At 39.1% G+C, this 576,716-nt stretch overlaps 6 protein-coding genes and 2 long non-coding RNA genes across 17 annotated transcripts; 5 read left to right on the plus strand and 3 right to left on the minus strand.

Moving 5' to 3' along the window:
- Positions 1-11,478: 11,478 nt before the first annotated feature.
- Positions 11,479-16,444, plus strand: CIMIP5 (ciliary microtubule inner protein 5). Its single transcript, XM_085057424.1, is given in 5 exon segments — positions 11,479-11,558; positions 11,590-11,658; positions 11,660-11,728; positions 14,733-14,772; positions 15,410-16,444. Coding segments are annotated over 5 exon segments (450 nt in total). The 3' UTR covers positions 15,602-16,444.
- A 9,314-nt stretch (positions 16,445-25,758) lies between these two features.
- On the plus strand, positions 25,759-35,401 carry SLC66A3 (solute carrier family 66 member 3). Of its 2 annotated transcripts, XM_085056863.1 has the most exons (7): positions 26,152-26,426; positions 28,560-28,642; positions 29,088-29,157; positions 29,782-29,839; positions 30,775-30,895; positions 31,686-31,727; positions 33,633-35,401. In XM_085056863.1, the coding sequence occupies exons 1-7, from the start codon at positions 26,287-26,289 to the stop codon at positions 33,719-33,721; spliced, it is 603 nt and encodes a 200-aa protein (XP_084912989.1). In that variant the 5' UTR covers positions 26,152-26,286; the 3' UTR covers positions 33,722-35,401. The 2 variants fall into 2 exon arrangements, with proteins under 2 accessions (XP_084912990.1, XP_084912989.1); XM_085056864.1 differs by lacking the exons at positions 29,088-29,157; positions 29,782-29,839; positions 31,686-31,727; positions 33,633-35,401 and having other exon boundaries at positions 25,759-26,426.
- Positions 35,402-41,872: 6,471 nt separating this feature from the next.
- Positions 41,873-143,692, minus strand: ROCK2 (Rho associated coiled-coil containing protein kinase 2). 3 transcript variants are annotated; one of them, XM_085056859.1, is made up of 35 exons: positions 143,535-143,692; positions 103,806-103,887; positions 87,111-87,211; positions 80,839-80,976; positions 78,001-78,261; positions 72,122-72,266; positions 69,588-69,726; positions 67,795-67,886; positions 66,829-66,988; positions 66,166-66,229; positions 64,731-64,796; positions 64,351-64,430; positions 63,888-63,936; positions 63,021-63,156; positions 62,801-62,892; positions 62,326-62,572; positions 61,890-61,996; positions 61,088-61,247; positions 60,237-60,397; positions 59,658-59,842; positions 58,432-58,501; positions 57,089-57,192; positions 56,780-56,966; positions 56,354-56,447; positions 56,144-56,238; positions 55,319-55,498; positions 54,920-55,088; positions 54,364-54,540; positions 51,824-51,894; positions 50,761-50,849; positions 49,936-50,014; positions 49,472-49,733; positions 48,652-48,865; positions 45,227-45,333; positions 41,873-43,980 (listed from the first exon to the last, which is right to left on the minus strand). In XM_085056859.1, the coding sequence occupies exons 1-34, from the start codon at positions 143,682-143,684 to the stop codon at positions 45,240-45,242; spliced, it is 4,500 nt and encodes a 1,499-aa protein (XP_084912985.1). In that variant the 5' UTR covers positions 143,685-143,692; the 3' UTR covers positions 41,873-43,980; positions 45,227-45,239. The 3 variants fall into 3 exon arrangements, with proteins under 3 accessions (XP_084912985.1, XP_084912986.1, XP_084912988.1); XM_085056860.1 differs by lacking the exon at positions 64,731-64,796; XM_085056862.1 differs by lacking the exons at positions 54,364-54,540; positions 64,731-64,796.
- Positions 143,693-160,010: 16,318 nt separating this feature from the next.
- E2F6 (E2F transcription factor 6) lies at positions 160,011-172,165 on the minus strand. 2 transcript variants are annotated; one of them, XM_085056866.1, is made up of 7 exons: positions 171,883-172,165; positions 168,763-168,811; positions 167,016-167,232; positions 166,548-166,701; positions 165,451-165,564; positions 164,044-164,191; positions 160,011-163,301 (listed from the first exon to the last, which is right to left on the minus strand). In XM_085056866.1, the coding sequence occupies exons 1-7, from the start codon at positions 171,937-171,939 to the stop codon at positions 163,255-163,257; spliced, it is 786 nt and encodes a 261-aa protein (XP_084912992.1). In that variant the 5' UTR covers positions 171,940-172,165; the 3' UTR covers positions 160,011-163,254. The 2 variants fall into 2 exon arrangements, with proteins under 2 accessions (XP_084912992.1, XP_084912991.1); XM_085056865.1 differs by having other exon boundaries at positions 171,874-172,165.
- Positions 172,166-181,852: 9,687 nt separating this feature from the next.
- GREB1 (growth regulating estrogen receptor binding 1) lies at positions 181,853-270,389 on the plus strand. The gene is made up of 33 exons (XM_085056867.1): positions 181,853-182,042; positions 214,266-214,422; positions 218,432-218,557; positions 219,283-219,459; positions 226,238-226,420; positions 226,690-226,833; positions 228,113-228,238; positions 230,136-230,258; positions 231,136-231,273; positions 231,446-231,631; positions 232,196-232,546; positions 233,243-233,371; positions 234,912-235,037; positions 235,498-235,695; positions 235,786-235,966; positions 237,467-237,656; positions 238,239-238,375; positions 239,507-239,846; positions 241,354-241,469; positions 242,146-242,345; positions 244,122-244,211; positions 246,183-246,763; positions 253,718-253,820; positions 254,546-254,704; positions 256,412-256,554; positions 257,288-257,449; positions 259,750-259,954; positions 260,780-260,954; positions 261,903-262,121; positions 264,432-264,567; positions 265,110-265,310; positions 266,824-266,962; positions 268,627-270,389. The coding sequence occupies exons 2-33, from the start codon at positions 214,266-214,268 to the stop codon at positions 268,788-268,790; spliced, it is 5,805 nt and encodes a 1,934-aa protein (XP_084912993.1). The 5' UTR covers positions 181,853-182,042; the 3' UTR covers positions 268,791-270,389.
- Positions 270,390-277,305: 6,916 nt separating this feature from the next.
- On the plus strand, positions 277,306-357,492 carry LPIN1 (lipin 1). 6 transcript variants are annotated; one of them, XM_085056868.1, is made up of 21 exons: positions 277,309-277,479; positions 298,923-298,979; positions 318,857-319,057; positions 320,362-320,457; positions 321,929-322,266; positions 322,627-322,746; positions 328,393-328,522; positions 330,393-330,702; positions 332,195-332,288; positions 333,637-333,824; positions 334,771-334,864; positions 335,981-336,050; positions 338,863-338,955; positions 340,144-340,217; positions 342,239-342,383; positions 345,079-345,227; positions 346,883-346,969; positions 348,893-349,045; positions 350,898-351,012; positions 353,032-353,135; positions 353,977-357,492. In XM_085056868.1, the coding sequence occupies exons 1-21, from the start codon at positions 277,423-277,425 to the stop codon at positions 354,134-354,136; spliced, it is 2,835 nt and encodes a 944-aa protein (XP_084912994.1). In that variant the 5' UTR covers positions 277,309-277,422; the 3' UTR covers positions 354,137-357,492. The 6 variants fall into 6 exon arrangements, with proteins under 6 accessions (XP_084912999.1, XP_084912994.1, XP_084912996.1 ...); XM_085056870.1 differs by lacking the exons at positions 277,309-277,479; positions 298,923-298,979 and adding an exon at positions 299,033-299,671; XM_085056869.1 differs by lacking the exons at positions 277,309-277,479; positions 298,923-298,979 and adding an exon at positions 300,942-301,089.
- LOC146440293 (uncharacterized) lies at positions 286,251-294,451 on the minus strand. The gene is made up of 3 exons (XR_014851108.1): positions 294,330-294,451; positions 286,956-287,343; positions 286,251-286,876 (listed from the first exon to the last, which is right to left on the minus strand). It is a non-coding gene; the product is annotated as an uncharacterized LOC146440293 (long non-coding RNA).
- Positions 357,493-436,317: 78,825 nt separating the features above from the next.
- On the plus strand, positions 436,318-438,627 carry LOC146440294 (uncharacterized). The gene is made up of 3 exons (XR_014851394.1): positions 436,318-436,441; positions 437,477-437,515; positions 438,351-438,627. It is a non-coding gene; the product is annotated as an uncharacterized LOC146440294 (long non-coding RNA).
- Positions 438,628-576,716: the final 138,089 nt, after the last annotated feature.

Raw genomic sequence — 576,716 nt, forward strand, 5'->3', positions numbered from 1 at the left:
AAATCATGCAGTCTTTCCGGAAAGACTTGGTTTTGCAGTTTGTCAGAATCTTTATCCCACTAGAGGATCAACTCCAACACTTCCAGAGCATCCTTACTTCTGGCACAACCTGACTGGCCACTGATTGCAAAGCAGAGGTGGTGGGGCAGCACCTTTCTTTCAGCATGCACTTTCCAGTAGCTATTGGTGTATGCAGTTTGTCAACCCCTTGAGCCTGCTGTCTGTGTTTTTAGTTCTACTGATCTAAAAATTCAAGGACACCCCTTGAAGGGCCTGCAGAAGGTACTCAATGGTACCTGGAGAAGCACAGACATTTTGCTGTGACATTTCTTCCTGAAAGGGGAAGCTGCTGTGCATATAGCACAGCCTGTGCTAGTGTTTGAATGCAGAGTAGCTGCATAAAGCAAGGCAAAAGCTTGCAAAGTTAGCTTCTCAGTTGCAGAGGTAGAGGTCAGGATTCAAAGCTCTCATCCTTCTCCTCCACAGCACCTCCCCAATATTCATACACAGTCCCTGCCTCGCCTCTGCCTCACTCAACACTTTGCCAGTGGGACATAAGTTCCTCTGAGAAAAACGTTTTGGAACCCAAAACAAGTTCAGCTTCTGAATTTTTTATTTTGTACTTCATCTTCCATCCTGGTTTTCTGTACTCATCAGGGTATTTTTTTTTCAGATCTATTTCTCAGGTACATGTTTTTGACGTACTGCCTCAGCTGTAACATCTAGATTTTTGATTGTAAAAAAGCAGGCCCCTTTTTCTTCCTCTAGAGATCTTGTAACTGTGACAGGAGCAAGCACATTTACTGCTTTAATATACTTCATGAATATAATCTCCTTTTCACATTTAGCAGAGTGCACTTCAGATGTCTTTGGGATGTTCTACATTTGTTTTCTCTCTTCTTGTTCTGTTTCTTTCCTAAAGCCAGACTTACCAGAACAAGCTGGCTTGTCTCATTGACCAAGGATCAACGCGAGATTATCTTTCTCCCCTCACAGCCGACACTGCATCTACCTCTGACTTCAGAAATATTTATCAGTTGGTCATTTCATAGACTTTTTTATCTGAACACTATCATGAAAAGCTTAGCAGACACAATACTTTTCATATATCACCTCTTTTAAAGCTGGCTCTTTACATTTGGAGAGACACAAAGACAGCTGAAAGTGATTTTCTGGGGAAAGTTACAGCCATGATTCCAATCACCAGTGGCTTGATGTCATCCACACATTGCGACAGACTTGAAATGGCAGATAAACCTTTATAGTAGGGAGCTGTGGATTTCTTTTTCAGCATGAACAACTTCAGACATTTGGCACCTTATTTCCAATGTTAAAGACCTGAACGTTGTGGAGTGACAGACACACAACAGTTCAGAAGGCAGCTGGGTTTTGGTCGAGAACACTGAAAACTGAGAGTGAAGGCTCCAGCATCCCCTGGTTGGGAGCTGCTGCTGGCTGTGCCCACACAGGAGCATGTTGCTGCAGAGCTCATGGTTTCTATAGCAGCCAGCACTATATAAAAAGCGTGGCTTTCCCTTCACCCAGCTAATCTCCATGTGATGGAAGGGAGCTGAGAGAGAAGAGGCACAAACCTGCAGCTGTGTGTGCTGCAGGTGGGCTCTGAGCAAGCACCATGCTGGGGGCTCTGAGGGGATAACCAAACTAATGTCACACTGATGTCCAGTGGTTATTGGTTTTTATGTTCATTACTATCAGGGGGAAATACCCTGATGTTAAATCCATACCTAACCCTGCTATGCTTCCTAATTGGCTTCTCCAGCCACTCTGTACCAAAACCCATGAGGGCCTCACTGGTTAGAAGATTCTCCCACATGCTGACTCCACCCTACACTGACCCTTCCCCTGACCATGCTTTCTGCACCACTGGCCAACTCTAAAGGCAAGCCAGTTGTAGGGCAAACATGTATGGGTGAAATCTCTGAGGAATAAGGAATGCTTACACCTTGGAATAAAATCTTGCCAATTTACATATTAAGAAAAGAATAAACCCAAAATAATGCCAGCAATGGTGTCTTAGCATCAGTTGCAGAAAGGAAAAGATATCCTTTCCTGGCATATCCTTTAAAGGTCTAAGATCTACCTGCAGCCAGAATACTCAGAAAGGAGCCAAATGTCCAGTTCAGCCAACAGACATTTTGCTTGAGTAAAATCTACTTCTTTGACCAAAAGGTGAGGAAATTACAAACTGACAAGTTTGGATTTTCAAAACACACATGGAGTTGCTGCTATTAAACAAGGAGTGTTACAAAATTGATTTTAATGGGAGAACTCATATTCTGCTGGGTGCCTACATGAACCTCTCCCTCAAGACAGTCATGTACTTTCTGGTATTGTAAATAAGTGAAAAATACTCTCTCCCTGCTGAGTGGCTGTGATGTATTATTTACAGATTCACAGAATATTCTGAGTTGGAAGGGACCCACAAGGGTCATTGAATCCAGCTCTTTACTAACCAGCCCATATGGGGACTGACCTTACAACCTTGGTGGTATTAGCACCATGCTCTAACCAGCTGAGATAATTTCAGGGTCAATAGCAGCTTTTAAAAAGTAAAATTATTCACCATTTAAATATTGAATGTAGATTTGTCTTCAATTTATCTGCATTAATCCTTTTGTCATTAAACCAATTAGTGCCCTAGTTTAGAAAATTCTTCAGGACATAAATTTCCACAGCACAGACGTTTATTTGAACTGTAAACAGAATATGAGGTTGCTATGGTGTGATCTCTTTCTCAAAGTCTATTTACTTCTTCCAGCTAACAACAATCCCAACAGTGGAGTCCATAAAACAGAATGTACAAAGTAAAGCAGCCACCACACACCAAGGCACTAATGAATCTGAACACTCACCACAAACAAAGACATACAAAGATAAACTTTTATAGGTTAAAATTATATTTTTATCTGTATTTGGGGATAAAAGTTTTTCTAAAAAGCAGCAGTTTGAAAAATCTGCTTTGACTGTTGCTGTTTTCTAGTCCTCCTGCAAAATGGTAGGTTTGTGCAAGCTAAGGTATGCAGCCTGGGAGAATATTCACATCATGGAAGGTAATGAGAGCCTGGAGAAACGGAAACAGGCAAAGAGCAAATGAATACAGCACAGAGATGCTTTTTTCAAAATCCCTCTATTAGCCTTTTGCAAGAGTATGGTACCATTTTAACTACAGACCCAGTGCAGGCTATTTCCAAAATGGATATTCTCATTCACCAGCAAAACTTTTAGCTTCTGTAAACTGTTCTCCTGCCAGCATAAGAAGGTTTGGGCTTTTTATTTTATGCTAATGTCATAATTTGTTTTTATCATCAGACTTGCAAAAAAGGCAGTCCAAACACATCCTCAATCCTCCAATTGTCAGGTTCAAGTATATAACAAAACTTTTATGAAGGAAAAATGGCACGAATTAGGAATGTTAACCTTATCAAACAGAAAAAAAGACACACTTCCCTCTAACAAAAGACTGGAAATTTAAGCTTTTTTCTCTGAAGTCCCTCAGCCAACTTCTTCCTTTGCTCTTGGCTAAGGGCCTTTTTAAACTGGAATTAAGTAACAGAATATACCATGCAAAATAATGTAATCATGTCGTACAAACTTCTTCACTAACACAGGGAACATCTATGATTCCCATCCAGAGAGTGGGTCCTGGCACTCTTTTCCTTGTGTAGGTATAGTTATACCTTTGCTTCACAGTAAATCCCATGTTCAACAGCTGCAACAGGACTCCTTTAAGGATATCTCTGCCACCCTACAGGTCATGGAGGTATAGGGAACACATGATTAGGAGCAGGAAGTGTGGATCTTTGAAGTGAAACTGGATGTGGTTAAGGAACCCCAGAGAGGCTAGGGGCTGCCTGCCCTTTCCTGGTCCACAGTGTTGACATTTGTGAGCAGCTGGAGAGTGGGTGCACCTCACCTTCCCCAGCAGCAGCTGAGAACCCCATGGGCTGCGTGTTCCAAGACCACTCCACAGCATAATCCATATAGAGTAAGTGGAGATGACTGGGAGATTTGGTTGAATAACACTCTTAACTGAGTGTCCAGATATGAAGTACTGACACACTCAAGGTGATCTAGTGCAACCTGACAGCCAGATGTTCTTGCCAGTCCCTCCTGCTTTTGTAGAAAGGTACAGGTCTCTTGCAGCTTTGCTATGGATCTGGTGGTCCACCATGGACTTTTCAACTATCCTATGATTTTCTAAATGGCAGTACATGGCTCTACGGGTGATGATCCCACTGATACAACTAATTTTGCACCGGTTAGTCAGTCTTAAACAATTCAGAATACATAAAAAGGATCCTTACCATGCTCAGCAGACAAGAACAAAGATTCGCAAAGTGGTTTTTCTCATGGTTTAATCTACCAAGGACTTGGAATGCTGCAGTAGATCAAGAATTAAAAAGCCCATCTGAATATCCCTATTTTGGTTGCTATTTTTTCCACTCTGATAAAAACATACAGAAGCCTTGAGCAGTCTATCCAGAAACCAAGGACCCAGGCAGCACAATATCTCAGAGCTTGGAGACTCCTGCTGTTAAGCACCAGGAATGGTGGAAGCTGTAGGAGACCTCATCTGATATGGGATCATCATGCTGCCAGGCTCTGTTCTCTGCCCTGGGACTACAGAACCTGGAAACATTTTGGAAACCCTGTTTGTCATTAAAGATTCACCAATCTCACTACATTTCAAGATTAAGTACTTCAGGTCAGATAGGGCAACAATTTTCCACAATCTCAGCTTGGCTGAAGTTTTTCATGATGTCTACACGAAAAAGGCTGGTAGGTGCAGTTATGTCAGCACTGTGATCAGAGCTGGATTTTTAAAGAGAGATACATGATACTCATACTGTACCTGTGTAGATTATGTGGGTAGTTCACACAGAAAGTAGGATAAAGTCTTTCCCTTTTTCGCATTAAGTAAGAAAGCAGCATTTAATCCTAATTCTGCAACTGCATTTTTAGTTGCATGTCTGTCTACTGCTTTGGAAGCTTTCTAAACTTAAGCAGTGACCTAAGCAAAAGGTTTCCTAAAAACTGGGAACTGTCTTGAAAACTGGAATACAGCCCATTCTAAGAGGCAGACTTCCATTCTCTTCATCACACCATAACAAGATCATTAATGAAGCACCTGGTACAGTGAAAATCCGGTCTGAAATTTGTTCAAAGTCTGTTTGGCTGCTCCAGCCCGAAGGTCTGGGGATGCAGCTGTTTTCCTTCCAGTTTTGCCTGTTTGAGTATTCACACGTGAATACTCAAAGTTGCACAACTGAGCTAAAAATACAAAGCTCCAAACACATCCAGGAAGATTTCACATTGTTCTGGCTGTCCATTTCTTCAGGGAGCAAAAGTTTCCAGCCCTAATAGCAAAACAATCAAGCTCTGTACAAACATAGAAGGAATAAGGCTGAACTGAACTACAGAATAGTGCAGGTGATCTAAGAAAACAATGCCAAAACAGACTGTGCACTCCCGGTACACTCTGTTATTTTCCTTTCTAAGTCCCATGGGGCATCTGCCCTGCTGGGCATGAGCAGTGTAAATGGTCAAATCAGGCATGGACAGAGAACAGAGTAGGTCAGGTAAAGGTCTGGCACATCTGTGTAACACAGACAATGCAACTAGTGATCAAATCCCACCCAGTCTGGAGCAGAAAAGGCTGTGAGGAGACTGAAGAGCAGTGTCCCAGTATCTGCAGTCAGGACATTGGAAAAATACAGCCTTAGGCTGCTTAGAGCAGGGCTCAGTGGAGGGATGAAATAAAATGGGCATAAGCTAAAACTGTATAGCCAAAATATCTCCATCACAGAGACAGCCCTGTGGCATTACCCAAAACAGTTGTGCAGTCTCCATCCTTGGAGACTTTCAAGATTTAACAGCATTGAGCCCTGACCAGCTGGTCTGATCTCATAGCTCATGCTCTGAGGAGCACATTGGGCTACAGACATCCAGAGGTCCCTTCCGACCTGAATTCTCCTGATCTCAGGAAATTTACCACCAGATTCTAGTGCATCAAAGAAAAGGCTATACACAAAACCCCCTACATCTAATTATGGGAACATCCTTTAGGGAGGACTTCTTTCCAATCCTCAACAGTCAGAGCTGGACAATATCAGCCTGAAGTGGGATTTAACACTACAGTTAAAAAGGAAACCCACACTAATAGCTGCAACGAAGACACTAAAATCTTTGCTGAAAAGCAGACAAAGCTTGTGATTGACATGTTCAGACAAGGCTTCCCGATTTTAGAATCTGATGGTTACCTTGAAAAAAACTAAGAGGAAGTAGCTAATTTCTTAGCCAACAAAACTTGCAAAGGTGAAGAACATTTTAAAAGCCGAGTGCCACCTTTCATTTAATAGCCAGAAACACAATTTAAAATAAATTTTAGGTATCCTGCTTTGAAAACTTTGTGCAATTTGCCGCAGAGAATTTTTGGTTTCTCACACCAAAACAGAAAGTTCATGTTCTTTATTAATATGGTGAGCAGATGATCAATGAAACAGTGTACTAAAATGCAGATCAACAAATAGACTCTTAGCTGCCAGAGGAGATAGGTAAAAACCACAGAACAATGCAAAAAAACTCTCAAAACCTGAACAGCATCTTGAGCATTGAAATATGCGGATATACATCTGAAATGTTGTAATTCACAGGACAAGATACTTCTGTAAGTACTACAGTGCCACAGGTAGCAGAGAAAGAGGAATCCGAGCCTCTGTAGCATGTGTGAAGCAGCTTCCCTGCTCTGAAAGCTGACACTGAGTGGCTGCAAACCCCAGGAGTGCAGCAATCAGGGCCACTCCAGACCCAGGCACCAAAGTGCTGCCGTGGGTGCTTAGGCAGCACAAAGCACAGCCTCTGCAGAAGCACTCAACCCTTTTAAACCCTGCAATTCTCCTAGACTTGTTAACAAACTGCGAGCCAGCAGCAAGGATGAACAGAATAAAGCCAAGCTCCACTGTGCAGTTACCAGAGCTCCCTGCTGTGGTGAGGATGTGACTCAAACTCAACTCTGACTGACGAAGACCATACAATATTGTTGTCCATACAATATTGCACTTCTTGACAGGATCCAGCCTCTAAGAAACTATGAAATTCTGCAAAATGGCAACAGAAAATATTCCTCAGCCTGTGAGGAACACTACATATATTTCTCGTTCTTTTTCCTAAACCAGATACTTTCAAATCCCTAAGTCACACACTAGCCCTACACTGCTCCTTTCCTGAAATCCCATCACCTGCTCAGGCAGCAGGTTTAAACAGAAGATTCTAATGCAATAGGCCTGCATATTCTATGAAATAGCTGATATTTAATTCTTTTTCAAGTAATAATACTTCTTCAAATAAATAATTTTTGCTTCAAATAAGGAAAACTTCGTATCAGTAGTTAACATATTTTGCAACCTTTATAAAGGGATAAAAAAATCATAACAGATTTCTTACAGTCTGTACTACAGCTTTGGTTTTATTTTGAAGTGTCAGACTCTGTGTCACTGGAAGCAGACATTCCCCCCATGGTGTTTGTATGCTGCCGACGCAACAGACACTTAACTTGCCAGGGTCTATCAGCAGAAATTAAGACCAGAAATAAGTATATTTCTTAAGAAACCCACAGCAAAACTTAATGCATGATGCCTTTAATCAATCATCTACATAACTGCTTATAATGAGTTTCACTCCAAAGTGGTAGTTGGCTGGATTTGTTCTCATTTTGCCTGCATGCAGCCACCCCAGGCACTCTGCTCCTGCCAGACCAAGACATGGCTCACCAGCAGGACCTGTCACCTCCAGGCCTTCTAGAGCCCTCTGTGCTTAATGCCCAGGGCTGATGAAAATGTCACTTCTCTGCTGGGTGCCCAGCGTCCTGTGACTGACCACCTCCCACCCTGCTCTGCCAGCCACTGCCACAGCCCACCTTCCAGCCTGCAACCCTGACTGACCTGACTGATCTTCATTCGTTGGAGGAAGATGATGATGACAAGTCAATTGTCACTATTTGAGGCAGGCAGGAAACACTTCTCACTCTGAAAGATTTCCATGGGGATCTCTTCACTCCTCGTGAAGTGGCAGAGATCTTCTGAATGGTGACCTGTTCTGAAAAGCTGCTCTCCAGAGGGCTGCCCTCTCCTCCAGCTTTTGCTCCTGCCTCTTATTTGCACATGACATATGCACTGCAGCCGGGTTTTTAAATGTGTGTGCTTATTAAATCTCTGCAATATATCATTAACTTTCACAAATGAAAATTGCTTTGTTGTCTATCAAGCCATTATCAGAACCCTCAGAAACTTGTTCCTCACAGATAATGTGATATGGCTGCTCTTCTACTTTTTACAGGTAAGCCTGTTGAGAGACATGCAGGCATCCCATGCAACTTTTCCTAAATTCAGCAGGAGATCTAGGCGTGGGCAAATCCAAAAATCCTTCTAGGTCCCTCTTCCATGGTCTGAGCTGCACAAAATATAGCATGAACATTTGACAACACAGCACTTAATGTTTAGAGTACAAAACTTTTGTAGGAAAGTATTGCAACCCAGTATTGACTTATAAAAAGAAATGCAAACTAACATTGGATGTACACCATATAAGAATTGGATGTAAATGAGAAAATTGGGAAACAGAAACAAGCCAAAAATATTTCAGAACTTATTCCTGCAAGTAAAACCACATGGAAAAATCAGAGCAGAGTCTCACTGACTATGTCAGGTCTCATCCTGGACCAACAGGCACTACCAGCAAAACATTCATCTCCTGTTATTATTTCCCTTCTGTGACTGATGCATTCTTTCAATCCATTTCTACGAAGTTTTTCAGTGTTTCAGAGTAACAAAATCTCTGTCTCCAGTGAAGAGAACCTCTTAAATTTTAAGAAACTTGTTACTATAAATTTCAGGAAAAAACAGTTCAGAAATTGCCCTTGGACAAGGACATCAAATACTGGTGTATAAAACATGATTTTCTTAACTACCTAATATAAATGATCGGTTTTGAGAAATATGTACTTTAAAAATAAGGCAATGCACATAAAGGCAAACATTAGTTAAAGTCTTGCATAACTGATACTGCAATACCCTCTTGTGGTCAAATAAAAAGGTTTTGTCTAAACACCTGAACTTTTTCCTCTATAAAAAGCCTCATTACGCATCTTTTCCTTTGACTCAAAGGAAATAACTACCATATTTTTCCCAGATGAATTTGTAGTGCTTATCATCATTTTCTGGTAAAACCAAAAGACTAACCTAAGCACTGACACTGCTTGTCAAATTAATTAATCACAAAACAAACTTCTAAGCAAAGGCCATCTTCCACAGTGATACTCATAATTATTTTTTAAGTTTCACGTCCCCAGCCAGAAAAAAATCAAGATGTTCTAATCAATTTACATAGATAAAATGTGACATGAAGCCACAATGAACCCAACCTACAGGATGAAAAGATGTACACAGTAAATCAGTTGTACCAATTCAAATAAAGTGCAAAACTAGCAAATGGGAAAAATTAGGGAAACAGTTCAGTATCTGCACCAGGTCTGCTGAGACCATTCAATGGCACAGACATAAAGCACTGCTTGTAATTTTTCTGTGCAGTTTATTTGGTGGCTGCAAGGAGTCATTTGGAAGCTGTCCACAGTACAACAACCAGTTTTAGCTTATTACTGTTTAATTTGCTGAAATTGACTTGAAGGAAGGATCAGTATTAAAATTCTGATCTGATACAGGAACTGTGTACACAAGAATTAAGAGGAACAGACTTTCCATCAGGATCCTTTCCCAACCAGATCAGGAGATAAAATCCCATGCACTCTGATTAATGCATTGGGTCTTCCAAAAGTGCCTCAGATTCCTTTACAGCAATCAGATGCCGCTAAAATACTATTCTTCAACCAGCTGCACACGCTCCAACTTGGACAGGACACTGGAACAAATGCAACAAGATAAGCAGATTCCACAAGAGGAACAGGGACAACTATTAGTCCAGGCTGGAAAACACTTGATTTCTTCACTTCATGATAATGCTATGTGGGTACATGACTTCTTTTGCTTTTTGGCTGAAAGAGATAAAAAACACTATTTAGGTTTCAGTTATCTCAGGAAAAATAGCAAACAAACAAAAAGTCTACTAAAATTTAATTCAAAACCAAAGCAAACATGGGGGATTAAGAATTTACCTTTCTTATGTTATCACAATCTTCAAATTCAGAATAATTTTTCAAAAATTATTGTAGAATCATATAGAATATAATTCTATATATTGTAGAATTATATATTTTAGAAGTATTTCTTGCTCAAACTTGTCTACCTGAAATGTTTGGATTGTTGTATAGTTGTAGCTATTTTAAAAGGAATCATTTACCAAATTCCATATGTGTTTCCCAATACTGCAGGCAAATAAGTTTGCCAAAAACCCCCTGAAGAAGTAGATTCAGAGTTCATTAGCATTTACCAGAAAGACAAAACAAGAGGCTAGAATTCATCTGGAGCTAATCCACCCTACTCAAAAACAAGTCAGTCAAGAATCTCAGAGGAAATTTATACTTGAAATACTCTATTTTCCTGCAAGGTCACAAATACTTGAGGAAGTGAGTTCATACCACAGGAGCCCAACAGGCTGACTGTAAAGACAAACACTGACATTTTGGACACTGTTTTGATAATTCTCACTTTGTATACTAATGACCCTTTAAAGTTACTTTAAAAAATCTCATAGTTGCTTAATATATTCTGCAGTGCTTAGTGCTTAGAAAAGATTTTTTATGATCTCTGACTACCCTTTTTTTAATTTGAAAATAAGAAGCTTTCAGAACAGATTCCTTGAAACACTTTATTTTAACCAAACATCTCTGCCCCAAACAGAGTTCAAGGCCCCAGCAGCTGTCACACTGGGTTTCTGCTCCTTTTCTGGTATATATTCACAAGTCAGACGTTTTCAACAGAGACAGTAAACATGCCAGGAAAACCAGCAGTTTTAAGGAGCTTTTGCTTCTGCTACATAACCACAACAAAAGTCCTCCTGACTTCTCAGCAGCAAGCCCCACAGCACCCTTTGCTATTAAACCAGACTTTATTGTTCTGAGGATTTTGAGTAGAGGCTGATCTCAGCTGCAGTTGCTGTAATCACCTTGTAAGCTAAGAATTTGCTGGTTACGTCTGGAGATCCCATTGCTTCCAATTACAGTCACTTCTCATGAAATTGCTGTTACCATGAAAACCCCCTCAGCGTTCAAGCAATGATGCAACATAAAGCAGTAGGAAAGGAGCATTAAATAAGAGGGAAGTAAACCAATGCTGAGCACTGCATGTCAGTGCTGCTGTGCATGTTTTTTTCTGAAAGCACTTCAAAGCAGCAGCTGAAAGAAAATGTTAGGAGAGACAGAGCTTTGAAAGTCCAAACGAAAATAGGTTTCACTTCCTGAAAAGTCACAGTATACCTAAAAAGGTTGGGTATATGGCGAGTCTCAAAATGGACAAGTTGGGAAGGGGTTGTGGATTCAGGAGAAATACCTTGGCTAGGCCTCAGCAAACAGCAGCCACACCTCTGGGGCAATTAGCCCCAGCTCCTTCTGTGTCACAGCAGCACCCAACCAAGCAGACCTACCACTGCACAACTGGTTACTTGGGCCTGGGCAGATGAGCAGGCAGCCAGACCAGGTCCAACAGGATAAGATCTGGAGAGAGTCTGTAGAGGCTGAACAGAGAGGAAGGAAAATCTGGTAAGTCACTTGTTCCAGTTCATGCCTCTTCTGCTTGTCTTGACAATGGTACTGATACTCCCTGTCAGCATTAGGGCTTGATCCAAAGCCAACACTATCAAACAAAATTTGCTGCTGTAGGGACTTTGGATCAGATCCTAATACCATCCTTTCTAGGGTTACATTATTTCTCTTCTTCACTGGACAAAATCTGTGCTAATACCTCCTGGCATGCTGGGCTTAAGCTGAAAAGAGATGCAAAGAACTGCATGCTAAGTATCTTTTAGCTTTGTAGGTTTCCACAAGGAAGATATAAAAGTGCCAAGCTTTATAATTTATTGCAGACACACTGATATTATCACCTCTTCTCATAGTCTTGGAAAGGGCTGAAATGGAAGCTGAACAGAGTGTTCTGCCAAAATATGATTTTGTATTCCCAGTCTGTAAATCTACTGAACTTTCCCCATTGTTATGTTGTTTCAGCAGACTGAGCTGCACACGTATGACCCAAGCCTTGACTGCACACACCAGTGACCCAAAGGAACCCAAAATTAAGATCCTGTCTATGCCACATACCTTGAGTAAGTATTTATGTTTATATTTCAGTATACAGCATCAGTATGCCTATTAGAAAAATATCCTTGGCAAAATTAAAATCAGGTCCATTTCCAACTGTGCACTGCCCAAGCTAAAGGCAAGAGAAGAAAAAGAACATCACTCTCAGGATTTTTTAAAATGGGAAAAGAAGCCATCTGAAAACCTATGCCCTCTTCAGCCTTCTGGAGGAGATACAGATTACAGTCCTGATTTCCCCAGAGATGCATTTGCACTCTTGTCTGGCTCCATTTACCCTAGGGACAGGCTGATGCCTGGACAGGACTCTGACGCATGCAAAGCCAGGGCAATGTTGCTCTCTCCCAGTTGTGCTGGGAGACTCAGACTCTTGCTCAAAAGGCTCATCCTGTTCCATACTCATTCCCTAGCTAAGGCAGCAGGAAGGACTCTGTGCCTGTCCCTGGGGTTCAGAGTAATGGATATTGGTGCAAAATCATTTTCATGAGTAATGTAACACATCATATAGCCGATGCATGCTCTGCTTTCCAGTCTTAGCTACAAAGACAGAAACTCCTGCAAAAGGGTAGGACAGACTTGTGAAGAATGAGATGCCTAAAGCTGGATTCATCAAACTACATATCCTACAGCCTGCAGGGGGCTGTCCTTCAATTCCACATTCCTGTCCCAAAAACAACGATGGAGAAAGGCTGGTACGCATTAAATGGTCTGACTTGAAGTAGATGTAGGGCAATGCCTGAGACCACATTTCTCACTAATTAGCACCATCTAGTAACACCCAAATCTGACAACATTCAAATAATGGCTGCATATCAAGATAAAAAGTTCTAGGACCTCAGTGCTGTGCTGGTATACCGAGACACATAGTGATAAACAGAACACTCACAAATTTGATTTTATTTGCACTTGGGGCATATCTGCACTGGACAGGTGTGGCAGGACGCTCCCCCCTCTCCCTTCTCTCTCTCCCTGATCGTTGGCCAGAGATGGATGGCTCAGATTAGGTTGATTGCTTAATCTGGGCTATCTAGTACTGGCACCTGGAAGTCAAGGTGAGACACTGAGAGAATGTGAAAAATTAAGTGACCACAAATCCACACCCTTTTTCCTATAAAAACACCACAAAATCTCAGCAAAAGTAGAAGATTTTCTACATGGACATTGGAGCGTGAAATAAAGTGTTCTCCCCTGGGCTTGGAGGCAGGCTCTGTGGTTACTTCCCATAGGACTGAGGGAGGATCCTGATGCATCCCAGCTCCAAAAAATTGGATTTGGTAAGAGCATTGGTTTCCTAAATTGTATTCTTCTTTGCTAGCCGTAATAATATTAATAGGTACCTTCTTCATTTTTAGTGCTATATTGTTTTTAATCTCCCTATTTTGGGCAACATATATATATGTTTGTTTAGCTGTGAATAGCTTTTCATGTATTGTGTAGTAAAAAATTGTCTAGTTCTTTGTTCCATTCTCACCTGTGTATAATAAACCATAATCTATTTTACATTAGACATAAATCGGCTGTCTTTATAAGGACTTGTGAGTGAGACTGGGTTTTGGGGTGCTGGTCTCTCTGAACAGGTTTGGTCAGTAGTTGTCATAGGCCTAAGCAACTGGTAAAATCTATCCACCCTCTGCCTCCACTCGTGACAACGGGGGAGTGCAGCACAGAAATCCAGTGCTCCTAGCTCCACGTGGTACATGGCTGTGCTGTACAGACTAGCTCAGCCTCAGCACTAGCTCGATGAGCTTAGATGCAGCACAGGTAAGCAGCTCAGAGGCAACCCAGGTGTCCACTGAGCCCTGCTGCAAACACAACTGTATAAAACTGTTTCCTCTCTTGACTCACAGTACTCTTACAATAGTGGGTGAACTGATGTTTTCTCCATTTCAGGCCAAGGAAAGCAAAGTATGGAAAATCAAAGGACTCACCCTGCAGTCCCACACCAGATGTAGCACAGAGCTGAAGAGCAAAACTCAGCTCTTCTGACTTCATGTGCTCCTAGCACAGCTGCCTATCTGCACAAAATACTCCCATGGATGTTTGCCTGCAACAAGATGGCTCTAGGAATTCCTACCAGGGACTTCTGCCAACAAAGTATTGGTCATTTACAAAATAAGTTGCTGTTTCTTGGTCAAGGCATTGGACAAATGTTTTCTAGAGTGATTCAGAACATGGGTAATTTATTTACATTTGCACAAGGAATACATTGTGGATGTGGTATCCTCACTTTCCCTTAGCAAAAAAAACACCCACTCCTCATATAGTATGGGAGTAAAGAAAACCCTGGGCTCAATCACAGAAAAGACAGGTTTTAGTACAAGGAATCTACAGCTGTAAGGACTGGGCAGTGTGTCAAACTAAGCTGTTGAACAGGCATTCAATTATGATCAACATTAACTAATTTATTTAGAGATAGAAAATTTGACGCTGCATTTTTTACTTCTATTCCAAGTTACCAGAACTGGAGTTTCCTAAAGGACCATGACCAAATGGTGAGTTTTGAACAGACATTCAATTGTACCCATGCTCTTTTTAGTTTTTGTCAATTTGAGCTAGGCTAATATTTCAAATTGAAGCATACTTAGGTATTATTGGCAAATGCTTTATGACTAAAATCTTCAGGAAAAATAAAAGAACTGAAGTGTCTTCATATGCTAACTGTGCGTGCTCAATCTGTTTCAATGTTAACAAATTGGCAGAAAGACAAATGTTGGAAGAACCAACTTCCTAGGAGAAAATTAGTAAGATAATGTCATTCTGCTGAAACCCAAGCCACTTACTAAAAATGAAAGAAAAAACCTCCCACATTACAACCGTTCTAGAAGAGGCTAACTTCCGTCCCAGATAACATTTTATGCAACACATTTTAAAATTATTCATTTCCCTCTGTAATCCTATCATAAGACAACAGGGAAAAAAAAACACCAATTGTTTTGCTTTATTTCTACAACACTTTCACGTACAGTCAGTATGATATTTTGAAGTACATCTCAATTCTAATTTCTAAAGCAGAAGTGCTGATGTTATAAGTAAAAGTGCTGATATTATAAATAATTTCATAACCTGTATTTTTGTACAAAGCAATGGATGTAATTTTGAAAACTTATTAATGGTCCTTGTTTTATCCAGGGTAAGAGAAAGGAGCAGAAGCCACTGCCAAACTATATGTCTGTGTTCTCAAGCAAAGTTCCTAACTCAACCAACCAAACTATTGGCAGTCAAATAAATACTGAGCTTGGCAGGGCTCTGGTAAATACAAATTACTTCTTCAGCAGTGCAACACAAAAGAGGAAACTTGGGGGTGAACTCCAGCTTTCTTAGTGCTTCAGTAACAACACGACAGCAACAAAGCAAGTTCTTTCAAGGGTAAAAATGGATGTTGTCCAACACTGCCATAATAGATGATCCTCTTTGTATTTCAGGTGACTGGGCCATATATGTATATGTAGTGCTGTCTGTATATGGGCCATACACAGACAGCACTACAGATTTCATCCATCTTCCCATGCAAATCTACAGGAAGGATGCCACTAACACCAAAAAGAACAAGATTACTGACAAAAGACAATTTCTTCCTGAATTTTATCTCCTGAAAACAAACAATTAATAGAGATCTGCTCTATAAGTCACAACATAAAAAACACACTTTCAGTTCTGAAATCCAGTGCAATACAAATGCAGCAGCTTGTTGCACTTCATGTAGTTAGACAAGGATTCATCAGCTTCTGTCGCCTGCATGTTTAAACTTGCTCTAAAGAATTATACTTAATTAAAGTACGTGAGACATGCTCTGCTTTTCACCACTCCCTGCTGAGGGAAGACCAAATATTTTTCACACTAGTTTTCATTTTTATTTCTTTAGATTTGCTGCTCTCAAATTCCCTTCTCTTACACTTTTTTTTTCTGGTTTAGCTGATGGAAACTCATTGACAAGGAAGCAGGCTTTCACATTTTGCTCTGAAGGCATGTTGGCTCAGCAACCTGTCTTACACCCTCAGGATTGTCAGTGTTGAATTTAACAGGTTCATAGTTCCTAAAATCTGTGGTTGCCCAGGGAAACAATCATCAAGCTAAATCAACACAATACCAAAAGCCTGTTCAGCCGGTGTGTCTTCATTACACAGGTTGAAACTTTATGGCCTGTTGTTCTGTAGGGAAAAATCAGCAAGCAGCAGAGCATGGAGAGTGTGCACACAGTATCTGTCCTTTGAACTGTATGTAGGTTCCGCAGGATCATACTCAGTCTCAAGTGGAGCTCAGCACAGAAGCCACTGGCACTGCCTTGACACAACAGGATGCAGTCTCTCACCAGACTGACGTGGAGATGGGTGCAATTATGCTTTGCAATTAAAGCTATTTGTTTATATGATTAGGCTTCCGTGGCAGAAGGCAGCTCAGCAGCACCCAAGGTGACCACTGTGACCAGTTTGATCACTGATCCAAGTGGTCTCAGGCAAAAAAAAAAAAAAGGCATTGTAGAAAGAAGAGCCAAGTCCCACTCCCTGAAGTCACAACTCCAAGTGGTTCTCCTCCTGGCTTCACCAACACAGTGAGAACTGGAGGATTAAGGGTTTCAGGATGTCAACTAAGTTACCTAAAGAAGAAAGACCACATCATGAAACCAGCCCAGGTGAGGAGGGCTGATTCCACTTTGTGCAGACATGAATTATGATGGAGAACTGAGTTCAGACACACCAAATGGGAACCTTCTTTTTAAAACAGACTTCTTGTTCAGCTAAAATGATTCCTGCTCTCTCCTGTGAGCTGAAAGCAGGAGAGAAGAGAGCAGATCAAGACTCTTCTTGTCCCTGTGCTGTCCAGAGCTTTTTCCAAAAAACTGCACAGACCACTCAGAGGATACATATTCATTGGTGATTGCATAATACCAAGAGGCACTGCACTTGCACGTCTAACAATGAGACATAGGGAGCAGCTGCAAGTCTTTCTGTGGGTCACAAACTTCACACTGAGCGGTGGATGCCCAGTATCTGTCAGGCTCAAGCTCCTACTCATGTATGAATATTTCATTTGTAAAGCACAAGGATTTTGTTTTTCAGTATGAAAGCATAAAGAGCTCCATGTTTCCTAACCTCCAGATGGCACTCACTCCACATCAAGTAATTCAACAAAAAGGACACTAAGGGAGTATTCCACAATGCCTTTTTAACTACATTAAATAATTCCAGATTCTTGACTCTGTTTACTGTGTGTGAATCCATAGAATCCTTCTTCCAGACAGTTCCTGCAAACTGCAGGGTAAGAGGATAGTCTAAGCAGTGCACAGTTTAATCCTCCCACTTCACTTACAACTGGCATTGTTTCAAATGAAGCACTTCTAGTTTTGGACAAGACTGTCCACATCTTACCCTAAAGATATGGGCTGCTAATCAGAGTCTAGAGAAGCAGTGATGGCAGCTGGAATATGAGAAGACATTTCACATAAGGAAAGATTTAAAAGCCTGTTAAAAATTTAACCTTTAGGAAAAAAAAAGCAGTCTTAGAAGAAGATAGCAGTCTTTAGATCATGTATAGCTCTGGAATGAGAAAACAAATAATTTGCGCTTCAAGTGAATGTCAGGCAACAGCAAAAATAACCATCTTAAATTATAGCAAGGAAGAATCACGTTAACATTTTGGGAAGCTAGTAGTAAGGATAATACAGCACTGGAATGGATTCCCTGAGGAATCTCCACCTTTAAAAGTGGAGTGAAACACACATCCATCAAGAGGGATGTATTTGATAGGGTCAGTCTTTTACTGTATAAATTGAATGACTGTCTGAAGAGTTTTTCACAAATTCTCTGACTACACTAGAGCTTGAGCCTGACATTCTTTATGAATGTGATTTTTCAAACACATTCATAAAGAATTTTTTTTAATTCTTATTTTAATTATACCAGCTTTAAATATATTTCACTTCTAAAATACAGATTGATCACATATTTTTGGATTGAAATCTATTTCTAATTCTTCTAACTACTAATATAGGATACTTTTCACAAAGCCTAGATGTGTCTCTTTTAATCACACACATCTGAGAGGCTTTTAGTGCCTTCTTGACAGCCATGTAAGGACACTTCTCGAAGAGCATATTACGTCATGTCTATGAATGGCAACAACCAATTTTCTTCAAAAGATCTGAGGAACTTTTTAGTAAAAATGTGTAGTCCTGAGTCCTCAATCAGTTAAAGCAGCCACTGAGGTGCCAGGTGGTTCCTGAGGTAGGGATGTGCAGTGGTGATGTGTGCACAGCACAGGAAAAGCCCTGCACTCCCCTCTGCTGTACTCCTTTGCACAGGTCACTTCAGGCCAGCAGATCACAACTGGAAAGTCTGCAGGAATACCTGAAAAGGAGCCAAAGCATGCAATAATTTTTGGCTTAATCATCGAAGAGTCCAACCTTGGAAAATGTAGCTCTGTGCCTCCTTGCAAGATCACTGCAACCCACAAGTGTACTGCCTCTTTTGATGTGCAATTAAGCTAATATCTTGACCTTCTGAGTCCGAGTTCAAGCTAATTGAAATTGCTTTGAAATACTAGTGGGCAATAACCAGCTAGGACCAGCTCTGTTCACCACAGAACGTCATTCCTATGTACTGTTGAAATCAATAGCAACTTTTAAGCATTTTGACATCTTAATGATTAAGGGGGAAATGTCTTGAGAAGCAAAGTTTCCTGTGTGGAATAGATCAGATCATCTGTGTGATATGGAAACATTGTGTAGAACTTGACATCTGGTTTTGTTAATTTACTACACTTTCCCTGGAAATTATTTTATGCTACTGCAATTAGCTCTCCAGCATTACATTTCCAAAGTTAGTTTGGGTCTCTCTATCATGTACAGCAACCTCCAGAAAAGATCTTTTGGGAATATCCAGGGTCCTAATCAAAACTGCCTAAGCACCTGCAAGTAGAGGGCAGCAAACAGACAATCTCTAGACTCCAATTTCATCCCAAGTTTAGCAGTATTTTTTCTTTTACAATAATTAACTTTACCAACCAATCCTTATTTATATAAGTAGAGTGTCTTAGAAAGATTGGATGAGATTATAACAGTAATGAAATCTATAAATAACCAGTGGAAATTCCATTTATCAAAGAGATTGTGCAGATATTAAATTGTGTGGTAAGTTACTTGTAAAGCAATCTTATCGTGTATCACTTGTGCTTCAGTTTTATAAGCTTTTTTATCTTTTGTTGCCAGATCTCAAACAAGGGATTATCCATGTTTAGAGAACTCATTTTCTGTATTTCTTTCAGTCAAAGAGCACGAATGGGTAGCTATATTGATTTAATTCTTCCCTTAATTATATACTTTCTCTTCTATATTTTTGAGGATTGTTAATGATAATTTTACCTTGGTGAACAGATGTTTCCAATGCATCCATATTTTGTGTGTTCTCATTTTGAGTTCCATTTAAAATAAAAAAGTGTGAAATGTATATTTTATAAAAACATAACATATGTAAGTTCATGTAAATCTGTGCTTCTCATGCTTTTAGAACAGTCTTTGTATATAGTTCCCAGATGGTACCCTAACTATAAAGTTTTGTTTGGGAGATCAGTGACAACTGTAAATCCAGTTGTGTTTCTTAGAAACTGTATTTAAAACTGTTTCTTGACCTTGAGATTACTCTAAAGTAAACAAAATAACTAAATGGGTTTTCCTACACAGAAGGTCTCATCATGCTGTGAAAATGACTTAATAAACAATAAGATTCCTAGAACTCGGAAGGGTGAGGATGATTATATATGAACATTAGATGGGCAATACTGCCAGTCTGGGTATCATATGTTTGTATGCATTATATACATACACATTTACATTGTTTGCTTTCTATAAAGAAATAAATTTCTGAACTAATGTTCCTCTTAAATCAGACAACAGTTTTCTGAAGGGAGTTGTTTTTTGGTTTGTTGGTTTTAGAAGCCAAAAATAATCTGTCAGGGCCTCAAGTTACATTTCCTAAATTCTGCCCGGATAGAAACCAATAAACCTTTCCTAAAGCCAGATGTCTGTCTTAAAAACTCTACTTGCTACTCTGAATCCATGTCAGATATGTTTTCCTTCTTCAGAAAACTTTATGTGTGCTTCAGTCAATTCCTTGAAACACAGATGGGTCTCCAAGTAACTCAGGAATTCTGCTGAAGGCTGAAGGCACAGCCCTGCCCACAGCCCTCTTCCATCACACGGCACAGATCCTGACTTCAGCTTATGACCTTTTCCCCAAGCCTCTCTGAGAAGCTGTAGGAACCAATGTATCTACAAAAGTGCCAGCCCTTAGAAATGTAATTTCCAAGTATCTGGGGTTGCAGTCTCACATGGGCCTTTATGACAGGCTGACGGAGCAAAACCAGTGCAAATTTCTATTAAACTGTCTCTTAACCCAGAGGAAAGTCTCAGCTGGCCTATAATGATTGATAAATTGCATTATGAAGTAATGTGCAAATATACTGGCACAATAAATATTAAAAATGATGACATTTGGGCTCACTCTATGACCTGATCCCTTAAAACTGTGTGTTCACTTTGCCCACCTACTAATAACTGAATAGCATCACTGAACATATTTTATATGATCTGTGAATTAACACATTTATTCATGCAATAACTCTTATGTCAACTGCAGGTGTTCCTGAGGAAGAGAAACTAACCAAAGATGTAATGTAGAACTACCTGCAGCTATCACAATACTTATCAGCAGTTACACCATGTCTCTTTAAAGCCAAATGGACTGAAAACACAGCGTTTACATCAACTCTCCAACACAAAACTTAACAGAATGCTGACACATTGCTAGCACTGTTTTACCATAGGGATCCATAAGAAACCCTATAAAAGCCAGAGTGAAACCTGCACCTGGCAGTGTTTCAGACCTAGTGAGATGATCTTTTTGCTGGAATAAGCATGACTGTACTGTAGCTGCTCGTCAGTGCTGGCAGGTCCATTTGCACACTCTGGGAGAATCTTAAGACAATTTAGCAAGAATGCAGGAGGCATCACACACTAGGACCTTAGCAAGGATTGCTCCCCTTATGTGCTAACACTCTCCACTCTTGCTTCAGCCTCTTCTCTGGGTAAGTCAGATGTAAGTATGCATCTAGAAAAACATCAGTTCCGGATCCAAAAGCTACAGCTCAACCTCCTCCCTGGACTACAAGCTCAACATGGATTTTCTAAAAGGGACACTAGTTACTATGTTTTCCTTCTCTCCTTCTCCTCCCAGATCCTTACCTTTGTTTGGCTTTTGGGTTACGTTTGGCATTCTAATCTCTTTCAGTACTACTTTTTAGATAGTATGGCTTTTGAGATAGCCATATTAGCTTAGATAATATGCCATTACCCAGAATGGCCTTAAGGCCTTCTGCTAACTTAAAAAAACATTTCATAGACCAAACACTGAGTCAAGAGGGTTTGGGGTTTTTTTGCTTACAGTACTTTCATTCAATTTGTTATGCTTCTGTTCAACCTAATGTCAAGTAAACCTTATATAAATAAGGTCATGTTTGCAGTTGCCACAAATATAGACAACATACTGCACACAAAACCAATGAACTACATGCAACCACCAGTGTTTCTTTTACTCTCATGTCATGCACACTTGTACAATGTAACCTCAAACATGAAGCACACAGGGACCCACTGGACTTCTTTACCAGAAGGATCTTCAAATCAGAGTTGAAGCAGTGTCATTGTGCCACCAACGAGCCTCAGACAGAGATAACCTCCTTCCTCATGGTGAGCTTTTGTGACAACTCTGCATCAGTCTACTACTCAACAGTAAAGCTCACAGTCCTCGGGCACTACAAGTGTTCAGCAAAGACAATCAAATACAAAGAGCACCTAAAACCCTAATCACCCTTTTAAAACTTTTTTTAAATCTTGATCATTTTTACCTCATCTTTATCTTGATGTCTCTAGTGGCAGGATGGGGCCTCAAATATGCAGCCTGCAAAAGGACTAAAGCACATGAAATCAGTCATGTGGCCAGAAGGGACCTCTGGAGGCCTCTAGGCAAACCCCCTGCTCCAAGCAAGGCCAACAATGATGTTACACCAGGTTGCTCAGGACCTTGTCTTGCTCAGTTGTGAGAATCTCCACAGACGGCAATGCCAGAGCCTCTCTGGGCCACTGTTCCAGTGATCTGTGTTAAACTCCATTCCCTCATGCCTGGGTAGCTCATACCTGCTTCCACCTTGCCAAGCCTCGTTTTTTGGTGTTTAAATCCAGAGAGGCTCTGCCAGATCAGCCAAGCTGTTCCTCTGTCTGCTCCAGTTCCAGCTCACCAGATGAGACAGTTTTCTGTGGTATGAGCATGTCCTCTTGGCGATTCAATGCACCCTGCTAATCTCCACTCCATGGCATGTTCCTGAGAGGTCCTGACAGACCAGTTTCCTGAACAAGACCTATTCTGTTCTTCTGATGCCCAGAATCTTTATTCCTCTATTTGTCTTCCCTACTTCTCCTGGGGTCTTAATTCCAAGATACTGGAGTCAGTGATGTCAATGCTGCCCTTTACCTTTATATTGCCTATTTTTTCTTCCTTCCTTCCTTTGTTTTTCAGTAACAAATGCACCATCTGAGTCAAAGGAGAATGTTCTTGATGCCCCACAAAAATTGGTTGGACTGGGGTCCACCAAAAATTGGTGGGTAAACCCCACTGTGTGCTCCTTCAGACAGCAGAGTAATTCTGTATTTCCAAAGCAGCCTGTGCCTACAATTGTGAGTTCCTTGTACTTATGTAAGGCTTCATCTGCTTCCTCTTCCTGATCAGACAATTTATAGCAAGTGCCTCCACAATGTTCCCCGTGCTGGTCTCTCCACCAGTCTCAACCCCTCAGTTCTCAGCTGGCTCAGTACTTATTCTATGCAGGGGAAAGCTCCAGGCAAAGAGAAACTGTTTTGGGCAGAACACAACTTCCACTCATTTCCCTGTCTGCTTTTCCAAAAAAGCTTGAATCCTCCCATCACAGAACTCGTGCTGTGCCATACCGTCCCTGTGATCCCCAAGAGGTCACAGCCCTGCAGCTGGGCTGGTATGTCGAATTTCTCTGGTTCCTTTCCCAGGCTGTACTTGTTGACCCACTGTGATCACGCTCCCTTCCCTGGGCAAATGACCGAGCTCCTCCTGCAACCTTCTGCAACTCTGTTCCCCAGCCTTCCTCCCCACATCTTCTGGGGATTGTCCCCATCCACACAAGTTCCTCAGTTGTGGAATCTCCTTTATTTTAACCTAGAGCACAAAACACCAATTATCTATAAAATGTACTATTCCCTGTTAGCATGGCAGGCTGTGGAAATAACCAGCAAGAGAGCACTCTCTGCATTCCTTGCAAACCCACAAAATGCAAGGCATTATTTTGTTAAAAAACTCAACCATGGTCAGACAACATCATTACTGGGAAAAAAAAATCTCATTTGGCTTTTTGTCCTTGGTTACTACAAGATTATTTTCCTTCTCTGTTTTATTTTCAATAGGAATCAACATGTGCATTCCCATTTGGGGTGCAGAAGTGTTAAACCACTGCTCGTCTGCTGCAGAACTAGCAATCTGCACTGGAGACTCGAATAGCATGAATTCATTCCCTGACCTGTAATTTAAAGTGGTTCTGCATTCTAATGCAATTTACCAAGTCTGAAATTTGATGTAGAACTAAATAATTTAAACAGACTAGGAAGAATTTCTTATACTGCTCACAGATTAAATATTTTTGGTCATAACCTTGAATGGGGCTGCCCAGCACTGTGACGTCTGTTCCTTCCCTAAGCTGCTGCTCACATGGGCAGTGAACAGCTGCAGAGCAGGACCATTGCACACACAGGGCAGGGGAAGGATGGTAAATCATTCTGTTCATCTGACTGCTTGCAATGCAAAGCAGAATCTGTTTTTTAAAAAGGTGAAATGCTGACTAAAGCAAAATACTTAATGTCTTCTTAAATATAAAAACAGCTGAATAAAACAGGCTCATGGACCTGCTTAATAGTTTGAAGTCAGTTTAGCTTCTTGATTACTCGAGAAAGGTACAAGACAGTACAGATTACTGACAATTTCATAGATTTTTTTGGATCAGCATCCACACAGTAGTGCAGATACACTTCTACCTTAGATATTTCTCTATTATTCCCAGATTATCTGAAATGAGACATATCTATACCTCAGACCTAATTTTAAATCTTGTATGACAATTTCTCAACTCCTTTTCAAGTACATAATGCCCCCACAAAGCCAAGAGCTGTTTATCAAGAAAATCCTGTAACAGTTATTATTTCAGGTAAACTCAAACTTTCTTTACTTCTTTTAGCTTATTGTCTTTGAAAAGTTGATTATTCTGAATGGCATTAACAGAAACACAGTTTGTACATTAGAATTTTATATTGGGGGTATTTATTTCTAAGTTTTGAGATTTTATGTACTTCTGCATGCCTGCTTCCCTTTACTACTGAATTATACAAAGGGTAACATGATTTACAAATTAAGAATTGGTAATAGTTTTAAAATACCACTAAGGGTATGTGGAATTATGTGTTTTAAGCCATTTTAAGAACTATTGATCATAATTGAAATACAACTTTCATTAAAATTAAAATGAAGAAATGCCATGCCTGTGAATAACCCCTCATGTTAAAGCAATTATATTTTAGGTAAAACTTGGGATTAATGGTGAGATTTGATGGTCTGAGCAGTCCTGGCCATATGCAGGCATGGAAGAGCCAAGATTCTGTCCATGTGTAATCGGTACAAAAGTGTATTCCTTGGATAACCTTTATTTAGTACTGACAACCTGAGAAGTACAAAAACTTTACTATTTTTGTATATAACTGTGTATGGTGGGTAGGTGTATGTTCTGGAGAAGCTGATCCATCTCCAGTAACCTGTGTTAAATAAACAATAAAAATTTTCAGCTCCCCTGAAGCTGCTGAAAGAAACTGGCAAAAAAAGATAAAAGAATGTAAAGGCACCTACAAGATGATAAACATAGCTGGAACAAGTGGGGAAACAGATAAGGAGACCTACAGTAATTTTTTAGCAAATTATGTATCAAGAAACAACGGTGCATACACAAAGTTCAAGGAAAAGTCACCTTTAATATCAAAGCATTCAGTGAATACAATCACCAGAGACCCTTCTTAATAAACCTCCAGAAACATAAACTTCCAGTAAGAGGTGGATGCATGCAAATTAGTTCTAGGAAAATTATATTTATATATTAAATAAAAAACATGTTTTAATGGGTATGTATAGGTATAATGAATAAAAACCTTTATAAAGTCTCACTCCACACACAGAATAAGGAAAGATCTGCTGTGTCCTGCGCAAATAAAGAATGCCTCCTTTCTAATACTTAAAATTGTGTTAGAAAGTTAATTCTGGCCTGTTTTGCTATCATCTGACAAGCCCAGCATTCAGGAGCTTTGAATTTTGCGCAAACTTCTCCTTTAAAAATGGAAGCGCTGCTGTCAGAACCGTGCGATCCCTGCTGTGGGAATTAGTTCCACAGCAATCCAGACAGTGTGACCTGCAAACCACGGGCGCTGGAGCTCTCGGGACTGCTCTCTGGGGGAGAACACCGAGCTCCAGCCGAGAGCTCCACCGCCGGCGCTGACCTCCGCTGCTCCGGGCTGAGCACGGCCCGTGCCGGCACAGCATCACACCATCCCTGCTCGGGGATGCTGGTTAGGGGAACACAGTCTATTCCAAGACCAACACTCGGAACATGGAGCGTTTCTCGGCCCGGCCACCGAGGCAATCAGATGCGGAGGCCTCAGCCTGTCCCCCGGCCCCCGCGGTGTTGGGCAGCACGGCCCGGGCTGACCGCGGCACTGCCCCTCCCGAAGGGCCGCGGATGTTCCGCCGGGCCCAGCTCTCCCCTCCCCGCGCCCCGGGCAGTGCGGGCGCCCCGAGCACTCGGTGAGGGCCGCCCCGGCGCCACGGTCCCGGACGGGCTCCGCCACACCCCGCTCGCAGCTCCGCGGGTTCCCTGGCCCGGGCCGCCGCAGCGGGACGATGCCGGGGCTGCTGGACCTGGTGCACTTGACAACCTGGGCCGTGTGTGCCGTGATCAAGCTGCCGCAGCTGGTGGCCGTGCTGAAGGCCCGCTCGGCGTCGGGACTCAGCGTGGGCAGCCTCCTCCTGGAGCTGGCCGGGTAAGGCGGCGGGGCACACGGGGACTGCGGCGGGAGCAGCGCTGGGGCCGCGGGTCCCCTCGGCCGGGGTGCGGGGCCCGGGGCTGCTGCGACAGCCAAGGATGAATTCTCTCCTCCGTGGCCCAGGTCAGGCGTGAGGGTGGCTGAGGGGCGGCCTGGGGGCGAGCAGCCCCGCTCCCTCGGTGTCCCAGCGCCCCGCTGGAGCTCAGCGCCAGCCCCGGCACACGAGCCCTCAGAGCCTTTCGGGAAGCGACTTCCTGTGCTAGTGATTCCGTGCTGCCATTTAAAGGGAAACTCGGCTTTTTTACCTTGCCCCAATCCATCCCGCGCCACCCCTGTCACTGGACACGGCAGCTGCAGAGGGCTGAGCCGTGTGCTCAGGTTATTCAGTGGCCATGTGCCCTGTGCTGCAGGGAGCTGTGCTCGTCAGACAGGCTTCCCTCAAGCGAATCAGTAAGGCTTAAATAATTCCCTAAGAAAATTACAAGCCGCGTCAAACTCCAACGACTTGTGAGCCTATAATAAGCTTACATGGGCTAGGCTTATTAAATCTTGCTTAAAGAGGATTGTATGAAATGCCAAATAAATAAAGTCGGTGTGTGCACGTTCAGGTGTTGGTACATGTGAGAAGAAATGCCCTGAAGAGCCCTGCATTGGCGGAACCGAGGGATAGAGGTGGGCACAATATGCTGCTGGTTGGCTGTTAACTCCCTGCACCAAGCCAGAAAAGGGGTTTTTAGTCAGAAAAATGCACTCAGAAGAACGACGTGGTGTTTGTGAAGGTGCCTGTGCCGTGTCTGCAGGCAAGGCCACAGCTCAGGTGTACAGACACCTCTCCAGAGGACCTGTGCTGAATCCCCTCAGCCTCCACTGTGACTGCTCCCTCTCCACCCTCCTCTCTCCACAGCACTGATCCTCTGTTATGGCTGTTTACCCTTAACACACCCCAGAATAAATGAAGTAAATTTGAGTTCCAGCAGGTATTACTCACCCCACAGCCCCAGCCAGAAAGCAGTGGCAGCACTTTTAACATCATTTGTTGGTGTTGGTGTGCTTTAAAAAGGCTTTGTAAGTAATGTTTGAGATGAGCATGGAGAAGCAAATGTCTTTTCAGCACCTGTGTGAGAACCACAGCACCCACACCTGCTGCAGGTTCTGGTCTTCTTTGAAACATTTATTGTGACTGTTTGTATATTTAGTAGGCTGTTTATCCTTCTGCCTTTCAAGACTTTGAATCCAATTGCAGGAAGCTTTGTGACTACCAGTGCAAGCTGGGATGGTTCTGTGGAATCAACATAGAGTGACCAGGCAGAGGAGCGACACAGAAACATGGTGCTGATGGCCAGGAGTCTAATATGACTCTATATCAAATAACATTTCTAAGAAAATCAGATATTTAAATTCTGAATACTGTAAAAGCCAGTTTCTTATGAGGCAGGCTGTTCCTTTTGCCATTTTTCTACACCAGAAACCATAAATTTTTTCTTACGTATAACTGCCCTAAGAGTCCTTTCTGTTTTCTATACAGATTTGAATTTTTTATCTAACCGCATGGACTTGCAGCACAGTTGGAAGTACTGAAAACATTATAAAAGTTCAGTTCCTTTTAGATACTGTATTGTGTAATGGCAGGAAGGGAAACCGGCGTTGTTTGGTGCACTTAGACTCTCAGTCTGGCCGGTAGAGCTACACTGGGCAATCTCATAACTTGGAAGGCATTTTCTACCCCTGTAAAACTTGCTTAATGTGTAAATTGAACAACAGACATAAATAAAAAAATCAGAGTTATCCTAGAGGGGCCAATGCTCTTGCATAGAGAATGCTATCTCCTAGGTCTGGACACCTTAATTCCTTTCTCACCATTTATAATTAATAAAATTATGTCTGACACACTGTGACATAAAGACCTTGATGAGAAGTGTGGGCAGCTCTCTTCATCTGTCTATTTGAAGGTAACAGAAAGAGATTACAGAATGATCAGGCTTGCTCTGTGTGCCTGTTTGTTTGATCAGTTTGACAGCAAGGGCTACAACTATGTGGAGCCTTTTCGCACCACCAAAACAGTGTACTGGTTGTGAAGGCATTTTTTGTGTCCCTCTGTGCAGTCACGTTGTTTTTTATCTTTCTGTTTAGCTTCCTTGTGTTTCTGAGGTACCAGGTGTATTATGATTACCCCCTGGAGACATACCTGGAATATCCCATCATCATGGCACAAGGTAATTTTTGTAAGCCGTGTTTTGGAAATGAGACAGGGCTTGTTCAGCACTCCAAGGCTCTGCATGTAGGTAGAGTGCTCCACCGCAGTGATGCTGGAGCTGGGGGGAGACAGAATGAATATCTCACATAAAACTGAATTCTTGTAAATGTCTTTAAATGAGATGGTCAGGTAGAGGAGAAAGACCTAATTATTACACAGAGTTGCAGTGTAAACTCATCCTTTTTATCCAGTGCCTCCACAAGGGAGAGAAGCATATTAAATACTTCAGACTCTAAGAAAAGCTTCGTTTTGGAGCTGGCAGTGTTTTGGTCATCAATCACATTTGAGAGACAAAAGCTGTAAGCAAGGAGTTTCCACAGACCTCATGCCCAGTGGACCTGTCTAGGATTGTGTTTGGGCCCCTTCGTTCCCTTCTGTGACAAGCTGTCTTTTGTTTATTACAGATGTCATTCTCCTTTACTGCATTTTGCATTTCAGTGGACAAAGGAAACGAGCTTTGTTCTTTGCAGTCATGTATCCTTTGAAATCCGTGAGGTTTGTTTTATGTGGCTTGTTTGGTAGTTCTTTACATAGCAGCTATGTCGTCATTTGTTGTGTGCTACTATGGTAAATAATTTTCAGTCACCCCTCAACATGTATTCCACATTCACATGCTGATTTCTGGCATCACAGTAAAATCTCTACAGGAAGTAAGCTTTATATGTTGCTCTGCTTTAGAAGGCTCCCAACTGATAAAGAGTAAACTCAATTCTTAATTTACATAATTTCTACAGGGATGAAGAGTACAAACAGCAAATCTTTTTTTCTTTGATTCCTACCTATGCAGGTTGTACTTACTACAATGAAGACAACAGTGTTTGTTTTTTTAAAATAGGACTTCGGTTTAAATCTCAAAGCTTGTGCTTTGGAGCAGGTTTTTAGAAACTCCAGACACTATTTGACCAAAGACAGTGTGAAAAATAGGAACACCTTTGTGTTTCAACCAGTGCTTAATATGTTTTATCTGGATTGTATAGTCTGTTAAAAAGTTTAAATAAGATTATTTCCAGATGTTTAAAAAAAATCTTATTCCTCAGGCAGTTTTGAGAACTTTTTATCCTGTAATTTTCAGTGCTATGAAACTTAACGTAATATAAGATATTGGGGGGTCTGGTACATGCTAACACTGCAGAAGTGGGTAATAGACCTGGCCATGGTAAGCGATGCCTTATTTAAAACTAGCAAATACTTAAAATGTTGAAATTCTCTTGCTACTTTAGTCTTAATGTCATAATCCCAACCAATAAACCTTTAACACAAGAAGAAGAGAACAGAGCATCAGTCAAAGTGTTTGAAACAGGGATTGTCAAGGTTTTTTTCTCCTCTTTAGTCCTACAATTTTGCAAGAAAAATATCATCTGATAATGCCTACATAGGTTAAAGATTGTCTTTTCTTAGCAGAAGAGAGAAAGTAAAAATGTAATTGAGATGCACTGGATCTGGTAATGCAAAAGGTGATACAAATGCCAGCTCCAGCTTGATTCCAAGCCCAGTGCCAATCCTTACTTTCAGTGGAAATCCAGGCATGGCACAAAGGCCCACATGGAGTCCTCTCTACCCACTGCCTTTGCAAAATCCTCTTTAAAAGGGTGATAGAATGAATGGTGCATTCCTGTTACTATTTTTTCCCTCCAACTGGACTAGTTTTCCACACATTCTTGTCAGTTTTCTCATTCCTTTATGGTTTGGTTTGCCAGACATAATGGTAACAGATGGTCTGAATCAACCTTGCTGTTTAGACTAGGTCAGTCTCGTTTTAGCTAACTTGCATAAACAGTTTTATGGAGCAGGTTGAGAAGCCTTTTCTGTTTCTTTGCTTCTTATTGTATTTGCCTTTATCAAGCATTTGCCAACAACAGTAGCCATTGTGCTCTTTGAGCTTCTTGCTGGGCAGTACCTCAAAAATGAATCCCTTGTTTCTGGCATCTTCCAGTTTTTGCTTCGCGGTTTCTTAGTAAGAAGCCAAAGCACTTGGGTCGGCAAATACTGGAAAAGTGGGGGTTTTAAAATTCTAAATGAAAAAGCTAGTCCTGTTGAGATAATACAATTGCAAAGGCAGATGTTCTTTCCTGTTTTTTACCTGCTTTTCAGAATCTGTGCACGTTCATCAGTGCAGCCAGTAAGCTGGTTCAGCTGCAGCATCTCTGGCAGACCAAAGATGCTGGACAAGCAAGCGCCCTGACCTGGGCCATGTCTGCGTACACCTGTGCAAGTAAGCTACTGACAACTTGGTGCAAAGTACTGAGTTCTCTTAATGCCTGTTTTCATAGATCCTTACTCTATCATAGTAAGTAAAGATCTTGCCTTAGTTTCCCTTAGTGCCAACTCCTGGGACTCAGATACCATGGAGTCTCTTGAAAATAAGTTTTATCTTTGACACCAGTGATAAAAATCAATGACTTAAAATGTGAATATGGCCAATGGAACTTGAGTTGAAATAACTGAAAGGCTGTCTTTATGAGGAAAAGATTTCCATGTTGTAGGATTTAATACAATTACTAGTGATCTAGCATGAAAAGGGGCTAAAATTTCGGGTATACAATCAGACAATGCTAATTTTGAAAAGTTATCCACAAATAAATACACACTTAATGCTGAATGCTTTAACTCTATGGCTACTTGTAATTACATTTCTCATCTGAGAATTTATGGACAGTCATTTGTGGAGTTCCTGTGGCAATTCCCCAGTGGTCTGCATGAACAATTCTACAGCTGTTTGTCAGAAGCACCTTTCTCATCTTCACAAAACTTGTTTAAAATATTCTCACTATAAAATCTATGATTTTCTCATGAAAAAAGACCCTTAATACATTGTCAGTCAGCTTTGAGATCTTGATCTCTGAAGCTAAAATAGTGGAGAGTAGATGCACTAAAAGTGGGAATGTGCACAGTGTGTATTTTCATGCAAGATTATCCTCTGTTGGAAAACAGGTATTTCATATTTTTTTTAAGTATAAGTGTGTCCTATGTGTTCCACTAATCAGAATTCATTCAATTTACAGCAAGAATTATTACAACTGTAATGACTACGAATGATCTTGCAGGTGAGTGAAATATGGAATTCTCTGCCTTTCCAAGGGAACAGCTGCCACAGTAGGTTTTAGTTGGTCTGTAAACAGCTAGAAGATCTCAGAAGAACAAATCATGGACGTGGTAGGTTAGCATGGTAAGAGCAGAAGTTACTGCCAAAAGAGTAGCACAGGATTACAGATCAGGAAAATGCATCAAGAAAATGCAAAAACAAAAAACTGCTTATGTTTGTTGTGTGGTGCAGCTGGTCCAAAAGACATTATTTTTTTCCAAAAGGCAAAGGCACTACAAAATTAATTCTGAAAATAGCAGAATAAAGCATTAAAAATATTTACTATTTTCATAAATAAATAAACACAGTAAAATACAATTTAAAAAAAAAACTATTGTAATTAAATGAGATTTTCAAAGTAAGTTTTTCCCTTTCTTACTGATGGCTTTGTGAATTAAAAAATTCTTCTAGAAAAGTTCAGTTCAGCATGTGTGTAGTTTTAGGTACAACATTCAGAAAGTTTATGTCAAAAAGTTTATGTCAAACTGAAAGTGAAATGGTAGGCAGGTAAGAAACTCACAAAACCTGACTTAAAATATATTATTTACAGCCGATTTTATTATAAAGCAAATTTGTTTAACAGCATCTTACCACCCTGAGAAAACTTCAAGAGCTAGGGAGTTTAGTAGATTTTTTAATAAATGGTTCAAAATCAAGATTTGGTGGATGCTCAAACAGTAACAAAATCCCTTTTTTTAGCTCATCTGGTAGTTCGTTGTTCTCATTCAAAAATGCTATTTCATCAGAACTGTCATTTGAATGGATTTTATACTTTTTAAGCTGCCCTCTGCAGCACAGTGAAGTTGTAGCTTTATAAGCATTTCAGGTGTCTCTTCCACTGGAAAAGGAAGTCCCATTTCAGGCCCACATTTCCACCCTCATGCTTGCTGCTTTTTCTTTGCTAAAGGAAGGAGTTCGTGGGGCTGTGCAGTTAACTGGGTCACCAAAAAGTTGGCATAATACGCATGCAGAGATTTGGTCAGGGTCGGGTACTGAGCCCACATCACCTGCAGCTACACATTTACACTGAGTGGGAGGGAGGAAACACCAGGAAAGCAAAGCTGGTGCTGGGTAAAGCTGCTGTTTCGAATACAGCACCATTCACTTTGGAATATGGAAGGGCTGGCAGCAAACATTGATGCTGTGCTGCTCTAATGGAAAATGTTTCCAGTTATGTTGCAACACTGGACACATCCACAATATGAAACTGTCAGATATCACATAGTTCTGAAACAAAGTTTTGTGTATGTTTCTGTGAATATTCCACCTACCAAATGGACATCAGACCATATATACTATACTTTGAATACCTTCTTACAGGTAGAGGTAGTATGCTATTATGGTTTTTAAAGAAGTCGAGTTAACCCCAGGTACTGAAAAACTGCTTTTTTTGTCAGTTGTCAGATTTTCTGTCACTAAAAATCTGATAGATACAAGTATTTCATGACTTCTTGAAGTCTAAACTTAAGAGATGGCAGTAGAGAATAGTTCCTTTATAATAAACAACACATGCAACTATGAAGGACATGTGAGCTGTGACTCTGAATATAACTTTTGGTGTAAATATAAATTTATATGAGGCTACTCATGCTTGCACTATTCTCCTAGTTAGAAAACAATTAAAGGTACTGTAGTGTGTTATTCTGAGCTACCACTGAAAGTGATCAAGTGCTAAATGCTCTTTTCCCTTGCCTTCATGCTCAGAATGTGTGGGTTCCTGAACATGGTAATTGAAACTAATTGGCTGAAAATAGTTTCAGAATGTGAGCCAGCCTGTGTGTACATCAGCAAAAGTTTACAAACCAGTGTTGTAACAGCAGTTGATTTTTTTTTTAATTTATGCTTACAATATTTTTTTCCCTTTTAGTTCTCATCCGTTTCATAATCATGCTCATTCTCAATATTTGGGTCACAGCCACAATCCTGCACTACAGGAAGACTAAAAAGACTGATTAGAAGATACTCATCAGCACATATATCATTACTGTAAAAAAATATAATTAAGCTTAAGGAATTTAAGAATTCCTCAAAGACTGAGGAAGCTCTCTTTCTCTAATATTTACCCTTTAGCATACTTATAATATGTATAGTACTTACAGACTTACAGTATAGTGTACATTCATGCTTATGTTCTCTTAGAAATAATTCTGATAAGATACTTAATTTAAGCAGCGTATTTTTATTGGTCATTTCAGACAAGTTTCACTGATATCACATTTTCTCTGGATTTTTTTTTTTACTACAAGGTATTTCATAATTAGATGTTTATATATTCTGGTATCACTTCAGTACTTTCTGGTTACATAAAAGCAATTTTCTTCACTTATACACGATCAATTTTGCAGCAACATACCGACTCATTTTTCTGCTGCAAGGTTGAAAAACCACAGCAGAAGTTTGTCTTCTTCCTGCAAGCAACTCAGTTAGTTCAACATTAACTGTCTGTATTTTAGGATGAAGAAAATCTGAGTCAAGACCCAATCCAGAATAAGGTTCTAAATGTCTTTTACTAAGTCACAAATGCAGTTGGGATTGTAGCACTTACATGCAACACTTAAATAGTACAATTTATACAGCTGATACAGGATACCCATAGTCACTTTCTTCAGTATACCCAGTTTTTATTGGATAAGAGCAAAAACTTAACTATGAATTCTTTTTCAACCTGAGCTCTCATTCACTGAACATACTGGTTTTGGAATAGCAGGGACTAGAATGTATGGGAATTAATGAAACTGTCACCAACAGCTTGTTGTTCAGGCAGAAGTTTCTGGAATCATATCCAGAATTCCCAGACATCATCCATACTGACAGTGACATGTGCACCTTGATGCATCTCAGCAGACTCATCTCCCACAGTTGTCAGGTTTTGGTGATAACTGCTCTGTGGTTCATTAGTTTTTAGCCTGTCAGTGCTAGTGTTGAAGAACATAGACTTCACTTAAATTTTTACTTCAGAAATTCTTACCAATTTGTAGTACTTATATTAAAATGGGGAAAGAATATTCTTGACAACTATTAACGGGATTTTGGTTTTGGAAGTATTGCCTTCACAACCAGAAGTTACATTAGTAATCATATAGCTTGCCTTCATTTCTCATTACATTCTCCAAAATTAAAAGATACAACATTTCAAAAGAATTCTTACAGTATTCTGTTGATTGGCATGTAAAAACCAAGGCACCCTTGATCCCAACACCCTTGAAAACTATGGATAGACTGTTTTGACTATATTTGAGGCAGGGTTTTTTGCAACATTCTAAATTGTGTGACTGCTGTGGAGCAAAGGGATCTGCAAAAGCAGATGTTTCTGCCAGTGAACACTCAGCAATAGGAGCAAGGCCTTCACCATCAGGAAACAGCTGCTTCGTACACTCTAAATTTTAGTGGGAAAGGCTGGGAAGAGATGTGTCTGTGGGCATTGATTTCATGTATCGCACATTATTGAGAGCAAGTCAAAGATGAGCATTTTTTACTGCTCCAATAAAAAGTGTAAATCTTTCTGTGTTGGTTGAAAGGTTAACTGTAAACATTCAGATTTTACTAAAGCTATGTAAAATATCTGAAGTGGTCTAAATGGTAGCAGGTGGCATGTGATATGTTTTCTACATGATATTAATAAATGCTATTCTTCAAGATTGATAGTGTCATTCTTACAGTTAATTTTCATTGCATTTGAGGTTTTATTCTGTTTCCATATATGGAGAGAAAATGAAATATTCATTACAGGTCATAAATGGGCAGCTTTCACCTTAATACTTAAAGCACCAGGCTTGAACATTGACCTGTCAAATGCTAAAGAGCTCCAGCATCTTAAAATGAAAAAAACACACTTTTAAATTAAAGTCCTTTCTTGATGAGAAAGATTTGTATGGAGTCCAAACCCTCCCTGTTATTGACATCTTTCATACTCCTGAGTGATGCTGTAGCAAAATGAAGCTGCTCCATTTTTGGTTTGAGAATCAGCACCTCAAGTTGGTTTTGTATAATAAAATACTGAAAATGCATTTAAGAACAGTTCTTAATAGGTTACTTGACGTATTTTGAATAAATCACCTTAAAAACCTGTGGGAAAAAAAAACTGAGGAAAAGAAACAAAGTTGGGTAATTCACGAGCTTAAGGTAAAGTAATTTTGTGGACTTGGAAAGCTGGACCATGAATTCTCACTCAAGCTGCAAGAGATATGGAACAAATCAGAAAGTAGCAGTAGATAGTTTTACACATTTTTCCTCTCTCAGAGAGTAATTTCTTTCTTAAATAGATGCACGCTCAAGTTCCAGGCAAGCCCCACAAAAGCACAGACCCTGTGTTTTCCAGTAGGTAAAGCATAATCTTCTCAGTGGCTGGATTAAAGGCAACAGCTTTAGACAAATACATAGGCAGGATAAATCTTGTTAAACCTGTCAGTCACCAGTAGCGGGGCAGACACAAGGAGGTTGTTTGCTGCGTAATGCAGCAGCAGGGCAAAGGCAGGCAAGGAAAGCATCTTGGATTTATGGCAGTGGGTGTGAGCCAGTAATCAACTCCTGTCCACAGGGCTGGAAGTAGTACAGCTCCATTCACAGATGCTGTACGAGTGGAATTACACCCTCGGTGTCTAATAGCACCAGTTCAAAATGCTCACGAGGTAACACAGCCTGTTACACCTCCCTGCTGGGGATTTCAAAAACCTTGAGTTTCCTTGCTTGTGAAAAGACAAGATCTGAATTCCAGTACAATCCATTGAATAACCCCAGACACCTCCAGCAGTGGATATGATGAGCTGTGACTGTGCATTTGGCAACAGGTAAGCTACAAGCTCAGTTCAGCTGTATGAAAGAGAAAGCATTTACCATGAAATTTACTATTGAAAGAATGAGGCTGTGAGTCCAGAGACAGCAGGCTGCAGGTCTGACAGTGATGATGTGGACAGTGGAAGATGTGTGTATTTTATTTTTTCTGAACTGTCCTCAGTGAACAGGAACACTGAACACAAATGCAAAACCATCCTCTCCCCACCCTATGGGGCCTCCCTAACTGGCATTCTGTGCAAAGTGGACACAGATGTCTTTCCTTGTGCTGCTCCAATCCAGCAAGGGATGCTATTGCTTGGACTGCTCAGGAGCCTCTGCTGCTGCCTTACCCTGTGCATGTGGCTGCTCCCAGTTCTGGCTCTGCTCATCTGATCTACAGAAACATGAGAGAAAGGAGTGGGGTGGGGAGGCACCGACACCCCCAACCACTACAGATCCAGAACTGGATTTTAGTGCAGTTTGACTCTGGAGAAAGTAAGTCAGAATTAGCTGAGTGGCCGCAGTCTAACAAAATGTTTTCATTCACTTTTTTAAATGAGGTACAATTACTTTTCCTCCACCAAACAATCATTATCAATTTAGTGACATATGTAATAGGGAGAAAACACAAAAAGGAAATAACAGCTGAGTCCACATGAAGAACTATTATAAATAAAAGCTCCACAGATGTGGAGATAACTGAAATGATGTAGTTTCCCAGCCATGTGTATGATGATAAATAATAATTACATCTCTCCAAATTCTCTTCAGGCTGGTTTGTTCCACTCTCTTCCAAATTCTTCTATACTTGAAATTCTTATTTATGTATGAAGCAGAGCATTAAATGTTGCCTTTATCACTAATAATGGTCTAAGGATGTCTCAGTTTGGAAGGTGAGGAAGCAGAAAAAGAAATCTTAAAGTAGGATGTTAAAAAGTTATTGGTTTGTACTGAATTGAATTTGCATGATTTTGAGCCAGTTTTCCAGTTGAGGTCAAACAGGTGCCTGGGAGCCACAATGAACATCACTGTATGACTCTGACAGATCATCACTTGTAATGGATCCAGTTGCCAAGAACTTGCCTGTCTCACAGACCTGAGTCCTGATTGAACCTCAGCTGTTTCCTGCCTAATGGCAAGACAGACACACACATTTTCAAGTTAAAGGTGTCAGCCATACCATTCTACACTGGAAGTGGTCTGGGGAAACCATCTATGTCTTGGAAAAAAAATCCAATCTTTGGGCCAGCGGTAAAATAAGAGACTTTTTACATTATAGTTTTGATGAAATTTAATTAGTAAAATTTGACTGAAGGACAATTTAAATAATTGTCACAATTTTGTTCATACCTTGTTTTGTTTCATTATCTTACAACTGTCTTAAATTGTCAGAAGCCTAAACAGGTAACTCTGTACTTTATGTGGTACCACTGACTCACACGGAGGGAGCTTTAGGAGGACAGACACCGTGTTTTATCTGTCAAGTATTCTGGAAAATGATGTTAAGACAGAACCTGCACCAACCTAAAATGTGACAAGAGAAGTTAGCTAATGATGATTCTGGTTCAAGCTGAGTAGTAACATGGCTTCATGCTGAAAATCAATTCTAATCACCACCTTATTTTAATTGCAAGTCATCTGTGCATATGCCTGCTTTGGGATGTACAAGATTTCTGCTTTGGAATGTGGAGGCTTTGGCCATCAGTACCGAGACTGATACTATATGAAAATCATAAAGGGAAGAATGCACACCCTATGCCTCTGTGTCACCTCTGTCATGTAAAGTCATGGTCTGACTTTCAAGAGCGTGACTTGTGAGATTTTTTTTTCCATGAAATGCACTGTCAGCACAATTTACAATCCTCATGGACTCTCTGAGCTCGAGGGTATTTTCCTCTCTCAGCTTTGTTAGTTGAAGTTCACACAAATGCCCACCTTCCTGTAATAGACCTCCCACTGCTGTAGCTCAGAACATATGGAGCATGCAGGGGAGCCTCCCTCTCATGGCTCCAGAGTGGACTAATGGCTACACAGATCCTACTGAATCTTAGTGGCCCCCAGGATGTAAAGGCTGTAATATGCTGGAAAACATCATGCAGACATGTGAGACCATGGGATCCTGCAAGCAGATGCATGTCCTGAAGCTGCAGGCAGAGCTGCATCCAGCTGCAAGATCTGCTCCAAGAGCCTACTGGAAAATGGAACAGCTGAGGTCAGAGACAATGCTGGGTGAGCAGGTATGAAACAGGGCTCAGACAGTGGGGTGCCCAGCTCCTTCAGTCTTAAAAAGATTAAGGGTTTTAATATCCCAGGTAACTCCAAAAAGAGTTTCTACCAGTTCACTTGTTAATAAAAAGTAGCACATATCTGAGGCAATTCAGTGCTTAGAATCTAAGCATTTGGTGATCCAAAGGAAAAGAGGATTGGCAGTGATCTCACAAACCCGATGAACTTCTTGCTGGATAGCCATGCTTACCAAGTGCAACAGCATCCTGGGCAAAAAACACCCAAAAGAGTAATGACAAATGACAAGAACTGGATGACCTATGAGGTCCACAGGGACTATAAAAGACTATGCATAGAAGCAGGCTCACATCTCTGAACAAACACTGAAGGCCTGGACCTCACAATGGGGCATTAGGACTGAACCATCCCATGCAGTTATCTTGGCTGTGGAAGCATTTCTATGCAGCTCCTCCAAAAACTAAGTAAGGGCTGCAGGGACATGAAATTACTGTACTCTCTGCCCTTTCTTTTCAGCGTGACAATGTGTCTTTCCAGATTTCATTAAGGTATCAGGACTACATACACTTAAAACTGAAATTTCATTATCTTTTACTGTGACTTTCATTTTGAAAGATCACAATAATGCTGCAGCTTCTTCAAGATTATTGAAGCAAAAGCAGCTGCAGTCAAATCCAAGGTTTTACCCTTGCGACATCAAGTAGTAATTTGGCTTTCTTACCGTTATAAAGCAATGCTTCTGCCTACAAAGCAGCAAAGACTCCAAACCTCAATCTTCATTAACAAGACATGGTAATTAGCATCCCTGTTCCAAAAAAATTTTTTCTCTGCACCCCCACTTCTTGGAGCTATATTTTTACAGTGAGCTTTTCCATTCATTGCAGTAGTTTCTGGGGAGCACTAGGCTGGATGTGTTTTGAGTGTTTTTCTCTGCCACATACATCTCAGTAGACTTGTCTTATTTCTCAGATGAGAATGTCTGAGTATTTACACCTGTCCACTTTTTAGACAACTTCAACAAAGAACACAACTTGTAGTTTCAGAACCACTTCATTAATATCTTTTATGGATATCCAAAAGACGACTCCTTCCCACCTTCATGAGGGATACTTCAAAGCAGCAGGCAAACCCTATAATGTTTTCAATTTAAAGTGTACTACATGCAGAGATGATCGTCCATAAAAAACTAATGCACTGAAAAGGCACCAGGCCTGTCAGAGGTCAAGGAGTGTCTGGATGATGCTTTTAGTCATATGGTTTAGTTTTAGGCAGTTCTGTGAGGAGCCGGCAGTTGGACCCGATGATCCTTATAGATCCCTTCCAACTTCATATATTCTATGATTAGATGCAAAAATAAATAAATTATTATTTTAACATGAATGTCAAGGCTAACTATCCAGGAATATGGAGAAGACTGAAATACTCCACTTCCCTGAACCGGGCCTTGTACTGTTATGTTCTCCTGCCTCATGAACAGAGTAAGGAGGTGATTAAGGGTTTGTAAGAGCAATCCAGTAAGAAGTTTGCTTTCATATATGTAGCATTTCACAGTAGCATCCCAAGTACAACCTCACAAGCACAGGATGGGTAAAGGCACTTGAGACCAAAATATATTATCCTCTTCCAAGGATGATTCTCTCAAAACTAGATGGGGAACTAATACATTGTAAGATTACAAACAGAAATGCTCAGATTTCTAATGATCACTTGACATTAGAAACTAAAAAGAAAATAAAGAGAAAAAGCACATAACTTCAGTGGCAGCTTTCCTGGCCTTGGTGCCTTCAGAGAGCCACTCAATGCCTGTCAAAATTTACGATGTTTAGTGTTTTCAATAGGCAGTAAGAGATTTAGACACTTGCAGCAAAAATTCAGGGATGTTTTAAATTTGGCCCCGTCACTGCCAAGATCCGTGCGCCTCTTGCACGTTTCCAAGTCCTACGTTGTCCTGTGATTCTATGTCACGTTTTTGGTTACAGAGGCACAAGAACCACCAGTCTTCCTCTAGTGAAAAGCAGATGTGGTGCTGGATTGCTGGCAGTGCTGGGAGGGTCTGCACTTTGGCAGGAGCCATAAGAGGTATGGAATTGCAGCACACAGCTAGGACAGAAGTGAAAATCTCATTGCAGAAAGGTCTTTCTGACAACTGACAGGTAACTCCAATGGGGTTTTGCCTGTCCAGCTTCTGTGCTGGTGAGCTCTTGGATTGGGAACTAAGAAGCAACCTCCCTACAAATGCCTTGACCTTCTGGCTCCAAGTTTGACCCCTGATTTTTCCAGAAGGTTGATCTGCAATTTGGCTATGCTACTTCTTTACTCTTGTCAGAAAAAAGGACTTTCAATGACAGAATTTTCTATAGGTAAGCCATTCAGGCCATAAAAATGTCCTGTTTACTTGGGACAACCCTGTAACAAAAAGAAAGTGTTAAAACATCAAGACAAATATTCTTTAGTTCATGAATAAGCCCTTCTCTCCAAAATGTTAAAAGGTCACCACTGGACAATAAGGAAACAACACAATCTCCAGGAACAAGCATTAAAGAGCTGTTTGCATTTCACAGCAGGATAAGCGAGAAGAACAGAAGGGCAGCTCTGCCTTTTGTGTCCTGGTAAAAGCGAAGTTGGTGCACCTCAGAGCACTGGCCTGCAGGAAGCTGTGCTAGGTCAGCTCTGCTCTGAGGCAGAGGTCAGAGCTCAGGACCCCCGGTGCTCCCCCTCAGCCTGTATCGCTCCATGACACCATCTCAATACAGACTGCTGAATGTACAGCTAGTAACTATTTATACAAGCAAAGGATTTATAAACTGTGGCTAGCAAATACTATAATATAGTACATTTCCTAAAATGTCAGGCTTAGCAGGGCCCCGTGGATTCACAGTAAATGAGGGCAAGCCAGGGAGAGAAAGTGCAAAGGATCCAACCCAGCAGTGCAGGAGCTGCCAAACAGCTCCCTTGGAGTCTGTGCTTCCTCCACACACAGGCTTTGCTCGGCTGTCTTTGGAGCAGCCCTTGCCTTTCCCATATCTTCTGCAGTAGTTATGTTTATATTTAAATATTTCAATTAATTACCAGCTTCTCAAGTTCAGGAACTATTTTACCTTACTCAAATAGTTTATTTAAAAATATATATATAATATTCTCCAATTCAGAAAAGGATAGAACTTCCCACAATGTAACATTTTTTATATATATATATATATAAAATATTTATGCATTCAGTGAATGGAAACAGTTTTACTGTATACATTTTTAATGTTGTACTCTATGCAAATCTGCATTATCTAAAAATATACCGTACTTCTGTAAATCAAAACAAGCAGGGAAAAACCACTGTAGTTGTGCTCTGGGTTATAATACCTAACTGAAATTATATGAAAGTTTTAGTTTTGAATTTAAGAACTCACAAACAACATTTTACTTTGTGAGTGCATAAATACAAGACTGAATACATTCTTGCTCTGTTAAGCTGAACTGCAGTAGAGGTTACAAAATGTAAATATATTTATTAATTTTCAGTATTTCAGTGTTTCCAAGTCCACCTTTCATGATAGTGTTAAATAAAACATGGTCCTATCCTTCCAAACATTTCAACACTCTTTAAAAAACAAAAACAAACAAACAAAATTTTAAAGTGAAATGTCCTCCTTCATTGAAGTGTTAGATCATATTTTAAATTACTGCACTCCCACACAATATTTTATATATATATATATTCTAAATATATATATATATTTATATATATAAAGAGACCAAATAGGAGACTACATTTTTTACTGTCAATATGTTTAACATCGCATACTGTAGTTGTATAAAACATGCATTTTCTGGGATAATTATGAACACATCATGAATGAGCCCACATAAATTATATTTTTTGTACAACTCCAAGTTAAAAAAAAGTCAGATTAAGTGCCTCTGAGGCCCTTTCTTCCCAGCTATCAGTTCTCAAAACACACTACTGAAATATTTATCTATGCCTACAGCTATGTGCTAGAGAACCAGATTAAAACTTTAAAATACATCTACAGTATGTTTTACTTTTCTTAAAGTTTGTGACAGTCCTCGGATATTGTGTTGTGAAATGTAAAAATAGTCACAGATTCTTTTATTTTCCAGAAATAAAAAAAACACATCTAGGAGAGTATGCAAAAACAAGGCAAAATGAAGTTTCATAGCACTTAATGAGGGTTAATATAAGTCAATAACTAGTATTGAGGTTTGTAAAAAGGGCTGGATGGGTAGTTACATGTACAAGCAAATGGTCTGGTAAATCCCATGCTCTCGGACATTGTTTCTGTAACCAACACTTCTCCACCCTTAAAACCAGTCAATATACATTCAAATAGGCTGACACTGATATACTTGCTAGGTGTAAAAATAGTGCACTATATTTTCTGCCACAAAGCAAAATTGCATCCTAAGAGCTGGTAAACTTTCCTTAAATAGAAAGAATGGGCAAAAAAACTTGAAAAAAATTTAAATTAAGGCAATTAGACAGGTAAAACAGGACTGCCCATGATGATGTAGCTGAAACTAGTATATACTTCAAACCTATACTAGCTGCTGAACACTGACATGCAGCTTCTGATAGACGTGTATGAATGATATAAACTTCAACGTTATGGCTTTATACAAGTGCATAGTTGCAACTGCAATAAGTAACGGTATCTGATTAATAAGCATAAAAAAATAAAGTGGAAAGATTTTTAAAACCCTCTTGCAGTATTACAGTACAATATATATACACAGTATAATGGTCACTTCTTACAGATGCAGTCTATATCACTATGGTGGATCTTCGTCCGGTTCTACTTGCAGACGTGCTGGTGGCATCTTTACAAAAGCTGAAAAATCAATTTCTTCCATTTCAATACTCATTCCTCTTGATCCTTTTATGAAATGTAGTGTATGTGTCTTGCCAAGAAAGCTTTTGTGGAACAGAGTTTAAAAGGTTACCTAATATATCCTTTTACTATTCACCAACCATTCCTCAACTGATCAGTCACTCGGGAGAATACAGGAAAACCCTCAGAGATTAGTAATTTATATTGCAGCAAAAATGTAAACCTCTGATATATATAGCACAATCTCTCAGGAAAAAATATATTTTTAATATATTTTGGGATATGTTTCAGTCTTGCTGTAATGGGAAGAAAATTATCACCTTGACTGTGTCTGCATTCACGGAAAGCAGTTAGCTGAAAAAGAAGCAGAAGTTTGGTCAGTAAATGCAAGAAATGTAAATCTGACAAAAATATACTTCTTCAGAGTCTTCATTTGAGAAGGGCTCATCATCACACTTGGGAGAAACACCTTTCCTCTGCATCCAACAGCATAATTTCTTCAGTATAGCACATCCTTATGCATATTAATCCCAAATCAATTAAACCCCCTTGCAATACATGAGGGTAAATAAAGTACAATATGCACAGTGTAATAGTTGCTTCTAAAGGATTAGTGATCTGTAAGCTTTTAATACATAAAGATGCAGTGTATTTAATTAACGTAATGCTCGTTACTGTAAACACTAAGCCGGTTAATTCTGCAGGAGCTGGTTCCTCAGTTCGCTGAGCACATAGCTGAGAAGCAGCCCCAGTGCTGCTGTTACACAGCTCAGACACATCTCACATACTGTTTAAACAATTCTTAGGCATTTAACATTTAGAGATTCTTTTCTGTATAAATGTAAGATTGCATCAATGTGTGAAATGATCAAATACTGAGATCTATAAAATAGTAATGCTATTTCCAGTACATCCAGAATTCAGCCATGGGGCAAATCAGATCACTACAACGGCCAGATCTTTCTAAAGCAGTCAAGGAAACCACATCACAGAAGCTGCAAAGCCTGTTTGTTTATACAGTTTTCAAATGCGTGGTTAGGTACCCAGAAAGCACAGCACTGCAAAGGAAAGCCAAGTCAAATCCACTTCAGATCACAGGTAGAAAAGCAAAATGCACAACTCCAGTGATTTCATGTCTGCTAGCCATAGACCAGTCAGTTTATATTAAAAGCTTAAAAATTAATTGTTTTTAAATACCAAGTTTTTGGTATACATATATATATATATATCAGCTAAACATCCAACTGCTACCATCTTCCTTCTATCCTTCAAATATTCTCTGTTGAATTTAGCAGTATTAGCATTAGAGATGAGCAACAACTGACAACAAACACCAGTTTTGGGTTTTTTCAGGCAGGCAGACATGAATTTGGAAAAAAAATGTATCTAGAATTAGAAAAATAAAAACACTGACAAAGGCAACAACTTTGTTTTAATGAAAATTACTCCTCTAAGAGTTCAACATTATAAACAGAATCTCATTTTTCTGTCTAAAATATTAAAATGAGATCTTGTATTTTCTCTGCTTTGAGAAACAAAACCCAACATAGCATGCTGTATTCAAAAGCAAACAAATCCATTCCTCTCTATTTAGATTTACCCCTTATACTTCTTCAGAAATCAAAAACATCGTCATCATCATCACCATCAATATCATCAACATCATCAAATGACCAATCCCAGTCCTTAAATGCCAGATCAAGTAATCTGCAACATGAGGGTTTGATGTTTAATGAGTGTCATACTTCTATAAAAGACTTAACAATTCCTGTTGCTATCACTAAACCTTTTTAACTGAAAGACTGTTTAAGGTAGGTGGGTTTGTTCCTTCGCCTATCATGAGTATGAAGATTCAGTTAGTGTTCATGTGAGCTAAGAATATTGCATTCATTGCAATTTCATCTTAAAAATCATTCAATATAGAACACTTACCATACTGATTTTCCCCAAAAAAATTTCAGTAAGGAAAAATAACATGCACATTTTATAAAACTTTCTGCTTTCTGTTTTGCTGCTGTTCTTGCTGACTGAGGTGGTTTTACACTCTCCTGCTACTGCTTTCCAGACAATAATGCAAAGCTAACAATTTCTCCCGTAAAATCAAGTAATTTTGAGTGCTGAAAAGAACATTGAATAAGATTGCTTCATCTGAATGTACAAACAAATACAGCAGGATTTTACTATATCCCAAACACAATGTGATTACACTATACAGCTATTCTGTAGCTCATTATTTAAAGTTAAGCAATGCCAGAAAAGAGGATATATCATCTTGTTGTCTAGGTCTCCCTGTCTGTGCTCCTTGTATGGTCACTACAGAACAAGGAAAGCAAGCAAGGCAAACCCTGTCAGCAAATGAGTCATTTTACTTATCTGAGGCATTTATTTTGGGATGGGGTGAATCATTGTCTAGAAGCACTCATCTCTTTCTGTTGTTATTGAAGGATCTTAGACAAGTATCTTAAGTACTTAACTTTTCAACTGCTCTAGCTACAACAAATGAAACCCAGCCTAGTCATCTCGCCATGAGCTGAAAAGATCTTTAATCAGGGTTATATGCTGAGCATAGGATGCAGGCATGGAAATCTTACCCTAACAGGGCATCCATATAAACACATTACATTCTTTAATACAGTTAATCCCATGTTTTAAACAAAATGGGTTTCAGGGCAGTTTGGATTTTCAGGCTTTAAACTATTTAAACCTTCAAATGTAATATAACCCTGAAAAGGCTCAATATTCATTTCTTATATGAACTATGGCTGTAACACTTAAAATAATTTATTAGGAGGTAAAATACAGTAAAGTTTTTTTTTCAATTTGGAATTATCCTTTTGGCACAATCCAACTGAATGGCAAAGCAAAAATTATACAGTCTGTATGAAAAACTGGTTTGCCTTTTCTTAAATCCTTAAGAAGAGCAACAGCCACAAAAACCTTGGAGAAACAATCATTGTGTGAAATTCGTAGCAGAGACAGCATTTTTAGGACCATGCATCTTGGAAGGGACCTCAGGAGGTTTCTAGCCCAACCTCCTGCTCAAAGCAGGACCCTTCTGGCTGCAAGGCCAGCCCAGGATGCTCAAGGCCTTGTCCTGCCAGGTGTTGAAAGCCTCCAGGGATGGAGCCTGTACAGCCTCACTGGCCTACCTTTCTGCGTTGGCTTTTCCTTCTATCCACCTGGAATGTCTCCTGGTTCAAATGAGCCCCTTGTCTCTCACCCTCCCACCATGCAGCACCGATGAGCCTGGCTCTGTCTCTGGGGCAGGCAGCTATGGGAGCCCCTGGAGATGTCCACCATCCAGGCTGAACAGGCCCAGCTCCCTCAGGCACCTGCTCTGACCATCCTAATGGTCTCTGCTTGGTCCTTCCTCAGTGTGTCGTTGCCTGGCTGGAATTTGGGGGCTCAAATGTGGAGGCAGGGTCATGCTGCAGACTATGGAGTGAAGAGAGGGGGATAATCCCCTTCCTCAATCATCCAGCTATGCTCCTCTTGGTGCAGTCCCAGAGCCTCCCTGGCTGCCAGGGCCCAACCACTCAGTGCCTAGATTGAGCTGGCAGCTACATCTTCATTCTTAATAAAGTTCTTAAAGGAAAATTAATTATTCCACATGGTAAGCCCTCACACAAAAGCCTCATAGAAGCAACACTGAGATATAAATCTGCCACAGCAATTACAGTGATTTATGAGTATGTGGCTCCCAATTAAAGGTGTTTAAATCCATACAAATTTCCACTGGTTTGACAGACTTGCATTAGTAGGGTGATAGGCAACATGACCTCATAGAACTACACTTTTCATCTGTTAGGTACATTTGCAAGGCTAACTTGGAAACTTTAACTGAAAAATTAAAAGCTTTACACACTAAAATATTCATCCTCTTCCTTTTCCCACCAGTATAGAATGGTAAATAGTGTGCTAATAAAACATTTTGTACAAACATTCAAGAAGATTGAAAAAAAGGTGTTGGAAGAAGAATTGTTTTCAGAACACTTAAGAATAGCTTCTGAATAAGAATTAGAATTCGTAATATACCTTTATATGTTAACAGCAAGAAACAGAGTAACACTACTAAGATAGGCTGTAAACACTATGCAGAAGTAATCTACTTGTCCCCCAAGCTGTCATGAATGTTCTCTTGATTCATGCTTCAATCCTATCACCAATATTTTGGTTAGTTTTGCACAAAGAAACTTCAATAATTGGTCCCTAAAAAGTCATTAAAAAAACCTTTTTCCTTCATGATCATCATAAAAAAGACCTATTAATTTAAAATCCAAATTATGAGGTCTGATCCTCTTTTAAATATGTAAATTAAATCACCAAAAATTGGACTGTATGAAGGTTAGGAGGGAAGCGAAATTAAAAATACTCTAAGTCCTTTCACTATGCATTTCCACCGTTTAAAATACCAGTATGTGTTTAAGATCTAACTCTTAATAGCATAAGGCTGTTTTGTGGTAGCAGCAGCATCACAGCAAGATTGTGCTTCCCTGCATTCCTGTAACTCTGGCCACTCACCCAGCCAGCTGAAATACTGGTGCCAGTCTGGTCACAGAAACAAGGATAGCAATCCTGTCTAGCCACTGCCCAATTACCTCTCTGGGGAAAAATGTTAAGCCTTTGCTAAACTGGAACACTGCAATGAGCAAAATAAGTCAGACCAGCCTTTCCACAGGCTGCCAGCACTGGGAACTGATAGAAGTATATACATAAGCACCAGTACTGCAGGTGATGAAAAAGAAAACCGGAAAAAACCCAGAAACTCTGCACTGTGCAATCATATAAATGCTATTTGCAGAATGCTATCACCTCCACAGCACAGTACAGGATTCTGCTCCTTAAAAGTGATCCAGAAATAGATTTTTGTATGGACAATTTTTACCAAGTCAGAAGAATCTGATAAGATTATTCTTTTAGGATTCATGAGACATTAGCATGAGTCCTTCTAGGCTGAATAAGGAGTTGAAACCAATTGTAGTACAACATTTAACACAAGGAATAAAATAGCAGCTCTTGTGTCACCTTGGTTTGTTTGGAGGAAGCTGTCGACTTGGTCGTCTGATGGACTGGTTTGGCTGTACCTTCATGGAAGTTCTGGGAGAAGATCGAGCGAAGGGGTCTGGTGCTGGAGGCTTCTTGGGTATTTTTTTCGCCAGTCGGCTCACCCATTTTTGCTGTTCTTCTGTAGAACTAGCTAACAGTAGTAGATTCTTTGCCGTAGAGATATCATAATACACTGCAATAAGATTTAAAAAATAAAAATTATTTGAAACATGGCCCCACATCAAAAATTAGCTGTCAGATTACCATACTGTCATAGTCAGCTCAGAGAAATCAGGAGAGAAATCAAATGCAAAATGAACCAGTTGGTTTCCTGGCTGCTGACAGTGCCTCCTCCTTATATTTAGCAAATAACAGCTCAGTACTGTGGAAGATACACATTCACATGGAAAAAACACAGGTAACACAAAGAAGTGTGATTGAGACCAAGAAATTATATAATGTTGTGTCACAGGGAACCTTCACCAAATGCTTTCCATAGCACTGTTGTTTCCCATAGCAAAGAGCACAACACAAAGTGTGAGCACCTTACAACCACCACACTCTGCTGCACGAGGATGACAACACAACAGATATGTGCATACCACAGCCACATGCCATCAACTCACAGAGGGAGTGACCCTCATGGAGACACCCTCAGAAAGGGGCTGATGGCCACATACTAATAAAAGACAATCCAGCGTTTATGTTTAGTTGGTGTTAGGCCCTTACTAGAATCCTCTGATCTATTAGAATGCCTTGTGACCCCAGCACTATGTGCGTATTCAGATTTGCTACTTACCTTTGCAAGGCGCTATAATCTCTTCTTTTTTATCCATGTGATCTTTGTGACATTTGATATGGCAGCGGCGACATTCCAGAGCAGGAGGAGGTTTAAACATGTGCCACAGTGGCTTCATACAAGCTTCACAATTGGTTGGGAAGTGGTAAAGTGTAGGTATAAACTCATGTCCTTTGTGACAAATGTAATTTGACTTCTCTCCCATGGGCTCCACAGGAAATTCCTGATCCTTTTTGCTCTCTCCTTCATTAGCATATAGGATCTAGAATGAAAGCAAAATAATCTCAGTACTCCTAGACAGCAAATATAAATTCAGAGTCATTATCTGAGCAGAAAGATCGAAGAATTACGCCAGAAACAATTTTTCAATGATTTTTTAGTAAATATTTCATTAGACAGTATTTTTGACAATGTCTAAAATACCCTGTCTGTTTCACTAGAAATATTAATTTATTAATGAATACCTGAAATATCCTTGGAATTTCCTTGGCATCTGCTCTGTACACATCAGTCTGAGTGACTGGTCGGACATGGAAGAGTTTGCTATAGGAAACAGTTGCAATAAGGACAAAAATTAATGTTACCAAAATGATACATTTGACATATTAAGTTAGGATACAATATACCACATTAAGACTTAGAACCATTACAGATTTGTCAAATTTGTACCGATTTCTAATCAGTTGGTTAAAGTCTTACCAGCTGAACCCTGCACATGAACTCCCAAAAACCCTAAATAAAGTCACAAGCATCCACCTATATTTGCAAAAGCAATGAAAAACCATCATCATGTGACTTTAATGGCTACTGGCAGCTTTTAACACAATCCTTCCCCATGCTCCAGCCTCTGAATAGCCACATTCTGCATTTATTAAGAAAATAAAGTAAGTACACAACACACCTCTAAGGACATGTTGTAAGACAAAATATATGAACACTGAAAATTATATCTGCTCTGCTACAGTTTTCTTCACATGTTTTGCTCCCAAGTGTATGTGAGGTAGCTCTAGCTGAGCTAGTGGGAGCAGTTCAGTTACATCTGGGCTCAGTGAAGCTCTCTGGATCAGTCTGAGCACCACACTGTTCCTCCTGCACCAGTGCCTACAGCAAACCCAGCTCTTCAGCACAGTGGGTACCCAAGGGTCCAGCTTTATAGTTCAGATTAAAAAGGTAATGTCCCATGTGGTGGTGTGCTCCCAGACTGGACCTCAAAAGGCCTTTGGTCACAGGTCTTTATAACAGAGCTCACCCACAAATAAGAAGGAGGAATCACACATGGCAATACTTACTCTAGGTCCAACACCATATGGGGATTAGATTGCTCTTTATCTTGTTCGCTGTCATAGAACAGGATCTTCTTGCTGCTTACAATTACATACTGTTAGGAGACAAAAGGATAAAATATGTTTTAATCCAGCTCATCACAGATGTCAAATATGTCACAGCAATTATCACATATGTTGCAGCAATATTTTTCTACAATTTGATTAAGTGGTACCCAAATGGACAATAGTAGTACTATATACTTAGTCCATACCAAGGAATTCATTGCACAACAAACAAAATTTTGATTACCTGAAAAATCAAGTTATGTTATCAGATTAACTGATTTTTAAACATATTTAAATATCTATGAAACAAAAATGAAAGTCTGGAAGAAAGTAGGATAAAAGCTTTTGCTTTCTATTTTATTGATTTAACTATCACTTAGACTGGTATAGAGAGAGAGTAACTGTCATCCTCTGCCTATTTCATGTGTGCAGGTCGCAACTAATAGGGATCATACTTAAAAAGATCACTATTATACTTACCAGAATAGCTAGCAAAGTTCACTAAAAAACTACTTACCTAAAAGATGTCCTACTTCCAGAATTTTGCCTAGAATTAACAGTATGACTCAGCAGTAAGGAAACTGATATGAAAATGTGTATGTTAGATTTTGGACAAAGACTCACCAAAGAGGTTACTGCGAAGTAGTAAACAAATGAAGGCTGCACAATCAGGAGGAGTAGTTATTAGCCTTATCTCCTAAATAAAGAAATTGTCAAGGGCATTTGATTCCACAGGCTGCCTAATTCCAGCTATGTAACACTTCTGGGAATGCTTATGGTATGTATAAACATTTGAAGATCATGAATGACTGTTCTCACCTCTGGTTATACAAAGAGGTGTCTTAACCTATTGCAATCGTCTTAAGCTACTCCTCTCAGATGCAGCTATCCCAGCTAACATATTTTATACATTAAAGTAATGAAAGAACACATATCAAATAAAAATTGAAGTGCTGAAAACCTACATTAAGTTAAAATTGAGACTATGCATGAAACAAGATCATAAATCTGGTTTTCTTACCTTTTTAACCCATCCAAACTTTTTAGTGTTATTTCTAAGAGGTATTGATAGCCAGCCTTCCAATCTTGATTCTGAAAAAGAGAGATGTATTTAAGAACAGACAAAACATTATTTTTGAGAGTACTGTGCATTTTAAGAGTTGTTGAAGATCAATAGTAAAGCAACAGAGCAAACATGAGAAGATGAATTACACAACAGTAAAAGGTCTTGCAAAGTAGATCATGGTAAATGTTCACGAATACATTAAATAATGTAACCCCTGAATACAGCCAATAACCAGCAATGCAGTCACAAAAAAGTAGTAGGCATGAGGAGGAAGGGGAAGAACAAACTTGCAATTATAGCACGCACATTCCCTTTAGTACTTTTTCAAGTCTTGAAAGCCTTATGTCTACCAACTTTTACCTTTTACAACAGCACCTAAAGATATTAGTATATACCACACAACATCCAATCCAAGACAGAAAAATAAAAGGCAAATTTCCACCACAAATAACCTATCTACCCCATAGGCTGGGGAAAATGTCAGTTTAGTATTCTAATTAATACTTTTTGAATAATTCACACTTTCTGTAATTTTTTTCTTTTCTGTGACGCTGCCTGTATCTCCTAGGGTTTCTAATCTAAAATAATAAGTTTTGGCTAACTCTTGCCTGAATTCAACTGCCCTTTCACACACCTGCAATATTTTATATTACACTAGCACATTTGTCAGATTTGATTTATCAAGAGTATTAAGAGCTCAGCTGTTGCTTGACATACACATTTCAGTAGTCACCAAAAACTCAACAGGATCACACTTTCCCAGTGCTTGGTAATACATAGGATCACATACCCTTTGACCCTATTTTTATAGCTGCACTTAACACAAGTGTTTCTTCCCCCTGTGCTTTATTAAGAGGAACTACTCAATTGCAATAATATTTTTTCAATGACTTTTCTACCCTAGAAGATAACCTCTACTGCTGCTGAGGAGCCTCCAAGTCAAAAATACTGAAGCATTAAGCATTAACGAACACAAAACCATGGAAAAAACAGAAACAAACTCCAAAATTGCAAAAACTTCTTTCTCATCATAGGGCATTTGCAGGTTCCTGCCCATGTTTAACATAGCGTAACAAATAATTATTAGATATTCATAGAATTCTTTTTGTGTCTAGAGAGACTTAAAGCAAGATACACAGATACACACACTGTCTTCCACATTCATTGCCCTACCAGCATTGCTGTTGATGCCCAATTTTAATACACAGATCAAGTACATGAAGCAGTTCTGTAACATGTGCTTTGCCTCGTACCTGCCACCTTATGTTGTTCCTTTCAACTACAGCTCATAGAAAGTGTGTCAAGCATAATGCTGATACAGAAAAATAGCCTACCCCATATCCAGTAAGCACGTGTAGTACAAAAAAAATGCATGTTTCTCGTATTTCCTAAAATATAATATTTTTCCTATTTTTCTCTGTAATCTCTAATACTATTGCATGACATTGGACAAAATGAGAGCTTCTGATTAAACTTATTCACTTCTGGTGTCCATTCAATACCAACAGATCAGATAAAGGGCAGAATATTCCAAACTTCTCACAATGCATGCTCATAAACACTAGGATGGAAAAAACAACAGAAGGCAACCATCCTACCTTAAATCTTTTGTAATTATGTCAGGAAAAAGTCCCAGCTTAGCTATGATTTTTACTTTAGAACAAAGCAAATCCATGCACATACCACAACAGCAGCTAACAAGGAAAAAAAGTATGTACATAGCTTTTCTTATATTAGAAGCTTCAAAGCGAAAACGAGAGAATGAGGAGAATGGAGTAAATGCATTATTCTTTACTCTAGTTTGATGGAATAATGTCAATATCCCAAAAGAGGTTCTGCCTTTAATGGAAAGGTATTCACACTTTAAAGTGTGAATTTCACTCAAGTGAAATACAGAAATTTGAATACAACTAAAAAATCTACCTCTAACATTAACACTAAACAGAACATTTGTTAAAAGTGTGTATGTGTAGTCACATAAAATGAATATAGAATTAGTAAAACAGAGCTCTGTTTTACCAGGGCCTTATCATTCATTATATACTTTTAAGGCAAAACAATGTAATACTCAGGTGACTGAATTTCTACAAGAAAATAATGTATGTTTAAATGTGAGGAGTTAGATGTTCCACACTTCACTTAAACACAAATATATGACTTTTTGGTATCCAGTACCTTAGGGTTATAGAGAGAGCTGCAGATACTGGGTGGAGGCTACCATAAGGCTCCAAGCCATAAGGCTCATTTGTTCAATGCTTCAATAAAATATGGGTTTATAACTGTCAGCAAGCATTTGCAAACATTTAGAGAAAACAGGCCAGTTATTTGTTCATGCGAACTTTCTCATGTCTTTGATAGCAATGTTTACTGCCACTGCAGTGTGTTAACTGCCAGATTCGGCTTATGTTTCTTTAACAATGTAGTAAAAGTGTTAGTTTTGAAACAGAGAAAAGGACACAGTAAGAACAAAACCAAACAGTTCTTGGGGATGTCACCTGTGCTATCAACTTCTGTAGGGCTGTGGGAACAAGACAAAGGTTCTTCCTCTGAGTCAGAATCGGAATCAAGAAGCATGCGAGAACTGGAAGGCTTAGTGGCAATACTGACAGAGGTAGAAGAGTGCTGATAGGTAAAGGACATGGATTCCATAGTGTGGGATTGAGTGATATGGACTAAACATAAAGCATAAAGGAGGAAAAGCAGAAAAGAAGTCAAAATAGAATCTCTAAGAAGAGAGTATTAGTTTTACAGTTCATCACATACACATGGTAATCGCAAAGTAACCACCAAAATAAAGTGAAAAAATTATTTGGTTCTAATAGAGCACAATAGAATTTTTAAAAAATCTTTAAATAAATGTAAGGTGAAGTATTATGACAGATTTAGTTAGCAGGTGGACAAGTGATCACTGTCAAAGGATCAATAAGGTGGCAGAAATAGATGAAGACGAAGTCACAGAAACATCAGATCATCAATTTAATACTCCATCTTCTATGGAAAAACACGAGTATAAATGCAGTTAATGCAGAAATACTAATAAAATTAGCATACCAGGGTATCCATCATCTGCCTCAGACTCGCCAGGTCCACTGCCTATGCTACTGTTGTCCAGCCCAATGTGCAGTGACTGCAGCTGGGAACGAAGCTGTTCAATGTCGCTGTCTTTGCTGTCCAGAGTCATCTGCAGTTCAATCCGTATCTGACTCTCTTCCGCTATTTGCTGCAGGGATAAATTGCAAGATTTCCTATTATCACAACATTTGATTACTCAGAGAAAATATAAGTAGAAAATTATGCAGAATATATAGCCAATCTCAATATATATTCTGTGTAATTCTTTTGGTTGGGGAAATTCAGAAATAGAGACTGGATATGCTACCTTAAAGTCTGTATCAAAACTGTGATTTTACAGAAAATACTACACTGTTTATATTTGCAAAGGAATCTTACTGCCTGCATTTCATTTATTTCCTTCTGATATTTGATCATCATCTGGGTTAACTTTTCTCGTTCAGACTTCAGTTCCATATGCAGCTTCCTGTTTTCCTTTTCCTTCCGCCGCACATCAGTGTCAGCTCCCCGCTTGACTGGACCCTTCCGATTCATGATCTCAGCCAATTTATTCACAGCCTTCCCACGGGAAAGAAAAAAGTGACAAAAAACACACTAATAAATACACACAGTTAAGTTGTGAAGAAATAAAGTCTTCTATCTATAAGCAGGTGCTCTTCACGATAAAGACCTCTGCTGTCCAGTACTACACGATTGCTTTAATTCAATGTGTTTACTGGAAAACATAAGACAGTAATGATGCCATTTTTACTTGAAGCAAGCATTAGCTGTGAACACTTCCACTCATTTATATAATTGCTTTCATTTTCACTAGCTAGACCCACAATATATCTTTGTATTAAAATGTCACTTGTTTTAAAAAAAAATCTGAATTTATATCAGAAATGTACTTCTTTATAGACCTTATAGAGGAATATAAAGCAAGACTGAAATCAGTAACAAATCATCTGATAGAAATGAAGACTTGCTGGTGGAATGCATCTGGATTAGAAGTTCCTCTATTAGAAATCATAAGGACCCAGTTTCACTACACTGAAAGTCTACTTAGTAGAAGAAAGGAAAAAAAATATATATCTTCTTTCAGAGCAAAAACAAATAAAGCATTACTCATGCATATAAAGAGTTTACCATGGAAAGTTTTCTATTAAAAATTATTTGATTTACAAACACTATCTCTACATTCATTTAAATGCATTTGCTTACCTGGGTTTTTAATGTCCTTTCATTCAACAACTGTTTCTCAAATTGTGCTTTAATACTTCCTACATTTGCTTCTTCTTCTTTTAGCTTTGTAATTTCTGTAGCAAGGCAATCAAAAAAGATTCTATGAAAACTCATTACAAAAGAATATAGTACTATTAAAGAACAAACTTGTTTTCAATTTAAATCACATTTGATTCAGAGAATACGTACGTTCTTGTGCTTCCTTCAGTTTATTGTTTAGTTCTTCTTTCTCATTAGCAAGGTTAGCCACATCACTAGTTAGTGTCCTATTTGCTTCCTCCAACTAGAGAAAAAAACAGGACATGTGACCATGTAACAAACTCATTTGGCATACAAAGTATTACAGGACAGAAGGAAATGCTGCAGAGCAAAAGCGGGATAAGGATAAGAGGACTTGCTGTAAAAAGGGTAGGGGCACAGAAGAAAGAATGGTCAGAGAAATGCATGGAAGAAACACAGCAAGAGATTTTTGAATTTTAATCATAAATAAATATTTTTTAAATGTTAGATATAATTGTATATCTGTAAATCTGCTAAATAGCAATGGATAACTCAAACTGCAAAAAAAGCTCAAGCTCTACAACCTCTACCAAAATCATAAATCAAATAACTCACTGAGGCTATGGTGGCATCTTTCTCAGTAAGTTCCTGTTTATGCCTTGCCATCATCTCTTTAATCTCCAGCTCTTTCATAATCTTCTCTTTTTCCAAATCAGAATACTGTTCTTCAGCAATGGAACGGGCAAGTTGTTCTGAATCTGCTTTTGTCAAAGTAATCTCTAGCTGAGCAGCCAAGGAATCTCTGTAAATTATTGAGATATACTTTTAACTTTAAAATGGGTAGGTTAGGAAGGCAGGGGAAAGAAAACAACAAAAAGCTATCCTGATCTTTTTATGTATTAGTAGTCCATCTAGCAAACCTACCTCTCATCCTGTAACTCTTGTATCTTTTGCTGCATTTCTTTACAAATTTTGGTCTTTTCCTCACATTCTTCTTTAAGTTCTCGAACTTGTGTCTTATACAGAGTCTAGAATTTAAAATTGGAAAGAAAATTATGTGATTTCTATATTCTTGAAGGTCCACAAAAATTATACAAGTTGACATGGTATGCAGTTCTTTAATCACACAAATTAGAGTATAATTGTGCAATGCCTTCTCTAAACTTACCTAAATGTCATAATTATTGACAAATGTGTTTTGGTTATTTCACTTTGTTGCTGTTCCTTCTTTAACATGTGTATTTCTGAATGGATTGATGTACGATATACATTTTCTATGTTTGTAAACATACTCTTAAAGATACTTTAAATGTGAAAATCACTATTTCATACAAAATCAGAAGTATCAGAAGCAGAGAAAATTAATTTATTTTTCTCTACTATTTTAAATCTTTGATGTAATTAGGAGTACATGAAGTTTAGATTCTAATCACACAAATCCACGAGAATAACTTAAAATTCAAAATTTCATGCAATCTATACAAATCTACAGCTCTAAATTCAAATGACTGACTACAGGACAAGTAACAGACAACTCAAAGTGTACTGCACAAATTTCAAGACAGATTGCCTCTCTCTGACCCATCCACAGCAGTCAACGGACCTCAATTCTCCCCTTCTCTCCTTTAATATGTGTAAAGTTTTCATCTATAAAACTTTAGGTAGGCCTTCTCCCTGACATAAATCCAGAAGGAAATTTTAATTTTCTTTTAATAATGAAACAAGCCTTTTGGCATCTCCTGCAGTCCAACTGGCTGTGCATTGTTAATGAAAATCACCCTCCACAGAGCAGTGATGATTTTAAAGTACAATACCTATTTATTCTGGTGCACCTTACCACAATAAATCAAAAACTTCCAACAGATCTACCAAGTTTGGTTGTAATGCATAATTTCCTTCTGAGCTGTAAGTGAACGTTTTATCACATCCTGTGAGAATACACCTCTTCTCTACCATGCCACATGGAAGAGACGCTGAATGCAAAAGGCTTGAAACAAGCAGAAAATTATTCACACTGTGGAAAAATGAGCTGCTTGACTCCTTCCTCTGAACTTCCCTACAAAGCTGGGACATTTCTCAACATGAGTTCTTTTGTACTGCTCAGTGATCAAGATCAAGGCTGCAGACAACACTGAAGACAGGCACAAGAAAAACAAGTAGATTTGGGTTCGAGATGTGAAACGTCTGATGGCTGAGGAGGAAGAAGAAAAGCTAACACTGTACTCAGTAAACAGATTAGTATAAAAATAAAGCAGCATCAAACGTACTGAGAAATATTGTTCAGCTTCGAGCTGATCTTGAAGCTCTTTCATTTGTCCATCTGCATCTTGACGTTCCCTAGAAAGGAATAAGATGCTTCAGAGATATAAAGATATTCCAAACCAGTAAACAGAAAAGACAGCATTCACTCTTGAGATCTTCAGTGATTTCCTGACCTAAGTATAGTCAGCTATTAAACCTGAAGATTCCTCTGGGTACCAGCTCTTTTTCACTTGTACAGCTGAGAACACTGCCGTATAAAAGGTCAGTTTAATATTGTTGACACACTAACTACAACAGTGTCACAAAGTTTAACCAGTAAGAGACACTGATAAAGTAAACAGCCACCAAAAGAATCTTATTTCCATGTAAAATGTCACTGATCTGACCAGTTGTTTTGGGTGTCTCATTTGTTAGTGCACAGTCTGTGAATGTCTCTATTCCTTGACCATATTTTCTTGAATTCCTCTGTTATTGAAATAACAGTCAGTTCCATAACAACAGAAATGCAGCAGAAAAGACTTCTGCCAGTGTTCCACATTATGGCCACTTTCTACATGACTAACTGCTTCTTGCTAACAGAAAAGATAAAGCACAGGGAGATAAAACATCAGAAATCATAACGGAGCAAGGACTGAGATTCACCTGGTATGTGTGGTAATCTTGTCTTTTCATTCACAAGAGAGATCTTTATGTAAAAAAAAAAATATTTCCTTACTTACTATCAGGTGCAAATACTACTTGTAAGATCTTGAAGAACTGCTGGCACTTGAAGCTCCAACAGATGTGTTTAAACATGTGTCATACTAGATATTTCCCATGGTAATGCTTTGCAGCTCTGTAGTAGTATTCATTTCCAACTCTGATAAGGTCTCCTAGACTAATAATTCCAGTAACTTTCCTCTTCACTGAAGTCCTACATCATTAAAAATAAGTACCTAGACCTTCAGTTAAATAAATGTTTCTCTGAAGTCTTCAGACTCATATTTAAGCTGTGTTTTTTAAGATTTTCAGGATAGCAAACATCTTTTAATACAAATGTATACATTGCTGAATCATGAGGGCAGGTCTCAATAAGAGTCACTGTAAATTATTTTAAAGAACAGTTACGTTTTGCACTGTAGAATAGCAAATTCTTCGCAGCATTTTTTAAAATTAATATTGCTCTCAACTTGTGTTCCAAAAATATTTAAAAACAGTAACATGACTGAAAAAGACAGAGCAACTTGCATACTTGCGGAGTTCATTGTTTTGCTTTTCCAGGCTTAATTTGATTTCCTGAAGGTGGTTATTCTCCTGTTTTAACTGCTTCTCTGACATTTTCAAGGTGTTGACCTGCTGTGTTTGCATCTTAAGGTCATTTTGAGTGAGACAGCGCTTTTGTGTTTCTTGTTCTATTTTTAATGTCAAATTTTTTACCTGAAAAAGAAACAGAAACCTGTGAATTGTACCGATCTACACAGGAAAACAACATTTAAACAGTCTCTAATTGACTTCCTTTACATCTTTGGGTAAATCAAAGCTGCTTCCTGGATAAAGGCATTAGCACACACTAAATTAGCTAGTTTTTCCATGGCAATCTCACAGCATTTACTACTACAGAAGGAAAACCTTTTAAAATGAGTAACGCTGAAATATTTCAGAAAAATAACACCATATTCCATGAAGTAGACTTTTTAAAGTTCCGAAGACAGAGAAGGAAAACTTTGTTGCTGTTTTCATTCACAAATATTCCTAAATATAGCTATAACAGGAAAAATAGAGCATTGAAGACAAGGTTTGACTCAAGACTCCTTTTGTCAGTGTTCCTTACATCTTCAGTTAGTATATCCTTTTGCCGAAGGAGCTCATTTATTTTCTGTTGCGATTGTTTGAGATCACAGTCCAACATGGAGCGCTGCTTTTCAGCTTCCAACAACCTATTTTCTACTTTCTGCTTTAAAGCTCTCTCTTCCAAAAGTTTCTTCTCCATTTCTGTGAAATAAAAGATATAAAACATCAGTGAAGTGTAAAACAGCAGAATTTGGAGGCCAAAGGGAAGACAATGTCTACCCTATACTAACAATAAGCCACATGTTTCTCCTTTTAAAACTGAAGAGAAAGGCTACTTAAAAGTGACTGATTAAAATTTTCACAGTAAACACACACACAGAGGATGCTTTTGCAAGCATTTCTGAGCTACAAGCTACTTTTGAGTAGCTCTTACTTTTGAGTTTCTAGATAATTTCCAGTTTGTCTGCAACACCTCTGAGATGAACAAAAAGGGTGGAATTTTAAAAACAAAACATTTAAATCTACTGTGCTCCGACTGTGATAATATAAAATCCAAGAGCTGAAGCTGTCTGGGAACCTGATATGCCAAGTGACTCAGCCAGTATTACTAAACCTTTGCTGCTTCTTTGGAAGATCTGCATGCTCAAAATTTTTGTGAATGTTCTGCAATTGGAAGAACGGGATGTGTAGGTAGCTTTTTTATTAGCTGCATAAACATAAGCCCTTTAATTCAAAAGTAAGAGCCATCTTCTGGAATTTTTTGGTAATTATCCTTTTCTTCAAGACATTTCAGTTGCCATGAGGTGCACCAGAACATGCACAGAGAAAGATATTATATAATCTACTTTGTATAATTCACACCTAAGTCTAACTGTGATGTCAAATATGTACCTTTCATGGCTTCAGATTTTGCTTCTTCTATAGACTCATAGATTTTATTTTTGTCTGCTAATCGTGCTTTTGTGGCTTTATGTTCAGCTTCTTCTTGTTCAAGGTTCTGCTGCATAACTTTAAATTTATATGTCATATCTATTTCCATGTTGCTCTTTTCCTGTTAAAGAAAAAATAACATTGAAATAAAACATTAAATACATCAGGTTAGCGGCAGAGACTAAACAACGAGACGTTCTGCTTGGAAGGATGCACAGAGTAGAAGAGAAAGCTCAGGCTAAGGAACTAACTGAGAATTCATTTCTACAAATGTTTTTTGTGAACACCAAAGTGCTCCAAAAATGTACAATGACATCCCCAGTTGCAAACAATTACAGAATTACTGCCTTAACAACCAACATTCTGTAACAAGAACAGCTCAAAGATTATTGAAGAAATTTTTCAAGACTTTTGTTTCAATAACAAATTTGTTTAAAAAATCCTATTGAAAGAAGTTATTTTGTTTTTGGCAGTACTGAGAGTTCAAAAAACCTCCACACATGAAATGAAATATTGCTACTGTACTGCTAAGCTACACACCGGAGTACGTTATTATGTACTTATGTACTTTAGAAGTATAACGTATTATGATTGTTTGGGAGATGATGTCTTTTTTCCCCCACTTCTCAAATTGGAAAAAAAAAAGCTGAAAACAAGGCTTATTTTTTGTATAGGTTTGGTCTCAATGTCTCAAGTAATAGAAGTACAAATTCAAAACTTCCATAAAAATGTAACACCAATGTTCATTTAGCAGTGCTGTTACCTTTTCCAAATCTGTGAGCTTTTCCTGCAATTGTCTCTTCTCCATTTCCAGTTTGGCTAATGCACTCTTTCCGTTTTTCACTTCTTCTTCAAGGCTAGATATGCGACCTAAAAAATCACCAAAACATCAATGAGGCTGGGCAGTGTGCAAAAGCAAGACTGTACTTGATCTATTTACAGGTAACATTTTTGAAATGTAACAGCTTCTGACTATTTAGAATGTCTCCTTTAGAGTGATTTTTAAAGTTATCAATAATGTTTTATAGATGTTTTCACACATCTTCTCTTAAATGCCCGTTCACATTTACGTAACATTTTATAAAAAAGTACACTTATCTAGTCACAGTCTGAAGCTCAAATACCACCCAAGCCAGAAACAAGAAGTAATCTTAACAAGATTTCTTCTTAACAAATCTTCAAAAGATTTGCAGGAATACCTTGTAAATCACTGATAATCTCTGATCCATGACTTCGATCTCTCCTTTCTGATTCTAGAGCTGACTGAAGATTGAGATACTCCTTCTCCAGTTTGAGTTTTGCATTCTCTAGCAGGCAGTTCTTATCTTGTAGTTCTCTATTATTAATTTCCAGCTGCTGGATTTGCTTTGTGCTTTCTGTCTGGTTCTTCCTTAACCTGGCTGCAGTATCAGACTCTGACCGCAGCAAAGAATTGGCTTCATCCAACTAAGATCGATAAAAACAATTAAAATATAAAAACCCCACTAGTTCTGCTACAGAATACTGTATTAAATAAATAAGGAGCATATTTTAAGATTATTTTTGAACACAAAAACCTGATGAGAAAGAACAGCTTTTAAAACCAATTACACATTTCAAATCCCTCCAGTGTTACCGAAATCTGTACTTCAAGCAGGAATTATTTTAAAATATGCATATATAAAGCTGGCATACCTGTCTTTGTAGCTGATTGATTTTTTCATTGGATATTTGAGAGTTCTGATTCCTCTTTTTCAAATCCTCAAGTTGGTCTTTCAAACTGTTAACTGCAACCAAAACAATTCAACATTGTTAACAACTGTCATGAAAACGCTTCAATTGGAACTATAATTCATTTATTTTAAGTTTCAAAAACCCACATCAAAATGGAACCTTCAAGCATAGTCCAACATACCCTCATTTTCCAAATTGCGTTTCTTGTCTGCTTCATGTTCTGCTTTTCTCTGATATTCTGTATTCTTATGCTGGAGAAGAGCCTTCTCTCTCTCTAACTGCCTGACTGCAGACTCTACATTCTTCCTTGAAGTTATCTGGATATATTTAAAAAAATACACCACTAATTACACACACACGAGGGGTATTCTTATACGATAAAAGCACAGCTCACACACTCAGTTGAGTCTGTAATGGAGGAAGCCAGTCTATCTGCCTGCTGCAAACACAACGTATCACAACACGTGGTCAAATCCAGCCCAGGATGTCTATGGCCAGGAGCTTTAAATTTGAATACTGTTTGATCCTCTGGATTTGACAAACCTGGTAGACCTGCCTAAGCAGTCAATCTGGGAGTAGAGAAATCATACATGTAAGGTAAGGTCTTGACATGCACCCACATGAGCAATACATTAAATTGCAAACAGCCACATCCATGTTTGTAGAAGCAGTAAGGTGCAAAGCTGGGCAAGAGAGAGGGACCTTTTACTAACGCTGAACAATGCAAAGCATTGCTGTCCTCCTCCAGAAACACTACTTTCACACCTTCAGTTTTTAAAATCTATATGAGGTATTTGTATCATCCTGTCTACCAACATAAAACATGGTAAAATATGAGTTCTGGAAAGAAATGTGCAGTTACAGGACAGAAATCAAAATGAAAATATTTTACCAGTGACAACAATTTAATGCTATTGAATATCAAGAAATCAACAGGTGTTACTTGCTATAAAATATACAGCTACTAAAAAGCAATTTGCTGATACTGAAGGAAAAAAGTCATACACAATACTGAAGTTCTAATTCCCATAAGAAATCTATCCCTTACCTCTTCATCGAGCTCTTTTGCTATCTTCTCTAAACGAACACTTGTAGACCTGAAGAAATTTGAAAAATAATTTTAAACCCTGCTGATAATATAGAAATTAGAATATTTGGAGGTGTCTCACTAATGTTATGTAATGTACTTTTGTCTCAATAATTTTATGCAAGATGTTCTATTTTCAGCTGTAACATGAAACCTCAAGGACTGGTGAAATCACAAAAATAACAGTGAGATTCTTATAGAGACTTAAAGCAAAAAAAACCTCAACAAACCCCAACAAAACCACCCCAACAAAACCACCCCAGTAGTCACAGGAGTAGTGAGAATTATGCCAGCAAGTTACAATGAGGTCTGCTGGCAGGGTTGGGAATCCCTGAAGTGGATTAAAATACTTTTAAGCATTCAAAAACAAAAGGTCTAATAAAACATCTTTATAGACATAACAAACATGTTGAAACATTCTCACCTGTACTTCTGTTCTAGTTCATCTTTGGCTTGTAATTCATTACTGAGCTGTTCTTCTAGCTTGCTTAGCTTTTTCTGAAGCTGTATAAAATGTCAAAAAGGCATGGCCCACGTATAAAAATGCTTTCACATAAAACAAATGTATTTCAATTAAATAACAAAATAAGGGAAAGTGAGGAAAATTTATTCAATCTTCTAGTATATTATTTTTAAACCATCACTAGAAGATTACATCTTTATAAGGTATTAATTGTGATGATTTTTAAGATACGGATTTATAGCAACAAAATTTGCTGCATGCTGAATTGAATTGAACCATTACAGAATTATGTGCCCCAGATTGTGAGTTATAAAATTTATATGGGCAAAGAACATTATTACCGGCCCTTTGCTGTGCTCTGTAGCCAGAGACTTTCCACTGCAGCAGATGTTTTTGGATAGCATTTTCTAAATGAAATGAAAAAATAAAAAAGGGGTGTACATGACCAAATTGGATAATATTCAGAGAGTATGACTAAACATGTTCAGTGACCTCACATAAAGAAGAATTTCTTAGTCTTCCACCTTGGAAGCTGATGAACAATTTTCAGGTTTGGAAATGCTTTGTTTTGCTTACTAAAATATTAAAAAATAGTTGTGAGTCCAGTACCCAAATATTCATTAAATAAATTATAAATAATAAATGTTGGATTCATCTCATGACTTCAGGCTTTTAAATGCATTTATTTTCCTCCCTTCCTCCTCTTCCTCTACCCCCGAAACACAAAATGTAAAAATGTGGTTTTCTAAAACACTTCATAATTTTTACAATTAGAAGATTTCCAGAACAGGGACAGTGATAAGGACATCAAAACCAGAGATCCATTGCTTGAGAAAATACAAATAAAATAAGTTGTCAGAAGTGAAATGCAAAATTTTACCATCTGCATTTACTATCACAACATAAAGCAAACATCATGAATGTGACCACATGTATTTTCAACAGCAGTACCATTTCTTTTTAAAAGGTGAAGTCTAAAACTATTCATCTATTCATCAATGACAGGAAGGGAGTCTAATAAACATTAGCATTTAAATTTATCTGATCAATACATAATGCATTTCCTTTACGTGTTTTTAAACTTTGAAAAGGAATTGTAAGTTTTAAGAAATGTTAACAATATACTACACTTGAATAATACAAATGTTTAAGTAACATAATTAAGTGCATGAAAATACCATAGCTTTTCCTGTCATGCAAATTTAAATTCATTTGTCAGTCTTCAAAAGCTGGATAAACATGCTCCATATGCACCAACTGGAGTATGATTTAAACATTCCTTTATCCCTGCAGGTGACAATTTACTTTTTCAAACTCTGAATAAATCAGTCATGAATCATTAATGCAAGTGGGGAACCTTCACAAGAGTAATGCTGTCTGTAGCAAACAGAGCCTCACACATTGGCTTTCCAAAATAATTCTGGATGCAAAAAGGATTTGAGAAAAATCTGTATTCATTTATTTTTATACCGTGGCACCTTAACACTTGAGTACAACTGTTTCAAAATACAACTGGTTTACTACTAACAATTTGGTGAATAAACACTTAAGATACATCACATCCACATAAAACGATGTAGGAATTTTTTTATTCCTTTCATAATTCAAATACTATACTTACCTCTGTGCTGTCCTGTAAATAGAAAATATCATTTTTATTGAGGATCATTAAAAGACAAAACTGCTTAAAAACTTATTTTAGACTTTGTCTTTTCTTAACAGACTTAACAAAATTAGTTAATCATACCATTAATACTATGGAAAAAAGGCACTAACCTCATTTTTACTAGATTGCACAGATTCATTTTCTCTGCAGGACTGAGAGGAGTCACTAAGCAACCTGTCAAAAACAAAAACAAATCCCTCTAGCTCTTACTCAAGTTTTCAACAACTCTGGCAACCTTGCCATGTTAATCACTTCTCTCAAGTCTCATTTGTCCTACACGGCTCTCAGAATGAAGCTTGTTTTATTTTGATGTTAGTGCATCTTTCTGATTTGAATCTTTCCTTAACTGAGTGTTTCCAAAACTACAGCAGCTTATAATTTTTTAATTAACAAAATTATTTCTTAATTATTTAGGATGAATTCAAGAAAGTTATTATGCTGTGTAAACTTTTTTCTAAAATAACTAATAAAAATCCTTTTTAGCAGAAAAATTACTAATCCATCAGAATTTTAACCCTGGTTAATTTTTAAGATATTGTATAATTTTGTGCTTATAAAAATAAACTATTTAATCAGAGTTATCCAAATAATTGAAATAGTTACAAATTATTTTACGCAAACTTTGCATTGTCACAAATGGACATAAATTAATATAATGCAAGGAATAAATTTTGTATTTATTCCATGAATAAATATAGAGTGGAAAAAACCAAAAGAATATAAGAAAAATGTGTGGGTACATTTTTAAAAATGCATATTAAAGTATGACATACAAATTGTCTCTGTAGTAGGTAAATCCTATGAAAGGCAGCTGGTTTCCCACGAAGGCTTTGGGGATTGGAAATGTTTCCACGTCTCCCTTGTCGTCCTCAATGTCATCAAAATTACTGCTATCTATATCACTGCTAAGCTCAGGAACAACAGGAGCAGCAGCTATAAAAAGGGGAAAAAATGCATTTCACTCCAAGATTCAGTCACTTCCTATATACTGGTATCTCTATAGTGTTAAAAGACCGTATTATAAGTTGTCCTTAAATAACTTGTAGTTAAATATGTATTGACCAGACAGCAGAACTGGAAATACTACCACGAACATTTTTTTCCAGAGCAATCTATTTTTGTATTAGTTGCCTAATGCATAGACCATCTAGTATGCAAGGCATATTTGCTCAGGTAATCACACTTGAGAATAGGACTTTAAATAGAATCATAATTTAAAAAAATCTTAGTAAATATGTAACTTCAGAAGTTATGACAAGCTCTTGAGCTGAACTGACATACTTTGCTTTTTTACCTAAAGCTATCAGGTTCTCAATACCTTACATGAAAAGCAGTAAAACTGACAAGACCGCTGTCAAACTACTGTCTGAACTACCAGAAGATTAAAAGAAAAATGAAACAAAACAAAACAAAACAAAACCACCTCAGAAGAACAAAAAAGCAGAGAAAGAGAACTTAACACGGATTCCTTTTAGTTAAAATTCTGAAATATCCAATTCCATTGTTTAAAATGGAAATTTCTACATTAAAAATATGATAAGGTAAGATAATTCCAGTAGGAAAAACATGTATTTACTAACCTTTACTCATATGAGGTTTTATAATACAAGTGATAAATATGAATGTTTGAGCAAGATTTTTGACAGAAAATACCTTATTTATACAGTTGGAAGTTTATTCTTTTTATTTCTACTATTGCAAATACTGAATAAGATAGAATTTAAACCCAATTTACTTACTCTCTCGAATGTTGTCCCAGTTCCACTGATCACTTCTGAAGAAAGGATGATGCTTTATTTCTTCTACCCCATTTCTCCCAAGTCGCACATCCCTAAACAGCAATTAATCCAAAGCCACATTAGGAAAAACAGCTGGTTTTGTTTTTTTTTTAAATTTAAATTCTGTCTTGTTCACAAGCAGCAATGAAACTTTCAGTAAAAATTGTCTGTGTTAACCACGCTAATGGACAAACAAAAACAAAATCTAAAAACCACCAACCACTAATCCGTAGTTTCTTATGAAAAATGCACCGATTCTTAGCATGCACTCTCCCTGTGACTGCTAAAATGTCCAGAATCTGGAGTCTGCCACGTGGGGAGTAAAGCAAGAAAGAGAGCACTGAAGCAAAAACCAAGAAAAAACTAAAAACACAAACAAAAACTCAACACCCTTGGGGGAAATAAAACTGCAGAACTTTCGTGTCTGCCAAACCACATGACAGACCATAAGACGCAAGTGAAGGAAGGTCTAACTTGCTGCACAGAACAGTTATTCAAAGCTGGACTAAAATAAATATTCTAAGAATTCCATCCTCTGCCCCACAGCTAACCCTGACATGGCTCTTGCTGATAGTTGCCACGAAGTAAATCTTAAGTGCAACAAGAAACTTTCAGTTTGAACAGGAGTCTCTCTTGAAACCATGTACAAGAACAGGACATAAAAACAATGCATGGAAAAGAAGTAATAAATCACAGGGTCAATGCTTAGTCCTCCTTGAAGGGCTTCAGCAGCGATCATGCAGCATCTGTTTCAAATAAATTGCTCAAGCCCTGTGTTAAATATCAACAGGAAGAGGGACACACGTAGTGGAAGTCCACCTTACCACATTTACACTATAAAATTCTAATCATGTTTTCTCTCTACCCTTCAGCTACCAAGGGTGAAAAACGCTGTTAAATAAAGCACATCCTTCCTGGCCAACCGCAGTCTTGCTCAGCAGGGCAAACAATCTCTCTTTGAATGCAAAACCCATTATAAGGCATTTTGTTTTCCTAACTCCTTCTATAGTGGCCAGATGCCCTGCTCCAGCCAAGTTCAGGTGATCACAGGAAAGCATAAGAAGGCATCATCGATCCAGAGTTAACTAGAGACCTTCGGTGTTGTTCATTTAAATCAGTGAAATTAAAGATTATCTCTGCTTTCCAAAACTAAACAAAATGTAAGTGTTCAGGTCAAGAACAAGCTTACACAGCTTAACTTCAGTAAGTGGCTTAGTTCCATCAGGGGAAACTTCTAGGATTTTTTTTTTTGGTAGCCAAAACAGTATCTTTGCAGGTTTGTTAGCTATATTTACCAATTAATGCAAAAAAGAAAATGAAAAAAATAATTCAAACACTCTAAGAGACCTTAAACAAACTCAGTAAATACATGCTTACTTTCAGGAAAGTATTTGCTTCTCCTTTTCTTAAGTAACATCCGCACAGCCATTGAGCAAAATAATTTTGTCCTTGCTTTGGAGGTTACAAATTACTTTCAGCCTTACAGGTTTGTTACTGCAATTGGAAGGATTTGTCCTGCACAAACTATATTGTTTATAAGAGCTGTCAGAACTGCTCATAGAAATAAAATACAATAGCTGGAAAAAACACCCCAAAAGAAAAACTAGAGAACGGGAGGTTTGAGAGAAGAGATTTGAACAGAGATTAGGAGAAGTCATAGAAGGAATGAATTTTTACAATGTACCATCCAAAATAAATACAGCCAATACCATCCAAAATAAAAAAACCAGTGCCAGAACAATATGTGCACTTACCTATCAGTTAAAAAGGCACAGATAAGGTTCTTTGCATGCTTAGAGATTTCCACATCATCTGGGAAATGCAATGAGTTCTTATGATCCATAATTTTACTATATGTTCCTACTAGCGAGTCTGCATAAAAAGGAGTATCGCCTGAAAATAAAATAGTAAATTGGCTGTGATTTTAAATCATGTTTAAGTTATGTGAGTTAAGACAAAAGATATAACGAAAAGTCTACAAGCAGTTCACCTAATATAGTCTTTTATTAAGAAAAATAAATGAATTGGACATGCAGGGTACAAAATAATGTATACCACTAAAAATATTTCTTCCCTAAAATGTCTGTGTTACAAATGACACCATTTTCCGTCCTGCCTATCACGACCAAATTTTTGCCTGGTGAATTACATCTTTTGTTCCACCTTGAGACTCTCAATATTTTTTCTCATTTAAAAGAGAGAATGGCTGACCATAATAGCTAACACCCACATGAATCAATCTTTAAACACTCCAAGGGTAAAATGGACCAAAACTCATTAAAGATTTGCTAATGCACATTTGCTGGAAGGAATCCACCAAAGCTTTCTGAGAACCGTTTCAGAGGCACACAGGTCTACCCTGCCTAAGGCATGTCAGCTCTGAGCAGGAGCCTTCCCAGTGTGTTACCACACTGTTAAACCCATATTAATAAATCTTGTTGACTGACAAATTACATCAGCTTGAGTGTCCATACTAATATGGCAGGTGGCTCTTAAAATCATAGACCCTTCTCACCCAAAGCTTTCCAGCCTAGGCTTTAGTTAAAGATATTTGCAAAGAAACTAGATTTAAGGAAGGTAAAACTGGGGCAAGTGAAAAGAATAGGCTGCGATAAAGGCAACTGACAATCAAATTAACTGTCAACATTCCTAACATACAAATGGTTTGCGTCTGTAACCAAGAAGCTCCAACTTTTACAGAAATCTTTTCTCCCAACTAATCCATAGGTTTAATAGAGAAGGTGAACAATCAGTCACAAGCTAGATTTTTTCCTCTGTTCTGGTGTGCTGCGTGCGGACAGGAATCATCTGGCATTGCAGGATGCAGATTTCCAACAAGGAACTGAGCACTTCAAAAGCCACAAACATGAAAAAATGTACTAACGGACCAATGGACAACAATCATTCTGCTTTCAAAAGAATATAAATGCAACAATACTAACTTTTGTCTCTCATTTTATGGCAAAGTAAGAATTGAACTAAACTTCTAGACTTTTAGTAAATTCATTAGCTTGCCATACCAGAGCATTGCAGGAAGGGATCACTCATATTTGCTGTTACTACCCTCTTTCCCAACCTTCCTCTTCTCAATTGTCTTCTCTCTTGGAAGCAGCTCTGATTTTGGTCACACCTCAAAACTATCTTAACTCACTGAACTAATGTTAGGATTCATCCTGCGACCAACATTTTACCTTTTAGTTAAGTACACAATAAAATTTTCATTTTCATAATAAAGTTACCATTTTTGTTAGTTATGCAGCTTTATCAAAACCAGAATAACAAAACAGTTTCTGTGCTTTCTTTGAAATGCAAAGTTTTAGAAGATCATAGGCAGAATCTGATACATAAGCACAGACAAAATTAGATAATTTCTCCATACCCCACACATTGGTAAAAAGTAAGTAATATTTCCCTCCTAGATACAAGGAGGGGAAAAAAAAAAGAGGCTCTGAAATACTGAGAAAACATTTTGGACAGTTATGTCCAGTATTTTAAGAACTGAGTAATTTTATTTACTGCTAAAATTGTTCATGAGAGACTATTAACTATAAACCACATATTTTTAAAGTCAAAATGCCATAATTCTTAAAGACTTGGAAATAGCAATAGCATCATATGTTCAAGGGTCTTTCCTGGCTCAGGATACCAGAAACAGCAAATCTGCAATATTCCCAGAAAATGCTGATTTCGATTTTTAATAATTATATGCTCAATTCCATCTTCTATAATCAGTATTTTGCTACCAGACTATAATACTGATCCTCACAGTATTTTAAGATGCAGATGACTCATCCCCTTAACAGATTATATGTTCGTTGCCATAGCAGTCCAGTGTACTTTAACAGAAAATCCTGACTCAAGCACAAAAGAAAAAAATCGAGCCATACTCCCACATTTTGACTTAACAGAAGACACGGATGTGCTGTGGAAAAGGAGGAGAAAAGGACAGTCTTGCCCTTTACACTCCTTTCTCATCTGTGTGTCCCTGCACACTCAGTCCTGCCTGAGATGGCACAAATGTGGTGAGGTAGCTGACCCCAGTTAAAACTATTCTAAGAATTAGTTCTAAGCTGAACCGAGTCAGGGAACTAATCACTGAGCAAGCACGCAAACAGCTGTCGCAGCGCCAGAGTGACAGAGAGCAAAGGGAACAGGAATGAAGCCGCAGCATCAGCCAAAAGTCAGGGGCTGTTAGTAAGGTACGAGCAGCCTCTGCGCAGCAAAGGGCAGCTAAAGGCACAGGAAAGACTCAGTGATCATCTCATTAGCAGAAGAAATCACTACTTACCAACCAGCATCTCAAAAAGGAAAACCCCTACAGACCACCAGTCACATTCCCGTCCATAGTAACCATCACCCCCCTGCGATTTCAGCACTTCGGGCGAGATGTAGTCGGGAGTCCCCACGGCTGTGTCGCAGCGCACCATTCCTGTCTGTGCAACAGCAACAACACAAACAGCTCAGTTCAAGGGGCTGCTGAGCACCTCTTTAACCAATTCCTCTGTTAGTAGAACAGAAAACCAGGAAAAATATAGCCTAAAATACTTGGTTTGAGGAGCATTGAATCCATATATTCAAGAAGCAATATGGATTCAAATAACATTTCTTGGTAATGTGCTTACCCCTGCCTACCCCATAGTGATTTCTCTTGACTTCATCTTCCCACCCAAAATTCAATCCTATTATTTTTACTCTTGGTTTCAATATGAAGCTACACACCATATCAGACTGCTCCTTTTCTCACTGAATTCAGGGACAAACTTTAGAATAATTTTGACAAGTTACGAATTCTAGACCAAACAATGCAGATATGTAACAATTTTCTCTAATTCAGCCAATAAATCTAGTCATAAGTAAATTTTTATAGACACACCTTGTTTTCTGTTTAATGATAGGAAGAAGAATAAAAGGAGAAGGTATTTTTAAAGAATAGCAAAGCTTTTTCCAAAAAAAAAAAAAAATATTAACATATTACCACAGTTGTATCAATGGAATGCTTCCTCATCCTCTGCTTCACACTAAAAAACTAAAAATGTAGGGGCTAAGTGATGCAGAAGCATCAATCAGATCTGCAAGCATTCTGGTTCAGAGTTATAAGTCTTGTTTCCTTTAATCAAATTCACTGAATTTACTACTGAGAGACCAGATGGATGAAGGAAATGAAATCATGGATGAAGTTAGAGAAGTACCAAAAATATACTCATCTTTTATTCTCTTTCTCAATCTGAAATTTCATCTATGTCATCTTACAAAGTTCTTCATGCATTTTGCCACCAGTATGAATGGCAACACGTATTAATTCTGAATATTAATACAGAATTTTAGTAGCAACAACTAAGGTCAAAATAGATATTTAAAGAAAATAAGAGAAACATTCTGTTTTGGCAATTGTATTGATATGTAAAATTTAGACACCACATTACAATAGTCTTTCTCACACACAATATGAACTGTGAAAAGCTTTTATTTCTGTACTAAAACAGAATCCAGAAAGTCATGAAGCAGAAGGCCAAAAACATAGGGATGACTAAATACTGTATAGACCTGTAAAGTATTTCACATGTCCTCCTGGCAAATGCTAATCATATTCTATGACGGCATTCTAAAACTGAAACCTAAAGAAGTTTTAACTTCTCAATTCCAGAATGAAGAGCAGGTAAATTTTATGCTGGATGAGATAGCACATAGCTTATTCATATTGGGATAAGAAAATGAAGTTAACTCTTTTCAGAAGACCTAATGCATTCATTGGACTAAGAAAAATACAGACAAACACATTTTAACACTGCAAAATAAACTAAGACTCAAAGGCTCCAGAAATCTAAAGCTGAGAGCATTTGGCAATGGATCTACCACATGGCAGGAAGCACTGTTTGAATATCCTGCCTGTCACAGCCCTCTGAGCACTAACCTACATGTCTTCTCTGAAGCCGAAGCCTCTCTTTGCTTTGAGCACAGGAGGGATTGCTCTAGAGTTACATGATTCTGCTCAACCAGTAGGACTGTGGCAACTTAATGAGGCCTCCAACACTGGTATGTATCTATCTGTTCTTTACCCAAACACAAAATTACAACAAGGGAAAGTCTGAATTTTTGCTCAGTCAAGTCTGATTGAAGCCACCTGAATCTCTCCCTGGGAAAGGAGATTCTTTAAAAACAAAGTCACCAAAACAGTTCTGAAAGGGTTCTCTGAAGTCTGCAGCTTTGGTCACAGCCTCAACACCTTTACACCTAACTACTTAAAAACCTATTTCCTATCCCTCTATAATTAATACACCAAAGCAACAATACTTTTTAGTATGTTAAACATGTTGATATTTTTTGAAGTCTTAAACAAACAAGCAAAGGCTGTGTCAAAAACAAGCCAGACCTACACAAGTCTGATGGCTGGTATGCAGCAACAAGGAAAGTCTTTTCAACAATGTTACAGATGCTAAAGAACTCCATGTAATAACATCTTAAGTTTTCAGACAAGATGCCAAATAACTGAACAGTAAAACAAAACAAAACAAATTTCTACAGTAAAAAATGCCTTGCATGCTAACGTCAAGTTCAATGGACCGCAGCTCTCTGAAGCACATGGAGTTAGTTGTACTTATTCCCCAAAAACTCTACCTTCTGTCTCAGGAACTAATCTCAAAATGCATTTACAGATCATAGAACAGCCTGGCTTGGAAGGGACCTTGAAAGATCATCTGACCCAACCTGTCATAGGAAAAGAAGCATTATCTAGATAATCTAAAGATTATCTAGCATGCTGTCCAACTGCATCACAAAAAACTCCAGCAAAGAGAATTCTACCATGTCCCTGGGGAGGTTATCCAATTATTACCTGAATATAAAATTCCCAGATTTCTGTTCACTCATTTACACACTTTTTCTTTCAAACACCTTGGGTGTTGCTCTGTGTGTATTTTTAAGTACTGCGTACCTTTAGTACCACAGTCAGACTCGCTTCTGTGATCCGTGGCATCAAAGCTGAGTAAACAGGGACATGCTCTCTGTCCAGTGTGGAGCACCTTGGCAGTCCCTACATTCTGAAGAGACTTAAATGGTGCTGTTTTCGCTAGACAATGTGTTAATCCTGTGTTTCAAACACTAAGCCTCTGTTTACGCCTGAGTAGCACAGTTACTATAAGTCAGTTCTCATCCAAAAGCTTCCTGTCGGGAGTCTCAGGCCAGTGTTTTACCTGAAACTTTTCTCATCACCTCAAAAGATCAAGGTGGACCTTGGAATTAATCTGCTGCAGCTACGTGAGAGATGTAGTGCACAATTTAAAAAATAATAGGCTGTCCAGGAGATGCAGTAATGTTCTCACAGCTCCTGACAACTTGGCAGTGAGGCTGTAGTGTCTCCCAGCATCAGTCAGCATTATTATATTGCTGCAGACAAAGCAATTCAGGTTTCATCTTCAGGAAGATCTCCATCAGACCTGAAGGACTTGCTGTCTTGAACCAAAGCTGACAATCAGCTTTTCACTCCCTCATGGAGTTCCTTCCAGTAAACAAGAGCTGGAGGGTGTTTGTGTGGAAACATTAGGATAGCACACATCAGGTGCTAGCACTGCAGGCAGCTCATGCAGTGTACTGCAGACAATAGACTGAGGCAGGAAGGATCCAGCAGAGTCTTCTTCATTAGACAAGCTTCAATGAGAAAGAAGCTGGGTCTAAAAAGAGGAACATGCCGCTTCTTTTAGCTGAACTGCCTGGGCTGAGGCAATAATCCCAAAATATCCCTTCTTTCGGTCACATCTCTTTCAACAGATACCCTCTGAATCTGTGCTCTGCTGAAAGCTCAGTTAGCACAGGACAGTGCTGTGCATGGCAACCCTGGGGGCTCGGGGCCCTCGAAGACCTACCACAGCCAACTACTGTCTAGTTTGTTACAGAACACCTGAGGATTAGACAGAGCCTAGTGAAACCTGCCCTGGTCTACCTTATCATACCAAAATACCACAAAGGGAACCACAGTTCCTGCTAAATTTTTGAGTCTAACTCCATTCTTTATTCAACAATAGATATACTCTCTCTATATATAGATATAATTTGTTGCACATTTTAAAAAAGACAATTTATTAAAAAAAAAAATACAACCAGGAAAGAACAACCCCACAAACCCCCAATTATTACAACTGAGTTACATAAACAGAACAGATCCTTTTATGCTGAAAACATCACTAAAATATTCAGCAACTCTTCACAAAGTGGTAAGGAGGAACTCTGCTGCAAGTGTCTGTTCTGGCCTGGCCTGGCAGACTTAAGCAAACACTGAACACAATTCCACAGCAAAGGTCAGAAAAATCTCTCAGCAAATTGCAGCAAAATTTTCCTGGGCTCTCAACAGCATAAGGAAGATGCAAATGCTCACAACTGCAAAAAGAGATCCAAATCCAAAAAAATAAATAAGTATTGGGTAAGCATATATTTTCCACAAATCAGTCTGCCAACACCAATATTATATTTACACAGCTGGGACGTGTTCATGTTTTGTAAGAAGTAGCATGAGATTTGGAGACAATCCAGAACCTCTCAACTTCTAAAGCTTCCTGTAGAAAAAATTTTTGCCATTCCACTGAGTCTGAGAAACACAAAGAACTTAAAATGTAATCTTTTAAAAAATTAACTTCTCTAGAAGATCATTGGTCCATTGATGATGCCCAGGCTAAAGTGGAGCTCACTGTAACTTTTTACGAGAAACATGGATGCATCTCTCACATTTACAGTATCATCATCCACATTTTAGTATTTCGTTTTTTTAACAACAGCAACAAAAAAAAGAAAAAAAGTAAAAGGCACAGGTCCACCATTTCTGAGGTCCATAAAACAGCACAGAGCATCACCTTTATTTTTTGTAGATTTATCTTATGAGCTTTTTTGATGCTTTTTGTTGTCACTTCCAATGAGCAACAGATTCCCTTAAAACATTACAATCTACTGAATCAAAACAGATATTAATATTTTTAAGCACTGACTTAAAAGACAGATACTACTTTTGATTTTTTTAATTAAAGTAAATGCTGTCCTCTAAAATACAGTAAAGTAAATCAAAATGGAGGTAAATATTATCTCTGCCTTTAGAATAACTACAACATCAACAAAACTAAACAGACTAAACTTCAACAAACAGCTGCAATTGTACAATGATGACGTTAATATATTATCATGTAAAAAAAAAATAACCCTAACCGGAAGCAATACTTCTAGAAACTGCTGAAGAGACATTAACTTAATGATGCAAATGCAAATTAAGTAGATTGCAGAAATTATATCTAGCACTGCCTAAACAATATAGAAAAAACCCCAAAACAATAAAAGCAAGCAAGCTTAAAAGGATCACCCTTGCCAACACTACTAAAGAAAACTTTCAAAGACCAGGCAAATTGTAACATACATTCATATACAATTTTTCTAGAATCTGTTGTAATTTTTCACAGGAAGAATATATTCTGCAATTACAACAAAACACTGTTTGTCAGGGAAGATTCTAAGAGTGCAAACTATAAAGGGTAGTTTTATTTTTAAGATTTTTTGATAATATGAAGTATCCTGTTAAAAATATTCCTATACAATCTCATTAGAAAACTGTATTTGGCTGTACATGGTAAAATCTAGAAAATTAAATCATTTTAATTGACATCTTGGCATCCTGACAAATAACCAACGCATTTTGATCAATATATCACATACCACTGCTGCTTCACTGTGACCTCATTTGAATGACCACTAGAGGATGCTATGAGAACAATTAGATACAGGAAAAAAACACATGGACTGTATCTTGCCTATAAAATAATTTCATTTACAAAAAAAAAAAGTCAGCTTATGAACTGTTCCAAGGCTATTAATGTTGAAACTAAGAGTTATCTTGCAAGCTTTTCAGACATTTGGCAAAAAAAATGTACCTCAGATATTCATAAACAGACATGCTTTCAAAAATAGCAAAGAGTAAGTTTACATCCTTCTTCCGTGTGATAGAACAGATTACAGAAAAGGTTACACTATTTAAAGTACTCTTATAGCTAAAAGTGGGAAACAAGAAACAGCTTTCTAACCAAGTAGATAATTTGATGAATATTCCTTTGGGTATTATAATTCATAAGAAAATAACCTTAGATTTAGATGTAATTTAGAATTACAGTTTTATAGATTATTCAGTTGCATACTTACTTCATCCATTTTCATGCAAGTGCCAAAATCTGCCAGCTTCAGATGCCCATATTTATCTAAAAGCATATTGTCAGGCTTCACATCTCTGTGTATCAAGCCCATGGAGTGAATTGCATCAAGAGCAAGAACAACTTCGGCTGTGTAGAACTTGGCCCATTTCTCAGGCACATCGTAATTGCTCATAAGGTTTACAAGATCTCCACCTGGCATATATTCCATTACCATGTACAAATATTTGTCATCTTGAAAGGCACAAAATAGCTGCAACGTTAAAAAAAGGAAAGGAAAAAATGCAATTACTTTTCAGAGACAGATAGGGAAAAAAATAAAGCCCTTTATCTTGAAGTTTCATTAAACTCGAAAATATGTTTTCAAGATTACTTTTAATATTCATAAAATCTACATTGTTTTATTAATTATGAATTACCTTGAAATTTACTGAACTTCAAAACCCCCTCATTATCATTTTTAAGGAAGTGAAAAAGATTTCCTGATTATTTCAATACTATAGGTTTTTATCTATCTATCCATCCATCCATCTCCATGCTTCTTGGCATTAAAAAGTATCACTGTGTCAAAATGCAAAGTATCAACTCTGCGAAAGGGACCATCATGTTCTGATTTGAAAATAACTCAACAGTGAGCAGCATCTTAGACTGTTTATAAATTTTCTATATTATAATTCTCTTATCTTTGTACAGGTTTGCAAAGTCACTACTGAGTTTGTCGTAAACCAATGCATATTGAAATAAGAAAGAAAAACAAAATGTTCCTGAAGACAACTATAACACAATACAAACAAACAATCCATAACAATAAAATACTGGTCTGGTACAGGTTGCAGTCAGTATGTTTCCTACTGGCATGATAGTGAAGGTAAATTCAGTCTCTTTAAAATGTATTTCAGACCTAGAGTGCAGAAGTTTTAGAGATCCCACCCAGTGATCACCAGGTCTGAAAATAGCCCAGTCCAGCAAAAAGCATTACTATCAAATGTTCAATGACTGGTGTGAAAAAATCTCTGAAAGTCTTACCTTATTTCTCAGGGAATACTGCCTTACCTTAAAAATTAAAATCACTCACACATTTAAATTACACACACACACAAAATTTAAAGGCAGTTGAAAAACAGGATGTTTGGAAAGGACAAAATCAGAATCAGGAAGACCATGGAGGATGAGGAACCATGAAAGGCAGGTATGTTATTATGGAGATTTGACCTTTAGATTAAAATTAATTTTATAACTTGTGACAGAAGACTTAGATTAGAAATATGTATTTTCATACATATATATTGCACTGCATTTGTTTTCACAAATGGATACTATATGCAATATATAGTACAATAATGTAATGAGATATTAAAATCTAAATGAAGATTTAAAATAATCTCTATTCTCTCGCATGTAGAGATATTAATATAACATAATAATAAATAACAGCACTATGTCTTTATAAAGCACTTTTGCTATTTCCCTCAAGGGATTTCACTTAAAAAAAAAGTTAAAATTATTTAGGGCTCCTGTTTCATTTGTTTTTCACATTAAAAACTAGACCCAGAAAAGCAGTGTGATCTGTCCCAGTTTCTAGATCAGAACAGGACCTACATTTTCTTCAAACCAGCTCAATGTCCTACCCCACTGGACCACACCACCTATATATATATATATCACACTAATACACCTAATTGTAGAAGGCACAATTACAACTACACTGTAGTTCCTTTGCTATTTACAATGCAGGCACACATTTATATCCTGCTTGTGACAGTTTCCTTTGAAAATCCACGTCATGCATTTCTCGTTACTTTCAACTGCATGTGAAAAATAGTTTCTGACAATTAATGTTACTAGAACAAAGAACTAAATTTAAAAATCATCTATTTGTTTGAGTATTTCTGCTGAATATAGGCAAGAGCACAGAACATGCTCAAAGAGCAAAACATCTAAATAAAAAATTTTGTATACTTGAGGTAAAGTGTTATGAAAAATAAAAGCTTAAAGCCAGTCTTATTAAATATACAGCAGCATGGCAATATATATGAGAGCATTTAAATTAATTATTTAACAAAATTAAGTACTAACAATTTCTCCAAGCACATGCTTTCATTACTCCTTTTGTTAACTGGTGCAATTTACCAGTTACAACAAATGGCAATAATCAGTACAGATTGTTCCCAATGGCATAATTCACATTAGAGCATCTTGATGACACATGTCATGAGACAGCTGCGAGCAATGGTGCTCAAGCCCAGCTGAAGCAGTCAACTCTCCATTACTTGGATATTCTGAGTGCTGATGCTAACTGACCACTAAGAGAAGATGGTTTCAAGGAAACCACTGCTACAGCCTCCTGTCTTGCAGGAGACCAGCCCTGCACACTCATCCATATATCAAACTGCAGCTGAAAAGGCAGTGACTATTTATAGCACTCTTAATACCAATTGCCTGTGATCAACTGACTGTATCATGAGAGAAGACTGAAACTACCAGTCACAGTTGTTTCTACATTTCTAGACAGGATTTTTCATAGCTGGACAGGTAACTTCCTTATTATTCCAAATAATTATGTATTTCAAAAATCTGTTTAATTCTGTTTCATGGTGCATCTGTAGTGATGAAAATGTAAATTAATCTACTTTCTAACACAGCGAAATACATAAAACTTAGTGAAACTGCTGTAAAAATATACTTTTAAGAAGTAAAAACCCGAACCTAAACCTCGATTTGAGTTTCAATGTAAATTCAAAACCAGCTCAAGACTGGGAAGTATTTATGGCATCAGCATCATTACTATTGCTGTGGTTATTATTATTTTACTTTTACACATCTTCCTTACCTGAACCACCCATGGGCTGTTGGCGAAGGCCATGATATCTCTTTCTTCCCAGAAAAAGGCTGAATCTGATCTCTTGATCATTTCAAATTTACTAAGTAGCTTCATTGCATAAACCTTCTGTGTCATTTTATGGCGAACCTGTTGGTTGAGGAAGAAGAGAAGCAGTATTTTTAAAATACCTCATTAAAAACCTGAGTACAAGCATAGTTTATTTCTGCTATGTGCAAACTGCTTTCTGGGATGCAATGCCTCCAGGTCTCCATATGCCAAATTTTCTACACAGTAAAGATTTGAGAACTTCAAACCTAAAAAGAAAAGCTTAACAGCTGCTAAAAAAACCCCACCATAGCAGGAAATAAAGTCTAACTCTGCTTTTATTTTCATATTCTGAACACTGTCTAGCCATTGAACTCATTCATGCTAGAAATTGGGCAAGCAGTCTGCCTCAGCCTCTGCCAATTTTTATTTTGCACCAAAAAATGACTGCTCCTATTTCATTTCCTACCTAGTTCTTAAATTCACTTTAAATGGTGGAAAATTAATACGATAAATCTTGTTAGAAAACTGGAATTAAAGCCTTTATTACAAAATACAAAAATATTTTTTAAAACTTCTTCTGAATGCAGATATGAAACCAAATCCTAAAATTGAACACTGCAGTCATTACTCAGCTAATTAAACAACATGAGACATTCCAGTTTATGAAACAACTATTAAAGGAACACGCTTTTAATAGTCTTGAATGTTTTTTAAAGAAATCAAGGTGAGAAGTATTCGGCAGTTAAAAGTCTGAGTCATCACGATCTTAAGTTTTTGCATATTTTTTTCCTGTTAAAATAAAAAAGTCAGTGAACTAGTTTGTGAAATGAATTTGTGAAAATTGTAAAATGCACCAGAAATTGAAGTTATGATTTTCTGGTGCATCCAAAAGCCCTCACATCTAGTAAATAAAGCAGATGTCCTAACTTCTTATTTTTGCACAATGTCCGAGTTTAATTATGTTACTTGAAAGAATGTTTAATAGGCTTTTCTCAACAGCTGTTTCAGGTCCATGACATCTGCAGTGCAAAGCTTCAGAGAGGTGCCGATTTGGTCTACAGATCTGGGAGCATCAGTCTCCTGCTCCTGAGGAGATGTAAAAATTAATACTGCTGAAGGAGCAGAAGCAGCATCGGGTGGAAAGTGCAAGAACATGAACAGAAACTGGATTATTTAAGAACTTGCTGTTCTTGAAATTGGGTATTTTTGCCTTCAAAATATAGGTGCAAAGGTTTCATTATTAGTATCTTGCATAGTTTAGCACTAATAATCAACCTTCAGCACAGTTAGATCAAAAAATTTCCAACCTAACACCAGAACAGAAATATGGGATCTGTGTGCATTAACAACTCTATAAGCATATTTTAAGATATTAATTAGTCGGCCAGTGAAGGTGTCCTAAGAAGGTATTTTGTAAACTACTTCCCATTTACTAATCCCACATGGGATTACTTACAAAGACTTGGTGGTACACCACAATCTATACTCCACTAAGTAGAGTTTTTGTAACCCTGCCCAAAACCAGAAGAAACACAAAGACCAGAAACCTCAAAAAGATATTTTTTAATTGAAGATGCATTTTCTGTGAAAGCTCACATTGAAGCTCTGCAATTTAGCAGTTTAGAATTCCTAAAGTCGCTGTGTACTCTTGCCTAGGCGCAGTTAGAGTAGCTGCCTTCATTTAAAAAAAACAACTGTCTCCCACTACTTGGGAAAAAAATTCATGGAAATCAGCACAGCCTGAAGGAAGCTCACGTACAGGAGAGGCAAAGTAAAGAGGAGTGGGGGGCCCAAAATCACAGTCTGTGTGCCTCTCTAGATAGCACCAATAGGTTATTGGCTAAATAATATATTGAGAAAATTTCAGGATATGTTCTTTATCTGTACAGAAATCACAAAACCAAAGCAATAACAAGTATACTGGCACAGCCAGAGGCAGAGTGTGTGTTGGCACAACCTGCAGGTGAGCAGACCTAGTGCTGACATTCCTCCTCCTATCACCACCATGGCCCCTGGAGACAGCCTTTTTAACGGCTAGTCACTGTGCTCTTTACCCAGAGCTATATTTGTACATACAGATATTGGCTCATACAGCAGATTATTCATGTATTAAACTGTCATGATGTTTCAATTTCTTCCAACTGTTAAAATGAACTGCCAAATTTAAACTGCAGCTCACCAGAGTAACTCTCAAAATAGGTAGGAAAATCCCTTCATGCCATTAGCACTGAGTAACATGGCCGTGTTTAACTCATGAAAATGCATTAAGAAAAAAGAATTTTACTCTAGTCTGCTTCAACAATGTAATAATTTCAACAAGCAAGTACACACAAGATGCATCCGTAATATCCACAGCATTCACAAGGGAAGACAATCTGCAGGCAGAGAAAATAACACATCCATTTGAAGTTATCAGATTGGGTACATACAACATAGTGCCATTGGCAATGGTACTGTCTCTTTTATGATTTAAAAAAAATTAAGATCCTAGAGTGGAGTTTTGAAAAGACCTCTAAGGCTAGAATTAATTAGAGGTATCCTAAAATACTTAATATATCCATAAGAAATTACTACAGATAGGGTATGAAAGCTCAACAACCTGACAAATTTTCAGGTAATAAAACATGACTGCTTTATCTCCTGTACTACAGAACTGTACATCAGCAGTGGATGGGGAACTAAACCTAATAAACAAAGCACTTAATGATGAAAAATAAACCAGCAGCTGTTTATGCAGGCCATGACAACTACTGGTTTGCAACACTAAGAAATCAGACAGTAAAGACTGTCACCCAGACCATCCTGTAGAACCTAAACACAAGAAAGTGTTAACTTGGCTTTAGTTTTCTCTTCCAGTACATGACCAGGTCAGTCTGCTGTGTCACTGCAACATTACAGTCCTTCGTGGTTAGACCTGGGAGAAGGAACTAAGGATAAATTTCAATTTCAAATCAAGAGGATTTTTCCACAAGTGAAAACAAACAAGAAGTACTCAGGATGTGCTTTCATTAATTACTGTTTCTGCATAAACCAGAAGTAATATATTAAGCACTATAATTCAATTTTTCTGTCTGCCCTAGACACCAGTCGCTTTTATTCATGGCACTGTGTAAAAGAAGTGATCTGGCAGCTGGCAATTATCTCCTTAGCTTTCCCCATCACTACAGACCCAGCAAACCCAGAGACCAGAGTTCAAGTGTAGAGTTTAATACTCAGATGCTCAGCCCAGAGTCATCTGATCTCTCTTTACTGGACTATTTTTTAAATTTTTTTGGAGGGGAGAGGAAGAAGAAAATGCAAGGCTTTAAAAAAAAAAATCTAGCTGTAAAACACAGCAGTAGAGAATGTGTTTCACTTTCTTGACAGAATCTGGAAACCTGATTGCTTCATACCACTTCTTTAGCAATAAAATGCTCTACTGGAGCAGAAGATTCAGGGAAAACGAAATTAAAGAGGTCATAGCTGAATATTTTATGCTGCAAACATTATAAGCCACAAACGGAGCATATTAATATAACCATTAGAAACATAAATATTTAATAAATATTTGTGCTACAATACCTATGCACAACAACACATACTGATAATAAAACATTCATTAATATAACTCATGTACTTAATCATGTTTTATTTATGGTACTTTCTGTATTTAATCCCCACTGAAGCAAATTTCTATTTTGATCACAGAAAGTGTTGCAAAATATTTTCATTACTGCAAATCCATCATCTGCAACAGTGGTGTTAACATTTTGAATGGAGCAGAAATAGATATAGCTTAGCTCAATAGTTTAAACTTGTATCATACCTTGTGAGGCAAAAAATTGAGGTATGTATGTCGACATCACCAGCTAATATTAGTTCAGATCTGCAGTTGTATTTACTAGCCCACTGCTTATCAGCTGTGAGACTGCATAACATGATTTCTACTTGTATTTTTACATAAAAAAAACTTCTTTTAAATTGATGTGAAGTACAGAAGAGCTCTATATGAACACACAGAAGTTCCCTTCCAATACCACAGATTCTTGCTTTTTTTGAAGGGCTTATTAAGGTCTTTTAAAAAAAACCCTGTAACAACAACAAAACGCAAACCCCATCATTGTACAACTAGGTTACTAGGCAATTTGTCATTACACTTTAATAGGCAAATGAAAAACAAAGTTTGTCTTCAGATCCCTCAAAGTGCCCAACTGCAGTATGTATACTATGAAAAATCATTTCTTCCTAAAAATTTAAATTGTGCATGACATGGTGAATTAAGAAAAAGAGTTTCCAGTACAGATCAGGAACTTTTATTTGAAATGTGAAAAAGAAAATTAAAATAATTTAGAAAAACCCTTCTGTTCTTAAGAAATAACCATATGAAAACAATTTATTTTCATTTTTGAAGGACATAAAAAATATAATTCTCTTGGATGCTTCCAGCAACTATACGAGTGTGACATCCAAAAATGGCACATGACTTCTGTTATTGGGATTTTCTCTTTTTCATCTCCCACCCCCTCAAAGAATGGATGCTCCATACAACTTGATTTTTCACTGACTTCATATGTAAGTGCACAAGCAGTGTCTCTATTCACTGCTACATGTGGATATATGTAAAGATATATATGTCTAATAGAAGAGTTTAAAAGAAACCATTTGATGTGACTGTCATTGAAAAGACAAGGAGTAGACTGCTTTCTTACCAACACCCTGCAGCAGCCCCATCACAAGAAAGCAAGATTCCGCTGAAGGTTTTGGTTTTGTTTTTAATTTCTTGCCAACACGGACACAAAATCATATAAATATACATAATAATTCTTTGAAGTCTTATTAGAAAATGAAGATTTTTGGAAATACTCATCTGGATAAAAACAAAGAGTAAATGCCCCTGATAGAAATAGGGAAGAGGGTGCTACATTTTCATGTTACCAGACTTGGATGAAGGTGTCTTAAAAAATGACATAGATGACTAAAAATTGCTGATTAGATATTGCTATCTGCCACATTAATCACATCTAAATTTGCAAATTACCCGTAAGTCATGCAAATAATATCGGGCTAGTCACAGGGCTTTTTTTTTCCAGTTCCAACAAATTTCATCAACACTAATACAGAAAATACAAAGAATTTTATAAATGGATCATGAATTTATTTCCATTATACACTGTGAACCTCATATAAGCCCTTCACAGCTTATATCTTACTACGTTCTTCAACAAAACTCCAATGTGTCTTTGTATTTTCCAAAATGGTTATATATTACAAGACCGTATGATTTTCCTAGCTTCCTAGGGCAAAATTACCACTGAGCAGCAAAATGTCAGCTCCACCTCAAAAAGTACAAGCAAAAGGGTAATTTTTGTTACCTTGTGGTAACAAGATAACAGGGTTCAACTGCTGCAAATTAGTTGTTCCCCTCTCCATTTACTTGCTTCACATCTCTCTTCCTCCAAAAGTGCTCACACAGAAATTCACCATGGATCAGCTGGTGCACAGTTATCTGTTAGCTCATGATAACTTGTCCCTAATGTTTGCATTCTAGATTCTATCTGGCGCTTACATCCAATGCTTATTTTAAAACTGACATATGAATCCATCTTATACATATGCTCACATTTTTGTGCCATTTATCACACAGCAGGACTTGGAAGTATTGGAAAAATCAAAATTGAATGAAAATCAGACCAAGTGTGATACATCAAGTTATTTTTTGTAGTTTATGTATTTTTTTACAACAGAATTTCTCTACAACAGGAATTTTAAAAGTAATCCCATTCGTACTTTAGATACTATACAGCATACATGTCAAGGAGACAATGTTAAGAAAAGAATCTTTTAAAAATCCTGTGAGTCATGTCACTTAAATACAATGCAAGCATCACAATTACAAAAACAAAACAAAAATCTTTTCTCACATTGTTCATTTGCTCTTTCATAGAAGGTTTCAGGTATTATTATTAAGTGATACTCCTGGCCAAGAAGATTTAGAATTGCCCTGAACTGCCTTTTTGATTTTGATCAAAGGATAGCAGACTGATTCCTGAGTTCTTCCCTTCCTATCCATCGTGTTTGAAACTCAGGTTTACTGTTTATTATGCACAGAAACCATTTCACAATAAAATGAAAATGAAATGAAAACTACACTTGTTCTTTTTAAGAATGTATTTTTAAATATAAAACATGAAGACCGAGGAAGGTTTTGGGTAAAGATGTTAATCTCTCTAAACATTAAATCATTACATTCTTACCAGCTGCACTTCTCCAAAAGCCCCTCTTCCAATCACTTTAACAACATCATAGTCTTCAGCTTTCATTTGTAAAGCTCGGATTTTTTCCACAATCTTCTCATCTAAAACAAATCAAACAGATGTTGTGATAATGCATTTATTAACAGAATACAAGAATTTTCTCTTAACAGTTTTCCTTTAGAGTAAAAATAAGCTATTTTTATTCAAATCCTTAGAGCCTTCTTGGTAATTCTTGAAATCTGTAGCCAGTACTAATATCCCATTTCATTATTCTTTGGAAACCATGAACCCTCTACCTTTAGCTGTAACAACTGAAATGTCTTTCACATTTTGCTGACTCTTATTTCACGCCTCCAATAATCATTCAGGAGCTTATGGGAAGACTCTGGTAATGAAGAGAGCCAGAGATGCCTATCTGTAATTTTCAGACAATCATTTGTTGCTACCTGCTATGCTCCCAGGGTCCACTGGTACTCCACTGATAATGCCGAAGTGCAGTAGCTGGTACACAAAAAGCACTGCAGGTGCAACCTGCTCCTACACACCCAGAGGGTTCAACAGCACTCACATGGTGAGCAATGTAACTCAGTAACCTTCATGTGCAACTGCAGATCATGCACAGATCTGACTCCAGATCCACCCATCCATTCCATACAAAACATTGATTCAAGTTTATGCCTCTGTATGGAACTGCTGGCCATCTCAAAGTGCTTTTTTTGGTGTTCACCACATGTGTAGTTCTACACGTCTTGAAATTATGTCTACAATGCTCAATCATTATTAATTGAGCAGATAAGCTCTGCCTGCCAGTATGTGTCTTATTGGTAGTTGTGAGAACCTGTAAAAGGGAAAACAGTGAAATTCTGATCTCTGACAAGTTCTAAGAACATGCAAGGTCTTAGACTCTTTAATTTTGTAAATGAAGCATGCTATAAATGCATTCCCAGCTAAATGCATTTTTTAAAATCTATTCTTATTACAAGGACAAAAGATAATGGAATCAATGAATAGAATACATAATACTGGAGGTAATCTCAGGCGTGACAAGCCCCACGCTTAGAGGAAGAACAAAACAAAGCAAAACAGGTGGCTGGAGCAAGAACTCTACCAGGGAAGAGCATGAAATTGTATGAAAAGCTGTGGATGGCTGACATTCAGAGAGGGGTAGAGGTGTATATTGCGAGATCCCTGTTTAGGGTCAAATACCATGGAATTTTGCCCCTAGCAAGGCATTAAAGAGGATCTCAGATCTGAATACAGGGTAAAAAAGGATCTGAGATACAGTTAATCCAGTATGACATTAAAGATGACTTTAATGGTCTCAGGGAGTTAATGATAATGAACATCCAGTAAATAGCTTAACCATTCCTACATACTCATGGAGAGCAGCTTGGCAGGCTACAGGCAATCCAGGAGATGCCTGACCATCAGGAACATTCCTTCTAAACAAGCTACAAGCCAAATCAGGGAGGCACTCTGATCTATTACTCACAAACAAGAATGAACTGACTCAGGAAGACAAAGTCTGTGGCAGACTTGGCAGAAGCAACTGTGAGATGGTGGAATTTAAGACTCGAACAGACCTGAAGAAGAAAAATAGCAGACCTTGGACTTCAGGAGAACAGACGATGGCTTGTTTAGAAAACTCACTGGCAGGATCCTGTAAAAAGCTGCTGTGAAGGGCAGAGGAGTGGGTTGATCTTCAAAGATGACATGTTCATAGCACAAGAACAGTCTGTTCTAATTAGCTAGAAATCGAGCAGGAATGGTGGGGAGCCAGTCCAGCTACACAGGCAACCTCTGCCTCAACTCAAGTAAAAAAAGTAAAGGTTTGGAATACGGAAGCTGAGATGGGTTACCCAGCAGGAACCTCCCAAAGAAGCAAAGACAGAATTGGGAATGCCAAGCTCAGCTGGAACTGAAACTAGCCCCGATTATGAAGGGAAACATGAGATTCTATAAATACACTGGCAAGAAAATAAAGGATGAGGCAAATATGGTCCCATGGCTCTCAGCAAGGTAGGTGATCTAGAGCCAGGGACATGGAGAATATCAAGGCAGTTGATGCCTTTTTTTGCCTCACTCCACTCTCAAGCTCTGCTCAGAGGCCTCCCAGCTCCTTGAAGACAACAGCAGTGTGGGGCAGCACAATATTACAGAAGAGGAAGTTAAGAGTTAAAGACCAGTAGAGCAAACTTGGCACACACCAGGTCATGAGACAACAAGGATGCATCCAAGTGTGCTGAAGAAATCAGTCAAGACCATTACCAGGCTGTTCTCTATCACCTTTGAAAGGTCATGGCAACTCGGGAAGGTGATGACTGGTAAAGGGCAAACGCCATGTCCATGTTCTAAAAGGGCAACAAGGGGGCTTCAGGCTGGAACAACATCCTGACCACACTGCCCAAGATGATTATGGAGCAAATCCTTCTGGAATCCACTTCCAAGCACATGATGCACATGGAAAGATAGAAACAGACAGGATGGATCTAAAAAAGGACAAACTGTGTTTGACTAAACTGATTTCCTTCTGTGACAAGATGTCTGTCTTGGTGGACAAAGGGAAAGCAGTACATTTCCTTGACTGTAGCATGACTTCCAACACAGCATCTCAAAGTACCTTTGTAGCCAAACCAGGCTGACATGGATTGCACAGAAGAATTACCAGGTGAATGGAAAGGTTGCTGGAGTCACAGCCAGCGGGTTTAGGTTCAAAGCTGATACACTGGAGGCCAGGGCGGCTTCTACAAGTAACCCAGACAGGATGACTAATGAGCTGACAGGAAGCTCAGAGTTCAACAAAAACAAGTGCAGAGTCCTGTAGCTGGGATGGAACAGCACCACAGGACAGAACAGGATGCACTCACCAGCTAGAAGGCACCATGAGAAAGAACCTGACAGCCCTGGTGGACAACAAGCCAAGCAGACAAGAACAAGGAGCCAGCCTTTGCACTGACTATGCAAGTATGTGTTGGTAAATGCAAAGCCAGTAGTTTGAGGGAAGTAGATTTCCTCCTTTATTTGTCATTTGTGAAACCATATGTGGAATGTTAAGACTAACTTTGGGGTCTTCAGCACACAAAAAATACTAAAACATTTCCTAGCATCATGGAAGGCCACCAACATGCTTCACATGATGCTCCAGAGAAGCTGAGAGAATTAGAACTGTTCAGGTTAGGGATGGATAAATGGTTGGCCTCAAGAAGTTGAAATGAGGCTTTACTTCTAAGGGATACAAAATGAAAGGACAAGAGTCAACAGACAAGATGAAACATCGGAAATCCTATTTTGGAGGACAAGAATAGTGAGAACTGGGGAATGGCGCAGACTATCAAGTGGAGTTGCAAAACCTCCATATTTGGAAATTCTCAAAATTCAACTGCACAAGGACCTGAACAATCTGATATAACATTAACACTGGTTTGACTCTGAGCAGAGAGTTGGACCTGTTGACCTCCAGAGATCCTTCCTTGTTGCGGTTTTGAGGATGTTACAGCAGACTTTACCCTAGAGCTTCCCTACCCAGCCCGGTTCAGCGCCTCAGTGCTCCAAACCCTCTGTCCCAGGGCTGGACACTGCACTCTCACCGGCCGGGGAGCCATAAGGCTAGCTCTGGTTCGTCTGCTTCCACAACCGGCGGTGATAAAGGAGGCGAGGAGGGTCTACACAGAGTGTCCATGGAAGATGTTTATTCGCATGGTGCAGCAGAGGCCAACGACCTCCCCGAGGCAGAGATGCCTCGAGGGCGAAGGCCTCACATGCTCAGCACATGTGGAGCATAGACACACGTGGAGCATAGACAGCAAGATGGCAGAGGGTAAGGGGTTTTATAGGGAAACAGAGAGGGGCAGGGACAGCACACAGGCCCAGTGACCTCTGGGTACAGGGGAGGTACAGGGGCGGAGTTAGGAGTACAGAACCAATAGGGGAAACCCGAGGGAGCGGCCAGGGCCAGGTGGGGTTAGGGTACAGGAACCAATAGGGAAAACTGGGGGCGTGGCTAGGACTATGTGGAGTAGGGGAGGCAGGACAATAGGTGACAAGTACAGTCGTTAAGAAAGGGGTGTGGGGAATGTCCTAGGTTGCAATATTGATGTAGTTAAGTATTCTATTACCACCAGCTGTGGGCCATTAGCTGCTATCACCCACTCCGGATGACAGGCAATGGGCCATCCGTTAGCTATTATCACTTGCTAATGACCCACCCCGCATGACAGGCAATGGGCCATCAGGGACCCACCGTGTGACTCATGGACTTATCTCATCCCATTGTGAGATGCTCTGCCGAGGAGGGAGGAGCCAGGTGTTCCCACCTGGATATAACCTGGCCCTGGAACTGCCTGAGCTAGCCCTGTCTACTGGGTTCCCAGAGGGATGAGAGCTACCACTGGATCTTCAGCTGGAGACTAGACCTTCACAGGATCACCGCTTCAACTGGACTACTTCAGTTGGACTGCTACTACCACCCTAACAGGGTGTTAGGTTGTATCTGACTTTGTCAGTGCTTTTCCTTGTATTATCTCACTTATTTTTAATTTCAATCTTGACTTGTGATCTCCCACTGGTTTGTTTTCAAACCAAGACATATTTTGGCGCCCAACGTGGGGCACGACCTGGGGAAACTCAGAAATCCCATCACCATGATGCTCAGCTTATCTATATGGGTACTGTATCTCGCTCTCTATATTTTTCCTCAAATGGGATACTATCTGCCCGTCATATTGCTCCTGTTGCGACCAGGGAATGGCATGAGAATTGCTCTATTGGTTTATTATGCCTATGGCATGGTTACCTGTGAGGCAATGAACACCATTCGTTATATATACTCGACTTTGTCTGCCTGGCCTAACCTGAGCTGCTTCGTCTGGGACCTGCTCAGCAATCGCACCCAGCCTCTGGGGCTAGGAAGAGAGAGCGGTTTCTTCCAACATTTCAGGTCAGGCACAGCCGTCCTTGACAATATTGAGTTCTCCCTGGATGCTAAGGATGGCATAATCTTCCTGTCAGTTCTGTTTTCTTTTTTCTCTGCGACCAGCACTGTGTACCTCATGCTGAAGAACAGAACAATACTTTGTCTTCTTGAGGAGGAGAAACGAAGCAAATCAGCACAGTTGAAGCCGGTAGCAGTTGCCCCCGTCCAGAAAAAGAAATCCAAGAGCAAGTCAGTCCGCACAGCGACTGATGAGGATGCGGCAGGACCATCTCACCCAGCAGAAGAGACAGAGCCGGAGATCATCACTCGCTCTCTATCCCTGGGGGAGCTGCGGGATCTACGGAGGGAATTCACCCGGCAGGCAAACGAGTCCATCTTAACCTGGCTGCTCCGGATCTGGGATGCCGCCGCTAATGACACCATTCTGGACGGAAGTGAGGCCAGGCAACTGGGATCCCTGTCCCAGGATGTGGTTATTGACCAGGGGATTGGGAAAACCCAGGAAACTCTCAGCCTCTGGCGGCGATTGCTGGCGAGTGTACGGGACAGATACCTGTGCAAAGAAGACCTCCAGATGCACCAACGAAAATGGAACACAATAGAACAAGGTATCCGATGCCTGAGGGAATTGGCCGTGCTAGAGATCATTTTCTCGGACAACGAGAGATTCCCCAAGAGCCCAGATAATGTCCGGTGCACTTCCCAAATGTGGCTAAGATTTGCGCGGCTCGGACCAGAGATATACTCTCGTTACCTGGCAACACTGCAGTGGAGGGAAGGCGAAGACCAGGTGGGCGTATTAACAAACAAACTGAGAATTTATGAGGACACTGTCACTGCCCCACTACGCACCCAGGTCTCATCGGTAGAAACAAACCTGGCTGAGCAAGTCCGGAGGTTGATTGAAGAGAGCCATCAGAAACTAAGGAAAGAGCTCACAGAAAGATTTTTCCATGCCACACCAAAACCAACCCGAGTCTCTGCCATCAGGAGCAGACGTACTCCAGTCAGGGAAAGAAAACAAACTCCACGACGTGACCTCTGGTTTTTCCTGCAGGAGCATGGGGAAGACATGAGAAAGTGGGATAGGAAACCCACCTCCTCCTTAGCAGCCCGGGTACGTGAATTGAAAAAGGAAACATCCACTTCAGGAGCCTCATCTAGGTACAACACTGCCCCAGTCTCTTGTGGACAGAACTCCAGACAGAATGGAAGTGATAATATGACTGATCCTCTTGAAGGAACCTCAGGAACACATTTACAGAAGAACATCGTGCACCAAAAACAGGATTAGAGGAGCCCTGCCTCTAGCCAGGTAGAGGAAAGGGATAATCGGATCTATTGGACTGTGTGGATCCGATGGCCTGGCACGTCTGACCCACAAAGATATACGGCTTTGGTTGACACCGGCGCTCAGTGCACCCTGATGCCATCCAGGTATGTGGGGACCGAATCCATTTCTATTTCTGGGGTGACAGGAGGATCCCAGCAGCTGACTGTACTGGAAGCTGAAGTGAGTTTAACTGGGAAAGAGTGGCAGAAACACCCCATTGTGACTGGTCCAGACGCCCCATGCATCCTCGGCATAGATTATCTCAGGAGTGGATATTTCAAGGACCCGAAGGGACATCGCTGGGCTTTTGGGATAGCAGCTGTAGAGACAGAAGACATAAGACAACTGAATACCCTGCCCGGTCTCTCAGATAACCCGTCTGCTGTAGGACTACTGAGAATTGAAGAACAGCGGGTACCAATTGCTACAGCAACAGTGCATCGCCGGCAATACCGCACTGACAGAAACTCTGTGGCCCCCATCCATAAGATGATTCGGGATCTGGAGAGCCAAGGGGTGGTCAGCAAGGCTCACTCACCCTTTAACAGCCCTATATGGCCGGTGCGTAAGTCCAGTGAAGAATGGAGACTGACGGTGGATTACCGTGGCCTGAATGAAGTCACACCACCACTGAGTGCTGCTGTACCGGACATGTTGGAACTTCAGTATGAGCTGGAATCCAAGGCAGCAAAGTGGTATGCGACCATTGATATTGCCAATGCCTTTTTCTCCATTCCTCTGGCAGCAGAGTGCAGGCCTCAGTTTGCTTTCACCTGGAGAGGTGTGCAGTACACGTGGAACCGACTGCCCCAGGGGTGGACGCACAGTCCCACCATCTGCCATGGACTGATCCAGGCTGCACTGGAAAAGGGTGAGGCTCCAGAACATCTGCAGTATATTGATGACATCATTGTGTGGGGGGACACAGCAACGGAAGTATTTGGGAAAGGAGAGAAAATCATCAGAATTCTCCTGGAAGCCGGTTTTGCCATCAAGAAAAGTAAAGTCAAGGGACCTGCCCGAGAGATCCAGTTCCTGGGAGTAAAGTGGCAAGACGGACGGCGTCAGATTCCTTCTGAGGTCATCAATAAGATCATCGCGATGTCTCCACCCACCAACAAGAAGGAGACGCAAGCTTTCCTAGGCGCCATAGGCTTTTGGAGAATGCACATCCCTGAGTACAGCCAGATCGTGAGTCCTCTCTACCTCATAACCCGCAAGAAGAACGATTTCCACTGGGGCCCTGAACAGCAGCAAGCCTTCACCCAGATCAAACAGGAGATCGCTCATGCGGTAGCCCTTGGACCAGTCAGGACAGGACCAGAGGTAAAGAATGTGCTTTACTCTGCAGCCGGGAACCATGGTCTGTCCTGGAGCCTTTGGCAGAAGGTGCCTGGTGAGACCCGAGGTCGACCACTGGGATTCTGGAGTCGAAGTTACAGAGGGTCTGAAGTCAACTACACTCCCACCGAGAAAGAAATCTTGGCAGCTTACGAAGGAGTCCAAGCCGCCTCAGAGGTGATCGGCACAGAAACACAACTTCTCCTTGCACCCCGACTGCCAGTGCTGGGGTGGATGTTCAAGGGAAGGGTTCCCTCTACCCACCATGCCACTGATGCCACGTGGAGCAAATGGATTGCCCTCATCACACAGCGCGCCCGTATTGGAAACCCAAATCGCCCTGGGATTCTGGAAATTATAACAAACTGGCCTGAAGGTGAGACTTTTAAATTATCTTCAGAAGATGCAGAGGAGCAAGTAGCACGTGCCGAGGAAGCACCCCCATATAATGAACTGCCAGAGAGTGAAAGACGCTATGCCCTCTTCACCGATGGTTCCTGCCGAATTGTAGGCGCAGATCGGAAATGGAAAGCTGCAGTATGGAGCCCCACACGACAAGCTGTACAGGCTACCGAGGGACAAGGTGGCTCGAGCCAGGTCGCAGAGCTTAAAGCCATCCAACTGGCTTTGGATATTGCCGAACGAGAGAAATGGCCAAGGCTCTATCTCTACACTGACTCCTGGATGGTAGCCAACGCGCTATGGGGATGGTTAGATCGCTGGAGAAAGGCTAACTGGCAGCGCAGAGGAAAACCCATCTGGGCCGCTGAGATTTGGCAGGACATCGCCGCCCGGGCAGAAAAGCTGACCGTGAAAGTTCGACACGTGGATGCACATGTACCCAAGAGTCGGGCTAATGAAGAGCATCGTAACAACAAGCAGGTGGACCGAGCTGCCAAGGTGGAAGTGTCACAGGTGGATCTGGACTGGCAGCACAAAGGAGAATTATTTCTAGCTCGTTGGGCCCATGATGCCTCTGGTCATCAAGGGAGAGATGCGACATACAGGTGAGCTCGTGACCGAGGGGTGGACTTGACCATGGACAACATCTCACAGGTCATCCACAGCTGTGAGACTTGCGCTGCAATCAAACAGGCCAAGCGGGTGAAGCCTCTGTGGTATGGTGGACGATGGTCAAAGTACAGGTATGGGGAAGTATGGCAAGTTGACTACATCACACTTCCCCAAACCCGCCAAGGAAAGCGCTACGTGTTGACCATGGTGGAAGCAACCACGGGATGGTTAGAGACCTACCCTGTGCCTCATGCTACTGCCCGGAACACCATCTTGGGCCTGGAAAAGCAAGTCCTGTGGAGACATGGTACCCCTGAGAGAATCGAGTCTGACAATGGAACCCATTTCAAGAATGGCCTCATAAGCACCTGGGCTAGAGAGCACGGAATTGAATGGATATACCACATCCCCTATCATGCACCAGCTGCCGGGAAAGTTGAACGGTGCAATGGACTACTTAAGACAACTTTGAAGGCACTTGGCGGGGGAACCTTCAAAAATTGGGAACTGAACTTAGCAAAGGCCACCTGGATGGTTAACACAAGAGGTTCTATCAATCGAGCCGGTCCTGCCCAGTCCAAACCTTTGCACACAGTGGATGGAGATAAAGTCCCTGTGGTACACATGAGAGGTTTTTTAGGAAAGACTGTTTGGATTAGTCCTGCCTCAGGCAAAGGCAAACCCATCCGTGGAGTTGTTTTTGCCCAAGGACCTGGTTATACTTGGTGGGTGATGCAGGCAGATGGGGAAACCCGTTGTGTCCCACAAGGAGACCTTATCTTAAGTGAGAACTGTGTAGATGGTAATAGAATAAGGGGTGGATAATGTCCTAGGTTGCAATATTGATGTAGTTAAGTATTCTATTACCACCAGCTGTGGGCCGTTAGCTGCTATCACCCACTCCAGATGACAGGCAATGGGCCATCCGTTAGCTATTATCACTTGCTAATGACCCACCCCGCATGACAGGCAATGGGCCATCAGGGACCCACCGTGTGACTCATGGACTTATCTCATCCCATTGTGAGATGCTCTGCCAAGGAGGGAGGAGCCAGGTGTTCCCACCTGGATATAACCTGGCCCTGGAACTGCCTGAGCTAGCCCTGTCTACTGGGTTCCCAGAGGACGAGAGCTACCACTGGATCTTCAGCTGGAGACCAGACCTTCACAGGATCACCGCTTGAACTGAACTACTTCAGTTGGACTGCTACCACCACCCAAACCGGGTGTCAGTTTGTATCTGACTTTGTCAGTGCTTTTCCTTGTATTATTTCACTTATTTTTAATTTCAATCTTGACTTGTGATCTCCCACTGGTTTGTTTTCAAACCAAGACAGGAACTTGCAGCCATTATCACAATACTTCCTAACCTGTGGAACACAAAAATACAACTGTAAGTTTCTTCTGCTGAGGAAAAGACTGGATGTGACAGAGAAGGGGAAAGATTAATGTTAATAATGAGGGAATGGTCTGCTAGTGAAGTTGTAAGGACAGAGGCAATTAAAAGCTCCAAAAGTAAACAAATCTTCCACATTCAGTGTACTACTAAGACCAAAGTAATACAGTATGTCAAAAGGGAAAGGAGTTGAGAGAATTGTACGGTTGTTTCTATACTGAATCATGAAAGCCTAGACCAAAAGCATAGGAAAGCAACATTGCTTCACACACACCAAGTTTACTATTGTTAATAATGTGAATTAATTTTGCAGATTGTGAAGGGAATACTGTGTTTCAAAGCTAACTGCAGATCAGAAGCTCTGGCACAAGATGAGGAAAATAAATACAAATTCACTGGAACCACCAGTAGAGAAAGACTATCAGCAAACTTCAAGTCACAGAGAATTTCCAATTACATGTTTGAATACAATATTACATCTCATGAGACACGGGAATGACATGAGTTTATTTTAAATGTTCCTGAGATGTTTCAGCGCTTTCAGATATGTGAAATGAGACAGCAGGGACTTAAAACACATTGAAAAAGTAGTATGTAGCTTTACTCAGCTCAATTTCTGAGCAGAAACTCACAGGAATACTTCTGTAGAAGGTAGAAACTATAAACAAAGTTACGACAGCTCCAGTGAAACCCTTCAAGCATTAAATGCTGCAAGTAAGCAATGAAGAATCCAAAAACATATGAAACAACTACCTGAGGAGTTACTAGTTTTGTCATCCCCATGAAATGCTAAGAATGGAGAAATCCTACTTGCTTTGTTAAGAACAGAATAGAATAGAAGAGAATAGAACAGATCACTTTCAGTTGGAATGGGCATATGGATTGTCTATTTTGGCATAAAATCTTACAGATATGGAACAGATAATCAGTGAATGGAACTAATCTGAAACAAAAAACTGGGGTGCAAGAAGGCAAGCTTAGATTAACCCTGAAGCCATGTCATAGTTGCAACATACTGGATCATAAGATTTAGTTCATGTATCACATAACATGATCTAATTCAGCGTACAGACCTTCCCAACAGTAGCCTTCTAGCAGTAGTCTGAATTTTCAGATTTCAGACAGATGAGTTTGCAAATTTTGGTATCTGTATGCATGTCTCGTGAATTTGCAACAGTGCTAAGCCCAGCAGAAGAAAAATGTTATGTTTCAAGGAAGGCATTAGATGAACTCCCCAGCCCCAGGATACAATGGAATCTTATAGAAATACTGTGACACTTGAGTAAAAGTCCTAAAACGCGAGAACACCATCACCTATGACTCAGTTTTCTTCTTTAACATAGGAAGGACCAGGAATGCTAGATACAAAGAGTGTTTAAAGACAACTTTTGATTTACTATTTGAAAATAGCACTACAACCTTTAAATAAATGAAGTTTCCTTTTCTGAAAGGGCAGAGTGTTTGGATCAGTCACTTACAGCTGGCAGCAAGAATGTGGCTGAAGGTTGCAAATGCTTGTGAAAATGAAAAAATACCTGTCTAGGACAGTAAAGGGGGGTGGAGAGGAGGGAAAAAACCAAACTTTTCTGTCTTTTAAGGTAAAAAAAAAAAAAATCATATGCAGGCTATTTTCTTAAAAAAAAAAAAAGAATGTGTATCAAGCAGTTCTGAGGAGTGTATCTATGAGGAATAAAATTGCAATGGAATGCAGTTTTACCCCACAGATCAGACACAGTCCATCAATGAGTGCTGCTATGGAGTACATTAAGTCAAAAGTTGCTGCCTTAGGCAGAAGTCCAGCCAGAAGTTAAACTGCAGTACAGCCAGGAAGTGCTCCAATTCCACAGCTGACCAAAACCAAGCAGAAAGCACAACAGAAAGACTGAAGTAATTAGGGGTGCATACATAGTATTGGTCAAAGGTGTGTGAAGAACAAGAAGCTGCTGGGGACCTTGCAGAAGCAGCAGAAATGAGAAGGCACAGCTCCAGACAGAGTAATGCTTCCTCCCTCAGAGAAACAAAAGGGGAACGTCAGAAGTACATTCTCTTGCATAGATAGGAAAGAGCAGAACACAGGGAAATAGAAAACAGCAGCTCTCTGGCTTGTAGAGAACACATCCCTAACATACTGAAAATAAGCCCGATGACTGGACTGAATTGCTTTGTATCTACACCAAGTACCCAAAAGGGAATGTGGTTAATGACACTGACACATAACTTGTTTATACATCTAAGACATTCTGTCTTACACACTGTGGCTTCCACCTTCTGCTTGGGAAAGCTGGTTATTTGATACCTCTCCAATCCCTACTCTTACCAGAACAATATCATTAAGAATGGAACTGGAGCCCAACCTGCTGAGACAACTGCAAAAACCTGGCAGGGAGCTGCCTTAGCGAAGCCAATAGAAAACCAGAGGAGCAATTAGCTCCTTAACTCTACAGTGTTAGTTCTATAGTGCACTAAATTTCTAAGATTCCACTTGGCATGTGACATTTCATCAATGCCACTGACAGGAAGCCTGGAGCACACAGAGCTGCAGCCCTGGAAGGCACTCACACCACACCGGGTAACACATTCCTGTTGGTAACCACATGGCTGGGCAGGATTCAGCAACTTCAAATGACATAACAAAGTACAAGGGAAGGAACCAGAACTGTTAATTTTGCAAGAAAGTTATCTTAACAGATAAATCCTCCAAGTAAGCAGTGTCTGCTTGGAGAGGAAAATGGCCAAAGCAACTTCCCAGGAAGTTTATTCAGGGAGTCTGGAAAAACTGCTGCACAAGTGCCACATCTTTACTAGAAGCGCCTTCTACTGTAAATACATCCATTGTCACTACACTCTACAAGGCTGCCAACCTACATAACATCAGCAAATCATTTTCGCAACACAAGTTTCCAACTCTTGAGCGATGCTGAATAATGCATAGAAAATCATTGATCCATTTAGGGAGACAAGACTTCTGGATTGTATCAGGCCTGTTGATGGCACCACTCTCTGTGCTGCTGTTTGGACTTACTCAAAATCCATTTTTCGTGCCCTTCTATTCATGATGATAAGATTATAAATTATTAAATATTTTCAACAGTTGCTTAAACCTGTTATTTATACATTTAAGGCTAAGTTGCACCTGAATGGGAGACCAGAAAAAAAGGCGCAAGCCACCAAGACATGATTCAACACTTGGCAAATCTCAGATGGCAGAAAAATTGACTTGGAAGAATTTACTCAACCTATTGTCTTTAATGACAGAAAGGAAAAGACCAAGAAAGATTTGTTACACCAAGCCCATGCTGGAAAACTCAGCCTTCTTTTCTAAAATAAGCAAATTAGTTTTTGCTCTCAGAGGACTATGAGATTCCTCTCATTGTTGTGGGAATTAAATATTGCATTATGCTTTCCTGTTTCATAAATACTCTGAAAAACACATTTAAATTTAAATCGGAATCCAAACAGTTGATTAAAGCAACATAGAAGACTGAAAAGTATTATATGAAATATTTAATGTGCCTCTTATAACAAACACAGGCTCCACTTGGTTCAATACCTTAGAGAAAATGGTAAGAAATCAAAATAGTAAGGGAAAGCAGGCAAAGAATTTCTTGCATATTAAACAAATGAAGAGGCTGCTTCTGCAAAGCAGTCACAGAAACAATACACCAAACTCCTCTAGTACGACAATTAATAAATTGCCTTTTGTGAAATTAGTTGAAACATTTGAGTTTCAGCTTGAAGCTATGAGTTGAGCTGAACATAAATTAATGTCTCAGCTGAAGTGTAAACGATTTCATTTTTAAATTAAAATAAGCTATTAATAAAACATTAACCTGAATAGTAATGACTTCATGTAGGTTGGAAGTAGGGTGTATGTAAACCCTTGGGAATGTGGTGGGAAAAAAAAAAATTTCTTTCTCAAAGTGTTATTGTGGAAGAAGTAAGTGATTAAACTGTGTGATGATTATTTAGTGTTCCCCACAATTTTTGAAGACTTGTGTAGTATGGATTAAAACAATCACAGTGACTCTGCCTCAGCTGCCTCACTGTGCTCACTGTGCAGCATAGTGTAACTCGCAGGAGGCCCTGCCACCTCTCCGGGGTTGCCCCAGGAAGCCTTGAGGAGGAGGCATGCAGGCTCCACGCCCCCAGCACTGACTGCTCATCAGAGCCTGTCAGAACCTTTGCACAGTAGCTCTCAGCTGGGCATTTGTGACAGCTCTTCAGATGCTGAGAAAAACCACAAGAGACAAGAACTCACCGTTCCTTACCCTAAGAAAGCAACAACTTACAGTTTCATATATTCTTAATACTATTCCCAACTTTTCTTCCAAGCCCAAGGTGGCAAGAGGCTTCAGCAAGCACGTGCCACACTCTTTCCACTGATACTTGCTACCCTCAGAAGAGTTTCCAAGAAGACCTGAGCTACGGGTTCAGCAATCTGAAATTGCATAAAATGGTAATGCCAAGAATAACCCAGTTGTTGCCCTGTTTTCTCCTGTGTCTGAGTGGCTCATTTTGTGCTAGCACAAGTATCAGTGAAGTGTAATTAAAATCAGAAACTGGTCTTTCCTTTTCTTTTGCCTGACTAGTTTTAACAGAAAGGAAAAATGAACCACCCCACTTTCTGCATTAATTCTGCTCAGTTCCCCTGTGTGGTACATACCAAACCATACAAATACCTGTGTTGGAAAGGACTTTGAAATGAATCACTGTGGCAGGACTGATTCTTTCTGTTGCAATATCAAAATATTTCCATTCTCAAATGTTTACAAAATTCTCATTTCAGATTTTTTCTTAAAGTGTAAATCACGGAAGATATGAAGCACTATTTTTGATTCTCCCCCAGACAGTCCAGAAACAGGAGAGAAGTTACAGGCATGATTCTTAAGACATGCACTGTCACGTGATTGTTGGCCACAACAGCCAGGGTCTTAACATGCTTTTTTTTAAAGTTCAACCAGTATAAAGTGAACCCTTGAAAATTCTTTATTAAGTACTGTCAATTTTTTTTGTAACCCATCTCAAAATTATTTTAACTTGTATCTGGCTGTTTCAACTGTATACTGTCAGCTGATTTAACAAAAAAAAAGGCAGTAATAAAATTGTGAACAAAAGTGTATTTTCATGTTTCTGACATTGCTGGTAGCCCGCAGGCCACATCAGATACTTAAAATTATTTACTACAACAATGAGAGAAAACCTAGAGGAGGAGAAGGAACAACCACCCCACCACCCAGCCTTCAACAAAGGGAAAACAGACAGCAAGAATGTTCAGAGGCTGCAGAAAATGAACAAACAAACAAACAAAAACAAACCCCAGCCAATCAAATAACAAACAAACCCCCAACCTGTTCTCCTGAGGTTAAATTGTTTTCCCACAGTTGCTATTTGTTATAGTCAAAAGACACTGGTCTTCTGATCTGAGAAAGGTTTCTAATTTTGTCTTACTGCAACAACAGTAATGTAAAAGCAAATATGTCCAGCTCATAGCAGTTGCTAATAAATATTATATATGTCATTTTCATAGGGCTTTCCACTCACTTTACACATACAATGCTCAGTTGCAAGTAACAAAGATACCTGAAATGCTGTTACAGACCCTTTCTTTCACAAATATCTACTTGAATTCCTTTGAATTCAAACTGAAAATAATCCCAAGGTATGCCTCTGTGTCCTAATCTGCTGTTTCTTATTTACTGTATTTTAAGTGATTTCTCCAAATGAGACTTTACTGGCAACTGTAAAAGCTGTATGTCCATCTACGGGGCTCTGCTAAACCTCATGGTGAAGCACTGAATTCCGAACAAAGAACTCACCACAAATTACTACACCAGCCACCATTTAAGTGAGGAGTGTGAGTGGATATTCCAAGAAGTCCCAGGGCAACGGAGGGCAGACACAGCTCTTACCAGTAATGAATTTTAAAAGGAGTTGCTGATAAGACTGCATCTGCAGTAATCTTGACATATGCAACAGAAAATGTTTTTTAAAAAGAATATGTATCTCAAAATAAGCTCACTACAAAGCATAGTTATTCCAAGAAGGCTTGCTCACTACAAATTACATTTTAAAACAAATAATCTGCTATTTTTACAAGAAAAAAGATTCTGCTTATATAGATGTATAGCAAACACTTCCAAACCACAAAATACAGCTACTCTGATGTAGAATCATATGCTTAATAAACTCCAAAATCCTGTCTACAATTAATCTGGGGAGAATCCAAAACATTTATGCAAAGGTTCAAAAATGAACCAACAGATTTTAAGGTACAGCAATTTAGTTTTAAAAACCCACAGAAGGCTTCTCTTTTAGATTAAATACGACTATATAAACAATGTTAACATTCAGTGTAATGAATTCCTGAAGAATAATAACTAGGATACACTTAGCAAGTCATGCAGCTATACATACATAAGATAAGAAAATAACATAAAAGGATTTTTCCAAATGTATTTAGGAAAATAAAAATTTACAGCTGGTATTTTCCAATGTAGTTTCACAATATAACAACTCCCTAAAATGGTATTTCTCTTGTAATAAATCGTCCTCCAAAGCCTTCTGAAGCTTAGTTATAAAAATTAGTACAATAACCATGGGCAATGCATTTCTGACTACTCAACTTCTTATGACTGAGATCACAACGACGTCATTATTAAAGGGCCACTGCCAACTTACATCTATTTAAAAAATTATCAATGTTCTTGTTCTTCCTCAGTGCTGGATAATCCAAATCAAGGACCAAAGAATTCAAGCCATCCTGAAAAAAAATAAAAATAAGTTAATTGAGTTGCAAAATCTTAATCAACAATTTTCCTACTAAAGTTACTACACTGAGACTGACTATATATTATTCAAGCACGCATTACATTCCTAGTAGGCAAATCAAACAAGCTCTCAAGTATGTTTATAAGTCAGCAGAGGAGCCAACACACACTGACTGGCTCCAAGTTCTATAAACAGTACAGCTATATTACCACTGATTAGTGGCACTGGGACTTAAACTGGAGTAGTAGTTTTAATCTTAATCAGTAAGTAATCTTACCCATTAAACACTGATTTAAGATACTGAGTTCAGTCAATCCATTTTTCTTACTTTTGTTACACTTGTCCTGCAAAGTCTTTATGTTTGTATAACCATATTATTTCTTTGATCAAAATCTCTCTACCTTCTCACTCTGGGCATTCAAAAACCAACCACACATTTTTATTGGAAGCAAGACGTGACCTAAACTTAAGAAGACAATTCACCATGTAATTCAGGCTCACCAGATTAGAACACTGTTTGTAAGTGACTCAACAGAAGACAAGTCAGAACTCTTGCCATTCTGCTACCCATTATCAATGCCTCAGCAGAAAACAATTGAGACTCTTAAAACGGCAAGGGATGAGATCATCAAAACTAAACTAAAAATAGCATTTTAAATGCCTGTTACAAGACTTAACTAAATTCCACCTTTCTGCAACCTGGAAAAACTTTAGAAAATTACTCTTCAGACACAGAGACCTTTCCAGTTACACAGGGACAAATAAATTAATTTCAGATAGTAACAGGAGTCAGATACCATTCATTGTCAGCAACTCCAATGTTCAGCCTGAACTGGCAGCTTTATTCATTGCCCTAAGAACAAAATCCTGAGACTGCTTTTTCTGGTTTTTGAGCCTCGACACGGCATCACAGAGATTTAAGTCAGAGACCACATCATGTTTATTAACAGGCAGCCAACAGAACTAGACAGCTTTTCAGTCATCTTAATAACTGAGAATATAGCTAAAAACACACTGATTTTATATTTTTTATTAATCTATTTGGGAAGGTACAATTTATTGCAAATATTACTAAAATTATTATATTCATTTTAATAACATATCTACCTGGAGAGATTCAAAGGCAAGGCCTAAGATTATTAAATACATTTTGAATACCACTTTGTCCTAAATAAGCACATACAAAAGTAAGACTACCTCATCTGTGGAGATGTTACTTTTCACCATGAAACACATTAAGGGTTAAGACCATTTTCAAAATGAAGAGTTTTATTTATTTATTTATTTATTTTAACCTCCTAACAAATGAAAGTGTCTTGGGAAGTGTCCCAGACATGCTGATAGAGTACAGGTCAGACAAATGATTACAAGCTGGCTGGAAGACTCAGCCCGGAAGACTGATCAGTGGCATGAAGTTCACTCAGAGCCAGTCACCAGCAGAGCACCCCTGCACTGGCACTTCTCTGGACAGAGAAGGTTATCACAAAGTTCAGTGAGGGGAAAAGCCAAGTCCCGCTGCTGGGAAGGAAAAACCCCAGGCACTAGGTATAGGCTGTGGCCTGACAAGCAGGAGAGCAGCTTTGCAAAGAAGCACCTGAGGGCTCTGGTGAGCAACAGTTCCTCTCTCCTCTGCACTGATGAGGTCACACCTGGCGTGCAGTGCTCACTCCTGGGCTCCCAGACCACAAAAGGCACGGACCAATTGGAATGAGTCCAGCAAAGAGCCATGAAGATTAAGGCACTAAACCATCTCTCAAAAGAGGAAAGGCTCAAAGACCTGCAACTCTGCAGCCTGAGATTAGAAGACTCAGGGCACAGGACCTCACTAATGTCTCCAAGTACCTGATCGGGAACTGAAGAAAACGCAATGCTCATTGAAAGGACAAGAGACAATGGACAGAAGGTAAAACATACAAAATTCTACTTGAACAGCACAATCATTTTCCTGTGAGAGTCGTTAGGTACTGAACAAATTGCCCAGAGAGTTGTGGAGTCTTCACCAGTGAACACATTCAAAACCTGATGGGACACAGTCCTGGACAACCTACTTTGGCTGACCATGCAATGACCAGGGTGTTGGACTAGATGATATCAAGAGGTCCTTGCCAACCTCAAACATTCTGTGACATAACACCTGTAATATTTTCACTGCTGAACAGAGAAAAGGTGGAATTTTACTCTTGATTCTATGTAACCTGAACTATTATGAAGGTCTGACACATGAAGTTTTAGAACTTCCTAACAGAAAGAAGCATAAGATGGAGTAAACAAGCAAATGAGAAGTCAGTTAAGAAGGCACAGCAATTGCTTTAATAACAGTATATATAGGAATTATTTCAGCCTTTACCATAATTGTTCCTGCAAGACACATTAAGGATAAAGGAGTGATGCACCAGGACATCATACTCATCTTTCAGAGGGACAGAAGATTTACTACCTATTCTTAATTTATATGACACTTCTACAGAAAATACAAAAAAACCAAACCAAAGTAACAAAGTTGTTATATACTTACAGATTTGTCACTACATGAATTATACAGGTATTGCCCAATAATCTGGACAAATCCAACAGAAAGTACTAATTTGAAGTGATTTCCTGCAAAATAACAAAATAGAATCCATACTACTCTTTATTTGGTAAACACCACCTTCAAAAAAAAGGGTATCTCATTCTGCAGTACAGTGTGTCAGCAGAAATATGAATCCTCACCCTGCAACATGTAAAGAAGGACCGTGCTGAATGCCCTGATGAGAACAGCTGGGCCAGCTTTTAGGATTTTACCTAACTCAATGAAATATCAATTCCAATTAGATGGCAGTGTACACACAACACCACACTCCAACATTCTTCTTTCACTGTTACTGACACAATATTCTCATGATCATTAACAACTGGGTAGATATTTTAAGGGAGATGTAAAAGCAGACTGTGCTAACAAAAATCAGCAAGGCGTATTTTTGTTCTTCCTGTTTTGGAGGGGAAGAGAGGTGAGGTCACCTGATGTCATGCAAAGATATTTTAGTGGTTGACCGAGAAACCCATTTATGGTGTGCTCGACTTCTATCTTATGCAAAACATGAGAGGAAAGAATAATGTTATCACCCCAATAAATATTTTAGTGAAGTTGGATTGCAAGGTCCAAACCAACCATAACTTCCAATTTAAACTGAACCGTATATTATAATTTCAGATGTCACTTCCCCCCCCCCCATTTCATTCTGATTCCAGAGCTTATTTGTGGGTTATACAAACTGAGAACCATATTTGCAGCTAATTCTTTATTAGCTCTTTCTGAGTCTTTTTCATGGGCTCCTGGTTAACAATTTTCACAAGTAGTTATTAATAAATGGAAATTCAAGAATAGAGCAACTGACTGTTTTAGCTATTTGGAAGTGTCCTAACTCTTGAAGACAGCCAGATACAGCTGGTGTCAAAGAGAGGTGATCAGTATCATCATCATGAGGAGCAGAAAGTGTTAAATTCTTTTTATCCTCATGAACAAACTTTCACTTTTTTTATTATCACATTCTTTCAAAGACAAGATTTTAAGCTTTTAAACAGAATTTTATTGTAAGAGATTTCAAGTTCATTATCAACATGTAGTTTATGAAAGACTTGTCTTGCACATTACCATTTTGTCAAAAGTTGTTATCTTAAAGCTCTACATTTTCATTGACAGACCTAGTTTACATCACTTAACAGAAAAATTCACTACAATTAAGACGCTGGGTCAAAAGATTATGCAGTAAAACAGACCATTGAGACTGAAGAGAAGTAATCCAGGAAGTGACGTGTCCTCCGTCTAGGCCTCACAGATAAGTCACTTCAACCAGGAAATATGCTATTAAAGGGATTTCACTGTTCACTTCCTCTTTCTGCTGTTACAAAAGACTCAGAAGCTAACAGGCCAAAAATAGCAGCTTCCAAACAACCTCATCACTGACAAAGACAGATCTGCCCCCATCAAAAGCTTTTTGCTCATGGAGAATATGCTAAAATATTTTTCAAGAAAAAAGATCAAACTTGACAAATTTTGCAACACCCTCCTATTACATGAGGAGGAGCACTCCTGGCCACTCTGTCAGCAGTCACCTTCTGTGGACAACATGGAGCTTGGCTTTCTCAGCAAGCAGTTTGCATACAGACCTGGATGAACCAAAGAAAAAGAGCAAGAGAAGTTGAGCAAATACAGGAACTAAACGTTTATGTTCCTCTCTGACAAAAGGGTCAGTAATATGCAAAAGTACTAGTAGCTTCTCAATAATGAACTTAATATTAATTCCAGGCAGTCCCACAGAAGCCCCCATCAAATTAAAACCATGCTGTGCTGGTAAGAGTTTCTGATGTTAAAGTAACTGTTTGAACCTGTCACCTGTCTAACACTGATACGTACATGTAAACTCCACTGACTGTCAAAAGCAGCTTTGGCTACTTTGATTTATTCCTCACTTTCATGACAAAAATAAAACTCAAGGCTAAAAAGTAGGATGGTTGAACAGAAAATGTAAAAAGCCTGATCTAGCAAAAGATGTCCCTGCCCACAGACAAGGGGATGGACTTGATGATCCTTCAAGGTTCCCTTCCATCCTAGACCCATGAGATTGTATGAAAACTTCACAAAACCATTACTTATAAGAAAACCCAAACAATATTCCTTTCCTCTTCCAAATTCTCCAGTAAAATTTAACAAAATATTCTGCAGCAAAAAGTAAGGATAGAAAAAGTCTTGTAACTTCAGATTACATTTTTCTAACTTGGCCTGAATTCTTTTTTAAGGCAGAACTTCCCAAATCTATGAACACAGGAAGTGAGCAACCAATGATTCTTCACCAGGATTAACCCCCCACTATGCCCTTCCATATGCCAATGGGACACTTAAATAATTCTGGTCTTTCCTGAGTACTTCTTTCCATACCACAAAGCTACCTTTGTAGCTTTGTGGTATGGAAGCTTTGTGGATGCAAGCTGAACACCTCAGTAACAGCATATAATACAAAAACAACTGAAAGGTCATATGCAAGGCAAATACAGTCTTCTCCCAAGCTAGTCCTACTCAGTAATCTCTAGGATATGCTGCAATTCACTTTTCTTTTACTTAAGCATTAGTAATTAGTATATAAAGGAATAATCTGGGCCATGATAATGCAGCTGACATTTACTGTTGGGAGGTCTTGCTATTCTGGTTCTTTAACAGTTTTACATTAATTAACAGATTTAACAGTATTGAGTATGTACAGTTTAGAAACCTAAAAGCAGCTACTGTCCACAAATAAGTATGTAAATATTTAACAACAAGTTTTACTTACAATCTGATTTCTGTACTTGAAGGTAACCAAATACAGAAATGGTTTTAATGTTGTCTACTACTGAATACAGGCAAATTTTTCTTCATCAAACAAGCAACACTCCTCAAGATATCTCCTCTTATGTGCTGCATCCTACGTGCATATTTTAATGGTTTTATACGTTTTCCCTTGCTATTTGAAAGGCACAGTGTGAAAGTGTAATGATAACGATAGGATGGTAACAGCCCAAAAATAGCTTCCTCCTAAATACTTACAGAAGTATAATCACAAAATTGTCCAAGATGCAACAAGAAGGACTTCATGGAATACCACTATGGAACAGTAAAAGCATGTAAATAATGATCAGGAAGGCAAAGGGGAATAATGAGTTGTAGGTTACAAGAGACAAGAGAAAATAATGGAAGATACTTTATATTAAGAATGATCCAAAAATCCATTAAGAGTTACAAAAAACAAAGAATGCACAGAAGGTTTAAGTTTTCCATGCTTTCTGGGATAAGAATGAAAACAAATCCTAAAGAAAATCATTATATACATGAAGAAATGTGCTGAGGACAGCAAGATCCACTAAAATTCACTCACAGTATTTAAGGAGACTGTCTTAATCAATTTACATTGAGAACTCAGGAGAACAGGATAGGACAGAAGGACTGAAAGGAGTAAATAAAAGCACTCCCGTTAAAAGGCAGAGGGTTTTCCAAAATACAGATCAGAGTACTTGGGGATGGGGAGTTAGAACACAACATTAATCATCTTGTAAACACATAGAAGATTAATACATGAGATGCAGGGTTTACCTTTTTTTGTATTCTTCTCAAAGATAAAATAGTGCCATGTAAATGATTTCTGGCAGAATATATTGAGCAATCAATAAAGCAAAGAATCTTAACATAGGAATAAAACACAAGACTCGCCATTCACACTGGCAAAGTAAAAAAATATGGTATAGGAAATAATGGAGAAAAGGTCCAAAAGGTAATTATTAGGAGTCAGGTAATCATCAGGACTTGCAAAAGTGTGTTAAAAAGAAATTCGCTTGGGTTTGTCCTGTTTCAGTTTTACAGAATATTTTCATTACCACAATAAAGCAACAGAATTAGAAACAGATCTATTAAGAACTAAAGATAAATAAATTCAGCAAATGATACCAAGCTTGGAGTTTTGAGCACAGGCATTTTACTGCATTCAAAATTCGGATGCAACTCAAAGACAAGTATAAAAAAGAGCGGAAAATCTCCACTAACATATGCTTTTGAAAGAAGTTAAATGCACACAACATAAAAATTGAAATAATGATAAAGCAGGAAGAGAATGGAAAATGACACAGGGTTGTAGCAGACTAGAAGTCCAGTCTGGGATGCATAAACAGGAGGTACATTGTATAAGACCTCACAGAGAACTAAGATTCTTTTGTAAATAAAGATAAGAAATCATTTGCTGATATGGGTACAGCCTAAGCCAGAATATTGTGTCCAGTTTTGTGAATCCCTGTACAGAGGACTGCAAAAGACAAGCTGGAAAAGAACTGAAGAAAAGTTAACAAGAGCAGAGAAATTACAAGCAATTTGTGCTAAGGTAGGTTGCCAGGACCAGAGACTGGAGTTTTTAAAAAGGTTAGCCTGAGATGGGATAAGTTCTCACTGAACATAAAAAGCTGTTATGAGCAATGATGATGATGATAGAGCTCGTTTCCTAACAGTCACCAAAACAGCATAAAAAATCAGCTGAATTAGGCATGAAGGTTAGACGGCAGATTAGGGAAAAAAGTTCTTAATAGCAGTAGTGATAAATGGAAGTCTTATAGCTCCTCAATGAAGTTGAGAAATCGCCTTTATAAGAAATTCTCAAGCTAGAGAAATACTTATTACAGTAGATTCAGCTGTGGATCCTTAACCAGTGATCTCTAAAACTCCTTTAAAGCCTACTCAGAATCTCTTCACAAACTGCTGGAAGAAATACCAAACACAGTAAATTAAGCCCAAGAAAGAGGGCTGAAAACAGGAATAAACCAGAAGCCCTGAAGATACAGCTTAACACTATTCACTTCAAAAAAACCCCCCAAAAACTTAACCATTACAAAAATGCAGATTTTCTCCTCCAAATTGTTGTTGTTATTTTCTCTTTAAGCTTTAATAAAATAAAACTGGTCTTGCATGTGTTGCTGATTATCACTGTAGCCATGGGAAATTCAGTAGTTCAGCGTAATGTGCTTTCATCTGAAGTCACTGTACATTTCCAGGTTCTTTACTTTTTTTTTTAGAATTCACACTGCTTTCAAAACATTAATGTGCACCAAAGCCCAGGACCGCAATCTGTTAAAATGACACTAGAGATAATTTTTTATTCACTGGAAACCTCCAAGGCCTTTATTAGCAATCTTTGCTCCTTAACAAGAGAGCAAGGACGGGCTGGTAATTTTGACAGTCACTTTCCTGCAGTCATTTATGCACCAGCTGAGATGAAGTTTGCCCAAGCAATCAAGCAGAACAGTACAAGTACTAGAACTGCAAAAAGATTACCTACAAATGCACGAAAAATAAATCCGTGCCTGGAATTGTTTCTCTGACACCCCGAAAAATGGAATTACCTACTGTTTCAAGAAAATCCAAATGAAATACAGCCTGAAATCCAAATGAACAGCCTTTTATTCACTCCTCTTTTCCCAAACAGGGCTTCCAAAGGCTACAGCTGCCGGACTAAAAGGTAATATCAGGAGCACAGATAAAGGTCAGGGGGCTCATCTGTGCTTGACGGAGGAGACAGACGTAGAGCCTATTCTTAAAATCATGTTTTGACCAGGTCTTCCTTGATCCATATTAACTAAGAATCCCACTTTTCCATCATGAAAATTATTCTATTTATCTTTTCATAACCTTAGACAGTTCAGTCTGTGACGCTACTATTTGGATGCAGTATGGAAAAACCTACATGTAAATATGTTAAAATGCATAAATATTTAAAACGATTAAATATATAAAATAACAGAAATAACACTTCCATTCCAATTCCTGTGTCAGGACTCCTAATACAACATTATAGATTTTAAAGCAGAATGGGAATTTTTCTGGATGTTTTCTGCTGAAACTCAATACATGTTCTTCTACAGACTGACTAGAGAAGTACTTCCATCATTTCTAAAATCCAATGATGATGAGGTATTATCAAAAACTGAAGTCTTCTCATCAACTTCAATAATAAAAAGATATTTACGAGGTCAATAGCCTCAGCCTCTAGGACTGGAACAGAGCTTGTCTCTCCTGACAAGCCAAATTTAAACTGTTTGAAAACTGTCCCAAAAATAGGGAGAAAAACTAACCCTGTCCCGCCATATAACTGGCTGTCCTGTATAAAACAGACTGGATTCACACTTGGGACAGACATTAAGCAGCCACTTTGAGCAGGGGTTGAACCTAGATGACCTCCGGAGGTCTTCAAAGCTGAGTTACTCTGTGATGCTACAATTACTTTTGACCTGAGCATATGGCAGGTCAGCAACTTTAAAATCAGTTTTTGTATCAACAAGTCCAAAAACTTCAGTTCTTGCAAAGATAAAGACAGTCCTTAAATAAGGAATTTCTTTACTGTACAACTGGATGAAGTAAAGCAGTAGAAAGGAAGTGTTCACAGGAACTTGCTATCTGCAGATTTTGGAAGACCTATTTCAGCCAGTCTGGTGGAAGAAGTGAATACCTAGTGCAATCTGCTGCTGTAACTACTCATTTTCCAAGTCTCTGAGCAAGAGGTTTGTTCTGTGCACAAATCTATATTAATTACCTATTTCTCCTACAAGATTAGTTAGGACCTTCACATTGCAAACAACTGCTCCCCGAAGCTGTGGGTAGCCTTTATCAAGTTCTTTAGGCTTCTTTCATTGAAGAGGAGGTGACACAAAGGGCCACAGAAAAGAGCAGAAAATTTCTTCTGAAAGATTTTTTCAACTACTTCATCAACAAATTAGTTTAGTCATGGAAGAACTTTCATTTTCTTAGTCAATAAAATCCAATCACGTAAAGTTTAAAAGTCATCAGGGCAACTGCAGAACCATGTTTTAGAAGCTGCTAGCATGTGAATTCATTGCAAATCTGAAAATTTCTATCAGAGTTGACCACAAACTGGGGAAAGTAACAGCTCTTCATTCCTGATCTGTTATCTAGCCATAAATTCTACTCAGTGGGTGTTGTTATATCCTCTGCTTTATGAATCAGTTTGCAGAAGCTTTTAATGCTAATTGCAAGTTATATCAGAAGGAACTGTATTTAAAAATAAACATTACATAATATTCAGACACCCAAGAAAAAACTCCGAACTCTCGCACCTTGAAGAGACAAACATAAGCAACAAATACTTGTGTTTGTACACAGGACCTCAAGTTTTGTCTCAGTGAGGAAAAACATCACCTTATCAGTGTCTGTGCGATATTCAAATGTCATGTAAGGCCATAATAAAATCAACATATTATGTCACTTTGGATAGTGTAAAACATCCTGTGCCACGCGTAAGAGAGTATGACTTGTAACATGACACAGAATGACTGTGATTAAACCTGCTTCTCTTAAACTGGGGAGCATTTAGTATTTCTGTCCCTAGAAAACCAGAACACACACACATACACACTCACCCTCACACAGAATGACATGCTCAAGTCCTGGCACTGAAAGGGTATAAAGGGCAAGAACAAAGGCTTCTATGAATAAATCAGCAGCAAAAGAAAGTAAATGGGGGCACACTGTCTTGGTGGAGCAGGAGACCTGGGGACAGAAGATGGGCACTTCATGCCTTTTTTGCTGTTGCCCCCTGGGACATACACAGCTCCACTCCAGGCATCCCCACAGGATCCACCTGAGGGGTATGAAGGACCCAGTCAAAACCACTACCAGGCTGCTCTCTACCTCCTCTGAGAGGTCACAACAGCTGGGGGAGGCTCCTGTTAAGTGGCAAAGAGCAAGTCTCCTGCCCATCTTCAATAAGGAGAACCTGCAGAAAAACAGGCCAGAATTCCAGTTAAGTTCAGACCCCTGGACACCATTACCAAATAAATGGAGAATAAGATAACTGAATAAACTGATCACAAGTAAATTGTACATAACCAACCTGTCTTCGCTAATGAGATGACTGTTTCAGTGCCCAAGGAGTGAGCAGCACTGTTTATCTAGACTTCAGCAAGGTATTCAACACAGATTACTATAGTAATAATACAGGCCACTTGGGTATGCAAACAATCAGTTGGGTGGAAACCTGGCTGGACCATCTGGCTCAAAGTATCATTGTGATCAGCAGTATCAAGTCCAACCTGGCAGCTGGTGACCATTGGCATTCCCCAGGGACTAATAATGGGGCTGATACTGGGACTAATACTGTTTGTTTTTACTAATGACCCAAAAGCGAGGACACAGTGTACCTTCAGCAACCTCATGGGTAATACAACCAGGGCAGGTGGCTGATACACTGGAGGGCAGAGCTGCCTATTCAGAGGGACCCAGAAAGGCTGGGAAAAGGGGCTGAGAGGAGCCTTATGCAGTTCAGTGACACACACAGAGCCCCACATGTGGGAATACCACCACACACCAGGAGAGACTGGCATTTGCTGGCTAGACAGTGGTTTAGAGGAAAAGGATCCAAGGGTCCTGGTGAACAAAAAGCTGGCCACGAGCCAGCAGCAGGCCCTATGGCAGAGGAGTATAAGAGGCAACAGACAAAGGTTACCACTTGGGAAACTGAAATTGGCTATATGGAAGAATTTTCTCCACCGTTGTCAAATGTTGGAAAAGGTTGCCCAGAGAGGATATGGCATCTCCATGTTTAGATATTTTCCAAACTTAAATCTCAACTTAAATTTTTAAGCATCATCTAATTGAAGATGCTTTTGAGTACATCAGCAGTTTGGACCAGAAGAACTCCATAGGTCCCTTGCAACCTAAATTATCCTATGATGGGTATTTGTATTCAATTCTGAAAATAGCTGCAACCAGAGCTCAATTACGGACAGGGTGCCATGTACATCTCCAGAAATACCACAAATTATTTGGCTAGACATTGCTGTTAGAAGAGCTGACAGGATATTTTGTGAAACAGTATTTCATCGTGAATTGTATTATCACAGTGTCATCGATCATGGACCAGGGCCTGTCTGTGGAAGATCATGACTCTGTTTTGTTTTGTATTGCAGTCAAATCGAAGATAAGAGACGCTGATGGATAAGCACCAATTGAAATAAGCAGAGACAACATCAGACAGTATCACAGGCATTCAGCTGGAACCTGGTCTCCTACATATGTAGTGACTCAGACTTCCTGGCTAGCTGGATCCCCATTAATAGAAAGATGGCAGGCAAATGAAGCCAGCATGCAAGAGACTTAAAACAGAATGGAAGGGTTTATTCACACCATAGAACTTACTGCCACGGAATGTTTATGCTGCCAAGGAGTCTACATTGGGCCAAAGGCTATTAGATTCAAGGGAGATAAAGCTGTCAAGAGCTATGAGACAGAGAACCACCTCATATACCTCAGAGACTCCCTGAACTGCCCTGTCTCCCCAGGCTGGAAGAGTGGAATTGAATAGGCAGAGTCCTTCTGCAATCTGTCTAGGCACTTCTGAGCTATTGACTATTGCTGGGAACAGCATAGTTAGGCTAGAAAAACTCCTAATTCAATCTAGTAATCCACTTTCTTGTTATTACTTTAGGAAACTGTCTTTTCATGCCCACACAAGCTGCTTTAATCCCAACAAATTATTGCACGGAAATAAGACAAATTTCTGTCAGCCTGAGTATTACATGCTCTGGACAAAAGAGAACATCAAATGCCAAACTCAAAAATATACATGGAAAAAGAGAAGAGCTTCAGCAACAGAGACTAAGATAAACCATTCTGAAACCAGCAGTACATTGTACCTTCCCTGTCGTCCTCCCAACCTGAAAGACAAGCCTTGAAATTTGGGGGCTGAAGAGTAATTTTTTGATGAGATGGTGATTAGTCAAAGGCTGGTTTCAAGTGCCAGCTCTGGCAACAGCCAAATCTAGTGCTATTGCTACAAAGCAGGCTATGAGGTTGCAGAAAGTGTTTGAAAGGACTTAGTATCAGCCCTGTGCAATAAAACAACTTTTCTAATCTTTGCAATATACAACAAGAAAACTATTTACCATTTAGTGATGTTTTTAAAGTCATACTGCATCTATTTTAAGCTAACTTTCACATCTTGGGAGTGGCAGTAAAACGATATACACATACAGACATATTAGAGGAAAAAAAATTCAGAACTTAGACGATAAAACAGAACAAAGGTTGACTGCCGAACCTTATTTCACTTCCCCTTCCACATGATAATTCAGCATGGAATGGGTGGCTGTGCAATACTGTGCTTTGTGTACTATTTCCTGGATACAGGAAAGAGTACACAAAAACTTCACTTCTTGCTCAATGAAAAAAAACAACAGAATTAAGTGTATAAAATTTCTCACTGGTAGTTTAAAAACTACTTTCAGGTACATTCAATGTTCTAGTAACTTGATTTTCGTTACTGCATAGACACTGTAAAAACCACTCACACTGCAGTTTCTGAAATACCATGACTGATTATCAATTTTACAGCTGGTTAAACCTCATTCTAGTTAAAAAAGGCCATTTGTTATGGTAATACTCTAGATGGTAACTCTGAAATAAAGTGGGACACTTGGTCTGGCATTTGCATAACAAGTTCCCAGAACATTCCTCTTCCCAATGTTCCAGCTGTAGGTGCAAATCAAACAATTGGGTGTGCTTATGTATACAAGATCTATTGGTTTGCATTTCTGGAAAGGAATCACATCAAATTGGCAAAGGAAACCTTAATCTTTTAAGAAGAGACTCAAAATCACAATTAAGTCCTTAGACTTTTACTGCTAAGAGTGAAAATAATTTCAAGTTGTAGCCATAATTTAATTATGAGATTTATCTTAAAGAGAACTCCAGAGCCTTTTTTTCCCAGACATCTCAATTCTCAGGATCTGAATTTTGAATTTAGTGTTATTCATATAATTTTACCAACCTAGGAAATCATTACTTTCAAATCCAATTCAAAAAAAGACATCACTACTAACACAAGCACTACTGCAAAATTCTGAAATTAGGGCAAATATACTTATTTTCACAGTAAATTTGATATTCCTGAGCTATTGTAAACTCACTCTTCTGTTCATTATAGATGAAGCAAAATCAAAGGTTTTGCTCTACATATGCACACTTGTCCTTTTATCCATGAGTAATGTGATTTTCAGATGGACATCTACATTTCCAAGCTCTCAAGAAAAGTATCTTATCCAAACCCACTACATTTTGAACTCAGTATGCACCTTTACTGTCTTTTACTCTTCAAGAGAGTTCCTGGTCCCTAATGTCCTGTACACAAATCAGGAAGATGAAGGTACACTGGTGAGAGAAATAAGAAGATCCCTGTTTTAATTTTCATCACTTCTAGGTGCAATGACCCACCATGCAGCTTACTTTCTAATAGTTATTTCCAAATTTTGGTATCACCTTATCCTACATGCTATGCAATTCTATATTTAATCCATCTCTTCACTCAGAATGCCATCACTCTCAGTGGAAATACTTTAGTTAGATACCAAAATAGAACTCCTAGAAGCAGGAATACTTTATGCTGACTCATTTATCTGTAAATATACTTTCAGTTCTTCGAAAGCATACACCTAACCTCATTATGTGATCAAATCACTCATGTTTATGTGTACTTTTCAGAAACACTGAATTACAGTTACCACAACAACAACTACTTATGAAAAATCATTAACGTGCAGCTAATCCCTACTATTCTGTCTGATCCCACAGTGACTTTAATACATCTGAATAACAAACCTGTCATGGAAACCTGTTTGAAAAGTACGTATGATTGTAATAATAATGTACATATGATTGTAATAACATCAGCAACATAAAACTTCTTCTACAAAGGATAGGCAAAGAAGTGTTAGACAGGCTAAGAAATACTGCAGTCACTAAACTAGAAGATATTTAAGACCTGAAGCATTAATCATCAAATATTGGAAGAAGTTTGGCATGAAAACTAGATCACATTTGCTCATGCAAAGGATTTGAAAGAATGAAAATCCACAGACAGGTTTCCACAGTAAATAATGATATTGAAAATCCAAGTTAGTAGTAAAATGAAGAAAAAACGGGCCAGAGTTTAAGCAGACATAATGCAGACAAAGAAAGGCGGTCAATAGTTAAAAAGATGAAAGGATAGAAAAGGATTACACAGGGAAATGCCAAAGATCATTCCAAACACATTTTGAAAGAAATTCTAGTTATTACCACTTTGACTTGGGCAAAAGGAAAAAAGGAGCAGTTAAAATTATTATGGCTTTTTCAAACTGAATTACTTAATTCCAATTATAAACCAGTGTTTCTGCACTGACTTTAATTCTCATTAGCTACTAAAGTATATGATAAATTTGGTATTAAAATATTTTAAAAAGAAATCAAATTAATTAAATGGGCATTTAACTCCCTAATTACACTACTGATTCATAATGTTGGAGAAACTGAAACCACTTATTAAACAAATTATCTTTCCTTTAAAATTCTAAAATATTATTAACACAAACTAGTGCTAGAATTCTAGAATTAGCATTAAAATTCTAGAACTAGCTCTAGACATTTCCGATCTTGGTTCACACATTTCTTTAGTAAAAGGACCATGTAGTTTTTATGCAAGTACTCCCACATGCCTATGTAAAAAAAGTAGTCCACAAAGCCTCATAAACTGAATCAGATTTGATGACCTCTTATCTGAGTCCTTCCCAATATCAACAAGTGAAAAAAACAAGTGCCATGAAGTTGCTTGTTGAGCCAGCAAGATAGATGACTTTCAGGTCATTCACCAGTACATGTATATCAACACAGAATATGATTCATAATTTGTAAATTGTTTCCAGAATCCCCCGCATTACATCTATGGGAATAGTGTGGGGGAAAACAATCCGAAAATGGAAGTTTACTGTCTTTTTAATATTAGGTTACTGGTTGGACTTGATGATCTTAAGGGTCTTTTCCAGCCTTAATGATTCTAAGAAAAGCAATCCAGTAGGCTCACAAAGCAAGAGTGGGGGATAACAGCACCTCCGACATGACAGCGTAGACAAATGGGAAGCCTTTCAGGTAGACAGCACAGGCTGAGTAAGGTCAAGTAACAACAACAAAAAAAAAATAAATACAGGTCAAAGAAAAAAAGAACCCAATGCTAAGAGTACAGCCTTCTGCCAAAAAGACAGCCTGGATTTAAGAATCACAAGTGCCCTGAGAGAAAGGTATTTTACAACAAGCCAATGAAGAATTCTCTGTGCAGATACCCAAAGCAGTGGCTGTGCTCCATGCAGACTACAGAGCTGTATTTTATGGCCATGGCTGTTTCTGAGCAATACCAGCAGTGAAGAGCATGCCCAGAGTCCAGCTCAGCCTTAACCCTGCACTGCAAATCAAAAGGTGGATGATCTCAACAACTGTTACTTGCACTTCCCATTGTAACTTGAAATGCAGAACGATTTCTAGGTGAGACTTCTGGTGCACAACCACACCAGATTAGTGACGCAATTCCTTTCTCCTCCCACTTATGAATTTTCACTCTACCAATGTCACAGCTCATATCTCATTGACTCTGCAAACTCAACATTCAGCTAAGCAACTAGCATGCTTTGTTGGGCAATAGGATCAGTTTAACCCTACCATCCCTTCACTAGGCACCCTGTCCCCCGCAGTGAGGGGCGTGCAGCATTGCTGAGAGCAGAGCAGCAAAGGTGGCCAGGGCAGAACACAGCCACTCTGGTCCTGTCCTCCACACTTACAGCTATGGTTGGGAGCAGGGGCTTTACATCCCTTTACGCATTCAGGAATAAGAACCAGAATTACCCCCCTGAGCCAAGAAGCCTTCAGAGCTGCTTCCCCACCAGTATGTGCTGCTCTTCCCTCACACCCTCACAGCACCCTCTCTCTGTCTCAAAATTCTAAAGGGGAAGGAAAAAACCCACATCCCCAAAACAACCCTGCAGACATTTTCAAAACTAGGAGACTATCCTTCAGCTACATATGAAAGCCAATGCTGCCCTCAGAGCAACAGCCTTATCCTTATCTCTGACATGGAACTCTATTCTAGCTGTACAAACATTACCCTTCTCTACCAAAATGTAGTTTACCAGAAATCAGGGTTGTTTGCTAGAACATACTGTTTTGCAGATCAATTTTATGCTTACAGTTGTGATATTCAATTCATAAGAATACTAATAAAGATATTAACTCACTCCCTTTGTCATGCAGAAATATTTTAAATATGAAACCTCTTACTAGCACCATTTTAGATTTTCTCTATTTAAAAAAAGTGTTAGGAAAAAATCTACTATGGGAAAATTAACAATAACCAAGTAGAAATCATTCTGAGCTGACATTCCCAGAAGTCTCCCAAGTTCTGAAGCCACCTATAAATCTGCAACCATGCTTTGCTATATATTGATTTCAACTCCCTCAGTTACCTCAATTAAGATTATATGTCCACAGTTAACAGTATGACATTTTCATCTTCTAAAATGTTTAAGAAATGATCATCTTACTTTACTTCATTTTAAAAATCTCCCACTCACCACAGGAAGTAGGTGAACAAAAGCAGAATAGGGCACCTGCCCACCCCTAGGAACAGCTGCTCAAATACTATCCTCTGGTAAGTACGTGACTAGATGGGAAGTTATTTAATTTCCTGATCAGCCTCAAATTTAAGGTGCTATGTAACCCAGAACCATCTGCATGAGCTACCGCATGAATGGTTCTGTGAAAAGCATGAATTTTTAATACTACGACTTGCAATTTATCCAAACAATGCATATGTCAAATTTAAAACTCCGTATTTTGCTAAACTGTTATTTGCAATAGAAAAAACTAAAGCAACACTCAGTGTAGCTGTGACAACGTAAATCATGACGCTCTATGAAAACTCACTTTCTGATTGACTGCATAACTATGGCATGCTGTAATTATGCACACTCTTCCAACCAGTCATGAACTTAGTAAACCAACTCCCTCCCTTTAAATTTTCTCACCAAGTCAAAAATGAGGAAGCATTCAGAGACCTTCATCAATGCCTCCAAAAGCCCTATGACACAGCCACCTTCCAGCTGCACAGCCTTCCCACTGACATTATGTCCCACTAAAAGATCTAGGTCCTTCCCTGGACACAAATGGACTGCATGCACATTTAAAAGTATTACAGAGGAACCAAAATCAATGGAAATTTATGCTGTAATTTTTGGGGCACCTCAGAGGAACATGAAATACTGTCCCTGTAAACGCAGAGATAAGCCATTCTGAGTAGCAGGCAGGAAAACGAGGTAAGTGCTTTCACAACTTCCACTTGCAAACCATGCTGCACCAACTCTTTATGCTACAGAAGTGAGGAGGAAAAGCTAAAAGCTTACTACTCTGTGCTGCAATACGGCACTTCAGTCAAGATCCATTTTATTTCTAATGAAGTTGGCAGAACTGTCTGATTTTAAGGCTTTTTAAAAAGTGCTTTAGCTGAGCCAGTAATACAGCATCAGAAGTAGATTTTTAACAAAGCCATGTTCCTGCGTTCCTGTCATCTCCTGATTTTTTTCTTCTTTGGGCTTCCTTCCTTGCTATAGTTCCATATCAGTTGGATTCCCAGGCGAAATTTCATTTTCTCAAAACTGATCTTGCATTATTTCCATGATTTGTCATTAACTGCTCTCAAAATGAAATGCTTGACCACGGTTGTACCTCTTCTTCAGAGTTGCAATGCCTTACTCAGACAGCATATTTGCAGCTCTTTAAACTTATCTACACAGTCCAGGTTGCCATGTCATTTTTTCATACAATTAAATTTTTTTTTTCTTCATTACATGTGAAGAGATCTGCAACAATGATTGCTGCTCTTCTCATCAGATCACATAGTGAAAAACCTTTCCAAACCTCCAGACTGAAATGACCACAAACTTTTCAATATTACAGACAATTTTATAGCAAAGTCAAGCTTTTAAATAATACTTTCCAGAATCCTTCTCTTCACATTACAACAGTTCAGCTGTTAATTTTTGCTCTATATGCACCTACAGACCTCGTGGAATTTTTCAATTTATGCTGAATTTTTCCTTGAACTTACTGCCTTCTCTACATTGCTCTCTGAAGGTTTGTTGGTTTTCAGTCTACTCAATGGCATAAAACAATAGTCCAGTTCTACTTCACAGCTAAACAATGGCACTGCATGAACTTCACAAGGGCAGAGAAATTCCAAATAACTACTATCTATAACTATTTAGAAAGAAGTTCTGGAGATCTGTTGTATGAAATGATACTATCTCAGCATTTTCTGTGGAAGTATTACATTTACCACACAATTTCAGTTACATTGTAGCTCTGTTATAAACATTTAATTTCCATATGCTTCAAAGAGAATTTTTGAGTGAGCACAACTGCATAATAGAATTTGACAGGAGTATGCAATGTAACTGAAAAATGCTGTCAGTAAATTATAAAATGTTTGCTAGAAATACTATTTAACAGCACTTAAAAAACTTGAGGAGCAGAAGAGGATGTAGCCTGGCACCATCTCCTAAGGAGGCACACACCACTGCATAAACTACTGGAGTTTCAGAACATAACAGAACACCTGGGTGGCCATATGAAGTTGGAGCTGTACACTCATAGTTTGTATTTTCTGTAATTTCTTGGAATGCAGTTTATAGTTTAATACAGAAATCTTTCCAATCTTTTAGTTTTAGCTTTGTGATGTCATTTAATCTCTTTAACAAGATACAACTTTCAGACAATTAAGACCTTCATTAAAAAGGTTATGTAAATGAGAGCATTAATACATTCCTCCTATGACATTAACGCTAATGCACCTACTAGATTTATAAATAAACTCTATGCACTCTATGCCTCCTACATCGCCTACCTCCATGTCTCAACATCTCAAAATAGCTGGCTTAAACAAAACAAATTGTCACAGGTATAGCAAATATTAACTATACAGAATGTATAAAAATATTTTATAATGACAGTTTTAAAATATAAAGTTAGTAAGTCTGAAACTCATGCCTAACCATATTATAGTCAATTAAAATAATTTAAACAGGATTGTCTTAAATGTGAAATCAGAAAAAGCCTGGTTGTAGTGAGTGAACTTTGGAATACATTATGAAGTAGTTATTTGCTCCATCTTTTGCTACATTTGCTAACAAAGCCTGAAGGACTTCCACAAATAATAAGTGTTGAAATGTTGAAACTGTAAAACATGTTGGTAATTGCTGTTTCAATTCACTGAAGAAAAGGGATCAAAAATAGCTCTTTGGGGAGGGATTCTGAGATGGAATTACTGAACAGCTAGTATTTTCTTTAAGAGTGACCAATACTGATAATTTTTATACAAAATAATTGTCATTATATGGCATTCTAATATACATGCTGTATCCAGGGCAAGTGTAAAAAAAACCTTTCTAAGCTTGTTTCTTTTCATTTGCCCCAGTTGAATAAAAACCACAAAGAAGCTCGAGCCTATGCTATCAGTGATGTCCACAGCAGTCAGGATGGATGTCTCAAGAACTTACTCCACCCAAGTCTTCTCAAAACAAACTTCGAAAGCAGGTTAACACTTACATTTGCTTCCAAAGCTGTGTGTGTTGCAGACACCTAACAATGAGTAAATAAATTACAGCAACCCACAGTAATTTTCAGGGTTGTAGATTAACCAGTCAAGCAGCATATGTTTGCATACAGAAGTGATCTATTCAAGGTCTGAGGATGAAGTTCCAGGACAGTCTAAACCAGCCTCCCTATCCCCTAAACAAAAATCCCCACCCCTCCTTCGCCTCAGCAGAGATGTCTTTCTCACCCTGAGCAAGCCAGTTTAGGGAGCTAAACTAGACAGGTTGTCTGCTGTTTTCATTTTTGGCCATTTAGCTCCTTAAACCTGCTCACTGCAGGGTCAGAGAAGTAAAATAATCAGTGGAAAGATGGCAGAAAGAATATAGCAACCAAGGCAGATTAGTCCCATGCATGGGGCATTACTCCTGAGAAAATGTCATTTCGTTCATACCTGAAAAACTGAGAAAAAACACCAATAAAACAACAAAAAACTGTAAAGAATGTTTCTTTTATTCTACCAATACCACTTCATTTGAAAAGAAGATGTATTGAATCCTTAAAACTGACTGCTTCTTGGCATACTAATCAGTCTATTTTGAGAATGGAAAATACTTCCATAATTCTGTAAGAAAAATATGCTAAGCATACTACCAATAGCTATTAGTTTATCCACAGAAAATGCTTTCTATTTCACTAAATTACACTTCACATCCAAACGGACAGATAGATGTCTCAAGAACAAAACACTCCCTACATATTTTAGAGCAATCCAGTAAATTAATTTTTCACTTCCTCCCAAACATAAAAAGAAAGTCAAAATATCAGAACAGTGACTGTTTATACAATTATATATATAACTCTTCACACATGCAAATAGTACCTTCTTTTGCTCAGGAAATAAAACTATAACTTTAGAGACAGTGAAAAGGTAGAAGATCATTTGAAAGAAAATCATATTAACATACTGCACAAGGGTCCTCTACAGCTGTAAACACACAGAGCTGTATCAAAAAGTATGTATTTTGGGAAAAGATTAATCACAAACAATTGTCCTCTACAGAGAAACAGTAACATCACTTCACCTCTTCAAGTAATTTTCCTTTCTTGTTCTATTTCAGACAATGGTCATGACCTCGCTCATAAAAGTGTTGTTTGGATTTATATCAAGTAGTTTGAAAGAATGTTTATCCCGAGTTTCATGTATCCGCACTGTCAACTTGAAAATCTCTTTCCTCCCTACTCTTAAAAAAAACAACAATCCACCTTGCAAAAATCTGAACAACGTTTTTCCTCTTCAACTTCCTATCCCTTATGGCAGATAAGCCTTACTTATTCACTTATCTTAAATCTTGCTGGAGTACTGCCATACAATTTTATGGATATGAACATTTCTAGAGCCTAGTCCTGCTGTACCAAACACTGCAGTGTTGCTCCACAGCCAAACCAGCTGTCTCAATATATTTGCCTTTGGCTCCTGTAGTAGATTTAGACTTTGCAAATTGATCTCAGCATTCCTCAAGGAACATCAAGTTCATCAAGTGGCCCTTACAATATCACCACACCAGTGAAATCTCCCACCTGAAGACTGTGATGTATCATTATGTTCCTCTTGAGCAAAGACGCTTTGCAAAACAGAGATGAGTTTTATCACCTCTGTCTGGAAGCCTAAAATTCTGAGAGACAGGTTACAAAACTAGGCAATGAAATTCCACAGAATTAAGGACCACAGAAAAGCTTGCCATCTTTTTCAGCACCAGCTGGCTTTCCTAGTCAGATGTTACATTTTTCCTACAGGATTTGTCTCCAAGTATCACAGTAGAGGAAGCCAGCCTAACAACTTAGGGGAAAGTGGATATTATTCCCCAAACTCTAAATGCAACAAGAGCTTGTAGCTCTGGAGACAGCCAGTGCCACAGGTCTGAGACAGACTGCAGTTTTCTTCATTTACATCAAACTCATTTTTTAAAGGCATTTCATAACACTGAAGTGTGTCCTTTCAACAACATTTGACGTTTGTTTCAGAATTTTTCTCCTACAAACAATAAAGAGGTTAGCAGTTATCACAATCACTTATAAAATTAGTGGTTAGGAAATACTACAATTTATCCCAAAATTTTGAAATACATTTTTTTTTTAAGATGGTATATGTGCATTTGGAGAAAAAGGGGAGAAAAATATGGTATCTGGATATATATATATCTTATATGTATTATATTATATTATATATATTTTATATATATTATATATTTATATATATATTTTATAGATATGTATCTGGATATTTTTTTTTTCTGGACAGTTTGGGTTGAAACTGCTTTTCAAAGACGAGCCTAGTAAAAGTAGTGCAGCTTGTACCAAGATAAGCAAAAATATATATTGTGTGTAAAATCAAAGTAAATTTCACTAAATGCTTGGCAAAATAAGATGAACACAAGAAAACATCTGTCAGCCCGTATCATCTGATTAAACTTACTGAAACAGAGGACAGAAAGGACAGATAGTATATGTATTTCCTCACTAAAAATACTGAAAAATACTTATTTCCAGTATTACATATTCATGTTTGTCAAAAGGGTTGAAAACTCAGAAAACAAACACTTAAACAATCATAGCAGAAATGAAGAGAAACACATTTTTTTAACTACTCAAGTAAGGCACATGAAACAAATCCCTGGCCAAAACTCACTTTCAGGATTTTTAAGAAATACTGTCTTCCAAGTACACATACATATACATGCAACAAGAAACATTGTAGACTCCTACCAATGATCTCAAAGAAAAGCTGACAGAACCATGGAAAAAGTTCAATGTTTGTTAGACATTGTCTTTTAGAAAAATAATAAAAAGATTCTATCAACCTGTTCATATTTAAAGATGTGAAAAATCAATAATTTTAATTCTGTGATTTTCATTGCAGTGGCACAGTTGCAAATATTCCAGTTAAACTTCAAGTTTCACCTGGATATTCTAGTAACAAAAAAAAAAAAATCTGGAGTCTGAAAAAAATAAAATCATCACTGGGGCTAGGACATCTGCCCTTTCCTCTTCCTCCAATTATTCCTCCATAAAGCACACAAAATTTACTCCAAAAACACAATGAAATACCTGAGAAAGAAGGGGTGGAATTCCACGGAAATAAGTTGAATGTATTACTGAATTAGTGAACGCATTACTAAATTTCACATCAAGTAAACTGTTTGGCTTCAAAGCAGTAATGACTAAGTTCACAGAACTACACGCTAACAGAACACACATTCAAACATTAGCTCTTAGATTTCAGGCATACACTTAAACAGAGCATATTTTTATTAGGAAATAGACTTTGTTTGTTAGCCTCAACTGAAATGGCTCCGTGTTGCTCTAAGATGAGAAGAGAGATTAGAACAAAGTGGGTACAACAAGTATCTTACATATCAAAGAGATGACAAGGAAAAATTAAACAGTCCTGGCAACAACCACCCTGGTTGTTGGACTGAAACAACCTTATGTCTAATTCTGGGCCTAGAAGTAGTCCTACCCACTTAACGGTATTTACTAAAATGTTGTAAGCTAAACACGCATGTAAGGGCTTGCAAAAATGCACTCTAATAATATTTCTAGAAAACACTCCCCCTACCCCAAAGTGTCTTTCAAAAGACTTTCAGGAATCCATCTCTCTAGGATCCATTTCACTTTCATGATTTGTCAAGTAATAATTTAAAAAATCCATGTCTGGCTATCTAATTTGTTTATCTAGGAGAAAAACATTCAAACAGCCAAAGAAGTTTCCCACTATGAGAGAAAAATGTGAGCAAATTTTTTTGGGGGGAACAGACAATATATTCACATTTTGTAAAGATGTGAACAAGTGTAACAATACAGATTTTTAATTTTTGACATTAGCATTGTCAAAAAAAGGAAATTGTATGAAAATAACTGCCTAATGCTATTCCCTAGGACTCCCACTTCTCTGAAAGAAAATTTCCTCTAGCTTCTCTGACCAGGAGATCCAGTATCTACAGAAATTCATCCTGTCATAGCTCCTGCACTCTTAACGATAAAAAAAAATTTTTTTGTACCACCCTCCATTTGTTTTGTTACCAAAACAGGGCTCTGAATTGCTTCATATCAGGCTACAAATAGGAAACAAATTGAATGTAGAACTGACTGCGGTGACACCACAAGTGGCTATTCTCTCCATAAATTGTGTTTGACATAGTTTTCTAAAATTTTCAGGCAAAAAAAACAAGAATACCAATTCCAGTTACTGAAGTAAACTATTGGCCTGCTTCTTCATGAGAACCTTATGAAGTTCAGCAAGGCCAAGTGCCAAGTCATGCACGTGGGCTGGGACAAACCCCACTGTCAAGACAGGCTGGGAGATGAAGGAATTGAGAGCAGAAGAACTTTGGGATGCTGTGGGTGAGAGGCTGGACATGAGCCAGCCATGTGCCCTTGCAGCCCAGAAAGCCAAATGTGCCCTGGGCTGCATCCAAAGCAGTGTGGGCAGCAGGTGAGGGAGGAGGTTCTGCCCCTCTGCTCTGCCCTGGTGAGACCCCAGCTGCAGTGCTGCATCAGCTCTGGGGTCCCAGCACAGCAAGGACATGGACCTGCTGGAGCTGATCCAGAGAAAGGGCGCAAAGATGATCAGAGGCATGGATCACTTCTCCCATAAGGAATGACTGAGAAAATTGGTGTTGTTCAGAATCAAGAAGAGGCTTCAGGAAGAACTTACTGTGACCTTTTAATACTTAAAGGGGGTTAACTGGAAAGACTAAGAGACCTTTTAGCAGCACCTGTAGTGACAGGACAAGGGGTAACATTTTTGAGCTCAAAGATAGTAGATTTATAATGGACATATGGAGAAATTCTTTACAGTGAGGGTGTTGAGACACCGATTCAGGTTGTCCAGAGAGGTTGTGGACGCCTTGTCTCTGGAAAAGTTCAAGGTCAGTTTGGATGGAGCTTTGACCAATCTGGTTTAGAGGACAATGTCCCTACCCATGGCAGGTGGGGTGGAACTACATGATTTTAAAAGTCCCTTACAAGTCAAACTGTTCCATGATTCCCAAAGACTTTTGTAATCAATACTAAAAATGAGACATCAGTAATCAGCTATTTTCTTAATTTGTAAATGGTTCTCATCATTAAAAATGCTTCTTTCTTTTACCAACTGTAAAATTAAACATTTGTTTTCTGTGGAACCTTCAGAATAATTTTATCTATTATAAATATACCCATCTCTCCACCAAACACCTAGAAGTAAAATCTTTTTTCTTTAAACAACCTTGTCTCAATGCTAACACTACTGATATAGTTGATGATGTTGTCCTGATGTAAGAGTATGAAATCAGAAAACACTTCCTAAGTATAAGGTCAAATTACTATTTATATAATTTAATCCAGTCAGATACCAAAGCAGGCTGCAGTGGTATCAGTCTGCTTTGTGCCAGTGTAACAGAATCTACATATTGGAGATGGAGAAATAATAACATGGCACTAAGAACAACTTTTAACTAATCACTGGCAGCTAGCAACTGAAATTAGTAATTTTGGCATCTCTTATGTTGATGGATTCCACTATCTCCAGAAGAAAATATGAGCCAGTATTTATCTTTAAAACAAGCGTGTTTACTCACAGAATCCTGCTTTTTCCTAAAAGAACAGATTAAAGCAATAGACTAAAACACAAAAAAACCCATTTAAGCTACCTAAATTCAAACACAGGCAAGTACTGACAGGAATCGACTTTTTACTACTTTTTTGGAAAAGAAACCCTTTCCAATTTCTACAATTTTCTCAGTACACAGACTTGTAAGACAGTATGATATTACCCCTGAATGTGATAGCAGAATTTATTTCATTCTTCTATTCTCATTCTCTTTTCTCCTAAATTTATATTAGCATATTCTAGCTGAAGTTCTCTGCAATCTGAAAGTAGCTACAGTATTTGCACAGCAGTATACCAATTTTTTTTCTTGGCCTCACACTCTCTACAAAGTTGCATTACCAACACTTTGGTAGGGAACACAGATGATGGCCTGCATTCAGAACAAGTAGGCTGCGTATTTTAATCAATAAACACAGCAGCCATTTGGAACCCACTTCTTTGAAAAAAAGAGATATGCTGTGGATTTTTTAGTTTGCTTTGGATGGGTTCAGGATTGTGGGTTGTTTGGAGATTTTTTTGTTATTGTGATAGTTCATAGAATCATAGAATATGCTCAGTTGGAAGAGACCCACAAGGATCATTGAGTCCAACTCCTGGTCCTGCACAGGATACCCCAAGAAACCCACCATGTGCCTGAGAGCATTGTTCAAATGTTTCTTGAGCTCTGTCAGGCTGGTACTGTGACCACTTCCCTGGGGAGCCTGTTCCAGTGCCCAGCCAACCTCTGGGTGAAAAACCTCTTCCTGATATGCAACCTAAACCTCCCCTGACTCATCTTCATACTGTTTCCTCAAGTCCTGTCACTCGATGTGAGAGTGAAAAGATAGGTGTCCACCCCTCCTCTTCCACTGACGAGGAAGTTGTAACTGCAATGAGGTGTCGCCTCCATTTCCTCTTCTCCAGGCTGAACAGACCAAGTGACCTCAGTCACTTCTCACACAGCTTGCCCTCAAGGCCCTTCACCATCGTCATTGCCCTGCTTTGGACACACATAATTTTCTATCCTTCTTATATTGTGACACCCAAAGCTGCTCCCAGCACTGGAGGTGAGGCTGCCCCAGGTCAGAGCAGAGCAGGACAATCCCCTCCCTTGCCCAGCTGGCCATGCTGTGCCTGATGCCCCCAGGACAGGGCTGGCCCTCCTGGCTGCCAGGGCACTGCTGACTCGTGTTCAATTTGCCATCGACCAGGACCCACAGGTCCCTTTCCACAGCCTGTACACACAATGGGGATTGCCCCATCCCAGGCACAGAATCCAGCACTTGTCCTCGTTGACATAGCTGGAGATTGTTCTGCAAATCTGCCAGGATTAACTGAGAAAATTATTCAGGCTAGTTTTAACCCAGGTCAGGTATTAAAGGCAATTCACAACACAGCAACACAAATACTGTGTCACCACCAAGGTGGTGTCCCAGGGAAGTAGGTGGAGCTCCTGCTTTAACTGATAGTGAAACTATTTGTGAAACCCTGTTAGCCATTTGTTTTTAAATGGATTCATACAACTATTAAAGGAGAAAGACACAGGTTAAAGTTTCTGAGACCACTGAGGCTCAGCTTCTCATACTGAAAAACTTCTCTGTTCTTCAGATTTCTGAACATGTATTTTTTTTAAATATTAAAAGCTGCTTGGTATCTTCATCCAACACCGTACAATTTCATTGGTTCATTTACAAATTCTTCCAAGATAGATGTATTTTTGTTAAATACATAAAAATTTGATTGGTAGTACCCTTAACGAAGCCCTTAAATAAATACAAAAATATACATATATTAAAAAAAAAAAGTCTAGACTACAGAATAATCCAGAAAACCTTATTCCAATTATCAAGACCACAAAAATAGACCACATCTATTTCTCTTCTAAATTTGCTAGTTGTAAGCAGAAAAGTGAAGTTGCCGCCATTAACAATAATTATTGCACACACATCAAACTGAGAACACATCTGTCCTCTTCTGTGCCCACCTTTTCCAAAATACAAGGGCCACCCTCTCTGCTGTGTCTTCCTTCAGAGCATTATAGACTACCTGAGAATATTTAGGTTTGTCTTAATTAGTGCTGCATTTACTTTCACACTGCAAACCAGAGTTGTCTGATCCAAGCACTGTACTCACCTATTTACTAAATTCATGTCTGCAAAATCTCATCTTTTTCTGCTTCTAGAAGCAATTCAGAAACAGATACAGCATCCTACAGCATGTTTAGGCTTCCCTCATCCCCCTACCTATTCTAACGTCTTTGGCTGATAGAGATCTTCACAAAGGAATCCACATCCTGAGGAAGTGCGGTCTCAATGTAATAGTGAAATAACTTGCATCTTCAGAATAGTAGGGCTATTTCACAGTCTTTTCAAGGTAAAGTTAAGGAAGGAAAGGCTCCGGGGCACTGTAAAACTTGAGCCAGATATAAAATATTCTTTCCAATCGATAGTATTTCTGCAAGGTAGTGGTATTATCTTCATATATGCAGGCAATGAAATCCTGTCTTATCATCTTGTCATTTAACAGAAGATATGCAGCACTGCCTTCAATGAGACAGTTAAATTAAAATTCTATCAGAATTTGTTTACAAACTGATATTAAAAACAGCAGCTAAGATTATAGTACCAAAAAATTTCAAAATAGAAGAATGTTTTTCAGTTTTTTTAGCTTGTGTTTATTCCACCACAATCACCTTCCTTTTTTTGTGCAAATACATCTTTGGAATACAGAGAATTAAAAAGCCACACCACTGCTAAATAAAAATATGGCAAGAAATTCAGGGCTAAATGAATATCCTAAATTACTTGGGAAAACAAAGCAAAATAGAAAATAGATTTCAAATTCCTCATGGTTTTATAAGTGGAAAAAACTCCCACAGACAGTAACTCAATGTTTCCTAAATTTTCCTTCAGCTTTGGCAGCAAGTGATTCCTATATGGAAAGACAAGAAAATATTTGCATAAGACCTGAGCAGAATAATCCCCACAAGAGCCATCTGCATCAGCTGCTTCCTCAAGGAATCACATTTTTCACATTTGAAGAAACAACTTGTGCATCAAGATCACTAAGGTCAGAACTGTATGCACTTGTTTAACAGTTGTGGGGAAGAAAACAACTTATACAGGTCTCTTGTAAGAGTATTTCTGCACACATCCCATGTGAATATATACAGGTGGAGAGCACACAACTGTGACCTAACCAGACACAGGACAGCAACAACAGCAAGGCACTACCCAACAGCAAGTAAAGATCACTACTAGCTCCCTACTGAAGCAGAATTTAAATCTGGGGGTACAAAGTCCTTGAATCAACAAAAAACAGTTTAACAGCTTTACTGCACATCAAGTAGTTAACAGCATGATGCTGGTGTTTCAGGCCATTCCAAAGTTGTGTCCTGAACGATTCAAGTTTCTTGTCATTCCTTATTACCCTACATGTGCATACAACTAGCTACATACACCTCACTGTGAAAGGGAGTTCAAACATACAAAAAATTTATTCTTGAATAGGACTACATTCACTTACTCAAAAACCAGTATTTTCAGAAATAAGTCAGGATTTACAAGAGATAATTGGTGCTGCTACAGATGTGGCCTTGGAAACCATAATTCACCCTGAGCACTGTCAAGGTTCATTTTAAGCCTAAATTGCTGATTATTCTGCTGCTTTTGACTTAAATCACAGATTCACAGAAGGATTCACAGAATATTCTGAGTTGAAAGGGTATTCTGTGAATCCTTTTGTGAAACAACAGCAGCACCTGAACCCCTGTGTGAGGCCTCCACTCCCCTCTCTGTAACCAGGGCAATGCTTTCGGACAACCTTGGGCAAGGAACTTCCCCGTGGGGACAGGGCAATACTACACCAGCTACAGAGCAGAACCCTGACACAGTCTGGGTTACTGTTGTTAGATACAAACTCATAGACTACAGTGATATTTTACAATAATGACATTTTCATTACTTTTTTACATGTAATCCAACACAAGGAAGAAAAAATGTTATGCTTCTCTCATGATCCATATGCACTTTCAGCGCCAGTGGCACTATGATATTAGATTCAAGCACATTTGTTTCTCCCCCACTTCCATTTTACAGGACAACTGACCCAACAGTGCTAAGATTTCACACATGAGAAAAAAAATCAAGGCATGATGGCATGATTTGGTAAAACCAATATAAATTCCACAACTGTGGAATCAGTCTGTATATAAACACAAGAACAATTCCCATGTGCCAAGAAAGGGGTCCAATTACATGGCAGCATCTTCTGGTAGTTATGCTCTAGAAATTTAGCTTGAAATCAAAATACAACTACAAAGTTCTACCTTGGAATAAAACGTGTCTAAGACTTTTATTGAGTCATGCTTCCTGTATACTCCAAAAAAGGCAAAACAGCCATTCCTCTCACCTCTGACATTCTGCATCCATTTGATGTAACACGCTGATAAACAGAAATAACTTCAGTGTATATTTACATGGTTTTGATTTAATAAAAAATGTTTGGATTGCAAGTATACTGCAATTTTATTAATTCCCATCTGTCTTTAAGACACACTGCACATCTTCCCTCATAAACATGAATACCACATTACCATACATACTTTTACCCAACCTATTCCAAACATACTTTCAGTAATACAGGATAAGCAAAACAGCCCATCCTACGTAGAAAACATAAAACTCTACAGTTGGAGTCAATACTGCCTTTGATTTTCTGATTTGGTGAAGTCCTGCAGTAGAATAATATAAAATAAATCTAGAAGCTTAATAATGAACAATATCATACCTTACAAAATTTTTAAAGTTACATTTTCCATTTTATATCTTTCAAAATTTGCCAAAGATGTTTTCACAGGTAGAGGGGGGATATTTGGGACCTCTGGCACTTGAGAAATGCTGCAAAGCACATGTGGGAACAAATACTGGTATTTCTTCTAAAAAAAATGAGAGCACTGAAATAGTTTATTTTTACACCTAAATTGCCTTTCTTCAGAGGCAGCCAACCATTAAAATAGATGAAGTGATTCATACCTCATGGTGCTACTGTTTCAGGCTTCTACGCACATGAACCACTCTTCATCATAGCATCCATATTTAGAGATTTTCTTCATAATCCTAATCGAAATCATTTTTAAAACAGAGAACTAGCTGGATGCCTATGATTAAAAGGAATTGCCAGCATAGTACTTTTTCCAGGAGAGGTAGCTTACATTCGTGTATTTATTATTTACCTTCTAATTCAAGCCTAAAATATTCCTGACACAGAACACTACATGCATACAAAACAGTGTTATTTGCTGTTACATTCAGGTTTTAGCAGCAGAATTTTGACAACTGAGCTCTGCTGCTTCCCACCCTCACTGGCAATAACGCTACATTTGCAGAATCAAGACAAATCCTTCAGTTCTAGAAAGACGATGTGTGCGGAAAAGGAAAATAACTTTAAAAAACAATAAAAGAGAAGTACATTCCATATAACTAAGCTAATTTATTCATAGTAAAACTGAACAATGAACCTGAAAGAGACTTAAAACCCGTGGCTTCGCAAAACAATTTAGTAATATAATTTTTTTTTTAATGCAGCCTATCAGAACGATAGCTCAGTTCAGGTGCTTGTAATATAAGCATGGATACAAGTCGTAAATTTAACAGAATTACTTTTTTGTGCTCACACTGAAAAAAATTTAACATAGAATAATGTTTAAATTAAAAGCAGCAGCTGCAAAACAATAGTAAACTGTCAGTACCTCCTTGCCAGATGAGTAATTCAAGTAGTTGTTCTCAGTCACTTTTTACATGAAAGAACATAAAGAAAGGGGGAGGGGGGTATTTTATAATCCAGGTTTATACACCCTAAAAAGATCATTAAATTGAACAGGCCAAGAAATAAAAACTATGGCTTAATGCCTAAGTGGACTGACTTTTACTGTTGGAGGAGGAGGTCCTGAGATGCACACTAAAGGCAACAAATCATGCATGCATACCCCTGGCATTAGAAAGGCTTTCATTACTCACTAAACCAACAGCTTCCAACATGGTATTATTTCCTGCTCTTCTCCATTTTTTTTAACTACTAGAAGGAATTCTATTCTTTAGACTTTAGTCTAAAGACTGAGAGACTTTACAGTTGTTCTATCACGAAAGATTAAAAATTTGCCAAAAAAACCCCACTATAACTCAGAAGTCAAACATAGTTATAAAATTGTGTAAGAAGGGGTGGAACCAATAACTAACTAACTCCCTAAGATCTTCTATCTATTTCCTGCAGCTTGTTCCCAATGACTTTAGCTGTACATTCTAGAAGACTGTCATAATATAGCATTCCCTATATAGCAGATGGTGCTAGAAGTCATTTACAAATAAAAATCTGTGTCCTAAACATGCAACAAATGACAAGGCTCGTCTCCCTAATCTTGCACTTAACATAATGAGCACTAAACCAAAAACAAACTAGAAAAAACCAGTTTCAGAATCCACAAGGAAAACCAGTTCAAAACTATTTTCTGAATGAACTAGAGCATTTTCATAGTACAGGCAAGCCAAACATTTGTATACCCCTCAACCAAAACCTGTGCTATTACTGTTTTGAGAGCACAACCTCTTTGAAAGTATGCCACGCACGCTATTGTGTATTTATCAATGGAGCACTCCTCAATTCGAACACAAGAAAAATAAAGAGGGTCAATCAAGTTGTACAGTAGCAACAAACAGAAGCAGATTAAGTTTTCCAAATTCAGAGCTCATTCAATGAAAAGTCATTTCCAAAGAATACCCAAAGATCCTTCTCTCAGTATATTCCATACTAGAGTAAATCTATGCTGTTGAGAGAGCAATGTTTGATATTTAATCAACAATTAAGCCACAGACTTTGGATTACTATCTGTAACAGCAGTGACATGGACAAAGAACAATGATGTATTACAGCCTTTAAATAGTAATCAAGATTTTAGTTAAACTTTAAAAAGCATTTGGAAGAAAGTGTGGAACTCCAGCATTTTTTCTTCTAGTTATTTATTTATCTGGTAACAGTAACAGTCAACATTATGTATTTTGAGTTTAAAAAAAGATCAGAGTATCTGCTAAAGCTTAACTTTTCTTTTTTCATAGTTCAAACCTACTTTCATGCCTGTATGTGACCTCCTCCTCATTTCCTCCTGAAGAAAAGTACAAGAAATTTCTTGTGTTTGGATGAGTCACCCAATCTTTATCTTGCTTTATGTAGGATTCTGTAATTCTATACTTTAAATACAGACTAATAAAATCGTTTGCCATGATTTATAACAGTCGAAAGGTAATAAAGCAATCACTTGGTTACCTGAATCCTCAAGGTGCAGAATTAAACTGGGCATAGCTACTTGTGATCACCTTTTTTAATCATCTAAGTCCATTCTAAATATTAAATTATTCTCCAGTACATGTTAAAAATAAAGCTGCATCATCTCCATTTCATATAGTTGGAAATTAAGAAAGATTTGTCTGAAGCCATAACGTCATAGCAGTAGATTAGGGTTCAGACCCCCCTGCACACCATTCTTTCTATTCTCTGCCTGTACCATCTGAATGACACTATCCTAACAAAAATGAATGATGAAATGACTATGGAATTAATGTAACAATGCTGCTCTAACTTCATAACTCATTACTATCCATCTGGGCATACTGAAAACAAAATACGTGTTTGGTTACTTTTTGCAAAAGATTTGACTTACGTAAGTCATTCTAACATGAAATAAAATTAATGGAAGACAAGCATATTTAAAAACCCACTGTATGTGGCACCCAGATTGTTTTTCTTCTTGTGTCTATCACCTTCCGTACCCTACAACAAATGAAGCAGAGACTGAACAGGAGGCATGTTTCACATGACAGTGAAGAAATCTGTGTCCATCCAACAACTAAACTCCATGATACTTCACAGACAAAGAAAGACCCCTCTCTCAATAACTATAGCAGATGAACACAGAGAAAAAGCTAAGTCCCTGCCACATAAAGCACCTGTTACAGACAGAGACTATCCAACTTAGTGAAATCTGGACAAAATTCATAGAATCACAATCTTCCAAATAATCCAACCACTCTGAAACTAGGGGCCCAATCACTGGTTTAAGCATAGCATCTTAAAACTCTGTTAGCAGGAAATGAATATAACATTTCCAATGAAGGATGCACATGACACTTCAACTGCACTAAGGCAGCTGCTGCATGGCCAGGTGCAGGTGCTCTCCTGGCAACACAGGGTTGAGTGGACATTGCACTGCTGCAGCAGCAGAAGCTTCACACACAGTAGGTATGGCTTGGGAACTGAGCACTACATTCAACTTTGTGTTTACACTGCGAACAGCTCATTAAAATAAGTTTATTACTAGCCAAGTCTGCCAGTATAAACATAGTATTCTTGTTCTTAACCAATGGGATGTACAAAGAGAAAAAGTATTTTAAATAAATTTGTTACCAGAAACATCCTCTACTTTTCAGTGTAACAGTTTAGAAGAAATGTTGGACACAATATAGCATTCTTCCTCCCAAAACCCCCCATGCTTATAGGTTATAAAAATACAGAGATTTTATTTTTTTATATATTTCGTTATGTAAAACTCTAGTACCAAATTTCAATCACTTTCATCTTTAAAATCCAAAGTCAGCTCCTCTGTGACACTGATACAATTCCAGTCATATTTTGTAGATCAAACATTGGCAAGAAATCATTAACTGATAGCTGTGGAGATTGGCTACTGAGGTAGAACTTTTCTTTCTTTTTAAATTAGACAGCTTTTGTTATGGATTGCATTACTAGACAAAGAGCCAAATGCTTTGGCATTGCTCTGCCATTAGTTAGAATTGAAAACTTACTTTAATAAAACAGGTTCTAATGAGCATTGCACACATTCCAACTGAAACTGAGACTACTAATAATTAGAAAAGTGAACAGTTCCTGAATTTTTATTCCTGCACATATAAAGCAGAAGAAAACACAGCTAATTAGAGAGTGTAGGTGTATTTTTGTTTCTCTTAAGTCGTTACAAAGATTGAACAATCAATGGATACTAATGGCACACTCTGCAAGCTGATCAACACAGATCAAATATTGGGAGGGAACATTCCTACTGGCAATACACACACACAAAATCTGCATGCATCTCGTGTGGCAGTAAAAGGACTTAAGCTGAGAAAAATGTTCTTTTTGCTTTTTTTAACCAGAAGTGAAACACTTTAATCCCAGTATTGAATAAGACAGAAGATAAAAACAGGTAAAACTGTCAGAAAAATAGAACTATCTTTTCCAGCTCACTATACTCCTATATATAAATCCAGAGGGGAGCAATGAACAAAAGACAATTCTGTTTCCTTAAAGATCCTCTTTTTCAACTCTGCAGTAGATGCTCTAAAATTACAGATCAAAAATAGAACATTTATAGAAAGTTAGAAACTAAGAGAGAAATAAAAGCAAAAGAAATGTAACAAACAAGAAAATATTATTTTTCAAGAACAGAGAATCATCTGGCCTTCTGATTACTTAGTGGGCAATGAATTTTAGATCAGATCCTGCTAACTGCTACTACATTTGCATCTCTTCCCTGCAGAGATGCTGGCTCAAATTAACACAACAGATTGCTCTTGCTGATTCAAAATTATGTGTGGCATAAATGCAGGAAAGTGAAACAACTTTCATATTAAATATGAAATACTTAGAAACTTCCGAAGGCTAAAAAAATCCTGCAAATGGATACATTGTATCAACCATGATAACCTGGAGACCCTGAATTAACAGAGCTCAGCCTAGCGATCTGCTCAATTAACACTATTGCTATGAGGTTGGCACCTACTCAATTGATGAGATCGTTATGGACAGATGCACCTATTGAAAGCATAGGAGTCACAGCTGTGTCTGCAACCCACTTGTCATTAAGAGTAAAATTCCAGGGTCTCGATGGCGACGATCCACGTAGATGAACATCTATTCATGTTCAAACTAGTGTAAACACACAGTTTACCTGTCAGTTTTATTTAACAAAGAAATAAATGGCAATTAGTTCAGTTTTGGTTTGTGGGTTTGGGTTTTTCAGGTTTTAAGGCATGTGTTTTGTGAGACACTTGAGAACTTCCCTGCTAATCATCTCTCCGTTTCTCAGTCCACCATGCTTGCATTCCACCACAGCCCAGAACTGTGCTCACGATTTCACTGCTGCACTGCCTAATTAACAGTTTTAAGAGCTCCTTCTTTCAAAGGCTGACACAACCATAGCAAAGCAGGCAGAATATACTCAACGTTTTACACCTCCAGTGTAACATCAAACTTCAAGCTTAGTGCTAAAATCCTGAGGCTTGCATTGAATGAATGAGTCCCAGGGCAGACACCAGTGCCTTTCTCCAGACAACCGCACTCGAGCAGCTCCAGCCCAGGCACACCACTGCAGGGAGGACGATGGTAAGATTTACCAGGGCTGTTTATCACCACAACTCAAAAGTTGAGTTCAGTATGTGCTGAAGTGATACAATTACACATGGCAAGGAAGTGGAGGTCTGGATTAGTTTTACACAGCCTACAGTGACCCATCTGCTCTAGTTTTACAGCAACCAGATGACACTTGCCAACGCACCCCTAGATAACGGGTATTAAATACTACCAAAAATAACTCAATTCGTACTGCAGATAGAGCTTATATGCAAAATCATAAATGCCCAAATGTATTTGAGAACCGTTAAGCTCTCCTTAAATTTAGCTGTCAACTCAGAACTATTCGGTAGGAATGTATTTATAGAAGGGTTTCTTATGGATCACCCAAGGTCAAATGCCATTAAGTGCTATCATCCATGTGTACATGCAGTACACATAAAAATGTCACTTCATTAAATTAGAGGATGACACAACTGGCAGAAAAGCAAACAATAAGAATATGGTAGCTTTACAAAGTAATCTGTATTCCCTAAATTGTATATGTAATGTAATGTATGCCCTAAATGTAATACAGAAAACAGCTTTTCATAACTATTAATGAACTGTTACATGACCAAAACTAGTAAGATTGTACCATAGAAAGCTGTGACAGTAACAAAATTATTTATCTTAGCATAGGCAACCTAACAACAGGCTTTCAACAAGATACAATGAGGAAAGGAACACTCAGCTGACACTTTGAGGTTGCAGTAACCACTTCACTTTGTGGATGTCTTTGCTGAAACCTATCACAGCACTCAGTATCCAGTTCTAGCATTCCTCTTTTCATCTCTTTATCAGACCAAAACCAAAAGAACCCCACCAAGTGCTGGCTGTGCATCTGACCTATGCTAACGAGTAAAAAGTCCTCCTTTTTATTTTTTAATTTAGCAGAAAAAGGGTGGTAATAACTATGCCTCACATTTTGGTTGGTTGGTTGTTTTTCAGGGTTTTTTTATTTTGCCTTCAAAACTAGCTGTGAGGACAAACTAAATGAGGAGTTCTCCATCTCTTAATGCCTCTGAATTGAGCATGCATCATGTCTTTTTCGAAAATATGCTTTAATCAAACACAAATAATTATGCTCAACACAGGCATTAATAACAAATGTTAAGGCACACAAGACAGCAAAAGTCACATTAGAAAATCTAACAGTCTCTCTTGAGCCCCAACAGGGAATGGGAGGAACATAATCAATCAATGTATTTGGCTTCATAGATTCTCCTGCTGAAGAAATGCATGGATGTGGTCAGCCATCCTGTGGTCAGGAAGGTATGCAAAGAAAGTCTCTTTATTTACAGCCACTGAATAAAACATCTCTTGATGACAGTGGAATTGCTATCTAGAGAAAGACAGCTTATTACCTCAACTTCTCACGTCTTTCAAATTTACACCATGTGTTATAGATTAACAGCTACTTTTTTGCTTTTTGCGGCTTCCCAAAAATAAAGCATGCACACAAAATACGGAATAGCAGCTGTTTATGACTTTTTACACTGTAAGGAAATGAATTCCATTTTGAATTCCATTCCACATTTTTAGTTTTGGTTATGTTATTTTTGGAGGATGAAATAGTGGCATTCCAGCTAGTCTTTTTAAGATGCTTTCCCTGACTCTTAGTTTGTGTTGCTGTATTTCTACTTCTAACTGAAAACACATTTCCAGTTATGATAATTTACACCGAAAGTGAACTATTTAGTAAACAAGGACATTTTTCAATATGAATGTGATGCTTTCATACTCAGACTACTCAGCAGCACACCAATGCAAAATTAATGTCAAATTGCATAGAGCAACAATACCAGAGCCCAAAAGAAATAGCTTTTACAGGAAATCCATTGCAAATTTCCTAAATAAGAATAATAAATAGTTCATTATTCCATACACAGATACCTAGAAGGCACAAGCTAGGAAATGTGATTGACTAGCATTATATTTTACTTGCTGCTTATTTTTAAACAATACTTAGAGACAGAGTGCAGAGAACAGTGATAACCTTTACTATAAAAAAATGCATTTACAATCCAGCTAACACTCTCCCATGGTTTGCTATTTCAATGCATTACATGAAGCAGTCTATATTGCTAGCATATAAAACAAACAAATAAAAAAAATCAAGTTCCAAGCAGCCCAGTCTCGATTTTGTAGCTAGAATTTCTCTTCAGAAACATAAACATATTTTAGTGTATTTAATCTATGTCCATGACATGGGAGGCGAGAGAATAAAAGAATCATGCTTTTAAGTATAAAATCAGAGTGTGAAAAAGACTACTGGGGTTAAGTATTAACCTGATGCATTTTTCAGAACGACTGTACTATTTTTAACTGTTCTTTTTTGGCCACAGGTCAAAGTTTTCCTAGCAAAATACCAAAGTGAAAATGCTGGGAGCGAAGCCCAGAGGCAGCTCTCTTTGCTTTGGCCTAGGCAAAAACTTATCTGAATCCAGACAGATATGTAGCACTGTTTCCCACTCCCCACCATTGACTATGGCTGTCATTATGCCTCTGAACATCTATGAGAAGAGCAACACAGCACTACAGCCTCGGGAAGAACATTTTTCAGATGTTATAGGAAATTCCTATATTCTCCACACAGCACAGGCATACATTCTGTTCAGTCAGTTCCCGTATTTTGGGCCAAACAGAACTGAGTCACTTGAAAGCACAAAAAAAGATATAGTGTAAGTGTCTTGAGCAACTCTTGGAAGGACTAGGATTTATTCCCCCTTTCTCCGCTCCTCATAGCTGGGACAGATTGGAATTCTTGGGACAGACTAGAAATATAAAATTTTAAGACTCTAAAGTTTAGTTAAAATACTATTATAATACCAATAATGATAATAATTATAATAATAGTGATAACAATAATCATAATAATCTAGCTCTTACTGCCTTTCCAGAGTTCAGATGTTTTAGATGGAGAAATCTAACTCCTTTCACACTTCCTCCCGAGGGCATAGATTTCTTACTAAAGTAAATTGTATTTCATACACTCACACGGAAAGATGCTATTTGAAACAGGAGAAAGACGAATCAATTTGCCCCAATGAAAAATAAACGTGACCCTACTAGACCCCCCAGCTACATGTCTCCCTTAGGCGTGTCCCCTTTTCCTGAATTATTTCCACATCACCCGGCAGCCTCAGCCGAGGCCGTTTCCCAGGGGCGAGCGGTGGGTGCCCGGCAGCGCACACAAAGGCAGGTACTTTGGGGACAGACACGCTGCGATTACGAGGCGCGAAAGCCAACGGTGCGAACGATGCTGGGAGCGAAAACAAGGCGCTTTCCTCTCCGCGGATAAGATCTTGCCAGGGACATTTCTCACTTTCCCCCAAATAAGATGTACCTACTCGGGGAGCGCTCGCTCTCCTCTCACAGCGCCGTGCCCGTCCCCTCGCCCAGCACAGCCCCGGGGGCCACGGCCGCTCCCGCCACCTCCCCGCCGCCGGTGGCCCCGGCCGGGGGCGTGGAGAGGATACTTCGTCCTCCCCCAGGAAAGCACTTTCAGAACGCGGGAGCCCTTTCCTTCCTTCCCGTTCCCTCCCGCCCGCCTGAGGCGAGGGCAGCGCTCCCTTTGTTCCCCCGCCGAGCGCTCCCCACGGGCGCGGCCGCCCCTCACCAGTAGGCTCTCCACGTTGACCGGGGAGCGCGGGTCGCGGATCATGGACTCCAGCTTCCTCTGGCGGCCCTCAAGCATCCCCGCCGCCGGCTCCAGCGCCTCGGCCGCCAGGGGAGCCGCCGACATCTTCCCCGCCGGCTGCTGGCTCATCCTCCGGCCCGCCTAGTGCCGGGCCCGCGGAGGGCACTGAGCGCGGCCGCCCGGCGGGCCTAGCGCGGCGGCGAGCCCGGGAAGGGCGGGGGCGGCGAGGCGGGAGCGGAGGGCAGCGCCGCCGGTGGCCGCCGCCCGGGCATGAAGGGCGAGGGAAAACGGCCGCTGCTCCGCCCGGGCGAGGGGAGAGGGAGGAGAGAAAGCTGGAAGGGAGGGACGGAGCGCTTCCCGCCGTGCCCCCGCCTCTCCCCGCTCAGGGCGTCCCTCGGCGGCCGCCGCCTCACTGCCCGCTCCGCCGGGACATCGCTCCGAGGGCAGGGGGCGGCGGGGAGCGAAGCGGGAGCGGCTGCCGCGGAGTCGCGTTCAGAGTGCGGCTCCCTCTGCAGCGTTCTCCGGCTCCTGGAGTGGGAGCCACGATCCCTACCGGCCTCGCCTCCCCTCACCGCTCCGGCTCCGGCTCGGCCCCGCCGCTCTCTGCGCGTTCCGCCCACCCCCGGCCCGGCCTCCCGCTCCCGGCCCCGCGCAGAGCCGCCTCCCCTACCCACAAGGCCCCGCTGCGCGCGGCGCATTGCTCGGGGCTCCCTCAGCGCCCGGCTGTAGCCCTGAGCTCGGGGGCCGCGCTGGGCCTGGGCAGGGCAGCCGCCCGAGTCAGGGCTGGGTGCGTTGTGGCATATCAGGCCTCGCTCTGCCCGCATGGCGTAAAGCACAGGGGAGAAAAAGCCAAAAATATTTGAGAAAGAGTGCGAGCAGCATTTCGGATAAAGCAGCAGCGCTCACAGCGTGAGTCGCAGAATCATGGAATGGTTCGGGTTGGAAAGGACCTTGATGATCATCTAGTTCCAACCCTCCTGCCATGGGCAGGGACAGCTTTCACTAGGCCAGATTGCTTGGAGCTCCATCCATCCTGGCCGTACTACATCAGGGACGGGGCATCCACAATGTGTTCCAGTGCCTCACCACCCTCTTGGGAAAGATTTTTTTTCCAGTAACTAATCGAAGCTTATGCTCCTTGAATTTGAAACCACTCCCATTTATCTTGTCACTGTATGCTTTTGAAAATAGTCCTGCCCCATCTTTTCTTGAAATTCTCTTCAGGTATTGAAAGGCCACAATAAGGTAACCCCAAAGCCTTCTCTTTTCCAGGCTGAGCAATCCAAATTCTCTCAGCCTTTCGTCACAGGAGAGGTACTCCATCCCCCTCCTATGTGTATGTCGTACATGTATGAGAGGTAGGCTGGAGAAGGAGGCAGTGAGGAGCTGTGCTGGGGAAGATGCAGGCCACCCTGGTACGCGCTGAGGAAGATGAGCATCCATACTGTACCGTGCTGGAGGTGGGTACAGCCGCTTTGCCATGCTCGGCGGGCACTTGGAGGGGACAGGATGCTGTTTATCAGACCCAGGCAAAAGAGGCTGCCGCAGGGAGGGTGTCACTGATGCCCAAGTTGTTGGCTGCAGGGATGGAAGTGGTGAGTTGGATGGGAGGGATGCTCCATGGAATGGCATGTGAGGTTGTGTCCACACTATGGTTCCAGCAGAGCTGAGATGTGGCTGCTGGGCAGATGTTATAGAGCAGAACAACAAAGACCGTGGAAGTGTCATTTGCTGAGGTGGAGGGACCTCAGGGAGGAAAGGTTAACAACTGTGTTGACTTTCAGCTGATAGCTGGATGTCAGTGAGCTGATGTCAGAAAAATGGCCCAATATTTTAACTTTAAAGGAAGAGGAGAGGGACTCAGAGAAGTAAATATGTGAGTCACTTGCATGGCTTTGAGCGAGATCACTCTCAGTGATATTCTGAGCCAGGACCCTGGTGCCAAACAACTCCCAATTTGAGGGAAGGTCTGCTCTGAATATCAACCCAAAGCCCATAACTATATTCTGTTTTTACAGTCCACTGAATCAAAATCCTCAAGGCTGACAGAAACACACACACACACGAGCATTTTGAAAAGTCAAACTGGGCGTTATGACTCACGCTTTTCAGTGAACCACATTGAGTTGGTGAGTTTTCTGAAGGAATTGGTGAAATCTGTTTGGGAGAGGCACTGGTTATTTATATCTTAGGACTACTTCATCTTCAAAAAAAATTAGGATCTGCTTAACTGCAACACCACCAAAAAAATCACATAATCTCCTCAAGCAGTTTACTTTCCTTGGAGATAAAGAAGCAAGTTGCTAAAAGAAGCAAGTGCAAGAACAAGTCGGGTTGCTACTAGGATTATACGTGGGTACTCACTGGATCATGAAGTTGCACAGCCTGGCAAAACAATGGTTCAAAGCTCTAAATTACCTAAAATAAACATGATTTCTTCACTTACAGCCTATTCATTGGCTAATTTTTATAAGTGGCACAACAGAAAGGTTTTGGGTTTTTTAAGGGATTTAAAATAGGTTTCGACAACAGACCAAATGTGAGGACTGTGTCTCCAGTGATCAACAAGGAGCTTGTGCTATGTTCTGTTACTGTGAACAGTAATTTTGGGGGTGACTTCAATGAGCTCGGGGTTGGGCACCAGGTGATGTGATGATCTAAGCTCTTGGTTTCCTCTTGGCTATAGGCAAGGTGCTTTGCTTTTCTTCAGTTTTTCTTATCTATAAGCTTTGTAAAAACTGATCTGTAGCTTATGTGATTTATTGGCATTGTTCAGGGTGTTATCTAAACAAAGGTAACAAAGAAATTCTTAAATAAGCATAACAGCCCTTTTTACATAGAAAAAAAAGTGTGATTGTGACTTCAAAAGCAAGTGTGTAGAAACAGTACCTTCTTGAAATTCTTGCCCAATAGATCTGTTCTTCCACCCTTCAGGACATATCTGTCTACTGACTAAACAAGTTTTACGCCGTTACAGGGACAAATTGACAACAGCAGTCAGCTGAATTCCTTTGTATGACACAAATCCTCAACAAAATCATCAGCAGAAGATTTATTGCTGGTTATAAGTGACTAAGTGACAAAAAAAATGTACTCAGAAAGTCAGATCCCTCGCTCAGTATTTCCAAAAAACACTGTTTTAGCATGCCCTAAAGGAAAAATAACACCACCTTCTGTGGTCTTTTTACAGTTCTACCTTTTCTTCCTTCAGTGGTATAAATCTCTCAGGGTATCACCTATTCCTGCAATGCCCATCTAAGGAAGAACTGTTCCTACTCTGTGTATGCTAGTTTTGAAGTGCCATGCAGTGAATTGTCACATGCTATTTACCATGTTTTCTAAGGCCGAGTCCAAGCCTTCCAGCATGCCTGCTGCAGCTTTAAGATGAGTCCACAGTTGGACCCTTCATCTCTGTCTGCTCCTGAAATGCCATTGAACTTTTTAGATATCTACAGTCCAAATATGTTTTAGGTGTCCCAAGGCATCAGGGAGTTTGCTGTTGACCATTTTCAGAACTGGCTACATTTATAGGAACAGATTTGTAAGAAGTTGGTAAATGGGGCTTATTGGTTAAAAGCTATCAGCTTCACATTGTTTATTTAGGGTATTCCATAGGGCTCAAGCTTATTCAGGGAGAAGAGGGATTTTGCTTTGGACCTCAGGTATGCTTTCACTACTAGCTATTGCAAAAGAAGAAAAAGGAGACAAAACTACCCATGTATGCATCTATTTTAGGAGAAGGGGCTGTGCTTTCTGCACTTGCTGCTGGCTAAGTAAGGCTTTTGCAAATCCTCTTTTTAGGCTTCCACTCTGCAAATATTTGAAGGAGAACGTAAGAGCACTACTGACATGGGAGTAGATTCTACTAATAGCTGGGGTCTCTAAAATTTAGGTTTAGCATCTCATGTGGATCTACTCCATTTTTGTGTTTTGTATATGGGAGAATAGATATATAGAAGAATTGACATACCATGGACTATCTCTGTCTAGTGACGTGAATCAACTCTATCCCAAATAATCAAACTGTGACAACAGAGTAAGAAGGACAGAACACCTGTCAATAGTCTGAGGAAATACAGTATTTGAAAGCTGCCAAAATTAAACCATGTCAGACTGCTACAGACAAAGGTGCACAACTATCGTCACTCACCCAGGATGCTGCACTGATGTGGATCAGTGTTGTTATGATGGAAATAGGACAAGAAGTCATTTTTTTAGATAATGAGGTCTTGAGATTTTGCAGGGTGTAGCTAAAGATCATCATTCTACCTCCAGAAAATAATGTAGATTTATGCCATTAGCACAGGGGGTTCTTTACTTTTAGATACATAAATATTAAATAGGAGTGAAAAGGAATATAAGTTTATTGTGTGTTTTGTTTGTTTGTTTGTTTGTTTGTTTAATTTTCCTTTCTCACATGCCAGTGTTCAATCAACCCAAGGGTTAATAAATTATTTTTCTGCATTAAAAATAAACATTTTCTTCATTTTAGGTTAATGAAAACAGATGAGAAGTAAGGTACACAACTTGTGTATCTAGAAGTTATGTTTTTGAAGGACTTGCAAAGTCAGCCACAATCATCATCGTTGATTTACTGATTCCAGTGTTGTCTGGGGACAAATAGTATAGTTATGCAAAGTCCACAAAAAAACCCCAACATTATTTAACATTCTTTCATTTAATTCATAGTACAGCATCTGTTGCATCATAACTAGAGGCTTTAAATACAAGCAGCTTTTCAAACACTATGCATTTCCAAACCAGTCCTCAGTAAGATTGACACTACCACATCAATTACTAGCACAGGCCAGCTATAAAATTACAAAACCACTCAGCCATCTGTATAATTAAATGCAAACCAAAGTAATCAAGCAAATGTTAAAGAAAATGTCTTCATCTGGTAAGCTTTGTAGGTAAAGCCTGTATCTACTGTTCTGCTGGGAAGGGACATACCTTTGTCTCTGAAGGTGTGCCAGGTAGCCACTTCCCACTCTTTCAAACAGCATTTGTGGCTGATAAATAAAGAACTATTTGCTGGTGTTGTCTGTTGCTGTGTTAAATTCAGTGTCTTAAGCATAAATACCAAATAATCAAGAAAAGGAGGTGTGAAACAAAAGTGGCTGCATAATGGCTGGGTGTGTCCTGATAATGCAGGACTTGATCTCTGCCTGGCTCTTAATTGCTTACATAATTCTCCCCAGCTAACTAACATTGCTTTTGTTCATAAGGTAGTTGGATGCATTGGGAAGACAGAAGTGAAGCTGTGAATCTAGGTTAATTGAAATGCTTACGTGATGATGATGTGCCAGATTCTCTGCTGTACATCTCATGAGGAAACTTGCAATAAGTGTAGCTTGGAGAGTAAGGACAAAGTGACCTCGAGTTTTCCTTTGCCGCTTTGTGCATTAAGGTGAAGCTTAGGGCTCTGTGGCCCAGAGGTGTAAGTCACAGCAATTTGAGAGGCTGCTGTGATTTATGAGATCCTCACTGTTACGCTGTCAGTAGGCTGTTTATACCTCACAGTACCTTGGAGCAGAGGAGGGTTTCTGTCACTCTTCTTTCTGCTGTGAGCATCATCTCCAGCGCTTCCTTTACATGACACATTATGAAGGGTGAAAAATCGGAAACATGCTGGAGTACAAAGCTGCTGGTCCTTTGGAAGTGCTGGCCAGAGCTTCTCAAAGCTGTCTCTCCTCCTTTTAATTCTAACAAGGGGACTAAGGGTTGATTCAGACCTGTCACTTGCATGCCTGTAACGATCTCTTCCTGTGAACACATACCTGTAAGAACAAAAGTATTTCTGATAGTTTATTCTGTGTTTAGGATCAAACATTTAACCACTAGCTTCTCAAAATGGAACCCAAAATCCAGAACTGGGGAAACAGGCCCCTTATGGAAAATCTGAGGAGAATCAGACATGTTAGAAAGGGGGCCCGACTGCATACTGAATGGGACTTTTAAGAAATGTGGCCAAAGCCCCATATTTTCCCAGATGAGACATAATCTGAACCAGCATGTCCATCCTGATCTGATCCAGAATTCTTTAGCAGAACAAGAACCCATGTATGTGTTCTCCTTTCTCCATCCTGTGGTGATTCATGTTGCATAGTACACCTCTAAATAAAGTTCCTGGACGATGTCTGGCAGGCTGCTGTGTGGTTTTGCCTCTTTAGGGATGCATTCTGTTGAAGAAGTCTTTCTACAGAAAACTGCATTATTAAGAAATGGGATACGAGGAAGAAAAGTCTCTGTAGCCTTTTGGTGAGAGCACTCAGCAGGATGGAGGCAGAGAGGTAGGCAGCAAGCTTAGTGACCTTCACAGTTAGACAGCTATTGAGAAGAGTATTTTTGGGTTATGATCTTGGACTTTTGTGTAAGAACCACTGTATGCACCTAATAAATCCTTATTTTGATCTGGCCTTTTGCCTTAAGTATGCAGGAGCTGGCTTGGAAAGTGACAGTTAAACCCTGGGCACTGAATGCTCCGTGCAATTAGGGGGAAATGCCAGAAGAAGATGACTTGGATGGAACAAGCTAAAAAAAGATGATTAGTGCAGTGGTTCTGTGTGCATCTCTGAATACCCACATTATGTGTATCTGCATTAGCACTGTCATTCCTAGGATCTGCTTTTCATCAAGACTTAGCTACTGTTAATTGTGAGGAAGCCAAGCCAGTCCAGCTGATACTGGGGTGTAAACAGCTACAGCTGCTGTGTCTGCTCTCAGAGAACTTGCAGGGGCTGTAAGATACAAATAAGAACAGTTGGGAGTGCATCAGTAAAAACACAGTTTTGCATATAAGGGTTTACAGTCTTGGATAAATTACATCATTTGGTATATTATCTGCATCAGAGTCAAGCAGCAAAGTATTCAGCAAGGGAAGGGAAGAAAGAAGGGAAGGAGGGAGGGAGGGAGGGAGGGAGGGAAGGAAGGAAGGAAGGAAGGAAGGAAGGAAGGAAGGAAGGAAGGAAGGAAGGAAGGAAGGAAGGAAGGAAGGAAGGAAGGAAGGAAGGAAGGAAGGAAGGAAGGAAGGAAGGAAGGAAGGAAGGAAGGAAGGAAGGAAGGAAGGAAGGAAGGAAGGAAGGAAGGAAGGAAGGAAGGAAGGAAGGAAGGAAGGAAGGAAGGAAGGAAATGTGGAAGATTTTGGTGTGAGAAAGCTGAAGTTAGTGAGAATTATTAGGGGACCTTTTCATGCACTTTTTTTTTTTTTTGAGACTAAAACATTCTGAAGGGTATCACGCTGTTCCCAAACTACAAAGAACTCACTTCATGTAAGACAGCAATTCTTCGTGGGGTGAAATAGGGAGATAGGTATTAGTTGAATCCTTGACAATTTGGATTGGTAGGAACTACAAGGACCAGTCCTGGTCCATCTTATTTAACTTTCTGAAATTGGAACCTTTTTGTTTACCAGCATGAAGTCCAGGAGTGTGCTGCTGATGCTGGCTATTTGCAGAGTCAGAAGACAACATCCACAGAGAGTTGAGGGCTGGCATATTGCTCAGAAGATCAATGATGGGAATGATAGAAACAGGACATAATTAAATGCTAGTCTATAGAGGGATGTGCCCTTGGGAATTAGTAAGAAATTCTGATGCAATGTGGGAACTTACGATTTGGAAATAGCTGAGGAGAAGTACTTCAGGCTTACATTACCTAATGAAAATGTGGAATTAAAAAGGATAAATAGTATTGTAAAATCTAACAAAGGTACTCAAGTGAGATAGGGTAGGGCAAGATCAAGTGAAAACACTAGGACATAAATAGTTCCATTCATCTGAATCGGAGAAAAGGAACTGAAAGTGGGAATTTGGCAGAGATAAAAGAACAAAGCAGCCTGTTTTACGTGAGATGGCTTGAATAACTCAGTTTTTATAGATCCAGCAGAGAGGTGAATGAAAATATGGTGGTGTCTGTAGATACACAAAGACAACAACCAAGGAGTTTAAGAGCTTTACATTACAGAACAATGCTGGAGGCTGTACCTTGGATGAATGTACAACCTTCATCCAAGAAAATACCTGCAGCATGATCAGTGCCCTTTGAAAGGGCTATAAGATGTGTTTTCTGGCACCATAGGGACTGGAGTCGGGAGCTTGCAATGTCATTTTCAGTTCTTCATGTGGCTGCAGACGAAAGGGTTTGTAAGAAGCATAGAGTAGCCTAATATTTCATGATCAGTTGAAGATTTGGTAGAAGTTGCATTTTGTTCAAGAACTGCAGTGAATGTAATAAAAATCAACACAGTTTGGACGTAACCAAACTGGTTGCTTTTCCTTGCTGAAAGAAAATAATCTGAAGGTTATTTCTTTGCGTGAACCATTAAATATTATGTTTAATCCAATGTAGAATATTTGTTTTGGATGGTTGAAAGAATGTCATAGCATGGATATACGTAGGGTAAGAAAATTCTACTTTTGTCCAAGGGAATTTGAAGCAAAATTCTACTTCTCAGAAAGCTGTCCAAGGACTCAGTATCTGTGAAACAGGAGAAAAGGGAAGTTCTTCCTCATGTTGAGGCTGCTGACCTGCACAAAGGCACCAAGTTTGTTGGGTCAGCGAGGGGGAGCATGAGAATCACAGCTTCCTACCCTGGGAACCAGCCTGCTCTTTTGGGAGGTGTGTCCCCATCCCTCGCAGCTGGGACAAAATCAGTGGTCACAGGAAGGATTGGGCATAGCCTGCCTCAACAGAGCCTCTGCTAAGAGGTCTCTGCTACCTGAGTAAATGCTCTGATCATTGAGCTGTTGGATAATTGGGGACTTTCCTCCAACAGAGTTTATCCCCTTCTTTGTTTTTTTCCCAGCCAAAACTATTCAGCAAATTTGAAGCACATAGTTTAGACATGACTGAAACCACATTTTCCAGGGAATTAACCATTAAAATAAATAAATAAATCATCTAACTCTTAACTATTACATCTTTTAAAATCCATTATGCATATTTTTCACATAAATTAAAATAATTTTTTTTTTTCTTTTTTTTTTTTTTTGAGTAAATGTAATTAAATGTAACATTTTGACCCATCTACTCTGCCAGGGTAGTAAATTAGGGCTCATTTCTTATGTTATTCTGGAGTGCACAAGGTGTCTTATAGTACACACATCTAATGCTTATTTCTCCAGTTTACCCATATTTTCCTTTTTTTGCAGTCTCTTTCATCCTCTCAGTTCCAACAGCTGATCCCTGTGGGAGAGGGAACTCTTCTTTATTACATTTTCATGCTTTTCGAGTCAACTAATTTAAACTAATAAAAAATTAAAATACTCCTTGCACTGACCCTAGTGCTAACTTCTTGATACTTTAAGTAGATTGTTTCATTCCACTAGATACAGGCTAAAATTGTACAAGTTTCACTCGTATCAAAATGAAACAAATGAAGGGGAAAAAAGGATATAACTAGATGTAGTTATTAACAGTGTTAAAACTATTCAGCCAGAACGAGGGGGGTTGGAACTAGATTATCATCAAGGTCCTTTCTAACCTAAACCATTCTGTGAGTCCATGACTGTATGATTTTTGATCAGCTCTCTTGGACCTTGTAGCACTCCAGCATTGCATCTCATCTTTCCAGCTCTAGATCCGGCGAGCAGCCCCTGATACATTCGCTGCAGCATTTCTAAGGGCTGTTTGATGCCGTGTGTGATTTGCAGCTGGTCAGGAATGCGCAGCGGTGCTTTGCCGCTTCAGAAGCCGTGGAAGGATGGTTGTAGACATCCCTCTAGTGGCCCCGCAGGCTCGGGAAGCCGGGAGCAGCTCTGGCACCCCGGGCTCAGCAGGGGCGAGTGTGCTCCTTTGTGGAGCTGGGGAACTATCTGACATACACGGATGAGAAAGGGCGGAAGATTTCTGCCTTTTTTCGTTTCACCAAAGTTTTTTGGAAACACCGCGCCAGTTCAGGGTGTTTAGAGTGTTTATTTCGCACAAGCCATGATACTGGAAGGATGAACCCATTTCACTGGCCACTGTGAAAAACAGATGTCTGGGAGGTGAGGTGAGGAAAGGGTTAATCCTGTTTCTAAGCTTTTTCAAATGTCAGTTTATTTAACCTAGAGAGAGAACAATTTTGTCATCACAAAAAAAGGGCAAGTTATGCTTGAAGATTAATCAAATGTTTCGGATTTTCTTGTCTCTTTAATACAAAACTGATAGAATACCAAAGGAAAAAACCAAAAACCAAACCCCAAAGTGTATGTAAAATAAACATAAGGAACATTTATTTGTACATCTGTACACTCAGGCTTCTCAACTGAAATTGTCAATAAGGTGCTAATTATATTTATGTGTTTGGAACATTTAATTTGTTTTGATTTTTAATTTGTTACAGGACATGCAAGAAATATAAGAGCCTTGAGATAACATCTTTAAAGATAGTGGAGAGATCTCCAGTACTGTCTTCAGAAAGCATGCTGTCCCAGGGTACGCACTGTGATTACTTGTGTAGCACAGTAAGTCCAGGGGCTGCCCTTGTTGGTGCTGGACAAGCATCCTAGGAGGGTCCTGGGGAAGCTAACACACTCTTAGGAGTCACTGCAGAGCAGAACTGATTGGAGTTTGCAAAGGAGATCAAGACAGTCACCCCCTCTTTGTAGATGGACACAGCGCAGAGGAGTGATTTGTTCCAGAGTCAACAAGCTGCCTGATAGCAGCAGGATGTGGTGTTGAAAGGAGATACAGGTTTGTATAAAAGTAAAATTGTCCTTAAAGGACAGCCCACACTGATATTTTCTGTAAATGGAAACAGAAACTACAGGTCTCATTCTTCTGCTAATGGTAGCTCTGTATCTCACCTGTACTACCAGTATAACTATTGTGAATCTATTATTACTTTTAAACAAAGAATTACCTATACAAAAATATCAGAGGGCAACAGTTGAGTAAATTATACTTAGAGCTGAACTCAGGCCCATTTCAAAGCCACCATTTGCTGTCAATAAAGCACATGGCTGAATGACTATTTCTAGTTGAACCTTGATTTTGTTAAACTGATTGGAAGCACACACACCATCCTGATCAGGTTTTGCTTTCAAAGGTGGTAAAAAAAATTTAAAGTTGCTTTAGGGAGATTTTTTCCCCTTTAGAGCTGTATAATTTTCCTTCTGAATCATAAACTCTGTTTTGCAGACTTCCCTCCTTATGCCCCCAAAATAGCTCCATGTGTCAATTTAAGAGATGGACAATTGGCATAAAGTCAGCAGAGAGAGCATAAATGCCTGAGAAGTTTTTAGGCGACATCTATGTAAACAGTTACTTTTGTCTTGTTTTCATTTCCAGGCAACAGATCCTCAGAGACACATACACAGAATACAGACAATATCTGGACAACCTTCCAACCCCTTCTGTCCAAGCAGTTTATACTTTCTCCATGTATTAAGGAACAATATTTTACAGATTGGGAATAAAGTATATATTGATTGGAAGATTCTTGTTTTAAAGAGTCTAATCATCTTGTAATGTCACAAATGTAATTCCTTTTTGAAAAGATTCCTGAGGTTAAATCTGAAGTCAATTTTTAATACAGTCTAGAGTATTGCAGATTGGGAGAAACATATAATTAATCAATAAATACACACTAATCTACATTTGCCTTTTGTGCTGCTCAGTGGCCCAGGGTTTTCAATGTTTTTGATACTTTCCAAGCAAATCAAAACTTCTGTCTCTGCATGGAGACTGACAGTCAATGTGTCAACTTTGGCAATTTAAAAGACTGCCATTTGTATTTATCCCTTTATTCAGTTTTTCAAGATAAATCTGCAATTAAGTCTTTTTTTAATCTCAAAAGAAAGGCAATGCTAATGTTTTTGCAGTATTTAGCTTTTACTCTGCTTTATTTTAACCTCTAATCACAGGAAGAATTAATCCTCTATCTCTATATTTCCCTCATGAATATTCTCCCAGGATAGGATAATTTAGCATAATTTCAACTGCATTTGTTTTCTCTTCAGCTGAATAAATACAGAAATCATCACCTCCAATAGCTTCTTGTCAGCCAGAAGGCTCACACACATTGCTGGGTGGTTAAGGTTGAAGCTGTTTCTAAGACCAGGGAGACTTTTTTCATGAGAAATTGTTTCTCACACAAGACCAAAGTACTGCTGGCATTGATGGTGAGAACATTGCTTGGTAAAAAGGTTCTTTGACAATTTGGGGGAATAGCTTTATCAAGTAAATCACTGTTCTCAGCTCCTATGAATTCTGTGCAACCTGCTTTAGTGTATGGGATGGAGGCAGTGTGTGCATGTTGTCCTGGTTTTGTTGCTGTTTTAGGGATTGTGAAAAGATCCCAACTAACTTCTGGGAAGCTTGGTTTGATCCTTGAGTGCCTGGCTAGCAGAGTGTCTCGTGTCCCAGCACTCAAGTAGCTGCAGTATGGTCAGGAACAAATGGTCTGAAGGTTCATGATTCTCATCCCAGGAAAATGGGAATAAATTCATTCATTTTTTAGTTCATCCAATCATTCTACATACAATTTATTTTCTGGACATTCCAGAACAAGAGCAGAGGCAGAGTACAGCTTAGCAGATGAGAATGGCAGAAGACAGTCTCATCATAATTTGCAAAAGTGGATCTCACCAATAACAACATGAGAGATACTGACCATATGTCCTTTTTAAAGTGGCATTAATGCCTTCCCTTATTCCAGATGCCCACAGTAAAGTTTTACCACTTGCATATTTGGTAGAATCCCCTTTAAAACTTCATTATCCAAATAAATTCTGAAACATTTTTACTGCACTTTGGACTTTTCTTCTGACAGATAACTTTTTATTTTCACATTTGTAATTGAATTATTTTAATGTCAAAGTCATAGTTTGTGCACACAAATGTTATCCTAGCTTTAGGAGCCAGCAAGCCTCTTAAGAACTACCGTGTCTTGTAATTAAAATATATATAAAAACAGCCTTTCCCTTTCTGAGCTTGATGAAACCTTATAGCTGATTTGACACCTTCCTAATTTGCAAGAATTTTATCAATTCTTGTTTCTTTTTTTGTGATATGTGCTTACGCAGCATGTTAGAGAAGCAATAACTATGGTTGTAGCTTGCTTGGGACATTTTTATGATTATAAATGGTGGGGGGGGGAAGAATTGCTTAGAAAATGTCAGCTGCAACATCAAAATTGCTTATCTATTTGAAAAAGAATATTGTACTGTCTAAAAGCAGATATGTGCAGGATTTGCATTAGGACCTTCAAGAGACTGAGAACAAAACTGTTTGAATAGCTAAATAGCTAACTGTTTAACTGAATAGCTTCTTGCAAATTTTTATATTAATGAAGTTTTCTCTGGAAGTGTCAAGTTTTCTTTTTGAAGGATGCTTTGAAATATGTTGTGAATGAGTGTTTTAAAGTTGCCTAAAGAATCGCTGGAAAAGTGATTCAGCAAAACCAGGTTTAATATAAAAGTGACAGCTCAACAAAGCTTGTTGGCAAGGTTCACTCTACTGCTTACTACATGGTTAAAATAGATGGAGAAAAAGCAAACAAAAATCCAAAATCAATTTATCCAAACAAAAATAAACCCAAGAATGTCTACATGGAGTCTGGGAGGAGGAGCGGGAAGAGAAAAGGATAGGAAAAGACAAGGATAAAAAGGAATACAGAAGACCCTCCTGTTGAGCTGAAAGGTTCAGAGTAGACCCCCAAGCTAAACTGAGCCTGGACTTCAAGAGTTTATCCCTAAAGGCCCAACAGAACTTACACTTAACAGAATGTAACAGCACTTAATTTTAACAACACTTAAACTTAACAGTACTTAACTGATAACTAAAGCTAAACAATTTAGCAATATATTAATATAGAATTTACTACATAACAGCTTACTTACAGGACTGACTTACTACAAATTTAAATTACTTAAGAATCTAGGAGTACATTCCTAGTACATTTACTATGTCATATTCACACTCTCATGTGTTATGCACCCACTGCAGAAGGTGACGGTAACCCAGGTTCTTGCTAATAGACGCCTTGGGGTGGATTGGAGTGAAATGACACTGACTGATCAGTGTTTGTAAATATACACATACATGTAGGGTTTATTGTAGAACAATGTGGTTGCAGAGGGAAACAGGTGTGTAGCCATTTTGGTTGTTACTATCTAGAGAAATTAAAACAACATGAAAGCATTGCAATATGAAAGCACAACCACCTCACTCAAGGACATGTACAGGGAAAAGAAAGGAGAGAGAGGACAAGAGCATGAAGATCTCACCACCCTTAGGCCCTTGGTTGCTCTGCAGTCTTGGAAGAAATGGTGATTGCAGGTTGGATCCTTCGGGTGGTAGTGGAAGTCCTGAAGAAGTGGTGGGGAAAAAACCCTGGGATAATCCCCAGAACTCATTTACTGGGTTTATATTCACTCTGGTTCAGGTGGGAATGCCCAGGTACCTCCTCTGGGGCAGGGAGCTTCACACTGGATGGTGTAATGTTGCAGATCATGGACACTTTGGGAGTTCTTGACATCATCTAAGGCAACACTACTGCCCATCACACCAGCAGCTGGGTCAATTATGGCCTGTCAGCAGGGATGAACACCCTGAGGCCACACATGAGGAGGAGGGGGAGTGAGCCCTACAACCCAGTGGTTTGCGCAAGGAAGAGAGAGCACCTTAGCGTGACAGGAGGCACTATCCCATCTCCACAGGACCTATTGCACTCAAAGCCCATCATTCACCCTGAGTCTTATCAGATCAAAGGTTAACCACTGCACATCCAAGGTTAACCACTGCACATCCAAAAGCTCACCTCCTCCACCTCCAAATCAGGCTTCAACAAAGCACTCTGGCATCTCCACAAATGGGGCATGTCTTGAGTCACTACCCCTTAAGAGTTCAGTCTCAGTTTGCACACAAATAGTAAGAGTGGAGTAGGTGTATGCCTATGAAAAATTCCACTTGAGTTCAGGAAAGTACTCACTTTGAAAGCCTATACATCTTCTCAACAGGTGAAGGGTTGAGCCTTGAGGAATCAGTATATCAGCCCAGGGTCATCACTGTTCAGTGAACCTCTGAGTACAGCAAAATGGAGAGCTCACTGGCCCCGAGAGGGAGATGTTGGTCACAGCCACTGCGGGCCAGGAGAGCTCAAAGGGTCTCACTTTGGACTGCTGTTTATAGGGTCACAAGAGAGTTGGCTTTAGTCACAGTAATTTTGCACCCTGGCAACAATTCAGGTCGGTAATTTTTCTTTGGAAGTTTGATAACAAAAATATTATTCCACTTAGGTGGTTATTCTGGCATGAAAATTAAGTTTCCAAGGCTGTTCATGAAAACATGGGAGCTTATTAGACAGCACAAGTACCTGGGAGAAGAGAGTGATTCTGATAAGCTCAAGAGGAACTCAGCCAGCTGTTGTTTGTCAAGGCTGAGGCCTAATGAGTATTTTTGAGATCATACTGTGACCAGGGTGGGGGAAAATGCACCACCACGGTGGCCTAATACAAGTCAATAAAAAAGAATTGCAATGCGCTGGGCTTGGATCTTTGAATTTGCTGTTAAAGCTTCTAAGATTGTATTCCATAACCCCATCCCTTAATACAGAGACAATTGCAACCACCACCTCATTCCTGTATCACATGGTAAGAAGCTTCCATCAGCCCACATCCACATGGTGAGTGTCTAGAGAACACAGCTCCAGGTCCTCAGATCGCCCACTGTCTGCCTGCAGGGGGGCAGGGAGTGAAGGAACCACAGATGCCATACACGGACAGAACCAGTTGCCTTTTCTCTGCAAACATTAATACTTCCTTTGGAACATAAATCAGGCCTTCTGACAAATGAGTATCCCAATCCTTTGGTAAACATCCATGTGAGAAACCTCATGTAGATTTACATAACCAACAACCCACTGTAGTTTATGTAGTTTTAGCCTCAACGCACTTCTCACAAGTTACTGCTGGCAGATCAGAAGTGGACCCAAAAATAGCAATTGGACCCAAAAAAAAAATCACCCTGCAGTTACTGAAGTCCCAGCAGGGTGCCAGGGCCAGCCACAGATCAGGATCATGGAACACAAGGGTTCAGGGCTTGCAGCCAGACCCAGCATGCTGGGAGCAGCCCATGGCCATGGCCAGCAGGTGACCTTTGCCACTGACAAGCTAAAGTGACTTTTGAAATCAGTGTTTAATTATGCTTGTAAATGAGGCTCTTCAAACACACCAAAAAGATTATTCAAAATGAAGAAATTTGCTGGGTTTTAAGTGCTTTCTAACAGACAATAATTTGCAGGAATCTTCTCTCTTCTTTAAAAATCACACTATTTAAAACTGCAGTTTACATCTGAAAACTCTGAGAAGTGATTTCCCACACCAAGTAAGGACTGACCTGGCACCCTTTGTCCAGTTACTGAGTCAGCAAAAGCAGGTATTTCATAATTATATATCCTGGCTGTTGCTAGTGCTGATTAATGCATTTAGATGTTTAGCCATTCTTATTGAAGGGAAGACAAAAGGAGTATTAGAGCCTTTTAATTTATTAGAATCCTCAAATAGCCAAGGGAGCTTCTTATACATACAAATATACTGAAAATGGACAGATATGAGCTCAACAAAAATAATATTTCAGGAAAAAATCAAGCATTATTATACAAATTCAGAGTAAGGTCCTGTCACATTTACAAGGGAGCTTGTAACTTGTATGTAAGTTCAGCATCACACAGGAATTTTTCAAGTCCAGGTTGAATCTTTTCAGCTAGTTAGTGCATGGAGCTTATACTGTAAATTGTTTTCCAGCATCACCAGTGAGTAATACTGTATGTAACAACAGTGGCTTGATCTTCAGAAGTCCATTCATTCCACTAAAGGTGCACTATTAAAACAGGTATGTTAAATAAAGTAATTATAATTGTCATATTACAGCTTTTCCCATTTCACTGTGACAATTGTGTAGTTAAAAAAATAATTACACAGCTAGAAAACCTGTACAAATGAGTGAGGAAAAACAACCACTAGAGGTTTGTTCAAAATGAAAAATCCTAGTTTCATTTAAATGAACTGTTCTGCGGCTGAAGACAGACTTCCTTAACATTTGCAAGATGGTTATTTTGTAAAAATATACTTTCTTACTCTACAGATAAGGTAAATAATGGGTAAGAGGGTAAGTTTAGACTAAGTATTAGGAAGCAATTCCTCACTATGAGAGTGGTGAGGCACTGGAACAGGTTGCCAAGAGAAGCTGCAGATGCCTTATCATCTCTGAAGTGTTCAGGGCCAGGTTGGGTGAGGCTTTGAGCAACCAGGATGAGAGGAAATGGCCTCAAGCTACACCAGGGGAGGCTCAGGTTGGACAGCAGGAAGAATTTCTTCACTGAAAGAATTGTCAAACTTTGGAAAAGGCTGCCCAGAGAGGTGGTGGAGTAATCACCCCTGGAGGAGTTCAAGGAACAACTGGATCTGATGCTCAGTGCTATGGTCCAGCTGACGGTGTGGTGTTTGGTCAAAGGTTGGAGTTGATGGTCTCGGAGGTCCTTCCAACTTGAATAATTCTGTGATCTAGTAGAAGGTGTCCCTGCCCAAAGCAGAGGCATTGGAACTATGGGATCTTCAAGGTCCCTTCCAACCCAAACCATTGGTGGATTTCATGATCATGTAACAAAACCTCACCCCAACATACAGCAGTCAGGATTAGTTGTTAGTGTTGGAAAGTTTTACACATTTTATGACAAACATTATCCCAAGTTGTTGATCTGGTGTAGGGGGAAATCAATGCTTCCCTTTGGAAGAGATTTCCCACCCACCAAAACAGAACAGTGATGTCAAAAATCAAACAGAGTTTGCCATCTGAAATCAGTCACTGAAGGAAAAGGACAATCTTTCTATGCAAAAAAAATGCTTTCCTAGTTTTTACCCTCACTCCCAGCTTCACTGGAGGAGCACCTTCCTTGTTTTTACTGTGTTTTATGTATCAACTGTGGTGTCACTTTGCTTTTACTTACTATTCTAACAGCTCAGCCTGTAATTTAAATTTCACAGAGACAGAAGAATTGTGTCCTATACTGAAGTCCTATATGCTGGAGCTGGAAATTGGTAGTACATAAAAAGTCAAGATTACTTTCTGACAAAAACTTGCTCTTGGTGTTTTTTTCCCAATTTTCACCTGTCCCAGCTTATTTGTATTGTAGAACATACGGCATTTAATTTCACTGCATCTGTCTAAAATAGCTGTAGAGTTGCTGGCTAGAACATTCAGGGGTTAATTAACTTTGTTGTTCTCACCCATGAGTAGATGTAGAATTGTCAACACTGTGTGATCAGGAAAACAAGGCCTTGGACTTCCCATTTAAAACCAAACCAGCCAACTCACCCCACATCCATCCCACCCCTAGAGAAACCTCTGGAGTACACTGATACTGGGATGAAGTGAGCCCAAGCACAGCATTTGTACAGTGACAGTTCAGTTAAAAAATCCAGTGTACAAAATCCGCAGCTTTGTTTTATGTATACAAAAGATGGATGAACACAGACACAGTCCTAAAGTATTTTACATATTCTCGCTGAGCCACAAAGACATCACAATACTCGGCTAAAGCTCTGCAGTATGTAAACTCTAGAAACTGGAAGGGACCAATTTAAGTTATTGATCACAACGTTTCTTCTGATAACTGCTACAGTATTGTGGCATCACAAGATCCAGATGTGTTATCTGACAGCACCATGTAAAACAGATTTTAAATTTTCACATAATTTAAAATGTTTGTAGTTACCCACTGAATTCGAGCAAAGGCAACCCAACATGTTTCAACTATTTTGTATTTTTGTATGCTTATTTTATTTATTTGCTGTACAAAGGCAGAAATGCAAACCATTTCAATAAATCTACATCAGCTGACTACCTAGAAATGATACAAGTATGTACACAAAGCCCAACTATTTCACTTCAGTGTTGATACCATAGTTCATGTAGAGTTGGATGCAAACAGCACCTACACAGTGTAAGGCGTAACTCTCAGGATATTTACATCTTGTTCTTTATAGCAAAGGCTCCTGATACACCAGTTCTTTTTTACAATTGTTGTGGCAAGCACAGACTCTTTCCCATGGGAATTTTCTCTTCTTCCTGTGTTTTTTATAAATAAAGATAAAGTTTGGATGTTATTGAAACGGTCTCTGGAAAGACAGGTGGTTCAAGCCTGGCCAATCGGCCTAGGGAGAGGTTTTGAACTGACCCAATCCAGACAGTCTTTGAAAGTCTATATAAGTTTTAGAATTAAATAATAAAATCAGAATTTTGCCACATTTGATCGGCTTGGTTTCTGCACTCCGCTAGTGGTTCAAGAGCGACAAATCGTATTTGCCAATCCTGCTTAGTAGTGCAGCCTCAGAACTGAAAAGTGCATTTCTTCATTTTCTACATTCTCACATAGATTGTGGACCGTTCCAGAAATAGTTTTCCAAACTTCCTTTTTGGAAGTAATTAATTATCTTTGTTTTCTGACAACTAAAATAAGGTAAAAATACCATTTTCCCAAAGTTCTGTAGATCACATGCAATTAAAAAACAAAGCTCCTAAAAGGAACTCCAGAAACCGTCGTCTTTTGACTCAGGAAGATAAGCAATCCTGTGAAAGCACTCAACCAATCCACTGCTATTTTTTTTAAAACACTTTGGAACATTTCACATTATGACATTTGCGGATCCAAGCAGCTTTGGAAAAGCCCTGTAACACAGACGTTTACATTCTGTATTAGATTTCTGTGTTGCAATTAATCTGGCATCTCAAATGGCTTTTTCTCTTCCATAGGAGATCTCACTTTGAAAGGAAAGTAAAAAAGAAATATGATTATTGTCATATTTTCTACAGTACTGCCATACTGTAGAAATTACAATTCTGAATTATTTCACAAGCAAATTAAAGTAAAAAAATGCCCAGGATGAAAAAGTCAACTCTTTCCTTCAACTGAAAGCTGCACTGCTGAAAATAATTTCTCCTTTGTGTTCCGAGCTACTGCAATTCCTGCCACTTTTATTTTTAAGCCACAACATCCTGCAGCACTAGGGCTTTTCAGAGTCTATATTCCAATCTTGTTTTAGTTAGTTGTCTATATCCAATCTTGTTTTAGGACATTAAAATACTACATCCCCTCTTCTGTCTGCCCTCCCTCAGAGCAGGAATGACTAGCTGCACAGTTTCTTTTTAAACAGCATCATAACTCTCATGGCAAAAATCTCAGCTGGGCTGGACTCTGTGGTGCAGAGAACTGCATCCACAGAGTGCAGCTCTGACAGGAAACCAGCAAAGAGGGAAGGAAGGAAAAAGTCAGGGAACAAGAGTGCCTTGCCGTGTGTACATGCCTGACTCTCTGACCTCCTGCTGCTGTGAGGAAACACAACAGCAGAGACTTCCAGGCATTTCCTATACTCCCACACATCTTGGCCCACTAACTATGCTCAGAAAATTAAACTTGTTCAACAGTACAGCTTACAACTTTATCAGAATAGTATGACCATCTTAAATACTACATGTGGATAAAAATGTGAAAGGAGGACATTACCTTCATCAGGATGAACTGATGGCTCAGTTTCAGAAGTGACAGTATCCATATCTTCACAAGTTTTGGCACCTGGTTTCTCTTTTTCTACCTCACATAGATACACGTCAATGGGTCCTTTTGTGCTCTTCACACGCATTTCTATGTGATCCTGTAAAACAGCAACTTGCATATAATCCAAAGAACAAACCCTACACATCCTTTATTTTTGCATATATTTTAAAGACAATAGATTAAGAAGAGAACAAATACAGAAGTTACATAATTATTTAAAACTACGTTACTACTTCCACATAAATTATGACTATTACATACATTTGTAGGACAATTCTTATGCAGAATTAAGCTAACGAGTTTTCATCTTTGATGAATGTGCATGTAGGCATTTGTTTAGTATTTCTACTGATATATGACAAAGACTTACTATATGCTTTGGAAAAGTAACAAAACTTAAAAATGTGACAAATCAGCGCCATGGTTCAAAAAAGAAATTGGAGCATGCAGCTTTAATAACATGGTAAAGCAACTAATCCCTATTGCTTCCACTGCCTTCCTTCAGCAGACATCACACTGTAAAATGTAGAGCAAATAAATCTAAATACACAATGAGGAGAAGATTCTGCTCTCTCCAATATACCACTTTTTGAATTCTGCCTTTTTATTGCTTCAGGAGGTCTTTGGAATTTTATCTTTTTCATCTCCACTGGATGAGAGAGCTCCTTTGACCAGGGAAACTAATGGAGCTCTTATGCAGTGGATCCAAGTCTTCTGGTTCTACTCATCCATCTCCTTTTCCTAAGATATTGCCACCTTTCTGTGCATGCAGCAAGGCAACTTCAGTGACTACACAATTAAGATTATCAAAAATGCTCATGCAAAAAAGAAAGTAATATTAAAGTTCCATTTGTTATCTTAAGCTGACTTCTAGGATTTCCCCTCTCAAGAGCACTACAGTGGGCTCCCAGCAGACAGGCTCTAGTACATGGGTGCAGGGGGCAAAGGTCTGACTCATCTGTGAGACCAGAATGGAGCCTGTGTATTGCACTGTGGGGTGAGGATAGGGCACACCCCCCACCTCCATGAGAAATCCCTCTAGGTATGATCTACCAGAGTGACGGAATGTCTTGCTTTTCCAACCATGCTGTACAATGCATACTTTATTACAGCTGTTCCATTCTAACAAAACCAGGTATCTAAAGCTCAGATACATGTAACAATTTAGATAAAAAGGAAAATACTGCAAATAAGTTTCTAGGACTATTATCCCTACAGCATTGTTTAGTGGAACACAAGAATAATGAACTACCAATATCTGCATGACAAAAAACCTGGAAGTCAATTACTGACTGCTGCTGCAAAAAGTTAAAGTTGAGAACTTTTGTTTGCTTAGGAGAAATGTATAAAGCTTACGTCTTTAGGAACTGGTATCTCCAATTTGGTTTCCTCTGGAGCCTTGATTGCGATCACAATCTGTTCCTGAAATGCCTGAATGCTTCGGATATCTTGGTATGTCACATAAGCTAGTGTATACATTGGTCAAGGATTCTGTAAAGTAATTTGCTAATGGGCAGAAGCAAAGAGTGTGATGTCAAGATATGCAGAGGCAAAATACCAACTTAAGAAAATTGGTCAACAATTCAGCTGAGATTAATACTAGCTTTGTAAAATGAAGTATCGGCTACCAAATGGAAAAATGCTTTCCTGTATTTCTAGGAAGGAAAAAAAAGCTTTAAAAAATATATTCAATGTTAAAAATCAACATGAACAGTTTTCACAGATGCTGTCATAAGTCTAAAAAGCAGAGGGGATACTGTCCTTCAGAAACTACTTTCCATTTTGTAATAGCATGAAAATAATTTCCTGGGATACCATGAAACTATTCTCTAAACCAGTAAGGTGTAAAGAAAATAGGCACATTTCATTTGAGCACACACCTTAACATTCTCCCAAACAAGGGAGCTAAATAATATTTTATTGTAACCCAAAGCCAAAATGCAATTTTTAAGCCATATATTAAGTAAGTCCCTTTTCTATTGTCAAAACCCATCTGAAAGTCAAAACTGCACTGGAAACTCTTGAAGAGACAGAACAGTGTTAGGACACAACCAACACACCATTTTATGCTCCTGGCAACAGGCCACTGGGACTCCATTTTGAGCCTAAGCAGCTTGATCTCACTGGTAGATCAAGACCTGCCCTGGAGACAACTCTTTAATGGAGAGAACAAGGTGATGGTCAGGGTACTAAAAGTACTGCCCCACTTTATTCTTCCACAGTGGAAAAGTCACACAAGCAGCACTCCCCTGAGAACAGGCTAGACTGTCCATGATACTGCAAAGCTAGGCACACGACTGGCATTCTCAAATACAAAATAATCAAAAAGTTTGCCATGATAGAACTCATTATCAAGCATTACTGCATAGCTGTGGTACCAGCCTACACTTGTTACTAGATATGTATGTGCAACCAAAACCACATGTTTAAGTAACGCAAGAGTTGAAAGGATATTTTGCATTTTCTTTGTCATCTGTTAGTTCAAATATCTGATGAGCACAGTTCTTGATTAATTCATCCAGGGCTTCCTCCATGGCTGATAAGTCAGAAAGTTCATCTTTAAGTTTTTGCTGCTCTTTTCCAACAACTTGGTCAAGATTATTACCTCTAGAAGAATATGAAAGTTGTCTAGTATGTTTGTATAAATAAAAGCCTGTTTATTAAACATCAAGTATACTAACAGAAAACAGTAAGGAACTCTGGCATCCTCTACTCTCCTGAAACATGCCTCCATGTACTTTTGCACTTGATATTTGTTAACATATTAGGTAATTCACACAGCCTAAAGATACAGAAGAACTTAAAATATTATCTATGAGAAGTAATTTATTATGCTTAAGAATACTCTCAAATTTATAAACATTACTCAAGATTATTGTAATTTACTGTTTCAGAAACTGTAAGTTTCAAAGCCAACTCACATCCACTGGATAAGATTCTTAGATCTTTTTTGAATCAAGTGGATTCCATCCAACACATTGGTGATGTCATACACTCTTCTTTTTCGCACTCCAAGTGTTTTTGCTACTTCATTTAAATCAAGGACACCATCTGGAGCTTTTTTGAGAAGAGCCATAAATCTTCGTGTCAAAAGTACCAAAGATGCATCAAACCGAGGCCTTCTGGCTTCCATAATACCTGTAAAGTTTTGACAGAATATTTAGAGTAAGCTACTATATAAGCATAAAGTGTTCCTTAAAAAAAAGTTATAGTGATGAAGTAACAATGAAGATAATATTCTGGAACACTGCAGTTTTTAATGCTGACATTGCAATGGCATCATATAAAGCCTATTAACTATACACACCTTCATTTGCTTGCTGTGATTTTATCTAAACAGCAAGTATGCATCTCTGTGCTTTCAACATTCATGTCTTCACACTGCTAGTATGGATATTAATAGCTGAGTAACTGTATGTTCTATAGGACTTTAGATCAGATCACTGAACAAATACCAATGAAACCTTTGATTAACTACAGATAGAGTTGGGGCGCTGCCAGAGAAATGCAGCTCTGTCTCTGCTCCATGACACTGTTAAAATACCTTTTCACACCCTTTTGGTCCAGTTTAACCAGTAGACCTCTCGTAACAATCAGGCATGGTTCAGCAGTCAGCTTGGCTTCAGGAGCATTTCAGCCTGGACATGATCAATTTGCTCCAGAGATGAAGAACTTAGTATGTAGACGAACTCTGTTTACACTGTTTGGTGTCCAGGCAAAAGAACTGGTCATTCAATTTTTTGATTTACTAATGCAACAAAGATCTACAGATACCCTGACACCTTGGTTTAAGAAAGAACCCTGCGCTATGTGTATCCATTACCAACATATTTGCAGAAACAGAAGTCCCTGATTAATAACTTGAGAATGTTATTTATGTATGCCAAAAGCACAAAAAGGCATCTATTTTTTAAGGCACAAAAAAGTCATGGTATGCACACACTCATTTGATTCCAGTCAACAAAAAATTGTCAAATTCTGCTGTTACTTGTCTTTTCTCCCATAAAGCAAACCAGGTATTTCATCTGACCAACTCAGTGTCCCTGAGCAATATTCCACTCTAATGCTCCAGAAAAGGTGTGTGTGTATGTGCGTAAACAAATTCCTTAGAAAACACTCTACTTCAAACATCAGTATTTTTCTAATGATGAATGACACACGTACTTTCACTCATAATGTATCACACCCATTCCATGGCTGCAAGTTCATGCACTCTTTTAACACGAAGTAACAGGTCCTACAACTCAGTTTTGGACTGTGTTACTGTGAAATGTGTGAAACAATTCAACTGGTGAGAAAATAAACAAAAAAACCCCCAAACACCCAAAAATTCACTCAATCTTATTTTCACATTTATTAACACCAGTTGAAAGCCAACATTTGCCAGTATGTTATTCCAGTTTTCTCTAACTCACTCTTCCTCTGCATTATTTTCTTTATAGCAGTCGGAAGGTGTATTTGCAGCAGATCTGAAGTGAAAAAAACTATGAAGAATGTATCGTTTCGCATCTGTTATTTCATTCAGTGTTCAGCATTTCTTCTGCTCTGCTGATATTAGATACATTAATTTTTTATTTGTCTACAGCATGTACTCACATTGTAGAAAGGCATGAAATACTGCGAGATTAAATTTCACACATGAAACACACATGAAAGACGGCAACTTACTTTTCACACGCTGTACATCATTGCGCACATTCAGGTTGACCATTGGTGCCTGAGGAAATAAAAAAGGAAAAAACAACTGTCATAAAATGCTATCTACAGGGGCAGCATTTTCAGAAGCAATCCTGAAATCTATTTTAGATGTTATAGCCATTGCAGTTTTGACAATTCAACAAGTATTACTGTGAAGTGTCACTAGATAGAAGGAATACATGCTCTTGAATTCCTGGCAGAATTTTCAGCCATTAATCTCAGCACATCTCACTCTGTTCTCGAAAGTAGGAAAAACCATTGAACTCGCTGATGCTCAGGCAAGTTGCAGTTTCTCTTGCTTCTTTTGTTTCAATTCATGGCTGTTGCCTTTCAGCCTCCCATCATGTGCAACTGTGAAGTGTCTGGCCAGCTTTTAAAGTTCATAACTTCCTTGCAAGTATGGCATAAAGCTGTGTCAGAGGAAGTTTGGGTTAGACATTTAGAAAAGGTTCTTCCCCCAGAGGTGGTTGGGCACAGGAACAGGTTCCCCAAGGAAGTGGACACAGCACCAAGACTGCCAGAGTTCAAGAAGCTCTTGGACAATGCTCTCAGGAACACGGTGTGACTCTTGGGATTGTCCTGTGCTGGGAAAGCAGTTGGACTTGACGATCCTGATGGGTCCCTTCCAAACCACAATATTCCATGATTCTATAGAAGGGCTGCTATGGCTTAACAAGCTCCCTCATGAGTTTACTAACAGCCTTCCTGTACTAGTGGACCTAAATCAGGCACAGCATTCCAAGGGCAACCTAATCCATGCCAAGTAAGGAAGAAGACTCACTTCCCTCAATTTACTGTTTATTCTCCTAACTCATACGCCTCCATGTCAGGGCACAGTGCATGTTTAGCCCACTGTCCATCACCCCAGGGTGGTCCCCCAGCCTGTACCACTGCAGGTGCCTTGACACTTATTTTCCACTGCCTGGGCTGAAGTTTATGAGGTGTTAGACGACCCCCCCTTCCTCCAACCCATAAACATCACAAGGGGGCATCTCACATCCTCCACCTATCAACAGGACAAGGTCTAGGACAGACCCCTGAGGAATATAATTTGTAATCTATCTCTGAGTGACGTATGAACTACTAACCATTCCTCTTTGATCCTGATGGTCCAGTCAAGGATTTTTTACTCCTGCGGTAGTTTACCATCTCTAATATCCCAACCTCAAGATCAGACTTTCAATAAGTCCTGCTAAAGCTAATGTAGTTAACATCCAAGGCTGTGATCTACAAATCTGACCATTTCACCACCACAGGTAATCAGTTTGCAGGTATAGTTATGCTGATTATTAAATCACCTCTCCTTTGTGTGCCTAGAAATAGCTTCCAAGCTTCCTTAACATTGTGACCCTTGACACTCCTTGCTAGTTTCAACACTACAGATTGGCTTTCCAAGCATCATGTCTGCATGTCCAGACATTTTATCCTTATTCTTTAGTCTGTTCTTCCATATGTTCTTTTTGCCATCATTTGCCATGATGAAATGTGTTTCTCCTTACTGATCTCCACCTCTTCAGCTCCTCCAGCTTTCAAAGTTGTCTTCCCAAAAACCTCAACTACTTCTTGCCAGAATAAACTGGAGCCTTGAAGACTGAATATGCTGGAGTCCAAGTTCTGCACTGTGCTACTAGCCTTCCTTACTATACTCAGGGTTTAGAATATTCCACTGTTAAGGAAACTTCCCAGTCTGACCATTCATGACATGCTCTGGCAGTCACACTCCAATGACAGAGGCTTTCACTGCTGGGACCAAAGCTCCTTCACAGACAGTGGCCCCAGTGACCCAATGGGAGGCTCACTTGAATCCTTACACACCATACTCAATCAGGTCATATTTTCTTACTGGTTCGACCCCAGGTTTCCCATGGCAGAGTCTCAGATGTCTCTCCATAAAGCAATTTATTCATGGTGCAGCAACACAGAAACAACGCAAGCTGGTACCTCCAAAAACGGACCCACAATAAAGCAACCTCTGGATTTTTACACCCTCACAGCCTGCCCAGGTAAATTTTGGTCTTCCCTGAGCCCTCTGCTCCTGCTGTGTCTCACCATGTGTCTCTGTCTTCATCCACCTTGCCAGTGCCACCATCCCTGTGCCCTTTTGTTATCTAAACGCTTGGCAGCTCATGGCTTCTGCTGTGTCCCTCAGTATCCACTTACGTGGTCAGTGGATACTGACCACCGGTCTTCATGTCCTTTGTCATTCCAAGGGTAGGGTACTTCACGGCCTCTTCTCTTGGGCTCCCACCCATCTGCTGCTTGCAAACTGAGCTACTTGCACCCGATTACCAATAATTATTCCTCAACATCCACTATTCCATGGCAGTCACAGCCATAGCTGTTAATGATTACCACATCTTTGACTTCCCTGTTCATAAGAAGCTGATTCAGGAAAGTACCACCCATGGCAAACTCGTCTAAACACCACATAAAGGAGCTATGCCAAACACGTTTTGCTTGTTACAATCATCACTTCAATTACCCACCTAAAAACGTATGTGAACTCTTCATTGCTTTAAGAAACAAAGTAATATTTAGCCCAACTGTTAAGCTTAGTTAAAAAGAACCAGTAATACATTTTAAGAAGGTTCACAAGATTAACAGTATGCACCATCAGAATTAACTTAAAAAAAAACCAACAAATTTTAACAAAAAAGAGGCTTTTTTGTTAGCCACTTCATAGCATTGCTAAAAGTAGTGGCGGCAGTTGCATAAAAGATGATTACCTAAACACCACTGGTGCTTAGAGGAGAAAACACAGTTGTAGCCCATTTTTCTCATACTTAGCTACAATATATGTAGCTCGATCAAGAGGCCATACGTAACAAAGGCAAGAAAAGCCATCCCTTTGCATTGCAGCACCTTTCCCGGGAAGCCCGCTCCAACGCGCCGAGGGAGGGAAGCAGCCCGAGGCTCCCCTCGAGCACCACGCTGCCAGGCCCGCCGCTCCTTTCCCGCCCAGCGATGGAGGACGGTCTTTCGTCCGCCTCCTCACAAGCTCGGCGGCAGGAGCGGAGGCGCACGCCGTCCCGCCCCCTCCCCGTGCCCACGCAGCGCCTCCCCGTGCCGCCCGCCATGTACCTCACTCACACGCAGCGCGTCCGGCTGCAGCGACCGCAGGCGCTCCCCCTTGTCGGGGCTGGCCATGTCCGCCCGGCCCCTCCTCCTTGCGCCGGCCGGCCCGGAGGCGAGGCGCCGGAGGCGGGAGTGCCCACGGACGCTCTCACGCCGAGGCTCCGAGCCCTCGGCGGCCGCGGGGCGCCGCCGGTTCGATCCCGCTGCCGCCCTCGCCGCGGCCCGTCATGGCCGCCGCTGCCGCGCGCGCCTGGCACTGCCGCTGCGCTGGACCCGCCGGGGCTCGCGCACGCGCCCTCCTCTCTGCCGCCGGGGCGCGCGCGGCGCCGCCGCCTTCGCCATCAGTTTCCCATCGGCCCCCGCGGCGCGCTCCCGCCTTCCCGCCCTCCCGGCTTTTCCCGCCCCCCTCCGCCCCGGGCATCCCCCGGCTCAGCCAGCCCCGGCTGGAATGCTCCAAGCCCATTCGTTACCTCCCCTCTCCTCAGCCTGCCAGATTGGCGGAGGAAAGCGTCTGCTCGCCCCCGTCCTCGCCTTTGCCGGCAGCAGGAGCGCAATGAGAGCTCCAGCGACCAGCGGGGATTAAGGGAAGGAATCACAAATATGCTGAGTTGGAAGGGATCGTCAAATCCAACTTCTGGTTCTGCACGGGACGCCTCACGAATCACACCATGTGCCCGAGAGCGCTGTCCGAACGCTTTTTGAGCCGTCAGGCTTGGTGCTTTAGCCACTTCCCTGGGGAGCCTGTTCAGTGCCCAGCCACCCTCCGGGGGAAGAGCCTTTCCTGATACCCAACCTAACCCTCCTCTGACACAACTTCAGTCTATTCCTATGTGTCCTGTCCCTGGTCACCACAGAGATCAGTGTCTGCCCCTCTTCCCTCACGAATAAGTTGTAAGTGTGATGAGGTCTCCCCTCAGTGTTCGCCAGGCTGAGCAGAGGGAGTGATCTCAGCCGCTCCCCACACGGCCTCAAGGAGAGAGTCCTCTCTGCTTACTGCAAGGAGGGAGATTTCTCTTTCCTCCAGGTCACAGCATGAGCAAGGAGAGGCATCCTGTCCGAGCATTGCCATGCAATAGGTGTGAGAACAATTAGTACTGATTTCCTGCCAAATTACCTGCTTTTGTCATTACTCGCTAGTACGAGACAGCCAAAGCTGCGTGTGTTGCTCTCTGGGGAGACCTGGATAGAATGCCCATGTCAAGAATAACTTAATTACAAGAGGTTTGTGAATGAAGGGCAAGGTGTATTCCTAGGGCCAGACAGGAGCCAGCAAATGTGGCGTATCCAAACTAAGCCTGTCCATTTACTTCCCAGCAACAACATCCTTTCCCAAATCCTTGCTCCATGGCTCCTGCCCTTTCCTCCACACTGCTGGTAAACTTTTACAAGCACTGACTGACGTCTTGCCCATTTGCCAACCTCAGCAGTAGTCTCCAAATTTCCAGTTGCATAGATAACTTATGTTTGTCAGACAATAAACAGCTATTTAAAACGCAGCTCCTTGTTAGATAGCCCATCTGTTGCTTGATTGCTCTTTATGACAGTTAACTCTTCTGCAACAGATAAGTCTGTCATGTAGTTCTTTTGCTTAAAGAATGATGAACTATTTTGCTTCTCCCATTCACACTTCAGGTGACATTTCCCATCACTTCCCTGATTTCATCCAACGTGTAAAACTGCCAGTCTGGTATGAGGAGCTCAAAGCCATGAAAAACTTTGTTCTTATTCTAATATAACAGACCAAACATGTCAACTAACACTCTATTACCTTGAACAAATACTGAATTAATTTTCATTTACTATGTGTTGTATAGCCCTTCCAGTTAGACATTCCCTTAGAGTAGCTTAGGGTATCACCAATGGTACATCAGATGCCTTGATTGAGGATGGAGGTTTCTTCATAGCAACCAATTTTCAGACAAGTACTTGCATGGTAATAATTATCCTTGTAGAGAAGTGTAGAACTAAGGTGAGTTGTTCTTGTGCTGTAATGAATTAACAAGAATAAAAGAGGGAAACATGTTATGGCTCATCAAAGGCAAGATACCTGTGTTTAAGGAGATTAGGAGTTGTGCATTAAAAGATGTCATGCAAATGCTGGTTGTCAGTATTGTAAGGAGAGGTTAGACTACTGCAGGTGGAGCTGTCATGGAAGGGACACACGATTACACAGAAGTGTAAAGATGCTCATTTTTGTATGGGCAGCATAACCTGGTTGCTAACTTGACTGTGGTGATGTACATAGTTCCATAAGGAATGAATACTTCTCCCTCTTTTTTATATTCTGGAAGTTGTATTTTATCATTGCAATTACATATTGTATAATCCCACTGTGATAAAGTAGGTTTTTTCCATCTGGAACAGCAAAACGGTTGGGAGTAGATGTCTAATGTTGCAGCAGACTTTACCCTAGAGCTTCTCTACCCAGCCCGGTTCAGCGCCTCAGTGCTCCAAACCCTCTGTCCCAGGGCTGGACACTGCGCTCTCACCGGCCGGGGAGCCATAAGGCTAGCTCTGGTTCGTCTGCTTCCACAACCGGCGGTGATAAAGGAGGCGAGGAGGGTCTATGCATTGTGTCCATGGAAGATGTTTATTCGCATGGTGCAGCAGAGGCCAACGACCTCCCCGAGGCAGAGATGCCTCGAGGGCGAAGGCCTCACATGCTCAGCACATGTGGAGCATAAACACACGTGGAGCATAGACAGCAAGATGGCGGAGGGTAAGGGGTTTTATAGGGAAACAGAGAGGGGCAGGGACAGCACACAGCCCCAGTGACCTCTGGGCACAGGGGAGGTACAGGGGCGGAGTTAGGAGTACAGGAACCAATAGGGCAAACCCGAGGGAGTGGCCAGGGCCACGTGGGGTTAGGGTACAGGAACCAATAGGGAAAACTGGGGACGTGGCTAGGACTATGTGGAGTAGGGAAGGCAGGACAATAGGTGACAAGGACAGTCGTTAAGAAAGGGGTGTGGGGAACTTGCAGCTATTATCACAATAGTCTAAGGCCAGTTTATTTTGAGGTGATGTAAGGAACGTGCCATGCAGTATGAAAGTCATTGAATAGGAATTGGTCAGATATTAGTAGGAGGCTAACAACTCATGATTTGAGGATTAGGATACGTGAATTCCTGTATGTGAAAAACCCATGTGGAAAACATTGCATCAACATTTAACTATGCTGTTGTTCTAGCCAGTCATAAGATCAAATCCTGTTGTTCCCATGCTTCTCTGTCCTTGCTTGCTGACATATCTAATGGAGCAAAGAAGAGCCCCGCACGGATTCAGATTCAGGAAGAGTTTTCCATATTTATATGAAAATTAAAAAGCCTTTTTATTCTTTTAAATGAAAATCAGATTTTGAAGTAACTCACTTGACTATCAAGGGTTTTTGCTCTGGCCTTCTCCTGATAACGAGTTTGATTCTAATGTGTTATTTACATTTTATAAAGCTGATAATAAAATGCCACACATTCTTTATTACTCCTATGGATGAAAATGTAAATTATATCCCGTTTACTGTCATTTTAATGCATAATAAAGTGACTGTGCATTTTTTTAATACCTCCAGACATTATTTGTACAAAACATGATTCTTAACATAAAAGATTTGCTTATTTATCTGGAATAGGTTTTTCATTACATTGATTCTCAACGTGCCACCAGGGGGCAATAATTCATTTCCTAAATCTGATTTTTTACCATCAAAACTTGCTAGAATAGTGGATTCACTAACATTTTTGAATGAGTGTATGTGAAAGTCAAAACATAATTTTCTTAAAAATGCTTCTTGAATTACTTGTGTGATGTAATATTTTACCCTGCATTACTTAGGCATGTAGGTTTTACTTTTACTTTGAGCAGCTGAAATTAGACTGCTTTGTAAAAGTTTTTACCGGTGAACCTCATGCAGCACTGAAATGGTGAAAGGTTTGCATTTCATGCAGTATGGGATTTTTTTGGTGATTTTTATATTGCCATTGTAATATTCAAAATTTTGTTTCAATCACATTATTTTCCCATTCTTTTACTTTTTGTTACACCAATATCCTATTAATATTTATTAGCCTATATACGTGATCCTGAAATTGGAAATACATTCCATAACAGGTTCCTTTATATCTTTATATGATATGGTTTGTTTTTTTTTTCTTTATGTACATAGTGGTTACAACATTCTGCTGTTAAAACCAAGGCTGCCTTCTGTAAAACTCTACACTTCTGTATCAAACGCAATCTTTCCTTTCATGCTAATAATCTTGGAACTGGATCTTACATTAGGTGCACATGTATTACTGAAGAGGAAATATCTTGCTGCAAAAGTGCGAAAGTACAGAATTAGACAGCAATAGCTGTAAATATCTATTTGAACTACACGGGATTATAGAGTTATCCATTTTTTGTATATTAGTATGTCAGTCTCTATAAGCTTCCAAGCCTCCCTCACCACTGCATAAAGATTAGGCATAAAGGTATAAATTTTTATGCTGTAGAATGTAATGACTTAAATCTGTTTACAGCAATAGTAGAATCTTTCTTGATGTGCTCATCTTAATCTGCCTGAAAAAAAATTCTTCCTGTATACATGGCAAATAGTCATCCTTTAATCTAAGAAGGCAGATCTCTTATTTCTTCACTTTGTTGTCTGAGTATGAGGAAGATTGAGTTAGTTAATCAGATCACAGCAGCACAGTGCTAAACAGGATTCTTTTTTGTCATGTCTTGAATGACACCTAAAAGTCATGGAAATGGTATCACATTGGAGATGTAGGGTTTAGCTCATGATATAAACTGAAGCTCCTGCTTCTTCTACCTGTAATTCTGAAAGGAAACTATATAGATGGAAAAAGAACCCTTAAGGTGACATTAGGGTTGTGTAAATAGCAAGTGCTTGCTGTATATGAACATTGGTGTCATATTGAAAAGGTTCAGTGAATATTGTGTTCTTAGGAAGGTTTGGAAATTTGGCAGCAAGCCATCTTCCATCATCAGACAGAGCCTGAGGGTTTCTAGGCAAAGGTCTTCACAGAGCCTGCTGGAAGTTTTCATCCATGCTAAGGAGTTTATCAACAGAAGAAGATTCCTGTTGCAAAAGGGCATTATATTTTTTGTTTGTATCTTTTCTGTGGCAGAGGAGGTGCAAAATTCTCTGATGATTTGTCAGCTTTAAATGTATGGAAAAATTGAAGTATGTCCTCATCAGATGGTTATCTTTGTATCTTGAGTTTCCTAGTATCTTTGAAGTAGATTTTTTTGTTGGTTTTGGTGTATTTTTAATTCAAAATGGAAGTAAAATTAATTTTATTATTTTATCTTATAACATGAGAAAGCGTTCTATAGCACCAACTGGAAACTGGAGTAGCTTGCTGTTATGTGTGCACTGAGATTTATGATTTAGCACATTCACTGATGATGATATTGTCTCTAGATGCATAAAAGTCATTCAAGCCTATTAGGGAAATGGGTTGACCACTGCCATCTTTTCCTCCAGTTTCTCACTCTCTAATAGCAGTGAGAACTTGAAATGGGTAAGAAATGTTGGGGCATCTATTTGTGCTGAGGCAAGGTGGAGAAGAAAGAGATTCTGGGAAAGTGGGTTACCTGCCACTGGGAGGCAAACTGTAGGCAGATGCTGGAAAAACAGAAACCACTGGAAAAACTCAGGTACTTGTTTCCATTTTTGAGGCATCTGTGTTCCTCCATGCTGTGCTAGTCCAGCCCCAGTGCTTCCATGTTTTACCATCAGGGGGTAACACCCCTTGTGAACAAGATTAGATCATCTTTGCAGCAAGATTAGATCACCTGGAGCCCCAGAGGATTAAAGCTAAGCAGACTTTTCAGCCTCTCTTCGTATTTTTCCCTTCCTCTCACTTTGCCACCACAACCAAAATGGAAGGTAGCTATTACCACTGAAAGAATGAAATAATTTGCCATTGAGGAATGGCAAAATGCAATTTTGCCTACAATACCGAGGAACTTTAGAATCAGAGAATCATTTGGGTTGGAAAAGGCCTCTAATATAATCAAGTCCAACCATTAACCCAGCACTGCCAAGTCCACCACTAAGCCATGTCCCTACGTGTCACGTTGGCACATGTTCCCAGTACCTCCAGGAATGATGACTTAACCACTTCCCTGGGCAGCCTGTTCCAATGCTTGACAACCCTTTTGGTGAAGAAATTTTCCCTAATACCCAATCTAAACCTCCTCTGGTGCCACTTGAGGCCGTTTCCTCTCATTCTATCTCCTATTATTTGGGAAAAGAGACCAACACTGCCCTCTTTACAACCTCCTTACAGGTAGTTTTAGAGAGTGATAATGTCTCCCTGAGCCTTCTTTTCTTCACCTTGAGTTGGTTCTGATCAGAAGGCAAATTCTAATAAATAATAATAAATTAGTTGTAAATGACCATTTATATAATTATCAACCCTAGGAAAGCAAAAATGACCAGTTTTTACATTCTACAGTAAATCACACTGTAGAATCTATAATTTCAATTTGTTAGATCTATAATTTCAACTTGTTAGAAAAAATGAGAAATTTTGTTTCAAATATGTTCCCTAATGATGTCATTTGGTACTCTGTAATTCCTGTGTCATGGGAAAATGGAAGAACTTCCTTTCAGTTCCCTTTTTCCATACTATTCTCAACTTCATAGATACTTTTTACCTCAGTTACCAATTTTCCAATTTGAAGACTCCTAGCCTGTGTAATCTGTTTTGTGTGGAAGTTATTTCAAATCTCAAGTCACTCGTGTACGCTGCTTTTCTGTTCTGCTGTAGCCTTTTCAAATGTGACATTTGAAAGCAGTAACACTTTAATCTGAAAGGGGGAAAAAATGGGTAAAAGGAAATTTGTTTTCCAACATGAGGACAAAAAAGTAGTGGAACAGATTGTCCAGAGAGGTTGTGTAGTCTTCATCCTTGGAAGTTTCCAAGACACAAGTGGATAAAGCCCTAAATAACTCACTGCACAGCTGACCTGTCTTTGACTGTGAGACTGGGCTAGACATCTCCAGTGGTCCCTTCAAAGATGCTACCTATGATCTCATGATCAGATATCCGTCCAGTCAGGGTACAAGAAGTCCAAAGTGTAGACTTAATGCAATGCCAAACTGCTATTTTCTTCTTTATTCTCTATTCTTTTCCTAAAACATTGTGTGTGCCTTTTTGAGAACTAGTGAGCATTGAGCTGTTTTCAGAAAACTGTCTGCCATGCTCAAAACGCTCTTCCATCATGTGGTTAGGTGTTGTGGTAGCAAACACAGGCGGGGAGGCAGGGAGGCGCGGCGGCAAAAGGACGCACAGCAAGCAGGCTGCGGTTCTCCAGAGGTTTATTGTAAGGCGCAGCAGGGATGGTCCAGGGAAGGAGAGACGGGGCGGAGAAGCAGGGACGGGCGTGGGGTCTGGAGCTCCGGAGGCTGCAAGCTGTCAGCGGCAGTAGGTGTCGATGGACGGACGGAGAGCACAATGGCCCCAAGCACCTCGTGGCATAGGGTTTTAAGGGGAAGGAGAGAGGGAGTGGTTTGGCACGCAGACCAACCGGGAAAGCCGTAGGGAAGAGGGACAGGGGTATCAACCAATCATTACATAGAAGGGGAGGATACATAATATAAACCAACCAATGCTGTATAACTTAGGAGGGGAACAAAAAGGAACAGTCCAGAAACAACCTATATATGGGGAAGGGGCGGGGGAGGATCCTGGGCCAATGATCTTCTTAGGTGGTGCATACATTGCCGCAGGGGCTCATGGGCTGATCGTCACCATGAGTGAGACAGCACAGGCTGTCTCTGCCCCCACGGCTGGCCTGCTAGCTGGCAACTTGGAGGTAAAACCTCCACAGTTAGGAGTCCATCGTTACACAGATACAGTTGGCAGCTGCAGCAAGAGCAGGGAAAAAAGCATCACAGGGTGGTAGTGTGAAGTGTGGCTTTGGGAGCAACATCCTTCCGTTCTCTCTGTGCTGAGTTACTTCCCTGAACTTGGACAAAAGTAGATAGTAAGGGAGAAGTATGTTTTGGATTGCTTGGCTCTGTGACTGCTGCTGTTGGCTGAAGCAGCGGCAAAAACATTGATTCAAAGAGAAAGAGTTGTCTGCTGCAAGTGGAAAGGATTGCGCTTCATGCCACTGGCATGTATGTCCATTGCCCTGGTATGCTCCTGCACTGGGGAGACTGAGCAGAGCTGGACAGCTTGAGTTCCCTGACCATTCTTCTTCTGCTCTCTGGATAGGTGACTCTTCTGGCCTAGCTGCTTTTGTTCTCCTGCTGATCTCCAAATCTCTGTGAAGTACCCGTACTGCCAGCATCTTCGCTCTGAGTGCCACTAAGACTTGTTAGAGCCACAAGGTAGATATTTTCTTGAAAATCCATTGTTTTTCAATTATTAGCACTTAATTGAACCTGCCTTTTCAACCATTCACTACTGTGAGATATGCCTGCAGCATTTCACTGTCTGTATAGTGTATCCGGAATAGTTTTCTGCCACTTCACTGTTCTGTGCTGTACAAGGTATCAAGCTTCATGACAGCAGTGTTCCCCTCATCAGAGATCCACTCATATAGCACTGTTCTAGTACTGAAGTTGGTTTAATGGTAGTTGATATACATGTCTTAATCTTATGGCTAATAGTTCAGCAGCTTTGTATATTGCATTAAAAAAACTATGGTCCTGATGATATGTTATTTCCAAATGATCTGTCCATTCTAAAGCTTTTTTTGCTGACCATCAGAAAGTAGTTCTGACCTTCAGAAGTTATGCTGAAAATGTGACATCTCTGGAGTGTTCTTAAAAAGCATCTAAATAGTTTTATTTAGATATTTTGGCACCAAAATGGAAATCTGATTCTCTCTCCTTGTTTTAACCTTTTTTTATTTCTGAAGTTTACCTGTTCTTAAACCAAAAACTCTGACTTAGTCCTTAGTACAGCTTAGGAATGGTACTGTTGTCCTTATGGTTTGGTAAAAACACATCACCACGGAGTGCCAGGAGCCTCTCAAGGCCTCCAGAGGGAGATCCTGTCCACCTTAATAAGGTGTGTAACCTTCAGCAGACAAGATCTTTTAGAAGTCTTCAGCATCACCTACCTCTCTCCATAGTCTCTGTAAAAAACATAAACACTTTAGGAGGACTGCTTTATCATGTGTCTAAAATTAGGTCCTTAAGAAAAACATGCTGGTTAGCTGTAATTTTATGTGATTTTTGGGAGCCACGTGCTGGTTGTGTGAAAGTGCTTCCAGTCACCATAACTGCTCAAGGTGAAAAAAGACCCCTTGAACACATTCGCCATTCAGTCTAAAAAGTCTGAGGACTTGTGCCTGTGTTTTCTGTGATCTTAAAGGGGTTATTTCATAGCTTATAATCTTAAAAAATGCTACTGGTTACTTTTCCCCTTTTCCATTCTGTATTGCATCATCAGAGTATGCTGGTATTTAAGTCGGGCTTTGAAGGGGAAAAAGTTTGGAAGCTTCTTTACAAAAAAGCTATTTAGAATAAGGTTTGAGAAACAAAGAGTGTAAGCAATAGGTAAGCTGGATTTGGGAGATACCTAGCTATCCAGGGCACTTTTCTTTATCTGTACAGATCTCTTAAACTAATCTCAAAGTGGCAGGCTTTGGCTACTGTGACTTGATTTTTTTTTTCTTTTCTTTTTTAACACACAGATAAACCCCGAAGTTTCAAATTTCTTCAAAAGACTTCCACTTTCCCTTTATATCCCTGGTCTTCCCTATGCATCTTCTGTTTTATAACTCTTTTTTTTTTTCCGCCGGGGCTGCCGAAATTGTCTCCACTTTAGACCCCAGAGCCGAATAAGGCACGTCTGGTTGGGAAGATACCATATTCCGTGGGAAGCAGGGGTGAGGATGCCTGGGCGGAGAGGAAAAGGCGGGGGAAGGGTGAGGGGTTGTATTCTTGACCTTAGGTAGCTGGTGCTGAGAGGTAGCGCATTGTGTGAGAGCACAGACAGAGCTGGAGCTCGTGGATGGGAAGGAGGGAGCAAGGAGGAGGGAGGAGGAAGCTGGGACAGCGAGGGGGGAGGAGGAGGAGAGAGCAGCATCTCTATCTTTCTTTGCAGACCACGCTGCTAAAGAGCGAGGGGAGGCTCACGCTTCCCTAATATCCATCACTCCCTGCTTCCAGCGTGGTCGCAGACAGAGCAACAAAGAGGGTCTCAGAGGTAAGATCCGTGCAACTTGCAAAAGCTGCAGCTTCTGCCAAAATAAGGAGAAGCGGCAGCAACAATAGAGAAAAGATTATCAGCACCTGGGAATGCTCAGAGACGGCAGGGGGGTAAGTGGGAGCGCAGGTCTCCTGAAGGTTAGGGAAGTGTTAGTCCCAGCAGCAACAGGAAGGGAGTAAGAGAGCAGAGGAGATACGAGGGGATCAGGATACCAGGCAGCAATATTTAGCTGTGGGCAGTTTGTGTCCCAACTGCCTGTGTAGGAAGAGGAGAGAACAGGGTAGCAGCATAACTCATAAATGAGACTTAACAAACGATACAAATGGTTTATTTACCCAAAATACAGTTTTGGAGTGAATAAAACAATTCATTACTTTGTGTATGTCAGAAGAAAAAAAAAGAAAAAGTAAAGCTGAAAGTCTGCATATTGTTTTGAATTTTTTTTACTTGAAAGTTTGATTTTTTGTTTTAGGACAATGTTTCTGTTCAAAAATGCAGTTAATAGCAACACAAGGCAAAAAGACAAAATTCCCCAAATAATGGTTTTTTAAAAGTCAAACAAAATGGGCTGTTTGACAATTACTTGAAGAAAATATTTGTGATACCAAAACAAGGTATGGTGTTTGACCTGAGAAATACTGTTTCATTATATTTAGGAAAAAAACAAACCACAGTTTTGTACTGGCCTGAAATGAAATTTCTAGTTATGTGTAATTTTGGTTAGGTGTATTTATAAAGTGAAATGCTTATTTTCAGTTGTGGATACTGGGAGCTTAGATGAAGGAGACAGAAACTATAGCATCTGTACATTGTAGAAATTGATTTTTGCTTGTGCTTTGTCTCATTTACTTCACTTTTTGAGGTATGGGCTACGTTGGTTTTGATCTAGTATTTCATAGACCCTTCTGAAAATTATGAACTAATAACAGTTACAGTATCAGTGTTTGTTGTTAAACATGTTGAACCACCTATAGAGAAAATTAACTGGTTTGTGTGTTTTATGAGTGCAAGTCTTTAGGACCTAATGACTTTTTTTGCTATGAAACATAGAATCATTCTCCTAAGCTGGACATTTGTGCTTAATTGGAAGTTTCTGTGTTTTCATCTCAACATTAGGTAAATAAAATATCTGTAGTGAGTTGATTTGATGTGTGAGTGAGGAAGTTGGAACCACCTCTCTGGTGCCTTGGGAACTTGGAGGTGGTAGACCTGAGTTTGATTTTCTTTTTTTATCAGTGTAAATTTACTGGTACAAGTGTCCGTCACATCAACATCGGGTTCTGTACTGGTCTGCATTGCCTCATTTTTCTTATAAAAGAGAGAAAAGCCACATCATAGCAGTGGGACTTTTCTTCCACCAGGTTTTACAATGATCTTCATTGCTACTTCAGGGTTTCTTTCAGTTATGTTATTATTATCTGACTATAAATAATAGTCTGACATTGGTCGCTGTGTCTGGTGTGATAGTTCTTAGCTCTAGCTTTGAAATTTACTTAAGTTAGTAGAAAAATCAGGGTTTTTATTACAGAAGAAGAAACAAAGTAACTTACTTTCCTGGCAGCTCACTCCCTTGCTTATACTTGCTTTACAGCTAGTTTGGGTTGTTTGTTTTTTGGGTTTTTTTAAAATCTATCTTTTGATTTGCTGGCTTCAGGAACAACTTACATGTTTTTGAAACCTCTTGTTCTGTCTTGTCCCTAATGTACAGCTGTTTAATAAAACACTCAATCAATTGAGGCCCTAGAAGTTATCTTTTGTGTCCTTAGAAAACCTAAATGTATTCTGTACAAAATGTTTTGTGGTTTTTTGGTTTTGACTACTGTTTTGGTTTTCTGTGGCTTCTGTTAAAGAAATGGCATGTTCTCACTTTGGAAAGTTTTAACTGTGTTAGATGTGTAAAGAAACAATAACAAAAGAAGCCTAACACAAATCTACCATTGCAGGTAAATTTCATTTGAAGCTAACATTCTTTTCTACTTAGACAATAGTTAGCTATTGTTCTCTTAAAACAACTTGCCATGAACTGTATTGTTCTTGAAGTTTATAAGGGCTGGATGCAAAGCTCCCTGAAGTCAGGAAGAGACATAACATAGACTTCAAATGGCTTTGGATCAGGCCTGTCACGTGAGATTAGCTCCTGACAGAAGATGTAATAAGCACAAGCCCAGAAAGGAATGATTTAGGGATGGAATTTCACTTGGCCTGTGATCATCTGTGCTTTGTGAATATCTGTTAGTCACAATGTTTTTATTTTCTCTTAAAAGTGTCTGTATTCCTTGATATTGGGAATATGTGGTTGTGCAGAAATTTTTTTCTCACTTATGCCTTGAGTCTAATGTCTGTTTGTGTCTGTATTTAACTACCTTGTTAAGGTAGTCTGTCTTCGGATAAAAGAGCTCCAAATCTCTCAGATGAGATTTTGTGTTATTCAATAAAACTATGCATAATATGCAGAAAGTTAAGGAAAGAGTTTTCTGATGTGAAATATCAAGTTAAAAACAATTATTTGAATTCTGTTTTTCTTTGTTAAACCAAAAGAACCAATAATAAGAAATTACTGGCTTCCGTAGTTTCTCTTTTAATAAAACAACACCTGTCCCCAAAACCCTGAAGGGATTGCTGTATAAAATGTGAGAAGTGGCAAAGTCAGACATTTGCAATTTTTCTGCATTTGAAACTTATGGAACTTACACACTGCAAAAGTAACCATGAGAAAAACAGTATAGTTTTGTATAACAAAATAAAAAGAGGGCATAGTTAAGTAAAGTAAAATTTTTATTAGGAAGTTACAAACTTTCAAATATGATTTTTATTAATAAATGAAAGCCCGTGAGACTCCCGGACCCTCTAGTGATGCTGAACACAGTTATCTTTAGGGGAAAATTGCCTTTGGTTCCTATTGATTGTGGTTTTTCTAATGAATACAAAGCCTGCATGGTGAATGATAAGTGATCTGCCACTCCTTTTTTTTTACCTTCATACAAAATAAAACATTTACTTACTCTCAGCTGAGATCAGGCACAACCAGGGATTTATTTCAAGTGAGTAAAAGCTATATGAGGAGCATAAAAGGCTAGTGTAGCTAAAATGAAGTAAAATCTACATGCCAACATCCCTACTTACACAAAAACATGCCTTCATTCATGTATTCCACATGTGGACAGGGAAAGCATTGCTTCTTGAACTACGGCTGAATATTTCTTTGCTTTTTTCCCACTTAGACTATGGTTAATGATTCAGTCAGGCAGGAAATCTGATTAAATCTTCAAAACTTCTTTTACACAGACTGTGGCAGGAAATACTATAATTTACTAAGGAATTCAGATGTATCACTTATGCTCATTTGATAGATATTTGTATCTGTACCTTTATAATTACACTTAAGGATTCCAAAGATCATTGGTTTGTTTTCATTTTGCCTTTATTTGCCATTATCCACTTGTTACCTTTCATAAAACTTAAATGTTTATGTGAGGAACAAAGGAAGTCTAAGAAGTAACATTGCCAGTGGTGTATCCCTGAAGAAACAGTAGAAGAAAATTTCCATTTTGACATTTTATACTGTAGGAAAAATGCTGTAAAATATAAATACCGATTGAGTGTTATATGAAGATAGTGTCTTTTTTCTAGTTAAACAGCATAGCAGTACTTCCTGTTCTAAAAGCAATCTGTAATTATGTTAATGGCGTGTTTATATAATTATGCAGTAGATAAAAATTATTGGTAGAAAGTTTATTAACATTACAGGAAAGAAGATATATAGTAAAAACATAGAACCATAGGATATCTCAGTTTTGAAGGCACCATACAGATCATCAGGTCCAATTCCCAGCTCCTCACAGGACTGCATAAAACTGAATTATATATGACTGTCATCCAGACACTCCTTGAACTGTGTCAGGCTTGGTGCTGTCACCCTGTGCCAGTGTCCAGCCATCCTCTCAGTGAAGAACTTTTTCCTCATGTGCAGCATGATGCCATCTTCCTCTGATTCAGCTTCATTCCATTCCCTCTTGACCTCTCACTGGTCATCAGGGTGGAGATTGGCACCTCCACCTCTGCTGTCCATGCTGAGGAGGCTGTGTGCTACCTTGAGGTTCCCCTCAGTCTTCTCTTTTTCAGGCTGAGCAAACCAAGTGACCTCAGCCACTCCTCCAAAGTCTTGACTTTGAGACCACCTTGTCACCCTACTCTGGACAGACTCTAATAGTTTGATGCCCTTAAGTTGAGGCATCCAAACTTGCACACAGCATTTGAGATGGGGCTGCACTAATGCAATGCACAGAGGGACAATCATTGCCCTCGACAGGCTTGCTGTGGCTGGAGGTGCTGTGCCTCAGAGGACATGATTGGCTCTTTAGGCTGCCAGAGCACACTCAGATTCACATTTCCATTAATCCAAACTTCAGATCTCTTTCCATAGGGCTGCTATCCAGCCTCTCATCTCCCAGTTTGTATGTATAGCCAGGATTTCCTCATCCAGCACTTGGCTGTTAAATTTTCTTTGGTTGGTGATTGTGCTGCTCTCTAATCGATGCAGGTCTCTCTCTGTATATGGCCTCTTGATCCGTGATTGAGTCCACAGCTCCTCCTAGGTTTTTGAGCAAACTTACTCCTTTGTCTGGATAATTTGTAAAAATATTAAAAAACACTGGCCCTAAAATCAAGTCCTGTTGAACCCCATGGGTGACTGGCTGCCAGCCTGATGATACCCCAAGTACTATAATTCTTTGAGCCCTCATCTTGTCATTTTACAAAAAGATGTCATCTTACGAAAAGATGTCATCTTACAAGAATCTTCTTGAGAAGTTTGTCTTCAAAATGACAGTGACTTTTGTTCTGTATGAAATAGAAGTTATATAACTGTCTTGAGCATCTTTGAAGTGTCACAGTATTGTAACTTAGAAAAGACAACCTGCCTTTTCTCTCCATGCCTAATCCAGCAAGAAAATTAAGGAAGGCATGAAATGAACAGAACTATAACAACTTCTATTTTTTGAGTATCTCCTATTTGCCTACGCTAGCCCACTGATGAACGTTAGTACTGATATGTTCATGTGGCCTCAACTTGAACTATACACTGGTTTTTTTTACAATTTGTACATAGACAGCAGTTTACAGCCTAGACAGACAACGTATGATAGAAGTTGTGTAAATTATCCTGGCCTAACTGCATGTGTGCTTTTTTAGCTGCTCTGTCATAGCTACTCATGGACAAAAGCTTTTGTCTTTGAGGCCTGAATAAATAAGGAGACCTTCAGTTACTTTCTACTAAAACACTTCTGTCTTGCAAACTGCATCTCCAACTTCATGGTCTCTATTTCTTTAATTCTTCTGCCATTTATCTCCTCTTCCATCAAACCTAATCATAATCTTATTTTCTTTTAGTGGGCTAGGAGGGTGGAAGTGGGGTTTTTTGGCAAGCTGTTAATTTCATGTACTACAAGCAATCTGTACACTGGCAACCCTAAATCCAGTTTAAAAGTGACATGTGGAGATTTAATATGGAAGGGAAAAGGGCTCTTGTTCAGAGGAGTAACATCTAGAAAATCAGGTAGTTTTGCTGTTTTCTGGGAAGATGTGCTTTGCACTGGTGACAGAATGAAAGGGAAATACAGTCTTTTCCTTGGGATTATTAAGCAGACATTGGTTTGCTTATGCAAAAACTGGTCTTATTCATACCAGTTCAGATATATGTGTTAATGAGATTCTTTGGTTAATGGACCTGCTTTTCTTTAATGGACCTATTTTTGATCCATCACTGATTATTCCTTTTTTTCTGATATGCTCCTGCCCTGTGTTTCTATAGCTTAATTCACATGTGTTTTGTATGATCTAGAATATTTCTTCATCTGATTCATTTTGTGCTCCCATCTGAGTCATGAAACCATAACACCACTATCCATATGGATGTTTTTGTATGGAGGCTGAATCTATCTAATGAGCTGCTTTCCCATGCAGGGAAGCCAATGATTCCAGGTACTCTACATATCAAAGCAGATACATGTCTTTATTTGCAGTTTGGTTGATTAATAGAGTGCTTACAAAATGACAGTATTTTCCAGCTATAATGCAAATCTTCCACTGAATTTCACATTGCATATTTTATAAAATAGATGTGCCTAATAAAGATCTAGATAATGACTTTGAAATAACCGAAAAAGGCAAATGTTTCATTATACTTATGCATTTCCAGCATTTAGTTAATACTGTGCCTTAAAGGATCCCCACCACCTCAAAAGGTCAGGTTACATTTTTCAGTTAAAATGCTAACATCGGTAAATCTCAGGCAGTGATTGTGGTAGTCTTCTATAGATTTTAGTATGTCTTTGCTTGCGTATATGTCTTCTTTTCTTTTAGGCGGTGAAGTTTCCCAGTATGTTCTGATGGTTATTTTTTTTCTTTCTGTTAAGCAGCTAGCATTTCATATGCACATGGGAAAGGCAAAGGCAGCTGAGGGATCCAATTGGGAGTATCAGTTGGTATGGAAAAGAGTGCAGCAAGTGGGGCAGGTGACTTGGCTTGAGTTCATTCCCAGGTTTCAGCCCACTGATGATGTTCACTGTGTGCATGGTGTTCTCTCTCAGGTTCTCTTTTACAGAAATTCAATGATTTCCCTCTGAGGCAAAACTTCAGCATTGTTCTGGAGCTAGTTTATTTCAAAGACTGCTCCCACTAGGCAAAGTGGATGGCACAATTACTTATGACTCTCCTAATCCCACACAATTTTTCAATCCTGTTGAAGTAGGTCTCTTACCCTGTGTGTAATGTGATGCAACATCCCCATTCATGTATCACTTGCTTTTAGTTCCATGCCAAAAAATGCTGCACTGATAAAAGCGTCAATACAGCCTGCATAATAATGAAATTAAACTGACTGGGTGAAAGACCACACACAAATATTTATATCAGGGCCATGGAGGCCCAGAGACGCTTTGGGCTAGCATCAGGTGATGTGAACAAGGTCATGCAGTGTGAATGCAAGCGATTCTCCAGCCTTGGACATAAAGGCCTGGCATCTCTTCCTGGGCTAGATGCTTGTAGCAGTAGAGGTGTAAGGTCATGCTGACAGGTCAGTCTGGGTGTGAAGTAATGTGTGTAGGATAGGCAGCAAGAAAACAAAGCTTTATGGATACTGCTGTTCCAGTTTTGCATTAGTTATACTGCTTCACCGTCTTTCCACTCCTAGGTGGCATTACTTTTGCATGTAATTTGGTTTCTTTGGCACTGTGTTCACTTTCTAAAGAAAAAAGGCTATCTTGAATTTAAGCTAAATCTTACTCAAATGGAATGATCCCTTTAAACTTTGCAAATGAGATCTTAATCTACAAGGAAAGCTTTCTGAGGTTTGGTTGGTTTTTTTCGATTGTGTGCTTCTGTGGCTCCAGGATGAAATTTACTTTTTAAGGTGCAGTTTTTTATATATACAATTAGAAATTGCTTTCACAGTTGTATTTGTTAGGTTATATGGTGAGAGTGTGGAAATTCCTAAAAATACTGTCACAATGGAGAAAGAATAATCTGACAAACAGCAGAGTGCAAAGGAATAATCTGTTCAGGTTTATATCTTTTACCTACATGAGAATGAAGTGTAACTGCAGCTACAGAATTTGCCAACACTCAGGGCTGTGTATAAATGCATGCACAGGAAAACCTAGTGTGTTTCACTAAGGCTTTATTCACACATCCTCTTCTGAATGCAACTGTGCTGGTTGAGATGGTTCCTGCCCCTCCTACCTCCTCGCTGCACTTCTGCCAGAGAGGCGACTGTGCTAGCTGAGCTGCTCCTGTGCATGGCTCCTAATCTGTTCTGCTTGAAATGAATAGGGCTGGTGAAGATCTATTACTATAACAGTGTTAACTTTTTTTACTAAAGAGGGTCAGAGATTGCTCACAAGGAAGCCAATGTGGGTAAAACTGGCAGGGTAGTAATTTCCAGCATCTGTGCAGTAATTAGCCTCTATAAAATAGATTGTAATCTTTCAGTGGGCACTGCCAGAGCTAGAAGATTTGTGGATGGCCTTGTGTGCATTTAATTTATACCACTGATTTTTCAGTAGTTTCCTCTTGCTATATAGATATGATCTTAGGTTTACATATATGTTGCCTGTTCATAGGGAGTTTGTGTTTTCCATGGTCAGGATTCAGTTAAATGAAAATATTTATAGACTTGGGGTTCATTAGGTTTTCCCCCCTATTTTAACTTTATTTGCTTTACATTGTTGGTGGAGCTTCTCTGAGGGCTCTGTACTGACTCAGAATCAGGCCCCCTGTTCTGTTTAAACATACACAATTAATTTTAAAAATAACGACATTAAAGATTGAACACAAATCCTCAGGATCTATCAGTGAACAGAAATCCTCGGGGTCTGGTTTAATTCAAAACCCACCAAAACCAGAAAGATCAATTCGAACAACCGTTATATGGCCAACCCTTATATGGCTATCATCATCATATTGTCTGAGAACTTTATGAATTCTAAAACTGAAAAAAAAAAGCCCTCTTTTCCCCCTTTCTGCTACTTTTCTTGCTGTTTTATGCCTTATCTTTTTACGGTAGGAAACTAATATAGAGGAGAAGAGAGTTTCCAAAGATGTCAAGATTCTTGGCCGTTTGAATCACACACCATTCCTTTTGTGTATTCAGTTTCACTCTTTTCTGACAGACATTAAAGTAAATAAACATTGGCTGAGCTAAGTAGATAATATTAGGTGATTTAGAACTGGCTTTAAAACAAGCATTATAAATCCCAGTGTTTGTATTACAAATGATGAATAGTTTTATTTTTAAAATGTTGACATTTATCGGTTATCCTTTATCTGTTGCATTAACACTGGTACTTCATTGAATTTTAAATTAGGAGGAATATTGTCAGTGTAGAAAAAAATGGTATCAATGCCAGTTAAAAAAAAAATCAATGCAAAACAATTTACCACTTGGGCATAGTTTATTAAAATAAAGTTAGTTTACAAGATTGTATGCCGTGAAATCCATCAAGTTTTGGAGCAGACTTTGTCCTCATATTGAGCAAAAGAACTTCATGTCAGTTTAATATTTTAGCAGTGTGCTACAAAAATTGTTGTCAAAGCACAAGAGACCGAATATAGACATTAGTCTGGCTAAACTCCAAATTTATCTATCTGTATGGATCATCAGTAGGTTGGTCTTGTTAAAAGTTATTACCTGTATATGTGATTTCACTTATATATCTAGAGGAGGTTTCCAGCAGGACCTCCCATAATAATGAAGGGGAGAAGGGTGTTTCTCTAGGTGTTTGCCTGACTTCCAGTATTTTGGCTGGATGTGCATTATTTCTGTTCGACCATTTTGTTCAATTTCAGTCCCTCAGAAAGGTGGGAAATGAAACTATTTAAAAGCACCCATGATAATCTCTGGTAGTTTTGTGGAAAATTGTTCTCTGAATATTCTGGAAAAAGAGAAAACTGATCCAATTACCAATCACACAGGTGTGTAGAGAGCAAACAGTTTGAAAAATGTTAAAATCACATTTCTTTTAAAAATATGAATGTATAGAAATTGGCATTAGTCCTTAACATACAGCATGCACACCACTTATAATGTGTTTGTTTATTGAGTGAAGTTATGTCAGGAAGCAACATCTGCATGTTAGAAGCAGAGTTCTGTATGACACTGACTAGGTAGAAATACTGTGGGTACATGTGCACAATCAAAGTATCATGATGGCATCGTCAAAGCAGTTTAGACAGAATGGTTGGCTTTTAGAAGGCAGATGTTTGAGAGTGGTTTGAAAACCAGAAAATCAAAGTTTTTTTCTTTTTGACACTTTCCTTTCTACTCTTTGTAAAATCTTCTTAGTGTTCCCACAGGTACATTAGGACACAAAGCAATTATGAAAAGCAAAATAAATCCTTAGTTTTATTGGCTAAATTTTGAAAGAATTTTTTGACATTTCTGACCATCCTTCAAATAAGGATGTCAGAGGGCAGAGGTCAGGGTATAGAAGCCTTGGGATATCAAAAGGTGGTGAGAAGAATGGCTGGGATTTCCAGCAGCCTAAGAGTAGTCTTTTGTCTCTGGTGGTCAGTTGTCGAGGATGATGCCTGTGGACATCAAAGAAATGTCTAAACAGTGTTATCAAGGCCTGTCCTTTGCCCCCTGCCATGTAATGGGCCTCTTTTCAGGAAAACATTGGGAAAGCTGAGAAAGCGAGTTGTCCTATCGTAGTGCTATTAATTCAGCAAGGAAGCAGATCAATAACATTTGCACTAACCAGTAAAACAATCTGTTAGTTTCTAAAAATGCAGATTAGTCAAGCCTATAAATTAGACACTGCACATGCAAAAATCAATTTTAATGTTTTTTTCATAATGTATATGTAATGAGACCTTAGTTTCAAAGAATTCATTTTTTGCCTTCTTGGACATACTATGGAGAACTGGTCTGAGAAAATGAAACAAAACAAACCCCCTACCTTTCTTTAACACTTGCAAAGAAGTTTGGTTTGTGTGGTAGTTTTGTTCAGTTGGTTTTATTGATGTGTTATATGTACTGAGGTATTTTTAAAGACAAAAAGGAGTTGATATTTCATGCAATTCATGCTGAAAATATTGACTTTGATGCCTGGAAGAGTCATGGCATCATTTTCAAGATAATATACTTCAAATCCATTTACCCTTTTAATACACTGGTGAAGGAGCAGCTATTGCAAGCTGTTTGTGCTAAATTCAATAAAATTTTATGAGCAAAAAAATGCTGTTTCCTTCTTGTTAATTTGGATTTCTTTTTAGAGATCAGAGCTCTTTAAACCCTCAGTTTTGCAAAGAGATGTTGCAAATTCTAGTAGTGAGCAGCTGGGGTAATAATCTGGTCCCAAGTCATGTAAGAGCTTATTAAGCCTGAAATAGGGACCAACAGAGAGGAAGGCAGCCTAGAAATGGATCTGTGCTGGTGATTCCTGTGAACCAAACTCTGGGATTTTTTAGCTGATTCAGAGCCAATGATAGTTCCTGTGTCATTTTGCAGTGCTGCTGCCATTCTTGAACTAAGTAGACGCAATGTAAAAAACATTCTTTGCAGGACGGAAGGCTCAGCACAATTTCTGTCTGTGGATCAGTTTCTAGAAATATTTGATAAATCCAGTTTTTAGGATTCACTGCACACATTTTGGTGAGAGTATATTATTAATCAGAATATACTTGAAATCTTTACTAAAGTTAGACCACATGGATTCACATAATTGCATTATTGTCATAGGGAAACTGCATGAATTCAGTATGAAGATACTTAAGCCAAATGTTAATGTAAGTATTAAAAATAAAGCTGTGGTTTAATTGGCAACACTCTTAAATGGAGGAAATCAGAGCTGGGATTTTTCAGCACATGGTTATGTGACATCTTTAAATGTTGCTACAAGTGTAAGTGCAACAGGTTTTTGAAAGCCTGAAGTGAAACTTTTTAAGGAACATGTGTTTCTCTACCATATTTAATTTTACTGTAATTCAGGACTGAAGAGAAAACTCTGATATAATCCTATGAGTTAAGTTGAACTGGGAGAACAGGGATGATAATATCACTGTTGCTACACTACAGTTTATAACAAGTAACAGATGTGCTGGGATAATTGTTTTTTATTTGAATGGATATTGCACTTGAAAACTGGCATTTGGAGCTGCTAGATGAGACATCATTCTACCTTCCTAAACTCTCATCTAGTAAAGAAGATGAAGAGCTACAGATTTGCTTGCGTACTTGAGTGACCTCAGAGGGTCTACATGGTTGTATTCATTTTCCTTGCTACTCTGAGAGTCCAAATGCTTTTCACTTTCAGAGTATGGATCTTGAGCACAGATACTATGCATTCCATAGTTAATATAAATGATAATAGACCTTATAATGCTACTTCTAGAAAAAACATGGAAAAAAGTATGGCATCTCCTGTTGTATTTTAACCTTTTTCTTTATACACCTGTGTTTTTTCTTGTCATAATTGCATCCTGATTTTGTGAACTTCTGTGTCACCAACTTCACAAGAGAATACAAATTACACTTTGAACAAACTGTGTAAGCTCCCCTGCAAAGTGAGGTTCCTACCTTTAATTTCTGTATTTTACATTTAGGTTCATTGCTACTTAGCTCTTCTCTTTAATATGTACTGAATCTCACGTCTAGTCTGACTTGCCTCTGAAAATGAAGAGCAAGCATTGTCCAGTCAGTGCTTATTGATACTGTTCAATGATGGGCCAAAGTAAGAGAGAGGATGTAAAAACAACTTAAAATATATAAACGAATAAGGATATGCATAAAAAATGTGAACAGTTTGTGAAGAGAATGAGAGTATCCTAAAGAAATTTGCTACTGAGTGGTGTGAACAGCATCACCCTCAATAGTGTTGTGTGTAACCAAAGGCAGGGAGAAAACGTAAGTTGTAAATCAGAGTTTGGACAATCTACCCACAGAAAATCAGGAGCTGATGTAGAAACTTTACTATTACAATGAATCAAATATTCAACTTGCTCATGTATTTACTTAGTCTATGAAGTTTAAAGGTAAAGAAAATTATATTTCTTCTCATTACATGGGTATATATACAGCTGCAATACCATTATAGTGTCTGTTGTTTTGCAACAGTCTCAAAATGCAACCTCTTAATCTTTTTAATAATGATAATTTTAAAGCCTAGTGGTATCCAGGTGTCAGTATTAGTTGTTTCATTGCTGAACATTCCAGTTCTTGGAAAGGAGAGGTAGGAGGAAGTGGAGTGTGTATATCACTTTTTGGGAGGGCATTGAGAGTAAAAGGTTTTAAAAAGACAGTGAATAGAAGTCAGAGAAAGTAGGACGAAGAAGGGAAAACTGTGACCAAGGTGCACATGGACTTGAGGGCAGAGCCTGGAAAGCTAGGTAAGACAAACTGTGGTGAGCTTGCACTGGAACTTCCAGTTAGAGTGGTTCCTGGTGCAGTTTTGGCCTGTGGTAGTCAATAGTCTTCGAGGCATTTCTTGGGCTTGGAATAAGCATGCACCAGGGACTGTTCCCAGAGCACATGGACCTCACATAGTGTCCCAGCAGCTTTTCCTCACTAAAGAATTTTCACAGCCATGCAGTTCCATGCTGTGAAAGCATCACTATGATGACTTGCAACACAGCCCTGGTGTTGATCTGACTCAAAACACATTTAATATGCCCACAAGGCCATAGGGCACTATGTGTATTCAAGAGAGTGGGCATGATTGTGCCACAGAACAACCAGTGGCCTGGTTTTATTTAGCAATGTAGACATGGCAAAGAAGCAACATTCCCTGTTTGGATGGAGCTGATAAATTGGTGGGGTTCCTGAGAAGCTGCAGTCTCACCTGAGTGGGAGTGCCTGCCTTGTTGAATAGTGCTAATGGCAGGGGCTTCATCTGGATGTGCCTTCCAATAAACTCATTTCTCTTGAGTCTGACGACTACAGACTGTTGAATGTGACATACAGAGAATTGACTAATAGCAATAAGTAAGTTATATTACTGTCTAAGGGACATATTTTGTCTTTGCCTTTTATGCAAAATTCTTGTAAGGTCATGCAAGTAGAGTGATGAATGTCAATTGATGAAGGAAACTACAGTATAAGCAAGTGTTGTATTATGCATTTATAACTGAGCCTCAGCCTGAGAACATGTGTGTGTGTGGGTATTAATAGGTATGTATGCACAGGTAGGACCTACCCACCTGATTTGTTTTTATCCGTCACTGGGATATTGCTGTTGCTTAAAAACAGTTTCTTAATAGCTTACTGGGACACTGCTGTGTGAAAAAAGAACAAACCAAAGTGATACATAGAATTTATGTGAAGGAAGCAAAGCTTCAAAACTGCTTATAAAGTAAAAACCTATTCAGTCAGAGGAAGTTCTATAAAGGTAAAGGATATCACCTTAATGGGAAGATGCTATTCATATAGTATATAGATTGGTAATTGAATGCAGGAGATGATGAGGCCAACATAATAATGTACAATTTCTAAGTCCATAATGTCAAGCAATGAAAGAAGCCATCACTCAGAGTGTTAGAAAGAGCAGCTAAGATAACAGAATTCTAGAAGAGGTAGGGTTATTTTATGTGAACCAGTCATTCCTGCCTTTTCTGTTTCAGAATTTTTGGCACAGGAGACTATGAAGAAGGGTAATATTCCTATCTGAAATTGACCTGGGTCCCCCTATGGGCTTGACTCATACTTTTCTTTAGGCAGAGATGATGTTCCTGAGTCTAAGACAGCTTGCAGATGAGCAGCAGTTATGATTATTCCTCAGTAATTTTTCACATGTTTCCCTGCATAGGATAAATTCTTGAGAATTCTTCATTTATAGTTCATCCCATATTCTGTCATAGAGACAATGTTTGGGTACCTTTAATAGAATATTTATTCTTTAGGCAAGTGAACTACTCAGAATCAAAGGCAGTTGTAACTTGCATAGTTTTTATTATAAGTTTAAATTTGTTTCCTGTTGATTTTGTGCTAACATTTCTGAATTAATCTTCTTCATGCTTTCAAATTATACCATAGGTTGCATTTTTTTTTTCTGAAAGAGCCTTTATGAAATATCTAGAAAAAAGACTCTTTTATATGAAATGATCACTGCTATCAGACAAATCACATGTGTGTGTGTAAAATATACTGGATGCACAATTACAGGGGAAAATAGATGCTGGCAATTGTGTAAGAGCCACCCGTTAAAGGCAAGAAATTTGCTGTTACATAAAAGCTTTTTCCTAACATGTCGGTGCAATCTGTCCAGCTGTGGTGTTTCAGACATACCATTTTGTACTGTTCCTGCTGCCTGTTTACAGTGCTGTTCCATTCTTTCATCCAGTCACACGAGCTCTGTTCTTTTATATCCTTCTCCATCATGAGAGACTGTTCTCTGCTGCAGGAGCAATGTACAATGGGTAATACTCAAATGTGAGAGCAATGCCCAGCATTTTTGAAAAATGTGGGACACTTATCAACCGACTGAAATAATACTGTGTGCAATTTGCACTGCCTTTTTAAATAGATCTATTGCTCTGGATTGCCTTTCCTACTAATACTTCTTGTGTATGTGCTGCAAAGCATACAATTGTGATTTCAAAATAGAACAAGACAAAAATGTCAAACAAGGCAAAAATGTCATAATGACAGTGTTTCCCCTCTGGCTTCTTTTCTGTAATATGAGGTGTCAAAAATGGTAGATTTTAACATTGCTTTCAGCATAACATCAGAAATCACACGTCTGTCAAACTGAGTCCTAATTTTGTTGAAGAATTTATTATCATTCTGGCAGACTTGGGTCCAGAATGGCTTTTTGAGAAATACTGAGGATGAAAGAGCAAATGTTATACTTAATTTTGTAATAAATACTTGCTTTAAATTTTTTTTCTGTTTTTTCCAAAAGTCAGCACCAGCATTCACAGTCACTATGCTACTGCAGCACCACATTTTGGTTGTGCAGAATGCTAAAGTAGATTTTGTAGGACCTTTGCCTTTGCAATTTGACACTCAGTATTCTGTTTAAAGTGAAGTTTTGAGGCCTTGGAAACTGCGCGAAATTTTATATGGTGGTAGCATAATGAAAGTATTTTCACATTGTTTGTAGTATGTTCACAGTAGGGAACTTTAATGTATTCAGTTGAAAAGTGCAATTATGTTAATATATGAGATAATGATGAAAATCATCCCTTTATATTTTTTGCTTGGCATGAATTGATAGACTAAACTTGTTTAAATTGCTGTGCTGTTTTGAATTAGGTGTAATAAAACTTACAGTAATGATGAATTGATTCTCAAGAACAGAATGAGAAAAAGGATCCAAGGTTTGCAAAAGATTGTCTATAGCTCCACCAAATACCGCCTCTTTTCTTTTTATGTAATGGAAAAAACAGAGGCAGCTGAATTCCCAGTCTTTAATACTATTTATTCTATTTGCATATACTAGACCTCTTTTGATATTTTTTTTAATGTTAGAAATATCCCTACATAGAAGTCTCTCTTCCAGCTTTCTTGTAAGGCCCCTTTAGGCACTGGAAGGTGTTCTAAGGCTTTTCCAGAGCCTTCTCTTCTGCTGGGTTAAAAAACCCTAACTCTCCCAGCTGGTCTCCATAGCAGAGGTGCTCAATGCTTCTGGTCATCTTTGTGCCCCTTCTCTGGATCAGCTCCAACAGGTCCATGTCCTTGCTGTGCTGAGACCCCAGAGCTGATGCAGCACTGCAGGTGGGGTCTGACCAGAGCAGAGCAGAGGGGCAGAATCCCCTCCCTCACCTGCTGCCCACGTGGCTTTGGATGCAGCCCAGGACACATTTGGCTTTCTGGGCTGCAAGGGCACGTAGCTGGGTCATGTTGATTTTGGTCTCTACTCCTATTGCAGATCAATTAAGGAGCAGTAGAGGAAAACAGCAGATGTGAAAATCTTATGCTTTATTTTTCCTCCTCTAATTATTCAAAAGTGCCAGGGAATTCTAGCATTATTTACTCAAATAAGGAAAAAATCTACTTTTTATCGTAAAACTTACTTTGAAGATTATTTTTATGTGGCCATATAGTTAGGCTTTCCAAGTAGAATTACAGAAGTAGAAAAACTAATTTATCTAAACTGCATATATCTTCCAACATTTAAACAAAATAGTTAATATGTAATGAGCTGCATTCAGATCTGAACTTTTCCAGAGTTTGATATTGATTAAAATTTTTGAACTCAGACTCTTAAAAGTATTTAGATAACATTACCTGGTGTGGATTTAATTTGTAATTAGAGATTCAGATGTTCATAGAAGCTATGCTAATTTCACTTCAGACTGTAATTCTGAATGTGAGTAAAACGGAGGAGGAAGATACCTTTACTTCCCTGTGGTACCCTGAGGGTTATATTAAGTAATCACTGAAGTGTTCAGGAATTGTGATGCATTACCCATGATCTGAAAGAAGATAAACTGGAGGTTGTGATGGCTCTCAAAATGGTACAGTTTTTAAGTGAGATTGAAAACTATACTGTTGTGAGCATTCTCAATTAATGCATCCAATATACAGCACTAAGCTCTTTAGTATTATCAAGCGACCAGATGATAGAATTCTTAAAATATATAAACCCAAGGTGAACTAAAGAGATTAAAACTCTAATGATTGAGAGTAATTAAAGTGAGATGTTCAGATAGAAAGATGTGCTGTGATACAATAGAAAGATGTGTGCGTAATTGTACTGTGTTATATTTGTTTGGCTTGCAAAGAGGGATATGTGTTCCTCTCTTGATGCACTGAATATGAAAATGATCATCCATGGCTACACACAGACATGATTCCTTCCAAAGAATATGTGGAGCTTGGAAACATACCTCAATGGCAAACTGGGAAATAGGTACAGAACATGGCAATGAGTGGGAATTCTATGAGTATCTTGAATAGTTTGCAGTGGAATAGCACTCTCACTGTCTCAGTAGTTGGAGATAGGCAGTGGGTTAACACAGGCATATCAAATCACACACACTAAGCACAGGATTTGTTGAATTAGTTTCAGTTCACATTTGCAGCAGAATGTAATGTACCTGTTCCCCGGGTATAAGATGGTGCCACGTCTTGTCTCCTGACCCAGTCTACTGTACAGCATCCTCCATCACATGGCTTGGCATATGAGGTCTTTCACAAAGCACAGAAAGTCGAGAGTTCTTAAGAGCTGTTTTCCTAAGCACTCAAAGGGATGTTATTCAGCCTGGAGGTTCAGAGGGTTTTTTGCCCATACAATTGCTACAGATGAAGGAACACTCCTAAGGAAGTGTTTTGAATGGTTGGAGTTGTTAATAGCTACAGAAGTATTGGTCAGGCTGTAGCTTTTAAGTTTTTAAGAAATGGTCTGTGAACATGCATTTAAGATTTTTACACAGATACAGCATGACTGAATGTGTGGTGGATGCTTTTGTGCAGTGTGTGAGTAAAAATTAAATGTGGGTAAGACATGAAAGCAACAACAGTTTCAGTGACTGCTAAGAGCGATGAAGAAACAGCTGTGACATTCTGAAATATTCCTGTTGTGCCATGAAGAAAAGAAGAATTTTTCTGGCGTAGATTTTACCAGTTGTATAACAATGTGTCTGATTAAGAATGCATTCTATTGAAAAGGAATGGGAGGTTTGCTTAGGTATGATTCATTGTTGTTTGTTGCAGTAATTAAGTCTGTTGCTTGCCTTAAGGTCAGCATGACCCTGTTTATTTTAATTTTTCAGTCTCTAGAAAAAGGAGGTCCTTATTCAACTACTTCCAGAACTAAAGCTGAGGGAGTGCACAGTGCCTGGATGTAAACTAATGTGTATGCAGTGTAGGCAGTCAGGTGATGGGGAGCTAGAGGCAAACTGGAAGCTGAATCATTTGGCAATGTAAATGTATCCATAGACATGCCAGTTTTTGACTTTGAGAGCAGGATTTAGTTTGAGATGGAGGATGTGGTTCAGTGTCTTGTTTATGTGCTTTTTTTGCCATTTGGGATGTCCTCAGGTATCCTGCCTGACATGCTCTCCTACAGATGTTTGTGGTACCTGTGCCACTGCCTCAGATATCCTGGAGCATATCAAAGACCACTAAACACCTTTGTGTAAGCAACCGAATTGAGCCTAAAGACTTCTAAATATAGAGGTCTTCATGTAGCTAGCTACAGCTGCAGCTCCTTGTGGTCAGTGAAGCTAGTGTGGTCAACGGAGCCAGGGGAGAGAGTCAGCTCATGTTGAGCTAAATAAACACTGGCAGCTGGTCAGCTGAATCACTCTCTCAAATCCCTTGGTTTTATTGATTTTAATGGAAATGTCTGCCTAGTGAAACAGTAGATACCTGGAGTCTAATTCAGTTGCCTAAATATAAGTGCCTGGTTTCATGGTTTACCCACTTCGTTGGTTTATCTGAGGTGTCCATCAAGGACTGGCACATATGACAGAGAACTTGCCTCAGAACTCTGCTGCTTTGGACCAGCAGTCAGAATCCAGACAGGATTACCCAGAACACCTCACAGTTAGGCAATGCCTGTGGTTAGCTGGCTGAATTGCAGTCTGTATTTCTAGATGATCTTAAAGATCTGCTTTTGTATATGTTCAAAGTATAAGACTGTTTCTTATGGAGGAGACAATCTGGGCTCCACATAAGTACCCTCCATACCAGTGTGATATGTATTTTTAGCTTATATATATAATATTTTATGTAATATTTTTTACACATTTCAATATTATTTCTGTATAGACACAAAAGGCAGGTATGCCTACAACCATTTAAAAACATTTTGAGAAGAAAAATAGTTGTCTTGCAATTAAACCAGTCATTCTGATTGGCAGGACCCGGTTTTAGTTCTTTTATACACAGTCTGTATGCAGAATGCTTCAAATACTAAATTCATGGGTGTTTTCAAGTAACAGTCTCCACTTTTACCTACTAAGGCTGCTGGACAAATCAGTCATTTGATCATAAATAACCTTCTCTTATCTTCTTGGGGGAAAAGAAAGGATTAAACTTTACAATCATATCTTAATTTTCCTTTCTGATTGCACAGGGGATCAATTCTTTCCTCCTTCTGCGTTATAAATGCATGTCCTGGTTAATTGGTTTTTTGACACCATTTGTGATTTTTGTACTTGTATTTTAACCTATGCTTTAGACTTTTGAAGATCTTGTAACCCTGAGGTTATAACCTCAAGTTATATCCTATGTTTCACTTTAATTCCAGTGTTCTCAATCTGTGGAAAACAGAGTGGAGTCCTGTAAAATAAAAGATCCTTTTATTTAATGCCTAGGGTACAAGGTGTGTATTTTACATACCTTTTGTTGGTATAATTGCATGACCAGCTTTTCCGTAACAATTCTGTCAATTCATCACTTACATTACTAACTCATTTCACAGATTCACCAGCTCATTTCAGTAGGCAGAGCCTGTCTTCTGGTTGATATTGTATCAGCAGCTGCATAATGACCAACTCTCACTGCTTCTGTATACAAGATCTCTTATACATAAACTCCATGCTCATTGCCCATTCCTGGCATTCCTGCTCTGGCTGCTAATCAAAGACAATAGGGCCCTTTGTGCTCTCTTGCCCTTTCTCCTCCTCTGGAACTTCTGCTCCATGCTTATATCCAAAGCAGGCAGGCTTCCTTTAGCTTCTGCATTCCATTACTGAATATCAGGTTAACCTGTTCTTCTTTAACATCTAACCTATGCTAATATTCTTTGAGATTGATGTAGTCTTTCCAGCCACAAAGAAAGTCAGAGACAGACACTGCAGCATCCCAGACTTTGTTCTAGAAAACATCCTGGACAGCATCCTAGAGAAATTTTGCTCTTGAATACACTACAGTTATAGAGCAATTATGTGTGGCTGGCATCAGTCAAGTTATACTTCTTTAAAATGTGAATTTCCTGGCTTATGTTTTTGTTGACCTGGTAAATTATTAAAAGTGACTCTTTCAAAAATCACCTCTCACACACACACTTATTTTTTGCAGTGTTTATTTTCCTTTTGGATTTCTCTCAACGTTGGCTGTCAGTATAATCTTGCAAGTGCCAGTCTGGTCAGGTTAATATGTTGAAGATACATGGTTGTACAGTGATGATAGGAAACTAAACAGTCATTCCTGCATTTCTTAGATGAATGATTTTGTACCCCACTTGAAAATGACATGGCTGAGGTCTCCCATATTTGGTGTTAAGTATAGTACATTTATAAGGCTTCTAGTTCACTTCCATAGTAACAGAAAAAGGATACCAGTCACTATCCTGAATCATTACTTACTACTTTCTGTACAGTTTCCTTTTCATGTTCTTTAATGCAGTGCTTTAATCTAAAATCTAAGGATAAAATTGACTAGACTGGAGTAGAGCCTGTCAGTTGAAAGAGACCTACAGTGATTATCCATACAACTTCCTGACCACTTCAGGGCCAATCAAAAGTTAAAGATGTTGACTATATACAGAGAGCATACACCAAAAAAAATTACCAAATAAACAATGAAAACTTTCAATTAATATGAAAATTGTTTTCAGTGAAAGCACTAAATCACCAAAGTTCTCAACAATTCTTCAGTTTTTTCCCTCTTGTGTTACATAGGAATCAGAAGGTGTAGCTTTAAAACTTAAAAGTGTTACTTAAAGCATTTTTATAGAAAAAGATACTGCTCTCACCACCCTCCCTAGCCATGTAGTGGTACTTTTCTTTTGCATATATTAATGGCCATATACTTCATGCCTAGCTAGATGAGCGATCTGATCTAGCAAAACATGACCCTACAAAAATTACTAGTCTTCAGTTATATCAGCTGACATCAATGCCACTGAACAACAGGGGGAATATACAATCAGCAGTGAGGAATGTTCCTTTTCAGCAGTAACCTGAATTTAGAGTAGCTTGAGCCAGTCATGAAACCATATCCTGAGAGTGAAGAGTGAAAACAAAGTTTCACAAGCTGTACCAAAAAATACACTGCATATGAAGTTTATAATGCTTCTTATAAAGGTTATACAGAACTTAATTCAACCAAGAGCCTAGACAAGTGCTTGAGTTTACTCATTTCAGTAATATTTAACTGAGTTTAAAATCAAGCATCTATCTGAATGTTGCATGACTGGAGACACAAGAAGAAGAAAATTCAATTATCAGAGTTACTGCTTTTATCTTCTGAAGTTATTTGTTACCTAAAGAAATGTTTGATAAATATGTTTTTACCAGAAACATTCTCTGTACATGTACTCTAGCTATATCTTGAAAAGATGCAGTGTTTGTTTAAATATGATACAGCAGCTGTTTCTTTGTATATCCAGCATCACATTGAACATTCTCTCTCAAATATTGTTTTGATTTCCTATTCTTTTATTCAGAAGATACAGGCATAGTACCAACACAAAGATAATATTACTACATATCTGATTTCATCCTCCTGTTGATCTTTTCTTCTGTTAACAGAACAAAGTACCTACAGTACACACTTTATACTTATTTTAGTGATTTTGGTGTCTATATAATACAAAAGGACACCCTTATTTCTTAAAAAAACACCCCACTTTCTGTCCTTCCAAAATCCTCCAACAAAACCATTAACAAAGTTTCATACTGATGGATTAATCTGTGCCTAGGCAGGAGCACCATGACCCAGCACAGCACTTTTGTATTAGTAAGACATAAAGTCAGACCATTTATCATTTAGTATAGCCAGCACACAAATTAGAGAACAGCTTGCCAGGGCATATTGTGGTCTCATTACTTTGTTTTTGCCGTAGTTGCAGAATAGATAGCTTTGAAACCTTCTTGTGCTGTACTGTGACAGGAAAATGTTTGTGTCATGGTGACCTGAGTTGTTCAGTTGCGCAGTGCTGACTCAGGAGCCTTAAGTGTGCTCACCCATTTGCCAAGCAGCAGAGTCTTCTAAATGAAACAAAACGAAAACTCCACAAACACATAATCACTGGCAGTTACTACAGGTTTAAGGTATTCAGCACTGCAATCAGGATATGAAACTTCAGGAGTCATTTACTGGAAGTCACTAAGGAGCACATGCTTTCAGTACGGTACAGTATATTTTTTATTGCATATTTCCATGCTGAAAAATACTGTTATTGTTTAATAAAAATATTAATATATCATAACATAAACAATCTTATATTGGCTACTGTTAAAATATAATATTTGGAGACATTTTACAGCTAATGTTAATGTTTTAAATATATTAATTTGTCTGCATTTTCTGTCTCTTGTTTGCTGTCCTTGGATCAAGTGATTTCCTTCTTAGAAAAGCTTTGAAATACTAAAAATTCAGACAACTTGAATTTTTAAACTCTCAAAGTAGACAACTCAGATCTAAACCTGCTAAGTTCAGTTTCCTAAATGAATTAAATTTTATGATTCCACTGATACTTTTACCTGAAGATATTTGATTAATACTTTTGAGCTGCATATTTATGTTTGCAAACCTTTCTTAATTAATGCATTTTCAACATATAATACATGTGCAATTGATCTCTTGATTAAGCATACTCTGAGGTTCAGATCTGTTTCATAACGTGATACACTCATCCACAGATGGTGAGGCACATTTTAGACTGCTCCCCTTGTATTTGTGTCCACTCTTTGTTCATTAGATGGAAAATACGACCCAGATACAGTGGAGTGTGCTTTGCTAGTAGAAATCAGTGAAGCTGTCTTTCAAGCAGTGAGGCCATTTGCTGTGAATGAGGTGAAGCCTCTGAGCCTCTGCACTTGGTGTGTATCCTTGGAGAATTGCCACAGGCACTGGCTCTGCCTCTGCTGCCCTGACTGACAGCTCCAAAGTGTGTTTAAGCTGGACATCCTGGTCTCTGTGCGTGCATGTGGCTGCCCCACAGACTGCTGCTGCTCCCAGGGATGAGCCTGGGGGGGTAAGGGTAGGAATGAGTCTGGAGGCTTGGTGTAAGGAAAAACAAAAGTCTGGTTTTGAGGATGGCTTAAAAAGCTAACCTGTACAATCAGTACAGCATTACTCTTTGTACGTTCCTTTTGGATTCAGAAAAGATTCTTGGAAACACTCTCTAGCACCAGTAACCAGAAGAAAGAGTACTATGCCCCAAGTGCTGATTTCTTAGAATTTTCTTTTGAAAACATGCATTTCAAGATCATGTCTCTCCTGATGTGTCAATCTGCTCCCTACTGCTTTACTCTGATATCTCAAGTGGCTGTACTCAAAGGTATGGAGCAGATGTCTCTGACAATTCTTGGAAAGAAAGTTGTGTCTCCTTAGGTAATAGTGAGAGAGCCTTTGCACTATGCCCCAGACCTGTACAACTTGGGGATATTTTTTACTAATTTTCAGTTGCCACTTTGATCATTGCTTCCTAGCCCTGATTTGTGGCACCTTCTTCCCTCCCTTTCTCCTCCCTCTACTTCAGTTCTTCCTGCTGCTTAACAAGCTCAGTTGGTTTTATGTATGTAATTCTTCTTTTTTAAGAGAGTTTGAAGGTGGCCTCTGGAAGAATTGCTTTCATCCAAAGCCAGGAGCTGATCAAAGCAACACACAAAAGCCAAATGGGAGCCAAGGCAGTGCTGCCCTACCAGCTATAGAGTCAGGGTTCTGTGCTGGAGAAATAGTAAAACCTATCAAGTGCACTATGCTGGAAGCTGCTGATAAGGGATTTTCTCTCCAGTAAAACCTGGAAGGTTTATGAGATCCTACAGGAAAATCAAAGAGATCTGCATCAGAATACATTGTTTCCTGCAGAGAGGAATGTGAAAGCATTTACAGGATAAAGTGCCATTGCCTAAATGTATTTATTGCCATATCATATATTAGGGTCAGTCTGCACTATTAATACAACACTGGACTATCACCCAGCTCACATTTACTTTTATCAAGTGGCTCCTTAGCCCAGTTGTCAGGATATTAAGGAATGACAAGTCTTTGCAAAGAAGGTTCATGCTAAAACAAAAAGCAAATAAATGAAAATCAGTGTCATCACTATGTCTAAAATGGATTTCCAGTGAAAATTAAAATAGGCTAATAATAGATGCTAAGTCATGTTTAAAAAGTCTAAATAAAGATTTCTTCTGAATTCTTTTTGCAGATACAGGTTTTTATCAGGCATCAGTCCCATTAGTGCTTATGATTATGATTTTTTAAAATTTGAATAGTAATCCAATTTTAACAAAGGATTTTCTGCTATGACCAATTTGAACATTAACATTTTTTCTTCTATATTAAAATAAATTAAAATGTAGTGTCATTTTAGGAGACATTACTTTAAATGTCTCAGAAAAATTCAGCTCAGGGTGAAGGAAGTTTACGTTTTCTGTAGTCATAAAGGAAGAGCAAACTATGTCTTAAAACCCAAACAGTCTTTCATCCTTAATTAATTAAAGAAATCTGATTGAAATTGGAGTTTTCTGTTTTCCCAGAAAACTACAGTGTAGGCTGTCACACCTTAGATTCCTTGTCACTAAATTGCCAACATGCCTTAGTCGAGATCTCCCAGCATAGCTGTATAATTTAATGGGTTTATGACAACTTAGATTGCTCTGGATTTTGTCAAGCTTTATTTTTTTGGTTCAATGTAAAGTTGAATTTGTATGAGAAGTTTAATACTTTTTTTGCAGACATATCAGGAAATTATTTTTCCTTTTTCTGTAGAAAACACTAATTTCCTATTTTTGCTGTGGTTCCCTGCATGAATTGTAGCATTTTAATTGAAAAAATGGAATCTCAGAAATAATGCTTATTGGTTTTGCAGTTGAAAAATTTCAGCAAAAATTAAGAAAACACTTGTTTTTAGATGAAGTTGTTTTTATTGTGGCCAAAATGGCTGCGAAAAAATCAGAATGATCAATTAAAAATTTTGATTTATTTTCTGTCTGAAGAAAAAAGAAAGCAACAGCTTGTTAATAGTGTTTTTATTGAGGTGGTTTAACATTGCTTTGTCCAAGTTTGTTTTCATCCCTTTTGATATGGATCAGTTAAGAAAAGGGCTTGATTTTTCAGTAGGTGAGGGAATTTTCCTGTATTGAATGTCATTGTATGTGTCCCTATTAATCTCTGTAGCAGTCTCCTAAGAATAAAGACATTTCCTAGTTATTTACTCCTACAGCAAGTAAGAGAACTGATTTCAGTGATTAATATAAGGAATTTGGCTTGTAATCTGGAATTGCCAAAAAACAAAGCTCAACACCTTTCGGTCTGCACTCTTGTTCCAACATCCTGTTGCTTGGAAACAGGGGAGCAAATCAGCTCACTGTTGATGCAGGAGAAAATCCCTGTCTGTAGTGAGCCTGATTTTCAAAATCAAAAGAAGATCTTGGATAAAAATTAAAAGCAAACAGAAGATAAAAAGAAGTGGTAGAGAGATCTGAACAGTATTCTTACAGTATATTCATTTTATGGAAACAGCAGCAGAATTGTTCTTGGCTGTGTAAAGGTGGAAGGATTAAGTTCTCTGTGACCTGTCATCAACCTTAATCAGAGTTTCTATGTTTCATCAAGAGCTACTTTCCAAAGGAACATTTTTTGGAAGTTACTATGTTTAATCTGGACTGGTCTTTAGATATCATTTCTCATATAAGTCCATAAGATATATAGAAGTTCTAAGATCTGGTAACACAGAATGAGATAGAATTTCTGGCAGAGGTAACTGTGGTTTTATTTAAAGGTTTTATTTAAAGGTTTTATGTTGCATTTAAAATCTAATAGGCCAAATGGGGTCTACTGAACTGCCAAACTTTAGTCATATACAAAAACCAGAATGACTAGAGACTTCTTGTTCATCTGACAGCTTTACTGCTGAGGAATAAATTACTTCCCTGAAGAAGTGGATTTCAATCAGCAGATCCATAAGTGGCTGCTGATTTTATTCTTGTTGGTATGACAGAGTTAAGTTCAGCAGAGGATTGTAATTTAATTTCTTAGCATCTTTTGAAGCTTGAAAATTTCTCTTTCTGGATAAGACTAACAGAAGAAAATCAAACCCTTCTTGAAGATTTTGGTGAAAATAATTTTGGCAAAATGTTGGTCTGGAAGGGATTTCAAATGAGTCAATGTTTCCCATGCTCCAGTATTATATAATAAACATCAGTCTTCTGAGCCCTTTCCCCCCTCTCTCTTACTGCCAAGTCATTCTGGCAGAACAGTGTGAGGAAACAGATTTGACTTCCAGAAACTTAACATTTTTTTCAAAAATTGGCAATAATCCACCTCTTTACAATGCCTTTAGGTGGTTTTGTACTGACAGAGAAAAAAGCTTTGTAAATTGCATTTACAAGTGATAATTTTGTGTTACATGAACAGCTGGGTTGCTTTCTGGAAGAATAATTTTTAATTTCTCTTTGCCCATATGGGCTACAGTTGTATTAGTAAATTAAACAGTTGAAAGAAAAATTTCTGTGTGCCAGGAATGGACTTTCTGTGTAATGTCTTGGCATAGCTCTGGTGCTTGTACTCACTCTCTGCAGTAGTTCCCAGGCACACTTCAGGAGTCACAATGGACTAGTGACTGTTCCCAAAAGGCATTTTGGATGGACTAACATTATTTGGAGTCTAGTAGTAAAGACATAACCTATAATACTATACTGGCTCTCATGGGGGTTGAATATCGGAGGGTCTTTCAGTTCTCCTGAATCAAAAATTTTATATAACCTGTGGGAATAGGTTTTATGTAACCTTTGGGAAATAGATACCACACAGTATCACTTTTACACATGATACACATTAATATAGGAGATAAAAAATAACTTCTTCTTCCAAATCCAAAGCTAGAGAGAACACTGTAATTACAGATAGCTTCATGGAAATAAAAGAATAAATTGTTATGTTTCATGACCAGACTGAATCCACGAGAGGGATTTGGCAGGATGTATGACTATCATTGAAGAGAATCTATTTTGTGCTGTCTCCAAATTTATTTTTCTTCTTAAAGTTAAATTTATATACAAGTCCCTACCCTACAATTTCATTCTTCTTAGACTGATGGTTTTAATACAGTTTTTAAAGAATTACTAGAGACTTTAGTGTACTTTACAAATATTGATGGATTTTGATTGTTACTGGATGAATATAATTTATGTTCAAAGGGCAAAACGATTACACAACTTTTCTGGTATTATTATGTTAACAAATTGTTAACTTGCAGTAAAGAATGCCTTCTCCATTCTCACAAAAAAGTTTTAATAGATAGCCTTTTAGATACCTAAATCAATAGTCCATGCAAAAAAATCCTCTCATATAATGCAAGTGAAAAGCTGCCTTTTGTCATAGTGATAGCAAATCCTTTTGGAGAGCAGGAGAACATCTCACTATTCTCCTCCTAGAAATCATACAATAGAAATTACTCTGTTTAACTATTTCAAAAGTGTGAAAGCTGGCTGCTCAGACTTGGAAAACATATCCAGTGCTATACAAAAATGATGAAAGAATTAGTGTAGTAAAGCAGCAGTGTTGATTATACTTTGTAATGCAAAAAAATTGCAGTTTAGTATGAAACATTCCCACCTGTAATAATTAGTAAATTGTATCTAAGGTTGAATTTCTTTGTAATCAACCAGGTCCTCCTAATTTCCCACTTAAACCTTGATTTTTTTTTTAAGTCATCTTAACACAGCCCACATATACTCTTTAGTTTCCTCAGTTTCTGCTGAGGGCAGACTTTCTTTATCAGTCTATTTCAATGGGAGTTGTTAAAAGCCCTGAATTAATTTCCATGCTCTAAAGTCCGTAGCATTCCTTAGGATACCGAGTCTGTCCTAGGTATGGGATTAATTTTGTCCAGAATTGCTGTGCTAGATCTTCAGTCTTCACAAAACCCTGGTGCTCCTCACTGCAACTAAAAAGTCACTAATGTGACTTTGTTCCTCTATGCAAAAGCTCTCCCTCTGTGATCTGGGTGCTGGGACTGAATGTCCTGCTGCTGGCCGTTTCCCTCTGTAACTGTGACCAGGCACTGATGTGGCTCTTGTGGTAGGGGTTGCCATCATGGCTGAGGGAACTCCTGATCTAAATCACAGCACTGGAGGGCAGGGTCACAGCAGTTTTTCTTACACCCTGACTACTTCAACTGCAGTTGAACTTGACTCTATACGTGACAGACATTAACCCTTATTAAGATCCTGGTTTTTCTTAATCATGTAATCCCTGTTTACCACTGAAATGCTGAAAGTTCCTTCTTTGGAATTTCAAAGATGCTCCCTTCAGTGACTAACACACTTACACTCACATTTTCAGATGCCTGGACTTAGCATCTCTCTTTACCAGCATTATCTGTAGGTTTCTAAGACATCGGCCTGACTTGCTTCATTTGTATCTGTAATTATTTCTTAGGCTCCCTAGTTGCCCAGAGCGGTTTTTGTGCTTTTATCATGCTTTTATGAAGCTCTTCCAGGTCCAGCTCTTTGCCTTTCCCCCCCCTCTTATATTGGCAAGTATTTTCCTCTACATGCTCTCCATGGAAACTGACCATGTGATAGGGAGGTGTCCTTGATTTATCAGTAGATGGGGTCGAGGGCAATCCTTCTGTGTCACTGTATGGGGCTTTTTTTAGTAGATCTGGTCTGTACTGTCTGTGTGCATGGCTTGGAATTTCACAAGCATTTGAAACTTTAGCCTGTGGCACCCACTTGTATCCAGGAGAAACATAAATCAGGGCTGGGAATGCTGAGTTCATTGAAGTGGGAGCACAGGACTCAGTTTTTCCTTCCTGATGCCATGGAGTCGGCAACTGGCAATTCAGATACCACGGTCTGAGCAGCTCTAAAGAATAGAGGGGATGACAACTGTCATAGTGTTAGTGGGAAATGGTTTCTTCCTTGCTTGCCTTGGAGAAGTAACTTCTCTTGCAATTGACAGTCACTAGGACTCTAAAGAGAAGAGACTGGTGCTGGCAAAAAAGCTCCTGTAATCCCCATTTTCTGGTTCCAGGTTTTTTTTATGATGAAAAATGCTTAATAATACTTATCACATCTTCCAAAATAGGTTCCTGGATTTATGACTGTGTATACACACTGATTATAAGATCACACAAGTACACGAGTTTACAAATCCAGAAAGCATATTTTGGTTTCATTTTTCCAACCCATGCATGAATAATATAATCTTATCTGATTCCTTATCTGTAATATCAGCTTGATAAGATGCTGGTTTCTGCCATCCTCAGGATTAAATACAGGGTTTCTCTTCTAACCACTCATGAGCTCTATAAATCCTGAGCAAATATGTACAATCCCTGTAATGGCATCTCTATTTATTTTCCTAATACACTGTACAGAACAATAGCTGACTGTGTCTCTGGAATAGATTTCATAAACAGAAATATTGTAGTGTTTTCTGGTTCATCACAATTAGATCCAGGTATTAATCAGTGGATCAACTAAGCCTTCATTGCATAAAGCAGTCTAGTGTACCTATTTGTCTGGTAATGCTTTTTTTGTCTGGTAATGTCTCAGAATGTTTTGTCTTACTCAGGATTAACTTAAAAACTTCCTATTTTTCACTGCTTTGATAAAGCTTTGAAAGAAGTCAATAAGATACTTGAGACTGCTTTGTATTGCCATGTTGAGAACAGGTAGAATCCAGGCTCTGCCACTGTGGTCAAACTTCTAGCTATTCTTCATGTATTGTATCGGGGGGGCGGTTTAAGTAAAAAAAGTACTTTGGCTGTTATTTTAATGTTTCATGTTTTGGTTCTGTGTTTATATAAGCAGGCAGTATATAAAAGAGTGTGGAATGGATGATAGCTGAATTCTTTTTCAATTCCTGAAGGTGTAACTTTGAATGTTAACATGTTGAGAGTGTGTTCATGCATTTTTGTCTTTAGTCTGGACTTTCAGACTGATGGTCAGTCATGTAGAACCACATTGTACCTGCTCCTGATAGAGGTGGGTCCCTAAGCCTTCAGATGCCTGCAAGCTAACAGCAGATAATATTAGTTCATAGTATAGCAAAGAATTTAAAAGAGCAAAGAATTAAATAGGCATCTGACAGGAATCTTGGTAATTATTTGTCCTTGTCACATTAAATATAAAATATCAGTGTAACATAGACAAGTCATATAATGGTTGAAGGATGGATTAGAATTAGAAATATATATCTTCTAGTGCTTTTGTGTAGAAACAGCATTTAATTTAATTATTTCAGAGCTGACCTGGGCTTTCCTGTATGTACCTTTGATGAAGCTTTTTAAGAGCACTACCAATGTCAGGCTTTCCTCATTGACTTCAGCTGCCTTCGGTGTAGGGGGAAGGAGTACTTAAACGGAGCCAGGGGGTTCCTATCATTGTGGGATGGGAATTGTAATTGTTTTTTTGTATTGGAAGAGAAGACGTATCCTGACTTCCATGTTAGCACTGAACATCTCTAATAGACTTTGCAACTTCCCATTTACTGCTTACCAAATGGATACATCAGTACTATTCAGTGCAACTTCTCTGTTTTACTTTGTGTACATACAAAAATATTTTTTTAGTAGGGCCTTCTTTTACTCTAAATAATTTTCTTAAATACTGTCTGCATTGTTTTATAGTTCTCATTATGCTTCTATTAATATTGTACATATATATGAAAGCAATGTTATTATGTAATATAAACTATACTCTCTATACAGTATTAACATGTTACAAACAAGTATACAAAAATGTGATTATATATGTAAAATATGCTTTACAAAGTCATAAAAAGATTTCCAAATCAACAAGTTTGTATGTTGTTCCTTTCAAACCCCTTTTTCCATGATGAGCAGTATGTTGTTTCACAGTGGTTATCCTTTTGCTTGACTGATTCCTGCAGGATGCTTCCCAACAGGCTAATTTCCTAAGCAGTACCCAGTGCTGAGGAGGGGCTGTTCAGTGTTTTGGAATGACTGCCACAAACAGGAAGCATTTCATGCTTTCTATTCACAGTTACTTGAGGAGGGAAAGGACATGGGGCCCAGGGCAAGAGCTACTTTGTAGTAGGAAAAGAAAGCTGACATGGCTTTTGGTTACACCAGTTCATTGTGTTCCCTGTGGAAAGTAGGCGTCAGTTAAGTCCATGGAATATTCAGCTGGAATAGACTGCCTGCTCAATGACAGAATGAATAAATGACATGGTTTCACTGATAGTAAAGTCCTAATAAAGGAATGCAATATCAAATAGCTAATGGATACTGTTTCATTCTAACAAACAAAGAAACAACAAAAAAAAGAGCCGTGTTTACAAGGAAAAATACTGTTTGGGGTGAAATGTAAAAGTTTATATTTCACCATCTCTGCGTTACAGCAATGCTACATTATTTATGAGACAACACCTATAAATTTTATGTTGAACTGCTTAAGTCAGTGTTCAGCCATGATCGACCATGCAGATATAAGTACACAAGACTGTGCTATTGCCCGGATAATTTATTCTGTTCAAATAATTTAAAACAGAAAGGCTGTTTAACAATAGATTGATGACTGTTGAAATCTCCTGAATTGCTATATAAACCAAGGAATTACTTGAATCAGATTTCTAGTCACTTTTTCAAGAAGGTGACAAAGCTTGCTGCCTTTCTGCTGAATTACAGAAAGCTGTTACTTTTAGATAACTTCCTGTAATTTACCAGCAGGATCTGCTGCAGTCAATGTTCTTTTCCTTTGCCTTTCTTTGTGGACAATGAGGCATTTCTCTTTCATGAGAAATGTTGAGCCTGACTTCAGCATGCAGTGATTGAGTTCTGAGTTCTTAAATTGTAATACCTTTCCTTTTAATTTTTTCTCTTGTCTCTTTTGCTATTTTTTATTTTTGAGAAGATGGGAAATTCTTACGCTGGTCAGCTCAAGACAACTCGGTTTGAAGAAGTGTTGCATAATTCTATTGAGGCCTCTCTCCGCTCAAACAACTTAGTTCCCAGACCAATCTTTTCTCAGTTGTATTTGGAAGCTGAACAGCAGCTATCATCACTGGAAGGTAGGAAATAATGGAATTTCTATTTCTGTCAAAGACAGTTCTGCTGGTTGTTCACCCACAGCTCAGCACACACATTTCAAATAATAATATGGATAAGCATAAGTTTTTATTTGGATTTTTTTATGGTCTACATATATATGTATTAGAATTGGACTAAAAATACAAACCGTATTGTCTTTTATTTTGACAAAATTAAGCCACTTGCTTGACAGATTCATCTGTACACATAAATTGAAGTACTAGGAATTATTCCATTAAGTGTGCGGAGAAGTTTTTGGAGATGTGGAAAAAAAATCTGCAAAAATCTGTCATCTTATAATTTATCACAGACTGCTGAAATTCACTCAGTAAATGGCAGAAAACACATAATAGATTTATAAAACATATATGCTAAGACTGATTTTCAATGGGCATAAATACAGCAGAAACTTTTTTTTTAGCTTTTGAGATGGTTTATAATTACTTCAGGCATAATATTTCTAGTTATTCTGTGGTTGCAAAGGTAAAAATGTAGGATGTGCACTGTCACAACCCCTGCACAAGTTGGTATTTAACACATTTGATTTCTCACTGAATTTGTGTGTGTGTTTACAGAAACCTGCTTTCTCAGTTTCATTTGTTCTTTTTTTTTTCCTTGGAAATAATACAGTTTTAATGAACTGTATGGATCTGATAAGCAAACTCATGATGCAGTGTGGTGTTTGGTGTGCTGTTATTTGTCATGGTGTAATGGTTTCCAGTGATTTTACTGGTGTGCATAACATTGGCATGGTGGTGTAAGGTTGTTTAATAATTTGATTATTTAATCATTTCTGTCAAGAGCATGGAATTTCATGTCTTTTGTCCACATCTACTTTCCCTGTCATACTTTGCTACAGTTACAGTCAGAAATGCATAAAGGTTAACAGTCCACAATAACACACATATGTGCACACAAAATGAGGCCAAGGAGTAGTAACAGATAAAAGTATTTTGCACAGATAAAACTCTTTGCGACTGCCTCACAGTGACAGCTGTAAACATTTCTTGAAGAAAAAATTCTCCTCACACATTGTTAGTAATTTCCTCCTTTTTTTCTTTTTTTGCTAGTATAGGACATAATAATGAACATACATTAATTGTTTAAATATGTGCTTATTCCCTGCACAAAGTGATCCTTCTATCAAACCCTTCCACAAGGATTTAATAAACTTTTCCATGGCAGCTGTGATGTCACAAAATTGATTATGACATCAATTGGGAAAGATGCCACAGGAGCAGATGCATTGTTCAGGGACAAAAGTGCGATTTCACACTTCTGTAGTTTCTTTCTTTCAAGACTTTCAAAGAACTTTCCAAACCTTGAGGAGCTGATTCTGTGTTCCTTGTAGTTAATGGAACAGAATTGAAGTGTAATTAAAAGTCTCATAACAACTTGGCAGAGAGCATTCCTTTCACAAAAGTTTCAGACAAGGGGAACTCTGAAGGGACCTATAACAGGGTGTCTCCTAGGTTGTTCCTCAGGTGGAAGAGGTGTTCAAGCTTCTCTCATGTACTGCAGCCTTGTCATAAATTGAATTTTCCACTTCTAGCTACATGAATCCGTATACTCTGAGGGTCAGGAGGCACCTGAAGCAGAGAGACATCTCTGGGGGCTTGTGCAATGCTAATGAAACCCTTGACATGTGGCAGTAGCTCATGCTTGAGTACTTTCTCTTTTATTATTTTCACTTTTGAATTGAAAATGCTGTAGCTCTCATTTCTTAGTCTCCACTTCCATTTTTTGTTTCTTTCTTAAATCACCTATTATGGTTGAACAAACCTCACAGTTTACCTCTGTCCAAGGGGGAAATAACCAAACCCTGTTCTGTTCATTCCACCTATCCATACATTCCCGTTTTCTCCCTCTTCATCAATTTTGCCATGTTTTGGATCTTCCACTTCCATGCTAATTTAATAAATAAACCCAGCAAAAAGAAAATAGGGAATTAGTCACTTTTTTTTACTTAGGTTTTTTTTTTTGGTGGTTAGCTAGCTGTGATGGCTCAGCAAAGACTTCAGTGTCAGAGCTGGCACAAAGAGGAAGGAAGGAATTTCATGTCTGTGAGCAAGGGGAAGGAGAGGAGAGACAGACTCAGCCTTTTTGCATTGCATTTGGACATTAGTCGAGGTTAGGTTATAACACATAATTTATCCTTTACTTAAATAGCCAAGATTGAGGATTTCACTTTTCCTTTCATTCAGTTGCAGCATTTTTGTCTTTAGACCATGCCCTTAAAACAGTTGTGTTTAGTGTTCTGTCCTTAATTGTGTGTACCAGGGCTGGAGCTTGATGTTCAGAGTTTAAAAGTAAACATAACCTTCAAATCCTCTTCTAGATTGGGGTGTAAATCTTAATGACCTTGACAGACAAATCTTCAGACTCCAGATTTACTTTCTCCTCCCTAGTTACTTATCCTATACTAGCTGTCTAGCTGATTGTACAATAATTTTACATTAAAATAAAAGGATATTCTGAGGATTGTACAATAATTTGTCATTAAAATAAAAGGATATTCTGAGGAGGGTTGTAGGAAAGAAAAGATAAATCCTTGATGATCTCTTGTGGGATTCTGAGTACCTGATCCAAAGTCAGTTGAAGCAAAGAGAGTGTATGTCCAGTTGACGCTGGGCATTGGAGGATGACTGCACTGCTTCATTGTTTTTCTGTTTCAACACTAAGACATGGATCAACAGAGAAATGTCAGTGCCTAACTGCTCTTTTATTTGCCCAAGTACAAGCAGCTATTCAGCTTCCTGCTGATCCTCAAGTACCTGCAGCCCTTCATCCCCCAATTTTGCCAGTGGAAGCTGTTTGTGCTGTGCTTGCTGCAGGCATGTCCCTGCAGACACCTGGAAGCTTACAAGCCTAAGACAAACTACAATGGGTTCACTAAGTACTTGTGCCCTGCCTCTGTCATTTGTGAAATTTTTCTCAGTCTTGTCTGTAGAAGTATTGTCCCCATTTACCAGTTAATTGCTCTCCTCTGCTTGCCCATTTGTGCCACTTGCAATGAGTGTATCTGAACCATAAGAGGGGATGGAATCATTGGTCATGTGTTTTGCTGGAGCTGTTGCATCATGCATGAAAAAACCATTGTCCTGTGGGTGGAGAGAAGGAAAGAGGTAGTCTCAAGTTGAAGGGGTGAAACGCGCAGCAGTAATACACACCTGAAGTCCTCTAAAAAGTGAAGCTTGCACCATGTATTCCTCTGCAGCATTCAGAACTGGCTCCATATTGCCTCTTGGTCTAGCAAGGTCCAAGCACAGGCTGGTGTGAATCGTCTTCTGAAATCTGCCTTTCCTTGACACAGTACAAGGAGTGTCAGTGCTTTACTCAGAGCTCTGGGTTCTGCTAGGAGACAGGCTGAGAATTAGGTGTTCTTGTCATGGCATCATCTGTGGTGAAACTAGTTTCAAGCAGGAACTGTTTTTTCAGTTTCCTGTACAAAATCAAGGACATGGTCAATACCTAATTAATAAAATCTGTACTTGAACTGTAGCCAGGACATTCTAAAGTGCCAAGAAGTAATGACTTTGGGTTTTATTGGCTGTTAATATTATAAACAAAGGATACAATTACACTGTTTTGATCAGCAGGAGTTCAAACCTTAGAAGTTAGTCCTTTAAAAATTGTGCACTTATCCTAAAATAATGTGATTTTAAAAATTAATAAATTGAGGCTTCTTTTTATTTGTTCTTTAGTGTGTTTTACTTTCTCAGGTGCAATTGAGTCATGCTTTTGAACTTCTTTTGCACAGGAACTAATATCTTTATTTTCTTGATGAAAGACATTCTATTGTAAGCATCACTGAAAGTTGGAGCTTTAAGGAGCAACAGCTATCAAGAGCTGGCAACAGTAAAGTCATTGTCAAGAGGAGAGAATCCAGTTTGCTGTAGTACTTTCTGTAACTGGGTCACCCTGTTCACTCACTGGTTTGTTGCCAGCATTTTCTGTTGTCTAAGTCATTTATGCTATGATAATTTGCAGCAGGCAGCAGAGCAGATAATGAGGAAGAAGAAGAAGAGGAGGAGGAGGAAGAAGGCTCAGAATCAAGTAGTCCTCCTGTTTCTTACCAGATGAAGCCTCCCCCAGAAGGATGTTGCACTACTGATGGTAAGAGTACAAACCATTTTGTCAGAAGCATCTGCCCTACTGAAAAGGGTAGGATTTGTGCTATTTCCCCTATAATTTGTCAGAATGGGATAATCTCTATGATATAGAATTCCTAAAATGTCAGTGTTCATTACCTGCCAGATAGAGCTGGATTGCTCTCAGTTGCTCTTCTGTTTGACAGGGTCTTTGTTCAGTGTCAGATAAGCATTTGTGTTGGAACGCCTGGCACAAGGACAGAACTTCTGTTCTCTTAGGCAGCACAACCTGTAAAATATTGAGTTTGTAGGCATGGCATTTGCTAAAATGAATGTGATAATTCTTATTGCTTTATCATCACTCTTTAATGTGTACCTCATTCTATGTAGCTGTAAAAAAATATTTGAAAACCCAGGAAAAGCTGGTGAAATTCACCAGATTTTTAGAACTATTTTCTCAATTTTTGAATGTCTGACCTAAGTTATGATGATGTTAGTGATGAGTCCCATAAATTTGTAGGTTACAAATTACCACTAAGAGAAACTTCATTATACATTTTGCAATTTTTGTTTGTTTATGGCTCACCAAAAGGCAGGGAAGAAAATTATCTTTTAGTATGCCTTTGATCTTAGAGGGTAAGACTTTGTTTTTCATTAAAAATATAATAAGTTCTTTAAAGAAGACAATTTGTGAGCAGGAAACAAAACCAGCTTGTCAACTTATTTCAAGTTGAATTGATTTTTTTCTAGGTTTCTGCCAGGCTGGTAAAGATTTGAGACTGGTTTCAATTTCCAATGAACATATTGAGGTGCCATCCGGATTTTTGCTTGTTGGCGCAAAGTCACCAAATTTACCTGATCACCTGTTAGTGTGTGCTGTGGATAAAAGATTCCTGCCAGACGACAATGGGCGCAATGCCCTGTTGGGTAAGTGTCTGGCTGCAGTAAGTGGATTCTTCTGTGGCTTCAATTAATAGCTAACTGTTTTTTGAGTTCAGCAGATCTTATTTCTATTCCACATCTACAGTAATGCTACAGGTTATGCATGAGGAGATAACTCAGAGCTGGCTGTGGTTGCTTTGGAAAGATACGGAATGAGCCATTTCATCAGAGATGGTTCATCACCTTCTGTCCATTAGTCCAGGGGCTAAAGTCATTATTTGACTGGTTCATGTCCTAGTTGCTGGAACTGCACATCTGGTAACTGAACTGAACAGGAGCTCAACTGGCAGGTTGAACTCCTGCCTCTCTCTATTTTAGCTTTCCAAATACTAATGTATACAGATTGTAGGCCTGTCAAGTGGAAATTTCAGGCTTTTATACACATGTAAACAGTTTAATGATAGTTTGGACTACAAACAATGATGACCATTTTGATTTACCTCTTTGAGATAGGGATAATATTCACTGTGTTTGAACAATAGCCTGGGTTCTGGATCCTAACCTATCACTTTTTGCTGTCATCACAATATAAATAAATATGTGTGATTATAAGTTGAAATTTTTCCTATTTGTGTAATCAGTTAATACTGTGTATTTGAAAAATACTGTTAGGAGAATACTTCTATTTATTGCATTTAATCTACTTAGAAATTTAATTTCTGACATAAAAATAGATCCTTCTATTTTTATTATCATCTTTTTGATTGCCATTAACCTCATCCAAATCAAGCCAAATAGGGAAGATCTGAAATAATGTGAATTAATTAATTGAAAAGTAATGTAATTATTAATATAAAAGGTATAAATAGAAATGTATTAATATAAAATGTAATACAATATGTAATGCAGTTAGTAATATAAAAATGGAATAGTTTTTATATTGGGAAAGGTTGTGTATAATTGGAGGGGGAATTCAGTTTTCAATCGGACACTCTCAGTTTCACATATATTGTTTTCATGTTTAACCAAAAAAATGATGCACCATGTATTTGTGCACTAGTCTGAGTTTTTAATAGCAAAAAGGAAACATTTGCCAAGCTTTTAAGAGGTTTCTTTCACAAACACTGAGGGATATGACATGCACTCAGTTGTTATCTCAGTTTGAGCAACTCTTCAAGGCATTTGGGCTGACAGTGGAGTGTGAAGGTGCATAATGTGATTTTATGTACAGTAATTTCTTTTCCTATGTGATCTTGCAGAGTTGGATTGGTCACAGTGCATTTGACCAATGATTGTAAAAGAATTAGGAGGGCTGTAAATCACCCACGTGTTGTCATTTTAAAGATAAAGACAGGAATGTTGTACCACTCAAGTCATTCAGTGCTAGCACTATTAACAGCTTAAGCTCCTTAGGCTGTTAGCAGAGAGGAAGTAGTGTATTTGTTAATTGCGTGCTAAACTACAACAGAAAAAGGCAACAGGAACATAATTGGGAGGGTTTTATGCTACTTGCATCCTCAGTTTGCTTATTTAATACATTTTAGTTTCCTGAAACCATTTAAATGCTTATTTCTGACTGTTGTTATACACTTAAACCCCAGTGAACAACATTCTTTTGCAAGGAATTCTAGTAACTCTGTAGTATGACTGGTATGTATTCCACAACAAGTCTAAACATAAAAGAACTTACATACTTTAAGATCCGAAGTCTTCATCTGGAAGCTGGAGATAAAACATTTTTCATTAATCAAATGAAAAAATTATGTATCTTACTAACATGAGGATAGCATACTATTTGTACAATAGGCCATACCGTGGATAGAAATGATTGCTTGATTCAGGTTTTCATACACTAGTTTAAGTCAAATCAGGGGAAGCAATATTAGAAGCAGACATGAGTAGTCTCGTGTTTTCAGACACATAGTGGGATAAAAGACAGAACCATCGTTGCTTTAAATAATCTGTTAATGTAGCACAGTGATCTCTGTCTGGCGGTAGGTTTAAACTGAAAACATGTCATGAAGAAAGGAAACGTTATTTAGTGTCTTGTTTTTCAAGACAGCATAGGAGCCTCATTTTTGGTATTCTGAGTTTAGGCAGTGCTCTGTCAAACATGTTGGCCTTTTGAAACAGCATGGAAAGTGGTCCCTTCAAGCCTTTGTAAATTTAGAGGGAAATTGGATTAGTTTTGAATTGAAATTAGCTGTCATGAGTCAGAGCATACCCCACACTTTTGGTAAGGCTTATTGGTGATACAGACACATCATTTGTTACCCTTCAACCCCTGTTTTTTTGCTTAATTTTGTGCTCTTTTCTCTTCATATACTGTATTTTTATAAAGCAGCTGTTACTCATTCCTGTAGGCTTTTTTCAAAACAGTTTATTTGAAGAGAGAAGACACCAATTAGTTACCCAATAGTTTCCTGATTTCTTATGGTCTGCTGTGTATGTTTGTGAAGATGCCTATGGATTGCACAAAAATACCAGAGGAAAGCAGGAAATGTCTCAGTAGTTTCAGGGCCAGCTTTTGACTTATGGTCTTGTTCCCATTAGGGGCTGTTGACAAGCCTCTAGGGCATGTGCCATTTTACTGATTATGCTACCAAGTTATCTTGCCATCAGGGCAGATGTGCTTTTGATTTGAAACTCATCTCTGTTGGAGGTTGTTTCATTTCTTTGTTTTGACAATTTATGTATTATTCTATAGGAAGAAAACCTCAACAGTTTCTGGAAAGACTATATTTTTGACAAGCAAAATGTCTTCTGTCTCTAGACATGTTCCTCATATGATTCTGTTAATCATGTTAGATCACAGGTATAACTACTTTGCAAAACAGTTAGCTTTTTGCCTTTAGGAAGCTGTTTCTTGGGTTTTATGTGACCTAAAGGAATGCTTAGATAGAGGAAGTGATCTGTGATAGTGAAATATTTATTGTTTCCTAATTAAAGCAGCTAACATGTATCACTTCCAAAGGTTTTTTCTCTTCTTGTTTTTTTGTTGGGTTTTTTTGTTTGTTTGTTTGGTTTTTTTTTTTGTTTTGTGGTTTTGTGGTTTTTTTGGTTTTTTTTGTTTGGGTTTTTTTTTTTTTTGGTCTTGTTTTTTTTTTTTTTTTCCTAGTTCTCAGTCTTCAGGACAGTCTCTCATGATAATCAAAGCAGCTATTCACCCATCATTTTTCAAAGACCAAACAGCTGCGTACTTTCCTAGTAGGGAACAAGGAGTCCCTTATTTTTTCCACTGTGTCCCTGAGGTCAGAATGACAGAGGAAAAGACTAGTTTGCTTGCATTTTAAGCTGCTTGTAAGATGAAAACCTTGTAGTATAAAATACTGTGTCTGCTTCTTATAAATATGCAATGATCTGTTGGGCTTTTGTAACAGTACTGAGTTTCTGTACAATGGAGCTCCCCAGCTTGACCATATTGATTTTATTCATTTTTTAAATATAGGACTTCAGTCTTCAAATGGAGTGGTACTCAGTAGGTGGAAAATCATGGAGCATTGTCAGAGTTTTTGTGCCTTTTTCTGTGACTAGAACTGAAAAGAGGGAATACTCATGGTGAAAAGTTGAAAATATAATCATCCTTTGTTTAAGCAAGCTGCCAACTTTCCACCAAAATATTAATGTTAATTAAAAGCCTGTTATTCATTTAAAATAGAAACAAGAGGAAAATTTTCTGCCAATTTATGAAAGATTTGATTATGAAATATTAAGTGGATGTCCTTCCATTCTGAAGTCCTCTCTTTATCCCTACCACAAGCTCACTGTTGATCCAAAGGAACCGTTTTACCAATGAGAAGGTAGGTCAGGTTTCATAACCTTTTGGTCCAAGGTCCTTCTTCAGAGCACAAGGTCCCTGCTGTGGAAGAGCTTTTTAAATTATGGACAATTGATCATTGTGATGTGAGCAAATTCAAGCAAATGCATATGATAAATCACAGATACAATCAAACACCTTCTGATTAAACAATCTTCAGCGGGGAGTAGCCTTTAGTCACAACTGAACTGAGCTGGGTATGAACCAGTGACCTAAAGGTGAAAGGCTTTTAGCCCCTAAACTCCAGGCATTGATTTCTAATTCTCTTGTGAAATCAATCCCTTGACATAGATATATTGAGTCACCTTATGGCTGCCCCAACTCCGCTGACCTTTGTCCTCTCTATAATGTATGGAAGAATATTTAATGCAGCTTGTTTATGAAACAAGCTGTTGCCTCTATCAGCTGCTGCCTTGGGCCATGGCATGAACAAGGCATTCAGAGCAGGATGATGAAATGTTTGGGTTCTCAGTGTTACTCAATCTGCCACATAAAGTGCTCTGAGCAGGGGTGGCAGAGCCCTGCAATGAGAAATGACTGAACAGCATTTTATTACATTGGAACTGTAAGAGCATGCTGTGTTCTATCTGTGGTGTCAGGGCCGAGCTGCATTCATGAAGCAATGGCTGTCACCAAAGAGTGTAAGTCAAAGGGAATAGAATGGAAAAGGGTCTTGGCAGGAGCTTGCAAGAAAGGACTGAGTCTCACTCAGAGGCGCTGGAGAAACTCGAAGTGAAAGATGATAATTTGATTTAAAGGAAAACTTAAAAATAAACTGATAAAATGTTCTCCAAGGAATTTTCAAAATAAGTGGACAATGGATCTGTTTAATCCTTACTAGGCCTCACCTGCATGCTATATGGGGTGTAAATTCATTTTCCAGTAGATGCTACAGAGTTAAAAATAGGTGATTCGGGCAATGGGTGATTAGTGTTTTCAGGTAGAAGTTATTGCTAAATCTGGTTTGGACAGATGGAGTTTACAAAAGTGATCTGAAAGTCTGAAGTCCAAATGACAAGATTCTGCCCACTGTCCAACTTGGATTGAAGAAATACTTCCACATTTGGCTTTGTCAAGTTGCTGGACACTCCCAGCAAAATGATAAAACCTAAAAACTGTACATTTGGAAAAAAGAAAAAGTAAATTTGAAACATATGAGGTCTTGTAAGTGGCAACCAGGCAAAAATTGCAGTGCTGCTGCTGTGATGCTCTGTGTGCTGCCAAATATGTGGGAAGTTTTCATTTACTAGCAAAAGCATTTTTCATGATTTCTTAATCGGCATAAAATGCACGCAAACTCCACAGCTTTTGCCACATCCGTTCTAATTTTGTTTCCTTTTGTTGTTGCTTTTATTGCAGCTACTCAGGGCTCTGTGATGTTAGACAGATGCTTTTGTGCTGACTGATATAAAACAGAGGATTCTGCAGAGTCATGACTTGTCCTGATTTTATGAGTCATAATGACTTTTATCATCCTACTGACTAGGATCAGAGAGATAATAGGCAGTTTCAATGGTTGTTAGCCACTTGTTCCCATGGATACCAGACCAATTTCCACATCAACTTTAGTTTTTAATAAATTCTTCCGAGCCTTTTGAAAACTAATGCGAGTGCTCAGGTTGAAAACCAAGCAACAGGTGTTTACAGAGCATTATGTTTCTGTGCTACTGCTTCACAGAAAGAAAAAAAGTATTGACCATTAGTTTGTGAATTTAATTTGTTTGAGATATGTGATTGAAATAATTTTCCTAAATGGCTCTTAATTTCATTTACCATATTATTGATCCTTTATTTCAGTTTTTTCTTTTCAATGTTATTGTCCGTGTTATGTGAAATAAATTTCCTTTATTTTTGCCATATTTCAATTCACTGAATATACCTTTTTCATTTAAATTCCTGTAACTACACATAAAAATGTTCATTAGATATTATCAAAATGAAAGAAAGCATCATACTTCAGGTGTAGGGAACAGAGAGAAAGTTTCCATGGGCAAGATTATCTTTTAATTGCTCAGTATAAGATTTCTTTGTAGATAATATACATATTTTTATAGAGTTGCATTGGTCTGATGGAAGATGAAAATGTCTTTGGAAATACTTTGTAATATGGACGAAAATTAGAAGAATCTTGAGGCAGCTGTGTGAGAAGTGCCCTTTATTTATGATGATAATGACAGCACCATGAGCCCCTTGTTGAGGCTCAAGCTGTGTATCTCAGAATGAGAGGAAATGGCAGTATCCTTGGAAATGCCCCATCAAGTCTGAGTACAAAAAGCTTTACGGGGAAGGACTATGTCTCTGTTGTGTCTATAAAGTTGCAGACACTTTGTTCCTGTAATCGTAAATAGTTTCAACTGCTGTGAGGTGCTGACACAGTCCAGCCATAATTTGACAAAGCTATTTTAAATTAATAGCCCAGGAATGCTTTAGTATTTTTTCCTCTCTAAAATAGCATCTGTAGTAGGAACTTCACACTTAAATATGTTTAGATCGATTTAAATATAGTAGGTTAAATATACTTAATTTCTTGAGTCTTAATTGCATGTTTCGTTCAATTGAGTGAAATGAAATTCCGTGAAATCGAATGATATTTCAATGAAAACTGAAAGTGAAGTGAAGCATGTACATGCTGTGGTGCTGAATAGGGCTGGGGTTAAGCAATTGACTCAGTGCTCTTCAGTCTGGAACTTTTCACAGGTAGGTAATAAATAGGAATTGTGATCTTTTTCTGGTGGGAGAAAATGAAAAATGTCACCCATTTTAATTGCGTTTTAAATGTGGGGCTGTGTTTTTGCAGTCAGTTATCCAAAGTGCCATACAATTTTGTACAAAGTGCAAATACTGTTTTTGAGGAAAATGTTGATAAAAATTTCACTCTGCGAAAAAATCCCCAACCGAACCCCCCAAACATAAATACAGCCTTTCCTCTGGAAAGAGTCATGTTTGAATGTTATTAATAGTGACCCACCTATCTCATTGGATTATGTGTATTGTTTATTTTATCAGGCTTCTCTGGCAATTGTGTTGGCTGTGGCAAGAAGGGTTTCTGCTACTTTACAGAATTCTCAAATCACATTAATCTTAAACTGACTACTCAGCCCAAGAAACAGAAACACTTAAAGTATTATCTGGTCAGGAATGCACAGGGAGCCCTGACCAAAGGATCTGTAATCTGCTGGAAAGGGGCAGGTAAGATAATGAAGCTGTCTTCCTCGAGCTCTGGTTTTCGTCATCCGAGCTTTGCTATCACAGGGACTGCTGTCTGTGTAAAGCCTAAGAGAGATCCTTTGAAAGACTCTTTAAAGCCAGGTGACTGCTACAGCAGCTGTAAAAAGCCATTGTCTGACCTCATATGAGGCTGGCATGTCTGAAGACACTTCATTCCAAGTGCTGTAGCCTCTTAAGCAATTCATGTGTGAAATTACCAGAAAGATAAAGAAGGTTTTTTTTTTGTTAAGAGTTCAGAGGCCGGCAGTCTTCAAGCAGTACCTGCTCAAGCACCTTGTTCCAACTGCCAGAAAGTTCGGGTCTCTCAGGAAGCACCACCAGTGAGCTGCTCCCAGCTGCAAATCCCAGTGCTCCAGCTGGGACTCAGCAAACAGGTACTGCTTAGAAGGAAAACACGCTGGCGTTCCATTGCCACTTAACTCTTCTGTGCTTGTGTATTTGGGTGTAGTCGTGTGAAAGCAAAGACAAACAAACAAGTAGGCACGCTGCCTAATAAAACAAGTTGAATAGAATTAGAGATCTGTTACAAAGAAAGAAAGCAATTATACTTTGAAGGCTTCTTGCTCTCCATTTTCTCCCATCAGGTGTATGTATAAAAGGTTAGCAGATAGTAAATAGGTGTTCTGCAGCTTGCTCACAGCTAAGCTAGACTGAAAGTTTTTAAAAAGCCATTATTTCTAAAGTGTTTTTCCAGCTGTTGCTTGTCTGGTCACAGATGACAATGGTTACAGGATCCAGTGTAACTTTAGCTTTTTTGTTGGATCCAGTCTGTTTTATGCTATGACCAGAATCTTTTCAATAGTGACATTATAAGGGCATCAGCTTAAAGCTTGTGAATTTTTTCTTCTGCTGAAAAAAGTGACTTTAATACTAAAAAACAAACGAATCAGTACCTTAATACTTTAATGATTAATACTTTCTTTGTATTAAAAATTCTTTCTGAGACCCCTGCTTTTCCATTAACTTGACATAAATGAAAGGTGATAGATGATGGAGGCTAGAGTGATCTCTGAGCTTCTTCATAATGAAAAGAGCTCTTTAGTGTCTTGTGGTTGTTACAGCTTTTTCCTGGGTTTTTACAGAGGAGAGCTGAGGCACATATGTTGGTGGTTATATTCTATTCTCTCTGCAAGATGGAAGCCTGTTAAATAGTTGTGATCTGGAATACTGGTGCCCTTCCAGAACAAATCATCAACCTCTTTATAATACCAGATTGTTTTTTTTCCTTCAGATATTACAAAAAAGCTACATTAATTACAAGCATATTAGGCTTGAGAACACCTCCCTTTTTGTTTTTAAATGCAGCATAGTTAGAAAAAGCTGAGAAAGTCAAATTGAGGTGAAACCTTAGTAAATTTTAAACAACCTCTCTCTTTTGGCTCATGAGTAAATTTTGTGTAAGAGCCAGGGTCGTGCAAAGAAGCTACATCTTCTGACATATGCATTTAACTGAAGAATCAGATTTTGCCCAGGCACTTAACTGGGAGTAGGAGGTCAGATGTGGGTTTGTTTTATTCAGCATTGTATTCACTTTTGAACAAACCCTGATGGTTCTATTAAAGTAAATGATAAAATGATTGGTTTATTATATCAACTGAGGATCTTGACCTAGAAATGTTTAATGTAAATATTTCATTTCTTTTTTCTTGCCAGCTGCAGCCATGGATCACATCCCTTCAACTGCAGCATTTAGCTCAGCAGTTTATAATGGCAAGGAATCACCTAAACAACAGTTGATGAAAAATAACCTGTCTGCTCTGACAAGACCTTCAGTGTTAGGTATTTGTATAGAATTGTTTTTTAATAACCCTAAACTCTATATTCCATTTGTATAATAGAAGCATTGTAGAAATTACTATTCCCCTCCAAGTCCTTTCTGACCACAATACTGTTTTCTGTGTTAACTTCCAGGAAAAAAACTTTTTATGTTTTCACACACATTTTCGTTACAGTTCATAACATTTACTGGATGTTTTTCCTTACCTTTCCTTATGTTTTCCTTATATTCATTCATTTAATAGAAATATAGACCAGATTCTGAATTCAGGTTCTTAAAGAATGTGTCAGTTTGCATCAATTTTGCCAACAGATTTTGTGATGGGAATTAAGAAATATTTATTAGTAATCACTCATAAGTTGATTCCTGTGCTGCAGTTCACTATGGGATGAAGAAGTAGACTTTGGCAAGTGGCTCCAAATTCAAGAAACTGTCCTCATTATTATCACGATTTTTGTTAATTGTTTTCTGTCACAAACTGTGTCACTGGCTTGTTTAAGAAAGAAAATTACCTTTCTCTATGGCTAGAAACAAACTGTAGCTCCATTTTAGGATAAGTCTTCCGAAGTTTCCCTGCTGGCATCATAGAAAAATTATTTTTCTCTGTCCATTCAGGCTGTTAATCTCTTTTTTCTATGCAGGAGCACATTATCGCTAATTCATTTCAGATGGATTAATTTTACATATCAACGTATCTGCAGGAAAGAGCACAGCATTTTCAAATTAAAAAATCCTTTGTATTGCTCGATGTATCTTGTGCCTTTTGGCTCAACGTTATGCCACGAAACCAAGTGAAAGGATGAGCAGCACAAATGGCCAAAGGCTGCCCTCGCGTGGTAAAAGTGTAAGGGACAAAGTCATTGGAAACCTGTGTGTGAGGGTCTGCAAGTGAACAATCTTCTTCTAGATCTGAAGACCTCGGGCTTATCTTTAATTTTAATATATTTTTCAAAATTAATCCCTCACTTTTTATATAAAATTCTTATTTTGTCTCGAATTGTATGCTAAAATTTGAATATATACTAACCATTCCACCAAGAGATACGGCCTTGGCAGTGTGAAGCAGTGTTTTGACATCTGTGTAGTCATGTCAAGAAACAGAAATTGCTCAATCTTGCAAGTTTCTGAGCGATTCCTGGAGGACTGTTGACTCTCAATATTTAGAAGTACTTAATGTTAGTGAAAGCTCATCATTGTAGGAGTTTGCAAGAGTGCACAAGATGATTAAAGAAGTTGATGAAAAAGAATTAAAGAAATTAGTTATCAGGGGCTCCTAGAGAAACTGTGGGAAAGCTGTTTTTATTGAAGCTGGTTTTATTGAAAAAATATTGAAGCTATATGCAGGTAGGAGGAAGGTGTAGAAGTAATTTGATAGGAGTTCATATGGAATAACAAAAAAACAAAGTCGGGAATCAGCAAGAAGTGGCAAAAATCCTGTAAATGGGGAAATTGTTGAAAAGAACTCAGATGTTTATTAATATTACCCTGAAACCCTCAGGAATATTGTTTTTCAATAAGTTACATGAAACACCGTGTCATGTGTTCAGAAATAAAAGGAACAAAATGCTCACAATATTGACTTCAAAATATTAATACCTTTTTAGGATTCTTAGTATGTCTCATTCCTTACTGTATTATTCTTAGTAGAGAGAAAGCATTGGTATAAGATATGTGAAATCTAGATAATTAAGAATTCTCTGCACCAGAAATTTCCCAGAAATTTAAGCAGGACAAAACAAAGTAAAATAAACCACACAAAATTATTACATTCATAGAGCTGACCCTCTCTACTACCATCCTTGATGCACACATTCAATCTATCAAAACATATTGAATTACCATGCACAAACCTGAATATATTTTATTCTAATACTTCTCTGAAACATTATACTTATTCAGGCACATTAACAAATTCAGGGCCTCCAAAAAAGCGCCATAAAGGTTGGTCACCAGAGTCTCCATCATCCACTGAAACTTGGAACATGCAGCTCAATCCACAGGCTCCAAACAGAATTAAAAATGGTAAGCTATACCCAAGGTAATGATTTTGTTTGTTTCATTATTCAGAAAATAATGCGGGTAAAGAGGCTTTATTTTAAAAATACATGCAGATTCATATGAGAAGTCTGAAAGGTGTTTGATACCTTCGTTCTCACCTAGATGCTGTATTTCCATTGATTTCTTTTTAACACTCTGAGCCTAGCTGTCCTTAGGTTCTAGTCGTTGAGTCATTAACAAATCCCCGCAGATGCCTGGGTCCATCTTTAGACACTAACATACCTTTGGAATATTGATATTAGTATCATAACTCTGGTCCATAATAACGGCACCATCCAGTGTTTCAATTATTTGTCATAATGTTCTTGGGACTCGGATTTTATGGTCTAGATACAGACAAGAGTGACTTGTAGTGAAATAAACCCAGTTTCTCAATTTTTTTTCTTTTAATGTATTATTGTTTACATGAAAATTATCATAAAGAAGGTAGGACTGAGCAAATATTGAATCTTATATTTTTCCTTTCTCTTATAGCAATAAAAATGATTTAGTACAAGTGAAACTAAATATATGACACAGAACTCACATACCATAACTACATGTGCATTTGTATCACATAAGTATCTCTATTCTTGCATTCATATCTGGAACTGTTTGTGTATTAATATTTCAAAATCTTTAGATGATGTGGGATGTCCAAGGTTGCAAGGCCATAATTAGTCCTCCAGGACAGTTAGCATAATAGTATGGGTTGTAGTAACAGGTCATGAACTGCATGATGCAGCCATAAAAGGCAGTTAATACTGATAGCAAATGTGGGTATGAGATGATGCTGAATAACTTTTCTTTGAGGAAATCCTCACTAGACCTGACTCCCGTAATAATATGTCAAAAATCTTAGATGGAGGAAGCCTGTCATCTTTACCACATTCTGCTTTGGTGGGACCAGCCTCCTCTCCAATGGTGGGCTCAGGAGAACCAGTCTCAGTTCCTGACAACTTGCTGAAAATCTGTAAAGCAAAGCCAGTTATTTTTAAAGGTAACCCACCCCAACCCCACAACAAGGCCTCTTTTTTTTGCAAGACATGTAAAGACATGTCCCAGCCCCAAATACTGCTAACACTATCCATTTTAAGAGGCTGATTATTAAAACTGTTTAATGGACACATGGAAAATGATGAAATTAATATGTACATACATTTCTTTCGTAGGTCATGGCAACTTCCCATATCTTTGTGGGAACATTAATGATGTGATTGTGAGTCCTTTGTTGTACACCTGTTACAGAAATTCACAGTCTTTATCTAGAGCATATGAACAATATGGTGCATCCTCAATACAGCCTATTTCTGAGGAAATGCAGCTCTTACTGACTGTCTACTACCTTGTTCAACTGGGTAAGATTATTCTACATCCAGACAGATTGTTCTACATCCATCCATTCTACATATATTGAATATATTACATGCAGGCAAATGAGAAAGAGAATATTAGGGCAGGACAGTACTAAATATGAGTCTTTGGTAATGTGATATTGAACTATTTCATTCATGGCTATGAAACGAAATGAAACAACTAAGTCTTGAAGGTCAGACAGATTGAGCTGTAAACATATGAAGTTTATTTTCTGCTATCATCTGGGACCTCAGCAATGAAAAGTAAAGGAAAAGAGCTGTAATTTACTGCTCTTGCAGACAATCTGTGGTTTAGAAGTAGTATGCTGAGACAGGCAGCACTCAACCTCTTAAATATTTCTAATTACTGGTACTCCGGTTCAAATTAGGGCAACTTTATCTAAGTATCACAAAGGCATTTCCAAATGAAAGAATTGCTTCATATCTGCTAAAGGCAATAGAGAAATGCTTGCAGAAATCTGAAGCACGGTTTAAAAAAAAAATGTTTTTTAACTCAACAGTTTTGTTTAATTGTTTCATAATATTTCCCTCTTGATTTTTTTTTAGCTGCAGACCAGGTCCCTTTGATTGAGGATTTGGAGCAAATATTCATGCGTTCCTGGCGGGAATCCCACCTGTCTGAAATCCGTCAGTACCAGCAGGCTGTTCCCCAGGCCTTCCCCCAGGTGCCCAGCCAGATCACCCCGGTGACTTCAGCCCAGCTGCCCTGGCTGGCAGGTCTGGCAGCCAGCTCCTGCAATGACAGTGTCCATATCATTGAGTGCAGCTACTCCCTGGCAGAAGGGCTTTCAGAAATGTTTAAGCTGCTCATTGAAGGAAAGTTAATAAAGACAAACTATGTGGTAATCATATGTGCCAGTAGAAACCGAGCCATTGATTCCTGCATTGTGATAACAGGTAATATCCCAAGGATGTATCTCTGTCCAAACCAGAGTAATGCAATGCTTTGAGGGGCTTGGTTGGAATTCCAAGAAGTTGCCTCACAAAGCAGAGCTTTGACCAACCAGCACTGGGCTTTGATGAACCCAAGCTGACACTGCACAGTTGGGTCTCTCCCAGCAAATCACATTTTGCCTGCATTGCCCATTTTCTCACCAACCATCTCAACCAACACGGCTACTAACAAAAAGTAGTGAGTTGCAGCAGACCCAGTGCATAAAGCTCTCCTGCTCTGTGCAGCTGGAATATTACTGCAAACAGGAGACCCAACCTTTCCTTAGCTTCTTTCAATGTCATTCCCTTCAACAATCTGTTTTGGGTTATGCTCACGAATAAATAAATTATTTAAATGGCCATTTAAAGATTCATTATGATTGTAAGATAATTGGCAATTCTTTTCAATATTATATGGTCTCTTTATATACTGTATCAACAAATATTTTCCAAAGTGGGAATGAAATACAAAGAATTGTAAAACATGGATCTATTTTACATGTGTCTGGTGCATATATGTGTCAGAGACATAAAAGACTCATCTCTGCCATTTTTGTCTGTGGTATTCATTTAGTTGTAGACTATTTTTATTAAGACTTAGAACACTTTTAACTTTAGTTTGAAGTGTTTTCAAAATTACTTTATTTTTTTGTCTTTTAGGGAAGTATCAGGCAAGAGTTCTGTCTGAGAGCATGCTCAGTCCTTCAGACTACCAAAAAGAAGTTAACTATCAGCTGGTCACAGGGAAGGTGGAAACTCTGGGGTCCTTTTTTAGCACACTCTGCCCAGGTACCTAACAGGTTGTAAAAGGGCATGTTTCCAAATCCCTGAAACTTTTAAATCTGAGAAAATAGCTGTACTCATTTCCTTTCCAGAAGCAAGACACTATAAGGAATACGTGAAAAATGCAGGACAAAGCCATGAAACTACAGTTGAATCGAAATTCCTCCTAAAAGTGTCAGTTTCTAAAATCTCTTGGCTTCATAAAAATAGGCCAGCAAATAGCTGAGCATATTATTCTTAGCTATGCAAATCCATCCTTACATTATGTAAGTCCATATCCATATGAATGTATAAATTCTTCTGCCCTAAGCACAGAATTCATTTAGACCAGGATAGATCAGAGCTCTTTTATGAAAGCAGGATTTGCCCCTTCAGCTTACCATACCGTGAACTTGATTATGATGCCTCAGACAGAGAGGAAAATTGCAGAGAGCCAAGGTTACTGGGTCATTTTTAAACTGAGTGTACTGAGGATTACTACAGGCAGGATTATCTGGGGATAGATCAAGCCACATGGAAAGTTAAATCATATCTCCCAACTAGGGCAAATGCAGCATATTTGTCAGTGTTAACAGGATGTCACAGTCTGCTTTGCCATTCACATCATGTTGGTAAATAGATCACAAGAACCCTTCTGAATTTGTCATGACATTTTGAGTGGTCACTTAAGGGGATCTCATTTTCTTTAAATCATCTTGTAATTATGTTTATATTAGTATCTTCAAAGTATGGTTCTCAAAGTCATAGAGAACCACAGAGAATCACAGAGAATCAGAGTTCTCTACTATTGCTATTGTTTGACAAGTAAATGAGCATCCTAAAAATAGTTGCCACCTATATCCACTGGACAGCACTTCACAGGGCAGGCCCTGCCTTTCTGAGCTCAGTGCAGACATTCTCAAACATCTTTTCAATGGCTGAGAAAATATTAATGCCCAAGTCAGGCATATTGTACTCTCTGCATAGCTTTCACCTGTAAGTAGGGCCCCTGCTCTATAGAAATGGATATGTTTGCAGATATGCAATACTTCAATAAAACAAACCTTGCTTGCTGCAGCATTGTGTACAGCTACAAAACTCATATTTTTCTTTTGGCTGAATTGGAGATTACATTTTTTTCTGTCTTTCAAAAATGTTAGTTTTAAAAATGTTTATCAGATTTGTCTCGACTTTCTTGTAATCCTTGTTAGTGAACAGTATGGATCCATGGTCTGAACACAAACTAAGCCAGTTTCATGTCTTTGTCATTGCTGGTTTGCATCAGGGCCTTGAGGGTAGTTTTCTACCACATTCCGTAGATGTCCTAGCTGGACTGCAGAGATGCTTTGTCTTTCCCTGGTCTGGTTTTCATTTTATTTGTGATACTTTGTAAAAACAGATGCAATAGAAAATAACAAGAGGGTTTCTGTATAAAACAGCAAATAAGTCAAGGGCAGGATTGCTAGCAAACATACATAAAGTTTTTAAGATCTACAAAACAGAATCAGTATGAAATGCAGCTTTTATTAACATGGATGTTTATTCCACTATCCCTTCACTTTGATAGAGGGTGACATTGATCTTTTGCTGGAGAAATTTTATCAGGAAAACCAAGGGCACATCTCTTCATCACTTTCTGCTTCGGTGAATAAACCAACAGCAGTGAATGGAACAGGAACAGCTGTGTGTACAAGTAAGTAAGGAGGATGTTCTTAAGAGGCAACAGTAGGGTACTGGAGACCAAGTCTCTTGGTGCACAGTTAGACCCATCTGGGCAGAGTCCTGGGCTCTGAGGCAAACAGCAACTCCTGAGGCAAACAGCAACTCATATCTTGATACACTCAGATTTGCACTGATGGATGTTTTGCTTCATTCCACTGGGTATTACAGTTTTTGAACCTTTAAGTCTTACTTCTGTGGTAGCAGAATGATACTGTGTAAATTCACTTTCAGGTCTCAGACACTTAGAGTGCCAAAAAGTCAAAATACAGAAAGACTTCTTTGTATATTCTATATGGATTTTCATAAATGAACTCCTGTAAATAAGCAAAATACCTTAAAAGGTAGATCAGTCATTCTTTGCCAAACTCTTAGCATTTTACTTTAGATTAGACTTTGGGCATATATCTAAACAGAATTTTGCCTTTTTCCAGGTTATGAAATTGAAGGACATCAAATTCGTCCATTCCAGCTAGCCGTGGCTCAGAAATTGCTGTCTCATATCTGCTCAATTGCTGACTCCAGCACTCAAAATCTTGATTTGGGTTCCTTCGAGAAAATTGATTTCTTGATTTGCGTTCCACCCTCTGAAGTGACTTATCAACAGACTTTGTTTCATCTCTGGCACTCAGGTTCTCATTAGTTATCTTTATTTTAGATTTACAGGACATTCTTAGATGTATTCATATCTGGAAATACTGACACTTGTTCCACTTTTTTAGGTATTTTATTAGAACTTGGATTAGAAAAGGAACATCTTACAAAGCAGAGAGTGGAACAGTATGTTATGAAACTAGATGCAGAAGCCCAAATTAAATTCAAAGTTTTTTTACAAAACTCTATGCAGAATCCACATACACTGTTTGTCCTAATACATGATCATGCACACTGGGATCTAATGAGGTAAGAAAACTGTAACTTGTTTTTAGAGAAATGATTATTGTCTGCATTATCTCTCAAGATGAGCTTTCAGATTTATCCCTTCCTTCAACTTTGTTTGCATCTTTCTGACAAATCTGTCTCCCCATGTGTTGAATAAACATGTTTTAAGGTCCTTCATTACTTATTTTCGCCCTGCTTATTATATGGTGCCTCAATGGAACATTTCAGCTTTTTTTTGCTCCCCATTCTTACCTACTTTCAACCACAGCTATTGTTTCTTTGGCTAGTTGTCATTTGTTCAGAGAAAAGCTTCATGTCAAAGTACACAGAGCTCGTCATCCTCTGTCAGTGTCCTCTGGGCTGTAAAACTTGCAAAACTCCGACCCAGTGAGTAGACAACTAGTGAGCCAACATTGCTGCCTATTTTTATAACTGATTGGAAATTTTCCAGTTTTTTCCCTCCAAAATCACTGATCTGTAAGAATTGAGAGCTTCTGTGGATGAGTAGTGATGCCAAGTAGAGTTCTGAGGGAAAGAGGGAAGTTTCTGTCTAGTGTTTACCAAATTCCCCATCAGCTCACTTGCATAACTCATTGCTTTCCTCACAGAGTTCTGTTTCCATAGCTTCTGAAAATCTGCCTGCTGAGAAGTGGGGCTGCTTTTGCTGTCTGCTTCTGAGGCTCTTGGGGAGGTTGGAGAACATTCTGAGTTCCGGAAACACCAATATATTCCAACCTTGGGATCATGGTAGTTTTTCTGAAACCAAAAACTGTGGAATCTTGCTTGTGAATGAAATGAGAAGGTCTTGTCTTTTCTGTCTAAGAATGATGATTTTCAATTAAACTTTGAATTTGAGCATTTCCTGTTCAACTCCCTTGTCTTAGGAACTTTTACAGCTGTTCTAGCCTTTGAGGCATTTATTCATACAATGTCCTTGAGTGGTAGGGAAGTATTACTGCTTAACTCTGTTTTATATTTAATAAAGATACATAGGCAGGTAAATGCCAAAAATTAAATAGTATGAATTTGGACTGAAATGTTGCACAGTAGCAAGGAATCAACTGTAAGCGTTCCATGATACTGGGATTTGCTCTAAGAATAACTATTCTTTGGTTTTTTCTCTTTTTCTATCATACTGACTTACTATCTGTACTTTTCTATCTTGATTTTTGTAGGTTAGCATCATCTTTTGTTAAGGGCAGTACTAACAATCTGATCAAAGGTATTACCAGACTATTGGCAACTGCCACATCAGCTTCCTTTCATCCTTTATCTGTCATATTCTGGTAGTTGCAAGGGATTGGTAACTTGCTAGCTGGAGAGCTTATCAGACTCACAGAAATTTTTAGGTGAAGTGAAATAATTTGCATTTCTTTTCCCTTCCTTCTGTGCAACAATTTCAGGGTAAGAGTCCTAAGTTCCTTTAACTTAGATTTCACATCCAGGTTTAAACTATTCCACTGGTACAAATGTTCCCTTTTCCTGATCACTTTGGAGAGTTTTGGGTTCCTTTTTTTGCAGTGCTATGCATATTTATCCTCAAACAGAGCTGTCGACAGGACTTGTTGATAGACTGTTGAACTGCAGGGAGGTGAAAGAGGCACCAAATATTGTGACCCTTCATGTGACTTCCTTCCCCTACGCGCTGCAGACACAGCATACTCATATCAGCCCTTACAATGAGATCCACTGGCCTTCTTCATACAGCAATGTAAGATGGATGCTTTGAGGTGTTTTCTGTGAGCTTTTCATAAGTTATTTTCCATTTATGTACTTGACAAAACTGTGAAGTCCCCATGATTTTTGTAAAGAAGAATGAAGTTTGAATGACATCTTGTTCAGTCCATGGCAAGTTCATTTTTCCTTTGCTTATCCTTTCTATCTTTTTACTTTCTTTTCTATATGTCCCATAAACCCTAGTAGCTCTGCTAAAAATCTTTAAGCTACATAAATGGAAATAATCTTCAATTCTGTCTCTAGTGCATTGCTACATAAATATATGTACATAGATGGATTTTCTTCATATGTGTGCATATTTATTCCCTATAGCTGTTTCGTCTGTGTATATGTATATATGGGGAGAGAGAAAGAAATGGGGAAAAATTGGGTCAAACTTTCATTCTCTCAAGAAAACCTAATTCTGTTTCTTTCTCTTCTTGTTTTAATATGTCTGAGTAGATGTATGCATATTAGAGAATGTGACTGTAAGTATATATGATACCATGGTTAATCACTTGTAAATTAATTAGTGATAGACTTTACCCTTGTATTTTTATTGCTTTGTTTGCTTTAGGGTGTAGATTTATACCATGAAAACAAGAAATATTTTGGTCTGTCAGAATTCATTGAGTCCACCCTCTCTGGACATAGTATTCCACTGCTTCGGTACGACAGCTCTTTTGAAGCAATGGTCATGGCTTTGGGAAAGAGGTATGGGGCCCTCCTTTTTTTAACTTGGGAAGCTTGGGAAGTCCTTTTTAGTGACTTGAGTTACTAGCTAGAAACCCAGGTTTTTGGGTTGTGGGGTTTTTTTTTGCTTCTCCCTGTCTTATACATCATTTACATATGCAAGGCATTTCACCTGTTCTTATTTTCTCCTTCTATCTATTTAGTATATATTGGGCCTGCAATGTCATCAGTCGAAGCTGCCTCTTTCTATGAGCATGCACACTGCTTAGCAATGCAATTACAGTGTGTTTTTGTTGTGACCTGTAACTACCTCTATATGATAATAATCTAACATTACATCATCATGTAATTTTAAATGCATTATTACTTTTGTCCAGTATGGTCACTTGCTGACCCTGGCTGATTTTGATGTGTAGAATTTGTGTATACTGCACTTGGAACACAAAGAGAAGTTAAACAGATCAGTGTGGTAGGTACATATAAATCAGAAATAAAAACTTCTGAGCAAGCCATAGTCACTTTTCTGAGCAAGCCATAGCAAGCACTCTTTTTATTGTGCATCTGGGTTTAATTTCTACGAATATCAGAACACAGGAAGCTATTGGATATACATGGATCTCCTTTCCAAAGATTGGGGATAGACACAGAGGTAGCTAGGATTGGGAAGTTGGAGTGCTCATTAGTTGCTGCCTAAATATTTAGTCCTCTTGGACACAAGAGTAAGTTGGATCAGGGCTTCCATAAGAAAACAAGAGAAACACCCCATCTCTCTTTTGCCCCTTAAAAATGACACACAATGAAGAATACTCTTCTTATTGAGAACATAATTTTGATTGATGATACTACTGAGTCCCTCAGCTAATATTCTGTGATAAATTTGATAACAGCAGTAAGGTATGGATAATCTAAAATGATGTAACTTTACTGGACTACTTGCTTAATAAATCTTTACTAAGAAAAATGGAGAGACAACATGAGTTTTGACTGCTTTGCAGTCAAATAGTGTACAACTGCAATGGGTGAGATTCCGTTGTATAGTAGATAGGAAGGATTCTTTACAGGAGAAAATCCTGACTTTAGTATATTTTGTAAAAAATAGCTTTCTCACTTCACCCTTTAATATTTCACTATTTAATTCACCATTTATTTCAGGTTCCCCAGATTACACAGTGCAGTGATAAGGACTTTTGTCCTCATCCAACACTACTCTGCAGCTATGATGGCAGTGTGTGGTCTTTCTCAGATGAAGAATTACACCTCAGTTGAAACTCTGGAGATCACCCAAAATCTGATAAACTCTTCAAGACAATGTCCTAGTGGCCATGGCCTCATGGTAGTGTTGAGAATTCCATGTATCCCTCTGGCTGCAGTGGCATATGAACGTCTGTACAATGTAAGGGAAAGACTTGCCCTTGAAGATAATTTTGAAATAATCTTGGGAAATCCTAATTCCGGAATCACAATAGGGAAGCACTTTGTGGAGCAGCTAAAGGTAAATTGCAGAATGGGAAGTTGGGAAGCTTCATTAGAGGGGTAAGTGGGGAGACCTTACCTGTGAGAGTTCTGGTCATGAGCTGAAGTGTGGAGTATTATAGTAAAAATAAAAACTGCCATGAGGAGCATGACTTTTACCTTTTACCTCTTACCTGTCTGTGACATCTCTCCTGTCCTACCTTGGTTAATGCTCAGTGGAATATTAACTAACATGTCTAGAACTTGACTGCCAGTAGCAACCCTCATAAACAGATGAAATGCTTTTATCTAAAAGCACTGTAAAAAGAACATTAAAAAAGCCAAATAAAAAGTTCAATTTTAGCTGAATTTTCTCACAAAAACATCACAGTGCAAAAAAAAATTTAATCAGCGACTAGTTGAGAGTTACATTATTCTTGTCACCAGCAGGTGGCAAGAAGACTGATTTACCTACAGATCAGTGATGGCTCTATGGATCCTAGAGCACCCTGGTGTTCACAGCTCAGGATTTCGTGCTTTCTGAACCATGTTTTGGTTTATGGATTCATTTATATCCTTGAAGTCTAGAGTCATGGGTTATATCCTTGAAGTCTAGAGTCATGGGTCATCTGTTTAACAAAAGCATCCTTCGCTCTTCGTAAAATGACCATCATCTGATGATGATCAGCATCTAATGCTGATCTCATTCTGCTGTAAATTAGGCACAGCTTACTACGAAAAATCAGTTTTAGTTTTGAATCCCATCCTGATTATGTTCTCTGACATTTATAGTAGGGGAACATGTGCAGCTGTCAGAGGCTGAGTTGTTGTACTGTTGACCTTACTCCTTATCTGTAGGAGTATCAGTCTTACAGCAAAAAGGACTGACTGGTGTGAGAAACGCAATACAGCCTGATGCTAAACAGTCAAACAATAGATCTAGTTGTCAGAGTTCTCATAAAGTTATCAGGAATACCTCTCTCTTTAGGGGAGAGTGGCAGACTGCAGAGGACTGTGAAAGGGGACAGTGGAGTGTATTGAATACTTCCAACTTTCCCATGTTCTTCTAAGGTGAAAAGGTCTCATTTCTAGCTCATTGTCTTCCTTGGACTCAGACATCCATATATTATCTGCCTCAAGAAGCAACCCTCTGTACTCTTCTCTCCCCCAAAACTCCTGCTTGGCTTTGCTCTTCATTGTGCCGTCTTTGCCATATGCCCTGATCTCAGTGCTGTTTATGCAGCTTGGAAGCTGGGAGACTTTTCAGGCTGAAACAAACTGTCCCAGTGTTCTCAGATTTACAGCAGGCAGATTGCTGCCTGTAATGCTCTAGGAACTGAGAGATCTAGCTGTGTTGAATTTGGCTCTGCTGTGTGGCTTCTCTTCCACTGTACAAGTGGATTCTTACAATGGATGATAAAGTATGTCTTTCTGCTTTTTTATTTGATATATATGTATATATATCAGATTTATATAAAAACTATTATGTAGTTATAGATATGTCCAACACACAGATATATCCAACAGGGTTTTTCTACCTTATACAGATCTGGCAGAAAATTGATGATGTAGATTGGAGGCCACAGACCTATTTGGAATTGGAAGGTTTGCCTTGTATTTTGATATTTAGTGGGATGGATCCACAAGGGGAGTCTTTGCCACGGTAAGAAGATCCACTCTTTTCTCGGTGGCAGTTTTTCGTCCATTGCTTATCAAATGGCTAAAGATTAACTGTATAATTACTTGTGTGAGAAGAAAACATATTTCAGTGTAAAGGTGTTTCTTTGCCCTTTTTTGCCATATAATTGATAATAACCTTCTGTTTATAGCAAGATGTAAATAGCTTCAAAAATATTATGAGAGTTATCCCAGTTTCAAGGAGAGAATGGGTGTGTTAAAAAAAAGTATAGCTGCTTAGGTTTCTTAATATAGCTGAGAAATCTGCATGATTCTGGCATATGTGCTCCAGGATGTGTGGAGATATCAGTGCCTTCTGCAATGGCAGCTGAAAGCCAAGACAGGATGTCCTGGGGCACTAAATGCTTTTGTGCATTCGACAGAATCCCATTCTATGTGTTAGTTTTAGAACCCCAATGATTATTCTTTCTCTTATGCTGATGCTAATGTTCAGTGTGCTAGATTAAGTTGCATAGCTGGGTTAAGAGAAAGAGACGTTTATGCACCGCAGTGGTAAACCTATTAAGCACAAAATACTGTGTTCTCTCTCATCTGTTGTTGAAGCAAATAATGAAAAAATTCCCCTTTGGTTGTGTTTTTAAAAGAGATAAGGTAGAAGATTGCAGTGAGTTTTCACACTAGCTCCTCTTGTTTCTCTCCAGATCACTGAGATATTGTGACCTACGTTTAATAAATTCATCTTCTTTGGTAAGGACAACCCTGGAGCAAGAACTTGGTTTGGCAGCATACTTTGTGAGCTCAGAAATTCACACAGAGAAAGCAGTTGTGAATGATGTGTTAGAAAGTGACCCAGAGAAACTAAGCAGTACTGATAATGAAGATGAAGAAATAGCGACAGAAGGTATTTATTACTGGTAATAAAAGAAGCTGTAAAATGATTGAAAATTATTAGCAAAAGCAGAAGTGCATGGGTGAGGGTTTTTCACTTTAGTCTTACTGAGTGAGCTCTGCTCCTTAGTTTTGTTTCATCTTGTTGAACCTGTGTTTTCTGACCCTCCCTGCCTGGGACTGCTGCTGCTTGTGCATTTTAACTTGCAATTCTACTGCTGCATCTGTTATGTCTCTCTTTTCTGGCTCCCTCCTCTGTTCCTCCTTTGCCCTGTATGTTCGGACAGCCTCAAAGTGGAGCTGAAGTCGAAACACCCAGTGACATTCACTGTTCAGAGTACTCTGCACTCTCTCTCCCCAGCAGGGAAGGGTGAGATTTGCTGTCTGAGAAGCAGTGACCACATCCCTACCCTGAGGGTAGTGGCAGCTCCAACTAAACTGTCCCTGACTGATGCTACCGAGTCTATGCTTACAATGATGTCAATCATAAAGATTCCCTCCAGGAAACTGTATATAGTACAGCTGAGTAGTCTCTAGTTTGTAAGGTGAAAATTTAAGAAAATATAGAAAATATAGAAAATATGTCTCAACATATAAACTTCTAAGTTCTCCTTGAAAACACCCATGAATTCTAATTGACAGTGTAGAGTTGGTGAATTCATCATTTCTTAAGAGACCAATTAAGCATACAAATGTGTAAAAAGCCAACAATAATTTACCAAGGAACAATTGCTTTTTGGGGTTTTTTGAGTTATAATTGATGGGCATTATCAGTTATTTAATAGCTATTTACACTTTACTGTCTATTGTTCTTGTGGAAAACAAAGGATTGTTTTCCCTGCAAAGTAATTAAATCTCAAACAACTTGCCTTAATTTTCTTTTCTATACTATGAGGAGGAAGAACGCCAATTACTGTTCACCTAGGAAGTTCTTAGTCACTGAAAATTATAGCAGAACAAGCTGAACAAAACTACTTTCTTTAATGCAATTTGTTCTCTTCATAGAGAAATGAAAGACCCAAGGTCATACTCAAACTGTTAAATAGATGCCTGCTTCAGATGTGATAAGTATTTCTTGTGATGTGTAGTTCTGTCCATTTAGTTGAAGTATGCTGAGATTGTACGTGATCTGAGTCAAATGGGCTCCTGAGTTGTCTAAGGCTGCTCTCCTAGACCATGAAGTATGGTATGATCATCCAGAGTCCAATTCAGAACAGGAGATAGGCTTACAGTCTGGGTTTTCTGATGGCAATGCTTGTGTCTCAGTTTATCATGTTAACACTGTACAGAAACAAGCATTTTAACTTAGAAGCCTGAGCTAGGAATATCAAGTAAATGGCTTTGATGGCCATCCAGATACAGGTTTTCATCACCAAAAGCCAAGATATAATCTGGCCATAAAGCTGTGTGGGATAGGAGGTAATTTCATTACATACTGGCAAAATAGAACTTGTTGCCTGCTGGTTTCTTTGACACTGGATTATTGAGGAATGTAAGACATGGGTCGGAAGACAAATCATGGTTGCAACAGGCCTAGATATTACTAGCTCCTGGTTGCAGCACGGATATTTGTGAAACTATTGCAGCTCAGCATAGGTAAATTAGACCATGGGCTGATCCAATATTGCGTGGTAGGAACGCATACTGCCATTCTGAAAACAGAGCCAGAGGACAAATCCCACACAAACCCTTGTGTACTTTTCCTTACTTTGACAATATAGCTGTGATTTACAGACTTAGCTAAATTATATTTTGATTTTGTTTTCCCTTACTATCATTCATGAAACAGGTTCTACTTCAGAAAAGAGAAGTCCCATGAAAAGAGAAAGATCATGTTCCCATGACTCTGCATCTTCATCTCTTTCTTCAAAAGCTTCCGGTAAGACCATAAGATCATCTCTGTTAATTTAAATTTAAGGTTTTGGTAAGGCCTATTTTAATGGGATCATTTAAGATGACTAAAAAAAGTAAGAATGAGACTTCTGAAATATAGGAAATGTGACCTTCTCTTGCTTGAAAAGTTGTCATGTGATAAGGTCCCTAAACTAGGTGCTTCTTTATTACACTGAGGTATAAATCCTCAGTTAGTACTGTGATGGCTGGGTGTGTTCACTGAAGCTATAAGAATTTATGGAAAAAGAAACATGCTTTATTTTTTTTTTAATATGAGGGAGAAAAGCATGTTCCTTCTCATTGGTATTTTTAGCTTTTTGGTTTTGCTCTGGAATGTTCACTCATTACACTACTTCCTTACACTATTTGGAAGCTCTTTTTGAGGTGGATAATTTTTTAAACTGTTTCTTTTAAATCTGCATACTGATGTAGAAAGCATGAAGGAATGTTGAGAACTAATACTACTATTACTTGATTTTAATGTAGATAATATTAAGAGGAGAATTGAATAAAAATGGGGAATATAATTTGTACCATATTTTCCCAGAAGTTGCAATATCGTGAAGCTTTTAAAAATATTTTGTCAGTGACAGTAAATTCTTTTTGATCTTATTGGAGTTTGCAACATGATACCATGCATTTTTGACCTGTAATTTCTACAGGCACAGTGGTGGTTACAAAAGGAAGAAAAACCATGAAAACTTTGGATAAGCTTCATCACTTTAATTTTCAAAATGTTTTTCCTCTTTGAAGTTGGGCTGTTCATCATTTCTACAGTGTCCATGTGGGCTGCCCATGGCTCTGTGCCCTCAGTTTATCTGCGGTTAAAGAAATCTTTTAATTTTCTTTTTTTTCTGTGCCCTTGAGTACTGGTATTTTGAGGGATGTCATAGTGGTGTTGCTTGCAACCATTCATGGTGCTGGTGATAATTTTGTGTTTATTGCTAATGACCTTTACTGACTACTTAGATTAATAGACAGAGGATATCTTGCTATTTCATGAAATAGAAACTACTTACTTGTTTGTTCAAAATGTGGGGTTTTTATTAGAACTAGGAAAGTTGTTTTCACCATGAGAGGAAATCTGGTTTAATCTATGTTCAGCTTGAGGCAGATATTTCCAAAACCTTGTGTAGACTGATTCTACAAGCAGTTCTCAGTCTACTTTGAAGACTCTGAAATATTTGCATTCCCTCTTTCACTAAGCATTAAAGATGCTCATAACCACCTAATATGCATTAAACTTTCAAGTCATCTTCATAGTTAAAATATCTAATGTAAAAATATACAGCTTTTAGAAAATCAGCAATTATCTACAGTAGCAGCAGTATCTAAATCAGCAGTATCTAAATCAGCAGTATCTACATCACGTATTCACAACCAACATTCATGATTTCAGTATGCTCTCTGAGCTGACCCAAAGCTGTAGGAATGCACTAATGTGTTATCTAGCACCAGGGACTTGAGAGCTGCCAGGTTTTATTAGATCAGCCTAAGTGCTCCAGTGACACAGACACAGGTGTCAGAGCAGAGCTGACTCAGAGGACTGTTTTTAGATGGCAGTCTATGTAGACATGTCTGTAGTGTGGTGGGGTAATAGCCTGGGAATACTTATTTTCTTCAATTAATTTAAAAATTGTTTCAGTAATTTCGTATTTGTCTTGAGTGATTAAAGTATCTGGTGAACACCTTAAGCAAGGAATGTATGAGGTAAATAGAGGACAGAACAATCAGTGATAATCTTTCCTATGCACTTCAGTACTTTAAAATCCACTTTCTGCCTTGAATGGATACTCCAAACTAGTCCCATTATGGCTTCTTGTACCAGGAAGATCAAAGCAAGATTGCAATGTTTGCTGGACAATCTATCAAGACAATTATTTGTTGTATTTTGTTTAATTGTGGCATTGACTAGCAGAGATAGTTGTACTGTGTTGAAATAGAAATTTTCTTTTAGTTACAGCATTCTGCACTGAATCATCTCCTCCCCAAGCCCTAAGCAACAGCACTGAAGAAACTACAAATAACTATGAAAGGCAGAAGCAGAAAATAGACAAGGGGGCACAAACAACAATCAGCAAACACTTGCCACAAGTAACTGAACAGCTGGATATGAAACAAAACATAAAAAGTGCCCAAGTCTCCATCACCTCATCATCCTCCTCACCTTTCTCCTCCTCTTCTTCCTCCTCTGCACCTACTCATAACTCCTTCATCCTACAGACTTCTCAATGCTCCATGACCAAAGCATCAAAACAGCCTCCCATAGTTTTCCTGCCCAAACTGGTTTATGACATTATTACTTCTACAGACAGCAGTGGACTTCCCAAATCCTCTTCCCTCTTGCCTTACCATTCTGTTATGTGGGCAAGTTCTTTTCGTCCTCTTATGAGTAAGATGATGACGTGCACGGAGCAGTCTCTGTACTACCGCCAATGGACAGTTCCCAAGCCAATCCATATGGACTACAACAATAGAAATGAGGGCAGAATGGACACCTTTCACCCAAGGAGGCTGCTGCTGAGTGGGCCACCACAGGTGTGTAGAAAGAACAAGGTATTATCATTGAATTATTTAGTTTAATTTTATCATAATCTCAGAAAAAATATTTAGTTACTATTATTCATGCTCGAAGGGGTGTTTCTTTGTGGAGAATAAATTACTTATATTTTATTTCCTAATCCCTTCTAATAAAAAATATCTTTCTTTCTTTCTTTACTATTAGCCTGAGTTCCAAGACAGAGAAGCTGCAGCAATGTTAATTTTCTGTCAATCTCTCTGTTAAAATGTTTTAAAGATAGTTTGCTCAAGAGATAGATTTCATGTATAGTTCCAGTTTATTGAAGTTGAATATGCATTTACATTTTAAATAAAGATCAAAGATCTTAAAGCCACTTTCTTATGATCAATCTGAAAGCAGCTGGGAGTTTATAATGAAGTTATTTTGTTGCCTTTCCACAGCAGTCAGAAATAGACGCTGTTGTAAATAATACATGCAGGAAGGCCAGTTCAAAGCAGCAGAGCCACATTTACAAGACAAGTAGCTGACCCAGGAGTTTTTAAATTACCTTGGAAAAATATATGGGAATGGGTCTACTTTTAAGAAGTTAATTCTCATCTAAATTCTCTAGGAATGTTTAGCACTGATCTCTGAGCAAGGTATCTCTTAGTTAAGTGCACATGCTACAGCTAAAGGTAATATTGTGCCTCCCATGTTTTACTGAAGTAATGAAGCAACAAGATAGGAAGAGGCACTGTGCCTACTGAGAGCAGATATATTTCCTGTGAATCTCATAAGTTAAACAACATAAGTGCAAAGCAAGACAAAGTTGTTTCCAGCTATTGTAATATCAACCCAAAGAATTAATCTAAAGATAGTTAACTGAATTAGCTTGACACATGATCCACTCTTCTGTGCCCATCCACGGCAAAAAGCAACTGCGTATTTGTTAAATGATTGTATTCCACTGTATACCTAAATTTCTGGTGCAGCAGAGTAAAAAGAGCATAAATAAGCTTTTCATATTGGGAATTCCAGCAGATGTTACTCTAATTCATAAAGGATTCCAGAAAATATTCTGATGATCAGTTCTTTGCTGTCCATTCCTTTAATCTAAATAGTTCATATTTGCCAAATATTAATTTGTTCTGTGATCAACAAACTGAATTTCACACTCAGCTGCAGCAAAAATGAATACAATCTGGAGAGAGATGTTCATTTTCATCTCAAAAAAACCTCAAAATGACAGGCTGTAACAAATTCTGTCAGGATTTTATGTTGCATTCACATCAAGCTTCATAAAGATACTATTCCAAAAGCCACCCTAAACATTCAGATTAGCCAATAAGAAAATATTTCTTTGGTATTCATTTGCTTTTGGGTCACAAATGTAAATCTGTGGTTCTCTGAAGAGTCATTCAGAGACTTCTGAGAGCATTCTTACACACTGCGAGAAGGTTTTGATGCTTCCCACACTTGACACTTGCAATTTAACTAACTATAATTAAACAAGCAGCTTGTTTATTCATCTGCTCCCTTCCAGGGTGTGGTATTCACTACTTTTCACTATCAAGTCTTTCTGTTTTTTTCCAAGTATGGAATAGGACTCCTGTTGACCCTCTGTACAGTGCTGAATTTCAACCTTGATTATTCTTTCCCTTGAAACTCCATCTCTTTTTCAGCTGTCTTCACAATGCAGGTTATTTCCTAGTGTTGCATTGCGTCCTACAGTTGGATTAGTTCCTAAAGGATGCTTTTCATATGGTTATTCCTTTTATTTTCCTCCGTTCTTTCTGAAGAATATACCTGTTTCACACAGAACAAATATATTCACATAAAATTAGGAGTATTATGTCTTCTTTGTAAGTATAAAAATGTAGGGTTATATATTAGTTTAAGGGTTATTTCCATTTATTATTCCATGGAAATTTCTAATTTATTTCCATTTTCATGGAAAAACCCAGCAACTTTTCTACCTTTACTATTTTAACCTCCCAAAGTACTAAAAACTCCTGTAAACCAAGCAAACAGCTTTAAAAGTATGTGGAGTTTTTATTAATTTCGGTATAACAATACAGTGTTTCTTGAAGGGAATAGTTGAAATGAAATATGCAGACATGCGAATTACTCTTCTCTTTTGGGAAGAAATAATTTTCCTTCCTGAAGCAATTTTTAATCATTACTTTTGATAATACTAACATTTCACATGGACTCAATACTTACTGCATCAAGAAGTGTATGCAGAAATAGAAACAGTTATTAGAGAGCTCATATCTGAATGTTGGCAACATCTCAGCCAAAGTAGAAGACTGCCAGAGTAGTATCTTCCCAAAAATTAGGAAGTACTTGTTTTCTTTATCAGGCAGCAATTCCTTTACTAAAATTTAAATTAGAAAGCAATTTGCTGGTTAAAATTAGAGAATCAAAATTACAATTCTCACTGACAGGGTAATTAGTAATGAAATATGCTCATCCTTCTCTCACAGAGACATTTTACCCTATGTACTGATCAAAATATTCTGCTGGACGACTTGATGCATTTTTACAAGGACAGTTACATACATTAGAAGGCAATAAATGCATTATTTTTACAATAGACTTTAGGAAATGCAGCAAAAACTGGATAGGTATAGAATAAGTTATCTGTAAATTAGCTCAGATAATTGAAGTGAAGCCATTGGTTAGTGAGTGTAGTTTAATGTTCATCACCATGAGCAATATGTATCATATCTATAGCTCAAAGTCTAGTCCCTGGTGTACCCAAGCAATGCCTATATGGAATTCTAAATTTACTCAAATATTTTTTCTTCAGAACATTAATTTTAAAGTTCCCCAAAATGCAAATCAAGGTTTTGTACATTTGTTTTTTAACTGGATTTTACAACTTAGAACTAGCATTTTCCTGCAGTGTGGAAGCTGCTGGTGAGCACAGCTCAGTCCTGTGGCACCACATCCAGGGAACGAATCAAGCATGTTTTAAGACACTTCCTGAAGAAGAAAACTGCTGCCCATATTCTTACTATACTTTTATTAAAGTCTTATTACAATGGGTTTATATACCATTCAGCTTATATAAGAAAAAATATTAGGGAAATATTTAATATATCTATTATTAGCTGTGTTTTAGAAGAATGTAGCATGTGGAAACAAGGAGAAGAGCCATCAACATTTGACCAACTGTCTGTGGATCATCAGCATGTTTTCTGCAAATCATCATTGATTCACAGGCCACAGTTTGAAAACCACTATCATGGTATGTGAAGAACTGTCTCACCTGGAAATTAATAGAAAAGCCTTATGGAATTATTTCCCCTTTCACTGTATTTCTCCGAATGTGAAACCTGAAATCAGGTGATACTTTATACCAACATGTAAGAATAATAAAGTAGTTCTAGTGATCCTGGTGTCCAGCGTCTGCAGCAAGTTAAAGGAAGCTCATTACTATTAGAGCTTCTGCAACAGCGCTCTTGGATGTCATCCCATCAATATGCATGGAGGCACACATGCAATTTATCTGACTGGAATGTTCCTCTCTCAGATTCTTAGTTTGTTTGCACCCTATCCTCGATAACTGTGGCAAGCAGAGTTCAGTGGTCAAAATCTTCTGCAGGGAAGAATTTGAATTCATATTCCTTCCTCTTGCTACAGCTACTCTCTTCATGAATGAAGAGCTGAAGCATAAGCATATTATTAGTATTTTATGGGTCAAATAATCCCTGGCACTAAGGATGAAAATAGAAACAAAACCTCTAAATCTCTGCAGGCCCCAAATTCCTTAGTTATCATCAGTTTTCACAAGATTTGAGATTTTTACTTCTTAGTTTTCTGGGATTTTCTTCTTCCAAGTCTGATTCTTCAGAATTCTATCTTCCAAAGTCAGGCAAACAGAAACTAATTAGAATAATACTTCCATCATTTGGGAATATTGGCCCCCAAGTGCCTTATCTTACAAAGCACTGAGCACTGCCACATGTTTGAGGAACCTTTTTCTGGAAAGTAGAGCTATTTGTTGTAGCGGCACCTCTCACATACATTTTGTTTCCAGAATTGTAAAAATGCATCCCAGTTCTAGATTCCTTCAGTCTTTTAATCTGTTTGCAACTTTGGTATCCAGAGCCAAGACTGGATATGGGGAAAAACACTTTGCTCAGAGTACTTCCTTATCAGTTGTTGTCATGTTAGTCCAGAGTCACTAGTTAGGATCAGCACAGCCTTGTGCTTGGCTTCCCTAAAGCCATATAAAGCTGCAGACCACTCAGATATCCACTTTAAAATTTCTTTTCAGATCTCCTACTTGTTACAGCTGGGAGATAAGAGGATGGGCAGATGTGGGGCTTTATGCTTCGAAGGTGTGCATATCCTGCTTGCAGGATCTCTTTGCAGCTACTTACAGTGGACAAATTCTTGTAAAAAAGGGTAGTGACAGATACCTGACAGGCAGATAGTGACCAGGGGCTCTTTGGAGAGATGTGGAAGTTGTGTTTATTGACAGCTATTCAGTATTTTCAAAGAGGCACTTTCTGTGCTATTCCGTTTTGCCTAGAGATGGCACACATAGAAAGCAGTACAATTAATTTAAAGGTGCGTTTAGCCATCTGGGCATGCCACAAATTCACTTGAACAAGAGTCTTCCCTTATGGAGTAAATCTGATTGTAAATGAGAAGTCATTCTCCTGTCATTTTCATTTTGGAAATATTTTTTTCAAAATGACCAGGAAAAGGTGTTCTCTCTTTAACCCATTCATTTCTTGAGCAGCAGATGCAGGCAAATGTGTACATCAGTGGAGTCCAAAAATGAATGCTGCATGTGCTCAGCCCAGTCTCTGTCCTGGCAGGGAAACATTCTGAAAACATGGAGAGATTCCTGAAAGTTCCCAACAGCTTTTTACATACAGTGTTGTTCATATCTAACAGTTCATAAAGCTCACAGTGGTGAATTGGAAACTTAATCTGACAGATATGAGATTGGGTAAGGTCTGATGCATGCAATAGCATAAGTGTATATGTTTCAGTTTAGTGGTTTAGCACTTGTCTTCCTCTGGTTTCCAACATTTTTGACTTGTGGCCCCACAGCTTTGTGTACACTTGAGCCAGTCGACTGATGCTTTTCATCTCAACACCACACAGCAGTAGCCTCGTCACTCCCACATACATTGTGGAAAACCATAGGCAAAGACTGGGCTCCCAAGGAAAGAAAAATACGAGAGTTTGATAGAATAAAATTTTAATGTATATGAAAAGGAAAAAGTAAGGTTTTCAAGCTGTTGTCCTGTTGACAATTCTAAGTGTGTACTTCAAATTGATTAAGAATTAAATTTTATGTAGATAGCTGATATTGAGGAGACAGGTATATTTTTGATAAATCATCTCTCATTTGTTTGAAATTAGGGAACTGTTAATTTGTCAGGCTATCCTGAGTTTAATGGAAAGATGATCAGAGTTACTTTAAAAGAGTATGTTCATCAGGGAATAAAAAGGTAACCTCAGATGTGAGAGAAAACTAATGAAATTGTTTTCTGTGTTTGCCTCAGATGTGGGAAAAGAAGATGGTTTTGTTTTAGCTCATCAATCAGTAGCCATTGCAGCCAAGTTTTGAACCTTGTTCCAGGGTCAGAGGAAAAATTCTCATGGTTCTCAGTGGATTTTACATATAAATCAAAACTGGAAGTTAGAAGCATCTGGTCCATGGGCTGACTATAGTCCGTTCTGCCATTTCCTCTATTCAAAGTCACATTTTTTTTCTGTTACTCCTGGGTGACAGAGAGCTGTGTGCTGACACTTGATTCTGAACAGGGATAGTGATACCATTATCTACCCATAGAAAGCAACTGTTCAAAAGGCAGTCTGATATGTTCAAAACGACAGATAATGAACTTTGACCAAAACAAATGTCTGATCTCTTGCTTTGAATTTAAAGGCTCCCTTCCCCAAATGTTGAGAGAAAATGAAAATTTTGCTTGACATAGATGAAAAGTAGTAACTTTAATACTCTGTTTAGCAATTCAACAACTTAGGCTTCTGACATGTCCTCGCAGTAATGGAAGTGAAGCTGGGTTTTCAATTCAGTAGTAAAATAGACTTAATCCAAAATGTGATGCCACTTTGTGAAACCAGGCAGTTGCTGAAGAATGTGTTGTGACTGATCTATGTTAACCTCCCCTGAACGGGCCACACACACACAATTATGGTTTGTAAAGCTGCCTGCTTAGATATGGCCTTACTTACTTGATGTTATCATCAGCAAACTACATGTGAAAGACAGAAGAGTCCATTGAGTAAATCACTGCCTATGGCTTATCCCTTCCAGCAATACTATTTGGTGTAATGAAGAGAAATTTTATACAGTGTGTTGATGGGGTAAAAAAGAAAGGACAAAGTCATAGTCTTAAGATAATTTTAAAATAGGCTTTTAAAAGGTAATTTTAAAAGATTGGAAGGGAAATAATGTATTTTTAGCACGAGGAGTGGAACAGCACATTGTTGTACACACCATGTCCTTCAGGAGTGGGAGTGGCCAGCACAGGCTCTCCCAGGGATGTGTTGCTTCTTTATTCCTCAGGATAGTCACTGTACTTCAGTAGCAGGCAGTGTGCTGGTAAATCACATGGAAATGGACGCTTTGGGGTAATTCTTTAGTTATCTTGTAATTTGAGGAGGTTTTTTTGTACATTTTATGAGCTTGTATGGATTTATAAATGTTCATTGCCTATGCAGAAGCTATAACATCAGAAGAGAAAATTCTTGTCTGTGGGCCTGTAATTAGAGCTGTGATATAAAATGCATTTTCCAAGCTAAGCTCCTGTATAAAGAGAATAAAACTGTTGAGCATTAAGCATTTAATTTATGCCAAGAAATATACAAATACAAGGATATCCAAGTGCTGAATATTAATATTCAGTTTCATCATAGCTACAGTTTCCCGATATATGGAGAATTAACTTGGTGAAAAGCAAACATTTACTTTTGTTTTTTTGTAATTTATATATTTACAGATAGGGAAAACAGGAGCCTATCTGCAGTTCCTCAGTATTTTGTCCCGAATGCTGATTAGACTGACAGAAGTGGATGTTTATGATGAGGAAGAAATCAACATTAGTAAGTTCCTGATATAAAAATATTCTGGAGACAATATAAAATTGTTATGCTAAATTGTAATATAGTTATCTGTATATTCTATGCCTATTCTGTCCTATTCACCTTTGCAATTACTTTATTTAAATACTGTAAGAAAACTTTTCTGTGATTTTCAACTAATACTTAATAGTATTTTATTACTTTATTTATCATTTAGAATTTAGTCTTCTCTGTAAGCAAAGAACATACCTCTGTTTTTTGTGGAAATTGATCAACAGCATTTATGTGGATTAAATGATATCCAGCCACAGGTTTTCAGTTTAGAACTGGAATGAAGTTTTATGGTAAAGTATATAAAAAGAATCATTGGAATTTTTGCAGACTTATACCATGAGGAGCAATGTCATATTTCCTAGGTACACAAGAATACCTGAAGGAAGAAAGTTTCTGTTCTGTAAAAGCTAATTTTAGTCCAAACTTGCTTTATTTAGTGTATTACTTCTCTGTGTTCCCAGATGTATTTCTGTAGCTGAGTCAGGACATGAAGATAATTTTTAAAAGGCAGAGTTGCATTGAGAAGTGAGGTACATTTGTGCAAATGTTTAGCTCTTGGTGCATAATGATATTGTGTCATCAGATTAATGAAAGAAAAAGTGAAGCAAGAATAATAGGTACAGCAAAACCATCTATAGCAATATAAGAAGTTTTAAAAATCGATGAATTCTTATTTTTCAATAATATCATAGACATAAAAGAAGAATCTGATCAATACTACCATCAGCCTGGAGATATGTGGCCAGAGTTGACAACATTCAAGAAGATGCCTTTTGACTACACTATCCATGATCCAAAATATGAAGACGCAAGTCTGATTTGTTCAAAGCTTCAGACTATAAACAGTGAAGGTTAGAATTTAAAAAATCTAAAATGGTACACATATATATATTTATTTGCTTTTAATGTGAGAATCCTGTTAAAATTTTAAGGAGAGTTATAATATCAGAATTGCATTTGACTAAGTAATAGTGAAAAAAGATTTCAAGTTTTCCAGATAAAGTACCAGAGTATGATCCTTCTAAATAACTTATGGAATATTATATGGGTAGTCTTTAATAAAAAAATAAGTTTGTGTATTTGAATGGATTTATAAAGTAGCATTGTCCTGCTCTGTAGCAATGAAGTGATTTGTGTAGATAAAGTTAGTTAGGTACTGAAGAGTGTCTATAGATTAACTTTTAGGTTTTACGTAAGGTTTGGAGAGCGTGAGATGAACATGTACAGATCTAGATTCCTGGAGTATTGGTGTGTGAATTAGTCCTCTGAATTAGCCAGCTGGTCATACACAAGCCCATGGGACTGGGTAGCAGGGAGGTAACAACTGCCATTCAGAAAGATCTTGACAGGCTAGAGAAGTGGAATCTCCAGGAAGGAACCTCAGGAACAGGACCCTGTTGAACAGTTCAACAAATGTGCCCCTTGCCCTTGGGATAGAATAATTTTTTGCAGTTGTACATGTTTGGGGCCAGCTCTATAGAGAGCAGTTTTGATCAAGGTGACTTGATGATCCTAGTCAACAACAATTTAAACATGAGTCACCAGTTCTCCATTGGGTTAATGGCTTACTAATAACCTAGCAGCAAGTCAAGGGAAGTGATTATTCTTCTGTGATGGCAACTCTAAGGCCTCATCTGGGTATTCTGTCAAGTTTTTGACTTCCCAGTATGAGAAAGACATTGACATGGAGAAGTGAGGCCAGTGAGCAGCCACCAAGATATGAAAAAAATTGGAGTTGATTTGGTTTGTTTCATGTGGAGAAGTCTAGCAGGTGCATCCAAATGCTGGTCTTCAGCTTCCCAATGGGAATTTATAGACACAAACTATTATAGATACACAGCATAAGGACAAGAAACAACAGACACTAGTTGCATTATGGGAAATTACAATTTGATAGTATGACAAATATTTTCAGAATAAAAGTGGTCAAACCATGGAGCATGTTGCCCAGAGAGATCATGGAAACTCCACTCTTGGTAATTTTTCAAAGTTCACATGACAAGGAACAGCTTTGAGCAACCCGATCTGATGCTGAAAATCTGAGTCAAAGATGAAATAACAAAGTCCTTTTCAGCGGAAATTACACCTCATCTTCCCTCAGTCTTTCACAAAGGGGACCCTTTGAAAAATATGGATATACAGTGAGGAGCAACATCACTAAATTGCCAAATTCATTTCATGTAATCTACTGTGATGTCTGTCACTGAATGGCAAATGCCATAGGGCTCTTTTTTATTATTTGTTACTTTTGTAAGCATTCAAACAATAATAGCAACAATGATAATTTTAATGATTGGGCATTGCTTAAATCTCAGTCTTATATGAAAGCTGTACAGAATTATCATAATCATGAATTTGTAGATACTTCCTTTATTTCCCTTTGCTGTATATAGCAATTTATAAAACATACTGTGCTCAGAATGAATTAATAGTTTGTTTTGTATGTGTTTTATATTACCATTTTTCCTAGAAGCTGATTTCAGTGACAGAAACAGTCTGTCACAAGGGAATATATTCTAGCCTTGAATATATGTAATATTTAATTTGTTTCTTAATAGACAGATCAACAAGCAGAAGACAGGAAGATATGTACACGTGCCGTCAAACAACTAGGATGAGATTGTCCAAGTATGCAGCATATAACACCTACCATCACTGTGAACAGTGTCATCAGTATATGGGTTTCAATCCCAGGTACCAGGTAAAGATTTCCAGGTGTTACTCTGCAGATCAGAAACTGAAACAGACACAACCCAAACACAGTTTGTGTACATTCACTGTATTTAAATTGGCTTAGAATTTGTATCTGTGTACACATACAGGTGATTTACAGATTTTGTTATTTCTTGAGGTTTGCCTGCCTCGAGCAGGCTGCAGGTTTGGAGAGATCACAGGACTCATCCTTGTGTCATTTACAGCAGTTTATTCAGTGCTGTGATCTGCATGTGTACTACAGGTTAAAATTACTTTCCCAGTAAACCTTGCATGTGAATAACTGCAACAGGTGCTACTTCTGATGTAGGAGTAGCCCAGCATGGAGTCATCTGGAATGTGGTACACAACTTGCTCTTAGAGTAACTCTCTAATTTCCTGCCTGTTAGAATGTGAGGAAGAAGGTGTCAGCAATGCAAATACTGGATTTTGTGTGTCAATATTTCTGAAAGCCAAGAGTAGCCTGTAAGTATTGGTACCATCTGCAAGATGAAGGTGAAACAGTGGTTTCAAAAGGGGGAACAGTTTAATGTGTGGGGTTTTTTTAGTGTAAAGTCTAGCTTAGGGGATATTGCTTAACACCTGTGAATAATGTAGTAAAATCTAATGCCATACAGTAAGTGACTGTAATCTGTTTAGCAATATTGTAAATGTATATAAACTACACTGAGACCTTGTTGTTTGACTTTAACTGGAATTATCGTATTTTTTCCCATCATTAGATTTATGAGTCCACTCTGCATGCATTTGCCTTTTCCTATTCTATGCTGGGAGAGGAGATCCAGCTGCATTTTATCATTCCAAAATCAAAGGAGCATCATTTTGTCTTTAGCCAACCAGGAAGACAATTGGAAAGCATGAGGCTACCACTAGTCACAGACAAGGTAGATGGATATTTTTACTTATATTTATGGCCATATATGGGAGAGAGACACCACCAATTTCAAAATTTGTTGAGTTAGTATTCTCTATACTATTACTCCTGCTGTCAAGGCACAATGAAGATGTCCTTATACTAAGCGTGTATTTTCTCCCAAAAAGGGATACATGAGGCAAAATTGTCAAAACACCAATAATCTCTCTCTTTTGCTCATTATCAAGGTTGATCCTTTGGTATAAACACTCTTGTTTGTGACAAAAGGTCTTTGGTTATGGGTTTAAAATGTTAAAGTGAGAATGGTTTCAGCAAAGAAATTCAAAGACATGATTTTGTTTACCATACCAAGGGGAAGCATTTTTTTCTGTAGAGAAAAGCAGTGGAATATCCTGTCTTATTCTCCATAAATGCTCAGTTACTTTCATATAAAAATAAGGCTTTCAAAGAATCTTAGTCATGGCTTCAGGACTGTATAAAGAATCATGTCTTGCTTGTAGAAAAACCTTTGTAAGGTCATCTGTTTGACAGGCTCTGCAAACTGACCACAGAATCACAGAGTAAGCTGAGCTGGAAAGGACTCACAAGGATCATTGAGTCAAACTCCTGGCCCTGCACAGCACCATGCCCAAGAATCACACCTTGTGCCCCAGAATGTTGTCCAAATGCTTCTTGAGCTCTGTCAGGCTGATCCTGTGACCACTTCCCTGGGGAGTGTGTTCCAGTGCCCAGCCAAGAGTGAAGAACCTTTTCCTGATAGCTAACCTAAATCTCCCCTGACACAACTTCAGACCATTCCCTTGGGTCCTGTCACTGTCACCAGAGAGAAGAGATCTGTGTCTGCCCCTCCCCTTCACAGGGAAATGATAACTGCAGTGAGGTCTGGCCTCAGTCTCCTCTACTCCAGGCTGAACAGACCAAGTGACCTCAGCTGCTCCTCATATGGCTTCCCCTCCAGGCCCTTCACCATCTTGGTTGCCCTCCTTTGGACACTCTCTAATAGTTTAATATCTTTCTTATATTGATTCGCTCCAATCGAGCCCAGAGACACTTCAGAGACCAAGTCAGAGAAGTGGGTATTTGCTTTATTCGGTGCACCAGGTGTGTGGGAATTGTTTCCACCAAACACACACACCTCAGTACCCCCAAAGACACAGTGTTATAGGTAAAATTCATGAATATTCATTACATTCTTTAGGATAGGAGTGGTTATACAAATAATTTCTTGGAAGTCATTAATATCATTAGCATGTGCACCATGCATTCTCTGTATGTCCTGGTGGTCTTTGGATACCCACAAAGCCTCCTCCAGGGTGAAGGTCCTTCATGGGATGATTCAGCGGTTTCTGTGCTGGCTTCAAATGCATGCTTAGCTTATAAGCCATCAGGCCAGAGCTGTTAGCTACAATTTGAATTTGAATTAAGAGTTCAGCCTTCAGCCCTGGAAGCCACGGACAGGCGCCTGTGCTGGTGGAAGGGGGGCAAAAGCTCAGAGAATCTTTCTCAATATGGGGGTGCCCAAAACTGCACACAATATTAAAGGTGAGGCCACACCAGTGCAGAGATGTTGCCCTTTACAGAGACTCCTCACACCCATGTCTAAGGTGAAGTTGTGCCTTGCTCAGGCCACACTGCTTGGAATATTGAAGCAATTTGTGGAACAGCAGTAAGCAGCAGCCTTTCTATCTTGGAGAAAATAAGCTGCTTCCAATAAACAGTAATAAATCAATACTACCCTCCAGTTCAAGTTTTAAATGGAAGAACCCAGACAGCAACACAACAACAACTGTGCAATGTAAGGATGAAACTTCCTGCTCTTCCTCATCCAGCAAACTTGTGCTTGGCTATATGGTCAGAACTGTGCTCTGGTTCCTTGTGGATTCTTTTCTTGCTTCTGCCATTGACCTGCTTTGAGGCTTTGATTTTTAAGGACCATTCTCCTTTTGCTTCTTTTTCTATTCACTTGCTCCAGTCAGAAGAGTTGTAGTGTAGTTTTGGAGTAAGGTGTTTCTTCGTGTCTCGTATCATATGGACCTAAATCCTCCAGATCTAGCCTCAAGGTACCTTTGCACTTGGCAGGTCAAGGTTAGCAGTCCTGTCCATTCCATCACAGCTTAATCAGTCAAATAAATTAAGTGATAGAGTTTTCTTTTTTTCCATCTCATATAAAAGTTGTTCATTTTCCTATCAAGGAAATTTAAAATGTGTCAGTTTGTCTAGTATTAGTGAATCTGATTTATTCTCCTGGAGAATCTGTTTCTCTGTTCTCTGTCCAGATTAATACAGAAACACACATCTTTTTACCCACAGAGTGAAGATTACATAAAAAGCCCCACTTTTACTCCTACCACTGGTCGTCATGAACATGGACTTTTCAATTTATATCATGCAATGGATGGAGCCAGTCATTTGCATGTTTTAGTTGTCAAGGAGTATGAAATGGCCATATATAAGAAGTATTGGCCCAACCACATCATGCTTGTTCTTCCAAGCATTTTCAATAGTGCAGGAGTAGGTAAGTGCAACAAAAAGTTCTAAAAAATGTGGACACACAACTTGGGCCCTTGAGGTGTTATTTCTCAATAGTGAAATGTAAACACATACCTTGTAGCTAGGATGTCTGATCTGGTAATCTGGATTCCCTCTGAAGACAATGTGTCACGGCTGAAGATACACTTCTCTTAATCCAGGACACCCAAAACAAGCTCGATGAATTGCATGCTAGAAGTACTTAACTCTCTTCTATTGACTTTGAAAGAAGCTGAGGGTGTTAACTCAGGTGGAGTTTCTGACTCTGTTTCCTTGTGGAAATTGGTTGTGTACTATTTGCATGTGCAGTGATGCTCTGATTGGGTACATTCCTTACATAAGTTCTGCTAATATAACATCTGTGAAATATTCAGCCTTTGCTGACATATTGCTTGTGCTGCTGGAACAATTTATGTACAACAATAATGACAAACATTCAAAGTAGATCGCCAGAGACAATTTCCCATGTCATTCAGCTGGTCCGTCAACATCTCTAGCTCTTTGCACTGAGATGCTAGCGGACACAAGTATTAGTCAGGTTAAAAGAAGCAGTTACTAAATCCTTAAGACACTAGCAAATTTTTACCACAGTAGTCAGACTTCATTTGACATCCTTCCCAATGTGGCTCTTTAAGTCACTTGCCTGGCAAGTGACGAAGCAAGTTGGCTCTGGGTGGTGGTGGGGTGTTAAAACCTTCAGAGTGATTCATAACCTTGTCTGCAGAAAAACTCACTTCAAAAGGCTTCCAAGTTAAAAGCAAACAATTTCTGCCCCTACTTTTAATCTGATTGTTTATGGCCATGGTTTCAGGTGCTGCACACTTCCTGATAAAAGAGTTGTCTTATCATAACCTGGAGCTTGAACGGAATCGGCAGGAAGAGCTGGGGATAAAACCCCAGGATATTTGGCCTTTCATTGTCATTTCAGATGACTCCTGTGTTATGTGGAATGCAGTAGAAGTTGATTGTTCAGGAGACAGGAAAAGGTAAATAGTGTAATATATACTTTTTCAACTGATCTCTTTTAACCTTTCACTGCGTGTGGTTAATTTGAAATTATGTTTGCTATACTGTAACTTTTACCCTGTACAAGCAGAGAATTATATTTGCCTAAGGAGAGTATTTTCCTAGGTATCTGTCTTTGCCTAGCATGTAGTGTAGTGCCTGTTTTTCTTTCCTGTCCCCTGAAGATTTATGTGCCCTGCAGCCATCACTGTTCAAGCTAGAGTTACTCAGACTGCAGATTTCAGGCTCTGTAAACACTCCCTGATACACTGGACAAGCATGGACATTCACATGTACATTTTTGTACATCTCAATTTTTTCTAGAGAAGCTAAATGACAATTCTGTGCAAGTTGTGCAACTGATTTCCTTTGGCTCTTTTGTCAGTTGCAGTCTGTTTGGCTCCTTTATGAGTTCCCCAGATTCCCAAACTAGTGTTTTTGTTTTCATTACTTCAGAATATTGTTTGTGCTAGATATTTTTATCTATTCCACAAACAGTGCTATGTAGAATTTACAGCAAACTTTCAGAGAGAATGAAACTCAATGAAAACTGAGATTTATGGACTCTAGGTTGGGGTAGAAGGATCTTAATACTTTGTGCTTAAGTTATGGCACAAGTCAGCAACCCTTCATGATTCATTGGAATATTATCTATGTAACTTTAAAAGTTTACATATCTGAGTGAATATTTTGAGAGAGCCAGGCTAAGTTTCAGATCTGTCATACCAGTCCCCACCACATAAGCACCAGTTAATTTTAAATTTTGACTAGAGCAAGAGACAAAAAAATTCAATAAGTAAGGCAACACTGAATTTATCTACCTGAAAAGCATAACAACTTCCAACTGTTAAAAATTGCTCTTCAGCTGAAAGAGATTCTGAATGTTCTCTATATACTTTAAAATTAACACATTTTCATAATTATTGTAGTGACTATACATGGACTGAAAGGAATGTTTCCCTGAAGCAAATTCTGCAACATATTGAAGCAACTCCCAATGTCACTCATTATGCCCTAATTGGGATGAGAAAATGGTCCAGTAAAACAAACAGTGCTGAGATCAAGGAACCATTCTCCTGCTGCCATGTGCATGACTTCATTATGCTGAATGTGGACCTAACACAGAACGTGCAGTACAATCAGAACAGGTAAGTGAATCAGTGGCACCTTTCAATACAGATAATGAACCAAATAAAGGAAGTTTTAGCAAGGATTTTTTAGGGAGTTTGTGATTCTTATGCAGACAGATTTTGTTTTCTTGGTGGTGATTTAAATCCTTCCCAAGTTTCCAGAAGCTGGAAAAAGACATCAATTTCCACAGTTCCAAATAAAACAGTCATAACTGAATGACAGGGTAGACACACTCAGCAGTGTGCCTTGCAGTACTGGTCTACTCTAAATGGCCTTTGGTAAATACTGTACTTCCCTTCTTGCCTGCTTACTTGCTCTCCTTTCCAAAGGAAACAGGAATGTATGGAGGAATGGTGCATAGCCAAGTCTTGCTCTGATATATATCTGGGCTTTTTACCCTGAGTAGTACAACACTGCAGCATACCACATGTGTGCCCATCAGGACAACCAGAAAAAAAGAATAAATAATTCTTGTTTACATTTGTGGTTTCTCACATTCAGCTGTCTCAGAAATCCCACTTTTTCATTTATGGTGCCACATAAGATATATCAGATTATAATTTTGTCATACATATGTATGTATTATGTCATACATACATACATACATAACTAACCACAGTTACCAGAACTGTATTCACTAGGTTTGTAATCTCACAGAATTTCACTGATCTGTGTGAAATAAACTGTGGGTTCCCCCCCATTTCTGAGGGACATGCATTTATTAGAAGAGAATGAAGTGTATATATCACTAGAAGTGGGATTCACTTGTCTAAAGCTGGTCTTTCAGTGCCTTAGAATATGGAAGATGTCCAAATGGGGCTGGCAGGTATGATGTGAAATCTGTGTGGTTTTCTGTAAGCCAGGTGGGATAGCTCAGGTGATTAAAATGGCTCTACACACCTACACTTAGGTAACTGAACATCAGTCACTGTGCTTTTCAGAAGAACTCTCCTAACTCAGGAAGATATCTTTTGAAGTCCAAGCTTACTTATAACTACAGGGAAGCATTCTGCTTTCATTATTCTGTGGATAAACAGAGGATCTATATTTCTGATATTTAAAGTCTGACACTTTAAAAGAGCATTTTAAATTTGCCCCTGTGCATCTCCTAGTCCAGAACTGTGCTGCCAGGCTGCCTAAATGTGTTCCCTTAGGAAGCATTATGTATAAAGGGCTAATGGAGACAACGACAGTAAAGCACAATGATATGAGTTCAAGCAACAATGTTAAAATGTCAGGAATGGCACATCGCACCACCCATTTCCTGCCTCTGTCTTAGAACCACACAGGGTTCACGGTAATCCTGTGTGGGTACTGCTGAGTCTGAAGTATTGCATGACATTCTAAGCCTGGGCTGGTAAGGAAAAAGGTACATTTTAAAACACAGAGACAGTGACAGACAGGGATACCAAATAACCATGCAGATATTGCTGCGATCAAAGCCAAAACTTTTAAAACCTGTAATTGAATGCCATGTTTCTCACGGGTGCTGACTGTTGCACTGATTGCTCAGTTCACTGAAATTCAAGCCCTGGATGTCAATCCAGTGGTTCTGCACATCATCCTGTTTCCTTTGTAATAAATATATTCAAAATGGAGAACTGAGTCTGAATTTTCCAGAGATCAGAGTATTTGCATTTAGTCAGCTTTAGGAGTTTACCTTTTATTCTCTTCCATTATATTTTTAAATGGGTCAAATTTAGCTCAGGTATGTTTGGCCTCATTCTGCTTAATGTATTCCTGTGTCTTGGCAGTTCTCTTGTATTGACTCCTTGTCCTCAAATAGGTTTTGTTTCTAAAATAAAATGGCATTATTTCTGTAGAGGAACATTGAAAAAATTGCTGGCTACTCATACTCTGAGGGGAAAATAAGTAGTCAGATACTTCTGTGTATTTGATAAATCAAATGTAGAGCCTCATCCATTTCCTTGGATGTCAAAGGAATTAATTTCCTTGACCTTATTTGGGGAAGTAATGTATGTAGCAATTTCTTATGACTACATTATTGTAGTAAAAGGCAAAGAAAATATTTTAACTCCTGGGTATTTTCCCTGGCAATTTACTGCCTTTCCACTTTATGCCTTTGATCCTTTCCCTCCCTAAATGCTTTCCTCCCTTATTCTGATCCTCTCAAACTGATTCTACCCTAGTTCATTATGATGAAGCTGAAGTCCCTTGACTTCAGCTGACTGATAGTCACTGGTGGTGGGTCAGTATGTTTGATACCTGTCCTTTCTACGGTGCTAATCAAAGACTCTGACTGCTTCTATTTGTCAGTGTGTGATGCAAAACATTCCTCTGACCTGCTATGATTTTATTCTTTCCAGATTTACGTGTGATGATGTTGACTTCAACTTGCGTGTCCACAGTGCTGGCCTTCTCATCTGTCGGTTCAATCACTTCAATGTCATGAAAAAGCAAATTGCAGTAGGAGGACAACGATCCTTCCACATAAAGTCTAAGGTGGGAACTGAAACCTCTGTTGCACTGCTGTTAAAATTCTATTTTCCTTTTTTGTACTTTTTAACCAGGAAACCCGAGGTATTTTGGTGCATCTTCTGTTGCCAGTAATGGGGGAATGTCTGCCATGTGGGGTTGTTTAATTTATTTATTTATTAAATCCACAATATTCTTGGCATAAAAACACCTTTCCTTAATAATATTCCTTTAAAATTTTGGAAAACATGTAAAGTGTCTCTTTGCAATCCAAGTAACCATTCACTATGTGGATTTTATCTCCAGCTATAGAATTGCACATCTTCGTGTGACATTATAGGTAGGAGAACTTTGAGTTCAAAGAAGAAACCTCAAAGACTATAAACAAAAATATAATTCTATGAAACTGAAACTTTTCTGGTAGCAGATATTTTTGGCTGAATAACTTTTCTTCTTATGTAAAATTTAGATTTGTAGGATTGAGATATGTTTTATACGAACCAGAATTCACATAAGTACAACTTGATTGATTAAGATTGATCTGTACCAGAAATATTTTTTCCTTATAGGTATCTGACACTCCAGTTTCAATCTCCCCTGCTCAGTACATTTGTGCTCCTGACAGCAAGCACACCTTCTTGGCAGCACCTGCTCAGTTGCTCCTTGAAAAGTATCTGCAGTATCACAGCCATCGCTTCTTCCCTCTCTCACTGAAGAATTATAGCCATCCAGTGCTATCTGTGGACTGTTACCTTAACTTAGGACCACAGGTACTTAACAAAACAATCTCCAAGCAGCTCCAGATATTTGTAGGCTATGTTTTGGATGGGTTACTTGATGCATGTCTTAATAATTGTTACACAGCATTTGAAGAATCAGGTACTACATCCCTATAATGTTAAAATCCAGTTCTTAGTCCCATAGAGATATTGTCAGAGGCTTCAACTAAAGTACGTGGAGAGCAATCCCAGAACTGTCCTAAATACTAATATAGTCTGTGAAGTGTTTTCTCAATCTGCTGTTATTTGGCTCTTCCTCCAGAAAATTTCTTCCACAAGAGGGTTTTACAAATACTAGCTAACCCTTAGAAAGCACTTCAGAACTACAGATGTTTTAGTTCACTTTAGATTTATAAGCTGAGGCACAGAATCAAATACCAGAAAACCAGGGGGAATGGGAGAAGGTGACTTTAGATTTCAGGAGTTGTTCGCTCTCTTTGATGAGTTTGGATCTTAAGTCAAGGTCATACTTCAACTCAATAGGTCAATACAAGGTCGGTTCCACAGTGGTGGTGTTCAGGAGAGAGGAACTGTTTTTATCTCCTTCACTTGAATACTTTAAGAAATTCAGTCTTGCTGGTTTTACTAAACTACTTTTCCAAAGTAGCTGTGTAATGACCTTCCCATATATGTTGCTCCCAGAATATTTTGAGTTCTGAGGCTTTTGTTCCCCACATGTTTGGGAAAACAAACTCAGTGTTACTGTCTTCATCCATTGCATCCTTTCAGCTCTAACCCATTCAGCATACGAAATGAGTTCAATTTCTTTCTGGATTTGCTGCCTGGGCTGGAATATGATACAATAGGATTGAAGGAATATGGAATAGGCATACTGGCATAGAGTCTCAGTTGCTGTGGTTCAACCTTCCTCCACTCAATCATGCTGATCTATGCCAGATGAGGATCTGCACCAACTAAGTAGTACAGTGGCACTTTTGAAACAAAGTCTTGTGTGGAAGATTCCTTAATTTGAATTTATAAATCTTGAAAGGGTGCTGTAAATATTCCCAGTTCCTAGAGGATTTCAGGAATAACCATAAAAACAAACCAGGCAATTCAAGTATATGCACACTTCTACTGGCTTGAGTAATCATATTGTAATGTAAATGAAATTTGGTATTTCTAAGGGTTCTTGTCATGCCCAACTGCACAGTTACTGTATTTACTCACATAGAAATAAAATGTGCTGGGCAAGTCACAGCATTATGCTTGTGTGGAGCTATTTTTACTGCAGCTTTCAAACTCTATCACATCTAAGCCTCATGATAATAATAATGAACAGTAACAATTAATACATAGTTCTGAAATGTGCTTTACGTACATTGTTAGTAAGTAGCAGGATGTTTTGGAAGGAACTACAAAGCTATAAAGTATCTGGAGTTGGAAAGCAAATCTGAATTTGAATCAGGTACACATACTGGTGGCTTCGTATCAATTTTTATCTTGATATGGAAAATCTTTATATTGAAAGATGTTAATTTTTTCCCCACCCTTTCCCAATCAGATTGCAGTTTGCTACGTGAGTTCTCGGCCTCATTCTCTGAATATCAGTTCCTCTGGTTTGACATTCAGTGGTCTCCTGCTGTACCTCTGTGACTCCTTTGTTGTAGCTAGCTTTTTGAAGAAGTTTCATTTTCTTAAAGGTGAGCTGCAGTAACTTTATTACAAAGGACTTTATTACAAAGAATTAGATGGCATGGCCTCTGGAAACATGGGGAAAGTCTATTTTATATGAAAATATATATGCATACATGTCTTTATATGTCCCAACCAACTTTGATGCTTGATCATGCTGGCTCTGCACTGTAGTAAACTGGTATATAGCAGTGCTATAAATTCTGCAGATTTCTGGCTGGGGAGGAATGTTGGATTTATGCCTCGTCTATGTGAACAACTCTTTACTCTGTGTTTGAAAACTGAGTATGAAAATTAATGCATGAAGCATTTACCTACTGTGTTCTTGGAGGTTTTCTAAACTTTGATAGAAAATGGGTGATGAGCAAGCCTCTACAAAAATCTATTTACTATTTTTAAAAATAGAAACTGGCTCATTTAAAATTTATTCCTAATACCCAGTTTCTCCATGTAATCTTTAGGATGGTGTATAGCAGTGGAGACAACTAACTTCCACTTGTATTGCAGACAGTCACATTGCAAACTTCTTTTGGATCCTTCTGATACTATCTTAGGCATTTGGTGCTCTGGGGACATGTTTCACTCAGCTGTAACTGTCACTGGGAGAAGAACACTGTAGTTAGTGCCTCTTGAAACAGGCAGGGTTATTATGAACTGCTGTGTTCAAAACAGGCAGGGTTATTATAAACTGCTGTGTTCTTTGTTGCAGCTAAAATAGAGGCTACCAGTCAGTCTCATTTTGCATAAATCAGTCAATTTTTATATCATGTAGCACAAAGTGTGCTTGCTTTGAAATTCCTCCATCTCTCCTGGCAGTCTAATTTTCTACCCCACCACAGGAGAACTAAACACCACATGTCTGTCTGTTTTGTTTCTTTTTATTATATTCACAGGGTTTTTCTGTCGTGGGCATTACCACTTACCTCACCATCTCTCATTCAGATTACTGAATGCTGGTGAGGTAATTATTTCCTCTTAAAGGAGGACTTTTCTCAGAAGCCAGAAAGCCATGCATGCAAGTTAAAGTGGTTATCAGCATGCCACTCAGGACTCAATACTATGGTATTGGTTACTAAATTATGATTTTTTTACTTTGGCATTCTGGGTTTGCCTGTATCTTAGCCACACAGGCCAGTTGCTTTGTTGCCAGCACAGGAGTTTATGGATCCAAAACCCACTATATTTGTCGTTAGTTTTAAAGACATGTTTAGGTCATTTCTGGGCAGCAAAGCACAAAGAGCTTAGTCAGCCATGGCAGTGATTAACTTGTGGGTTTTGCTGAGTGAGAGTTTCACGCAACAAAGGTAATGATCAGAAGGGCTGCAACAGGAATGGATGTAGGGCTTTATCTGGTTTGCTGCCAGGACCCATCACCTCTTCCTTAGACCTGCCAGTTTTACCTTTCCTACCCCAAAGAGTATGGAAAGTGCTGCTAGTCCTGTTTACTAGATGATTATGAGGTACCTCAAGTTACCTCAAGAAAATCCTGACAAACAGGGAGCTGAACATAGCTCTCCTCATTCCTACCTGAGTGGCTTAATTTTCTCCCAAGCCCACTTCTAACTCCTGATGTGGAAGTGGTGGAGTTTTCCATGCCAAAGGGTGGTGGGAGGCAGCTGATCTGAGAACAAAGGGGATACTCACGTGAGTTTCTTTTGAACTGTTTGCTCAGGTGCCACCCTGTGTGTGATTTGCCAGGATCGCAATTCTCTCCGCCAGACTGTTGTCCGCTTGGAGCTGGAAGATGAATGGCAGTTCCGGCTGCGGGATGAATTCCAGACTGCCAATGCCAAAGAAGACAGACCACTTTTCTTCCTGACTGGACGACATATTTAATTGAAAAGAGACACATGTCCTCAATGACACAAGACACTAATTACCACCATCTCATGAAATTACTTTTGAGAGGGTCTGCTTTCTGAACAGAAACAGGACTGTTTTCTGTTGTTTATTAAAATGATATCTAATCAGGCAGTTTAAGCTAGTATTTCCAAAAATTGAAGTGACTTTTCTAATATAATTGTCTGATGCAAGTCATCCCTAATTCCTGATAGAGGCACAGAGACTTACATGGTGGAAAGCATTTCATGTCAGAAGAGAGGTCAATGAGTGCAATTCTTCTGTGACAAAGAAGACCACACGCAAGTTCATAAGGAAAAGTTTTAGGAAAATTTTTGTACATTCCAGAAATAGTAAATGTAAATCTAGGAGCAGGTTCTGGTTTACAATTCTTATTTATCAAACACAGGCACAGGGCAACAGGAGTTGTTACAGTTTTGTAGTATACTGGTACTGATTGATCCAGGTAGGCTTTTTGTATGAAGATTTGTAAAGTATATTTCTTTAATAGTACGAACTATTAGAGTTGGAGCTTTAATTTTTGGAATAGGTGCCCCACTGGATAGTTGTACCATGCAGGACTGTTGGAGTAGAAGCATAATTATATGTCTGGTTTTATTAGCAAAAGGAAGAGAGTTAAGAAGGTAGATGGTAAAATGAGATTTGAACATCTCAACCTGAAACTGATATTCACTTGAATAACTGAAGAGATCAAATGGTGGGACTGACCTGCAAGTGATTTATTTCATGTAGAACAGTGATGTTTTGTGACTGAATTGTTGAACTGGCTGTAGACTTCAAGCTGAGGAAAGTGCACTCAGGAAAGCAGATGAGATGGTTCTAAAACACTCCCAATACACTTTCTGGGGATATTTTCTTGCCAAGGTGCTTCAAAGGAGTGAGAAAATGGAGATCACATTACTGAGAAAATCAGGTGAAAATCTAAAAACATGTTCTAGAATGGCACCAGGCATTGTGATATTTCGTACACTCTATATGTGAAATCAGTGGTCACTGTCTTTGTCTTGGTGTTTGGAAATGCTGTCTAAGTTGCAAACTTCCTGTTTGTCTTTATAGAATCAGTGCTAAAGTCACTCAGTCAAGGTGTAGGAAGGATGAATATAGACATTGTCAGAGGAAATCTAATATTTGGGCAGGCCTTTCTAGCTGGATACACCAATGGGGATCCTTGACATTGGATGGGGATACACCAATGGGGATCACTGACTTTATACATATTAAATGTTGTGTGGCTGAGTCCATTACTGGCCTTGAAATGCAGACATCAGTATGATTATGCCAAAGAGCTAATTTAAGTTAATTTACTGAGAAAATGTAAGTTCTGTAAGTTGTGAGTTCTGTAAGAGATGTGGATTGCTATTTACAAGGAAACTGCTAGCAATCAGTGTGCTTCTGTATTTTATTGTCCTTGTTTCAGAGTGAGAATTCACTGTAAGTTTTGTGAAGGAAGGTGACCATTATCCTATGTAAATAGTATTAACTGTTCCGTTTTCACCAGTTCATTAGTTAATTTAATTTTTTTTTTTGAGGAAGTGTGACATTTATGTCTAATCCATCCTTTATAAATAAAGTTCATGCTGCATGGACATCTGTCTTGGTGATGTACCAGACCAACAAGTACACACACTTCTGTAGTGGAAAAAAACAAAGGAAAAGCATTGGCTGAAAGGAGTTAATATAATTAAGGAACGACCTGAATTGATCAAGAGAAAATACAGGACTGCTTAATGGCCTGCAACATGACACAGCCTCAAAGGTATAAGAGTTTTTGCAAGAACTCAGATCTAAAGACAGTGGGTTGAAATTTCCTTTCCTGTAACCAAATATTTAAACAGCTTATACCAAGTGTCCATTAATTTTCTCTGTGTTTTAGATCTGAGATTTGCTTTGTCAGTCTTCAGACATCCATTTTCGCTAAGAACCTAAAAAAGGTCTAAAGTACAAAATACTAAAAAAAAAAAAAAAAATCACATCCTTTCTTAACATTTCTCTTTTGCCACAAAGTCTTCAAAACTTTGACAAAATACAGCTGGTAGTTGCCTGAAGCCATCATACTCCTGAGTGTTGTTTCATGTTAACCTTTTTCTCCATGAGTTACCTACACACTGTATCCTGTCTGCCTGATAGTAGCCCCAGGGCCTGGCTTCAGCAGACCTCTGTCTATTGTGTGACCAAGTGCTATCATTCTCCAGCATGGACGATCTATATGAGCAATTGTAGATGATGAAACTTGCACACACAGCCCACTGTCTTGGAGAGCACATCCTGTAATAAGACCAGATATGCCCTTTCTCTGTGACCAAAGTGCAGGTACTTCTGTCATGCTGTGGGTGTAGCTATGCACCCACATGGTAGAAAAACACAGTGTTTTGCTTACAGGATGCCAAAAAAGTGATGGTGGATGACTCAGGGAGAGACACCTTCCAGAGCTCCATCCAAAAGTTTCTTCATCCCTGACCTAGTTTACAAGCTAAGCCTCCTTAGAGTGTAAGCTTTCCTGGAGTGGGCAACGTAGGATTTGTGTCCAACTGGGACTCCGAGGTGATAAAGTAATATCAATAAATAATAATGATAAAGCAAGTCTGTTTGGGTGGGACTGGCATCCTGTGCTGCAACTCTTGGTGTTATAGTTGTTTACCATAAGTGCCTGGGTAGGGCTGGAAACCCAGGTCCCAGCTCTGCACTTCTCTTGTCTTTCTTTTGTGAGAAGGAATTACTGGCTTTCAGTCCCAGTGACCTTTGTGAGAAAACTTGGCCCATGCCCATTATGCACAAAAATCTTTTAAGTATTTCCTTTCTGTCTTCGGATGTGGCAAGAAAGCAGAGCTCTCCATCCCATGGATTGACTTGATAATGTGATAGCAAGCAAACTTTTTATAGCCCCTGCCTTCTTCTCTAGCACCTTCCATGCCCTCTGATTCAGTCATCCACTGTTATCACCTGCAGGTAGTATTATTAGCATGTTCTGAATTGTGTGTCAGAGAGTGAAGTAGTTTATGATTCAGCTGCAAAACACAAGAGTCCAAATATAGAGAAGGTTATTGGAAAGGTGACATTATTTTCCTTCCTACCATTCTCTCTTCTCTATTAAAGTACTCTTCACAAGCACTTAAGCACTAATGTCTGGTATCTAATCACTAGAGGATGTAAGGGATTTCATTCCTCCCCAACAAGTGCCTCCTGTTGTGGTGACAGGGAAGGTACAGATTTCAGCTCCCACTTTGCATCTAAAAGCAGTTGCTAAACATTGCTTGAGAGGGGATTGCTTTCCAAAGGCTCTGTCTGTGGAGCTCTGTTGTGAAAGGTGTCACTCACACAAAAAGAAGGAGGTACAACAAACCCAAAGGATGGGTCAGGGACAGCTTTACAGGGTGGAAAATTAAGAGCAAGTGAAATGGGGGCTATAAATGGAGCCAGCAGCATGGAAGAAGTCTGGGGACAAGTAGAGGTTCTTGCTGCAGAAGGAGGTGTTTGCAGGGGCACAAGGACCCTGGGCAGGAACTGTGTGCAGTGTGAAAATGTGGGCAGTGGATTTCCATGGCAGCTGGAATTCATGTGGGTGTCATGAGCACCCAGCTCAAGAGGACCCAGCTGTCTGTCTCGGGCTGCTGCTCTGGTGTGGCTGTGGGGGTGAGTGAGGATTGTGAGACATCACTCCTTCCTGGGGTCCATTCCCCAGCCACTACCACAGTGCCTGTGCCAGAAATTTCTGTGCCGAGTTGTTTCTCAGGCTGGTAAAGCATTGCAATTATCTGCTTGCATCGCTGTGCCCTGCATGGCTTGCCCAGAGGGCACAGCTCTGCACACTGCTGGGCACCCACAGCCCCCTGGCACAGCCTCTCCCCACACCACACACACCACACCCAGCTGCCATGCTGCCTTCCCACCCTCCCACCACAGTCCTCCTCTCCCACATCGTCCCCTGAGCAATCAGTCTTAACAATTCATTAGCTACCACTGATATATTGTGGATATACTGGCATGAAGAAAATCCAATTCTTCCCTTTTCCCTACTTCCTTAAGGGCACAGCTCTTTAATGAAAAGTAAAACTAATCCCATACATCCTCGGCCTGTTGACTATCTTCTGTCCCTTCTCCTTGCTCCAGTCTATACCTGAATAAATATTCAGTGGTTCTAGTACTTTGCAAATGCTTTTTTAACATTTCCAGTCCTGTTTTGACAGCTCCCAAAATAACCATTGATGACTGTGGAGGACACAACTGTGGCAGTTTTGAGGCAATAATCCAAATGCTGACATTGCCCGTTGCTGACATTATTTGGCAAGCAATATGGGGTGTCAGATGTAAGAGTGAGACTCCTGTGCTGTTAGAAAAAGGCACTGGGAATCAATTGCCATGATTTTAAGAATAACCTCATAAATGTTGTTTTGATTAAAATCCTCAAGGAAACTGAAATTTTTAATTTAGATTTACATAGTAATAGAAACATAAGGAAATTCTCCACACATGTTACATGACAAATGTGTTGATTATTCACTTAAACCCTGAACATACTAAGGAGTATTATTCTGTCAGTGTGTGCTAAGGTGCTGTGGAAAATGATGACTGGCACTATTAACAGTAACTAAACAATATTCTTTACACTTAGAGACAACACAATTGATATGAAAATGTGTTTTTATGTGTTACTGCCTATCAGGACAATTAACAGCTTGGAAAACATGTTGGCTGAGAGGTTATTGCAGTGATCACAGGGTTGATTCTGTGTCATATGACACCCTTGCATGTATGGGCTTTTGCAAACACACAGAACATTTTCTTTTATGTTGATGGTGTGAGTTCTCTCTACCAGAACTTAAATTATTCTTGTAAATACATTTTATTTATCAGCCATAAACCTCCAAGTTCCCTCACAGACAAGATGGCACCAGTGTTGGGGCAGGCTGGCAGACCTGTGTACCGTTCTGAGGACCCCCACTAGAATCATGTTTAGTCTCAATATGCAGCATCTTGGACTTTACCTCTGCAGGAGATGCAAAACAGGGGAGTTACATCTCAGCAGCTATGTTAAGTAGATTTTATTTTTGCTTTCTTAATATAGCTTTCTTAATATACCTGATGCTATAAATTTCCATGGGTGTTTATGAGAGAAAAGCCTTCACAGAAAGAAAATAGAGAGAGCAACTCCATAAGCTTTGTCCATAGCAACCGCTGTAATGTGAAAAGACTGGAGAAAGTTAAACTATTTTAGGAGAGTGATGCTGTTCCAGTACAGTAGAATTGTGATTGTATTTAAAAATATGTTAAATTAATCTTTAAGTTGAAAAAATAATCTATTAAAAATAAGATGACAGCTCAGCAAACTAAAGTTCACATGGGGGCCACCATGAGCTAATATTACTCTATTTAAATAATCTGGAGTGATTACAAATAATTTTTCCTGCTCATGATACAGCACTTACAAATGCTGTTTATAAAAAGAAATTGGCTCATCTTTAACCTATGTCATGTAGTGAAATCACTAGACACTGCTAAAAACTGGCATCAAAACTTCTGTTTACAGTGCGTAATTATCCAGCAAACCTTGTTGCTAGAGGATCTCACAGAGGCTGTGGACTGAGCAAGAATCTAAAAGCTGATGTGAAGCCAATGTGAACTGTGAGTCTGAGAATGTTTTCTGTGAATTTTGTGTCAGCCCCTGTTCCACATTTGTCTTTGGTTGAAAACACCAAGTGGGGAAGTAGCAACAAAGTTGTGAAGTCCTGAGAGTGCGAAAATGGGAGTGAGGGAAAAGCAGCTGCTGGGGTTGTGGGGGAAAAGAAAGTGGCCTGGCTGTGTGGGCATGACAGCAAGAAGGTGGGATGGGGATCAGGTAGTGGGGGTGGGAACCCTGGGAAAAGTCTGGAAAACATTGTCATAATTTATTAAAATTATGTAGAAAGGTCCTTTCACAACTCACTATTATTCCATTTATGGATATATTGATCAGAAGTGTTTGGTGATGACCACCCTTGGACATGGATAACAAATACATTGCTAGGAACAGCAGCCATTGGATATATCTGTGTTGCACAGGAGAAATGCCCACACGTGTTAGTGCTTCCTGATGAGAGAGGAAAGATCCTGAAATTGGATGGGACACAAAGGCTTCAGGAACACAGAGTGCTGGGAAAGATGCACACCCACTTCTTCAGGAATTTGATAAATAAACATTATGCAGCATATTACAATGATTTAAATGCTACTTCTGATAGATTGTTATACTCACCCATCACAGCTTGAAAGAAAATTTATCAGAAGAAATGGGTGGGACAGTGGAAAATTACTCCAACAAACAGTAGTTCCTATCTTTTACATTTGGTGAATAGACCTTTCAGTAGGGGCAGGAATGCCATTGAAATTCTTTAGGTGTGGCATTTCCCTGTTTAGTTGAAATGAGAAGAATTGTATTGAATTTCCTTCCCTGAAATTGTTCCTGAAAAAAAATGTGATCTGTCAGATAGCTAATAAATGGGTTTCTGTCCTTACAGTCTTAACATTTGGTATATGACAGAAATTAGTAACTTGAGCATATTGGTAACTTCAGTGCTGTGCTATTTTCTCTTGGAAGAGTTTGCCTACAGCTTGAGGGTGACTTGGCTATTGGGCCACTGCAGATTCAGTGTTTCTAACATGAAACATGAAAGAGTCTAAGTAAGCATCACCTTTTCTGACTGTTAGATCTGCTCCAGATGCCTTCCACATCTGTGTCCTGTGATCCTAAGACACCATTAGGTGGAAAAGTCAGTCCCTCAGGAGCTGGCTGCAGGGTTTCAGGAGCAGGAGCAGGTCAGAGCCAGCAGCAGGAGGCTGTGTGACAGTGCTGGAGGGATGCTGAGGGAGCCCAGCAGAATCCCATAGGCCCAGTGAGTAACTGGAGTGAGCTCAGAGCAAGCTGCCTGCATCTAATGCCTGTCCTGTGATACAAACTGGCATTTCCTTTGCCGTGTCAGGCATTCAGAGCAGTTGGCAGCTGTTAGTTTTGGTTGATACACAGGAATAACACTCGTTCCCAATACTCCCAAAAGCTTAAAGGCAACTCCGTGCAGCACTGAACTTAACTCTCGGCTGGAATGCCACAGATCCTCCTGAGATCCCAGAATAAATTGTTTTAAGAAAATATTCCAGACTTTAAACAGTCCTGCATGTTGCATTTTGGGAAAAGGAGGGTGACAGAGCCAAGCACAGCTGATGCTGATGTTGCTGTTGAAAACAACACACTGTCCAGCCATGGCCTGTGATGCCCTAATCCTCCAGCTGACAATGCCTGGTGGGCTGCCAGCTCTCACATAGGGCTGTCACTTTCTAGTCCTCTCTGTCTTTACATGCTGCCTGCTTAGAGACACAGTGGTGAGAGACCACATGCTGGCAACATGCTATTTCTCTACTCAATGCCATATTTCCAGAGTCTTCTTTTTCAAAGGATTGATTATTTTCCTACTCACTGAATTTGCATAGTGCCTAGGGTTAAATATGAAGCACAGATGGGCATATTTGTTCATTTGATAATTGTTATCTGCTGATAGCTAATGGGAGGACTCTCCTGCAGTGTGGTGCTGTAAATAGCCCATTTCATTACATAACAGTGGAAAGATTTGGAAGCCTTTGTCCAAAGTCAGATGTGTACAGAAGGGTTCAGGGGTTTTGATAGCAACTTTATTTCACCTGTTACTGCAGCTGGATGCCTTATAAGCAGAGAAATGATATATAAAAAAATTCAAGCCACAGGTTGGAAATTGTAAAGTATACTATAGCTGTGAGTTAGTGGTCAATTTGAACACAATACCTTAGACTGGATCTTGGTGGCAAGGCTGCCATTCCTGTCAGCTGCCAGAAGTGATCTCAAGATGCTGGACTTAGCTGCCCCTCATACAGAGACAGAAGTCACATAGGATTCGGGACAAGTTTATCTGACGTTACATAGTGTGTGATCTGTATGGATCTGTGTGGATTCTATATATTGGTACCAAACTAGGCACAAACAGAAGACCAAAAGGAACAAATGGAAATGAAAATGATCCTCTTTCAAGTGTTACTGCACAGAGGAACACAAAAGCTGTGCTGCTTTCTCACTCACAGTTATGGCTGTGGAGTTGTGCAGCTGTACAGAAGGGCAGAATTAGATTTTGGCATTAAGAACCCATCTTGAAAAAAATTAAACTATTAAAACACATACAAAATATGATTAATGAAGGTAATAAAATGTCAGCAGCAAAAATTCCTTGTATTCTGTTCCCAGAATTTATAACTCAGTAAACTGTCTGACCATAAAATCTTATATGAAAGTAAGGATACCCACTGTTTGGAAGTGAATTTGTGCTTGTCAGGCTGTAATTTTTCACTGAGCCTTTTGACTCAACCAGAGCACTTGAGGAGTCAGTTGCAAGGAAAGTGTGCTCTGGTTTACTGAGCTCAGGTTTCTTGCTCTGACTGTGCTTCCAAGAACTTCAGCAGGTAAAATTAGCAGGAACATGATCGCTGGGAAATTATATTCTCTGGAGCTTTGTTGTCTACAGCTAAAATCTGAAAGCAGCTTTTTGTATATGGGAGAAACCAAGAGTGGCTTTAGTGGTGTATGTGAAGAACAGGAGGAAATTACCAGCTCAGGATGTCGTCTGAGGAGGAAGATCATCCAGAGACCCCCATTGGCTCCCCTTGGTCGTGGGTAAGAGACTATGCCCTAAGGTTGCATAAAAAACACTTAAAGCTTTAGAAAAAAGCAACAAGTTGTGCTGTGTGATCCTCAATTGTACTGAGTATCAGCAGCATTTCTACTCTCCTGTTGAAATCTGTGTTTCAGTGGTTAGGTTGTCTCTTCTTGTTCAGCCTGTGGACTTTCTAAACAAAGAATTGAATGGGGAAAACCTTCTTTTTCTTCTCCTGTGTATGTCAGGCTCTACAAGGAAACCCCACTGATTCTGTACTGTCTGCTTTGCTGTCTTACTGGTTGTACTGAAAGGTAACTTTCAGGTCTAATGGAGGGCAAAGGATATAAAGAACAATGTTAACATTTTCTCTAGAGGTCTGCATTAAAAAAAAGAGCCAGTGAGACTCTATTACAAATACAGAAATGCCTTGCCATTTGTTCTCAGTAAGATTGAAGCTGCCTTAATGAGATACAGTCTGCACTGATGGAACCCTAATAGTGGCTGCATGGTCCTGTGTTTTAAGGTCTGGGCTGATGCCTAATGCTGCTGGAGAGGATGTGGGCGAGTACAGGTTCCCGGCAGAAAGACAGGGAACAAATTCAGTGTGAAGGGACTTTGGGTAGAAATAGGAAGAGCTCTACTGAATGGTCTGGCAATTTTCTAAGTTTCAGGAAAAGGCAAGATGGGTTACAACCAAGGCTTTCAATTATTTTTAAAAAGCATTAGAGTGATTAAAAAACAATTATATGCTTTGAAATTAGTATTTATGGTTTCATATGTGGTTTTCATATATTTTTATAGACACACACACCTATGATTTTTCAGGGAATAACAATGTTTGAAATGGTTTCTGAATGCTTGTGGTCAGGCATGAATGTGTGTGATATGTCAAGAACTAAAATGTCTTGCAGGTGCCCAAGGAATTAAGTGAGACTTTTGCTTTTTGAAAGTAGAATGCATAGAATAAATTGGTTTAGCTGATGATAGGAACATGGATTTCAAGTAGTCTCATCTTTGGAGGACCATGCAGGGAGGGTGAAAATGAGCACCAGTTGTTCTCACTATCAGGACACAGGTTTCCTGGTATTTGTATGTTGGTAGGTGTCTATTTTTGATGGATAGGAAGATAGTTTATATGTGTTGATTTCTAAGTTAAACATAGGTGGCAACTTTCTATTTCCACTGAAAATCCCCTACAGACTGAGCAGACTGGAGGCTGGGTGGGGAGAGATGGGACTAGTTAGCTCACAGATGGTTGGAGCACTAAGGAACATCTAGGCTACATCCAATATAAACCAAACTGAGTAGACAGCAAAGAAGTCAGGAATTTTTTTTTCTTTAAACTTCAAATGCCAGTGAATTCCTGGCTATCAGCTTTATTAAAAGTTAAGATGTCCTACACAACATTTTAACTATTTCATTTGTGTGATGTGCACTTTAGCTTTAGTTTCCTTCTAGAAAATTGCTTCTCATATAAGTCTATTGAATTGCCAAAGGAAATCATGAATCTCACTGCTCCTTTGAACAATCTGTTTTGCAATGAATGTGCAAGTTTTGTTACAAGTTAAATAAACAGTTTTATTCAGCATATAAATATCAGATTTCTGATAGAAATAGGTGGGCTAAAGATAATTTGAAACTGTTGCTATTGGCCTTTAGATGCTGCTGACTCTGGGCTCTTCTGAGGACATCAGGAGAGAAGAATCATTTACTTCCACAGATTTACTGAAGTGGTTCTGCCTATCACTGTGTTGTAGAGTACAGAGAAAATGTTGGTCCTCGGAGAGGATGACAGAGTACATATATTTGAGAATATTAAAAGCTCACCATAGAGAGCTCCTCAATAAAAAGATTCCCTAGGTATGCATATAAAAATATATGAGCCCCAGGCTTTGAAATGCAGCATGTGGTTAAAACCTACATGCTTCCAGAAGCAAAAAGTTTGTTTTTATAAGCATTTAGACTTCAAACTTCCTCTGGTTTATCACAATGTAGCAAGAGGACCAGACAAATATTATGTCATACAGACATTTGCTTTCCCTTGGGTTATGAATGAGATTGTACAATTATGGCCTTTCCAGAGGAGGAATAAATAAAAAATAACAAATAAATTAAGCACCACTGAGAGAAGCTGATATAACACATGGGGATAATGGTACTAGAATTTTAACACAAGTACACTTAGACTTGAAACAGAAATTGTAATTGTCAATATTATGTGAATTTTCCATAGAAAACTGTGACTAACCTGCCTTTTTGGGAATAGGGCTGTTTGGAAGGGAGGACTCTGCCAAAACAGTGTGACCTGAAGCCTAGGTTGCTGGTAGACTATTTCAGTTATAGCTATCCTTAAGTATTTGCCTTTCTACAGCTCCTGTGAAAGTAGGATAAGTCCTCCACAGTTATCATAGTGCGTTGACACAACTTGGCATGGATACTGCAAACCTCTTGCACTAGTTTAGGCTGTATCTAAACTGGGTAGAGGCAGCTGTATTTTCCAGTGCTTTCTCATGTGGGGGAAAGCCCATTTCACCATTCTGGACAGCTTTGGGAAGGTGGGGAATTGCCTTTGCTCCCCACTGAAAGCACTGTGCTGGCAATGTCCCCACCCTGCACCTTGCAAAGGTGGGATGAGGTGATGGCTGAGGAGGTGAGGAGTTCATGATGTACATCTTGTTCATGAAACAGGGGTAGAAGACAACCTTGGGGGAATGGTCTGGCTATGAGGGAGGCATCAAACGTGTCAGGGCACTGCCACTGTGTTTTGACTGGTTTGAACTGGTTCTTTTCTCCATCCCACCTCCCTCTACTGAAAACCCCTCAGTGACAGATTCTACCAACATGCAAACAGTGACAGTGTCACCCTAGCCCCCCACCCCCCCAAAAAAAACCCCAAATGCCTCACACTGGAGGAAAGAGAATATTAAGAATATTATTAAAACATCTCCAAACTCTCCACATGGTGGTGTTTCTTTCGATTTGGCCTCATAAAGATATATGGTTTTTTTAACCTGATAACTAATAAAATACTGTGGTCCGTGTAACTTAGCTAACAGATTATGTCAATGCTGTTCACATTTAATTACAGAAATATCTAGGAGGGATATTAAAAGTGCTCACCCATCCTCATCATTACCAAATCTTAGAGCACCAGTGGGCCTGTCAAAATATAGAAGACAACAAGGTGAACTGCAAAGTCCTGCATCAAATACAAACTTCCTATACAGCCCTATGCAAAATTCAGGTTTATTTGCTAATGTTTCCAATTGTTGTGGTAGCTGTGCTCTGAGATCTCTGCTTGAGACCTTTATGTTCAGAGGAATTTCTACAACCTTCACCTTTGCCACAAGGGGCATCTGTGAAAATACCCCTTGAGCTGCTTGCACTGGGTACCCAAATTAAACAGGCACCCTTGAAAATTGTAACCTTCATCTTCCTCCTACACAGATCAGTTTTAGGTTCATTTAACCTGAATCTTTTGTTGTGTTTTGAGATCCTCTGGGAGAAACCTTCCAGGATTGCAACACCTTGCTGCTGTTGCCCTCAGCTGCCAGTGCTGCTGCTGCTGCAGTTGATGCTTCATGGGAGAGGGATTGGTTTGCTCCTCAGGGCAAGCTTCTATCTTTCCCTTCCCAGTCCCAGGCTAAAACATGGTCATTGACAAAGCACTGTCATTTCTCCAGAGCTGCAGGCAGTCCTGGTTTTACCAAATTCCAGTGGTGGTGACAATATAAGTAGCACCAAATTCTTTGGAAAGCTAGGAACTGTGTGTCTCTCACTGTGAGACTTTTACTGCACTGAAGAGCTGAGCTGTGTAAGTCAGACAGAGAAGGGAGGGCCAGAGCTGCTCTCACCCCACCAAGCTGTGCCTGCCCAGAGCAGCCAGAGGCAGAGCCTGTTTGCCCTTTCCTGCAAGGACACCCAGAGCTACTCTGACAGCAGGGCTGCTCCCAGCTGTCCCTGCAGATGGCAAGGGTCTGGGCTCTGGACTGCCCCATCCCATGGACCTTTGCTGGGATTTCTCCCATGGGGCCTGATTCCCCTCCCTGCTCTCTGACCTGCAGCCACAGAGATTCAACCATTGCCCTATGCACAGGGCCATGGTGTGGGCTCTCCTGTTTTGTTTTGCTGGCCTTTTGGCAGGCATCACCTGAGCAGACTCCAGACATTTCAGGGGCAGGAGCATCTTTCCCCCACAGTGTCCTCACCCTGCTGTGCCCGGCAGGCTGGCAGTGCAGCCAGGGGAGCAGCTGCTGCCTCCTTGCAGCTCCTTGCTCCTGTTTTGGAGGGCTGACCCTTCCGAGAGTAGAGGATGTATTTTTGCACGGGTAAATAAGTCTCAGCGGTATTCACCCAGATCTGCTTCCCTCCAGCATCAAGCACGGGTGCTGCCTTCCCTCCTGTAGAAAAACAAACAGTAAGCTGAACCAGGCCCCTTGCCCGTGGGTCACCCTTTGGGGAGCTGACTGCAGGCCAAGTCCTTTTGCATGTTACTCAGGGCAGGTTGTGGGAGGTCAGCGATCATTCTGTATCTGGAGATCATGTCTCAGACAGCCTGCCCTGTCTTAATATAGATCTGAAAGTTCAGCTTGGTCCACGGGGACAGAAGGCCATGAGTGGCTGTCAGCTGCTTCACCCCCCAGCTCCTGTCACCTCCACTGCCTTACACCATAACCTCAATTTGCATGATGAGTAATGCTTTAATAACACTTATTTATCTTACGTTGCCATAAACGCAAGCAGAATGTTAACCTCTCTGTTTTTGACTCTCCTACACTTTGAAGTGGTCTGTGACAGCTCAGTCTCACCTGGAGCAGGAGTTTGCACCATATCAAGGCCACAGCCCAAGGACTGGTCAGCCCAGGGATGAGCTTCAGCAGCTCCAAATGAGCAGCTAAACAAACCTACTGAGGTCTGGGCTGCAAGTGTAAAACACTGAAAAGTGCAGCACATACAAAAAAACCCAATCCAAACAGGCAGAATGCACAAACACATCTCCAAGAACCAGAGCTGTCTTAAAACCTGAGATTTTTGAAAGCAGTGATACATATTTGTTTCCTGATACTGACTTTTAGATGTCTGCATTTAAAAACTTACCAAGATCTTACCAGTCATGGCAAAGGTTAAAATTCTTCTCAATTTAAAGTCCTCTGTCTCTAGGAGGTAAGAAAAAGCTTCCTGAAAAGCAGCAGAAGTCTGACACTTCCACTGCATCTTCCCCAAGAGCTTCTGTTCCAAATCAATGAGCAGATAAAGGCTTGGCTGTCATCAACTGTGCATTTCCCACTGGCATCACCCAGGGAGCCATGAAGCTATGGGTGCCATAACAGGGTGTGCACAAAAAGGACCATCGTGTTGGCACCTCAGAATGTGTCCCCTCTGTTTTTAATGAGCACAAGCTGGGGAGATCACTGAAAAGCCTGCATGGCAAAATGGTTTAGGAAATGCACAACTTCTACTTTGCTAGAAATTATATATTTGGGGTGGGGAGTGTGTTGAGGAAATGGAACCAAATGGAACCAAGTGGATCTCATTGCTTTTATAGAATTAGAAATTATTTAGAAATTGCAAATGGAGCTGCATATGGCGAGGGCTAGAGACAGGTATGCGAGGGAGCATAGGAGCAGAAAGCAAAGCTGGGCTTGCCTATGGAGTAAAGGAGCAATGAGAAGAGAAGGAGATGTTTCACTCAAAGCCTTGTGGATGGCCATCCCATCAGGGCTGCCCCACACTGCCTCACACTGCCTCATGCTCCCAGTTCAAATGCACTGTGTATTAGAACTGAGGTAAATGCCACTTGGGATTGCAGCTCCTGAAATGAGGTATGGAAGGGACCCGAAGACCATGCTCAGAATGGATTTTCTCTTTGGGTGCCAGTAGCCACACTCACAGGAAAATCAGCCACTAATTTTATGAGCATTTACCAGTACAATATCATATATATTCATGGAGAGAGAAAAAGAAGTTCCTGAAGCTGTTTCTCCTTTAACCTATGATCTGTGTTGTTCCAAACAAAGCTGGTAGCTTCTGCTGCACCTTCACCACCATCCCTGAGCTCTTTACTCCTCTGCTGCTGCCTGCCAGTCCTCTACTGGGATGGTTTCCCTACAAAGCTGACAGCAAAGGAGAGCCTTCACTCAGCGTTGCAGAGCCTTTTTGTGTTCTGTCCTGTAGGGGTGAATTCTGTGGGCTTCAGTGTGAGTTTTGTTCAGGTTCAGCTTCCCATTTCAGCGACCCTGCCATGGTGCTCAAGGGCAAGAGGCAAAAGCCTGTCTATCCCTCAGCAGTACCATTTAGAACTTACAGCTCTTTAAATCTTCAATAAGTACCAAGCTGTGATTTTTATCTTTACAGTTCCTCAGGAAGTTCATCATCAAAACCACAAACCGCAGCACAAAAAGGCAATCATTTACTCAGACACAGCAGGTACTATGTTTCAGGCACTGTTACCAGGCAATGGAGACATCCCCATTCACAATAAATTCTTCTTCCTCCATTATAAAAAGGCCAAGGAGAAAATACCTTATGGAGGCATTTATGTGCTTTCCATTTTGTCTTGCCCTCTTTTCCTTTTTTCCCCTTCTGTCTTCTGAACTTCACAAAAGCCTTGGTCTGATCTTGCAGTAATGCTGGTTTTGTGGCTTTGCAGAGCCAAAATGGATGAGCAAATTGTACTTTGTCCAACAGAAGTGGGGAACAAGGAATTGCATGGCTACTCCCAGGCAAAGGAGGCCAGCAAGCAGCCCCTTTGCATGAAGGCCTGAGTCAACAAGGAAAAAAACTGCAAAAGGAGAGACTGAAGGCTGGCAGCTGGTCTAAAAAATATTTCTTTATTCAGGCCCACTCTCCCTCTGATGTGAATTGTATCAATCATCTAAAGAAGACTCCTCAGAGCAGTAAGATTTTGCAGGATTAGTCCAGAAATTAATCGATTACACAGAGTATTGCTACTTTTCTTTGCTCCTTCTTTACTCCTTCATTGGTAAATCCAGGAACTTAGAGCCTTTGAACTAAGTGGCAGATATCTGATCCATAGATCAGGTGAAGAGTTCTGACATATTCTTCTTTTAAATGCAGAGCCAATAATATGTCTGCATAGCAACACAGACAGAAAACGTGGTCTTTTTCATTCTGACCCAATGATATAGTTGCTGTTTCAATTAATTGTTTCATTAATGTTATTGTGTTCCAGACCAAAAAAGTCATATTGCAAGCTCTGTAATAAGGAAAAAAATCAGTGAAAATAGCAGTTTCATAAAAGTTATTTGCTAGAACATCCTCAAACCCTTCTGGGCTACAAAATATCCTAAAATGAAATAAATATTTTCCAATGAATTTTCATGAACAAGTGGCAAGCCCCAGTTGTGCTCCCTCCTGCTTTTGTAGAAGTTGTACTGCTTCCAATAGGCTTTTAAAAGAGGGATTTTTAAATCAAAAGTGCCCTCCAGTGGTCCCACATGTTATTTTTGGCTGATGCGTGATATTTATCTTCCCCTTCTTAGAAATGAGCCCACGTGATATTTAACAGCTTGTATCAAATACATCCAATTAAATTGGATGTACCCATTTAAAAAAGGTCAGTTAATCTGGATGTATCCTTATGCTGAGATATTTGGTATACCTGCTAACCAGTTCACCCTCTGCACGTGGTACAGCTTTGACTCTACCACCATTGCAATCTGCTACTGGAGTTAGGTTTGACCTTTTAAAAGTAAACAATATATCATCAGGCAACTCAAGGGTAATTCTAACTTACACAAGCAATTAGGAATTCTGCATAGCTTTGCTAATAAAATCATTAATTTTCTTTTAATACCTGGAAATTATGATGGATTGCCCTCTCTTTTTCTAAGTATTTTAGGATCCCATGGACTCATTATTTCTTGGATATTTTAAGGCAGAGAATGACGAGGGAGAGGCATAAATCAAGGCTTTGTGGGATTTGCATCTCAGTAAATATCTCTGAGAAATCCCTAGAGTTCAAAGATTTCCTTTCATTATAAATTTCTGAGCCCCTCCAGTCTGCCAGGTTTTGCTCAGAGGTTTTTATGCATCCAAGGCATCCGAGGGGCAGCATTTCTTTAGAGGGACACTTTGGAAATGCAGTGGAAATATGCTCCTTAATAATTAAATAATTTGCAATAAATATTTTATTTGAAAACTCTTTTGCAAAACCACCCCCCCCCCCCCCATTTTCCTTAATCTGTTTTAGCCTCATTTCAAAAAACCCCAAGAAAATCAGATTAAACTTGAAGGAGAGTTTTCCCAATAGGTATTTAAATGTCCTTCATCTTTATTTCCTTAGCTAAATTGGATTTGCTGAGTCCTGGTGCTTTTGTAAGGTCAGTGGAAATGAAACAGTCATTGCAACTGAGCTAACTTAAAGCAGTTACAAGCGTGACCTTTGATAAAAAAAGCTTGGGTGGTCCTAAATCCCTTCTCCTGGAAATTTTATGTTGTGTGTGCAATAGAGGCCAAACCTTGAATATAAGTCAAGGAAGACTTGACTCTCAGTTAAGACTGAGAAATGAGCTCTTGGCCTGCTCAGGGTAGTGCTGGCCTGACACAGGATGACAAAGCTGTTTTGCCTCTTGCTGCTGGATGAGTTTCAATAATCCTCTGCAACTTTCTCAGCTGCTCCATCTGTTGAAAGGGGATTATGTTAATAACACATTTTGCAATATACTGCGACATTGATTGTGCTGTGCTGTGTGTGAGCAGGGTAATGGCAATAGACAGAGTACAAACACAATAATACTTTTCTTCCCCTTATACGTGAAAAGTAACACTAAGTAAAAACAGTTTAAATGAAAGGAGATATTAGCTCTATTTTTCATCTCATTTCTCTTCAGCAGCTCTATTTGACTTGTAAAGGATGAGCTCATGAAGATGGGCACAGACCATTTTTGCAGCAACATGCGGATATAACCCATGCTAGAAAGTTTATATTTTGTTCAATATTAATACACTTTCTCTCTTTTTTCTCACCAGGATAGCAGGTTGTGGATAGTCAGGCCCTAATGGTATAACTAAGAACAAGTAGTTTCCTTACTGTTATTTATTTGACTAGTTCACTAATTTTATATTCTTCCTCCTCTGGTAAGTGCTGCACAAATCTCAATAGATCAGGAAATAGTATAGAAAAGAGAGATCTGCCAGGACCTGTGAAACAAGAGGAAGATGGAGGGTAGAAAGAACGGCATTTTATCTTGACATAACTCTGTGACAGACAAAAAGCTGGTTTATTAATAGTGGTTTGGCAGACATACTATACCAACACTTCATGACTGCAAGCAGAAGACCAAAGCAGGTGTCTAATTTCCTGCAGGCAGCCTGTGCCTGAGGGGTGGCAGGTTATTGCAGCAGGAGGGGCAATGGTCAAGTTTCCTCAGCTCTCTTGGCAGCTCTGGGCAGCTGGGTAGGAGAAAGAAGTTTCTGTGATGGATGCGGAATTATGAAAATGTTCTGGACTAAGAACTAACCCAATGCTTACTGCAGGATCCAGATGCTTGGCTTTTGCATGGGCTGGGCACTTTTCTTGTAGCCTGTAAGCACAAAAGGACACATAAGAAGGACAGCCTGTGGGGATGGATCCAGGATTGGCTGAAAGGCTGGGAACAGGTGGGTATTAATGGTGAGAGTGAAGCAGAGTTGGAGGGTGAGGGATGACAGATCCAGGGGCATGGAGACCCTGGCTGGTGGGGAAAAGTTTTCCCTTCCACACAGCACCCATGTGAGTTGTATGCAAGAGCTGGGCTGCTTCCAGCCAGGCAATGCTTTTCCTTAGCTTCTGGCAGGAGCTGGAAAGAGCCTTTGCCCTCAACTGAGGAGGGCTGCCAAAAGCCAGAGGCATCAGCCTCTAGCTATTCCTCACATGGTATCTGGGGAAGAAACCTCAATCTCAGCCATTCCAGGGATTCCCACAGGTTCCCTGGGGCTGCCACTTCCTGTTTCCCTGTGGATTCATTTGATCTCCACCCACAGGGGAGAACAAAATAGGATGCTGCAGGTATTTTACCTCATTCCAGGGGAAAGAGAGGGTTTGTTTACACCCACTGAAGGATTTTTTTCTACAGTCTAAAGGTAACAATCCTGTTGGAGTAACTCAGTCCTTGGAATTTTCTCTGTCTCCCCACTGCCTACAGAGGGAACTGTGAGCTTGCTTAGGGTTCCCCTAAAGTTTGATAAGATGCTGCTCACTAGGAATCTGCACAACATTTACACATGGGAGAGGCAGTTCCTCACTTTAACTGGCTGGTGCCAGTTTACAGCTATTGAACAGTGGCCTTATTTACGTTTTCTGCTTTGTAAATCCTCAGACAAGCATTCCTGAAGCCAGGCTGGAGCAGACATACCTCCTGACTATTGCTGGCCTCGTGGTAGCTGTGAAACATGCTCCTGACCCAGCCATACATATCCAACAAACTCTTCAGCTCATCCTACACTGCCTACATTAATGATGACTTGTTCCTTATTATATTAATAAAGTTGATGGCAAGTAGCAGAGAGTAACTGCCCAGCCTTTTGAATGCTAAGATTTGGAAAAATCTCACTTAAATGAAGGAAGATTTCACAAAAGAGGCATCCTGTGACAACCTTTTCATTTTGTCCCTGTACAGCGTGTGACAAAATGAGCCGCAGTTAAAGCTTCAAAGCACTGCTGAAGGCCAACAAACAGCAGTATAGAATGCTAGTCTTAGTGCATCTGCTTTTTCTTTATAAATGCTAGAATCATTTAATACTTTCTTTATAAAATCTGGGATAATTTAATACTGCAACAAAGGAAGCTCTTTTGACTGCCAAACTGATTTTCAGTGTGTATTTGCACTTGTGTTCACTTTTCCATTGACTCTGAGAGCTTTGCTGGAGAAAAGCTGACTTTGATGAAAGCAGTACGCTTTAGGTGAGTTACAAAAGCAGGTCTATCCTGTGGGGGAAGAAGGGTAGAAAATTTAATGGAAAAAGAAGAGCAGGCATCTACGAAAATTATTTTTCCAAGACAGGCCAGAGGTATCTTTAGAGAAAAAAGATTGTATTTAAAGGCTCTGTGTCATGCCATTGTAAGCATCATGCTCTAGCAGTGCTACACTCCCTGTTGATTAGAAAGGGAATCCAGGTAACCATCTTTGTTATGAATATCTGAGGTAAAAAGGGCAGCCCTAGGATCTGATCCCACTTAAAAAGGTGACCTTGAAGTTAAAGGGAACTATTCTCTGTCCTTAAAGTCAGACAGGTACATCTGGGCTGAACATAGCGGGGTTCTTACATTAAATATCTTTGGATTGGATACCATGGATACTCCAAATCCAGTGCTATCTCACTAACACAACCACTAACAATCCAGCCCAGCAGCAGGGTATCTTTCTACTCAACTGATGCCACATAATGAAGACTGACCTGGATGAAAAAGACTCTGAAAAGGTGAAGTCCTGTGTTGGCACCTCAACTGAAGTAAGAACAGCTGGATCTACGTGCTTGCCCAGTGCAGGAATCCCTTCACATCATTATGTGCACTGCATAATGGAGTGAAAACAAGGAAATATGCAGGAGCCTGCTACAGTGAGCAGATTACTTCTTGCCACCATCTTTCTTTTTGGTACTTAATCTGTGAAACTAGTTTAAAAATGAATCCCACCAGTCTGGAGCATCGGGAGGTGTTAATTTCTCACAGAACAGTTAACAATCCTTCATCCACTGAGTTCAGGAGTACCTTTAAAGTTCAAAATAGTAAATAAAAGATTATTCACAAAAATGGAGCTTTGAATGTTCCCTTGATTTAACTTCTGGGAAAACCATTCCAGTGCAGGTAACAGAACCAGCACTTGGGATCCTCCACTGACACAGGTGGATCTCTGATGGCCTTGGCTGTGTTGCTGGATGCTGGGGGAGGTTTGTGGTGCAGCTCTTGTAACCTGTCTCTCCATATTGTTCTTAAACAATAAATGCAGAAAACACAGTCCTAAAGCATTCCTGAGGGCAGCTGTTTGTGCTTTATCAATCCAGTACTGCTTCACCACCAGTCTAGCTGCAGTGGCATCTTAAGAAGTGTAAAATAAACACCTTGAGTTGCTCTAGTCAGGCTGGAGTCAGCCAGCCCTGTGTGGAGCATCTCCTGATGACAAACTTAATTCACAGCAGCTGGGGATCTGTAAAGCTTCACCCATAGCACTGCCCTGCCTGGAGGAAAAGTATATGACATTTAACAAAGAGACTGATGACTGCCAAGCCACTGAGCCTCATTTAGGCAAAATACTGAAGGAAGCAAAAGGAGAGGCAGAGAACTTCCACATGTGTGATATTGTGACACAGTGAAAGATTTTCAAAGCCAATGCAATTATTTTAGTGTTAATTAAAGCTCAGTTAAGCCCAAGGGATTATTAACATTTAAAAAATATTTATAAATACTTTTAAAGCCTTCTGTGTGAACAAATACTAAATGTGCACCACAGAAAAAATATGTTCCTGGCCCATTGCATTCCAAGATGCTTCTTTCCAAGAATTTGATTCGAAGAATTCTTCTTGTTCTGCACATGCTGTTTTTCTTCTAGTCAGTAACGTTGCAGCACATATTGATTGGATTTTATGACTGCCTTCTTCCTAGAAGTTGTCCTGAACAATGTGTAGCATTAGTGAGAAAAGCAAATCACTTACAACGAAGAGGCACATTCCCCTCCTCCTTATTTTCTGCCCTTCTGGACAAGTGCCAGCAGGGAGCTGCTTCCAAAGTCTATTTATGAACATGTGTTTACTTTTGCATACACGCAGTCTTTACTACATGTGAGCCCTGTGTACTGATCCAAGGAAGTCAGAAACTTTGTGAAAATTGAGAAATTCACTTTTGTAACAGGAGTCTGAGGTTGATAATGTTTGCTTTATTTTACACTGAAAAAACAGAAGCAGAGTGTGGGGTAGCTGGGTTGTGCAGCAGAGCACAGACAGCTTGCAATAATGCCAGCTGCAATGGAAGTTTCCAAACTTCCTGACGTAGGATTGTTCTTCCTCTTCTGTTGTTCCACTCCAGAAATCTGATCTTGGGACACAAGGTCTCTTCATATTACAAACATACCTATGTTCCACAAAATGACCTAAACTTACTCCCTAAAAAGCTGTGCATAGCAAATCCCTTTTAAAAAACCCATAAAAACTACACATAATACATTTTTTTTTCTGCTGTTAGGACTGTGCATGTGAGGCTTTAAGATTTCAGTGCTTGAAGGGGTTTAAAGGAACAGCAAATCTGTGGGTTTTTTTTCCTAGGTGGACAAAGTGGAAACAAATCCCACGCATATTTTAATTCACACTCCAGTGGAGGCTTGTTATGACTCTATCAAGCCTGTCATGTAGCTACAGGATAAAACCTGTTGTGCCCATCACTGTCTCTGGACAGTGCCCTTGCTGACTCTGGACAGTGACTTATGTGCAAGTACTTACATATCAGTACTGACACAGAACCTCCCTCTGTGGCAAAATTTAACATCCTTGGAATAAATTGCATTCTGATGGGAGGCTTACCACAAATCAATGGACAGGAGGATGGGAAGCATCAATAGCAGCCTAAAATAGCTACGTTATCCATAGGGAAGACCTCTGAGTAAAAGTCTACAAGCAAACAAAGTCCAAAAACAGAGAGAATAAAAAGCCCAGCTAAGTTTTGGAGGTCAGCTCCAGATGTGGCCATTACCTCCCACTTGCCATCACATTTATGCCTCTACAAGAGGCAGCTGCAGTAGGCAAATGGACAATGGGTTCAATTCATAACATAAAAAAGGCTCATGCAGCTTTTCAGTGTACAGCACCCAGTTTTGTGCTGCTGTCTTCCCAACCCCATTCCCACTGCTGAAACTCATACCTAAATTTGCACAGAAAACAAATGGGATCAGGGAAATGCCCATTTCTGAAGGCTACCCACAAGCTTCCGTAAGGTATTTGTACATGGTAGTTGAGTGTGACCCATGGCAAAGTCTGCTAGCAAGCAAAAACACAGTCTGTGCCCAGTATTATTTGAAGAGCAGGCGCAGCACAGCAGTGGTAGCAGCTTTGCTCTGTGTGTTGCTGGGGAGCCTGGGGACTCAATGTGTGGCATAAACCCAGTTTCCCAAGTCTTTAAACAAGCCTGCTGCTGGTTCAGCTCTGTTGCCATACCTGTTTGACCAGAATCCCTCTGAAAGAAGTCAAGCATTTCTTAACAGTTCCTGCCTTTTTCTCCTTCCGTGGGTCCTCTGTTTACATGACTGAGCACATACCTTGTGTCCCAGACTGCACACCAGTGGGGCAGATCAGTTTTGTTTGCTCTCTATCATGAAAACCGCAAATTTACAAATTTATTTCATGGTTTCAGATCCTACATTCTACCAGATCTTGGTCTGAACTCCCCTGCCTTGTACTCAGCAAGGAGGGTCTGGATGACCCAAAGCCTCACCAAGGCTAAGCAGTGTCAATACTGTGGTCGTGCAGCTCCACTGCCCACCAGCTTTCTGGCCCTGGCTCTAAGGAGGAGCAGCCATTTTCATCCTTCTCTGGTGAAGGAAATGTATTGCCCTTTTCCGTGCTCTGGGGAAAGCTGTGGGTTGCAGCTCCCATGGCCAGGGCTGATGGCGAAATGGCCAGGGAGGCCTGTGGGTCTGGAAAGGCTGATGCTGTGAGGGAGGGTGGGGTTAACATCGGGTGATGTGCATACATCACCTCATGAAACACCTTTTGGTAGCCTGGGGTGGTTCCTAAGAGAAACATTCCCGGGTGCATTGTTAACTGCATCCATTAAAACACCCGACAAAAGCAAGTGCAGGTGGGGTGGTGGGGCCACCACCTCTGCCAATGGTGATGGCAGCCAAACACGCTCCGCCCTGGCTGAATGGTCTGTGGGAAGTGACAAAACAGCCTTTATCAGCACATGCTGCAAGATGGTAGATAAACAGCTGATAATTCTCTCAGAGAGTGACTAGGGTGAGGTTAAGAAATGGGAGGAGCTCAGCAGGAAGAATCCAGAGGCATGAGGCTCTTTCAGGGTATTTCAAAGACCAGAGCACCCTATGTTAACCCAGTGCTAGGATGTACTAAGTGAGGTTTCTGGCTAAATGAGCAGCTTCATAGTGCCTTACCTTCAGTCCTTAATTTTATCATTACTCAAACTCACTTCCAAATGTGGTTAGCAAACCGTCATGCCTGAGCCCTGCTGCAGTTTGCAACAGCTCCAGGACAGAAAAGCCACAGATTTTTAGGGTTTTTTTAAAATTATAGGCTGGATTATTACAAAGTATTCATTTTAAGTCTAGATTTCAAAATAATTTAGGAACCTGAGGTAGTACAGACTAGGAGATGAATTCACTGAGAGCAGCCCTGCAGGGAAGGACTTGGGGGGTCTGGTGGATGAAGAGCTGGACAGGAGCTGGCAATGAGCACTCGCAGCCCAGAACGCCAATTGTGTCCTGAGCTTCTTCAAAAGTCAAGTAAACAGTGAATGCTTCATTGCTGCTAATACTAGAGAGAAACACCTGCAGTGCTGCATCCAGCTCTGGGGTCCTCAGCTCAGGAAAGACACAGACCTGTTAGAGCAGGTCCAGAGGAGGAACACAAAAATGCTGGAACACCTCTCATATGAAAGCAGGCTGAGAGAGTTGGGGCTGTTCAGCCTAGAGAAGAGGAGGTTCTCAGACCTTAGATTTGCCATCTAGTACTTGAAGAGGACTATAAAAAAAACCAACTTTTTACATGAGCAGGTAGTGATCAAATAAGGGGGGAACAGTTTTAAACTAAAAGAAGAGAGATTTATACTATATGTTAGGAAAAAATTCTGTACTTTAGGGAGTGAGGCACTGGCACAGGTTGCCCAGAGAAGTTGTGGATGCTCTATCCTTGGAAGTGTACAAGGTCAGGTTGGATGGGAATTGGAGCAACCTGGTATAGCAGGTGGCATCCCTTCCCGTGGTGGTGGGAGTTAGAACTAGATGGTCTTTAAGGTCCCTTCCAACCCAAGCCATTCTGTGATTACAATGCAGGTATCTGTGTTTTCAGCAGTGAAGGGCCAGGGAGAACAGAGCTCATGCTGCAAGAGCTGCCCTGGCTCCCATGCTGTCTCCAGAGCAATAGAGGCTGTGAGAGCTGGGCAAGCAAGGAAACTCCAAGCTGCTTGTGATCTTCCCACCCTAGACCTGTTTCTCTGTCTCCATGTGATGTCTTGGAACCGTGGAGCTACCAGACTGCTTGAGCATAATGGCTCCTTTGACTTGGAAGCACCAGCATGGGCCAGGTTTGAGCGAGCTAATAAAGCAGAACTGGTTTCTTGTTGTGCTTCCTCTGCTTCATATGATAAAAGTTGCCTCTGGTTTCCATGTTGCAAAATCCTTGAACTGTTCTGTGGTCATCTCCATGGGCTGCAGCCCCCATGTGGCGTCCTACAGACTAGTGGCTTTATTTTTGTAGCCTTTTTATAGAAGATAAATATAGATGGTTTTTTTTTTGTTTGGAGGGTTAGAACATCAAGCTATTTAACTAGGTACTCACTACTACAGTTTCTGACAGAACTCTTGATAGTTATGTTTTTTTCTGTGTTGTTTACTGATGTCCCAAGCTTTGTCTGACTCTAGTTACAACTTCTCCAGGAAAATTAAAGTTGTCAGTCAAACCTGACTTATTTGAGAAGCCAGGAAATGGTTTTCCTACTTTAGGTCAGTTACATAGGCAACATGGTCACATGCCTGAATTGGATTGTCATCTTGAAAGAAGGTGGCCCTCCTTCGTCTTTGTTGCTTAAAATTACTCTGTGGTGGAGATAGCATCTCCTCACAAAATGTAGGCCTTGGATCTCTGTGAAAGAAAAGATCAGCTGCTTTGCACTAGGCACCCACACTACAGGGGAAATGCAACACACCTCTGGTCAGCAGATGCTCCTCAAGGGAAGTAACACGATGTCTCTATCTGGTATTAGCAGAAATGAAGCACTCAGTGTGTACTTAACTACATTTAGAGGCATGATTATTGTAGGAACCTGATTTAAATTACTTGTGTAATTCACAAATGAATCACTTTGTTTACAACACCTGTTGCATCAGTGTGATGAGCTAAACACCAGTCAGGTGATATCGTGAGACTGAGTCAGAAGTTTGAGACAGAAGAGCTGCTTAGGTCACCCTGCCCATCCCTCAGCTACTCTGCCATGCTTCCCTATAACTTGTTTCTGCACTGTTTTCTTAGATTCAAAACATTTCATGTAACAGGGTTTTCATCACCAGTTTCTGAATTTTTTTCCACTGTGAGATTTCATTGTTAGGAAAGAACTCCTGAAAATGGACCCTCATTCTGCTGTGTTGCTTTATCCCAGACTAACAGAATAAAAGGCTTGAAGAAACTCAGAGATCATCAGGTCCATCTCTATGCCTGGAGGCAAATTCAATTATAATTAAAACATTTCTGTCAAATGTGTGTTCAGCCTGCTCTGAAATATCTCAGCCTCTTCTGGCAAGCCATACCAGAGCTTGTGTGCTCCTGCTGTTATAAAGTTTTTCTAATGCCTAAATAATTCCTGTTTCATTTCATGCTCACTGCATTTCCATATCTCTCTCAAGGAGGCATGGATTACAGTTACTATCTTTTCATTTTTTCCTTGCAATATTTTTATATAACATACATATTTCTCTCTAAGTGAGAGTATGAAATATAGACATCTCTGTTCTTCTGCAGATATCAGGCCATATTTGTTATCTCTGAGTCTTCTGTTTTACTTCACCTTCTATCAGCTGTTAGAAATGATAAATGCATCATATTTAGTTGGGAAAAGTACAGTTTGGCTTAATGCTGCCAGACTGGACAATACAGGGTCACAAATACACTCTTTAGGGGTCAAAGGGTAAATTTTGCTTTACACCGCAAATTACAGTTTTCTTATAAATATTATTTAATTTTCCCTGACAGTTTAGGAGTATATTATTTATTTTAGAAATCAGGAGAACTGTGTATTAATGCTTGTGATATGCCCACTCCTGGAAGATGAAAAGCTCAGGTAGCTCCAGAGGAGATCTGTATCTCTTGGTGACACTGGTGGTAGTAAATGAAAGAGTGACAGTGCCCATTCTCTGGCTTTGATGCTACGTGGTGTGATCCACTCACCTCCTGCTATCAAGCTCCATCAGCATTGAAACCAGTTGGGCTCCTTGACAGGCCTGTTGGAAATGCTCTGTGCTCATTCCCAAGCTGGGATCTGCCAGCTGCCTGTGGCAGCACCCGTGCCAAGGGCTGTTTTTCCAGCATCAGGGCACAGGCCAGTGTGTCCCAGTGCCTCTGCCTGTGCCTTGACTCTGATTGTCTTGTACAGGAATAGCACTTGTGTCCTATTTCACTAGCTTAAGTGCAAGGTCATCTTTTCCCCACATTAGCTAGTTCTCTAAGGTCAGCAGGGTTCCTGCTGAGGCTGGCACAGCTGAAGGAAAGATTTAATGCATTGTGTCTGCTTTAAAATTATTTTGCTCATGTCAGTTTGCATTTTTCATGCCTACTAAATAGGAAAAGCAGACAGTTGCTTTACAATAATCACTCTAAAGAATGGACAACATATAGTTAGTATATTAAATACTAAAATTTTCCATTAATTGCACATCTGAATGAAAGCTCCTTAAGAGTTGTTTTTCAAACGTGAGCAGGAACAGAGATTAGACAACTCTGAAGATCAAATACTGAACTGCAACATTAACTGTACTTTCAAAATGTTGGCAAGGATCCTGGAGAGTCGCGTGGTTGTTGCACCAGTACACAAAGAATGTTTTACAGGACTGTCTCTGATCACTGTTTTTCAGAGGAACTGAATGCACAGGCAGCAGCACTTTTGTAAAATTACCAATTCTGTTGCAACACACTGTTGACTTTTCTGCTAATGAAATGTACTGTTTTCCAGTGGCAGTTCCTATCAGAGTATTTCTGAGATTTTTTTTTTGATCATGGAATTTTGATTGTTTTTAAGAAAGAAAGAAAAGGAAATAATGTGTGTTTGCAGTCCTGAAAGCCAGCTGTGTCCTGGGGTGCATCCAAAGCAGCGTGGGCAGCAGGGCAAGGGAAGTGATTCTGCCCCTCTGCTCTGCTCTGGTGAGACTTCATGTGGAATACTGCATCAGCTCTGGGGTCCTCAGCACAGGAAGGTTGTGGAACTGTTGGATCAAGTGCAGAGGAAGCCACAAAGATGATCAGAGGGCTGAAGCACCTCTCCTCTGCAGACAGGCTGAGAGAACTGGGGTTTTTCACCTTGGAGAAGGCTCTGGGGAGACCTTATGGCACCTTCCAGTACCAAAAGAGGCAACAAGAGAACTAGAGAGGGACTTTTTCCAAGGGCATGTGGTGGCAGGACAAGGGGGAACATCTCTAAACTGAAAGAAGTTAGGCTTAGATTAGATACTAGGAAGAAATTCTTTACTGTAAGTGTGGTGAGGCACTGGAACAGGTTGCCCAGAGAAGTTGCAGATGCTCCATCCCTGGAAGTGTTCAAGGCCAGGCTGGATGGGGCTTTGAGCACATTGGGCTCAATAAAGGTGTGCCTGCCCATGGCAGGGGGGTTGGAATTAGATGGCCTTTCAGGTTCTTTCCAACCCAAACCACTCTATGATAGCTCTTAACCACAAACAGGCACATGCAACAGGAAAATGTAATTATATTGAATTCAGCATTTGCATACAACATGCATCTGTATTTCAATTATTAATTTAGCCTGCAAGAGTGTTTCTGTTCATTTAATTATTGGTGTAACAGTGCCAGTATTTGTATTCTGCTTCTGAGCATAGAAAAGATAGATCACTTGTTAAAACAATGGGCCATGTGCAAAGAGGTCTGTTCCTAACGCAGATGCTAGAATTCCTTTGTAATGCAGAATAAATAATTTAATCAGGGTGTATCTCAGTTTCGTAATTTGATAAATGGCATTTATAATATCTCCTGGTCCATAAGGTTGTTGACAGACTCAGTAAATTCTGTTTGACTACTGTGGTGCAATCCTTAGTGGAATGTTCAGGTGCAAGGTATTATTGTGAACAGAGAAGGCAGGTGCAAGGTATTATTGTGAACAGACAAGGCCTGTGTGCCAGACCTCTCTGTCTTCCTCTGATGGTGCCACCTCAAACTTACTTGTCACATCCCCCACACAAAATGATATTCTAATTATACATGTACCAGAGTGTGTGAGTGTAATTACCAGTGTAATTAACAGGAATGGAACCCTTAAGAACTGGACTTACCAGAACTAGGTGAATTCATTTCTGTAATGCTTGTTTTTCTATTTCTGATTGCTCCCTATTTGTAATTTTTTCATTGTCTTTATTCAAATAGAAGAAAATTCATAAAAAGGATAATTTCTTGCCTTTTCCATTTGCTCAGTAAAATTCCACAGAGTATTCTGGGTGTCATATAACTTGAGAATGATAGAGAGCATAATGTTTTTTCTTTTTTCCTGGTGAGCATTTGTGCTTGAAAAATGTTGAGATTTGAACATGAGGGAATATGGGTGTTTTGAGAACACATCACCAGCAAATTTGCCACATTTGAAACCTAGTTTTTCCAGGCAGGAAAGGAAAATCTTTCAAATTATTTGTTCATATCATCATTGTCATATTTATTGATCCTGTAGAGTTAGTCCTTTCAGTATGAAATTTCACTGCGGAATAAGAAGTATTATAAAATGCAGTTCAGAATTTCTCTTCAATAACTTTTCCTTTTATTTATGTGTATCCCTTCACCTCCAGCAACACTGGAAGCTTACCCTACTTAGAGGGTATTAATTAATGTCAATGTGTCTTGCAACTGTGGCTTCTTTAAAAATGAAATCACCATTCACTCCTACCTCTGCATTCAAAAAGAGGTTGTCACAGGAATTGCCACCTCAGCTGTGGGGCTCAGTTTCTGGAAGTACAGTCCCTCTACTGTGGCTCCTATGCTGCCTGTTTGCACACCACCACTCATGGAATAAACTCATGCCTCTGCTATGCACACCCTGAGCACCAAGTTGCTTCAAAGGGGCTGAAGTGTTTCTTGTCCAACAGAACTGCTTTTCCTGTCCTACTGGGTACTAGAGGTTCCTGTACCATGAACACATCTAGGGATGATGCCATATGAAAAGATCTTCGGCATCCCCATCCTGCAGAAGAATAAACAGACTGTTGTGGTCCATGGTTCTTCAGAGCTCACAGGGGTTTCTGTGAGAACTGCTTCCAAGTTCTCTCCAGCTGACAATACAGATCCTAATAGCAGGGGACTAAATTCTGCAAAACCCCTGAAAAGTGAGGTGGTGGAAACTGAGAATTGAGGACATTTCTCAGTCCAGATAAAAAGTGAGGATGACACAAAGGCAATGTAACTTAGAAAGGAATCTCAAGAGAGGTATTCATTGAAGCAGCTGGGTTTCAGGGAACATGGTTAAGGCCTGTATATATTAACTTCTATGTATAGTTAATTAACTGCACTATTTCTCATTATGATTTATTTCTTTCAGATTCCGTTGATGAAAGATCCTGGTTGGATTCGAAATGTCTGGACACGCAATCTAAATGTAGGAATTTAATTGTTCATTTGCTTTTTAACTCCAGTGCCTTGGGGCAGGCCCAGCTTGAAGCCCAGTGGTCTTTGGTAAAGCTGGATGAGGAGTGGTTAATTCTTGCCCACCTCCTGGTACCCAGTGCAGCATGATCCAAGGGTCACCCTTCGGACACTGTGTTACTTTATGTCACCACTATAATGTGGTATTATTATTCCTGTGAAAGGCTGGGTGGCTCTGTGAAACTGGTAGTCCTCACATGTGGCCAGTACTTGCAGGATAAGGATGGAAACAACATAAAAATTTGGAAATTTGGCACTCGACCTGGGCAATAATTGCAGACTGAGCAAACCTGTGGCAAATGTGAGATGCAACACATCTCCTAAGCCAGGGAAAACATGCTCAGACATCCCTGTTGCTGCCCTCCTGGAAGGCAGAGAGCACGTCTGTGAGGTGGTGGTCTTGGGACACAGCCATGGATTAACAGAAGAACCACTCAGGAGAAAGAATGAGAGGGGGAGAACAGCACTTCCCACACCAGTTACAGAACTGACACTGCTGAATAGATTGGTGGAGGAGGCAAAGAGGCAGATCCAGGGAACAGCCTGATGCTTTTCTAAGTGACTCTGGACTCTTCCTCAGAGTGACTTACTCTTACAGTGATGGTGGGGCAGAGTATTTAGAGGCTGACATGTTTAACATCACAGGTAAGTCCACAGCATTTCTACCCAGCGCTGAGCAGAGCTGTGCAATCACATCCGCTCAGCTGAGCTGTCGGAGCCACTGCACAGCTCTGCGTAGGCTTCACAGGAGATGTATTAGCCTGGGTGGAGTGTAGTGTTAGCATAGCTACACAGCTATCTCATGTAAATCCCACTCTGGGGGTTCCAGACAACCTACGCAGCGCAGTGTAGGATATTCTCTATGGTTTCCAGAGGAACCCTCCCAATCCAGGAGCCTGTGGAGCCTTGCTTGTAGCTCCTCAGTATGAGAGCTGCTTGGCAGAGCCTGGCAGCCTCTCAGCTGGGTCTGGCAGATGTAGGAAGGTATGCCAGCTTTACAAACTGAGGATCTAACCTTCATGATGAGCTTGATATTAACAGTGTCGTGTAAACTGGACAGCTAGATAAGCCAAACAGGCAGTCTGAAATGAGGATGAAGCTGGCTGCTGTTGGCAGGGGTTGGGTTTGGACATCCAGTTCAGTAGCTGTGCTTTGCAGACAGAAGGGTACCTGGGAATTCAAAATGCCAGCAAAATAAACAGGGAAGGAACTCCAATTAGCGAAGGACAGCATAAAATCTGAAAATTAAACGCATGTAAAGCAGTACTACAGATGTGGTCTTTTCATTCCAAACTTTGGGAAAATTCAGATCTGCATTTGGGTGAGATTCTGGACTTTACAAGAACATCTGCTGGGTAATCAAAGTGTGCCACGTGAACTTGTGCTGTAGCTTTGAAAGAACGGAGGATAATGCATTCTTCGCAGTAAGATTATACTGAAAGAAGGATCAGTTTATATTTTATTTGGGCAAAATTTTGAATTTTTTTAATGTATCAGTACTATGGTTTTTGTGCTAAATTTCTCATAAGCTAGTACAGAAATAAAAAATTCTTCCTCCTGCTCTTCTTCATGTGATGTGGATGTGCTATATTTAAAATCTTCTCTGCAGAAAGAAGATTGTGGGAAATTAGCAAACCACTAATGATAAAAAAATCTCAAAGACATTGCAGATAAAAAATGTGTTTGCACTAAGCTGTGCCAATGTCTGCAGAGAGAAGTTAGCAGTATGAAACAGAAAGTGAGAAAACCGTATCAGGCTGAATCTGCCACAGGACACAGAATTACACAGAACAAACAGCATCTGACCTAGACAAGGTAGATAAGCAATAAGCACGATTCCAACCCCACGCAAGCAACATGAAAAACATGTAGGGTGAATGAACTGGGCTGTGACCTAGGACTGCAGGGGAGGGACATCCTGATATCACCGGGATGACTGCACAGGGAGGCTTTTTCATTTGTGCCCAAATTGCAGTGTGGGTATGGGAATGGGGAAAACAGTGTCTGAAGCGTTCACATCAGAAGCAGACATGTACCTTGACACGACTCTGAACTACCTGTGGGTATGACTTTGTTTTTTATTCTATTAAATAGCATTATTTTCTTTTTCTCTGTCCAGTCCTTTGTCTCTTGTACTATGACAGAGCTTGGTACAAAATGCTGCTTGCCTATTCCTAGTCTGACTTTAAAAAAAAAAGAAATCTTCACCTGTTTGAAACAATGAGCAAACCCTTTGCTTGTGTAATACAGAGTTCACTGGCTCAAATAGGATTATATTGCTTTGTGTGAAGTGAGCATCAGGCCTGATACTTTCAGACTCTGAACTCACTGGGATGGGAATTCTCTTTGCACATGATACGACCAACACAATGTCACTGACGTGTGAGTAATAGTAAAACAAGCTGATGTTGTTTTTGTGGGCAGAAGCTGCTGGGTTTGAGAGACACTGCATGGTATGTAGTTTTGTCTGAAGTAGATAAACTAAACAGTAAACTGGAATGAGAGTGGCAGGAATGAGGCAGAGCAGCTGAGGAGTTCTCATATTTGCATAATAGAATATGGAAAGCATACAGGCCACTAGGACAAAGGCTTTCTGTCCCAGGGCATGCTGGACCTAATGAAATGGATTTCACTAATTTCACCAAAGTAAATGATTTCCATAGACTTACACAAAGTGCTTGTTTTAGCACACACTTCGGCCCTAGTTATGGAAAACAGATAAATTATTTGCATAGTGTGTTAATTCTTCAGTGCACCTATTTTCTCAAAATACCTCTGAAACATAATGTTTTAAATAATTCTTGCATGTATATGCAAATGCTGGTAAACTTTTTTCAAACAGTGAACAGGAATACATGGAGACAGAATTGACCCATTTTTGTACGGGCAGGATCTAAAGAGTTGATGTAGAGCAGGCAGTGTTGATAATACATTAATGTATAGTATCTTAATACTGGGCTAACTAAAGTAGTTTCAACTTTCTCAGTTCAACATTGAATTACATTTCCTTCTAATGGATCCTTGCCTCCTGAGAGCCATTCACATACATCAGACTTTGTGACCAGATTACATAGACATAATAAACCCCTTTTAGGACAGGTGTGTTTTGCTGGCAAAAGCTTTTGTGCATTGTAGACTTCAAGACTCTTTTATACTGAAATTTTAATTAGAGTAAAAATTTAATTTTTCCTCAGCTTTCAACACAACGGCAGAAATCAGAGAAAAAAAATGCTTTCTTTCAAATCACAGACTATAGTTCCTCCATTGGTTAATATATCCTTTGTCACAGCAAATCTAAATTTAGTTTTCCAAATAATTATTTTTAGACTGATGGAGATGAAATTATGTTTAATTTTAGTTCTAAAGTAACATTCACTACTATGCTCAGGGAATTTAGTGTTATAACATTTCTGAAGAGACTACACTCATTTTGATGCTAAGAGTATTTCAAGGGAAGGATTTAGTGAATTACCCAGGACACTTCTGCCACTCATGGAAATTTGAAGATGAAACTGACATAAAAGAAAATATCATTTTCATGATTTTGCAAACTTAATCACATCTATTAACTGTATTAGTACTCCAGACGTAGAAATCACAAAAATGAAGCTAATTTCTCAGATAACATCACATAGATATGCATGTCCTTACAGAAGATTTAAAGAATGACAGCAGGTAAAAACCAGAAATAAATGACAATGTTCCTGCTTTAACACAACTGACTTAGAGGCTCCAGTTAGAGTTTTATAAAAGTTCTCAGCCTAAACCAGGTGAAAGAACTGCTTAGATAAGCGAAAGAAGTAAACAAACTTATTTACTGATTAATTGCCCAGGCTTGATGAAAATAATTAAAGAAGATTTGTTGTCTTGTGATTGCATGTGCAGGATTTAACTCTGTGCCTCAGCTTGTTCCTAGGATTTTCACACAATTTTTATTATTAACTTTATCTATAAAAAGATTTTTTTAAGAACAAAACAGCTGACAACAATAAGATTAACTCAGCTTTCACAGCAAGCAAGACTGAAAAGATTAATTGCTTAAGCAAAATATGCTTTTAAACATTGTCATTGTTCCATCTAGCTCAAATTTTGCCTGATAAAAATTTATCGCAAGCATTCAATGGATGACTGTACTTAAAATTCAGAACAAGCACAGTCCTTGGCTCAAACTATAATCACTAAAATCCTCAATAATGGAATTAAAAGGAAAACACTTCTAAGACAGATTATCCCAAACCAGTATCTCATCTCTCCCCCTGAATCACCCGATACGGAGCCTTGAGGTTAAAGATCAGAGAGATCTGAAATCCATGCTGCCAGATTAAGGTGCCTTCAAGTTTGGCACAGAAGGAGGAATGAGAGGACAGTGTGGAAGATCTTAGGGCCAGAGCTCCCTCATGTCTCACTGTTACAGAAAGCCCCGAGGAGGGAAAGCAGGAGTCCTTCAGGTGGAGGCACAGGATCCACACCTGCTGCAGAGGCTGAACTGGGAAAAGTAAATGCCCTCTTAAATGCTACACACAGCTGTTAAAAAAAAATTGCTCTAATGCTCTAACCTGGTTATATTCTATCACTTCAAATATTCAAGAAAATTAAGTATTAGTGAGAGAGGAAAACACAAAGTAGGAAGGGGCTGCAATATCTCACTTTTTTTCTCACAGCAGAAGTAGTAAACCTTTTTTTACTTTGGATGAAGGGATGAAGATGTGAACTTTTGGGCAGTACCTGCAGAAGCCTCCCCCATCAGTTCACTGGTGAGGGAGACAACAGCCAGAGTCTGCCTCACCTGACAGGCTGGTCATGATCCTCCATCTGCCTCTTTCTTCAGGGGAGATTACAACCATTTTCATCCAGTTAATATGACAACCAGAACTAATTACGGTACCTGGGAGAATACAGAATTATCTCACTTCAAAGCCAAGCAAACCTGCTTCTTGTAATGCCAAGCCAGGGACAGAACGCCCCTGCATTCACCAAGAGCCACACACAGCACAGCCCCCCCTATACCCTGGTCTGCACAGAAGTGAAGAATTTTTGTCACAGAGAGAAGCACCAAATATTGTTACTTGTGTTGTAAAGCACATTTTAGATACTTTACTCTCTCGGTGGAGTTATAGAATGAACTTCAAGCTGAGCTATAGTAGCACTTAATTCTTAGCCCACCAGAAGAAAAAGCTTTACACAAAATATCTATTAATAATCTTACTATCATAGGTGCAGCTCTTACATCTTTGCTACCTACAGTTTGCCTGGGAAGGTGGAAACAACACAGTGAAAAAATCACCGTGTTCAGTTTTACAACCCCCAAGCAATAACTTTCAGAATTTTTGCAAGGATAATTTGATATCAGTAGGCAGTCTGGTTTAGAAATTGCAGACATGAGGCTGAGAGAAAAGCAACAAACTTCTCAACAGGAGTTGGTTTCCAAATATCTTTTTCCTCTTTATGATTAAGATGGCCATTTTAGTTTGCAAGTATTGCAGGTACAGTGAAAAAAGATTATACCCTGGGAAACAGACCAGCTTTGTTTGAAGTTCTCAAAGCATGTTTTGTACTATTTTGTTCTGAACAAATAATACTGATGATTTTGGTTTGTTGTGCTTTGAAAACAGTATTCTGGGCAGAAGCTTTGCTAGTCATGCATAGATGTACTGGACTTGATGAAAAGCTAGCTTTTGGGCTGGAAAGCATTTCTGTCCATAACAGGATGGAGGATTTTTCCATGGAGTTGTGTATGATCTCTCATTTCTTGTATGTGTGTGCACTTAGACACCAGTATGTATTTTGCCTGAACAGAATACAGGTCTGTGTTTGAACAAGCATTTGCAGGAATTGTGGTCTTGCCTGAAGAAAGAACACGTTGATGATTTCACTGTTATATCCTTAATCTCATACATCACAATTGCTTTGCTTTACCAGGGCTCAAGCTTTTATAAGCTTTTAAAGATTATATTTAGAGAGCTCAGCTGTGGCTATTTACAGATTTGGAGCTAAATTGCTTTCTGATGAGATTGAACTGGTACAAGTGTACCTCCAGCAGGGTTGTATTTAGCCTCACTTGTTCCTAATTTAAATACTCCTACACTCTTCTGTTTTGATGAAGTTTGGATCACAGGAATCAATAGAAGCCTCTGTTTCTCAGTAGCCAAGTATTTTGTAGCACAGAAATGAGTTTTGACTAGGGAAAGCTGCTAGGATATAAAGGAAGCATTGAGATTTTCGTGGGTTTGGATGGTTGGTTGTGGATCTCGAGTAAAAAGAAAGGCTTTTTTGAGAACCTTCAAGACTTGTTATATTCTTAGAAGGAGAAAATGACTTGTCTAATGGTTTATTTGCTATAGGTCCCCTTTTTTTCAGTGAGGGGGAGGAAAGGGTGTATCTGTCACAAAACCAAGTCCAAAAGTACTTGGTTCAAAATCAAGCTTGGTTATGCAATGCGAACACTGATGGCATGAGAGATGTTATCATAACAGATGAGCATTTTGGGACATGACCAATGCTTCCTGCCCTGCCTCTAATTCCAGCTGTAACAGTTCTTGGAAAAATGCAATCCCACATTTGATCATTTGAAAAAATAATCCTCTCAGTTTTGTTTTTCACTGGTCACTGCCCTGCCACATTGTTAACTTAAAATTTATACTACTTCTGATGACATTACAGTCCTCCTGAGGATGATGTTACCATTTCACCTCATAACATAGAGGTCAAAGAAGAAAGATAAGAAATTATGTCAGAAGTGTATTTGCTGGCATGTGCAACTGTCAACAAATGTTACAATACTTGGGAACTATGATGGTATGGAAAGCAAAATCCCAAAGCTAAAGCTGTCAAACTGCAAGGAGCGCAGGGGGACAGACTTGATGGCCAGAAGCATCTGCCTAAATGTGACTAACTGAACACTCTGCCAAAAGGAAGATGGTTTCATATGAATAAGTCTGTCCTGTACAAATTTATGTTGGACAAGGACAGCATTATTTCTCCTTTCAAAGTAAGTTGTTTACAACTCAGATATTCAAGCACCTGGTACTGAAACAGCTGGAACAGAAGATCCCAGGAATAGAGACAAAGCAAAAGCAGCAGCACAGTCAAAACTGGCAACAAGATAAAGTCGGGGTGATAGAGGGGGGAATGTTTTAGAAGTCTCTGGAACGAAATAACATCTACGTATACTTTTTAAGAATGTTCTCAGATCAATTAAGCACTTAGAGGCAGATCAAATGCCAGTATTTACATGCCACAAAACCCTGCACTACTGTGCTTTCAAATGAAGGATGAAATGAAATACTAGATAATTGGACTTGAAAGAAAAAGGAAGAGAAAAAGAAAAGGAAAAAAAAGTGAACCACAGAAAATTCAGCAGATTATCAGAGGCAGCTGTAGGTACTGTATAAAAATATCTACTTATGTTAGGAGAAAAATTTTTTTGTCAGGATGGTGTGATGTTTAATCAGGTAATTACAGAGTCAGTCAAACTGCTTTTTGATGTTTACACTGGAATAAAACTAGATCAACTCTTAATTTACATTGCCTAAGCTACTCTGAGTTTAGTACTTATATAAAGAATGTCAGCATGATTCCAGAGCCATCTTTCCATATGAGTTAATTATAAATTAAAAGCTAAAAGCTCATCTCTTCTATATACTGAATAATTTTTACCTGCACACTGGGCATGCATTAACAATTGCAGTCATTCATAGCCCAGGTACTGTGTGCCTGAACATCAGCCTTAGTTTTAGTGGGGGAAAAGCCAGACATTACTGCTAATGCACAATGATTTGAATGGTTATCTTGCTCACTGGCAACATCTTTGCTAGGAAAATCTAGTGTCCCAAGATAGAATTGAAGTATTTTTTTTTCCCCTGCATGGACTTATGTAATTTTGTCTAGGAATCTGCTCTTAAATTTTATTAAACTCTTCTGTGCTTTTCAGCACAGAAATTTTATTAAACTCTTCTGTGCTTTTCAATTCTTTTAAAACCCAATTTTATTAATTTACAGGAGACTACACTGCTCAACTTTCTTCCTAAGTGTAATTTCACGGTAACTAGATGAGCCCAGATCATAGGTTAGAATTCCACTGTGTCGGAACTGTACATACACACAGTGAATACATAACCTATAAGGTCTTTGAGATAAGAATCGAGAGTTAGGTAACAATGAATTAATGTAAATTGACCGTCAAAGGAATTGGAAGAAAAACTTCCATGAGCAGGTCCTTCAAAATTTTCTGGACAAGTTTTAGATTAAACCTTGTTAAACAAACATCTGTTTACTAACACAGTGCCTTCAGAACAAAACCTATCAAGGGGGAAACCTTTCAGGAAGAAAACAGCAGTATTTCAGAACTTCTTCATTCCTGAGTGTGTTTTGGAAATGACACTGTCAGGGACTTTCCTCTTGCTAGAGCCATATTCCCTGTGCCAGCTAGTCTGTGGGTAACTCCAGATTATTTTTTTAGGAACCATCCCTGACCATACTATCCTCCAAACTTTGCATTGAGCTGAGTCAAATCCACAGCCATGACCATGCTAAGGCTTGATGATATCAAAGTAGAAGTTATGCACTAGTACTTGATCCTCTAGATGGAACTAATTGAGGAGAACAATTATGAGCTGAAATGCAGCACAAGGAAGGATTTCAGAATGAGTTGGCAGAGCTTGTTCCAGGGAAGTAATCTGAGGGACATCACTCTGCACACTGGTCACACCATGAATAAGAACAGAATGAAAAAGCATAAAAGGATTAAGATGGTGCCTTGCTGTTAATGGAAGCTCACTGTTGCTGTGCAAGCATTTGGCACATTGCACGACATCTTGTGTGTATCATGGCTGTATTTGCTCTGCAGTGAGAGAAAACATGACCTTGCACATGGAACCATTTAAAATGTAGAGCATTATTCTGTGGACTATTTTACATCAAGCAGCAGATGGCTGGACATGATAAGTAGCTAAACACAATATAGTACTTCCAAAATGAGAATCTAACTTCAGGATTTCTGAAAGAAGCATGAAAGGGTGGGTGTTGTTGAGACCACGGAAAGATGGTGGTTTTGATTCAGCATGTTATGATCATGTTTTGATTTTAGTATACTAGTAGAAGATCATAATGGGCCAGTATGTTAGAAGACTCTTCCTACTTAATATGGAGGGTAACGGCTGGAGATACTACTCTTGCAGAGGGAACAAAATATGGGATTGTATTCCACACAAATATGGTGGGCAGAGCACTGGTAGGGTCCACAGTCAATACAGATAAAGCTTCTTGTGTTAACAGGGATGGGATTATTTACCAGCATTTCTCATTTCGTACTGACTGCCCACTGGCAAGGGATTAGGTATGAAATGCCTGGGAAAGGAAATTCAGGTATTTCTTGCAGCAGTTGTGTATTATTTTCTCTTTGGGACTAAGTATACATCCTTGTTTGTCATGCGTGGGCAGAAACTCTCTTCGGTGACTTTTCTGTTCTAAACCTGAAGTGTACTCATTAGTGTAGCTCCGTAACTGGGAATGGAGGGGAGAACAAGAGGCAGGGATTGGAGTCCGTGAGTTTGCACCATCACCCAGAGGCTCTGTTGTAGCTGTGAGCTGTACAAAGACTGGCCAACATGGAGAGAGAGCTAACAGACTACAGGAGGAACATGTGTCGCACAAAAACGATTTGAGGGATTACAATGGGGTGATGCCCTAGAGAAGACTGCGCTGGGATTGTTTTACAGTGTAATCAGAAAGTTAACAGAAATGAAATGCTTAAATGCTAATTACTCGACATGGTAGCCTTCCCAGGCTTCAGCTGCAGGTACATTTTGCAGACTACAACACAGAGATGCAGGAAACCCAGCTGTCAAAAACTTGTTTGCAAGCCTAAAACTAGCAGAGGGTTTCAATAGTGACCTTTGATCCTTTTTTTTGTTGTATATTCTTTGTCATCTTTTTTCCCCCCCATGTTTCCTGTTCATTTGTTTTGCACATAGCACCACCCTCTCCTGAGTTCTGCAAACAGAATTCAAACAGGCCTGGAAGATTCCTTCACCAGTTCACTTCTAACACGGACATCCACTTCCCTTTTTAGCTGTGTAAGGCGCTCGCTGTGTAAAGTGAGGTTACAATACGGTTTACACGCAAGGAAACCACTCTCAGGGGGAAAAGCTTTATTTCACCGCATATATTTGAAGCGATAAAGTGTCTGATGCTTCAAGATGTGTTGCCGATGGCGATGAATGCATTGCTCTGGCAGCCCAAGCCTATCACAGACCTGCCTAGGGTCAGCCTAGGCTAAGCGATTCCGTCCCCACTCTCCGTTTTTCCCCTGTGGGAAGCTGACTCGCCCCGGCGGCGAGATCACCCCACACACCGCACCACCGCCCGGCCGGCCCGCCCCGCTGTGCCCCCGCCCGCCGCGCCGCGCCTCCCTCGGCTCCTCCTCCGGGGCGGCACGGCCGGACAGCAGCGGCCCGCAGCTCCCCGCGGCCGCGGCGCGCACTGGGGCGGCGAGCGGAGCTGCGGGAGGCGATCTGAGGCTGAGGTGGGTGCCGGGGCTCGGGCGGCTGCGGAGGGACGAGGGAGGCCCTTCCTCCTCCGGCTGCCCGCGGGCGGGGAAGGCAAGGCCGGGAGCCGCTGGACGCAGCGGGTCCGCCTGGCCTGGGCATCCTGGCAGGGCTCCGGGCGGATGCCCGCATCCCCTGCCCGCATCCCCTGCCCGCATCCCCTGCCCGCCTTTCCTTGCGGAGGCGCCTGGCCCTGGGCAGGGACAGCTGCGCCGGGGTTGCTGGGCAGTGCTTTGTGCACAGGATTGGAGGGAAGATGTGAGGCTTCCCGGGTGTCCCCTCGGAGGGAGGCACAGAGCGCGGTTTGGGGTCTCGGTTTGGGGTCTCGGTTTGGGGTCCGTCCCGGCTGTGTGAGCTGGTACGGCCAGTGCCCCTCTCTGCGCTGCTGCTGCTGCTGCTTTCCCCTTTGGCTCTAGGAATTTTGCTTCCCTTTGCTTGGCAGCTGCTGATGCAAATCGCTGCGTTATGCCCTGGCTTCTCTAATACTTTACCTTAGCTGAAATAATGACAGCTGTAACAGGACAGAGGGATTTAATGACGTAGCAGAGCCTGGCGAGTAGCAATGCAATGGCTACACTAAACTTTCAGATATTTTGTATTTCTTTTATGTTACCTCCCCAACAGTTACTATTTTTCTATTGTTTAGTATATCTCCTCTACCTTCAAGAAGCAAAACTAAAACCGAATGTGATTTGTGGGGAGGAGACAAAATACTGCAACATTGTTATCCCCGTCAAACAGAGGAATTGCGTAGAGGCAGTATCCCAGCTTTCATGTTGCAGACTATCTAGCAGATCATTTTTCTTTTCACATGTAAACTCATCAGCCTCGATAGGTCTTTTGACCTCTAATTTGGCTCCTAGTTTGGAGGGTGTTTTGGAATGGTTTATTTACTGGATAGCTTTATCTGTGTCTCTGCCCCTGCTCTCTTAGGAAGCAGATGCTGATAAATGCTTAGTGTCCATACATAAGGTTTTGTTGTCATCAGTGCAGAGTTAGAAGTTAGATAGATGAACTTCTGTTACAGTAAAATGAGCCTGCTTCCATGAAGAGAACTGGAGAAAAAGTGGGGAGACATTGAAGGAGATCAGATGTAAAACACTCAACATAATTACGTTATGATTTTAGGTATAAAGCCATGGAAATAGCTTCTAGTGGTTTTAGATACTTTCTGCTTATCTGATAGCTCCAGTTCACTAATGCAGATATAGGCTACCTGATAATATCTGCTTACCTGATGCAGCAGGGCCTGTTTGTGAGGGAGTTGGGCAAGTTTTATTCTTTGGCCTTTTTCCATACCTGAGCATGTGCAGATGTACTGATTTGTTTATCTGGGAACATATATACACACAGCTGTCATCAAAGCCAGTTGAAATACAGTAAAAACTTACTTTAAACTCTAAAAATGCAGAAAATACAGAGTCTAATGAACAAATTTGTTTTCCAATCCTGCTGAAAGAAAGCATGCAAAGTCACATGAGGTGTCATATAGAGTAGAACTACTTCTGTTTTTCTGCTCTTGATTTATGGTCCTTCACTGACACTGGAACAGTAGCACAGGGCAGCACAGTACATGACCTACCATATATTCTTCAGCTACTTCAAAAACTCTTGGTTTCAGGCATCAGTTTGTACTTTTCAATTTGTTGTAAAGTTTGAACCTATTTATGCAGAGTCAGTACAAAAGACTCTCAGTTCTTCTGTACATTTCCTCAAAGTGTCTCCATGAGGAGGGAAGCACTGTACAGTTGGGAAGCTGTACAGAGAGACCAAGGGAAATGTGGAAGGTCTCCCAATAAATCTCTGGGGAAGGAGGAGACAAGTCTTGAGGTATGATTTCAGGACTGCCTGAAATGTCAGCAGAGGTGTCCCTTGTACTATGCACCACTACTCCTAGTTTCTCTCTTTGGTTGGTAGTAGCAATTGGATGGGTATGTGGTGAGTCAAATCATCCCATTGATCTAGCTGGAAATTGTTTTTTTCTGGCTTTAGTGGCGTTACTTTTCAGTGCTGACACAAGGGCAAGATTTAGGAAAGTGAGGAATGTGCAGCTGGGAGGTTGGTGTGGGTGCTGTGGTTGTACACTTCAGCTGGCCTTGAACTGATTCTCCTGGACTCCTGGGTACCAGTTTGATACCCTGACTGTGGTGCTATGGGCCAGTTCTCCCTTTGTTTGAACATGGGGATTCATTGTAGGCAAGTTTTGAGTCTTTGGTTTGAATTTTTGGTTTTAGCTGCTCTCAAGAAAATATTCTATCCTTTACAGAGACTTCATGAAATATTGTGCCAAATAAAGTTTCAACTATTTGAAATATAGTGCAATATAAGAACCAGAGGAATAGTCAGCTCACAGTCAAAGTCCATGTCTGTAAGTGAGTGTGAGTGGTTGGGTTCTTGGGGGAACAGGCAGCTTGGAAGATAAGTTTGACATTTGATCCATTTGTCTCTCTGGCTGTTGTGGGAAGTCACAGTTTTTGGCACTGGCCTTGGCTAACTTGGAATAGAAGTCAAATAGTTTCTAATAGAATTAAGCCCAGAATAATCCCAACCCTAAAATGTTTCTGGAGATTTGACCAGCAGGAAGCACAATGCTTTTACTCTGGTGCAGAGCCAGCCACAAGCTGAATTTGCTTTCTGATGTGGGACACACAAGTGAACTGCACCTGTTTCCCAACTGACCAGATGTACTGTCTGATCACCTGCAGGAATGTGGTCTGTCCCATGCAGCTGTGACTATGGGGAAGGCTGGAACAAATGTGAGTTTAATCAGACTTGGACAGAGTTTGCCCTCCTATTTACAGAACAGCCAGAGTCACACTGCTCAGCCGAGTTCTCTGGAGTTTTCTCTCAGCAGCTTGTCCAAATCAGCTGCTTATGGCTCCCTTTCAGGTCATGTGTCCAGGTCTTCTTCCCCAGGAAAAAAGAATATGCAAGGAGAGGGCTTGTCTGTGTCTCACTCAGGTGATTTTGGCCTGCTGCAGTGGGATGTAGCCACAGTGGGATGTAGCCACAGTGGGATGTAGCCACAGTGGGATGTAGCCACAGTGGGAGACCCTGAATGAAACCAATGGGAATTATACACCTTCTGAGATAAAAGCCTCAGTAACTTGCCCAAAATTGTGTGGAATCTTGTGGGAAAGTAGAGATCTAAACTGAGGTCTCCTAAAATCCTGTGCAATGTCTTCACGGCTCCTCTGGAGAAAGCAAATCCAGGCTCTGATTTTGCTCTGAAAAACGCACAACTTTGGGGTTCTGCCTGGGCATTGACTCAGAAAAGTAGGCTGGGAATTCATGGCAGTGACCTTAGGCTGGATTGATGTAGGAACTCACAAACAGTTAAGGAAAAGGCTTTTCAGAGTTCTTAATGATTTTCAGTTTCCTACCTGAAATAGCTTAAAATACTAAGGGATTTGAATGTGATGATCACACAGCTTTAGTGTCTTTACAGTGTGTTGACAGCTTACCAATAAACAAAAGTACATATTTTAAAAATAATAGAATGATAGTTACTACGAACTTTTATAGTTAAAATGTCAACATTACTATGGTTGTTGGACCAGGTTTGGATGGACCAGGTATGTAAAATGGTCATAGTTTCAGCGACAGAAGCAGAGCTGCAGTGATGTATTTCAAATGAACACTGGCCCATCAATTTTTTGTCTTCCCTTCACCATTTCACAAGTTGTGTGGAAGCTCTTAGGAGGAAAGTTGATTTGTTTTGTGCTTATGCCTATCACTTCAGCCATGGATCAGGGTCTCATCATCACATTGTGTATTGAAAGTGTAACTGAAATATGTGTCTGTATTTTGGTTTTTTTTTGTTTGTTTGTGTTATTTTTACCATTGCTGCAAATCTTCCTCTCCTGGCCTACAAAGCGAGTGCACAGTCATAACCATAGAACCTAAGAAAAGGGGCTGAAAGGGACCTGAATTTTGCCAATGCTCCTTCTTGCTGACTGGACCAGCACCATCTATTCTATAAAGCTCTCTTAACCTTTAAAAGAAGGTGACTGCTTCTAAACTGGCCATGGGAGTAGTGCCCAGTCCATCTCAGTTCATTAGCTGTGCCTTGGAATTGCTGGGAGAGTGCTTATTGGCCTCTGCCTAAAAGGTACCAGAAGCAGATTTTGAAATTTAAGTAGATTCAGTAGAGATGTCCAGATTATAGTGGTCAGGTCTGTGATGGGATACGGGTTGATTTACTGCTTTGGACACAGGACAGCAACAGTGTCTTTCCCAAAGATTACAGTTTGCTGTTCTTGAACCAATCCCAGCAGGTGTTTGTCCTGTTCAGACTTTTCTGCATTGGAAATTTCATGTCTTCCAGAGAAGTGTGTTCCACTTTTTAATTACCCTTACAGCATGCTACCTAAATCAACTGTCTATGTTCAGAGCATGTTGAATAGCACTTTCATCCCTTAGTAATTTGGATATGTGTGGATATCTAATCTATTATTCATTACATTGTGGTACCTGATGAGACCCTGGGTATTGCAAAAGGAAAAAAAAAAACCTTTAGTTTCTACGATTTTATGTATCTTATTTTGAAAAATGCAGTAAAGAAAGATGGAATGGCATGGGGAAGAGTTGAGCTGTAAAAAAACCCCCAAATCCAAACAACCAAAACTGTGCCACGAGGAGTACAATTCTGTCTTTTCCAGGGGAATTAGGACATAGCCTGCTGTACCTGTATGAAACAAATGGGTTATCTAGATGACAGTGTGTTTGATCTTACTGTGGCATCCAGCAGAGTGGGACTTCAAAGAATTAATTTTGTTAGGTTGGTCTTTGTTAAGTGAATAAATGGGTTAAATGATAAGGGAGATCACCTAGCTATTTATTTTTTACTTACTTTTCCGCATGATGATACATGCTGAGAAATGGCTGCTGTCTTTAACAATCAAAAGAGTTGGAAATTTTCTAGGCCTTCCGGAAGGTGATGCTAGTTAAATTTACATTAAAAATTATACTAGAAAATACTTTTAATTTTATAATAAATGCAAAATATAGAGCTGTGAAATATCTTCTGGCAAAGAACGAAACTCAAACCATTTGAAAATCCTGACGGAGGCAGTACAGACTGTTCTCTCTTGCAAGCTTAGATCAAAGGATTCTGAATTTTCCCAGCAGGAAAAAATACTCTGTGCTATGGCCACTAGCATGGTATGAGAACAAGTATTTTGCTAAATTGAGTTTAATTAACAGGCAGGCACTGGGGGTTTAACCCATGACGTAAACTCAGGTTTACTGCTGAAGTTGCTGCTGCCTGGTCAGTAAGTGAAAGATTTCTTGGAGTGGCCAGAGTGAAGTGTTGCTCCAAAACCACATCCAGTCCCTCTGGGGTTTGAGGAATGTTGGTTTCCTGGAGTGCTGACATAGCATGGACTGACTTTAGGTTCAGAGTACAAACTTAAAAACCTCAGACTCCAAACAATCTCAGCTTTGGTTGGCATCTATAAAAGGTAGAATAGAGTGCCTACAATGATCAGAGTCTCATTTCTGAACTCTCCCCCAGAGTCTCATTTCTGAACTCTCCCCCATTTTATCTACAGCATCTTTTGTTCCTTGCATTTGAAATATAGACCCATTTTTGTCAGTTTTTTGGTGAAGGGGGGTTTATGTGATTCATCTCCCAGTCTGTTTTTTCATTGTGCAATGACTGGTGTACATAGTGGGTTCAGCCCAGCTTGGGAGGAGTGCCCATCACCAGTTGGATGGGGCACTTTTTAAGGGATATGAGATTTTTACTGTATGGAAACAAACTGTGCTGTGCTGTTTGGCCTCAGAGCTTGAGGATGGTGGCCAACTTTTCTAATTTGTGGGTATAAAAATAATCTCTGTGTCCAAAGACAGGGCAGGCAGTATAGCTTAGATTTGTTGTGAGCAAGAATAGTTGCAAAATACTCCCTTTAGGATTTTAGGAGCCCAGCTGGCGTAACTTGTTAGGAGGATATGTGAGTCCTCATATTTGGATTGTCTGCCCATAACTCTCCCAAGCAGTGGGATGTATATACTGTCCCAGCAGCTCCTTCTTCCACCAAGGAAGGTGCGACTGTTTTGCACTTAAATTTTTTTTTACTTCAGCAGACCAAATATTAACTGGGGTGGACTATACTGTGTAATTTTGAGGCTAATTGTAGCTGTCTCAACATTTAATTTAGCTCAATAAGAAATATATTTCTTTTTGTGCTTGAGGTTGGAAAAATTGACAGTAAAAACGGAAGTATTTTTCCACAGCAAAGGGGTAATTTTAAAAGTTTGCTTACAGCTGTCACCCTGGAGGCTCACTTCTGAACTTAGATTTGTGCCTGCGTCACACCAACTTTTTAAAGAGTTTAGATGGTGGCCAGCAAAATATTTAGAGGGCTAAGAGCTTATGACTTAAAAGGAGAGACTGAGAAAACTAGTTTTATTTAGTTTTCAGAGTATTCAGTTACTTTCTGGGGGTATAGAGGAAGCAGCTGGGATATTAGAAGTGAGCAGCGGTAGGACAGGGGGCAATGGCACAAGCTGCAACAAGGGAAATTCAGAGTAGGTACGCTGAAGCAAATTTTCACTGTGAGGACAGGGAAAAATAGTAACAGGAGAGCAGGAAGGCTGAGAAATCTCCATCTTTGAAGATACTGAGAACTCTGCAGGACCAAGGTTGTGGTCAACCTTGTCCGAGCTGTCCCTCCTTTGGGCAGACCTTTGAACCAGGTGACCTTTAGAGGTCTGCTCCAACCTGTTGTTCTGTGACACAGCATAGGGTGCGGCTTGAGTTGCAAGTGCTGTTCCTATGAAACAGCTTGCCACTAGATTTGCATTCAGGAAGGCAGTGTTTCCAGTGTATAATAGGAGCCCAGAAGTGCTGATACCAGTTCAGTGCTGGAGAAAGGAATATAATTGCAATGAAGTTTTGTGTGCTGTTTTTTCAGAAGTTGACACTTTCTGGATGCCTGAATTCAGGGCTGTGCAGAAAGGCTTCTCCAAACACTATTTAGGGATTATTCTTCCATTAGTTAACATCTGTCCTGGTTTTGGCTGAGATAGAGGTTTCTTCCTAGTAGCTGGTAAAGTGCTGTGTTTGGGATTTAGGATGAGAATAACGGTAACATGCTGCTGGTTTAGGTGTTGCTGAGCAGTGCTTACATTATGTCAAGGATGTTTCATTGTCTTATTCCCTGCCAGTGGCAGGGCTAGAGGGCCATAAGAAGTTGTGAGGACACATAGCCAGGGCAGCTGATCCCAGCTGGCCAAAGTGATGTTTCGTACCACAGACCATCATGCTCAGAATATAAGCTGAGGGGGAAACTGGCCATGGGTTGCTGCTTGTGAAATGGTTGGGCATTGGTTGGTGAGTGGTGAGCTATTGCATTGGGCATCACTTGTTTTGTATGTTGAAATTGTTTTATTATTCCTATTATCAAAATTTATTATTATAAATTATTATTATAATAAATTTATTAGTATAATTATTGTTGCTTTCTTCTCTTTCTGTCCCATTAAACTGTATTTATTTGAGCCCATAAAGTTTATTGCTTTCACTTTTCTGGTTCTCTCACCCATCCTATATAGGATAGGGAGTTGGTTGTGAGTGAGTGACTGTGTGGTGCCTCGTTGCTGTCTGGGGTTAAACCATGACAGTGTCTTGTATACTAAATACTTTGAAAATCAAACAGATTTTTTTCTAAGTTAGTGCCTAGTTTTACTCTTAGTCTTTTCGTGATTCAGCTCTCCACCTGTCAGGTGGGGAAACCATCATTGCTTTTCAGGGACAGGGTAGTGATGACAATTATAAATCTTCCTTCAGAGCACGGTTTGTGTCCTGACCCATGTATTGCAATAGAAAGAGAGAAGAAAGCAAAGCATCAGTCCATGCAATATGGAGGGACTTTTGAAAAAAAATTATGGGTGAACATTAGTTAATTAGAACAGCACTACATGGAAGAAATCTGTCTTAATTATAACATTTCCTGACTTTCTGATGTTTTACTGTAATGCTTTCATGGTATTCTTTAAATAGTTTTTTGTTTATAAGTGTAAATCACAGTTAAAATTTGGACCCATTTTTACAGCATCTCATACATCTTTTTGTTGTTCATGAGAGAGCACAGCTGAAAGAGTCTGTTGTAGCAGATGATGCTGCTGTGCAGTGACTGTCTCAGGCTCTGAGCTCAGTTCTGTTCTCATCACCATCAATGGGAGTTTTAGCATTGCCTCCCCTCCAACTGTCTTTTATTGATGTCCAGGTGGTGTAGTACAGCCTAGCAAGGAACTGGTATGTGAGTCTTATGCTCTATACTGAGTACACAAGGACTTTGCTGAAACCAGTATCTTGGAATCTGCAAGAGATGCTGGAAAAATAGTGAAAACAACAGACACTGGAAGTCTTTAAAATCTATATTGTTCAGGAAGGTATCTGCTTAAATTCACTCATCTTTTCAGAGCCACTAAAAGACCTTTTTATCGTTTAAGTATGTCTAAATATGCATGCTGTGCTTTCTGGGGGACTAAATGTATTAAACAGGATGTGTATTAATGGTTTAGAAGCAGGAAACTAAATGCTAAATACTAAATAAATCCAGGAGCAGGAGAAATAAAGCAAATCACTTAAACCATCAACGTATGTCTAATTTTTAATAAAATTGCAGATACTCTTTGAAAAGGTTGTTGGAAACAAGAACAGTAAAGTTGCATTAGGAAACAATGTTTGAATGCTCTGGATTGAAGGTTGTTTGTCCACCCTTAATGCATATCTATTGTCTGAATGCATTATAATAACCTCTTAATGGCAGAAATCCCAGTGAAATGGGAAAATAGTCTTTGCCTTTAGTGTGGTGTAAAATCAGATATGCTTAAAGCTGTTCACTTTCCCTGCCCATAAAAGCCTGTGGAAATACACAAGAAAAGTATATGTGGTGTTGAGGGCACAATAAATGATAGAAGGAGATGTTATTCTGGAAGTAATGCTTTTCTCTTTAGAGATAGTTGGAGACATTTATGAGCTTCAGAGTCTAAAAGTCTTACAGTGGTTTTGAATGCAACTGATTTTAATGAACTTTTGAAAGTTGTTACAATTCTCTGACTTATAAGGTTCCTTTTGCTTTTTTTTTTTTTTTTTTGTCTTTTAATAGCTGTCTATAAACATGCTGTAAATAAATTAGGTGGGAAATCCTGACTTTATGCAAAACTGTTAATTTGTGAAACAGGATAATATCCCACTGCTGGATTCTTCATCTCTCAAATGTCTCTAAAATACAAAGCAGGGATCAAAATCCAGTTTGTTCCACCTTTTGCCTTCCAGGTCCAAACCATGAATTACGTTGGACAGTTAGCAGGGCAAGTGTTTGTAACTGTGAAGGAGCTCTATAAGGGCCTAAACCCAGCCACACTGTCAGGATGTATCGATATAATCGTTGTGCGTCAGCCAGATGGAAATCTTCAGTGTTCCCCTTTCCATGTTCGCTTCGGGAAAATGGGAGTTCTGCGTTCCAGGGAGAAAGTGGTAAGAAAATCTGACAATTTTTATGTGTTCTGTCTTGTGAGTTAACTCTAATAACATGGAAGTTACTGAATGTTCTGTGGTCTGCTAGTCAAGGTTTTCTTTAGACACCCTTTATAAAGAACCTGAATTAAGGCAAGCTTCAGTTAAAATGGTTGTTACTGATTCTTGCATTTCAGAGCATAATTTGTAAGATGTTGACTATAATAAAAAACAAAACTAGACATGAAATTTGTTACATTTATATTCAATAAAGCAAAATTTTGAATGTGCTTATTTGAGCCTTTTCTAGATTTCATTAGTGACTCTATTAAAACCCTTTCTTTGACATGTTCAATGATAATTCCAAAAAGGGAGGTATTAGGGAAGTAATATTTTCAGGTAATAGAACCTTGAGGTTAATTGAAGGTAGAAAAACCAGTGAGGACCTTGAAATAAATAACCAGGCTGAGTGATCTGGGAGTGTATCAGATGTGAAATTACCAGTGTGACAGATGATTTTAGGAAGTAATTTGTAACTACTTATAGTCTAGGCTCTAAAGTGGCTAGAATTTTCAGCAGAAAGATCCTAAATTCAGCCTGGACATTGTTCAATTCCTACTTAGATCAGAAAGAAATTCCAATATTTACGATAGGTAAAAGTTGAAAAATATTACTGTGCCAATGGTGTGCTGTGTCCTGAAATATAACATAAACGTAGACTTGTGCAAGTCTTCAAAAAATTTTCAGTGAAAATGGAGTTGGTGGCAAGCATGGGTGTCAACAAAGAGAGAAGATCCTCCTGAGAAGAAGTGGAGATAATTAGGGCTGTACAGTGATAAGATGAATGTGTGGAAGAAACAGGAATGTAAAATTATTTTTGTTATTTGTATTTCTCATAGTGTGAAGAAAAGTCTCTTTAATGAGTTTTGAAAGACAACATTTTAAGAATTTGCATTTGGAAGTACTTCTTGCACAATTCAAAAATAGGCTATGAGTTAAAAGAGCAACTGTACTTGTGTGGCAAGTGAAGCATGCAGAATTATATTTAAAAAGGTTCAGGACCTTATGTAATGACTATAAACCTTTCTGAGTAGAGGAGCAAGATATCAATGAGGTGAATGAGTGAGAAAAACATTTTTATAATTGATTGCCTTGTGAAGGGGTACTGGAAAGAAACAGAAGGTCACTATTTTGTGTTTATTATAAGGTTTCCTACACTTCCCTGAGAAGCATTTGCCCAATGCCAGCAGCAGGACAGCTGAACAGGAACTGTGTACCTAAAATAACTTTTCTTTTCATATGAGAATATATTTATTTCCTTCCAGGTTGACATAGAAATTAATGGAGAGGCTGTAGATTTGCACATGAAACTAGGAGACAATGGGGAGGCCTTTTTTGTGCAGGAGATGGATAATGATCAGGTAAGAGCCAAAACTACTTTTAATTAATTTAAAATCCGTCTTCAGAGTCAGTTTTGAGTTTAGGAATCATGTTGAGAAAATATACTTTTACCCATTTGATGGTTTTGAATGTTTCTGGACAATTTTCTGCTATGGAAATTTAATGCTATGGTGGTACTTTGGTTTTTTTTTTTTTTTGATTTGCTGAGATTTGGAAAAGCTAAAGGTGATCACGTAAGTGAGAAAGAAATCACATGCATGCCAGTGTGTGAACAGAAATGGCATATACAGAGTTCACATGCTTCAAAGTTGTGTGCAAGAGGTTAATGTCCAGGGGCCTGTTTTTTGCAGAAATCTTTAATTTGAACATATGCACCAGACTGCCAGTAAAAGTGCACATGCTCTGTAAACATCTGTGCACACATTGATTCTAGTGCCCCCATAAATGTGATCTCACAACTATTATTCATGTGGAGCTGTGGCTAGCACAGGCTTTTCCCATGAGAATTCTTCTTGTGTTTTATAAATAAAGATAAAGTTTGGATGTTATTGGAACGGTGTCCCAGAATTTGGACGGTGCAGGCCTGGCCAATCAGGCCTGGGGGAAGGCTTCTGACCGACCAATCTGGGTGACTTTTGAAAACTCTATATATATGATGAAATCAAAACAATAAAGGTCATTCCTTCTTGCCACTGAGAACTGGTGCCTTCATTACTCTGCTAGCTGCTCAACTGTGACATGGAGCTATATTTAAATGAAAATGTCTGCTGTTGAGCTGTAGTTAAATACTAGTCCAAATAAGTTATGGTTGCACTAACTTTGAGTAGTCCACACGTAATGTAAGGTAAGAAAATTTTTGCAGGCATTTCTCTTCAGATATCCCCAATAATTTTTGTCACTGTGCAGAGTAGGATGAGTTTTTAAATTCCTGTGTTGAGTATGATATTACTAGTTACAGGTGACAGCTTTGTGAATGTGCATATCTGTATCTTTATGTGTGCTAGCAGTTATTTGGTGACTGAAAACTGCTGGAAATACTTCCATGAATGTCTAGAGATGTCTGTATATGATTGAATAGCAGGGTGTTTGTGTGACCTAGTTATAAACCACTGACCTATCTGACTACTGTCTGTCATCTCTGTTGTGAAGGGGAATTGGATCTTACAAAATGTTCAGGTTCTAAACTAAGATTTTGTTTCTGCTCTGTATCTTACATGAGGCGGACAGAGACTTATGCCATAAACTGGCCAATATTAGATGCTCAGAGGATGCTCTGTATTGAGAGTATTGTCCCTCATTTGTCTAAGGAGATGCAGCTATGGAAAAATTTCCATATGCCATGGGAGCATAATGAGCATCCAGCTGTCTAATCTTTGTTACTTTTCTGAGGAGTAAATAACTTAGATTTTGGTAATTGTGCATAGGTCTTAGAACCAGCTGTATGACTGGTGAAAGAACCATGTTTCATGGTTTGAATTTTTTATTTTTCAGGAGGTAATTCCTTATCATCTCTCCACATCTCCCATTCTGTCTGAGGGGACTGCTTTAATGGAATCCCAGCTGAAGAGGAATTCCATAGACAGGATACGAAACCTGGACACCAATGCATCCTCACAAGTCCCGCCCCAAGCCCTTGGATCCCAGCCTTCTACTGAAACATCTCCAGTCTCTAGCTCTGTGAAAAAAAGGAGGAAGAAGAGGAGGAAGTCAACTCATAAAATAGACAGCTTAAAAAGAGAAGACACACATGGAGACACGTCAGAAGATGAAGACATGTTTCCCATAGAGATTAGCTCAGAGGAAGAAAAAGAGCCATTGGACAATTCAAGGTATCGCAGCAAAATTAAGATACATAATGGAACCCTGGTTCACTGTTCCAGTCCATGCCTTCTAGCATTAATTTCTAAGTCAGAATATATGGTTGATGAAGGTGTTACTTTAAGAATAAAGCTTTAGGGACTTGCTATTGGGAATGTTGGTAATTAAAGTAATGAAAATTACATTGAAAGCATAAAAAGAATTCTCTGCGATGTTACAAACTAGATGGTTTGAATCAGGTAACATTTATCTATTTCCTTTTAGTTCAGGTTATACTAATTCTTCTCTGCAATAGGGTTTTTTATCTGATGTATATGACAATTCAGTAATTAAGTATGTTTTTAAAATGTCACTTCTTTCACCTTGTTTAGGATCCCTATTCCAGATGTGTTTGTTGATGATGTATCTGACATAAAGGCTCCTGCAGTTTCTGTGCTTTCTCAGTCTGCACCTTACCCTCATTCAGATGGAGAATGGTCACCTCTTCAAAGGTACTTTTTCTGATAGTACAGTTCTAGATAGTACCCTAATTTTAGTTTTCCCATTAGTGTCTTCTATGCCAGTGCTATATGAAGTCTTACTAAAGGTTTTGATATCAAACATGGTCACTGACCATTATTAGATGAATGCTTTCTATATTTGCAATAAGATAGTGTTCCAAAACATCAGCGTGGCTTTGTCCTTGATGCAACAAAAGCATACATACAAATGCAGGTCCACAAATTCTGAAGAATGCTTTTATCTATTAATGCCACTGTTTGCATATGAATACTGTAGACAGCATGAATGTTTTGCGAAATTTGAATATTTCTCTGAAGTCCTTACACACCCTGTAAGGACTTCAGTAAATGTAGGTCTATAAGTCTTCAGTACTTTGAGTGCAATCCTTTTAAGAATTTGCCAGATTGGAGTTGATATATAAAATAAGATTTTTTTTTTTAATGATTAAGAATATGAGCTTTTCATGTCACTTTTAATATAGACATGAAAAATGTACTGTATGAAAAGAACACATACAGGAATTTGCTTACTTTTTTCTGTATGTGTATTTGTGTGCACGTGTATACGTTTCATGTCAAAACAGAGCAGTTTGAATTGGACCTCCCTTCTTTTGTCTGTCAAAAAGGGACAACTTTCTGCCTCATGTGCATGGCACTGTGATTGCAGTTAGATCTGTGTGTGTGTGCCCCCATGCACGTGTGCTCCATGTCCTCCATGCAGACTGCTGGAGTGCAGCAATATTCACAAGACCTTATCCTAAGAAGTCTAATCTCAATGTCCTGCCTCTGTAGTTGAGGGGCAGAGGAAGGGAGTGTGAGGAGATTATTTCAGGGCAAGGGCTAAATTTAAATGTTTTGAATTGCATTCTGGAAGAAACTTTCTCTACTGCCTGTAAAGCTTAATGTGATTAGCTTCACCAGGCTGCTGATAGCATTTGTCAATACCCTGCCCTTTCCATGGCTTTTGGAACTGTATGTTCTGTTTGTTTCCTGATTGCAGTATCCTGGATTTTGAAAACTCCTGATGTAAATTCAGCATTTGTGTAACTAATGCACAAAGAGTTTAAATTAATCAGCACTTGTGAATAATGACACCCTGTCTTTCTTTCTCCCAACATGCTCTGCTGCCCAGTAAGGCTATAGGTTGTACAGGGCAAACCTCTCTCCTTACTGTTCCAGCAGATGGAGGCCTATCTTACTCTTGTCCTCAACAATCTTCTCACTTTTCTCTTCCAGACAGGTAGAACAGTTGTCCTTCCTCTTTTCTGTACTGCTTTTTAATCCTTTTAATACATCAGTACACTATTAACATGTCAAGACTATGTTAAATTCAACAAAATTATCACTGTATTTATTGCTAGCCCACTTTGGAAGTGACATTGGAGTTCCTCTGCTTGCTTCTATGTGGGCATTGAGTAGAGATACAATACCTTGATGAATCATCCATTGAAAAAGGATGGCTGATACAAAATCAGGTCAGCGAGAGCCTGGGTTAAAAATCAAGTTCATTAAGATGATAAAATCCCCCAAAAGTAAGAACTTAGCTAGTGAATTCATTCCTCTGAAGACTGACATTTCCACATAGCTTTTTACAATCAGTATATATTTTGATGACATTTTTACCCCATGGTTTTCCTGAGTTGTTTGCTTGTGCATGGACTGCTGAAATAAAAGCAAAACAAAAGCCTTGGAGATTATGTGAGCAGTAAGAAATGCAGATCTTGTAATTGGAGGGGCCCAGTGCCAAAAGAAGACTTCTCTTCCTTTCTTCCGTGGTTTGGAGGGGGAAAGACTTTCTGTATGTTGGATTGCATTGGAGGATAACCTTGCAGGGTAAAGATGACACAGCAGATTAGGGATCTTGGTTAAGGATTAGGACACTAAGGCTTTGCTGTACTGTAGGATTCCTCTTTTCTACAGAGCTAAAAGTGGACATAGACACATTTGTGTTATCTTAAATTCAAGAAGTCTAAAGATTCTGCAGTCAAGCTCTTTCACTCCATTAAGTCAGTGCAGAGAGGTGACAGCAATGGAGTTAAAAAATTTAAAGTAGTAGAATATGACCTCTACAATTCTCCATTAATGCTGGAAAAGCTTGGAATAATAAATCAGGCTTAATTGCTCATTGCTTATATCAACATAGTTGGCATACTAGTGCCTAAGCCTGTATCAAAACTGATAATTTTGAGGTTTTGCCAGCTTCTGGGTCGGCTCTCTTTAACCTGACAATGTTGCAGCACCAAGTCAAAGTGAGATTCTGGGATACTCAAAGCTGTTCTCCTTTGCATGTTCTCATTGCAAGGAAGGGCAGGAACACAGGTTGGGATGGAGCAGTGATGTGCTCTGCATGGCTCCATGAGCTTTGCTCTGGAGTTCACCTGTCTTACACTCTAGATAGACAGCTAAAGTGCTGTAGCAACTTGTCTGAGTGAGGCTCTGTGTTTGCAGCTGTTGAAATAAGAAATGCTTGGTGTGTCTTTCAGCAATTTTTTCCCTCTATATGAAATAAGGAATGCTATTATGGCCACCTAAGAGGAAGGTCAGAGGCTCTAAGTCATTGCTGTGACATGTGCATGACATAGGCTGCTTTCCTTCTGATTATCTTTTCACAGGTATTTTCTGTGTACACACGAGACAGAACTTTTTCTCAGGTTACACTGCTGCTTCCTCAGGGATCTCTTTGCTTCCAGTGGAGAACAATGCAAAGATCATTGTGGTGTTTTATTGCAGAACTGCCAACTACAGGCCAAGTTGCTTCTTCTTTGACATTGGATTAGATCAAGTGCAATCATAGCTGTCAAGGAATACATAGGACTGTGACACAAATATTCAGCATCTACGGGATGTGAATCAGAGATGCTGATCTAAATGACTGAACTGAAGTTTCCCTTCCTTCTTGTGCACTGTTGACAGGATGGGTGGCTCTGGTTTGATCTGCAGTATCTCAGCAATCTGTGCAAGGCAAGGAAATTTCAGCTGGGCTGAGTCAGTGCATAACTTAAGGACACAGGAATTGCAAGACACAGTTCAGCCTGAGGCAAACCCAGGTCATTGGGCAGCCTTTTGCAGCAAGAACCTTCACAGAGCAGAACTCTGCCTGCTTTAACACACACACATATTCAAGTGCCATATTTCCGGTACATTCATTGTGTCTCTGAGAATATAAATCACGGTGCTGAGTAACAGCTCTTCCCCTGTCAGCTGTGTGCACAAATTAACTGTATTTTCAGGGCAAATTATGGAGAAGACCAGGTTCCCCTCCATTCCAAATTGGTTTTCCTACTGCAAAATGCAGAGGTTCTACCCAAACTGAAGCAATACATCTATTCTCTCAGGTTGTCTGAGTAAGTGAACTTGGGCTGAAAAAGGCCAGATTGGAGATTTTTCTAAGTAAACAATAGGTGTCTTGAAGGTTAAAATGTTTGTAGTGCACAGGTTAAGTAAGATATGAAATGACAAGGCTTTTTTCAACCTAGATGGTTTAGGCTTAAAGCAGCAGAAGGAGCATTATTGCCTGCTGAGATTTTCTGAAGTGCTCAAGCTCCTGATTTCCAAGATTTCAATGGATGGAAAAGTATAAAGCCTATAAGTATGGAAAATACTGCAAATCCTACAAACTGTTTAGTGGGAGATTTAGAAGTTGCTGAAAAACCCACCAGGCATTTCTTGAATCCTTAGAACTTGAAAATACTTTAAAAATGGCATTGTATTGATTCTTTTATCTGTCAAATTGTGGGTTATATCCTAAGGACTGATAAAAATTTGAAATTCTTAGGCCCTAAAATTATGGCTTATAAATTTTATAGTTTAATTAGGTAACATAAGTATCTGTAGCTAAAAAGTCCTAGTGTTTGTCCATATTCCAAGTGTATATTATTGCATAGATGAAAACAGTGAATGATGTAGATAATTAGGTTGCTGTTATTTCAGATTTGAATGTGAGGTAATTATTTTCCTGTGATCAGTGAATTCCCTACCAGCTGGCTCTACAGAATATTGGAAAAGGGAAGCTTAAGAGTACCTTTCAGTACCTAAAAGGGAGAGGGACTTTTCCAAGGGCAGGTAGTGACAGGACGAGGAGTAATGGCTTTGAACTGAAAGCTTGGACTTTGGGCAAGAAATTCGTCACTGTGAGGCTGTTGAGGCACTAGAACAGGTTTCCATGAAAATCTGTGGATGCCCCATCCCTGGAAGTGTTCAAGGCCAGGCTGGATGGGGCACTGAGGGACCTGGTCTTATGACAGGGTGGTTGGACTAGATAATCTCTAAGGTCTGTTCCAACCCAAACCATTCTATGATTCTACCTTTACAGATACTCTTCATGTTTGAGTTATTCTTTATCTTTTTCTGAATAAACTGAATATCCAAACCAGTTTTGTTCTTTCACAGAACTATAGAATCACTACATGGTTTAGGTTGGAAGGGACCTTGATGATTATCTTGTTCCAACTCCCCTGCTATGAGCAGGGGCACCTTCCACTAGACCAGGTTGTTTAGAGCCCCATCCAGTTTGGTCTTCAGGGGTGGGGAGTCTACAACTTCTCTGGACAACCTGTGCCAGTTCCTCACCACCTTCACAGCTCTTTGTCCACAAACACCCTCAAATAATTCTTCCCAGGGCTGCTCTCAGTCCATTCTCTGCTCAGCCGGTATAATAGCATTGGCTCGACTCAGGCACAGCACGATGCACTTGACTTTGTTGAACTTCACTGGGTTAGGCACTTCATGACATGGAAGCCTTTTGTGTTTGAGAATAAAGGTAACTTGGTTTGGACCTTTGATTTAGGAATGTTGTAGATTCTTTTGTTGCTTTTAGTTTTTAATTCAGGATTGGATGAATATACCAAGACAGGTTATGGCTCATGTAAAAAATGCAGGCTTTGTTCAGGAGGTTCTGGGGGAAATTCTATGACCTGTGTTATGCAGAAAGGCAGAGCAGATAATCTGAATTTTTCCTTCTGTCCTTGAAATCAGTGATTCATTATTTATAAATGACTGAGTTGACATCACGTTCTTGACTTCACCACATTAAAAATATGCTACTAGCTGATCATTTACTAATTAAGTATTTATTATCAAGTAATCATCAAAATAAACAGTTAAATATGTTTGAACTGAAAGGTCTCAAATTTTTTGTGTAGCTCTCCTGCTGTTTTCCTTATAAACATTCATCCAGTGGTAGAACTGAACAAGTTAGAAAGGAGTTGATGGGATTCCTGAGATTAAATTATTACTTAGGATGAGGTAACTTGTTAATGCAAGTGAGCTTTGCATATGCTATAACAATACTAACATCTGTTCATCTGCTGCTGCTGGTACCATGTCCATTCTTTTTTCCACACAGAAAACCAAAAATTCTCCTGAAACATTCAGGTGCACTGTTCTTGTTCAATCTCTTTCAGCTTTTCAAATCCTACTTCTCTGACAGCACTTACTGAAAAAGGGATGAGACCTCTGAATGCCAGCGTAAGAGGATCCTGAACTGTTTAAACCATTTTTCTATGTTTTCATACTTTCAGTTGGCCCTCGATTATTTCAGTTTTCAGTTCTTTGTGTTGGTGGATATCAGTTTGGAAAGTGCTTAGTGCATTGTGGTTACCTTTGCTTTTGTAACATTTTTTGCTTGTTTTGCTTTAGCCAATCAGATTCACGTCCTCCTACTCCTCAAAGTGACTCAGAATTAGTCAGTAAACCTACGGACAGAAGTGGACTGAAGGATAATCCCCACATGCACTGGGCATGGGGAGAGCTACCCCAGGCTGCAAAGGTATCCAACAATGGTTCTTTAATTCCTGCTAACATCTATTGTGCTTTAATAGGGCATGTGTGCTTAGAAATGGATCCTGGTTTTACATAAAATTACAGTGTTTTATGTAAAAGAATTTAATCTGGCTCTGTAGGAGGTATAGGAAAGTACCTTATGGTATGGATATTCTCAACACTGATGATATACAGTAGAAAATGAAGTACCTGAGACCCAGTGTTGTAACAGTTAGAAACTTAAAAAACAGAAAATATCAAACCCAGTGTCCCTTGGTAAATTATTGAAATTTGTAAATGGTCTCAGATGGAAATTAGGTGCTTGGTGTTAGCAGTATGATTCACAAAAATTAAAATTGGTTGCTTGAGTACAAAAGCATCCAGAGACGCCTGCAGTTCTGTATCTCTGGATGTGCAGGTATGCTGTTCTCTTGGCTGAGAGGACTGGCTTGGTGCCTGACTCCTCCTGGAGCCATTTGTCCCAGTTAGGTGTGGGATCTGCAGCATGCCAGCAGCATTGTCTCCAGTGCTGCACAGAAACTGTGGACAGCTGCCCACACTGCAGGTTGGTCAGGTGCTGGCTGGCTCCTTGTGACAGCTCCTGTGGAGTCAGCATTCACACAAGAAAGGGGAGGCTTAGGGTTTACACCTGCACCAGGATATGGGAAATGAAGGTCAGGTTTCAGTGGAATACTGTGACTGTGGGGGCTGGGATGGTGCAGAGTTTGGCACCATCTGAAAGGATGGCTTCTCTGCAGAATGGACTGCAGGAGAGATGGGCTAACACCCAGTATAAAGAGGAAAAATTCCTGCTTTGGAGGGCAGGGAAGTGGGTATTCTGTTCAGAAAGAAGATTTCTGTGTTCTGGTGATGGCATCAGAATTATAATGGCACTATTGTAATTTATCTTTAATTGACTGCTGGTAGTTAGTGAAAAAAGGAGGCATGGGAATTCACAATTTGTAATTTCTTCAGAGGAGCTCTGGCCTCTTCTTTAATATGCCAGTGGTCAGCGCTCTGATCACCTTTGCACTATTCACCTCCTTGTATGTTTTACAAGAAAATTGGGAGCTACATTCTCAAAGAGAACTGGTTTGAGTGCACAGGTCCATGCAGGAGTTTCAAATTGGCATTTGCAGTCTAGAATGGAGGGTTTCCTCTGAGGAGATTTAGGCATATCTTTTTTATACCAGTCAACACACCCTGGTGTGTATTGCAGATCTTACTCCCAGAGGTTTTTCTCTCTGCAGTCTGTGTCCCTAGCCAAGCTTTCTGAGGTGATCTAGCCATTCCTGAACTGGGAGTTATACTTTGGATGCTGTTGAACTTCATGTAAGAGTTGTTTGTTGGCTATGACATGAAGGTTATAGCAGCTGTGCAGCTGTTACTGTAGTTCAGCTCCACTCTGTCCCTCTGTAAGAGCACTCCCTGTCCCACACTCAGAGATCTGGAATTGTTCCTGTAAAGTGATTTAAAATTGAAATCTAGGGTACAGATGAAGGACAGTGTCCTGGTGCCTGAGAGCATCCTGATTGTGCAAGGACTCTAGTCGGTACTACCTTCTGTTGTCGGGATTGCCTTCCGAGGGAAAGCCAGGATTTTCACAGGAAGACAGGGTGGGAGGTGTAGGTGAATGGAAAATGAAGACTGTAGAGCACATTGCAGAAAAAATGCTTCCTGACCCTAAGATGCAAATGAATTTTCACAAACACACAGCAGAGAGGTCTTCTGCATATTGAAGTCTCTATCTCAGTTAGTGGTGGCTTTCTGTTGTAGTTGGTCATCTTGACAATCTGAGTGATCAGAACAGGTTAAACTCTGGCTATTGGATTTATTAAGAGCTTTTCTTATGGTAATGTGTTTCATTTTCCTCACAGGCCACTTCTCTGCTCAAAGCAAAGGAGTCCAATGTGGCAGATGTCAGTCCTTCTGAGAGCACTCACTTTCGGGTCATCCAGAGTTCTCCTGTAGAGGAGTTTAACACAGTGTCTCCTCTGCCTGCCCTTGGACAAGCAGATGCAGCAACTGCTGATGAAAGTGAGCCCTTGCCAGCTGAGACAAATAAGCCAGAGACAGAGTCACCAGGAGCAGCTGAACCCCCATTGCCTGCAAATGAAGAAATAAAACAAGCTGCAGCTTGCTCAGCCCAACCAACTGCCAAGACGGATTCCCCTTCCAGAAAGAAAGGTAAAGCTGTTGATCCTGCACTTTTATATGTATGATTTTGTCTTCAAATTTCATGGTGATAAAGCATCTTCTTGCCATATAAATTTATCCATGCCCTGAAGGAGCTTTCAGATCAGGAAAGGAGTAAGCTTTGGAATGAGCCTTCAAAACCTGCATTGGGCATCAAGCTGTTCACACGAGATATGTATTAGACAGAAGATTCTCCTTGGTATTAGAGGTTTTTGGCAGCTCTGTGCATATGAGCAAGACTCCAAAACTTGCTCCAATTTTGTTCACATTTGACGGACTCAGGGATTTGACTTTTTTCTACAAGCACATTGTAGATCTGCTGGTTCACCTGAGTTATGTGTTGCTGGTAATTGTGGAAACTCTCTGCTCTAGTGCAAAGTTGTAGTATGTCTTTTGCACATACAACAAATTTGCCATAAAATAAGGTGCTTTTCTTTCACATGCTTTTCAGTTCTGTGTGGTACGTCCTGTCCTGAGTATGTGAAATATAACTCCATCTGCTTTTCTACTTCCTCATTTCTGGGTTCTATATCCATGGTATTTTATAACAATAGAACAAGTTTTACAGTCTTCCCATGAAATTTATTTGCTCACAAATGTTCTGCTTTAGAGCACTGCTTATTCTATAATAATGTAAGCTCTATATAAGTCTGGTTTGTACATCTTCTTTTTAATCAGTAAACATAAAAGTTTCTTGGCCTCTTCCCCATGCATTCCACTGTCTTTGAAAACAAAAAATGACGTGTTTCTCTGCTTACTGGTCGGTTCTTGTATAGATTTTTCTGTTTGCTTTTGTGATGCTGGGTGTTGGAAATTGGTTCAGTGAGAAGCTGTGGGTTTGAGAATGAATTCCATATTAGGTTTTGGCCTTACAGAGGTTACTTGTCTAGATGTACTGGAAACAGCAGGACAGCAGTGGTCTGTGTTGGTCCCAGTGACAGGCCTAGAAGGGGAGTGTTGTCCCCTGCGATGGCTCATGTGCACATACAACACATCAGGTGCACGTGCTCAAAAGTGAGTTGTCTCCATAACAAGCCAGTTACAGTGTGTTAGTGACTGTGTTTTTAGTCTGTCATTTCCCTTTTGCTAGGGGGGATGGAAAATTAGTTCTCAGAGATCAAATGCTCTGACTGCCATACTGTGATAATAGGCCTGTCAAATACTTAGAAGGTATTCCTTTTCTGTTTTTCTATGATGACCACTGACTTCTGATTCCCAGTGGTTTTGTCTGGGATAGGGAGCCTTTGGTATGTCTCAAAAATAGTCCTCTGCTGTCCCATTTTGTTAATTCATAGTTTGAACAATGTATATAAAGCAACTTGTTTTTTAAATTTTTGGCAGTATCATTTTGTACAAATACCATTCACGAACTGTTACAACTTGTCTGGTTTCTCAATTTTAAAATGAATGGCTAAACTGTAATAACACCTCTGGATCGTTACTCAGAAAAAGATAATAGGCTTATTTCTTCTGTCCCTTACAGACAAACGGAGCCGGCATCTTGGTGCTGATGGTGTCTATTTAGATGACCTCACTGACATGGATCCAGAAGTTGCTGCACTTTATTTCCCCAAAAAGTAAAAGTCCTTTTCTTATATTTTTACTTTTTAAAGAGCTTTTGTGACCTTCCATATTTAGATCAAACTCTCCATTGCCAAACAGATAAGACCTCCTTTTTAGGGTTCAAGCAGAGATGAAGGCAGAAGGGAAGTAAAATTCCATGGAGAGGAATATTAGAACTTTTGGAAGGTGCTGCATTTGGGCTTGAAAAGTGTGCTTGCAGCTGGTTTTGTGTTTTGGTCAATTAAACATCATCTATTGATTGTGGATGGTTATGTAATATACACTGATGTTTGGGAGTGTTACTCACATGTCCTGGGAGAGCAGTTGGCCTCGGGATATATTTATGCTCATGTCCTGACTTATTACCAGGAACAACATATCTTACTGTTAACAGTATTAGCAGAAAATTATTTGCTATAATGTTGCTCTGCTGTGGTTGATCACCTATAAATATTATTGTGAGAAAATAATTTTTGGAAGATGCATGACAGTTACATACGAAAGTATTGCACCCTGAACATACAATTTCCAGCTTGTTCTGATCTCTGTTAGAGCCTCTTGCAACATTTATAGTCCTCTCTCAACATTTATAGTTCTCTTTCAACATCAACTAGTCATTTGACAAGTTATTGAGTAACAAGCAAAGTAGCTTGTGTGCTTTTTTTTTTTTCTTGCTTTAAGTCAGCTATTGTAGTATTAACATTTCAATAAAACTGTGAAGGATGAGTTATATGGGGAAAATGTTGGATTGAAAATTTCCTTTTCAAACGCATTCATATGAATCTGGAGTGAAAAGCAGAGTTTGAGCTTGCACTTTGTAATAATGATCACATCAGATTTTAACTAGGTATAATGATTTATTGTTTCTTAAAATTTTAATCCTAGTAGTTTACATGTGGAGTGTTTTATTTATATATACATGACACATAAATACTCAAACATACACATTGTTTGTTTGGGTTTAGCTATCAGTTTATATAATTAATATAAATTAAATAATAAACTAATATGCTAATTCTTGTTCCTGTGTGGGAATAATTCTACTAATATAAACTCTGCTTATCGTAGCATTATTTTGTCTACTAAGATTATACAGTTTATTGTTTTATTTTCCTGGCTCTTGTAAATAAGTGAAGCTATAATTATACATGCCTAGTTTAGACAAGTAAGTAGAAACAATCTAACATTTGAGGGCAGATGAGGCCTATATTACTTTGTTTTTTTTTTGCTGTAAAATTTAAACAATTTTTTTTCTTTTTTTTCCCCCCCTTTCCTATGTATCAGCTATAAACAGTGCTTGTGGAAGGGAGGGAATTTGGGAATGAACACATGAAGGCTGAATTCCTGCTTTTTCTTTTCCAGCGGGGACAATGTCCAAAGCAAGAGCGCGGCTGACCCGGGGCTGCGGTCAGCCAGCCACTCGCCGCAGTCTGTCGGCAGCTCAGGGGTTGACAGTGGAGCTGAGAGCACCTCGGATGGAATTCGGGATTTGCCCTCCATTGCCATTTCTCTCTGCGGAGGCCTTACTGAGAACAAAGAGATAACCAAAGGTACAGGATGAGACTGTGAATTGCAGACACGCAATTCTGGCAGCTGGGTTTGAGCTTCCCAGCCTGAGGCTGCAGAGCCCTCCTGTGGCTGTGCTCAGCGCTGTGTTGAGAAGATAAATACTGGCCACGTAATGATGAACTTCCTAGAGCTTTTCGTGCTTAGGATAGTAGACTCACATAGGACTGAGGATTTTCAACACATTTGAACAATCCACTGTATATGAAAATTTTTGAAAGTATGTTATAGGTATTTTTACTTCCTGATAGTGCTGTTTTGTATCACAGTAATATTAATGGTACTTTTGCCATTTAGTGCAGTATATAGCCAGGAAATTCACAGCTGTTGGAGTCAGGAATAAAAGGGATGGTCTATAAATGGGGACATGAGGAGAGGGAGTTGAAAAGCTTAACCTGAGTTCCTGCCCTACCTGCAGTTTCCTGTGTAACATTCAGATAAATCACAAATACTCTGTGCCCTAAACTTCCAGTGGCATAATGTGAAGATAAATGGGTTAAGACTTGCACTTTCTGCAGTAATGTGGCATCATAAAATCATATGAGCCTGATACTATACTGACTGCTGCTCAGAGGCTACTTACTAAAACATTTCAAATATACTGACTTGAGTCATATTATCATTTGAATCACTTGTAAATTACATAACTTTTCTAAAAGGAGATTTTCCTCCTTCATAATTCCATCCCTGAGCCTTCACTTAAGGCTGTGTTTTGAAAGGAAAGACACCCAGTAGGAAACAAAGAAACCCTCATCATCTTCTGAGATTGAGAGTCTCTGAACAATTTGCTTCTATATTGCAGTTAAATCTCAGCACCCTCCCAATGAAGGTGAAACTGATGTGTCTAGGAGGTGCTAAGAGGTTTAGGTTGGCCTGTCCCAGGCATCTATAAATGCATGCTTTACAAATGTAACTTTTTCCCCCGCACAGAAGAATTCTTAGAACATGCAGTAACATATCAGCAATTTGTGGACAATCCTGCTATCATTGATGACCCTAACCTTGTGGTTAAGATTGGAAATAAGTAAGTATATTTCAGAAAAAATTACTATTGTAACAAAGACACTTCTATGTCACTTCAGTGCATTGTGTCAGTATAACTGTAGCTGAAAACCAGGTTTTTAATGTTTGTAGTTTGGATTCATCCAGAAAGAGTCAACCCCCTAGAGAATTCAGGTCTTTCTAGTTACCTTTTCTTCTTTGAATTGAAAGTAAAGAGCAGTTTCAGATGACCTATTACAGCTAACTGACACAATTTGAATTTCAAGAAGCTGCTATTAAATGCTAATGGTATTCACATTCAATTGATGAAGTAAAAATGAAATATGATGTGAACTTGCTAAGGCTTGCCCTGAGCCAGTTTGAATAATTAATATTTACAGGGATATGTGAGTCTGGTTGCAATCACTCAGTACCAAGCAGCTTTTTTGTGTATACTGAATATTTTGCTAATTTGCCTCCATAGAGTCAATGCTTTTCAAGACTTGTCAAATTTCACCTACTGAGTATGAGACTTCCATTTCTGCAAGGCTAAGACATTATCTTGGATGTTTATATTGCTGGCAGCAGGGCTCTGCTGTGGCCTATGCCAGATGCAGCTTTTTGGGGGATTCTTTAATTAAGAGCTCCTTGACCTGGCAAACAGTGTTAGAGGAGAGATCATGGCTTTGTGCTGCACTTAGAGGTTTGGCTACCCTTAGTCACAGGCATGGCTCATGCAAGGCTGGTGTGCCAGGTGATAGTTTGTATTGTGGATGCTGTGGCCTCATACCTGACCCTCTCTGTGGTCTGAGGTCAGTCTAGTGGAAGATGTCCCTGCCCAAGGCAGGTGAGTTGGGATTAGATGATCTTTAAGGTCCCTTTCAGCCCAAACCATTCTGTGAGTCTATGATAACTTGAGGAATGTGTGACAAATACCCTTTCTACTCAAGGCCTAGCTTGTGTTGCATACCCTGAAATATACATGCTGTAAATACCTGTGAACATGCTGTGGAATAAGATGGGTCTGTTATTACTAGTGCAGGCCAGGATTTTACCTGTGCTTCATGGCTTTAACCTGACAGGTGGTGAATACTAGGTAGACTGTGAACTGGGACCTTGGGATTTCAAAATGCAGTAATTGTCTCTCTTGCATGCCCAGGTACTACAACTGGACAACAGCTGGTCCCCTTCTGCTGGCAATGCAGGCATTCCAGAAACCTTTGCCAAAGGTGAGATTGAACAGCAAGGCTGGTAAGAGGAGGAGTTTTAAAATTATGCCATTTCTCAAGGGAGGGAAATGGGTTGTTCAACAAGAGAATCTGCACATTAGTAAAATCTACCAACACATAACCATTCATCTGTCTTATGCTATGGGCTAAACAAGGACTAAGTTTGGTCTGTGAATAGTGTTTGTTTGCTAGGCTAAAGTTATTACAACTATTTTGAAGAAGGAAAACAACTTTTTTTACTTCATTAATGTGGATTATAAACATAAATTGTATTGACCCATGTTAGTATTTGCTGTAGCTGAATACTCGGTGTTTGCTTTTCATTTTATGTGTATACAGCATATATTATTAAATAAATATAAATAACCTCAGTGAATAAGCTTTTAACTGCTAGATGAGGAAGGCCTGCAGCTTGCTAGATTTTTGTTTCCCAATTGGTTGTTCATAACTCACGTAGGTAGTGCCAGATAGCTGTGACTGTGTGACAGCTGTGTATGTTGGCTTATATGAACTTGCTGAAGAAGGTAGTTCAGTTCCACATCACCTGGTGCCATGTAGGTGTTCATGACAGAAATACTGTAAATGTATATAAAAAATTAGTGTCATTGCTGGTGCTATTTTGTGTCTTGGTTAGCCATGGATTTAATAAATTTTGGTACATAAACTTTCCTTCTGCCATATGCAGCACTTCATATGTCTTTGGGTTTGTTCTGTGTGAATTCAAGTGCTATCTGTTGCCATGACTGTGGACTAAAAATTTCTTAAAAGGCCAGACTACTTTCTGCCAGTGTTTCTTTCTTAGTGCCACTTCTGTATGCAATCATGTGCAGCTGAATGGTAGCACCCCGGTGTAAAATAAATTGAACCTAAAAGTCCCAAGTATCTGGTAAACATGGCTTGAATTTCAAAGATGTTACAGAGCCAGATGTTTTGTGCGTTACTCCACATGTTCTAGTAATCATCAAAGGTGGGATTCATCCCATGGAACTCAAATGCCCACCAAAGGTTCATAGTTATCCTACTCTCTATTTGTTGAGTGTTCCCACAGTGTGATTCAGACCTTGATAGGGGCTCATTGGATCTTCTGTGGCAATAAAAATAATGTAAGATAACTGCATTTTAAATTAAATACTTCAAAGCATGAGCCAGATGTCTTGGGTTTTGCCTAGAATAGATAAATGGGAAGAATTGTTATAAAATATTTTTCCACAATGTTACTGGAGATGCCGATTCTTTCAACAGCATTATACTTATGCCATTATTCATATAGATTATCAGTTGTGAAAAATCTCCTATGAGGGTGAAATTCAATTTATTTAAGTTTTTTAGTGTTTAATTTATATTCTGAATGCTGATAACTTTCTAGAGAGTGCAGTTTTAATTTAGTGGAGAAGCCTGTATTTATAGTTGGAACAATCTGTATGATTGGAAAGGTTTAATTGGTTTATTGTATCTCTGAAACTAAAATGAATCATTTATGTTACCAGTCATCCTACTGGTTTTCTTCATGACTTGTTACTTAGAGTTTTGATTTGCAGTAGTAATGAAATTAAGGAATTTAAACACTAAGATACTTCATTAAAACAGAGTCTATGAAGTGATTGAAACCTAAAGTTTTTGCAAAAAAAAAATCACTTATATTGTGTAAAATGCACTTAAATGCACATCTAATTGTAAGCATGTGAATTCCCCCACTAAAAGTGTATAGGACATCTGCTTGAAATTGTTGACATGTTTGAGAATCTCCTTAAATTGTAGCTGTTGTTCTCACTGGTGGCACTCCATTCTCAGTAACTCCATCTGCTCCCTGTTTTTCTTTTTTGTTGAAAAGCTCAACTTTATTCCTCTGAAATTTCTTTTTTTTCTCATATACTTTAGATAATATAGTGAAGAAAGCCTATGGAAAAAGTGATAAAAGGGATCGATTTTTCTCCACATTATCTGAACACAGCCCCCTCTCTGAACTGCTAAGAGTTCTTAGAATTTTATGTTTTTTAAAGTCACTAATCAACATCACAGCTTTCTTTTGGTGACGTTGCTTGCAGTGGAAGCTGTCATCTCAGAAATACAGTGGCCATGCTGTTCTAGGGTGTACCAAACCCAGTGGCCACTTTTACTGTTATATTTTTCTGTTTCATCTGTTGCTTCTCTCTGAGTGAAAGAATTCAGCTCTCTTTGTTACAATACATAAGGCTCCAGTCATTATGGATATTGAAAGAAACTTCTCTACTGGTGTCTAGTATGCAGTGAAAAGTAGAAAAGGTTTATAAGAGAAACAATTTTAACATTTTCAGTCAAATTCATGGCATGATAATTCATAGACTCATATTTCATAAACTCATACAAGCTAGTAACTTCTTTGATTTTTTCTAAGCTGGTGATTAAATATGAACTTTATAAATAACTCTCTTGCATGTCAGTTGGTTACTGTTTTGCATGATGCCTCTTGCAGGAAGTGATATTTTTCTTTTTTTATATATATATTTTTGATATCATTTGTACTAAATAACTTAGTAGGTTCCCCATTCTAGACATTATACTAATATCTCTTTATGCTTTTTTTCTTCTTTGATTTGCTTTCTTTTTCACTTTCTTTTTAAAAATACCATAAGTATTCATGCTTAAGTTACTTCAGAGCAGCTCTGGATACCATTAGATTTTGCTTTAGTAGAATTTATGGTCCTCAGACAGTATGTTTACTTTTATTCTATTTATTATCAGTTAAAATTGTGTGTTCAGTACTTTTTCATTTACATATGTCAGGTTGTCCTTTATTTTTGGCCTTTTTTATGTTACCATCCATTTATCACAGGCGACTGTGGAATCTATAATGAGGGACAAGATGCCCAAAAAAGGAGGAAGGTGGTGGTTTTCATGGCGAGGGAGGAACAGCACCATTAAAGAGGTAAGTTGAAGAAGCAAGCAGAGTTTCCTTCTGGTTTCAGTGGGAAGGCTTGATATCTGCATATTCAACTCTCAGAACTTTACTTCAGAGAGTAGCTTGGTATTCAGCTTGACTGAGAATATACACATTAAACACTGTCTGAAGTCTGATTTGTTTTGACTTCAGAAAGCTTTGGGTCAGACCCTACCTAAAACATTTGCCTGAAGAGTTTTGGTTCTGCATTTATTTTCATTACACAAATCAGAGACAGTATTATCTAATGTATTAAATTTCTGTTTGGGAACCTAGAATCAAAGAGTTGTGTCACCAATTTAAAGTTTTCACACAGATTACCTGCCTTTCTGCGTCTTTCTTTTGATAGTTGAAAAGCAGACATATTTGAGTAGTGTGAGCTGTAAAAAGCAAAACCTAAGATGGAAAACTGACTATATTGGTTTGAAAGTATTTCTGAGGTTTTTTTCAGAGCATTAAAAGTTTGTGGTAACAATCTTAAAGTCATGGATGAACATTAGAAAACTGAAAAACCAAAGCTTTATGTGAAATATTGATCTCCTGTCTAGACATATTTAATCTTTAAAGTTGGCTAGTAAAACCTCTTCATATTAATTTATACTACTGAAGCATTAGTACTTGAAGGGAGAAAATGACTTCTAATACAATTTTATGGTTGTGCCTCTGTCAAGAATTTCTTTAGCCTTGCATGAAATAACCATTGTACTGATCTGTGGTTATGGGCTGCAAAGCATGAGATTTTAGTTTTATAGTTGTTTGAAGTTTTAGAATTTACTCTTGAAGTATTTGGTTATCTCATGAGCTGTGGCAACTTTGAATGGAACTATTTAAAGTTGAACTATTTACTATTTAAAAATCTTGTAGAATGACTTTGATTGTGTTCAGCATCTACTCAAGAGCAGTTTGGAATGTTTTACTGATTAAAGATTTTAATGATTCTATGAAAGGTAATTTGTAGGGTTTTTTTTTCCTTCTCCAAGGCCGTACTTTGCTTTTCAGGTGAAATCTAGCTGTTTGAGATGTATGAACTGTGTAGTTCATACAAAAGAAACAAACATGCTGTTGATTTTTAGCAAGTCTGTACAAGGCAGAATTTGATTTTCGAATATTTTTCTAAAAACATTTGCTTTCTGCTCAACAGGAGATGCTCAGCTACCCATACTTGTATTTTTACAGGAAACAAAGCCAGAGCAAGGCATGAATGAGAGTGGACTTACAGAAGACTCTTCACAGATGAGCAGGGCAAACAGGTACCCCCAAAATCATCTATACCTAAAATAAGCAAGAGTTACCGTTTAAAAATGAAAGCAAGTTACCTCATTTATTTGAACAAAGAAATACTGTGTCAATGAAATACTTTTAATTTTTTACTCATTGCACCACATAAGTGGAGATAGGAGGGCCCTACCCATGCCAGGCTGCAGACCTTGTGAGTGCACTCTGGCATTTCTGTGGTTTGGCTGGCAGCTCTGGGACACACATTCCAGCCCCTTGGAAACAAATGTAGTTGGAGCAGTTCTCCAAAGCTATGTGTATTTTTCTAGAGTTTTTAAGGGAATATCATAGATGAACCCATGCTGTTGTCAGATCCCAGTTGCTAAAATATTTGATTTACTTAAATTTATGGCCTGAAAAATTAATTGGTTCCTGCATATTTTGGAAAGTTAAGGGACTTTCCAGAGTGTTTTTCAAAGGCAATTGTCATGATTGTCTGTTAATTCTTTTGAGGATTGCAGAAGTGTCTTCCTTCTTGTGTTCCTCACAAATCATACTGTATAGCCAGAATCTCACCTTGGGGGCTTCCATAAGATCAGCTTTAGCTTGCTTTGGAGGGATGAGTCAGCCAGGGAGAGCTCTCCTACCTTGCCCCTCTTCTGTGCATGCACATCTTAAGGGAAAGGCAGCTTGTTTGTGTGCTGGCTGCAGTTACAGCTGAAAAGGGCCAGATTCAAGTATGCTTTATGCTTGTTAAGTGAGGTTCAGGGGTCACCTTTCTGAAACAAAAAGCTGTCATTCTTTCTGGTGGTCAGCAGTTGCAGTCCAGGCAAATGTGCTGTAAGGAGGATTCCTCATTCTGTAGGAGATTAGTTGTTGTCTCTATTGCTTCTCTGAGACTGAGAACCACAGAATAAATTGGAAAGGGTGATTTTCTTTTTAAGGATGACAATTGACATATAGGTCTGTTTCTTACATGGTTGTTTAAAGATAAGCTTTAAAGTGGGATTAAGACTTCAAGCAGACTAGATTCTGAAACTGGTATACTTTGTTTAAATTTTAACTGGCCTTAGAAGTCTCTCATTAAAAATTCATTGTTTGCAAGCAAAATATGACAAGTGGGATGTTGAGTAAAGCTTTTGTGATCAGATGTCACAAAGGATAACATAGGCTTTCAAATGTTGCTAGTCATGACGTGCAGTAGCTTGATACTGGGTCAAGACTTCCTAACTTCAAACAATATCCAGGTGTGATTGAAATAAGAGGCCAAATACTGATTGTTTTAAAGACGAGATTTATAGGATCTAAAAGAGTATTTTACTTACACCTACAGTGATAGATTTTTTTTTACTGCAGGAAAACTTTCTTTCTGAGGAAGATTACCTTTAACAAGTTTCTAAAAGATGGTTGTAGCAAAACAAAAGTAATTATACCAATGTGTGTTTAAGCAGAAGAGTGTGAGGGAGCTCAGGTTTTTGTGACTTTTCATCATTGTATTCTGAACGGGGTGATCCTGGAAATCCTGTAAAAGAATAATGCAGTTATCTGAAGTTGTTCATTGAAATAAAAGGAGGAATTATTTTGTACAATGAAATTCCCGCAACCTGTATTTTTTTAAAATGAATTTTTAAATTCTTTGAGGGAGGAGAGAAGAGAGAGAAAGCCAACCTAAAAAGTGCCTCTTTCTTTTCCTGAGAACAGAGGATTTTTTGTAGTTATAATATCTAATGCGTATCATTTTTTTATCACTATGAGATTTTTGAGTTAATAAAGCACATTAATTTATATTCATTAAATTGAAGTAATGAAAATTATTGTTATAGCCATTCACTTGCCCATAACAATCCAAGTTTGAATAATGGATGATGTGTGAATGAAAGCTTGGTACTTCATTGATGTATTAAAACTCATGATGTGAATGACCTCCTGTGAGACAGTACTTGGTATCAGAGAATCAGTGACTTATTTGGTGACTCACTGTTAATGCATTTTTAATGGATACTGAGATGCATTTACTGACATGATAACATCATTTTCTGTGTGTGCAATGTTCCAGAATGAAAGATGAATCTTCTTCAAGTGATGAAGATCCTAGAGCAGCCAAACAAAACCTTGGGTCATTACAAACCAACTCCAGTCATCTCTCATTATTGTCTGGAATCAGTTACAAAAAATCACTTCGACTCACTTCTGACCAGCTTGTGAGTTAATTTTATGTCCTTGTCCTGAAACGTCATTTCTAATACAACATGAAGCTTTACTGTTACTCATGCTTCAAAGCTTAATTAGCTCTTATGTCTTGCATTTAATTCTCTCTCATTATATTTTTCAAAAAAGCCTTTTCCCTTCTCTTTTCTGTATTAAGCATGAATGTTGTTCCTTACAGCAAGTGCTGGGGTTTGGAGATGGAAGCTCATTTAGAAAAATATCAAAATTAAATTTGAAAGTGTGTATTTGTCACCTAAGTGTGTTGGAACCACATCCTTTCTTGTAGTATGTGAAACATGTATATGTTAACAGGCCTCTCTTCTTTCTTTTTCCCTCCTCCCTTTTCCATTTCTCTCATTTGTAAGCAGATTTGTTGGCATTTTGCATAAATACAGTTTTCCGTTAGTAACTTCTGGAAGAGCTGCTTGTGAATTTACTATGAGGCCAAGCTATTGATTTCTTTGGAGATTATTAATTTCTTTGAAGCCAATTCTCTTCCTCTGTGACAGAGGTGTTTTGACTAATGATGACAAAACTGTTGCAGTTTTGTGTTCTGTACATTTCAATTTGATCTGGAGAAAATGGGCTACATTAGGGAAATACTTCTTGTCTTCTTAGGTACAGACAATTAATTTTCTGACAGAGACCCACACAAGGTGTACAGCATTAAACAGCCCATCAGTCACTGCCTGGATAATTTGTAAGAAATGCAGAGTTGTTCTCAAGAGACAAATGGGATGTGTTTGTAATTTTCTATACCAAAGAGAAAGCAGGGGTTACACAAATAAAATGGGACTTTTCAGTTTCAGAAACCTTGCAGAAATTAGCTGAAGCTAAAACTGCTCTTAAATTGTTTTTTTTTTTTTATGAAACCGTGGCTGAGACTCATCAGTTACCCATCACTTGTTCTGTGTTCTCACTTGCTTTTCACTTTTTAACTAATTGAAAAATTTCAGTGAAAGATAACGAAGAAATAAATACACTAAGAGTATTAAATTCCTACAGGTCTTGGGGAAAATCAACAGTTAGGTCATCAAATAAAATCTAATCAGTAGCCTCTTGTCCTGCATGTCACTAAGTGACACAGGAGACAATGAAGGGCAGCAAAGTGGGACAGTTAAGAATATTTAGTGGAGGCTGAAAGATAATAGCTCATCTGGTGTGAGAGGTCAGTTATTGTACAAAAGAGGTGTAATACTGTGGAACACAAATCCCTGTAGAAAAGCTCTTAATCAGAGTTTATGGAGTTTTTTGTTACTCACATTTCTCTCTGCATATGTATCTGTCTTTCAGAATGGAAAACTCCCACAGATGGTCCCTATGCCATCATTTGTTACTGTTTATGTGAACATTTGGGGATTTTATTTTTTTTTAATATACCCGATTGTGAAACAGAATTTTTTGTTTATTTGTTTTGTTCTGTTCTATAAATCAAAGCCTAATATACATCACTCAGAGTAAGCTTCTGTTGTTCTTATTTAGAATAGCTGTGCTGAAAGCAATAGAATTCCATTTGATCAAACTGGGTTGACTGGTTTGATGCCAGGTGCCCAGACAAGCCACTCTATCACTCCCCTTGTCAGTGGGACAGGGGAGAGAACATAAGGCGGATAAGCAAAGAGAAAAACGAGTTTATTCTCTACTTCCCACCAGTGAGGGATGTTCAGCCACTTCCCAGAAAGCAGGGCTTCAGCTCTGGAAAGCAAACATTGTAAAATAAGAAATGACCCCCGTTCCTTTTCCTTAATCTTTATATCTGAGCTGATGTCCTGTGGTATGGAATACCCCCTTGGTTAATTTGGGTCAGCTGGCCTGGCTGTGTCCCCTCCAGGGTCCTGCCCACTCCCAGCCCCTTGGTGTGGGGCAATGTTGGAGAGACAGAGCTGATGCTGTGCCAGCACTGCTCAGCAGTAGCCAAAACACTGCAGTGTTGCCAACACCTTCCCAGCTGCCAGTGCAAAGCACAGAGCTGTGAGGGCTGCTGTGGGGAAGTGAACTCCAGCTCAGCCAGACCCAATGCAATTTCTACCTCTTACTCCACACAATTTGTATCATACTCAGTTCCCACATAATGGTCATATCTTCTAACTGTTCCATTGTATTTATTTCTTATTCTTGAAATCCTTTCTTACCCACACATACAACTTAGCTATTCTTAAACAATCTCTATACCAAACATACATTTTCATTAACTACTACCCCCTGTCCCTTCACAGATACATATTACTTTCCCATTTCATGGGCGTCTTCCACCCCTCCAGATCCATGACTTGGGTTCCATTCCATCAGGATGGGTGCTGAGGACAGAAGAAGCAGCACACTTGATTGTTGGGCAACGACACTGGCGCAGCTCGAGTCATTGTCATGTTTTCCTTGCTCCTCACAAACTTCATTCATCATCAGTTCATGTCATTCCTGCTACTTCGCTTCCTGCATCATACAACTAACACCAGAGATTTTTCCCAAGGTTAAATCACCTTGAGGCACACGCTGGGTGTCCCTATCTTTCTGCATTACCCCCCAGCTACACTCTGGTCTTTGGGCAAAGACAATCCCACAAATGTGTTTGCCTTTATGAGAGGAGAAATCCACACCAGCTACCCCAGTGATCATCTGTGGCTTTGTGTTTGCACTGCGTCTGTTTCACATGCTCAGTTTGTTGATCATCTTGCTGATAATGTCTTGCAGAAAAGCTTAAAGCTCAAGAATGGCCCCAATGATGTGACCTTTAGTGTAACAACCCAGTATCAAGGCACTTGCCGCTGTGAAGGCACCATTTACCTATGGAATTGGGATGATAAAGTTGTTATTTCTGACATTGATGGAACAATCACACGGTGAGTTCATGAACAGGGAGAGATTTATATGCGAGGACAAGTTGCCCTTTAGTCTAAAGGAAAATGTAATTAACAGGGAATGTTAATCACAGAATCTTCATATTCCAGTGTTTTGGGATGTTTTGTTTCTTTTTTTTTGGGGGGGGGGGCTTTTTGGTGTTTCTTTTTTAATTTGGCTTTGAAACAATACAAGAATCTTTAGCTGAATTCTTAATTTAATAAAGACACATGCCATATATGCCCGTTATTTGGCACCTGGTGGTGTTTCATGATAGTATTTACATCAGTATTGGAGGACCTTTTGCAAAATCCTGACCTTTTTGTTACATCCCACTTACAAAGTAAGTAATTAAAAGGAGCAATTAAATATGAAGTAGTAATTAAAATGAAGAAACATGTGAATTTTGTTTTAAATGGCATTCCCGGGGATCCTGTGATAGGCATTATTATTTAGAAAACCAGAATCCAGATCAATGTCAGAATTAGAATGTGATGGAAAGTTTCAGATTACTTTGGGTAAAAGTACTTTCAATACTTTAGGTAAAATTTACAATTTTGGAGTGACTGAAATTATTCACTGACTTGCTGATTTAGATTAATTTAGTGTAATTAACACTGTGGAAAACAATTGTGTGTGGAATAGGGAAAGCACAAAATAAAAATATAAGATTGTCTTTTGAAGTGAGATGTTTAGATTTGTTTTGAAATCAATTTCTTTCAAAATCAAACTTAGCTATATCTAATTAGGAAAACAAACAATGAAAATTAATTTTCAAGAGCAATTGGGGAGAAATTAAAATACTTGGTTTAAACTGGAACTCTCTTCTTTCTTGTGATTTATCCGTTGTATGTCAAACTTCTAATTTGGTGCTAATGTAAATTAACATCTCTCCCCACTTTGTTTCCTTAAGCTTCACTAAAGTGAGTGGGATCTGTTCTCTCTGCTGTTGATCTGCCCAGAGTTACTGAATCACTTCACCTTACAATACCAGTGCAAATGCATCCTAAGTCACTGCCCAATATTTTTTCCTCTAAGATGCAAGTTATTCAGGGTGTGAATTTCTTGTTGTGTATCTGTACAATGCTTAGTCAAGCAAGATGCTCATTTGCACTGTTTGTTATTATAGTGTAAATAATTTTCTCTCATGTAAAGTGGGAAACATACTGAAGCCAGAATAAATATTTTAAAATAGTTTATACCTGACCAACTCCTGGCTTAATGTGGAAAAGTTAGTTTGAAGTAAGCTAGAATGTGACTTACCTCATCCTTTCAATTTCCCATAAACCTTCCCTTATGGGTAGGATTGGTTTATTTAGAAAACATTTAATGTAAACCTCATAAAGTATGCTTAGCACTGGTGGCCTCCTAGAGGACTGAGTGATGCCCTGTGTGCTGTAACTTCCATATTGCATAAGCTTATCCATCTTGGGGCACAAGAGTAATTAAAACAACATGGCCAAGGATGAGCATGTCAGTCTGTCTCAAGAAAAGAGGAATAAAATAATTCTCTTCTGATGACAATCAGACCATTACAGAAAACCTTATTTAAATTTGCAGCTAGCCAAATAAGTTAGTGGGATTTGTATTAGACTTGACTGTTATTATAAGTATTGGGTTTTTTTCACTTCAGTTATATTGTTTTTCCTTTATTCAGGTCGGATACTTTAGGTCATATTTTGCCAACTCTTGGCAAAGATTGGACACACCAAGGGATTGCGAAGCTGTACCATAAAGTGAGCCAGTGAGTATTCAGTAAATCTCTTCATGCTTCTGTGGCTTGTTTGTGTTTATTTGTTTGCGTGTAAAAATTAAAATTTCTCTAGGCTTCTCTTAACCTATAAGGGTGATGATTTCATCAATATATTGTCCTTTCAATGATGCTTACACAGTGTGAACATCTTCTGCATTATGTCCAGAGCAAAACCTGCTTTGTGATATCAAAAGCAAAATCTAATCCCTGGAGAAAGATGGGTATCTTCAAAAGGTAGCTCAGTATACCTAGAATCTTACCATGTTTAGAAAAATAAAAAAATTCCCATTAGCTCTTGAAGAAATACCAGGCAACAGTATATCAGCTGTGCTTTAGGTCAGTTAGTGGTGTTAACATTATATCAAGGTATGACCTAGAGCAATTTATTTTGAAAAAAATGGGGGTGTTTCCTCTGATGAACAGGAGAGAAGCAATTAGATGGTACCAGCTCAGGTGTGGTGATGTCTGGGAATGCCTGTCAGTGCAAAGTGGAAAAGTACAGGTGTACTATTGGTTCCCTGGATGCATTCTGTAATGTAGTCAAGCCGTTGTGTACACTGGAAGATCAAGGACAGAGGATGGTGATTTTTGTAACTACCCATTGAGAGAAAAAAAGGAAATGAGGAAAAATGAACTGATGTCTGAATGGGATCAGATGAAGTATCTGATTTTAATTTTTACAAGGAGGATTACTGGTTGCTGTTTTCTTTTCTTGCATTAATATCAGCTTTTCTTATATATTGAAATTACCATAAATGTTTGAAGAGCCTTTGGTACACATCGACACTCTCCTCTTAGTTAATCTGATTTGTTCTGTGTGCTAGGGTTATGCTAAGGTTCGTATATTGCTTTTTGTTTTACGTGGATGATGAATTATAAATTATGGATGATGGAATCTAAATTATGCCAGAGACACTTGTCTGCATTAGACATACGTGCTCACAAAAAAGACAGGACAGCCTGGGAATTCACATGCTGAATTCTGTGTATAACCTCTGCATTACATTTGGTGAAAATGTTAATTAATTTTTTTAATTGCAGCTGTTATTTCTGTGCCTGCCAGCATTATCAGTTGTTAGGGCTTTGATGATCATAAACATGGGGGAAAAATAGATTTGAGTCATGTTGGTTTTCAAATTACTGAGTTAATTATGTAGTGACTAGATATTACAGCTGAACACCATAAAAATGCTTAATAGTTAGATGTAATGACCATGCGTGCACTGAATGCAGTATTTCTTTATTTTATGATCAGTAATTTTTTAATAGAAATTGGAAAGTAAATTGCTATTGAGTTGAACTAATATCAGATAGGACTCTGTTCTACCATGAGCAGAATCAAAGGCAACATGTGTCTTACGCCAAAACTTTTATTTCAGTGTCAAGTTAAAGCTTACTTCTCATACTGTGTTTTGAAGCTCAAATTTGTTCCAGTTTGAGAAAATACATTACTGCTGCACATAGACTGGTCTTTTTTTTGCAGAGGCCCAAGACTCAGGAATGCAACACTCTTAATGCAGCAAAGGCTGATGCGCCATTGTCTGCTTTATGCCAAGTATTTTGTTTTGCTCTTCGCAAATGTCATTTCAGTTAATTCTAAGGACAGTGCTTCCACCACACAGGGGTGCATAGGAAACCATAAGAAGTCATAAGTCCTGAGAGAAGCAGAGATAACTGGGCCCTCTTTAGGTGTAATCACTAAAAGCAGTGAAGCTAGATGGGTTTTAATGATCCAGTTTTCTGGCATAAATGTTTTTACTCCTTTTAAATTAAGTCTATTTCAAATGTAAGTCTATTTAACAGTCATGATTTGATTCATGTAAAAGTAACAAAATTATTAAAAAACCCACAAAATTAATGTCTAAACACCTACTTTATTTTTACAGTAGTTTCTTCTTTTATATCTGCTCACAGAAATGGATATAAATTTTTGTACTGCTCAGCACGTGCTATTGGAATGGCAGGCATGACCAGAGGATACTTGCACTGGGTCAATGAAAGAGGAACTGTGCTGCCTCAGGGGCCAGTTTTGCTGAGTCCAAGCAGCCTATTCTCAGCTCTTCACAGGTAATGCAATTTCACTTTTACACAGAAAGAAACATCAAGCTTGGTGGAGGCTGAATTACCGGGTTTTTTAAATGGGAGTGCTTGAAATATTTGGTGGGTTTTTTTGGTTTTTTTTACATATGGGTGCAAAATTTAATTAAGAAGAAATTTTGTTAGAGAAAGACCAAAATTCAGTAGATAGTTAATATCTATTTTTTGCTTAGTTTATATCTTAGATGTCTGTTGAGGCACAGCTGTGTTTACTGTTTACTAATAGGTACTGCCTGGTGACTGCATGTGTCTAACATGGTGTGTTAATATTTAGCTGTGGGAGAAATGTGGATATTTTCATAGAAGTCACTCTTGTCTTTACCTGTAAGGTGATCCAGTTGGCATAAACATGTTTTTGTGGACGATTATTTCTTGGTGGGCTTTGAAGAAATCAGTGTGAAAATGAAATGAACTTTGTATATGCGTGACTGCACTGTGGGATTCTGTGAGGACAATGTTATCTTTTCTAGGTGTTGAACTGCAGTGAGTGAATAATAATAGCACAGATTATGAATATTGTACCTTCTGCCTAATTCAGCGAAGCATGTCAAGTGATTACTGAAAATATTTTAAGCTGTTAAAAGCTGCTGTGACAGGATATATTTCATTAGAATTTTTAATGGAAGGTTGTTCAGATGTTCTTCTGATTGAGTGACATGCTACAGGCTGTCTTGCCAGTCATGTTCTAAATATAAGAAACTGTGGAGGTATTACAGTGCACTTCTCAGACTGATTAAGTAATGAATGCAGTGAAAGGGTAGTTACTGTTATCTTATGCTCCTCATATCTAGAAATACATTTAAAATTATACTCCTTTTGTATCTTGTTTAGACAAAGGAATGCCCATCTTTCAGTGTACACTATTGTAACTGCTGAGGTGTGTGGGCAATAAATTACTTCATTGTTATCCATAGATTTATATAATTCTTGTAGGTTTGAGATCAAGTGCATGTGAGACTGAGGAAAGGTGGTTTTATTCATATTTTGCACATTCTCAGACATTGATTTATATACAGATCTACTGTTCCAAAGGGCTGCTTTACTCCTATGAAGCTTCTGTACTCTTCACATCTTCCTTGACATATGTGTTGATGCTAGGATCTTGGATTCTGAGCTTCTTAAGTGCTTTTGTGTCATGCTGGCATCTTCCTATGTTATGGGAACTCCAGACTTTGCCACCTGTTCAGTCTTCTTGCCAAGAGAAGCTGTTATGAAAGGGCTTTTGCCCAGAGATGAGATAACTCCTCTGTTCATTAATGAATTCTGTATTCTGTAAGGAGCAGCTGAAGAGAAATAGAAGATTCCTTTATTCCTTAACTTTTGCTAATTAGCAGTGGTGAAGAACCTGACTGTAATTCTATCTTAACAGGCTGAGGTGCTTCTAGCACATATGGTGATTGCAATCCTTTTAAAAATAATATTAAAAAAACCCTCACTATAAACAGTGAGGGCTAATATAATCTGTGAATCATTCTGCAGTTCTCAGGAGGCAGTTTACTTGATGACAGTTTATGCCTCATAAGGATTGATTTAGCAGCTACTCTCTGTAATCCACCATCCTTGCTCAGTAGCCATCTTTGTAATGTGGGTTTCAATAGAAGTTTGCTTGTTTCAGAGGATTTATTTACTGTGCCCATTATGTAAGCTTGGGAATACTGTTTTGTCTTCATGGGCACTCTGATTTCTAAAAGAAGATTTATTGGAGAAGGGTGGATGCCATGCAGCAGTATCTAACTAGGTGAAGATTTTGAATAAAGAAAATAAAATTGTTTGTGGTGTATTTCACATGTACTTATTCAGCTCCCCTTTTCTATCATTTCAGGGAGGTCATAGAAAAGAAGCCAGAAAAATTTAAAGTTCAGTGTTTGACAGACATCAAAAATTTGTTTTATCCCAACACAGAACCCTTTTATGCTGCTTTTGGAAACAGACCTGCTGTAAGTAATAGCTGACTTTATTTCTATTGCAGAGAACAGAAAAGTTGGTGTTATTTCATGGTTTTGTTGTATTAGAACCTAGAAGCTTTAAATGAGAATTAAGAAGAATTTATTAGGCCCTGTACAAAAGAAAATATTGAGGTTCTTCCTCAAAAGTACCATGATGTAGGATTCAGAGATGGAAGAGCAGCAAACTGTATCTGCATAAATTAGCAGTTCAGTTTGTGTGGCAACACTGATCTCATTTTAATCCACACAGATACAGTGTCAGGGAGATACCTGTGGGCAGACAGAAAATATTGCAGGTTATATTGGTGGACCTTACACTTCAAACTCTTAAGTTCACTCAAAAGATCTTGAATGTCCCATTGAAGTCAAAAGGTTCTGCTTTGTATGGAAAGTGATATATTTGACATGGAAAAGGGAAAACAGATCTCTGTCACCCACTGGCAGGCTGGGTATTTGGGCTGCAGACAGCTCCTGCTCCTGCCCTGGGCCAAAGAATACTATTATACATCTGCAAAAGGAAACAGTGTCACGGGCTTGGGCTGAGCTGGGGACCCTGGCATGTGAATATCACTTCTTTAAAAACATTATGTCAGAGGTGACAGAGGTCCTCACCCTCCCATTGCAATCTATATAGAATGGTTATATGCAGCTTAATTTCCATTATCAAGGCACCTTTAAACATATGATTCTGAAATAACCATTTAAAAACTTCTGTGCTGTTGTATTGTGGACGATAACTACCTCTAGTTCCATTTTTTTGAACCTCAGGCAAATATGCGTTAAAATAATGATTTTATTTTAATAAAATTTCAAGTAAAACAGTAAGTTATGATTTCTGAAGGAATTACTGGTAGCTCACTCCCATGCTTGCTGCCAGAGTGCAGGCTTCAGGTGTGTGATGTGCCACTGGCTTTGTGAAGCTCAGGATCACAGCTTTCTCAATTTTCTGCTCTGGGTTTTCTGTTGACCTTTTGTTTGTTTGGTTGTTTTTTTTTTTTTGTTTTTTTGTTTTTTTGTTTTGTTATGAGATTTTTTTGGTGGTTTTTTTGGGGGGGTTGGTGTTTTTTTTGGGTTTTTTGTTTGTTTTGGGGTTTGTGGGGTTTTTTTTGTTTTGTTTTTTTGTTTTGTTTTGTTTTTTGGGTTTTTTTTTGTTTGGTTTGGTTTTTCCAAGAACAAACTCAGGGATATTTCCATACACAACAGATGTTATAGGTGTAGACAATGTGTGGACTGCCATGATGCTGAGTTCTTGCAGTGACTGCCGTTCACTTCTGTTCAGTTACTTAAATTTTTTTTAACAGTCTTTACAATGTAGATATAAAAATAAACTTTGTGTTGTTTCTTAGAAGACATTCTTAATTCTTACTTCTAGTTGTACTTCCAATGGTTGTATCTGCATTACCTGCTGGGGCTCATTGCTGCTGTTTTGGCATATATTTCTTGCTTTCCCTTCTTTTCCCCTTGCTCTGACATGGAGTATGGCAAATGGATATGGCACAAATCTGAACTCAGGAGCTAACTGATGGGTTTTAGTGTAGACTTATTTGTTGTGAATTTTGTGACCTTGTCCTTAAAAAAGAATTCCTGTTTTATGTGTCAGTTACAATTTAACCTCTGTACACTGTTGTAACATACTTTGTACAACACACACACAAAATGAAATATTCTCTGAAATGAAGGTGCTAATGCTTTTGCACCAAATACCAATAATTTTTTACTGAATGTTATTGTTGTGTCAAGGGAAGTTACTGAAAAAATCAACATAATTTTGATTAACAGTTTGAAGTGAAGTGACAAACTTCTTACCAAGCAGCAAATTATCTGTTTCATGAGCACTTCATTAGATTGACCTCATATGGAGCATAATGAAGAATTTCAGGTGCGCAATAACATGTAAATTTAGTACCAATTCTTTGTAAATATGTTCTTTTGTGCAATATATTCCGGCAAGATTACACATGATTTTGCAAAGGCAGAATCATAATTCTTCTTATTTTATTTTATTTTTAGGATGTTTATTCATACAAACAAGTGGGGGTTTCTTTAAACAGGATATTTACTGTTAATCCCAAAGGAGAACTTATACAAGAGCATGCAAAGACAAATATCTCATCGTAAGTAATCCCTTATCCCTAACACTTTATGGACTAAATTAATTTGCTGAGCTAACTTATTGCTCAAGTTGCCCAAAGATCCAATTGATTTTAGTAATTTAAGATTCCTTAGGATACTTCAAATGAAACAAAAAAGATTTAGAATAAAATACAGACTTTCCACTTCAGTTTAATAGACAAAAAGAAAATTTTTGTATTTAGTATAATATATTCCATCTACTCTCATCATGTAAAGGATTTAAAAGTGGGTGATTTAGTCTGCATAAAAATGAGACTCGCTAGTTTGCTGACGCCATCTACGTTTTCCTGGCCTTTTCAAAATTTCCTTTTCCTGGATATCCTATGTAGGAGAGCCAGAAAATAAAATCTGAAGAGAGGGTCGAGTTCTTCCAGCAAGATGCTTAGGCACTGGTAACCCCTAACACTGGAATGGCCTTTGGTAATGTTAAGTGTCCTTAATTGAAGGGGAGCCATTTGTGTATAAAATAGAAATAATCAGTTGAGCAGGGAGCTGCTTGAGCTAAGCTGGACAGAAATGGAGAAGCAGAATGTGGAACTTTAATATTTTAGCAGATGATCTGGGTATAAAATGGCATCTGCTTCTCACTAGGTAAGTAGCATTTGTTAGCATGAATGGATTAGAATGAATTTCTTATCCTAACTGTGAATCCTTTCTGGAGGCTGGGCACGAAAATTAAGTTTAGTTTTATTCTTTTGAGGAGGGTGACTTGTCCACCTTGTCTGTAAGAGCAGTCATTCCTTAGTGACTGGGGACTTAAAAAAGTTCAAAATAAGATGATCTGAAATGGTTCAGCATTCTTTTTATTTTTTTATTTTCCAGCTATGTCAGACTCTGTGAAGTGGTAGATCACATTTTCCCTTTGCTGAAAAGAAGCCATTCTTCAGACTTCCCCTGTTCTGATACCTACAGCCAGTTCACCTACTGGAGAGAACCTCTGCCGCCGTTTGAAACTCAGGATGTACATCCAGCCTCATCTTAACCCCAGCTCCAAATTGTTGGTGTCACCTCAAAGAAATGGGTTGGCTTGTGTTGAAAGGACACCACTTGGCTTCTGCTGTTGACGGTTCAGTTGGAATCTGTGGAGTTGTGAGCATTGTGTTCGTTTGTTGTGAGCAAACGTAGGAATGCTTTTTCATGCTTAGCCAGGTTTCTGGACAAGAGGAGTCTTGCTAGGAATAGGAGTTGCATTTCTAGATCTTCTCCCTGCTCCTCGGATTTTGCCATGCACTTCCATTATATAAGATCAATTAAAAGTGATGTTGGAGTTGCAGTTAAACATGCCATAAGGTTGTAAAGTGGTTCCATGCCTGTTCTGCATCGCTGAAGCCATCTTTCATCCCATCAGAACCCGTTGCCAGTAAGGGAACTGAAGGTGCTCACCATTCCTGACAGTGTCTGGTGACACGGACAGGGATTGCAATCCATGTATCAAAATTCTTCTTTCTGAAGGAGAAAATGATTCTTCCCCTCTCCCCTTGCTTGACCAACAACTGTTTGTTTAATTACTGGTCTAGATCCTCAGCAGATGTAAATCAGTGCAGCTGTCAAAACCAATTGAGCTGTGTTTGATTTATTGCAGCCTGTTTTGACATGGGACATTTCTGAGGAAATAAATTAGTGTAATCTAAATAGAAAGTAAAGGATATAGGATGGCCAGATTCTTCCAGTCTTTCTTAGTTTGAGAAGTATTATGCTTTAATTTTTGGATCAGAGTGTACAAGTGGAAGATACAGGCTACTGTGTATAGTGCCCACCTTACTGAAGTGGGTGTTTTTCAGTAAATGCATCTTTCACACACACAGCTGAGGTTGAAGATTTGTTACTGAGCCAAAAACAGTGAGGATTTTATCAAAATAGAATAGTTTTGTTTGAAATATTATTTTGGTTAAAATGTGAATTTAGACGCTGTTGAATGATGCATCTCAGGTTTTTACTGTATGGATTTTTTTGCTTTGTTTTGTATCATAAAGAATGGATACTTTTAGTGCAATTTACTCTCCTTTAAGGTAATGAAATCTTCTCTTTTTTTTTTTTCCTTATTTATCCAGACACAAGCTGTAGATATTGCTTTTGACAGCCTTAAGACTGAACTGTGTGTGCTAAAAGCAATACTGTGGATCAGTTGATAACATTTTCCAAATGGTCTGCCTTTACACAGTGTGGAACTTAAAATATGGACTCCAAGTGCCCACATGCCAAATGATTTCAAATGTGTTGTAGCTAGGAACTTTCCTTTTGAAATACATTGAGAAGTCTAATTTTTCACTGAAACACTGAGAATGGCATCATGGGATTCTATGTACATTGTATTTCAGGATGGCTACACAGGTGGTTCACAAGCTGTGTTCTCTGCCAGCTTGTGATATGAGGCTATTGTACATGTTTTGCAGCTGCTTTGTAGTGTTTTCACTTAAGAGTTTAATAACAGGAAGGCAGAGTGGTCCAGGAGAAATCTTAAGATGTGATTATGGTTGGTTAGCACCCAGAAATTTGGAAATGGCTGCTCTGTTACCACATTTGTTCTGTAACAGCAAATTCTCATTTTGCATGTCAGGAGTGATAGCAATGTAGATAGGATGGTAACTCTATGGTGGAGGTTTTCTAAGTTTTACCACTGAAGACTTTATCTGGGATGTTAGTGGGCCAATTGATCATTTCTCTGTGCCTTCAATAGTAATGAAAATAAGTGCAATCCTTTACACAGCTGCAGTGTGCAGTGGAGAGCTCTCCCTAAGTCTTCCTTTCACACAAACATTGCTGCTTCAGGCAAAGTGAATGTCCACTTTGGACAAACCAGGATTAGACACAAAGAGGAAAAAATGAGTGTTTGACAACCCAGACCAATTGTGTTCTCTTGAAAGTTTAAAGGAAATGCAAATATCTTTTTACTTAAAGATGTAGGAAATATAGGGTGGATTTCCTGAAAGACAATCAGTGGGGATTGCAGATTGCCAAAATGAGATGGTTGCATCTCTAAATATAACCACACTTTCCTTTAATTATCTATTAATACTCATGAATGATTGAATAAATGGATGAATGTACTAGCTGCATCCTATTTAAATTCAGTTTTGGTAAAGGCCTATTTCCATCCATTTATTATGCAAGATAAAATAAAACCAACCCTTCTCTTCAGTGAGAGGCTGTCGGTTTTGTGGTTTTTATCCTTAACAGTAGCTAAAATCTATTTTTCCCAAGATACTACACACAGCAACTCCCACCAGAAAAGATGGTCCCTGAAAGTTGTCCACAATTAAAGCCTGTGATATATTTATTTATAACTTAATAAATAGGCAACCCTGAATTGTCTGTTGCCTTTAGTATTTAAAACCAAATGGTCGTGGGGATGAGGAGCTGTTTTAATCCTGTCATATTGTGGCCATAGTGCAGTGCTGGTACAGGTGACCCTGAGGTGCTGCAGAGTCTGTCCCAGAGTTTTTTAAGGCTTAGTTCAACAGGGTTATGGCTGACTTGATCTAGTGTTGGTAAGCATCTTCTTCAAGGCTGAAGTTGGACTGCATGACCTCCAGGGGTCCCTTCTGACCAACATTTCTGTGATTCTGAGACATTCAGCACTTCACTACTGACTTGCTGTATCCCCCTTTGTATCCAAAAGTTGAAGTGTAGCTGAACAGTGTCAGGAATGTGTGTTTCTATAACTTTTGTCAAATTTACTCCCAAAAAAGACATTTATATGAAAATCAAGGGTTTGACGTGCTAGAAACATCACCATACTTTTCCAGAAAGTATAAGACATTTTGATTTGGTAGCTGATTAATTTTAGCATAATATTTAAACTGCTTTGGTAATTCATGTAGAACAAAAAGGGATCGTTTAACAAATTGCTACTCTTTCTGTGAAAGAAAAAAAATCAACCTTGCTTGCAGTGTAATGCTGGTTTTTGTTACAGAAAGAATCTGTTAAGATAAGTATGCAAACACATTAAATCACAGTATATTCTATTAATGCAATACACAGAAACTAGAATATGCAGCAGTGAGGAGTGACTAATGTTTATTTTCTTGAAACTGATGACCACACCACTCTAGCTGTGTCATAGGAGGGAAAGAATGCTGTACTTGTGGCATTAGTTACGCTGAAGATAAAATGTTACTCCTGTAGTTTGGGGAGGGAGGAGAAAGAGGTATTGGGTATTTTTTATTTGTAGATATGGTTTGTTATTATTTAAAAGCCTATTTATATACAGTATTTACTCTGTATATGTATGTGCTACTGCAGTGATGAAAACAATTTTAACACCTCATTTTGATCTGCTGTATGCAACAAGGGTAGAAATATATATTGTAATAAAGGCAAAAATAAATTTTTTCCTGACTTTCCTATTTTTTCTGTATTCTTTGATAATGGCAGAGTGGTTTTGCAAAACTGCTGAACCTGTCTGGTGTGCCTTTTGTATCTCCAGTCTCCATTGCCAGGTTCTTATTGGGGCTATCCAGTGTAACTTGCATTATTTTTGCTGTTTGGCTGCAGTTTTTTGCCCAGAGCCTTTTAAAACTGAAAGAGTTTTCTGAGGGAAACGGGGCCAGGATCTGGGCTCTGGCTGTTTTGGGATATGGGAACAGCACCTTGGAGCCAAGAGCAACCAGACAGAAACTGGAGCAGATTGGAGCAGCCAGGAATCCTACCCCACCCCAGAATTTTTGAATCTTCCTTTGGTCTAGTTCTTTGTGTGACCTAAGCAAAAACTAGCGATCTGTTTTGAATGGGGATGTTGTCATTCATGGCAATGAGACCAGATAGCCTGTTTTTTGGGTCTCCTCTTCTTTGACATTGGCCATCCTGCTGGGGAAAAGCCAATACTCTTTTTTTCCTCCTGTCCCTGAGAAAACAGTGCTGCCTTTAGCTCCCACTGCCAGGTTTGCTGAGCAGACTCACTGCAGTGCAGTGATACTGCCAGGCTTGTGCGTGCTGGTATGAAAACAAAGATGTTTGGGGTTGATAAGGCTCTGCGGCATCTCAAGTTCTCTGTTAAAAATACAAGAGCAGCCCTATTTGGGCAGTGTGCAGTCAGTGCTTCTTCAGTCTTCTCTATTTTCTGTATGTCTCTGCCTTGTATAAACATTTACCCTGGAGCTTTGGAGACAGACTTTGAAATGAAGGTGCCCTTTTAATTAAAAGTTGGAGAAATGGTGCTTTTGCATCAGCAAACCAAACTTTATAAGGACATACTCATTGCTCCTGGAATATCCCGTTAACACTAGAGATACAACAGTCTGAGGAAGGAAGCACCCTAGGACCAAAGACCATCAAGTTGTTGTTACAGGGATTTTTTGATGCCATGGGGAAAGTAGGGAATATTTCCTGAATACTGCATTTTCAGCCTTATAAATAGATAGTCTTAATTCAATATGCATTACATCTGCCATCAAGTACCTCAGGACAGTTCATTGCATGAGACAGAAGATGGTTGATGTTAAGGGCTACTGCCTAAAAATATAATTAATATAACTTTCAGCTTTTCTGTAAATGCATGTAAAGGTAAAGTCTGAAGGTTTTCCTTAGTGGGTTTTTCTGTGTGTTTATTTTTTCTTTCTTTTCGTAAAAGTCCAGCAGAGTATGGTGGTGAGGGGAATGTACTCATGGTGCCATGACCTTAGGTAGTCCTCACTCTTTTGCTTGCAGTAAAATATAGCCACTCATTCTGTTCAGTAGCATGTTGGAGATACGAAGTCAAAGGGCTACTTGTAAATGGGAGCCAAGGGACTGCCTCTGAGGAACGCCACGGTGCTGAGGAATTACAGCTGTTGGATGCTTTGGGAAGAGACCTTCATCAAGACCTTTCCAGCCATTGGGAAGTGAGGGAGAAAAATAAAGGTAAAATGAGAAGTAAGTTTTCTTCTGGGGGAACTAGAGAAAGGGAACAAAACCAGAACAAGTGGCCAAAAAGCACCTTCTTGCTCGTACCCCTGTGCTGACCCTGGGTGGTGCTGGGTCAGGCTCTGAGCTCTGCCTTGTGCTCCCTAAGCAGCGCTGCTGACATCCTGTGTGTCTCTGCTGAACAGAAGAGGTGAGAAGACCATTTTGGCTGCATTTGCCAAACAGAGGAGAATAACATTAAACAAAAGGAATTCTATGCCCAAGTGTCCAAGGAGTACTGCTAACAGCAAAACAAAGTTGCAATTACAGCTAAATTTTAAGCTTATGTAAGGACTAGGGCTTCTTTATTATTTCATGAACTTGGGAAACAAAGCTTTCACCTGCAATATATGCACCTTGGTGGTACCATGCGTGCATCCTCTTAATATGGCTTGCTTCAGTGAATAAATACAGACATCATCATTTTTGAGCCTATTTTACCATTTGATTAACTCATCCCTCCCTGAGCCAAAACTTGTGCATATTCTTAAGCACTTTGCTGGATTAAACCAACTAATTCCAAGAAAACTGTGTACTGGTGAGATACAGTTTCCAAGCTGAAGAATTGATCTGGCTTTACTAATGGTCACCCTTGGACTAATTTTTAGCCTCCAGCACTGTCAGGTGTTCTGCCTACTGCCAGCAATCTATTTATTGATACAGGAAATCCATTTTGCCTTGCCTTGCTTTTAATGAGTTTTGCAAGCAAGTGGCCCCTTCCTGTGACTCATTCTGTGTTTTCTGAGCGGGAGATTGTGGTTTTAAGTTTCACGTTGGAAAGTAACCGCTGTGTCTGCTTTCCTTGTCTGCTGGAATCTCAACAAGAGGAATACATTTTGGAACAAAGAAATGTAAATGGAGAAGAACAGTTCATGTTTCTTTGCGAAATTGTATAAACATCCTTCTTTTCAGGACAGTTAAAAACACTAGTACAAAGTGAAAATAAGTCGTGTTTTAAAATAACAGCTTTATCTTAGAACATTAGTGTTAACACGGGCAAAGAAAGATAATTTCCCTGGTATATCAATATGTGTTGGCCCTCTGATTTATAGCCAATAAATATCCAAAAATTCAACAGTGGAGGCCTTTCTCTAATCTTACTGACACAGGATCAGCTCCATTAGCATCTGGATGGCTGCTCAGATATGCACAGCTATGATTGCAATCTGAAGTGTGAATAGTGAGTGCTACCGATTTACATCCGATTCAAGATCCCTCTCATCCCTTTAGCATACTGGAGGCAAAGAGTTAGGAGATGTAAATGTATTTGTTTTTGTCTTTTGCCAAAAATATGGTGGCGGAAGGAGAGACTCCTCAGCAGGCTTGGACCGTTAGCACTGAAAACTTAGATTTACGTTAAAAACAGCCATAAATACATCAAAACCAATGACCAGGACAGTTTCCATTCCCCATTGCTAGATACAACTATTTATATTTCAGACTCAGTGGCTATGTCTGTGCAGAAAAACTGCTGCCCAGCAAAGGGCAGGGATTGTTTTAGGTGCCCACACCAACGGGCTCGCCTGGCCGGTGTCCAGCTGCCTGCCTGCACACAGGGTGACTGCTGGTCTCTGCTGACCCTCGGGCTGTGCTCACACCTCACCTGGATGAACGCTGAGTGCCCTAGCTGAGGTCACAGGAGACCTTGCTGTCAGCAGACTGGACAGGCAACTGTGTGCCAGGGCTGGGACTTGTGCCCTGACACTGCTGATGTGTCCATGCTGTATCTGGGAAGAGCCAGGTCTGGGGCTTGGGTTCCTTTCCCCATGCATGTCCCAGCTGACTGGGTAATGACCTCTGGGACCTCTCTTTCCAGAGGCTTTGAGATGAGCTGGGCTCTTGCTATGGCTTGAGGAGGAGCTTCATCTGTCACTCAGTTTGGTCTCAAGAGGAGGTAATCTCTGGTCCTGATCTCCTTTCACCTCTGTCTGCTGGGAGTTTGTGCAATATTAATGTGTGTTAGGGAAGCTGCAGTTCTGCAACAAGGCCAGAAAAATCTAAAAGCTTTGCTAGCACAGGTTTCTTAGAGATGAAGTGTGGAAAATGAAGTGTGTACAAAAAAAAAAAATCATACCTGAGAGCAAATAAGTACTTTGGGAAAGCACAAATTCAACTGATCATGCTTAAAATGTGACCTTCTAGTTACCCCTCTGAGTTGTCAAGTTCAAGCTGGCAGAGACAAGAGTTGGAAGGAAACATTGTGAGGCTCAGAAAGTGAAGCAGCTTTGTTGGGAATGCACTGAGAGGAAAAGAAAAAGGAAGACTTAATATTATCATAGTCCTTTCCTCTAGGGATCCAGAAATTGTGAAAAAATGCAGTGCCCTATATTGTGGGCTTCTTCTGATCCATGTATTGTGTGAATGGAAAAACAAGACCCATGTCTTTATTTCTCAGAGTATGATGGGGTGGGGTGGTTTTGGAGACATTGTTTTGTGTCAGTAACAGATTGTATGGAGTTACAGTGACTTAGGGAGCAGTTCAGCTGTTCACTCACACATTGCTTTCTCATGCACTCTGTACAACTGAGAGCCTGCAAGGTATTGCATCTCTCTGCAAAGCTCATTTCTTCTCTTGCTCTGGACTGTTCTTCTGCACATCATTGGTGTGGAATCACTTCCATTTCTTTTGACCTAGTAAATTCCTGTAAAGCAAGGCTGTGGTTTCATGGGTGGCTGATCTGACCTACTGGGGTTTTTTACTGCCTAAAGGAAAAAGTCATGTTCCCTGTTTGTTCCTCCTGATTCTCCACCCCACCCCCTCTCTGTACTCCTGGGGTGGTTTTGTTCTGCACTAGGGAGTTAAATGGGCTCAGAGAGAAGCAGAACCTTATGCTTTTGTCTAAGTCTCATGAAACTGTAACCTCGATTTTACTATGTTCATCCCAATTCTGTACTTGACCTCTTTATTCTTACAGTAATCATCATATAATTGTAAGGCAGACCTTATAAAGTGACATGCATGGTGTCTCTCAGTGAACTTGAGAGCATGGGATAACCGCATTCAGATGAGAACCTGAATGGTAATATACCACATGTAAAGAAACTGCAGGATCAAAAACACCTGCCTAAAATGCAGGGACTCATAGAAATGCAAAAACTTGGTCCCAAGTAAGGAATTGGATCTAGTCTATGCCCTGGCACAGAAATCTTGTCTTGACTGGATGAGTCCTTCCCTGTGCTCTGTGCCTTATGTCTCCATGCAGAAGGAGAAGAATGATGGCAGCTCTTCTGTCCCAAGCATGCCCTGAAATCAAAGCATTAATGTCTGGAGATGCTGTGATATGAAACTGAGGGATCATGCAAGAAAGGTATTTGAACCACCAGTGGCTGAGCTTCTGCATACCTGACAGTCAAGTTTTATTCCTGCTGACCAAGAGAGATGGAAGAATACTGTCTCCATTTAATATCAGGAAACTGAACATCTTGGTAACTTCAGTAACTTCAGCTTTCATTTCCTGAGTCTGTTGTCAGGGTCCCAGGTGTCAGCCTTCAGTTTGTTCAGAACAAGGACTGAGAGGAAGCAGGGAGCTCAGGGTGGATCCTAATCTGTCAAGTAAAAGCTTCTGGCCTTCAAACTCATGAAGGCTAATGCCTTCAGGTACTGTGGTAGCCTTTAGGATGCTTCATCATCATCCCTGTAGTAAGAGACCACCTACAAGTAGAGCCTAACTAGAAGAAGACAACTTTCTACCAGAAGAATCCAGAAAAAAACATATTCCAAGTATTAGGCTATTCGGATTTTCTAGAAACAGGCAGTGGGTGAGGCTGGTGCAGAGAAGCACCAAATTAGCATTAGTCACTGTAACAGAGAGCAGTGCATACCAGGGCATCCTGCCCTGTGTGAGCTAACATCTGCTCTTGGGGTCACTGCCTGATGTCTGTTTGCTCGCTGGGTATGTCCCAGCTAATTTTGCAATGCGAGTCTAAATCCTTCAAACCACACATCCAGTTTGTAATTTAAGCCTGCATAATTTTATCTCTGCTTGCTTACACCCACTGTCTCCTCGTTTACACAGGCCATTGCTGGTTTCTGTAAGAATTACTGCATTGATTGATACGTGAAACAGGAAGGTAGGATGTTTTAATGTGGAACTGTGTTTAGAGAGATGCAGCATCTGTGTCTAAAGCGAGAGATAGTTACAGGGTTAGACAAGTAGGCCATCAATTACCGGAGACTGAGGTTAGGACCATCTGGCTGCTTGAAACAACACCAGGTGTTAGCAGAAGCAAATTTCCTGTGTTGCAACACAGCAGTGGCAGGCAAGAAGCAGCTCTCCAGAGTGAATCTCAGCCATGAAAGAGGCCGCTTCTTGTTTCCTCCTTTAGTGCTGTCTTGTGGGAAAAAAATCCCTCCAAGAGCCTGGCACACCTGTGTCTCCTGCTCAGTGCCTGCCAGGGCAGTTCTCAGCCAGGGTGGGGACCCTTCTCTGCAGAGGGCTGAGCAGGACTGGGACCATCACTGCTGGATTTGCCAGCTCCTGGCTTTGCCAGCTCCTGGCTTCCAGCCACAGCTACATCCTGACCTTTGCTGGAGGACCTGAGCACCAAAGTCCTGGGTTGTTGGCACAGCATCCATGGTGCCCTCGAGGCCCTCCTTGCTGGCAAGCCCACAGAATAGCTATCCCCACCCAAATGCATCCCTGCCTCAGTTTCTCTCTGCAACCTGAGCTGTCTGCCTCAGCCAAGGGAGAGGCAGCCAAGGGTGGGCTGGTTGCTGGTGGAGAGTGCCAAGAGGTGCAAAGAGATGTCTGTCACCTACAATCTGCTCAGCAGATGAGCCATTTCCAGCCAGTCAGGGCTACTAGGCTGTAGTTTGAAATAGTCACTGGCTTGATATATGCAAAAAATATTACTGCCCGGCCCAAGGGTGTGTTGTTAAACCTGAAGAAGTAATACTGCTCTAAATTTTCTCATGTACCCTTGAGAATACTTTATTATTATTATAATTTATATGAAAAAGGGGAATAAACCATAATGCTGACATTTATCCGACATAAAAGATACACTTACATCAATAAGTTAGGAAGCAATCATATCTCCCACAAAAGTTGTTCTTACTGTACTAAACTTCAAATATAGCAAAGATTTGATGGAAGCTCAAGCAAGGGACAATGTCCAAGGTAATTGTGGCCAGCAAGCATCCCAACTCAGCAGTGTCCTCTCACAGCAAGCAGGCAAAAGGTTAAAAGCTAGGTAAATGCAATCTCAGTAACTCACAGCAGAACTTTAGATCAGTTTTTCCTAATTTCTATTTCTATCACAGAGAAAAAGCCCTCAGAGGTCTATTTTAAACTTTAATTATTATGCTTTAATTACCTGGTGACAGAGGAAAAACCCTCTGATTTGGTTATAAATTCCAAACTTACATGAATTCCTTGATAAAAGAGTTCATTTAGGGACCATGGCAAAGGTTGCTAAGTGACAGAGAAGCAGTTTTATATCAGAGCACTTCCAAAGCCCTATTGCCAAGGAGAAAATGCAATAGCTGGAGACGCCGGCGTGTAGGCAGGGTGGGAGGCTAAAGGGCTCTGGCTTATAAGCAAGCCTGTGCCTGTGTATTTTTAGCTACCTATTAAATGCAGGCTGCTGTTCAGAAGCTCTGAGCACTTGTGACATCCACTGAATAATGGCAACAGTGAGGCGTCCAGGTCACTGCTACCCAGGTACTCTCATGAAAGAGAATAATAAGGTGTTAGCTCTGGCAGGATTTGAAACCACTGGCTATTATGCAAATCAGAAGGGCTCACACTGTTCATTAAAATGCAAGAAGATGAGTGTTGACACAGGGATAACATTACCAAAATGTCCCCATGACAAACAGGGAGGTAGAATTTTGGCTAGTGAGAATTTCTAAGCATTGCCTTCAAGAGAGAGCATTTGGTGGGGAATGCTGCAGATAACAGCACTAACCATTGCTGAAAATAATGCTTTGATTGCAATTCCTACTTAAGAAATTGTGGAAATTTTCACATGTCTGGTCAAATTAACTTCCTACTGATTTACCTGTGAAACTGATTGGTATGTATGAGTAATAACCTCATGCATGACCTTCCATAGTGATAAGCAAAGATTTATTAAATTCAAGAGGTGTAAGCACATAATTCACATAAAGTCTTCCTATTTTCAGGATGAGAGTAATAATTTTTTGTTCCTTTTTTAATGAAATATTTTGTTGTATGTGACTATTTCATATTTTGCAATCGGGGATTAAAAAGTAATATTTATTCTCATGATGGGCACTACAAATATATATTTTAGTCCTTAACTCTTTAAAATGTTTTATAAAGTTTTTATGTGACAATTTGTCAGCTGTTGACTTGGGGTTTCTTATCTGGAGTCATTTTACTTTAAAAGGAAATCTTATTTGCAAACCAAATAAAATGCTAACTTCTAAAACTAGGTAAAAATGAGACAGAGGGTTGGTTTGACTGCTGAATGAATGCATAAAATTAATACATAACCACAGGTTTCTAAGACTGGGCTAGAAAGCAAAATACCCAGAAAAATGTATTGACTGCATCCATCCAGGACATTTGCCTTTGGGTGTTTTGGGTGGCTAGGTGCCTATTATGTATTTCTCTCTTTTTCATCCACCTCTTTAGCATGTCAAATTCAGCTCTCTTCCTATGTATTTCATCCCTACTTTCCTCATGATCTGCCTGTTTTGTGTGCAAGTATCAGGACCTGTTTCTACTTCAGAAGGACATGAGACAGGGATGTGTAGGGCTTGATCCCTCCAATGTGCTCATCTGCTTCTCTGCTGTCAGGAGGCTCTGCTGTGGGTTGTGACAGGAACCAAACAACAGCTGCTTGTGGCCCCAGCTGCAAAGATTTCACAAGGACTTATTTTATTTACCAACCCCTTGAAAACTGATGGAGCTGCCACACCTAAATCAACCCTCAGCCTGCCCACTCCAACAGCCAGTCTTAGCTGGGAGAAATGATGGGTTTGTGCAGAGACATGGCAGAGCATCACTTTACAGCAATACGTACAAAGTGACCTTTATGAGACCTTCATACAGGAGCCAGGTGATGCTCCATTTGCAGCTCCAGCCTGGCTTCCTACATACTTTCAACCCTGTGTAAGAGCATTCAGGAAATTGGGCCCCAGACAGCAAAAGTGTTCTGTTAAGAGAAGTAGAGCTCAGTCCAGCTCAGGCTCAGTTTGGGTCTTCTCTAAGTCCCAGGGTGATGGGTCTGGCACAGACCTGTTACGCTGGATGAAATGTGGCTGCTTGGGCAACCACCACATCTTTGGCTTCTCTGGTCTCTGCCCAGCAGTGGTGCTGGCTGATGGTGCAAGGAGAAACCTGTAAGTTTGAAAGAGCAAGGCCCACCTGTGCAGAGCTCCCTGCTTGGCCATCAGGAGGTGATAGCTGGGCTGGCAGTGGTTGCTCTATGGTAGAAATAGCCTGGCCAGCAGGGATGTGAAGCTGTCACCTCCTGAATGAGTCTGTGCCTGCAGTCAAACTTCTGTTCCCAGGAAACACCCTGGGATATTTAAATGCCCCAGGCTGAGGGCAGTGCTGAGGATGATTTTGGCCTCTTGACTGTTGAGTTGCTGGGGCTTATGGGCCAGGAGACTGTTTCAGGTACAGCCTTGGGCTAATGCCTAAACAATTGCTGTGCAAGCAGTCCTGGGAGGCTCTGTGCAATTCTGGTGCACCTCCTGCCTTCTGGGCTGGAGGACAGGATAGGAAACGTGAAGCTGGGATCTGCAATACAGCCTCCTTTGTAGGAGGAGCCAAAAGAAACCAGAGAAAGAAATATTAACACAACTGACTTTGATCTGACTGAGAAATGTGTTCTCAAGAATAATATGTGAGAAAGGCATTGGAATTTTTGCCTGCTTAAAATTTCCCATTGTCTTCTAAGGAGCAAATACTTTGGTGTATATTTTGTTTAGCTGGATTCTTTTGCTATGATGGTCTGTCTACACTGACTAAATTCTTGTACTAATGGCTCCATGATGCTGCATTTAAAGATTATAATATGTTTATAGCCAACTGATAAAAAAAATAGAAGCAAGCAGCTGTACAAAAGCCAGGTATTAGCTATTATTAAATAAAAATAATTTACAGCTTACCACAGTCACAATGAATGAGATTGACTCACTCATGGGCTTTAGGACATTTTTTCTAGTTTTTGTTTTATGAGTCTCTACATGAAGGATGTTAGCTCAGTTGGAGATTTTCTCTTTTACTCTATGCCAAGGTTTTCAGAAGTGACTAATGACTTTGGGTGCTTAACTGGAAACATTGTAATAACGCCTGAATTTCAGAATAGCTGAGCACCCATCATCTGAAATTTAAGTCCTTTTATGGTCATTTAAATTCAGCTCTCAGGATTGAGATCCTCTAATTCATCAGGAACTCTTGAAAAGCTTAGAAGTTATGGAAATATATTAAAAAATTTAAGATGCAATTTCCTCCTTAAAAGCCTCCCCATGCCAAATTTTCCATGCCCCAATATGTGTGGAATTAGAAGAAAGAAATTGGCAATTATTGAATGCAATATGTTTTATGATAAAGAAAACATTGTGTTCATTTCCTTACCACAGTGTGGTAGCCCTGCTTTTCTGATAAATTTTGATAGACATAACCTTGTTGTTAAAGAGCATTGTGTCAGTTCTCTAGATTTTCAGCATAAATCGGTGAAGTGGTTGAGGAAATTCAGCCTTTTTTTTCACAAAGGTGGACACAACTCTGTTGTCTTTATACAGGGAGAAATGATTCATGGGACATAGTAAGCATAAGAGGCTTGGGATACCCAGGAATGAATGTCACACACAAGATGACAATATTCTTTATTTCATTGACTTTCCAGTGCTGTTCTGCCAGAAACCCACATAACCCACAGTTACACAATGGACACATATCACCTTTCATTGCAGATACCAAGTTGTCGTGGTCTGACCATCAGATATGTCTTTGACATCCACTGGTGCAAATTACCACCAGTTAAATTATGCTGTCTAACACCAGGTGGGCTTAGGATTTCATTGCTCAGTGGGAGGTGAAGCCTTCCCTCAGATAACTGGAGAACTCTGGCTGATCATCTCATAAGAACCAGCTATTGCATCAGGTGCAGAATAGAAGGAAGTGAATCTCTTAAAGGAGTTGTAACTGTAAGCTTTTACTCTGTTTAGCCAGGCTGTTATCCACAGCTTAGATTAGATCTCATCTTTTTATGCTTCCCTACAGGTTTGCTTTGATTGTCTCCCAATTTTCCAATAAACACTCTCAGAGACCACTGGGCAATTACTGAGGGAGTCCCTGGGAACTTTTCCCAGCAAGTCTGATCCGTGGCATGCAGGGTGTACAGGACTTGCCTAGGATCACATGCTCCCAGATACACAGGGCACATGGATAGCTGTTCCCAGAAGTGGATGCCAAGAAGCAAACTAGTGAGGGGCATGGGAACAGCCTTGTGACTGCAGCCCACGGCAGCAGTGGGAGACAGGGCTACAGCTGGACTGTGAGAAATGAAGCAGCATGTTTAGTTTTGAAGTGAGAAACCCAAATGATTGTCTAAAGCATACTGGACATCACTGAGAACCCAGTTTTACAGTGACAGTGCAGCACAGAAGTGCTGCAAATCCTTTATCTCTGCCTGACTGATCTTTTGTCACCTGGATGGTCCCGAAAACTTAGCTCCAGACAAGGACAGAAGAGTAAGTTCATCCTGGCATCTTCTACTCTATTTTTATTAAGGGTTGTAGCAACTATTATTTCCTCCAAATGTTTTCCCACATCCTACCTCTCTGACCCTGCTCTGTAATTCTACTATCATTCCTGCACTGGCTCATTACCTTTCCAGTCTCTGTTTTCATGTCATTTGAGTGAGTTCTCTCCCCAGCTTCAGCCAGGTGACCCACTGCCTTTATGGAGGACACAGCAGAGACAGCAGCTTCTTGTACCTTTTTTTGTTACAGTTTATTTTATTGCTTCTCATTCAGATGACCCTACTCCAGTCTGTTTTATTGAAATCCAGCATGGGAATCTCCCAGTGTGCAACCCCAGCTGTGGCCAGGAGCTCTAGGACCTTGCTGCCCATATCAGTTCCTGTTGTTGGGGAGGCTCCACTCTTCCTGACTGTGCCAGATCTTCTCAGGTACAAGGTCTGGCCAGCCAGGCATGTTGTGCAGCTCAGGCTGCACTGTCTGTAGGGACAGCACAGAATCACAGAATCAGAATATCCTGAGTTGGAAGGGGCTCATCAAAGTTCAAATCCTCCCTGCACAGGACAGTCGCAAGAGTTATACCATGTATGGTTTTGGTTTTTTTCTTCTGTCACCATGAGTGATTTTTTTCTTTCCTGCCGTCCTGCATCCTCTGAATTACCAGCCTAGCACTTGAAGTCCTCAGCAAGGCAGAAACCATGATGCCAAGGGAAGCCTAATGAAATATCCCTGCATTTTTCCTCCTTCTCTCTCTTCCTTCTTATGATGTGATGTGCTGGAATGGTTGCAGGAAACATAACAGAGGAGGGTTTGTGAAAAGTTCTGGATGCCCAGCCACCATTCAGCTGGGGTGAGCAGTTTGTGCTCCTAGACATACCCAGATGCCCAGAAACTTCTATTCATGGTACCTATGGCATTGTCCTTTAGCTAAAATATGTGATGTCTGTTTTAATAAGAGCAGACTAGCAGGATGTGTATGTCAGACATCATGAGTTTTGGGACTTAAGAGTTTTGCAGGTGTGAAATGAAGCAGATAATTTTTTTAAAAATTAAATTAGTCTAAGAGTTTGGACAACTGCATTGCACACGAGAGAATAAAATTGACTCTACTTGTACTCAAGCAAAGGTACATTGTACTGAGTTAGCATCCAGACTGGGTAGGAAATGTAGGGCAAAGGACTCTGCAAAGAGGGTCTGAGAGACAACACTGGAGGCGTAACAAAACCAGCAATCTATTGCCTGGCTCATCACCGGTGAGTAAGGTTTGCCTCACTGATAAGAAAGGGAACAGTGCCCTGGAGGTATTTCAGAGGAATGTGATACTGTAATCTTCTTGATATGGCCTCTAAACCTCCAAGGCCACATCTTCTGCTGCTGAGGAGTGGAGGTTGCACTGGCAGCAACAAGCATGGTGTTTGTGAACATGGTGTTGCTGCAGCCCCACTGGCAGCACCCAGGGCAGTGAGGTCCCCAGCAGAATTGCAGCTGCAGGGAAAAGCTCTGACACCCCAACCACATCCCACCTTGTTCCACTTCTGCTGCCAGGGTGATTTTGGTGGCTCACTGGATGGTCTTGAAGGTCCCTTCCAACCCTAACCATTCTGTGATTCCATGATAACAGTTTTTTCCCCTTTTCTGTCTGTCCATTGGTGGCTGTGCTGTGCCGATGAACAGCACAAAGGTGTCTGCCCGCCAGCTCTGACAATATGACATTTTTGGGACATTTTTGGGACATCTCCCCCAGCTCCATCCCATCCCAGCACAGCACCACCCCTGCTTCCAACATCCCTCTCAGGCACTCAGGCGCCTGTGCCTAATTGAGGCAGCGGCTGGTTTTAATATGAGCTCGGAACACTGTTTTGGGGTTTTTTTGGTCCTAAATTGCTTTCAAAGGGATGGTGCATCATTCCCCCCTCAGCCCGGCCTGCACTGCCCCAGGAGTGGCAGGACAGGCTGTGCAGCCTCCAGAAGATGGTGCCCTGCTGTTAGGAACAATGCTGCGAGCGCAGTCATTCCAGTTCACTGGCACAATGTCACACAAAACGCTTTGTGTCTGTCAGCACATTCCTGGAAGGTCACAGTGAATGATGAATGCTCCTGTGTAGGAGCTGAGGAGGGTTTGGGTATTTTTTTCTTCCTTTTTTTTTTCCCTTTTCCCCATGAATTGCATCACTTGGCAGTCTCTTGGCTTCATTCATTTGACTCCTGTGGTTACAAACCTTTCCCAATTGTTGTGAGCCTGCTTCCTCCACAACCCCTCTGTGGCCAAAGCAGGATATTCATGACTGACTGCCCTGGAGAAGCTGGATGACTTCCAGCTACTTTCCACAGCAGAGTTGCTCACTTCCCTCCCCCCGAGGGCTGAAATATCCTGTGGTTCTGGTTAGCTTTCTCTCCGGATGCACATCAGCTAAAGCATATGCATCATCATGTGATATCCAAGGTTGTTTCAGCACAGCTAATTGTGACAGAGGCTTTATTTAGATGCATGTATAAAAAGATGTGTACAGCACTCCAGTGTGAAGTCAGAAGGATATTTGACTTGATCCAGAATGGAAAGCTAATTTTAACTGGCATGTAGCATTGGAGTTCTCCATTGAGCTTTGCACATATGTCTAAGATGTTTAAATAATTCCAATATACTATGATGTCATCTTTGTAGCTCTGTTGCCATTTCCTATGATTTGGTTCATGATTTCTTTCCACTCTGAGTTACTAATTGCTCGTGAAGCTTGTGCAATTGAATGGGGCTCTTCTATTTTTTCACACCCTCTTCCCCCACCCAGAAAGCACACAGACCTGCTAGTTTTAATTGGGGAAAAACACCTACAGCTAAATTCAGCATTACTTCTCAATGGGAATTGACCAGCACCTGAGTAGCAGTAGTCACTTGGCACAGTTCAGCCAACCCCACTGAGGCATATTTTATTAGAATGGGGAGTGTCTGGATGGGGAGGAGGGTTCTGAAGTGAAATAGAATGAGGAACACCTGCAAATGGTGTTCATGGGCCTGTTTACAGGCTCAAGTGGGCACACGTTCTTCTGAAGGCTGGAGATGCATTCAAGTCAGGTCAGGACTTTTAACAGCCTCCAGTACCTGCTTTTCTTCGAACAAATGCAGCAGATCCCGAGAAGGCACCACTGGCTCTCCAAGAGTACATCTCCTGAGGACTCTCTGAAGCCATCTGGCAATGTCTGTACTGTTAAACTCTCTTTGCCTCCCAAACAGGGTGTCTGCATCCAACCTGGCCAGTAAATAGTCCCTGGTCTAATGCCTTAGCTGTGCCCTGCAACTGGTGGGAGGATGCTGAGTTTAGAAGTGCTCCTGGCACAACTGTGACAATTCTCTGGCTCAGATGATGGTGATCTGTCCTTGTGCCCTGGCTGTTCTTAACGGGCATGTATGGACATGTTGGACAAATTCTTTTGGGCTGTACAGGGTTTGCCTGTAGGACTGGGAATCTTCATTTTGGAAATAAGAAAAACATCCTTGAGCAGGAGAAACTAGATAGGGGGGAGAGAGCCAGGACAGAAAGTCAGTTCTGGGTGAGGAAAAGTGTCTGGACCTCAGTAAGAGACTGAATTAAAAAAAAAAAAAAGAAAAAAGGGACCAAATAAGTCCTTGGAAGTCAAAGTTTGTGAACTAGGGTAGGATATTATATTTTCCAGAAAATGGCAAACAAGCACATGTTGCTGCAAGTTCATTGGCATGTAGGGAGAAACTAATCAAAACATCAAGGGGGTTTTTCAGCAGCAACAAATAAGGACATTTTGCAAAACCTTTGGTGAAGAAAAGCAAATTGCAAAATGCTATCCAATAATAGCTACATGGTGCAAAATGTGGAATGAAAGGAAAAGAATCTTGAGGATGATTCTTACTTTATATATTTCCAGAGAATTCATTGGAACTTTCAAGTTGTTTTGCAAAACCTGTGAGTAACTGAGCAATTAACAAAAAAAAAAAAAAAAGTACTCCAGTCTAAGAAAGAAATCAAAACTCATTTGCGTTTATTTTTGTTTCCTGAAATCCCTTGGTGTTATAATCTCCCAGGGCTGTATTTACAGATTCAGGTTTCTTTAGTACTTCCTTTTGTGCAGACCAAGAGCTGTTCCATATACAGGCACACAAATAGCATCAAAAAACTTTGGGCAAAGGTTGCTTCAGATGCAGTGAACTCTGCCAGCATCTCTAACAACCTGATAATAATATGTGGAAGCAAGTTGGCCAAGAAACGTAACAGGATTGAAACCACCTTTTTCTTTCCTCTTCAGCATTTCTTGATGTCACTGAAGAGCATTGCTAGCCAGACCCTTATCCCTGTATTGCTGCATCAAGCCACAGTGGGCTGCCCAGTGTGCCACTTGTGAAAAACACAAGGATGTCTGCAGGCCTTTGGATGAAGGACTGGAGGCACTGTATGGTGAAACTGCACCTGCAGCACGTTCCAGAGGTGTGGCAGAAGTCCATCCATACATGACATGACCAGCTAGAACAGCCCAGCTTCACCAGAGGCAGCACATGCTCATGCAGGATGCAGGTTTGAAGATGGCGGCTATAAGCCCACTGTTTCTGCTTTTCATAGGTTGCCTGTAGCTCTCTCCATTGTGTCTTCCTGAGGACAAAAGATTCTCAGGTCTCTTTTCTAGATAGGAACTAAACACCCAGTACCTCTGAGGAGGAGATCACAGAGTGAGAGAATGGCTAAGGTTGGAAGAGACCACAGTGGGTCATCTGGTCCAAGCTCCCTGCTCTAGCAGCGTTATCCCAGAGCATATGGCACAGGATTGTGTCCAAACAGTTCATTAATATCTCCAGTGAGGGAGACTCCACACCTTCTCTGGGCAATCTCAGTCACTTGCACAGTAAATTTGCTTTTCTTTATATTCAGGTAAACTTGCTGTGCAAATGTATATGTATATGTACATGTATATGTATATGTATATGTACATGTATATGTATATGGATATGTATATGTATATGTATATGTACATGATGCCAAGTACACAAAAAGCAGTAGGAAGGGCAATGGTGCTGTCTGCACCTGCCTTCCAGGGCTGTCACAGAGATATTTGTATAATTACTCAGTGATAAAGACTACGGCTCATCCGGCTGAACATGAGAAGAAAGTCTGCCAAATCTGCCTTTTCCATCTGTCCAAGAGCAAACCTCAGTGTGCCCTGATGCAGCCAGAAGAGCCTGTAACAGAGAAGATAAGGAAAAGCAGTCTGCTATCATTCTCAGTGCAACACAGCTTGAGGACTCATGAGTCACAGTTTGCTCTCACCCCTGACTGAAGGAAAATCCCTCCTGATGTGTGAGGAGCTTGAGAAAAGTAAGGACTCTAAGCATCTTCTCAAGGTATTTTGACATGCACCCCACACCATTTGAACCTGAATAACAGCAAAACTGCTACCAGCATCCATAGAATGACATCACTATGAACTTGTCACTGGGATGAGGGAAGGAAAGATTTAGTGCAACCCCACATGTGTATGAGGAAAAAGGATTAGAACTTTTGGAGTTCTTCAAAGGAGGTGGTTTGCTCTGAATGCTGCTGTTTGACCCATGCAAGTAAGAACTTCCTGTGTATTTTGGCATTTGCAAATGGCACTTACATACCCATGTTCTGAGCATTTGGGAGTGAGATATCCTCTGCCACAGACACTGCACCTGGAGTTTCCCTGGCTGTCTTGATCCTCAGTGGCAGCAGAGCTGCTTTGGAAAGGCAATATGACTTTCTCTGCTGTGGTCCATAGCCAGCACTGTCAGAGCAATGCAGCACCACAGTCACTTCCCCAGCTTCTTTCTCTGCTGTCCCAGTGAGGATGCAGATGGCTGAGGACAAACATTCTCCACTTGTGCTATCTCTTGCTCCTGGGTGGTGTGGGACTTCTATGTCCTGACTACTTCATGTGCTTGTCACAGGTAAAACCCACACTTGGTTTCAATTTTATTCTTCTGAGGGTCCTGGGAGGGAAAGGCCAGGATACGGTGGGATGGATGTGAAAGATATTAAACATGATTTTCAATTGCCAGCACAGTAAGTCTAGGCAAACCCACCATTGAAGTCAACAGGAGTCTTTTTAATGGCTTCAGCTGGGCTTGGATTCTTACTCTAATTGTGTGTCTATGGAGGGTTTGAAGACTGGGATTCATCTACCTAAATGTAGATATTTGATGAAGATGTCTAAGGTAAAAGAGTACGAAGAGACAAATGTAGTCAGGCAGCAGGTCAGACTCTCTGACTGAACCCATCCCATGCTGTTAAATGTGAAGAGTCATTAAGGAGCCTAATTTTCTAATCTGGTGCCTTAAACAGTGCCCAGACCTAGTGGGAAGAACAGGTTGAAGCATCTCAGTACCCAATTGAAGCAGTGGGAAAACTATTGCCTAATTTTCCTGTGCTACACTTACTAAGATGAGGGTGGAAATGTTGCTGGGTCTGCTTGAGGGACAAAGGAGGAATATAATAAATTAGAAAAATTAAAATTGAAATAAACTTTTATTTTTATGCTTTATCCTAATGTAGCTAGAATGTTAAGAATTTATCACCTGAGATAAAAGACTTAATCATTACGAAACCCTTTGGCAATTGTTTTAATAACATTAATCAAGATGAGCTCATTTAATGCTAATGGGGGTGTTTTAAGTACTTTTATAGGATTTTCGCTGAAATTCAGAATTAAATAATTGGGCCATTATTCTAAAGTGTTTTCGTCATCCCTCGGGGAAGTCCCAGTTTCTTGAATTTTATCTGCTTGGTTTTATTTCCTCTCAATCATTAATTCTGATTGCCCTTGACAATTTTGGAGCACCTCCTCCCAGTTATAATTTGACCCTCTGCTGGGCACTCTGAGGTTGGTTGCCCCGATAATCTATTTTGTCAATGCAGTCATGGACAAGAAAGATTTAAAATACCGCATAATTAATGTGGTGATGGATGATGAGACAGGAAGGCTCTTTGATTGCCATTGGCTAAAGGTTCTGGTGAGTTGAGTTTTTCCCAACACCCAGACTGGATGAGCAATTGGCTAATTAATTGCCCAATTCTACCCAGCGTTTGCTTAAGTGAGCTTAGTCTTTATTAGGGGTTGCAGCCATTGCAATCTGCAACACATCAGCAGGTGCCGAAGGCATTATGGAAGGAAGGCAAAGAGATATGGATTTAGGTCATCCACCTGAATTTATGTTTTTAGTGCCGGCTGATACACCCAAATGTGTGTGGAGCATCCTATAACGATGGCAGGTGTAATGTAGGACATAGGGCAGACCTTTGCCTTCCCTCACAAGCAGTTAGCTGCCATGAGTTATCTGAAACAACAGCAAGTATTGTGAGCAGCTCTGTTGAGCTCTGCAATTGTGAAACCATTTGAGATTAGGACTCCACAGGTCCACCACACCCATTTATACATAAACTAGGTATCTAGACTGTCACAGTCAGTGGAGATCCAGTCAATGCAGTCACTGGCACCCAGTGCATCACTTGGCTGCTCAGCCACTGTCTCTCTACAGCCAGACAAGTTGAGTCACCCTCCAGGCACTGCTGACTATCGAGGAGATCTCTGCTAACACACTGTGAACTTGGGTGCCCCAGGCACAATTCAGCTGACTGAAATTGGGTGCCTAGTGCCATGGTAGATGCTCTGGACTATCCTGGCTGGCCTCCAGCTCTATCTTCAGAAGAGGCAGGTCATCTCTGCCAGCCCAGTGAGGATATCTCAGACATTCTATTGCTGCCTTAATAATGTCTAGTTTTTATTCTACATGCATCTGTAAGTTGCTGTAGTTCTGTGCTTCTTATAAAAGGCTAAAAGCCTCTGTTCCCAGTGTCATTAGCCAAAATAATTGCTTCTGAATAGAGTTCCAAGGACACATTTGTGAGCTGTGGGGGAGCAGCCCTGTGGTGGTTAGCATCATCACCTAAGGGAGTGATTGGAGAATTAAGGACAAATATGCTAGTAGGACAGAACTTATAAAAGGTGAAGGGCCCATGACCCAGTGTCCATTTTGGGTGTAGTCCCACAAGGGGGACTTTGCTTGCCCTGAATGTACCTTTGAAGGTCTTGAATAAATTTGTCTGCTTTTATTCTCCTAATTTTGTCTTGGCCTCTGTTTCAGGTAGCCTGTTTTAGGTATAACTATGGCACCTAAAAAATTACAAGACAGCTACATGTGGGCACCAAAATGCTGCCTTTTGTCACACATTGCAGGTTGCAAGGCAAAAAGTCATTCAATACAGATGCTAAAACTCTCTGAGTCATCTGTATAATGATACTTTCATTTATATGACAGCCATATTAGAAGGTTTTATTTGATCTGGTCAGAAAGCCTGTATCAGCCATTCCTGATTTTGATAATCGTAGGAGATGTTGCCATTTCAAACTTACTCAGCAAATTTTCAGGTCATATTCTATCAGCACATTTGGTAATTCACATACCGAGGCCTTAAGAATGACAGTAAAGGTTAACTGTAATACATTTAAACATGAAATAGTGCATATTTTTTTATATTCTTAGACTTTTCATGGCCTTATGACTTCTGTTTTCTATTTTTTCTCAGAATAACTGAAAGTTTCTTACTCTTACTCCAGTTCTCCTACTGATTCAAAATAGTACAGGCTGGTAGATATATGAAGGGGTAAAAAGAGGAAGAAAGCATTCTTACTTTATATCTTGTCTGAAAAATAAGCTCTGAAATTTTTTCAGAAGATTATCCTCAGTGTAAAGATCTTTGCTCTGATCATTTTATCAAGCGCAATAAACAACTTACATTACATACAGCAAAACTTCAGCTTCATAAATCCCATTTTCAAAGACTTTATGTGATAACAAAGATCAAATTTTGTAACTAAAGTGTGTATATCTTGTAGGATGTACATTGCATTTGGTTTCAACATAATAAAACAATACATTTAAGATAGATTTAACATTTAACATTTCATTCACAGAAGGAAGTTGAACAATTACACCATACAATATGACTGAGAATAGTTTTTTTCAGGATAGCTTAATCATTGGGTAGCATCATTAAGATGTCATATTTTTATTGTCTAGAGCATCTTTATTTTTGTGTGCTTTGTGGTCTTGCAGATAGGTTTCAGGTTTTGCAGTGCACATTGGACATGGCTTATAACCACGGCAAACATGTAAGGACATCAGAATGTGTTACGAATGAAAGGGGAGAGCTTGGACAAGTCCCTGCCTTTGACAGGTTTCTGGCAGTAGACAGCAGCTTTATTGAGGTGGCCAGCACCCCAAAACCTACTCTCGCTTGCAAGTTCTTAATAATGACTGATCAGGTGTATTACAACATGAATTATTTAGTTGAATGGACCAAGGAAAACAGACATCAGATCTTAAAACAGACCACGTACTACACAGGAATTAAACAAAAATAACTACTAGTAGATAAAATACAGTGCATGATAATAAAGGTAACTATATTACAGCCTGTGAAGAAATAGTGTAGATTAGGAGTCAGTGTCACTTACCAGTGAATGATAGCTGTGTGCACAGAATTATAACTCCTCTCAGTCCCAGGGAATTATCTTGATGTCAATGTCTCAGCATCGAGGAGAACTCTCTACACACTCAGAGAATGTATAAGAGATTTCTGAATTAAAAAAATCATGGTCTTTTATAGTTGTATATAGTGCTGTGTCTGTAGTCACTAATTTTGGTTTATACTTTCTCACCATTTAAGAAAGGATATTTATTGCTGGATAAGGAGGTTCTCAGCTGAGACAATTAATCACATGACAAATCATTCTGGCCTAGCTTAGCCGGTGTAGAGATAAGTTTTTGCTGTGCTGGGGGATGAAAGTTCCTGCCACAGAATCCAGGTAAAAATATGTGAAATGTATCCTGTTTACACTTAAATAATTATAATAGTTCAATCCTTTACACAAAATTGATACGTTAAGTCTTCATTTTAGGAGGCTTCACTCTATGGGTGTACATGGGTGAGGTAACTCTGTTGCAGGCTGCAGCTGACATTTATGTGTCTCCCCTACAGCTGGTCCCATCACTGGTCTAACACACCAACTGCATTCAGTCCTTGACATTATTTAATCAGACCTTCCAAACATCTAACTCAATCTGAGGTTTAGCTAAGCCAGGACTGAGTAAAGATTTCAAGATTTCAGCTGCAGCAGGTAACTGATACAAAAATGAAGCTGAACAATTGACAACCCTTGTGCCTCTAATTCATGCCAATGTTGCGCCAAACACCAGCTGGAATAGCCATGCCTGGAGAGGCCAGTTGGTCGCAATGATCTGGTGGGTTAGAACAGAGGAAAAGCAGCTTGATTCATTGTAATATTTGTTTTCATTTAATACCTTTGGAGATTCCAAGGCCAAAGGGAGCACTGTGATTATCTAGTCTGACCTCATGTGGAGCAGAGGCTTCACCAGGTGATTCCTGCCCAGAATGGTTCTTCCCTGGGCCATAAGGAAACTCTCCAACCAGCTATATGGATGAGCATTACCTCATGCAATATATTGGGCTGTATCACAAGCTCATTTTACCATCCTGTAAATCCTGAGAAGTCTCACTTGGCAGCCCAGTGCTTACACAAATGAAAGAGAAACCAGAATTTGGTTCACCCTTCCTCACAATATGGTACCCAGTGAAAATTTTTCTTTACTCTCCTGTATAAAAAGTGTGAGATACATATTTATGTACTTGTGTGCATTGCTTTATCCTGAAGTGCAATGTTTTGATTGAATGAATGATGTTGAGGTTAATGGCCTCTTGGTCCAATCATAAATTGGATTGCCCTGTTTAGATGACAAGCAAGAATCTTCAATATTGTTTTTGCAGTTTATAGATGTGTCTGATCTTCTGCCTTTTACACATATACATTTCATCCATAATATTAGCACTGAATCCAGCACTTCTCATGTAATCAGAGCAAAACCTCCAAAATACTTAATTTAAGAATCTACCATATCATTAAGCAGCTCTTTTCAAGCACTTTCAGAAGCTATGTGCCTGCTTTGAGAGAGGAAAAAAGTGAAAAGAATGACATTACAGACTGAAAATCCCTAATTGTAGTTAGATTACATATTTATCCTTTCTGTTAAAAGCAAAACTAGCATATTTTAAATACAGCTAAATCTAATGTGACATAAGAAATAAAACAATTCAAGTGTAGTCACTATTTCAGGTAATATTCTGATGCTTAGAAAAGCTCTGCATCAGTGAATCTAATTATTGCTAAATAAAAGACAAATGCTTTTATATTGTAGTCAGCATGGAAAAGAGGGGCTAGGACAGCTAATGTCACTAGGTAGCTAAATCTGGGTTTCTGCCAGCCAAAATTTTTGGGCCCTATATTTGGCTGAGATCACCTGGTTTCTTTGACACTCACACTTATTTGCATATCTGTATCTTGCACATTATGCCGCAGTTCTTTTCTGAAGAAAAGGACTTAGTTCCTTTAAGGCCTGAGTCTGAAGTGGATATATGAAAATGATCCATGATGCTATTATCCCAACCATACTTCCTGAGTGATACTTTCTAATATCAGAAAAATTTGTTGCCATGGTGACAGGCCTGACCTGAAACAGTTCAGTTGATGCTGAGCTTCCTTTCCCTTCCCCGAAAGAAGGAGCTAAATATAATCTCTTGGAAGGGCGATTTTTCTTTTGATTAGTTAACGGCAATGTCTCTCGACCTGTTGTTCATGACATATTGGTTAGAACAAATAGAGAATTTAAACAAAAGTGAGCTTGAAAGCAAGCTACAGTTTTAACTGAAAACTATCTTTGTAAAAGGATGCTGTGCCCACTTGTCTCAGGTCAGCATCTAGTTTAGCTTCTTTTGAATGGAAATGGAAAGTTCAAATGCCATTCAAATCCAAGAATTCCAGTAGTGGGTGAATTCAGCATTAACTGACCACAGATAAAGTGGGCATGTTAAAAGTTCTTTTGATCCTTAGTTACTTAGTTAATTTGCCTCGTCATTAGCATGCATCTTACTTTAATCCTCTGTTGGATTAAAAGGTGACCTTTGCATGACCCTCAAGTGAAGAAATTTTTGTTGAAAATGTTCTTTTCTTTGAAAGGGATGCTGAGAAGGCAGAAAAGTCAGGAGTGGCATCCTTCTGCAGCTCCAGTAGCAGCTGGGACATTGCATTAATGGTGAAACAAGGGCTGAAATCCTCACAAGACATCAGGTGCTGAGGAAGGAGTCAGATGGCTTATCAGTGTTTAAAGGCCAAGAATGCAAATCACAGGGTCCATAATCAGCACCAACTATGACTTCACTGGTTAAATTTTCTAGGCATCTAGGGAAAGGCTCCAACTGTTTAGTGTCATCCAGCTTGCCTAAGGGGCATGCTAGGAGTTCTTAAGGGCAGCAGATTGAAGAAATTTATGTATATAACCTGGAGGTGAGGGCACTCTGTCTTTAGAATATAGATTAGACTTCTTCCCAGGTACCTCAAACTTCTTTTATTTCTCATATTTTTTTAGTAAGCTCAGTTATTAAATATTATTAAATATTTAATAACCTCAGTTCAGGGATATCAGCTGCAATCCAGACATGGAGCTTGGGTGAAGGATCATGGCATCTTTCTTGCCAAATCCTTCAGAATGAAGCATTGTCCATGGTAAAACTATATTGGTCCCTTTCCCCTCACCTCTCCAATAATAACTCCTCCTTCCCACACCAGCATCCGCCTCCTCCTCCTTCGTGCTTTCACCATCATGCTCCAGACTTAGACTTCCTTTTGCTTTTTTCTTTTGGCTCAGGGCTTTTGCAGGTTTGGTGCACTTCTGGTTCAAATGATGTTCTTATTTTCTGACAAGATTTTAAACTGTTTTGGAGACAGACTTACTGGCATTTACTGGTGTGCCTTTTAGGCATCAATTAATCAAGAGTGTGGGCCTCCAGGTCTGAACAGGGAAATGAGGATCTGCATGCAGCACAGTGAGCTCAAAGAAACATGGGAAGTGTTCCCAGGTCTCTTTGTGGGATATGGTGTCTGCTAATGCTGGGAGAAGCAACTGACTTGCTTTGTGTTCTTGGCACATCATTTCACCTTTCCAAGGTCTCTTTCACAAACGACAAAAGGGGACTCATTAACTGCTGCTCAGAATATGTCCAATGAAACAATGCCTGAATAGAAAATTAGGTTCTTAGCTGAACGATTTTGGTGAAAAACTTCTGACTGGCTCTAAATTTCCCCCTTTTGGTTGGAAAAATTCTAAAGCAGAATTGTTTGGCTTTCAGCCATGTTTAGCTTACAAGATTTTTGCTTTGCTAGATCTTTTTTCAGGAAAAGATCATTCTGAGCACCAATATTTATATAAGACATTTCAAAAACTAGCAATGAAAAATGATCTTGAAATGCAAGAAGCAGTAGTGTTATCACTGGGGACACCAGCAAGGGAAGATTTGTAGGGAAAATAAAGTTTTTCACTATATCATCTTATATAATTGGGGGGGGAAAATGGGGATGTAAACCTTTCCTCAGACCTCACAAACTTACAGACAGGCCCTAGCTAGCAATAAAGGGCAAAGAAGTATGCCTTCAACTTCTCCAGAATTGCTCTCCAGAGTCTCTAATTGCTCTCTTTCACACACACAAACATACACACACAAGTTTTAAAACCACTTATCTTGAGCAGGTCTGCAATCTGCCAAACACCACGTTCTCTGAAAGGTTACAAAGGAACATGGGACTCCTCTTACCCCAACAAACTAACTGATTTTGACAGCCAAATTTCCCTTTAAATATGTTTAGAACTTTCTTTTTATAGAAGTGTGAGTCATTCTGACAGACCTAATTTGCACTGAAAAATGAATGTGTTAAACTTATTAGCCATTCAAGTTAGAAAGACTGTAAACAGTAGATTGATGACATTTGCACTTGGTGTACTACACCTTGTGTGCCTTAAAAGTGAAATTATAAGAGGGAGTGAAAGACACGAGGAAGATTTACTAGAAATTGTGTCTTAATCCTTTTCTGCTCTTGACTTGATGTTTCGTTGATATTTCATTTTCTATAATGAGGAGAATATGTATGACAAGATGGGCCTTTTTTAGCAGCGGCGTATTTATGGCATCTTGGCACTATTTGGGAACTGGTTGACAGCACTTTAGATCCAGATCAGCCCCTGTCTCAGTAGGTCAGGCACAGTGTGGGGGCCACTAGCTAAAGTTGAGGCTGATCTTGTCAGTACAGACCTCTCCCTGTCTCCATTCCTTCAGCAACTAGCATTTCAAGAAACTTTAAGAAGCCTATCCATATCCTGTAGGGCATACTATTTAAATTTCCTTCATATTTACTGTATGGAAAATTTTCTATCGCCAAACACATATGAGGAGTATGGGGAGATATCTAAATTAGAGGAGTTTTAAGGATTTGCTTAGAAATCACAGCCCTGTTACTGATACTTGAAGAATCTTCATAACTCATCATCAAATCCAGCAAATATATCTGCAGTCAGGAAAGAAATGTCTGCTGAGATTATTTTCTAGTGCTATCCAGACCTTCTGCATTTCTCTGGAGTGTGTCAGGAGTGTGAAAGAGAAGATAATGAGAATGAAGATTCCCTGTCAAATCATAGCACATTAGAACAAAGGAGGATTAAGGGTGTATGAAAATGAACGCTCATCTGATCTGAATGTGCCAATTCTATGAACCCTTGTATGGCTGACAGCTTTGGTGTGATGTACTCTGCAGAGGACTTTGTTTTTCTTCCTTTGCTAACAAATTTCTGCTGGGAATAATGCATTATTATATTCCATGGCAAATGTTTGCAGCCCATGGAATGGATAGTGAAAACATGTGACTCATTTGGAGCATTTCATCCTCTGTGTGTGTGTGTGTACTTTCAGAACTGTTCCATGTGTTGTGCACCACATTTGCCACCAAGCCAGACTGCAGCTAGCTAAAAGCCTTGAGGATTAGGACTCCTGTAAAAGCATATATGAGGAAAATAAAAGGAATTTTATGTACAGAAAAAGTACAAGCACACCAAGCACATGTAGAAGTACAAATTAATCTAGGTATTTTGGATACCTTTTCATTTGGATATAACCATCTTTTTGGATTGAACTACAATAAATTAGTAGTTTCATATTTTTTACTAGAGTGAATCAGAAAAGATAAATCCAACTGAATCTCTGTGCTTTTGTTTTCCTGGGAATATAAAACTGATTTCATGTGGTGCAGTCTAAGATAGATTGTACCAGAAAACAAAATGAAATCAAAATTCCTACCCAATATCTAACAACTCTTAAAAGAACATTTCTAGGGTTGCAGATGCAGAGATTTAAAAAATAACAACATACCAGAATTAATGTCATCTGTGGTTTTCCATTCACTTTCTTAGGTTACAATATTGAATTAAATAGTTACATATGATTTTTCCCACTTTGCCAGGGGGATGAATCAGACTTGTGCTGTGAAGGCATCTGTTGTCTGTTAAATCCCCTGACTCATTTGTTGCACAAGATGGAAGATGTGAGATGAATGAGGCGGGGGACAGTAGGGAGAAAAAGGGTTGTCTGGTGGCTGAGGTAGATGGATGTCACTCAGGAGACCTGGATTTCATCCCTGCCTCTGACAGAACAATTATATGAAGAACTGCAAATCTTTTAAACCAGGGCTGTTATTTTCTGCCATGAAGAAGAATGGTCTTCCCATTGCGCAGATATGGATTTCAGTTCCTTCGTGGATTTCCCTACTACAGCCAAGCTTTTTCTGGCCCTACTGCTTTGTCCGTTCTCTACAGAGCATATTAGTGAGTTCAGTCCCCTCAATTCCATGCCAGAACCTTGGCCTTTACCTTACAGGTAAAGTGCTCTTTAAGCAGAATTCTTGTTCTGCCTTTTCTTGTTTTAGTCCCATTCCAGTCCTGTTCCAGTCCCATGCCTCACTCTTCATTTAACACCATGGAAATCTCAGAAAATTCAGGTATGCCCCATTTGGGGATTCATATCACAGTTTCACTCTTTTCCTTTCCCTAAAGTTTTCCGTCACCAAATATTTGGTCAGTGTTGGTCAGCCCTCAAGCTTCTTTCTCTGACATTTATTCCTCTGGACTGACATCCAGTCTCTGCAATGGGGTTCTCATCCCATCCTTAGCACAGTTTCTTTGCACACAAACAGTCCTATTTCTTTCCTCAGCATGACTGTGTCCTTCTTGGATCCATGGCACACCTTACTGTCCCTAGGCTCTAGCCCCCATTCCTCTTCCAGGCCTCCCAGTGTGCTGGATTCTTCCCAGAACAGACTTGAGAACAGAATTTTTATCAGGGCCTGCAGCAACGGGACAAGGGATAATGATTTTAAACTAAAAGAAGGCAGATTCAGACTAGATATGTGGAAGTGATTTTTTATGAGAGAGATGCCCAGAGAAGTGGTACATAGCTCATCCCTGAAAACATTCAAGTTCAGGTTGGACAGGGCTCTGAACAACATGATCTGGCTGAAGACATCCCTGCTAATTGCAGGGGCGTTGGACTGGATGACCTGTAAATGTTCTGTCCAACCCAAACTATTCTATGATTCTATATTTTCATGGATTATTCCCAGTATCTACTCCTTGACAACATCTAGACCTAGTGTTCCCCTTCAGAAAAATTCACATTTTTCTACATACTTCCTTTTCCTGAAAGTTTTTGTTTTCCTCTTGTCTGACAGGAGGTAGGTATCTCTCTTCTCTGTGATGGATGCCCTGTTTCGGCAGCGAGTGGTCTCAGAGTACAAGAAGCATTAGTTCCCTGGGGCCACATCCAGTGTCCAGGACTGCTCCAGCTCAGGATGCGTAGGGACAACCACTACAGAGGAAAACTGATTTCATTCCCCTAACCAATTCTGCAAAATTCTACTTTTTCAAAAATCTTTCTTCTTCCTGTGACTGTGAAGCACATGCGATTCAGCATGTACAGAATTTGTAAGGAGTTGGGACATGCTCAGTGAAGATAGACTGTCTGGGGATTCTGGCTGCTAAATTCTGGCAAGTCTTTATGAAGTATGTGTAAACTACTCCTTGTCAAAGACCTGTACATTTTTAGAGTGTGTATGTATTTCACAGAGAATAAAAATGAGTGAATGAAGTTTATCCTTAATAAAAGCCACATTCTCCCACCACACAGGGTTCCTGCAAAACACAGAATTCCAAAGGTTTTCAACTACATTTTTTGAAATGTTGTTTAGCAGTTACTTTTCTTTCTTCTTCTTTTTTTTTTTTTTAAGTCTAAGCAATTAAAAAAAAATAAGGTGGCATGAGACATGACAAGTGTGAAATCTGAAAAAGTTTCTCCAAGCTTCAAATGAAAACCTGGTTATAAAAAAACCTTAGCAACCTTAGCCAGGATGAAAGGATAGATCTGGAGCTGTAGAACAAATGGACCTGTTATGTATGTTCATATCCATTATTGAACGAAAAATTGTCTTGGAAGTCAATTAGACTCTCTAATGCTTGTGCTCAAGTAATCTGATGAGACTATATAGACCTGCAGATACAAAGCAAATGTACTCCCCATTCTTCAGTGTCTCTTTTAGGAGTCAGATCCTGATTGCCTTGTTCACTGAGGAATAAAACACCTTAAAAGGAATGGAAAAAGTGAATATATGGTATCCTGCTGCATTCACCACACTGCAGTGGTGGTTCAGAGCCTCTCAATGGCAGTGCCTGGCTGTGTGCAGCCTTGTGGAGGAGTGGTGCTGCCTCTTTGGCGTGTGCAGCTGAGTTCTGGGAAGCCACAAGTGGGGCCATTCACATCTGTCTGGCTGTGAAGCTTGTCTGAGAGGAAGAGGAGAGGGAGATCTCATAGCTCTACCACTAAGTAATTTTTGTTATGGAAACTTATTTTTAATTTGTTCCATATGAATCTTGGGAAAATGAACCATTTGAGAAGTTTATCATAATTCTAGTCTAGATAAACAGCTCAATAAAGAATGGAAAATATGTATTTTGTCAGAAGGCACCACTAAAAATATTCACATATGGCAATGATTTCCTCAGGATTCAACAAAGGATTGGCTCAGGAGCTTTCTCCTGTAGATACAGATCAGATTTATCACTGCGGTAATGTCACCTGACTTGTGCGATGTTTAAGCTATGAGTCAGCAGAGCAGAAACACATAGATCTCCAGCATGTACAGTATTTATCCTCTCCTTTTCCACTCACTGGCGCTGATTTTGTTTTTAACATTAAGGAGTGATTCTTCATAGCTAAGGTTACAAATGAGTTTGTCTTAAAAGTTTGTTTTGGCTTTTTCTTACAACCTACCCTGCCACTCCAATGCTGCAGGACCTTGGAGACAATAATCCCAGCTGAGAACAAGATAATCCATCTTTTCAAAATGTGAATCAAGTGGAAGGCTTGTTGGATTCCAGTTCTCAGAAAATGAAAGTGCTCCCACACCAGAAAGAGAAGTCCTCTTTGTTTTGCTGCTTTGTCCATCTTCAAGGAATTAGCAGAGAATTGCTTTATTTCTGTGGGATATTCTAGCTATTTCCCTGTCATCCTCAAAAGAGACTTCCTGTTTTACTCATCACAATTTGAAGACAGACATTGGTTAGATTAAGAAAAAACCCAATAAAGAAATATGTCAGTGTTAGTTCATCGTAATGAATGAGCTGAACAGACTGTGGATATGAGCTCTTAAAGCCTGCAAGGCAGTGATGTAGAAATAGATCCACAATTTTAAAGATCTATGTGAAGAAGGTGATAAGCCTAATAAAAAAAAAAGTGACCCAAGTAAACAAAAACTTTCAACCTGAGGCCACTGAAGTTGCAGGCTCCTCTGTTAAGCCAGTGTGGCCCTGTGTGTGTTGTGCAGCTCTGTGCCCAGCATGGTCCCTGCTGGGAGCAGCTGGGAGCTGGAAGGGGAAGAGGGCAGAGCAGCCAACCCCTGCAGGGTCCACGTCTACCAGCTTGGGACCCCTAATGCCCTGTGAGACCTGTGTGCTCCTGAAACACCCATGGCAGCATCCTTCTGCTCTCTACACTGAAATAGACTGTCAAGTATGACGATAGCACGTGGTCTTCCTCCACCCCATCCTTCTTTCCTATGGAAAGGAAAAGCTTCTCATGTCTGAGACTGAAGTGTTGAGGATGGTCTGGAATTTAAAAACTTTAAATTTCTCCCTTTTGTTGTTGTTGTATTTCCTTTCACCTATTGCTGTCTCTAACAGGTAGTTTGAGAGGGCAATTATTTTCTGATGTACAAGTTTTTATACAAAAACTTGTTAGGAATTGTGGGAGCTTAATGCAGGGATGTAAATTCCATCCTGCATGTCATGTACATAAAAATTTGGTGTTGTGGTAGATGACACACAGGTAGCTTTTTACTGGATTGGTTTCCCTGAACAACAATGGGGAGCATCCAAATTCAGTTTAACGTTTAAATACTTTTGGTTTAGCTAGTATATTATTGCTACAAGCTGCAGAGATCTCAGTCTAGGCTTGCAAGGAGCAGAGTTTTCATATCTGAGGGTTGCTCAATCAGCACAACCCTCACATGCACCCCTAATGCTCCCACTGTCAGACCAACACACCTCGGACATGTCCCACCCAGCAGGTGCAGTTCACAGGCAGCCTCTGCATACAGTCATAGAATATTAGGGCTGAAAGGATTTCAGGAAATCCTATATTCCAGCCTCCCTGCCCTAGATCAACACATTTGACTCTTGTGGGTTATTAAGGTAACCTGTTTCTAAAGATGCCTCACAGCATTCCCAGGCAGTCCATTATACCTGACTCATAATTTCTTTATTGCTTCTTTGCACTGTCATTTAAGCTCATTATGCATTTTTCCTTCCCGCCCCTACACACAGAGAAAAGAATAGTCCTTTCCTCTCTGCAGCTGCTTTTCTGTGTTTGAACACAGTTGTTCTGAGCCTATTCACCCTCCTTTCCAGTCTATGCAACTACTGTTTTTCACTCTTTCCTGGTAAACCATACAGGCAAGGTCTGACACATCCTTTCTGTTGAAGGTAGTAGGTCTTGAAGTAGATGAAAAACTTTGGACATGAATGAAAAAGAAAATAACATGGCACCACAATTGTGATGGGGTCAGCTGGACACTGCTCAACCAGAAAACAACTTCACCTGACTATATCAGATGTAAGAGATTAATTGATGTTAAAAGAGGCAGCACTACAGGTTTTTAGCCCAGGAAGCACTATCCTACAGTAGGAATGTTCCCTTTGTAGAAGTGGGAAATGGATATTAACACTATAATATCTATATATTAGATGTATATGTAACCAGTACAGCTGAACAATATCACAAGATAGACCATCTGAATGCATGTGACTGTCTTAAAATAGTGAGCTTTAGAAATGAGGAAGCATTATTAACTACTCTTACTTGCCTTTGGTTTGTGAGTCTGCAGGGATAACATAACACTTCCAAGATATCTCCTGGAAGCCTCTGTGAAAGAGAGTGAAAACTGAGATACTTGTCTAATCACTTGGCTCTAGAAATAGAGGCCTTGGGAGAATACCAAATGTTGTAATTACATTACTAGAATAGGTGTCATAACATTTTATTTCTTTCTGTGTGGAAAATGAGAGAGCTGCAGTTGTTGATGAGTTCTTGGATAGGAAAAAGGTGATTCACACAGGAGTCTGAACAGCCTTTTCTCAAACATGAAGGCTGAGTCATCCCTACTCATGGCTGTGATGGATTTCAGATTGTTGAAACCATTGTTTGACATGAAGCCAATTCACATTGCAACTCCCTGTGCCATACACAGCAGGCCCAGGGGCACCTTAAGATTTTTCTAGGCATAGAATCAGCAGAATCTCAGCTGAGCTGACACATCAGATGGAAAAGAATCCTCTGAGGCATGTTCCAGCTTATCATTAACTTCCACCAAATTCACTGTGAGATGTCAGAACCATCAGTAGTTAATATGAGAAATATCAGATAACCATTAGTGAGAATTTGTGGGCATTTACACTGGCATATCAGATTGCTGCAGCACTGACTTGAAAAGATGTTTTGCTTGCTATTGATTAGAATTTGGAGGAGGGAGAAATACTCAAGACAGAGCTACAATTATGTGTGATGGATCTCAAAGTAGTTCAAATATTTACTTAATACATGATAATTTAAATGAATTAGACATTAGTTTGTAATTGCAATCAAAATGTGTTTTCCCTAAGACTTTAGCTGTTCTAATGATTCTTTAAGTGTAAAGAAAAGCCTGCTGCTTGATTGAAACATGTCCAAAAGACATCACAGCTGACAGGAACTTGAATTGGTCTTCTGCATTCATTTCTGATAGCAGAGGCAACATAATCTGACAGCAGATGTTAAGCAGGCAACATTTCTCTTTTGCTCCTAGGAGCAGCTGACAAGAATCTGTAGCCTTACTTAAATAAACAAACAAAACCACTGCCACCAAAGTTGTCCAATTAAAACTGGCTTACTTCTTTGGAGAAAAATACCATTTAAAAAACCAGCAAGGGCAATTAACTTGCCCTGATAATTTGTAGAAATGAGTGCTTAAGGTATTTTGCATTGCTTGATTAATTTTAATATTTCTGTTCTTTCTCTCCTAATATTCTTGCTTGACCATTCTGCTTAACTGTGCCAGAATGATCTACAGTTCTTGAAGCTAAGGAACCCTGACAATGTTTTTTCCTGTTAGGCAGGAATATATGATCCTTTTTTACTTCAAGAGCCTCCTGAACTGGTCTTTAAGCTTAAGTACAAATCTCTATTTATCTCTCAGTTGTACTATTATATATTTATAATTTATCCACTGTAAAATGAGTCAGCTTCTAAAGAGGATATTAAAACCTCTTTTCCCAATCCTGGTTTACCCCAATAAACAGAGAGGCCTATGACCTAATGGTTAGAGTTTTGAGCTGTCAGAAGAAGATTTTGCCTTCATCTTAAGATATTTTAAGTGTCTAAACCAAGGTGTTCTTGTGCTGGCAGAGCAACTTTAATGACAGCCCATGGAAGACAGTGCTATAAGAGAAGCCTAAAGAGCAATTTAGATGCCCAGCTACTTCCTGCCTGCTCTAGGGTGCACTGAGTGACTCTGCTGGGTGTATTAACTAGCTCTCCAGTGACTACAAATGGAACTTAGGCACCTCCAGCAGATATCTACCTTCATTTAGGTGCCCTCTGCTTGAGTAGAACCCCACCTGGAAGGTTCCAGTCTGTATTTTGGACAAGACACTCACTACCACTGGAAGTCCTCTAGGATATGTATGCACAACATCCATATGGACTTAGCAAATCTGATACAGGCCGTAGAAGAGAGCTCAGTCCTTGTGGAGTGACAGCAGCAGTGGTAGCAGATGAGGTAAGATGTATGTCCGTGTTTGGGCAAATGAACTTATCAGGAAGGATGGGATTTCTTTATCTGTTGGAGTGTGTCTGCTCGGCACTTCCCAGCCCTTCTTGTCCTTACCTAGAGTGCTGACTCTTACAGCCCAGCAGTCTCTGTCTCCGAGTGGGGATGTTTCCTGCCTGAGGTGAACCCTGCCTCCGGTGAGTGGCTGGCACAGTGTGATGGCAACGGGGAGGAGGTGAAGGGCAGAGGGACAGGGTTTCTCCCTTATGCAGTCACAGCCTGCACCCAGAGGAGGGAGAGGTCTCTTGGGCCCTGACGACGCCTGGCAGTGAAAGAATGTGCGGCCAAGCTACCTGCGGTCTTCCAGTGGTTTATTGTAGGTCTGTCAGGTAAGGGTCCGGGGACAGAGAGGTGGGATGGAGAGACAGGAATGGGCGTAGGGTCTGGAGGTCCGGAGGCAGCAAGGCTTGGAACCAGTGGCAAGGGATTATATGGGGAAGGAAAAAGGGGAGTGGTTTGGTGTGCAGACCAACCAGAAGAATCAGAGGGAAGAGGGACAAGGACACAGACCAATAATAACATAGTGGGGGAGGATAAAAAATTCAAATGAACCAATGATACATACTCAAGAGGGGAACAAAGGAGAAGTCTCTAGAACTCAGTCCATATAAGGGAGAAAAGACAGGGAGAGCTCCGGGCCAATGGTCTTTGCTGGTGCATAATTACTTCTTCTGCCGCAGGGGCTCACTGTTTGTCTCTTCAAGTCTCCCTAACCCCAATAGCTCAGGCTGTCACAGCTCTCTGCAGTTTGTCCTTTTGCTACTGTAACTTGCAGGCATAGCCTGCCACATTTACCCATATGTAACTACCTGCTTTTTGACACAACTTTTGCCATTCCAGGAATTTTCAGGGATCACAGATGAGATGAAGGACTTGTGAGAGATATACATCCTTCTGGAGTTATGGGTAAAACCATGACTTAAACTCATAAAGTGTTACTGGATGCCAGTGCTCAGGAATTCAAGTCCTAGTTTTGAAAGCTGAATTAGGTAGCTTAGTCCCAGTATAATTCCCATATGGAGAAGGGAGAACTGTAGCCAAGTTTCCCAGGTCCCAGCCCAGAATGTATATCTTCAGTCCTAGGAAGAAGGATTTAACACACATCCATCTCAGCATGTCCTACAGAGCTGTTTGCAGAGCATCAAGGGGCAACTTTGTGTGGAGCCTTTTCTTAAGCATGATTTGTCATCATCTGCTCTATGGAGCACACAGAGGCATCTGAACTGGCCTTTTTTTCTCTGGGATTCAAGAAAAGTAAGGTTTTTAAAAAATGATTATTTGTTAATAATAATTGTTGTTAATAATTGTTAATAAAAATTGTTTAATTAATAATAATTAAATAATTATTATTTACTGCTTAGGATGTAGCCTGATCTTTCTGGTGTCCCAAGCACAGGCACAGAGCTAATGCATTAACACAGCCACAGTTGATTATTATGAATAGGAGCAACCATGGAATGTGAGCCACGATGAGCTTGTAGATGGAACAGAGCACACTTCTAGGATTGGGAGATCAAACCCAGTTTTTGAGTCCTTACCAGAAATGGTGCTCATTTAATTCACAGCAGATTAAACATCTGACTTTGGTTAATATTTTTTTAAAAGAAAGACTTGTTCCTGGGATCCTGGGTATCTTTTGATTGCTGCAAAGTATTAATTAGCAATTAGTTCATTAGTCAAGACCAGAGTAACATTGACTATGGGTACAGGAAGTTTTTAAAATATTTTTCTCAACTAAGAGGGCAGAGGCAGAGCCTTTGTCTCCGTGCCTGTGTCATTGTCACTTATTTCTTAGGCCTGGTTCAACACTTTCAGAATATGAGTTTTATCCTGCAGCTAAAACAAATTTTTCCTTACCTAAAAATATTTGAAAGAATTCAATTGGATTTCGGTTGCAATTACAACAAAACATTTTTATTTAGGAAAATTTAAACATTATAAATGATCCAAAACAGACTTCTGTTTTCACATTAAAAAATAAAATCAAATAAAAGAAAAAACATCTGGCAGATAAATAAAAGTCCTGCAATAATCTACAGTCTTCCTGCAGGTCCTAAGGAAAAGAAAAATCAATTTTTTTCCCAGCTCTCCCTTCACATTTTCAAGATGTCTGCACTTCCTCTTTCCTTCAGTTGCAATAAAAGACTTCTTGAGCCTCGGAGCAGCACTGAACTCAGGCCAGGGTCCTTAAGGATACTGCCCTTGCTAGAAACCTCCTTCATTTGTGCACTGGATAATGTCAGGGCAGAGCAGCCGGGGGAGCACACGCTGTGCTTGGCTCAATCCTTCAGTTACGGGTTTGTGCTTCTGTCCCTGGTGATGCCTTCAGGTACATCACCCTTACAGTCCCTGCAGGAACACTGGATCATTGCTTTTTCTCTTCGCTCACCCACTGCCTTAGAGCCACAATTTACAGCCCCTAATGCCCTCACTTTGGTAGTGGAATGACCCAGGCACGTTAAATATTATTATTATTACTGTAGAGCATGACCATATGAATAAACTCAGAAAACACCCTCTTCATCCTGCAGTGACAGAGCATGCATTTTGGGTAATTTCTGCATCCCAAAACCATTGTCCATAAAAAAATGGTGATGGCCATCATGAACAGTAGCCATACAGTGAGCTGTTCATTAAAATGCCTTGCTTCATTACTCCACTACATATCTTCATGTAATTCCACTGGAAAAAACCTCAGACAACCCCCTAAAAAAGGGTTGCACCCAAACCAGCAAAGCCTGTTTAAAATCTATGGCTCACAGGACATCCTCAGAGCAATTTCAGGATGGTATTCATGCTTCATTTAGCTCTGCATTTTGTTCTCCAAGAGATTCTAATGAACATACTCAGGATGTAACAGTTTCCTTTCCAGAAAGAAGTGATGTCAAGATAAGAAAATGTTAGTATTCACAAAAAAACAATGCCCAGGCAGGCTTCTTCAAGCAGCAAACCTCAGGTTGCTTTCATGACAATACTGCTGATCTTGATTTAAGGGATCAATTTAAAATATTTAAACTTTGACTGTAAGTTGGATAAAAATATCTTTGTTTCCCAAATTTGTTCTGAGATTTCAGCACATTATCACAACTGAAAATTGTAATGATGAAATTTTGATTAGGATGCTGGTCTCAAAAAGCAGGGGTTTTGCATTGTTCATCATCCCTTTCTTTTCCTGTAGAGACTGTACTGGCCAGTGATTTACTCCATTAAATCCATCTGAGGCATTATTGTTTACTCTACATTTTACTCTAGCACGCTGTGCATGCACAAAAATTAGAATATTTTCCACTATCTATAATACTCAGTAATGCCCATCAAATGAGCAGTGAATATTGTCAATTCTCATGCACTTAGAATGTCCTTGCAAACCAAATAAAAACCCACCTATCTGAGAGTAAGTCCAAATAAATTCATATGCATGTATGTAAAAAAACAAATCCTCTCTTTCAAATACTAGTCACATAAAGAAAGTGTTTAGGTTCATAATCTACAACAATAAATTCTTCTTCACTGTAACTATCATCATGGCCTTTTCATGGAGAAGCCTAATTCAGTGCTTTCAGGGAAGCATACTTTTCTTGAAAAATGACTAAACAGCCCTCCCATTTCTTCTTCAAATGTACACCTAGAAATTTCTATGGTTAAGTCTTCATATGAATTTTGAGTAAGAATACAGCCAAAACCTCTGATAAAAAATGCAAATAGGTCTTCAGTGCCTTTAGTCAGATTAATTTAGTGGAAATCTGGGTTAGGGCATATCAGACCACTGTAAGGATACATGAGAGTCATGGCGGAAGAAAAAATCCCAGTAATTAAAAGCCTGATTTAAGGAAAATTCTTAATCTAAATGTCAGTAGTAAGAATTCTGAGCCTAAGGTTACACATATGTTCGTGTGTCTGGTTGAATCAGGACTTTGGGTTTATATTTACAGGACTGAATTTCAGTTATTTTCCCCCATGTTTTTGTACAGTAATAAATAGCCACTCAAACCAATATTCTCTGCAGTCTCCTTACAAATGCCAAAATATGTTTCTTGCAGATTACAGGAAACTCGTGAATATTAATAAGCTACCCAACTCCTAAATGATACACAAACCAAATACCAGTGGAACTACCAGTGGTCAGACACCTAATTGATTGTGTTGTTATGGTCTATGCAGTCTTTCTTTGTGACATATCACTTACATGGATGATTTTGTAAGAACTAACTTCTGTGTATCAAAATTAGATGACCATCTGATATTAGTTATTGTTTGGTTTAGCAAAGGTGATCTCACATACTCCAGTTCCATTGCTGTAAGTACAGATGATAAAAAATGCAGTGCAGACAATGACAGAGAGGGATCTTCAAAATGTCTTCGGAAAGAATCTTCGGAAAGGCAGAAACATTTCTGGTTTATTTTTTTATTCTATTCACATCTGACATCTCGGTAGAGATGATGCAGCAAAACAAATATTCCTACTCATTTGATTTCCATGGTCTAATATTTGGCCATGACTCCCTGGCTAACTCCTACAGCAAGGGATTCCCAGCTGGTCTTTCAGTGAAGCACAGAATTATTTCGTTGTTGTGATGAGACCAGACTGAGTGCATTCAGTCTGACATAACTAAAGGTAAAACAATACAAAGGTCAAGAGAATATTAACAAAGGTTTGGAAAGTCACATGAACACTCAGACAGTCAAAATTGTCAGGATTCCATGATTCAGCACATTTTAAGTCATGCTCAAGCCTTCAGACTACTGATTTACTTTTCACTTTCCTTTTCTGACCAGAGCATGCAGCATAATCTACTGGATTAAATATGCCCTTGGTTTTCTTAGTGGTTCAATCGTGGACTTTTTAATTTCTAGAAGATTAAACCTAAAAAAAATCACCAACTTCAGCTTGAATTTCCCACCTCTGTTTCTCCAGGTGGATGGAATTTTTAAGAACAGAAATATCATAATGGTAAAAGATCCTCCTATTTTCCATTTTAGGTGCAGTCCTGGCCAGTTTATACACACTGTTACCCCATTGCTGGAGACGAGTAACTTCTAGCAGAAACATAACACAAAACCTAAACATCAGAGGTTTGTTTTTTGGCCAGAAGTTGGGTCCTGTGCTATTTGCAGTGCTGTAGCTCCTTTGAAGCTATCATATGACTTGCACCAGCCTCAGTAGTGCAATCCAGAACACAGATCATCACCACTCAGGAAAACCCAAATGGGCTTATGACTTGATTAAAGTCCAAATTGCTTGTGATCAAGCCTCATGAAATGGCACAGCCCACTGAGATCTCAGGAAAATATATTCACACCACAATTATTATTCCAGTAAAAGTGCCACCCTTTCCTAGCAGACAGGCAAATGACTGGATGGACATTCATTTCAATTACTTCTTGTTGATACTGGATAGCCAATCAATAAGGCCTTCTTTCAATAGAGTACCAGAAGCCAGAAGAGATTAAAATTGTCAGGGCATCCCTGTCTCTTCCTCTGATAAATTACATTTTTGAATAAAGCTGTGTGGTGAAGAAAAGCAACTACTGTTTCAAGATATCACTTAACCAACATTAGAGAAATGTTCTTTTGCGCAGAATAGCTTAATCTGATGTCTGACTGCAGGAATCCTCTTCAAAATCTCCTCTGGGAGAGCCCTTACAACCAGGGTCTTACCAGTGGCACCTGCAGCCTCTAGCCTTGGGGCACAGCCAATTTGGTTCACACAATTCTTCTCCCCAGGGGTTTTCTGCAGTGCCTTCTTTGTCGAGTAGGGACCAGAATGACCACAAATGCATCAAAATCAGGACATAATCTTAGCTCTACTTATTTTATCTAGCTTCCTGTCCATAATTTGACAAAACAATTTTTTAAAGAACAAGGGTCCATCAACACCCCACCTGTAAGAACAGATATTTGCTTTTTAATTATTTTCTAAAGTGCCAAAATACTTGTGAAGCTCTGAGCATCTTTTCATACTTTAAAAATAGCGAATAAACCATGTAGGCAGTATAGCAGAACAGGAGCATGGTATGAGGGAGAGATGATAGAGAGAAGTGTACTGGTCATGATGCATCTTTCTTGTTGATAAAAGCTGGCTAGTGATACTAAGTAGACATATGTCTGGATAAATGGTTAGCATCAACATATTTCACTAGTATTTAATTGACATATCATTATCTAGGTTTCTTTTTATATTCTTTTGCTGTTAGGGATAGGTCATCTTGGGAAGAATTTCTGTTTTTCTTAGTGCTACTTATTGCAGCAGGGGAAAGACGAGTCATTTGGCACCTTAACCTTTTCCAAACACATGAACAGCTCAGCCTTCCCATTCAACCAGGGACAGAGAGAAGGGGCAGGAGAAGGGAAAGTTATGAGGCAGAAAGTGGAAAGTTGGTGAGGGGTGGAAAAACTGACTTAGCTTAACTGATGTGGCAGAAAACAAAAAGAAAAGGGTTTCTCTAAGAAAAGAGAAAAAACCAAAAGGTTTGAAATAATTTAATGTTGGAGTTTTCTTTTGTAATTTCAATAAGGTATTCAGATGCCATGGTGATGAGTACAGCTGAAATATCTAAGCACTCTGGGATAGAATATATTCAAACAAAAAGGATAATTAAAATAGTGCTTATTTAGATGAGGGATAATGTCTCAGTTCCAATGCAAATGAGCATAGTTAAAGGATCACTTGCCTTTTTATGAAAATGAATATTGAAAGTTTGATGAGAAACTTGGGAGAGAAACATTCTGGAAGTCAAAGCAAATGCAATCTCTATGTGCAGATGAAATCAATTAATTTTAGCAGTCATGTATGAGTGTAAATGAGAAAATCAATGATTTTCAAAATCTAGTAATTTGATAGCCATTAGTCTCATTAGACTTCCTTTTTAAAGCTTAATTATTCAAAAATACAACCCGATTGAAGAGTGGTTTAGAAAGGACACATTCTTAAATTAATTACAGTAGCAATTTTCCCTGGAGCATGAAGATACTGTGCCAGTACACAGCTTTGTAGATAGAAATATGGGGTTTTTTTTGCTGGATTTGGGACTTTATTTTGATGAAGAGTCCACCAAATCTCTGCAAATCACGTAAATACCTATGAAAAAGCATGTGAATAGACCCATGGAAGATATATTGTTTGTACCTTATGTGGATCAAGCCCTTGATTTTAGGGACATGCATGAACTGAAGAGTCTTGCTGAAGAGTCCAAGCTGAGCAGGGAGGTGACCCTGTGCAGAGAGCTGGCCAAGCAGCACAGCACCCCGAGGGCTGTGAATGCAGCATTGGCTTGCAGGGGGCTCAGCTTCCCTCAGCTGTCTCTGGGGCAGGAATTTCTGCCCATCACCTCCCAAATAACCTCCTGGCTGCAGCACTTACCCAGAAAATGGTGCTGAGACATTTGTGCTATTTGTCAATCTGGTGGACATTTAAACAGATTATGACTCTAAGTTTGGTGGTTTTGAGAATTGTTTGTGAACTTGATGAGATTAAAGACATCTTTAGTCCTAAACAGCATAGTGTACATTTTCCCACTTTTTTTACCAATCAAGATGGGATTTACTGTTTGCACACTTTCATCTATAAAGAGAATTCCTCTTTTCTGGTCATGAGGTCCTGCTCTGGCTTAGCTGAGTTCATCCAACTGAACTCAGCCACAGGCTAAACCAGGTAGCTGCATCCAGACTGCCACTCAGCCATGGGCCTTGGCCTTTGCTAACTCCAGAACTGTGCCAGTGCCCAACTGGGAATTGTTTGGATGAATTCTGCCCAGATCAGGATAAAATTGTGCCAAAGCATTTTAAAAATTTGTCAGCATGGACAATGAGTTCCATATTCTCAGGACACACCAGGGCATCCTTTCATTTATCAGTGCTGATGAACTTTACTAAATAAATTATTCCCAAACTTTTAAAATTAATTTCTCATAGGAAAGAGTGAGATTACCCAGATTCCTAAATAAATTGCTTCACCCTGTGTGAGGATCTGCCCTAAGGCAGTTTGGAGGACTATGATAACTCACTCCACAGCTGCAACACTTGCCTATTGCCCCTCCTCTGCCCTCTTCCACTCCTTGCAGGTCTCCACTGACTTTCCTCCTCTGCTCTCACCTCCTACTCAAAATAATAAGATATAAGGAAGATGTACTTTCAGAGGCCAATTAAACACAGCAGGGCACCAGCTGAGATGAGGAGCTGCAGTGAGTGAATTTAAATCAAGCTGCAGTTTCTGAGAGATGATCTCTGTACCACCACTGGAATATTTGTTAACAGTGGCAAAGGCTTCAGGCAGATCTGCACATCACCAGGGAGGCTAAGCCTTACTCAGATGATTATGTGATCCAGAAATGTGAGTTTAAAAAAAAGGGAAAAATGGTTAAGTTATAGCTTGTGAATCACAAACATGTCTGCAAAATTTTGTACTGAGATCTTCCATGTGACAGGCAAATGAGGTGCAAAAGAGAAAGAGGCACAGTTGGCTAAATCACAATGTTCACATTTATATAACATGTGATTGTAACAGCTCAGGATTGAAGAGGATTTAAAAAATAATTCTCTTTTATGTAAGGCAGCTACTTTTCTGTAGTGGCATTACCATCTCATGTCTGCACTCTCTGCTTGGCACAGACAGTTTTCAGACACCACTCCACTGAAGCAGAGATGCTTAAAAAGGGAAGAATCAGCACAACCCAATGGATTTTAGTCTGGTCACAATTTCAAAGATACCCCAAAATTTCAGCCCTTGCCAAAGAACATCTCCCCCAGCTCTACTTTTTCATTCTTCCTCTGCAAAGCCCTTGCCCTGGCGTGGTATGAGGCAGATCAGGAGGGCTGTGTGCCCCTGTGTGCCTCTGCCTGCACTGCCCCTGACCCCGGGCTGATCCCCTGCTGCTGCCTGGCTGCTGCCCAAAGGGCCAGCTCTCATCTGCCCCTGGCCTTTGGGGCCAAAGCTGCATCTGTGCACAGCAGAGCTGCAGGGTGGCTTAGGAGAGGAGGTAAATAATTCATTGCTTGTCTCTGCAGAACAGAGCTAGGAAATAAAAGGTCTTATTTTCCCAAATAGCATCAGTTCAGCTGGCCAGAGGAACACCCTTTAGGGTTGTTCATGATGCCTTATGGCGCTAAATGCAGTGGGAATTTTGCTTTTGTCTACTGTGCCAGTGAGCTGAGAGACTGAACAGACATGGGATTCTCCAAATTAGTGTCTCAGTTTGCAGTTTGCTTGACTCTGTCTCGTGGTGAAGGATGTTTCATGTATTACGTGTCCTGGACTGCCCATATAGAGACACATTTGCTACAGGCAGCAGCTGAGACAATGGCTTTCTCAGACAAACAAGAGAAAATGAAATTGCAGTGATATCTCTTTTCCTGTCTCCTGTGACATTTGCAGGGGCCATTGCAATGAAATGTATGAAATGAAATGAGCATGGACTGTCCCAGAGCTCTGTGTGCAGGTGCCACCAGGAGGCTCTGCCACTGCAGGAGAGGAGTCTCAGCAGGACTTTAATCAGCTACAGCAGAGCAACAGAGCACTTTGCAAAATGTCCTAAAGACTGACCATGTGTCCCTGTTGGTGCCCTACCTAGTAGAATTAGCTGCAGAAGGATTTCAAGGTTCTGCCTCTTTCCACAACTCTGCCCTTAATAAATGATTAAACTCTGCACTTAAGAGTAAGTGCTGGTGGAATTTAAATGGGTTGCAGTACCCAAGCTTGGCTTCTCCTCCTTTTTGGAAGCAGGGCCTAAGACAAGCTTATAAAACCTGAAGAAATGCAGCTGTGACTAATTCTTGGCTGCAGTTGGAAGGAAGAGAGAGGGGAGGCATAAAGGGTAAAAAGGATTTTCTTGAGCACTCGTGCTGGCCTGGCCTCTGAGTGCTTATCCTGTTGAAACTAGACAAAGTGACTGTAAGGCCCATTCCAACAAGGTCTACAGAGAACCCCAGGTACATGGCCTGAGAGCTATATGAACTAATAATATAAATAATAAAATTAAATAGTATGATTTCATTCTGCAAATTATTTGGAGACATAGTTTACAGGAAAGACAGAACACAAAGAAAAATTGTATTGCATGGAATAATTCTTTATGAGCTTTTTGTACTTTAATATTATATAAAATTCATATTAATAGGTGCCATTTTTATGAAGAAATTTATAGCCAAAATATGGCAACTTCTTCACTGTAAGAAAGTTAAATTTGATGATTTCACTTTATTTTTTTTTATTTGCATGGATATTTTGGTGTGAAGCAGTGAATTATTTAAACTTGAGATATTTTACAGTATATACTCTTTTATTAGCCACTTTGTTCACGATCAGTTTTCTGTGGCATCAGTAAAAAAATGTGGTATCTGTCCATGGGCCAAAATGACATCTGTACTTTTTCACTTGCATCAGCTGAAAAATGTGTAGCCTAGAGACACAATTAATGCGAGGCTGGCCTCTTCCCCAGGTTAGTGGTCTCCTATGCATAGGTTTATATACCAAATGTGAAGGGCCAAATTAGTCCCACTTGGGTCACACTTTCCTTGATCACTTCAAGAATTAACTCCACAACAGTGGGTGTTTGTAGAGATGTAATTTTCCATGACTGAACTGGTATTTACCTAAAGAGGGATTTTTCCATTAACATTCTGTATGAGATGTTGGGACATAAAACACACCAAGATATATTTATTAGTAAAAATCTATCAAGATTTAATACCCCTTCTGAGACAAAAAATCTAGGTTTAAAGGCTGCTGCTATTTTCTTTCTTTGGCTGGGGCTTTTTTGGTAAAAAAGTACCCTAAACTGTATCTGCATACAGATATGGGAAGTCACCAGCTTTCTTTATTGTGGCTTCAGCAGGGTTCCTCAAGGACAAGACCACAGGTCTGCCTCCTGGCCTAAAGGACAGCGTCAGGACACAGTAACTAAATGCAGTTAGGCATACAGAAATTGCTGGGGATGTGGAAAATCCCAATTTCTTCCTGGGTAAGAGATTTTTTCCACTCTTGTTATATCTACCCCTGGCAACTCCGCTATGGGACTGAGAATTAGAAACTAGAGGAACATACTGGGCTATTAGATAAGTCTACAAGTGCATGGGAATGTTACGATATATCAGCAAAACAGAAAAAAGAGCATAATATAATCATTTAGGCTGAGCAAAGGTCTCTCAGTTCAAGTCCAACAGTCATTCTAACACTGCCAAGCCCACCACTATATCATGTCCCCAAGTGTCACATCTACATATCTTCAGGGATGGTGATTGCACTGCTTCCCTGGGCAGCCTGTTCAAATGGTTGATAGCCTTTTTGGTGAAGAAATTTTTCCTAATATCTAATATAAATTTTTTCTGGTGACATTTGAGATAATTTTCTCTTGTCTTGTCTCTCACCACTTGGGAGAAAAACCTGACCCCCACCTGGCTACAGCCTCCTTTCAGGGAGTTGCAGAGAGTGATAAGGTCTCCCTCAGCCTTGGTTTTCCCAGGCTAAACACCTCCAGCTCCCTCAGCTGCTCCTCATTAGACTCATTCTCCAGACCTTTCACCAGCTCCACTGCCCTTCTCTGGGCTGTCTCCAGCCCCTCAAAGTCTTGCAGTGAGGGGCCCAGAGCTGGACATGACACTTGAGGTTCAGCCTCACCAGTGCCCAGTACAGGGGAACAATCACTGCCCTGGTTCTGCTGGCCACACTATTTTTGATACAAGCTGGGATACCATGGACCTTCTTGGCCACCTGGGCACACTTTGGCTCAAGTTTAGTGAGGATGATAGGACATAAAAGAAGACAGGAGTTGGGAGTTTCCTAATTTGTGCATTAGAAATTAATTTGTGCTTTCCTTCTCCTCCACTTTGGCTCTGAGCCAGATTCATGGCCAATTGTGATGTGCTTTGGTTGAAAGTGACTGAACAGATTATACTGGAAAGAATGATTGCCTATTTGGGTTACATATTTTGCTTATGTGTTCAGATGCATGGGCTTTCCTGCTGTTCACATAAAAATCTCAGTATAATATTTTGATGAAACCATGAGGTACATTATTTTCATCACACATTTTGGAAGATAATTTAGAAAACATTTAGGAAAAAACACACAAAAGAATAAATATATGTTTCCATTTTTGTTTCCTTCCCTTAAAAGTTAACCTAGATTATATACTGTACACAGTATTAAGATATTACAATAGTACTGAAGAATAAAATTTTTTTAAAAAAATTGGAACCTATCTTTGAAATGGTTGAGAGAAGGTCCATAATTATTAAAAATCCTGTACAACAATGATATTTGGTTATTACCTGATATTATTATTAGAGGGTGTGGTATTGTTTTGTGTCTTCATAATACAATTTAAGGTCTTAAAGTCTGGATTGCTTTCCAGGAGAATTTCTGACTTCCTTATTTTTTGATTATTCAGCAATAGGATAATTACTACAGATGAGGAGCACCTTTCAATCTAAAGTGATTTCAATGCAGTCTTAAGGTAGATTGTTGGCTTGATAATATGTGTATGTGATTATATATAAATTTATAACTCTTCTGTTTGTCATAAAAAATTATGATAAAGGAACAGTTGTTTGAAGACCACTGTCCTGTGTCAAAACACCATCATTTTCTCAAGCACTAAAAGGCAGTGCACACTAGTGGAGCATGGTACTAAGTCTGGGACACTAACTGATATCCTCATGAGAGGCAACTAGAAATCTGTTTTGAGGTAGAACCATGAGGATCATAGAAAATTAGAAATAGTAAGGGGAAAACCATGGAAAAGGTTATTTCTTTTAGGTCCATCATTTAGAACAAGTTGTGTAATGTTAGAGAGAAAACAACATAAACCTTCCCTCCAAAATTCAAAAGAAGACATAAACACTTTTGTTATTTTGTGCCATCCATGTCCTTAACAATTAGCATTGAATAGCTTTGTCTCTATAGGGGAAAGATAGCTACATGACCAAATCACTGCCTTATGCTCTTGTTTTTTATTATGATCAGTTCAATCGTGTATTTATTCACCAAAGCCATTAGAACTGCAATGGTAATCAGAAAGAGGAAATGGTCTCCATCTATCATCCTGTTTCTAACAAGAAGAGGTAACAGACCATTTTAGTTACAGTGCATTAATGCTCATTACTGCTCTAATGAAGATTTGTGTTGCTTTTCCAAGAACGTTGAAGCTAATCTTCAATTTCCTCCTAGCTTTCAAAGAAACACCAGTTTTCACATGACTTCAGCCTATTGGAGCAAACAAAGAAATATTACTCTGAACATTATAAACCATAGTTTCATCAGGGAAATTAATATGAAAAACACAAGGTAAAATCTAGTTATTACTGTGGCTAAATCCTGTGAGTTTGGCAAACAGTGACTGACTCAATCCCTTTGATTGTGCCCAGACCTTTCTCCTAGCAGCTGTATCTATGCAGCTAACACATGGCTAGTATTAAACCATTGCCTATGAAACTATTATCACATATTCAAGTCTATGTTACTGTGATATATTATAGTAACCATATGGCCATTGCACATCTTGCCTAAGCTGGATTTCTGCATAACTGGGCTCAGTATTATTTCAAGGACCCTCATTCTTACAGTGAAACACTCAGTATGCCATGGGAAATCCCAAATGACCTTGGCTGACGACTTTTTGTGAGATGTCACTTGCCATTACAACTCACACATGTCACAGTGAACACTGCTTGGGAACCAGCTCCACTTTGAGCAGTGTTTGCTGTATTTATCCTGGTGAGATTAAGTCCCAAAGGAGCTGGGTGCAGGGCTGATTCCATGTCCCACAAAGGAAGGCATGCCACAAAACCTGCTTTTCTGGTGTTCCATGTCACTGCTGTCTTGGGGCTGGACACAGTTAACATGCAGACAAGGGACTGAACTTTTGCTCACTAATGAGGGCGTTAGCTCCTGTGTCCTCTCTAAATAGTGAGTTCAGGTTTTCACTCTGGTTTTGCATCCAACAGAATGCTGGGTGTTTGTTCAAACTCAACACCTGTTCAAATATCTTGCTCTATCAGACAGCCTCAGATGCCTGAGGCTCCCAACACATGAGAAGTTTCTTTCCTGAGTTTTGTTTAAGCGTCTGTTGGAACACGTTCATCCTTGGTAATTACTTGACATTTGGACACAAAGAATTCTAAAGAAAGGAAGTACCTTAGTAGACTTAGGAACATTTAAATGCATCCTAAGGAAAGACCAGCTTGAGTGTTATTTGAAGAGCTTTAATTTTGTTGGCAAGGCTACTGGGAACTAAGAAAGCCCTTTACACTTGGAAACAAGCTTGCCAAACCATTTCCTTTGCGTATCTTGTTCTGCAGAAGTAACAGAATATTCCATTCCTGTATATTTTAATAATGCCAAGGGAAAAGGTGTATTTAGAGTTAAGGAAAGCAGTTTTCTGACCAGCCTGTTCCTTCCTGTTCCCATGGTTTATGTGTAACAGTGGTGACACACAATTCCTTCTTCCTAGGGAAAGGATATCTGTCACAAAGAGAAGTTCTGCTCCTCTCTGAAAGATTGACCTCTTTTATGGGTAGCAGCTTGGCAGGTGTTTGTTTTAATATTTAGATATGTGACTTGCAAAAATTAAAATGAGCTGTAGGGATTTGACCATGCTTCTATTTTACATCTGCTTTCATCAGCATAGCTCCATGGCCCTCCATGGCCTTGATTCATTTTGGTGTGAATGAGAAGAGAATTAGGCTCTGAGTTTCCATTTTTTTACTATGCAGGAAAACTAACATTATTATAAAGAGAAGCAGTTTAAGAATACTGTGGAGTATGTCTATATGGAGATATAGATCAGTGACTTGGATTAACATATGGCAGTCAATTCAATGCCCAGTAGTAGGTATTTGAAGAATAAAGAACTTAATTGTGAACAGCTGTTTCCACACACTTAATAAAGTGCACACGGCCAGTTCAAGCTCTATAAAGTGTAAAACATAGTTTTATAAAATACATACTGGGACCATGCACATTTCTCAGAGAGTGCATCAGCCATTCTGACTGTTAAGTCCTGTCTATCTTTTGATTTAAGAGGCAGATCTCTGTAAATATACTCTTGGTCTTTTTTTTCGTTGTGTAACAGGCTTGGATGACCCCCTAATATTTGTAATAAGCATGGCTATTCTTACATAAAAGGAGCACCAAGTTATTATTATTATAGTTGTCTTTCCACCTCAACTAATCTGCTTTGAGATGTTAAAAGGAGGAAAGGATAGTGGCATTAGGAATGGTTTTATTTCAGCTTGCATTATGGCTTCAGAACTGTGAAGAATGTCAGCATCTCAGGGGAGCTGGGAGGGATCAGAAATTAATAGTATGTAGTTAATCTGCAACATATCAGCAGGAACAGAGAGTCCTGGACACTAGAAATGACCCACAGCTGTTATGCATTCAGCAGTCAATCTCATGCTTTGCTTTGCACTAATGATGATTAACAAACACTGAAGTGTGTGGCCAGCCAGGGAGGTTTGAAAGGGATGTGAGCAACCAATGTCTTTTCATTCCTGTTTTGAGTGCAGGAGTCAAGGAGTTGAACTGAGGCCCATTTCTGCCTCTGTCTCTGCTCTAGATTTGTGTATCTACCTCCAGTATCAGCTCTGGTCCTGCAGAGTGGCCACATACACTTGGTTTTCAGATGAGTCCCTCTGATGTAGTAGGTCAAACTGCAAGCTGATACACATTTTTGAATCACTTCTTGGTTCCAAAGAGCAGAAATTATTCTACCACTTCCTTCAGAGACCAAGGACTTTCAGGTCTGAATTTAAGCAGGTTTAGGGCAAAAGTGGAGAAACTCAGTAGTGGGTTAAGCAATCAGAGTAAGACAGCTGGGTGAGAGGAGGCAGCTTTATGGAACAGGTTGTGCTACAAGTTTTAAAGGCATTTTGAGGATTGCTGTGATTTTGCAGAGGTTAGACTAAATTGGACTAAACCCAAACCTCAGTGATATGTTTAATAGCAGGAATTTCCACCTGTTGAAATAAATCCCATATAGAGGACCTTCCTTAAGGTTTCCACATCACTTCCTGAAATGCATAAATATTAGTTTCTATGAATGCACAGTATCGTGCCAGTCAGCACCAAGCTCGTATAAGTAAAACTAAATAATAATAATAAAAAAAAATCAATAAGGCATGGACAAATGAAGATCAAAAGGGTTTTAAACAGTCTTTAAATCTCTTCTATTCCCTGCCCAGTATCCATGCTCCTGTTTCTTCATTTGGCCTTTAAACCCAGAAGAATAAACTTGCACATCTAATATAAATAAATGAATAAACAAAGTGGGAAAGATATTTTTTTTTTTTGTTATTTGAGTCCAAATCTCCCATACATCTTGTTCAATGTCTAAGCAACTGATACTAAATGAATATTAATATTAGCAAGTACAAAGTCAAGCAAGGTCAGCAACACTGAAGGACAATTACTTGTTAACATTTCTTAGCTAAGTGGTCACGTGCATGGCTCTTTGAGCTCAATTATTTTTTACTCTGGACTTTTGGATGCAATTTATTTTGTTTATTTTTAATAACAGAGGAGGAAAGCTCTCCCGGTTTCCTGCTCTTGATGTCTTTACGCAGATTTTCAAGAAGCTTGAACTCTTCAGACCTGCTTTCTGTCGTGGCCAAAGGGCTCCCAGCTGCCGCGCATCTCCAAGGGAGCCTGGCACTAGAGGGCGATGGAGACATACACTTCTGTCAGCGTCTCCATTTGCTAGAAAGCAAAAACAGGAATAAGAGATTAATTACCAAGTTCTTGAAAGAAGGGTGTGCTACTGCTCTACCATCCCCATTACCTTCTGTTCTCATACCTTCTCTCTGGATTCTGTTTATTAAACTGTTGTACTCTAAGCCCTGTGGTAATTCTCCACATTCCTCCCTTCCTGTGATTATCACTTTTTGCCCTTCAGCCTTCATGTGATCTGAAATCTGTTTCCAACTCCTACTCCTGATCAACAGTATTCTCAAGAGCCTTCCTTATCTTTTCCAGTCCTGGCTTTTTGCTCTGGCTTTGTCCTGAACTTATTCATTCTTCATCCATCTTTCTGTCTGTCCATCTTGCCCCTTCCTCAAGGAATCACTCCCATTGTACATCCTGCCCCCAGCCTGCACTGAAAAAATCAAAAGCCATGAGGATGTGCAAATAAGAGTAGAAGGAACATCATCATCTGTGCTAGTGATTGAGAAAGTGGAAAGAAGAGGCTGGATTCTAGTCTTTGTGCCTAAAGTGTTCATCCGTGGTGCAGTACACAAATAATTCATGAGTAGGTACCATAGCTAGGCTTTCCTCTGACCTGGGTAAGTGTTGCAATCACTAAACCCCGGTGTCATGTAGCAAAGCTCCTTCATGAAGAGTGGAGTGTCCTTAACTGGTTCAGTGATGATCTGAGGAGCAGGTAAACACAGCTTGACCTCTGGCTGAGGGAGGCTGAAGCCTGTTCTCTGCCTAGCTGCTAAGGTTTCTGTATGAAATTGGATGGGGTCATGGGAGACCATGGATAAGCCTGTCAGCTCCTGAACTGGCAGTGAACTGAGGAACTTGAACTCCAGAGAAGATGTCAGGATACCCTGCACAGACTTTCTGCATCTATCAGCTTGACGCTGCTCCATGTTCACACAAATATCAGTGTTCACTGTCTTGTGTCAAACACAGATGGAGGAAACTTTTCTCTGGCAGCTGTGTGCAGGCAGCTGCCAGAGGTGCACTGGTGGTTAGGAGGCAGGAGTGGTTTGTGCCTGGCTCTGGCGATGGGAAGCTGTGCCCCTGGCTCTGCACAGCAAGCTCTGGGGCAAGCAGGTTTCTCCTTTTGAGGTTGCCAGCTCTCCTTGTTTTGTAAACACCACATCCCATGAGAAATGTTGTAAACTGTGCTGGTGGCCTGATTAGGCTGTGTGGGATTAGTTGTGGGTTAGGCTGCTCTAAAGGAAAATTTCTTGTGAGGCATATGGGCAGAAAGAGAGCTGTCAGTCAGTCACCTGCTTCAGTCCATACAGTTTTTATTATTCTCCCATGGCATCTCAAGCCTAGAACTTCAACAGCTTGGAAATACATCATGGATTTGTTACTTGAGAACCCTTTCTTCTTTGAAGAATATTCAGGATTATTCCAGGGAAAAAGCAGTCTGTCTGTAAATCTGTCATCCCACCTGCAATATTCTTCCTCTAGTAACAAATATGTCATATATCCCCCACAGGTGACTCCAGGCTAGACATTGTCTCTATCCTCATAACTTTGTAAAGCCACTTGAATGAATGTGTGAGGGGAAAAAAATAGAATAAAGAGAGGGGTGGGGAAAGAAACCCCTTTAAGCCACCCTAATTTTTCACGATCAAGCTGAAAATTGCATCAGTGAACATTACGGTCCTGCAAATGGATGATTTATCTTGCATTTGCTTTTCATGGCTGCATACCATCCAGTGTTACTTGCTTATGTTGTCTTGCCCTTTTGGAGACTTGTAGGCATGTTGCCATGAAGACAAAAGCCAGGCAAAGGACACGATAGTCCCAAACTCACCAAGACTGTAATGTGGGCAGTTCTCAAAAGCATAAATTTTTAAGTTATTAAGGTGAAAAATATTTCCTCCTCCTCCAGAAAAAGCAATCTCTCACCTCATCCGTGCGGGATGTGATTTTAACTGCATTTCCCTAGAAATGACATGATGACAGGAGGGTATGCAACGGAGAATGAGAAGGTATTATACAGACTTGCATTCAAATTCATTATCAGACAGTGAGACTGATGACTCAGAGTTAGAGAAAATGAAACAACCAAAGATCATGTCTCAGTCAGTGCTCATAAACTTGAATTCCCATTTGCACAGCTCATATACATGGGAATTACATCGCATGCTTAGAATCAATTTGCATATGCTGTTTCTACTCAGTCACACAACAAATAATGTATTAGGAGTGCATTTTAATGCACTATATTATCATACAGCTTGAAATGCTGTCTTCTGTTAATGTGCCTTTTGAAGGCTGTGTGCATGCATGTATGTCTGTTCTCACTTGCTCCTTCCCTCACTGTTCCTGTTAGCATAAGGAGGTCTTCCACTTGAGGGACCAGATCAAAAAGAGGTGAATTTGGGAATCAAGCAGTTTAGTAGAGGTAACAGATAGATATGCATATTTCAAACTGAAGGTTTAAATCCCTTCTTTGGCTCTGGATAATTATCTAATATGCAAGCGGATTTCAGGATCAGGATTTCAGGTCTCCATTTGGCCAAGGCAGGATCACATGGTCTCCATTTGGCCTTATCCTCCAAAGAGATCAGGTCCTCCATTAACTGCATAACTGTGATCTCAGAGCTGACCAGCCCAACCAGGCCTGCTTTGACAATGTAGTGCTTTTGCTGTGATGATTGACTAGTTCTGCACTTGCTAAGTACCAAAGAACTCCAGAAGGTGCTGCATCATTAGTTGTTTTTTTTGATCACTGATAGTAAAAACAAAACATGACAAATGTATCTGCACTGTGTTTTCAGTGATTGGAAAAGCAGAAACCAGCCACCTCCCCAATCCAACAACTATGCATCAATTCATCAGATTGAGCCAAACAAAACTATGTTTTGAAGTTCAGCCTTTCTCTTGCTGTATTGTCTGGTGGAAAACCTAGGTGTCATGGAGGGGATACCTTACTTTCTATTCAGCTATTTTCAATAGCCATTCTTTCTTTCCTCCCCACAAAGTGTTCAGAACAAATATAGCCTTATGTGCCTGAAGAGAGGTTGTGAGAACCACAGAGGCCTTTTGAGCTGTAAGAAGCTGAAAAAGTGATGGAGGTGACTCTCTTGTCATTCTGTGCAAGTGCTCCTTACGCTATCCGTTCAGTGATACACTCCCCAGGACTGTGCTGCTATCTTACTCCTTTTGCTTTCCTCCCCTCCCTGGGCATGATGGATGAATTTACACAGACACTCACATATCATGTCTTGCACTGTATTCTCTTCTTATCACTGTGTATCAGACTTTCCAGGCAGCTCAGAGGTAAATTAAAGAGCATTTCAGAGATGCAAACTAAATTATGCCAGGACCTGTTTTCTAGCTGGAAAGCCAATAGGTTTGTCTTGTGATTTTGACCAGTTTGGAGTCTGAATATATGTTCATCATCTCTGGCTGTTAAATAGCTTGGCTGTTAAACTGGACTTTGTAAGGATTTTATTATTCCATCATCCATGAGCTATTAATGATCAAAAGTGATGTGCTAAAAGAAGTGGTGGTTTCCATTAAGATTATGTTATAGTAGTGTTTACAAGACACAAGCCTGAGATAATTGTTTCTCTTTTTGGCTTTGTTTGAATGTTTTTGATGACTTGAAGTGAGTTTAGGTAATTGATGAATGCTTGGAAAAAAACCAGAGGACCACATCAAAGGAGAAGAGACAAACTTGGCTGTTCCAAAAACTACAGTAGACACTGGTATCTTTGAGCAGCTAGCAGGCACCTTAAAAAAGCACCTGTCTGTAGTAATTTGGTAATATTATTCTATTGTACTTTTTAAAATCTGTAAATCAAGAACACTCTTGCAAAACAAATATGACATGGCTCTACTGAGAACACTCATGTCACAGTTTAAGTCTTCAAATATTCTTTTGCATAATATTTTAATAATTTATATTAGCCTGGGTCCTCCCAAAGCATACAGGAAATAATAGTTATTCTAGACACACTGGAATGACAACTTTATTGTAAAATCTCTCTCTAGCCAAGGTCTCACCCTGGAATAAAACTTGATTTCTGCAATTCCTAAACTGTTATTTAAGCATATCACTTCTTAAAAAGGTAATTCATCATGAAGTGACCCAAGCAGAGCACAGTCATCTTATTGTGTATGTCAACCAGTTTACAAATGTAGTGTTATCTCATTATTTATATTCTTTCCATAAGAAGGGTGCTAGGCTATGTTTGCATTACATACTGCTTGATTCTGGAATAAAAAAGAATTAGCCTTAAATTTTATTCCAGAGGTAGAGACCTGCAGAATTAACTGATACAATCTCCTACTTGATTGCACTAAATACCACAATGTACAATATCAGAATATCTTTCAGAAGGAGGGCATGCCTGGATAGCACTTTAAAATAGATGACATATGCTGACTGTAGAGACCATGTTCTCCTCATTTCCTCTTGTGTACTGGTTGCTATTCATGTGGATATCTTATCATGGTGACACATACTTCCCCTGACTTTTAGGGAATAAGTAAATAAATGCATAAATTTCAAACATGGTTGTAGAATTTACTTGAATAAGTCAAGAATGGTGAATATTGAATCTTACTGGTAAATCCATTTTAATGCTTTGAAGAAAACCTTACATGAAAGATAGCCTGTTGACTGTATATAATATTTTCTTTCCCACAGGCTGAAACATATGGGGTTTAACTGCTGCTCTAGGAACAACACATCCATACTGCACATATGGCACAATGATGTGAGCAACACAGCTAGGACACCATCAAGGAAGATGAAGAGTGGTTTCATTTAAACATGAACACACAGAGATGTGAACAGCAGGGCTAAAATACCAGAAGTTTGGATAGAAACTGCTTTGGGAAGGCAATGTCTTTGCTGGCCCTCACTGCATTAAATACAAGATGAAGGGCAAGAGCTCTGATGGGCTTTGTGTTGGTGCTGAGCAGGGCAATCCTACTCCTGAGTGACTGGAGAAAAAACATAAGGAAGGATACAAAGCAAGACCCACTCTGGAAATTACTGCAATTGCTGCTTTAACAAGTTGCTGAATTCAGGCCTGTAATTGTGACAATGATGATGTGGGCAATTTGTTCCCCTGCAGTAACATCTTCAAGCAAGAGATCTTGATGGCCATTAATTGATGGGAGACCATCTTTAGGTGAATGAATGTTTCTACATGGGCAACAGGAAAGAAAATTCCTCTAGCTTTGAAAAAAATGAGTCAGAAAAATGTAAGATAGATTTTTCTGTAGAAACTGAAAAGTGTTTTGCAGAAAGAGAGCACCTATTCTCCAGACCACTGCTAATCTATTGAACAAGCTTAGGGAAGTTGTGCAGGGTGGAATTTTATCTACCTCTGCTCTCTTGCCTGTGCAAGAACAGGGCAAGGAGGCCACACAAAGAAAGGTTCAGAAGGAGCAAAAAGAGATGGTTCATTAAGGTATTTGGGAAAGTTCTGGATGTTTAAAATATGCGTAGGTATAAGGGAGGACTGAGCAAATTAACAGAAGAGAAATTGCTTCAAAACTGGTTTTGCACTTGCATGAACAACAGAAAGATGTTGCCAGGGGTGTCTGTGGAGTTAGAGAGAGGACAAAATGGGCTAAAGAGGACTCCTGTGTCCCTGGGAGGGTCTGGGAATGCAAAGACCTCTGTTTGGGTGAACACAATGGTCCTCATGGACACTTCCACTGTTGGTGGAAATGGTTGGTTGCAAAGAGGGCTCTGGAGCTGGCTGGTAGAGACAATCATCCTCCACATCTCCCACATACTTCTCCTTGAATATGTATGGTTTTGACTAACACTTTGGGAATTCTGCTAAATTTACCAGTGGGTCATATAAAGTAGAATTAGATTACCCATCTGCTGTAGAATTTATATAATGGATAAGTCTTATGATGCCTGATTTAGAGTAGGACTCTGATTCTCCCTCCCTGTCTTAGGCCATAATTCTATAAACTCAATTACACACCCACTGTCTTTAAGAAGCGAATGCACTAAGATAGCTAACACTGTGTTTTTAATCTGATAGATTTGATTACAAGAACAAACATTTAGGGACAAGAGATTGATTTTTGATTGGTTTATCTGAGCTGAAACTATTAATAAATTTTAACTGAGTAAAAGCTGTTACGTCTCTCTGGTTGTTTTTCTTTTTTGTTGGTTTTTTTTTACTGTTTGTTTGTTTGTTTATTTGTTTTGAATACACACAAAATAGAGAAATACTACAAATATCCACCATTTTATTTTAACATGACAAAACCCCAAACAAAAATCCCCAACTCTACCAAACCCCTTATATACCTTCCTTTAAAAAATGAAATAAGGTACCACATCTTTTTCTCTAAAAACTCATTCTGCCAATATCTGCTTTGCACCCACACAGCTGATGGAATGCAATGAACCAAATATCCTTAAATAGTGTTAACTTAAATATCTAGAGTGACATAAAAGGCACCTTCAACTTTAATATTTTTCCTTGATACTTGCATATGCAAAGGAAAAAAAGGTGATTTATTTAACCTGGAACAGAACATTTCTTGGAAGACTGATAATTCTTAACAGAAAGCTCAAGATCTCTCAGATTTCACCTTACATAACTATGGGTTGTCAGTATAAAGGTAGTTAAGGTCAGTGTTTAATGACCATACTGATTCATCACCAAAAGTTTGTTAACCATCCTTAGAAGAAGATTATGCCTGTTGTTTTTGGCAAGTCATGCCACTTTAATACACATTTTCGTTTCCTCCCAGAAAATTACCCCACCCACTGATGAGCTATTAATCAGAAATCAGCAGACTAGTATAAGTCTGTGGGAGATGAGATGAAGATCTCTGGAGACACCTTTCGTCCCATTTTACTTCTTTTATGGGGCCTCAGCTTCTTTTATAACAGCTCACTATTTAATAGCCACTGTCACTTTAGCCTGGAAGTTCAAAAGACCTATAAATTGCTTGACACAGCTTATCTGTCACAGAACAGGAAGGCTACAATAAAATATGATAATAAATTAATAACCAATAATAGCAGACAAGGTTTCTTCTTGCTCTTCCCTGTGATACAGCCTGTGCAATTGGACTGTTGGAGGGTTTGTATCTCACAGCAGAGGACTGCAAGGCACAGCTGGTGTTTGGAGGTTTTCTCCTAAAATGTTCTGTAAAGACATTTTTCATAGCTCAGATTGTAATTTCATAGCTTTAACTTCTCTGTAGTTAGATTCAAAGGAGAAGACCTAAAAAGGTGAGAACTTCTCTCTTTTTTACAACAGCCTGTTAACTTTGGAACCTGGTTACAACTGCTTGAACATCAAAGGTATTATTACTGCAATTGACATGACTTTAAGCCAATCTGCAGACAATGAATAGCTTTTAGCATGTGAGGGGGTATTTTTCCTAAGGAGGAAATTAAAAGACCTCTCAGCACATTCTCTTTTAATCTCACCCAAATGTTGAATAAGTTGGAGATTCCTGGTCACTGCCCTGCCTTACAACTACCTTCCATTTTCTGTCTGAATACAGGAAGGGTCCACTCCTGACTGTGGTCTCAGGATCTAATGATGATACAGAGGTGAATCAAGGGCTTTTTCTGTGGGCTCAAGAAAGAGGAGCTTGGATTACTTTGTGCCTACCCTTTACTGTCCCAGAGAAGTCTCAAGGTCAGCCAGGGAGTCTGGGCAAGGTTGGCAGTTCAGTATTCCCCAAAGAGCATGGATGCACAGCACTTCCTTGGATATGTGAGTTAAAATCAATTTCTCTTTATCAATGAAGCATCTAGCTCTGTATTAAGTAGTGTGACAAATATCTGTCTTGTAGACTTCATTTCCTCTCTCTGATTTGTTTTGCACTCATCAGAGCCCAAACTGTATTAACTAAACAGCCTCAGAAGATTTCCTATTCTACTTTCTTATCTCAGAAAGCTGTAGGCATGCTGGATACTGCATACCTACCTGCCACTGCTGCCACTCTCATATCTTGGAATGATAAACGCTGCTGTTCTCCAGCAGGTGTAGGGGCAGAAGTTAAGGAGTGGGACAATGAGTTATGAAGCATCAAGTAGGTAACAGAGATCGTCAACACTTGTCTCTGCCTCTTTCAAGTTCCCATGGCTGCTTTACACCAAAGATGTGGCATAAGGCATTTCCTTGGCCTTAGTGTTGTGTTCCACAAGGTGTGATGCCTGTGCATTAACTCAAACATATCACAGGCAGAACTGGATCACAGAATTGCTCTGTGGAAATATTCTCCTGTAAGTTTTGAAATATCTTATTTACTGCCTTACAAACAAGTATCAACACCATTCTTCAGATTCCAGTAAAATCACTGAAAGCCTCCTGTATGGATGGGTGCTACATGGTTTCCATATGGGGAGGAGCACTTCACCATCTTTTGGTTTGACCAAGGGGTTTGCTGTTACTAGGAAAGGTGTCTAAGCCAAATGATTTTAGTTGCTGCTGCTAATAAATGGGGGCTGCAAACCCATCAAAAGTGATGGTCATGGCTGCAAGTGGGATTAAAGCTGAGCAAGCTCATAGGTGTGTTTGGTGCCAAGGCAAGTTTAGAGTGGGTGATGGAACACAGTGATTATTTTTTTTAAAGGGACCACTGTCTGGATTTGTGCCTCCTATAGTAAAACCAGAAATTCTTCAATTTTATGATAAATTTTTTGTAAAGTCAAAAGCAGAGTACAGAATATGTTAGAAATGAGTTTGACTCTGATGGTTTCAGAAACAATAGCACCCAGGTTTCAGAAACAATAGCACCCAGCTCCCTAAATGTAAGCAGTGCTGTTTTTCTCTGCCTTGAATTACTCAATCAATTAAAATGTTAGTCTGCATGACACAGTTTGTTCAAGTAATTTGCTCTGAGTTAAGAAAATCTTCAGCTTTATTGTAATAATTAATTCAAAGGAGAGACTTATTATTTTGTTGAACATGTTCTTCTATGATGGGAATACTTAATAAGTCATTAAATAATATCAGTGCTATTAAGAGCACATTGATGTTATCAGATCACCATAGGTAGGTTTCTGCTGGAAGCATGGTATGCTTTTAGAGAGGTGGAAGGAATTTCAGGCACCCTGTGGGGCTCCTCAGCTCAAGCAAATCAAGGTGTGGACTAATGCAAATGGGTGCTCAATCAAATCCTGAATTCCAAGCATAATACTGCAAATTCCCCAAATCTGCAGATGTGGATACCTTGAATGCTTCTAGAGAGAGCTTGGACCTCTGTGCTTCTCTAAGCAGCTAAGACAAGACTCAAGATAATAAACTGAGCTAAGCAAGACCCTATTCTCCAGCTCCAAGGCCACACAGCACAAGGGAGCCATGCCCATGCCACTAGAGTCTCTCACTCCTTTTCCTCTTCCCCCTGAAATAATAACTCACCCACTGGAAGGGTTTCTGGTGTGTGCCAGTGCCTTAAACAAGGCTGAAAGAACACTAAGTGTCTGAAATGGTGCCAGAGTCATGCCAACAAACAAGAAGGATGGATTTCTGGGTTCCCTCATTCATGCCCATGCCCTAGCACTGTTTCCTTTACAGCCATAACTTGAATTGGGAGGACTATACCCCACCTGATTAATACGGGGTGTCTCGCCTCTCCAAAGTCACTGTGCAATAGATAATGAGTCGCAGTGTGCTACGTGTGCTTTTAACTTCAGAAAGTTGGAGCTTCAGAAAGTTGTAGATATTGCAGCTGCACTGATAGCCAAGCAGAATAACCTGGAGGAAATGACAGCTTTAGGATGCTGCTGCTCCTACAGGGCAGGAAGAGAACACTTCTACGCTTTCTTTGGCTCTTGATTGTTCCTGCAAGTGACTCTGAGACTTATCACATGTTGCTTCTCTGCTTGGTTTAAGCTTTACTATGACTTATGAGGCATTATGAAGTCTCATTCTGCTCTTTTTAATTTCACCTGATGCATTTCTTCTTCCAGCTGCCTTTCTAACAAAATCCCCCAATAACCCTCTTGATATTTATAAAAAAGAAACAAATGAAATGTTCTGGCTTATTTATGATCATTCACTCTCTGCTGGTCCATTGCCATTCCTTGCAGGCTTGTGTGTGAATTAAACTGTACACTACTCAAGACCAGTGCATTTAGACAGCTACTCACTTTGTGCTGAACTTACAACTGCAATGTTATAGTCTGGGTTGAAGCCACACAGAGAATTTGGCCCTTAACACTGTTTTAGAGTGAAAGATGATGTTTAGAGAGCAATGCCGAGACATTGGACTGCCTTCTATATATCCAAAACCCAGTTTTACAAACTACAGAAACTTTTATTATTTGAAATTACTCCAGCCAAGAGTTACATTATTGATGACATAACTTCAACACAGACAGTGGCTTGAACATTCCCAGCTGGATTCCTACTCCCAGCAGTCAGACGTGAGGCTTATGTAAAGATGATAATCACCTCCTGACTGCTGACTTTTCCTGTCCACTTAGTAAAGTATGTTCTTCCAGGCTCTGAGCTAAAACCCATGTGAAGTTTGTGGGACATTTTGTACTGATGCTTTTGAATGTTGCATCACTTTTTTTAAATCCCAAGCCTTCTTGAGGCGTATTTTTAAACTAATCACCAGGAGCTTTGACCTACCGCTACAGCTGAAGTGACAGAAGTAGCCAAATAACCACAATGACATATTTTGTACCACTGACTACAAGTACTACTTTGGCCATAGGTCGTGACTCACTGGAGTCATGTGAAACCTGCCACAGTGTGTAAAGTTTACCACAAGTAAGAGGACTTCAGGTTTTAATTTTTTTTGGCTAGCAGGCTGCAGCTGCTCCCACAGTGAGTTCCACGGCATCCAGTGGAACCTTGGAAATCTCAGCATCCAAGTCAGCTCTTCCAGGAATCAAACAAATTGTTCCAGGGAGTCTAAGTATTTGACCATGAAACAAGTCCCACTCTCCACTTAACTGAGGCTAGACACTCAGAATGTTTGTACCTTTTGACTACGTTCCACATAATAGGCCACATTAAGTAGCCAGATTACTGCTTTGAAAAAAATTCCTTCTGAAGTCTGCCCGTGTTCTGGGATGTTCTTTATGCTGTCTCTTTATGGCAAAGCAGTAACAGGGGGGAATACGACCCTGCAAAATACAAGTCAAATGAATTACATCCAGATTGCCTAATGCCTTTGAGAAGTCACTGTGGAGGAAATCATATATTTAAGGCTAGTGTGAGAGACTGTAAAGGAAAACACATTGTTCACATTGCTTTTATGTGTTCTCTGTCATATTGCATGACAATCTTTAATGTAAGAATGAATATGAAAATTTTCCTTTAGTCACAGCAGCCTTAATTCTTCCTGCCTAAATCCCAGTGACCGTCTGAAGTCCTCAAGAAAATGTCTTAATCACAGCATGCCTATTTATGAATCATGGTATTATGTCTGATATGTATCATGGCATATCTGTTTTAGGGTGAAATTGCATATCAGCACTGGACATCATGAAAGAGTGAATAGACAAAGATCTCAAAATGTGGTCCCCAGTACCAGAAAAACATGAACTTCTTAGAGTGGGTGCAGAGGAGGGAAATGAAAATGGTGAGAGCGCTGGAGTACCTCTCCTGTAAGGAAAGGCTGAGAGAGCTGGGATTGTTCAGTCTGGAGAAGAGAAGGTTCTGTGGAGACCTTAGTGTGATCTTTTAATATTACAGAGAGCTTAAAAGACAGATGAAGAGAGACTTTATATTGAGGCCAGGACAAAAGGGAATGTTTTTAAACTGAGAGAAAATTTAGATTGGAGATAAGGAAGATATTTTTTATTGTGAGGATGGTGAGACACTGGAACAGGTTGCCCAGAGAAACTGTGGATGCCACATCCCAGGAAGAGCTCGAGGCCAAGTTGGATGGGGTTTTGAGCAACTTGGTCTAGTGGAAGATGTCCCTGCCCACCACTACATAGGGTGATAGACTAGATGATCCTAAAGGTCCCTTCAAACCCACACCATTCTATAAAATGTACACTGCTTCACTGAAATCACCATACTGCTGCTGATCAAACTGTCTCAGTTTACATCCCATTCTTCCTCTTACCTTTTCATGTTCTTTGTTTCATTCAGAATATTTCTATTAGGTCTTGCTTGTATAGCTGTTGGTGCAATGGTGCCAATTTTAAGTAAGACTGAAAAACATTTTTAATAGTCATTTTAGTGTCAGACAAGATTTTGAAGTAGTTACCCTTGACTCTATCTGGAAATGCAGGAACAAAGTTCTTGTCCTTAATAGAATGTCTGTAGTCACTGGCCAGCTATGAACATTTCAGTCATTCTGGATGGGATTCATCTCACCTAGTCTAGAGCCATGCTGCAATTATAAATACATCATCTAAGCTGGTTATGTAAGCTACATCTATTCCAGTGCATAAATTGAGACAGGAGCTTTATTTTTTTTTTGTCAGTATTGGGAAGCATCCCTGACTAACTCCTGAAATATACCCAGACTTTGTTTTGGAGAGTGCTGGCTGACCCAGGTCAAGACTACACCAGGGACCATGCTAAAAGTTAGGGAGTATGAACAACTGCATGCCAGAGGATGCACACGTACTGGCTTTATTGACTTTATTAATTTAAGTGTAACTGGAGGCATTGGGGTGAGATGGGCACTTCCAGAAGTTAATTAATTGCATCTATGTCTGTAACTGTCTACAGCAGATGGAATTAAACTGTCATTGGAGATACATGTGCTGATTGGAGTGAGGCCTTATGGAGGAGCTTAAATGTCCAGTTTAGCATAGAAAAATAAATTTCTGTCCATTGTTTCCCATGCATAGATGGAATATTTAGTACTGTCTGCTAAATTTTGATAAATATAGCACACAGCAGCTCCATGCCCTTCTGCAGCAGCACCTGCCAGACAAGCAACTAATCTCCAATGGTTCTAAAAGCATATTTTGGGAAAGCGGCTAGGGCTCCTCATGAAAACAGCAGTTCTGGCATAGATGAGGTCTGTGCTTGGCAGCAGTCATATGGTAAAGATAGGCACAAGACACAAAGAGACAGAAAGCAGTACAAAGGGAGTAATATCAACAGGAGACACAAGTTAGATTTGGACTTCAAATGTGCCATTATATATATGTAATAGGCTAACTGAAAAACTGCAGAATTGGTGTGAAGTGATGGACTGCATGACTGCATAGAAGCGGGTGTGCATGCAAAGGTTTACTTTTTTAATGTTCATATGCTTTATTTCACTCTTGGTGAGTTGCATGTGGATATCTGCACTGTATAATTTACTCATGTGTTTTGCATTCCTCAGTGATATCAAGTAAATTCTTTGGTCAACTCCTATAAACAGTGCTTAAATCATAAATGAATCAGACATCTCAGATGGCCATTAAGCTTGTGCCTGTGGAAATATGAACGTTTTATATTTGCTGGCATGTGGAAAAGGTCATTATTTATTCTTCCTAGCCAGATAGATGTATGAAATTTTACTTGCTGGAATGATTCCTTGGCATTTCCTAATATCATGGAACATGCTAAGTATTTCTTTTTTTAACAGAAGACAAGAAGGGAATACGACTGTGTTGCAAATGTTAGTTGGAAACAATTTGAAAGAGAGAACTAAATGTCCATGTTTATCCAGGAAAGGTAGATGGAAACTTGGAACCACAAAGGTATTTTCAACTGAGGAGGTCTGCACAATCCATTAAGCACTACTGCATCATTTTCTCAAAAGATTGGGGCCTCATCCTCTTCCTCTGGAAATTAATGGCAAATCTCCCATTAACTTCAATGGGAATAGAATGAGATCGTAAGTCCAAAACTCTTCTCCTCCCCAGGTATCTAAAAAGAACTAAATGATTAAAGAACTGCTTCTAATCCCCCTGAAACTGATTTAAATATAAGTAGGAGGTGGAGATCTGTTTTCCATGAGACTGACTTCAGTGGGAAGATCTGTTGATAAACCTTTAAAAACTAAGATGCATTTTGTCTGTGGCTATCCAGGAAATAAAGGATTCTGTGAGAACCATATATTAAATGAAACTTTTTAGAACTCTGTGTTGTCTGCTTATGAATAGGTGAAAATAATGACAAACAGCCAGAAAAAGTCTGGAAGTCTTGATAGCCATAACATCCCCTACTAAATCATTCACTAATTATTATTGGGAGTGATCTCACTGAAGCAGCAAACTTCTCATTCCAGAAGAAGGGGCTCTGTGGTAATAGCTCTTAATATAGTGGCAGAATCTTGGGAACAGATTCAAAGTTTAGCTGCATTGACTTGCTCTCTGTAGAAGCCTTTTATTTTCCATTGAGGAAGTAGAGATCCTGGAGGGTTTATAGTCTTAATTTAGCTCTTGTTAAGAACTCAGTGTTCAGTGGAATGACTGTATTAGTATCATCTGAAAAATGAAAAAAAAAGAAGTGAGGAATTATATTTACTTGAGTAAATATAAAATGATTCCTTCACCCACCTCATGCACCTCATAATCTGGTTCCCATTCTCCTGCTGCTCTTCCTCTATGCTTGGGACTGAGGTGGCCTGAAGCACTCCAGGTAGGGGTGGGATAACCTGTTTGCTGGGGTATGAGCTATCCCAGGCCAAAGGCGTGGCTAGCAGAGGAGAGACAACAGTGATGTGCTGCATCTGAGGTGTGTGCCAGCTCTTGTGGCTCTTTTGAAAGCAGTGTCTTCTGTAGTCCATCAGCTGGCAGCATCTGGTGCACCAGGTAGCTGTTTGGTGGAAAAAGGCCACAATGTCACATCACAGCCTGACAGGAGATGATTTACAAAATGATACAGCTGAAAAGGAAGATGAAGAAGACAAAAAAGGTGCTTTTTGAAGTTCCATACTTTTTTTAAGCTTTGAGATTGTCAGACTGGGATTTATAGATTTTAAGGTCGGAAAGAATGCCTAGGAACTTCTCACTTGGCCTCCAAAATAATAGCCTTGAGAAACATACAGGCATTTTTTTAATCCATCTTGTATCTTAAAGATGAGATAACTATTAATGGAATACTGAAAGTCTGGGTTATTTTGATAGAGCAATTCTATTCACTGAGTGCATACCTTACAATGGATCCTAAGAGGTAAAAACAAGTTATGGGAATGTGATTCTTGATCTTGTTTTTGAATTGGCATAATTTTTCCCTTTCTACTTACAAATCTGACTGCTTATTTCCTTAGATATTTCTATGATAAAATCTTGGTATGAATTGTAATACTCTTCTAGAGACAAGCTATTAACAGCTCAGGTAAATAGGAACTTTGATGTTCCTGTAATGAGGACAGTAAAATTAATTAGCCTGTTCATAAACTCAATTTAAACTTGCAAAGATTTAAGAGTATTATCAAAGTACTCATGAGAATGCTATTATAAAAGTTAAATACTGGAAAAATATGCATTTCATTTTGAAATGGTGGGAGAATTAATTATATGTGAAAATACATTGCTCTTTGCATGTGTTTAGTCAAAGGATAACCTTAAGTACTCCTCTGAGATACTTTTGCTATGTTCCTGTGTCTGATATACCTATTATTTTTCAACATATGATATAAACATTAAGTTATATAACTTTTACATGCTTTTACTGTATATAACCCAAGTTACATAAATTCCAGGCCTTCTGACTGTTTGCAATCTTTAAAATGTAATGAGCTGAAAGATTAGCTTTGAGCCCTGGGGCCGGATTGATGTTTTGCTTAACCATTCAGCTGAGAACAGCTTTTAGAGGGATAACTCATGCTGCATCACATCAATAATAAAACTAAAGACCTAGATCCAAGCAGCTATGAATGGGAATTAAGTCTCTCAGAATGTTATAAACTTAAATGAAACAAGTCTTAAACAGAAGGCAGCTGCAGGCACTGGATCTAAAAGGCATTAAGATGACATAATATTCTTTTGGAAACAATAAGGCTTCCATTGACGTGTTCTATAAGACAATCCCTCAATGGAAACAAGTAGCTAAATTAACATACTGTGATGAAATATGACTCATACTGAAATACAAGTCTCTGTGGGGTTTCCGCATCTGAGAAACATATTCCTAAGTAAGACTGTCAAACTGAATGCTCAGTTTCAGGGATATTCTCTGATTAGCTACCATCCAGAGAAATACAGAGAAAAGAGTAAGATTTTCCACTGATGGCAGTGGAAGTAGGACAGGGAGAACAGGAGAAGGCTTTTATGAAACGTGCATTTTTGTTGAAGATACTGCTTTTATTGATAATGTTTGTGCTGTATTCTTCCTAAACTAATGACATTGGTTCTCTGTTCTTACCAATACAGTCTATTAAGTCTCTTTTAAACGTTTTGGTGTGATAATATGGCTGTATGAGATGTCACCAACATGTATTAACTGTCATTGCTTATACTTAGTTTTACCTTTATCAAGCACTGCTTTGTACCAGTGCAGTGATATTGCTGCATGGGAAGGAGGACCTGTCTTGAGCAAACAGAACTCTGAAGATAAGAGACCTGTTTTGTGTGTTACCAACTCTGACTGGTAGCATTAAACCAAGCAAGGGTGCTGTGATGTGGGTTTCCCACGGGTTCACAGCATCCACCTGCTCCAGCCTGGCTCTCTTCCATGGGCTGCAGATGAGCAGCTGCTTCACCATGCTGCAGGGGAATCTCACCTGTGGCACCTGGAGCTCCTCCTGCCCCTCCTTCTCCACTCACCTTGGTGTCTGAAGATTTGTTCCTCTCATATCCCCACCCTGCTCTCCTCTGGCTGCAATTAAATCTGAGCAATAACATTTTTTCTTCTTAAATACGTTATCACAGAGGTGTTACTATCATTCCTGGGTGGCTTGGCCTTGGCCAGCAGCAGATCCATCCTGGAGCTGCCTGGCATTGACTGCCAGACATGGGGGAAGCTTCTGGTAGCTTCTCAGAGAAGCCACCCCTGTAGCCCCTCTGCTACCAAAACCTGGCTGTGCAAACTCAATACAAGGTGCTTAGTTTTTGCATGCAGAACTCAGATGTGTCTTTGGTCAATTATGATGCAGTATGGACTCATGAGCAAGGTCACAGGAATGGCCACATTTTTGCATACTGTTGAACCCTCTACAGATTGTGCAAGGGCTTGGCAGACCCTGTCTGCTCTTGAATGAACAGGATGACTGGCTCCTACCAGGGCATCTTGGTGCAACCAGCGCTGCTGTAAGCTGGTGGCCTCATTCCCAGGATCAACAACTAACACAAGGAGAGGTCCTGACTTAGAGGGGGTTGAGGGCTGCTGTGAATACACCAGCAAAAGGAAGCCCAAGAAAATATGGTCACACTGCTCGGTGGGATGAAGGGCATAGAACAAACCATAGCATTCAATGCTTATTGCTTTATGCCCTCATTTCTTCCATGTTGCTGGGCTCAGCAGTGCAGTGTGGGCTTGTGAAGTATTGTCTGCAGTCAAGGAGGGTTGAATAGGGAGCATGCAAACAATTTGGAAATACATCTTTACATGCAGCAAGAAGAAATACATCCAAAGGGGAGCTGGCTTGATGTAATTGCAAGGTTGCTTTCTGTCATCATGGGAAGACTGCTGATTAGAGGAGTCTACTCTTGACTGGCACACCTATGCAAGGATAATCTTGGGAAATTTAGGCTTGTCAGTCTAACATGTCAGTGACTTCACAGATTATACCCAACAGAGGAGAGCAGTCAATATGCTCTAAGGTGTAGCAACTTTTCAGGGTGACCTTACCAGGCTCTAAACCAAAATATATGCCATTTTAACAGGGGGAAATCAAGAACAAACAGCAATCAAAACAACACCATGCCATAGCATTCTTCAATAATTTCTTCTGTCTGTAGGTGGATGCTGTTCATATTGTCTACAGAGCCTATAAATTTGCAGTCTGTCTAGTCTTTACTGTGGGACTCCTTAGGAAGGAGTACTGTTTGTGGTCTGGTTTGTTAGAATAAATGGAGTTACCAATGCTAAAATATGAAGTGAGACAGCAGGAAGATTTTCATTTTGTATTCACAGAAGACAGTGCTGCAGAGCTAAAACGTGGTTTCTGCTGTTCTATGTGGTTTCTTTTTTTTTTTTTTAAGACTGACTAGAAGAAATGTGAAAACTGCAGCTGGCATAAAAAATCTCTTGAACAAACACCATAAGAATATTTTAAGCAGGAGAACAATGTGGTGTCAAGCACAGCTGTGCTTTATATTCAGGTCTGCATAAAACTGAACCAAATTTACTTTCCCTCAATCCAGTTGGAAGTAAATATAAGGGAATAGTCATATGCTGTCTTGAATGCAAATCAGATTTGAATGCATGCTATAAATGAAGGGCATAAAAGTAGTTCTTTCTTTGCATATCTATTGCCTTTTTATCTAGAGAATATCATACATGAGGCCTAGGAATCCTCATTCTGGACCATGAAAAGTGCTAGAATGATTTCCTAGAGTTTAGTAATGCAATCACATCACCTTCCACTTTAATTTACAATGGATACTATCTAGAAAGCCAATGTCACCAAGAATTATGATAATTTGGTTAATAATATTTGTTGCCACTTATAAAATATTTCAGCATGTGAAAGAATCAGCCAAACACAACCAAAATCCATAAAAATCCAGATTTGAGAATACTTCAAAACACACAAAGCAGACTTGATTATACTAAGAGTGCTGCAACTGCAACAACATTTCTTGTAATTCTTTCACAGATTTTTCTGTCTCTGGATTTTAACATCAACAAACTTAGTGAAGATGAAATGAATCATTTGGTATGCCGACAAAACTCTGCAGCTGTTGAAAAACCCCACAAAATCACTGTTGATTTTTGCATGTAAATGCCTGCATTCCCAGTTCCCCATGACTATGTTTGGTTGGTTAGTGAACTGTCAAAGGTTTTATGCTGACTGGAATTAAAGCTGCAACAGATAACTCTTTGTTATAAAACTCAAGTATGCTAAATTGCATCTTTCAACTGTATTTCAGCATATGGCTGTTTGCAGTAGGGTAGAAAGCAATTTAAGCTGTCATTACTTTTCAGCTCTAGGTCACTGGCTCAAATATGACCTAATCAGTAAAGACTGTGAATCATTTCCATCTGATGGATGTTTAGTAGCTTGTGTAAAATGTGCTGGTAGACACAAAGAAGTTTATTGGGAAAAGGTGCCCACATCAAAAAATCCAATAGTACAAGTCAGCAGATTGGCTTCTACTTTTAGAAGAAAGAACTGAATAGGGCTGGAGGCAATTGAGTGTTTCACAGATAAAAACTCATCAGATTAACACTGTATAAGATGGAAGCATGACTTCTTAACTTCTTGAGACTGGGTGATATGGACTTACGAGATCCAATTTTTAATACTGTTTCTATTGCTGAGATACTGTATGATGAAGTAATTTCAATGCTGTTTCAATCTAAACTTAAATATTTGACTGATCTAGGGCACAAATTTTTCAAGCTAGACAGTTTGATATCTACATGTTCTTGGGCTCAGATACTGTGTAATATTTAAATGTAAAAAATCTATATAACACTAATGATGGGAGATAATCTAATATTGGTATTTTACTTGGCAAGGAAAATATTAATGTACTTCAGCTCCTTGCTCACAGTCTTGCAATTTTCACATCTTCCTTACTGATAAACTTTAATTACAAATAAGCCAATATTAGATTTTCACTGGCATACATCATTAAAATCTTGGCATTTGTCATACACTGCAGTTGAATTTGAAATGGTACTTTCATGATTCTGAATATATCTCAGTACCCTGGAGGTATGCTGAAGACTGTTTTAGGTATAATAGGGAGATATTCACTCTTTAGGTTTGCTTTCTTTAACTTCCTTAAGGGAGAAAACAGGTTCTCCTGTGTTTTATGTGAAAGTACTATTTTTTTGTGATGTGTCTTTTTTAGCACAGAGTAGTTTGTCTCATATTCCAAACCGAGTAATAATGTGGTCAATTCTTGAATAACCCCATTGCTCCCAGAGTAATCATCACTCTGAGGTATGATCTTCATCTCTTCCTCACCACAAAAACATTGAAATAAGAACAGTTTTCAATTTCTCCTTCCAAAATATATTAATTTAAAAGCATTTCCTCAATAAGAAAGACTTGAATCACCAAATGCCTTAGTACCACATGGGAGATACAGTAATTGAACATTATATTGAGCCAATCTTAGGTTTCTACAGAACATAGGCAAAACTGAATTTTGTTATCATGATGGATAATGCATTGCCTTGGCTCACAGTCAAACATCCACACAGCCACTTGCTCAGTCCCTCACCCAGTGATAAGGGGGGAAGATGAGAGAGAAAGAATCATGCACTAAACAAAAAGAAGTCACTTACCAGTTACTAATACAGGTAAAACAGATTCAACTTTGTGAAATTTAACTTGATTTATTGCCAATTAATAGAAATATTTGAGCACTGATTAAGGGATTGGGAAAAATAACTACAAGGAGAAACAAATGCTTACACACTTAAGGAAACATTCTTCCTCTTCTATTCCCAGGATCAGCTTCACTCCTTCATTCCTGATTCCTCTCCTTGCCTATTACCACCACACTTAGTTAATTCTAACAATGAGTGTAATGGAGGTGTTATGGTCACAATATAGAACTTTCTCTGTGCTGCTCCTTCTTTCTCACTCTTTCCCTCTGCTCTGGCATGGGTCCTCCACGAGCTACAGTCCTTTTGGGATTATGTGCTCTGCTGTGGACCTTCTCATCCTCCCACAGCCTCGGTGTTTCCTCTGCTGTTTCTTGCTCTTTTGTTTGTTTTGTTCTCTGTGTCTCTCTCTTTCCACTCCACACTCCCACCCCCAGTGTTTTCTGACCTTTCATATACATATTTTCACCAAAGCACCACAAACTTTCCTGGTGCTCTTGGTTTTGGGCAGCCCCAACTTCTTCCCACAGACACCATGTGTGCTGCAGGGGTCACATTCCACCCTGCTGTCTGCCCTCCAAGTAGAGCCATGTGCATATAAGTTAGCATCTTCTTTTAGTGCTGGCAGTAGCAAAATTTAATTTTACAGCAATCTAAGAGTGGTGTGTGAAGGAAAAAGATGAAGAAGGTTCCGGGAAGGTTAGCGGGATTTGAAGAAATAAATAAGACATCTGTGATTTGGAGTACCTCTTCCTCAGAGACTTTACCACTGTAAACCAGCCTGCAGAGACACAAAACCTGGAAAGGACCAGTAAGCTGAGATGAAAAACCCCATGCCTTATCAGGTGAGACAGGAGTATGGAACTTTTCGTGTTATGAATCCTGACTGTGGTCATATTCCTGACCCCTTCATGACTCTTGCTGAGGCTGTGGTCTCCTCCCCTGCCCCTGGGACAGCATGCACTGACTTACCCACCTCTCTCCATAGCCTCTTCTGCCTCCATTCTGTAGTGGTGGATGATACCACCTCGGGAACTGCTGGGGAGCCAAGTGGGCCCAGTACAGCAGGGTTTCACTGGTGGCAAACATCCTCGTCCAAGTTACACGATAAGTCCCTCCCCAAATTATGTAAATCCCCCTGGCTGTAACCTAACCCCTGACTCCATCCCTCCCTTCTCCCCATTGGTTGTGGTGTTTCCCCCACCTCCTCTCCCCTGACCCCAGGTGATCCCTATATCTAGGGACACCTGGGGCTTCTCTTCCTCTTTCACGTTGGACCCTTTTGGAATAAACATCTGGAACATCCAGCTGATTGAGCCTCTGGATTCCTTGTCTCTGGTAACACGTGAGCTATCCAGCTCTCTGGGTGAGTGAGAATCTGTGCCTTACACCAGCTCGGGTGTGAGAAGGGTCTTTCTGTACAGCACCAGAGCAGTGCTGGCTGGAGTGATCTCTCAATAGCCTCAGAGACACTTTTGGTAGACGCAGAGGCCTGTTCCACCCCTCCTCCACCCACTGCGTTACCATTCCACCTGCAGTATGGGACTGGGGTTCCTCTCCTCCTCTTCCAAAACTAACAGGCTGGTTTCTTTAGAGGCTGGTAGAGTGGAGCCAGGCAAAGGTGCTCTGGTTGTTTCTAACTGTTGGCTTTCAAAGGAAGGGGCTAAATTGTCAAAACATAGACCCACTTCACTATTATATCTTTTATTCCAAGGAATTTCAGAAGTCAGCTTATGAAAGTTAAATTGATTTTTGTTATTAAGTTAAACAGAAACTTATCTGTTTTGTATTGCTTATATGTTTTGTCTCCAAATATATTTTAGAAAGTATTTGGTATAAGGCAAGCACTAATCATCCTTGCTCTGGGCAAAATAGAAAGACTTCAGAAATAAATTGAAATTCATCCTTCAATGTTGTTTGCTGTGGTCTTGTTAAAGCCTTATGGACTACCAGACTCCATGTTAACTTAACTATATTCCATCCAACCTCTCTCCTTTTATGATGTCTGTCTAAACTGTTGCCAGATTAGATTAATTCTTTAGTCTTGATGGGATTTTCTTTCTATCTGTTTTTAAACTCTTTTGTTTTTATTTAAATCTTGGCATTTTACCTTTAATGACCATTCAGCTTTTGGTTTTCTGCTTAATTTTCTGGGGCTTTTGCCCCAGACTCCTGGAAATCAGGACAAATTTTCTTTCTGACTTCTGTAGGACAGAGGGAATAGGTTTTTTTTTTTTCCTGTTTCTTCTTAGTCTCAATCTATTTGCTTCAAGAAAAGAGAGGTATTTCTCATGTTCATAGCTCCTCTGATTCATTGTACATTGACAGGGACATTTCACTGGAAACAGAAACAGCTGAACAGTACCCTAGAGCTTTCCTCAACCAAAACAATAGAGCATATGCTGAAGTCACATTGCTCTGTTACCTTTTCTAAAATAACTTTATTAAAAAGAGATTCTTCTTGTGACTCACTAAGCACAGTCCTTTTGGTGTCACTGAAGCTTATCTCTATTCAGCAAAACTGGGCCTGGCTCCATTCTAAACAAGAACTTAAGGCTGGCTGGAGATGGGGGTCTAACTGTTTCAGTGAAACAGCAATGCAGAGCTGCTATGTATATTGTGAGGCAGGAATATTTCGAGAGGTGTGTCATTTGAAACTAGCCCAATCTATGTCCTGTGTAATCAATCTTCCTTCTGCAAGGTGAGAGAGGAAAATCTCTTGCATAGTGGCAGATAAGGATTAAAATATAATCAGTTTGAACCTTCAGGAAAATAAAGCTTTGCAGGATGTGTGGCAGAAAATGTGAGAGAATGAAAAGCAAATGTTCATCTGCCTTGCATGCAGAATGGATGCCACAGGGAGAAAGGCTTTAGGCAATGTTATTCTGCCCTGTGGCAGTCAGTTACTGTGACACATTGAAACAAACAGGAGATCTTCTGTCAAAATATTTTTAGTGGCAAATTGCATTTTTTTTTTAGACTGAATATCTCTATAGAATAATACTGGTTTTATTGATTAAAGTGATGTATAGTGGTAATTAATGAGCTTCCTTTCATTCACGTGGTGTATTTTGGGTGCCTCATGGGTCTGTGTGTGTCAAGGCTTTGTGCTTGCCGTGCTGGATGAATGTTCCCATGGGTCACCATGGCCTCCCCTCTCAGTCCTTGCTACAGAACAGTGTGGGGGATGAAGTCCAGTTGGGAAGCCTGATTTAGAGACAATACTAATGCAGTTGCCTGTGTGGCATTTGTGCTCAGGCTGACTGCAATTTCTATCCCAGATGAATTTTGAATTATCACTGTAATATCACTCAGATTACAGCTACTTTAATATACTTGACCCTGTCAGGATACAAGCACAAGTACTGAAATTTAGTAATCAATTTATTAGCAGGACACTTGGTATATCTTCAGAAGGAGACAACTAATTGTCTCCCAAACAATTCCTGGTGTGTGGACTGAGAGGTGGCTTAGCCAAACCCAATTCCCAACAGGTAGTTTGGATATGACACCTTGTTTTGGATTTTGAGGATACAGCGATGGCTTCTTGTTGTCTGGGTTAGATAATTTAAGCTAATACAATTTAATTTTTTTTTAATAGATGTAACCTTAGTTTTCTATGCCTTAACCTTGACAATCCTACAGTATATTTTTGAAATAATCTGTCTTGACTTCATATCCTTATGTAAAGGAGAGAAGAAGGAATGGTTGAGGAAGATTGAGGGGGATTTACTTCTTTTAATAACAGCTCTGGGCCCTTGCATGTCAGCAGCATGTGCTTTTTTTCTTGCTATCTGCTTCATACCAGGATGCCTTTCAGGGATGGTACAGAAGCTCAGACAGGCTAAAAATACAGACCTGAAGGGTTTCTGGGACATAAAAATGATGATGTCTGTACTCTGAGGGCCAGCTAAAATTCTTCTCTTACTACAATGTGGTCCATAACTAAATGCTGAATAAAAGTGCCCTTGAATTATGTGAGATCTTTTGAAATGGCTGCATATCAAATCTTTCTGAATGTGAGGCTGAAGAGACAAAGCTTCAAGCTAAACTATCTCCCGAAGAACATCAAAGTTGACGTGCTATCCCAGGCTGAGAAGCTTTTCCCCTGACCTCATTTAGATTCCCAACAGGTCTTGTCCAACCTCATAGCATTGTAAGGGGAAAATTACAGCAGTAGAGAGAATGTCAGGAAAGGAAGCCATTTCTTAACTGGCTTTATAAGAAGCAGCAGTCTCTCTGTTCCCTTTCCTTTATCCAAGCTGTCTCCTTCATAGCAGCTGGGAGCAGACTATCTTGCTCTCAAGGTTACTTCTCTTGCTTTTTGTACCACTCTTCTCCCTACTCAGTTATTTCATCCCACTGTGGGATCAATCCTGCTCCAGCCAGGCTTTTTCCTTCTTCCTTATGCTGACATAACTAATTTATTTTTACAATGCTGAGAGTCCTTAACATGGGTCTTCTGAAATAGTCCTCTCCTCTAAACCTTAGCAACACTTCCCTGAGCCTGGGAATAGCAGATATTTTTACTTTGTATATGCTAGCATTTTTTTCCCATCCTTAATTCATGTCATTTGTGATCCTAAAAGAGTTCACAACTGCTAGTTTAATACAGATGTGCTTTAATCTGTTCATCTATTCAAAGTCTATCTCAGTCTAAAAGGTGGAAGAATAACTTCAAAGGTGCAGTGATTTCCTTCCCAAACAGTAATAACAGTGTAGTGGCACAGCTGCCATGGAGGTTAGGGAAATCCACACTTTTGGGGATGAAGGAGCTGAGCTACTTTACCTATAGCATTACCATTCAAAGTGTATGCCTTCTCTGGGTATGGAGACCCTTAGATTAGACTGTATTGAGTTTAATCTCTAATATTCATTCTGATATTCTTTTTTGAGGCCTTTTGAAATTTTATCTTCTCTCTTTTCCCAGGATTATGGACACAAAAGTAGTTTATAAGTCCCATGTCAAAAATCAGACCTTTTGATTGCTTTGTGCTTTATAGAATGGCAGACAAAGAAATTAAAAGGATCCTAGCTGAGTCCCTTAAGAAGAAAGAATGATGTAAGAAAGGCAGTGTTTTTTGTGAAAAGCAAGAGGACAAAGCTATTGATCCTTATGTGACTAAAACGAGACTTCAAAATCATTTGAATTTGGGGAGCCATTACTTGGTAAAAAAACCAGAGGAGCACCTGGAATTTTATCAAAGCCATTTGTGCCAAGGATTTAGAGCTGGGTTGTGCAATGGGTGATTGTCAAATAAATGACCAGGAACTAAGAATTGAGGAAATGGTGAATAATATCTGTTTATAGTCAGTAAACCAAAAGGCTTCCAAACATTGCAGGGATTCTCATCTATTCCTATTCAGTGAAATCTACCAGCACAAGCATGGCTTTAAAAAGATTGTGTGGGATAAAAACATTGCCTATCGGGATTACTTCTGAGACAATTCCTCTCTGTTTGCTCCTATTCCCCTGAAAATCAACTGCATGCTTTAGGAAGACAAAGCCTGAAGAATGTGTTTTATACTGCAGATAAATATGTCCCAGATCCTTCTGTGCTAGCAGACATAGCTTTTGGGTCCTCGGTCTTGACTTTCTTTGAAGGCTACAGATTCTCCATGCCTGCAGAGACACCTGCCCAATGCAAGCTCCCTTATCTGTCTCAGTCAAAATTAGGTTACTCTGACTAGGAATTTGATAATTTGTCTTATCGTGACCGCAGCAGGTACAGTAGTTTCCCCTTCAGCAGCTCTGCTGTGAGATTGGATAACCTTTGAGATGAGGGCATGATAAGCAGTTGGTGACAGGCTGAGAATGGTAACTTATTCCACCGTCACAGGGCTGCTTCTGCATAATCCCCATCTGTTTATATCTCTATTTGTTTCCTACAGTTACCATTTACAGCCAGCACTTATGGTATGAGTTCTGTTCCATATTCTGGGAAAAAATATGCAAGTACACGGCAAATACAATCCATGACAATGAATGATGGCAAGAATATAGGCTGGAATTCATAAAAATAGTATTGTTAGTACCTTTTTGGTTTTTAATTTTTTTAAACAAAGTTTTATTTTCCTATTACTACATGGATTGCATCTTCTTTAATACTTTAAGGATACACTTGCTTCAGCACTGATATAATTCCAGGGGATATATTGCTGTACACATAAGGAGGTTTTCAAAGCTCTTTTAAGAAGCTAAGTTACTGCTTTTTTAGTGCACTATTCTTTTCCTCTCGCAAAGGAGATGATATGTCTAAAATCCTTAGGTGCCTTTGAAAATCTTGTTGGCTGAAATATTCTAAATTTTGTTATTTTATCTAAGCACACCTAGTAAACACGGTAATTTGGAAAGTATTTCCATGGAACTCACATTCTTCTGTTCAGAAGCTCAAAAGAAAATATTTCTTTTGCATTCAAAATTAAAGTTCTCAGAAAACATCCTAAAAATAACAAGTAAAATCAGAGATCTGAAATGTTAGGAGATATGTTAACTTTATGAAAGCATTTCCCTATAATTTCAGTATCCATTGTACCTTTTTCTTTTTGTGTTTTTAATGGCACCAGCAAATTTTCAGTGGCATATGACTACCTTGTGAATTTGCTTTGTTTCCCTGGTTTTCATCTGTCTTTTGAATATCTGTGTTCACAGCCTGTTTATTTATGGAAACACAGGGTTGGGTGAACCACACAAGATTTAGGTTTAGATCTGAACTTAGGAATGATCTCATATGTATTTATACCCAAAAGTTATGGATTGAAAAAGAAAAAAAGGAATTCTTCTATCTACTTAAAATTAGCTTTAGTTTGGTTTGGAATGTTTGGTTTGCCTGTGGGAGTGTAGATTTTCCAGTATTGTTCATTAAAAAAGATATAATTCTCCTCTGTTCAACACCTTTTATTTAACCTGAACTGTAATCTTAGAACTGTATACAGAGAATCAAAAAAACCTCAGAGTAATTTTGGCAGAGAAATGTTACGATAATGGAATAGAACTGCAGTTAATTGTAATTCACAATTTTAAAATAATCTGCAATTTAACTGTTTGTTTTGAGCTTACTTACAGGAGTCTGAATAAGTAGCACAGAGAGAAAACTAGCATCTTTTCTGGTGTGTAAGACTGAGAATTGAGAAAGTAAGAGACAAAATATCAAGGACATTGAAACCAGCTTAGTGCTCATAGGAGCTTTGTAGACCCTGTTTTTGCTAAGCATTTGTAAATATTTTTTCTAAAACCCGTTCATGACCCAGTCCTGCATGTTCCATAATGGTCTTGAAAAAATGGCTCCTTTTATAATAAATTCAATATATTTTTGAAATACTTTTTCATTTTTTTCTTTTAAATCTTCAGGCAAGACTGAAACCCCACACTGTCCTCTACATGATGGAATCCCTACCACTTACAGTAATTCTGTCTTTTAGTTTTGTAAGGGAGAGTGGAATTGCCTTGGTCTGGGGCTGTTTGTGACTGATCAGTTTCTAAGCTCCCGAAGGAAATCTGTTTCCTTGTAGTCAAGATGCTGTGCTCCAGATGTGAACCTCTCAAGTTCCTGCACTCCAGGCATGGAACTCTCACACAAATCTGGAGGATGTCAGAGATACCTGAACTGCTGGAGCATGGAATTCGGGTGGAGTGGAGGAAGGCAGAGCTGTGAGATTGGGCTTTACAGAGTCACTCACCTACTGGCAACCTGTTAGAGTTGTTAGATCTCTAGTTGAAGTACAGTTGCACACCTTAATTAGAACTGAATTAATTGGGCTCCAAGCTGAAGGACAGAAATGCATTGTTCCAGAGGAAACAGATCATAAACAGCTGTAAATAGTTTAGGCTGCTGGTTTAAAAAGAGGAAAACATAAGGAAACAAAACTTAATGGTAATATTTTTCTTCTGTAGATGGCACAAGTTGAGAAACCAAAGCTTGGTCTTCTGTAATTTATGCAGTGTCTATGCCTTAAAGGCACTTTACACAGATGTTTACTGTTTGGGAATAAGGGATTTTAGTAACCAAAAATCTGTCTCCAAAGAATGTGTCTGAACCAACCACTTAGTTGCCAAAATCCACTTTTCAGTGGTACAAGATAAAAATCTGAAGTCTGGGCAAGTATAAAACCACTATCAGTGACCATGAATGGCATAACTAATTTTTACATTGGTTTTCCATTTCCTTTGTGAATTAAAAAAAAACCCCAAACCCAACCAAATAATGAACAAGTTTCATAAAATACCTGTCCTCTTTATTTGCACAGGGCACGAAGACAGTATAATGATTTCCTTTTGTGCATGGCTTTTGATCTTATTGCTGAATCTTGCTTTGTATTAGATATCCCCAACTTCGGATCAGGCAGAGAGCCTCAGGACCACCTCTTGGGAATGTTTGCTGACCAAGGTGAGAAACTTTCTAGTTTTTGACTTTTGAGAGCAAATCTTATAAAATGTCTCACGTTAAGCAATTTTCCATCGCAGGAATGATCAAAGGAGTTCAGGACTGGAGAGTGGGAAGTAAATAAATGCACAAACTTGTAAGAGGTGCTTACAGAGCCTTTGAGATTTCTTGTGTAGGTCTAGGCTCAAATTACTCATTCTGAGAGCCCAAAGTTAATTGTCCAAATTACGATTCATATAAGAGTTTGCAAAAGACTAAACACTAAAGCTGGTTATATAGAAAGAGCTCTATTCTTTGAAAGATAATGAAAAGCACATTTGCCCCCAGGTTTCCATTATCATCCACATTATCTGCAACCTTTGTGCAAACATCTCTGACCTTTTTATCAAATCTCATGTTTCTAAGCTACCACCAAAAGAAAGAAATACATTTACTCAGGTGTTCATTTATCTAGAGGTCTCTGACTTCTGAAAAGGAAGCTATTCATAAACTTGTTATGTTAATCAGACTGGTAGGAAGGTGAAAAGAAAATGGGGAAATAGGAAGAAGGAACTAGAAATCTTTTTCCCACATCTCTAACTCCTCTTTGAGCCAAGCCAATAAACAAAACACTTGGAGTGGCTGGCCTGTATTTTAAACAGCAGAGCTCAGTGTTCAGCTTTTAAGCATCAGGTTTTAAGAATAAGATTCAGGTTGTTCAACAGGGAGGAGCACCCAACCTGTGTATAGCTGTGCCTTGGGAGGCTGCCCACTGCCCCACTTTGGGTATCAAGGACAGGCATCCCTATGCCTATAAAAGAGAAGAAGTCTCAGAAAAAATATCCTTCTAAAGATAAAATTGCTGTGTAAGGAAGAATTTGGTGTTACTTAAAGCAGTTGAAAACCCAAATCCTTTGGTAAAATAAGAGGCATATTAATGTGTACCAATCCCAAAGTGTGCAAGGAGATCCTTGGATTGCCTAATGCAAAAAGATTCACTTTGTGGATGTCTCTTGCAACAGGTTTTCTTCAGAAGTCTTCTTTCTCAACTTTGTTTAGGATCAAAAGAACTATTCATTCATGTACCAAGATTCAAGAGTAAGTTCTTGAGCTGGGTCTTATGAAAATATCCAAATGTCTAAAGTTTTACAGCTCCACTGTCCCTGTCCAGTAATTCACCGCTTGAGTCATCCCACTAAAACCAAGGCAACAACTTTCAAATTAAGCATGAATAAGATTCTGACCCTAAATGGCTTGCCAAGAATAGAGAAGGAGTCTGTGGCACCCAGCCCAGGTTTCTCAGAGGATAAAAGGGTAAACTGCATGAACAGTGAATGTCCTGCAAGAAAACAAGCCACAAAGAAAGATTGCGAGGGGACCCACTGTTGGAACATATCAAGATTGCCAGTCTGCAAGCACACATTTTTGGAAGAGCTGGCTGTATCAAATAAGCTAACCCGTGGTCAGGTCTGTGTTTCAAGGCCAGCACTTGTGCAATTGGTAACATGAGCTGACACTGGCTTTGGTAATACTGCACAGATAACACTTGGGTAAGAATGGATGATTCATGAATGGTTCCTCTACTCTAGCACAGACGTGCATTCTTCTTTCTAACATTAGGCACAATTATCTCCTCCCTATTTTTAAAATGGACATCTTTATTCTGACCAATAAAAGAAAATTTCCATCCCCTTTCAAGAGCTCTTTCATATCCCTGGAAAGATAAACAGTGAGCAGCAAAATCAAGAGTTTTTCCAGCTCAGAACATTTTCAAGGGAAAAGAATAAATAAATGGTGTTAATCCTTGGACTTTATCTGAATCATGAATAGAATTAGAGGTTGAGCAATGTCCTGTATTTTTATGGGACTCGAATTTGCAGTCTGTGGAAATACCTTGAATTGCTCCCTTTTCTGCTGCTGTATCTACTTCTAGGTACAAGTCAACAATCATGTTGGAAGGGGAAATTTCTCAGCAGGCTGTCTACGAGGTGACAAAAAACATCAAAAGGCACAAGGCTCTGAAGAGTACATCCTCATAGTCTGAACTTCCCTCTGGATACATGGTGACCTGAACTATATATTCACACAAAATGTGAAAGACTTCTGGGCTGCTCAGACTGTGAATTGAGATGTATGAAAATGATCAGCACAAAAGGAAAAAACAAATCTTGCAATTCACTGCTCGTAACAGCCTGATTCACAATGGTGGTCCTAATAAGAGCTATGTGACAAAAAGCAATTCCCTTTTGCGAAGGAATTAATGACAAAAATGATGATTTTTTCAAGTAAATGAACCTAGGTTTTTTAAGGGTGATCCTTCTAATAGCCTGACCAAAGTCACCAGCCACAGTGGCTTGTGCAATGAGCTAGAGCCATAAATGCTGGTAGCCTGGGGGTTCAGGTGCTGAGGAGCAATGAGTTTGAAAGTTAGACTCTTGTCCTCTTATTAATTGGGAACCTCTAAGCTGTAGGAGCCTACAGAATTGCCTGAAAGGCTGTCTGTGAAGCACTTGAGACCTGAGGAGGTGAAATCCAGGATTCCTACTATCTCACTTGTCTACCAGTCCCTCATGTGCATTGTTGAGGGAGTAGGTGAGGTGGCCAGAAGCTGCATAGGTTGGAACCCATCTAGCAGGCCTGATGCTGAGGGAGCCTTTGCTCCATGCTGTTTTCAAAGTTTCCTCAGAACATTTTTATTTCTGTGAAACAATATTCCCTGGCATAAAAGTAGTTCTGCTGGAGAACTTCTGACCAGTTCAAATGAATTTCAGCTAATGTAATTCATACATCTCATTTTTCAAGGCTAGCTCTAAACGTAAAAACCTTATAAGGCTTCTGTAAATAAAGGGTAATTCCAGTGAAGTCAATGGAACTGCACTAATGGGAACCTGTTGCAGTAGGGCTCACACTCTGTGATTTCAAAACTCCTGCAACCCTCAGAGTGACTTTCACTGGTACAACTGTCACTATGTGGAAGACAAAGAGTGCTACCAGGTCTTGAGAGTGCCACTGAATGGTCCAATCCTCACTGACAGTAACATCCTTCCAGGTAATATATAGTGACATACTCATGTACTGATAAAAATCTATTGTTTAAATGTAGGAGAATATATTGCTATGAAACATTGGAAGACTTATTTCTGACACTTTATCAAAGCTAAATGACATTAGGAATAAGAGAAATAAAGGACATGGTGATAATTAGAAATTAAGAAATGACTTATTGCTGAAAACTGAAAATATGCTAACTGCGGTTTGTAGTAATTAGCCAAATTACTGGGTTTGATAGTAATAAATGCAAATAATTATAATTATTTATAGATGGACAGAAGTATAATCATTAAACATGCCATGGATATTGGACACTGAAGAGTAATTTAACTGGATACATCCTGCTTTATACTTGCTCTTCATTATATTTATTAGTCATTTGAATAGTGTTTAAAATTATTTATGAAAGCATTTAGTCCTATAATTAGGATTAATATGGAAAGTCACAATAATTGCTCAAGCAAAGTTAGAATGAGAGTGCTGTGCTACTGTATATGCAAGACTCAACCAAACAGCCACTTAAGCTACTGCTCTGTCAAATTAAAATATGGCAATTATGGCTTTTGGTGTGACAGATTTGTTGTTGTTTGTTTCTCTGGCCAAAGTGGAGGTGAGGATGGGCAATTTGGGCTGGAGGTTCCAAAAGTAAATCTGCTTCAGATTCTCATCTAAGACTCCTCAACAAATTGTGTTTGCCTTGCCACAAAGTACTGCAGTCAAGTGAAAAATAAGAGTTTTGTTAGCTTGAAAGAAATGCAGAAGAAATAATGGAAACAGTTGTAAAGCTGATAGAACTTGCTGATGCTTTCCTTGTTTCTGTATATTTAGTTCTTGGGCAGCTGGGATAGAAGAGATCCAGCGGCAAGTTTGTGGGTAACACCAAGTTGTAGGTGTGAAAGGAAGGGCTGAGCTGAATTTTGCTGGCAGCTGTTCATTTGTTCGACAGGAATAAAGACCTTCTGAAGCAGGATGGACGGAATTGCTCCTCAAAGCACATCCAGGCTGATGGCTGCAAAAATCATCTGAAAAGTATGCTCACTAGTAAATTTTCTGTGTGCTTTTGGGTAAGGAACTGAACTCAAGGGAACAGCATAATGACCCAGCAACAGCATTTTCGACTTGACTGTGGCATGTCCTGGCTCTGAGAAAGATAAAAATATCTGTAACCTAATGATGAGGACATTTGGCAAGCAGGTGGATGATCTAGGAAGCTGTTCCCATACCAAGGAAAATTTAGCAATGATATAATATAAAGCAACCTCAACCAGTAATATTTGGAACATCCCCACTTTCCTCACCCTCTGGATAAGGGACATGTAGGTGATTTGTGAATACAAGAGAAGGGAAAACCACATTCCCAGCAGCCCCCATTAGCCTTTGGCTATAAGGTAATGGGGACACTGACTTGAATGTTGGTTGTTAAGCCACTTCAGCCTTGTGAGGAAACTGTTTTGCAGTTGGAACTGTAAATGCTCATTTAATCCAAATCTAAAATGGTTCTGAGTTGACCTGATCCTTATTTATGGGGAAGGTGATATTTCTCAAAGATAAATACAGTGTCCAGATGCAGCTGAAACATTTTAGCAACTATGAGCTTATATGCATAATAATTACTAATTTAACATCACAAAGTAAAACTATTTCATCAGGCAATGTCTTCCTGTTATTTAAAAAAACCCTTCCATCCAGCTTTTAAACCTTTTCATTTGTATTTAATTTACTGTGTGAATTGCATAATAATTTGAGCATTCCTGATTTCTTTGCTTTTCTTTCATTTACTTTGATTTTCTACACTGATTAATTTTTGTACCTGCTTGTAAAATCCTACTGCAGTTAACAGCAACACACCTGTATTGTATTGCTTGCAAAATCTTTATTTCAAATTGCATCATGTTTGACTTGATCATAAACAGCTTTGGGGTTTTTTTGGAATGGACCAGGGCTTTTTATAGACTGTGTTTTCTATTGTGGCTTGACTGTTCTTTATGTAGTTTCTTTATTTTTTTCCCCATGTGAAATGAATTTATTTTTAAACTGAAGTTTTAGCTACCACAGTGAATTTGAATTAGAGCAAGTAGATGAAGTAACATGATAAAACATTATCACAAGGGAAATTGAAACGTATTTTCCCTTTAACAGTTAATTACTCTTTTCATTGCACTCTTATATGTTAAAGTAATTTAGGCAATAAAGGCAGTGTGATAGAGATGGCTGAGTTCTCATAAAGAAAAACAGGCAAAATGATTGACTTTGGTTTTTGAGGTTGTTGTTGGTACCTTGACTTGCAGAGGCCTTTTTGTGTGCATGGTTTCCATTGAGACTGGCAAATATGTCAGCCATGCTCTGATCACCAGCTTGTGCAAGCACATCTTTTTATGCAGCCATGCCCTGCCACTGGCCATGATAATTTTTGACATTGTTTTGGGCAGCATGGGGGTGATTTGTGATGTTCACCTTTTGAGACACTTCAGCTTCAGCTGAGGTGAGCCACCTCCCAGTGACTTCAAATCTCTTCCTCAGGAAGGCATCTAACACAAGGCCTGGTGCCTTTTTGTGAGCTTATATTAGGCAGCAGCTGGTGGCCTGGATATCAGCATGCAGACCTTGCCACCACTGCAGGTAGCCCTCATCCTACCAGAACAGCTGTCCTTCACCCCACTTTGCTCCCCAGGGTTGCATTGGTGGCATGTTAAATAGACACCTCTTTTGCACAGATGCATTTAATCTGTTGGGGGCAGCTATTGATTCTAAAAGCATTTCACACTTCACTTACTGTTGGTTTGGCTCAGACTTTTTTCCCCCTTTTCTTATTTAACTTGGGTGTCATTCATTGAGACTTATGTTGTTGGTGTGGTTTACATTCAGCCATTAATATTTCAAAGAATTTGAATCCATTTTCACTTCCCATCCTCATCATGGAAATATCAACGTACCCCCAAGGGGGATTTTCTGCTCCTCACCATGTGTACAATCTTTTATTCTTTTTGGAAAAACCACCACAGAAAACAGGATGTGGAAATGTTTCTGTAAAAAGAAACCAACAAAATAAGCAGTTCCTTCTACTTTATTGCTGTAATTATAGACTGTTCATGCAGGCTTTCCTATATTTGCAGATTATTTTTCAAGACAGATCTTGAATCATATTTTAAATTGGAACTAGAAGTGAGTATAAAATGTAAAGCTAGGCTTTTTCAAGTCCAATGTTATTTTTCAATCAATGTTCTTAGCAGTAATGCATCTGGAGAGCTGATCTCAACCTCTGGCTTCAAAAAATTTCAAGTGAAATGCTTTGAATCAGAGTTTTTTATATATTCCACATGTTATGTTGGACATGAATGCTTGGATGTGCTGTGGGCTGGAGGTTCTGAGTACATCTGATATCCACAGATAACATCAATTTCAGGGTGGTTGTATCAGCTCTATGTGCTAAGCAAAAGTACATTTTATTTACAGGAGACCTTTCCACCAAAACATGCTAGCGCCTGACATAAGCTGAGTCTTAAATACTAATAACATACAATCTAAAAATTTTAAAGTCACAGATATTTATAAAGTAGAGAGAATATTTCTTTCAGGCTGGGCTTAAGAGCAGGGAAGAAAAAGCAGAATGTCTCAGATCAGAGGCCAGGACATTCCAGACAGCAGCAAGAATAATGGCAACACCTGTTGTGTGGAAACCCCTCCAGCACAGCCTTGCCCCTGGCTGTGGGATCAGAGTCCTGGGGAGATCTGTGGGCTCCAAGCCATGAAGCTCAGAGAAGCACAAGAAGTTGCTGATAAAATAACTGGCTGACCATTTTGATTGCGATAACTTTCCAAAAGCTCTTCCTGGCTTCCTTAGACTTATTTATATTTGCTTAGTAGATGTATCATACAGTGCTAACCCAAGTAAAGTAAATATTGATTCCAATCACTACAATATTCATCAGAACTTCCTATGTAGACTGTTTCCTCCACACATCATTCTTTCTTACTGTTCCAACTTAATATTGACATTTCTTACTTGTATCTAAATGAATGCCTTGGAAAATTGACATGTCTTCTAAGTCTCTAAGGCCCTATAATTTATTTTATTTTGGTCTGATACCATAAGTTTAAAATGGATTCTTTCTGGCATGAGATAAAAAAAAATCCGAACAGGATATCACATCTCATAAAGAAACTATGCATATTACACAAGGTTTCAAATGTAGGAACAGATACTTACCACTTGCGTCTCAAAATGTAACAGAAGCTTTTCAAAACAGCAGGAGCTACATGCACCCAATTTGTGTTTCCTCAACATCATCCAGAGGCAGATTTTTACAGAACAGACTATAGTGTTTGCAAAAATATGTCACTTGCTCCGGGTTGGGACACATTACTGTTATGTACTGGAAAACTATGTAATTGGTTCCTACTCAAAAGATGAGACCTTCACACAACCTTCAGGTGCTATAGCGATATTTTTTTACATGCCCAGTTCATTCCAGCAAAATCTGCTACAGTGCTGGAAATCACCAGATGGTGCTGTTAAAGATAGGCATGCAAGCTCTGCTCAAAGGAATATGTAGTCAATCAGATCTTGGAGGAAATACTACATGGGAAATGGAGTAGGGTTTTAAACAGTTTTACTTGTCCATCAGTTGACCTGACTCCTGATTTCTGTCTGATTTCTGTAATATCTCTCCTGGGTGCATGACAGCAACAACCACGTGCTACTTCTGTGCTGTGAAAACACACTACAGATCAGGTTTGTAGAAGTGTTTATAGAGTGGGGATATTCAGTGGCCCATGCCTCTGCTGGTAAGGCTGCTGAGGGCATTGGTTACCTGGTCCCAGTGCCTATGCACCAGTTAGGGAGGGAGCTGACAATGTTTGCTGTATCATGTATTTCCACTAGAACTGCAAAAAAAAGGGTTCAGTTAGTTCCAGTAAAAGTGGTGCTATATTTTTGTGATGTGAAACTGCCTAATTCCACAAGACCTTTTCATATAGAGCACTGTGCTGCCTCTAATGGTAAAGACTTTTGGACCAGATGACTGGGTCATATTTAAACCATTGTCCTACAGCAGAAATACTTCACAGTTCATGACTGGCTCTTTGAGCTATCCTTCCTTTAAACCACTTAAAAAAATTGTAAAAGGCAGTTCACAGTTTATTCCTGCTGTGGAACACTTATATCAACCTCTGAACTTCCGTTTTTCTGGACTGAGAAAAATGGGTTCACTGTTTCTTCTCATAAACAAGTTGTTCCCATGATCTCTGGGAATGTTTATATCTAAGAATTCTCCATGTGCAGGTGGTGACCTGCAGGAGAAAAGTACTTCCCATTGCACCGAAACTGACCCTTCACATGTTGGCAACATACATCTTCAAACTTCATGTCTTTAATTAAACAATATTTCTATCAGCCCAAAGGCTGAATCTTCAGCATCTGCAACCAGGCTAGCTCTTCCCTGGTCTGCTTCAACACTGCAAATATTAAATACTCAGAAGCTGCATTTACAGACCTGTTTGTGTTCTTATTTGGCTTTTTTTATCAGATATGCCTCAAAGTTCTGTGGTCTTCCAGGAAAAATATTCTGCACTTTATGCAGTGCTCTAATTTAAGAAATTCAGAGTGATTAATAAAAATAACAACAAATTAAACAATTTTCTTACCATATGAATTAAAGTTTTTTTGCAGTTTTCAGTTTAGCTGTCTGTAGACTGAGGACGAACCATGTTGAGGGTTATGAAGAGACATGAGAAACCCCAATAACCTGTGCAGTCTTGATTTTCAAGTATTTTCTTAACCAGTACATTTACTGGAATCAGAATCCATGTGGAATTCTGATTGCTTCAGGAAAGCAATTTATTTTTAGTGGAAAACAATTTATTTTTAGCAGAAAACAAGCTATTAAACCTTTTCTTTATCCTGTTCATTGTAAGAAGCAGTGATCAGACTTTATATCTTTGTTAGTGAATTTTCCTAAGTGTTTTGCAAATGAATGTTCACAAAGGAGGATGTGGAACACACAGAACCAAGAATAACTCTTGTATTCCCAGAAGTGAGATGTTGAAAAGATTAAGCCTTGTTCCATGTGTGTGTCAGGGAAAAATTAGTCAAGTCCTAGTTCAACATATCAAAAATTCTAGACGGTCTTTCAAGAGCTGGTGTTTTTCCTGAAAAGAAGATTGATATTTTGCTATAAAATTGAATTTGATAGTCTGTGTCAAAGGGAAGGACATTGAGCACCAGTTATTGGTGATGGGGAGGATAGCTGATTGGATATGCTTATTCCAGAATGCAAGTGCTGTGATTTAAGTGGACTTTTTCTATAGTGGACAAAAGTCATTTGCAAAAGAAAGGTAACATTAATCCTTGGATAGGAGCAGGCATATAGAAAATATGCTATGAATAGTTCAAGGGCTATTCTGTGCAAACTGTTCCTGTAGGTAACAACGAATAATGACTACCTTTGGAAAATTTACAAGATTTCTTCAGGATATTTAATTTTTCCCCCAGAAGGAAAGCTAAATAATAATTTCCAGAAAGTTTTTTATTTTCTCCAAATAGGGGTCTAAGAGGCATGGAATTAACTGCCATTTACAAGCACCTGTCCCTTTTCACGGTGTATTGAAGAAGCCAAAATGACAGTCATGATGAGTAGGTGAGACAAATCCCAGTCTAGATGAAGTCCCAGAGTTAGTCTCTTGATCATTGTGTTCATAAATCTTGCATTAGGATATGTTTATCTTATTTGATACTTGGATTTGTATACACAACTGAGGAAGTCAATTCCTATAATTTCAAAAACAGTTAATTTGTATGTGATATGAATGTGAAGTATAGAATTGTCACACAGGGCCACAGATCTGGGAGGCAGCCCAGGGTCTATGTGTCCATCCTTTTCTGCTAGAGGTATGAGTGTCACAAACATACTAATAAAGCTGTTCCTTTATTTTTAGCTGCTGTTCCCCACTCATGTGAATTTCTTTTTTCAAAACCTTTGTTTGCTTAGACAAGAAACAGTAGGAGATTCATCTTGATTTCACAATATGATCTTTTCCTTCTAACATAAACTCATTTTATTCCAAAACAAGTGAGAGATTCTTATGGAAACCCAATTGCATTTCAGAGTTGGAGCTACAGCACCAGAAAAAAGATGTACCATTCTGATTATTTTTGGTTTAAGTTAAACAAATAATTTATTCTGAACAATGTACTTTTTTGGGATTGTGGCTTAAGGAAAACATAGCTGTTGGGGGATCAAGAAAACTAATGGTTAGTAGGAGACTTCTTCAGTCTAGACTAGGGCAGAATAGTTTGAATCATGAGCCTGCTAGGTTCTGTCTGTAATTCTATAGTGGCTTAAGGGTTACCATATGTGGTGGAAGGCAAGTAGCATGGAAAGATTTTCATTAGTTTAAACCATCTTTCTAAACAAAGTCAGAATCATCCACACGGGGGATAGTCCCTGGCTTGTGCTGAACCCTGACCTCAGTGTGGCTGTTGTGTGCAGTTTGGAGCACACAAATTCCCAGAAAGCACTGGGAATGCAGCAGGCAAGAAGCAGCATGGATCAGGTGTCAGTGCTCTGTATGAGTCTCAACCAGGTTTAATCTACTAATACAGATACAGCCAAACTTGCCAGGTCCATAATCAGAGGCAGCTCACTTCTTGAGTGATGAGGAGTTATCAGTCACTTCTCAGTTTGTGGGGCTCAGACTCAGGTGGAGTAACAAGGAAGGAAAATAAGGACATTAAGAATTTGGAGAGAATAAATAGTTCACTTACAAGAGACCTATGATGATTACCTATTCCAACTGCCTACTTGCCACATGGGAAGTTTTAACATTGTGTCTTTCTTCATCAGATGAAAATAATCTTCCCAGAGTTTGTTTTTGCCTTTCTTCCCGAGCTGTGAAGAAGTATTTAGTCTGTCACCTGGAGACTGTTGACTTGTGTCCAGGGTTGGTTGTGGACTTTGCAGTGGAGCTGTTTTGAGATCTCTAAAGAGTGATCAATCAATTTGATTTTTGCCATTCTCAGTGCCAGAAATAGTATGAGTAAAACTAGTTGCATTCAAGGCTGTATCTTGAATTCCTACTAGAGATTTTGTTTTTCACTAGAATACAGAATTGTAAGATGTAACATCACATATTGTTTGAGAGGTTGATAGTGCTGATATTGAAGGAATTGGGTATTGGAAAGCAGGAGATGATTTGTCATCATCTGCTTAAATAGCAGTGATAAAATTTTATAACATTTGTGGGAACTCAATACACAGGATACTGTGAGAATAGGGCCCCTTTCTGTGCAGAGAAAAGAGTGAGTATGTATCTCCTACACGCTGACAGAGATATTTGATCTGGCTCCTTAACATTCAAAAAGCTAAGGAGGTTTTTCAGAGACAAGTCTTACAGCTAAAGATGTCCTGAAGCAAAAATAAGAATGCAATGGTGAATTAGCCACCACATTGACCATTACTAAAATCACTGCAAGACAATTAACAAACTGGAGGGCAAATTCACATTTACACCACAAGACTTGGAACAGCTCTGACAATACTGTGTCAAGCTCATTTTGGGATCGCTGAAATCAGTTCCAGAAACCTGATTGTGGGTGTCAATTCTTGGCTTACAAACTCACATAGAAATAGCATGTCAATATATGTTTTCATCAAGCCTCAAACTAAGGTTACAGGTTATCTAGCAGATTTGTTATAGCCTCTGCAAGCTGGAGGTAAGATACAGGACACAGAGAAATGTCTATTTCTGCTCTTACACTTTAGTGACATGGTGAGGGAAGGTGCCTTCCATGGGGGTGTATGAACATGTAATAAACAATGGTCATTAGAAAGTATGAGTTTATCCATGTGTAATACCAGAGGAAGGTGAGCCATGACATTGTGTAAGTGCTCTGCTGTGCCCATGCTTTCTACAGACCCTAAACACACCTTTTGAAATGTGCATCCACCCAGGTGAGTGCTCTTGATCTGCACATAGACAATGTCCAGACCATGAATTTTTCTTTGTTTTAAACATTTCTGCACAAGAGTAATTTTAGAAGACACGGTGGATTCATGCATACAAAGTCAGGCATGGGCATGAAGTATGATGCTCCTTGAAATTACTTAGGTTCTTTTACCTCCTCTGTATCAACCTGGCATTTAAATTGCTGACTTACTGGGGTAGGTTATTTATATTTATTTATATTTATATTTACAATTATATTTACTTTTATTATTTATATTTATTTACATTTATCTATATCTATATCTATATCTACATCTATATATAATCTATATAATCTATATCTATATCTATATCTAATCTATATCTATCTATGTACATGAATATACATGAGCCCCTAATACCAAGGAGAAAAAAGCTCAGTCTCAGCTAAGTTCTCTGGACAAGACCAGAATACATATTAAAAAAACTGAGAAGCCACCCCAAGCTCATCACTCCTGAGAATGCTATAATGCAATGTGGCCAAACAGTCACAGCTATAGAGAAGAACCCTTAGTACTGGGTGCTGTATAACATAACATAAAAAAGTGGGTGTTGCCTCAAAAAGGTCAAAGCAAAGGAGCATCTCTGACAGTTTCTTCTCAATTTTCCCTTATGCAAATAAATGGGATCTTTGATACAAAGACTGATCATTGACTGATCTGTAGTGAGGAAAGAGAGTGCCAGTCTTGTGTGAGCGTGAGAGTATGCAGTGATCCAACTTTATTTTTGTCTTGTGTAACAGAAAGCTCAGCCCTAACTAGGTCAAGTACAGTCATCCCTGCATATTGGTTCACAATCTTGGCTTAAAGGGACAACAGCCTATGACATTCAGAAGGATTATTTGAAGGGCAAAATTTAAAGGTACATTAAATCAATAATAAATCACGGGAAGAGATATGAAGCTCAGAGCCCTCAAAATAAAATAAAATAAAATAAAATAAAATATAAAAAGTAAAATGTTAAAAGTCCAGAAGGATGAAAACAAAGCTAACTAAATAAAGATAGCTCACTTTCACATTATTTTTCCCTACCTGTGAACTATTTTTGACCTGGAGGATTTGTAACATAAAACTAAAATCTCCTTTAGGCAATGATTTGCACCTTGCATACCAATAACTTGCTTACAGTTTACAGTGTTGACACGCAATATGTTCTGTCCTTATCCCTGATATGAGATGATTTGCTGAAATGTGACATGCAGGCTCTGAAAGTTAGCTCGAAGCTATGATTCCCATCAAGCAGAGAAGTTATAGGGGGAAACCAGATGGAAGTTCTGCAGGTTAACCACAGGCATAACTGGACTAAGACTCTCAGCAGCAGTGATGGCCCATTTTGGTTCTGAATTTTTTAGAAAACAGGCATGACAAGAGTAAGACTGACGCTCGTGCTTTTGTCACTGCCCTTTATTCCACTTCTATAGGGATTTCTAAGGCACTAACTATGGTCAGTCATTTTTCAGTGACGTAACACAGCTGAGAACACTGTCCAAAGGATCACAGCATCTGAGAATACATCAGTACAGTTTTTCAGTGCAGGAGGGAGAGATAAGAGCCCTATGTTGCAGTCTTTTGAGACCAGGGTGGTTTTACTTCCTATTGCAGAGTGAACTTCAAGTTCAGCTCTCTCAGCTTTCATGGTCAAGAATTTAATGGATTTAATGGATATGAGCTGTACTTTATTACCCTTGAGTATTACTGGAGAAACTCCTCATGGTTTCAAGGTTTCCTCAAATTGCTGTATGGTTGCATTGATCAGCAGCCTCAATACCTTAATGCCAGAGATGTAAGTTTAAAATTAAAATAGAAAAAGTCTCCTGCCTGAAGCTACAAACATTGAGATATAAGGATGGAATGTGACCAGTTCTTTTAATGTAAATAGGACTGTAACAGATTGAAGACACAGGAAACTAAGGACCTCTTTTGTAAGCACATAGTCAAAGGCAATGGCAACAGCTGCTAACTCTGAAAGGATGGGCAAAAAAAGCCCTGTGGCATTTTGTCTAGCACTGTGAATTTGATGCTGATGGACATTCAGGGTACACATTCACAACAGGCCCCTGCAATACATCTGAAAGAGTTCATAACTGCCTCAAAACAGGACATTCTCATTCTTATACCTCCTTCCCCTCAGGAATAGCCTTAGCTTCAAAAGGCATGAAAGAAAAATGAGAAAATGACCCTAAGGTGATGATATGATTATGATAAGTTAGAGCAGAGTCCACAATGTCATTTAAATGAACTTTCCCAGACTTGGATGCTTGGCTGAATCATTACAGTCACATCATCTACATTTTGGACACTTAGATGACTATGTATGGACTACTTAGAGAGTCTGTAAGTCCTTTTTTTTTTTCCCTGGATTCCTGTTGTCTACAAAGGTATGAGGTACTACTGGTGAGAATTTATATTCAAGAGAATTTCAGCAGTCATGGTTTTGTAGTGACTCATTTGATATAATTTCCAGGAGCCTGAATTGCCATTGATCCGGGATGTGACTCCACTCCTAAATGTAGCAAACTGTGGAAGCAAGACTGCAAGCTCTTCTGAAAACTACAGACCTCCTCCTGAGCTCTCTTCAATTTTTATATCTGAACTGCTGTAGACAACCTACTCTATCTTTTCTGTTTCTTAGATGAGTTCCCTCTGTAATATTTCATTTTCAATATGCTTTCTGGAGAGGCTGCCAGCCCCAAAAGAAAACCACTTACTAATTTTTTACTTTGTTGATAGAATTTGATATTTTCTCTAGGAAGAAGAGAATATTAGCTATTGGCAAATATTGAATTTCTTACAGATTTTTGTTGCTGTTCTACAGTGAAGGCATGATTTAATTGATTACTTTATGTTCCAGTGTGTCTCCATTTAGTTTAACTGTCACACAAGATGGTGTAACAATTAGATTTTCAGTTAAGAGCTTCTGAGCAGTCTCCTTTTCAGCTCCATTCTCTTGCATAAAATCAACTTTGAAGATTTTAAAACAGTGGTCTCATCTTGAAGGGCTCGTTAGAACAATATTCTGAATATTCTGTGCAAACCATGTAGGTATCTCCCTTACTGCATGTGAAAGGTCCTGCTGATTTAAACTGCTCCACTGTATCCAGCTCTTGAAGACTTCAGCCCAAAATACCTGGACTCTAGGAGATGATGTAGATTATGGTCATGATGGAAAGGCTGGATTTTACACAACAGAAGTTACATAAAGCACAGATGTTTTCAAAGTCACAGGCTTTCACAAATGTGTGTGCTGAAGCCTTCCTGAATAGCTTGGCCAGCAACCTAGATATTTCAATCAGGAGATATTGCTGGTTGAAATCAATATTATTTTCATTTGAGGATGTTGTTCAACTTTTTTTAAAGAAATAAAAAAATTGCAATAAATCTTTAAATTCTTAAGTAGCTTTTCCCAGTCACTCTGGTTTTTGGAATGACAAATATTATTTTCAACTGAAAAGGAGAGGGAAAATAAGGATTAAACATTGACTTTTAATATAAAAAATTTCAAATGAAAGTCCAAACTAGTCTGAACAGTCACAGTTCTGGGTTTTGTAGAGAAGGAGGTCTCCAGAGGTTTATATGTCTGCTTTATGGAACTACAGGGGCAGGTGAGGACAGGGGAAGTTTGGTCAGGTGGAGCCTTAGAGCTGAAGGGTCCAAGGGTTGGAGGCAGTGCTCAAGCATAAGGTTGGAAGCAACCTCCCTGGATTCTGCAGGATGCAGAAGGAAAACTGCTGTGAGAGATGACTTATACACCCTTCTTGAATCCATCACTTATTAATGGCCAGAAAATAATGTTTTCAATTGAAAATTTCATCCAGGTCTTATATTACACTTACCCCATTTCACAGCATTCTCACAGCATTCACAGCAAGACTATAACAGAGAAACAGCATTTGCATCAGGATGCAGTTCCTTGGATTTGATTTTGTTTGGAACAGACTTATGGCCTATTTTACAAAGTTTTATATTGTCAAACCTACCCTTCTACCTATGTCTGAGTGTTTTTAGGTGACTGCAGGGTGATACTGCAAATGTTTTTATCATGTAGCATTGCAAAAATAGTTACAGAAACAAAGGGCATACACAACCTAAAAGATCAGGACTGTCACATCATGATCATCCTTCTAATTTTAGTAAATGTCTCAATGCAGAAGTGAAAGATAGTCATCATTCAAATACAGAAAGAGAACCTGACAGAAATATAACTGCCCTGACCACAAAGCAGTTGCTTTGTTACAGTCATTTCACTAAATACAAGGCTCTCACCAGTGAAGCTCATACAAGAGGTTGGCAAGTGGTCTAGGAGATACACTTCAAAAAGATTAAGAGCAGAAATGGAATGCTTCCAACACATTTAACTTAAACCAAAATCCAGGTGAAAACCACTCCAAAACAATGGAGTTGTTTTTGCTTGGTGGCAAACTATTTTGCAGTTCGGAAATGATATATGCTTTTACCAAACTGCTGTGCTCCAGAGGTACTATGATGGGTAATGAAGCTGTGTACTGATTTATAAAAAAGTAGTGTCTTTACAGTTTCAGGGCCTGAATTTAGTGCCCTGAAAGAAATGAGAAAAACCAATTTGCTTTCAATCACAGCAGGGAAGGAACCTGCTGTTTGGGGTGGGATAATTTTCACTTTAATATTTTTAAAGCATCTTATTAAACACTTTGTAAATACACAATGAAAAATCAAAGTAGAAGTAGAGCCTGGCTCACACACTGAACAGTATAATCGTCGATATTTATTGAGAAAATCTGTGTGGAGAAGGATTGTAGCTCTTCCAAAAAATCAAAGACCAAAGTAATGGAAAGGATTTCTGAAAGTACATCCTCAAATAGATATTTTCAGCATTGAAACAGGTCTTTATTTGCACTACCAGTTTATTTGTATTTTGCCTGGACTTTTGTGACATCACACAAAAGTTGAAGGCTAGAAGTAATTTAGATGTTGGAACAGAATATCTAATGAAACATTTATTTATTAATTTTATTCTTTATCATTACTCTTTTAAGCAAAATTCCAGATTTGACAGATTTTCTCCAGGAACCCCTTTGTATAACAATACTAATGCATTGAACATTCAAGGCCAATTTCTATAAAACTCTTGTATGAGAGAACAGTACTTCTTGCTAGAATCTTCCATCTCAAGTGTGAACATAATCCAAAGAAATTTTTGTTGACTTTGCTCTCTTCTCATACCCAGTTCTGTCAGTTCTCTTGGTCTGTGGGTGAGACTTGCTCAGTTGCTTCACTCTCATTATCAATTACTTTCCTGTGCCTTCATTTGAGGCATTACAGAGAGAACTTTTCCTGGTTCCACATGTCATAGAATACCTGTTTTGACTTGTGGCCTCACAGTAGCAAGGGAGAAGCCACACACGCTGCCTGGAATACCAGCACAGTGAATCACTGGTGAAATGCATGTTTCCAGCTGGGAATTTCTTTTTTGGCATTTTCCTGGACCCTTGCCCCTCAGTCTCAGAGTTTATCCTGCCATCAAAGTCCCTACATGACAGTGTCTCGTGTGTCAGGGATGGAGGTACAAAGAAGGTCTGTGATAACCCTTCTTGACACCACCATCTCCCTTTGATGGATAGATGACACAAGGGCTGTGTGTAGAAGTGTCTGAGTTTGAAGAGCAAGGTGAACATATAACAGATGTAAAAGGTGTCTAAAGGGTTCAGACCTGGGTAACATCAGCCCATTTCATTAAGCCTCTGCACAATGCATCGTGAAGACACTTCCAGTATGGAAGAGGTGGAAAATCATAAAAATGGGAGGGCTGAAGCTATGAAGTGACATTGAAAGCTTAATCAAACACTGAAGACCAGTTTGTGTTATCAGTAATTTCACAATATGCTGTCAATTTCTCACTTTGATGAGAACTCAGAGTTACCCAGACTTAAAAAGAAAATAGAATCTTTACTCAGTGAGCCAAGCATTCTTTTTTTGCTATTCCTGACCACCACCTATGGGGGTTAGACCACAGAGCTCATGTACAACTGTGAATAGAAACAGCAGATGTGTTCCTCCCATCAGTGAGCCAATGGACAACTGTAAATTCAGGAACAACACACATAAGCTGTTGATGTTTTGTCTCATTTAGTTTATACACTGCTAGATAACCTGTATTTGACACAATTTTTTAAAAAGCACTGTTTAATGAGGTATACAGATGAATATGTGTGTGTATATCTGTGACTTGCTACCATAACATGGCCACACATACAGGAATAAATAGAGTTCCTTTTGACTGAAAATCACAATAACATTTCAGAGCTTGTGAACTACTTTTTTTTTTATTTGACTGGACAGTCTGCTATTCAATGCCTCAGCAGAAGATGGAAGAGTTTGAAGATCCAGCAAAGTACTGTCCAACTGAACACCTTAGCTGAGCTTGGAATAGCATAACTTAATGTAGGGCACAGAATATCACATCAGATGATGTGACTCCATCCTTGACCTTTTGCTTGTCTCTGTGGCCTCACAAAGGAGTATAGTTCTGATTTCAGAGACAACATTTACCTTGTCCTTGTGTCCTTTAAAAAAATGTGACGATTTTAAACATGCAGGCTCTGTCAGGAACATGCCTCAGACCAAATGCAATTGATAACTTTTGATGAAGGGTCATCCACCCTCCAGGCTGTTTCAAGACTACCAAAGATGACTGCTAGTGCCATCTCTGGTGCTCAAGGATACAAGAGATGATACAATTCCTTACATCTCTGAAGATTATTTGAGATGTTCTGCCAAAGAATGTGTATGCTAATATTTACCACAAACCTGAGCTTGCTGTGGTTTGTGCTTGCCTAAAGTCTATTTCTGCTCTGAGACATCCTGTGCTATTCTTGCAAGTTACTGCTGCAGATTCTTGCTTGCAGTACTGTTCTGGCTAATTGTGTACCACACTGCTTTTCCTAACAATTGCCTGTTTTAAGTGGCACCTTCTTATTAAAACTTCTAAACTTTGCACAACTAAGCACTGCAGATTGCTGAATGAGTGAAAGGTAGCAGATTTGCCTATCTCTGTGAGATAATGAAACCTCAAAATAGTGCTTGTAAAGTAACAGCTCGCTAGCTGTTTATGAGATACATAAATTACCACTCATGGTTCGTTCTGCAGATTAGCACATTCTGCACATTTATTTGTTTTAGTTTCTGCTAGGAGGCCTGTAAGAGATCAGTGTTTTAGAAGTACAAGAAATATATTTACTGCACCACTAATCTGGAGGGACTGTTTTCAAACCCTCCTTAGAATGCAAAGACCAAATTTTGAGGAAGCCCTGCAACTGCTGTAACAGCCTGAAAGTCAGGCTCAGTGAGAGCCTGACTTTCAATATTCCTGTGTGTGAAGAACCCTATCTATAAAACCCCACAGGCGGATTTTGGTGCCAATCATTAATCATCTTCCTGAGTAAGCACTATGAATAGGTCACCCAGGTAGGAGATCAGCTAAGGCTCTAGATTTTCTAGAGCAGGTTATGCCACGTGTCTGCTGAGGATGGTTTCTTTGGGAGTACCAAAATAAGCAGGCAGGGAACTGCTAACAACAGACATGAATGCCTCTTACAATTTTGTTTTGTTAAAAGAAAGAGAGATGTGCTCTGTTGAGGGGCCCATCTTGTTTCCAGTACTACTGCCTGTATCAGAATCATCTGAATCAGATTCAACATCCTGCTAGCTCCTTTCCTATTTTTTTATTTTTTTCTCAGAATGAAAATAACAATTGTCAGAGTTCATATCTGCATGCAAATTACTTGCTCTTCATCTCATAGCCTGAAGAGTTTCAGGGAATGACGAATGCTCATGATCATGAAGGCACAATTCGGTTTCCTAAACAGATGTGTCTAGGGTGTCTTAGACAACCACATGGGATTTACAGGTAAAACAGAGTATCTTCAGAAGGCCCATGCCATTTTGGAGCACGGAAGGTTCTAGAAGGCTGGAACTAGATGATCTTTTATGTCCCTTCCAACCCAAACCATTCTGTGATTCAAACTGTTTACAACAACCATAGGCCAGTGTAAGAAACCTGTAAGTGTAAGCACCTGTAAGAAACAGGAATTGCTGAACACAGTGGTAATATATTTTTTCTTATTACTATGTGAGCTATGATTTCCTTCTCTAAGTTTTCAACCACTTTGTTGTGGGCTGTAGCTGATGGATGAGAGCTATATTCCTGTCCACAGACATGATAGCCTCTAAGTGGTTTTGATCTTGAGAAAAACTCTTACCTCTTCCAGGCCTAGAAACTTGCAACCCTCCAAATCCCAGTTGTTTTTCCCTACACTCTGCTCACAACAAGAAGTAAAAGAGAATTTTGATGATGTGTTCACTGTGGTTATTGCTTCTTTCTTCTGGACTGAGATCAAGAAAAAAAACCCAGGGAGGAGATAGCAGGACATAAATGATGATGCTTTTATTGCTTTGTCAAATTTGAGCCAGGTTTTCAAAGGGACCATTTTACTAGCATTTGGCTATTTCTCTTGAAGCAGCACAAGTAAATTACTTCTTGCACGTGCCGAACATTTGCAAAGTTGCACACAACAGGTTCAGCTGTTTATCAGTAGCATGAACCCTCGGCCCTGGGGCTGCCAGCCCCTGACCCAGTGATGCTGCTGCTCTCCAAAGCCCACCCTGCCTGGCCATGGGCCTGTCCCCATCCCCAGGGAGGTGCCTGATGGCCAGTCTGGGGCTTCTGGCTGCCCCTGGTTGGGGCTGGGCCTGGCTTCACAGCAGCTGTGAGGGTTTGGCAAAGCCCCGCGTAAAACAGCAGTCTGGATAGGCAAAAACTGTCCTGGCTCATGGGCCTCATGACTGGGCCAGTGTCAGGGTCAGGATCAGAGTTATTTGTCCCCCCTGGTGTATTGGTCAGCAAATGCATTTTGTGAGATGGGCAGGATAATGTCTGTAACTCAATACTCTGAAACTCTGGAAAAATGCAGGAAAGTTAAGGGCACAACTGTCCAGTGAGCTTGTACAGTAGTTCTGTTTATTTTACTAATGCTGCAGACTTTGAAATCCCAGATCATCTTCCCCAGAGTGATCTGTGTCTGGCTGCCAGAGCAGGGAGGCAGGTCACTGTTTATGAGCAGATGACACCAACAGGAAGCCAGCAATGCTCTCATCTCTCCTGACACCACAGTGGGAGCTTGTGTTCCCTTTAAACCACTCTTCTGAGGAAATGTGGTGTCTGACCGAAGGTTTTACTTATTTAGTGTGCTAATGAGGCCAGGCTTTGGACATGCGCAGTTGAGTTTGGAGCCAGCAGCTTGGAGAATGCATGCTCTTCTGTAGGATAACTTTTAACCCCAGCATCTGGAAGTCTACTGTAAGCAGCAGCTTCTGCTAAAACTCTTTGTTGGATGATAATGACAGTGTCAATCCCTTTTGAACCACAGTTGACTCCTGGTTCTGATAGATCTAGTCCTCCCTGTTACACCTCTTCTATGCCACAGGAATGCAGAATAGAGGTAGAGGTAGGGAGCATCTCTGCTCTCCTGCACACATGCCCTATGTCTGCATTCTGAACAAATGAAATTACATAGAGTTGTGTCTGAATTCACTCATTTCATGCTCTGTTTAGCCATAATGAGAAAAAAAACATTACACTGTAATCTGGTATTGAGTGCATTGCACCTTGGAGCCCTTGGTTCAAAAAAGGTAATTACAATCTTCCTTTTAAAAGTGATAGTGGGACTGCTCTTCTCTTTGAAAGGTGAGAAAAACAGCACAGTGTCCTCCAGTCTCCATCTGTGTGAGAACTTGGATTGAAGGACAGTTCACTGAGAGTGTGAAACCCAGGACTTGGTCTTTCTGCTTTTGAGACAATTCAGAATAGGAGCCTGCCCTAATAATTATTCTGTGATGTGGGACCTGAAATAGGAACTGAGGGAAGACTGCACACCTGTGTGCAAAATACCATTTGTCATTCTTTAGCTGCCCCTCTTATGCCCCCTCCCAAGAGACAGAAAGAGAGATGGTGACCCTATAGCTTAGAGATTATGGCATTCACCCACATGCAGGAATACTGGGTCTCATGGCCTTGGTTTAAAGGCTGTATGTGGATTTCTTGCTTCATTGAGTATTTCTAGTCCTAGCCCATACTTGGAGCAAATATTGACAGATTCTTGCTGGCTAATGTACTGTAGCTCTCTGATGCATGTTGAAAATGGTTAAACATTACAACCTTTTTCAGAGAGGTGAAAGATGTTTTCTGCATTTACACTCTTCTGAAAAATGCAATAATTTTATCAAAGCCTTTCTGGGATTAATGGCTTAGTTGCAGGCATTTCAATTTGCAAAATAAATAACACCCCATCAATGGAAATGAGCAAAGCACCAAAAGGACTGGATAAAAAATCCCAAATAAACAAAGCTCTGGAAGCTGATATTAATAGGAACAAAGAGAGAGAGGTAATGAATAATTCATGCAATTGTTTTGGGAAATATTTTCTAAAAGAAATTTAATATGTGAGGAAAAAGTTTATTCCTCAGTCTTCTTTTTTGACTGCGTAGAGGTAGAGGTACAGGGAAGAGAAGAAAAGAAATGAAAAACTCATAAAAGTGCATGAGTTTGTCCAGAGGGAATCTTTTCAGAGTTACTATAATATCTATCCAGCCAAATTGTGACACAACGTTCATCTCTGTCATATTTGAATCCCTCACATTTATTACAGTCTTTTAAAGTCAGAAAACAATTAGGGGATGGAAATGCTCAGATGTAGGATCCAAGTCCTTTAGTGCAGGACTAACCTTTTTTACACAATAAAAAATAGCAGGGAGAAATTAATATGGTAGACAAAAGGCAAACTTCTGACCATTGCCCTCCTCTAAGCAGTGCCTGGATTAGATGGGGTCCTGACATCACATCTCATTTTGGAAATTTACTTTCAGTGACCAAATTATTTTTTTGAAAAGTACCATTCCATTATGGGTGATTTGTATAAATTTTGATTTTCCTGATGTACCTGGACAATGAAAAAAGGGCAAGAGGGGAGAAAGCTGCTCATGTGTGGTATCCAGAAGTAGTGCACTTCATCAAAGCAACCTCTGTAGCCACTGCAAGAGATGAGATTTTTTAGAGGAATATTGATCCCACAGTTTTCGGGCTTTGTTTCTTTCTGTGCTAATTACACAGGAAACTCAGGTGACCACCTTTTGCTAGATATATAGAGCAGAATGAGTGTGTCCAGGTCTTTGTTAACACCTGATTGCAAGTCAGAAACCAAAAGTGTTGCACTTTTTGAGAATGTGTTTTAGTGTCATTTAAAATCTAATTGATTTTCAGTTGAACAAAGATGCCTAGACCAGTCTGTTCTGTCCTTGCAGAATCCCCATTAATTGATTGTTCCAATGAATGAAGTTTGCTTCTCTGTGATTTATAGACTGGGATTGTTCAGATATGTATTTCTGAGAGGATTCCCCCACAGTCTGTGGCCAGGTTAGTTACTAATGTATGCATTGTGCATCACTAACGTGCACTCAGGCTTTTTAGTCATATACTGCAGGAACAGAAATTGGCTCTGTATTTCTAATGGATAATTGTTAATTGCTATGCTGAAGGTAAGACAAACCCACACAATATGGATTCCTTTAGCTCTGACATAAATATTGGTTAACTTTCCTGATTTTGCAATATTGCGCAGGATGTGATTTGCCATATTAAATCATATTGTGAATCTGTCAAGTTCTGTACTCTGAATCTTTCCGTAGTCAGATGAAGCCAAAAAAGTCTTCAAAATAAAGGCAAACCCTTCCAGGCAATATGAGAGTCAGAGGGAAGAGCCCAGGCTGCAGGAAGAGAGACAAGGAGGCATCAGGAAGTCTGTCATGCATGGCTGGGTGCTTCAAAGCTTGTTCATAATTAGGAACCACTGAACATCTGAAACATGGAGTTCTTTCATATTACTGATCAGCACGTAATAAATTAACAGCCTGAGTTTGAAAGAATCCTTCATAAAAATTGGTCTTCAAAGTCACTCAACCAATAAAATTGGCTGCAGCTTTTAGAACTGTGCTTTAGAGCCAGAATGTAGAGCCTTGCTTTAGAAAATGTCTGCAAAAGTTTGCATGGCTATCTCAAAGCAAAAGAGTTCCAAAGTAGCATGTGCAGCTAGGTAAATAGAGGATTTGTGGGCAATTTCTGCAGGCAGTTGATGTTTAGTAGAGAAATCACAGCATCTGACTTGTGCAAAGTAATTAATCTGTATATTTCATCTACCTAATAATCTCCACAGACTTTTTCTGGCTAGTCAATAGAAGGAGAGATGTTCTCCCAGGTGGCATCTGGAGCTCCTACCTTGCGTCCTGTCATCAGCCAGCTCCTGAAGAATCTCTTCCTTTGTTGTCTGGAAAAAAAGCTGAAGAAATCAGCCATCACATAACTCACTTAATTCAGCCCTTAAAGATGACATCTCTGCATGAACTTTGAGTACTTATTTTAGACAAAGCATTCATGTTGTGCTCTCTCCTTTTCCACTGTTCTTTGTGTTTCCCAGACTACTTAGACCAAGAGTTTGATTACTCCATTACTGTCTCAATTTATACAAGTGATTATTATTTAATGTTTATTGTACTTTAAAGGATACTATGTTGCCATTTGAATTCATATATTAATCAGGTATGTGCTTGCTTTTAATGAAATCTACATTAAAAATTTTGCTATAACATCTAGCTGTGACATTGCTTATCAGCAATTAATTTTTAACATTTTTGTAAAATATATTCTAAAATAAGTTATTAATTAATTTAGCTGCATCTAATAATTATTTAATAAATATTAATAAAACCCTGCACACATAAATGCACACACACATTTAATATAAAAATATATTTTGTAGTTAATAGTGCCTTATCAGGCTATCATCAGTTAAATTTATGGTTATTATGCTTTCCCGTTTGGTGAGAATATAAACCAAAAATTATTTTAAGAAATTTTCATTCACTGAAATTGGCATAGAAATCCATCAATTTTTTCACATACAATGCGTTAATCTCTCTCATTTACATCAGGAGGTGAAAAGGATGAAATAACAAATAACCCAAGCTACAAAGAACAAAAAGGCTTAACTTATTAGGAGAACCCTTGGTAGTCCAGTTTTCCCAGTGGCCCTTTATCTCCTCCTGATGGGTTGAAGAACTTGTGATGGAAATACATCAGTTTATGAAGGCTCTGTTACTTATCTGCAGTGCAGCACAGTAAAAAACACCAGGGACGCTCTTCTTGACAGGCTAAGCTGCAGACAGATGTGATCTGCATGTCTCATCACACCAGATGTTCAGCTGCCAGGACAAGGATATCAGCTGGAACATGCAATGGACTCATCCTGGTCCAGTGGAAGATGTCCCTGCCCACGGCAGAGGGGTTGGAGCTAGATGATCTTTAAGGTCCCATCCAACACTAACCATTCTTCTCCCTAAGAACCGCATCAAGCAGTGGTTGGGGGCAAGAGAGGGGAAAGTGCCAGCCCACACCTTGCCCAGGGACTGCTCATAATTTAAATGTAGACTTTGCAAGGTAAAGAGAAGGAATATATAAATTAAGAGAGGAAACAGCTGCCTGAAAGGAACTAAGTGACTTGTCTGATGGTGGGCAGGATGTTAATAGACCTGTGAATCCTGAACCAAAATCCCAGACCTGTGTCTCATCTTCTGAGTCATGTGGGATTGATGGGTGATTCACAGGTAAAAATATTTTCTGTCAAACTCTACAGCAGCTTGACCAACATTTTCTAGGGTGATTTTTGTAGCACTGTCTGGATTTGCTACCACCAAAAGGGACAGAGCTGGCGACAGTATAAGTTGAAAGTATTAGAGTAATAGTCAAACTTTTCATTCTGCATGCAGAGTGCATATCCCCAAATCCTGCTCAGTCCTAAAGCCATGAAAAATTTCACTCCATACAATGGGGAATGGACAACAGAAGGATTAGAAGTTTCTTTGTATTTGGTGTAATGAGAAGTGAGATCAGACCCAAGAATATAAATTTTGAACAATTTTGCTGTTGCTGTTTTTTAATAGAGTAACATTTTAACACTCTGGTCACACAAAAAATTTTCATCATTTCATACATTATAATTTTGTTTGACAATCAGACATTCTATTACATTTCATACAACCATATTGCATGTATTGGTAATGTTGCAAAAGAGCAAGGCATCTATTACCAGATCCCAGAAAAAAAATACCCTTGCAAAGAGAATTTGAAATGTCATAGCAATTATTAATAGCATTATTAATAGCCAGGTCCTTGTCACAACACATTATAACATTTCCTTTGGAAACATTACACTGTATCATGGGGAATGGACAGGATGACCTAATAGATCTTTTCTATCTTTTCTCTCACATAATCATGTCAATCAGCACTATAGAGTCACAGTAATTTGTATTTCCTATTGCTTCCAGACTACATTATTGTAACCCAATTCTGCTACACAGATCTAAAAACAGCAACTGCAACTTTGCAGCATTTGTTTAGCCTGGACACACTTTCAGCAGAGTTGCAATAAAGGTGGTGACCTGTTTTGTCAAATATTAATGGCAGAAACTGATGGCCTAACCTTGCCTTAAGGGTTCAGGTGACATACAATTCTATCTTCAGTGGACTTTTCAAATCTCTTTTCAAAGTTGTGTGTGGGACAGAAGGTCCCAGGCTGTGGATATTTCTCATGTGTTATTACTCAGTTTTCCTAGGTTTGTCAACTTTCCTGAGTGGGAAAAATGGATGCATTCACACACAAATACAAAAAACATAGTCAAAATTTTTATCTTAATAGTCATAATTTGGAAATGAAGATATAAATATAGTGATTCCAGTGTATAATTTGGTTACTGTAAGTTTCACTATTCTACTTAAATATTGCCTATCAATCATAATTTTTATTACATATCAAGTACGTAAAAAAAATACAAAAATCCAGCCATAAAGCTCTTTACTCATTCCAATGCAACTAATATGAAAAAGTTTTTAGCAGGATATATATTACTTAATACCTGCAGTCTTTCCAAGGTTTTTTTAGATTATGGAATTGATTCTTCCATTTCCAGTGTTTCAGTTAGGAATGGATATAAAATTTCTTTGACTTTCAGGGCTGGAGAAAGCTATGGTGTTGGGAGAGCTCTTAATGCCTTTCACTGCATCTATTGTGGCTTTTGGTTCATGACGTTTTTTTGCAGATAAGCTATAGTAAGGCTTTTGCAAAGTTTCACCATTTTAGTGATGTTTAGGATTCTGAAATGTCAACACTTTGCAGAGAAAGTAGCTGAATCAGGCCAAAGTAATTGTGTTAGCTAAAATACACAGCAAGCAAAAGATGAAGTAAGGTATTTGAAGGCAAACTATTTCTCTGTAGAGAGACTTCAATTCCTGTAAATGTAACATTGACAAAACAAATCCCTCATAATTCCAAAATTTTCTTAAAATGCCGAAATATCTGAAAATCTATTATGCAAAGTGAAAGAGTTAATGACAATTCATGCATAAAGTACTTTCCCCCACTAGGTACTATTTGACCCAATGAGACATCTGGAGAAAAAATATTCCAATTTTCAACTGGTTTGTGGGCAGAACTGTGTCTTCCAATGTTACCATTAGCAGCTGTAAATGATGATACACTGCTAATATTCTAACTATTTAATTGCATCAGATATTGTAACATTTCTAATAGATTTTATTATGCAGGAAATGTCTATGTCATCACTGCTGACTTTGTAGTACCAAAAAAAAGCCAGAAAAATGTTCATTCCATGGTTTAAGGCATGTGTAATGACAGAGAAAACTGTGCCCTTTTAAAAAAACCCCATGTTTTCTCAGTTAAAAAAAGGAGGAAATATCTTGTTTGCAATAAACAGGGCTTTTCTTCTACAAAACTGAATAATTACAGGCATGGATGAGCCCTGAAAAGCATTTCCTGTCAGAATTAAATGATGAATATGTCTGAATATGTGTTGTATTCCAGTAAAGTTTTGCTAGGACTTTGCAATCACCTTGTCATTTTCTGTATTTTCACATTTTTAGCCACAGGAGAAATAGAGAGTTTTATTTTTTAGAGCCACATTAGAATAATTTTTTGTGTTTTGTTCTGTTTGCATGCAGCCTTACATATGACAACCCACCAAGACACACTACAAAATACAACTGGCCATTATGGCAATGGCTTTTTTAGTCTGTAGCAGTGGGACTTGAATAATTGAAAGAACAGAAATCCTCAGACTAAACCTTAGAGCAAGGTCAGTATGTCCCTTCTGAACTACTTGGTCCTGACATAAAAGAACTAGAAAAGCCAAAGGATAATGCTGGAGGACAGCCAAGTCTAGGAGTATAAGCCAGGAATTCAGATATTTCTGGCTGTCACAGTCAAAGTTCCATTACAAGTGGCTGCATTAGAGGCAGACCCTAAACTCTAGTGTTGAAAATGGAGTTCCCTGAAAAGCACACATCTAAAAAGAGGGGCTGCAGGGTTTGTATTCTAGCTCATAGATGGGTAAATTCATTCAGCACCACAAAGGCTCGTCCTTGACTAAACTGAAATATGTAGTAGTATGTATAGAAAGGTTTCAGCTTAAGAACTAAACACCAAAATGCTGCTTTTGCTGCAGTTCAGCAAGCACTAGGAAGGATATCAAAACCCTTGATCCTGGGAATCTCTCCTGCATCCAGAAATGTCCTGGGCAGACACAGGGTACAGTGAGTACAGTGCAAAAAGCAGAGAGGGTGCCTAGCAGTGGTCACAGGAAGAAGTGAGAGGGGAGATATTTGAGCCTGAGAGTTCTCTCCTGTTGGAGGTGACTGAAATGTAAATCTGCTTCCCTCCTCAATCCAGTGATCCCCCTAGGCTGGTGAGTCAGGGCTTGATCACTTTGCAGTGATGATGGGGACCATAGGTAGCAAAAGGGACAGTGCAGACAGCACACAGTTCTCTGCTGGGTAGAGCACATTTCTGAAAGAAGAGAGAGCAGTATGCCAGTCCCTTCTTCCTGGACTGCTAGTATGGTTTGCATTGGTTATAAATAAATTTCAGATAGGAGGTATAGAAAAAAACCCCAAGAAACCACCAGTTTCTAATCTCACTGTGACAATCCTATAACTCATGGACTGTGCCTAGCACAGTGCCCTGGGCAGTGCCCAGGACATTTCTGTGGCACTCTGTACATAAAGTTCATGTCCATGGTATTCACCTTATGCAGTGGTGTGACTGTGTCTAAAAAGGAAATAGTCTGTGGTTTGAACTCCAGTTTAGTCTCTGTGGACATTCTCATAGCATGTCTGAGAATGTTCTAACATCTGAGAGGTGCAGGTGACCAAATTCCAGCATGCAGAGTGCTGCCTTCCACTGTTTAACTTCTTTGCATTCATGTAGCCAAGAATTAACCTTTGCTAGTTACAAGAACATATACCTCATCCATGGGTGAATCAAACAGCCAAGGCCTAAGTAGTGAGTGACTATACAATGAACTGTGAGACTAAAATAGTTCGGAGCTCGACTTAATTAAAAAAAAAAGTTTATAACAAACAAGTGAAGACCAGTGTGGCTCTGTTTCTAACAGACCAGATATTAAAGGTCTTCAGGTGAAATAAAGATAAATAGAACTCCAGACAAAACCATGAGATTTTCAGTATCTTGGATTCTTGGTACTTAATTTTCTTTTATTTCAGAGTTGAAAAAGTTCACCTGAACTATCATTTTGATACTTAGATCTAAATACTTTTACAAATCCGATCCCTTGGCACTTTCAAATGTTTTGATTATTGCATATTAACACTCAAAACTACAAACATATTTTGCATTCTGGTCTTACCTGACATAATCTTTTCAGCAAGAAATCAGTCCTGAAATGTGATGAGTGTTAAAGCAAAACCTCTTGTTCATTTAATGTCATGGACTTTTTGTTGAAAATATTGGTCATCTTCCACAAATGTAGTACTACATTTTTCCTCAGATCCTTATCTGCTGCATATTTCTACAGAACATTTTGTGTGGTGTCTATTTGCTTGTATCTTTGAGAAAACAAGAAGTTTAATCTTCTCTGTACAAAATTAATTATACTAATATTTGTATAATTATAATATTTGAAATATATTTAAGGCTGTATTTTAACAATCTACAGGAAATTAATTGTTAATACTAAAAATTAATTTTTAGACCTGTCATATACTGAGTCTGACATTTCTAAGTCAAATTTCTGTAGTGCTTTTTTGCTTTCAGGCAATTCTTCACTTGCCAGGTTTGGTATCAGGCATAGAAGGCTGTATTGAGTCACTGCTCATTTGAGTGTTAAAATTCAATTTACAGTTACACAGATGTTCCGAGATCCTTTGAATTTAATGAGGATGACTCACACAGATGAGTAAAGAGGATGGACTTTGAGTCTTCTAATGCTTTCTGAGATCAATGCATTCCAGAGGAAAATCATTCAGCTCTATCCATGCCATCATACTGAACTGCCCATTATCTTTGTCCTCTTGCCTTGTCTTGCTGCTCAAAATAGGTGTATTTGGCAATGAACTGGCTTTAGTGACCATTACCTGACTTACAATAATGACATGACATTTCCTGCCTTATTTTTACATTTTAGTACAAATGGCCTGTATCAGTCCTTGAAAAGTTTTGTTATATGAAGTTATTCTTTACATAGAGATGGGAGGATATTACACCTGTAACGTTACTTTGTCAGTAAAATCAGATTATTTTCAAATGAGTTTATTATTTAGAAAAGAAAGATTAAAAGTAGCATTAAGTAAGCCCTATTTTTGCAGATGAACGTGAAACACTAAAATATTAGGGCAAACATATACCATTCACATCAGTGGTGTAGTCTCACATGGGTCTGTGAGTATTTGTGAAATACCACCAGACAATCAGGAAAGCTGGTGCTGAATGTGAGTTGTGGGAAGGAATGGAGAAATTGTATGATGATGATCAACATGAACAGAGATTAAAAATTTTGTAATTAATTGGAAAGCAGAACAATAAGATAAACTAAAGTGTATATCAAATTAAATGAAATGATAAATCTTGAAAGAATTCAGATCAGGACTTTCTGTCTCCCCATCAAATTATGAAGAAACAAAACATGGATTTAGTGAAAACTGAAGTGAAATTAGAATTAGAAATGATGCAATTAGGACATAAAGTAACCATGCTCCTTGGAACTCATTGTTTCATGATGTTTTTAAGACCAAGAATTTCACAAGCAGTGAAGAAGACCCAAGTATCACAAGAATTTTTAGAGTTCTAAAAATTAGTACTACAAAGCTTTGGAAAAGAAATTTATGCTCCAGGGTTTAATCCAAATTTTAGTTATCATGCTGATGAGGAGGAGTTCAAGGATTAGTATATACTTTAATTACCCCATGTTAGTCTATTTCCTCTGGACATCTGGTACTGGTTATTGTCAGAGACAGGATTTTGGACAAGCTGGACCTTCATGTTTAAAAAAGAATAATAAATCCAATACCCAGTTTCATAACAGCAATTTCTGGATGCTGTGAGCTGCCTCAGAGCACCTCCCTCTTTCATGATATATCCCTCTGCCTTTGATACATCCTCCCCAGGAGGGGACCACTCTGGAGATGTGGAGGTGCCTTGACAGCAAAGCTGTGTAGTCCTGCTGCCAGGAAAGGCAGATACAACCAAGGAAATGTCTGGAAACGCCTAGCTGGACCATACAAGTAGGACAGGGAAGAGCAGGGCCAGGGGGATCTCTTTTCCTTTCCCTTCTCTTTTAAGGGACCTTCTTATTTCAAGAATGTCTGTGTGTGTCTGCTTGTATGTGTGTGGTGGGGGATCAGGGGCACTGGTACTTTGGAACAGAATGCAGCCTTGAGAAACAGTTTTATTGTAATCAGGCTCTCAAAAAGCAGGTTATATTCCATTGCCATTTTGGCAGGGGGTATCCTTGGCTCCATGAAGGTATCTGCTGCCTGGCAGATTCAAGGCAATATAAGGTGGGCTGAAAACCATCAACCAAGGCTAAGCCCAAACAAGGCAGTACCAATGACGAGAATGAGGATGATTCCAATTATTAAAATCTTCTCAGAATGGATTCACTGAGGGGCACCTTCACAGCACATGAATTAAGGTCCCCATTTCCTATCTACAGCATTATATTACCAGCATTTATTGCCGTCTTATTCTGCTGGTTTCATTCTGGCTGGTATCCAAGGTAGGCTAAAAATAGGTTTTTGCTGGCTGTATTTCAGCCTCGGGTTGATGAAGGATTTATTGATATTCCAGTTTGTGCCACAACTTATTGTCACTGTGTTGTGATGTGTATGTGTGTAAGAGAGAGAGGCAGGGAAAAAGTGAGATTTTTTTTTCCATCTTACAAGCACTAAGGAAACCTTGCTGTTTTTTATTCTGCCTCAAAGTCCCTCATGACCTGGCTTCCTCACTACGGTTTCACTGCAAGAAAGAAATTTAGAGAGTAATTTTCTGCAATCCAATTGAATTTGTGCTCAGATTTTGAGAAAATATCTTTGTCAAAAAAGCATATAAAACAACTCCAAAGAATGCAGAAATGCACAGAATATGTCCATCAAGGGTGTAATGAGTTTTGATCAGTTTACATCACCTTATAGTTATATCACAGAGTCTGAGCTGAGGGAGAAGGAAAATTGACTCCAGCACAGGTCAAAGCTGTTGTGAAAGACATTTTCATTGACAGGAAGGTCTATTTGTTGTTCAGAAGCCCAGAACCCTTGCTGCTCTTTGAGGCCTGGGACTGTGCAGTTCCCAGCACTGCTCCTCTTTCCACTATGGCAATCGAGCACAGTAATGCCACATCAGTATTCCTGCACCACTCCTGTGTGTGAGAGCCTCCTCTGATGTTTTTTGCTGCTCTCATACAATACAGAAGACACATGGGTGCTCAAAAAAGGCTTTATACTCAACCTAATGGATGTATTAACCAGGTGTACTAGAATCCTGAATATTGAGTCTCCTTAAAATACTGATATTAAATATGCTTATCCTATAATGAACTAGATCAGGGCAGTAAATAGAAGTTAATCTGAGTTAATGATCAATTTAAGATTCCTTAGGCTACTGAAAAAGAATACAAAAAGGTAGCTGTGCTATATTAAGTAGGTTGGTAGAGAATTTAAGTCTAGTTCACAATCCTTTTTGTGAATTTCATATGCAGTTTGAAGAAAATTGAACTGCTAGTCTATTAGTGGTTGTGTTTTATTCACTATTAAGAGAAATGCTGTATTAAACAAGAGAAAAAAACATTCACTTGAGAAACAAAGTAAAATTTGTGTTTGATTTTTTTTTTTGTGCTGCAGAATTTTTATGGTGTAAGCAACCTCTTTTATTTTTCCCATTGGGACTAAAAGTGATAGTGTTCCAAATTCAGTTTGTTGTTATATTCTCATGCATTCTCCTTTTTTCTAGGTCCTTGATAGTGTGAATCATTCTTGGCTCATATAGTCTCAATGTTTCAAGCCTGAAAAGTACTGTCTCCTGAGTTCAAAAGAACATCAGACGCACTCAGCACATTTCAGAAAGCATTGAGTCTAGCTCAGGGTAGGAACTAATGGTTTTTCATTTGCTATTTTGTTTCTGGATTTCACTGGGTTTTGGAGAAATTAATGTGAACATATTGTTCTTGGTGCTTACCATGCAGAAGCTGGAGAGTCGCTCTTCAAATACTTTGGGTATTTTCTATCATTTTTCAAACAGCACCTATGCTAGCAACTTAACCAGTCCCAGGGCTCAGACACTATCTGTAGCATATTCTATACTCATAGCATATTTCCCAGCATGACTTTGACCTGAGTCAACTAGTGTCCTCTGAACAATTCCCCAGAGTAAGCACAGGCTGGCGTCTGTTTCCAGCAGGCTGCCTGAAGGCAGCTACACTTTGGAAGCATAGAATGGACACATCTGGGCCAAGCTGCAGATCTCAGAGCCAGAGAAAGGGTCCTGACACTGTTAAATTTAGCAGTATAGATGTAGCGTGTGTGACCAAGAGCATAAAAAGCACTTGGCACACTAATCCTAACCTCATAGCTCAGACAACTGCTTGGGAAGGTTCCAGGCCAAGTGCATGCACAGTTTCCTTCAGATTAAAAATATAATAATTGCATAATATTTGATAAATTTCCCCCTTCCCCTTTATGTGCCTGACCCCCTAGCCTGTAAGGTCAGGTTATCTCTTGCTGCTCTGTCTGTCCCCATGACTACAGTATTTGAATTTCAGCAGCATGTGCTAGTGCCTTGCAGAGATGTTAGCTGGGGTCCTGGAAACAGGAGAGCTGCGTCAGCAGGGCACAGTGCCCAGACTGATTAGTTCTGCCATGTTGATGCAGCTCTGCTGCTTCCTGTTCCACAGCGAGGACATTTGGAGACATCTGAGATATTGTTGCCTTGCGTAGACATAAGGACAAACAGGCTGCTACTAAAAAATGCAAATGTGCACAGCACGGAAAATAAAGTTATACATATCCCAGCTTTACATTTGCACGCACGCTGCTTCTGTTTCAGAGGAGGAAGGGAGAGTCAGAAATGGCTGTTGCACACAGTTCAGCTTGACTAAATCACTGAAATTAATATAAAAAAAATATGGTTTTATCTACCATAATGTGGCCATTTAGTTTATCTGCCAGAGTTTCTCACATTGATGCTTGTCAGTCCTCCCCTTCCTACCTAAATATTAGATCACAAGGAAATGGAAGCTTGTGTCAGTATTTCCAAAGAAGGCAGTTCATTTTCCATTCTGAAGAGTCTTAAGTACCCTTAAGAACAGATACTATAATTCTGGTTGAAGATACTGAGAACTCTGGCTGAAATTTGACTCCCTGACAACACTGGCCCATCAAGCCAGGACGTCAGGACCAGCCTATCTGCCCCAGCAGCAGATGAAGCCAATGTGCTTGTGGATTTAAATGCTTAGTGTGCACATTTGCTACAGCTGTGCTCAAGTCCAGTCCTGGCTGTACTGCAGGACCCTTCTTTGTTGTACTAAGACCCTGAGCTTTCTGTGTAGGCCTTGGACTTTTTCAGTGGCTGTCATTTGACAGAGATGTAATCAATTGACTGAAATGTAATCTGAAGAATGGGAAACATGTTTGAACTCCTGCTGTCTCTGATGTCAAACCTTAAGTGCATTACTTCAAATCCATTGTGACTTCTACAAAATACTTAATTTGTACCTTATCTGGATTTTGTAATTTAAGATGATTGGGTAATTTCTTATGGTCATTTTCATTGCATTTTGAAAGGTTTCTGTAGAATCTAAGAGCTTTTGTTCGACCTCTTTTAGCTAGAATTCAGACACAAAACATGCTTGGGCACTTGTCACAAGCAAGGAAACTGAATCCATCTGCACTGGAATGTAGGGGAAGGATGGGTAGGGGAAGGAGGGGTAGGGGAAGGAGGGGTAGAAGAAGGAGGGCATCAGATGCTGATAATGTGGAAACAACATTCGTTGGCAGTTGGTCCATGTTAGAAGATTTTCTACTTCAGACATTTATTCTCACCTTCACAGGATATTTCTTGCCAAACCAGATGCTATTCCTAATTATAGCAATCTTTTACTGTTTTTATTTTCCACTAAAAATGATTACAAGATGTGTTTACTAGGAAAAATTAGCAACTTTACTTCAAATTTTGCCTTTTATACTAAGGTAATTAGCTTACTTTTTCTTTCCAGCCCATTTCTAGCCACAGGTTTCAGTCTGCCCATATACTCCCAAACTGTGCCCAACCTCAAGGATCCTTCAAGTTATAATAGGGTGAGATACCCCCAGCTGGACACTCAACTGCCATGCTTGAAGAAAATTTTGACTTGGGAGAAGGAGTTTTCCAAAGCCATGAGGTATTTCAGAGGATGACCTGGGAGCAGGATAGGGCAATGCTTCTGAGTTACTCTCCCTTTACTTTTGAACCTTGCTTGCTTTTCTCATCTGTTATGCTCTATCCTTAAAATAAACTGAGGGCCATCAGACCATGTAGTGACTCAGATTTATGATACACAATGAGTTCCATTTCACTCAGATAGCTGAGCACAGCTGGAACAATGCAATGGGACTAGACATATTTGTGAGTGTTTGCAGAGGGAGAATTGTTTTAAAAATGGAGGAAGAAGCTATATTATATTGCATATGGCTTGTCAGAATTCATTTTTAGAATATCTGTCAAAAGCCTCATATTATTTCACAGAACCTAGGGAAATAGAAAGAGTGGGAGAGGGAGAGGCATAAAAAAGAAATCAAATTGGCTATTCCACCCAGTATTGCAGATCCAGCATAAAGTTATATTGTAGTCCCTCATCCTGAGACTTCAGATAATCCCATTAGCCTCCAAACTGTTTTTGTCTCTGGAATTTTCATTTGAGATAACCTGCAATGAGATTTTACAGTTCACTGATTATTAGAAGTCAGAGCTGTTACAATATTACGTTTGAGTGAGATAACTTGATTTACAGCATATGCTAGGTATAGCCCCAAAGCATTGTCCTGATTCCAGGAGCAAGATTAAGGTACTAAGCGCTACTGAAGCTTTTATTAAAGGAACAGGGCCGGAAATGAATTCATCAGTTTGCTGTATGTAGGCATAATTTAGCTATTAAAAAAATCTAAACCAACAAAGAGAGTAAGATTCTGATCTTAATTAAAATGGAGTAAATCCAAAGCAGCTTCAGCACACAAATAAACAGTCTGAACTTACATTTATATTAACTGAGATGAGAATCTGGCTTAGTAATTATGAATTTACTTCAACATTTGATCTAATATTTGCTGTTGTCTGTGGCTTTTTTTTTTTTTTAAATAGAACAATGTACTCTGTTGTGAATCACTCACCATGAGACCTTGCTCCTTAGAGACATCTTCCCAGAGAGATGTTTCATTTTTCTTGCAATGAGTAAGAGGGAAACCCCAAGGTGAGTGCACTGAGCATATGTTTTCCCCCAGGGAAATGTGTAATCATCAGAATGGCTGAGATCTGAATATCTGAACTATTAGAAAAAATCATTTACACAAGAAAAAAAAAATTCTTAAAAATCTTTTCCCATCCTCACATTTAATTTTTTTTTTTCTGCTTTAGTTAGAGGGCACTGTATTCCTTCAATCCTTTTAGGCTGCCAGCAGATTACATTATAAAGGTAGTGTGACTATGCTGCACAGTAGAGCTGGATTGATTGGCATGAAACATAAACCTATCAAAAGAGAAAATCAAGCAGCCTGATAGCTCTGCTGTCAAGGCACATTTATCTTTCATTGCAGCCTTGGCGGTCCCACTGCCTGGGATGAAAAAGCTAAAATTCTGTAGTGATCATTGTAATAATCTTGAGTCAGTGTGAAAATTTCCCATTAAAATTTCTTTTCAATAAGAACTGAATTTTGAAAACCCACATATCTTTCTCTTTACTCCATGCTCAGTAAAATATCTTCAGTGATTCTCAAACACCCCTGTCAACACTGATATATATTTCATATATTATCTCCAAAACTCATCATTCACCTTCATAGTAGTCTATCAAGAGTGATTTTACTCTTCTCTTGACTTGCACACCACAATGACATAAGCATTGCACTCCAAATTTGTCCTTAAGAACCTTCCCTCTGGCTTCCACCTTTTGCACACAAACGCTGGGAGTTTCACTTTGCTAGTATGGCTCTAGGGCTGAGACTGTCCAGATGACATGTTTTCCATCAGCATGTTAGGATCTTCTAAAGGAATTGGATCAATCTCTTTATATATGGATTGCTTAAATTTCTCTCAGTCCTCAAGAAATGCTTTTAAATAACCAATTAATACCCACCTCTTGCCTAGAACTGAAATGACAGCACTGGGCCACAACTCAAGACCAAAATCATAGGTCTTCAAACAATGCTGCAGATTTGAAGAAATATGTCTGGCCCATGAACAAGATTCAGATCCAAAAGTCAAATATCTTTAAAGAAATATTCTCTTTTCCATCTCTTCAGGCTTATTTACACATTACTTAAATTCCCAGTATTAGTTCTAGTGTGGTAAAAGTGGGGATTGTGGACCAAAGCAACCAAAGTGAATTTAGAGGACACATGTGGGAACACTCCAGTTGTTTGTAGACCACTGGTGACACTGATTCCCTGCTACCATCTCACATTTGCTGTTGTGGACACCACATGTTCTCCTAATCTGGAGAAGACAAAGTCAATAGCAGGCACACCAGGTCAGGAGAAAGGCTGTTTAAACTACCTGTAGTACAAAGCTGAAAGAAACAAAGTAGATCAGCAATTAGCTACTACTAGTCCATTTTTCCACAAGTCTTAAGAATTGAGGTATAAGAGAAGAGCATTTTCTTCTGCCCCATATTGCCTCACCTTGGGTCCAGAATTGGGAAGAAGGTTAGAGTGCCTGCAAACAAGGATTTTGTATTGATGAAATAAAGTTTGCACAAATATTTTTACTAAAGATTTTCTAAGCAGCAATTCTTTTTTCCTAAAGTACTTATTATTTTAAAACATTCTGTATATATTTAGTTTCCTCTGCTGGAAGACATGCTGGCAGTCCATTGTGGTGGTCTAAGAGGATATAATTGAACTCTTAATGTTAAAATACTGACTGCTTTTTCAGCAAGCTTAATGTACAATGAAATGTAAAGTGTGGATCATAATGTTTTGTACTTAACCCCATGCCAGGACAAATTTCAAGATCCATCACTTAGAGTCATGCTTATGTAGACCTCCCTACTAACACAGAAGTTTTAATGCAGTTTGATCCATTAATGATATAGGAGATGATGAATTTTGAGTTTGTGTCATGCATTGCGGTTCATACCTGGTGTATTTTTAACCTAAAAAACCTGAAAGTTAAGAAAAGGAAAATCAATAGATTATTGTAATTAAAAAACAAACAAACAAACAAAAAAGAACCCACCAAAAAAAACCCCCAAAACAAACAAACAAAAAAAACCCCAACAAAAAATCATTCTTCCTCATCACTCCTCCACAACTCTGTGATGTATCAAGGCAAAGAAAGGAGACAGAAGATCTGGTGCAGACAGAAAAGAGTGAATTTGGGAGATGGAAGTGACAATTTCTCTGTAATTTATTAAATCCCAGTTTACTGTTTTCAGAAAGAAGTTTAATCTTCATGTTGAAAGCCAAAGATCATATTTGCTTTTCAACCACTGCAGGATTTCAATTGCTTCAGTTGCCTTCTGAACCTAACAAAAAGCTCGTGTTTGAGTCCTGGAAATAACTAGTAGATAACAGTTCTGGGCAGTTTTTTCTAAATGTCCTCACATCTGTGTGTTTGTTAGATGTCATTAGGAACCTAGTTAGGTGAGAAATACACTATTCCCCTGCAGAGTCTACTATCTACATTAATAAATGTGTGGTTAGGCGTGACCAATGTGTCAGAGTTTCAGCTGGTGTATGTGCAGTGGTGTAGCTGCATGGATTCCAGTGAAGTTGTAATAATTTATACCAGCTGAGAATCTGTACATAACATTCCATGCTTTGTGAACATCTCCACATATCTTGATTTTGGATGGGCCTTTTAAAATAAAGTACATACTGCTGAAAGTGTACAAACCTTATCTGCCTTGGTTTTTTTGCTTCTGTGACTCTTTATTGTTGGGGTGGATGATACCACCTCAGGAACTGCTGGGGAGCTGAGTGGTTCCAGTACCACAAGGCTTCACTGGTGGGAGACATCTTAGCCTCCCCCCTGGAGAACACGATGGTCCCTCCCCAAATTATGTAAATCCCCCCAGCTGTAACCTAACCCCTGATTCCATCCCTTCCTCCTTTCCATTGGTTGTGGTGTTCCCCCCGCCTCCTCTCCCCTGACCCTCCAGCCATCCCTTTAAATGTAGACAGCTGGGGTGTCTCGCCCTCTTTCACCCTGGAACCCTTCAGAATAAACCCCTGGAACCTCCAGCTGACTGAGCGCTCTGAGTTCTTTGTCTCTGGTGACGCACGAGTTATCCAACTCCGTGGGTGAGTGAGAATCTGTGCCTTACACCGGCACGGGTGTGAGAAGGGCCTTTCTGTACGGCACCAGAGCAGTGCTGGCTGGAGTGATCTCTCGATAGCCATAGAGACACTTTCAGTAAACGCAGAGGCCTGGTTCCACCCCTCCTCCCCCTCCACGTTACTTTATTATATTTTTATTATCTGCAAATCATTTTGAATGTTAATATTTTGTTTAAGCGTTTATCAAAGTAATGCAGGAAAGTAAACCAAAATCTGTAGCTACCTACTGTTCAGTCTTCTTGGTGATAAGATACAAGAGAGGTAGAAATTTCAAGAAAAAGAAATTTCAATGGTCAAATTTGACTTTTGCCACCTGGTCATCCAGTCTCAATTATTGTCACTTCAGAAAATATATTGCTATTTAAAAAAAAACAAACTTGGTTGGGCTCTACCTTTCCACAGTAAGAATAGATTTCTTCTATATTGCCCTTTTTTACCTAATAGTATACTAAGATGCAGATGATACTAAATTGGGAAGAGCTGTTGACTCCCTTGAAGACAGAGAGGCCCCACAGAGACCTTGTCAAACTAGACCATGGGCAATGACCAACCATCTGAATTTTAACAGAGACAAGTGCTGGATTCTGCACCTGGGATGGAGCAACCCTGGATGTTTGTACAGAATGGGGAATGAGATGCTGGAAAACAGGGCTGGGAAAGAGGACTGGTCAACAGAAAGTTGAACACGAGTCAGCAGTGCCCTAGCAGCCAGGAGAGCCAACCCTGTCCTGGGGGCATCAGGCACAGCATGGCCAGCTGGGCAAGGGAGGGGATTGTCCTGCTCTGCTCTGACCTGGGGCAGCCTCAGCTCGAGTGACAAGGCCTGAGAGAATGGCCTGAAATTGTGTCAGGGGAGGTTTAGGTTGGATATTAGGAAAAGGTTCTTCCCACAGAGGGTTGTTGAGCACTGGAACAGGCTCCCCAGGGAAGTGGTCACAGCACCAAGCCTGACAGAGTTCAAGAAGCATTTGGAAAATTCTCTGAGGCACATGGTGTGATTCTGGAGTCTGTCTTGTGCCAGGCCAGGAGTTGAACTTGAATGATCCTTGGGGGTCCCTTCAAACTCAGGATATTCTGTGATGTTAGTTTTCTACCTCCTCACCCCTGGAAGCAATTCAGAATTGTACTGACTTGTTTTCCCCCGAGAGATTTGTTAAAACTGACCTTTCCTTTCCATTGCTCTTTAGCATTCTTCGTAGCTTTTATCTAATCTCAGTTTGTATGAACGGCTACTGAGGCTACTCAAAGCAAGGGTGTCCATCATATGTACAAACAATACACCTGGTCCTTCCAGAGAAGTACCTGTGACCACTGAGACATCCTCAGAAGCAGCTGTAATTCCAAAGCTGGGTTCACTCTGTTCTGAAAGTTACAACACACACTTGCAACAATTTTCTTGTGCTGAGAATAGACATTATCAAGGATGGATCCTGAATAATGCATTTGAGATAGGTTTTGGGGAGCACTTCTGGTAGAACCTTTGCCCTCTGACTTAAGTTACACAAGGACTTTTGTTTTAAGTGTTAAATTTTATATCATACCTCCCAGAATAGATGTTAGGTGCAGTATTGTAATAAAATTACTTCTTTACTGCAGAGACAGATTTCTCTAAAATATTCTAGTCAATATATCCATTATATAGTTGAGTGCAGTTCTGTTTAAGAGTCAATGCATTTCTTGTGTAGCATTCAAGCCTTTCTCTGGCTCTTGACTTCATGCTTTCCAGGGAATCTCTTTTCCGAATGACTGCATCTAAGTTTTATAGTAACTGCATGAGAATTTAGGTCTAGAATTTTATTCTCCTCTTCAGAATACCTTCTTCAGGAGAAGATTCACTGATTGATTTTGAAGATGTTGATATACTGAGCTATTATTAATATCTTATTAGTAGCTATCATATGTTTGTACCTGATTATATAGTTTGCCTCAATTTTTGTGCTATTACTGTGACAAGTTCTGATTTCCATTTCTCACCCAAGACTTAATTCTGCCAGAACCTGATTGCTTTGATCTGAGACAGTGAGGCATGTAAATAGCAACCCAGCTAAGGTATGTAAGGATATAATTAAAATATACTGGTTACTTGCATATTTAAACTGAAAGAAAAATATATTTAATCAGCTTGGGACATCCAAGTCTGAGTTCTGTCACACTTGAGAGATGTTCATAGAATCATTTGATTGCAGAAAAGCAGAAAATGTAATGCTCAAAGAGGTGGAGAAATGTCTGCTCAGAAAACAAGCCAGAGGGAAGCCTTTAAAGATGTGAGACTGATAACAAAAATTAAGACAATAAACTCTTCTCCATTTCCATAGAGGATAAAAGACAAGGCTTAAAATTTTTGACAGACTTCATTCAGATATTAGAAAATAGTTTTAGTCAGGAGATAGTGATGCACTGGAATTGTCTTGACATCCTGAGGAATTTCAGTCAAAGGAGGGTTTTAAGAAACAGGTTAAAGAATTATCCAATAAAAACGACTGAGGTATGACTGATGCTGGACTGGGACAGCAGGACAGGTTAGGTAACCTCTGAGATCTCTTCAGAACCTATTTTGCATATTTTTCTCTGTGATGAATTGAAGAAGCAAAGTTAGATGCCTGCATTATTTAGTCCATCTGCCTTTGTCCTCCACTGTAGCACATATACAAGCATTTGCCCAGCCACAGAGCCATGCTGGGAGGGTCAGTGCAATAAGGACTTTTAGCCAGTCAGGAGCAATGGCACTAAGTAGGGAGCTGGAAAAGATAGATAGCACAGGCTGAAAAACTTCAGTAGATTTGGCCAGAGTTCTTGGACTGAAACTCTGTTATCAGCATCCCTTGGGCTGCCAAGCTTTCAGTGACAGCAGAATTTAAACACTCATTTCATTGACTGCTGATTCAGTTCTATGTGATTTGAATAGGCAGTTTCTAGATCAAGAAGCAAAACCTAAAAGGTCCTAATTCTGCAATTACTTACACATGAAGCTTAATCTACTTGAGTAGAGCTGTTAAGTGTGGCTGTTCTGATACACAAAGAAAATGACAGATGCAACCAAAAGCCCCTCTGGATTATACCCAAATCATCCTGCAATTAGGTGATAATTTTTGATCCACAAAAACTGGTTTACTTGCCTTTTTAATAAAAATAGATAAAAAACCCCAAACAAACCCAACAACCCAAAGCCCCCCAAACCCACAAACCAAGAAAATAGTGTACTCAATGGAGCAGACACATGTAGATATACTTCTGGAGTAAATTACAGCACCTTCACAGGTTCTGCAACACTTGAAGTTTCAAATAATTGCTTTATATAATGATGTCTGTTAAAGCTCCACATTCTTATGTGTTTCAGTACTTGGCAAGTAAAAGTAAGGCACCTGTTTCTTCACTCACAACATTAACTTGTCAAAGCTCAGAGGTTTTTCTCTGTTAAAATACTTGCAGCTGATAAATTGTGTCGACTTCATGTTGTTTGATAATGGGCTAATTTGGTCAGTCGTTTGAATACATCTGTTTGCATTAAACAGATGAACTGTGGAATTTATCTGTCCTTTGTGGGACGTCTAAAATTTAGATAGCTATGTTTGAATGAGTCACTCATAGTCAAGGGAGAAAAATAAGGGTGGTCAATGGAGTGTTCAGCTCATCCTAAAACAGGTCAGATGAAATTGTCTGTCTCGTTGAAAACCTCATACTCTATTTTTAAAGAAGTACAGCCATGGAGTTGTGTGTATGTTTTGCAAATTGCCATCAAAAGGCATAATATATAAAATAAAAGTTTTTTGTATAAGGAGTTGCCAGTTTTTAACTGTTTGTCTTTTGAAATATTTGTATAGGGTGTATTGTGTAAGAGGAGGCACAGTGATGCTTCCAAATTTAAACCATTAAGGTAAATAGCCTTGTAATTTTTGCAGAGAGGTGGTTTGAAAACAAAATTCAGGCCAGGTAGTTGTTAATAGGCACATTTCAAGACAAATCACTTTTGGTCCCAGTGTTAACTGAAAAATTTTTAGACATGGGGGAGGTGAAAGAGAGAAGTTTGCTTTAATGAGGGTTTTGTCTGGAAAGCATCAACTACCCTTCTGCTTTCAGGTTCTGAAAGGCTTAAAAAATTATCCTTCCTTCAATTCCCAACACATCACAAGACAGTGCCTATGAATTGTATCCTTGCATGTACCATTTTCTGAAAGCCAAAGAGAAGAAGGTCTGAGCAAAAAGGTTGATCACTTTGTTATAGCATCTATGGGATGTTGATATTTTTGCCACTGACTAATTTTTTTCTTATGAAATCAGACAAAACACAATCATAGCTTTTATAGAATAAAACAGTAAAAACTAATATGGGTGCTTCAAGCAAGCCTGGGGAAATGAGGATACAAACTTTCAAATGCAGTTTGATAAATTTATAATATGGAGGATATCAACAACGTTGACCTCAGGATCTCAATTTTATGCTTTACTTAACATTTACAACACACTGACAGTTAATCTATATTGTAGTTTATTATTTTTGTATGATAAAACCCCTTTATATTTTGTAGGCTGTCTTGCTAAATAAAATGAGAAACTATAGCTGTTTTTTAAATTTTTTTTTTAATATTAGGCCAATATTTCAGTGAATAAATAAAATTTGAGTTATATAATAATCCAAATGTAAAAACCCAGTTTAGAAAAATAGAAATTCTATATTTACTGCTTTTGAATTTTTCAACATATGCACATCAGGTATTGAGGTCTGGAGCTCTTATGTGAGAAATTCAATTCTATACTTCAAACATTTTAATTATGGAATTTGTTAAAGGTACATGTTGTTATTAAATATATAATTTTGAGGTCATTATTATATATAATTACAATATAGGTAGTGCATCTAGATTCTAAAAATACACATTCTGGAGATAAGACTGAGATTAAGTAATTACACAGGAAGATAATATACAGTCTATATTAATGAGTGGTATTTACTTGCATAAAATAAGATTCCATTTCAGTAAACTGTAGTTTCACTACAAAACTATAATATGTGTACTGGAATTATCATTATTATCATTGTTAAAAATAAATTTATTGAAGACATTCTCCCTAGCCTAGTGATATTCATTGTGCCATATGTAGAGTGCTCAACATCTCTTTTCTTTCTTTTCTCCAGTGTCGCTGTTGAGCCGCTAGCAGAGAAAAAGACCCGGATTCTCAGCGTGGCAAGAAAAGAGAGCTTTATTATTTTGATTCCAACTTATATAGATTTTTCAGAGGTCACCCAGATTGGTCAGTCAGAAACCTCCCCCTAGGCCTGATTGGCCAGGCCTGAACTGTCCAAATCTTGAGACACTGTTTTTAATAACATCCAAACTTTATCTTTGTTTATAAAACACAGGAGAAAATTCTCATGAGGAAAAACCTGTGCTAGCCACACTCCAGTGTAATCATTTCAGTCTGTATCCACTGCTTAGTCTCAGCCTGTGTTAAGGTTTTGACAATGAAAAATTTCAAAGGCTAGGTACATAATCCCATTTATAGTTGCTCTTTTTTTGAATTTAACTTTTTTCCTATTATGAGAAATCGTGAAGATTCTTTTGCTCTTTCATAGGGAATGGAGCCTTAGGCAATATCCAAACTACCATGTCTCTGCTGATAGTGCAAAGACCATTTGCTGCCAAAGGTATCTTATGCTGCCAACACCAACTTCAAATGTCTATAGTAGAGGGTGTAGTCAACACACAGCTGCTCTTCTTTGCTCAGTCAGCACCTGTAAATGTATTCCTTTGCTCTGAACCCAGCTCTTTGGAATTAGTTTTTGCACCCTTTACTTATGGATGCCTATATCAAATGGAAATTTCAAACCAAATTATGGCAGTGTATGTGCAATGAATGCAGTGTAATCTCCATGTGTGGCACAAGGGTGCTGTACTGGTGTGCAGGTGGGTCATGGTTCCAGCTGCATCATTCCGAGCTCTGGCATGTCATTTAGGTCTAGTGTGGAACAAACCTTTCAGAGCTGTGTCCAAATAGGCATTGATCGTTCACCTGAATCTTTCAGACATCCAGAAATCTCTGAAAAAATGTGCTGAACCTGCCATTACTGACAGGATGAAAAAGTGTAAAATCTCTTTACTGCTCCTGACTTCCTTCCCCAGCAGTAGCCCGGCAGATGCCCACCCTACAACAAGTAACAGTATTTGCAAAGTGAAAAGCTGTTTCTACTTTGTTCAGCAATGTTTTTTGCTTCTGTGTAACCACATTTCAGAATCTCATCTGAAAAGTACTAAACTTCATGATTTTTGTGGTAGAATACAAAGTTCAAAGTATGAAGTGAACCTAACCAACCTCATGATAGCTGCTGATGTCCTTCAAAAATCTGAGGAAATAGCATGGGGGCTGGGAGAGCGACTTAATATGATATTAACTAAAAAGATCAATGACATCTAAAATGGTAATATGGAGAATGGTAATTTTGTGCCTCTTTTAAAGCAAAATATTAAAGTAATCTTCTTTGATACAGTCAGAAGCAGGTCTTGTCCTGGGGAAAGGGGCAGTTGATTGCTACAAAGGATTGTTATATTGAAGATGAAAACGTTCATACTGCCCTTCTTCCTATGCTTTTAAAGCCATGAGTGTTCTCATATAGTACACAGAGCCTGGTGGAGCAGAAATTGAGTCAATGAAATAATTTGCATTGATTTCAATAGGTGTTGGATTGATGCCTGAAAGAGTGGACACACTCTCTCTAGAAGCAATAGCCTCACCTGCTTTCAAATGCACCAAATTTCTAATACCCTCCCCCATTTTTGTGAGGAAACCAAACCGAATCAACCTACCAAAATATTCGTTTCCTTGTTCACAATTTCTCTCAATGGTTTTGTGTACTTTTGTTCAAAAATATGTGTCTTCCTGCAAAAAGTTAGGTGCAAAAAGCCTCATTCTAACATAATGACATAGGGATACTCTGCTGACCACCATGAACAAGCCCATGGAAAGGGCATGGTTCCAGCATTCATGCTGCACCAGTACAAGTTCTGGCACACCTTTTAGAGTTAATGTTTGACAAATGGCATATAGCTTTGTCCAAGTTTACTTTCATTTGCCATAAATTAATTTTGGATTATTTCTATGTGTTAAACAGGACGAAATGTAGCTACTATAACTTAGCAGCTGGGATGTGACTTTGTTTCCTTTCTCATAAGAAGCATCCATATTTGCAAATAATAACTAGTGGATTGTGGACAGGGAGTAATTATTTCTCCTTTACTGAGATTCACTAGGTAAAGACCTAGGTGATTTGTGTAACCACAATTTCACTCAGTTCCATTTTTCTTCTTGCTGCCATTGTATAGAAAACAAAGTCATTGCACCTTGTCCATTTTAAAGTCTGAGCCTCATGGCACAGTTTTTAATTTTGATAACACTGTGAGATCCTGAGTCTTACCATCAAATAATGAATACAAAATGGTTTGGGATATTGATAAGCAGAGTCCTATATAGATGTAAATAATCTCCTTCATTCACTATGCCTTTGAAATCCTCTTGTTTTCATTCAAGAAATCCTTTATGGGTTCTAGGGCAAAGTAGGATCCTGTCTTCCTCCCTTCCTTACCAGGTTCTTTCTTTTAGCCTGTAATTAACTTCAGATGAAACTGTATCTATTTAAGTGTTTAAGCATCTGATTGCTCCTAGAAACAGATTCTCACATGTCTAAATTACAGTAATTTTTACCTTCTCTCTGCAGGTTGTGTCTCTGGCCCCAAAGTAATTTAGGTCTGTCCTGTGTCAGCAAAAGCAGAAGGAGATGCTTATTCACTGCATTTTTCACAATAGGACAGGGGTGGTACAGCCCTCTTTTTGTGACTTTGTAGTCATTTTTATGGCATGGCATTACTTAATATTTGTATACTTTTAAAGCCCAGAGGAGACAAGTAGTTTTGCAAGCATATAACTGGATTTACTGTAACAGCAAGGCAGAGGGGAAATCTGTGCTAAGGCTGCAGCTGTGGCTTTTTTCAAGAAAAGAAAAAAAGCCCCAAAGACCTAGAATGTTTCTTTCAAAGGGCATCAACTGTGAAGAGCAGGACTTTCCCAAGAGCGTTAGAAGGGGTGGGCAGTGAAAAAAAGGGCAAGGTGGTTGCTACAGCTGAGGGATTCTCAGATGTAGGGATCCAGGTGTTCAAATAAAATCAACTGCTGGAAGAGCTGCAAAATCACTCACTAATAAGAATGGATTGAGCATTGCCTGGGGGGGCTGACAGAAGCTCTAAGGAGAGCCTCTCCTACACACTACATTTGTCTTACATAAAGGCTGGATTTTTGATTCACTGAGGTTGAATTTGGATGTTCTGCTTCCATTATCACTTACCCTACTAACACAGCCCATTGATTTTACTGCCACCTCTGTTTTCTCATCCTCCTGCATCTGTTTTCCAGGAAATCAGTCCCACAGCCACTGACTGCAGAGCTGCAGGTCAGTCCCACTCTGTGCTCTCCTCACACAGCCTCACACCCCATCAGCACTTACCTGCTGCAGCACTGTAGTTCTGAGGCTGCTACTGCCAGAAACCTTTACAGCCTGCCAGGACACTACACTTCTATATTGTCCAGCTGCCACTGGCCACTGGCAGGCTAACTTACCCCAACAGTGATTACTGTGATAACTCTGCTACTTAGAATATGCATGCCAACCAAAACGTGTTGCAGCATGTCAAAAAGATAAGTGACAGATTTTTCTTTCATATGGTCAATCCTTAATATAAGCTTCTATATACCTTCTATATAGACATTGTGTATGTTCATAGTGTACACCTAAAACACACATATATTTTTACTCAGCTATTTATTCCCAAAACAAAATCCAGATATGTGCTCAGGCAACATGCAGTGCCAGAATGATTGCCTCCATGACTGCTCTTTAAAAGGAGTCATCCCTAAATTAAATGTATATGGATTTCCCTCCCTGCTGTGTCTACACACTTATTTTTTTATATACACGTGTGTATCTCTGTGTATATTCTACATACAGGTTAAGGTATCAATAAGCCAGCAGAATTTTATAGTATAAAATATTATATATATTTTATATTGTAGAATTATTAAAATTTAGGAAACACAATTGAATTGTTAAAATTTAGGAAATTCACCATATCTTTAATATGTAAGGCAATAAATACAAAGCTTCTTTCTCAAATAGAGAACAGCAATCTGCCTTTGAAATGGGAATATCCTTTCTGTGCAATCTCCGTGCCCACGTGAAACCACAAACCTATAGTTATGATCTATCAGGCTCTTCTCTGCCCGGAGAGGGAAGAGACACATTGTGTTGCAACACTCGACAAAGCCTCAGTTGACTTTCCCTGTTTCACTGACCAAAGTAAAATTAAATTCTCTACACTTATATTCCAAGCAGAATTGTCTGTAAGTATGCACAGAAGAAAGGCCAGATTTTGAAACTTTTATCCACAGTACATAAGTCAGAAACCCTTCATAAGTAGCAGCTTCATGCTGAACATTTGAATTCCTCCCTCCCTCCCTCTGCTTCAGGCTTTTTCTGAATGAACCTGATGATGGTTACCCTCTGACTTCACTGAGAAATCTGGAATCTCTTAAGGTCCTCAAAGATACTGAATAGAAGAACCTAGACCAAGAAGTAAATGAATTTCGAACAAGTCAATGGTCTACTAGTATGTGTTGGCTAGTGTTCATTATTTTCCCCCAAACTCAAAATTACCCCAAGTGGTTTAGTCTTCAGATTGATTTAGCTTCAGCTGAAAGTGATGAGGATTTTTCCATTCATTTTAGAAAATGCTGGATCAGACTTTACTAATTTTGTCGCTGAACCAAACCTTAAAGATGTCAATAAAGTGCCATCTATGCAGTTTAATGGGCTTGTAGTCATTCCAGTAGTTTCATATTTAAAAAAAAAGCAACAAAAATCCCAAACTTATTTCCTTAATCTTATTCCAACTAATGTGGTTTTGGCTTCTTTTTCTTCATTGCTACCCCTCCCAGTTGGTTCAAATTAGTGTGCTCATTGTAAATGTCAGCACCGAGACAAAGACTCAAACAAACAGAGAGACTCAGCAATTCTCTGAGGTTTGGTCCTCCCAGGATACATGAGAGGGAGAACAGCAGAGAAATCTTGTTCTCTTTCATACCTACAAAAAAGACATCAGTCCCCAAGGTTGTTTCTGCACCGTGTTTAGATTGTGATGGAGGCACTGAGCTCAGAGCAGCCAGGATGTGTCACTGCTGGGGAAGCTGCAGTGTCACCAGCCACAGAACCTTGTCTGTGCAGGTCATTGCATTGCCATTAATACTGGCCAAATGTAGCTAGTCTGATACATCTCTGTGTGCTCTTCTAACCCTCCCACTCGAGGCTAAGTGTCAGTTTCAGCCCTGAATTTGTACTTTTTAGGTTTTGATGTGCAGAGCATTGAAGTCAGAGGAGAGATTCCTGTTTGCAAAGCACCTTCCTGTGCTTAGCTCACAGCTCATCAGTCTGCTGAAATGCTTACCTCCCCTAAAACACACAAGCATCACGAGTGAGGTGGAAAGGGATTATTTATGCACTCTTTTAGATTTGCTTTAGCAAAACAGCCTTAAAAATCTCTAAATTTAAATAAAATATTGATTACTAAAATAAAACTTAGATGTAGTTGCTGTCTGAGGCAAAGTATTAGTACCTGCTGCAAACTAAGATCTGAATATTTGATAAAATGTTGTGAGTTGTGAGAATATCATTATTAGAGCCACAATGGTCCCTCCTTTCTATAGTAAATAGACTTCAAAAATATTACACAATTTTAGCACTTGTGAACAACAGTTAAGAAATTATGTTGAAGACTCAGGGGAAAAAACCATATTTTTTTAAGAAACAAACTAAATTTCGCTCTCACTTTACAGCCAGAAGCTGCATTGCTCTGTGGAATAGACTAAGTGCTAGTGTCTCCACTAGCCACGGCACTTTGTTCTCTGGATAGTGAATTATGCACCAAAACTGGTGTGCATTCTATTACTAAGGTACTTACACAAAATAATAATTCCTTAGAAATAGGAAATTTTCTGATGCTCAGTGGTCTTTGAATTATTTCAGGGTAAAACCACCATGATGAACTTCCTGCTCTGGCGTGTTTGGCTGTTTTGGTTTGTTGCTGGCTGTGTTTCAAAACAAAGCTTTCATAAATGTGCCCATTGGTTTCCAATAGGAAGGTTTTCATGCCAGGAGCGTGCTGTCGATGGCTGTTCTTGTTTGCAGCCCTTGCACTCTGCACGGCTCTCTGCAGCTGACTGCACTGACGTCATCTCCAGCACTATCGACACATTCTTTTGTGTGGTGTGAATGAAAAAGTAAATTGATCCCAGTGGGGACTGTGCTTGCAGCGAACAGAGAAAAGCTGCCACTCTGCCAGCTATAGATGGCATCAGACGTCTGTTAGTGCAGTCCTTGCTTTGGCACTCACATTAGACAGGACATCAGTTTGGGGGTGTCTTTGTGCCCCTCAAAAAAGAATATGTTTTTGGGTGGGGACTAGACTTGACACATGAAAATTAATAATATTTTAAATGGCAAAGGATATAAAAAAGAGCACCTTGTATCTAGGAGATAATTTTAGAGAGGACATATATTATCATGCTAAATTTATGGATGAGAGAAGCATAATCTCCTTGGGGCTATGAAACAAAGGCAAGGAATAAAGGGTAATAAAAAAACAGTCACCAAATCTTTAACTTGTGAAAAAATTACCATTTTGGAATGTTGAAATCATCTGTGCTAAATAAATTATGTCTGGCAGGATTCTGGCCTCATATATTCTGAATTCTAGACATGAAGTCCAAATATTTATTACAGGAGCAGTGTGTCTTAGCATGAAAATGCAGAATTAAAAATTCTACACTGAAGTTATGTTTCAGTTTTAGCTACTGTTTTATATGGGTATTTGTATCAAAGAGAAAATAAAATAAGAGTTATTTTCTAAGCTTTTCTCACATTTTCTACATTTCCTCTCCACCTATATCTATAATGTCTAACGTTTTTATCCTTTCAGAATCCCTGAGGGACAGGTCCTTCATTTGAGAGTGGTGTACATACACCTGTGTGAGAGAAGGATTAGAGGAACAAATGGTGGCATGACTCAAATTCCCTAAAAAACCTGTGACACGGCAGGAAAAGAAACTAAAAGCTGAAATGGCATCCCAGAAATGAACTTTTGTGTCTCCTCTCCCGTCACACAACAGCTGCCACAGGCTTGCTATCCCCTATCCTCATACTGATGTGGACTCTACTTATGCTGCAGAATAATTCTGTCAATAGTTACCCACAATCAGGAGTGTATCTGGTAGTTTGGCCTCCTGATTTGCAGGCTATTTCCTGTTTATCATATTTTTTCTTCATTATTATCCAACAGTGTGTGAATGTTATGAATGACTTGAGCTGGCAGAGGTGCACCTCCTTGTAAGGTAGAGCTATCAACATCTGACCTTCTATGGACAATCCTAACACAAAGGGAAAGCTGACCTGTGTGGTTTCTGGAGTGCTAACACTGCACTTCCAGCCATGACATTCACACTCTTGGATCAGAGGAGCAACATGCCATCATGGCAATGGGTGGTTACACCCAGGCACATTCTATCAGAAAGGTGACTTCTTGAGCAGAAAGGCATCACAAATTTGGCTGCCTGCTGTGAAAGTACAAGTTCCTCTGTATGGAGGTGTTTGTAGAGAAATTACTTACTACCCATTTCCCAGGCTGCTTGAACTTTATAGAAAGATATGCTGCAGGTAACATCAGCCAAATCCCCACAACCTGACTTAATTATGAATGGAACACATAATTTGCCTTTAGTAAAGGAAGGATAATTAGTTGGGTAAGTCAGACAGGCTTAATTTCCTAGGAGCATATGCAGTTTCATTGTGGGGCAGAGTTGCCCACCTGATTTCTCTGTGCCCATTTGGTTCTATACATAATTGCCTTATCCCCACCCCCAAAAAAAAATTTCAATGTCAATGTTAGCTAAGAAAAAAAATGGAGCATTTTATTTCAAAATCATAACTGCAGGGTAGAATCTGTGGGCTGCAAAGTTACCAGTTCAAGATGATGCTGCTCTTTCCTTTAATGGAACTTGACTCAGTGGAACTTGTTTGATTTCAGAGTTCATGAGCTTGAGACTATTTTAATCTTCTAGATCAGAGACTCCAGAAAAAAAGGGAAGAGTAATTTTTCTTATCCTATTTTAGTATTTGAAGGGTAATTTTTAATTTTTATTATCCTATTTTAGTATTTGAAAGGGTATAAAAGTAGGTTGATGCCATAGGCAGAATATTAGCACTATCATTTTGGTACTCTAAAAAAATAATATATATGCATTACAGGTATGGGATTTTTTTCTACAGATTTTCCACAGAGGTTTTATCACAAAGTGACTCATCCACATGAGAATTTCTTAGTGGTACCTGCATAAAACTCAGGGATAAATAAAGTAATTTTGATGTTTCACCAAGAACTCTGTGTTTTTTTTTCCTTTTTATTACTCAACTGAGTGTTACTATAAATCTTAGTGTAAAAGTAGAAATAATTTCTCTCTGAATTTTCATCTAAGCTGGATATTTCAGGCCCCACATTAAAAGAGGTGCTTTAGGGGCCACAGAAAATCTGTCTTATTTTGACACACTTGGAATTACATTTTATTATGTTAATAACAAAATGCTTTTTGAAAATCAAATTAATTATTTTTACTAAAACGTTCTGAACATTTAAAAAGACTGAAATTCAAGCAAAATGTCACAATTTTTCAATCAGAGCAATTGAAGTGATTTAAATGTCTTATTTCTTAATTTTTTTTCCTTTTTTTTGTCCAATTTGTTTTTGCTTTTGTTTCTTTTGATGGGGAAAAAAGAAAAAAGTGGGGAGAAATCATTCTGTTTCCATTAAATAAACAATCTGGCATCTGTCCTGCTTTACTCCCATGGGAAGAGCATAACAGATGCACAAGAAGGAGTAATGTTAAATAGCTGATAAATCTAACAGACATTGGACTGATAAACTGTTCAGTTACTTCAGTTATTCATCTTGCCCAGCATCCCCTGCCCATCCAGCTGCAGGAGGAACTTGAAGTTCGTGTTTTCAGTGAAGGAACCCTTGAGCAGGGAGTTCCAGAGCACTGAAGCACCACCTGGCAGTGACACACGTCTGTTACCAGATTAAAAATGGGAAGCTGGACAGGGTTTGAGCCATTATGTATTGATGCATGAAAGTATGCTTTTATGCTGGAAACACAGTCTTAGGGAAGATGGCCTGGGTGTCTTTATCAATTAATATAAAAGATATATGTAAAAAGACTAAGGTGATGCAAACACAATGGATTTGTGTTTTCATAAAAACAAAGCTGTAAATTGCCTGAATGCAGTACACTCTAAGTAATTCCACTGGATTGAGTGTCCAACTCAGGTATAGCCACCATGTTTGGTGAGTAGAGGAAAAAGAAGCAGCAACTTGGACTCAGGACACTTTTTTCCATCCTCCATTACTCTAACTTGTCCTGGAGTAGGGTGGTAGAAGGGGAGACATCAAGTTTTGAAAGACAAGAGTTTCAGAGATTTGGAAACATGCTTGGAATTTATGGATTGGGGGATTTCTGTTCAACTCCTGCTCCTTTCCTTCACCTCTTCATGGCTGTTTTTATCTGCAGGAGGTGGTGTCCCTCCCCTTCTCTCATAGGCTGGATATTCTTCAGCCCTGGTCAGCCCAGAGAATAATTTACTCCTGTGGTCTGGAGAGGTTCTCAAGAGCAGACAGGAGATCTCTCAGGCTGAAGGGGATAGAAGTTGTTAAGTCTGCTGCTAATTACAATGGCATTATTGACTGACTTGACAAATGTGATTTACGCCTTAGGTAGTGAATTAGCACAGCAGGAATATTGTAGAGTTCCCTACTTTGACTTTGACATTAAATTGTTGAAGATTATTTTCTCTCTTCACCTAGTAAAATTTCTGGTCTGCTTGGTGAGTTCAGAAGACTACCTGTGAACACCGTGTGTGTTTTGGAAAGAAGTGACTTGAGAATATTAACTCATTAAGTAAAGTCTACTATAGCTCACCAGCAAGCCACCATCTGATAAAAGTTCCACCTTTTTTCCCATCCTGATCTGAGAAGAATTCAAAATAGCTGTAGGGTGGAAAGGTTTCTTACCTATTTTCAGTGACCTAGGCCATCTTCTTTAGCTGGCTCTGGCTGTATGGCGCCCCTTGCGGAAATACAAGCAGTAAAAGTCTGTAGCTTCCACATCAAGTCTGTCCTCTTCCTTGGAAGCAGATTTGTGGTTCATAAAGGAAACTTTTCCTTCCCTTAAAGATGCACAGCTCTTCAGCCTGGGCTTGGAGGTGAATAGTGTTTCATAAACAGAAAGTACATAATTTTCTTAAATATCAGTGGTCAATTTATCAATAAACTTCTGTAGCTAGTTTAAATCTGCATGTTGCTTCCAGTAAAGTGAGTTAGGTTTGGTCACTGCCTGAAATCTGTCATGAAAATTGAAATTGAGCCAAAAAGCAGCCTTCACAGTGTTCCCGTCCTGGGAAAGTAAAACATGTCAGCAGAGGAGTTTAACAGATTTGTTGTCATGAATATAATTTTGAAACAGAAGGCAAGCTTGTCTCATAGTGCAGTTTGGGGACCCCACGATTAATGCTGCTATTCAGCCAACGTGGATGCTTTATCCTCACATATCACAGCATCCCACTGCTGGACTGACACAAGGACACTTGGCCAAAAGAACAGCCTGCCTGGCTTGGGCAGGGGTATTGACCTGCCTGCAGTACACAGACTGCACTGATGTAGCTGAGACCTGAGCAGACCAACAGCAAGAACCTCCTCTCTCCAGACTGCAGACCCCATCACACTGCTCTGCAGCATAATTGTTCATCAGCTTTTGCTGTGTTCCCTTCTGCACCAATTCCCCCCAGGACTGAGTAGTATCTGTCTACTCCCAGTGGCCTATGTTGCTCTTTTTGGTCCTACATAGGGGATTTCTATATGGCTTGGGGTTTCTGTGGAAACCATTTGCTGTGGTGATGCTGGCTACTAGTTATTTTTAACTTGTTTCCCTTCCTTTTTCCTCAAAATAAAATATCTCTGTGAGGGGATTATAAAACTAATAATTACTGGAGAGAAGTGAGGCCAGAAGGCAGTTTATTGCCCAGAAAAAAAATTTAATTTAATTGAGATTTTAGATTACATATACTTCCAGTACCACCAAAAAAGCGGTGATGGATGATAGAAAAAGCATTAAACAGGATTGGAGGGAAACTCCCATGGTTGAAAAACACATTCAATTGCATGGTAGAAGTTAGAGAAGCTTTAGGCATTTGTTCAGAGTGATGTTGTGGAGGCAAAAACCTGAGAAGTGCCTTATATGATATGGCATGACAACAGATGACACAAAATTTAGTTATGTCAAGGATATTAAAAAATCAAACCAGCAAGCAAAAGAGGGAGTGTAAAGTGGGATGGACCCTAATTTATATTACCTTCTTCAGCTAATGTTGTTCCTACTGTGTGTTGTTGCCTGGAAGAGGTACCCAGGTCACTGATATCTTATCCAGAATGTGACAATTGTATCACAGACTTTTCTTGCCATTTCACTTCCAGTATTTAATTATTCTTTAACTCCTTCAGAGCTATTGCTTCACATGTTGAAATTAAAAATCAGTTCTTGAGGGCACATTAGTATCCCCACAAAATAAGTTCTCTTTGCAAAATTGTTTTCATTACATGTTCATGTATTTTCCATTCAATGGGCCAACAATGATACTAATTATCCTTGCTATTGTTGAAAAAATCTTTCCCTATATAGTAGAAATATTGGTTGTGACATAAAAAAAAGGCAGAATGAGAGAGGTATGTAGAGGACTGTTAAAAACAGTACTAAGAAAAAATAGCAAAATTAATTGAAATTTGGGGGAGCTAATATCCCTATCAGAAGGAGTCTGAGCCTAAAGCATTAGTAACCTATATTTTAGAAGAATGTAATTTTTAGTCTTCATATCTATATTCCTAATGCCTTTTTAGGAAATCAGATTCTGAAGTCCTTAACTCAATTTTTATTCACTTCTCACTCAGACAAAACTTTAATCAACTTCAATCAAGACCTTGCCCCAGCATGCCAGATGAGCTGTGTCATGTTTTACTGCCATCAGAGGATAATAAAAAGTTACTGCTATAAAATATAATGAGGTAAAGGACATTTTATGCTGAATGATTTAAAAACACTTTGTGCTCATACAGCCAAGCAAGGATCTCAAAGTGCGGTACAAACACTCATGAATGCATTTTAAGAACAAAGTCTGTGATTTAATAAATTAAAGTTTATTTTAGCTTTCCTGATAAAAAGGCACTGTTGGGTTGGATGGGTGAAACACAAGTATCTCAAACCGAGGGACCCAAAGCCCAGCCATTCCTGCACTTCCTGTGCCTCTGCCTTAGCGTGGGTACATGCTCACAGGCTTTGCTCAGATTTCCTGATGCTTTGATTGGGAAGCTATTTTGTCTTTGAACCTTCTCATACAGAATTTTTTCTGTCCTCAATATTCCTTCAAATTTCAATTTATCTTGCTTGGCTCATTAGTTCATTGTCAGAACTGGTATACTTGGAGAAAAATCTCCTTTCTGGAAATGCAGGCTGACCATCCACTCAGGTTTGGAAGTATTGACCTCTTTTTCAGAGCTCCCAAATTACTCTCCCTGTGTTTCAGTAAGGTAATTTCATGTGAAAATAATGCAGAAGGAAATGTAGCAGAAGTATTGAGTTATTTCTATCACGACTTGTTGATTCCTTCCGGTTATATTTTATTGTTCTTTAAGCAGAAGATAAGTATATCTGAGTCAGGAGCCTTCTGCTCACAGTGGAAATGCTCAAAATGTAATCATAAAATTCTATTAGGCTGTCATTGCCTTTTCAGGCCTTCTAGTCAGAGGAGCTTGCTTACCGTCAGAGATCAGAGATCACAGCCTGCTACAGCCACAGACTCACAATGAATGAAAGAGCTCATTAGGATTTGTTGAAGGCTAAAGGCAGGGCTTTGCTTTCTATATCCTGCAGCTTTAGGTGCACAGCTGTAGCAGTAATAAGCTATCAGAGGTGTGGTATCAGTTCTGAGTAATAGGGAAGTACCAGGCCCTGGAGAGTATGTTTGAGATGGAAAAGATCTACTGCTCCAGAGAACCTGCATCCATGCTGTGAGGAGATAATGTATCTTTCTGCCTAATCTTTTGTGGTGTCAACTTTCATTCAGGTGATTGTTAATCTCTTCAACTCCTACTCAGTCATTTTCATGGTTTCATCTGACCTTCAGTCCCATCCAGCACTGATAGATTCCTTATGTCCTGAAAGCCTTTACTGAGAAAGGCCCACAAAGTGCTGACTTTTGTTTGATAATCAAAGCACGACCTAATATATCACATGAAATTTCATCTGATATAGCCTGCCCATTTGTCTTTCATTGTGCTGTTTTCCTTTTGGTCCTCTCTTCCTCCCCCATCCCAGGACTTCCAGAGTTAGCATTTCACTTCTCTTCTCCCCTCCTCCTGCTGTTTGCTGAATTTCTTGCAGCAGTCATTCTTTCTTGTTTACCCCAGGATCTGCCACAGTCCAAACTTCATTTCCTCTCTTATCTGATTCTCCATCTTCAATGAAAATGTATTTAATCTGTCTTTTCTCAGCACCACTGACTCTCAAACAAAGCAGTGTAACTTCTTCCTCACAATGTCCAAGTCCACATCCCAAGGCATCCACTTGTCTCCACATTTTGATGCAATCAGCTGTACCTAAAATCATGTTGATGTCAGAATATATTATAAATATAACTGCAGAAGCTGAAAAGTGTTTGGCTCTATTTTGCAGGTGACAAAATACATTTCAATAATGAATATATAAAGGCTCTCTTTGGCTCTATTTTGTTGAATAATGAGATGCAAATGATAAATTTCATAATAAATCTACTTCTACATTAAAGATTGTCCTTTGTGAAATGAAAATATCTATAGAAGTAAAATCTAAGATTTCAGCTCTCCTTTTCTTTTTGTTTCTGTCCCAGTGTGCTGGTTTGGACTGGTACAGAGTTAATTTTCTTCACAGTAGCTGGTAAGGGGCTGTGTTTTGGATTTGTCCTGACAATAGTGTTGCTAATATAGAGATGTTTTTGTTACTGCTGCTGAGCAGTGCTCACACAGCATGAAGGCTTTCTCTCCTTTTTGTGCTGCCTCACCAAGGAGGAAGCTGGGGATGCACAAGGGTCTGGGAGAGAACAGAGTCAGAACACTGGACCCCAAGTGACCCCAAGGATATCCCAGACCATATGGCATCATGCTCAGCATATAGAGCCGGGGAAGGACAAGGGAGGTGTGTAGGGAGATATTCAGAGTGATGGTGTTTGTCTTCCCAAGTCAATGTGACTCGTGATGGAGCCCTGCTTTCCTGGGGATGGCTGAACACCTGCCTGCCCATGGGAAGTGGTGAATGAATTCCTTGTTTTGCTTTCCTTTGCTTTGTTTTGCTTGCTTTGCTTGTGTGCAGGGCTTTTGCTTTACCAATTGAACTTTCTTTATCTCAACTTTTACCCTTCCAGTTCTATCTCTCATTCCACTGTGAAGGTGTAACACCAGAGGGAGGTGAGCGAGTGGGTCTCTGGGGCTGAAGCTGCTGGCTGGGGTTAAAACACAACAGACAGTCTGGTTAAAGTATTTTTGTGTTTATGTGTGTACTGTTCTCATTTTAAAACAACACAATTTTAATTTTATGTAAAAATTATACTTGAAATTCCCTTTGATCAGTTCAAGTATTTTGCTGTTAAGCAGGAACTGATACACATTTCTATTCTCTCTGGTCCCTGAAAGGAACCTTACAGTCCCAGAGTGACCCTCTGGTAGCTATTCTCAGCACTGGTGAGTCATCCATTAGAGCTTTTGAGTCATAGATGGTATCAGTTTCACATAGGCATCAGAATCACAACTGCACTTGCTATGTAAGAAAGGAAAGCAGCAGTGGTAGCCTAAATAATTGGCAAAACTTCTCTATTTTCTTGCTTTTCCACATCCTAATTTCACATCTTCTGAAGCCTGTATACGTTCATTATTGAAATGCATCTTGTCACCTGCAAACTTTATTTTGATCAGCTTGATAAGAAAAGATAAAATTTATGGGGCTTTGCTGTGCTAGAACAGTTTTCTCCAGGCAAGGGATGTTTTGCAATGACATTGGATGTGGATTTATTTCTTTGAGAGATTATAGTGAATTTGTCTAAGGGATAAAAGAAGTACACATGTTGGAATAACTAATTCTAGGACAGAGTTCTATCTACCCTAGAGTCATAGAATAAGGTTAAGGTAGGGCTACTTGACAGAAGAATTTTGTGCAATGAATGAATGACATTTTGATTCATTTCAGTTCATTTATTGATTTATCTGCAAGTGGCAACCCTTTCTATTTTTATTCAGTAAATGGAAAAAAAAATAAATTCACTGCAACAGAAATGAAATGCAAAACTCCTTTGAAGACAAATTATGCCATTCTTCTGTGCCACCCTCATTTAACATCCAGGGACTCCTACCATTAATGATGTCAAAAGTTGCTTTTTAAAGATGAAAAACTCTCTCCACTCTTCCCTCCTGTCCTGGTTTCTCTAATTAACAGATTATTATCTACAGCACCCAAGGAATTTCCTACATGTTCTCTCTAGGCTTCAGTCCTCTCAAACTGACTCTCGTTTTAGAAAGCACAATTTTGATTCTGAAAGGACAGACTATTGAGGGGTAGGGAGATAAAAAAGGTATTGAAGTCCTTGATTACTGCAGATCTGCAGCAGTGGAACAGAACAACGTCTGGTGGGCAGGTGGCTGCTCTGATGGTTTCTGGTACAGAGTCACACTCAGTGCTCTCTTTGCTGGGTTGCAGGTGGTTGTGGTTTCAAAGGGCTGTGGGAACAGAGCTAAAATAAATTATTCTTTTAGTGGAGAGTACTCTCAGTAGCCTGCTTGCAGCAAGGTACTTGCCATTGCATCCAGATTTCACGTATATTTGAAGTCATCCATAGGGTATTTTCTCTAAGCAAAAATGCAGTTTCTAAAAAATCAAAACAACCTAGAAAATATTGCATGCATCTCAATTTTCCTTTTTTACTTTTTTGTGAGGGAAAATTTCCATTAAATATTTTATTCACTTTTATTTTTTCAAGGTAAAACAGAATCCCTGAATTGTCCATATTAGTTCAGCAGAACACCAAGCTAAATTTTTCTGTTGTAATACATTCTTAGAAGAAGTAAGTGTTCTGATTTTCCTGGTTGCAATTCTTCCCAGGAAATTCTGCATTCCAGAGGTCTTTGTAACAAATTTCCCTCTGAGATTCATGGTCAATAGGAAATGCTTGTTGCTTGCACACGGGAAGAATAATTCAACTAATGAAAATGTAGTTATTGGCTCTCTAGGCTATAAGGAAATGCAATGTAATGTAAGAATTGCTTGAGAAATATTTTTGAGTTATTTAACAAATAAAAACTTGTGGAAATTTATTTTTTTTCTTCCAGATGTACTAAAATATAATATTAGTGACAATTCAAATGTGACAATTTTCAGTGTATATGTCTTTATATACATATATATATGTATATATATATGTATTCCCATAGCACAGAAATATGTATACATAAATCACTTTGCACTAGTGCAATGTGGAGGAAACAGTGAAATATCAGGATTATGGATGCGGTAGAAATTCCATATTTTTTCACCCAACTAACAATTTGTCAGATCTTTTTATTTTTTTGACTGTTAGCAGGATTCTTTAATAACACCAGTAGCTGCACAGTAGATGAAACAGTAGAAATTATTAAAGTACTTAATATGCTCTTCATTCAGGTGACAAAGTTTGAAGACATTGATTTGTGTCTTTGTTTTGGTTCCCTCCTGAATTTATTTACAAGCTCAAAGCAAATTTCATATAGCTGGGAACTTGAGATCCCTCTTTGTTCTGACGATCTCCTTAGCTTGCTGAGCACCTTTGCAGTAGTTCATGAAACTTGAGGGATTTTAAAAATATTTACAGTCTTATTGCAATGCTGGCAATAGCAGTCCTATATTTCAAAGGGGGAAAAAAAAAGAAACAATTGAAGGGCTGCAAAGAAAGTACTGTGAAAGACTAGCTATGACTGAATATTTATGTCTGCAATTTTTCCTTCACAGTACTGCTTTTAGTTATAAAATAGCAGCAGCACTCCTTAGAAAATAAAGCACCCATTTTAAAATATGTTCGTCTTTAACTTCAGTGTTGCTTTAAGGAGCATCTGCTTTGCTGTAATGAAAATGAAGATAAGAAATTAATTTAAATATTGGACCCTTTGACTGTAAGCTTATCTTTCTTATAATGTTTTTTTCCTCAGAATGTTTTTTTCCCAGATTAAAGCTTTCTTGTCAGAAAACACAAGCAACATCACCTAACAAGTTCACAGCTGGGATGTTGCATTGACTGCATCAAAGTTAGGTTGGAAAGAAACAAACAGTGAACACCTGATAGAAACTATACTTTGGAAAAGCAGCACGGCCTTGAAAACCGGGAGCAGTAGGTTGTTTGTGTTACAGATTTAATCCCTTCATGTGCTTTGGTGGGAGCTACACTCAATTGTATGTAAGCACAACTGAAGGACACTGTTCAGAGGAGATTTAACTCAGTTCTTTGAAAACTGAAAGCTGAAGAAAAAGCTGGGTTTACACAACAGAGGATGAATTTTGCCTTAACCAGCTTGTGTACAAAATTTTTGGGGGTTGGAAAGCTCATTCAAACCATGTCTGCTTGAAATGGAAGCAGAATTTCCCTCTGCCAAAGGAAACAATTGAATTTCTTACAAAAAATTCATATTTTATAACAGTTCCAAAACCCACTTGTGAATGAGAACTTTACCCTTGGTTGCAAAGAATTTTTCAGGCTCCAAATGAAAATATCAGACTGGTAGATGTTGGTTCCAGTTCTCTGTCTCTTGTAGAGAGGATTCAGGTCAACCTTATTTCCTCTCTGAAAAAGAAATTTAATTAATTATCTGAAGATTTAAAACATGACACTGGTGTATAAAAGTCTGCTCAAATTTATGATGATGGGAAAAGCAACAAGTATGTCTCTAACAGGAGATAGAGGGAGGTGAGAAGAAACAAAGAGAATATAAAATTAATGCTGTGCATGACTACTTCCTCGGCTGTGGTGAGAACAAATATAAATATCTACAAATATGCTTGAGTAAGAGGAGGTGCAGAGGTATTTTCTGAGAGATGACAGAGGTGAAAAAGATCTCAGATCCAGATTCCCTATAACACTCATTTGTGCACACACAAACACACACACAGAGTCCATCTCTTCAGCAGCAGAAATCTCAAGACTCTACTGCAAACATATCTACTTTCTGCCAATTTTCTTGTATCCAAACCCTCTGGCTTAATGTATCTAGAAGTTTAGAATCATTAAGTAATCTTTAATCACTCCACCCTTGGCATGTCTAGCTTCAAATCCTGCAGGACTTAGAGAATATAAAACTGTCATTGAGCAAACAATAGAATTCACTTAAGGAGACAACCAGCATAGATTTCTTGTAAAGGAGCAAATCTTGTAGCCTATTAGATATTCATTATTATAAGCATGTCTAGTGATTCCCATTAAAACTATAGCCTGTTTTGCCTTCATTCTACTTAATTAAAAGTCCAGTCAGCACTTGCTTTATGGGATGTTAAAGAAGCTCTGAAGTAAAAAGTACACTTTTAAAATTCCTGTAACTCCTAAACTAAAGAAGCAAAAAAGAGGTCAAAAGACAGTAGGATATAGATGAAAATATGCTTGTATTAGTTAAGAGATAAAAATAAAGCAGTTAAAATGAACTTGTTCTAAAGCAGATAATCTGTCACCCTGTGTCCTGATGAGAATGATTCTAACTATATTGAGATAATGTATCCACTGTGGTAGATTTATCATAGTCTAAAAATCACATTTATCATCATGAAGGCACTTTAGATACCCCATGTAAAGTTGTTGCAGAAGATTTCAGTTCTATGGATGTTTCAATTTTTTTTGGTTTTGTTTGCTTTTTTGTTTGTTTAAATATGAAAGAAAAAACCCCAACTCTCAAACCCTGGAACTTAACATTTCAGTATTATTTGCTGTTTCTCCTGGTATAACCTATTGAATTTGTCAGCTAACTTGTGCACTATTTTAAGTCCCTAATAAAGTGGTGATTGTAAGGGAAATCACATAGTTGCTTATGTATACAAGGAAGAATGTTTAAAGATAGGAAAAATGAATCTCTCCCCTGAGGTCTCTTTTTTTCTTTATTAAGCATAACGAAAATATAGGCTCCTACTTGAAGAATACCTTTTTGTTAGACATGTAAAATTTAAGACCATATTAAGGTGCCGAAGAGTGGCAGAGCAGACCCAAAGTAGGTCTGTCTAGTTTTTGTGATTCTTTTAGAGAATTAACCTCGATCTATGCCTCATTTTTCTGCTTACCTCTCCAGAAAGAGAAGTTCTAGAATTGTGTGCCTTGCCAGCCCTTTGAGACTTACTAGGTCTTATAAACAACTTCTATGTAAGACTTGCTTGTACTGTAGTTAATTGCTTCTTTCAGTGGGAAGGAAAACAAATGTATAAGTCAATGTAGGACAGCAGGATTCCCTGTGTAGCTGGTGGTGAGTCCCTCCTTATCTGAACCTGTGAGGCTCAGGAGGACAGTGCCACACCAGAGCTGAGGCACTCCAATGAGTGGGAAATGCTGGGGGCAGCAGGCACTGCACTGCTTGCAGAGGGCTGTGTCACTTGGGTGATTTGTTTCGGACTTTCTGTGCAGAATTACACTGCCTGGGTGGGCCTGTTGAAATATTGGGCTTTCACCTGAGCAATATGCTATTTTTTTAGGGAAACTTTTCTCACTACAGCAGAGAAGAAAGGCAGTACTCCCTACTCCCTCCTACTTGATGGGAAAACTTCTTGAGAGCATGGATTTATACTAGTCAGGTCTAGTGACTCTGGCTTTTATTTTCATACACTGAGCACTTATACTGAATAAATCCATGCTTGCCTTCTAAGCTGGGGACATTTGAGTATGAACTGCTATCATATTTTATAAATAAGCTTAAATGAATATCATGGATTGCTGCAGGACCTCATATAATAAGTTTTAGTCTTAGCAAATCATACATGGCCTCTTGGATTGAATATGCTTTTCATAGAGAATCTCCAAGTATTAAACCACAATTTTATTCTTATGCCAAGGGTAACAACCAAGACAAATGATCTCTTGCATGTAACTGACAATTAGGGAGTAGTTATGTCATCTAGATTGAACATGTGTCAAGATGTCTTCTCACAACTGTGATAAAATAAAGTGTCTCTGTTATTTAAATGCACATTACCTGTGGGAAAAGAATCATAATTGAATGGATGTATGAATTCTATAATTTTTGTTTTTATTTTTTCCACTTCTTTTTGTTTGCTGCTGGTCAGTTAATGAGAAATTATACCAGAATACACATTTCACAAGAATCTATATTGTACAAAATAGACACAAGAATCTATATTGTACAAAAATTACCAAAAAGCCAATATTAAAGTATTTCATCTCCCTTCTTTTGCTTGGTGATTTACTCACTGAATTAAAAGAATAGAGATCAAAAAAAGAAAAAAAAGCCACACTGGCAAAAACCTTTACTGACACGAAAAGGTACACCAGACACAACCTGTAAACTCAAAATCTGAGAAATCAGATGTCTAGAGAGAAGTTTCCTGAACACTTTATCACTTTTTCTTTGTTTGAAATACCATCAGCAGCATTCCCCTAAACCACATGAACTTTCTACTTTCATCTGCAACAAACATCAAAAAGGAACATGTATTCCAGCTCACAGACTGGTTTATACAGTTCCTCAGGGTCTCAGGCTTGTTAAGGCAGAATGCTTTCCGAGCTCATGGAACAAGTGTGAGTCAGAGAGACCCATCTGTTGATACAAAGAGCGTGTGAGGTCAGCCTTGAGACTGAAGTGTGAGTTTGATGAAGTTCTTGTTTATGCTACTAGAAGGTTTCCAGTAAATGATACAAATTGCATCTCTAGTGCCTTTGCCAGTACATATTTCCTTACTGCAATGTATCTTCTGGATAAATAACATGAAAATATTATTTTTCTTTTCTTTTTCTTCCCCTTTTTTGTCTTTTTTTTTTTTTTTAAATTCTTTGTCTTCTGCATTCACTAATTCTCTTATAAATAGCACTGCCACCACAGGAAGTGATAATCTGATAAGACATTTTAAGGTGTTTACAAAATTGTCTGTTCTTATGCATTAGGCAGAGCAGAGATGTAGAGATGATACACTAATACTAAATATTAACATAAACATCTGCTGCAGATCCCATATTTATACCTAAATCTGGGTGAATCAATACACCATCAAAAGGTATGGAAATGCTACCAGAATGAGCAGCACAAGAGGCTACCTCAAGTTTTAAAATTATTAGATAATTTTCATAATGTGTAAAAAACTTTAAAAGACAGTTATAAGTAAGATACCCAATAAAATAAAACTGCAACCACATGAGACATGAAAGAACTGATTTTCTCTTACTGTGTGTCATATATAGTTACTGAGGATTCAGTCTCAGAGGTAAATAAATACTTTGGCTGAAGAGAAGCATATTCATATGAGAAATTTGGGCTGTGTTAATATAAAAATAGGACATAATTTGTGAGTATTAGCTGTTTTGTGGGAAAAGATCCCCCTACCAAAAATACCATATTGTAGTAGTTAAAATAGGACTGAAAGGCAATGAGGTAGATAGATATAGAGAATGTTTTCCATATGCAGGGAGACTAAATTGAATGGACTGCTTCATCTTGGAAAGAGCAACTTAGAGAAATATGACAGTTGCATAAATTTATTGTGGCGAACAGGGAATAGTTGTTGGATCTCTTGCAGCATGGGAACTCAGGAGGACACATGCACAATAAAGTTATCAGGTAGTGAGTTTAAAATAAACAGAAGGAAACACTTTTCCGTATTGTTGCATAACTGCACTGTGAGGTAATTTCCACAAGATGTTGCGGATGCCAAAAATATAAATGGACATAAACAGACCTCAGAGAAATTCATGGGAATACATCCATAAGTAACCCAGATGCAATGTCTGGCTCAGGAATATCCAAACTGATTGCTGCTGTAGCTGAGAGGACAGATCAAGAGTCAGACACTTTATATATGTCTTATTTTTTCCATTTTTCTCTGTATTCACTAGTAACCAGAGACTCTGAAATTCACCCCACCATGAGGTGACTTGAGTAGCATCATGACTAAGACAAATGAAAAATACTGTCTTATATCTGGTGTTTTTTTGAGATGAACTGTGATTTTTTACAGAATCTATGGAAAATACAATATGTACATACAACAGAATTTTAAAATTAAATTACTTAATTTTTTAACTTATTTAATTTTTCCCAGTTCTGCCTCATAATTTTCCCTTGGCACTGCAGTGGGAGCAGTCTTGCTCCGGTCCGTAGCCTGATGGCCGAGAAGCTTGGAGTCCCTGAAGGCAGGGGCAGACTGAGGCTCAGTGTCCTCCAGTGGACAATTCCAGCATTCTGTGAAGAGAAATGAGAGCAAAGGCCATTTGATGAAAAATGCTTTTTCATGAAAAGAAGGATTTATAGCAATTTCTCCTAAAATTAGCCACGGAAATGTGACTAACTCAAATCCTCATACTACCTACAGTGAATCATCATTAAGGTTTCTTCTGGTAATAATAAAGAGATAGAAGTGTTAAGGATAGAAAGACTATTCTCTTTCTTTTTCCATTGATTATGGAGAGTTCACAAGTAATTTGTTCACAACTAATTATCAACTTTTTATATAGCTAAAGGGTAAGTGTGACCCATAAGGTCCAATTTCCAAATGAATTCCCTTGTTGGTACAGGGGGATTTTTCTCACTCAATTCTGTGACATATTCCAGAGCTGAACCTCCCTAAATACTTTGATGTCTCCTCTTGTTTTCTCCTAAATGTGATTTCCTTTCTGAAGCAAATTATCCTTTAGTCAAATGTAGTGGATTTCCAGCCCTAAAAAGCCTTTTATTAATTCATGAACCAGATATAAAATAAACAGTAGCAATTTAATTCCCATCTGCTTATTGCTTTTTCAGGGCCTCTTTGTGTGCACGCTACCATCATCCTAATAGCTGCTTGGCCAGTCTCTGCATCCCTGCATTTGCATAAAAGCTGAGGCTGACAACAAAGTTTCTAGCAAGTGCCAAGTGAGTTGGTGTTCTTGTAATGTGAAACACTTCTCTAGAGGTCTGAGACCACACATCTCATTTCATGTGGGATATTGAACAATTAACATCTTTCAGTCACTTAACCATCTGGACAGAATATGAAGTGACAACTTAGTCTCTCTATGAGCAAGTCGTGATCTCCTCAGCTTTCCTGTAGATGTAGTTTTAACACAATTTAATGTAATTATAACAGAGGATTTTGCACGTGAAGGAACAATTTAGTGTTCTATGGCATGCCTCGGCTGTGAGCCTAATGTTTAGTGAGGTATTTGAGTCATATTCTCAGTATATATTAGAAAACATTGTGGCAGGGATTTTAAAGCAGTAAATTGACAAGGCTACTGAAAATTGAAAAGGCTGCTGAAAAGTATTGTTTAGTATAAGAACAGATAACAGATCAAATCTTAATTTACATCCTACTCAATATAGGAATTTATCACATAGGTTCATTCCCCACAAGAAGGATAATATAGCCTCAGCACTTTCTACCTGTATATTTTCTGTTCAACAGTGATAGGATAAACCTGGAAGGCTTTCCAGAAATCTGAAGACTGAATTGCCAAAATCTCAAAAAGTACCTATTGGCATTTTATTAACTCCAAAAGGTAAACAAAGTCATATCTATCTATGCAAAATCTAGCCAGGCTAGTATCTATATTTGCCTTTGAAAAGTCTGTCCCCCTTAGCTACCTCATCGTGTCCACTGATTGAAAGATATCACTGAAGTGCAGTCCACTGACGTTTTTAATTACCTCTTGATTTGGTCTCATGTTAAGAAAGGAACCAGAGGGGAGAATGCTTATTCATTGAGTGTATGAATCTTACAGGATGAAGTACAACATATCATGAAGAAATATTCCTGACTTTTACTGTTTCTGTATTTAACAGCCAACGCACTTGGAGAATAATATATATTTACGCATGATATAACTATTTTATATAACTTTATTGTTATTAGCTTTTAGAATATAATGAAAAACTGAGGCACTTCTTGGGAGTGTGGCTTTTCCAAGATCCCACAGGGGTCCTTTGTCCAAACCAAAGCTGGAATTCCCTCTGTTCCTCTGCTGTTCTGTCTTCTCTTGACTCCCAAGTTTTTTTCTTGTCTTCAAAATATTGTTTCTTATTGTAAGACATATATGTATAACATGTTTATTTGTTCTTTATCTCTTGAATCCTGATTTAGAATTCCCTGTCTCACAAAGCAGACACTGGTAATTTTCCTCATGTTATTTCAAAAGCAAAGAAATACTATAGTCTGTTTTCTTTTGTAGCTGGCTGAACTCTCACAATAAAACATTGCTTCCGTCAGCTTTTGAAGGAAAATTAAAAGAAGCTTTTGCCCTGCAGTTATTGGCAGCCTCTGCAGTGGTTAATTATTCATATTTCAGACTCAGATTTACTGTACAGCTTAATCAGCATTTCTTTAGACTTGTGTAATCTAGGAATGGTTTTATGAAGCATGGCAAAAGTGTATGTACAGGGTCACATAAAAACACTCTGGATGAATGCACCATTTTAATGTCACTATTGCCATTCTAATGCTCTGAGGGGAAACAGAAATCTCTGTAGTCTGCTGTGGAAAAGATGCACATTCTTCCAAACTTGCCTTTTTAATTTAGCTCAGAATATCCCTGAGGTGTACTGGCAAACAAGTGACCTCTCCTATTTGCTCCTGGGAGAAGGTCAGGGCTCTGATGGCATCCTTGCTGAATCTATGTTAGTGCACCTCATTTCTCTTTGGGAGGTTAGAAAAGTATTTATTCTGTGATGAAAATGGCACGTGGATTCACTAATGGTCTGGTCCAGAGGTTGTTTCTATTGGGTGGTTCATACCACCTATCAGGTTTACCTGTTCACACATTGACACTTCTCCTCAAAAAAAACCGAATCAGCTTTTTTGCAGGACAGTAACATACCTGTGGCCAGCCTCTTAAGCTCTCTAGTCCCATCCCAAGATGTGTGAGAAGCTATCAGAATATATAGAAAATACTGTAGTTAATAATGACAGAGTGCTCGCATTACTGCAGGCATTTTGAAATTAAATGTGAATAAACAAATTGGTAATTTTGTCTTGGAGCTTCTCGGTTAAACTAAATAACACAGGGAGGAGTCTAGGTATTGCACCAACAGTCAAGGTATGAGACCTGATTTTGCACCCTGCTCATCTAGAGTGTTAAAGTAGTTGGAGAGTCACCTGCACAATTTTTGTTTAGACCATCTAATGTTAACAAAAATTACTATTAAGCAAAGTCTGAAACACATCCATGCTCTGTTCCCAGTAGTCTGAATGCTCCAACATGCTACAAAAAGTTAGAAAATTAAGAATGTAGCCAGTTCTCAGGGCCAGGGAAAGAGCTTTGTGACAGTATAGGTTGCTAGATACAATTCTGTCTAGAGGTACCATGTGAGATGTATAGAAGACCCTGGTCAAATGTCCAGTCTGATCCAGAGAGGCCATGTAGACACAAGCCATCCTGAGCCAGCAGGCTTGGGTGCCAGACATCACTGTGTGGAGCAGAAGACTTTAGCAATGTAGCTGTAAGCTAAGCTGTCCAGGTGCTTAATCACATTGGAATAACAGTCTGGATGTGATTTTCAAGGAGAAATCTTAGATGTATCCTGTGCGTAATTGTGAACAAAGTGCTTCACACACTTTCTCTGGGGTCTGGCTTGGCAGCCTGTGCAGCCTCTGTTCACCCTGCCTGCCCTTTGCAGGGCTCTGGCAGGTTCCAGCAGAAGTTGTTGGTGTTGCCTGCAGCAGGGGAAGGTGAGGTGTGCAGGCAGCCAGGAAGGAAGGCTGTGGTGAGACCTGCTGCAGCTGTGAGGTGCACAGCAAAATCTACAGCTGTGGGATTCATGGAGGTATCACATGGTTGTGAGTCTGGAGTTAGAGACCCTCTGCAGACCCCCTGGAAAATGCTAGTAGCTCTATATCCCCAGACTAAATGACATGGGTCCTGTGTAGATAAAAGCCTCACCAAACATACCTGACACAAGCAAGAAGACCTTGTTTGCATGGGAAATGCAGTCATGAGGAACCTTGATAAATGCATTTTATTTCTATTGGAAAGCATCAACTCAAAGCTGTGACAATTGCAATTCGTGTGTGTGCTTTCACCCAAGCAAAGTTGGAAAACTACGGATCAGCTTGAGTAGGTTTTGGCTTATTATAGGAAGCCTGACTTCCCATGCATCTGATGTCCCACAACAGCCCCTAAGGTACACAATAACAGAGTTTAGACATCAGATTTCCTTTTCAAAAAATGACAAAATTTTCATGTTTCCCACAGAATAGGAATTCTTTTTTTTTTTTTAATCACTACTACAGTTTTCTCTCATTATGTGAAAATGTGTTTTGTAATTTCAATTAATCTCGTTTTGGCATGTTGAGTAGGATACACTAAGCATTAATTTAATTATAATGAAGCTGACTTTGAAAATTAGCTGTGATATGCAATTCACAATGAAAAAGAAATAAATAATAAATGGAAATGAAATATAAAAATGTTTCAATCCAATTTACAGAGAGTTGCATTTGTTATTTATTTTTCTGGTTTGGATAAAACTGTAGTTTGATAGAAAATCCATCTCTTGAATATTTTTCTCTATTCTTACTAAAAATATAATACATTTGAAATGAACTAGTAAGATTATAAGGCATAAAAAACAAATCTTCACAATGCCTCAATTCAATTGTTCTTTTTTAGATTTGTGGAGAGGAACAATTTGACTCAGAACTGTAGAGTTATCTGGAGGTGAAATGACTTATCATATAGTAGTATATAAGCACAGGGCTGGAAGAAGACAGGAGAGATGACACTTTCCTTCCTGCTTGTTTAACTCGGAGCTCAACAGCAGGTACAGGATGTTCTGAGGTATTGCAAAAACTCATTAGTTCTCTATAAGGAAAGTTTGCCCTGGAGTTCACAGTTATTATCCTTGAAGCTAATGATGTGAGTTGAAATTCTATGCAGCTTTGGAGCAGCATGTTTCTGCACTTACTATGTCACCTCAGCTGAACCCGTTGGCTCCTAGACACTCGCTGCAGCCCATCAGCAAAATTACAGGTTATGGTGAACAAATGCTTCAAGTTCTTGGGTAATTTCTGGATTAATCAATGGAAATTTTTACAGCTCTAATATTTTTCTGCTGAAAGGATAATTTTTTTTCTTATTTTGTCTTGAAATGTGCAAATGGATAACACAGACTCCAAGACTAGAGCATAAACACACGGATTTCTATAGCTTTATGTGCTCAAAATTTTATTCAGTCACATGAGTGCTGTCCATTGAATTCTCCAGTCCCCAAATAAACATAGAATTACTATTGAGCAGGTAGAATGCCCTGTGCTTGCAGGTGCAATATCCTGAGCAGCATTCATAACACTTTTCACCACAAGAATCATTTATTTGAATAGTAATACCCCCATTTTGTTCTGTTCACACATTTGTGCTAGAAATCTATGAAACCTGGATGTATATGATGTAATTGTGGGTACAAGAGGCAGATGTATATGCAATAGACCAGATTTTGGGAGCCTTGTGCTTGGCTGTGAGAGCTGAGTTGTTAAGTGGCCTCCATCCAATGTTGCTGGCTATTGCTAAGGTCTTCATTCACAGTGAAGCAAAAGACAGATCAGGCTTATATTCATCTCTCTGGGCTGACCCCAGTGAGGTCAGCATAGCTTCTATCTAAGCAACTGTGTGCACTCTTCACAATTAAACCAGATTAAAATACCCAGCCAAAGCACTCCCACATGACAGCCCACTTGTACAAAATTCAGAGCTAGACTGAGATTCAAAATGTCTCTATAGGAATTTTACTGTCTAAATGCTTGCAGCTTCCCTGCATAAGAGATGGATCCCAAGAAATTCAGACTCAAATGCTTCATCGCATTGTAAACTAACATTTTGCATATAAACCAACTCTTTCAACAGTTTGGCATGTTTATTTATAGTTCCCTTGTTAATCCCCTTTGCTAAATGGATAATTCAAAAATGGGAAATAGTTAGGTGCTATTGTGTATCAGAGTAAAATCTAAATGGTATAGGATACATTTGATGAAAATCCCAGACTTCTAAACCTTATTATGAAGTAAACCAATGAAAACTGCATGTACACAACCTGCAATCCCTGTTTGCAATTGAGTCTGTATCTTGAACAGGACTTGTCATTTGTTCATTAGAATCTAGGTTAATTGTGTTGTTTTGCACATAATGGAAGAAGTCCAAATTTACTGCTTGAGATAAGAATACAGTCTATACACTTGTGGGGGCAGTGCCAGAAGGAACATCCTGGCATCAGTGGTAATTTCTGAGCTGTGGAGTGGACTCTAAGGTGATCTGTAGTCCAGACTGCAACTCACCTCAGAGTGTGCTTGCTGCTTCCATAGAGCATTTATACTTCTAAATTATGTGAATTACAGTGAATCTTCCAGCAAAGTGCAATGTGTCAGACAATGACATATAGAAGGTTAAACTGGGTCCTTTGAAAGGCAGTGGACCTTAGTTCAGTGTTCCCATTCCTGAAGGAAATGTCAGCACAGGGTGAAGATGTGCCTTCATAGCAGAGTTGCAATAGATTTTTATTATCGGTTGGCAGGTGAAGGCTCCTTCACCAGGTTTTCCTATTTTGGCATGATGCAGTGAAAGGGACTCTTCCTGTCACCTTTGTGCATCAGGGCCCTCTTTTTTGAGAGGGGAGTTTACTAAAAGTAGTAGATTGAGGCTGTGTCTCAGGAATGTGGGCAATAAATAAGAGGACTGGAAGCACTGCCAGTGAGGAAATTATTTAGGGGAAGTGTCAGCAGGTAGTTGAATTGGTTATAGCCCTTTTGTGATTGCATAGCTGGTGATCAATGCACAAGCAAAGAACGACACAGTGGAGCAAAGTCTGTGGTTTGATCCAATTGGCTTGTACTAAGGACACAAATCCCAAAGTGAGGGACCCTCCATGAAGACTGGACATAAGCTAGACCAGATTTTAAATGAGTGATTAAAAAGAGCTCTCTGGTTGTTAGGCAAAGGCTGTCACTGTAGAACTTCCATGCCACCTAAGGTTTAGATTACATCCCTATAATCTGCTTCTACCAAAAGGACTGTCAAATCAAATTGTAGTTGTGATTATTTGCAAGTACCAATGCTTTGTTCACTGGCTTTATTTTGGTTCTTAAGATTGGACTGCTGTTGAGGACAATGAGAAAAATGTGAAATCTTCAAATTTGATGGATCTTTGGTTTTCAATGTTTCATGGCTATGCAGTAAAAGTGTTACAGTGACCTGACAGATCCACAACTTTTTTCAAAGTGTCCTGCCATAATATTGACAGACTAAAGAGCATGAAGCTTGATGGCAAAAGCTGCTATGCAAATAATCACATCTCCTGAACATCTTGTAGCACTGAATATGAAGGTATACCTATACTGGGTATTTTTCTTCCATGAAAGTAAAACCGGGATGGCTGTTGTAATTTAGATTTGGAGGTTGGTGAATAGTTATGATGAAGACCCTGGCTTGATCCAGACCAAGAATTTGACAGGTGCAAGCTCTTTACCACGTAATGGCAAGAGCGACCAGCTCAAGTAGTCCATTAAAGTGAGCCAATGTAGCAATTCAGTTGTGTATCCAAGCTATGAAAGCAAAGTGGTACTGAACTCAACAGTGGGATTGACAGCAGCTTCACTGTGTTTACCTGTCCCTCTCTGAAAATAGGGAGCATTGATAATGATGGACCACACACTTAATGACCTCTCTAGAAAGTAGAAATTTGTGCTGTGCTTTTATCATCAACAAGGACAAAACTTTCTCTTCCATAAAAGAGTTTTTTAAACTTTGCAGCAAAATAAGATGACAGACCAAATTCTTTTCAATTATGCAAGGCAGCCAAAACCTCAGCTCTCTGGCATTTTGAGAGAAATGGGGAAAGTCCAGGATGGTGCATATATAAAATATGGTCCATACTTTCAATCTTTGATGCCAATGATGTTGAGATAGGCCCTTTCCCTGTCTCTGTTGCTGTTGTTGCCTCATCCATCAATGCCTCAGTTTCTCATGTCGTTGCAGTAACCTCACCAGAACTCTGATTGCATTTACATGGCTTGGCACCATGTATCTTGTCTATACAAAAACTTTTCAGTCCTCCTAGATGAGCTGAGATGGGCCAATACCACAAAAAGTGACAAGTATAGGAACTATGTTTTATCAAGGATTTTACATAGCAAATGAGCAAATGTAAAAGAAAAACACAAGGATACCTATCTAGTTGGTTTATGCAGAAAGACCATTTAAATATTATAATATAGAATCAAATTAATTTTAAATGAATTTTGAGACTCTTAATAGTTTCCATCTTCCAACTTTCCACAGCTTCCATTTCTACAGGAATCATGTAGAAGGTATCATGGATAAGATCATATTATCGTTTGTACTTTAACCCAGTCAAAGTTCTGTATACAATTAAAACAAAAGGAATTTATTCTTTGTGAAATTTGATTACACTGTGTTCAGTAACTTTAAACAACAAGAACAACGACATAGTTAAAAACTATGATATGTAACTAATTACTCACAAGTTTTGAAAATCAATATAAATTTTATGCATTGTACAGGTAACGCTCAAATTATATGATGGAGATTTTTCTTGCTTTGAACTGCAGAAACTAGTCTTGTGCATGTTCATTTGTGAGTGAGGAGACAGGTGTAAAACATGAGGTAGAAACAAAGAGAAAAAATTTAATTCTGTGTTTTCCTATGTGGAGTGAGGGTCCTTGGAGCAGATCCAAGGAATGAGACACTCCAAGTGCCACATGCTGGTGGCTTAGGAGGAGTCATAGTGTGATCTTTAGCCACTCTCATTCTGACCTGGCTCTGCTGACTCTTTAATTGTGGCATTATCTCAGGTAAACGTAGGAGCTAATAGCTAAATCTAGATGCTGTAGGACTATCAAGGCCATAGGACCAGTTATCTCTTTCCTCTCAGCTTCAACATGTGTCCGTAAAATATGCTTTGATAGTCTGCTGTTTCCTTAAACAGCATCCAGCTACATCAGTAGTGGGGAAAGTATTTTAATCCAGCCCCTCACAGTGGTTACCTTGGCTAGCTAATAACTACACAGTGTATATTTTTATAATGAGCACTTTTTAGGGGTCTTTTTAATTAGTTCCTTCATCTCATTCTAGCTCTTGCAAATGGGAGAATGAGGCCCATTTTTTTCAACCACAGACTTTCCCCAGGCAGCTTCAGAAAGAGATAAGGAGCAGTCTCAGTAGCTGCCACATTAATTCCAGATGCTTCTCGACCTTTCTAGCTGAGATGCTCTGCAGTCTGTGTTTATTTAGAGATACTGTTGTCAAATACACATCCCTGTCTTTTTCTCTCTTCTTTTGTCCTCCCTGATGTTAAAATAAACATAAATAAAATAAACCAAAGTAAAATAAAACTAAATAATACAGCCTGTGGATGATCCAGGTTATCTATTTTGTGCTTAGGCAGTATATAAGAACAGCACCCAAGGGATCTCTTCCAGATGGGGTTGAGCTCTTGCTGATTTCTATTCCACCATCCATTTCCTCATCACAAGGTGATGCCAGAATAGCTCGGGCACCTGCAGCTCTATGGGCATGAAGGTGATGCAGAGGAATCCCTTTGCCTGTGGTCTCTCACCTGATCCACCACTGCAGTGAGAACATAGCATTGCAAAGGCTGTATCTGCTGCATGTTTATTCTATTTTTTAAATTGTTTATTCATGACAGTGACTCAGACATTATGAGGTATTCCAATTATCACAATTATGTCCAAAAGAAGCATTTCTATTACCACTACCTCGATTTCAGTATTTGGACCACAGGATACCATTTAACTGCAGCTGTTGAAATTGGCTGGATTTTTATGATACCAATTGCTGAAGCTATAGTATGTTTATGTTAATCTTACAATTTATATTAGCACAAAAGTAATTGAATACTAAAGCTGCTTAATTTGCATTACAAAATCATTTCAGTAAAATAATAACAAGTATGAATCTTTATTCTTATGGCATCAAATAAAACTAGCCTTTTGTGCATAAGAGTTATTTCAAAATAGAATTAACCATGAACAGACCTACAGGGAATTCCTGCCCTTTTATCTCATGAGTTTTAAGCAGCTTTTTCTAAGGCAGGAATCAACATGGATAACATTACAATTCAGATGGGCAAAATAAACAAGTGCAATTTCCTTTAATCACCTATGAATATGCATAAATAAAATATCTCCTCTGTGGTTTAGAATTCAGAGCCTTATTGCTAGTGTAGAAAAGCATTGAAAAAACCCAAACAAATTGAGACAAAGTCAATCAGCTGAGAAAGTCAATCAAAAACCTTCCCTCATCCCAAGTAGATTAAGTGGTGAGATGATTTAAGCATCATGTAAGTATTCCACAAAGCACACAAGCTTTTTCAAAATTTTTTTCAACCTTAGTTAAGACAGTATCCTGGATAACAGTTACAACAGTCCCAAACAAACAATGAAGCCCAGAGAATGCCATGTTTATTTTCAAATATTTATAGAGTGACTAGGATAACTTTGGCAAAGGAAGAGCAAATCCATCTTAATTGGTATTAAACAGCAAATAAAACTGCATAAGAGACTCCTTGGTGTAAAGAGCTTAAAGACTAATTGCAGGCACTGTGCAATGAGCAAAAAGAAACAGAACATGTCAAACATGGTGACAGAAGAAAGGACAACAATCACTCTTTCAAGGTCTCATGGTTAGCAAATGTCAACTGCTGCAAGATGCCTCTACACATGTTATTAAGGAGAGTCTGATTCTCCTTTGGACATGGCTTTCCTTCCTTTACCAGAGCAGGAAAGGATGCTTTATTTGACATAATATTTAACTCTTGAATGGGCCAAGGGTCAATTTGCCTCTCTGAGCAAATTACCACGTCAGGAATTGTCAGATCACCTGAACAACAGTATCTGTTTATGTGTGCTCATCAAACATGAATTCATTCAACCTAAACATGGGAAAGTGGGAATGCTTTGCTATACCCTCTTTTGCTGAGAAAATGCAGAAATCCTGAAGGGACTACTCACATGTCAAGAGGTAACTTGTAAAGAAAAAATGACAGTGTCCATGTTTGAATCTTAAAATAATCTTGGGATAATCTAGGGAGCATGCAGGAGAAACTGTAATGTTAAGAGTTTGGTGAAAAAGCATTATGAAGATATTGTGTATGTAAGGGCAAAGGCTTGTAGACCCAAGGGAATTGATGCTATTGGTGGAGCAGTGACTGCACCCAGTAAAAGTAAATGTCTTTAGAACACCTGCACATGCTGAATAAAATCATAGAATCATAGCATGATTTGGCTTGGAAGGGACCTCAAAGATTATCCAGTTTCAACCCCTCTGCCATGGGCAGGGACACCTTCCGCTAGACCAGGTTGCTCAGAGCCCCATCCAACCTGGCCTTGGCATAACTTCCAGGGATGGGGCATCCAGAGTTTTCCAGGGCAACTTGTTCCAGTGCCTCATTGCCCTCACAGTGAAGAATTCCTTCCTGATATTTAATCTAAACCTACTGTCTTTCACTTTGAAGCCATTCCCCCTTGTCCCCTGTCACTACAAGCCCTTCTAAAGAATCTCTCTCCATCTTGTGGGGCACCTACAGCTGCTGGAAGGTCACAGTTAGGACACTTCTCACTCAGGACGGGGAGAGGTGATGACAGTATTCAAAGAGTGCAGTACTGGTTTCCACTGACTTCTTTGGGAGTAATGAAGGTATCAACAGCTACAAAAAATCAATATAAACTCTTGACCAAAGAATCATAGTAACATGTTTTATACATTTCAATACTAATATCAATTATCATCAAAAATAAAATAATGAGGAGTCAGGCTTTGTGTTAATAAAAACCTTTGGGATCTTAAAATGAAAGGCACAGCAAGAGGCACATATTTTTTAGTAACATTAAGGTAGGAGTTTTTTTTCCTTCTCTCCAGTGTTACTACCTGTAGGATAAATTTGGAAAAAAAATGCTAGACTGTGGTCTCTTTTTTATGTGCAATCCAACCCTGCTGTCTCACTTCAGCTGGAATTCACATATGAGATGAAGAAAAATAATTTTGTTTGGCATGTGTGATATTGTCCAGCTATTTTTACAAGAATGCTGAACACAGCTGTATGTTTCAATCTCATAATACACTTCTTGCATGGTTACAAGATTCAGCTATTTCATACCCAATGCTGTTAAAAGCAAATAGGGTCACTAACTTCCTTTCTAACATTTCTGGCTCACGGAGTTTTTCAAATTGACAAATAGGTCCAGCGTGGGTTCAACAAGTTTTTTGAGCCATGCTTTTTGCTGGTACTTCTTAAAATTCCAGCTCCTTCTCCCTCCTTCTCCCGAGGCATTGCAGATTAGACATAAATAGACACCATTCTCATTCATGTCACCTGTGGTTATGATTGCCTTATGACTCCTGAACTGCTGGGAAAGTATTCATTTTCCATAAACTTATGCCTTCACTATTAACCTGCTTGTCAATTCAACATACATTCTCCTTATGTCAAGATATTGTGTATAATTCTATTCAGATTCCAGCTAGCATTTTTCTTCAGGTGGTTCAGTCAGTGTAAATAAAAGGACACTTATCAGAAATACTTCTTTTCTCTTTTTTGGTGAGATTTGGCATTAATTTTCTACTTTCATCTCCAGTATTAATATATGTCACATGTGAATCCTTCTTGACATGCAAATGAGTACAAGTCTGTTTAGGTAAAAAAAAGATTTTATTTTATAGTGGCTGAGGGTATGGTCCCAAGGTTAGAATATAACATTGTTTTACTGTACATTTTTTTCTAGCTTGATTGTGAAGACTTTGTTACTACATTTGTTTGTACAGTGAAGAAGAACATTTGCTTTTGCTTTATACTAGGACAAGATGGATAATATAGATGAAATACCATATTTATTATTTTTGTCTAATGTTGCACATCTGAGTGGATAAAAAGCAACCTTTAATCATAGAATCACAGATTCCACTGAGTTGGAAGGGACCCACAAGGATCATCGAGTTCAACTCCTGGCCCTGCACAGGACCATCCACTAGAATCACACCTTGTGCCCAAGAGTATTGTTCAAAAGCTTCTTGAGCTCTGTCAGGCTGGTGTTGTGACCACTTCCCTGGGGAGCCTGTTCCAGTGCCCAAACATCTTCTAGGTGAAGAACCTTTTTCTGACATCTAATCCAAACTTTCCCTGGCTCAGCTTCAGGCCATTCTCTCAGGTCCTGTCACTGTCACCAGAGAGAAGAGATCAGTGCCTGTCCCTCCCCTTCCCCTCACAAGGAAGTTGTATCTACAGTGAGGTCTCCTCTCAGTCTTCTCCAGGCTGAACAGACCAAGTGACCTCAGCTGCTCCTCACACAGCTTCCCCTCAAGGCCCGTCACCATCTTTGTTGCCCTTCTTTGGACACTCTCTAATAGTTTAACATCTTACATGGTGGCACCCAAAACTGCCCCCAGCACTTGAGGTGAGGCTGCCCCAGGTCAGAGCAGAACAGGACAATCCCCTCCCTTGCCCAGCTGGCCGTGCTGTGCCTGATGCCCCCAGGACAGGGTTGGCCCTCCTGGCTGCCAGGGCACTGCTGACTCGTGCTCAATTTGTCATTGACCAGGACCCACAGGTCCCTTTCCACAGTGCTGCCCTCCAGCATCTCTTTCCCCAGTTTGCCCATAATAACCCCTGGCCTGATGAGTAACAGGTGCACTGTGCAGATAGCTAAAATTCTTTAATCAAAATGAATAATTCAGCAAAAGTGATTTCCCAGCTTGCAGTCATATTATAATGGAGTTTATCATGAATGAATATTTTTTACTAATTTCTACTGGCTACAAACTATTTTATACCATCCTCCTTTATCCTTCATTATTTTCTTCACGAGATTAATAGTCCAGATCGCCTTTGTCTGAACACTGTCATGCACAGCATTTGTTATTGGGATGTGATATTCTGCCTTTTTTTGAATTTAGTCTCTCTGAGCCATGTTTCTGTAGGTATTCTGTAGGTAGCTGACCTAAATCAGCTCTTCTCTTTCTGAAAATACCTAGTCTTGCCCATCTAAAGATAACCTTTCAGCTGCTTATTTGTGAAGCTTTACCACCTTAATGTTTGATTACATATGTACTTGGGATCTGTCTGGGAGGGAGGAAGGACATGGCCAACTTAATTTCAGAAATTTACCTTCTGCTTTGTTTTGCAAATTGTTAAATATGGCTGAACAGCCAGGCTTTTAAAAATTTCAGTTCACATACCTTCAGAATAAAAGTCTAAAACTAGCTAGATTATTTCCCTGAAAATATCATTGCCAGCAAAGGTGGGCACAATAAGGGCTAGAAGAGAGATTAAGGAAGACAGAGATGAGTATCAAAAGAGTGACAGGTATGGGGGAAAGGATACTGTCAAGGGAATGGATGGAAAGCAGAGGGAAGCAGAGCTAACAAGCCTATCACAGCTGGAATAAATGTGTTCCATAACCCAGGCTGGTACTTCACATTCTTTTATTGTCTAGCAAGTGCCTGAAATACACATAGGAAATGCAGGGTTATTCACCCTATGGAAAATGGAGCACTACAAAGAACAGATGTCTGATCCTCATATGTGACATTTTTCCCCATAGGGCTTCTGCTCTATTCAACCCATTGGTCAAATTAGGGCACTGACCAGATATCTCCTGCAAATTATTTTTTGTCTTCATGACTCATTTCACATAGCTTGCCATGTAATTAACGCTGGTATTGTTAAGGTTCAGAGAAGTGATGATGATTTTTCCTTATGCCATTACAATATCCAAGACCTTTCAATGCTTTGGAAAAAGAAAATTATTCCCTCCCTTCTCATCATCTCCACCCAGCCTGAACTTCACTCTGGAATAGCCAGAGGCTATGATTCAGGGCAATTGCCTAGAGTGTGAGACATCATATTTCAAATATCTGCTTTAAACCAAGATGAAGATGACTTGAACCTTTGTCTTTCACAGCATTGTCTGGACTTCAGTGTTACAAATAAAATTCTTCAGTAACTTTGACCAGTACAAGTTTAATTCAAACTGATATGCTTCTGTGGATGTGTTTCAATGTCACTGAACACAAAAAAAAGACATTACACTGAGAAACTCTTGCTGAATTCTGCTTTGGAAAGCTGCTAGATATGACAGTGGTGGGAAGAGAGAGCATGTCACCTTTTACATAGCTTGGAGGGTGATGGAATTTAAAAAAAATGATAAAAATATGATCCTTTTATCACTTTTCAGAAAGCAGTGCATGACAGAATTTTAAAGAAAGCTGTTTTTCATATTAACCTTAACACTCTCTTAATTATTACTGTTTGGTATTTTCTTATAACTGCACATAAGTCTCATTGTGCAAAAATGGTATAAACAATGACCTAAAGAAAGAGTTTCTGAGTTCAGACAAGACAGAATTAAGTAGATGTTGTAAACAAGGGAAAAAAGAGTTAAAGAGAGAGCTGCTGTGTCATAAGGGGAAGAAAATATATTTATATATTTGAGTAATCAGCTCATCTAATGGCCGTAAAACAAATAAATTACAACAATTTCCTTTACTGGACTTTGACACTTAGTCATTGCAGAACTTGCTATGAAAATCCCAAATAGATTCGATATATAGAACAGGTGAATTTTCTCACATACTTATTTCCATCTGCTTTTAATAATAGGTGTATTAATGCATATTTGTATTCCCTCTGCAGAACAGGAAAATGCCTTAATCTTTCTTCTTGATTTTGGTCTATTGATTTTAACTGGAAAATATATGTGGCACTTAAAAAGCACAGACTTTGATAAAAAATGATCTGTAAGTTTTCTTATGAAATAGAAAGCATAGAAAGAAATGAGCAGTAAGATGGATAGGAAATCGTGTATTCCTTAAAGGAAAAACCCAAAAAATCAAAACCAAAACATCAAGTGAGGTATGCCCTTTTATTCTATTTAAAGTAAATAGTGTTGAAGATTTTTTTTTGGTGACACTTTATTGATGTTTCAATTATGAACTAGACCTCCAGCTACTGTTAGGAAAGATCATTCTTATCAAAATGATGCAGATTTACTAGACCTAAGAGTCTTGTTTATTAACCTAAAGTTTCCACACAGGTCAAATTCATCTTCAGCTGATTTAAGCCTAGGATTCTTTGATCTTCAGTGCCAAAAGAAGAAATTCTGGTGGGTTTTTTTGGTTTGTTTTGCTTGTGATAACAGAATTACAGAATTGCTTGGGTTGGAAGGGAACTTAAAGACCATCTTGTCTCAACCTCTCTGCCATGGGCAGGGACACTTTCCCCTAGACCAGGCTGCTCAGAGCTCCATCCAGCCTGGCTCTGAACACTTCCAGGCATGGGGAAGCCACAGCTTCTCTGGGTCACCTCTGCCAGTGCCTCACCACCCTCACAGTGAAGAATTTCTTCCTAATATCTAATCTAAATTTACTCTCTTACAGTCATATCATTATTGCTTGTCCTGTCACTACATGCCCTTGTAAAAAGCTCTCTTGTGGCCCCTTTGGGTACTGGAAGGTCTGGCTGGAGACTTCTCTTTTCCAGACTGATCAAGCCCAACTTTTTCAGCCTTTCTTCACAGGAGACGTGCTCCAGCCCTCTGATCATAATCATGGCCTTTTTATGGACTTGCTCCAACAGATTCACACCTTTCCTGTGCTGGGACCCCAGAGCTGATGCAGCACTGCAGCTGGGGTCTCACCAGAGCAGAGCAGAGCAGAGCAGAGCAGAGCAGAGCAGAGGGGCAGAATCCTTCCTCAACGTGCCCACACTGCTTTGGATACAGCTCAAGGCAGGGTTGGATTTTTGAGCTGTGAGTGCACATTGCAGTTTGGTGTTGAGCTTCTCATCCACCAACAACCTCATGTCCCTCTGCTCAAGGCTGCCCTCAGTCCTTTCTTTCCCCAGTCTATATTTGTGCCTGGAGTTGTTCCAACCCAGGTTGAAAATCTTGCACCTGGCCTTGTTGAACTTCATGCGGTGGATGGACTGAACTTTGAGGCCTCTCGAGGTCCCTCTGGATGGCATCCCTTCCCTCCAGTGTGTTGACTGCACCACACAGCTTGGTCTTAGCAGTGAAATTCCCAAGGGTGCCCTTGATCCCACTGTCCATGTTTCCAAGAAAGATGTCAAATAGTGCTGGTCCAAATTCCATACCCTAAGGAATCCTATTTGTCACTGATGTCTGCTCTGTTTTTCTTTTTTGTTTTTAATGGTGTGGTCATGGGGAAAAAAAAGAAATAAAACTAAACAACTGATATGCCTTCATGTCATAGAACATATTTCCTACAATGTATGATGTGGACTACCTACCACCAATCCTATTACATAATAAACAGCAGAACTCTATGTGCAGCAAAGCTGGGATGGAATTACCAGAACTTATCATCTGTATTTTCAAAGAAAAGGCTGGCAGTTATTTCATCCACACAGCAGCATTTCCCTCGTCTTGATTTTCAGGTTACTCTCAGTTACTCAGCTTGATATGCTTCTGATCTTTAAACACAGTCATGCCTACTTTGCAGTAAAGAAAAACAATCACTAAATAGATTTCTTTTTCTAAAAAATAGAATTCTTACTGGTTCCCTTGGAGTCTGACAGGATAGTAAACAATTTTATCCAAAATCAACAGCTGAACTTCTAAACTAGGCCCTTGTAGTATAAATTGCCTTGCAAGTATAATATTTATCTACAAACAGAAGTTAACTAATTTAAAGGTATGGTGTCATCTTAAAGGTATTACTGCTCTCTTTTCCTCTCACTCTGTTTAACATCTGACTGATGTTAAACAGAGTAAGGGGTCCATACACTATGCAAAATGTTGTAGAGACATTAAAGAACAGCTGTTACAGACTAACTAACCTTGCATGACAGAATAGATAAGTTCCTGTCATTTGTTTCCAGCTACCACTGAAACCTTCATATGAATCATGCTTCTTTCATGCTGCAGATATGAACACACAGACCTGTGGTTGTATCTCAGATACAATTAAATGAGTATTTGACAAGGACTAGCAATTTGAAGACGACATTCAGGAGTTATCCTTAAATCATGTTGGTATTGACCTTGGATTTTTCTCCTAGTCTAGTAATTATCATGAAATAAAATTGACCTTCTTTGGAATGAAGAATAGACAACAAATCAAATTCACATACACTTAAAGCTGTTTCTGTGTTGATGATATAAAAACCTTTCCTTTTATATTTTTCTTCCAACATGCCTTCTCAAAGGCTTTCCAAATTGTAGGTTGTAGAAGAAAGAAAATAAGGAAACTATCCATAACTATTTTTCAGCTGTGACCTCACACTGCTTGAAACCTAAAATGTTACTGTTTTTTTTATACAGTAGCAAAAGGTTTTATCATTATTTTATTAAATTACGAAGGAAAGGAAAGCAATAACGCATCAATGCTTTATGTTTTCTTTAAGGGAAAATCTAACCTGGGTCACAGAAGGCCAATGGGAATATATACCATAGGCACCATATCCATTCTACTTGTAAATGCCAAGTGATTCAACATCTGCAAAGCTACATTAAAAGAAAAACTTTCCCAGATCATTTGATAGCTTTTACATCTGTAGCAATGTACTGTGGGTCATATTTATAACTGTCTAAGCTGGAGAAGGAACATTTCTGTTGGGAGTTTTTTTCCATGGCTAACCTCTATGAGAAAAATATTCTGAATTTCCAAAATAGTAATTATAGTCCCAGGTATAAGACCTTTTTCCATTTTATTCTTCTAGGAAGGATCAGATTTATACCCAAAATAACATTTCAAGGTATCAGCTAGTTCAGAGGATATTTAAAAGCAATAGTTAGGAAAACACAAAATCTGTATTCATTTTTTTTTTAATGGAAGTACATATTTCTTAATTACTTAATACCTATGCAGCACTGTCACAAAAGACAGTCATGTGGTGGAATTTTTGAGTAAAATTTTTAGCACTGCAAGGGAAGCGTCGATCTCAAGAGATTCTTACTCCTTTTGAGGGAAGCTACTGAGCTTTATTTGACTATGTTCCACATTTTGCATATTCCTTGCTGCATCCTTTGTGTGCTGTCATTTGAGAGACTCCAGTGGGAGTCCAGAATGCCCTGGGTGCTGTTGGAAGATATAGAAAGGATTAGAACACATTTTCCAGTAATTAGGCAGGAATGCTTCCATTGAGGTCATTGCAGAAGTTATTGTCTTAGCTTGAGCAATTGAAATGTTTTGTTTAACACACATAGTTGCTTTGTGAAATAGAAATATCTATTCCCATTTCACTGGGAAGAAGTTTCTATTGTAAATATATTGTAGGAACTATGTTTTTTTTTTTGTCTTATATAGACACATGATTATTAATTCTAGCTTTCAAACTAATTAGGCAGATAAAGATGGGAATAAAAATATAAATAATAGCTCCTTTCTCTGTGGTTCCATCCTGTATAGCTGGAGGTGGGGAGAGGGAATCCTAATGAAATCATTACCTCTGCACAACATTGTCATTATGATGTGAATCACACCAGGAACTATGACTGAGTACAACACAAAAGCTCTTGCTCTTTAAACTCTATTTTGCACACCTCCTATCCTTGACACACAGGACAGCCTCTGCAGTGTCTGGACTACTTATTTTGCAGGTCATAAAGCTTTATACAGAGATTTTGTCATCAAACTCAATGATCTGTGAAGGAGCTTGAACTTACCAACTCATTCAGGCTTGATTTCAGGACTCATGAAACTGCTGCTGCCTTTCCTTATCTTTATCTGTCATTTTCTGTTCATAAGTTCCAATAAAAAATTCCTTACTAGAGTTGCAATTTATTTTTAAAAAAGGATGCGTTACCTTTAGTTAAAGAAAGAAGATTGACTTGAATCATTAATCTCCGGTAGATTGGAAAAGTCTTTTTCCTGGATACAAAAAGCAAGACAAATATAGAAGAGTGAATTCTTCTCATCGTACCCTCTTTCGCATGCCTGCTTGAATCCCACTCTCTTGCCATAAATAAAGTATGCTCTCCAAATTCTACATCCTCTTCTCCTTAGTCTACCTTGAAGTACAAAATAATCTAATCCAAATATCCCTTTCCTCTAGAAAGTGTTGTTTCTATTAGGTTACTTTGATCCTCCTCCCAATTCCACTGGGGTGGGAGGAGAGAGTGGGAATTGGGAGAGTGGCTGTGTGTTTCCTGATTTCCATCTGGGCTTAAACCACGGCAGAGGTAGAATGTGATTGGGCTAAAATACATGATGTTCTCACTGATCAGTAGAATAGTTTCTACCTCCTTATATATATATATTTATGTATATTTGGCCATTAAGTTAATTTTTAAATTTGATTTAATATTCATGATTTTGCAAGTGTCATTCAGTCATTCTTGTTTCACTTTGATGGCAATACAAAAATACACCTAAGACATAGAATGTACCCAAGGTAGATACCTGTTTCCATTGGTCATAGATCCTGTAGTTTTGGTCAACTTGCTTCCCCTTCAATCACATTGATTGAACGTCTCAATTCAAGCAGGAAACTCTTGCCAGTAAAATGGCATTCCCAATAGGTTAATTTTATTCCATTTTGATAAAAAATAATTTTATTGATTGATGGTATTGAAGATATACTAAACATTCCCTACATTAGTTGATACAAAGGCCTCTGCCCCTGACTTTTATGAAAGTAGAATGCATATTCCTCTACTATTTTGATGTAAAAATTGAGAAGAAAGTTGAGTTAAGCCCCCTGAACCCCAAATTATATTTAAATAGAATCAATTTCTCATTCAGTAGTTTAAATAAGTGCTTTGAGGGATTAACTTTTTATACATTGTCACATAGAATGCAAAGAACTACTTGTTCTAAATTAAGCATGAGTTGATTGACATAGTCCAGTAAGTGGTACTATATTGTTAAACACAAAAAACCACAAAGGTGTTTTACCTTAGCAAACAATATTAGCAATAGTGCTTCTTTTTCTTTCATATATTGTTTTTACTGCATTAGTGATTGATATTTCACATGATATATCTAGGAAGAAGATTCTGTGTGTTCTAGTTTTGGCTGGGGTAGAGTTAATTTTCCTCACAGCAATTGGTATGGGGCTGTGTTTTGGATCTGTGCTGAAAAAAGTGTTGATAATATGGAAATGTTTTTGTTACTGCTGCTGAGCAGTGCCCACACAGCATCAAGGCCTTCTTTGCCAGCGAGAAGGCTGGAGGTGCACAAGGATTTGGGAGGGGACACTGCTGGGACAGCTGATCCCAAGTGACCCCAGGGATATCCCAGGCCATGTGGTGTTGTGCTCAGCATACACAGCTGGTGGCAGAAGGAGGAAGGGAGGGACATTCGGATTGATGGCATTTGTCTTTCCAGGTCACCATCACACATGGTGGAACTCTGCTCTCCTGGGGATGGCAGAGCTTCTGCCTGCCCATGGGAAATGGTTTGAGTTAATTCCTTGTTTTCTTTGTTGTGTGCACAGAGTGTGCTTTCCCTATTAATCTGTCTGCATCTCAACCCATGAGTTTTCTCTTTTACCCTTCCGATTCTCTCTGTCCCAGTGGGGTAGAATGAGTGAGTGGCTGTTTTTAGCTTGGGTTTAACCATGACACTTTGCCAGATAAGCCCAACAAAATGCACTTTTGCCACTTTCTGAAGATCAAACAGGTTGCATTCTACTGCTTTGAAAAATGTACTTTTTGAATTTCTGGCGCAATTAATGTATTTGTTTTTCTTTTTAAAAGTCAGATTGTTACATGTCACAATTGCCCTTTATTAATTTTAGATATCTTATTAAATTGATCCAAAAATTTCTCACCTATAATTTAAGGTCATTGAGAAAAAAGATGGTTTGTTTTTCTTTGCAATGGAACAGAGTTCTCTTCATGTTATGAAACAACCATAATAAATTAACATGAATTGTCAGGCTTCTTTTGGGCAATGCTACGTCAGTAATGTAAAGCAATAAGCATATATTTATTGCACTTATTGCAGAAATAAAAGAAATAGGATTAGCTAAGTTACGAAGCAATGTGCCCAGTGGAAATTGCCTGAAACAATTTAATGAAATTGTGAAAATTCTGAGTATCATTCAGTGGGCCAGTGGGCCATGTGTTTTACATGCCTGTCCCAAAGCACAATCTGTCACTGTCATCCTCATCAGTGCCACTTTGTCTCGTGTGACATCTGCAATATTTGTAGATAAATATCAAGTCAAGCTTCTTCTGCTGAGCATTGTCATTTAAATCGACCATGCACTTAGGAAAACCATAAAAAGGAGATGGAATTAATGTACATTGTGTCGGGGGCTCTCAGTATGGCAGATGTTGCTATCCTTTGATTGAATCTAGACTTAGTTTTCTAAGTATTTCATGCAGAATAAATGTTACTTTTCCACAACTGCTCTTAATTTTCCAGACATCTCCCATAATTAGAAAAGCTATACAAGTACAATTTACCACATTTAAAATTAGGAGACTCGAGGGCTCCATGGGGTCATTAAGAGTTAGTTTATTTATTTGTGAGGCTATCAGTTACCTCTGTGATAGACTGGATCATCCTGCCTGGACCCCACCAGTTATCAGGGACAACAGCCAGCACTGCACAAAAGAATTGTGTTGCTTTCACACCATTTCGATATGTCTTCATCAAGTGATTTTTACAACTGACATCAATGGTCTTGATCTTCAGCACCTGTCTGAAACAAGGCTGACATTTATATTTTATTCTATTCTAAGTATAAATACAAATAAAACTCAATGAACCTAACTGGACATAAAATCAGGCCTTTCACAACATTTTATCTGAAATACTGGTCCTCCGACTGCTGTGCACTGAACTGATATCACAGTTCATAAAAATTACAATTTTTTTCCTGCAGGCCTTAAGCCCAAGAGCTATCTAAAGTAAACTCTGGTTGATTCTGGTCCTCATGATGCATTTTTGTTATTTCTTCCTTTTGATATAAAGGCCAATAGTTTTTGTCCATATTTTTGAGTCACAGTCTTAATTTCCAAGGAGTTTTGTGAGGCACTTAGTGTGTCATTGGACTTACATATGAAACTGGAGCAGACATGGCCAACTTTCCTGGGAAACTCACTGTTCTGTAAAGAGCCAGAACCAAGAAACCTCTCTGGTAAGAAGAGAGCTCTTAATGTTTTTCACATGACTAACTGGACAGATGTGTGTTATAAGTGTGATATATGAAGACTTATACCCCTAAATTTCCAGTAAAGCTTTGCTTTAGTTTTTTTTTTAAGCCTTTCATCAGGTTAGGTCTTAGTGCCCTGAATATTTGTTGGTTTACACCAAAATCAGTAGGTCACAGCAAACCATCTGGCCAGTGCCTTCTACAGCACATATCCACTTGCTTTTGCAGAAAGCTGTTTACAGTATTAATAATCTGTATTATCAGCGAGACAATATTGTTTGCAAATAATCATTCACTTCAGTTTAGACTGTCAAATATAGCAAAGTTTAGGCAAACCAGATATAAAGGAAATGAAATAATAGCATCTATTTATATTAAAAGACAAAAGACTTCCTTAAGAAAATAGAAAATGAAATCCTAGATTTTTACTTGATTAATACATATTAGTGAGATTTATGCATATAGTGGACACTAAAAACCCCAGGGGAACTGCATGAAGGGACCCTTTGCTGTCCCTTCAGGACCCTTTCTCATTTAGGTTTGTGTAGGTTTATACTTAAACAGCAGCAGACATTTGACAATGGGAACCAAATCTTGGTCAAGCTAAGTGGAATGCTCCAAACTCTACTTTCCCTTCTTGTGTTAGCTCCTTTGCATCCACAGAAGGGTAAATAAGTTTCATCTACTGTGATCTTGAGATCACAATTTTTCAACTTCAAAATTCCCTCTTATACTGTGCAGGCCAGAATGGAAAACTGATTTCTGTGATCTGTAAGTACATACATACTAAGGGGTAATATTTTGCTAGTGTTTTTTTAATTTAAAGTGTAACAGAAAGCAAAATTTTAGAAAGAAGACTGTGCTGAAAACTATGTCGGTAGTAAGGGGACTGTGTCATTTCCTCGTTGATTTGGTAGATCAGAGCAGGTTCATAGGTGCTCCACAGGCCACACTGCAGGTGAGGCACTGGGGAACTGAAATAATGTGAAAGGCTATTTCCCACAGATGGCATAAGAAATGTCTGTTTTTTGTAGCCCGCATGAGATTTCACAGAACAGAAATTTTGGAGTGGGGGAGGGAGGATATGGTATCCTTGAGCATATGCAAGATGGTCTATCACAGATTTTTGTGACTGGAAGGGACAATTCTGAACATCTTGTCATGTTTGCATAACAAAAGATACTTGTGTTTTCTAAATGATGAGAGAGATGGGGTAGCTAGGAAACTAAATTTGTACATTAGAAGAAACTGCCAATAAGATAAAACTGTTAGACTAACACGTAAAATATGAAAACATGTAAACCACTGCCTACACCATGCTTAAGGGTTCTTTTAAGTGAAAGGTTACTGCTCAGTACAATCACCCAATATTTTGTAGGTTTGCTATGTTGACATCCTTACTACCACGTAAACCAGAAGACAATAATTTTTAACATGATTACCTGAACTAGTGCCTGGAGAACATGCAAGGACCAAGACAAAATAACTTGTTTTGCTGGACTAAGATGATATAACCTGTAGATTCTTTCACTGCATAAAGGTTGTAATATAGATTGGGGTTTCTGCATAAGAAGGATAAGGCCGTATTATCTCTGAATTACTAAACAGTAAGACCAGTGTTCATAATGATATAAGTAGAGAGGATTGTCTGCTGAAAGCAGAGCATGAGTCATTTGATGTTGTATTTCAGAGATTTAACATAAAACCTCTTCATGGTTTCACAAAATTGTAAAGACCAAAGGAGCAATAGAAATACAAAAAATGTAAAAAGACTGGAAGTAGCACCTTCTATCTCTAGAAGTTAGTTCTTGTTCTAGAAGACTAGAAGCATGGAATGCTATGTAACTGCCTTTATTAGACCCAGAATTTATTCTTTTGCCTCTGGAAAACATCTGGCTATGTTCTGATGTTTTTTCCTCTGCGAAGAATATGATGTTATTACCCAGGGGCCTGGGAAACCTTCCCCTGAAACCAGGTGTCTCACAGAGCATCATCACTTTTCAGAAATGTGGTGAGATGAGTTTTACCCTAGATGTCTTCAAAGGCGTCCTGCTAGGAGGAGAGGAAAAGGGGACACAGGAATCAAAGTGAAGATGGAACAATGCTGCACACAGGGAGTGGATAGCAGCAACATGGTCACATCTTAGATTTTGTGGTATTTTTACTGACTCTTTTAATTGGAATGACCTTTTTGATCAATAACAGCTCAGGTGATGACATGATACTGTACAGGTGAATATAGTCAGTGTGGGTATGTTAGAGTCAATGAAAGGATAAAGCTGCAAGCTACATGACAATGAGAAAAATTCAGGGGAAACAGGTTCTTGATAATGTTTTAATGTGAACTCTCTAAATTCATCTTTAAATACATCAGGGCACTGACATAATCATTTTACACTCCCATAAGAATCCCTGAAAGTTGTTTAACAACAATAATTTTCACATCAAGAAAATACATGATTGTGCTGTGTTGCCTTTAGTTTATGGTGCTTTTCAATAACATTTTAGCATAGTTTTTACTGTACAGACTATTGTTGGAAAATTGCTGTCTGACAAAATTTAAAAAATAATAATATTCAGAAGGAATAAAATCTTATGTCATCTGAAGTGATAGGCAATGCTTCCAGGGTTTGAGTTGGCCAACAGCAAGAATGAATCTAGTAATATCAGGGAACAGGATTAATCAGGGTGAATCTCACAATGGAGATATTCCTCTTCACTGACTAAAATACAGCCTGGATACCTACATTTCAGATGGCTAACATCAGATGAGAAAGGGCCACTGGTGCTAAAAAAGGGCCAATGGGACAAATTATTAACAGAATTGTAACTGCCTCAACTTAATATTCTTAGCTTTAAGTCTCTTTTGGGCAGTCTGGAGGGGAATAATAAGTCCTTTCAAGAATATTGTAATGAATTTTCTGACTACTTAGATATTTGTATTGGTTCTGTGTATGTCTGTGACAATATGGACAACACTTTTCACCAAACTCAAACTACTTTTGCTAGTAAGTTTACCTACTTCAAATAACCTTTCCTTTTTGCAGAGAAAATTTACACAGATTTTTTTGGGGGGGTCTCAATGGTCAACACTTTACTAAATGAGGCTCTGGGAGATTCACAGAGAATGTTTTCCAAAATAACAACGTACTGGCATCTATCAGGAGGCTTGGTATTTTATGTAAGTATCATTGTCTATGTACAAATATATGCCTGAGGATAAACACTAGGAGGATCCATTCACAAAACAACAGATTTAGATTCTTTGTATCAATCAAAGAATCAAAACTGTAGTATAATGCTCTAACGTATAGTACATGGAGTATGTAATGAAATAGTAGCCATGTATATTTCAGAGGTCAATCCTTCAATAAACTCTGTGTCGTGTTCATATAATCCTTAATGTGATGAACTAGACCTAAAAGATGTAAATATGCTTCCACAGTAAACTGCTTGTAGGATGCAAATCGATGTGAGAGAGGTGTCACTCAGTTTTTTTTCCTGCTTGTAAATCATAGAATGCTTTGGGTTGGAAGGGACCTTAAAGATCAACTCCCCTGCCACAGGCTGGGACACCTTCCATGAGACCAGGTTGTTGAGGATGCCATCCAACCTGGTCTTGAACACTTCCAGGGATGGGGCATCCACAACATCTCTGGGCAACCTGTGTCAGTGACTCACCGCCCTTCCACTAAAGAATCTCTTCCTAATGTCTGATCTAAACCTGTCCTCTTTCAGTTTAAAGCTCTTACATGCGCCCTTGTCAAAAGTCCCTTTCCAGCTCTCTTGTAACCCCTTTAGGTACTGGAAGGTGCCATAAGGTCTCCCTGGAGTCTTCTCCGGGTTGATCAACCCCAACTCCCTCAGCCTGTCTGCAGAGGAGAGAGGCTCCAGCCCTCAAATCAGATTGGTGGCCTCCTCTGGACTTGCTCCAACAGCTCCATGTCCTTCCTGTGCTGGGGACCCCAGAGCTGATGCAGCACTGCAGCTGGGGTCTTATGAGTGCAGAGGTGAGGGAGAGACTCACCTCTCTCTCCTGCTGCCCACACTGCTTTGGATGCAGCCCAGGACATGGTTGGTTTTCTGGGCTGCAAGGGCACATTGCATGAAACTTTTCGTGACTTTGAACAGATGGAAATTGAAGGACTTGCACTCTATGGCTTAACTACTCTTATGCATCACCTTGATTTAAATTTTCATGCTGACAGCTTAACAAAACATTTGTTGGTTAATTTGAATGTAATCCTTTCAGGTAGTGGACATCCAACCAGCATTTCTGAAGGTAATTAGTGAATCAAATAAAATGCTAATGGAAGCAGGTAATTACTTGAGAGCCGATGGGTAATAGTGGGAGGTAATTATTTCAATATCTACATGCTCTTACTCAAATTGCAAATGGATTGCTGTGGACTTGCTCTAGGAAAGCTTGAAGTGTCACTACTTCATTTTGAAATGAATGGGAGAGAATCATTGCTTAAGCAAGGGTGCATTTCACACCATAAAAGGAAGCACAGTCACATAAACACTTTAATTTGATAAGATAGTCTGTAATTTTGACAGGCCAAAGTAGTCCAGGATATGGAAAATGTGGTGCTTCTTAAAAGCAGATTTTTACTCTGTACAAAGTTGATTAGAAAAATAGGATTCATTAAAACTCGGATGAAAAACATCTGTTTATATGGCAGATGGTAATTCAGCTATCAACACATCCAACTGTTAAATGAATGGACTGATTTAATACAAAAAGTATGGCCTTCCCTCATCTATGGCTCATTCATTTTCGGATTGTTGAAGATTTTTTTTTGTAATAAACTGGGCTCTTCAACAATTCAAAATTATTCAAGTCCTCCTCCCCCTTGCCTCTGGCATATACCTTCTCTATTCTATTTAGCATTGCTGCTAAAACAAAGACAAATGATTCATCCTTAATGTGGAAAAGTGGAAAATTTGTGTGTCCTTTCCAGGCATTATAACACATTGGGGCCTAAATTTTGACTGCTGCAACACTGATTTCTAGGGACTTGAACTGATTTTATCTGGTTTCTCCTTTACAGTGGAGAAGGATATCATAAATTTACTTCCTGAATTCCTAGAATATTTTCATAATCAGAAGTATTGCAGTAAATATCTCTTTAGATACTGCAGTCAGACACAGTTTCCTAAAACAATTGCACTGAATCCCACCCTTAAAAGTAATATATCAAAACAATTATGAAGCTCTTTGCACAGTGCCTTTGATATCCTGGAGGCCAGAAAAAAGCAGTCATTTTACACAGACCAGAAGGCATTTCTTGGCTTTTGACTACTCATTACAAAGACTACATTCTGCCTTGCATTATACTTGTGCAACATCATTGCAGTCAGAAGGGTTATGAAACATAGACCTGCAGATAGAATTTCAGATGTGCTGCCCTGCATTCATATTGCTTAACTGCTATGCACTGATTTCTCTATTTTGTGAAGTTCATAAATGTCTGTATGTGACACAAATGAATGCTTAAAATTGGACACTTTTTATTCTTTAATAAGTGCAGCAGCTCTGTGTTTGATTCTAAAATTATTAGGAAGTAAAACTCCAAGTTTTAGAGTAACAGAGAAAACCTCAGAGGGATTCTGACACCAAGTCAGTGTGTGGCAAGTGGCTGGGGCTTGGTCTGAAACATAGAAAAGGCGGAGAAGATGTTAAACATTTTTATATCTCCCAACACAAAATAAAGTGTGCAATAAAGTATAAATGTAGAATTATAAATAAAGTATAAGTATAAAAGCCTATGTTTAAAAAATGTGAGTGGATTCTTGGTCATTTTAACAAAAAGATGAGAAACAAGACAAGGTAAAACTTCTGTGTGGGTGGAATCAAAATAAAGTAAAATACATGATAAAAATTAGTATTTTCTTCTGCTTACGGTGAGAGATTTTCAGTGCAGTTGACATTCCTCGTTAGGACACAGAATGTCCTTCGAGTCACATAAGCAAGTGCTGCTGTGGCTTTGGTGAGAACCAGAAGCTTCCCACTCATATCAGTAATACCTCAGGAAGTGATACTTGGGCTTTTCTTGGGTGCCTGATGTTTACAATGAGCACTTTGGAAAAACACATGATGTCCTTAACTTTACTTCCTGATAGCTTGGAAATGCATGTTAAATGCATGTGGTTTGCATATTCAAATTTATAACCACAATGAGCCGTAGTAGAGAAATGACAGTATCTTTTATTAAAGTTACATGACTCATGTAGCAGAAAAGTCCTGTGGAGAGAACATAGTGTTACTTGAAAATAGGTTATTTATGTTGTGCTAGTGTAGCCACACCATTACAAGGAAGTCTCCAAAGTTTTAAAAATCTCTCCTCTGGAAATGAACACCAAAATGAGCAGCAAAATTATCTCCATTACTCTATTGATCAGATTTCTCCACAGCAAGTGTTTCATTATTAGCTCTTCGAAGTCAGTGTCAAACAAGCATGTTGATGAAAAATACCTCTGTCTCATTCTGGAAAAAAAAAGGTCTGGAATGCAAGCTATTCTCAAGCTGTGTCAGGAATTCAGCATGTTTAAAGGCTTTGATCATATTTCTGGAAGTACCTGTTATAAGACTGCAGAATTAATGTACATACAGATATGCAGAAACAGCACCCACTTTTATTTATATTAGACTGGGTCTGAAACTTGTTGGACCCTGGATTTCTCCTATCCAAGATTCCAGTTCAGGAGTGCTCACCTCTTAAGGAATGGACTTGCACTTTCAGCACTCATTCCTCTCCGAGCTAAATAGCAAGGCACAAATTTGCCAGTAGTAACAGCAGTGGACAGGCTGTCTTAGTTCATCCTCAAAGCAATCCAGAAAGTGATTTTCATAACATGGTTGAGTAAGGGAAACTTTGGAACAAACTTACACAATTGGTATAACTGTTCATAATTCAATGAACCTTTCAGGCTGCAAACTTTCACTCCTCTTCTGAAGTCTGCTCACGCTCAAGGTACCTTTCTTTGGAGCAGTGTTTAAAAATAATTTCCCTTGAAGTCAATAAGTGACTCATCAAGATAAATGTTTTGACCAAGATTTTGTATTTACTGGCATGTTTCAGAGCCGGGATCAATGAGTGTACATAGCTTGAAAAGCCAATCAACCTTTAGAAGAGCCTGAAAAAAATACTATTGTGCTGCTGCAATTGTCAAAGACGGAGTAACTGCATGGTAAGAATGGGGACAGATCATTCAGAAAATTATTATGAAATCAATACTTTCTGAGATTTCAAAATATTTTTATATGGTTTCTTCCATTTTTACAGAGAATATTTAATAGTTTTCCATTAAGATATTCCCTTATTTTATTATTTTGCAAATTGGCAATTTTCATGTAAATATTTTAAAGGTCAATTCATAGCAGTTAAATTAAATATATTTTTATAATATATTTTCTGATAATTATTCTTCAAAATTCTTTCTAAGAATTTGTATTGCTGTTACAGCTGAACTTCAGCAATAGCAGAAGGAAACTAAAAAAGGGCTTTTTGAGGCAAAGGTTAAAGCATAAGTTAAATATGGCAAATAAGGAGGTCTGTAACAAATGGTAAAGTTGCATGGCAAATTGATATGAAGGGTCCTGATATAAATTTTTAAATTGAGGCGACAGTGAAATATTAGGATTAAAAGTGATTCAACTTTGCACATATAAATCACGTACACCTGAACTTGGGATCAGATCTCTCCTGCAGACAGTAGACAGAAAAGGAATTTTTCTGGCAAGTATCTGACCTGATAATACACCTTTGCTGTACGTGAGGTGAGATGCACTCTGCAATTGTCAGTTCTGCTGATTGGCCATACAGGGGGTCTGTGCACTTAGCTCAGATGCAGATATCTTCACTGTATGTACTTTGTCAAAAGAAGTATATTACAGGTCTCTTTTTCAAAAGAGATAAGTGAAGGAAATACTGTTGACAAGGATGTCTCTCTGGTGGAAAAACACGGATTATTCCAGGTTAGTGTGTAATGGAAAAGTTTGAGGTTAAGATTTGACCTTTCTTTCACCTCTGTGGCTACACTGTGACTTCAGAAAACTTCATTGAATGGATTTTATTATTAGGCAGATAAGATTATAATAAGGCTTCAAGCATGAGGAAAATACCAGGGTCATTCAGGTTTGGAAGTTCATTATATTCATTATACCTGGATCTGATTTAAGTGATTTTTTTCCCTGAGTTTTCAAAATTTAACAAAAACAATTTGCTCAATGTGCAGTGAATAAGTAAATCAACTATTTTATTTTTCACATCATGGTTTCATTTGAAATATCCCCATTTCATTATTATTTTGTAATGTGATTTTAAAGTCACCCACTTTGAACTCACTCACCCAGGACCCAATTATTCTCACCTGAATAAATCTGCTTACAACACAAAGAGTGCTGAAGTCAGTGGGAAAAACTCCCTTGAGTTCAATGGACACACTTGAAGGGAGCATAGTTTCATAAACAGTGTTACAAATTCTCAAAAGTTTATAAGATTAAATCCAACCCAATCTTATGTGTTTGGGAAAAAACACATATGTCTACACTGTTCTGCTCAGCTTCACATTTAAATCCTGTTCTATTGCATATGAAAGTGGTCTCAAAATAGAGCTATAAATGAAGAAATTTGGTTGTTTTATTTTCCCAAGCTCTAAAAATCATAATTTCCTAGAAATTGGCACAGAGGAAATTAATCCTCTAGATGGATTATCCAAAGACATAAGTAAGCAAAAAACCAGTTTGTAAGTACTAAAGGTATAATAATTTAATTACAAAAACAGACACGATGAACTGTAAATATTGTGTAATATCATAATGAATGCAGGGTAGGGGAAAAGCTGTGAAATATTGGCAGATCATTTAGCAGATGAAAAGAAACTAGAAAACACATGTCCAGACATAGCCAAGATTTGAATTTGCCATTTTCTGGCAAAGTCATGAAAGAAAAAATGTAACTTTATGTCCAATGCCTCGTGGATCATAAATCCATGAAGAGAAGCCTTGAGGGATCAGTCAGTATGTGGTGGAATAAGTTAAAGATAGCAATCCAAAAGAACTTAGCAATGGCAGCTTCTGTCACAAATATTTTATTGGGGCTGTTGTTCCATTTTCCTGGAAAACAGAGGTAAAAAGAAGTGTAATTAATTTTTCAGATTTTAAAATACGTCTCACATCTCAGAGTGTGTGTTCTGTGGAAAACCCAGCCATGCATGAACTTTTTCACATGAACATACATTTTCCCCACTGTGGTCATCTCCACACTCCCACCTCTTGGGAAGAGGCTTGAGGAAAGAGAAAGTATTCCATGGTTAGTGTTAAGTGGTGTGACACCTATCTCTACAGCTCATTTCTGTAGGTAAAATGCAGAAGTGCCAAACTGAAACATAGCAGTGCTTTGTCCCGTGGGGAGATTTGTCACACCAGAGCTGAACTGTAGTCCAGCACAAGATCTATTTCTTCTGCCATGCATTTGCTCATGGGGAATAGAAGGGGAAACAAAGAGATAGTTTGAGTGAGCAGATAAATGAATCATTATTTGATTAGCAAAAAAAAAAAAAAAAAAAAGTAGAAAAAAAGGGGACTTTTTCTTAAAAAGAAAAAAAATCTAACCTATATGGAGACCAAATTTATTGATTTAGAAAAAATAAACAGTAGCTTTTAAAGGTAAAATTTATTTGACTATACGTTATTGTCATCAATTTTATTTTATCGGACATTTTAAACAATGGAAATAATTGAATCCTCTAGATGAAAAACAGCCAGCAAAGCTCTCTTGATTCTGCTAGGTATTGATTTCTCTTATCTCATGCACTCAAACATGGTCAACACAGTAACAGCTGGAGGGAAGAACAGCAGCTGTCCTGGAAAGAACCAAACTAGAAGACACATTGCCCAAGAGACAGAAAAGATCACATGCAGCTGCCCAGCATGGCTCTAGGAACAGGCAGCCTGGCAAACAAAAAATACCTGAAACTGCATGGAAACTCCTAGAGCACACCAAGAGTGTCCAGAAGGTCAAGGCAGATTACATCACTGTCAGGTTGCTGCCTTTGGTAAGATATGAAAAGGTTGATACAAGTCTCCCAAAGCAAAAAGCAGAGTGTTTAATTTTGTGAGGAGAATGGAAAGGAGCAGCTGAGTGACAGCCTAGTGATCAACAGGATGCGTGTTTGGCAAAGTTGGAACAGTTTATCTGTTTTAAAAACAAAACAGGAAAATAGGTCAAAATGCTGTGATCAGGAACTAGTCAACCCAGAGGAATCTGTGCTGGCTATGAAAAGTCTTAAAACATCTCATCCTAATATTCTGTAGCTTTGCTATTTGCCCTTTGGATAGTTAAACATATATTTACAAATTATATTTTCTGTTTCTCACACAGTGAACTTAAAAGTGGCACAGAAGAGAACCCAGTAGACAATACATCTGCTTAAATGTGAGAACCTGAATGTGTCAGTCTTCCTTTTGTAAGGGTCTGCTGTGTATTGCTCAGCAAGAGCTGGTCGACACCCTCAGAGGGAGATTGTCACCCTGCAGCTCTGCCCATAGAATTTGCAGGACACAGGAAACTGCAGTCTCCATGCTTAATGGATATCACATATAGAGCTATGACTGCTGGGTTTGATATTCACAGAAAATCTAAACCTCATCCCCTGCCGAGATACCACCTGAGCTGGAGTGCTGAGAGACAGAGAAAACAATTAGGTCTGCTGAAGCTAAAGCTCGCTTCCGTCATTTTATTTCTCCTGCTGCAAATGTTATTAGTAAGTATTGATTAATTTCACTAGTAACCACACTGCAAACCAAAGGCTTTAAAACCTTCTGCTTGGGTGGGAAGTTTGTGCAGAGGCTGCAGATATGTCTGGTTCATTATATCACTGTAATTAAGTAAAAATGCCATGAAAAATTAAACATTCTGGAAAATTTACAAATATTTCCTTACATTGTGTGATCAGAATATTAGAAAGAGGTTTCTATAGAGAATAGCATGCATATAAACAAATACTAAATATTAATCCATGTTAAAATTTTCTTTTTACAGCAATCAAAATCAGAGAAAGTTTTTTAGAGGTTAAAGTGTGACTGCCTCAGATGAATATCCCCTTCAAACCTAAGCTCCACCTGTTAAAGTGAACAGAAATATGTCAGGAACAAGGAATTAGGCATGCCTGAGAGGAACACAAACAAACCATGGACAACTTAGGCTTATTGCCCTCTGTGGTCTCCAGACTATATTTACATTATATCATATATTCATACATTTACAGGCACAATGTGTTATGCATTGCAGAGGGGTGAGCCCACAATGAGGAAGGAGGGAATGTGGCCACAGTGTCCTGGCATGATCCCTGTGGGGGACATGGTCTGGTGCTCTTTCTACTGAGCTGTGCTGATCCATCAGGGACTTGGGGCATCCAGGAGTGCACAGGAGGAGCAGGGGACTGTTCCTTGCAAAGGTCAGTATATTGCAGGCAGCCTAACCACATTTTCATTTCAGGACACTTGTAAGGAAAATGGGGATGAAATAGTTTTGGGAATGCAAGGTTTCTTCTTAGAATAAACAGCTTAAAAGAAATGACACACAGCATTGAGCTGTTTTGTATTTATCAGCCAGTGAGACCAGCAACCAACGCTTTGTGAAACTTCCCCATGGCTACATCCTTGTCTACATTGAAAGGGTCAGAGAAATTAAAGTGCTTTGAAGTTTATATTAAGCAGTAATTTTTCTATCTAGAAGCTGAAAGAAACCAGTTCCAGCATTTTGTCACTACTTTGGCAAACCCTGCATGGGGACCACCCCAACTCTAGCCAAATTTTGGCAGACAGTGGCTGTTAAATGAAGTGATGAAGCTATAATTAATATAAAGGATTTTGTCTATTCTTTTACAGGCAGCTCTTGTTCCAGGTTCTCTGAGAAGGCTGCCTGAAAGGAGGGACTATGGACTAACTGCCATAAAAATTAGGCACCAAAATGAGGAGAGATACTGCTGTCTATTGCAGGGCTGCTGAACTACCCTGAGTAATGAGGCTTTATGCTGACTTGTATTTATGCCGACATGCTAACAAAAGCCCATATTTCAACTCAGTCAAGCTGGATTACAGATACACATGTGAGCTACCTGATTCAAAAGATCTCCTGTCACTCAATCTAGCTCCAAATATTGCAAAGACATGTATGAAAAATGCAGCACTGGAGATTGATTTGTGTGTATCAGTTATATGAATTTTCTGGGTTCCTACTGACAACCTTAAAATGCACCTTGCATATACTCTGTATACAAAACCACCTGTAAACAGGGTATGTTGGATTTTTGCTGTTGGATAGACAGGTCCTGTTATTATTGCACAGTCAGAGACACAGTAATGTTTGGTTTTTTTTGCTGCTTGCTGGAGTGCCTGAATACAGGAATTAATCCAGGTTTTAATGGAGCTCATGGCCAGAGATAGCCACAGTCACTGTTGGTTAAAATGGCAGACTGCCGAGGAGAACACAACCCAAGGCTAGTCCTTGTTTGTATATTTCTAGGTCTTATAGTAAATAGAACAGTAAAAATGATTCCTTTATTTATGGGAAGGATGCCTGATTGCAGGGATGAATAAAACATAGTTTATTATCCAGAAATATAGGCTTCATATATAAATTTTTTTTCAAACTATGTTTTATTTATTATTTTATTAATTAAAAGAATTTAATTTGGTTTCTTTTGGTTTCTGGTCCAAAGAGATCTTTAAGAAAGCACCATTTGAAATGAATGTATCCTGAGGGACTTTTTCTTTCCTACTCCTTTTATCCACCTGTTATTTTCTTCAACACATTTTATTTTGACAGAGCCTGCATCTTGCCTTTCCATCTGACTTTCCACTGCTGTGAAGAGTGTTTTGGAAAAAAAGGTGTTTCTTTTTTTTTATTTTCTGACATAAGGACTAAGAAAAAAATTGCCTGATGGAGCTATTACCTTCAAGTACTTTGCCAATCTGATGATAATGAAAGTTATTTCCTCCAGTAGTTAAAAATACACTTTTCAAAGTAATCATTTCAGTCCTCGAGCCACTTCTCATGACTCATTGCTCCAAGGCAGGGATCCACAGCATTGTTTGTGAAGTTCTCAATACTAAAAATATATATTCTGTAAATCAATGTTTCCCTAAGTGTGAAAAACATTTAAATCCAGATGCAGGTGTAAGTCAGAATCTGAAACAAACTACACACAAAGAACAACGTACTAGATAACAGCTTTAGCCAGTTAATTATAGAATTTTGAATATGTTGGAAACCACCTGATGTTGCAAATAAAGCAAAATAAGGGAAGATTAGTGTTTTAAGAAACATCTGGATGCATAACTTAAGCTGATAGCAGCTTTGCAACTCCCACTTAGCCTACTGTAGATCTATAGGTTAATACATCCACATAGTTTAGGTGTTGGGATATTTGCACTCTGTGTATGGATTTTATATCTTGTGAAGCCTGCGCTTTTGGTCAGCCAAACAATGGGTCTCAAGAGATTTATAGTTATTAATGAAATAAATGTGTTCCCTTGTAAAGAGACATGTTCAATGGCTTCTTCTGAAAGACTACTGACCATCCCTCTCCACTACTGCAGGAATAAATGTAGCACTTTCCCGGGAGTAAAGAGCCCTAACACTGAGGCAAAGGCACCCCAGGCTGACAGAAATCTAGGAAGCTGACTGCTATACTCACATGGCTGGAAATCTATGGCAAGCTGGTCCATGTTGTGGTGGGCTGACCCTGGCTGGACACCTGGTACCCACCAAAGCTTTATCACTGTTCTTCTCAGCTGTGCAGGGCAGAGAAAATATAACTAAAGGCTTGTGGGTGGAGATATGGGCAGGCAGAAAGCACTCACCAGTGACTGTCATGGGTAAAGCAGACTCCACTTAGAGAAATTAATTTATTTATTACCAATAAAATCAGAGTAAGAAAATGATAAATAAAACCTATCATTAAAAATGCTTTTTTGCTACCCCTCCCTTCTTCCTGGTCTCCACTTACAAATTCTCTAGCTCGTCCCTGCCAGGGGCACAGGGGAATGGGGAATGAAGGCTGTGTCAGTTCAGTGCATATGCCACTCCTTCCTTCTCAGGGGCAGGACTCCTCACACTCTTCCACTGCTCTAGTGTGGGGTTCCTTCCACTGAAGACAGTCCTCCATAAGCTTCTCCAACACAACTCCTTCCCAGGGGCTACAGTTCTTCACAAACTGCTCCAGTGTGGGTCCCTTCCACAGGATGCAGTCCATCAGGAACAGGCTGCTCCAGCGTGGGTCCCCAGTGGGGTCACAAGTCCTGCCAGAAAACCTGCTCCAGTGTGGGTTCCTCTCTCCATAGACCACAGGTCCTGCTCCAGCACAGAGTCCCCACTGAGTCACAGCCTCCTACATGCATCACCCTGCTCCAGCATGGGCCCTTCTGTGTGCTGCAGGTGAATATTTTCTCCCCGTGGAACTCCATGGGCTGCAGGGGCACAACTGCCTCACCACAGGCTACACAGGGGGATATACAGCAGGGGAATATATAGCAGGGGAATATACAGTAGGGGAATCTCTGCTCCCACCCCTGGAACAGCTCCTGCACCTCATTCTGCACTGACCTTGGGGTCTGCAAGGCTATTTCTCTCACACTTGTCCTTACTCCTCTCTTCGTTGGCTGCAATTGATTTGTGCAACAACTTTCCTCCTTTACTCTGTTACCCCAGAGGTGCTACCACTGTGGCTGATGAGCTTGGCCTTGGCCAGCAGCAGATCCATCTTAGAGATGGCTGGCATTAGATCTGTTTGACATGGGGAAATCTTCTGGCAGCTTCTCAGAAGAAGAAGCCACCCCTGTGGCCCCCTGCTACAAAACCCAGACACAAAACTAATACATTTACAGAAATAAATACACAATCAAAACTTCATGCAGTGGTGGCACCTCTGAGAGATGAAACTTCCAGCAAAATCACTCAACAAAACTTAAGCATTACTTGACTCTATAACAAACTCCTGAGGCTGTCTCTCTGGTGGCAGCACACCATGCACTGTGTAGGAGGAGCTGCAGTTTCCAATGAGACTGTCATTTATCAACCTTCTGCTTAGGAAGTCCCGGAAGAAGTGACGTAGCACAGGGAAGAGAGGAAAAATCTAAGTATAAAGCCCACTCTCCCTCCACCACTGAAACTGAGATCTTTGGTGAGTGAGCTCAGCCTGTTGCTGTTCTTTCTCACTTGTAATCACTGGAACAGGCTGCTGTGACTGTGGAGGTGGAATGTTGGGTCTGCGCGAAGCAAATCAGCCAGCACATATGTGTGGGCAGCCGCCTCATTGTAATTTAGAGAGGTTTGTCAGCGAGCTGCAAGGATGGGTGGATGGAAGAGTGGCAGAAGCAATTTGAGGCTGTGTGGGAGGGGAGCCAGTGGCCCTACACATGCTCTGCCTGTGGATGGGAGCACCGATGCTCCCCTGGAGAGGAGTTCAAATGCTGAGAAATTCTGGTAAAATAAAAAAGCTAAAAATAACAGGCTGGCTCCTTCTCTGGAGCAAATCAGCAGGGATGTGTTGAATCTCTGGACTTACCTCAGCTGAGAATCTCAGCCTGTGTACCTCACCCTCATCTCACACTGCTCTGCCAGCGCTTCAGGGGATACCTGGATCATCCAGATTTACCCACATTCCAGTGCCAGGTTGAGAAGTGGAAGAAATCATATAAGAAGAATTTTTAATAACAACTCTTCTTCATTTAATGCTGTTCATATTTGTATTCCATTCTGAATGAATTAGTTGCTCTAAGATGGAAGTTTTATGTATGATGAAGATTTTTTTTTTAGACTACTGTAGAATAGTTTAATAAATAACAGCTCAGTTGAAATTAAGGGAAACACTTTATTATAAAACTATTAGAGTCAGAAAACTTGCTGTGATCTGCTCTCTGAAACTTGAAGACTCTAAAACTGCAAAGCTATTACATATAATTTACATGCATTTTTAGAAAACATGCAAGCTGACATGAAGGAAATATTTGTCCCTTCTTCTGAAGTCAGTACTTAACTTAAGAAATATTAATAACATTTTACCTGGAAGCACAGCATGTCCCTTGTTTGAAGGTAATTTAAATAAATGAGTAGCCATCCAACCCTGCAATTAATTAATTGTCAAGTCTTTCTTGTATCAGAGTTCATTTTTGGAGCGTGAGAGAAGTGAGCCTTGCTTTTGAAACCTTACAATAAAAACATGTTTCAAACCCTTAAAAAGCTTGTCTCTAATCCACTGATTTGAGTGTATCAGAATTAATGCACATTTGTCTGGAAATCAGTGATATTTCCTTCGACCAATTTCAGGCATCCAGAATCTAGTAAGGCCACTCCTATGTTCACAGTCTAGAAGCAACATTTCTGTCTCCAAGGGATCTGGGTTTTGTGTGTAGAAAAGGCAAAAATGGGTTTAATGAGATGGGTCTTTGCAACCTCCCAGTGTTTCTATATGAATCTCATGTCATCATCCCGGTGCATTTCCTTCAGAAATAATAAATTTTCAATAATCAGGCCAAATTTAATAAGATATCACTATACACCACAGCAAGGAAGAACAGCTCTCTATCCTTTAAGTCTTACCATAATACTTAAAAAGCATGCTAGCCTGGCAGTTCTTAATCTGAACTTGTCCCAGCTCATCTCCTCTGTTTCTTATTGCCATTCATATCTTTGTTTAAAATAGCAGTCTCCATCAATTTTTATTTCCCTGTCATCTATTATTCCTCTCAGCCTTGGGCCATATTAAACCAAAGCTTTCATACTTTCCATCCATTGTCATCTGTCTCATGCTCAGCTTTTATTTGTGTTTAAAGCACTCTCAGCAAGAAAAAATCTGCAACGTGTGATTGAAATGTGTTTAGGACCTTAGCCTTTATTCTGTTACTTAGAAACTAATATGTAAGCATTAGAGGTAAACAAATAACTTGTAATGAAAAGTAAATAAGAGAAAATTGTTTGTGACTATTGTGGTTTATCTGCAAAACTTTGCAAATTTATTATATTCAGAACATGCCATAAGTAATACAATGTGAGTTCTTACAAATTACAGAATGCATGCGTATTAAACAAAATCAGAATATAATGTGATATTAGGTCATCAAATTGTCAGTGTACTTTATGCCCCTGAGCTGTTTATAAATAGGTAGCAGCGTTGAAAGATTCATCATTTCAGGAGGTTTATAAATAGGTATATAATGTTTTTCCCTACATGAATAACACATTCTCAGTGTTCCATATTACAGCTTGAAAATCATGTCATACTCATTAGTGTACATTAAGCCACAGGACTTTGGCTCTTATCTCAGTTAATTAGTGAAAAAAAAAGCATAGTACATTAGAGATGGTAAAAAAAAGGAAGATGCAAGGAAGGGCACAAAAAGAAAACTCATTTTCAGTTGTGAATAATGTGTTCATGGAGTTCCACCTAGTAAGTGCAAACACAAATATATTCATAGAGTGTATACTATTAGCTTGACTGTGATAGAATAATTTTTTTGGTGGCTAAAATGTGCTTGAAAATAATGGAGCTAAATATGTTTGTTTTCCAAGCTAATTTTTAGGTGGTGCCTTTTAATAATTTGTGGCTTAGAGTGCATTCAGATTTGGCATAAAGTCCTGTGCTGTGGTCTATGTTCCTTAGGTTGCTTTAGAAGACTTGCTTTCTCTTGCCTCCCAAGGGAAGGTAAAGTGGCCTGGATCCAGAAACACCTCTGCAGCTCTTACTCATGAGCCTGCTTCTGTCAGGTCTCTGGACATCCTTCTCTGACCAGGTGAATACACTGAGGAAATGAAAGTGGATTTTCACCCAACTATTCTCCTGTATGACAGTGCTGATAAAAGGGAGCAGAATGGTGTAAAGAGACTCAACTCTTCTGGAAGGCCACAAAAAGCCACAGGTTTATAGCCTGCCATGAAAACAAATGTAAAATATAATTTAGCAGCAAATACAAGATGAGATTGAATCAGGAGTCTGGGTCACATTTTGGAGACTGCAGCTGCTCTGAGAGAAGCAAGTGCAAAGAGACACTGAAGTGAGTCTCAGCTGTTTTACACCTTGATTTGCTGGAGTTTTCTCTATGGATATCACAGCTCCATGGCATTGCTTGCAGGCTCTGGCTTTACTTTAAAGTAGATTACATCTCGTCTGGGAATTCAAATGTGACTTTGCTCTTGCTTAAGCAGGGATCTGAAATGATGACAGAGTCAGGCTGGGGTTTGACAAGGGCGTTTTCCCACTGAGGTTGATTTGCTCTAATGGCTATTGATTCAACAGACTGTAACTTGGAAGAAAGGAGGAGCTGTGAATGGAGCTGGGCTGGAGGAATTAAATTACCCTAATGTAACTTTTAATGGACCTACCAAGCAGTGTCCACTCCTTCCAGAAGGCCCTGAAAACAGCTCAGTCCATAATTTCAGGCATTATCACAGGCAGTTGCATTGCTAATGCTGGGTATTGATAAAAGGATAAATGCTATTTTTGCTCTTGGTGTCAGGAGGACGGGGTATCACATTAACGGCATAGATTGCTGAAGTTCTGTCCTTGAAATAGTCATGGCTTTCAATTTCTTTCTCAGCATGTGTTTAAATATTCCCAAGAGCCCCAAACTGCCTCAAGTTGCTTCCTGTTTAAATAAAAGATGATTCCTCTTTTTATTCTGTGGAATCCATTCAAAAGAAAAGGTCATGCCCAAAGGGAGAAAGCAATTTCCTTATTCTTCGTTTCAGAGCTCTAGGGATTTGTAATTTAAGTTTCCCAGAACAGTCTCAATTTTTTTTTTATAATTGATACTCTTTTTTAATTTTCTTTTTTTGGGGGGATGGTGGGGTCATGTTTGCCTAGTCCTAAAGCAAACACAGCATTTACAGTTATTAAAACTCTGGCCCATCAAAAATGCAGTTTGACTGAGATATCCTCAGATTAGGTAAAAGGATAATAAAAAGAAGTTATTTCTTTTAATTTACTTTGTTTCCACTGCTGCCTGACACCAGTCATTCTAAATGCACCTTTCTTTCTCACTGAAGGAGGGGAGACCATGGAATATTTCACAGGCAGGTATTAATGTTTAATAATAAGCATTGCTTCAGTGGTGAATGCAAGGATTTGCTTTTTCAGAAGATTTTACAAGATTTCTGTCTGAAAATTGATGTGACCTGGACATTAGGCTGGTGTGGAGAAATTATTCCAGAAGCTCTCAATGATATTTGAAAAGAGATTTATTTTCCTGATGATGTAATAAAACATATATATTTTAAAAATTGGTTTTGTCTCTTCTTTTCTTTTTATGTTATGCCTTACATTGATTAAACTAGATTAATGACAATAAAAACAGGATAAATTGTTCAAGGGTAAGCCCCTGTGGACACAGTAAACACCAGCACAAATGGATCTAAGTCCATTTATTTCTACAGAAGTTCAAGCTCAGGAATAAAAACATAACACCTTAAAATTATTCGATTCAATTACTATAAATATTTTTATTTTTAAGGAATGGATAATAGACTGATTCCTCACAATATGTGAACAGCTGATAAGATAAATTATGATTTATAATTATTTAAAATTTTATTCTAATATTGAGAAGTGTTCAACTGCATTTAAAAACTTACAGTCAGGAAACCAGTATCTTTGGCTGGAATCTGATTTATTTTCATTTACTTGCATTTTCCATGCCAGTTAGTAAGGAGAAGGTACTTGCTAAGTTACTTAGTGCTGCCAAGCTAGCAAGTATGCTAAATGTCTTTAGGTTTTTTTTTTTCTTTCTTTCTTTACGGCCTCTTTTCCCCACTCCTCCGTTCTTACACAAACTTTGTTTAGTCAGATTTCTGGAAATACCCTGTTCGTCTGGGTGAGGAACTTTGGGGCTCCCTGTCACCTACATGACTGCCTCTATTTGGCTTTGGTCTCTGTCACCAGTGCTCCCTTCCCTCGCCTCTCCCTGACCTCCTTCCTCCACCCAAAGATGTTCCAGGCTGTGAAATTTCTTCCCCTGCATGTTCCCTTCCCAAAGTTTGTGTTCAGTCCCATGTAGTTGGACCTCAAGACACCTTACAGTGGCCACAACATCATTTGGAATCTGGATGCTCCCTGAAGAGATGAAGCTTTTGTGGATATCTGGTGTTATCCAGGTTTAGCCTTGTTGGGCACAGGCAATGGTGAGTGCAGCTGCTCTCCTGTGATGATGGGAGGGACTGCAAAACAAACTGGGCAAACTGTGTCAAAATAACAGTCATTAAAAGCTGGGGGTTTGAGGCTGACGAAAGTGAACAAGCTTAATGAATATTGACAAATAAAAAAATAATTTAGAACTGTCTAGATAAGCACATGCATAATTCAATAATCAGAATTGAAAACCAAAGACCTGCAGTCTGCTTTCCTTAATGTAACATTAAGGGTATACATTTTTATAAGTAGGCTATCACCTATTCCTATCCCATATAAGTCCAGACTGATTACCTACTACATGTGCATTTATTATTCATAAGTATCTACTGAAAACTATGGATTAACCATTTTAAGATCATGTTTCATTTGTGAACTCTCTGCTTAGCTTTCCAAGTTTCTTATTTTTAATGGGTAGCACTATGAGTGGATGACTGAATAATTTTGACAGTAGAGCTAATAATGGGGCATGAGACTATGAAATAAACTTTCCTTATAAATAATCATGGGGGTTAAAAAAAAATCATAGGTGCTAAGAACACTACAGCTTTTTGGCACACAAAGTATATTAGATACTTGAGAGGAACCTTTCTGGGCAGTGAACAATGCAAATACACAAGCATAGCAAACTAAATTGATAGTCTCTGGTCCCAGGGACAGTGTGGATCAGGCTTCCCTGGCTGTGTGTCTTATGCTGGCTGAAGTAATGTATGAGAAATTGCTCTATTAAGCTGAACAAAATTTCACAAGGGTGCCATCGTGGCTATATAATATCCTTAATCTGACTATGATTATTGTTGCTTGGTTTGAATGGATGAGGTCTGGAGGGGGGGCATGTGTGTGAGAGAAAGATAAGAAGGATGACAAGTTACAAAATACACTAAAAAGTAGACTGTTGCTATTCCATTCAAAGTCCTGGATGTGATCTCTGCAGCAAATGAAAGAAGCTAAATGTTCAGCTACTCTTTCTAAATTTTTATTTCATGCATGCACAATTACGTGCAATTACAAACCCATTTGGTACACCTAGAAAAGTACTCAAATTATTATGAAAAAATCTGCATATGTGCATTTAGAGTCTGGCTTACAAACCTGAATAAAATATCAGCATGTGGAGGAATCTTTCTCCAGCATTGACTCAACAAATGGTTTCAGAACTGAAAATACATATCTGACACATAAACCTCTGTGCTCTTCAAACAACAGGTACCACCTAGGAGCAACCTGGTAGTAATTTGTCAGCTTGAGAACAAACCAAACCAAAGGAGGAACTGCCCTTTCCCTGCACCTACCTTCTCTAATGAACCAATTATTCAAAGATATAAACCAAGCTGTTGAAAAACTTCAGACTGAAGAATGTGCAGCAGGTGGCAACATATGTGTCCAGTTAGTTCCAGCCAAAACAGTCTAATCTGCAGAAAAGGGTACAGAATTTCACTGTGACTCAGCTGAGGGGGTGATTCAAAGATGCTCTAGCTCAAGTGCTAGACTCGCTGAAGAGAGTAGTTATTAATTAAATGGAATTTCTAGAATATCCTGACCTTTTGGGAGTACAATAATTCACTTTTAATTTTGTCTGTCTGTTTGGGGCTCATTTTTCTTTGGGATTTGGTCTTCTGTTTCTCCATTTCAAAAAAAAAAATAAAATAAAAATAATTGCATAGTTTAAAGCTTATGAAAGAAGAAATTAATTAGGCCAAAACCAAATTATGAAATATCTGTAATTTTGGCCATTGTAATAAACAGGATTGAGTACTTAATTTCTTTTTAATATGTGCACTCTCCCTCTGGTGGTGACGTGGTCACTGCTTGACCCAGTCACCACATTTCCAGAGCAAGGTGGTTGTGGCTTGTCTGAAGTAGTAATTTTGATGATGTTATATCAAAAGCAATTGTTCTGAAGAGCAACTAATGGCACTTGCATTTTGAATAAGGAAAATAAGAATGAAGGAAGCAGCAGCTTCCAGAAAACAACAGTCAAAATAACAAACAACCTATTAGAATAATGACTGAAAGCTATTACTACCTGCTGGGTATATGGCTGGATTTTAGTGGTTTCTCTTTAATTATTTCTTCAGAGTTACAAGAGTTATCATACTTATGAAATTGTTTTTTTGGTTAACACCAAAACCAACACAGGCCTAATAGTGCTCTAAAGCTCATGTGGATAGGCCTGATTACTGAAACCACATAGTTCAGACAAGGGATTGTATTTCATAAGATGGATTGTATTTCATATTATGCTTGATAATAATTTCATAATTATTATCAAGCATATACTTAATATATGCTTAATGCTTAATATAATACTTACTGCTGAAATAGAACATTTTCCTGCATCAACAACTAGTGGAATGATTTGTGAAATTGTAATTTCTTCTGATAAAAATGTCCTAGTGAGGAGAGATGAAAGATGAGTTACTACCATTGAAAACAGTTTGAATTCAAGTATTTTTTCTTTTTGGGGAAGAATTATTTTTGGCAAAGCTTTCTGAACAAATACAACACTGATGGTTAGTTTGACCAAAAAGAAACTAAGTGTACCTCCTTTCTGAAACAAAGCCAAGTGAAATCAAGCCAAACTAGACAGCAAGCCTGAGTTTCACAAAATAGAGATATTTCTTGGAAGGGTCCCAATTATCACAAAACTGTATTTTTCACAAAATTCACATTTTACATGAAATTTCCCTTTGTATTGAAAGAGCTCTTCAATCTGAGCACTTGACATGTCAGGTATGTTGTCTGTAGTAATAATGGACAGCTCTTATATAAACACTTTAAATCACTGTCTGTTTAAGAGGTTCATGAAAATGATCTGAATAATGTTTTTTTCATCTGGAGTGATAACAAACAAAGTGAACAAATTTACCAACAGATCTGCTATCTGATGGGTAGTAAAATCCAGAAATTTTAAGGGACTAAACCACTTCAGGGTTTTTGTTTTTTTTAAACATTATCAAGAAAACTAAACTAATGAGCAAAACATACACACATCTTGAAAACATTCTGTTTTGCTAATTTGAATGTTAACTTTTTAATTATAAAAAATGCTCTTAGGAGTATTAAGCCTCCTGTGAAAATGTCAGATAGAAGAAAACCTGAGTTTGTTTGCTTTTAATTATGTCAAGGAACCATTGATAAAAAAATATGTCTTTTAGAACAATTGAAAACCAATTTTCCTTTGTGATTTTTCAGAAATCTGAAACTCTGCCAATCATTTTCAAAGCTATACCTGCATATGAACACAAATCCTCCTGTAAGGTAAGTACTGGGGCTACTTGTACCAGCATTTCTACTATATAAAGTGAACTTTATGTGGGGTTTGGGTTTCTTTGGCCAGGGGATAGGAAGAGCTAATTAATATTTATTTATGTATTTATAGAGCTTTTTATTTATTTTTAAGAAAGGTAACCTTCTATATGCACAGGTTCCACTTTAAACAAGTGCACTTTCTTTTTAAATGTTTTTCAAGAAAGAAGATGAGGTGCAGAGACTTAAAATATTTAATTTCACTCCAGTGAGCACACATTAGCTCAATAGACTTGATTTTCGAGATTGGATATTTAAGGAATTATTAAAAAAAATACCCAGTTTAATGGTTTTTGAAGCATCATTAACAACTGAATAAATTAAAACTGAGTGCTAAAAGGACCAGAAAAGAATTATTACCTAAATACTTTTAAATTATTCATTAAGAATATAAGATAGTCAAGGAACTGGAAAAAGCTTTGAAGAATATATTCTACTAGTTACTAGATTTTGTCACCTTTCCCCTTTTCTACACTTACCCAAACACCTCCTTTGTCTTGTGAGACTATTAAAGTGTGGCCTGAACTCAGTTTTGGAGGCTGGCCTTCACGCTGGCAACAAACTGTTCTGTGTACTCATTAGAAATACAAAATAAGCAAGTAAATATCAGATGCTGAACTTCCTGCTTTCATTCTGCCTATTAAGAAAGCAGCTACTGCACTTTTCAAGACTCGCTTCCCAGGAGGTCGTTAAGCTGGCATTACCACCTTTTCTGTGTATTGAAAATAGTAGAAACAGACTGCTATGCACTAGCAAATAAGGGCTAAGAAGAGACATATAAGACATGTCCTCCTTGATTATCCTTTCATCCTATCCTAATCATGTTTTTCACTTTCCGTCCTTACTTCTTTGTGCTGAACACTGATAAGGGAGAATTCAGCCCAAAGTTAATATGTCATTTTGAAGATAATGATTTTGAGTATCGAATGCTTGGCTTGCACGTTTGGAATAGCAGACATATTAGATCACTTCTTTTTGTGGTGCCCTTGTTTACTTGAAATCAACTTGTACTTCATCTTCTCAGCCACAATCATGTATAATATTTTGGGTAGCAGGATCTAGTTCTGATAATTAAATTATACATTTTGATCTGCATTCTTATTGAATTTCCAGGTTAACTTTTTTGTTGTGACTGCCTATTTTAGTTACGAGTGCAGTAGGCAACCAAATGTCTGCGTCTTGACATAATGTCATGCATAAGCAGGGAAATCAGGAAAATAAACCTCATTTCACAAAATAACAATCTTACCATAGCATGCTATGTTTTGGAAAGACTATGATGTTAGCAAAGCAGAATCTTAGCTGGCAATGCATTGTTCATTCTTGCCCAAAACATTCTTCCCAAGAAAATCCTGCCATCAGTCTTTTTACATAATGGGACATAAAAAATAAAGGAACATATTGTAACTCAATGGTCAGTCTTTGCAGGCTCCCTGACAAGTTGCATTGTCAGACATATAGAAATCTGCCCATAAACTGAAATGTGGTAAAGAAGTATGGAGACATAACATTAAGAAACACTTCAGAATGATAGGGTATAAATTCTGTATGACTCAACAGCTGTATAGGTAGAGAAAGCCCAGCATGACATCAGCTGATTTAAGAAAACTTGAAGGTAGAATTAATCATTGATGTGGCTATTTCTGGAAATGAAAGGGATTTTCAAAGGGAGGAAAATGTGAGAACTATACAGATTGAGTGACTGTACCATAAAATAAGATTTCTCTTGGTAATTTAACAGTAAAAATAAAATGTGGCCAGCTCTAGGATCTAACAAGAATGTGTTGGACACAGAAATTGTCTGGATTTACATATGATACTTGCCAAGTCTACCATTCTTGGAAATCCCTCCTGCATTCCCATTCCTCTAAAGAGAATTCATGGTTCATTTGTTTGCTTCCAAAAATGAATATGAGCAAAATTTATATCCTTATGGGAGGATGCACAGTGTAGCCCAAAGTAGCAATGCAAGCAACTTCTGGTACCTTTCCTCACAAAGACAAAGGATAGAGACTGTAATAAACAACCAGAGTGCATCACCTGTGTTTCAGTCATGTGCAGCTGGATTTTCCACATTTCAGGTAGTCACTACACTTATAAAAGAAGAAAAAAAAAAAAGGAGAACATAGCAGAGCAACTAATAGTAAAGAATAACAGAAGGAAAAATTGTCTGGAGGCATAAAAATTTGAACAGGAGTTCAAATTTGAACTCATAAAAATTTGAACAGGAGTTCAACAGGAGCATGACTTGCGTAGTGGTGAGGGGAAACTCCCACTAAAGAACCATGGGAACATTTTGAGATTTGGGACTCAGTCAAATGCAGTTTTTTTAGCTGAAAGATCAGCAAGAAAGAGACTTGCCCACATCTGTGACTATATGTGAAGCAGATTTGCAGAAGTGTTAAGAGAAAGAACCTGAACTGCGTTTCCAGGATCTTTGATGTAGATGTGAGATACTCATTTGAAAAGATACTCCTGAAGGACCTGATGCAGCACAGAACTACTAACTCCTAATAGCTTGTACAGATTCTAAAAAATACCACCAGGGCCTGATTCTGGTCTCAGAGTCTCCAGATTGTACAGCCAGAAATGTTTTCTGCCTTTGCAAATATTATGAACCTGAGCAAACAAATTTCTTTTCAGCACTGCTGTCTCAAGCTAAACTGCTAGCCCTGCTTGGTGGCAACCCCATGTATTATGAAAGGCTGCAGGGAGAGCACCCTTTCATGAAGTATGTGGGGAAACAGGTTTTAAATTCATCGAAAGCTGACTGCTTAACCTTCTAAATTTACCTTCTGTCTGTGCTTACAAGTTAAACAGGTTTAACTCTGATCAGAGGTTATTTCTAGGGTAATAACTGGCTGCAGTAAAAAATACCAAGGCACACTAAACCAAAAAGGTCCTCCAAAGCCTCAGACAACCCTTCTCCCTCCCCAGCTATTCAGCAGGTTGCTGTGTTTTTCCTGAACTGATGCCCCTGCATATTAAGAACAGGCTGCTGCTAGAGCCATTGCCTTTGGAGTGTGAAATGGAGTGGCATTAAGTCCTGGCTGCTGTGACTCATATTTGTTTGTCCTCATACAGCTTGGATTGCCTGCTGGCATCCTGGATTGCAGGAACATACGCATGGCACATCCGTGGAGCAATGCCTGCTTCCTCAGACAAAGAACTGAACACTGTGTGACAGCAGGCCCACCCCTCTGGAGATCAGAGAGTGAAAATCTGTTCCTGTGATGAAATCCACAGATGATTTCATGGGAGAGGACAATGAAAGGAAACATTTCAGCAACCCCACAGTAAAGTATTGCAGCCCTCTTTCCAGAAGAGAGGCTGTGAATGAAAAATGAGTATGTGTTAGTAATTTCTGATGCTGTAGATTCAGGGCAGATCTACAGCTGCTGACCTTTTTGTAACATTTTCCAATAGCCATACATTTTCATCTTAGGGTTCTTGCTAATGAAAAGTTATGGAAAAATTGCTACATGAGAATAATTAAAAGGAAACCTTTTTGAAGTCTTCCTTTGTGAGAGAAATTTGTCTTGGCTTATTTCTTTGTAGGTGTTGACACTTCAAGTTTATTTTCTTCATCACATTGTGCTCTCAGTAATACTGTACAAGTTCCCACACCATGAAAGGCTCTCTGCTTCTTTTCCTGTGCAGCCCACTCATCATCCTGACCATTGCAGAATCACAGAATCAGCTAGGTTGGAAAAGACCTTTGAGATCATCAAATCCAAACTGTGACCTAACACCCCCTTGTCAGCTAGGAACTGGAAATCATTTAAAGTTTGATCATCACACTGGCAGGTGTGGATGAAACACCTGAGCAGTCTGCAGAGATGTGCACTGCTGAATAGAAATGTGCAACATCAGGAGCAGGCGAGGGTCTTGTTTTCTGCTGGGCTCAGGCTAGCAGAATCACTGGTTTTGTTGACTCAAAATTCTGGAAGTGTTTAATAAGGGAGGAGGAATGGAGGAATTAATTAATTTTATAATACTGAATTTATGCAGCTCAAGGAATCATTCCCTTGCCCTGAAACTGAGAGCTGAAACAGGCTTTCATTTCTGTCTGCAGCAGTGACTATACAATCCCAAATCCAGCTAACCTGAATCTCACTAGGAACTGGAAGTCACTGTCTCCAATGTGAGGACTGATTAGCTAAAACTGATTTGTATTGCTCTATGAGGCAGATCTTTTTTTTCTACCAAGCTGAACATCCAGAGATCCAAGATCTACTTTTCTTTACAGGTAAGATGCTGCCTTGCTCTTGTGCAAGGAAATAGCACCCACATTAGCAGGAATTGAATAATAGAGTAACTTCTGCCTAAAAATCATGATACTGTGCTGTTCAAGTCAAAACAGTGATTCTTTGGCATACTGTTAAATACTAGTCTATCTGATCTTTGGGTATTGTTACATTTCTAAAGAATTACTGGAAAATTTAGCAGCATAACTTTCCTGATACACACTATCTTACAAATCACCATGTGGACAGATTTTTTTTTTCTGATCAGCTTTAGAACTGAAACTCCAAAATAGCACTTTTATTCTGGAAAGTTTTAGGATTTTTTTTTTTTTTATGTTTCAATCTTTTACCACTTTCTCAAATGCAGTTGAAATTTTGGAAAAAATGAGGAGTGTTAGCAGACAGCAGACAGACACTTCAATAGGCAGACAGCATGATCACATAAGCACTGTTTTCTTAGGAAACTAAATTATATTGGAGCACCAGGAGACTAGTTGTCTGAAATCTCTCATCTATAACTCTGGGTAAAAGTAATGTTGGTTTCTTGTTTTTTAAACAGATACTCCTAACAAACCTTTGCTTAATAACCTCGCTGATTACTAATGGCTATTAAAAAATCTTCTGACGCAAACTAGTATGTTCTGAAAACTGTGTTTTTGTATTGCTATTAACAAATTTACTTGCTTCATTTCATCAGTAGGCCTGTGATACCATCACCAAAATATGGTGGGCTCTTGTCCAAATTTTTCTTTCTTCACCGTGGAGCAATGGCTTTTTGGCTTCTAATAATCACTTCACATTCTCTCACTTTTTGTTTGCATTTCCCTCCTACTCAATATTACTCATTCTTGCCCTCAGTTTTGGGAAATTAGTTATTTAGAAGAGCTGTGTATGCAGCTGATTAGGACTAACCTCTGTTTAATTATCTATTGAATAGAACCAGATCATGATCTCCACTCTGTAGGCAATCATCTACATAAACAATTAAACATTGTCCTTCTTAACAGCAGATAAAATAAACCATTATTGAGAACCAGACAATTTATATAGGAAATCATGTTCTATAATTTTCAGAAGTTGTGATGCCTGTGCCCCACACCCTTCACTTTCCAAACAGGGTGTAACTAGTTTTCTATAAATGACAAAAAGGTACGTGTAGAGTTTTCTGGTTCTTTGACCTGCTACAGAACTTTCAGTATCACCATCTCCTGATCTAAGTCCCCCAGTTCACAAAATCCCCATATTTTTTGCCACATCTCCATGCTTAATCCCACTGTGTCCTTACAACTTGTAGTCAAATATTTTAGAATTCCAATCACTTGAAACATGCTTTCTATAATATACTTTGCCAACTACAACACGCTTTTGCTTTCCAAGAAATTTCTGTTGGTTTTAGCCTAAATATGTGCACAAAAATAGTACTTTCTTCACCTTATTTCTCCCCTAGTTTAATAAATTTGAAAAAAAGAAGAAAAATTTACAGTACATTGGTTTTATCACCTCTATTGATAAAACTAATATCAGTGTCATCACTATTAATCAAGTCTTCCAGATTATTTCATTTTGCCATTGCCCAAGGACACTAATCTGTACCCCTTATTTATAAACCTCTTCGTATATGAATTGTTGTGAAAAATTCCCCAAATCCCAATACATACTCAACAGTCAAGTGCTTTCTCACTTATGAAGTGAAAGTATCCCCAGGGAAGTCAGCTGAATCCTGTTTAACATCCTGAAGACTATAATTTGCATAATTCCACATGGTATCTCTTTATGGAATAATGTCGCAATTGCTGTAAGCGCTTACCAAACTTATTGTTGTAGATTTATTTTTAATCCAGTGAAATGTTGCAGCATTCACTGTCCATGTGACTTCTCCTGATTTCTATCCTAAGAGCTTGTAGTAACAGGGCTTTTAACAGCTCCTAAACTATGCTCACTATTAACACTAAAACAGATCAAATGTCACTGGAAAATAAAAAAAAAACTAATTTCCACTCCCTAGTTCTACTGAGAAACTGTTCCAGAAAATGACTCCTCAGATAGTTGCCATCTAGTTTTCAGCTGTATTCTTCAGTTTACAGAATCTGTTATTCTTTATTCTTCCCAGTGTGCAGGGATGAATGTTAATGTATCTCTCACTAGGATGCTGCAATGCCTCTCTTGGGTGCTGCTTGCTCCATCCCATCAGGATTTTTATCACGCCCAGACTTTGTAGCTTTTGGTTCCTTCAGAAACTTATTGTTTGGTATCTGACTCACTGAGTAAATGGTAGTGCTTCTGCACTTAGGATCAAGTTGCAGGCATCCTGATTTTCATTCTCTTTTTGTCACCAGGAAACTTACTCTGTTTCTTAGCAGTTCCAATCTGGTGTTGTCCCCAAAACCTCTGCCTACTTGGGTGTGAAATGGCATTAAATAACCGCTTCTATACAATATACATTTTTCCTATGATGTGTTGGCCAGATTAAATTTGATGAGCTGAAAGGAAGAACACATAAAATAATGTTTCTCTGTACATACGCAGAAGAAACAAAGGCCCTCTCTTGGGCTCGTAAGACCAGATATTTGCTAGACTTTGCCTTGCCTAGTTATAATCTTTCAAGAATATCAGGTTAAAGTGATTTTCTTGACTGCAGTGAAGGATTTATCACAAAGGGTGAAACTTGTATTGCCTGATTTTGAACGTCTACACCTTGGGCAATTGTTTCTGTTAGGTACATATGTCACTTATATAAGATAGAAGTAAAAAAAGAACATCCCACCTATCACATATATTTATTTTAGATTACTTTCTGGAAGTGTCTCTCCCTCATTCTACTGTACCAAGAACCTCTACAACCAGCATTAATTAAATTTCTAAATTTTAGATATGTCTTAGTTAATTATCCCCTTAGAAGTTTTTAGGCACTGCCATAAATTTTGACTCCTTAATTTTGATAAACAGCATTTCACACTTTTATTTTCTGGGGAAAAACACCACTCACACAGAAAATACAAAAGTCCTGTGCAGCCTGGGAACTGGTTTTGCACTAAAGGGTTTTGCAAGGAGGAGGAGGAAGAGGAAGACTGCAACACCAAATGAGCTGAAATCAAGAGGCAGAGATCATAACAGAGAAGAAAGCTGCTCCTCATCAAGAGTTAGTATCTTCCCTCTGGTTTCCAGACTGGGAACTGCTGCTTATTTTGTCTTAACAGCTACTGTTTGAAATAAAAAGGCCTTCTTTAAAGACACAGAGTGATACTCATTACTTTTCAGGTGCCAGTGATTTCACTGGATGTAGTGGTGTCATCAAAGTAATAGACTGTATAGTATGAATAATGTTCCAGCATTCATCGTGAATTTTCTAAATTCCCTTAGTTCTATGTCATTAATTTTTCCATAGCAAAAATCTGACAGACCATAGCCTGACAATCTGCTTTCTTTCAGCAAAGGAACAGTGATATATATCAAATAGTTTCTGCAAGTGACTAATAGAAAAATACTGACTATTTAAAGAAAAGACATTTTTTTAAAATTACCAAAATCTTAGCAATAGCATTTGTGGCCATTTCCGAAACCCTTTCTGCACATGACCTTAAACAAGTCATTGATCTCTCTAATGATTCAGGTACTCAATTTACAAGAGTAGGATAATAATATTTTCTTTGAAACATGCTTCAAGCCATACAGATGAAAAACATTAGATAAGCAGCAGCTATTATCTTCATTGTTATTAAAACCTTGCTGACAGGACACAGCTAACATGGCAATTCCTACAAGATCTCAAGATACAGTTTTATGCCTTTTGCAGACATTATTCTGTACTTGATGCCCTAACCCTCTTAACATAAGAAATAAGCAAGATAATGTGATTGTTTTCTGCTTTATGTGGCCTGAATTTTAATAACAAGATGTCTCCTGGGGAAAACAGCTTGCTATATTTTAATAAAAATTTGGAACAGCTGCATGTACTGCATTCCAAGCTCTCCTCCTTGTATAGTTTATCTCCAAAACCACCTTAGAGCAAACCCCACTTGTTTACTTCAGTGGAAGTTTTTCCACTAGGCATGTAAACTCATCCAACCTATCCCTCCCTAGTGTTTATATTTAAAAATACCTAATCCATCTCTGCCAGAAAATTCAAGGAAGAGAATACATGTAGGCTATCCAAGGCTACGCAAACAAAAAATGTCATCAAAGTTTTGGAAAAATTCATTAGTTCCTTGTCTTCAGATGAACAAAGAAGAATAAGAAAAGCAGTGAGGGAACCGGGGGTTCCTAATTTAGTGTCCCTTGTTCTCAAAAGGTTACTTCTGGCTCCTGCTAAACCCTTCACTGTTGCAATAACTTCTTCCCTTAAATGTGAATGGGGAAAGGACTATCAGGGCTGCGGCTATCCCGGATCCACAGTAAGAAAATATTTTGGCTCCAGGGGAGTGGTGAACTCATAGTTGAAAGAGCAATGGAATATTTTTGTTTCCTGAGAAAATCAAGCTGAAATCAGGCATAGATCTACACTAAATCACATCCAGTACAGAGCTGAAGGCCAAGCTCTTCAAGTGTGCAAAACTTTAGCTTCATCATCTACATGTTCTATTGGGGGACCTGTGTTTAGTGCCCTGCACTGCTTTGAAATCTGCAATGTAACCACAAGCCTTATTCCAGCCACCTAGAGCCTATGATCCCTGTTGACCACACATCTGCTGTAGGTATATGCATACTCCAATGGAAAGGATTCAATTAAGTTTTCTCTCTCTTCTGTTTATCAACCCTGTACTGCTAGAACCTTACTGTATTAATAGGGTCTAGTACTCTGTATTAATAGGATCTAGTATGTCTAGTAGGATGCTGTTTTCACAAAATCATGCTGATATAAAAATGTTTCTCTTCCCATCAAAAAGAATAAACTGTATTTATATTTATTTAAAAAATCATTCTTTTATTGATACTAAATAGGCTGCAAACTTTTAACAGATGAATTTAAATTGGTTCAGCTTCTGTGCTTAGATGTTTACACGTTAGATTGAAGTGCACCTGCTTATACAGCCAGTCAGCCTGACTGCTGCTTCCCTGAAGGGAGAAAAGTGACGTAGGATCCCAGAGAATCTCTGAAATATTAGTCAAAGGATGACAAGTATTGAAACAGTTTGCTGAGGCATGTAGAGATGGCTTCCTCCCAGGAGAGTAGCTGTGACCTCAGCCCTTGCATTGTATCTGCATTAGTCCAAATCTGGCAATATTCAAGAGAATTAAAATTCTGTGTGTAACTAATTGTTGCCCAGTCAAGGAAAAGGCATAAAAAATAGTTATCTTATGCACAACCTCCCATGGCAGGCACATTAAACAAGAAATTGGATCAAAGTTACCACTGATCATTGAAGCCTACTGGCAGTATCACCTTTTAACCATGTTCAGACTTCTGGATATATTTGACATTTGCAGTACTCTTGGCTATGACACAGCAGTGTTTGCTCAGGGTTATGACAAAAATCTGTGGGTAATATAAACAAAATCAACTGCATTGCTCCAGTCCTTTCTTTCAGGATGTTTCTGGACTGTGCTGACAAGATGGCTTTTTCTATTTTCCAGAGCATTTTTTGCTTTTGTTACCAAATGAGAGGTCACAGACAGTAAAAAAAAAAAAAAGTCCCTGAAGTAGTTACATAATATTGGAGATCCAGGATTAATGCTTTCAGTCATGAGCACATGCTCATGTTCCAATTTTTGGTAATACAAACTTTTGTTTAGGTTCAACCCCTCAACATAAACACAGAATTGCTGGAGGCATGTGAGTGAACAGATTGTTCTGATCCCATCACACTGAGTCTAAGACAAGTAAGGAAACAAAGATGATGTCAAAAAGAGATGTGATTAGAAGGTCACTCCCAGGTGATGACTTCTCACATGTGTGCCAAAAAAATGCCCCAGCTATCATTCTGGTATGGAGTCTGGTCACACTCATATTTGCTGATGTAATAATTGGGGAGCTCAGGCCTGAAGAGACCATGTTGTGTGATGATACTCAAGCACTGCTACGACAAGCACCCATGCACAACAATAAAATAATAAAGGTAGCAGCCTTCATCTTCCAAGTAGGAGTTAAATAAGATTCCTCCAGGATCTCAGTTCTTTGATGTCATTCTGATTTTCTGATATTTTTGGAGGTCAACATGAGCGTTTTAGATTCACTAGGGAAATTAAGTCCCGTGGCGAATAACGTTTTTCTTTATCATGTTTTTATCTGAAATTCTTCACTAGAAACAGATGCCTAGGATGGGTCTTCTCACTGTATTCTTATCCTTGGAGCTGTCTGTGGGATTTGGTACCACTGACTTCTGGATATTTAAGTGTGCCAGGACACAGAGTCGGCTCCTCAGCTGTTGTAGGCACCATGTCTGATTATCCCACGCATTAAAGCCCCAGATTTCATCTAAAAAACAGCTAGGATTTCTGCCTCTATTTTGATTGGAAGACTGTTTTAAAACATCGTTGTTCTGACTGTTTCAATTTTCAGAGCAATTTATTCCTGCACAGCTTATACTAGGGTATTGTTATGCCAACATTGTTCTTTAGCTTAAAATAGCTCTTCTGAATCTCTTCTTGCCCCCGTAAAACAAGCACAACTCCACTCAACTGTTGTTTTCTTAGTCTAAACTCACTTATTACCCTGGCAGTGCCTCACTGACTCTGCTCCAGTCTGTGTTCATCATTCTGGTACACAGATGAACAGATTCTTGATCTCTTGCACAACAGCATTAATGCTTCTTAGTTTCTTTTGATTCTTTATTTCTCAATACATCTTAGGAACTAATTATTTTCAGTGGTTGCATCAGACTGGCTCAAAATCATCCCCTTTCAAAACTCAAACTTAGAGGTGAGGGCTTTTTTATTTTTTGTTTCAGTTTTTTCTTGTTTGATTACTCTTTTAATAGATGAACAACTATCTACCAAATTCAGCATCTGGCTGATGTTTTTTGGATGTTTCTTTATAATGGCATAATTTGGTCTTAAAGAAGAAAGTTTAAAATATAAATATAATGTTACTGAATGTTTAAAGCAGTGTTTTCCTTGTCTTAGTATCTCTTGCTGTCTAATAGTTAGGCATCTAAGCTAACTCTCTAGACTCTTTTTATCATCAATGGAGAGAGACAAGCACCGCTAGCGTGTGATTTAACTCACCCTAAAATAGATATCTGAAAAAAGAGGGAGGCATTGCTCTTTGGAGATTGCCTGTCTCTCCTTGTAGATGATAAATGGAGCCTAGACAACTGTCTCAGATGTTTTGCTTAACTTGCATGTGACTAAAGTAAGAAGAGATACAATTATGAATCTCACCCTAAGTAGTTCAGGACAGTGAAAAGCTGTTTCAAAAGAAATTAAGATTTGCTGGCATCTGCATTGTACTGAAAGGCAATAACATTTGTATTTCTAGTTCATAGAGAAACATTGGACATATTTATCTATTAACTGCAACAGATTAAATACATACAAGACATTTTTAGTAATTTAAACAGGCCCCTCTTAAAGCCCCAAAGAAAACACCTGAATATGTCAAATGTTTTTATGCTTGCTGAGTTGCACTGACAACCCTGGAGAGCCACAGATACACCAGACAGCTATGAATTCTGGCCTAGATCCTACGAATATAAATATGATTATTTATCTGAACAGGACTGCTCAAACATGAGAAATTTCTGGTGAATCCAAGTGCTCTCAAGATTTGGCCAATAATTCCTTTCAAAGTTACAAATCTATTATTCAGTACTGCAATAACATACTGAGTACATGATATGCTGTATTAGACCCAAATATTTTAGCAGAAATCCTTCTATGTTTTAATCTCCATTTTATTATTTTAACTATTTTGTCTTGCATTTATATTATCATTTCCAAACAAAGTAATATTAAATCAAAGGGTTTACCTAAAACATGCTAGAGCTTCGTATTATTACCTATAGACAGCTTTCAGTAAGGGGAAGACTGCCTGTTGAAAGGTGCCCTGCTACATTTGTTTTTAGTAGGTAATAAAGAAATATACTTAATATTGTGCTCCTTGAATGTGAAGAGGCACTTAAAAATTACACCCCCTTTTGCTGTGCTGAGACACATTTTCCATTCACCCACCTGAACACGAATAAAATATGAAGCCCAATGAACTATTCAGTTGTTAAATATGAAATAAATTCTTGTCTTTCACTTGAAGGCACCTCAGTCCTTCCACAAATAAATGTAAAAATAAAATTGAGAGAGCTACTTCCACCTTTCTGTCACAGGAATTCTTGCTGAGACTAATCTGCTTTTTAGAAGGTTTACTTTTAAATAGGATTTCTTCTTGCTGCATGTACACACAGAGTCAGGAAGCTCCAGTCTGAGTCAATGCTAAATGCATTTGATTTTCAACTTGAATCATCTTGCAAATGATGGAACCAATGATTCATAATTTCCATCCTGACCTTGTTTACTTTATATTCACACTGTGGCAGGTGAACTCTTGTGTTCAAGATCATCAAGTTATTTAAGGGGAAACTGATGCCATCCATTAGCTTGCTGTGTGAAAGACACATTTGCATGTATGAGAACAAGTTTTAGGAAGGTGATATGCCACTCAGACATTTCAGAGTTCACCCTTTTTTGTAAGTCTGGCATAATCTGCATATTCTAGTAATGCTAAACAAGTTAATTGTCATCTATGCTTGTTACAAGCCTGTTATTTCTCAGCCATTCACTTCTAATATTTAATTAAATAATATGATTTTTAATGCATGTCTGTCTGAGAATGGATTCACCATGTTGTATGTGATACTTGTGATATAGGAAGCCTAGTTTTAAATGTGTATGTAGAGCTGCATTACAGTCTGTTTTGCTGGCATATAAAGTTTCTGAATGGCCTTTACATTTCCATTTACCTTGTCCCCTAGTGTCCAACAAAAAATATGAAACAGAATTAAGAACCAAGAGTTTCATTATGTTATGGGCCAAATCCTCTGAAGTAGTGTTTGCCTGGCACTACCACCTGTCCCTAAGAATTTATCAGAACAGATTTCTTCATTCATTTTTATCAGTGAAATTTTATACTCTATGAGGTGGTATAAAATACCAGACAAAGATACTTGCAAAGATACTTCATCTATTTTGAGAAGAAAGCACAGTTTGAAGTCTTTATTGAATGTTTCATGGAATTCCTTCTTGAAACCTAAGATTTATGAGCCAAATTTAGTCCATATCTCAATGAGTGGTTTTGATCACTTACTAAGCCATAAAAAATCAACCAATAAACACCTTTTAAGTCACAACATTTCTAAGGTACTTTGTCCTAAATGGAAAATCCATGGAGAAAACTGGGACTGCACAACTATCTAACCTTCCTCTTGACTTGTATTATTTTCCAGGCAAGAGATAAAGCAAATGGGACAAGGGTGCATGGCTCTATCACTTTCTGATGAGAATACTTGGTATTTGTGAGTGATGGTTGAGGGACTGACACAAGACTTGAGTGCTTAAACTTGCACAAAGTGAAAAAGGCTAGAACTGAATGGTCTCATTTCCTTTTTTGAAACCACTATCCAAAATGATGCCTTTTTCTTCAAAAGAAGGATTAGCAATGTTAATCTGGGCAGCATAATCTAGATTTTTCCACTGGCTGGTTTGGGGCACCTCTACAGAAGCATTTAAGGCCCTTGATTAATGGGGGCATGGAAATGCGCTTAGTCTCATGAATCATTCTCCAGAGGTACTGTTTTCACACTGTGCCTGTATATCTATATCTATCTATATCTATATATCTATATCTATATCTATATCTATATCTATATCTATATCTATCTATCTATATCTATATCTATATCTATATCTATATCTATCTATCTATATCTATATCTATATCTACATCTATCTATATCTATATCTATATCATCTATATCTATATCTATATCTATATCTATATCTATATCTATATCTATATCTATCTATATCTATTTCTATATCTATATCTATATCTATCTATATCTAGGATGACTATAGCTTCCCCATTCCTATCTTGGGCTGACTGACTCACTAGGCTGAGGGCAGGTGCTGGCTTTAGGCAATGACCTATAAAACTTGGTAATCTAGCTGTAACCACCACTAGCGTGATTCATTTTACTTAACATTAAACATCTCTCAGTCAACTGCCTAAGCCTAAACCTTGTCTTTCTCTCTGGTCAATGGACAGAAATAGAAACTTATTGGGGGTTATTTTCCCCAATAATTTAGACATGTACTTTAGGACTAGTTACATTACCATCTGGTTGCTTCTTGTTTCTCAACAGCTAACTAAAATTTAAGTATCTGACTGTTAGATGTCTGAGGTTAACTGGGATGGATCCACCTTAAGTATTTTAGGTCTCACCAAGACTGATTTAACTGAGCTTTGGTCAAGCACATTTGCTCTAGTCAATATCAGTGCTGCAAATGGCTGGAGTGTCACAGGAATTCTTTGTAGGAAATGTAAAGAAAGATGTGAAAATAAAGCCACAATGAGAAAAACAGAAGCATCTGAAAGAAGTCCTGTGTAAGGACTGTTAATGGTAATACTATTGGTTAGAAAGTCTCCAGGCACCTGCTCTTTGTGGAGTGACTTGTGCAATAACGTGTCCCCAGAGCCTGGCCACACTTTACAGTTCCCAGCATGAACACAGCACTTGCCATCAGGTGTACTCCCCCACTCAATGTGTGAGAAGAAAATGTGACTCACCAGAGCTTGGTAACACTTACTTATCAGGGGGGTTTCACTTCTGGCTGTCACACAGCGTAGGCATAATAAAACAAGAAAAAAAATCAGTAACTCAGATGTCCAGATAAAGGGTTAAGAAAGTTTCCTTTACCTTCTAAGTCCAACGTGACCTCCCCAGAAAATGTCTTTTCAAGAAAACCCTAGATCTTGGTCAAGTGAAGGCCAAAGGACATCCCATTACCAGAGCTTTTTGGTTTCAGCAAGGCCATAATAGTTCAGGTACAGCAGAATTACAAACACTCTGGGATAGAAGAGGGACTTGACTGTACATGCTATGCCTCTAAAGAATGAACTGTAAATCTAGGCAGCTGCATTATAAAAGCAGTACTAAAATTTGCAATGTGAACTTTGCACAGCTGTATTATTACATGCAGTTGTGGAGAGTGGTCTCAATGCACAGAATTCCTGCAAAGACAAGAGATGACATTTCTCATTATTTTGCTGAGAAAATTAAGTCTAATACTGCAGCAGTAATAGTAGGGCTGATTGTAGAGCTATTAAGGAGTAAAGATAATGATGCATTTTGAAAAACTAGCAAAGCTGAAAGTCCAAAGCCCTGGAAACAGAATAACAGTAAGTTTATTTTGAGGAAGTATGATCCCCTTGGAGATCACAATAAGAGACTCTGTCATACAACGCCATCTTTTAAAGTTTTTTTATTTTCTATGAGCTTCATTTACTGAATTTAATTTTCTCTTTTTAGTTCAGTCAGATTAAATTAGTCACCTATAATACACCCATAATATTATAATGAAAGGGAAATATCCCAATTATGTCTTCCCATTAGAGAGTTTTTTTCTTGGCTTAGATCCCTCATCTATAGGATCTTATTAAATTCTTGAGACATACCTGAGCCATATCCCACCTGCTTTCAGATAAACAACAGCAGGAGGAATATATCTGAGTCTTGAGTTACTGTGTAATCATTTTCTTGCTGAAGGTATTATGGTACCAGGAATGTATTTATTCAGCTGTTATAAGAAAACAAGCAGCTGGAAATTAGTTCCCTTGCTGACTGCAACAGAACTATTGGGAGCTTGTTTATTTACTACTAAAATGTATGTGTTTTGCAGGGCATCTGGTCACATTTTATTTTGTCAAGAGAAGGTATCCTGGAAGAAAGGCAGTCTGCATATTCGAAGACTGTTTAAGGTACATTAAAAATGTGGATTAATGGCTAAATATTTCCAGATCTTCTACCAATTTTTGTTAAATCTTTTAACATAAAATGACCTTTTTCTGGGAAGTGTTTGAAACATAACAAAATACCAAAACCAGATAATTTGCAAGATGAGTTTTCTTTGATCTGTCTCTAGAGTATTAAATATACTTTAAAAATAAACTGAGCTCTGGCTTTGTAGCCGAGTGATGAGCCCATACTGTTCACAAAGCTGTCTGAACAATACTAATGAAATAAACAGATATAAATAGTCAATATAACCCAAAATATCTTGTTACCTTATTGGTGTAAAATAAAGACACTTTTTACAAATAAAAACTTCCAACCTTTAGTGCTCTGAAATGGAATTGACCCCATTTTTCCATAACTAAATAAACAGAGGAATGCAATTGCTTTATCTGAGTTCCTATGGAAGAAATTCTGAACATACTTAGAATGCACATCATGGGCACAGCACATGTATGCATCTAATGCTTGGTGCAACTGCCTGCTAGGAATCTGGGCATGGAAGGGGGCTTCCAATTGCTCTTACTGGCACTGAGGAGCATGGAAATAAAGAAAACAGAAATGCTATATTTCCTTCTAATTTTTTTTTTTTTTTTTTTTTTTTGTGGAATGAAAGGAAGTATTTGGGAAACAAAAAGGTAATGAAAGTAGCATATTATTTTAAATCTTGAAGTAACTGTAAATTTGTAGATGAGACTATATGTTTAGCAGTAAGGGAACTTTAAATCCTGCAAGACAGCCTAGTTTGAATTTTTTTTTTTTTCATTTTGAGATATGGTGGAGAACTGGAGTTATTTCTCACACTAGATGTGTTCAGATCTGAGAGCCCTCATGCTGGACAGACAGTGCTACCAGGCACTTGGCTCCCTGTCACCCAGACACATAGATGATGAACAGCAAGGAAGGTGAGCGGGCAGGAAATGAGGCAGATTTTGGAACCTTCTAATTTCCACTGGCCTTTTGTTGATGAACAGAGAAAGACTTCCAAGTTCTTTCGGAAAATTCCTGATCAGTGTTAGCTATTGACCTTCCTTCCTCATTTCTGCAGAGAATCCTCATGCAGTCACAGGAACAACACCAATGAAGAAATAGAAAATGTGTTTTCTTGCTTAAGGAAGAAGTATGATGGAAGATGCTTTGCAAACCAAGCAGCTTCAGAATGTCCCTTGCTCTTTGCAGGGACTGCTAATGTGTAGGACAAACAAAGGAAAAGAGAAGGAAGAAGAGAAGAGAAAGAAGAGAAGAGAAGAGAAGGGAAGAGAAGAGAAGAGAAGAGAAGAGAAGAGAAGAGAAGAGAAGAGAAGAGAAGAGAAGCCTAAAGCCACAGCTGGCCTAAAGTCTTTTGTCTGCTTTCCTTCCCTTTCTTTTTCACCCACCATTCAGTGTTCTCAGGGAGGGACTATGATCACAATCCTCTCACGTCCTTGCCCTGCAGGAGAGAAGCTTTTTATCTAAGGACACAAACTGTTAATTCAGAGGCAGAGGAACTTTGACAGCATTTGGCAAGCTGGAGGCAATACACGTTGACTAAAGAAACAGACAACTTTGAATACGGATTTGTACTTAGAAGACTATAAATAGTCACAGTGACATAATCTTTCTTATGTAGCAGTATGTGGTATAACAGGTGAATCTGCATTCCGCATACATGAAAGCTGTAATAACCATAAATCCTTGTTTCATTATTACATTGGGACAGGGAGAAGCATTAACTCCCACACTGCCTCCACCACCCAAAATGAAGGGTAGTTTTGACCTCTGGTCCTGGCTTCAAGCAGGACAGCCATGGTTTGACTGAGACAACACCACCAAGAGTGGCCTGTAGCTGTGTTTCAACCAGAGTGACCTAAAAGGACACCCATACTCTGAAGCTGGGAAACATTATTCTTTGAAATCAAGTGCTTCTAAAATATCTCAGGAATACTTTGAAAAATTCTGATTTTACAGTTTTTCTTAGGCTGAAAATGGTAGCACCATGGGGACTACACACATCCCAGAAAACCTTTCAACTTCAGAAGTCATAGACAATATACTCTAGTTATTTTTTAGAGATCATATTACATCAGTAATGACTATGTAATAAGGGGTATTTCATCACTGCAATATTTTGCATAGCAATGCACCCTTCAAGGTTTGTGCCATGAGGCAGAAAACCTGAGGTTAGAGACCACAAAGCAGCACTTCATTCTGCGTAACACAGCAGTTCTTCTGATGCTACAGAAGGCCAGGAAACTACTGAGGAGCCACTTTCCTACGTTAAAGGAGGACGTTTCTGGATTATTCACAGGAACACACATTAATATTTTACTCTGTTTGGCACCATTTATGCATGGAAAGCTTTAAGGTTATTAAAGCTGGATTCTGTAACTGACGCACAGAATCTTTGTTGTGTGCCCTTGTTTGCTCTATGGCTTTGGAAGGATGTTAGGAGAAGGTATGAACAGTTTCCACCACATCTACAGACCTTGGCAGAGAATTACAAAATTTAATGGCCATTCTGTCTTCCATTGGGCCAAACAGAAAGAGATAAATGCAAGCTGCTCTGTGTTCAAACAGGACAGAGGAGAGGAGAGGAGAGGAGAGGAGAGGAGAGGAGAGGAGAGGAGAGGAGAGGAAAATTAGGCAATTATTTAAACTGTCCACAATCTGCAGAAGTGCAGGGATGTGTGTCCTGGTGTAGGCATTAGCATCATTTGCATCACAAATGGCTGTAGCAATTTAAGCGATTTTTCCCACATACTCCTGCCTCTGGCTGCAGGTTGCAGTGTTTGAACACACTTAAGCTGCTTCAGTATAATGACCACTAGAATAAGTCAAGAGGTCAAAGGACCTCAGCTGAAGATAAGTTCTAGGCCTCATGCTAAAACACATGAGGAAGCTTCTTTTCTGCTGCCAAAGTTGATGAGATGTTATTCTCTGATTGATGGGAAGCAAAATATCAAGCAGCTCCAGCTGTTTGCTTCAGTGAGGACTCATCTAAGCCATAATTGAACAAGAACTGAAATACCCATGTGAGAGCAGAAAAAACAATTTTATGGTCAAGCAAAAAGATGACCTGTGGTTAATTCAGGAAAGCAGTGTAAGTCGCTTAGAACCTAGGATGAGAAATTCAACCCTGTGCAAGAAGTCAGTAGCTTCTCTAGTCTGACAGTATTGCTGATAATGTGCAGTTGCTGTTTCCAATTACTTAACTCTTCCTTTTAAAATTAATAAAACCATAGTAAGATTATGGCTTTACCATATTTAAAATACACTTAATATAATTTTGATAAAGTATTTATAATTAGAGGATGGCTACGAATAAAATTTTGAACTTTCAATACATCTTTGATTCAAAAGAATTTTATACCTGAATCAAGTATGGCCAAGGAAAGAAGAGAGGCAGAGGAGGAGGGGAAAAAGGAGAGGGCTGAGGGCTGAGGGATAGAGATCATACCAAAAAATAAGCCAGAAAAATACTCAAGACATTTATCTAAGAGGCTGGTTTTCAATACCTAAATTGCTGGATAAACCATTAAAAATAAATTCTTAAGTAATTTTTAATGCTTATTGTCTTCACTACAATAGCTCTTATATTTATTCTTAAACTTCTGATAGAAAAACATTTCTAGTCCCTAGAAAAGATTAGTTTTTTTAAAATGTAGTTATGTTTATTTTGTCTTAAATTAAAACTCCCACTGTTTATGATGGCAAGTATATCTACATATATAGGTAGCTAATGTATTATAGTGAACTTAAAGTTGCCTTGGTAGAGCTGACTTTGTAACTTCATGATAAATTCTAATATTTGATAGTCTGAAGCTGCAACAGACTTAACCTCTTTTAAAGGAAAAAGAAATTAAAACCAGTTTAACTCTTCCACAGTATAAGACATTGAAATAACACAACTACAGGAGATGTTTTTCTTCCACAGGTTTGAAAGACAGGATAGAATTTCACAGAATATCTTTCTTTAATGGAGTGAGAACAAACCTCTGTTTCGATTTCCCTGGAGCACAGGAATTATGAGACCAAGTATTTCCAAGCAACTCCAAGTATTTCTGATTCAAAAGCTTTCAGCAATCACATTTGCACTGTGCTAAGAGATCTGTAGCCTGATGACTGCCATGGCCCAATTACCATGATGACGCAGGAGGAAAAATCTATTCTAAGCTTCGATGGCTTTTCATTAGGCTGTGTTAAGAGATCCACTCACAAGGCTTGAGTGGCTCTGCTCTTAGTGGGAGACTTGTCCAGAAAAAATGCTTCAGAAGATGCCAAGTTTTCATCAGAGTTCAAACAAGTTCAGAGCTTATGAATGACACCTTCAGTAAAGACAGGCAGAGCTATAAAAAGAGGAGGGGGAAGAGCAATAGGTAGCAATAGGTAGCAATAGGCAGCAATAGCAACAATAGGTAAAAAAAGATATCAATACCACACTTGCTATTTTGTGTTTTTCTTTTCCCTTTCTGAATTTCCTTGCCTTTTTTCTTCACAATTCAAAAACCAGCTGTCTGGAAAATTTTCTAAGCCAAAAGAACAGAAATGCCTAGGAAGGATCAAGGTAAGGAGCTCCTTGTGTTCATTCAGTATAAAGCAGAGTAAAATTTGGCCTGGCTTTGGAATGACTGTAATGTCTGCAATCACAGCAAATTGCATCTGCTGCCAGAAATCATACCAGTAGTTCTGTCTTTTTAATACTACTCCTGCTTATCTTCTCAACCAAGAAATAGCCACTTATATTTCCTGTAGAAAACCATTGCCACAGTGAATTGCAGAATATTGCAGATGCCAGCCCGGCTATATAGATTTTTCCTATATGAAAACAATTTATATAAAGGAATTTTTTGAAATAGTCTAATGTACTTAACATTTAAAATGGTTTTCAGGTTGCAAAGCAGTTCACATTTGAAAGCCACAGGTCATCTCCCCACATGCACAAGAGATAAATGAATAGCCCTACATAAGAAAAAAATTCTCTGAATGCTCATTACAGAGTTAAGAATATTTAACTTAGGAAACAGAAAATTGCTCCTGTCCAATTTGAAAGATGAGGGCATACAATTTAAAGTTATTTTGTAGTAGATCATTCTTAAGAGCCTTAGACAGCCAAGAGGATCAGCCTATATTATAATGATTATATTTAATAATTAGATATAATGGTTTTACTAGTTTAAAGAATCTTGCAGAAATCAGATCTGTCTCAGCACAATTTCTCAAAACATCAGCTTAATACATTTGTTTTAATGAATGCTAAATTAAAATTTACCAGAAGTTATTATTGAAATTAGTGGTGTTAATGATAAGTCAATGACAGGAAATGACTTATATTTAATTTTGAACATTAAATGAATGCCAGATCTAACACTGAGTCTTGGACTACTCTATCATATTACAGAACTGTTGATGCTGCATACATCTCGCACCCTTCACACTGGGCTGTCAGAGTGGTTAAAACTAAGGAGGGTTATTTTGTTATCCTATTTCATTCTATAATCAGTTGCAAAAAAAAGGGTTTATACACCTAACTATTGACAGCCACTGTCTGTAATTCTCGTTTACTGTGCTTTAATAGTAGATATTATCTAAAATATTTAAATGAAAAGAAAGGGAAATATTAGAAGTTAAAATAAAATTAAAATAGAATAAATAGGAATAAATAGAATACAATTTTACTTTCAAAAATGAATAAGAAACTTATGGATCCATTTTCAAATGCATGTTTTATAATGTATAATATTTTGGGCATGTCATACTTTATTCAAGAGCATCTCAGAAAGTTAGGTCTTAATTTACCTTTAATTATGTCCCTGGACATCAAAATGGGCATCTAGCACTATTTTGATGGATTGAAATACCTCTGAGAATCTGATTGTCAAAGTTCAGTTGAATCCAAATGGCCTAAATTTATGCTGTAAGTAAGTGAGAGGCACCTAAAGCAAAACTTAAAATTACCAGATTAAGCACAGATGGATTACAGAAATATATGTGTAAACTATTAATCTAAATTGCTTTTATGGTTATTGGGGTAAATTGCATCATATAATAGAACCATAGAATAACAGAACTATTTGGATTGGAAGAGACCTTAAAGAGTATCTAGTTCCAACTGACTCTTTTAGGGTGAAATTAGTCATATCCTAACGTATGTATCAAAAATAGGCCTGATGAATCCCCCTCTGAAATATTTCTGTTTTCTGTAATGGTTGTCTCCATTGATTATGAAAAGGAGTGTGTATGACTGGGGAGAGAAGGAGGGGTCAACAAATAAAGACAACTTAGTGTTGAAACCCCTTCTAATACATCTCATCTGAAATCTCTTTCCAGAGCCAGCCAGATGACAATTAAGTGCTATGATTTGAGTCTATCAGTCTACACAATGCAAGACTTTAAAAAGTAGTTTCATTGGACATAAATCACCAGAACTGTATCGAGAATAGCACAGATATGTTAATCTATACAAATTGTCCTCCACAATATAGATGAATCCTATCCAAAACCCCCCAAACTAAATCCCCGTTCCCAGGGAAGTTCTTCTATTGTATCTGAATCGTGTGTCTTGAACTCAAAGACTTCACTCATTTTTAATTTCTTATTAATAAAAGTTTTGATTTCTTTCTCAAATCAATGAAAATTATAACACTGAGAAGAGGATAAGGCCACAAAAAGGCCTCACATTAAAGTGAAAGGCAACAAGAGCAGTGACAAGAAAAAGTTATGAGGAAATCTACATCTTTTGAAAGATGTGACTTATTTACTTATTCTTAAAACTGGATAGCATCTGATGTTAACCAAATTGTTATTGCAGGAGATAATTAAAACAAAAATTCTGTTACTAACAGTCACTCCATTGAATTTAAATGTATTCAGTTCATGTCTCATTAGTACATATCAAAAATAAATCACTTGCACATGCATCTGAGGAGCTTTTAAATCTTTTTGATTATAAGAGGTAAGCCATTTGTTCTGCTTCCATTTAAAGGTCAGCCAGGACTTCTCTCATTACCTTGTTTCCAATGTTTATAAGTTGGCTGTAAAAATTAATTTTGAGTGAAAAAAGTAGGCAACTTTTTTTTCAGGCAAGGAGAAAGGATTCTTTCTGATAAGAAAATTCAAAGTAGATCTCTTTTTTAAAATACAGAACATCTTGTAGAACTTCTCATTCACTTGATTCAAATATAGTTATTGTACTGTGCCTACTTTCCATGGGCAGAAGGAAAAAATGAGAGAGCTGGCCAAGGAAGAAGAATCTCTTTCTATTTGGGAAATTAACATATTTGTGAGGTAGGAGAGTGATTTCTATGAAGAAATCCATTTACTACTTTTACATAAGAACAGTGAAAAGTGGAGAATGGTTGCTGGAACTATATCCCACTGTCTTTATCTGTCAGAGGATCAAAAGTTGCTCCAGCAGAACATTCCTTGTGCACGAAGTGAGAGTCTCCTCTGACATGTGTGAAACTCATAAGCCCTAATAGGTGTCTTTTGAGTCAACCTTGACATTCACTTCGAGGGCAGCTGGAGTTCAGTCCAGGTTTTAAGAGATTTGCCTCTCAAAACTCTGTGCCTCACACTCCCTTGCAGATGATTTCTTCTGCAAATTGTTTTCAGACATCTCAAAGCAGATTTTCATCAACTTTGTAGATGCTTACCAACTGAGGGGAGTGGTGGAGGACCAGGTTGCCATTTAAAGGGATCCTGCTAGTTTGCAGAGATGAGCAGACAGGAACCTCATGAAAATCAGCATAGGCAAATGTCAAGACCTGCACTGGGGAAGGAATAGGAAGGATTCCCCCATGCACCAGAACAGGCTGGGGGCAGAGTGGCAGAAAAATTTTTCTGAAGGAAAAGGCCTGGACATCCTTGTGTTCAACAAGCTGAGCACGATCATCAGTGAGCCCGGGCATCAAAGGTGGCTCACCATGTGCTGCAGTACAAGAGTACAGCATTCAGTTCCGGAGACAGCATCCAGTTCCAGGGAAGGGATCCTTGCCCTCTGCTTGGCACCTGGAATAGCACACCTGATTACTGCAGGAAGTCTGGGGCTCCCTAGTTAAGGCAGATATTTCTACACTGAGAGTAGTCCAGCAAAGACCAGCAGGCTGGGCAGGGGCTGGAGCACAGGATGTTTGAGGAGAGGCTGAGGGAATGGGGTTTGTTCAGTCTTATGAAGAGATGATAAAATGGGGATCTTGCTGCTATGTACAGGCACCTTTTAAGAGAACGTAAAGGAGATGGAAGTGCACAGTGGAGAGATGAAAGCTAATGAGAAAGATGGAATGTGGGAAGTTTTGATGCAATATAAGTATATTTTCTAGCAAGAAGGTGGTCAAATACCAGAGCAGCTTGCTTATAGGGGTTGTGCAAACTCCTTCCTTGGAGAGCCACAGTACTTACTGGGTAACTTGATCTTACTGGACTTGTTCAGGGCAAAGGTTGCAGTGGATGACTTCTGGAGAACCCTTCAAACTTACGTGATTCTGTGAGTCCACTTTTACCGATTTGTAAAAATTCACATTTGTATGTAAAAAAAATTCACCTTCACTGAAATGGTCATTGGAAGGCCAAAACTTTTCCAGAACCTGATGCCAGAGGAAGTTAAGTTTACTGTTTCCTGTAATGTTCCAGTAACACAATTAAATTAACATTTCTAAGATTTTAGGAGCACAAATATTCTGGGAAAACACTCAAGAGAAAAAACCTCAGGGCAAGCAATTGTCTGTTGTAGTTTGTCTCCCGGGTCTCTCCCAGATGCTCTTCAATTGTACAGTGCCTCCTGGGAAAGTCCGCCCAGCCCTCACCTAGAGCGCCAACTCTCTGGCTCAGAGGTGAAGGTCTTGGCTGTCGGCCTCGGCTCAGCCTGCCCACACCCCCTGCACACAGGAATGTCTCCCAGCGAGGCGAGCCCTGCCTCCAATGAGTAGCTGGCGCGGCGCGGTGGCAATGGGGAGGAGACAGAGGGCAGAGGGACGAGGTTTCTCCCTCATGCAGACACGGCCAGCACCGAGAGGAGGGAGAGGTCTCTTGGGCCCTGATGACGCCCAGCAGTGAAAGAATGTGCGGCCAAGCTACCTGCGGTCTTCCAGAGGTTTATTGTAGGTCCATCTGGTAAGGGTCAGGGGACAGAGAGGTGGGACAGAGAGGCAGGGACGGGCATGGGGTCTGGAGGTCCGGAGGCAGCAAGGCTCAGAACAACCAGTGACAAGGGATTATATGGGGAAGGAAAAAGGGGAGTGGTTTGGTGTGCAGACCAACCAGGACAGTCAGAGGGAAGAGGGACAAGGACACAGACCAATAACAACATAGTGGGGGAGGATAAAAAATTCAAATGAACCAATGATACACAACTCAAGAGGGAAAAAAGGAGAAGTTTCTAGAACCAAGTCCATATATAGGGAGAAGGGCGGGGGGGGTGTGTTGGACCAATTTTCTTCCTTACTGGTGCATAATTAATTCTTCTGCTGCAGGGGCTCACTGTTTGATCCTCCAAGTCTCCATAACCCAAACAGTTTAGGCTGTCACAGCCCCCTGCAGTCGGTGCTTTAGCTACTGTAGCCTGCCACAATTGTCTGTAGCTCTAGCAGAGCTACAGAAGGCCTTAGCCTTTCCTCTCAGCAGGCCATTGCAGCATTGTCCTTCTTTTCAACCATTGCCTCCTGTTGGCTCATCTATGGACACCCATGCTGTTTGAGGGAGGTGGAGCTTCACAAGCTAAGGTTCAAATGTCTTCTGGCCTGCACACAGTATTTACACTGACACAAGGTTATTACACCTTTAGACAGCTGATAAAAGGCTGTACGATGTCATGTTGTGACAGCTGCCTCACAGTGGTATAAATGGCCATGCAAAGTACAGAGCAGAGGACATTAAGGCTGTAATGACTTTATTTGAAAGTAGCCTTTGTAGTATTTTTTATGATTTTTGAATTATGGAGTTATACACAAAGTTTTCTCTAAGCTATGTTCAAGTATATATAGTGATGCAGAGTTTTGATACTCTGTTAAGAATTTGTGACATTTGCAGTGTGTGAATCAGCATTTGTTGATAGGAATATTAACTTCATTATGTCAGGTTTGGCCCTTGATTTTTTTTTCCTTAAACCGATCTACACTGGGTCAAATTTTTAGAAACACCG

Source organism: Lichenostomus cassidix, chromosome 3 (genome assembly GCF_008360975.1).
Source record: "Lichenostomus cassidix isolate B80296 chromosome 3, HeHo_3.0, whole genome shotgun sequence".
Lineage (NCBI taxonomy): Eukaryota > Metazoa > Chordata > Aves > Passeriformes > Meliphagidae > Lichenostomus > Lichenostomus cassidix.

Bases quoted from the DNA above. Each gene is read 5' to 3' on its own strand.
- SLC66A3 (XM_085056863.1), top strand. From the start codon at position 26,287: ATGCCGGGGCTGCTGGACCTGGTGCACTTGACAACCTGGGCCGTGTGT. The intron at 28,643-29,087 runs GTAATTTTTGTA...TGTTTATTACAG, and splicing joins TCCCATCATCATGGCACAAG to ATGTCATTCTCCTTTACTGC. The intron at 29,840-30,774 runs GTAAGCGATGCC...CCTGCTTTTCAG, and splicing joins GGGTAATAGACCTGGCCATG to AATCTGTGCACGTTCATCAG.
- ROCK2 (XM_085056859.1), bottom strand. From the start codon at position 143,684: ATGAGCCAGCAGCCGGCGGGGAAGATGTCGGCGGCTCCCCTGGCGGCC. The intron at 80,977-87,110 runs GTAAGAATGTAA...CTCAACCAACAG, and splicing joins CTTTTGGAGAAGTGCAGCTG to GTTCGCCATAAAATGACACA. The intron at 78,262-80,838 runs GTAAGGAAGATG...TTAACGTTGCAG, and splicing joins ACAGCCCATGGGTGGTTCAG to CTATTTTGTGCCTTTCAAGA.
- E2F6 (XM_085056865.1), bottom strand. From the start codon at position 171,939: ATGGCCAGCCCCGACAAGGGGGAGCGCCTGCGGTCGCTGCAGCCGGAC. The intron at 164,192-165,450 runs GTAAGCTTTATA...GCTGTTTTACAG, and splicing joins AGATACCAGTTCCTAAAGAC to GATCACATAGAAATGCGTGT. The intron at 163,302-164,043 runs GTAATGTCCTCC...TTCCTTTCAAAG, and splicing joins ATCAGTTCATCCTGATGAAG to TGAGATCTCCTATGGAAGAG.
- GREB1 (XM_085056867.1), top strand. From the start codon at position 214,266: ATGGGAAATTCTTACGCTGGTCAGCTCAAGACAACTCGGTTTGAAGAA. The intron at 259,955-260,779 runs GTAAGTGCAACA...CCATGGTTTCAG, and splicing joins TTTCAATAGTGCAGGAGTAG to GTGCTGCACACTTCCTGATA. The intron at 265,311-266,823 runs GTACTTAACAAA...TTTCCCAATCAG, and splicing joins ACCTTAACTTAGGACCACAG to ATTGCAGTTTGCTACGTGAG.
- LPIN1 (XM_085056868.1), top strand. From the start codon at position 277,423: ATGTCGTCTGAGGAGGAAGATCATCCAGAGACCCCCATTGGCTCCCCT. The intron at 333,825-334,770 runs GTACAGGATGAG...TCCCCCGCACAG, and splicing joins GAACAAAGAGATAACCAAAG to AAGAATTCTTAGAACATGCA. The intron at 351,013-353,031 runs GTAAGTAATAGC...TTTTATTTTTAG, and splicing joins CTTTTGGAAACAGACCTGCT to GATGTTTATTCATACAAACA.